At 42.0% G+C, this 461,021-nt stretch overlaps 2 protein-coding genes and 1 long non-coding RNA gene across 5 annotated transcripts; 1 reads left to right on the forward strand and 2 right to left on the reverse strand.

The window, feature by feature from the left end:
* Positions 1–50,929: 50,929 nt before the first annotated feature.
* BACH2 (BTB domain and CNC homolog 2) lies at positions 50,930–436,195 on the forward strand. Of its 3 annotated transcripts, XM_069598267.1 has the most exons (7): positions 50,930–51,366; positions 144,847–144,959; positions 273,465–273,613; positions 346,623–346,877; positions 410,981–412,579; positions 424,666–424,872; positions 432,284–436,195. In XM_069598267.1, the coding sequence occupies exons 4-7, from the start codon at positions 346,635–346,637 to the stop codon at positions 432,767–432,769; spliced, it is 2,535 nt and encodes an 844-aa protein (XP_069454368.1). In that variant the 5' UTR covers positions 50,930–51,366; positions 144,847–144,959; positions 273,465–273,613; positions 346,623–346,634; the 3' UTR covers positions 432,770–436,195. The 3 variants fall into 3 exon arrangements, with proteins under 3 accessions (XP_069454368.1, XP_069454367.1, XP_069454369.1); XM_069598266.1 differs by lacking the exon at positions 273,465–273,613 and having other exon boundaries at positions 50,935–51,366; XM_069598268.1 differs by lacking the exons at positions 50,930–51,366; positions 144,847–144,959; positions 273,465–273,613 and adding an exon at positions 283,332–283,428.
* LOC138444804 (uncharacterized) lies at positions 290,629–297,204 on the reverse strand. The gene is made up of 4 exons (XR_011258604.1): positions 297,040–297,204; positions 295,375–295,507; positions 293,434–293,509; positions 290,629–291,699 (listed from the first exon to the last, which is right to left on the reverse strand). It is a non-coding gene; the product is annotated as an uncharacterized lncRNA (long non-coding RNA).
* A 15,700-nt stretch (positions 436,196–451,895) lies between the features above and the next one.
* On the reverse strand, positions 451,896–453,574 carry GJA10 (gap junction protein alpha 10). The gene is given in 2 exon segments (XM_069598269.1): positions 451,896–451,930; positions 451,933–453,574. Coding segments are annotated over 2 exon segments (1,677 nt in total).
* Between the last annotated feature and the right edge of the window lie 7,447 nt (positions 453,575–461,021).

Here is a 461,021-nt window from a genome sequence, read left to right on the forward strand (position 1 = left end):
AGCTACGTAAATCCCTCAGCCTCAGTACCTGGTACATAGCAGGGTCCCAACAAATGTTAGCTTCCTCCCCCATTCAACTAGCAAGTGATGAGCAGTTAACCTTGCACATCCTCTAACCACTAAAGAGAAACCTAACTCAAATCCATTTACTAAAGATTTAGTGAGCACCTCCCTTATGTAAGGTACTAGGGCAGAGATTTCACTCCCCAGCATCCACTTGCCTTATCTTTGGTATGCCTCCAACTTTTGTGTGTGGGTGCATGCATGCACCCCCAGTCAGTTTGGTTTTGCTGGAGCTTACTGGGTTACACCTGACCCAGACATTGCCAGTCAAAGCATCTGATTATTCTGTCAAGAATGATTGGTTCAGGAGTGGGAATATGACCCCATCAGAGGCAGTGAGCCCCAAGGGGCATTACTTAAGTTTGCTGGACAGCAGACTTTAGTTTCTCCCAAAATCTAGGAGACTGAAGCTAGCACACCCATCCAACCTGCTCAAGAGCCTGAGAATTACATATATAGAAGAGAGCAAAGCTGAGTCTAGAAACCAGAGAGAATCCAGCTCAATCCCTGTGTTTCTCAGGTATATGACCCAGTAAATCCCATTTTTTGTTTAAACCAGCTGAGTTGGAGTTTTATGTTGCCAAATGTGTCCAAACTGATAGAGACTATGTAAAACATACAAAAATAAATAAGGCTGAAAAGCTTATAAGTTATACATAAGATGTTTACAAAAACAATAATAGTACAGGTCAAGTATTTATTATATACTATTTATCTAGGGCTTATTACGTGTCAGACACCACACTAAATTCTTTGCACACGTTGGTTTATTTACTTCTCAGGACAGCTACTTTTATGGAACGAGCAGTGTTTGACTTTGAACTTGAAAAATAGGTAGAAATTGGGTGGGTGTGAGAGGAGAGAAAAGAGGGTAAGTAGAAGAGGGAACAGATGGAGACAGGAAAACACAGGGACAGTTTAGGGGCCAGCCAGCAGTGCTATTCCTTGGGGCCTGGAGAGCAGGAAGGACAGTAATGTGGAATAAGACTGCAAAGGCAGACTACAGAGGCCAACCCATTGGGAACTCAGGAATGTCAAGGCAAGGAGTCTGTTGTTAACACGAGATTTTTCAAGCAAAGAAGGAAGAGACTTCCAATCTGCTCTCACACAGCTTAGATTTACCTGGGGAAAATACTCTTATGCAGGAGATAAAGATTGCTCCCAGGTGGGTAGAGAAGGAGAAATAATGAATATGGAAGTAGTCACAACTTTTGCCCCCATCCCTAACTCTGATAAAGATTGACACTTCCTTTTGAGTCAGCAGTCAAATGCTCTCAACTGTTTAGAGTCTAGGTGATGAGAAAAACACAGCAAAGACAATCTGAGACGGTCAGTTGGGCAAGGGAGATGGACAACAGGCTTGAGTTGGAACTTATGGGGCTGGAATTTAAGGAAGAAAAACAGAGAGATTCTTAAGGAGCTGTTGTCATCCATATGAAGGAAACTGGGAGGGAGGGTTTTTTGAATGTGGTGCTGTGAGGTTTCTTGAGAGAAAAAGCCAGGGTTTGAGGCACATCCTCATAATTATTTTTTCACTTCCAGATCGCAGATGCTGAGATATGTTATCATTAGGACGAAGAGTTTGTTTTAATATTTACTGAAGAGTATGGCTGACTGACTGAAGATGGGGAAGAAGAAAAAACATTTTGAGTTCAGCTTGAGGGAAGACCAGGGATGAGTATACCCAGGGAATGCTCGGAGAAGCAGTCTTTCTGAGAAGAGGCACCCCCAAAAAGTGAGAACAGAAGGTGTGGGTATGTCAAAACCATATGAGATGTTCCTCTGAGAGTTAAACCAAGAATTGCCATATGATCTAGCAATTCCACTTCCAGGTACAGACCCAAGAGAACTGAAAGCAGAGGCTCTAATGCACACTTGTATACCAGTGTTCACAGAGCACTGTTCACCGAAGGCAACGTGGAAACAGTCCAAGAGTCTGACAGCAGGTAAACGGGTAAACAAAATGAGGTATATACAGTGGAATAGTACTCAGTCTTCAGCAAGGAAGCAAGTTCTGATATATGCTACAATGTGAATAAATCTCAAAAACATTATGCTTAGTGAAATAAGCCAGACACAAAAGGACAACTAGTGTATGTTTCCGCTTATATGAAGTATCTAATACACGCAAGGACTTCTCAGGAGGCTCAGTGGTAAAGAATCTGCCTGCCAATGGAGCTGCAGGAGACTCAGGTTCAATTCCTGAGTCAGGGAGATCCCCTAAGATAACATGGCAACACACTCCAGTACTCTTGCCTGGAGAACCCCATGGACGGAAAAGCTTGGCAGGCTTCAGTCTATAGGACTGCAAAAAGTCAGACACAACTGAAGCGACTTAGCATGCATGCTTGCATATATGCAAATTCCTAGAAAATAAAGAGACTTCCCTGGTGGTACGGTGGATAAGAATCCACCTGCCAATGGAGGGATCGAACACTGGTTCCCACACGCTGCGGGGCAACCAAAGCCGTGTGCTGCAACTGCTGAGCCCACACTCTGGAGCTCACAAGTCACAACAACTGAGGCCTTGTGCTGCAGCTACTGAAGTCCGCGTGTCCTTGAGCCTGTGCTCCGTAACAAGAGGAGTCATGACAACGAGAAATTTAATCTAATTCTCTACAATTAGAGAAATCCTACAAAGATCCAGTGCAGCCAAAAATAAATAAACAATTTTCTTTTAATTCCATTTTTAAAAAAATGAAGTAAAGGTGACCAGGTCTTGGAGGAGGGGAAGAGGAGATGAGGAGTTATTGTTTAATGGGTACCAAGTTTCTGTTTGGGATGATGAAAAAGTTCTGGAAATGGAATAGGGTGATGGTTGCACAATACTGTGATTATTAAGGCCACTTAAAATTGTTAAAATGGTAACTTGTGTGTTGTGTATATTTTACCACAATTTTTATAAAACCACAAGGGATATAAAGCTATTGATGCTAAGAAGTGGGGGTTGTCTACTGTCCCCAGACAGAAGTCTGGATCATAAAGGAGAGCTATCAAGGGTTGTTCTAAGGAGATTAATCAATAGCCATGAAAGAGAGAAGTTTGGACCAATGCCAACCACTGGCCGAAGTTGTGAACTTTTAAACTAGTGTGTGTATGTGTGCTTAATTGCTCATTCGCACCCAACTCTTTGGGACCCCTTAGACTGTAGCCCACCAGGATCCTCTATCCATGGGATTCTCCAGACAAGAATAGTGGAGTGGGTTGCCATTCCCTTCTCCAAGGGATCTTCCTGACCCAGAGATCTAACCTAGGTCTCCTACCTTGCAGGTGGATTCTTTAGCATCTGAGCCACCAGGGAAGTCTTCAAACCAGTAAGAATGGGATAACTCTAAGAGCTAGACAAGAGGAGAATTGAAGGCATTTTTGATAACTGGATAGGGACAGAGACACTGGGGAAGCCAGGCATTTCTCATGACTTAAGCATTTTTTTCCTTACAAAACATTTGCTGCAGTGGTTAATTTCCATTTTTTACCAAACTAAGTATTTCCTTCCTAGTATTACCTAACTTTACCTTTCTCCACTGCTGCCATAAATAGAACTCATCAACCACAAAGTCGCTAGAAAACTGTCAACCTCAACCGATAAAGAGCACTCAACCATATGGAAAAAAGTGGGCAGTCATGACTCAGGCAAAGTGACTCTGCTTTTCTGAATGGAAAAAAACATTCCACATTTTGATCTTGACCAAGAATGTCACTGAATGCAACTCTGAGGTCTGTAAATAAACCTTTTTTCCCCCTTTGGTACTGCAATGTTTCCTATTGCATAACCATATGCTTTGACAAGAGACAAATGTCAAACTTTCATCTGATCAATATAAAAGCCATCTTACAACCTGTTTTTCATGATCTCCTTTTTCACTCCTTATGTTTTGTAACCCTACTATTCCAGTAATATTTTAATTTCAATTTCTTTTATATCTTTACACAAAGTCCAAACCAAAGTACATGCTTATGTAAAAACCTGAATTCTTCTTACAGGTTCAAAAACAATTTTGCTGCTCCCTCAGACACAGCTTAGTTGTGTTTTATTATTGAAGGGACCCTGGTGTCTCTTAACCGCAAATGAAGTTAAAGCAGTTAACCTGTTTACCCCACTTATCACCCAGTGTCACAAAGTGGCATAGCAGAGTCTTCAAAGACTGGGAAAGAGGGAGGTATGTTTTGGTAATGAGGAGAAAGGTCTGACACCAAACCAGTTTAGTGCCGCAGTGAGAAGCTCTGAGCAGATCACAGAAGCAAAAAGACAGAACAGAGGACGAGGGTGCTGGCAATTGATATGATACCTCTGCCTTCATCACCCCATATGTTATTAATACATGCAAAAGGAAAAGATTAGCTGGACTGTACCAAACTAGATCCCTCCAACAGCTGGAGGTGTAGGCGATGTTCTTCTCCATGGCATCTATTCACATACACTGATCTTTGTGGAACTTTGGGGGCCTTATAGGGAAAATACTTGAGCTTTGCCATTTCAAGAAGATGCATATATATTCACTGCACAAATACTTACTGAGTACTTCCTACATGATGGTGTGATCACTAATCTAGAGCCAGACATCTTGGAATGTGAAGTCAAGTGGGCCTTAGAAAGCATCACTATGAACAAAGCTAGTGGAGGTGATGGAATTCCAGTTGAGCTGTTTCAAATCCTGAAAGATGATGCTGTGAAAGTGCTGCACTCAACATGCCAGCAAATTTGGAAAACTCAGCAGTGGCCACAGGACTGGAAAAGGTCAGTTTTCATTCCAATTCCAAAGAAAGGCAATGCCAAAGAATGCTCAAACTACTGCACAATTGCACTCATCTCACATGCTAGTAAAGTAATGCTCAAAATTCTCCAAGCCAGGCTTCAACAATATGTGAACCGTGAACTTCCTGATGTTCAAGCTGGTTTTAGAAAAGGCAGAGAAACCAGACATCAAACTGCCAACATCCGCTGGATCTTTGAAAAAGCAAGAGAGTTCCAGAAAAGCATCTATTTCTGCTTTGTTGACTATGCCAAAGCCTTCGACTGTGTGGATCACAATAAACTGTGGAAAATTCTGAGAGAGATGGGAATACCAGACCACCTAACCTGCCTCTTGAGAAATCTATATGCAGGTCAGGAAGCAACAGTTAGAACTGGACATGGAACAACAGGCTGGTTCCAAATAGGAAAAGGAGTACATCAAGGCTGTATATTGTCACCCTGTTTATTTAACTTCTATGCAGAGTACATCATGAGAAATGCTGGACTGGAAGAAACACAAGCTGGAATCAAGTTTGCCAGGAGAAATATCAATAACCTCAGATATGCAGATGACACCACCCTTATGGCAGAAAGTGAAGAGGAGCTAAAAAACCGCTTGATGAAAGTGAAAGTGGAGAGCGAAAAAGTTGGCTTAAAGCTCAACATTCAGAAAACGAAGATCATTGCATCCAGTCCCATCACTTCATGGGAAATAGATGGGGAAACAGTAGAAACAGTGTCAGACTTTATTTTTCTGGGCTCCAAAATCACTGCAGATGGTGATTGCAGCCATGAAATTAAAAGATGCTTACTCCCTGGAAGAAAAGTTATGACCAACCTAGATAGTACATTCAAAAGCAGAGACATTACTTTGCCGACTAAGGTCCGCCTAGTCAAGGCTATGGTTTTTCCTGTGGTCATGTATGGATGTGAGAGTTGGACTGTGAAGAAGGCTGAGTGCTGAAGAATTGATGCTTTTAAACTGTGGTGTTGGAGAAGACTCTTGAGAGTCCCTTGGACTGCAAGGAGATCCAACCAGTCCATTCTGAAGGAGATCAGCCCTGGGTGTTCTTTGGAAGGAATGATCCTAAAGCTGAAGCTCCAATACTTTGGCCACCTCATGCAGAGTTGACTCATTGGAAAAGATTCTGATGCTGGGAGGGACCAGGGACAGGAGGAGAAGGGGATAACAGAGGATGAGATGGCTGGATGGCATTATGGACTTGATGGACGTGAGTCTGAGTGAACTCAGGGAGATGGTTGGTGATGGACAGGGAGGCCTGGCGTGCTGCGATTCATGGGGTCGCAAAGAGTCGGACACGACTGAGCGACTGAACTGAACTGAAATGAGTACTTCCTACTCTGCCAGACACTGTGCAAAGTCCTGGGGATAAAACTGTGAAGATAAGAACCCTGTCCTTCAGGAGCCTACAATCTTAGTGGAGGAGACCACAATAAATAGAATAATAAACAAGTAATGTTCATGAGAATTACAATGAATGGAAAGAACAAGAGTGAGGAAGTAAATAGAAACAGCAGCAGGCCACCTCAGATGGGTGTTCAAGGATGTGCTTAGAAGGGGGTAACATCTGAGCTTGATCATCAAGGATGAGAGAGAGTCAGCCAGTCTCCCCTTGGGGGAGCTTCCCAGAGCAACACAAGTGCCAGGCCTGGGAGCACGTGCTCAAGAGGGACAACAGACACTGCCGTGGCTGTGACTGTGCTACAAGATGATTTGCAGCGCTGGCTAAAGCCAGATCTTGAGGATCTTGTAGACCACACAGGGGTGGTCCGAAGCCACAGAAGAGTTTTAAGCAGGAGGCCAGGGCTTCCCTGGTGGCTCAGTGGTAAAGAATCTACCTGCAATACAGGAGACCCAAGTTTGAGCTCTGGGTCGGGAAGATCCCCTGGAGAAGGGAATGGCAACCCACTCCAGTATTCTTGTCTGGAGGAGCCCATGGACAGAGGAGCCTGGTGGGCTATGGTCTGTGGAGCTGCAAAGAGTTGGACACGACTTAGCAACTGATCGATAACATGCTTTTATTTACATTTTTAGATGATCACTCTGACTGCTGTGAGGAAATGGAGGTGAAAGTGGAAGCAGATCACTCAGGAAGCCACCATGAGGACCCAGAGAAGTGCTGATGGCAGTTCAGACTAGGGAATGGTGCTCAAAGAAGGGTCCCCAGCACCTGGCAACTTGCTAGCAATGCAAATTTCAGGCCCTACTCAGCCCCAGTGAATCGGCGTCTCTGGGGTGGGGTTAAGCCATATGCATAGTAACAACTCTTCCAGGTGATTCTTTTATTTATTTATTTTATTTTTGGCTGCACTAGGTCTTCGCTGCTGCTCTCAGGCTTTCTCTAGTTGCAACAAGTGGCTATTCTCTAGTTGTGGTGTGTGGGCTTTTCACTGCAGCAGCTTCTTTGGTTGCAGAGTGCAAGCTCTAAGCTACTCATCTCACTGGCAACTTTGTAAGGGTCTCTCAATTATTCCTGGCCTCTGTCCTCCTCCACTGCAGTGGGTCACTCCAGACCACTGCTTTACCCACCATGCCCTGCAACATCATTAATAAATTCTTAATTTATAAATTCTTAATTAGTTAGTAAATTCTTCAGAATAAAATTCAGATGATTAGATTGATATTCAAGGTCCTACACATTTTGTCTCTCCCTATTTTTCCTAACTTGGGCTTCCCAGGGGTAGAAATCTGCCTACCAGAACAGGAGCTGCAAGAGTTGAGAGTTCGATCCTTGGGTCAGGAAGATTCCCCTGGAGAAGGAAATGGCAACCCACTCCAGGCATTTTGCCTGGGGAATCCCACGGACAGAGGAGCCTGGCGGGCTATATTCCATGGGGTCTCAAAGGATCCGACATGACTGAGCAACTGAGTAACTGAGCATGCACATTTTTCCTAACGTACCTTCTTATACTTTCCAATATGTACCTTATACTCATAAAAGGCTGGCCTATTTGTAGTCCCCGAGCATGCATCATGTAGACCCCCCACACCGCCTCTGCCCTAACCTAGAACGCCTCTCCTCTCCACTTTCTCCCCAAATCATTCCCTTCCCTTCAGATCCACTTCTACCCCACCTCTCTTGGGAAGTCCTCGTTGGCTTTCCTTACCCACAATGGTCTCTCCCTTCTCTAAATCTTTAAAACCCCTCCTGTCTGTGCCAGTCATCTTATGCTCCTCATGGGCTGCCTAGCATGACTCGTTTCCTGTTCATGGGCTTGGGCCTTATCGCATCAACCCGATCATAACCCCACTTAGAGCAGATGCCACATTCTACACAGTGATTCACCACGATGATTATGTGACCTCTTATGTCTCCTAGACCATATCATGGAGCATGATGGACAGCACAATGAAAACTCAGATAAGCAAGGATATAGCAAACGGGTCTCACTGTCTGCCCCATTCGTGGCCCCTTCTGAGAATCTTTTGCATCCCTTCAATCCAAAACAGCAAGTCCAGTGTGAGAAAAGCAGGATGTGGCCTGATGAGGCACTTCCGTATGAGGTTCTGCCTGAAGAGACAGAGGTTGTTGTCAGTTGGTGGTGGCTCCTGGAGCTTGGAGATCATGACAGAGGGCTGGACTGGCAGCTGTGCTGATGAAGGAAGCAAGATGACTGTGCAGAGGAGACTGGCTTAGTTGGGAGGTCAACAGAGAAGATGTGAAGAGACAGCGACCGTGCAGCTCCTAGAGACAGAGAGAGAGAGACTCAGCTCCTGGTGGCCAGCTGGTTCTCAGGTCCCGTCTGTCACTCAGCAGGGTTGGGTTGTATCTCCTGTCCATGAGGTTCCCCTTTACCATTTCAGGACATTGGAGCTCACTGGGATGGCTCTCTGGTTTTTGCCTGCAAAGGTACTTTGGCTGGAAAAGAGGCGGCACAGGCTGATAATAACTCTACCTTCCATTTCTGCTACTCCTCCCAGGATGGGCTCCTCAGGTCCTGCCCCTTCCCTTCTTCTAGGATTGTCACAACAAAGCATGATTACTAGATTCCTAGCATTGAAAACCAAGAAGCAATTGCTCAAATGCTGTCAAAAGTGACATCCAAGTTTGAGTGACAATGATGGCTTTGGTCCTGTCCCCATCCACTTCTCTATTTTTAGTTCCGCTCCTGCTCTCTGCAATTACAGTGCCTAGCGCTGAAGCAGTTGCCAGGAGTTATTTAACAAGTACCTTGCCCTTCTTTGAAGACGGTGCTTTGATCCTGAGCTTACATCCTCCTCTCAGTAACAGAGATTTCAGAACGTGCCATTTCACAAAACACTGAGCCTCTTCTGGTGTTTTCTTTGAATGATGGGCTTGAGCTCATGGACTGATCATGGACATTGGGGTTTATCAAAAAGAAATTACCCCAAACGCAGTGTCTTCAGCTATTTCCTCTCCATCTCTAAAATGGGACTAACATGCCCAAGTTTTCTAAAAAAGGCCAGGAAATGAATCAATATAATGGGTAGAAGTGAAAGTATGAGAGTGTTAGTCACTAAGTCATGTCCGACACTTTGTGACTCCATGGACTGTCCACCAGGCTCCTCTGTCCATGGAATTCTCCAGGCAAGAATACAGGAGCGGGTTGCCACTTCCTTCTCCAGGGGATCTTTCCCACCCAGGGATTGAACTTGAGTCTCCTGCATTGCAGGCAGACTCTTTACTTTATTCCACATAGTATTATTTTTCTAATTACCAATGTCCATTTATCTTCAGGAAGATCATTCAGGGTGTAAATGTTATGTTCAAAGAACTATGAAACACTTAGAGCTGTGTTATGATGCAGGGGCTACTTGAGTCCCCTACTAAATGATGCTGATGGACGTGCTGCAGTGGCCACTCCAGCACGCGCATGTATTTATCCAATATTTGAATTTTTACATCGAGCCCAAATTATTTATCCCATCAGAAAATCCTATGTATAAATTAGGGATCAATCAAGGGTAGGAAAATTGGGGAACCACACCTGCAGGAGAGTGAAGAAAGCCAGATAGAGAAAGAGAATTTGGACTTTATTTCATCACAACAAATGCCTCAATGGATCCTGAGGACACTGGGCTGACCCTGAAGACTTGTCCCAAACGAAGCCAAGAGGCAGAACTCTGTACCCCTACCTGTCAGTCACTGGGTACAAGCTGCCCCCAGGAAGGGGTATCACCTTCATCTGAGAGCAATTCCTGGGAGGGGTTACTCAGGCCAGCCGTAGGCTGGGGAATGAGCTTAAAGCAGATGCGGAAGCAGGGGTTGCCAGGATCTGAGCACAGTGCAACATCTATTACAGCAAGTCAGAGTCACCTTTGTGTCTTTTCATGTGTCAATGAAATAAGAACTAATAAGGAATTCCCTGAAGAAAAGGTGGTCTTCACAACGGGTTTCTTACTCCAAGGACACACTGTAGTGGATGGAACATACCTCTGACTACCTGGTATCTGATGCACAGGGCTAACAGGAGAATCTGTGGCAAGACACAGGAAAACTCCAGACATGACCCTGCGCCTACACCCCAGCCTACAGCACACACCGCTGGCACCTTAACCCACAGACTCACATCTCTCATCACAGGTATTTCATTCCAGGAATGAGGTCCTGACCTTAGCTCAGCTCAAAGGGATATTTTGCTTTTCATGTTCGCCATCTCCCCTAGTACACACACCTAAGAGCCGACAGTGTTATTACTTCAAAAAGGCTTATGGCTATTACCCTGAAATTAAACGGAATTATCAGAAACAACTGGGAGAATTAAAAGATCAAAAATAACATTTGAAACCTTTGCAATTCCCCCATTAAATGACAGAATGTGGTAAAACTCATCTATGCTCCATTTTGCAGGAGGAAATCCTCCCAGGCTTTCTTGAACTTTTACGCATATTTATTCCTTGCAACATTTTTATTAAACTTACTGAAATATGTTGTAGAGAAATACACCCTTGATCTTTATCAAAATTGTATATTTCTTTTAAGTCCTGAGGAAGGGTATTCTCTCTCACCTAATGAAACTGTAAAGTGGCAGCTCTAATGGCCTCTTTGTCCCGTCTTGCTGTCCCGTCCAGCTCAGAAATTAATCAGTTCAAAAAGATATATTAACTTCCTGGATAATTCAAAGATCGGATTCTATGATTTTTGTTCACCTATAATGGACAATGCGTCCAGGTTATTATCCCCTAAGAGGATCACCATTTAAGCTTTTCCTAGATGCTCAATTCTTCTTTGTCCCTTTGCTAGCATTTTTATCTTCAACCAGGAAAAAAATGTACATTGTCCTACGTTCGTGGTTTGGCAGATTATAAGCGATCATTGTTCCTTTCTCTTTTTGATGTTCTTCAGATTTTTAAAAGTGAGTTTAACAAGTACTTTGAGTTTCCTCGGTCCTTTCCAATTTATCACCATCCTAATTGCTGATGTACCTCATTGACAGACAAATAAACATTTATCTTTTTTGCCTGAGTATGAAACCAGTCCCTACCTGCACTTGTTGGTATGGGTAAATTCTCACCAACGTGTGAGGCTATAGAAGTTATTGGCTAATAGCAAGGATTCTTTTTTTTTTAATTGAAGTTGATTTACAGTGTTGTGTTAGCTTTAGGACATGTGTAGTAATCATACCTGAAGTATCAGCATCCAGCCCAATGCCCTCTTCAAAGAGGGTGCTCAGATGTTTATGGTAAATGAATGGATATTTTAATTAGCTTGAGTATCATCTTTGGGGTGCCTGTGGTGTGAAATAGAACATGATCCTGTCTGAAACAGAAGAGAATGATTACACCAAGTGATCCAGATACATAGATATAGTCTTTTTCAGATTCTTTTCCCATATAGGTTATCATAAGATATTGAATATAGTTCCCTGTGTTACACAGTAGGTCCTTGTTGTTTATCCATTTTATTTCATTTTAAAAGAGGGAAGGAGACACAAGTTTGGGGGTGTTTTTTCTGATATGTTGTTGTTTAGTCGCTGAGTCAGTCATGTCCCACTCATTGCAACCCCGTGGACTACAGCCCACCAGGCTCTGCTGTCCATGGGATTTCCCAGGCAAGATACCGAAGTGGGTTGCCATTTCCTTCTCCAGGGGATCTTCCTGACCCAGGGATCGAACCTGTGTCTCCTGAGTTGTAGGTGGGTTCTTTAACACTGAGCCACCTGGGAAGCCCTGTTTATCCATTTTATACATAGTATTGTGTATAAGTTAATCCCTAACCCCTAATTTATCCCTGCCCTACCTTCCCTTTTGGTAATCATATGTTTGTTTTCTATGTCTGTGAGTCTATTTCACTTTTGTAAATAAGTTCATTTGTATTATTTTTTTAAGTTCCGCATGTTAAGCGATATGGTATATCTGTCTTTTTCCATCTGACTTACTTCACTTAGTATGATTAATCTCTAGGTCCATCCAATATAGCATGGATTCTTGAGCTGGATTGTCTGGTTTCAAATTCCACCTCTGCCATTTAGCTCTGGAAAAAATCACAACTTCTTTGTGCTTTAGCTTCCCTGCGTATACAGAATATCTATTCACAGGGTTACTTAAAATTTTTAAGTTTTAAAAGTTTTAATTAAAATTAAAACTGTTAGAATTAACTGGGTTAAAAGCAGTATCTAACATGTGATCTACATATTTTTATATGTGTGCAGGCATATGTATACTACTTATTATTACTAGTATTACAACACAAATTTAAAATTATTATCAATCATACAGCTAAATTATGATATTTGTCAATAATAGCACAAAATTTATTATGATATAATAATTTTCTTCTATTTCAGATGGGATCATGTTCTATATCACACTCACAGGCACCCCAAAGATGATACTGAAGCTAATTTAAATATCCATTCATTTACCATAAACATCTGAGCGCCCTCTTTGAAGAGGGCATTGGGCTGGATGCTGATACTTCAGGTATGATTACTACACATGTCCTGCCCTCAGAGCACCATTCCTCCCAGAGGTCCACAAACACTAGCCCTTCCTGAAGTCAAATAGTGGACCTTCAAGCACATTTTCTAATCTCAGATTTATTCTTAAGCAGTCATTATTAGTGAATGTCTTTATATTCTGTCAAGAAACTTCCTCTCAGGTCATTGAAAGCTTAAAGGAGATAGATATTCCACATTAGAGAGTAGGAGAAGATTCCAAAGAAAGGCTTTAGCAGGTGCAGTGGTATTTTTCTATAAAATCACTGTGATATCTCCACTGACATCTTTTTCTAGGCAGGTGCTATATTAATAGACCACTTTTTATACATCTGCAGCCGAAGAGGACTAACAGAACTAGTCTTTCCCACTCCAGGCTTCCCAGGTGGTGCTCGTGGTAAAGAACCTGCCTGCCAGTGAAGGAGATGGAAGAGACAGGGGTTCATTCCCCAGGTCAGGAGGATCCCCTGGAGGAGGGCTTGGCAAACCACTCCAGTATTCCTGCCAGGAGAATCCCCTGGACAATGCAGCCTGGAGGGCTACAGCGCCACTCCATATCATTCCTTGGATAATGGTTTGCTGTCACAAAACCACTTGTTCACTGTAATGACTCTCTAGTGTTTATTGGGAATATAACTAATTAAGTCAGCTGCACAAATTCCATACTTATTGTGTGATAAAAATTATACTATATAAAGTGCAGGAGATAAAAATATCAAAAGCGGTGTTAACCAAAATTTATAATTAAAAAAAGAATACAAAAGTCATTACAGTACATTGGAACTAATCAGGGACAGATTTTAAAAGGAGAATTTTAAGCCAGAAAGGTTACATGCATGGACTGGTGATATTAAAAGCAGACAAGGGGGTTCTGGTATCCAACAAGGTACAGAGGAAGGCATTTGAAAATCTGTGCTTGCACGCACACTCACACACACTCACACACACTCATCTGTCCTTCCCAAACTCGTGTGCGTATGTCGGCAAAGACAGTCTGGTCAATGAGCTTGACAGATGGCTGTGAAGTGTGTGCCACGTGGCTGAACTGGAACCCATGATAGTGTGGACCCAGATGAGAATGAACTTGTCAAGCTTCCTAGGTGCCGGACATCCCTGTGCACATGGATCCCTGTGCACATCAATAGAGCTCTCACCCATCAGGTGCTGGAAGCATCTGTCCTCGACCATCGAGTAGTCGAGGTAACTCTCGACTCTGGTAACTCTCTAAGGTCCTGTTGCCTGGGGAGTGCTCCCTAACACAATACAGAAAGAATTTCAGGGCTGCCCATCCAGAAATCTGATGCAGGGAGCTCCTAAGGGGTGTTAAAACTGCCCTCCTGTGGCCACAGTACGAGAAAGAATCCAGACCTGGAGAAACCACACACTAAGAGGGCTCAGATTAAGAGCTCAGAGAGCCAAATATCTTGCTCGAGTGCTCGCTGTAGGCCAGCGAAGCCTGAGAACTCTCTGGAAGCTATGATGAAGGCCAAGAAGTAAATGTCTACAGCAGCAGGCAGACAAGCTGGCGACAAGATCAACGCAGCACATCTGAGTATAGGACCAGAAAGGCTTCCAGCAATTCCTGTGTGAGCAGACACTGCGGCCAGACATCAAAAGCCATGCTTTTGTGCAATCTCTGGACAGAGAGCAAGTTCAAGCTCTTTCAACCAATTCTTTGGTCTTCATAGAACTTCTACTTAAAACATCCCGTCATTATCTATATATATATACCTGGACCCAGTGGTCACTTACCTTGAGAGTTAAGTTCCCAGGGCCTGGATCAAAGCAAACAAAATGGGCATCTCCTACCCCCTCTACCCACTAAGGAACTGTCCTAAAAGAATGATCTGTATGTCAGTGTGCCACACCGAAGAGTGGCTTATACCTGGAGATGAATCCTGTTCCTCCATTGGGCTGGTCTGATGGGCCAGCCTTTCAGGGGCAAATCTGTACACCTTAACCTCCTCTAACCTTGAACTTCCACTCCAAGGCTGCCCCAGTCAACCCGGTATAGGAAGAAGGAGAGACCCAGTTACTTGGGCATTCTCCCAGCTTTCCTAATTAAACTTGATTCTGTATTATCTATCCACTTGTTCATTCACGCATCCCTTCATTCGCTTTTTAAAACTGGAATATAAGCTTTACAGCATTGTGTTAGTTTCTGCTGTACAGCATGAATCAGCTATATGTGTACATGTACCCCCTTCCTCTGAAGCCTCCCTCCCATCCCTTTAGGCCATCACAGAGCACTGAGCTGGGCTCCCTGTGTTATACAGCAGCTTCCCACTAGCTATCTATTTTACACATGGCGGTGTATAGATGTCAACGCCACTCTCTGGATTCATCCCATCCTCTCCTTCCCCCCACCCTGTGTCCACAAGCCCATTCTCCATGTCTCCACTGCTACCCTGAAAATAGGTTCATCAGTACCATTTTTCTAGATTCCATGTATGTGTGTTAATACACGATATTTGATTTTCTCTTTCTGACTTCACTCTGTATGAAAGACTCTAGGCTCATCCATATCACTACACATGAGCCAATTTTGTTTCTTAAAAAGAAACATTTCATTTATTTAAAAGGCTCATACACAGCACTCACTAAGGGAAGGACATTCCTCTAAATACTTTAGGAATTAATCCATTTACTTCTTACAGTTCCCTATCTCACACACACACACATACACATGCATGTGCACACACATACACACATGCGCACACACATACACACATGCACACGCACACACGCACACATCCTTTGCCCCTCAAGTGTTTCTACTTCTTTGTCTGTGCCTTGTATGTGATCATGTATCATGCCCTTATTTATGTGTTTGCATTATCTCAAACTGGATTAACAGCTCCTAACAGGCAAGAATGCTCTGCGGACACTTACCAAATGCAGTGACTAGCGGGGACATCAACAGTTAAGTTCCCTTCCTGGAAATTGCTGAAGAGGGTGCCACTGGCTGATGCTGTAGCTTCCTGAGGATAAAATAGCTGGTTCCCCTTTCTCTTTTGGGGGGTGTCTGTCTAAACCATCATCATTGTTGTAGGTACTGCTGTTTCCACACACTCCAGCCCACACATAGGTAACAGCTTTGCTGGGATCCCTGGAAAGATGTCATTTGTCCTGTCAAATTACAGGACACTGTGGATGAGGGGCCACAGAGTTTGCTCCTGCATCCAGGCCTGGCTCCATCACACACAGCTTTACCGTGGCAGGGAAATTCTCTTTATGGAGTTCTGAGTGCAACAGTCTGGCAACTGGGGGCTTGACAAATGTTTTTTCATGATACTGAAGCTGACGTTCAGAGGAGCAAAATATTTCCTGGAACAAAGGGGTACATTGTGAGTGAATTCACCTTTTATTAAGGGCTGTCTGGCCAGATCCCTCTGTGCCCAGCATGCAAGGAAAACAGACTACAAACACGAATGCAGGACTGGACATGCAGAGACTGCGACCGAGCACCGAACTCTTCAGCATCAAAACGTGTCTACAGTGCAAAACAAACCCTACATTCAATAACCAAGTTGGAGAACTATGAACAGACATGAAGGATTAGGAACTCACAGACTGGCCTGAGCAAAAACTCCCAGCTGATTCCAATCTCAATAGCAAGTGTTTATTCAAAAACACTAATTAGCAGGCAAAATGTGGGTTCATGAAACAGCACTCTCCAGAAAGTGAGGAAGGATGGAGAATGTGGAGTGGGGGCAGTGGGGGGAAGTAAGACCATTTCCCTAGTGAGAATGATGAGAGAATTGCTTGCTCAAGGGCGAATTTTATGGAAAATCATGATCCAGTGCTAACAGAGGAGAAACCTTTCCAAAGAGTTAATGGAGCAGTTAGAGAAATTCAGGTTCAGTAAATCATGAGGACTGGGAGTATTGATCGGAACATCCTGGTGGATGAAAATATGGATCTGAGCTGCTGACCAAACTATATAATAGAACAGCTCTTTCACAGAGGATAGGGATTTTTAGTTGCTGAGCTGATGTTGCAGTCTTGCCCACCCGGCTCTCCCTCTCAAGCTGGTTCTCTTAAAAAAAAAATGCTTTCCACTCTGTCCTGGAAGTTGGTCGACTAACCTCCCATTCACATAACTGCCCTTCTCATTTCTGATGAGTTCCAAATCCACAACCTCCAGCCCAAGCTCTCATCTAACCTCCAAGGGGACAGTTCCAGGTCTCCCAGGGAATTGGGTAACTCACTGTCACAACTAACTAAACGCTCATCCTGCCCAGAGCCCTCACCACCATCATCAATGAAAAAACAAAGCAATCAAAGAAACCATAAATCATTTCAATCGTGCTTCCTGTCTGCCAACTTTGAAAATATGGGTTTACCTGTAATCCCGCCCTTTTTCAGCTCCTCTACCCAAACTGTCAATAATATCAGCATTTCACCTTGGCCAGTTATTCCAGTGACTTCTCTAATTCTGTTATGTCTTCTAGAAAATGAGAATAAGAGACTGGCATGAAGACTGACCAAAAACCATGTGTGTGGAACACTCAGAATGATACTAGGCATTTCGTTATCACACACAAGCCATCATTTTGACCAGCACTGGCACTGCAGGAAAACATTTCTCCAGTTCTTTCTTCTAGACACTCCACCAGCATCACGCCAACACCTTCATTGCCTCAGCCATTGGCGTTTGGGATGTTAAGTTTCCAAGCCTTTAAAGCCAGGAGACTTCTAAGAGAAATAAAGACCAGTCCTTGCTGCTTGCCACAATCTACTGGGAGTTAAAAAACAAAATAGATACCAAGCCCCAACCCCAGACTTACAGAATCTAAAACTTGGGGGAAGGTGTGCCTAGAAGCAGTTTGCTTTTTTCAGCAGCCTCTCTGGGTCTTCTACTGCAAAGTCAGATATGGGAACCACTATATAAGACAAGGCTATTGGAAATTCTCATTCTATAGATGAGGATACTGAGGCAGAGAGAAATGAAGAGACCGAATTAAGGACACAGAGCTGGGAGGTAGCAGAGCCAAGAGGAACCCAAATCCCGGGGTTCTCAATCCAAGGACCTTCATGTCACCACCCTGGCTACTCTTAGCCTTCTGGATGCCATAGGTCCCTCCCTGATCTTCTCCACCACCACTGTCACACACTCTAAATACTTAGTCTACATTGACCTCTGTTCAAGAACCTAAAGTAGTTCTCCAGGGCAGGACTACTCTCCATACAGAGAAGGGTATATATAAATACTTTTGTTAGAAAATTAATCCATGTAAGGTATAGTGATTTTACTGGTGAAGATTGAGAACAGTGGGTACTTATCTGTAGCCCAACATGAAAATTCTCATCTTCATCACCTGTGAATGACAGCTACTCCAAATCAATATCAGCACCGTTCTACAGGTCAAATGTTATGTAATCTTACAAAAGAAATAACTTGCTGGACAGTGTTACATGATCATGCTGATCTCCTGCATCAGGCACGATCTGGGCACTGGGCTACCAGAAATAAGAGTTCTAGAGCTCCTTTGGATATCTGGTCAACCTTATAGACTGGATGGACTAGAATAGCATCCTGAAGAGAAGAAATGAGTTCAGGCTCGGACTTCATCCAAATTGTGTTGCAGGCTGGTGATTTCCTTCATGGAAAGCCATACAAATCATGGGGATAAGTGTGGGGACCCAAGGCCAGGGGTCCTCCCCATGGATAAGAGGAGTACCATCTCATCAGTTGGTTAATAGACGGGGATCTATGGAAGAGTACTTCAGAGCCACTTTTCAAAGCTTTATATAGATGTCTGGCCAACTGCATTATATGTTAAATAAGTAGGAACTTGGAGGCATTAAAAATTAATAGAAAACTGTATGAATAATGAATCTGTGACAGTGTATAAAATGATCATACACTACCTCCAGGTTAGGCAATGCATCTTGGAAATGGTACGAGCTATGTGAACTTACAGAGTTTTCACTGGTGGCCTGAGAAGAGGAACAAAGGAGAAGGTAACTGAAATCTGGGCTGAACGAAGGCACAAGTTACTGATGCTTTGAAGCAATGTGTCTAAGGATCTCCACATACTCTGTCCCAATTGGAGACATGTACCACAGCCCTGAGCCCAAATTGCAGAGGCTGATTCTGATCTCGTATGACAGAGAGAGACCCCTTAGGATACAAGTAAAACAGGCTATAAGTAAAGGTTACAAGTACCCCCTTGGGTTACAAGTAAAGCTAAAGGCAAAGGAGAAGAGGAAAGATACACCCATCTGAATGCAGAGTTCCAAAGAATAGCAAGGAGAGATAAGAAAGCCTTCCTCAGTGATCAATGCAAAGAAATAGAGGAAAGCAATAGAATGGGAAATACTAGAGATCTTTTCAAGAAAATTAGAGATACCAAGACAGAACATTTCATGCAAAGATGGGCTCAATAAAGGACAGAAATGGTATGGACTTAACAGAAGCAGAAGATATTAAGAAGAGGTGACAAGAACACACAGAAAAGCTATACAAAAAAGATCTTCATGACCCAGATAACCACCATGGTGTGATCACTCACCTAAAGCCAGTATCCTGGAATGTGAAGTCAAGTGGGTCATAGGAAGCATCACTACAAACAAAGCTAGTGGAGGTAATGAAATTCCAGTTGAGCTATTTCAAATCCTAAAAGATGATGCTGCAAAAGTGTTGTGCTCAATATGCCAGCAAATTTGGAAAACTCAGCAGTGGCCACGGGATTGGAAAAGGTCAGTTTTCATTCCAATCTCAAAGAAAGGCAATGCCAAAGAATGTTCAAACTACCGCATGACTGCACTCATCTCACATGCTAGCAAAGTAATGCTCAAAATTCTCCAAGCCAGGCTTCAACAGTACATGAACAGTAAACCTCCAGATGTTCAAGCTGGATTTCGAAAAGGCAGAGGAACCAGAGATCAAATTGCCAACATCTGTTGGATCATTGAAAAAGCAAGAGAATTCCAGAAAAATATCTACTTTTGCTTTATTGACTACACCAAAGCCTTTGACTGTGTATATCACAACAAACTCTGGAAAATTCTTAAAGAGGTGGGAATACCAGACCACTTTACCTGTCTCCTGAGGAATGTGTATGCCAGTCAAGAAATTAGAGGAATTCTAACTGTATGTAGTTAGAAATGGATATAGAACAACAGGCTGGTTCCCAATTAGGAACTGTATATTGTCACCCTGCATATTTAACTTCTATGCAGAGTACATCTTGCGAAATGCCAGACTGGATGAAGCACAAGCTGGAATCGAGATTGCCAGGAGAAATATCAACAACCTGAGATACACAGATGACACCACCCTTAAGGCAAAAAGCAAAGAAGAACTAAAGAGCTTCCTTATGAAAATGAAAAAGGAGAGTGAAAAAGTTGGCTTAAAACTCAACATTCAAAAAACTAAGATCATGGCATCTGGTCCCATCACTTCATGGAAAATAGATCAGGAAACAGTGGAAACAGTGAGAGGCTTTATTTTGGGGGGCTCCAAAATCACTGCAGATGGTGACTGCAGGCATGAAATTAAAAGATACTTTCTCGTTAGAAGAAAAGCTATGACAAACCTAGACAGCATATTAAAAAGCAGAAACATTCCTTTGCCAACAAAGGTCTGTCTAGTCAAAGCTATGGCTTTTCTAGTAGTCATGTATGGATGTGAGAGTTGGACCATGAAGAAAGCTGAGCACCTAAGAATTGATGTTTTTGAATTGTGATGTTGGAGAAGACTCTTGAGAGTCCCTTGGACTGCAAGGAGATCCAACCAGTCCATCCTAAAGGAGATCAGTCCTGAATATTCATTGGAAGGACTGATGCTGAAGCTGAAACTCCAATACTTTGGCCACCTGATGTGAAGAACTGACTCATTGGAAAAGACCCTGATGCTGATAAAGATTGAAGGCAGGAGGAGAAGGGGAAGAGAAAGGATGAGATGGTTGGATGGCATTACCTACTTGATGGACATGAGTTTGAGCAAGCTCTGGATGGTGGTAATGGGCAGGGAAGCCTGATGTGCTGCAGTCCATGGTGTCTCAAAGAGTCAGACAGGACTGAGCAACTGAACTGAACTGAACTGAACTGAGGGCTTCCCAGGCAGCACAGTTGTAGAGAACTTGCCTGCCAATGCAGGTGACGCAAGAGAGGTGGATTCAATCCATGAGTTAGGAAGATCCCCTGAAGGAGGAAATGGCAACCCACTCCAGTATTCTTGCCTGGGGAATCCCATGGACAGAAGAGCCTGGAGGGCTACTGTCTGTGGGGTTGCAAAGAGTCAGAAATTACTGAGCAACGCACACCCATGCTGGTAGTTTTCCATGCTTCCTTTTCATCCTGCTAGTATCCAGTTACTTGGTCATCTCCCCTCTCTCTCTCTCTCTCTCTCTCTCTCTCTCTCTCACACACACACACACACACACACACACACACACACAAGCAATGCTGGGATATGCTGGCTTTCAGAGTTTTAGATACTATGTTGGCTCAACATGAAACAAGCAGTCCAAAAAAAAGAGCATTTCCTGCAAATTAAAGACAGGCAGAGCCTGGTAACACAGGTGATGGGGTGAACATTTACAAAGTCTGCCTCTCAACACTGCTTCTTTAATGCACTTTATTTTGCCCTAAAGGGATTTCATGGTAATGAAATCTGTACTCAAAAATCAAGCCTTCCTAACTAGAGATACCTTGGGACTGTTTGTTCGCTGCTGTGTAGCTGTGTGTGGTATGACCCTGTTACTGAGTGTGTGTTGGGGGTGGGCGGGAATGTTGCTATCGATGTATGATATAAGTCTGCTTTGAAAGCTGATTCCATGGGGTAAAGTAAGATACAGATCTAATTTGATGAGACGGTAAATTTTGACCTGTCTTACCTAACAGAATTCTGATGCTTGTTTTTTCATTATAAAGATTTGGGGTAATAACTTTATTTAGTGCTTGCTCTTCTCCTCCCCTGGATTTCTAGCAGAAAGTCAAAGATCCTGATTTACAAACAGAGGTTTCTTAAGTACTATTTTTAGAACAATGCTGTACCAGATTTATAAGGGGGGGTTAGGGGGAGAAACTCCAGTCACTTTCGAGCAAAGTAGCATTTCACTGCATAATAATGAAGTACTAATTGCTCTTTGTCATCACTTTTTATGCAAATTGCCCTGGAGCATTTGCCCAATATGCATTTTACATTTTAACAAAGACAGTGGAGTCTTGACAAACAAGAATAGTATACCCAAGCAAAAATAAAAATATCAGCTATAAAATAAAACTGCTTAAGGTGCATTCTCTATGGGTATAAATTTTTCTATTATATCATTCCCATTATTAGATCTATTTGACCAATAAGATTTCTTTGAATCTAAAATAGCAGTTTATGTGTCAGGCAAAAAATAAGTTGGTGGGCAAAACCTGCATATTTTGCTCATCATACAATTTACAAAGGAAGTTTGATGTGAAAATTATGTTCCCAGCAGAATTTAAATAGACCAGGTCAAAATCTAGACTGTCAAAGGAATCCAGTTGTGTCAAAGCATTTATAACAGGCACAAATTTTTAGAGGTTTCAGTTATTCTAATGGTTCCCATTTTCATAGAGACAGTCATCAGCGTTATATAAAAAAAAAGAAACATGATTTGCATATCACAAATGGGTAGAGAGGTTAAAACATATTTCAGGATGTGTGCGTTCAGATTCCAGTCTGGAGACAGTTACTAGTCACTATCTTGGTGACCATCAGGCAGTAGAGAAAAAAAAAGAGAAATGTGATTTATGAGATTTCTGAGACCTTCGGAGTAATCTAAAATTCAAACCTGGTCTTCTAGGTCATTATGAAGATATATTTGTCAAGGTAAGAGGATAAAACATATTTTATTTAACAGTCTGTTAGTTTGATCTATACCATTTAAATATTTAAACATATGGTATGTGGGCCTCCATTTGCACTGTTGCCCTAGGCTCCACAAATGTTAGAGGGAGGCCTACTTCCTAGAACCACTCCTCCACTTCCAATTCACAAGCTTCCATCAAATCTGGACCTGCTTATTCTAAAAACAGAATACAGTTGGCTCAAGGCAACTGATGTCCAGAACTATCACTATGCTATTCAGTAAATCCATAGTTTGCAAATCAAAAAATACATTATGTGACAAGGTTTCACTGTTTATAAAGAAATAGAGGATTTCTTTCCAGATGTACAGAAACGAGCTGTTGCCTTATTAAATGACCATTGTAGAGTAGGATAATTCCTGGAATAATAATGAATAATGGGAAGCCTTGAAATGTTTAATTCCAGACTTCTAAGCCATTTACAGTTCTAAAGTCATTAGTCCACAATCCCTTCTTCTGAGCTGGATCCAGAAGGTGTGAGCCACTCACTTTTACAAACACCCAGGCCCAGAAAAGTATTGCCTAAAGTTACAGCATGAGTCAGGGGGCAAGTGAAGTGCGGAATCACTCATGGTCCCAGACACCCTCCATTAGACAACCCGATTATGAGATGAAATACTGGTAAACACAAGCTTCTGTACCCAGGAAATGCACTGTGAAGGGCATAATGAATTACTTATGCTGCGTAGTGTATGTATAAATCATATTAAAGCATGCTGAATGGTACATTATCATGCTTCTATTTTGCATTACAAAAGTAACTAATGTAAGCTGCAAAGTGTACTTTTAATCCATTATTCATTTCTAAAAGTAGTCAGACCACTATTCAAGTACCATAAAAGGCTACCAGGGTAAGCAAACCTGCTTTTCAATGGATGAAGATGAAACAGCAAGATTTTTAAATCAATTTTAAATTAGTCAGGCTGTATTTATCAAAACGTATCAAATCTATGTATTCCCAGTTCAGATGGAGGAATTATGACAAACCATAACTTTTTCTCCCCCCCAGCCCCCACCCCGGCCACACACACACAAAAATTCTATTTCTCCAGTCTAGCATCAATATAATTACTTTCATTATGTGTGATTCTCTGATACTGTTTATTTTACCTCATTTTTAATGTTCATACTGGCTCAAAACATATTTTTAGTTTTCCTTCTCATTTCAGTTCAGCTCTGTACACTCTAGTTTTTCCACAGGGGCTGCCTCAAGGAGTTAGCACTTTTTCTACAAATGTTTCCCTAACACAAAAGCAAGAACTTGGGGTGTCTCTATCACTCCATAGAGTGCTAGGGATAAAGCATCCCGCAAAAGTTTTTTCAGTCAGGGTTCAAAATACAGGAGCCAAAGAAGAAAAGGCTGATAGAAATAGATATAAAAGCAACATAAGCAGGAAACCCAAATGTCAAACTAAGAGAATGTTTGCACCCTAAATCACAAACAGTCCAACTGCTTAACGTTTCATGAGTCTCAGAAATTGAGAAGGATTTCCCTGGTGGCACACTGGATAAGAATCTGCCTGAGAAGCCAAGCACCACAAAAACTGAAGGACCTAAGGTACTCCATTTTGTAAGGTTCTGGGAAAAGAGCCTTTGGAAATCCAAGAGCCTTTGGAAATCCCCTGACCTCACCCCACCACCTGCGAACCAATCAGAACCCTTGGCCAGCCCAGGAAATTCGAATCAAGCCCAGGAAATGGGAACCAATCAGCACCCGCGGCCAGCCGGGAAACAAGAACCAATCAGAACTCAACACCTAACCCTTCACCAGAAGGTGACCAATCAGACCCGGAGACTCCCATTTTTCAAGTTTTTTGTGCGAGAATACCCTATATAAGCAATGTAACCCAGAGCTTAGGGCTCCTCCCTATAGCTGCTGCGTCGGTATCGGTATCAGTGGGGGCCCCAGCTCGAGCTTGGTAATAAAAACTCTCTTGCTTTTGCATTGGATATTGGCTCCCTGGTGGTCATTGGGAGATTTCGCGACTTGGGCATAACAAAACGAATAGCTCTCACTCATTGCAACTAGAGAAAGAACTTGCAGAGCAATGAAAACCCACTGTGGCCAAAAAGAAAGAAATAATTGCTTTAAAAACTATTAAAAAGAAAAAAAGACAGTGAGAAAAGTCCAACAGCCTAACTGAACAAAAGTCATGAACAAAACATTTACAGAGGGGGAAATACAAATGAAATACATATGAGAAAACTTGCAACTTCACTTGTGAAGTTCAGTTCAGATTAAAGCTTCACAATGAAACCATTTCAAATTGGCAAACATTTCCCCAAGTTTGATAATATAACTGTTGACAGGGCTGTAGGGGAAATAAACACATATGCTGGTGGGACTGCCAGTTAGACTAAATCTAGTGGAGGGCAATAGGGCAACTCCTTATAAGGGTAACTCCTTATCAGAGTTACTTGCTTTGACCCAGTAATCCCACTTCTGGGAATTTATCCTACATAGAGATTCATCTGCACCCTTATGAAATGATATATATGCAAGGTTATTCACTACAACATGATTTGTAGCAGCAACACTTGGTCCATTAATAGATGTGATGGCTAATTTTATACGTCAGTTTGACTGGGCCACAGGCTGCAAATTATTTGATCAAATGTTATTCTGAGTATTCCCATGAGGCTGTTTTTGGATGAGATCTGAAGCAGTAGATTGAACAAAGCAGACTGCCCTCCCTAATGGGGTGGGCTAGTTGAAAGTCTGAACAGTACATATTAGAAACAGTACTCACTACAGAAAAACAAATGGGGATGACCTTGGTGAGACCTAGGACACAACTAAATAACTGTTATGTATAGAACAAAATGTACTAAATGCTCACCTTTACATGAAAAGGGAGATAAAGATACATATAGGTAATTGCTTATATTCACATTAAGAAATATTCAAAGAAACACAAAAGCAGTGAATAAAATCATTTCACTAGGGTCAGAGTGAACCAGGATATATATGCATAAAGAGATACTTTTTCAATCCTTTTGCTTTTTGAATCATGTGAATATATTACTTATTCAAAAAGGCTAAAATAAATTTTAAAATAACTAATAGTGTTTCTTGATCACATCACCCTAATTGATTTCTTATATGGCACTATCACCATCAGAGATATTCTTGTTTAGTTACTAGTTTCCCTGTTTTCTGTGCTTTAGGACAGGGGTCAGCAAAGTATAGCCCATGAGCCAAATCCAACCCTCCTCTTATTTTGTAAATAACATTTCAGCAATAAACAGACATGCCCATTTATTTTCATATTTCTTGGGCTGCTTTTATGCTACAGGGGCAGAGATGAATGGCTATGACTGAGACCAAATGGCCCAAAAGCCTAAAATATTTACCATCTGGCCTTTTCCAGAAAGCGTTTGCTGACACTTGGTCTAGAACTCGAATTCCTTCTTAACAGAATGTGAAGGTAGGGGCTTCCCAGCTGGCTGGTGGCAAAAACCCTGCCTGCCAGCGCAGATGTGGGTTTGCATCCTGGGTCAGGAAGATCCCCTGGAGGAGGGCATGGAAATCCATTCCAGTATTCTTGCCTGGGAAATCCTATGGACAAAGGAGCCTGGCGGGCTACAGTCCACAGGGTCACAAAGAGTCAGATGTGACAGAGCACGCACACACGCACAAGGGTAGGAAGCTTATTTGGTCTCCAACATATTCCTTCAGTTCAGCTCACTTCAGTCACTCAGCCATGTCCAACTCTTTGAGACCCCATGGACTGCAGCATGCCAGGCTTCCTTGTCCATCACCACCTCCCAGAGCTTGCTCAGACTCACAAAGTCCATTAAGTCAGTAATGCCATCCAACCATCTCATCCTCTGTCTTCCGCTTCTCCTCCTGCCTTCAATCTTTCCCAGCATCAGGGTCTTTTCCAATGAGTCAGTTCTTCACATCAGGTGGCCAAAGTATTGGAGTTTCAGCTTCAGCATCAGTCCTTCCAATGAATATTCAGGACTGATCTCCTTTAGGATGGACTGGTTGGATCTCCTTGCAGTCCAAGGGACTCTCAAGAGTCTTCTCCAACACCACAGTTCAAAAGTATCAGTTCTTTGGTGCTCAGCCTTCTTTATAGTCCAACTCTCACATCCATACAGGACTACCGGAAAAACCATGGCTTTGCCTAGACGGACCTTTGTTGGCAAAGGAATGTCTTTGCTTTTTAATATGCTATCTAGATTTGTCATAGCTTTTCTTCCGAGGAGCAAGTGTCTTTTAATTTCATGGCTGCAGTCACCATCTGCAGTGATTTTAGAGCCCCACAAAAATAAAGTCTTTCACTGTTTCCATTGTTTCCCCATCTATTTGCTGTGAACTGTATTCCTTACAATCTTGAATAGGGTCTAGGTTGATTTTCCCGAAAAACAAACTCTGAGCTGGAGATCAGTGAACAGCAGGCTTCTTAGGGCTGCTCCTAGGATCACCTGAGGGAAGGAAAGGAGCCGAGAAGCAGGGAGGAGTCAAGCACCCCCCCCCCACTCTGCCCCCTCCCCCCAGTCTCAAAGGACTGTCTCACCTGACCACAGCGGTGCTTCCTGAAGGTGGAATGACCTTTCAGAGCTCCAGATGAGTTGAGAGGGCTAGGGCTTTCTGGCCCCACTTGGATCTGTCATTGCGTGGGGGTGTCCTGGAAAGGAGGTATGATTTTCTTTCTTCAGTCGAAACAAATCCTGAAGCAGTGTCACCAGTGACAGCTGTCTGCCAACAGGACTCCCCAAAGCTGGGATGTGAAAGTCAAAGTGTTAATCACCTAGTTGTGTCCAACTCTTTGCAACCCCATGGACTGTGTAACTCGTCAGGCTCCTCTGTCCGTGGAATTCTCCAGGCAAGAATACTGGAGTGGGTTGCCATTCCCTTCTCCACAGGATCTTCCCAATCAAAGCAATCAAATCTCCCACAGTGCAGCAGATTCTTTACTGTCTGAACCACCAAAGTGGGATAATAAGGATTTAATTTGGGATGGAGGAGCATACGACATAACATCCATCACAACATAGCATTCATCCCTAACAATATGTGAGCAACTGTGTGAGTGTGTGAGCATGTATCTTCCAGTGATGACTCCATCTCTTTGGAAAGTCTCCTTGAGTAGATTTTATTCTCATCATCTTTCTTTGGGTTTTTTAGTACGTGTCTTAGTTTGTGTATGCTCAGATGCAGACTCTGAGACAATGACTGGAGTTCAACTACTATATATATATATTTAAAATTTTTTTAATTTATATACATATATATATATATATTTTTCCCCCCTGAAATGCAGGGAACACCAGTAGAGGAAAGAAGTCAGACAGAGAAGATAAGGCAGTTAACCCACTGCCTGTGGCAACAGAGTCATCCCCTAGTACCTGAGGGCCATTGGTTTCAGGACCTACACTAGACACCAAGTTGCACGGAGGCTCACATGCCTTGTATAAAATAGCATAGTACTTGCATACATCCTACACACATCCTCCGTATACTTTATATCATCTCTAGATTACTTGTAGTATCCAATACAATGTAAATAGTATGTGAACAGTTTCCGGTAAGTGTCAGATTCAAGTTTTGCGTTTTGGAACTTCCTGGAATTTGGGGGGATTTTTTGGAATATTTTTTATCCTTAAACCCACAGAGGCAGAACTTGAGCCACTTGTATGGATTACTGCTGCTCAAAGTGACGTGCAGGGAATAGTGCCCATCCAGGAATGGTTTGTCAACAGCTACAGTTGTCAATTCCACCCCATTCTGATCCTCAGATTCTGAGCAGAATTTTTCCCCCATTCACTCAACATCATTAATTACCTTTAACTTAAAGTTAAGAGCCAATGTCCAGTGGAAAACACTGCACCAATTACAGATTGGTATTTTTCACAGTTTTCTAGCAGGTGAAATAGCTCCAATCCCGAATAAGTTTTTATCCTTTGAATCTAGACAGTCTATATTTCTCATTGTAAAACAATGGTTCCCATGGGAACAAAGTATCAGATTCTCTTAGCAACCACTGCAGCTCCTATAACATTGATAAACTTGGTATCAATATCAAATGACTAAGTGCTTATTGTTACTGTAAAACCAAGCTTACCATAATTTTACTTTTAAAAATCTAAGCAGGATATAAAACTTCATATAAACTGTGGTATGTACAAAATAAAGTATGTGTAAAATAAAAAAAGACCTCAGAGAAATAAACTAAAATATTAATTCTTTCTCTCTTGATGAACGTGTGTTCTAAATTTTTGCTTTGTGCACTAAATAACTATAACACCAAAAAGAGAGAGAACTCTAAACACAATATAATATAAACACATCTTTTAACTCACAGATGAAGAGTGGACGTATCATTAAGCTCTAAGCTGTTGGTCACAGCATTTTCTTCTCTTGACTTCATGACTATATCACTAGATGAGAGGGTACCAATCACTTAACCACTGGCCTTTAGATTCTTTCCATGAAGAGTGATGTCTAAGTTTCTCTTGAACTCTAAAAGTCAAAAACTTTATAATTTTACTTCTCCACAATAATTATATGTGGAGGCTTGCCCCAATAGTATTGAAGCAGTTTGCAGGTTTTTGAGAGCATAATGCTAACGAGGGGAATAAGAAATAACAAGTGTTGATGATATGGAGAGAAGAGAACCCTTGAACACTGTTAGTGGAAATGTAAATTGGTGCAGTCATGATGGAAAACAGTATAGAAGTTCCTCAAAAAATTAAAAATAAACCTACCGTGCAATTCAGCAATTTCACTTCTGGGTATATATGTAAAGAAAATGAAATCGCTGTCTGGAAGAGATACCTGCACTCCATTGTTCACTGCAATATAAATTACAATAGCCAAGAGGCAGGAACAGCCTAGCCAACCAGGCTCACATGGGTGGACCTTCAAGGCATTATGTTAAGTGAACTGAAGTCAGACAGAGAAAGACAAATACTATATATTCTCACTTATATATGGAATCTAGGAAAAATTGAACTCATAAGTATTGAAAGCAGATTGGTGGTTGAAAGAGGTAGGGGGTAAAGGGTGGGCAAAATGGGTAAAGGTGATTCAAAGGTATACTTTCAGTTACAAAATAAATAAGTTCTGGGGATCAATATACAACAATACTATGGTGTATATTTGAAAGTTTCTAAGAGAGTAAATCTTGAAAATTCTCATCACAAGAAAAATAATTATAGCTATGTGAGGTGATAGATTATAACTAAACTTATAATGGCAAACATTTTTCTATACAAACCTGTCTAGATCATTATGAAGGTTGTACACCTTCAACTAACACAACATGTCAATTATATCTTGACAAAACTGGAAAAACATAAAATAAATAAAAAGGAGAATCTCCAGGAGAGTTTCTTATAAGCTGATGACTGGGCTGCACCCTCAGATTCTCCGTCAGTAGTTTAGACTAGGGCATTTTTTTTTTTTTAGACTAGGGCATTTTTATCATGTCTTCCCAGAGGTTCTAACATAGGTCACATTTGGGCACTAATCCACAATCTATGTGCAAATCTTGAGACTTAAAAATCATCAAGAGAAGAAACCATTTGACATAAGAGAATGAGTCTTCCTTGAGATCATCCCAAACTAAGTGGTACAACTGGAACTCAGGGCAGTTTGGGTCCTAAGGTATTTAACTGAGACTCATCTATTCATTCCAGACCCTTTGTTACATTCATCCTAGACCTCAGCTCCATCAGTATTTTCTTTACTTTTTGCAGCGTCACTCTGCACCAACTGTAATATCCTCTGTGACTCATCACAGAAACATAACAAGACTCTTCACGTGTGGGGCCGGACACCTGGAAATAGACACGCTTTTCCCTCAGAGACGAGACCTGCCTCACGCTCTCTAACAGAAACAACGCCTGCTTTGTCCAATGCAATATCAGCCGCCGACCTGCCACAGGCGATATGAAAGCTAACAATAAAAGATGGAGACAAATGTAAAACAGTTTGTGTAATATATTTAATCCTCCATACTCAGAGTGAGTGAAGTCGCTCAGTTGTGTCTGACTCTGCGATCCCATGGATCGGTAGCCCACCAGGCTCCTCCATCCATGGGATTCTCCAGGCAAGAGTACTGGAATGAGTTGCCATTTCCTTCTCCAGGGGATCTTCCCACTCAGGGATTGAACCCAGGTTTCCTGCATTGTAGGCAGATGCTTTACTGTCTGAGCCACCAGGGAAGTACACCATACTCAGAAGCAGTTGACAAACTAAACTACAAAACCAGCAGGCTTTTACTGGAAACTTTCTTCTACCGTGAGTACGAAACAAGGATCCACCTGTGAGCAAAGAGGAAAAATCTTCCCTAAAGGGGTCATTTCTTGAAGATAAGCAAGTTTTTTAAATTCACAAAAAATGTCTTTCCTAGGTATTTACTGCAAAAAGATAGTTTTTAATTTAGTAACCAGGAGAAAGCACTCTATGAACTGTATGATGCTGAGTTTTGATGTGAGGTTGGAATGGGAAAGGTGTTCATGTCTGTTGCTTATTATTGTTCAACATAAATTCTATTTACTTAAAAAGAAATTTGTTCTGCCTATTCTCAAGTGTTTTTACCGAATTACATAACCATCAGGGATAGATGAACGACCCCCATGGCTGCACATCACTGCCCATGCCTGATGATATCAAAGTTTTAAAGTATCTGCCAAACGTTGGATGGGGGAAAGTGTTTTATTATTGCTTCTATTTGTCTTTATATCATTACTATAAAGTTGATCAGCTTTTTTAAAGTCCACAAGCCATCTCTTGCTTCTTTTGTGAAATCATATATGTTTGCTTTGCTTATATCTCTATTGGATGTGTTCTATTTTTATTTGCATGAAGATGTGCTTTGTAGATTCTGATGTTGGTGCTTGGCCATAGCTTCTCTTTAAATGCATCATGGGTTTAAGAAAACATAAGATCTGAAAATCAGTGCATAAAACACAGTGAAGGATAATGAAACACATTTCAAGTGCATCCTTACCTTTACAAAAAGGTTATTTACATACACTTTGAAATAAGCATAATCCCTTCAGCATTTAAAATATCATTAGTTTGGTTATAATTTATTTCTTGATCTGGGTGCTGGATATATGTATGTGTGGTTAACTTTGTGAAATTTCATGGAGCTGTAAATGCATAGGTTGATACCCTTTCCCGTAAGTAAGCTGTATTTTTAGTTAAAAGTTTACCTAAAAGTTCATTAGATTTATATCCCAATGTGCATACAACTTTCCATAGATGTGAATTAGCTATAACTTTTGTTGAAGATGGTACATTAGAAAACTCAGCGACGGAGGGAAAAGACAACAGAACAGAATGAGTTTCTGTGAGTTCAAATGAGGCCACAGGAGGTAAGAAAGAAGACTAAGGTCAAGGTAACCCAGTGCCAACAGGATGGCATGCTGTCTAATACAGCCATTTTTAGGATAAAGTCAAAAGTCAGAACTGATCATTTTTATTAGTATCTCCCATTTAAACAAGACTAATAAATCAAGATACAGATTGGGGCCATGAAAGTAAAAATGTCTTGCCTCTGGAATATCATTCCTAAGAGAAGTAGAGTGAAATTACAAAAGACAGGATTTGAAAACTGAACTGGCCACTCCCTACTCACCTGAGCCCTTGTTTATTCATTTGTAAAAGGGAGATAATGAAAACAACCATGTGGGGTTGTTATGAAGACTAAGAAAAGCACACACATGAAGTATTCGTCCAGTGTCTGCCTCAAAGTATAGTAATTATGATTGTTTCTGTCCCAAGATGTGAAAATTTTGAGGGAAAAAAAATGCTTCTATTTGGAATTACTTAAATTTGTTGAAAGGCAAAATCGAATTTTCTTTTTTCCATGGAGCACTAAAAAACACTTTCAGGACTGATATATGATTCCTATGTGATGAAAGAGCGTGACTTGGTGTTTTTCCCTGTTAGTTTTTGAGTATGATGTGGAGCTTGCAGGCTTCTAAGTAGGTACTGATGATTAGTGCTTAAGCTCTTAGCAGTTAATATAAACCTTGGATTTACACGGCTTTCAATTTCCTTTGTAACAGTTGCCTGAGTCGGGTTTATCACCCTTGTCCTGGTGCACTCAGGAGGACAGAGAAGGTGAAAAGAACAGTCAACCTGGTGAGGCTGTCTTAACGTAAAAATGTTTTGAGCAAGCAGTAGCCATAATTTTTCTGCTCAAATCAAAATCTCATGAAGTTGTGTTTAGACAGGGCTTAGTTCTACACCTCAAATTTACTTGTGTACACTTATCTAAATACCTAAGGATTCAAGTGGGGTTCCCGCCCCCCCCCCCCCCGCCTATAAATTACCTTATGGCAATGATATGCTGCTTGGTTAACATCAAATAGATCTCTATCTACAAAAATCTTTCTCAATATAAGTAGGAATCTGAACATAAAAGCCCTTTAAAATAATACTGGAGCCCAGATTAAACTCACAAACACTAGGAGGGTTAACAGGGGTCGAGGGACACCCTCTCCTCCTTCGCTCTGCTGTTGTGATTGTTGAGACTTGATGAACTGGAACGAAATTGACAAGGGGCAAGCTTGTCGTTTCAAGTCTCCCAGATTAAATTGACACCTTGTTTTTAATTTCATTTCCTTTTTTATTTAAAAAAAGAACTTGTTATTCACATCTTGAAATTACGCTAAATAAGTTAACTGTCCCAGCAGTCTCTCTGCCTGGTTGCTCACTGGACAAAACACAAATGTGTTATCAAAAATAGCCTCTCAGCCATAAAAAACGAATGAAATAATGCCATTTGCAGCGACATGGGTGGACCTAGAGATAGTCATGCTAAGTGAAGTAAGTCAGACAGACAAAGACAAGTATCTTGTGATATCACTTATATGTGGAATCTTAAAAAAAATACAAATGAACTTAATATAAAACAGAAGCAGACTTACAAACACAGAAAACAAACTTCCAGTAACCAAAGGGAAAAGGAGAGGGCAAGGAATAAATTAGGAGTTCGGGATTAACAGATGCTACAGATAAAATACACAAGATCCTACTGTATAGCACTGAGAACTCCACTCAATATCTTGTAATAATCTACAATGAAAAAGAATCAGAATATAAATAACTGAATCACTTTGTGGTACACTTGAAACTAACACAACATTTAAAATCCACTATAATTTTTTAAAAGTTTAAAAACAATAGTCTCAACACATCAACACAGGCAGCTCAAGACAAACATTAATGTTGGCTGAGGAGGGGTCTAAGGAACGAAGTAACCTGCACCTGGAAATCCCCTACCTAGTGTGCTTTGCAAAACATCACCAAGATCTTTATACTCAAGTTCACTGCAGGTACTGGAAAGCAGAGGCAAGAATTCAGTCTATATTTTAAAAGGAAATTATCCGGAAATGGAATTAATCATTGATTTGGGCAAAGATTTGAAGCTAACAGACCTCTGGCTGCTAAACCTTGACTCTTATTCTTCGTCATTCTCAGCAAGATTTCGTGACTCCATTTTACTATCTATGACATGAGAAAAACACAAGCATGCTTTATCTTCTACAACTGTTGTGCCCTTGAAAACTTGTGTGAACTGAATTGTGGAAAATAAAATTATAAGCTCTGAATTTATCAAGAGAAAAAAATTAAAAAGCAGGAGCATCGTGTGACATGGATACACATACAAACATCATTCACAAAACTTTGAATGAGTAAGGTTTGGATTATCTGAGATTTTTATAATGGAATAAACAGTACGTGTCTATTTCAGCTAAAGAATAGCAACTGCTTTGAGTTACTCGTGGTTTTAAATAAACTAATAATAGATTGGAGCAATTTTTATTGCATTTGATTATGTATTGGGGTCAGATTTTTCTCTGAACCCTCCTCTTTAGGTGAACAAAGGATGCTGTTACATCAGGTCTGACTTTTTCATAAGCGATGACAGTTACTGTTGTGGAATACTAAATGTGACCCTAGTGGCCCAGTGGCATTAGCGAATCTTCCAAAAGTGCCCACTGTTCTCCTTGAAAATAATTTCATCAGTGACAGGCTGCAACTGAGGAATTTCTGATAAGCAACGAGCACACATCAAATCCAGGTGTATTATGCAAGGGTTTACACTGTTAGCCGAGACATAGCGGGGGTTGCCTGTTGAAAAGCATCTGTGAAAAACTTCTGCTATTATTATGGAAGCAGTAGGCAATATTCAAATAGAGGTGACTCAGTCGTTTAAATAAATGTGTTTTTAATCATAAAATGTTACTGCTCTACCGACTCGTTTTTTCTATTAACATGTTGGAGATACTGTTGATGAGATTTAGTGTTTTAAGGGCAAAGTCTTATGAAAGGCAGCATAAAAGGACACAGCAGTATTCTTCTGAAGCTGTGAATCATTATTTATCTGTGTGAAACCTAATGGCACTTAAATCTGTATTCAAATCATCTAAGCAACGAAAACACAGACTTAGATGACCACAGAAGGTGTGCCCAGCAAAACGCTTCTCCTCTTTGTTACTTTTCACACCCCTGCCATTGCCGCTGCTGCTGGTTAGTTGCTAAGTTGCATCTGACTCTTTTGTGACCCCACCAAGCTCCTCTGTCCATGGGATTTCCCAAGCAAGAATACTGGAGTGGGTTGCCATTTTCCCTTCCAGGGGATCTTCCTGACCCAGAGATGGAACGAGTCTCCTTCTTGGCAGCCAAATTCTTTGCCACTGAGCCACCTGGGAAGCCCCTTCATACCCACAAGAAAAAACAAAAACAAACAAAAAACAAGATTGGAAGTTGGAATATTGGGGTTGGGGAGGTCACAAGTTAGTACTTCAGAAGACAGTTCATTTTTGACGTATGAATGTGTTTGAGATATTGATTACAGCTTATATCCCAACAGTCCCCCTCAAGAGAGAATGACCTACACACATGGCTGCTGGGGGGGAAGACTTGGATGACCTTGTTCCTTGTGATGCCCTTTCCCTCCCCCCAGCCCCCTCTCCCACTTGGTAATTGTTGATTGGATCAGAGGTGGGCTTCTAACCCACCCAAGGCAGCCATTCTGGCCATCTGATGTCTGGCCATCAACTACACCAATCAGATTTCTTCTCTCACAATGTCGAAATAAGGAAGACTTAAAAACAAAAAAAAATCTGGAAGGGGATTGCCCTGGAGGTTCAGTGGTTAAGAATCCCTGCTTCCACTACAGGGAGTGAGGCTCCCATCATTGGTCAGGGAACTAAGAACCCACAGGTTACATGGCACAGGCAAATTAATGAATTGGTCAGCTTTCAGATATATTAAAAAAAGAAGAAGAGTCAGAGCCTTAAAAAGGCAACATTTGCTCCTGAAACTTTCAAGGAACAAAAATGATGGGTATAAAGGAGTGTCTTGGAGGGGTCACATGCTGAGACTCAGCTAGGCATGGATGTGACTGCAGGTTTCACCTCCCGAACAGTCTCTGCATTCAGTTGCATTGCCCAATTTTCCTGAGGTCACACATACCCATTTGATGAGCCAGAGGAGGAGAGAGGAGAGTAACAGAGGCTGCATCACAAGGAGCAACCTCAGAACCCCAGAGAGGAAAGGAAAACAAAAACCCCTAAACAATGAAGAAACCCACTGGGCAGGAAGGGTAGGCTGGATGCTGCTATGAGAGCTTGGGTATCAGGAGAGAATTTTGGTTTGGGGTACAGTCTGAGAACTCTACCTGAAAGCTTGAAGCTGTCTTTCCCAGTCTCCCTTCCTTCATCCAACCCTTCCCAGGCAGGGGGAGGATGTATAATACAACCCAAGATCACTATCATTTGCCATGGCAACCACCCAACCCCAGATCTCCTGGCCCAGAGGAGACTGGAAGGAGAAGACATTTCTCCAGGACAGAGAAGCATAGGAGCGTGTAAGCAGAAGCCCTGGGGTGTATCGGAGGGCAAGGCTGGTCTGTGCTGCCATGCGGCAGCGTGGGCTATGCTGGTGGGAAACCTCAGTGAGGGTTAAACTGGCAGCCAGCACAGCAGAGGGCAGAGCCTCAGAAGCTGTGATGGCTAATCTTATGTGTCAACCTTACTGGGCTCGGGGATGCCCAGGTAGCTGGTAAAACATGATTTCTGGGTGTGTCTGTAAGAGGTGAACAATTGAATCAGTAAACTGAGTAAAGAAGCTCATCCTCTCCAATGTGGGTGGGTACCATCTAATCCACTTAGGGTCTGAATAGAACAGAAGGCAGAGAAGGGGCAAAATTTCTCTTTCTCCAGGAGCTGGGACATCCATCTTCTCCTGCCCTCGGACGTCAGATCTCTTGATTCTTGGGTCTTTAGCGCATGTGCATATGAAGTCACTTCAGTCATATCCGACTCTTTGTGACTTCATAGACCATACATAGCTCGCCAGGTTCCTCTGTCCATAGGATTTCCCAGGCAAGAATACTGGAGTGGGTTGCCATGCCCTTCTCCAGGGGATCTTCCTGACCCAGAGCTAGACCTGCATCTCTTGCATCTCCTGCATTGGTAAGCAAGTTCTTTACCACTAGCACCACCAGGGAAATTTGGGCCTTTAGAATCTAAGTCAATAATTCCACCAGCTTTCCTGGTTTTCCAGCGTGAAGATGGCAGACTGTGGGACTTCTCTGCTTCGACAATCATGTGAGTCAACTTCTATAATAAATTCTATAATAAATCTATCATCTATCTATCCTGTTAGTTCTGTTTCTCTGGAGAATCTTGACTAATACATAAGGTAAATGAGTCTCCTCCCTACACACACCTTAAGGAGGAGTAGAGCTGAGATTTTGCCATTTGGCAATAGAAGACTAGGAATAAGGTGACAACTAAGTGGGTGATGTTCCACAAAGATGATGGAGGAAGTGGAGGAGATGAAAGCCAGTCACAGGGAACCAAAATCTCACCTTGCTCCCTCCCCTCACCTTAAAGTGACTTCCCCCTTCCCACAGCACGAACAGACCTGGTCCCCATGCTCACTCTCACCAAAATAAAAGGCACAACCGAAAGCAGAATAAACCCAATCTGAGAGCCAGGGAGTCTAGAAAGCAATCTTTGGCGTTTTGTCAGCAATAAAATGCGAGTTTCCGTTTTTAATTTTGGGAAATTTCATATTGCACAATTTACTATGTCTCCTTGAGCTGCCAGTACTATTTGCCATCTATTTGGTATCTGGACCAAACCCAAGCATTTACTGGCAGAGGCTGCTTTTACTGGTTTGGGCTGTGTTGCAGATTAGTTAGAAAAACAGGCTCTGGAGCCAGACTTCATGAGTTCAAATCCCGCCTCAGTTACTTGATGGGGGTGCCTCTTAAGGAAAGCACTCCACTCCTCTGTGCCCAGATTCCTACTACCCAAGGCGGCTGTGAGGTTAAAACCAAGCGACCAACTTTCCTGGTTTGCTCAGGACTGAAGGGCTTCCCTAGGATGCTGGACTTCCAGTGCAAACACCGGGAAGTTCCTGGGAAAACTAGGATGTGCCGATCACCTAAGGGAGAAATAAGCTATTGTAGGTAAAGAACTAAAAACAATGGGTGCTCAATAAATATTAGCCATTGATACTAGTGAACTCGCTATGACTGTGATTATTGCAATGGTCATTGCTTCCCCTGAACCTGGAGGTCTTGGACTAGTGTCCTGGTCTTTTCTGAAGGATAAGGTCACTTCCATTTCTCCAGAGCTCTGGAATCACCGGAAACAGAGGCAAAGATGAGGCTGGTGTGCTTGTCTGCACGCACAGGGAGGATTCTTCTTCTGGCCTGGGATAACGCCGGAGGTGCCCCTGACCCTCCCCTAGTGCCCTCCCCACTCTGCCATAGGCCCATCTGAGCCATCCTGGCTGGCTGGCTGGTCTGCACTGGAGATCTACGAACAGAGCATGATCTGCCGAGTGAAGACTTCTAGTCTTTGGAATCAGATTTCTCCTCGGGACACCCTGAGTCTCCCCAGAATTTCCAAGTGAATTTCAAAAAAATGAAAGGACCATATGCTTGCACACTCTGATCTGGCATCCTGGGAGTTTCTATTTCTCACAAGCTCTTCAAACATTTTATCAGTGAGGGGTTTGTGAGTTTCCTCACTGCCTGGTCTCGAATATAAGGGAGAATGATGTACATGAGAGGCACTTTGGTGCAGAGCTTGTGTTTAGGGATTCTAGATTGCTTCAGGGTGGTCACGGGCAGCTTTTCCCCTTTGAATCTTGGTTCCCACAATTGCCAAGTTGAGATAATAATTGCTAAGATTTACAAAGCATTTACTATGTGCTGAACAACTAATATATCTTAATTAATCCTTTAAGACAAATCAAAGGTTATACATTTTAAGAATTCCTTTTATAGAAATCTGAGGCACAGAGAGAAGTAACTTGTCCAAGGTCACACAGCTTGCAAGGAGAAGAACCAGATTCAACTTTGAGAAGCCTGGCTCCAGAATTCAAACTTTCAACAAAGTGTATTCTGACTCTATGCCCACCTCACTGGCTTGTTGCAAGAAATAAAGTAACACAAAGATTCTTAGCATACAGTAAGCATTAAGTAAATCTTTGTTTTATTTATTTTTTTTCAGGGTAGGGGGTTGAAAAGATAGTTAAGATAAATGGTTCAGCATAATCTTCATCCACATATAAGAACAGACAATGAGTCTACTAAGCTAGCCTGACATTATTAGAAAAGTTTAACTAGTATTTATTGAGCATACACCCAGTGACTATTGCTATACAAAGAACTTGGGGTGGAGTTGTGAGTGAAACCAGACACTGTTTCTACACTCCTGAAGATTATTGCCCCGAGAAAGAGATTAAAATTGAGCAAATCGTTCCACTCAGAAAAGAGGAAAATGAACAATCCAAAAAGGAAATTAAGAAAACTGGCAATCATTTTTTGGACATGACACCAGAAGCACAGGCAACACACATAAAAGTAGATAAACTGGACTACATGGATAATTAAAAACTTCTGTGCATCGAGAGACACAATCAAAGGAGTGAAAAAGCAGCCTATAGAACAGGAGGGAATATTTGCAATTTATATATCTGATAAGGAGTAAACACCCAGACTATACAAAGAATTCCTACAACTCAACAAGAAACCAAATAACGTGATGAAAAAACTGGCAAAGAACTTGAACAGACATTTCCCCGAAGAAGATACAAATGACCAGCAAGCACATGAAGAAGTGCTCAGGGTCGCTAATCTAAGGGAAATGCAAATCAAACCACAGTGAGATACCACCTCATACTCCTCAGGATGGCGACTGTCAGAATCACAAAAACAAAAACAACAAGCATTGGCAAGGATGTGGGAAAACTGGTACCTAATGTAGTCAGATTCACAGAGAAAACAAGAAGAGTGACTGCCAAGGGCTGAGGAAGGGAAGAAATGGGAGTTGATGGGTAAAGAGTTTTCATTTTTTAAAAGATTGTTTTGATGTGGACTGGTTTTAAAGACTTCACTGAATTTATTACAGTATTGCTTCTGTTTCATGGTTTGGTCTCTTGGCCGGGAGGCATGTGGGATCTCAGCTCCCCAACCAGGGATGGAACCTGTACCCCCTGCATTGGAAGCTGAACTCTTAACCACTGTATCACCAAGGAAGTCTCCAGAGTTTTCCTCTAGCAAGATGAAAGGAGTTCTGGAGAAGGATGGTGGTGATGGCTGCACAGAAATGGGAATGTACTTAAAGTTACTGAACAGTACACTTCAAAACAGTTAAGATGGTAAGTTTTATGTTACATGCATTTTACCACAATTTTAAAAGATACGTTTAAAAAGAGCAGCGGAACGTATGTGTAATGAATGCTGCAAAGGATTTGGGTTCAAGGTACACATAAGGCAGCCCTGACCTGCGTGGGAGGGTGGGTGAGAGAAGTTTCACTACCTGCAGAGCTGGGTGAGTACAGAGCTGGGTGAGTAGGAGTTTGCTGGGGCAGGAAAGAAGCAACGAGAAAAGCACTACAAAGTCCTTGTGAGGTGAGGGTGCTTCATTCATTTGGGATGGTTTATTAATTATCATTTAAGCATCATTTGTTTCCACCTGGTTATTTCTACCTTTTTCTTTTTAAACTGAGACATAGCATACAAACAAAGATTGCAAAACCTTAAATGAACTGCTCAGTATATGTAGTACCAACACTTTGAATCAAATAATAGACAAAAGGAGTATTGCCATGCTTCCGTCCCCCTTCCTGGCCCTTTCTCTGGAGACAGTAGGGGGCAGAGGCGAGGAGACATCAACAGAGAGCTGGTCCAGAGGGAAAGAGACCAAAGAGATGTGACAGCTAAAGGAAACCGTGATCCTGAACTGGATCTTGGACCAGAAAGGAAAAAGATGTTGTTGGGACAGTCGGTGAAATCTGAATAGAGTCTCTGGATTGGCTGCCAGGGTTACAGCAGTGCTGACTTCCTGATTTGGATGCTGCGTTGTGCTTATGGAGGAGTCATTGTCTTTCGAAAATATTCTCTCACGCATTTAGGGGTTGATGGGCATGATGCTGAAGTGAAGTGAAAGTCACTCAGTCGTGTCCGACTCTTTGTGACTCTGTAGACTGTACAGTCCATGGAATTCTCCAGGCCAGAATACTGGAATGGGTAGCTGTTCGCTCCTGCAGGGGATCTTCCCAACCCAGGGACTGAACACAGGTCTCCCACATTGCAGGCGGATTCTTTACCAGCTGAGCCACAAGGGAAGCCCATGATGCTGAAACTTGCTTTCAAATATTCAGAAAAAGAATAACAATAATTAAGTGTGTATGCAGATACCTATAGATAGAAAGGGGGAGAAAGAGAGAAAACACACAAATGTGTCAAAATATTAACAATCGGGATATCTGAGCTGGAGGTGATAGGGGAGTTCTATGTATTAATCTTGCACCTTTTCCAAAAGTTTGTAATTATTTCTAAGTAAGATATTTTTCAAAGATATTCTTTATGATTGAAAGGAACCCACAGGTGAGGCTGTAGGTAACACAGGTGAGATCAGAAAGGAACAGCAACTTTGTCTACCACTGAATTTGAAAAAGGAAAGTTTGGGAGAAAAGAAATTCGTAGTGTTTCCTGTTCTTTTCAGAGTGAAGTAGGCTATCCTGAAACGAACATCCTGATTCAGCATCTGCTTGGGTTCACATGAACTAGTCATCAGACCTGGGAATCTGGGTCCCTTTTCTGGAGCACCGCCCAGCACGATTCCGAGACATATCCTAGACCAACCTTCACACCGCCCTTTGCAGCCTCAGAAAAATGAAGGATGGAGGGAACCTAACAGGATCTGGCTGACGATGACGACAAATCTGGGCAAAGTTGTAAATCCAGAAGCTGCTGAAGTGAAACTGGAAGAAACACAGGGACTCGGTGTTTTCATCCATCTGCAAGATCACCCAACGCCCCGTTCAAGTCTGGGCACGAGTCACCAGGTTTTCACATACACCTACCCCCTGAAGTGCAGTGAGCACCTGGGTGTGTGGTGCCGAGGGAGACTTCTGTAGGAAACACCTCGCGAAAATGGAGAGAGGGGAGGCCCGGATCTCGGTCATCCACGCAGGCGCTGTGCCTGATGCACGCACGTGGGTGCGGGACAGCTGTGCTGACCAGCGCGTGGCTGTTACCAGCGTTCAGGTTGGATGCCCTTGTGTAATTATATCACGTAAACAAGTTTGTTTTTTAAAAACAGATTGAAAGCTCTAAGTATAGCCTATTAGATTCTTTGGGGGAAACTGCTATAGGATTAGTGAACTCAGCTCTGTGCCCCTCAAAACTTCAGAAGCTGGATTGAGGGTGGGAGGGGGAATGTAGAGTTAGTATTAATGCATTGGTATTAGAATAAAAGCATCTAGGCTTTCTTTTCATAGTCATGAGAAAATTGTCAGATTACTTCTGTCTACAACCAAACTTATTCAAGTTTCTTAAGCAAATATGTAATGATTGGTGAAAATAATCCATTTATTGACCAAAAACATCTTTGCAAGGTGGGCAAAGGAAGAGACAAACATTGAAATTTTACTTATTTAAAAAAAGCTAAGCATCGCAACAAGCTCTGAGGGGAACAAGAGAACATTGCTAGAGTTACTTATTTTAAAAAGGGGAAAGGAAAGCAATATTATTATTATCATTGTCATTATTATTACCAACACTATTATTTTGCTTATTTGAGCTTTGAACTCATCACCCTCTTCCTGTGGGGGAAGAAAAAATCCAGCTCTCAACCCCAGTTTTCTTACTTATCCTTAACTCTCAAAATTTTACCATTGTCCTTTCTTTGATGATGATCCAGTTCATTTTCAGGTTCCACTTTTCCGAGTAGATATCTGACAACCGCCTATCTGTCCCCCAGATTATGTTTAATGCTCAAAATGAGCACAAGTGCCTGCGTTTCTCCAGTCCATCCATGGCTACTCCTGCCCACCCAGAGTTCTGGATTCACGCTGTATTTCTTCCTTCATATCCTGTTTGTCTGCCTTTACCTACTCCATCCTTTCATCTCCAGTCTCTTCTTCCATGTAGGTTCCTACCTCTGTGTCTTTCTCAGTCCTTCCAGGGACCCACATCTCCCATTCATTCTACCCCTCCCCATGAAGTGGGTCTAGAACCTCCCTACTGTCCCTCCGGACTTTTCCTTTTGGTGGGATGCTGTTCCCAGACCCCTCCTGGAAAGGTCCTCCTTGCTTTCGTTGATGTGCGTATCTCTGGACCATCTTCCCCTCCAGTTAGCTCCATTCCTGCCCACACCCATCCTCAACACTGCTGTTAGAGTTCTAGCCCCAGCCCTCATTCCTCTTCATTTCACTTTACCAGAGTGCTTTTTCCCTCCTCCCACATCCCAGGATCAGCTCTTCCCTCTGGTTGTTCCTCACTCTCCTCATTCGCTCATGCAGGTGATCCATACATCTTGAATATCTCTGAATGTCTTTCAGTAGACCCCTTCCTTTTGGTCTTAGTCCCATTCCATGTGTTGGTTTGAGCTCTTATCATCTTGTTCCTGGATCTCTGCTACTGTCTCCATATCCTCTGGCCCCTTCATGCTGCCGATGCTATGTTCTTTTCTAAAACCAAAACTGATTATGCCCCTCTGACAGCTGGCAACTGGTCGTTGAAAGCCACCCAGCCAGGCTTTCCTGTATCTCTGAGCATCTTTGAAGACACAGATAAACTCAGAGCATTTCCTACAGTGCATTGATTTTAATAAAAGATTTTGAGTGTGGGAGAAGAAATTTTAGTCCTAATGGACACCAAATTATTTAAATAAGAGTGTATAGTAAAATCAGCTCCTGTTCATCATAGAGGCAACAGAAGTTTTGTTGAATTAACATATAACAAGAGATTTCACAGACACGCTATGCTTGGAGAAGAGCATTTGGGGCCATTTTCCAGGATTCCTAGCTGTTAGCATCCTATCTCTGCCATTTTACAAGCATGTCCCTGGAAAGTTGAAGAGGCATTGTGCCCTATGGATAAAATTAAATCTTCATGCTTTTGATCCACGTCCACCTCTCTAGTCTTATATTGTGCTACTGGCTGTTACTTTTAACATCCTACAGTTCTTGAACTTTCACTATCCCAATTTCCCTGCCGAGAATAACCTTCCAACCTCTATGTTTGACAAAATCTCCTTGTCCTTCAGAATCAAGGAATCAGGGAATGTATGAAAGAAGTGAAGGCAGGCAGGTAAGTGATTGCTTTCTAACAGATAAAAGGTTTTGGCCAATGAGAGAGGGTAGGAAGGAGAAACATATTTCTCAAAAGCCTTGTCACCATGACAATGGCCCTTCCTGGCTGCAGTACCTGAGGGCTCCTTGTTGGCTGTCACAGCAGGCAGTGTCTTCCATAACTTTCTGATCTAGCTTTCTTGATGTCATAATGTCTTAAGTCCTTCTTAAGACTCCAACACATGGATGGTTTGGTCAGACCAAAGTCCACCCTCTGGGGATACTTTGGTGTTGAGTGTCCAGCCACTTTTCCTCCTCTCTGAATCCTTCCCAGCCTTGATGTTCAACTCAAATTCCATCTTCTCAGTGAAAACCTTCCTGGCTGTTTCAACCCTCATAAAAAAATTTTTTTTCCCTCTTAACACCTACAACACTTAAGTTCTTATTAGAATTTAATTACACACATCTTGAATTTTATAACTTTTATTGGCTTTCTTTATTGCAGAAGTAATACATTTATATTAGAGAAAAAAAAACAGTTAACCAAAAAGAAAAACCACTCATAAGCTCTACTTTAACACTGGCTGTATATCCTTCCACATTTTCTTTCTATGGCCACTTAGACAGTTTTTCCACTTTGGGGATCATACTGTTTTGCAGTTTTTAAAGAAAATGTACTAATAAAGCACTAAAATACCAATATACATACTTTTTCAATGTTATCTTTTATGAATCTGTGATATTCACTTTTATATATAAGCCACCACTAATTCAGCCAGTCCTCTGCTGTAGGCGTTTAGATTTTTCCATTTCTTTTTTGCCATCATACAAAAAATCTTTTTGTATATTCTTAATTTTTTCAATAGTATAAGTTCTAATAAATATCATTTATATGTAAATAATTTTAAACCTTAATATAAGTAATGCATGAAATGATTAATAAAATTAATTAAATATAAAATCACATTTGTCCACTGTTTCATTTATGTTAGCTTTGACTTTCTACCTAAATTTAAGTGTCTTAAGGATAGGATCTAGCATTTTCTAATTTTTCCTCTCTCATCAGCACAACAGATATTCAACTGTGCCTGAAGAAGAATTAGTTTATTTCTCTTAAATTTTTAGATAATAGTGGCATCAATTCTTCATTGTAAAAGAAGATCTTCGGGTATGTTACCATGGATAATGATGTAGGAACATTTTTTCCTCCTAAGGACTATTTCCAGTCCTTCTTAGGAACTGAGGTGAACTTTGGGGGAGATAAAGATGTGATAAATAAGACAAATGAGTAGTTAAAAAGCAAGAAGGCTGCCAGCTAAATTTAACAATAGCTAGCAGTAAAATTTCTGCATGGTCCTAGTTACTCTGAAAAATGACAACACTCTCTAGTTTGGAATACATTGATTATTTTTCAAAACTTGTATGAGAGTTTATATGATGAGGAATAAGTCTTCTTGACAATGTTATGTCCATAAAGACTCTAGTAGTGACCCTCAAACTCCACCTGAGCTGCCCAGTAGTCCTGCTACATTGTGCTGGACTATGGGGCAGTCCATGGGGTCGCTAAGAGTCGGACACGACTGAGTGACTTCGCTTTCACCTTTCACTGTCATGCATTGGGGAAGGAAATGGCAACCCACTCCAGTGTTCTTGCCTGGAGAATCCCAGGGACGGGGGAGCCTGGTGGGCTGCCGCCTATGGGGTCGCACAGAGTCGGACACGACTGAAGCGACAGCAGCAGCAGCAGCAGTCCACTTTTCCTCTCTCCTCCAACTCCTACACCCTTCCCTTCTCCACCATCAGCTGATGACCTCATTTCTCAATCTCCTAAGAAAATAGAATCAGCCAGACAAGGACTCCTGGCATCTCCCACCACCCCAGACCAGCCTCCCTGAGCATCTCTGCCTGAGCCACCTGCCTTCCTCTCGTGGGGGATGAACTGACCCTACCTGACTCAAGAACTTCACTCTAGAAGTTGTCCACTCTCTCTTGACTTCAACAGTTTCCCCTCTTGACTGGATTATTCTTACCAACAAGGTCTAATTTCTCCCATCACCCTCTACCCATGTCTCCATTTTGTCTTTCACAGCAAAGCTCCTTTAGAGAGTGCCTCACACCCACTGCCTCTACTTCCTCTCCTCCCAGTATCTCCCAGACTCACTTCAGCCAGGGTGAGTCCATATCACTCCCTGCTGTCAAAGACACCAGCGCTCTTCAGATCATTAAAAGTCAGTGGGGGGACTTCCTGGGTGGGGTCCAGTGGTTAAAACACTGAGCTTCTGATGAAGGGAGCAACAGTTCCATTCCTGGTTGGGGAACTAAGATCACATATACCCTGTGGCACAGCTGAAATAAACAAAAAATAAACAAAATATTCAACTTAGAAAAAAGTCAATGGTATGTTCTCATCAATAAGACCTCTCAAAGCGCTGGCACAACTGATTAGCCCCTACTTCTCAAAACATCCACTTTCACTTGGTTCTAGGATGCTACGCTGCCCACTCCCCTACTCTCACCGTTGCTATTTCTCAGTCACCCTGGCCAGATCCTCATTTTATTCCTCTTCTGACTTCTAAATGCTGCCCTGCTCCAGGGCTTATCCTCAGACCTCTTCTCTTCTCCACCCACATTCCCAGATTTTCTGTGTTGATGACACACAGATTTCCAACTCTAGTCTAGATCTCTCTTCTGAAGTCTCAGTCTCCCATGTTTAATTGTTTACTCAGTGTTTTCACTTAGACGTCAACAGGTGTCTGAAGTTTGGTGGTTGGTTGGTTGGTTGATGATTTAGTCGCTAAGTCATGTCAGACTCTTGCAACCCCATGGACTGTAGCCTGCCAGGCTCCTCTGTCCATGGGATTTCCCAGGTAAGAATTCTGGAGCGGGTTGCCATTTCTTTTCCAGCAGATCTTCCAGATCCAGGGATCAAACCTGGGTCTCCTGCATTGCAGGCGGATTCTTTACCAACTGAGCCACCAGAGAAGCCTGAAGTTTACTTACTTTCTCCAAATGCAAACACTTGAACTTCTCCCTCCCCATTACCTGTTTCTTCTGTAGCCCTCCCCATCTCACAAAATGGAATTTCTGTTAATCAGCTATTTAGGCCAAAGTCTAGAATTTCCTTTGACTCCTTATTTCTCTCACATCCCACAGCTGAATCAGTCAGTCGCATCTGGTTTACTTTGAACATATATCTAGATTCCATTTAGACTGCTATTATTGCAGTCGGAATTACCATCACCTCCCTCTTAGCCTATCTCAATAGCCTCCTAAGTGCTCTCCGTGTTCACACTCTTGTTGTCTCCTCCATTTGCCAAACAAAATGCTTTTTTAGGAGTCAAGGCCAGACAGGGTCCTTTCTCTGCAGAACCCCCTGTAAATTTCACCTAAACTAAAAGCCTGGCTAGCTTTCTGGCATCGTCTCCTGCTACTCTGTTTCCTGCTCTTCTGCATCAGGCACTGTGGCCTCTTTGCTGTCCCTGACCACCCTACCTTAGACCTTTGCACCTGCTTTTCCCCATGTGTGAAAAGCTCTCCCCCAAGATAGCTCTGTTCTCTGCTCATTTATGTCTCAGATTTATATATATATATATGGTCAAGTAGTATGTTTTTTATATATAAATATATATTTGGTTCATTGTCTGTCTCTCTCCCCCACCCCAATCTCATCACTAGAATGAATTCTGCATGCCAGCTCATAGAACAGTGCCTGCCACAAAGAGGTGGCTTAACAATTATTGAACAAAACACCACTCAAAACTATTCAAATCTCACCAGTTCTTCCAGGTGTTACTTGTGCAGTACTGAGCTGAGATTTTATGGCTTATATATACTTCAAAACATCTGGTTTTGAAATAATAAATCTCAGGCATAATTTTGAGGAATTCGCCCCGTGAGTAGAACTCAGAACTTTCTTAACAGAAATTTCCTCCAGTGTTTTGCCTCCTTTTGTCTTTGATATTCTCCCTCTAAACATCTTACTCCATTCTCTCTCATCTGATTTTAACTTTGCCCTGCTACGTCTTGTTCAAGGTACAGCATTTCAAATTCTGCCTAAGCAAAATGATTATATCTTTTCAACATCCTTAGATCCTTTAAGAGGGATGCTGGAGAATGAGAAAATCAAAGACTTGAGAACCGCTCACTTCTTTCTTCTGTCTTCCTTTGTTCTTTTTGTTTCCTGCATATTTTAATCTTTCCTGTTTTATTTTATAAAATCAAGATTTATGGGGACAAAAATTACTGACTTCAATACTATGGTACAAATTATTGTCTCTGGAAATCATATCCTGCCTTTAAGAAACGTATCACAGATGAAGCCCCTATTCTGGATCAGCACACACATCTAATTAGGTAAGAAGAAAAGTATATCAAGAAAGGTTGAAAGTTGTAGGCATGGGGAATAAATTGACTTCTACTCAAGTTACCACCATGAATATACAGAGGAAAGGACCTGCATCTGTTTCACATTGTAAAAGCCTTAGTGCCCAGAGCAGCATTTCAAGCCCAGGGGATGGCCGACAAATGTTCATGACAAGGATGCTAAGGCCATCCACAGCCTGACCTCTGCAACAGTTCTGATAGAGTGTCCGGTTCTTGATTTACCATCTTAATTTTATGTGATTCTGAATATGCTTTACAGGCTTTAATTCAAATTACCCACTTCTGACTTTGAAAATGAAATAACTAACTGCCTACCAGACTTACAGCTCCTCCAGGGCAGAGATTTTGTCTGACAGAAGCCCATGATTGCAGTCCCAGACATGACTTAGAGGTCAATTCCTTCTAATTCCACCTCCCTGAATAACTAAATGAAACAACCTATAATAGTTGCACCTCTAATTGCTGTCCCGTCCCATACTTGAGAATTTCAAACTAAGAAAGCTCCCCTTCTGAGTCTTTGGCAAATAGGCTAATTGGAATGACCTAATAGCCTTTCTTGTATCCATATCCAACCTGGACCAGAAACAAGGTGGCAAGATCCGTTTCCACCAGCCACTCTGCCCCAACCCCACCCTCTCACCACAACCTATGCCAACCCCCACCCTCAACAATCTACTCTGATGCACCCAACTCCATTCACAGCTGGGTGGCCACAGTTTGTTTTCAAAACAAATTAATCTACTCCACCCTCCTAGCGATCTTCTCAAGCCTGGCACTTAGGAGAAAACATTGCTTGGTTCTACTAAAAAGCAAAGTTATCACATTGACACTCACATCCTTACAAGAAGGAGGAATGCAGAAACATCACTGTTCAGAAGACTATAAGAAATGGCCCCGCCAAGGCAGATCATCAGAATTCTGTCCTGACCCTGAGGCCGGGTAGGAACCTCTCAGAAGCCAGGATATTTTGTCAAAAGGAGCACAAGATTCATCGAATCAGGGGACTGAGGGCTGCTCCTACCCCTGGGACTGCTGTTCATCCGAAAAGTAGAGATGCTAGCAGAGGAAGATACCCAGTGTGGGTCTCGACCTATTCCAGGAGGCTCTGCAATGCTGTTAGAAAAATTACCTTGGCCCCTTCCGCTTCCTTGCAGCCATTGCTTAGCTTTCCACGCAGACGTTCAAAATGGGGCCTTTGAAAACTCTGCCCTCAAACGAAGGTGGTTCAGAGCAACACTTTGGCTGATATCACAAGACTCCCAGGGCAGCGCTTCGCTGCTTCCTCAGCATATGCCAGTGCCCATTTTACAGGGGCGATTTATGGTCCTTCTCTCAGTAGAGCGAGCCAAAGTTTTATAATCTTCATTAAAAATCAGCACCACATGTAATAATACAGAATACTGCCTGTACACAAGGGGGCCAAGTTATAGGTGTTCAGGGAAACGTGGCAGAATTTCTTGGCCTTCGCAGGCGTAAAGTTGCAGGCACCAGCACTATACTAACACAACCTCCTTTTATTGCAAATGTTCCTTCAGTCGAAGTCCTAATTACTTTCTGTAAAACCCTAACCACCATCAAGCTTTCTTCCGACAGGGCAGCCGCGCGATGGCCTTCAAGTGCAGCAGCAACACCCTGGCGGCCTCTCGAGTGGGCGGCGGGGGAGGGGGCTGGAACCCAGCAGGACTGGGGCAGCAGCTGCGAGGTAGGCTCTTGGGTGAGCTTCGCAATCGCACGCGCCCCTTTTCAAACCCTGGCATGTGGACTTAGAGGCCACCTCGGTGGGACAGGCGGAGGCCCTCCTGGAAAGGATTCAAAAGTCAGTATCAACGTTAGGTCAGAGGCTACTCTTTCTCACCCCGTCTGCTCCCAACAGGGGGACCGGTCAGCTTTGAGGGGCCCGCAGAGCATCTTTTCCTGCCCCTTCTTGGGAAACCGCTAGGCAAGCCCGGAAACCCAGGTCTCGAGGTCCCACTCCCCTTCCAGGGTCTAGTGCCCCGGCTCTGCCCGCTCCCCACGTGACACACCAGCCATCACCTCTCCAACCACCCCTCTCGCCCCCAGTCCTGGCCTTTCAAGGCCCCTGGGCGAGTCGCCGGCCAGGCCGGACCGACCAGGCGGCTGGCTAGGAGGGCCAGGAGCAAGGGGCTCTCCAGGCCGCGCGGCCGCACAAAGCGGGGAGAGCAGCAGCGGCGGCGGCGTGAGGCGCGCCCCCTCCCGCGAGTAGGCCGAGCGCGCGCCCGCCCCCTGTCCCTCCGCCCTAGCCCCCGGAGCGCCATTCGCGGAGCGGCTTACGCTAGTCGCCGGGCGTACGGCGCCCCAGCGGCCGGGGAGGTGCGCTGCCCGGCTCCCGTAAAGTTATTGTGAATGGGGAACGGGTGACGTCAGCGCCGAATGTCAACAATGTAGCGATTGAGAGTGTGGGCGTTCCGGGGAGAGCGCGAGCCGCGCGGCGAGGAGCAAACAGCGCCGAGCAGCCGCCGCCTCGCCAGCAGCAGCAGCAGCGGCAGCGGCAGCGGCAGCAGCGGCGACCGTGCACGCCCGGGCTGCGGTCGCAGCAGCGCTAAAGCCAGCGCCCGCCGCCGCCCTCGCCACCCCGCCTGCCCACTCCCGCGGCCGCCGGGCTCTCGCTTTCTCCCCGGCCTCCCCTCGACCCTTCCCCTCCCCCTTCCCGCCACTCTCGGGGGGCTGGGGACGAGCTGCCATGTGATGCGCCTCCCCTCGGTGAGCCTTCGGTGACCCCCACCCCTCCCCGATCCGCCGACCGCCGGGAGGGGGCTGCGGGCTGGGAGGACGCGGGCAAGAGGAGACGGAAAAGAACGCAAAGTTCTCTGGCGAGGTGAGTCCGTGGCCCGCGGGTCCCGGGCCCCCGCGGCGGGGCAAGTTGGCCGGGGAGGGGGCGCGGGGGGGAGCGGGCTTGCGGGACTGGCGGGGAGGCGTGAGGAAGCGGCGCGGGAAGGGAGCCGCGGCTGCGGGGTGCGCACGCAGCCGCCAGCCGAGCGCCCTGCCCGCTTTGATGGCATTTTCTAGGAACGGGAAGGGGGTGGGAGCTGAGCAGGCGGACGCGCGGCTGCGGCCGTGCGCTCTGTCGCCCGGCTGTTTACGGCGGGCGAGGAGGCATTGTATTTTGCTCGCGTCGACGGGTGTTTTGGAACAGCAGGGGGAGGAGGAGCAGAGGGTAATAAGTCAGGCGTGGGGTGGGCGGGCTGGAGGGAGGCGCGCGTCCGCGCGACCGGAGCAGCTGTCAGACCCACGGCCCTGCACTCGGGCCCCCAGCCCGCGATCGCGGTGCCAGGCCGGGCGGCCTCCTCCCAGCTCGCGGCGTCCGCGACCCGGGCTGCTCCGCGAAGCTTTGCGCTCGGCTGTCAGTCGCCGCCGGGTAGCTGAGACTACAGCGACTGGCGAGGTATCAAAGCCCAAGTTTAGGGTCCCGGGAAGAGGCAGCCCGGGGACTCTCGGCGCAGACCTCGGGCTGCGAGCTGGGTACGATCGCTATTAGCCAAGGACCGGGTCATTGGCATGAGTCCCGGGGAGCTCGAGCCGAAAGGCTCGTGCCTTCGGACAGAAAAATCTTGCACCTACCTCTTCCACGATTCTGCATGAAATCAAAGTGCAACACACACCCCCTCTTCTCCCTGCCTGCACTTCAGTCTGCAAACCCCTTTTGGGCTCCACCTAGGAGAGTTTATCCAGGGGACACCGCTCCACCGCCCCCTCGCCGAGGAGCCCTGTAGGGTCTCGCAGTTTTTCTCCTCTCACCCGGTGAGTGCTCAGGAGCCGAGCACCCATGGAGAGGGAGGCGGGCGGCGCTCCTTGGACTACCCTAGCTGCCCGCGAGAAGGGACTCGAGTGAGCACCTCGGCGACCTCGGTTTGGCCGGGGATTTGCAAGAACTCGGACCGTGGGAGGAAGCGGACAGGGCCGGGTGTGTGCGTGTGAAAGGGACCGCGCACCGCAGGCTTCCAGGGTCATGGGCGCGCGAGGTATCTGCAGCACCGTCTCGCATGTAGGCGAGTTTGATAACTTGGGGGGAAGTTCCCGCACCGCCGTCAGATGGTTTTTGTCTGTGGCCGGGGAAGGAGCGCTTCGCAATTTGCCTGTCTGGTCACCGTCGTCTCGATGACCCGTGACCCCTGGGAAACAGGAGGGACGAGGGCGCCCAACTCCGGGCAGAGCTGCGCACTCTCGGCCGCCTGGCGAAGGGAGCGGCGGGACGCAGCGTTCCTCGGCTTTCACCTTCGCGGTCTAGTGCTGCAGTCTCTCACTCCCGGTGTAAATTTCATCTGTTGAGTGTATTTAACTAAAATGAGTAATTACTTTAGATAAAAATCCTTTCCTGCCTAGTGGGAACCTTGGCGGAGATGATGCCTAATGAGATATTTTGCTTTTGTCTGTTTAGAGTAAAATTAGAGATGTTAACTCTGATAACGGTTTTCTCAGATCATTAAAATGTAACATGTAGGAAAGGCATGTTGAGCTGCGAAGGCTCTGGCTGACATGAAAGAATCTGTGCGGGGAAAGGCTGCCACTCGGTTGGTGGAGGGGCTATTTTGGTAAGGCAGCGGTGTCTCGCTTACAATGTGAGATTGCCCCACCCTGGTGCTCCGGCAGCTCGCAGCTTGTGAGTAAACGGCGGTTTTCATTCTTACAGGTAATAATAAATGTGAGTCAAAATGACATCTTGTTAGAATTAGCCTTCAGTCTGTAAGAGAGATGGCTAAATAACAGTGTTGCATTCAAACTGCTCTCGTAAAAGGTCTGTCAGCATTTCCGTTATAAATGCAGTTTTTCAGGAGTTTATAATTTCACCACAAAACTTTTGAGTGGCTGAAATGTTTAGTGTTCTGCTTTAAAAAAAAAATGCGATAATTGCCCACTTCCATCCTGTTTGCTGTTCCTGAAACTTGAATATCATTCAGATGAGCGTCCCAGAAACAGAAAACACAACCGTGGAATAGAGAAGTTTTGTTAGAATATACTTTATTTGTGCCGAGTAATATTTTCTTTTTGGATTTTGGAAGGCTTTACGTTTGCCATTTGGTAATCATTAATGTGTTAATTCTGGTATCTGTCAGTTCTGCAGGTGGATTGAAATGTCAGTTCGTGTTGTATATGCCAGGATTACATGGAAGAGCATTCTCCTCATATATGTGTCTGTGAGCTCATAGCTAAATTATATGCACATCTGTTAGTTACTTATCAGTTCTTTGTATGTTGCAGGCGAAGATCTGCAATAAAGGAGAAGTAAGGCAGAAAGAAAGGGAGGGAGTCAGGGACCCCCTCTTCCCCACCCCCATAACTTTTCAGCATTTCTAGTGCCTGAGAGAAAGCCATTCATTTTCTTTCTTTTGAATTATGCCTTTGACTCAGTGTCTTCAGGCCAGTCCCTTTCAGTCACTCACCTCTGGCTGCAGTGTGATGAGGGGCTTAATTATTTGTAAACTGCTCTGACATCCCTGGATGAAAGGCACTGCAAAAGTGCAAAGTATTGTTATCCCGATATGGAATTTAATAATCTATTACAGTTCATCAGGAAAATGCACTTTGCAGCGATGGTGGGAAATGTTCCCACCTGATAGAGGGTAATAATAACTGCCTAAAAGTAGGGTCAGATTACAGATGAGACAATTAACTCTAGCCATGTGCTCTTCAATTTGTTGCAATTCATTTAGTGATCAAAGTAAGTCGCAGAGAGCCAGATGGTCAGGTTCACATCTCTCCTAGGCCAGCCCTTCACTTCTGAGCCCACTGTCTGCACAAGCAACAGGACTTACTCATTAGTGCTTGTGAACTGTTCCTCGGAATTTGTGATCGAGGCTCCTGGGACGCTGACAAAAGGGCTCAGGCCAGTCTGTATTGTTGAGAGCAGTTTAATTTTACTTGGATTAACTCATGCTTAGTGTCTCTGGGATGGATCCAGCCTTAACAAGGGAAGAGAGAGATCCTAGTGGCTCTCTAGCTCAGCGGGGCTGGGCTTCACTGCCCTACTTTTTTGTCTACCTCAGATTTCAGGGGGTGCAGTGTCTGGCTTCTCGAAAATGTTGGCTTATACTCAGATACATAAATACCCTCCTGTCTGGCTGAGGGGTGGGGAGCAGGACCAGCTTGGTGGGCACGTGACCTGCACCATTGCCCAGGCCCCCTCCCCTCTCAGAAGGACCTCGCACATGGTTTAATCTTCTGCTCTTGTTCTTCTTGAGATCCTTAATAATTCTGGAACATGGGGCCCTTCATCTTTATTTCACACTGTCTTGAAGATAGGGGGCATGGCATGGAGTGGCAGGCAACCACTGCACCATCTCAGCTACTTGTCATCAGGCAGGAAGGGGTGGGAATAGTGGCTTTGTGTCTCCACACTGTCTGATTTTTCTGAGGGAAGCTGGATATCAGGGTTTTGGTGTGGAATCCCCTACTTTCTAAATATTTGCTCACACTTTTTTTAATAACACCAGGCAGAAACATTGTAAGTGCCGGAGCTGGCCTGTAGACTGTCTGGCTGCCCATTACTGAGTGAGCTAGAACATCTTACTGTTTAATATTTCTGTTTTTGTCTATTTTCTAAAGGCCTGACACATCGTAGATGATTTTTGAGTCTACCCCAAGTGAATGGTTAACTGTGGTCAGGAAAATTGAAAAAAGGAAAAAACCCCAAACTGAATCAAATGAAATCAACACTGAGTCCCACTCAGGGATTGATAGCTTTCTTTTTAACAGAGAATACAATGTGAAAGGCCATATAATTAATACCAAGGGCACCGTATAATACTCCGCAGGTAAATAATCTATTTCTTTGGGTCACCTGCCCTCTGTTTAATTGTTATTGACCAGATCAGGTAACATGGCTGTTTAATGCCTGAGGACTCCTCCAGGAGAATTTGACATTTGCCAGCACCCACTAAAACAATAGCTGTGATTTGTTGAATGTTCACCATGTGCCAGAAACAGTGCTGACTCCTTTCCCTGAACATGGACTCCTCGTTTCCTTCCTTGACTCCTCGAGGCAACCCTGAGAAGCAGGCATTGTGCCCATTCTACAGAAGAGAAAGGTTCTCATTGGAAAGGATTTCATCAGAAGGCAGTGTGTATTGCCCTGACTGTCTAAAGGTTATTTCCCTGTCTTGTATACACAGTCTGGCCCAGAGTCAATGACTGGGCATGGCGTTGGGGGTCAAAGCACACAGAGAACCCAGGCTCTACCCTAGAGTACAAGGAATAGGGAACAATGTAAGATGCAACATAATCTGTCAACATCTGTGACTCATACAGCAAGCACTGCATCTGCCTCCCTGTCTCCTTTCCGTGTCAGGAAGGTTCCAGTGACATAGGACCCTCTCAGAGGCACAGGCAGTTCAGAAGTCAGGGCTGGTTGCAAAAACTGGCATTACTCTGGAGAAGAAAAGAAGCTTTCGGCAGAGCTGAAGCCGTGTTAGGGAAAGCAGTACCAAGGCCTTTGGAATGATAGAAAATCGCTCCTGGATTGCCAATGACAGCATATGACCTATTCTTGTCCTGTTTTTAAATTTCATGTAAATATTTACACATTGTTCAAGTCAAAACTGAAACCTGCTGTAAATTAAACATTTTGTAAACTCAGATTGCCCAGAATTATTACTCATCTTTTTTTTTTTTTTGGGTCTGTGGTGATATTTAATAGAAAAGTAATTCTTTCTTTGTCAATTTAAGGTTTTTACTACCCCCAACCTTTTTTTTTCCCCTTGTTAATTTCAAGTGTCAGTTTCTCTAAGACTGAAACTTACTCTCACCATCAGCATGCTACTCAGCTTCCCTAAAGCTGGAAGTCTCAGAAGCACCAGTGTGTCCTTTTCAAGGACCATTTCTTTTCTAAAGAATATGGAAATTGAACCCGGTCCTACCAGTGGCACTACTTCAAAAATCAGGCAGGAATGTTGCTTTTGTTTTTCCTTGAGCTACTTTTTTCCAAAATAATAAATCTTCCCAATCTGAAAGCATTTCACGTACTTCTTCATCCTCGTCATTGGAATTACAGCCAAAATGTCTCTCAGTCTTCCCCAGTGACCTCGTAATCACGGCTTCTCCAGCATATTACCCTGGTTAACTTCCCTTTTGTTCCTCAGCCTGATTATAAATTGGCCTTTGGTTCTGAGATGTGTCATTTGCCTCCCTGACCTCTGTGCTCCGCTCCTGGTGGCAGGAGGACGCGGCACTGATGCCCCTGCCCGTGGCTGCCTGGTTACTGGTCCCCTCTCCTGCTTGTGTCAGCTTTCACCTTCCCTTTTCCCAAGCATTGCCATCCTCCTATTTCCAGTTTTCCCATACTTCTCATGGTGATTATCTTCATTTATTCCCAAGCCTACAGCTGGCATGTGGACAAACTCCAGCTAGTGCAGAGGGAAGCGTTCTGCATTTCCAAGTCCGTTGTCAAAACTCCAGTCTTATTCCATCCTTTTGTCTCTCCCTCGCCACTTTCTGTGGATGCTTCAGGAGTTTCCTCAGGCCGCATGTGTCTACCCCATAGAAGGCTTAGACTTTGGAGTTTAAAGCTGGGAGAGCCCAGTGTGGCTATTCCTGTTCTTATACATAGAAAAACAAAGTCAAGGTGCTGCTCAGTGAGTTTGCCTAGTCTCCCAGGATCTACAGATTATAGGCAGGTTTTATATTATTCCCATCCTGTATTCTCCTAATTACCGGGAGCTCATGGATGGCATAAAATGGGCCAGGTGTCCAGAAATGACATTCTTTAGAGGCAAGTGGCTCATTCATTCACTAAACAGATATTAAGTATCCCTTACATGGCAGATGTAGTGCTAGGTGAACATGATGCTTTGGGAGAGCAAACCCCATCCCGGCCCTGACCTCATGAAGCACCCCATCTAGTAGGAAGGATGACATTTATCAGATAGCCACAGATGACTTATTGCAGACTCTGAGAAGGAAAGGTATTATATGCACTGGAGGATGTATTGGAGGGACGTGACCTGGTTGGGAGGTTGGGGCAGCCCTGCCCAAGGAATTTTGGAGTCAGCTGCCATCTGAACCTGTCTGAAACTAGCTAGTTTTCCCCCAGTCTCCCTAGACTGTAAAGAAGGCTGAGCGCTGAAGAATTGATGCTTTTGAACTGTGGTGTTGGAGAAGACTCTTGAGAGTCCCTTGAACTGCAAGAAGATCCAACCAGTCCATCCTAAAGGAAATCAGTTCTGAATATTCATTAGAAGTACTGATGCTGAAGCTGAAACTCCAGTACTTTGGCCACCTGATGTGAACAAAGAGCTGACTCATTGGAAAAGACCCTGATGCTGCGAAAGATTGAGGGCAGGAGGAGAAGGGGATGACAGAGGATGAGAGGGTTGGATGGCATCACCGACTCCATGGACATGAGTTTGAGTAAGCTCCAGGAGACAATAAAGGACAGGGAAGCCTGGTATGCTGCAGTCCATGGGGTCGCAAAGGGTTGGACATTACTGAGCGACTGAACAACAACAAGTCTCCCAAGCCTACTAATTCACTCCTATCTGTGGCCCTTTGGAATATTGCATAAACCATGGTATAACCTGTTGAGTCATTTTGGCCAATAATAGTTCCTGTATACAGAGTCCAGAATTGATTTATTTACCTGTGTCTTTAGAACCTGATAAAACCAGAATTAATTGCCAAGAATATTGTTTGTTTCGCTGCTGGGAAAAAAAAAAAAATGCAAGTTAGCATTCTTATTTTGGGCATGTTGAGGGTCTTTTTGACAATATTTGAGTGATTAGAAGCTGCAGGCATGCCCTCCCAGTTGTCTAATATGCGTGGGCCTGGGGGCGAGGGGCTTGAGTGAAAATGAGAGTCCAGCTGATCAGAAGCCCCTGCCTGTCCCTGGTAGGGTCTCCAGCCTCTGCAGACCCAGGCTGATTATACAGACTGTTTTTAGCACAATTTAGGAGTGCAGACAGCATCTGTGTAAAACAGACTGACTTATTATGTGCTAAAACTCCTCTATTTTCTTTTTTTCCTATGATAGCTAACCTGTGTTGGGAGCCTTTTATGTGTTTTTCACATTAACTATTTAATTCATATAACCATCCGGAGGCAGGTGTGATCGTTAAAGACTGAGGCACGGATGTCACTTGGCTAATGAGTGGCTGAGTTGGGTTTGGACACGAGGTGTCTGATGCTAGAACCTGTTCTCTTAACCACCTGCTGGTCTGCACCCCCTCTTCCTTTTTGCTCCGTCACATCTCAGAAGTGGAAATATAGGCCATCTCACTCTATTGGATATTTTATTGACATCTATCTGAAAGATAAAATTGAAAAATAATTTCTCAGTGAGCCTGGGTGAATGCATCCTTTGTCTTTCTCCTTTCACCTAACTCACTTTCTGATAATTGCATTCCTCAGTTCTCAGTGTCCGTCTGAAGATTCAGAGGATGGAAGTGATAACATGTCAAGACACAGGAAGAATTAGAACATGAATCCTATGACTCTGTTCCCAGGGTTTTTCTGTAACTCATGCTCCTACCCTCTTGCTATGTGAAGAATTTGTTTATAGCTTTCTTTCTTTTCTTTTTTTTTTTTCCCTACTGAGGAGTAAGTATTTCATTCAGAACCAATTCCATCAGAGTTCCTAATGAGAAATATTAGCTGCTAGTAACAGATAAAAACAGGTAACCTTTGCTCCATTCTAGTCAATTTCAGGAAGAGATTATCTTGCCAGATTAGCATGTTGCAACTGTCAACAGGAGATTTGAATGATTTTAAAGGACTCCGCTAGGCAGTTGGTTTGGTAGTGACCCTGATTGCCCTGGGTTTGCAGGGTGACTGTTTAGAATGCTGACTCAGCTGTGTCCTGGGCTGGACGTCCAAGTTGTCATCTTTAGTCAAGTGGCATTATCCTTGGAGCTGCTGGAACATTAAGCATATGCTTGAAGCTCAATTTGGGAAATGATCAAGCATATGACTGTACTGTGCTTATTTTTCAGTATTTAGTTCAAATTTTGGAGATGGCTAAATGGGGAGATGCTTAGTGTGTCACTGTTGGAGGTTTTACGTGATTAAAAAAATCAAGCAGATGAGTGCATAAAGATTTCTATGCAAACAATGATGAGCTTAAATTAAAGCTGCTGATTTAGTGTGAGAATTACTTGCACTGATTTGTAGAACATCTATAGAGGTTCAGGCTTCCATATTATGCAAATGAATGAGCCCTGAAGAGTCAAACTGTGGAAAAAAATGAAATTAACTATAAAAGATATTATTACCCGTTCAGCAAGTGGAAAATGTAGACTTACTTAGAGTTAACCCTTTTCATGTACCTCCTTGAGAAGATTGGCATTGGGGTGATGATCTCGACCGCACTGTAAGGAGGCCATGCAAGGCTTGCTCTTAGTCCTCCCAGTGTCCACTTTCTATCCTGACTTCACTCTCTGCTCTGCTCCCTTTAGGCCAGCCAGTGCACTTAACCAGTCCCCTCCTTCCCTTTCAAAACCAATCTCAGAAAAGGATTTTATGAAAACTGTCTTTTGTTGTTGTTTAGCTGGGGAGTGTTGTGTCCGACTCTTTGGGACCCCATGGACTGAAGCCTACCAGGCTCCTCTCTCCATGGCATTCTTCAGGCAAGGATACTGGAGTGGGTTGCCTCCTCCAGGCGATTTTCCCAACCCAGGGATCGAGCAGCAACAACCTAGTGTATTACTTCTTTCTGAAACATCAGCTTATGAATAGGAGATAAAGTGAAAGAAGTAAAAACCCTAGCGATGGGGCTAGCAGAATCTCAGACACTGGTAACCTGGTGATGGTAGGAAATTTCCGAGTAAAGAGAGGGCTGTATATAAATCCAACCGTGGAGACAGAATATGGACAAGCAGATTAGAATGTATAAACCACAGTAGTATTAAAAATATGAAGAGCAGATGATTTTTAATGCGATAATACGTTTGTCAGAAAGCATCACCTTTCTCTTGCCAGACACTCGATCTGATTGCATCAACCCGGGTAGCAAGATGGTGTGTTATTTGACATTTAAAGGGAGGTTCAGGGGAAAACCACTTGATCTATAACTAGGAATTTTTGTCAGTTAGTCAGTAGCAGTGAACCTGAAATACTCTATTATCCTTAAATGTTGAATTTTAAAAGAAAAAAAAAGAGAGAGAATGGATTTCACCCATCTGCCTCCCCACCCTACACTTCTATTGATTAAAAATTGAGTTGGTAAGTCTATTTCAAAAGTGACATGCCCCATGCTATGAGCATGACTGGTGGTGACAACTGGACATTTGGAGAGGCTGACTGTTTAATGAAATCATGCTTTTTACATTTTTATTGTTTGGGCATGTGAGATCTTAGTTCCCTGACCAGGGATTGAACCTGTGCCCTCTGCGTTGGGAGCGCTGAGTTTTAACGACCTGACTACCAGGGAAATCCTAACCCGGCTGCTTCTGGATAGACGTGTTGCCTTCTGAACACCCAGTCGTGATGAGTCTGAACTGGCTTCCATTCTACCCCTCCCCCATCATGCAGACTCCTCCAGCAACCATGCTATGTTGAGTTGATGGCGCCATCTAGTGTCAGTCTGTGGAAATGCCCAGCACTCATCTTTCATGCTCTGGGGGTCTGATCTCTTGGGTAGCTGCAGTACACTGTCTATAGGGGGACCTCTCCCTAATTCGTACTCGTCTTCTGTCTTCTGTTTAGTACTGCCTCTGTGCCTTTCTCTGTCCATGACGCCATTTCTTTCTGGTCTCCTCTCTCTAGTACCCTCTCTCTGTAGCTCTTCTTTTTCTTTCTGTTCCAACTCTTGGTGAATTTTTTGGAACAACAGCAACAAAATTGAAACTCACAGCTGATAAAAGATTTTCCTGATGAAATGTTATGGCATAATAGGAGAATTAACCACGAAAGGTCATATTGGAGAACCAGAGTGAAACTGCACGAAGTCCGAAAGCCTCACCTAGAAGACTGCCTCTAATTAGGTGTTTCAGTCACTCAATAATGTTTTCTTTAGTTTTTAATTGGCTTTGGAACTATTGTTATAGCATTATTTTCTCTTTCAAAACTACAAATGTAACCTCTGACTTGAGTTTAAAATTTGAGACAACCTTCATGGGATATCCTAAACATCGTGGTGTTTCTGTGTGGGATGATGTGTTCTGAGTTCCGAATAATCCCTTTTCCTCTGGAGTTTTGGGTCTGGTATTAAGTGAGAGAAAGGAGGTGAAAAGATATATAGGACCTAGCCTGAGATGTGATTACACCAGGACGTTCGTGGGATCCGAATTTGTGTACAGGTTTAAGCTCCCACATCAAACAATAAATTTTAAATTTCCACTTGCGTTAAACATCTCTGCATTGTGGGTTTGAAAGTAAGTCCCCTCTGAAAACAGGAACTGTGCTTGTCTGTTACCAGTTTTTGTGGTCGATCGGGCAACTATTTTGATTTTTGTCAGAAGGGAGGAAAAGCAGTTAAATCCAGTTAAAAACTGGTTAAAATGAACTGGCTCGTGAGATTTGAGTGCAGCTGTTCCCCACATCACAACACAGAGAGTGAATTGTTTATTACCACTCTTCAGTATTATTAGTTGTCACCACTGCTTTTTGAGCAGCGGCATCTCTGCTCTGTGTCTGTTTGGGGTTTAACCTTGGAAAATAGGAGCTGTGAGGGGAGAGAGGTTCCTGTTTGTCGATTTGCATGGACCTTGTTTTTGTTTTTGCCGGGTAGGTGTGTGCGCCTTCTGTCTGCGAGAGCCATTTAGCATGTCAGCAGTTTCCTAGCAGTCGCGCGTGCTGACTCATGCAGCTGTTGAGCCCTCAGCTGGCCCCACTGTGATCGGCCCACAGCACCAGCGCCGCCTTGGAGAGCACCTCGACCATTTCGCTGCGGGGAGACTATTTTCAGATCTGTGGTTGCTGCCGAGCTGGGTTCCCTTCTCCCTCCAGCAACCAGACTGAGCTTTTATTTCCCCAGGGTAGAAAACTGGGCATATTTCTACCTTGGTGACTGTGTGAGCATCACAGTATTTCTGGGAAGCCCCTAAAAAAAACCGATTTTTTACTTCCTTTTAATTCTCTGGGGCTCTTTATAGGGAGAGGGGAGTGGGGATGAGAGCAAGAGAAAGGGACTCTGCTGTTATTTCCTCCTTAGCACCAGAGGGAACTCTTCTGAACAGTTAACTGAGGTTTTCCTGGTGTAACCCAGACCTGAGCCACTTCTCTGCGTGTCAGGGAAGAGTGTGTGCCCGGACCGGGGCAGTGGGCAGGAGGTGTTCAGCAGCCAGCCCCACTTTGTTTTATGTGGTTCAAGTCCTTAAGTAATGACAGATTTTGTTTGTATCTGTTGCATGTTATTAAGGTTAAAAAAAACTCAAATCTGACCTCGGGTCATTTTAAAGCTGGCATGTGTTTTCAGAAATGGTTTCGCTGTTTTTGGAGTTCAGTTCTGCTTATTTTCATCAGAAAGTGAAAATGTTACTTTTTTTGAGGCTTATAAATAAACTTCCTTTTGCAGATACAAGTTGATCAGCATCCTAAACTTATCTTGAGAAAGCTGATTAAAGTGAGATCAGCTAGGGAAAGGAAAGCTTTATACACCCTTGTGGAGTTTACCTCCATTTTTTTTTTTTTTTAGCTTCAGTAAGCATTCTGAAGGAGCTCTGACCAGTAATAAAGAAAAAGCCAAGCCACAGTGACTGTGTGTAACATGATGTTGATGGAAGTTCTTGGTTTCCGCCGATACAAATGACTCATCAGTATCAATAGAATTGTGACTTCTAATAATAACACAGTGCAAGACCTTCAAAACATGTGGTTTTAGCCCTAGCTGTTAGTGAAAGGTTGGAAAATATTAGTTTGAGCTTTTTTTTTTCTGATCTCTTGATTTCACCCAAGTTTAAAGTTGTTTTTTGTAGGTGTGATGATCACACTATTGTTTTTTCATCTTACTGTTTTTAGTTTCGTTATGACCAAGTTGCCAAACTCAGATCATTTCATCGTTCAGAAATCTGTGCAGTAAGCATCTCCCGGCGGGGCTGTGTTTTGAGGGAAATGTGGCTGAAAAGCAAATCCTCCCTGAACAGAGAAAGGAAAAAACTGGTCCGGACTCTGGTCCACCAAGCTGCCAGCCTTGTCCACAGTGTCTGTTGTGGAGGGTTGTGGGACCGATGACTGGCTGATTGCCCTGTGAGTCATCGTCAGAGGAATCCAAGAGGAAGGGTAACAGAAAATGCGAGTCAGGGGAAACAGCCGAGTGAGAAGGAGCAGTTACGCAGGAAGGACGGTGCTGCCCCGTTTCCAGGGCTGAAGGGCTGAGACCCGCAGACCCTGAGAATCACAGGGAGTTTAGGTGTGTTTTTGTAAGTTGCAGCCTTTCTGCTTGCGTCTATTTGTGGGCGCTTTCTTATTTTGCTGTTCAGTTTTGGTTTGTTTTGCCTGCAGTTTGGCCAGACCATCAGAGATCGCTATCTTAGCTCGGTAAGACCACAGAGGTCTTACCCCAGGGCCTTTCCTTTTTGCATTCTGTAGTGAAAGCAACTGAATTTCTAGACTATGAAATCAGCACCTACATTTACCTTTATACAGCTTTTTTTCTTCCTGAACACTTCATCTTTAGAAATGTTGCATCACTAGTTTCCTAGTTACTAGAGCCAGTGGCCTTTGCGTCTTACCTGCTATGTTAGCCTTGATCTGGGAAATACCAAACGCTTTAAAGAGAAGCACAAAATGAGAAGGTTACTAGTTGAAATTTGTGTCAGTCTTGCCTCTCTCACAGTTCATTCTAGATGGCTCTTGTTTTTCCTTGCCATCTTCTCAGCGTTTTTTAGTTTTAATACTTAACGCCTCCCTTTGCTCTCTTTACCCTGGTGTCTTGCTCCCCGGTAGCATTTCTTTTCTTTGCCTCGTGTTCTTCCTCTCTCTTGCCAAGTCTTTACATTTCTTTCTCTATGTGAGCACACACCTCTTCTCGTTTGTTCTTGTAGATTCTTTCTGCTCCTGCCTGCCTGCACACATGCTTTCTCACATCATTCCTAGACAGACCCAGGCATGTGCACACATATGCACACACTCTGTACATACGTGGACACATGTGCACCAACACAACCCCCTCCCTGACCCTGGTCTCTTGCTTATGGAGGCCCCACAGCAGCTCTGGGTGCTCCTGTTGCTATCTCTTCCCAGAGCTGATTTCTGGGAGGGGTCATTCAGACAAGAAGGGAATTGGACAGGGAGCGTGCACTGGCTTCCCGCCTGTGTCTAAGAATACATCTTGGGAAGGAGGCTGGATTCTGAAGATCCAGGAAAAAACCCAAAGGAGGCTGTGACTTCAGAATCCAGGGGAGTAGGTTGTTGTTTAGTCCCTAAGTGATATCCGACACTTTGTGACCCCTATGGACTGCAGCATGCCAGGCTTCCCTCTGCTTCACTATCTCCTGGAGTTTGCTCAGACTTCTGTCCATTGAGTTGGTGATGCCATCCAACCATCTCATCCTCTGTCACTCCCTTCTCCTGCTCTGTCTTTCCCAGCATCAGGGTCTTTTTCAGGGAGTCGACTCTTCACATCAGATGGCCAGAGTATTGGAGCTTCAGCTTCAGCATCAGTCCTTCCAGTGAATATTCAGGGTTGATTTCCTTTAGGATTGACTGGTTTGATCTCCTTGCAGTCCAAGGGACTCTTCAAGAGTCTTCTCCAACACCACAGTTTGAAAGCATCAGTTCTTCAGCTCTCAGCCTTCTTCATGGTCCAACTGTCACATCTGTACATGACTACTGGAAAAACCATAGCTTTGACTGTACGGATCTTTGCTGGCAAAGTGATTAGGAGGAGGTAGTCCTGAGCTTGGGGAAATCAGCCGAAGAGAACAAGGTGTTGGGATGATGTTTCCACCAGCCTTGAGCTGGAGAATCCTGATGGGGCGAGAAAGGCCTCTGGATAGGATGGGTGGTTGGGGAGTACTCAGGGGAGGAGGAGGCTCAGAACTCAGGGTGTGAAAGAGGATGGGGATCATCAGCTTGCCCTCTAGCTGTTGAAATGCCCACGGAGCCTGGTAGGTCCGGGGGAACTGGCAGGAGATCCCGGGGATACCCAGGCTCCCTCTGCGACCTTGGGCTGTCTCTTGCCCCACAGAGAGCCCTTCCCCACCCCTGTGGAGTGGGGGGACCACCCTCCTTTCCAGGTACCCACTCTTCTCCTTCCTTTTCTCTGAGGCTCTTATCACTCTCTGACCTCTTATATATGAGGTTGCTTGTCCATCTGTCTCCCTCTCTATGAAATCAGCTCCAGACTTTGGGGTCTTTGCCTTCTTTGATCACTGTGCAAGTCCAGGGGCCTGGAAAAGTTACACTACAGGGCTACAGGGCTACTCATTATGCATGTATTTGTTGAATGAATGAACTTACTGACTGTCTCTTAATAATCACTTGTGGCTTCTCACTGTCCATAGAAAACACTCAGAATCCTCAGAAGAGCCTTTAAAGCTCTTTACAATCTGTTCCCAGGCTACCATTTCAGATATATATTCCATCAGTGTTTTTTTCTAGCTCAACTTTTGTTAGATATCTCTCTATCTAACTTATGTTTTTATTTTGTACAGTTTCCTAACGTATGTGTTATATCTGTTGGCTCTGAAGTTCTCTTAATTTGTCCTAAATTTACTTACTGTGCAAATAGAGAATTACTTGTCAAGGGGCTTGCTCTTTGCAGGGAACTCTGTTAAGCCCAGGTTATGGTGTGTGGAATACGGACCCAGTAGAAAGCATGGTCCCAGGTGGTAGGGAAGTTAGTATTTCCAGAGATCACATGTATAAGCATGAAGCATTTGAAGTACAGTGCAAACAGCAAGATGTGATCAAGGGCCAGGATGAATAGTCGAGGTAAGTGTGGTTGGAGTTGGAAGAAAAGAGAGCTGGCAAAGATTGGATGTCAGGACGGCCTTAACAGGAGGAGTTGAATCTGTTTATGTCCTTAACATGATTGTGGGATTTGCTGAAATGGTCCTAATTACCTAGCTGATATCCTTCGAGATCTTATAGATGTCAGGTTCATCAGTTTTATTGTTCCATATCAGTCCTTGTCAGCATACTTTTCCTGACCATTCCCAAGTAAGACCTTCTTAAGACGTAATTAATGAAGGGATATGAAGGACTCTTTAAGTGCAGACCTAGAAAATTCTTACAAAAAAGTTAAAATGTATGAAGAGGCCTTCACTTGAATTGTTTGAAAAAATGTGAATAGAACTTCAGTTCATTAAAACATGAGGAGTAAGAAAACAAGCCCAAGGTGGTTGGTGATATTTGTGGGACATCTGTGGTAATGTTCCAGCATATGTAAAGAACGCATGAATTGGTAAGAAGAAGCCAGACAGCCCAGTAGAAAAATGATACTGTACATTCATAAACTTGAACAAGCACTTCATTAAAAAAACCCAAATGGCTAGTTGAATAATGTATGCTAAATAAAATTACAGTAACACACCATACACTCTCTCTGGATTTGCAGACGTTTACATATGTGATATAACCACGTGTTGGTGAGGATGTGCATGCTTGGAAGGTCTTGTACATAGTTAGTAGGAGTATAACTTGATACAATTACGTTAAAGAACAGTTTATTACTGAACCAAGTTCAACCAAGTACAATTTAGCATTCTTACTCCTAGATACACATTTTGGAAAAAGTCTTACTCATGTGCCTCAAGATCGATCAGGAAGTTGTGGTACATAATGTACAATGGGATATTTGTTGCTGCTGTTAAGTCAGTAAGTCACATCTGACTCTTTGCGACCCCATGGACTCTAGCCCACCAGGCTCCTCTGTCCAGGGATTTCCCAGGCAAGAATATTGGAGTGAATTGCCATTTCCTTCTCCAGGGATCTTCACAACCTAGATCAAACCTTCGTCTCCTGCTTAGCAGGTGGGTTCTTTACCATTGAGCCCTGAGAAACCTGCAGTGGAATATTACTCAGCCATAGACAGAAACGAATTTGAGTTAGTTGAACTGAGGTGGATGAACCTAGAGTTTGTTATTCAGAGTAAAGTAAGTCAGAAAGAGAAAAACAAATATCGTATATTAATGCATATACAGGGAATCTAGAAAAATGGTACTGATGAGCCTGATTGCAGGGCAGGAATAGAGACTCAGATGTAGAGATCGGACTTCTGGACACGGTGGAGAGAAGGAGAGGGTGGGACAAATTGAGAAAGTAGCATTGAAATATATATGTTACTATATGTAAAACAGATAGCTAATGGGAAATTGCAGGGTAACTCAGCTCAGCCTGATTCTCTGTGACAGCCTAGAGGGATGGGATGGGGGTGGTGGTAGTGGAAGGGCAGTTTAAGAGGGAGGGGATATATGTATTCTTATAGCCGATACATATTGTTGTATGGCAGAAACCAATACAACATTGTAAAACAATTATCCTCCAATTAAAAATAAATTTTAAAAAAAGGAAACACTGACAAGAATGTTCAAAGAAACATTGACTAATAAGAGCAAAAACGGGAAACAACCCAGATGCTCATCAACATTGTATTCAATTAACTCATTTTGCTGTACTTACCCATTGAGGTACTGGCTGTGGAAAAAAAAAAAAAAGAGTCAGTAACACCACATACAGGAGGGTGTGCGAGATGTGTTTAAGAGCAAGGATTCTGCCTGGGTTCAAAATCTGGGTCTCCCACTTACTTTGTGACCTTGGGCAAGTTTCTTAACCTCATCAGTTTCCTTAAGCTTATCAGTTTCCTTACCTGTACAGGGGGGTAAATGATAGTGTCTTCCTGATAGGGTTGTTAGGAAGATTAAATGAGTTAATATTTGTGGCATGATTAGGAGAGTGACTGGCATGTAATAAATCCTAGGTAAGTGTTTGTTAAACAAAAATGCATACATCAGTATGGGTTAATCTTAGAAATGTAATGTCCAGTGAGAAAAGCAAGACACAGAAGAACGCATATAGAATGATTCCATTTATCTAAAGTTCAAAAGCATGCAAAACTAAGTGGATTGCTTAGGGATGTACATATAGACGTTAAAATTGTAAAGAAAATTAAGGCAATGATTGCCAGCAAAAAAAAAAAAAATCTGTATAATGGTTACCTCTAGAGGTGATGGAGTAGGATATGGTAGGGAAGGAATTCTTTGGGGGCTTCTAGGGTCCTCAAAATGTTTTATTTTCTAGCCTGAATAATGGTCCCAAGAATGTTCTTTTAAAATAATTATTATTTTAACTGTGTGTGGATTTTTTGCAAATGCATATACTTATTACATATTAGATAATACATTTTTAAACAGATTTTGTGAGTTGTTATTTTCTGAAAATATTTCTGATTTGATCTGTTGTTTTAAAATTACCTAAGAAAATGCCAAACCCAAAGTAGCAAGGTGACATTTAGCAGGCATAAATGTAAATTCCTACATTTGAGTTAAAAAAAAAAAATAACCTGTTCAAGCACAGAATTTGCACACCTGCTTGATACTTGTTTCCCTATAAGACTCTGAGCTGCCAGTGCAGTGTGGCCCTTGCTTCTTACTGAAGGTGACATTTCCACAGAGCCACGTTTAGTGAGCTGTCCCATTTAGATAGGACTGTGCAGTGGTTTTGCTCAGCTATTCCCAGGCCTGGTTGTCCCATGTACAGAATACTGTGCCCCATTCCTGGGGACTATTTTAAGGAAGATACTGACCATGAATGGAGCATCCTCTGTGATCAAGATGTTTAAGGATCTGGAAACTGGCCACTTCTAAGAGTAGCCAAGGAAGTGGGGATATTTAGTTTGGCAAAGAGAAGATGTAGGGAGAGAAAGGGTATCTTCTGTCATTAGAGGAGGAAATCAGCTTTCTCTGTTGTTCCACAAGTCAGATGCCTGCTGTGTCTGCTGGTGGAGGCAAGTTTCAGCTCCTAGTGGCTGGAGACTTCCTAACAAAAGCTATGGGCTCTCCTTTAGGCTTGACTGATCTTGGTACCTGACATGTGGTTCCAGGCCCAGCAGCATCAGCGTCATCCAGAGCACGTTAGAATGCAGAATCTCAGGCCCACTCCACAAATGTGGAATCATCATCTGTATTTTTATCAGGATTTCCCTGGGGATTCATTTACACATTAAATTTTGAGAGGCACTGGCCTAAACATTTCTAAGATCCTTCTTTGTAATTCTTAGGATTCCGTGATTTTATTTAAAGTATATGTTCAACTGAAAATTACCAGTTCATATGTGACATTATTGATTTTAAAACCGTGACTATAGTTAATAATAAGGTATTTTATATTTCAAAGTTATTGAGACAGTAGATTTTATAAGAAAAAATAAATTTGTTTAGTATGTGTGGTGATGGATATTAACCAGACTTCCTTGGGTGATCATTTCACAGTATGTGCTGTGCTTAGTCATGTCCGACTCTGTGTGACCTCATGGACTATAGCCCACCAGGCTTCTCTGTCCATGGAGATTCTCCAGGCAAGAACACTGGAGTGGGTTGCCATGCCCTCCTCCAGGGGATCTTCCCAACCCAGGGATCAAACCCAGTTCTCCTGCACTGCAGATGATTCTTTACCAACTGAGCCTCCAGGGAAGCCCATTTCAGTATCTATCTATCTATCTATATATGTACACACACACACACAAATATCAAGTCACTGTTGTCCACCTGAAACAAATACAATGTTGTATGTCAGTTATATCTCAATTTTTAAAAAGCAGAAAATAAATGCCTGAGTATGTTACATGTACATAAAGCCAAACAAGTTTTTGTTGCTGAATTAGTTTAAAATTTTTTTGTCCATTTGCCCCCTAAAGTAAATGTAATGTTACTTATGTCTTGGGGCAGCTTATAACAATCACAATATAATATAATAGTGATTTTTTTTCTTTTTTAATATATAGGATGAGATTCTTGTTTTAAAATTATATTAGTTCATTCAAATTTTTCTTCTGTAGTCTTTAAAGTTTACAGAGTGAATTAAGGTTCTGAATACCTCTTAAGAATGCTCAAAAGAGGCATTTAAATGATAAAAACATATCACATTAATTTTGTACTTTTTTTGCTTGTGCATATTCCATATTTTGACCTTATAGGAACCTTCAAAGTCTTGAGTATTTATAGTGATTCTCCACAGTGCCCTTTATCTTTTAGATACTAAACCTGAGATCAAGTAAAATAGTTGAACCTTTTTCCCCCCTCAAAAGATTATGACTAATTTAAGCTCATTTCTTATTTTCCTTAAAGATTTGCTACTCATCCTTTTAACTGATTAAGTTCAAGTGGAACCCATGATTCATTTCATCCTTTTCCCTTTATGTAATTAGTCATTTATTCTTTTGATGTCCACAGTAAAACTAATACTTAGCATGATAGTCTTAAGATTCCAAAATAAAGAAGTTCTTAAATGACTTACAATCAGATATAAAATATGCTTTACTGTATGGCAAAAATGAATAGGGAAAACTTCTCATGAACAAAAGATGTGTTTTTTAAGGCCATATAACCATGAGTTACTTGGCTTAAGCACATATTTCCAGATCTGTTTTTTTTTAACATGTAGGACAAAGAAACTGTACTTTGATATTTGGCTTAAATATTATCTGGTGATATATGTCATCTAGATAAGATAAGATATGACAAATGGCTTTATAAAATGTAAGGTACTATAGGTACTTTATTAACTTCAGTGCATGATAACCCAGTTTTCATTTTAATTTAGCAGGGTTTCCCCTCCTTTTCTGGAACTGACTTAAACAAAATCTAAATTCCATCTTAGTGTGAGTCTTTGAGTTTCGATTTCTTTATCCACAAATGATTTTGAATAGATGTCACCACAGGTTATCATATTAGTAATTGGGAGGTGGAAGGCTAGACTTTTTTCTGTAAGCTTGCTTTCTTTATTTGTTCATTCATTCATCATGAATATATACTGAGAACTTTCTATGTTCAAAGCTCTGGGCTGAGTGCTCTGGTAAGACATAAAATGAATAAGCCAGTCCAAGGTACAAAATTACTTGTAATTTATAAATTTATTTTTAATAATTATCATACTTTTCTGAACTTTAGAATGTTTGATCACCATTTAAAATATTGAGGAGACGTGAGATTGATGGTGAACTTGATAGCTGGTAAAGATACAAACGTCTGAAGTATATACTTCAGCTTTTAAGAGCAAGGTTGGGCAAGAGTCCTGCATATCCATATAGAGTTTACCTGATCTTAGATTTTTTTCAGAATGCTTTGCAGTCACATACTCCAGTCTAGTCTGTGCTGTTTAATACGGTCGCCACTTAGCTGCATGTGGCTTTTGATCACTTGAAATGTGGCTGATCCAAGTCAAGATGTGCCATGATATATACACTGGATTTCAAAGATTTAGTACAAAAAAGACAAAATACCTCTTTAATAAGAATGTTGTTTACCTGTTGAAATGATAATATGTATAAAAATGTTTTAAATTTTATCTGTTTCTTTTTAGTTTTTAAAATGTGACTACTAGAAAATTTTAAGTTATGTATGTGGCTCACGTTTTATTTCTGTTTGAAAGTGCTGGTCTAGATTCTAAAGTGTAGAGTGATTGAAAGCTCTCAGAGAAAAATATCAGAGCTTAACGCAGAGAGTTTTAGAGATGAGATACCACTGACAGAATCCACTTACTCAAAAGAAGAAATCTCAGTCTGCACCTTTGCCCTGCTTTGAGACATGCCTGCTTTCCTGAGCACACAAAAAGAGCGTTGGTAGAGCGAGCATTTTAATATCTGCAATGTACAGAGTATTGAAGGGGATTAAAATATATATCACACAGGTCCCTTCTTTTAGGAAAAGATCGAGCCTACTGAGGAGACAAGATATGAGCATATGACTTGTTATATCATAGAAAGAGAGAAATAGCTATTCAACACTCTTTTCCAAGAACTTGGAAGCACTCAATGGAAAAGGAAAGAAATGTCACCATGGCAGGGAGGGGTGCATTGATTGGGTGCTCAAGAGTGGGTAAGATTCCAGTGGGCAGAGGGAAAGGGGCATGGCGGGGTAGGAAGGGGATTGAGTGGAAACAAGCGAGAAAAGATAAAAAAGCACAAGAAAATAGAGAGGTCAGCTGAGTCCGAGGATGGAGTATAAGGTATGAGTAGAATAAATGTTGCATATCTTTGTTAGAGTTTCCCAGGTGGCTCAAGTTGTAAAGAATCTGCCTGCAATGCTGGAGATGTGGGTTCAATCCCTGCATCAGGTAGATTTCCTGGAGAAGGGAATAGCAACACACTCCAGTATTCTTCCCTGGAAAATCTCACGGACAGAGGAGTGTGGCAGACTATAGTCCACAGGGGTTGCAAAAGAGTCAGACACTACTTAGCGACTAAACAACAGCAAATTTTTGTTAGAAAGTCCTTTAAATAGCAAAATTAGTAATACTGTATTTCCAGTTACATTTATACTTACATTTGTATACAATCTTATAACTTAAAGAATTCTCAATAATATAGTATCATTTAATATTTTAGACAACAGTGATCAGCATTTTTTTTTTTGCTAAAAGTACACTGTTACGTCATTTTATTTTTGCTGTTGACTCCATTTTATAGAAGCAGAAAGCAGAAAAGCCTGGCTTGCATATTAATGATAAAGTCTTGAATCTGAATTAAACTCTCTAGCTCAGTTTTACTGTGCTGAGCTACTCTGAATTGCACACCTGTAATTCTGTTAGCTTTGCCTGTTTTTGAACTTTATATACATGGAATCATGCAGCACGCACTGTTTCGTGTCTGGCTTCTTTCATTCAGTGTTGTGAAATTCATTCATGTCATTGCGTATAATGGTCGATTTTTAAATTCTCTGTGCTATATAGTATTCCACTGTATGAATATACCACTGTTTGTCTATTTGTATGTTTTTCAGTTTTCTTGCCATTCTGAATGACACTGCTGTTGAACATTCCAGTACATATCTTTGGGTGAACACACAGTATGTTTCTGTTGGGCATATATGTAAGAGTAGAAATATAAAAGCAGATAAATTATTAAATTGTCTTGGAAATGAGTTTAAAATTTGGCTTTATGATAGTCTTTAGAAGAAAAGTAAAAGCTGCAAACTTTTAAAAAACTGAAATAGAGTTGACTTACAATGTTGTGTTAATTTATGGTATACAGCAGAGTGATTCATTTATATATATTCTTTTTCATATTCTTTTCCATTATGGTTTATTTCAGGATATTTAATATAGTTCCCTATGCTGTACAGTAGGACCTTGTTATTTATCTATATTATATGTAGTAAAAAACTACAGACTTCTAATCCTCAAATACTATATCAAAATAGATATCAAGGCAGTCTTTACAAAAGGATCTAAGGTGTAATAATTTTTCTGCTTTTAACACATTTTTGGATGGAAGCATGAAAATAGTAAACTTTTTCATCTGTATAGAATTTGAAAGGGGCAACCAGGTGGCGCAGTGGTAAAGAATCCTCCTGCCACTGCAGGAGGTGCAAGAGATTCGGGTTCGATCCCTGGTTTGAGAAGATCCCTTGAAGTGGGAAATGGCAACCTACTCCAGTATTCTTCCCTGGAAAATTCCATGGACAGAAGAGCCTGGTGGGCTACAGTCCATGGGGTTGCAGAGTTGGATGCGGCTGAGCGACTGAGCACGCACACCACATAGGAAAAGACTGAATTTGTATCACTAAGGTTTCCCTTACAGTTATACTTCTTTCCTCCAAGAGAAGTTTTGGCAGATAAATAGTGGATAATGAAGATGAGATTGTTACCAGGATGACATTATACTAGGGTATAATGAGCAATAAGTATCCGGATTATGTTTATTGGGAGATGAGGAATTTGAGGTGCAGGTAAATGGTAGGAAATTACATCCCAAAATCTATAATGAAAGCTACCGTTCTCAAAACTTTATTGAACTTTCCTCCAACCCTCCCTCTTTTGTTTAGGGGAATCTTCAGGCAATCAAATTTGCATTCTTGCAAAGAAGGCAATTACAAATTCCCCAACCTGTTTTTAGGGGAGAAAAAAAAATGAAGGCAGACATTTATCCAGAGGCATCCTGTGTGAAGAAAGGGTAGTTCTAGGATTTGCCAACAGAAGACTTCAGTCTTTGTAGCTTCTTAACGTTAATGATGATCGTTTAAAGATGGGTGTTTTATGTTTAGACTGACCAGAGTTGTTGAACTTAAATTGACTGGACAGAGGAAGAAATCTTTCTTTTTTCTGTGCTCTGACTCAGGGTGGCCCTAGGCAGGTTAAAGGCAAATGGAAATGTAGCCTCAGTGGACAAAGAGCATTGTTGTGGTTATTGGTGGTAAATGAAAATTATTTTAGAGTGGAGAAAAGGACATTAACTTAGGGCATATCACTTATGAACTGAAAGTTTCGTTCTTCTGTTGCTATGACGGACATCTCTTGCATTTTGTAGAAAAGACCCTCCTGGTTATTGTTCTGTCAGAGAAGTGTGACTACTCCAGTCTCCAACTACTGTGTGTACTTTGAGAGATTATGGGTATATGTGTAAAAGTCACATTTTTTTTTAATATCCACTGATGATTTCCTTAGGGCTACACGGTGTGGGTCAGCATTTGAGCTTATTCAGTTTTTCCGCTCACTTTCCAAAATCAATATCAAATGAGAGCATGATGGGGGAATCAAGTTATTTTCAAGTCATATTTGAAGAACAGGTGTGTTCTTTCCTGATTTACAGTGCAGGTGCATTTGAATGTAACTGCCTAAAATGGTGATTAAAAAATTATTCAAGTGGAACAAAGCAAAGTTTTAAAAATGACTTGTAAACAGTTGCTCTTATTTTTTTTCCTGTTTTCTCTCCACTTAAAATAATGTGGATTTCTGAACACTCCAAGAACCTCTTAACAATACTCCTCCAAACATGTGAATTACATTCATTCAATAAGATCCAGCCTTTTCATTGGTAGGACAATGTCGAGTGGTCACAGGGCCCTGGATCTTTTCTTTGTCCAATCTAATTCTAAGGCGGAGAACAGTCCTCCCTGCTTTTGAATCCAGTGACATCTTTCCATTCATCACTGAACACCAGGGGGAGCAGAACCACAGGACACCCCCCCCAACCCAGAATACCCCTCACCACTGTGGGCTCCCATTCTCTGCCAGGGGGTTTGTAGCTTTAGTCTTTCAAGAGCCTCGAATATTTGATGGTGAGATCCTGCACGCAGGTAGCCAGTTATCAGGCTTGTGTGGGTGTGTTTAGAGGGGTCTCCCCTAAAGCTTAGCTTTAGGTCTTGGTGACCGAATCTAAATAACACAGGTTACTCATCATGAGTTGAAGATTTTCCCCTTTTCACATTGATGCTTCTGATATAATTTTGTACGTTGGCTGATGATGTGTGCGCACTTTGTGGCTGCTGAGATGCAGCTGGAAAGTGTGGGGGGTTGTCTGCTTCCTCTGAGGCTGCTCCAGGTGGTCAGGTGGGGGCGGCGTGATAAAGGTGCGGCACCACTTCCGGCAGTTCGTCTTGTGAGTTCTGTTCACCGGCTGCCTGAACCTGGGTCCCGGTTCTCTCCTGCACACTTTATTTTTCGCCTGACGCTGGTTTATGACTGAGGTGGTGGTTCAAAATTCCCTTTTTATCAGTAGCTATGGAAAATCTTTCCAGTTACTTTGTGTCGCCATTGCCTTTTCTTCTTTTGCTGTGCATTTTCTGTATTTTGTAAAAAAAGAAAGAGAGACCTGAGAAAAGATTTTAGTGCCATAGAACAGATAAAGGTTAGGTGGATCGTTTAAATCCCTCGTTAGAGCAAACGTAGAAATCATTTTATGTTCTTGGCAGACCGAGTGTGCAAAAATGCATTTTATGTTGGAAGCTGTCGGTTATTTAACACGGATATGGAAAAGTCCATTTCAGAATATTGACAGAGGATCACTAGACTTGTAAGGGGTTCATTTATTCCATCTGCCCTTCACATACACGTCTTTTGAATTTCTGTATTGCATCACTGACTCAATGGACATGAGTCTGAGCAAACTCCAGGAAATAGTGAAGGACAGTTCCCGTATGCTGCAGTCCATGGGGCCCAAGGAGTTGGACATGACTTAGCGGCTGAACAACAACAACAGACCATCCTTGGAGCTGGGAGAAATGTGAACTGCCTCTGGGGGGTTTACAGTCTCCCTGGAAGGAAACCAGTGTTTCTTAATATACCTGACAAGGGGGTGATCTTATTCATCCTTTGAGAAAACTTTATCAATGAGATAATAGAATAACATTTTCAAGAAAGAAGCTGAGGCGCAGAGGCGCAGGACCGGTGTAGCGGAGCCCATAGGAAAGGACAGGCCTCTGGCTCCAGATCCAGTGCTCTGTGCAGTGTGTGCGCTGCCTCTCACCCTTGGTCATTCAGAGAATAACTTGATTTAGGGACATCCAGAAAGTATTACGGAATTTCAGAGTCAAGGACGATGAGTGCAGCCGGAGTAATGGAAGAAGACCCACTGGCTGGGTGGGAATTAGCCCTGAGCCCTAACCGCGGGTAGAAGTTGTATCCAGCAGCCATGGAGGAGAAAGGGCCTCCCATCTGGTATAAACTGAGTGAGGGCAGGGATGATCCCAGAGGGAGAAGGACATGTCTGTGTGGGTCATTCAGACGGGAGCCATGAGAAGCTAGCACTGAAGGGGTGCTCTCTGTGCGAGGCACTGTTCCAGGTTCTCTACAGCAGTGAGGTAATCCTACCCTCACAGCAGCCCTCCAGGGCAGATGCTGTCAACTCTTTGAAGGATAATGGTGGTGGCACTGGGACTCAAAAGCTGTCAGGCTCCAGAGCCTGAGCTCTGAACACTCTGCTCTATGCACCCTTTGTTACTAGGAGATGTGGATAGTGGGGAGGTTTTTTTTTTTAACTTTTAATTTTGTACTGGGGTATAGTCAATTAACAGTGTTGTGATAGTTTCATATACACGTATGCATTCTCCCCCAGGGAGAATGTATCCAACACCGTCCTCCCCACCAACATCTAGGCTGCCACATGGTATCGAGCAGAGTTCCCTGTGCTATACAGTAGGTCTTTGTTGGTTGTCCATTTTAAATACAGCAGTGTGTACATGCCCATCCCAAACTCCCTAACTATCTCTTGCCCTCTATCTTCCTGGTGGGGCAGTCTCTTGAATTGCTGGGGACAGTGATGGAAAGATCAAGATGGCATGGGGTGGTGATTGGGAGATCACAGTGACCGTATTGTGATGGTTGATTTGGGAAGAAAAGAAGAAGCATTTCCTCTGAGCCAAACAGGATCTGGTTGGTGCAAGTGTGTAGCAAGAGACAGAGGGGAGCTTTAACAAATCAGCAGGCCTGGAATGACTTGAACTGAAGACGTAAAGAAGGCTGTACAACTTGGAGACTGGGTGGCATTTCTGCTGTTGAAGAAATGAGTGAGATCAAGAGAGAGTCTCTTTTGAATGAGGCAATCACACAAGGCGAAGAAATGAAGGCTTTTGAAAGGGTTAAACATGCAGTAGAGGCACTACGTGCTAGACAGGTGGTTCACTGGAGGGGAGCTGAGAGTCAGGGAGAGGAGTCCAAGGGAGGGGAGACTAATGAATCGGGGTTCTGCACAAGGAGAGAGTTGATATCCCTGGAAACAGATGATTTCTCAGCATGAGAAACCCAGGGCTTTGGGAAGTACCCTCAATCAGGCAGAGGAAGGAGAGGAGCAGCAGTCAAGGAGGACATAGGGGAAGCAGCTACGCTAGGGGAGAGAGGATAATAACAAGAGAAAATTTTAAAAGTTGCTGAGCAATGTTAGCTGTTGCAGAGAGGTCAAGGGGACAAAGAGTGGAAAGGGGCCAAATAGTCTGACAAAGGGGAAGGCCATCTACACTCTGTGCAGTAGGCTTGGTGAAAATCTAGGGGAGGGGAAATCCAGCTGGGCTAAGGACTTTGGAGGTCTTCAGCAGACCTCTAAGAGCTAAATTTACAGGTTAGTTTAGCATCACTGCAGAGTGGGAGCTTTGTAAATAGCTCGGGGCTGCTTGAGACTGCTTTTTGTTACATTGGTCCGTTTGGCCTAATCCGTCTTTCCGAACACCTAATAAATTTGGTGTTCCAATGCATTCCTTCACATAGCATAAGAGGTCTGAGGGTGGAGGTGTTTAATTGATCACTGCCCATTGAAGTCATCATTTGGGTGCCAATTTGATACACCCTTAAAGCAGAGTAATTGAGGCAGAAGACTCTTCCTTGGGAACCATGCTTTAGAGGATCATCCAGCTGCCCACTGCCTGCCCCACTTCCCAGGGCCATAGACTCATCTATTTTTTAGTCTCCTTTGATGATACTGTTAGCTACAAGGAATCCAGATAGTGTCATAACACTGCCATACTCGGGGTTTCTTTTCATTTTAGGGCTCCCTTATCATATAAAGTTCAACTGATATGAAAAGAACCCAATTGTTTTTCCTAACTTCTCAGACATCCTCAAGATCCCAAACTGTGTCATACATCTTCCAGTGGCTGTGTCCCCTTTGGTGACAGTCCAGGATTTCCCAGTTTCAGCACTACAGCTGTGAATTTTAAAGCATTTCATCCACCACCATGGCATTCACAGTTATTTTTATTTACACTGCCAAGTTTGGAAATGCACCTCACTCTAGCATTAGTATAAATTTTTTTAGGGAGGAGAGAATAAATTTGCATTTACAAATGATCGTGGTTTTTTTTATTTTAGCTTTTGGCTGGAAGCCTATTTGGTTCTTTCTTTTTCCAGCCAGTTTTTCTTGGTAACTATAACTTGGTGCATTCTGCTGTTAGAAAATATGTCTCCGTGTGGAAAACTCAGACTTAGGAGCATGTAAACGCTTTCTCTCCCACCCCTCCCCCACCCCTAGCGTAGATTACTGGTAAGTGAAACTTCAAAGAGTCAGCTCTGGAAAGTCAGACCCCACCGCCCACCCCTACCGGCCCCTCGCTTCTCCTTCTTACTGCCTGTCTCTGTCATCATTAGCATCTTGACTAAGAAGCATGAGAGGGGAGAAAAATGAAAGTCAGGTCAACTTTGTTTCTTATCCACAGTTTTGGCAAAAGTTTAATTGTGTTTGATTGAACTCTTGGTAGTTGGTTTTTGGAGTTGTCTGGGGTTTCATTTATTCTCCAGTTCTCTTAGTTTTCAGTAAGGAAAACTGAAATTTTAGTATAAATATAATCTAGAGTTCATTGTTCTTAATGAGAGAAACAGCTTAATCATTTGCTTAGGTTAGAAATCTGTTCTGATTACCCGAAAGTTTTCAGCAAATCAATTTGGTATCTTTTCATAAGTGTTTGATTATATTAGCATAGTCCTAATATGTTTAATACAATTTAATCTTTCATTATTAAAGCTCCTAAATATATTACTGTGCTTTATCATTATGAACATCGAAGAACTGTGCTTCATTAACCATTTTGTCATGGATGCATGATTTTATAAAATATGGTAAAAATGAATTACTAGAAAAATAAAATAAAAACATCTAAAATCATAAGATTTAAAAAAATTATTACATTCAACAGACATAAAATTAACTCTGGAAAACTGCTAAAAAGTCTCTAAACTCTCCTCCCTGTTTCTGGCTTTGGGGCTGGTCTACGTAGATCCCACTTTAAGTCCCACTGGAATGGGATGGAATACAGACAACTTAGGAGCTATGAACTGAATCCCTCAACTTCAGGTCATACCCTCAAAGTAGGTTTTGATGAGACTGTCATATCCATATTTCTTACATTTGCATTTTTCACTCATTAAAGTCAAGTGCAAAGAAAAGAATCCTGTTTATTTAAAGTTTTTCTATGTAAAAATGTAGTTGCAGGACAATTACATGATTGTTAAAATATTTCAAATGATATAAAGATAAATATCGAAAAGTTTATTGCCTTTCTTCCCAGTTCTCAGGTTATTTATTTTCCTCCCTCTGAATGTATGCATACATATATACAAACATGTATATATGTATGCATACATATATAATATTTTCTCTGTAAAGATAAAATCATGATTAATACTCTACAACTCATTTTTTACTTAATATTGTGTCACAACATTTTTCCTTATCAATAATCATAAATCTGATGCCTCTTTTTAATATATGAATGTCCCTCATGGTTATCGGTGAACCGTCAGTTCAGTTCAGTTCAGTCGCTCAGTCATGCCCGGCTCTTTGCAACCCCATGGACTGCAACCCACCAGGCTTCTCTGTCCATGAGATTTTCCAGGCAAGGATACTGGAGTGGGTTGCCATTTCCTTCTCTGGGGATCTTCCCAACCCAGGGATCGAACCCGGGTTTCCTGCACTGCAGGCAGATTCTTTACCGACTGAGCTGCAAGGGAAGCCTGTAAGGTGCGCCATAGTTTCTTTAAATATTCCTCAGTTGATGGCATTCAGGGGCATCCTAGGTTTTTACCATTCCACAAAACACCACAGTTAACATTCTTGTGCGCATATTCTCACTTACCCAGTTTGAAGGATAGATTCCTAAGAGCTGAGTCAAAGATGATGCCAGATGACATTCCAAAAAAGTTGCATCAATGGAGAGTCGCACCAGGAAAATATGAAATACCTGGTTACCTCACTGCAGCTAGAGAGCTGGAATCTTGTCCAGGTTTCCCACTCTGATGGATGAAGAGAGATTCTCTAGTTGTTTTCTTTTGAATATCCTTGATTATCAGCGAGATTGTGCCTCTTTTTGTATGTTTAAGGGCCTGTTGGAGTTTTCTTCTAAGTTTGGGACAGTGGGGGGACAGCCCACCACAGATTTCATTTTACTGGTCTCCTTAAGTACCAGTTTTTCTGTGTGTGGTGTACTTGATGATTGGGGTTTATGTTTGGTTTCGTGGGATAGAGGAGATACAAAGATGAAAAAAATACAGTGTTGAATCTTGTTTTGTTTTGTTGAGTTGGCTTAGTTCTCATTTTCTTTCTCTAACATTTTTTTCTTCAAGATCAGCTTACTTACAGGAAATCCGTCTCTGTCTATTTGTGTGTAATGTAAAAAGAGCCCAGGGTGGGGCATCTTTATGGCTTGGCGTACTGTACATTGTTATTCAAGACTGCCCAAGGAGTGCGAATTCACATATGTGTTTTTTTTTAATTGAAGTGGATTTACATAACATGAAATTAACCCTCTTAAAGTATACAATTTAGTGTGTAGCCATCACCTCAATCTAGTTCCAAAACATTTTCATCACCCCAAAGGAATCCGCATACCCATTAAAAAGTCACTCCCAATACCCTCATGTTTCATCCCCTGGAAGCCACTAACCTGCTTCCTGCTTCTATGGATTTACCTTTTCTGGATGCTTCATATAAATGGGATCATACATATGATATGTGACTTTGGGGGTCTGGCGTCTTTAGTTTAGCATAATGTTTTTGAGGTTCATCCACACTGTAGCATGTATCAGTATTTCAGTCCTTATGACTGGATAATATTCCATTGTATGCCACAAATATACCACAATTTGTTTATCCATTCATCAGCTGATAGACATTTGGGTAGTTTCCACCTTTGGCTGTTGTGAATAATTACACATGTAAATTTAGACCCCGAGTTAGTCATACAGAGGGAAGTATGAGGGACAAGCAGGAAGGCAGCTGAGAAGAGCCTTCCAGTGGGTCTTCAAGAGCTTTCCCTTCTCTCAGTGATCGGTCATTTATAGAATCTCTGGAAGGCTGAGTCAGCCTTGGAGTCAGATTGGCAGTTTGTTTTCCTTAGGCTTTAAGCTCTGGGTTAAACCAGAATATAAAGCCACCCAGTGGACCACATCCTCTGGATTTAAAAAGAAACTTACCTTCAACCCTGGGGTATGGTTGTATATTTCCCCTCCTCCAGGCAATGGGTTTCTGTAGCCTCAGTGGATACAGTGACCAGGAGGTAATATTTGTGGCAGCCCCCTCCATGGCCATGACCTCTGCCTCCGGTTTCTGGCTTGAAGCTTGAAGAATTTGGTGACCGGAGAGAGGGATTGTGCTCATGATGCGTAAGGGGGTTTCGTTCCCAGCTTAGCAAGCTCGGCTGTGTACCTCCCAGTGTTCTCCTCTGTGAAGTGGGATCACTGATACGTCCTAGGGCTGCAGAGAGAGTTAGGTGAGATAATGTAGAATGAGCACTGTTACGATGCCACGTGGTCACGCCTGATGCATGCTCGTTTCCCCTTCTCAGAGCCTCCCTGTTCTCTGTTGTCCCGTGCCTGTAACACTGCGTGCCTCACAGTGTTGTGCTAAGAACAACATGAGCACATATGCATGTTCCGTAGCACCATGGCTGCCTCGTAAGTAAACACTCAGTATAAACAGATCGAAAGATACCTTGCCTTGCAATCTGTATTTCCCATTGAGAAAACACCATCTAGTTGATTGTAAGCTATCTAAACGCTTTAGGTGGTAAAGATTTCACCTGGGTTTATTGAGTTCTTATGAAGCTTAATATTTATTATTACAGACATATCTGGCTAATTAAAAGACAACCATGTTCAGGAGAGATGGACGGTAGCCAAGATTTCAGTGTGTGAGTTAGAAGTTTAGCATCATATTAGCATAAACATTAGAGAAAGTTATGTTTGTATCATGTTGTTGCAACCTACTCCCTGCCCCCAAAATATCATGTGCACAGTGTGAAATCAGCTTAGAAGCTGACACTTCTGTCTGAACTTTGAAAACAGGCGTTTAGTGCCCTGTTTTGAGTACAGTTTCGTTGTGATTATTTAGAAACCCTGACTTAGGACAAATGGAAAGTGATTTAGGAAAAAAAAAAAAAGCTGCAGAGAGAAGAAACTGTCTTCTACCACGTTCCCTCTCGAAAGCATACTCTGTGAGGATGAAGGCAGTCATCCCAACATGCCTGTTGCGAGGAAATGTTTCTTGGGACTTCCCTGCTGGTCCAGAGGTTAGGACCCAGTTTGACTTCCCAGGGCTTGGGTTGGATCCTTGGTCAGGGAACTAAGATCCTATAAGCTTCTCAGTGAGGCCAAAAAAAAAAAGCCTTTTTTCCATCTATGCCAGTATAATTGAACAAGAAAGACTGTTCATGTTTTGTCAGATATGAAGTATGTTTTTAGTTCCAATCTTTTGTTTCTCTGACCAGATCTGTACTGATTAGAATAGTAAATTGCTCACGTAAGATTTATACATAAATTATCTGAAGAAGCATTTTAGACTCAGCTGAAGTTTTGAAAGAGTTTAAGAATATTTATAACACTTATCTCTTAAAATTAGGAGATCTAACACACAGTAGTATATTTGGCAAATTTGTCCCGTGTGTGTGCTTTGGATTGAGCCCCAAACCCTCAGTGAACTCCCAGGCATATCCCAGGAGCCACAGGTAGATCCTGGAGGCAGGATGAGTAACCAGGAGCTCCCTGGGAGGTAGAGACCAGGAGACCATGAGGCCCCAGCTTTCTGGAGACTTCCAGAGGCAAGTGCCTGGATTAGGGGTGCATTCGTCCAGCCCTCCATCTCCGTCCTAGATGTCACAATCAGTCCCCTCCAACACGTGCAAACTGAACCAAAGTTGTGCTCATAGAAGACAGTTAAAGGTGTCTTCCGTTGTTTCTGACATCTCTTTAGCACAAGGTCCCCCAAATTTTAGGTTTTGTGGTGCTAGAAAATAGATTTACAGTATGAAAAACTGGTATTCATTAAGAAAAGTAATTTTTTTAAACTTTTTTCCTCTTTCTTTTGAAAAATTCACACCTAGAGGAAAGATGAAAGAATAATATAAGGAACACTTTCTCTCCTCTAAATTTATGCTCACTGATCATTAACATTTGCTATTGTGTCTTTCTGTATATACTCTTTTTGTATATGTACTGGGGAAAGGGACTTCTTTCATAGCTCAGTCGGTAAAGAATCTACCTGCAATGCAGGAGACCCAGGTTCAATTCCTGAGTCGGGAAGACCCCTTGGAGAAGGAAATGGCAATGCACTCCAGTATTCTTGCCTGGAGAATCCTATGGACAGAGGAGCCTGGCAGGCTACAGTCCGTGGGGTCACAAGTATTGGACACGACTTAGCAACTAAACTGCCACCACTATTGGGGAAAGGGGCTCATATTTTTAAAAGTTTCATTTGAAAGTAAGTGGTAGACCTTGTGACATTTTAACCCTAAACACTGCAGCATCATCTCTGAAGAATAATAACATTTTCCTCCATAACTACAACAGTATTGTAAAGTAACTCAGTTGAAAACTTCAGACAAAGGGCAAAAGGTAAAAAGGTCAGAGATTGAACAGTGCTGAGACTGAATTTGAAAAGTGTAAGGAGGAGAAATAGAGGGAGATCATTCAAATTCCTGTTTGGTTTGCTCAAGGATAAATTTTGTATGTAGCACTGAGTCACCCATAGATGCAGATTTTCCCTGAGTATTTATTTAAAGAGTTTCTCCTAGTACTCTGGAGCGTTTTAGCCTGAATTAAAAGCTTTTCAAGGGGTTCCCTGATGGCTTAGTGGTGAAGAATCCTTCTGCCAGTGCAGGAGACCTGGGTTCGATCCCTGAGACAGGAAGATCCCCTGGAGAAGGAAATGGCAACCCACTCCAGTATTTTTGCCTTGAAAATCCCATGGACAGACGAGCCTGGTGGGCCACAGTCCATGGGGTCTCAACAGTCAAACATGACTTAGCAGTTGAACCACCACCACCATAAGCTTTTCAGCCTACAAATGTATTGCTTTAGTATCATCAATCTAAAACTTGAGAGGTCACATCTACTTGGACTTGGGTGGTTATGAGCAAATTTCCAAGGGGATTTGTTGGTGCCAATAATCTGTTGGATTGATAGCATGGGACCATCAGTTATTATAGTCCATGATGGTTATTAATGGACAAGAGGAGGAAACATGGTAGTCCTTCCCTGATATTTCATTTAGGTTTGTCTAAAAGCTGATATTCTAGCATGCTGTTTTGAGAAATCATTTTACTAGCTTGGCAAAGTGTTAAGTTTGATGTCATCCCAGACTTTTTGCAGAATTTCAGTCTCAGGTTTCAGTTCCAGGTAAAACGCTACTCTTTTAAAGCTGAACAGCAGGAACTTAGTCAAGTGGTTGCTATATATTGTATAAGCATCAGTGATTTGTGTATTTTAGAACAAAGATACACATTTTCTTGATACCATTAGCTCAGAGACCATTAAATAAATTAAAAGCTTTCCTTGGACCGTGTCCCTGAAAACATCCATCTTTGGAAGGGTTTAATATGTTACAAGAACTAGGTTTGGGGATTTATTTTTCAAAGTTTAAAAAAGGTATTCACTAAGCTTTGGGATGGGAACCACGTTCAGTTGTCTCATGGATAAGTACACCATGCATCATCGTGTCAGGTAGGAGAAAAAAATGTGTTTCCTTTAACAGCAGATATGTCACAGAGTTGTTTGACCCATGATTTTTCATAAAAAGTTCCATTTTCCGTAAACCCTAGTGTTTACCCAGTACGCTGAATGTGCTAACTGACCTCCCAGTGATCAGGCAGGAGGGAGCTATATCCCAGAGAGTTTGAAACTGTGTATTTTATCTTTCATTCCCTTTTTCTTTTTACTCTTTTAGTACTCAGTGGCCATGGAGAGTTCTAATTTTAAATTCCTATTTACATATCAAATTTACAAGCTATAACTTTTAGGATAATTTTTGTACTACGTTCTGTGAGCAAATTACAACAGCATTTAATGCAAAATGCACGTGTGGTTCCTTGTGTTTCAAAGCCACGCTTTTCTTTGCTTCATTTAACTGTCTTCTGTTTCCAATTTGTGTGAGAAAGTCCCGTGTGAAATGTGAACCCTGGTTTATACAATTACTGAGAATGAATGCATGTCCCTTGGGATAAAAGCCCTTGAGCTATCTTTACAGTGATCTTATGTAGAATATTTGAGTCTTTCTCTTCCAATGCCAAGTGCTCACTTTTCACATGTAAATTAAAGATGGCACTACTTGAACTTGGCCACCAGTGCGTGCCTATAATGTTGATCAGTGTCATCATGATTTTGGGCCACTCTGAGAATTTTGTTTTAAATTTTATCAGGCCCAGCTTAAGAAGGAGGATTGCATTTGCTCATCATTCATTCTTTCTATCAGTAAGCATTCATTAAGTGCCTACTTTGTGTCAATGCTGTTCAAAAAGGAACAGGACAATATTGCCATCCTGGAATCACATGATGGGTGCCATGAACCAGTACTAACTGTATAAGAGCCACTTGAATGGGCCACTTGAATGGGGGTCTGAGGATGAGAAGGGGGCCCACAGAAGGTTGGGTTAATCAGTAAAGACATCTGTGAACAAATGAATCCCACACTGAATATTGAAAGAACGTGTAGTACATTACCTCAGTTGGACAAGGGTAGTGGAAGGAGCAATCTAGGCAAAAGGTTTGTATAAAGTTTTAGACGCATAGAACCTCATACCATCTTCTGTGAATTTCAGATAGTTCAGTATGACTAGAGCTTGGCAACATGGAGGAAGATCAGGCTCAAACATAAATGGGAGCCTGACTGTGCAGGATCTTATGTACTGTTCTAAGGAGATGGACCTTTGTCCTGTAGGCAGTGAGGAACCACTTCTGAAATTTCAGTGAAGAATTTTCTTGATCACATTTGTGCTTTAGAAATATTGCCTTACAACTATATGAAGATGTGACTATGGGAATGGATTCAGAGGTTCTAGGATCAGTTCCTATGTTCCTGTAGTAGTCCATGCGAAGAGTGAGGGAACAGTGCGGGTGGAGATGGCGATTAGGAGCTGACGGTGCCAAGAGTCAGCTTCCCTGGTAGCTCAGCTGGTAGAGAATCTGCCTGCAATGCAGGAGACCCCGGTTCAATTTCTGGGTTGGGAAGATCCCCTGGAGAAGGGATAGGCTACCCACTCCAGTATTCTTGGGCCTCCCTTGTGGCTCAGACAGTAAAGAATCCCCCTGCAATGCGGGCGACCTGGGTTTGATCCCTGGGTTGGGAAGATCCCCTGGAGGAGGGCATGGCAACCCACTCCAGTATTCTTGCCTGGAGAATCCTATGGACAGAGGAACCCAGCAGGCTATAGTCTGTGGGGTGGCAAAGAGTTGGATATGACTGAGCAATCAAGCACAGCACAGCCTGGAAAGAGAGGAACTAACTGAGGACAATTCCCAGGTTTCAGTGACTGCATGGGCGATGTCATCAGTGTAGGGGTGTTCAGTTAAGTCATGAGACCAGGAGTGGGTTGAGATTAATGTGAGAGACAGAACAGCGAGAACCAACGATAGAAGCCCTGGGAAGTGGATATTTCAGGAGGAGGCCAATAAAAAAGAAGCCTTAGAAAGAATGGTCTGCTGGAGGAGGAAAACTTAAAGATAGCATGTCCTAGAACCCAAGGCAGGAGTGTCTAGAAGGAAGGAGTTATCAATAGTGTTAAGCATTTCAGAGAGGTTGGCAAGGGTTCCAAGATATTTCAACTTGTAGGTTTGTGTGGTCCTAGTGAGAGAAGTTGTGGTGTAGTACAACATAAGAAATAAATAGTCCACTCATACCACTCTTGCAAGAAGATGAGATGGGAAGGGAAGGAAAGAAAGAGGGTCAATGAGCATTTTTAGAGCTTAGTTTTTAATAACCAAGAAGCAGCCTAAGTGTCCATTGACAGATGAGTGGATAAAGAAGATGTGATGTATGTATGTATACAGTAGAATATTATTTAGGCATAAAAAGAATGAAATAATGCTACAACAAGGATGGATTTAAGAGATTATCATAGTAAGTGAGGTAAATCAGAAACAGAGAAACATCATATGATACCACTTATATGTGGAATCTAAAAAATATGATACAAATGGGGACTTCCCTGTGGCCCAGTGGTTGAGAGTCTGCCTGCTGATGCAGGGGATGTGGGTTCGATCCCTGATCTGGAAAGATCCCACGTGCTGCGCATCAGCTAAGCCCATTGCCACAGCTGTTGAAGCCCATGCACCCTGGAGCCTGTGCTCTGCAGCAGCAGAAGCCACCACAATGAGAAGCCCCTCTACTGCAGCAAGGACTCAGCAACAAAAAGTAAGTCAATAGTTAGTTTAAAAAATGGTGCAAGTGAACTTATTTACAAAACAAAAGTAGTCTCACAGACATAGAAAACAAATGCATAGTTGTCAAAAGGGAAAGTAGGAGAGGGATAAATTTGGGATTAACAGATAATCTGAAAAAGGTGGTGCTAATAGTAAAGAATCCGCCTGCCAGTGCAGGAGATGCAAGAGACCCTGGTTCAATCTCTGGGTGAGGAAGATCCCCTAGAGAAGGAAATGACACCCCACTCTGGTATTCTTGCCTGGAAAATCCGATGGACAGGGGAGCCTGGCAGGCTGTAGTCCATGGGGTCGCAAAGTGGTCGGACAGGACTGAACTGCTGAGCACGCTGGAAAAGAATAGGTGTATATAGGTATGACTGAAGCCCTTTGCTGTATACCTGGAACATTATAAATCAACTATACTTCAATAAAATTTTTTTTAACTTAGTTTTTAAGTTTGAAAATCTTAAGCATGTTCACATACTAGAGTAGATAGAATCCAGAAGAGAGAAAGAGGAAGGAGACAATTAATGGAATGATGTCTCTAAGAAGATCTGAGGACATATTAGCTGGAATGAATGGAGAAATTAGCTTTGGACTAGAGAAAGAACAACTCTTCTTGAAAGACAGGAGCAGAGGAGGAAAGGTACGTGTGCGTTTGGGCAAGTGGAAGGAGGAAAGGGAAGGTAGGACTTGAGATTTGAAAGTTTGAGGAATGTGGTGTCCATGGCCAGGAGATGTTTATATCTGCAGCTGGAGCATAAACTGGCTGACTGCCCACTTGGTGCCCCTCTGGGGCCACCTCTGCATTGACTCTAGGACCACCCTGAGCCCCTGGGCTCCTCCCCACCAAAGACATGAAGGTTTCCACTGTAGCCTCATTCCTTTGGGATGCAAGATTTTTTCAGTGGGCCATGTTGGCTTAAGAACTCACATTCGCTTAATCAGACCTTTCTTGGAACTGTACTGCAGTCTGAGACTTCCTGTACATCCCTCCTTCCTTCCCTCTCACTGTCCACATTGTGGTCTGAAGGACCTGTCACCTTCTCTTGCTCCTTCCTCCCAGCAGATCTTCTCTGTTTCTAATGCTGTCTTGGTTCCTGCTTCTCAGTAGACCCAAACTAAGGCAAAAGCGTGCTCAGAATTTGAGTATTGTTACAATAAAGTTAGCTGCTTGTAAAGATAACCCCCCAAATCTCAAAGTTCATAATGGGTGTTAATAAGTGGCATTCCTCCTGGTTGCCCTTCAGAAATCCAGATTACTTTTATTTTGTAGTTTCTCCATTTCCAGTGCCTGGATTCCACAATTGTTGGGGGTTTTACAGCACATCAAGAGAGGAGGAAAGAAGATAAGAGGATCCCACATGGGAGATTTTTATGGATCAGGCCTATAAATTAGCATCATTACTTTTGCTCACATTTCATTGGTAGATCTCAGTCACGTGTCACCAACTAACTGCATGGGAGGCTGAGAAGTGTGACATGACCTAGCTGTGTGCCAGGAAATATTATATTTCATAAAATAGCCCCTCTAGGAAACAGGAGGACCAGCTGAGTAAGGGGACCTGATGCTGTGAAGCTCAGATGTATACCAAATCCCACAATTACATGATTTTTTTTTTTTTTTTGCCTAGCAACTTCAACATTCAGTGACCTGTGGAAAAACAGAGAAAGCAGGTAGATGACTTAATTCAGTGTTTAGAGGTTCTCTTATTTCAAAACTGAGCAACTTTTAAAGGAATCATGAGGCAAGTTTCCATTGGTAAATGTGTTTGCAAAGTCTCAGTACTTTTTGGATTGATGGGAGAAAGTCCTGGTCACGACATACGTCCCTCTGTGGGTTCCTGGTTCTGAGACTTAGACGGCTGGCCAGGATCTTCCTCTTCCTTCTTGCTTCATGCTGGTCCCTTCTGAGGCTGAGCCCTCAGTCAGAGAGTATAACTTACAGGGAGAGGAAGATCATTTTTCAAAGTCTTATTGATTCTTCAGGTGAAACATGTATCCTGAGTCCTCCGGTGTGGATGTGTGAACCTTGCTTCTCGCTGGCATTCTCCCTTACGTGCTTTTCTGGTATACGTAGTACTCCTTTGCTTATTTTGCTTTTGCAGATTTTTTAAATTATGTTTTCCCTTTAGAAGTCTTCTCTCTTCTCCATCTCTTTTCACTTTCCTTTAATCTTTGCTAGTCGGAATCCTAGACATCCTGTCTTCTCGGGGCCAAGTCATGTGACACCTCTTCCACTGCTGCTGCTGCTAAGTCGCTTCAGTCGTGTCCAACTCTGTGTGACCCCACAGATGGCAGCCCACCAGGCTCCCCCATCCCTGGGATTCTCCAGGCAAGAATACTGGAGTAGGTTGACATTTCCTTCTCCAACGCATGAAAGTGAAAAGTGAAAGTGAAGTCGCTCAGTCGTGTCTGACTCTTACTGACCCCATGGACTGCAGCCTACCAGGCTCCTCCATCCATGGGATTTTCCAGGCAAGAGTACTGGAGTGGGGTGCCATCGGCTTCTCTGCCTCGTCCACTGTTTCTCCCCATTTACCACAGCTGAGCCCTGCTTTTCTCCTTGGCCCCTCTTGGGTCTAGGTTTCATCATTCAACTGCCAGTTGGATGCCTTGGCAAGTAGACACTTGTATATGAGCCTTTGGTCCACTAGACTGAAAACTCATGGATGTTGGGTGTGCATTTGTAGTACCCCCTACCCCTAGCACTGTGTCTTGCACAAAGTAAAATTTTAATAAATAATTGTTGAATGGAAATGAATAAATCTGGCTGATACTGGAGAGGCAACAGCAGACAGATAATGAAGTTGAGTTGGGAACATCAGTCTTGTGTGGCCACACATCACTTGAAGAATATAAAGTATTAAAAAAAAAACCCCACACATCTCAAATAGTGTGTTAGAAGAGAGGGAATGGTGTATAGTAATTTCGTGCCTCTTTAACAATGCTAGGGATTCTGTTTCTGTTATATATAGGGGCTATACAAGGGGTCATATTATGGTTCCGAATTTTGTGAAGGCAGTTTCCACCCATCTGTTGTTGAGAAAGTCAGTCAATTGATTGGGAACCAACTATTTTTGAACAATCTTGACTTACTTTGGAATGTTCATGGAGGCAAATAAAGATTTTGGTTGGCTGTAGGGAATCTAAGGTATATGAATGCTCAGTTGGATAGGTTTTTTCTTTTTTTACTTAAGATTTGTGCAATTTATTCTACATAATTTGCATCTCACTTTAAATTTTTTTGCAAAACTTTAATAAGTTATGGTGATTCTAAAAACCTCTTAATTAATAAGGTCATACAATCACACCTAGATTTTAAAATTTTCTTTGAAGGGAAGATTACCTTAGAAAGAGGTCCATGTTAAAATGTTTGGAGAAAAAATGCAAATGGAAGATTATTAATGTTTTTATTTAAAAAACTGTATGCACACCTATGTGTGGGTTTAGAGGCAAATGCAAAATAAATTTCTGGAAGGAGAACAAGTTGTTTACAATGGTTACCTTTGGATAAATGGGGGACTTTTCACTTTATTTTAAAATATATTTATTTACTGGCTGCATTGGGTCTAGGAAGATAGTTTAAGAGTTTGAAACATTAAAGCTCCTCAGGCCTTTTAAAATGTAGTAAAATACTTGAAAGTGGAAGATAATGAGTTGACAGAAGACTTCTTTATATAGCTAGAATATATCAAGCTGCTGGGCCTTTGCTGTAAATCCCCTAGCATGTTGGTTTTTGTTGGTACTAGATTTTATTGCTTTTGCAGTTGCAGTTGGTTTGTTGTAGGATTAAAGTCCAAGAAAAAAAGAAAACAGTTTTAAATATAAGGTACATACTTATATAAGACAGACAGTATAAGTGATGCATCCTTTTTTGGCTATAAGTCTTTTTTTTTTTTTTTCCTTATCATGAAACATATTGCAAATCCAAAGATGGAGAGCAGGCGATTAAAATCTGGCCTGAAATCCCCCTTGCTGACTAAGTTTGCAGGGCGTCACACCACGGGGTGACCCGGGCCTTCCACACAATAGGTTATTTTATCACCACTTATCTTATTAGCATAATTTAATATATTGATTTCTTAATGTTTGGCAAATAGTGTCAAGTAGTTTTGAAAAGATCTAGGAAGACACAGTTATTTTTTCACGAATCAGTTATACTCTACTTAATCGACCCTTTCTGTGGAGAGCATATACCAACTATCTGCCAAGCCCTGTGCTCAATATTGAGATTATAGTCTATTGATTTGCTTCTCTCTCTATTTCTCTACTATATCTTATCTTTTGGGTTTCGTTCCTGGCTCTAGAGTCTCTTACGTTAAGCTCTTTTATCTGGTTGTGATTTGTTGCTAAAGTGTCTGCATTTAAATTTTTATAAATGGATATAGATATTTTGAAAGCAGTTTTTTTCAGGATGCCAAAAAGTAAGAAAAAATTAAATATACATCCCATTACTATGTACAAATGGTCTTTTGGAATAAGAATTATTTGTATGTTGAAAGCAACTTGTGCAGTGATAGCTTTTAAAAAAAATTGTTCAGCAATTATGTTTTCATTTAATTCTGTGTACATATTGTGCTGGACCACAGAAGTCCTTTAGGGTGACTGAGGCTTTCTGTGTGGCCAATTTTAGGTCAAATATGAAATATATGGTGTAGCTACTGCTGTGTTTCCTCTTTCCAGTATACTTGGACTTGTCCATGAGATGTATTAAAAATTGTTATTTCCGCTTGGGTTGCCCTTTCATTCATTAGATTGGCTGGAAAAGAAGAACTCTGCAATCCATGATGAAGAAAATCTGTTAGTGCAGCCCCAGACTAGTTCTTGGTGTTTGATTCATGAAGAATGTAGCATTCTCCCCCATGTAATTACCAGTTGTGCAAGTGGGCAGGAAGTTCAATGTCTTCAGGTTCAGCACCATCAGATGCAGATGCTTCCTTTAAGGGATCCTCATTTCTTTTTTTTTTTTTCCTCTTTTTAAAAATAAATTTTTATCTCATATTGGCATGTATTTGATTTACAGTGTTGTGTTAGTTTTAGGTGTACAGCAGAGTGACTAGTTTTGCACGTATATATATCCTTTTCCATTATGATTTATCCCAGGAGACTGGACATAGATCCCAGTGCTATACATAGGACCTTGTTGTTTACCATTCTAAATGTTATAGTTTTGCATTTACCAGCCTCAAATTACAAATAAGGGATCCTAATTTCTATGTTGCAAATAAAGCTAACAGTTCTCATGGCAGATCTTCAGTTATTTGAATAAAGACAACACCATAACCTCTGTAAGTCTTCTTTTTCCAAGTTTTCATGCTAAATTCTCTTTCAGTCAGTTCAGTTCAGTCACTCAGTCATGTCCAACTCTTTGCGATCCCATGGACTGCAGCACACCAGGCTTCCCTGTCCATCACCAACCCCTGGAGCTTGTTCAAACTCATGTCCATCGAGTCAGTGATGCCATCCAACCATCTCATCCTCTGTCATCCCCTTCTCCTCCTGCCTTCTATCTTTCCTAGCATCAGGGTCTTTTCCACTGAGTCAGTTCTTCACATTGGGGCCAAAGTATTGGAGTTTCAGCTTCAGCATCAGTCCATTCTCTTTAGTATTCCTCAGATGGAGTTCATATGATTCTGATCTTTCCTCTTCTTCAGTCTTCGGTTTATGAGAAGGTGCCTTAAAATGTAGTGGGAAAAATTTAAAGCCATTCTCCATGAGTAGTTTGACTAGAGCCAAGTATGATGAGACTTGGACTCCTCTGGTCTGAGAACAGTGTCTTTATTCATGTAGCCAAAGGGACATTTTGGCAGCCTGGTCACACTGCCTCTGTTGAATCAGAAAGCGGCAACCTCTGTGGATCAACTGAGCAGAACTTCACCTTGGAGCCTCCATCAACTTGACTGTATTCATTTGGGCTCATTTCTGATCTTGTAGGAACTTTAAAAATCTTATTTCTGGCATCCCTGGTGTTCTGTTTTCAAACCAATAGGTCTTTTGGATCTTTGTGATTCATCAGCGATTGGTGAAATGAGCCAAATTGGGAAAAAACAAGTCATCCTCTGTCCAGGGTGATATATCCATTGACTTTTGCTTTAGATAGAGTTTTATTGTCTGTGCCTGGGGAATTTGAATGATAAAGCAAGAAGAAGGCATGCTTTCTAGTCATTCCAAATTTTACTCTTAAGGAAAGAGAGATATTTTTTTAAAAGCTAAGTAGAAAACTTAGATTTTATTAGCATGGTCTCATACATTTTAGGAGACCTAAAAGTGTCAGAGCAAACAAAATGGTTTACACTGAAGCCTGCTTATGACTTTCCCCTTGGTGGGCTCATAGGTGTGGGATGTGGGATACTTGTGGTTTGCCCAGGACTGTCCCAGTTCACACCTGTGTTCTGGATTAATTGACAACATCCCCTTTCACTCTTGAAAATGTCCCCTTTAGACAATACAATTATGTATTCACTCTAAAGCTCTGCCTCCACTTGAAAAAAAAAAAAAAGATGATGTTTTTTAACTACTTCTCTTTGGTTTGGGCCAGAGGCCTCATGTTCCAAGAAATTTTGATTATGGAAGGTGATGTTATAAAATCTTCCCAGTTTGGCTGCAGGGAAAAGGCTGTCTGGCACCAAGCTGTATTAATCTTTATGTTATTAAATAAGCATAACTGGCAATCTGAAAATCAGTGCTTCACATTATGTGGGCTTTAAAATCCTGTGGTGGTGATGTTTGTTTAGGCCAGCTACTCCTGCCCTGTTACAACATAATGCTTCTTACACCATAGTTGGAAATTTGAAATAAATTATTTCAAATAAATTATTGCCTTTTCTTTCTTCCCTCCTTCCCCCTTTCTTCCTTTTTGCTGTCCTGAAATCTATGGATCGTACTGGAAAAACAGGTCAGAGGGCATATCTCCTGTCACATAACGTTACCTTTCTGTAGCAGCTGATTTATTCTCTGTGTCCTCAGGTTAACTGGAACAACACCTATAAACTGTAGAACAAAATAACTCTCCATTAATATCCTAACAATTGTTATGAAGGCTCCTGCCTGGGGAGCTTTTTCTCACTGCTCTGAGGTGTGTTGCAAGAAGGGGAAAGTTGCATCTTCATTAGTTACCCATGACTTGATCCAGGTGTCACCTTCTAAGTTAGGAAGAGAGGGGGCAACCTCACACCAAGTGCCCTGGTGACACATTTGGTTTTTAAGGGAGCAAAATTCTGAAACTGAAAGGATTTTCTTTTTTTATTCGACTAGCAAAATCATGTTGATTAAGTCAAGCAGGTGCTGGGTATGTGCTAAACTAGTTGATGGTTTTCAGAGTACTGAAGGGCTATTTTTAAGTGTTTCTATATTATTCTCAGCCAAGCTGCTGGATGAAAAGTACAAAGGGCTAAAAATATTTACGGTTTCAGTAATGTCTGTTTTAAAAGAAACCATCCTGTGTGATTTTTTTTTCCATTAGTAGGAAAAGCATATTATGGCTTAGAGACAAATGGTCATAAGCAGTTTGTCCAGCACATAGGTTTTCAGGTAAAATAAGTATCAGAAGGGCAGTAAGTTGGGCTAGAAATCATCAAGAGTTGAAAAACCAAGTTGAAGAATGAAAACAGATGTGACTGTAGCTACTTTTACTATCGTAGTATGATTACCACTCTTTTCCTGCTATTAGCTGAAGGTCCTATTGAAAATAGTATTGCTTATTTTCAAAACTTTGTGTATGTAAGGAAACAGTTTAACTTGTTAGGAGACAAGTTGGATTGCATCTGAGCTCCATCTCTTGGATACGTGACCTTGGATAAGTTGCTTTCCCCCTCAGTGTATCCATCTGTAAAATGGGGATAATAACAGTGCCTGCTTCTTAAGGTTATTGTGAGGATTAAGTGAGATGACACTCAGAACCTGATATATAGTAAGTGCTCAGTAAATATTGTTGTCATTGTCGTTCAGTCAGTAAATCACGTCCAACTCTTGGTGACCCCATGGACTGTAGAACGCTGTAGAAGGGCTTCCCTGCCCTTCACTATCTCCCAGCATTTGCCCAGGTTCGTGTCCATCATCCTCTGCCAGCCTCTTCTCCTTTTGCCTTCAATCTTTCCCAGCATCAGGGTCTTTTCCAATGAATCAGCCCTTCGCATCAGGTGCCAAAGTATTGGACCTTCAGCTTCAGCATCAGTCCTCCCAATGAATATTCAGGGTTGATTTCCTTTAGGATTAACTGATTTGATCTCCTTGCTGTCCAAGGGACTTTCAAGAGTCTTCTCCAGCACCACAATTTGAAAGCATCAGTTATTCGGCACTTAGCCCTCTTTATGATCCAACTCTCAGATCCATACATGACTACAGGAAAAACCATACCTTAGACTATATGGACCTTTGTTGACAAAGTGATGTCTCTGCTTTTTAATATGATGTCTAAGTTTGTGATAGCTTTCCATCCAAGGAACAAGCGTCTTTTAATTCCATGGCTGCAGTCACTGTCCGCAGTGATTTTGAAGTCCAAGAAAATAAAATCTCTCACTGCTTCCACTTTTCCCCCATCTATTTGACATGAAGTGATGGGACCAGATACCATGATCTTAGTTTTTTAATACTGACTACATGTATTTTTGACCTTTTGATAATTTGTTTTAGTTTTTCCATTGTGGTAAAAAGCACACAATATCAAGGGTACCCTCTTAATCATTCTTTTGGAGAAGGAAATGGCAACCCACTCCAGTATTCTTGCCTGGAGAATCATTCTTTAAGTGTATAATCATTCTTTAAGTGTGTAATTCAGTAGTGTTAACTATGTTTATGTCGTTGTGTAAAGGATCTCTAGAACTGTTTCATCTTGAAAAACTGAAATGTTTATTATTTTTTTGAAAGTTCATTTTCCTTCACAATCAGTTCCATAGCTCTGTGGATGTAGCATGAGAATTCAGGCTCCATCAGGGTAGGCGTTTAGACTATTCTGTTCACTGTTGTCTTCCAAGTGCTGAATCCCCATGCCTGGCCCAGAGCAGGGGCTCAATTAACATTTGCCTAATTAATGAATGAATGGATGGATAGAGGGAGAGAGGGAAGAAGGGACAGGGAACAGTGAGGCTTCATTCAATATACTAGATGTGTTTTTGAAAAATTATCTCTTAAACAATAAACCCTTTTTTAAAAGTGATCTTTAATACAAATGGAAAACTGACTCCTTTCACAAGAAAATAATTTTTAACAACAAATAACTACTTCTTAATTATTTATAAATTCTTATTTGGGTAGGTCAGCTTTTATTAAACTGGAAAAAAAAAAGTGTACTGAATGGAGACATTCCAAAAGAAAGGAGGATTTAATTAACTGATTTGTTTAAAATTTGACCAAGATTCACTTTAAAGTGCAAACATTTTTCTTTTTTTACTTTCATTCAGAGCTGGCTGCCAGACCTACTTTTTCCTTAGGCATTTGTGAATCATCTTGTTCTTTCTTTTAGAAATCAAAAGTTTAGGTCTCGATCAGTTATTTACCAAAACTGGCGGAACACTCCCTTTCCACTGAGAGTGTGCATCACCTCTTTTTGCATCTTTTGAAAGCATGTCAGCTGAACATTGTCTAGAAATGGCCCAAACTCTGTGGGTGGGAAGAAAGGAAGGAAGAACATGTCTGTCACCTAGAACCTGCCACCTATGGGATAAATTGTAGTCTTCATCTGCAGAGTCTGCATTTAAATTATCTACTCTGCTGAGAAAAAAGATTTTTTGTTGATAGAGTTTATTTCCTTCTGGGTGAAAATAGTGTTGCTTTTTATTGTGCAACCTTATATTTTGTTTTTGTAACATATTAAAAACTTCCAAGGGCTTGCCAGGTGGCTCAGTGGTAAAAGAATCCACCTGCCAGTGCAGGAGACACAGGTTTGATCCCTGGGTTGGGAAGATCCCTGGAGAAGGGAATGGCAACCCACTCCAGGATTCTTGCTTGGGAAATCCCATGGACAGAGGAGCCTGGTGGGCTACAATCTTTTGTAGGGTCGCAAAAGTTGGGCACGACTTAGCAACTAAATAACAACAACAAAATGTTCCAATGAACATTTTATTTTGTATTGAAGGATGGATCTTAGAAAGTGGGCACAAAATGTGCCTTACACAGTGGTTCACTGCATTCTCCCAGAGAGAGGGGCCCCGCACTGCCACAGACTTTGCAGTCCCGGAAGGAAGATGATGGGAAGCCATATCACCTGCCCAGATTTTTTTTGGGTCCCATCCCAACACAGTGCCTGTATGTAACCAGGAGCAAAAGTACATCTCTCCTTTCAGCTGACAGTTGACAAACCCTCACTGTTTCTGTGAGCTTCCCAAGTGGATCAGCTGTAAGAATCCACCTGCCAGTACAGGAGACCAGGGTTCGATTCCTGGGTTGGGAAGTTGCCCTGGAGGAGGAAATGGCTACACACTCCAGTATTCTTATCTGGAAAATCCCATGGACAGAGGAGCCTGGTGGGCTACAGTCCACGGGGTCGCAAAGAGCTGGACATGACTGAGCAACTGAGCATATTTGCAGTCTGTTCCCATGGCAGAGACAGTCACCCATCTTCCAAAAGGTGGCATCTTGAGTCATTTCCATTGTGATTCTGACCTGTTTTCTGAAAAGTGACACAGGAAAATGATCTTACCTCGTCATTCTTTCCCAGGCCACAAGACAGAGCTTACCTCTGAAACAGAGATCATAAAATTCTGAGAGGTCTCCACTGTTTCTCTAAATGGTTCCTATTTTTGTATCTGAATTCTGATAGCTGGAGAGTTTCTAAAATCTTGCCTGTTGTTTCAATTCCCTCTTGATTCCGCACCTAAAGACAGACAGAAGCTGAATCAAAGGTAATTCCCTGGGCTGGACTCTGAGGACAGGATACTACTCGTGAAGCAGTCAGCACATCCTACCCCTGGCCTGCCCTCCCACAGCTCCCCGCTGCCCAGAGAATCCAGCCTCCACATCTATGCAGTTCTGCTGACCTGGCCCCCACAGGACACTCCAGTCACATCAGGGTGTTTTCCCTTCATTGACCTCTTATTTACCTCTCTGACCAGAGGCCATTGTTCTTCCTCATGGCTGCTCCTTCTCCTGAAAATGCCACCCCACCCCCCACCAGCTTTTCATTTTTCTAACTCTGGTTCATCCTTCAGTCTCATCTTAATACTTCCTCCAGTAAGCCTTCCCTGATTCCCACCCTTAAGGAGCACCCCCATCAGTTGTTATACTTTCCCTCCTCCTATCTTTCTTAGCCTTTATTAGAATCTTAATTACTCATTTACATCTGGATTTGTTTATTTGATGGTTTTCCCTCCCATTCGACAAAAAGCCCCATCACAGACCACAGCTGTCTGATCTTTGTAACATCCAGTTAGCCCACTTTGAAGCAGAAGTGGTGGTGGTGATTTAGTTGCTAAGTCGTGTCCCACTCTTGCAACCCCATGGACTGTAGCCCACCAGGCTCCTCTGTCCATGGGATTCTCCAGGCAAGAGTACTGGAGTGTGTTTCCATTTCCTTCTCTAGGGGATCTTCCTGACCCAGGACTGAACCCAGGTCTCCTGCATTGCAGGCAGATTCTTTGTCCATGGAACTACAAGGGAAGCCCTAAGCAGAAGGTAGGCAATGGTGACTAGAAAGACCTCAGAATGGAAAAGTAGATAGAAGCTGTACTTTAGAGGAACGAACAATTCCTCTAAGATCAGAAGAGGATAATTTTGGTTACCTTAATGCACAGATGATATTATTAGCATTGCTGTTTGATGGCCCTTAATAAATTAATTATTGCCCAAATTCATGCCTCATGTGCTGTAACTGTCCCCAATAAATGAGACTTCTTAAAAAGTCTCTTTTAAACTGTATCCATGTTCTTGTTATAGTAGTAGTGTGCAGGTTGACAATTTATATTTGGTCTTCAATCTTTATTGCAAAATAAAAAAAGTAAAAGCATTTTTATAGTATCTGACACTTGATTTGTAATTGATATTTGATTTGAATCTGACATTTCTCATTTGTAATATCAAAAACTTTACTCTTAAATGGGTATCCTAAATTGACAAATACTCTTTTCATGTGTATTAAAAGGAAACTTTCATACAACATTAACATTAGGTTTCTTTTGAAAACTTCAACATGCAGTATCTAACAATTTCAGTGCAAATCTTCATTTTCCTGATCAAATTCAGCATAATGGCCACATTGGTGTTTGAGCAGAGATACCCTGGAATATCTGTGTTCTTAGAAAAGTTGATTATGAAATATGATTTTATGAATCAGATTGGACTGTAATAGACTTGGTCATCTTCAAATGATTCCTTCAGTAAATCTATTTATATCATCTAGTTTATCTTTTCTAAATCTGAATTTTAATAAGTACCTATTTTTCTTGAATTGAGGGTAACTCTGCAAAGAATAAGTAAATGAATTAAGAGAATGTGTTATTTTGCTTTGGGCAAATGTATGTTAGTTAATTCACTGCCCTGCATCCAATAGCCAAGAGGAGGGGGTTGGGGGAGGCCCTCATAACTGATTTTCTCTTTTGCCTGGAAACTTGTTGGAACCTGTCTTAAGGAATTCTGAGCACATGTTGAAGGATGAAACTATGTTTTTCAGTTTAGCTGGAGAAACTTAGTTTTAGTGGATAACAATAATAAAAGTGGGACAATTCTATTTGAAAGATATTTTATTATAACTTTTGGAAATTGATCATCTTCACTGTACACACTGCACTTATAAAGAACAGTAACTTACTTTGCTTTGTATCTGTTTTGTGCCAGTTATTTAAAGAGTCTTTTTAATGTGGGCCATTTTTAAAGTCTTTATTGAGTTTGTTCCAGTATTGCTTCTATTTCATGTTTTGATTTTTTGGCCGTGAGGCATGCGGGATCTTAGCTTCCCGACCAGGCAGGGATGGAACCCCCACTCTCTACACTGGAGGGCAAAGTCTCAACCCTGGATCACCAGGGAAGTCCCTGTTTAAAGGGCAAGAAGGTATAGTCAAGGCGCCCTAGGTTTGTGTACATTCTAGAATAACTGTAAGCTCGTGATTCCTAGCTCTCACTGTTCTAGTTCAAGTTAGGACCCTCTCTGTTCAGTCTGTTCCAGCAGTCATCTCTCAGACTCAACCTACCAATTTGTCACTCGAGTTTAACTTCTGTCACTTCCTTCCCACTCCTCTTCTCTTGATAGCTTCTTGAGCTGTCAGCCATTCTGCTTCTTTGTGCCTTGTTATTCTGTCACTGCCAGCCTCCTGTCATGGAATGAAGATCTAGGCCTGAAGATCTGAGAAACAGATTCCTGGAGAGTAGATCTTCAGAGGTTTTTCTCAACTCTGTTTCCTTCAAATTTTTATTTTCAAATCTAAAATACTAAAAATGTTTTAAATTCAGACTTATTTCAGATTCAAATTATTTCTAGCCCCCTCATAGTTCAGTCTGAAGTTCATCTGTGTAGGAATGGAGCTAACTAAACTAGTGAATGTTAATGAACTTGAAAAGATACACTTGCCTACCTTAGAGAACAAATTACTTTCAGCCACATGGAAATGTCCACTTATTTTTATTAATAAAAATGAATTGCATTGAAAGGAAGAGTTTGCTATCCTTCAACAATTGTTTTTAGTGGTTGATTAAAATCAGTAGTCTGTTTTCAAAGCAAAGGTTATATTAGCGTTGTTTATCCTTCATGGTTGTTGCTTGGTTAATTTCAGCAGATTAACGTGATTAGCTAGAGCTTAAGGAACCTGGGAGAGTAGGTGGGGGCTCAGGAGAGATAGCTTTGGGCTTCCCTTGTGGCTCAGAAACGTGGGAGACCTAGGTTTGATCCCTGGGTTGGGAAGATCCCCTGGAGAAGGGAAAGGCTACCCACTCCAGTCTTCTGGCCTGGAGAATTCCATGGACTAAGTCCATGGGGTCGCAAAGAGTCGGACATGACTGAGTGATTTTCACTTTCAGGGGAGATAGAACAGCTGCTATGAAGGGGTCAAGTCCAGCAGGTGAACATGGGATGTGTCGGATATCGTACCCGACCATGCTTCCTAGGGCATGACAGCATCTGTGAGTCTCAGCCCGGAGCACTCATCTGTATGTGCCTGAGTGTAGGGGGGGAGGAGGGTTCTTATGGGTGGGCAGTAGATACACATGGAGACCCCATAAACCACTGATACTCTTCTGCCCACATAGCAAGCAGTGTCCACAAGAATTCTGGCCTCGGTCGTTAGCCAGGGGCTCTTGGGCAGGACTGCAGTTCCTAAGAGGGAGGTTGGAGAAGTCATAGCAGAGCCCTGCTTGACTTTCCTGACCTTCAGTTTTTGGTTCTGTAAATGGAAATGATAATAAAATTATCTCATGGGGTTATTTTGAAGGCTAATTGAAAGAGTATATGTGAAGACCCTAGAGTAGCACCTAGTACCCCGTAAGTATTTAAATGTTTGCTCTTCTTATTTTTGCATGAAAGTAGTAAAACAGTATTTCTTTTTAAATGTCCTACAACTGAGATTTATTATTCCTCAATTCTGTTATTTTAATCAATGAAATTTTATCTGTTATAGGTAGGTGATTTCCAGAAGTGTTTTTTTGGGAGGGGGAAGGAAACTATTTCAGTAGTAAATCTGTTCGTAAAAAACAAAAGTATTTAAATGCTGAGAAAAGAATTTTTCATTTTGGGGGCAAATCCTTATTTTTGCTAAGTTCATAGAGTTCTTCCCCAGTGGTACCAAACTGTAAAGTTCGTGGGAAAGAGGATGCAACAATTACTCCATAATGTTAGGGCAGGTGTAGAAATAAGGGATACACATTGTATTAAGGCCATAATACTTTTCGGAAAATGTCCTCAATGAAAATATAATGTTTTCTTTTGTTAGCAGGATAAGAATTTCATGACCTAAAGCCAAAATAGCAACAAAAATAGCAGCTCAACAATCCAAGTGATTTTCAGTGTCTTAATCATTTAACATTTTCTCCAAAGTCTAGATTATAGTTTGTTAAGGTTTTATTGAAATGATACCAAAATAAAAGTCAAATGGAATTATTGATATCACAGAAATCATAATTTAAAAGATGGTCTTCATGAGTAGTTACATTTTTCGAGGCTGTAAAAGTCAGATATATTTGCTCAAAGACATCAGCTAGGGTCCTTATAAGTCTTACAAATTTGGTCTAGCTCTGAAAGTTAACTATCCTTCACTTAGATCATAGATAATATACTAGTAGTGTTTTCTAGTCACATTGTGTTGATAAAATAAGATGCACTTTGGTAGATGGATTTTTAAACATTTTAGACAACAGACTGGTACAGCCACTTTGGAAGACAGTGTGGCAGTTTCTTACAGAGCTCATCATAGACTTAGGCAGTTTAGCAGTTGTGATTATAGACATTTACACAAATGAGTGGGAAACTTTTGTCTGTACAAATCATGTACACAAATGTTTATAGAAGCTTTATTCATAATTGCCCCAAACTGGAGGTCACCAAGGTGTGTTTCAGTAGATGAATGGGTAAACTGTGGTATGTCCATGCAGTGGAATACTATTTGGCATTAAAAAGAAATGGGCTAGCAAGACATTCATTGGTGGGGCTGATGCTGGAGCTGAAGCTCCTGTACTTTGGCCACCTGATGCGAAGAGCTGACTCATTGGAAAAGACCCTGATGCTGGAAAAGATAGAAGGCAGGAGGAGAAGGGGATGACGGAGGATGAGATGGTTGGATGGCATCACCGACTCGATGGACATGGGTTTGGGTAGACTCCAGGAGTTGGTGATGGACAGGGAGGCCTGGCGTTCTGCAGTCCGTGGGGTCACAAAGAGTCAGTCATAACTGAGTGACTGAACAACAAAGCAAGACATGGGGAAACCTTAAATGCATATTTTTAATGGAAAAAGTCAATCTGAAAAGGGCGTATATTGAATGATTCCAACTACAAGAAAGGCCAGACTAGAGAAATTAAAGAGCAGTGGTTGCCAGAGCCTAGGGGGAAGCAGAGGCAGGCTAAATAGGTGATGCACAGTGGATTTTCAAGGCAGTGACATTATTTTGTGTGATATTGTAATGGCAGCTAGATAACACTGAGCATTTTTCAAGCCCAGAGAATGATGTAACATAAAGAGTGAAACCTAATGTAAACTGTGGATTTGGGTTGAAAGTCTGACTCTTTGTGACCCCATGGACTGTAGCCCACCGGGCTCCTCTGTCCATGGGATTTTCCAGGCAATAGTACTGGAGTGGATAGCCATTTCCTTCTCCAGGGGATCTTCCCGACCCAGGGATCAAACCCAGACGCTTTACCGCCTGATCCACCAGGGAAGCTGGATTTGGGTTAGTGATAGCGAATTAATATGGATTCATTAACTGTAACACTGGCGCCGTACTAAAGTAGGATGTTAATAACAGGAGACACTGGGAGGGAGAGGACCTTTCTGCTTTATAATTTTTCTATAAACCTAAATCCGCTCTAAAAAGAGTCCACTAATAAAAATATCTTAAAAGTAACTTTTAAAAATTGGGATTGACGTATATACCCAACTATATATAAAATAGATAATAATGAGAATCTACTGTATAGCTCAGGGAACTCAGTGTTATGTGGTGACCTAAATGGGAAGGCAGTTCAAAAAAAAAGAGGGGATGTATGTATACATGTGGCTGGTTCACTTTGCTGTACGGTAAAAACTAACACAATGTCGTAAGGCAACTATGCTGCAAAAAAAGAAAAAGACTGTAGTCAACGATAACAGAATAGTATCCCAACAGGGAAAAGCAGAATAACCTTGGATATAACTTTTGTTATGGAATCTGCCCCTACCTTGTATCTCTGGTTATTTTAAAAAACTTTTCATTTAGCTCACATTTTATCTCATTAGCTAGTAATGAACGGGTAGTTTAAAAAAGTAAAAGGTAGTTTTATTGTTTTTGTATAGTTCCCTGTAGCAAACCTGTCAGGTTGTGGGGAGCAGGTCAGGAGCAGAAGGGCTATCCCCCATGTGGCTGACAGGTTCCCTTCTTCCTGTCCACATCCAAGCCCTCTTTTCTATCTTTAGCTGGGTTCCACCTGTCAGTAGGGGTTTCCCTGGTGGCTCAGACGGTAAAGAATCCACTTGCAATGAGAGAGACCTGGGTTCGATCCCTGGGTTGAAAAAATTCCCCTGGAGGAGGGCATGGTGACCCACTCCAGTATTCTTGCCTGGAGAAATCCCATGGACAGAGGAGCCTGGTGGACCACATACAGTCCGTGGGGTTGCAAACAGCTGGACAGGACTGAGCTACTAGGCACATTGACAGGAGACAGAACTTGTGGGGTGGTAGCTTATTGTGCTTTTAGCATTATGCCATTATATTTATTTTTACACTGTCTCTTTTAAAACTCACATTTTGTAGTTGAGGAAAGGAGACCCCTGGAGGAGGGTCTGTACACATGCGATCTGACTGTCATGACCTCTGGAGGAACATGACCCTGCCCCCCACCTGCCGTGGGAGTGGATGAGAAGCGGGGCCATTAGAAGAAGCTGGCCTCAGCCCAGGTGCCATGGGCGTGATCAGATAGCAGGACCCAGTTGGTTCTAGCTGGGGTAGATACTACTACCCCACAAACCAGCAGCTGCTGTTAAGTGTTATCTAAACCCTTAATATACGTTATTAAGTGACATATGATTATCACTTATGTGTATGTATTATTGTATTTTGTATTATATGAAAATCATATGTGCATTTAGTCAACTGTTAATTTCTGGCCTCAGGGAGAAGAGTGATAGAATTAAAATGCACTATCTATTTGACTGTGGGAATAGCATTAAATTATTTTAGTAGGAATTAGCAGCTTTAACTTTTTAAGTTTGCTTGGCTGGAGCAATATTAACATTTGGGTGTTTTCTGTAGCCTGCAAATGTTTGTGATGTTGGAGACAGAGACTTGGTCCCTGGGAAAAGTGAAAGTTAGTCATTCAGTTGTATCCCACTCTTTGTGACCCTGTGGATTATAGCTTGCGGGCTCCTCTATCCCTGGAATTCTCCAGGCAGGAGTACTGGAGTTGGTTGCCAATCCCTTCTCCAGGGAATCTTCCTGGCCCAGGGACTGAACCCAGGTCTCCTGCATTGCAAGTGGATTCTTTACCGTTTGAGCCTCTAGGGAAGCCCTGGTCCCTGGAAGGGTAGAGCTATTGTGGTAGTCAGTGTTTACTCTAGCTACTCCACAGAGCTAGTCGTCTACATGCTGGAGACTAATAGTTGATTTTGTGGAGACCATGGTTTTAAAAGTTAATTTACTTTCTAATTTTGTGATAAATATTCAAGAATTTTGAACTGTGTCTCCTCTTAAGAATTTTGAACTATATCTCCTCTTATTTAATTTGTGATTCTGATAAGTTTCTGTTATAGTGGGGGATGAGAAATAACACTTTTCTTTATGTTCTTTTTTCTTAAGATAAGAATTTTGTAAAGCAGACAGTAGCAGAGAGTTTTATAAGTCTTGACTCAGTATTATGGATTTCATCCTCGACCAAAGCACAGGATTTCTGAAATGTTTGAGAAATTCATCATCACAGAAATTATGTTTCAAAATCATATAATTTAAATTTTTGAATACAGTTTTCCTCCTTGAAACATAAAACTTCCCTCATTGATCTTAGAATTACATTACAACCTACTTTACCTTTATTATGAGGCAAAATATACTTTCAAAGGGATTAGCCTATGTTAAACTTTTTAATGTTTAATAAATTATTTAAAAAACACAGTATTTTTCATTTACTCCAAAATGTTTTGAACTAATTTTCTTTTGACCTAGTACATAACTAGTACCAACAGAACTCTTTAAGGTTACAACATACCTGTGACCTATAAGATTAATTTTCAGTTCTTTATGGTCCTTAGCATGTCTGCAATAGTAGTAGAGGTTTGTTCTGGGATTGATTCATATATTTGTTATTCTAATCGTCCCACTATTTCACTAATGTTTATATGGTGATGTTTTAGAAATAGTCAGAATATATATGTATGTATGTGCTTATTTATTTATATATTTATGATAGAAAAACAAGCATGACCTTTGATCCCATTGGAGATAACCATCATCTCTCAGTTATGTGGAAGATAAGGTCCATCTCTTAGTCATATAGTAAGATTTACATCTTAGTCGTTGACATAAATGTGTGCTTATTGCCAGAGATTACTGAAATATGTACATCCATATGTACATAGTTTTGGAAGCAAAAAGAGAATCGTAATGTTTTATAGAGTAGCTGTATCTCTTTACTGTCTCGCCGGGACCTTCCTGGAATTCCAGAGCTGACACCTGCCTGGTTCAGGCTCACCCATGACATTTTCAGTTGATCTTTCACTTGTTTTCTTTTCTAGTTGACCTTCAAACAGAAAGTTCACAGCCTCTTCTCAGCTGTTAAAGTGATTTACTTCTGTCTGGAAGTCAGGATTGTTGCTGAATTCATTGTTTGAAGGGGACTGAGGTTCTTGGTTTCATGCCAGAATGTTCCCTCCTAACAGAACTAAATCCACCAACCCCAATTTCAAAGATTCCTGGGTCTGTGCCTCATGAACATGTTAGATTCCAGGTCAAGAGATTGTTAGGCTGTTTCTGGCATATCTCACACATACTGGGTTGTCTGTTGGTTATAAGCCAGGTATCATTATAGCACTAATCAGCAAACACCCTGGTCACCGGCTTTGAGTTGGAAAAATTTAGTGCAGCCACTAACGTGCTGTTCCTTATTAAAGACAGCTGAGTTAGTGATTGTTTAGCTTTTCAATTCTTATCTTTATATTAAAACATATAATTTTTCTTTATTTTCAAAATGAGGAGTGCCAGTGTGTCCTTTTCAGGGTCCTGAGGCTCACAGGAAGTACATTATTAAATACAAGTGAAAAAGAGACATCTGATGAGCCCTGCGTATGGCAAAATTACAACTCTTAGTCCATCAGGGAGGCATTAGGTCATTGTTTCTCACACAGTGAAAAAGAATCATCTTGCCATGGAAAAAGGATATATAAGTATGTTTAATTAAAAGCAATTTAGCAGACTCACAGATGTAGAGAAAAACCTAGTGGTTACCAGGTGGGGAGAGGTAAGTTGGAGTGGGTAAAATAAGGTAGGGGATTATGAGTTACAGACTCCTATATTTAAAATAAATAAACTACAAGGATATTTTTAAAGTTATTTTTTAATTGGAGGAAAATTACAGTGTTGTGTTGGTTTCTGCCATACACCAACATGAATCAATCATAAAGCTCCTCTGTCCATGGGATTCTTCAGGCAAGAATACTGGAGTGGGTGGACATTTCCTTCTCCAGGGGATATTCCCTACCCAGGGATGGAACCCCAGTCTTATTTTATATAAGGCTCCATCTCAGCCTTCCACCTCTCCATCCATCCCACCCCTCTAGGTCATCACAGCACCAGGCTGGGCTCCCTGTGTTATATAGCGACTTCCTACTAGCTATTTATTTTATACATGATAGTGTATTTTAAGAAGCAATTTAGCAGAGTTATTGTCTAGTTGGCTGGCGTGGAGGACAGTAGCAGCAATGGTTTTAAAGCCTTCAAGAGCCTCTCCCAAGCAAGACCACACTGGTTCCCTTAGAGTCCTGTCTTTGTGCCTTTACCACTGTCACTTCAGTATGAAACAAGATGAAACAGTGCAAAGGCAGAAAAAGATGTTTTAGAATCAGCTTATTAAGAATGAATTTTTCTTCATGGGTACTTAGTAGCCCAAAAGGAGAATGAGTATAAATAATTTTTTAAATGTATAATTTCAGGTGGACACCAGCCATTGTGCTGTTGTATGGCTATGCAGATACTCTCAGAAATTTAATATTTTATCAAAAGGCACAACTCCAAAACTGATACCTACCGACTCGTTTCTATGGTAACTACTATTGAAATATGTCTAGCCAGTATGTGTCTTTCCATAATTTTTCTCTGAGAGTTTCGGGGAGCTCATTAATTTTACTTTCCTAACACTGACTGGATAGAGAGAATGAGAGAGAGATATAAATATGCATATATTTTTCAATGAGGATATGAGACTATTGCAAAATTCCCTTAGGTTCTTATAGAATATGACTACATCCTTATGCATAAATATTTTTTACTAAAGCAGAAGTCTATTGTTTTATAAGTTTAGTTAAACTAGTAGAACCAGGTAAGTACTGATTTCTAAGAGAGAGATGATTCTGGCTTCCTCAGTATTTTCTAATACTTACAGGTGGAACTTTCAGATTCAGCACTTGTTGATTTCTGGAATGACCAATGTCCCTTTAAAATTAAGCTTCATTTGACTGTCTTTACAAGACCCATCAGGCCATGAGGCTTCATTTAATGGAGTTCTGACCTGGATTTAATTAACCCTCTTTGTGTCCCTTCTTCCTGGTCAAAGGTGGTTTGTGGAAGTCATAGCTTATTTCTTTGAAAATCTCAGTATTTCCCAACAGGGTCACTCAGCAAAGCTGACTACAAGGCACCCAAGGAATTCCATCACATTTTATATTTAAGGTAAAATGTACTATTGATTTGTTTTGAGAACTTCCCCAACTTTTTCTCAAGGCCTGAGTATCACAAAACAAACAGATGTGGTCAGGTGGTCATCTTGTGATGTAAAATATGTGCTCACTGAGAATGTTATGCTTATGGCTGGGCTCATGACATTTATCTAGTTGAATTCACAGGGAACCATTTTAGAAGGTAAAGTGGCAAGAAATAGTTACTAAGGAAACAAAACTACCCTGGGCCTGACAGAAGGGGAATCTCACTCAGTTTACAAGGATGGTGGAGAAGCCAGGATGTCCCTGAGCTTGTTAGACATGGTTGTTCATGATAATGTTTGATTACTTGCTGAGGAGGAATGAGTATTTAAGGCCCTTTGTTTCTACGTTCAAGTTCTAGGCTTCTCAAATAGAGGTGTTGCCACTCCTGGGTCATGGGGAATGGTTTTGCAGTCTCACAAATCCCATTACTATACTGTAAACACATGTAGTCTTCAACTTATTTTTAATTGAAGTATAATTGATCTACAGTGTTCTGTTAGTTTCTTGTATACAGGAAAATGATTCAGTTTATATATACTTTTTCAGACTCTTTCTCCATTATAAGTTATTATGAGATATTGAATGTAGTTCTCTGTGCTATACAGTAAGCCCTTTTTATCTGTTTTATATATAGTAAGGTGTATCTGGACTTCACTGGTGGCTCAGGTGGTGAAGTATCCGCCTGCCGTGCAGGAAATGCAGGTTCAATCCCTGGGTCAGGAAGATCCCCTGGAGGAGGGCGTGGCAACTCACTCTAGTATTCCTGCCTGGATAGAGGAGGCATTCTTCCATGGACAGAGGGGCCTGATGGGCTATCTGTTAATCCCAAACTCCTGATTTATCCCTCCCTTTCTCTTTTGATAACCCTAAGCTTGTTTTCTATATCTGTGAGTCTGTTTCTGTTTTGTAAATAAGTTCATTTGTGTAATTTTTTAGATTCCACATATAAGTGATATCATATGAGATTTTGTCTTCTCTGTTTGACTTATTTCACTTAGTACATCATCTCTAGTTGCATCCATGTTGCTCCAAATGGCACTGTTTCATTCTTTTACAGCTGAGTAAGGCTCCATTGTATATGTGCACCATGTCTTCTTCATCCATTCCTCTGCTGATGGACATTTAGGTTCTTTCCACGTCCTGGCTGTTAAAATGGTGCTGCAATGAACATTGGGGTACATGTCTAGACTTTTCTCTGGATATATGCCGAAGAGTGGGATTGCTGGACCATTTGATAGCGGTAGTTTTAGTTTTTTGAGGAACTTCTATACTGTTCTCCATAATGGCTGCACCAATTTACATTCCCACCAACAGTGTAAGAGTGTTCGCTTTTCTCCATACCCCCTCCAGCATTTATTATTTTAAGCTATTAATGATGACCATCCTGACTGGTGTGAGGTGATGCCTCATTGTAGTTTTGATTTGCATTTCTCTAATAATTAGAAATGGTGAACATCTTCTCTGGCAAAGGCGATGGCACCCCACTCCAGTACTCTTGCCTGGAAAATCCCATGGACGGAGGAGCCTGGTAGGCTGCAGTCCATGGGGTTGCTAAGAGTCAGACACAACTGAGCAACTTCACTTTGACTTTTCTCTTGCATGCATTGGAGAAGGAAATGGCAACCCACTCCAGTGTTCTTGCCTGGAGAATCCCAGGGTCGGTGGAGCCTGGTGGGCTGTTGTCTATGGGGTCGCACGGAGTCGGACACGACTGAAGTGACTTAGCAGCAGCAGCAGCAGCAGCAGAGCATCTTCTCATGTGCCTTCTTGAAATAACCAAACAGCGACAGGCCCGCAGTGTCTAGTGAGCTGAAGAAGCAAGCATAACTTCACAGAATCCAGGTTCTCCCGTTTTCTGGAATCCCAGAATCTTTCTCTTTTGCTTCATCTTTTATTCTCCCTGTATTCACGCTTTCCCACTTCTTTTCTAGGTAAACACAGTAACCTCTCTATGCCTCCCAGTTTCCACAGTATGGTCCCCTCATTCATCTTCCATACTGCCCAGCAGAGTGATCTTTCTAAAAGCAGAACTGAGTCTTGTCATGACTTTCTTAGAATTTTTCAAAGATTTCTGTTACTTAGAAGAGCACATTTTCTTCCCAAGGGACCTGATATTCCAGAGTGTCTTAAGACCTACATACCTTTCCAGTCAGCATCTTTTTCCTCCTCCACCCCTGCTGTGCCCTGGACAAACCTTTGCCGTCCCAAATGCCTTGTGCTGAGTGCATGGGTTTGCATGGATCTCTTCTGAGTCCCGCTCTGCAGCCTGAGCTCTCCTCATGCCTCAGGTGTACCTCTATCCTAGCACTGTTTTCTAGTGTTCGGTTGATTTACTTACTTTCCTCACTAGGCTCTTAAGTTTCTTGCTGTGTCCAGAACCTAGCCCAGCACAAGTTAGGGCTCAATATAAGTTTATTGTATGAATGAATGAATAAATGAATTAGTGATTGTATCACACAAAAAGCAGAAATGGAGATGCCCCTTTTAATTAGTACGTAAAATAGACTTGAGTTGCCGTTAAAACAGATTTCAACAAGAGTGAGGCTTGCTGGTTAATCAGGGTGATCACCCTAAGGACATAGCCCTGTGGGATAAAGGACCAAAATCAGTTTTTATTGGTTTTAGAGAGATGTGATTTGCAAGAATTGACTCATAATTAAATTGATGGCAGATGAATGCATAACTGAGATGTCTTGACAGTGAGAAAGAGGGCCATCAGGCAGTACAACTGGTGGAGATCATTTGCTCAGGCTGTATCCTCTTGGTCAGTAAGTTCACTCAGGGGACCAAATGTTAGAGCTGGCTAAATTCTAATATGAGGAACTGAACTCTCTCTAATTGTCCTTAAGGGATTTTCCATCAAGCTGGATTATCTGGAAGAATGATTCTTTTCTTATTGAAGATACGTAAGTCTAGATCAGTGACTTTTATACAGTTTTTAATAGCTGTCAGAGTCACTCTTTTTTTCTTTCTTTTAACGGTCCCACCCAGGGGCCTCTGCTCCATGGCCGGCGTGGGCGTAGGCTCAGCGGGTGGAGACCCAGAGTCACTCTTTCTTTTAATCCTGATAGTGATATTTATGGAGGGCTTTCCTGGTGGCTCAGTGCTAAAAGGAACCACCTGCCAATGCAAGAGACTTGGGTTTGATCCCTGGGTTGGGAAGATACCCTGGAAAAGGAAATGGCAACCCACTCTAGTATTCTTGCCCGGGAAATCCCATGGAAAGAGGACCCTGGCGGGCTACAGTCCATGGGGTCACAGAAGAGTTGGACACCACTTAGCCACTAAACAATATTTATGGAATGTTTACTGCTGCGTGTCAGGCACTGTTCTAAAGGCTTTATCTAAGTTGACTCAATCCTTAAAACCTTATGATGAAGTTGCTATTGTTAGCTCCTATTTTTACAGACTGGGACACTGAGACAAAGATGTCAAGTGATTTATCTAAACAGACCTTGTGAAGGGAGCTGGGATTTGAACCCATGTGGTCAAGACTCCAGCCCCTATGCTGACCAACCTTTGTAAGGAGGCAGTCAGTCTTTCTTGTGTCTGCTTTACATACTTCATTTAATTCTCATAGCAACTCTTGCAAATGAGCTGTATAACCAAGGTGTTATTGGTTGTGAGCTGCTGACTATCTTGAGTGAAAAAGCTTTAACTGTGTCTTGTAACTAAGCTGTCTTTGTGTCGTGTGACTGGCTGTGATGTGAGGTCTTCCAGTGGATGTGGAAGGGCAGTTCTTCACAAAGGAAGAGGAGCCAGTGATGGACAAACAAAAAAATCACACGAGGAATTGGAAGCTGAGAGAGGTTAAGTAGCTTGGCCAGGCCCCCTCAGCTGGGGAACGGCAAAGGTGAAATTCGGAAAGTAGGTCCCCTGCCTCCAGGACCAGCCATTCTCTGTTTGCTCTGATTTGTATGAATCTGTGCGTTTGCCCATTCTTCTTCCACCCTCCATCTTCAGCAAGGTCTGGTAGCCTTGGTCAAGATATCTTTAAAACAAACAAACATTTTATTCTGTATTGGGATATAGCTGATTAACAATGTTGTGATAATTTCAGGTGAATGGTGAAGGGACTCAGCCATACATATACATATATATTCTCCCCCAGACTCCCCTTCCATCCTGGCTGCCACATAACATTGAGCAGAATTCCCTGTGCTATACAGTAGGTCCTTGTTGATTATCCATTTTAAATATAGCAGTGTGTACCTGTCCATCCCAACCTCCCTAACTATCCCATCCACCCTGGCAACCATAAGTTTGTTCTCTAAACCTGTGAGTCTCTTTCTGTTTTGTAATTAAATTCATCTATACCATTTAATTTTAGATTCCACATATAAGGGGCGTCCTACGATATTTCTCCTTCTTCGGCTGCGTTATTTCACTCAGTGTGATAGTCTCGAGGTCCCTCTATGTTGCTGCAAATCTTAGCCAAGATACCTTTTTCTCCGCTTCATTTTAGCTTTGAGGACACATGGTGGTCACCTTCTGTGAGCCTGGCTGTTTCCCAAATGCAGTGTGCATTGCTTTATTGAATCCTGAACTGGCTTTTAGGATAGTTATGTGAACAGTTAAGTTCATGTAATCATTTTACTACTTTCCACTTCAGAGAGTGAATTTTTTTCTGACCAGGCCCCAACTTCTAGAGAAATCTTTACTGAAGCCCTGTGACCAGACCAGAGCTTTTTCAGGCGAAGGTTTATGCAAAACATTGGCCTTCATGGAAATTTGGTTCTTGCTCACTTGGGTCTCGGTTCATGAGAATGTTCATCAACTCAAGCAGCAGGTCATAGATATAAAAGTACAGGCGTGGAAGGGTAGCTTGTGACCTTCCTGTCGCCTTGCAGCCCTACTGTAGAGATTCTTAGCAGGGACATCTTTGGAAGATGTACTGTACTTTGCACTTCTCAGTGTGTTTATGAGGAAATGACAGTATTTTTCAGTGTTTGCACCACCTCTGACTGACGCTCTGATCCTTGATGTGTTTAGTGTTTTACGTGTGCTCAGCTCTACATCAAAAACAGAGGAAGCCACAGGAAACTGCTGCCTGTATTTCCAGGAAATGTAACTACCTCGCCTGCTCCCTGATCCGCACAGCCCAGAAGACCCTGCTGTGGGCAGCGGCGTCTCTGATGAAGGCGGTGATAAGGAGCTGGGGGAATGTTCCCACTCTGCTGCTCTGCCAACAAAGCCCCAAGAAGACTGGCTCTTCAGACTCACAAGTTCATGCTCAATCTGGTTCCCTAAACACTCACCCTCTGAACATGTAAATGCAACCCGTGAAGTGAGATATAATTCCAAACCAGACCTCACTCTTTTGACTCAGGTGTGGTGCCTCCTGACTGGTCCGCAGGTCTGGGGGCTGGTTCTCCCTCTCATCACACAGAAATGAAATAATCCTGGGAGAGAGCCTGTTCATGGACTTGGGAGATTTCAAGAACATGAGGTGGTGGGCTCGGAGGGCGTTACGCTAAGTGAAATGAGTCAGAGAAAGACAAAGACTGTATGATATCACCTATACGTGGAATCTACAGAAAAACAGCAAACTACTGCATATAGCCAGAAAAAAGCAGACTCACTGATATAGAGAACAAACTAGTGGTTACCAGTGGGGAGAGGGAAGAGGCGAGGGGCAAGATGTGGGTGAGAGATTAAGAGGTACAGACTACTATGCATAAAATAAACAAGCTACGAAAATGTAATATACGGCACAGGGACTAGGGCAAATATTTTATAATAACTACCAATGGAGTATACCCTTTAAAGATTGTAGATCACTGTATCGTACGCCTGTAACTTATAATATTATGCATAGACTCTCAGTTCAGTTCAGTTGCTCAGTCGTGTCCAACCCTTTGTGGCAGACTGCAGCACGCCAGGCTTCCCTGTCCATCACCAATTCCCGGAGCTTGCTCAAACTCACGTCCATTGAGTCGGTGATGCCATCCAACCATCTCATCGTCTGTTGTCCCCGTCTCCTCCTGCCTTCAGTCTTTCTCAGCATCAGGGTCTTTACCAGTGAGTAAGTTCTTCACATCATGTGGCCAGAGTATTGGAGTTTCAGCTTCAGCATCAGTCCTTCCAATGAATATTCATTTAGGATGGACTGGTTGGATCTCCTTGCAGTGCAAGGGACTCTCAAGAGTTCTCTAACACCACAGTTCAAAAACATCAATTCTTCAGCACTCAGCTTTCTTTATAATCCAACTCTCACATCCATACATGACTACTGGAAAAACCATTGCTTTGACTAGATGGAACTTTGTTGGCAAAATAATGTCTCTGCTTTTTAATATGCTGTCTAAGTTGGTCATAACTTTTCTTCCAAGGAGCAAGCATCTTAAATTTCATGGCTAGAGTCACCGTCTGCAGGGATTTTGGAGCCAAAATAAATAAATAAATAAAGTCTCTCACTTTATTCTCATTTTTTCCCCATCTATTTGCCATGAAGTGATGGGACTGGATGCCATGACCTTAGCTTTCTGAATGTTGAAGCCAACTTTAAGCTAACTTTTTCACTCTTCTCTTTCACTTTCATCAAGAGGCTCTTTAGTTCTTCACTTCTGTCAAATCTGAGGTTATTGATATCTCTCCCAGTAATCTTGATTCCAGCTTGTGCTTCATCCGGCCTGGCATTTCACATGATGTACTCTGCATATAAGTTAAATAAGCAGGGTGACAATATATAGCCTTGACATACTCCTTTCCCAATTTGGAACCAATCTGTTGTACCATGTCCAGTTCTAACTGTTGCTTCTTGACCTGCATACAGGTTTCTCAGGATGCAGGTCAGGTGGTCTGGTATTCCCATCTCTTTAAGAATTTTCCAGAGTTTTTTGTGATCCACACAGTCAAAGGCTTTGGCATAGTCAATAAAGCAGAAGTAGATGTTTTTCTGGAACTCTCTTGCTTTTACAGTGATCTGATGGATGTTGGCAAATTGATCTCTGGTTCCTCTGCCTTTTCTAAATCCAACTTAAACATCTGGAAGTCATGGTTCCTGTACTGTTGAAGCCTGGCTTGGAGAATTTTGAGCATTACTTTGCTAGCGTGTGAGATGAATGCCAGTCAAAAGTTATGGTTTAATTAAAGCTATGGTTATGTCTCGTCAAAGCTATGGTTTTTCCAGTAGTCATGTATGGATGTGAGAGTTGGACTATAAAGAAAGCTGAGCACCGAAGAATTGATGCTTTTGGACTGTGGTTTTGGAGAGGACTCTTGAGAGTCCCTTGGATTGCAAAGAGATCTAACCAGTCCATCCTAAAGGAAATCAGTCCTGAATATTCATTGGAAGGACAGATGCTGAAGCTGAAATTCCAGTACTTTGGCCACCTGATGTGAAGAACTGACTCATTGGAAAAGACCCTGATGCTGAGAAAGACTGAAGGCAGGAGGAGAAGGGGATGACAGATGGTTGGATGGCATCACTGACTCAATGAATTTGAGCAAGCTCTGGGAGTTGGTGATGGACCAGGAAGCCTGGCATGCTGCAGTCCATAGGGTCTCAAAGAGTTGGAGACGACTGAGTGACTGAACTAAACTGAGATGAGTACAGTTGTGCAGTAGGTTGAGCATTCTTTGGCATTGCCTTTCTTTGGGATTGGAATGAGAACTGACCTTTTCCAATCCTGTGGCCACTGCTGAGTTTTCCAAATTTGCTGGCATATTGAGTGCATCACTTTAATAGCATCATCTTTTAGGATTTGAAGTAGCTCAACTGGAATTCCATCACCTCCATTAGCTTTGTTCATAGTGATGCTTCCTAAGGCCCAGTTGACTTTGCATTCCAGGATGTCTGGCTCTAGGTAAGTGATCACACCATTGCGGTTATCTGGGATCATGATCTTTTTTGTTTAGTTCTTATGTCTATTCTTGCCACCTCTTCTTAATATCTTTTGCTTCTGTTAGGTCCATACCATTTCTGTCCTTTATTGTGTCTATCTTTGCATGACATGTTCCCTAGAAATTAGAAATATCAAGGGAACATTTCATGCAAGAACATTTCATGCAAAGATGGACACAATACATAGACTATACATCAGGAAAGTAAAGATTGTGTGTTGTGCTATTCTTAGTTACTCGGTCGTGTCCAGCTCCTTGTGACCCCATGGACCCACCAGGCTCCTCTGTCCATGCGAATTCTCCAAGCAGTAATACTGGAGTGGAAGCCAGGGCCACCAGGGAAGCCCATAAAGATCATGAGGTTCCACTGAATAACAATCATTCTTTAAAAAATGATAATAGATAGACAGTACTATATGTAAAATAGATAACTAATAAGAACCTATGGTATGGTACAGGGAACTTTATTTAATATTCTGTAATGACCTATATGGGGCTTCCCTGGTGGCTCAGAGGGTAAAGCGTCTGCCTGCAATGCAGGAGACCTGGGTTCGATCCTGGGTCAGGAAGATCCCCTGGAGAAGGAAATGGAAACCCACTCCTGGAAAATCCCATGGACAGAGAAGCCTGGTAGACTATAGTCCATGGGATCGCAAAGAGCTGGATACGACTGAGCGACTTCACTTCACTTCACTTTAATGACCTATATGGACTTCCCTATGGCTTAGTGGTAAAGAATCACCTACCAATGAAGGAATCTCGGGTTCAATCCCCAGATTGGAAAGATCCCCTGGAGAAGGAAATGGCAACCCACGCCAGTATTCTTGCCTAGAGAATTCCATGGACAGAGGAACCTGGTGGTCTACAGTCCATGGGTTGGCAAAGAGTCGGACACAGCTTAGTGACTAAAGAACAGCAGCAGCAGCAGCAATGACTCTATAAGGGCAGAGAATCTAAAAAAGAGTGGATATATGTCTACGTATAGCTGATTCACTTTGCTGTGCAGTAATAGACGGAGAAGGCAATGGCACCCCACTCCAGTACTCTTTTTTGGAAAATCCTATGGACAGAGCGGCCTGGTAGGCTGCAGTCCGTGGGGTCGCTGAGGGTTGGACACAACTGAGTGGCTTCACTTTCAGTTTTCACTTTCATGCATTGGAGAAGGAAATGGCAACCCACTCCAGTGTTCTTTCCTGGAGAATCCCAGGGACAGCGGAGCCTGGTGGGCTGCCGTCTATGGGGTCGCACAGAGTTGGACACAACTGAAGTGACTTGGCAGCAGTAAGTAATAGAACATTGTAAATCAATTATACTTTAATAAAAATTAATTTTAAAAGGATGATAATGATAAGTTAATTTTTTCGAGTGTGCCAGACATGTTACTTAGGACCTATGTGTGTTATTTAATTTAATCCTCACATAAACCCCAGTAGGGACTTTCTATACTATCCCAATTTTCAGATGAGGCACCTGGGACTCAGAGAGTGTTTAATATTTTGTCTGGGCTCACACAGCCAGTAAATACAAACCCAGACCTATGTAATGCCAAGCCAACACTGTAAATAGCTGAGTAGGTCTTACTGGAAGTGGAGCTGGCCTGGAGGCCGCTGTGCACTGGCAGACACAAGCACACAAAGTCCATCCGAGCAGGCTGAAGACTTGTTTCCAAGGACCAGCTTCACTGTGGATCTGCCATGGTGCCACTCACATGGAAGAAAGGAGGGGTCCGGTAGTCCAATAAATCCTTTACCTCAAGGAATTTATGTGTCTTCTGGGTGCCGGTCAACATCCTGAGTGCAAGCAACTGAATACGAAAGGCTGGCTTCTCACTTCATCATGGTCCCAGCTTCCTAGCATAGCTCTCTCCTCTGTTTTACCTTATAAATTCATATTGTCATTAAAATAAGTATGAGAAATTGATGTTGTTTAGCTTCTCTGTGAACTGAAGCAGATTTTTGTTTGAGCATGAAATCTCCCATCTCACGGATCCATAAGAGGCTGTACCATAAGAGAAGCACCTGTAAATATTTGAGGCTTAATGAAGGCTGTCTAGTTAATAATACCCCATATTATTATAAAAAAGTAACATCTGGGGCTTCTGAGATATCGCTAGTGGTAAAGAACCTGCCTGCCAATGCAGGAGACATAGGAGATGAGTTTGATCCCTGGATCAAGTAGATCCCCTGGAGGAGGGAATGGCACCCCACTCCAGTATTCTTGCCTGGAAGATTCCATGGACAGAGGAGCCTGATGGGCTACAGTCCATAGGGTCGCAAAGAGTCGGTCATGACTGAAGTGGCTTAGACATTTGACTCCAAAATACGCCCCATTAAAGCCAATGACAAAAAGCGGGAAAATGAGCCTAGGAATTAATAATAATAATAAAATCAGAAGATCATTTATGGATTTGCTAGAGACATGCCAAAAGTGTGGTTTTGAACTTTCTGTCAGCTGTTATGAAAATAGAAAGAGACGTGTAGTAGAAATTGACTTTCAAAACCCCAAAGGAGAAAAGGTCTTACAGAATTTTAGCAGAAAAAGAATTTGCACTTCCACACAGGTAGTGGTTAGTGTTGGTTCAAAGTTGTTGGCAGGCAGACACCTATACACCTCTCTGCATTCTGCTTATTTTTAGGATTAAATGCCCATGCAGTGTGATGTATCTTATGTCTACTTCTGGATTACTTCAAGACTGATAATCTGGTTTGTGTATCATCTATGCCTTTCTGTCACTTTCCCTCTGCGCCTATTGTTCATCTCCTGGACATTTCTTTTCTCATCAGCAGAATGCTCAATGATGAGCAAAGAAAATAAAAACAAGCAAACAGCTCTAGCAATCAGCTTGGCTACTTACAGAGGAGGTTTTAATGTTTTTTTTTTTAGCTAATGGGAATTTCAAGAGAGATCTTTCCCGACTGTCTTAGAACTCAGTCTGCTGGTGTGTGAACTCAGTGAACCCCATCTGGGCTCCAGTTGAAGACAGACCTGCAGGGGAAAGTTTGACCCCATTGTGCCCGAGATAAAGCCACTCTTGGAGAACTGACATAGAGCAGAAAAGGTGGAAATGTGTGTTCATCTGCTGGGGCTGCCATAACAAAGCACCACGGGCTGTGCAGCTAAAACACCAGAAATTTCTCTTTCTATGTCTAGGCTGGAAGTCCTAGAGCAAAATGTCAGCAGAGTGGATTTCTTCTCAGGGCCTCTCTCCTCGGCTTGTAGATGGCCGAAGATCACATGGTCTTCCCTCTGCCTGTGTCTGTGTCCTAATCTCCTCTTCTTATAAGAACACCAGTCAGATTGAATTAGGACCCACCCCAGTGACCTCATTTAACCTTAAGTACCTCTTTAAAGGCTCTGTCTTCAAATACAGTCACATTCTGACTTACTGGGGCTTAGGATTTCAACAGTTCAACCCATAACAAAACTGCTGATTAAAACAAGATGTTACATTATCTAGATTTCAATAATATGAATCTCTCTCCTCCTTAGTTGTAAAGAATTGAAGGTCTTGGAAAGCGCCCTTGTTGTAGCTTTCTGCCCTTGAAAGGCTTGGATCACAGTCAGGGTGTGTGTGTGTGTGTGTGTGTGTGGGTTTTCTCTTTTGGATCAAATATACTGTGTCTATTGAAAGTTTGAAGATCAGTGCATTTCCTTCTGTTCAGAAAATAATAATGCCAAGCTTTCACCAGAGTTCTTTTCATCTCCAAGGCACTCTTAAATATTGACTAATTAAGTAAAAATGGAGGAATTCTGGCTAAATAGCCTCTCTTTGAGGACCAGTCCAATGGACGTAGAATACATAGTGATTTGCAGTGTCTTTGAAAACAGAAGAAACTAGAAATCTTTTATTATTGGCTATAATAGTAAGTGGCATCTCTTATTATGTTTAGCAGCTGACATATCAAATTGCATTGTAGTTGGTTGTTATACATGAAGTAGTAGGATATGAGTAGACTAAAAATGAGAATTTACAGCCCTGGGACATGGGGTATCTGACATCTAGGGGTTGCCATGACAACTCATCAGGATGTTGCTTTGTAATCTTTTAGATTAGGTTCCAGCCCAGGGTCACTGGATTGGAATTGGAGGGGGGACTGGTTACTGGAGGTGAATGTTGTACTTTTAATAAGTGGTATTTGAATTTGCGATTTGGTCACATTGCTAAGATCAAGCAGAAATGACTTTGAGGGAATATTTAAATTCTGCAGAACTGAGACAAGGTCACATTTGTCAGCAAGAATATTCAGATGGAGTGGTCTGAGACTCAGCAGCTGGAAGACAGGATTTCCTGTCCTCGCTCAGTGGATAAAAACTATGCAAGTATTCCTTAATATATGTATACTGCTGAACAGTTCTGTACCAATGGAACATTGGGAAATTAAAACTTTTTTTTAATTGTCTTATGTTATAAAATTGGAACCGAACATCCCCGAGAAAACAATTTGGCCGAGGAGCAAAGCACAGCTGCTTTCTAGTGTTCCATATCCTCCATCTCAGCCGGAAATGGCCTGTAGGGTGTGGAATTTGGATCAGGGAAGGGAATTGGTCAGAGTGAGGAAGGAAGCGGTGGGGAAACAGGGCACCACATTCCTCACCCCTCACGTTGGCCTTGGCCTCGGGTACCATGTCTCCCCTCTGACAGGCGGCCTCCCAGACATGCTTGTCACCAAGGATGCTCCATGGCAGGCATCTGGAAACTGAAGGGCTCTGTGCTGAAGTCAGATCCTGGTTCTGCCACAAAGTTGTGACCTTGGACACAACTCGTTTCCACTCTGGGCTCCCCCTCGGAAATGAGGTGCTGGCGTTTCCTCCGGCTGTCGAGTTCTGCTGCTCATCATCACTTGGGGAGGGGCGATTTGCCACATTTTTCTTCTTTGCCATTAAACAAACCCACATTCCTATCATGTCTTTGCAGCAGAAGTACCCTCCCTGGTTAGTGGGCCTCCAGATAATGAAGAGAGAGCAGAAAGGTTCCTCCCCACCCTCATATATTTTAGGTTTTATTTCTGAAGCAAAGGTTGCCATGCCATGAGGAGAAGGTGAAATCCCAAACAGAAGATAGCCAGTTCCAGTAAGTTTTTCTAACCATCGCTATTGTCAGCATCAGCCTAGCTAATATTTACTGAGCACTTCTAAGTGGAGACAGTGCTAAGCACCTTATATTCATATGCCATTTAATCCTATGACAAATAAACATGTGTATGTATGTGATAATGTAAAATTGAGCATTTGCTGTTTACCAGGTATCATGACAGATCCTTAACAGGAATCCAGTAAGGTCAAGCTTCTCGACAGAAGTGGTGCCATCCATTAGCTTCGTTTTTATAATTAATGAAACCTAACCCAAACCAGTAACAGGTGGGGCAGGGATTTGATCCCATGTGGTACGGCCTCAGAGCTCTTTCTCATAATCACTCTGGTGTGGTTCTCCACATTCATATGACACAACTTTTTAAGTCGCTTCAGTCGTGTCTGACTCTGTGCGACCCCAGAAACCGCAGCCCACCAGCCTCCCCCGTCCCTGGGATTCTCCAGGCAAGAACACTGGAGTGGGTTGCCATTTCCTTCTCCAATGCATGCAAGTGAAAAGTGAAAGTGAAGTCTCTCAGTCGTGTCCGACTCTTAGCGACCCCATGGACTGCAGCCCACCAGGCTCCTCCACCCATGGGATTTTCCAGGCAAGAGTGCTGGAGTGGGGTGCCACTGCCTTCTCCGTAGGACACAGCAGTCACCTGGAAAGCTCTTAAACTCTGTGCACCCCCCGGACTTCCCTGGTGCTCCAGTGGTTAAGACTTCGCCTTCCAATGCAGGAGATGCAGGTTCAACCCTTGGTCGGGAAGTTGAGATCCACATGCCTCATGGCCAAAAAGCCAAAACATAGAACAGAAACAATATTGTAACAAATTCAATAAAGATTTTTAAAGTGTCCACATAAAAAAAAAATCTAGGGATCCCTGGACCCCATCCAGACCTCTCAGGATCTGGGGTTGCAGCCTACATGTGGGTAAGCTGATAAGCACCTCAGGCAAAGAACCCCTGCCCTAGGTGGACCACTTGGGTCCTTTGACTGGGTAATTGTGGGCAGCCCTGCATCTAACTGGTGACTGGGCCGAGGCCTTGCTAACTCTGAAGCCAGGTCACTTGATCATGTGATGAGCAACATTCCAATTATTACTGTTGCTCTCAGGGCCTGTATCTACCATCATGCCTGGTTTCCCGTTCTAATCTAAATCTCAAAGCCTCAGGTTCATTGAGGGACTCTTATATGTGACTGGGACTCTTCCTGGTGGTCCAGTGGTTAGCACTCTGTCCTTTCACTGCAGGCAGCATGGGTTGTTCGCCAATACCTGATCAGGGAGCTAAGATCCCTCAAATTGTGCAGTGTGGCCAAAAAAACAAAAAAATTACAAAAAAACAAAAACAAAAACCTATGTAGTGGACCACAATATGAAAATCAAAGAAGATGAAACAAGGGACTGATTTCCCGCTTAACAGAGGCAGCTACCCTTGGCTGTTTGTAATTTATGCTCATGCTTAGTCAGGTCCAACTCTTGGTGACCCCATGGACTGTAGCCAACCAGGCTCCTCTGTTCATGGATTTTCCAGGCAAGAATACTGGAGTAGGTTGCCATTTCCTCCTCCAGGGGATCTTCCCTATCCAGAGATCAAACTCACATTTCCTGAGTCTCCTGCATTGGCAGATGGATTCTTTACCTCTAGCACCACCTGGGAAGCCCCAACTTTGGACTGTAGCCATTGCCTTCTTTAATGTCAACTGTTGTGCTCTGCCAGGAGAGACTGGGACTGTGAATCCAAAACCTTGATGCACATTGGAATGACCTGAGGATCTTTAAACACCATGGATGCCCAGCTCCTACCCCAGACATTCTGATTTTATTAGCATGGAATGTGACCTGGGCAGTGAGCTTTTAAAAAGCTCTCCAAAGTGATTCTAATGTGCAGCAGTTGGAACCAGTGGGTTAAGAACTTGGTCTGTAAGTTCACAAGGGTGTTTCTGTGGCCTCAGTTGGTGAACTTACTTTTTACCTCTGACAGTGTCTCTTTTAATTTTTAGCCTGCATTAATTTACATTTGATTCTGCTCAATTCACTGCTGCTGCTATTGCTAAGTCACTTCAGTCGTGTCCGACTCTGTGCGACCCCATAGACGGCAGCCCACTGGGCTCCCCCGTCCCTGGGATTCTCCAGGCAAGAGTACTGGAGTGGGTTGCCATTTCCTTCTCCAATGCATGAAAGTGAAAAGTGAAAGTGAAGTCGCTCAGTCGTGTCGGACTCCTTGCAACCCCATGGACTGCAACCCACCAGGCTCCTCCATCCATGGGATTTTCCAGGCAAGAGTACTGGAGTGGGGTGCCATCGCCTTCTCTGGCTCAGTTCACTATCTGACTCCAAATTCTACCTCGCTGTCAAATGATGGTTTTTCTCCAGAGGTGGTTCTTATACGCTTAGGCTCTTGGAGTAATACTGGTAACATGTCTGTGAGGTATCTTTGTAAGGTTCTCAGCCTCACTGGACTCTCTTATTTTCTTTGTTCCTTTCTTTAAAAAAAAAAAAAATTTATTTACTTAGTTGGCTGTGCTGGGTCTTAGTTGTGGCACTCCAGATCTAGTTCCCTGACCAGGGGTTGAACCTGGGCTCCATTGGGAGCATGGAGTTTAGCCATTGGACCACCAGGGAAATCCCTGGACTCCCTTATTTATGGTAGATAATTTCTTTTGAAGTTGTTTTACATTTTAAAACATTTTTATGATTTTCATATACATTGCTTTTTTCTTCCAAGAGTAAAATAAACACCTTTTCCACATAGTGCTTTATAATAATAAACCACTTCTGAGTCTTTCCTCAAAACAGGTTGGCCATCGTGGGAGACAACTGACACGCCTGCAGTGCTTAACAGTTGATAAAATCTTACAGACAGAAACGTGGTGCAAATTTTCTCCTTAGGGAGTTTAGAAAAGTTTGATTTAACTTATCCATTGGAAAATACAGTTGGATTAAATAAAGAAGTATTAAAGCAGAAGGGTGTGTTTGTTCACAGGTTTGCAAATGTACTTGATTAATCTGGAAATCTATTTTGCAGTAGGTGCTGGGTCTCAAACTGAGATTTTTTTTAGGGCAATAGAGATGTTATTTGGTGGGTAAGAGGAGACAGGTAGGGCTTCCCTGGTAACTCTAATGGTAAAGAATCTGCCTGCAATGCAGGAGACCTGGGTTCGATCCCACGGTCGGGAATCCCCTAGAGAAGGGAATGGCTCCCTACTCCAGCATTCTTGCCTGGAGAACACCATGGACAGAGGAGCCTAGCAGGCTACAGTCCATGGGGTCGCAAAAGAGTGGAACTTGACTGAGCGACTAACACACACACAGGAGACAGGTAATTTGCAAGTAGAACAGATTTTGGCAAAGGCTGGGAGACAGGATCCTGCTACGTGGTTGGGAAAGGTGTAAACTGGGTGTGGCAGGTGATGAGAAAGGCTTGCCAAGGTGGAGCTAGTCGTATGAGATTTCATAGGAAGAATACTTTGGAAGAGCTAAAACATATATGGTATAGTGGAAGGAGTTTGTTTTCCTTTGTGTGGTGGTCGAAGTCCAGTTGGTCTGTAATCACGTTGGTGCTATGGATCACTGAACAAGGCTGGTCATTTGGATTGGTTTTCTTGTGGGTAAAGCTTTTGAAATTAACTCTGCTTCTTGAGGTTGAAAAATTCCTCATTCTGATGTCTTGTCTATGTCTTGCTGCTGTAATCCCCGAGAAGAGAAAGGGGACTTTGGATGCCTCTCTTTTGAAAAGGAAGGGTCAGCACAGGCGGGGGCTGTTACGGTTGTTTCTCTTTGTTCAGGGCTTCGGACTTGTGAGCCATGGTTCCACCCCTCACTTTGTGAGATGTTTTCCTCCGATATTTCCTAATTTTTCCCATGACGTTTCAGCCTGTTTCTTCACAAGATTGTAAGGCCTGAAAGACCCCATTGTTTTACAGAGTGTGAGCTGGTGCACATTTGCTGAGCTGGTCGGCTGGGGTCTGTGTGTGGGTGGGACGTGGCTAGGGGATCATGCAGACTGGAGGGTATATAGAGTGTATTCCTGACAATGGCAGACACTTTCTGCTTAGCAGGCGTCTAGGGAGGGCCTTTTGCTTCATAGAAGATGCTGTAGTTTTAAAATATTTTCCACAAACTATGTTTTTTCACCATGCTGATTGAGAGAAATGGGAGGCTAAGGGAAGTTCTTGATGGCAAATCAAATGAATGAAGGGCTTATCCAAACTTCATTTCATGTTCAGATAAAAGCAAACTTTTGTTCTTGTAATGCACACTCATACACTCCCACCCCCAACACACACACAAACATACTGCTGATGTCCTGCCTGTGATTTATGTGAGTTTCTTGATCCATTTTCATCTTCTCATTACCCTGAGCATCTATTTAGAATTGCAGCCTTCCTCTTCCATCCCATTTCCAATTCCTCTGACCCCAGTCAATTTTTTATTGCTCCTACCACCTTATATTCTTGCCTGGAGAATCCTGTGGACGGAGGAGCCTGGCAGGCTACAGTCCACGGGATCACAGAGTCCAACACGTGCACCACCTTATAACAAAAGTCATTTATTACATTTCTTGTTTGTGTTTACCGTTAGATTCTAAATTCCATGAAGGTAGGGGATTTTGTCTGTTTTCCTCATGGATGTATCCCAGGTCTCAGGACGGTGCCTGACATGTGGTAGGTGCTCAGTAAACACTGCTGGGTGAATGAGTGAATGAACAATGTTGATAAGTGAATGATGTGTCTCAGATTTGAGTCATAGCCTTTTAAATTCTAATTTACTGGATAATCTTAATGCATTTTCTGCAGTTTGGTTTTTCAGCTTCCCTACTTTTTTTAGAATAATGAGGAATGGTATCTCCTCCCAGCTGCAGTATGGGAATGATCTGATGATCCTTACAGAGTAGGGGCGGAGTATTGCTCTTAGATTTACTTTTTGATCTTAGAGGCCCCGAACTAACAGTCTTCAAACTCTGGTCTGCAGAAGTTCCCTGGAGATACTTAAGGGGGTGTGCAAGCATTTATTTCATTTCCAATTTATTTTTAATATATTTTGAGCATTTTTTATAACCGTAATTTTTAAAAATGCACACTTAAATGTATTACTTACATGCCAAATTTTAACACATTGAGACCATTGACACATTGAATCAGACTGTCAAATTAACCTTGAAATTGAGTTTTTCTGCTATCTTGGCTTATATTTGAACCTGTTATAAAGGAGTTGTCGCTAAGTCTGTACCATGAATGTACCAATGTTTTTCAGATTCCAGCGAGGTCATAAATTGAACAAGTGAATTCTTCCTGTTAGATAAATACAGCATGGCCAGTTACATGCTAGGCAGGGCTAGAGAGTCTCCTCTGAGTGTAGATTTCTGGGTGGGTAAGTGGCCACTTATATAATTTTTCTGAATTCTGTCTAGAAAAGTGTTTTGACTCGGACCCTTCCATGCCATCCCACTGCCATGCCAGGTTGACTGTCCTAGTTTCCAGTGTCATCCTCCTCTTCCCTGGCCTGGACTCTGGAAGCAGCCTCACCAGCCTCTCCAAGACCCAGTCTTCCCTCTGCTTCTCCACCTTGTCGCTGCACTTGTCTCCTTGTAAGACATATCCCAGCAAGTCCATTGGCCTTCATATCCCAGCAAGTCCACTGGCCTTCATATCCCAGCAAATCCACTGGCCTTCATATCCCAGCAAGTCCACTGGCCTGCATATCCCAGCAAGTCCACTGGCCTGCATATCCCACCAAGTCCACTGGCCTGCATATCCCACCAAGTCCACTGGCCTGCATATCCCACCAAGTCCACTGGCCTTTACTGCCTGCATGGTCAGATGCAAACCCAAGCTGTTCAGGACAGTGTCCACTGGCTACACATGGCTCTTAAGCTCTTAAAATGTGGCCAGTCTAAGTTGAGATGTGTCACAGGTATAAAACCATGCCCTATTCTAAAAAGACTTAGTCTGTGACTAGAAACTAGAGACCATTGTACTGAGTGAAGTCAGTCAGAAAGATAGATACCATACGATATCACATATATGTGGAATCTGAAATGTAACACAAATGAACTTATCTATAAAACAGAAACAGACTCATAGACATAGAGAACACACTTGTGGTTTCCATGGGAGAGGGGGCATGGGGGAGAGACGGATTGGGAGTTTGGGGTTATAGATAAGCAGAAAGGTCCTACTGCATAGCACTGGGAACTATAATCAGTATCCTGTGATAAAACATAATGGAAAAGAATATTTAAAAAAAAGAATATGTATGTAAAACTGAATCACTTCACTGCACAGCAAAATTAACACAACATTGTAGATCAACTCTACTTTAATAGAAAATTTAAAAACTAAAAATAAGAGTATAAAAATGTAATATAGCTCAATAATTTTTATATTAAATATATGTCAAAATGGTAATAGTTTAGATCTATTGGGTTAAATAACATATCATTAAAATTAATTCCTTCTGTTTCTTTTTACTTTTCTAACATGACTGCCAGAAAATTTGAAGTTACATGAGTGGTTCACCTTAGGTTTCTGTCGCTCAGTGTTGGTCTCAACTGTATCATGACATTTGAAGTTTCTAATAACTTAGCCTCAGTTCCCTTTTCAGTCTCAAATCCCAGTCCTTCTTCCCCTCCTCAGAATTTCTCATAACCCCCAGAACTCACCAAACCTATTTATACTTACGGGTGGTGGTTGTCGGTTTTTTGGTGGTGTTTTTTTTTTTCCTCCACATTCTGTTCCTTCATTCTGAGCTGTCCTTCTCTTTCTTTGTTAGCTGTAAAATTCCTGCTCAGATTCTTAGGACTTAATTGCCCCACGCTGCTGAGGTTATGCCCCGTCTCCCTAGACGGAATTGGCCACGTTTCCCCATAGCAAGCTCTGGTACCTCCATTTCTGTGATGGTCTTGCTGTGGTGCCATTAGGTGTCTTCTTCAGGGAGAAGGCTGCAATTTATTCCTCCAGTGACCCCCTGAGGGCAGTACCTGGTGTGTACTAGACATTTAATTGACATTTATTAAATTAATTTATGAATTAATTTCACCCTGCTGCACACACTGCTTTTCTCACATGCATCCAGCCTTGATCATCTGAACCATTAGCCATGCAAACACTTGGTTGCAGAGGTGGAGAGCTCTGGACGTCTCAGTTTCAGACTTTGATGTTTAATGAAATGGCCTCTTTGTTCTCACTGGTTGACTTAGAGCGATTTAAAAAATTATACATTTGAATTTATGAAATCCATGGATATTGTATAGACATACAAATGACCACTTACTATTTCATTTAGAGAGATTTCATATAAGATTTGACTTGACTGAAGATTTCACTTCTAAGCAAGTTTGAAAGCCACTGCTCTAATCCCAAATTTCATTTGTATTGCCATTCCAAAGGTTTCATTTTAATTTTAATGAGGTGCAAGTTCACACAGAGCAAGACTTTTCAACTCTGGCTGCGCAATACCTACAGCTGGGAAGCTTTCAGAAATTCTGTTGCCTAGGTCCCCCTCCTCCCCCAGCCCCAACAAGGATCCTGGTAGAATTGGGCTGGGAGCATCAGTTATGAAAATCCTAAGTATTTACTTGGCCGAAAAGTTCATTTGGGTTTTTCCTATAACTTCCCAAACAAATTATTTGGCCAGTCCAATACTTTGTAATAAATTGATTTTGTGGTGCAGAGGTAAACTATGAAAATGTTGAAGTTGTGAACTGATCATTTTTCTTCCTTTTTATTAGTGATGTTGTGATGATAGTAATTCATCTTAAGTTTGTATTATGGTTTGGGGGTTAAAAAACAGCATTTAATTAAACCCATCTTCTATGGACAATTTCTTAAGGCTTCTGAAATTGAAAGTTCCTTTTCTATCATTTTCTAAAACCTATGGGCAGCAGAATTTTGATGTCACTTATTGGTAGAAGTAGCAAACAAAAGGCCTATTCAAATCACGAAACGAGGATTGACAAGGACAGTGGGCGTAAGATGTCCGCTCAGGTAGTGGCCTCCTGACACCCTTGTTAGCCTGAATAAACAGCGTTCCCCTGACTGAACCTCCGTATTGCTGCCACGTTGATAAAATCTGACATTCTGCTTAATCACTTTTTAATGATACTCTTCCTTTTCTTCTTGGTATGTGAGAAACCAGCCTTTTAATTTTTTTAAGGTGTGGGAAAGAATTAACTTTCAGTTCCTAATTCAGTAAAATGGGCTGGTATTACACATATAATTCTAGTGGGGATGGGGGCGAAATTATCTAATTTCTGCTTACCACTGTCTCTCCTTAAATTAAAAAAAAAAAATTTATAAACTACCTGAAATCATGTAAAGAAAAAATCTGAGTTAAATACTTGGGAGATGTTGCAAGAAAAGTGCCTGAATTCCGATAGTCTGTCCCCTGTTATGATTGTGTTCGATGAAAATGCCAATGTCAATAAGCATAAGTTTTGCAAATTATCAGTTTGTTGAAAAAGGCTGAGTGCTCTTATTCTTCTGAGGTGGGATCTCTTTCAGTTTAGGCTCCGTAGGGAAAGAAGAAAGAAAGAAAAATACACACGTGGGATTGAATCCTTGAGGGCAGAGAAAGAAACAGAGTCCTTTCCTTGGCTTGGTTATTTGTAGCCGGTGTGTCATCTGGGTGAGACTGATGTCATGCGAATTGAATGCAGAGGCAAATTTAGGGGTGTGTGTATGTGTGTGTGGCGTTTAAAAGCTCAGAATATGGAGTGAGTGTGAAGGGCACCACAACCACCCCTGGATCTGTCAAGAATGTACCTATTTTTAACATCCTGGATCAAGTGTCAGCACTCAATAGGGGTGAGGAAGGGTAGGGACCGCGTGGGGCGGACGAGGACGGGAACCGGTCCTCTGGCGTGTTTTCAATACAGCTGTGCATTCTTAATAGCTCGGCCGCTGCCGCCAGGTAAAGTTTTCTTTGCACGTGATGAATGGCAGAGAATTCTTTAGCCGAGGGAACCAAAGGAGCTGGGAGGCGGAAAGGGGAAGGGCAGAACGGAAAAGAGAGAAAAAGAAACACAGCTCCAGAGGGAGATGGTCTGTGCTTTGCAGTTGCTTGTGTGGATAGAAACCAGATGGTGAGCTGGAACCGTGCTCTGCTCCGCTAGCTGGGGAGCCAAACATATGGTTAATGGTCGGGAGAAACAGCTCCTCGAGCCAGGGCTTTGCTGACTGCTTCATATTACAGATTGTTACAGTGTGTCATTACATTGCCAACCTAAGTGCTTAATACCCACTGCGGGCGGGCGCTGGGCATCCACTCACAAGAAAGACTTTGAGCTCTGTGCTGGCTCAGGATATAGAAGTGACATCATAGGGAGGCTTAAAATGTCTGGTGTTGGGAGGTGGAAAGAAGGGTAATTTTGTAGTGGAAACAATATTTTTTTCTTTTCTTCTCTCTCTTTTTTTTTTAATGAGCCAATCCTTCTCACCACCGAACTCTACTGTTTTTCTGAGGACCTTTTTGTATATATCTCTCTCTGTCTCTTTCTCACACACACACACACACACACACACACACAAGTCCTTGGGCAAAAATCTAACCCCAGTCCCTGTCCCCCCACTTTCACCTGGACACCCCATCCCTGGCCTTCGCAAGCCCCACATTTGAAGTTTCTGTTTGGGGCGCTTTGGGCCACAGCAGGCCCGTGTTATCTAAGGAACTGCTGAGCCCATTCATCTGCTTTTCACGGCCCGCTTCCTTTTATTTTTAGCCAAATCCGTCAGGCCTGACAGGCGGGTAATTCGAGCCAGAGAAAGGGCAGCGCTCCAGGTCCTTTCCACAAAGCAATTCTTCTCCTCCCTCCTGGGAGGGCTCCAGACTTGGCCTGCTTCAGGCAGATGGATTTGTTGAGTCATGTGAGATCATTTACACAAAAACACAGTGAGGCAATGGAAATTGAAAAAAAAAAAAAAAAGCAGGGTGGGGGTAGAGGAAAGAGGAGGGGAAGGCCGGGGTGTGAGCAGGGAGCAGAGGAATGTGCGGGGAGGCAGCTAGATGAGGAATGCGTAGATTCATTTGTGTATAAGGTAATGTCTCGTTTACACTGCGGGTGGAGCCAGGCTGCAGAGGCGCCTCCAACCACTGGCCTGTATTTACACGAGGAAAGAGGTGTAGGGGAAACTTCATTTTTTTTTTTTTTTTGGCTTAATTTTTCAAGCAACACCCACCAAACAAAGACCACACTGTTGACAGCCTTGGGTTCCAGTAGCGGTAAACTACCAAGGAGATGGTTTACAGAAAAAGGAGTTTGCTCTGTGATGTAATACAAGTTGGCTTTGTCCTGGTTCCAGCATGACTGAGGCAGCAGGGGAGGGAGGAGAGGAAAATTGGAATGGGAGTCTCGGTTAATGGTTTCCAGAGATGATTTAGCAGGGCTGGAGTGGAGCAAGGAAAGTGGGTTATGGTGGAGAACTACTCCGAGGTGCCCCATAATTGCGGTAGGTAAAATAAAGTCATTACGGTGGCTTCCCTTGCTCAAGAGGCATTGAGCAATGGTTTTGAAATGCCAAGGAAGGTATCACTTTTTCCCCACCAAGGTATTCATTTCCCTCTTGCCTCTGGAACATGAAAAAAAAGAAAGCCCAATTCTTACATCATGGTCAACAGTATTAACATTTAGTGAATCAGTTTTGTTTACTGTTTATACCACAGGCCCTTAAAACATTCCATTAAGAAACTGTCTCCTGCTCATTCATGAATTTTTTTTGCTCTTTCTGATTTGCTTACATGCATGTGCTGTGTTTAAAAAGGGCTTTTTCCTTCTTTTGTGGGAATGAAAGAGTTCGTGAGAGAATGATGACTGGGTTATGGAAACATACATTCTTATATCAGATACAATGAAAGTATGCTATGTAGAAGAAAGGGGGTGTTTTGAAACAGGTACAGAAAATTAGAAATGGGAGAATTTCAAAATAAGCACCACGATTATTTTCATTATGATACCTTTCTGCAGTTCTGCATTTATTTAGTGTCCTACCATGCAGCTGTTTTTCTAACCTTCCTAGAATGTAGGTCAACATCACCACGGTTCCTCATATTTTTGCTGGTATTGTGAAAGTTGAAGTATTTTGCCATTTTTTCCCCCAGCCCTACATCTACTCAGGTTACATGTATGGTTTTAGTAATCATGGAGGCGAGCTCAGCAATTCCTTCTGTTCGGGCTCACCACTGAATCATGATGGTAAGCACAGAGATCACACCTTCACCTGAAATAAACACAGCACTCACATTGATGCTGATCATGTCGTCTCAAATTCAAGCTGCTCCACTCTTTTCCAGTCAGCTCTTAATGATCTGACTCTGCGTAGTTACAAGGCAGTTTTCATTTATTTTTCTTGAAGAAAGAACTGGTGAATTTTTGTGGTGGTTCAGTTCAGTTCAGTTCAGTCACTCAGTTGTGTCTGACTCTTTGCGACCCCGTGAATTGCAGCACGCCAGGCCTCCCTGTCCATCACCAACTCCCGAGTTCACCCAAACCCATGTCCATCGAGTCAATGATGCCATCCAGCCATCTCATCCTCTGTCGTCCCCTTCTCCTGCCCCCAATCCCTCCCAGCATCAGAGTCTTTTCCAATGAGTCAACTCTTCGCATGAGGTGGCCAAAGTATTGGAGTTTCAGCTTTAGCATCAGTCCTTCCAATAAGCACCCAGGACTGATCTCCCTTAGAATGGACTGGTTGGATCTCCTTGCAGTCCAAGGGACTCTCAAGAGTCTTCTCCAACACCACAGTTCAAAAGCATCAATTCTTCGGTGCTCAGCTTTCTTCACAGTTACTTGTGCACATTTTGACTGCATGCTCTCAACATTATTGGAATGTAATTAAGAATTGTCACTCTTTTAAACCTACCCACATCCTTGAGTGTTCCCTCTACGTCAGAATTTCTCAATTCCATCCCTGTTGACATGTTTTTTTCCCTTTTGAACTTTTAATTTTGTATTGGGGTAGCTACAATGTTGTGATAGTTTCATGTGAACAGAGAAGGGACTCAACCATCTATATACATCTATCCGTTTTCCCACCAAACCCCCCTCCCATCCTGGCTGCCAGCTAACATTGAGCGGAATTCCCTGTGCTATACAGTAGATCCTTGTTGGTTATCCCACTCGTGACATTTTAGAGCCGACAGTTCTTAATATGGGGGGTGTTTTGTGCCTGGTAGGATATTTACCAGCATCCTTAGTCTCTACCTGCTAGACGACAGTAGCACCCTCCCCCAGTCGTGACAACCAAAAATGTCTCCATGCACTTGCAGTTCAGAACCACCGCTCTGTTCTTAATATTGGTTTGTAAGTTTACCCTCTTCCTCCTGAACCAAGCGTTCAGTTACGTCTGAGATGAAGTTAAAGGATGTAAAATAATTTTTTCCTCTTTCCATTTATTCTAAAAGTGGGAACCCCAGATTGGGTAAAGTTTTCCAAGGCTCAGGCAAGGGTATTTTAGGGAAAAAATTTTCCCACCAAACGATGTCGAGTTTTGTTCCACGAGACAGCCTCTCTTTTGGGCTTCTGGCCTTAGCAGGTGGAACCCTTCAAGGCTGCACTTTCCCAGGGCAGTCAGTGGCTCCACTGACTGCGCCTGGCGGGGTGGAGCTGACAGAAGAAGAAAGGGAACTTCACCAGTTCAGGGGCTCTCTCCAGGCTCACCTCCTTCCTGTCCAGCCCCAGAGAGAGGGGAAGAGGCAGGACCTCAGTTCTTTCTTTGGAGCAAAGCAGACATCCTCCCCAGCCCCGTGGCTGTGGTCTCTGAAGCTGGAACTCTCGTTAAGCGAGGAATGCGGAGCTCTCCCCAGGCGAAGGCAGGCATAAATTTCCTCTGTTTGTTTTGTGAGGACTAGTGTCGACTGCTGTAATGAGATCAGAGGATCCCCCGGGACGAGGCCTCCAGGTCGGCGGCTGGAGCCGTTTTCTGTGGCTGTTCTCTTGGCTGCTGTGGGAGAACTCGGCCCCTCTCCAGACCAAAGTTGTGATGTGGGGAGCTGGTTGCGTCCTGGTCTCCTCCTTTGTCCTCTTTGCTTCTCTCATGCTACCAAAACGTCAGCGTGCGGTCACCCAGTTCTGGATCATTGGAAAGTTAACACCAGGCACATTCCTTTCCTCAGACCCAGGACAGACTTAGCCGGGTGTGAAGAGCACAGGGAGGTGACTGCTTCCTTGGGGTAGTTTCCTGCGCTGCTGATGCTGACTGGGAGCACAGTTCTCAGTGTTTGACCTGATCCTTAAGCTCTTCCTCGCCCAGTATTGCTCTGCTATGAGGAAAACTCAGGCGGTGAGTCATAACAATACAGCATCAGCTACAAAGAACATATTTCTGGCTCTGGCCTGAAGTACAGCCAAATAGCCACTGGATATGACAGAATTGAGGTTAGGGAAGCCCAAATGGGCATTTCTGGCAGAACAGTATCCTGAGGTCATACAGCCTGGCCCCCTTCTAACACCCAGCCCCACTCTACCTACCCCGAAATCCTTAGGTATGTGGGAAATTGGAAATAATAAGTACCTCATGAGCTCAAATCCACCTGCAATGCAGAAGATCCAGGTTTGATCCCTGAGTCAGGAAGATCCCCTGGAGAAGGAAATGGCAACCCACTGGAGTATTCCTGCCTGGAGAATTCAATGGACAGAGGAGCCTGGCGGGCTACAGTCCACAGGGTCGCAAAGAATTGGACGCAACTGGGTGATTAGGCATGAGCACAAGTTCGAAGGCAGGAAAGGGAAGTTCCCAGATGGGAAAACGTTAATACCACAGACTGGGCCATAGATTCTAGGGGCTGTGGTGGGTGTTTATACTCACACAGGAATTGCTGACCCAAAGCAGCAAGATGCATTCCCCCCAGAGTCTGTGTGGGGCTCTCCAGGTGAGTGTTGGGGGCACAGGGGTGGCGAGATGGGCACCCAGTATTCTGATGTTCGAATGACTCTGGGGGTCCCCAGGTGCACTACCTGCGAGGTATGAGAACTTCATTCATTCTGATGACACTGAACTCATTCAAGAGCATTGAAAGCCCCAGCACCCTGGGAGAAGCAAACATTAGGACACAGGGTGCCCTCATGAAGAAAAAGCCACACTGTGGAGAAGCTGGTGTTCAGAGGACAGAATTTGAGCCTCAGGAAAGCAGGAATCAACAGTGAATCCTTGAGACTGCTTTCAACAGGTGCCGGTCATGCCAAATTGAGCTTTCTTCTGAGGATTAATGAAAGGTTCTTCCAAGATGAACAAGGCATCACACTCAGTTTGGCTGGCTAAACAGATGAGTTTCAGTTGTAAGCATTTGCCCCCAATAAGACGATCGTTTCTCACTACACCTTCTCCTCAAGGTATTGTTGAAAATATTTCAATTCCTCTGTTGAAAACCTTTTGTTGGAGAGATAGCTGATCCCCTTGAGCTTCTGGAAAGAGATACTTTCAGAGTGATTTCCTTTGTCTTTGCTTCCTTTTCAGTGGGTCATTCTAAAGTCACCCACCGACTAGGCTTTCTGTTGAGTTATTTTCACTTCTCACCAAATCACAGGAAATGTGTTTGTATGAACTGTTCAGCAAACGCCCCAAAGGAGAGGGAAGCTGAGATTGTTGGAAGGTCGCTAGGATTCTTTCAGAACAAAATCAAAGAAACTTGAATCAGTCAGTCACGGTTAATAAACTTTTGTCCTAGATGAATACAGGTCAGCCTTCTCAATCCGAACTGGACAAGTGAACTGGGGATTGCCTCAAACTCTGGCCAGCCACCAAGTACACAGCAGGCAGTGACATGCACTGTTGGCGAACATGAGTTGAGGATGCTAAAATTAAGGCATGACTCTAGTTATTAGTAGGGTGATGAAATCTCTTACATTTAATTTTTTTCTTCTGAGGCATACAAAGAGTACCTAGAGAGTACCCTATTGACCTAAAAGTGATACCATACTTCTCAAGAGAAAACTCTTCAGGATTTCATTCTTAAATTTGAAGGTGCTTTTTCATTTAGCCTCACTATATTCTGACCAAGTCAGGAGTAGATATAGATTTTGACATTAAAGGATCAAAAGAACATAAATTGATAGGAAAAAGGCTCTGTTGGAGCTAGATTTAAGGAAGATCTTCCTAAATGTTTGCCAACAACAGTTTAGCCTGCTGTAACAGAATACCATAGCCTGAGAGGCTAAGCAGCAGTTCATGTCTCACAGTTTTGGAGGCTGGTGAGTCCCAAGATCAAGGTGCCAGCCTATTTGATTCCTAGCAAGGGCTCTCTTATAGACAGTTGACTTCCTGCTGTGTCCTCAGGTGGTGAGGAGACGGGGAGAAAGAATGTATGCACACAGTTGAGCTCTCTGGCATCTCTTCCTATAATGGCACTAATCCCACAATGGGAACTCCGCCCAAATATCATCACATCGGGGCTTAGGCAACCTGTGCATTTGAGGGGGGGGGGACACATAAACATTCAGTCTATAATGTCATTATAATTAAAATTTGCAAATATTGAGTGCCTGCTGCATGTAGGGCAGTGGGATAGATGCTGGTTATTTGGGCATAAAACAGACAAAATCTCTTCCCTTGAAATACTTGTAATTCAGTAGGGTAGTTGAGAAGTAAACACCCCCATACAATTGCAAGCATGATGAGATGATGCTGAATGGTGATGGGAAACAGGAAGAGGTGAAGAGCCTCATCTTATTTAACATCATGCATCCAGTGCTTTCTTCATGTTACTCCGTTTAATTGTCAGAACAGTCTTAGGAGGTATAAAGAATTTCCTCAAATTTTACGGGTGAAGGAATAGAGACGCAGAGAAGATTGGTGCCAAGAGGCAGAGTTGAAAGGCAGACTGATGTGGCTTCTGAGCCCCGCCTTGCCCACTCTTCCCACTGGGCTCCCTGTGCCCAGGGAAGCCACAGCGGTGCAACCCGAGGAGATCAGGAGACAGGCTGGGGCCATCAGCCTTGGAGATTTAAAGGAACAAAGAATCCCCCAACCGACATGAAAGGTCTATGATAATAGACACAACCTGACCCACCAAATCCAACCTGTTTGGTATTTCCAAAGTATTAATATAAACTGCCAACACTGAAACGGCATATGATTTCATGTAATCTCTCACTGTTTTTGTCTTCCTTGAATATCAGAAGCTCTGGGGCCATGTGCCTAATGTCCCTTGTTCCTGCCTTCCTAGAGTGACACTTGGCAGATTCTCCAGGCCACCTGCTCCTCATTGTCTTTTCCTCTGGCCTGACTGTTCCCTCATCTCATTCTTTCTTGACCCCTTTCTGGTTGTTCAGTCGCTCCATTGTGTCCAACTCTTTGTGACCCCATGGACTGCAGCATGCCAGGCTTCCCTGTCCTTCACCATCTCCCAGAGTTGGCTCAGACTCATGTCCATTGAATCAATGATGCCATCCAACCATCTCATCCTCTGTAACCCCTTTCTCCTCCTGCCCTCAGTCTTGCCGAGCATCAGGGTCTTTTCCAGTGAGTGGGTTCTTCTCAAGTGGCCAAAGTATTGGAGTTTCAGCATCAGTCCTTCCAACGAGTATTTATGGTTGATTTCCATTGGTATTGACTGGTTTGATCTCCTTGCTGTCCCAGGGACTCTCAAGAGTCTATCCCTTAGGCATCTGAATTTGTGTCCTCTGGATTAAATAGCCCCACCCAGGCTAGAAGTAGACTAATCCAGACACCCTCTTGGGAGTTTTCTGTATTGTGCCTCTAATTAAGATATTTCTAAATTACTTAAATTGATATTTTGTAGAGTGTTAGCCCTGAACTTGGATATCCTGACTTAGGATTAGACTACAGGGAACCCCCAGCATACGTGCCAGAAGTATTCATCTGAAAGCAGCAGTCACTCTACCCCTTGGCACTGTTCGCTGGCATGCTGCTTGCTACTCCTCATCTGGTTCTCAGGGCAGTTTTTTTGTGTTACCAGGAGTGTCTCTTTCCTTTATATTCCTTTCATTTCTTCTTCCTTATCAATTTCCTGTTGAACTATATAGCTCATATGCTAGTTAGTATTTCAGAATATTAATTTTCAAATTGCCTAGCCTACCCTTGGATAAGAAGGCTCCTGATGATGCTTGGTGGCCAGATGACTTGGGCGGTGTGTTTCCTGTGGCATGCCATGAGGGCAGGGCACAGGGGAAGCAAGGCAGGGTGGCCAACACAGTCCTGTCTCTTGGGGCAGAATCAGGTTACGGCATGTTTGCTGCCTAAAGCTGGGGATGGCAAAAGCACAGAAGTCTTGCAGAGTCAGAGCCACATGTCTGATGTAACCATGAGGCTGGAGAAGGACCTTTAAGACATTTCTCAGGAAACGTTGCTCTGTCTTTTCAGGAAGAACGGACGGAGACAACCACTTGGAGAGTGTATGTACATTTAGAGTAGAGGACGGGTCTGTTTGCTGCTTCATCTTTGGATCTTTTAATCCCAGCACCAACATCCCTTATTGTGGAAGGGAGTGATTGGACTGTCTGTAATATAATGGTTTTACATTTTCCAGTCTTGCACAAGGATTCCACTTGAAGGTTGTCAGAGGTGTGTTAATTACCCCAACTCATGAAATTTACTCCCCTATGGTGGAGGATATTAGGGATATTTCTCTCATCTGTTCACGTCATTTCTGACGCCCCTAAGTCCTAGATTTAGAGAATTTCTTCTAGACTCTTACCACCTTGCCTGCTCTCCCTTTCTCTCCAAGCACCCATTCATCTTTGTGTTCCCTCGTTCCTTTTCCACAAGCTCTTGGGTCCTCATGCTTTGGCCCTTTGCTCCCAGGCTACTGGATTCAGTGATGTGAGGGGAGGGACTGGGGGCCTTGATTCACAGGCTGACCTCAGGCTGTGTTGTATGTAAAAGCCAGTGGGAACTTGGACAACGTGAGGCATGAACCACTGGCTCCTCTTGACATGTTTCCTGTAGGGAGTGCCAAAACTCCTCAGCTTTGAGTTATATCAGAAATGCCTTCTAAAATGAGCATCTTGGTAAAGATTGAGGAGTTGGAGTGGGGAGAAAAACCCAGCTCATCATATTCCATTGATTTCTTATTGGTATTTAATGCCACTGAAGGTGTTAAGTCACTCAGTTGTGTCCAACTCTGCGACCCCATGGACTGTAGCCTTCCGGGCTCTGTGGAATTTTCCAGGCAAGAATACCGGAGTGGGTAACCTTTCCCTTCTCCAGGGGATCTTCCTGACCCAGGGACCAAACCTGGATCTCCTGCCTTGCAGGCAAATTCTTTACTGTCTGAGCCACCAGAATCATTGATTATTGGTAATAAGTATTTGTTGCCTTTTCAAGGGCTAAGAAATGGCGCAACACACACACACACACACACACACACACACACACAGCCATTTGACATGTTTAAGCTTCTCTTTAGAGTAAGGAGAAGAGAATAAAGTTGGCTTCTATTCTCACTATGCCTCTCTACACCATTATCAGTGATCCAGTTTAACATACTCTTCTCTGTGGTAGGTGGAGATTGATGGTAAATAAATAGTGGTGAAACAGGTAGGCCCGGTCTTAACTCTGCTCCGACTCCCACTTGCTGACACCCGAGCCCTGAGAGTGTATCATCCCGGAGAAGCCCTAGCATGTGGCGCTGTCACCAGGAGCCTCAGGACTGGCTGGTGAGGGGGTCGGCCATATCACTGAACCTGTCCCCAAGGCTCTTTGGCTCACCTGCCCTTTGCTTTTCTCCTTTTTCGTAACCTTCACCTTTTCTTTTCATTCTCTTTGCTCTCGTCTTCTTACATGTGCCCTGTCTCTACCTTCCTGCTCACCCACACTTCATAATCCGCCTGGAAAGATGAATTGCAATTCAGCTAAGCTTTTAAATGCCTAAGGTTGACCATGGGCTTTGTTTTGCTGGTTGAACCAATCCTGTTAGGAGTGACTGAGTGGAAGTCACATTGGGATGGCGTTTCTTCAGCTGCCCTTGAAAGTCATCAGCTTCTTGAACAATTAAAAAGAAACATTGAAAAAATAGAATAAAAAAAAGAAACACTCCCTTAATTCTACTGTGGTAACTCTGATATCTTTTCCCTGAATGCTTTATACTTGAGTCAGTCTTGTTTTTTAAGCTGTGGATTTTTCTAGGCTTCTTCATAAATTGAATTGGCTATAAAACAACCAGGTTCTCTGTATTTCAAAGAAGATTGAAATAACTTGATAGAATAAGGCTAGTCTTTTCCGATGCTGTCCAGAAGCAAACTGATCCAGTTTCTAATTCTGTCTTTTGTTTGCTGAGGTTATTTGTGTTAATTGTGATCTTTCAGTGTGTGTGTCTGTTTTATTGGGGGAGGTTCTTTTATTTGTGGTCTTTGAACTTATTTTCATTCTATAGTGTCTTGAAATGAAGTCACTTCCAGCACAGGGTCTCCTGCCTACTACAGCATGACTAAGAAGAATTCTTTTTCCTCTCTGCATCCAGTTTCCTAATTAGGAAAACTGCCACTCAAATTGATCCCAGTACTAAAGAATATAAAAATGCATTGTACAGTTTTGAGCATTGTGTAAGGTATTCTTAACAGTACTTCCTTCTTAAAAAAAATTTGTGATCCTGGACCTGGAAAGATTTTCTTCTTCTAAAAAAAATCCGGAAGGCCATTTGCAGCGATTATCAACATTGTTTTTAAGGCCTTCCATTAAGAGTCATGACATCACTCTCGGCCCTATGAGTGAGAGCAAAGAAAAAAAAAATCTGTTCATGATATTTATTAAGAATTTTCTAGGTGATTAATGTTTCCCTTGGAGAGTTTTTATTCTGACTTTGTTGTAGAACCGACATACATGAAAATGATATAAGAACACTTGGCTGGGGTGGTGGACAGGAGAGGATCCAAAATTAGTTTACTGCAAGCTATGTAAGCAAGTTCTCAGGGCATGGGGATAGTGGGATGATTGGAACTGGGTGGGGTTTCCTTGGGGAAATTATGCTCAAGAATCCTTGTCTGTTTGTTATTATCTTCTTGTGCCCACCTTTCCTGTGTTGATAGCAATGTGTCCCTTTGAATGGAATTGTGACATCAGGCATCTCTGCCAGGTTTTTGAACAAACTTCCCAGTTCATTGTTGGGCCATAGTTTTTAAACGGATCAAGTATATATGTCAAAAAGGAAATAACATGTCTAGATTTCTCCTTTAAAACCCTGAAATTCATTAACATCTGCTTCTAGAAATTCAGAGAGTATAAGTTACATGCAGAAATTTCTTTCAGTCACTTTTAAGCTCGCTTAGAATTAGATATTGAATTTTCTTGGCTTTGAAGCAGTGATTACCCAGGTCTCGTGTACAGATGAGGGTGTTTTTGGATGTATTTAGGCTAGAGAGGCAGAATTCCAGGGTCTCTCCATGTTGTACATCATTGTTAAAATATGTTATTTCTATGACTGAATGTAATATTTTCTTTGGAATTTATGTGTCTCAAATAGCCGAGGAGTGATCGGCAGTCTCTTCTCCCTGTCTTCTGATTTATAATAACATTGTGTTTGCAGAATGATAATGTGCGTGGAGTAAGGGTTTATCTTTTGAAAACGTGTATTGCGAAATCACTTCCTTCTTAGTGAAAGACGTTAAAATGGAGAATACAGCCTTGGACTTAAGTGCCTTCGACTCAGTCAGCAGACATGCCTCATGTTGTTCTCCAATAGACGAAAGCTGGCTGCTAAAAACTAAAGGTGATGCTGGGCCAGTGGGATTCTGCATACTTCTCCCTTTTCCTCTTGAATATTTTCTACACTGTCATTATAATTAAAATAATATATTTTAAAGACACTGCAGTTGTGCTTGAACCTCGAATTCCAGGCTTTATGGAAAGATTCAGATATATAAATCCTTCCTAGCTGCAACCTGAAAACACATAGAAATAAGGGGAATATAAGGCACCTTACGATGTTTTGTTCTCCTGTCAAATCCTCTCAGAAACATCTTTCAAAGGAAAAGGCTACCAATCCAATTAAGTGGTTGAATATATTTTCTTTATTTTTCCTTAATATTTGACAAATTAAGAATCCTGGAACTGAACAAGGACCATTGTGTTCTAAAATGTAATTCAAATGAATCGAAAAACCTACCTGAAGAACCAACAATGTGGATAAAAACATGGACCCTATTTCCCATTTGAGGGGATGTTGGGTCGTCTGCTTCATTTGGCCCATGGAAAACAGAACTCCTTCTGGTACACTGCCTCTCAAAAAGCTCCATGGAAGGCTCTAGCTGTTAAGTCCTGACAGTGGTACAGTCAGGCTCCAGCAAATGCTGGTCTGTTTCTTGGTTGGTTGGTTGGTTTTTTCTTTTTTACCACATCATGCAGCATGTGAGATCTTAGTTCCCTGACCAGGGATCGAACCCATGGCCCCTTCAGTGAAAGTGCAGAGTGTTAACCACTGGGCCACCAGGGAAGTCTCAACTAGTCTGTTCCTTTACTCCTGTGGGCTGCATGGTATTGAGATTTGGCACACTTGCTGCTCATATGTTAGAGCCTTTTCCTTCCCAAGGAGACTAGAGGCTGCACTAGAAGCCCTTATATAACTGACCTCTCTGGCTTACTGGTCACTGTATCCTCAGTACTCAGTGCATAGTACGTACTCAAAAAATAGTTACTGAATGAATGAGTGTTCTCCCTGTGCCTCCACAGTCACTCAGAGCATATGATATCCAACTTTTCCTTGGACGCTGGTGTGCCTGGTGTCTGCAGCCTCAAGACTCTTGATTAGACTCTCTAGACCTGCACCATCCATTATGGTAACCACTGACCACACATGGCTATTTACACTGAGCTTTAATTAAAATTACACGGAATTTAAAATTCAGCCCTCAGTTGCACTGGCCACAATTCACATACTCAGTAGCAACGTATGGCTAGTGGCTACCATATTGACTAGCACAGGCATGGAGCCTTGCCATCATGGCAGAAAGTTCCTCTGGACACAGGACTGCTCTGAAAGATCTTTTCTTTGTTTGTGATTACAGTGCAGCTGTCTGCTTCAGGAAGTGAGGTCAACAGGAGCAAGGAGAATCTTTAAGAGCTGCCTCGCATTGTGACATGTCTGATTCCTTGCTGCAGTCCCTACAGCATGAACAAGGTAAGAGGCACTTTGGGGACTGATCCTTTGTGTCTTCTCTATGGTACCATGAATTTCCTTGGCTACGTGATGTCTTTCTGTGATGTGAGGAGGTTGTGTCTCCTGCCGGAAGCGTTATGGAGGTTGGCAAGCAGTGTCGACAGGCAGGGTCACAGGCTGCTGGTGGTGTAGTGTTCTAGAGGTGTCAACTGTGTTCGTCGGAGGCCTCTGAGCAGCTGGACTGTCGGTTGTTAGTATAATTGTCTTGCCATGGATATTGGAAGACTGAGGCTCTAGGGCCAAGCTGCTACTGCTGCTGCTAAGTCGCTTCAGTCGTGTCCGACTCTGTGCGACCCCACTACCTGGGTTTAAATATCAGCTAGCTTTGAGGACCTTGGGAAAGTGGCTTAATGGCTCTATGCCTCCGTTTCCCCATCTGTAAAATGCTGGTGATAATGGTATGTAACTTGCAGGGTTGTTTTAAGGATGAAATGAGTTTATATGTGTCCTAGTGTTTAATACAGCCCCTGTCTATGTTATAAGCATTTGATTAGTTTTTTGCTGTTGTTGTTTCTGGTGTTGGGGACACTGTTATCCCTCAGATATTGTTGCCAGAAAGCCTTAGGTGCAGGTGGCGCCAGTGGTAAAGAACCCACCTGCCAGTGCAGGAGACTTAAGAGACATGAGTTCAATCCCTGGGTTCGGAAGACCCCCGGGAGGAGGGCATGGTATCCCACTCCAGTATTCTTGCCTGGAGAATCCTATGGACAGAGGAGCCTGGCAGGCTACAGTCCATGGGGTCGCACAGAGTCAGACATGACTGAAGTGACTTAGCACGGCCTGGCAACACTTGCATTTATTCCTTGATTGATCACTCAGCATGCAGTGATTGATTTCCAGATGGGCACTCGGGGGAAAAATGATGAATGGGGCTGAGGTCTTGCCTTTAGCAGGTGATAGACAATTTAGGGGCCCTGGGACCGGTGTGAGGTGAGTACCAGAAGCTGGAGAAGCACAGAAGAAACATCTCTCTTTGAGGAATCTGGAAAGGAGCATATAGAAGCAGTGACGTCTCGAGTTGAATTCTGTATGCTACACGGTCATTTCTTGGGCACAGAAGTATGGCAGGGCATTCCAGGTAAAGGAAACTGCCTGTGTGTAGAAGTGCAGAAGCTTCTGAGAAAGTCTGCCATGCTTAGAGAACAATAGAGTTTGTATGGCTGGGGCAGGATATCTCAACCTTGGCACTATTGATGTTTGGATCAGGAAGTCCTTTGTCATGTGAGGCTGTCTTCTGTGTTGGAGGTGTTTAGTAGCGTTCAACTTCCTCCACTTCAGTGTGACAATGAAAAATGTCCCAACACGTTGGCCAGTGTCCCTTTAGGGAACAAAAAAGGCCTGCTTGAGAGCACCTGCCCTGGCGGAAGATGGCAGCTAGGAGCCCAGAGAAGGAGGGACGGATTGCATTCCGAGAGCCCCTGAAGGATTTAAAACAGGGGAGAGACAGTTCCAGAGACTGCAACAAGAAGTAACCATGGATTGTAATGGAGTTGGACAGCGCTTTTAGGTAATTTGGTCTTAAAAACCTACTACGGGACTCCTAAACTTTAGAAAGCCCATGTAACTTGTTGAGGTTCTTTTGCTAAGATCCCTTTTCCAGGGGCAGTTTTTCTCATGGCCATTGTTCGGCCTTTTTATGGGCATGGTTGCTTTACCCCATCAGAAGGGATCAGAAAAAAGTAAGCCATTGTTTTGGGGGTTTTTTGGCCATGTTGTGAAGCATGTGGAATCTTAATTCCCTGACCAGGCATCAAACGCCGCCGCCTTCCCTGGAAGCGCAGTCTTAACCACTGGACTATCAGCGAAGTCCCAACACTTTTTTTTTTTTTTTTTTTTGAGAGATTTTCATTTGACTGAGCCAAGCCAAAGAGAAAGAAAGCTTTGCTGACCTTTCCCTCCCTTGGGTTCAATACTTAAACCTTTTTTTTATTCCCTATTTTTTTTAATTGAAGTATAATTGCTGGGATAGTTGGATGGCATCACTGACTCAATGGACATTGAGTGAGAAAACTCAGATAGTGAAGGACAGGAAAGCCTGGAGTGCTGCAGTTCATGGGGTCACAGAGTTGGACACGATTGAGCAACTGAGCAACAGCAACAGTAGTTGCTGGACAATATTATACAAGTGACAGGTGCACAGTATAGTGATTCACAACTTTTAAAGGTTATGCTCCATTTATAGTTATTATAAAATACTGGCTATATTCCCCACGTTGTGTAGTCTATCCTTGTAGCTTGTTTTATGCCTAGCAGTTCATATCTCCTACGCCCCTACCCTGGTATGGCCCCTCCCCCTTCCTTCTCCCCACTGGCAGCCGCTAACTTATTAGTTCTCTATATTTATGAGTCTTTCTGTTTTATTTGTTTTTGTTGTATTTTTTTTTTAGATTCCACATACAAGTGAAATCATACAGTATTTGTCTTTCTTTGGCTTATTTCACATAATGCCCCTAACAGTCTTTGAGGAGTGAGCTTTGGAATCCTGGAAGATGGGCAGGTATTCTTCCCCAAGGTCAAGGTTGGAAGTGGGGGAGGGAAGGAGATTCATCATGGCGGTCACTGCAGACCTTGGCTTCTATCATTGACAGTTTGATGTAGTGAAAAGCTAAGACAACTCTTGGGAAATCTCAGATTGGCAAGCACAGTCTGCTGTGGCAGCCCTGCCCTGAGTTTCTCTGGGGCAGTGCAAGACCTGACGTCATGGTTTGGCTCTTGGCACACGGCTGGGAACCAGACTCAGAAATTTCAGAAGTCTCGGTAGGTGTGTCGGTTGCTTGGGAGGTTATGTTCTTGCCTGAATGACCCAGTGAATGTTTTATTTTATGTTATTGTAAGTCAAAGTGGTGATTAAGCATGATGTGTAACCTTCATCAGTCAGCATTTTTCTTATAGTTTTCTTGGCATAAGACAAAAAAATAGGTCACCCCCTGGGGAGAAAACAGACCTTAGCACAAATAAAACTAGACAGTCACCTCATCAGTTAGGATATATAAATTAGAACATTGGAAATATTTTTGAGGGTATGACTGATTTTCTAAGTAGAAGTGTTCCTAGAAACTTGGAGACATCTGACCTGTATGTTTCCCACTTCCTTGGACATACACAGTAATCACTCTCCTTCCTTCCCAAACCCCAGCTCGCTTTGTGACACTTTGCCTAGGGACATGTCTGGCCGGGTGGGGGTGGGGGGCTGGGACATCCTAGGGTCCAGGGCTGCTCCTCTGAAATACCACAGCAAGTCTGATCACAGTTGGGCACTGACAGCTTCCTTTTGGGTCAGTTGGAGACAGAACCCTCTAGAAAACATAGGAATGCGCGCACGGCATCAAGAATTGGCAGCTTGTCTAACTAACCTAACAGGGATAATCTGTTAGTGAGCCATTGGCAGCCAGGTAGGGCCTTCATTCCTCACATTCTGGAACTTCTCTGTGTGCCCGGGTCTGGAATGCACCTACCTGGAAGGGGTACACTTCTGGCCCTCAGATAGCCAGCGCAGATACCTTAGTGCTGGCAGAAAACAGAGGGCATTCCCAGCCACCACAATGTTCACTGTGAACTTAGGGCCGTTTCCAAAGGCTGGCGTACGTGGGATGTGTCAGGTTGATACAGGGTGGATACCCTCACGTCGCTTCATCTTTTCAGTCTTGTAAACAGACTAATGCTTGTACATTTCTGGGCTTTGCGCTCTAGCCTCACACTTAAGGAAACTGTGTATGTAAAAATTTCCCCAGGGTTCTCATGCTCCCTGGGCTTAGGCAGACTTGCAGACTATGTTTCCAACTTTCATATTCTCCTTGGAGCTTTTTGCAAGAGCTGACTTTCCAATCTTTTGTGTTGATCAAAAACTTTATAATTAGGATTTCACTTTAAATTTGTCCAGTGTCTTTACCCTTTCTACTTTCTTGGTTATCCTCTTGTTAATATGTATAAATATATATTTTACTATTATAAATTTTGCTAACCAGAAGGATTATTGTTTTGTGTTTATATTTTTTATCTATAATTTATATTTCTATGTGTTGTTTGTATGTGTTGTCATGCTGTCAAGAGAGGATTTTAGCATGTTGTACCTTAGAAAATCGTAGCCAAATGAGAGGTTGGACAGAATGGGATTTTGTGGACATAAACTGGGCAGGGTGGTGTGCATTTAGGACGTGCCACTATGTAACACAGAACCACACTTACAGGAACAAAGTTCTGCTTTTGAAAGAGCTCTCTCCCTAGAAGAAAGCTTGGAATTATGATCCTAAACTCTTTCTCTGTGGTCATCATTCTCTTGAAGGTGCATCACATGATGTTCTCTGCCTTGAATTTATGAGGACACTCCATCTGATTGAAAAATAATTGACTTTCCCGTTATTGCCCAGAATGCTCCTCACTCTACCCCCACAGTGAAAATGAATCTTCTTAGAACTGTTTCTTCCTTGTCATGTTAAGATAAGGCTAAATCTGATTGTTACTGCCTTAGACATACGCCATGGCATCAAATGGAGGAAGGTGGTGTCTCTTATCTCCCTTGCTGGGTGGATGCCACTATTTTGCTTACTCAGCCCAACATAATTTTTTCTCTGAATATTTCCCAATCTTCAGCACCATATTCTACTGTGCTAAGTTTGAGGCAGTTTCACCTTTACACGCAAATCAGTATCTCTACAATTGATAGAAAAGTAACACTGAAAATTTCATTTCTGCCTTCTTTTAGAGTTTTTCTTACTTTGCCACTCCTCAGTAGGAAGTCCAGGACTCACACCCTTGGATCTTCCCAGAAACACCTGACAGACACATTACAGCATCAGGTCCTTCGCCCTTCAGCACATTTATCATGTACACAATGCGTACCATGACCATGCTTGCTGTTCACCAGGGAGCAAAACCTTCGTTCTGGCCAACATGAGGAGTTGTCTCACTCCAGAGTTTAATAAGCATGCATCTGATGTTCAAACTTTCTCCATTTGAAACTTCTTCCACCTGAAGAGCAAGTGGATGCAGGATAAGGGATTGGTGAACAGTAAACGTGTAAGAGCTCTCTCCTCCCCTTTCTAGGACACGCTGGGTGGTTTTACCCAGTGACCAGTCTTTATTTTATGAGTCTCCACTGTTGTTTTTCTGAAGGCAAATGGCCGAATTCCCCTCCTGGCAGGCTTTGGAGAAACATCGCACCCTTCAAAAACCAATGACACAGAAAAAAATACAAATACAGCTTAAATCATCCTGGAATAAGGAGGGCCTTATTAATATCTAGTGACAGAAGTGATAGAGGAAGAAAATGTATTTGTATAAAACCTAAAGGTGTTTTTACGTCAGAAGACATTCTGAACTATCCTACCACACAGGAGACTAGCCGGGCAACATATACAACATGTATACGACACGTGTCAGACAGTTAGCTAACTTATGAAAAACTCTTGAGCGTTAGGAAGATGAGTGATTCCTCTAATAGAAAATGGGCAAAGAACAGAAAGGTAAAGCCAATAAAGGAAGAAATGTGATCAGCAAATAATTTACAAGAAAATACCCAATCCCAGAAGTTATCAAAGTAAGACAAATTAAAATGATGAGATGGTATTTTCTACCTATACAGTTGATGAGATTCTATTTCTACCTATACAATCGAGGAGGATTTAAAACAGTTACTCATCAAAGGTATAGATAGGACTGATAGCCCTCTCTCATTCAAGTTAATGAAAGAGCATGTTTCTCAAGGGGGCTTCGTGTGTATCAAAGCCTCCAAAATACGTGTACGTTTTAACTCAGAAATTCCGTTTCTGAAACTCAATGAAAATTGTCATAGATGTGTGTAAAAATTTAGCTAAGATTTTCATTATATATTATCATAGTAACTTTTAAAAAATAATAACCATAACACATCCAGACAGTAAAAATGACGAGGGATGGTAGAATATTTAGTGATATAAAAAGATGTTTCCAATAAATTGTGAAGAAGGCAAGTTATTAATACATAACAATATATACAGTTTGATCATTATTTTTTTTTAAAGATTCCCTTCTGCCCACAGCAAAAAGATTGCAGATACACAGCAAAGTACTAAGAGCATTGTCTTCTTTTTGCTTATATGTTCTAAATTTTCTTAAGCAATATGAATTCTTTCCTACTAAAAATAGTGTTTTGAAATAAGGCATGCAATTATCTTTAAGACAGAGACTTCACTAAATATTAAAAATATATATGATGAAGAAGACTTTGTGGTGGGCTTCCCTGGTGGTCCAATGGTTAAGGCTTCACCCTCCAGTGCAGGGGGTGTGAGTTCAAGATAAGATCCCACATGCCTCGATGCCAAAACACCAAAACATAAAACAGAAGCAATATTCAGTAAAGACTTACAAAAAAATGGTCCACATTAAAAAAAAAAAAAAGGAAAACAGACTATGAGGATTCTGCCCAGAATTCTGGCAGTGTTTTTCCCGAGGACAGGTATAAGGTATGCATGTTTCTTATTTAAGAAAATATTTTTCTGTGAGAAGAGACACCTGAGAGCTCTCTCCACTAATCCCTGCCCCGAACACGGTGAAGAAAGGCCAGATGAGGATGACATAGTGAGAAGTGACCATCTACAAGCCAGGAGGAAAGTTCTCACTGGGAACCAATCCTACTGGATTTTGATCAAAGACTTCAGTCTCCATAACTGTGCAAAAATCAATGTCTGTTGTTTAAAAATTTTTTTCAACTTTCTTTTTTTTTTAATTCCTCTTTCTTCTTTATTTTTTAATTTTTTTGGAGGTTAATTACTTTACAATGTTGTATTGGTTTTGCCATACATCAACATGAATCTACCACAGGTATACACGTGTTCCCCATCATGAACTTTCTTGCAATTAATATTTATATGTATGATTCACAATCAGAAAAAGCAGGCATTTTACAATAAATACATTTTTAGCTGTTTTGCATTTGAGGTACAAGTGGGTGGAAATATTTAATGGCAGATAAAAAGAGAAAGAAGCATTGGTCAAATAGATCTGAATGTGGAAGTCATTCTATTTGACATATTACCAGGAAGGAGTATTGTAATGCACCAACGTTTTAGAGGCAGTAGTATATTGAGAAATGCTTTAGAAAAGATACTGTCTTGAATTCAGTGGCTATTACATCCTCTTACTCATTACATCCTCTTATTCAAGATACTGCTAAAGCGCCAAGTTTAGACCAATGGTTTTCAAGCTGTGGTTTGGGGACCCCTGGGGTGCCCACTTATGGGCCACCTGCAAGGTCAAAACTATTTTCGTAATAATACTGAGACATTTTTTGCCCTTTCCACTGTCTCTCAAGTATACAGTACAATTTGAGAGGCTCCGTGACATGCTGTGATGTCATCCCCCTGATGGCTGTTTGTATGTTTCCTTGTGTTTTCCTGTTCCAAGAATGTCTCCATTTTAATTTTTAATATGGTAAAGTGTGTGAGTCGCTCAGTCATGTCCAACTCTGCAACACCATGGACTTTAGCCCGCTAGGTTCCTCTGTCCATGGAATCCTCCAGGCAAGAATACTGGAGTGGGTTGCCATTTCCTACTCTAGGGAATCTTCCCAACCTAGGGATCGAACCTGAGTCTCTTGCTTCGCAGGCAGATTCTTTACCATCTGAGCTACCAGGAAGCCCCACATTGACAGAAATAACTGACCTGGACAAGGGCTCTTTAGGGTCTGCAATCATTTTTAAGCATATCCTCAGTTAGGAGTCTAGTCTTTGCCTGTGTCCTGTATTTGGCAGTAGTTGCTCTAAGAAGAAGGTGGTCCCTGGCCCCTGGTTCAGGAGGACCCTGGACATTGTAGTGCATCTGTTCTCACCTTCTGCAACTTTAAAGAAACATTGCCCTTTTTCTTTATTTTTAAAACTTTACTTTGTAGAATTTGTGAAGCTGCGTGAAACTTTGTTAGCACAAGGGTGACATGTAAATTGAATTCTGCTGAATGTGAGGTATATGGAAATCATGAAATTAGACCTCCAGTCTCTTGCCTTTGTACTGCACTGGGCAAGTCTGAATTTTTAGGATGGAAACAGGAATATAATTTCCTTCTGAGAGGTATAGGAGTGCATATTTAAAATAAACATGACCTGTACAGATGAGCCTATTTGCAAAGCAGAAATAGAGACACAGACATAGAGAACAAATGTATGGACATCAAGAAATGGAGGGGTGAGATGAATGGGAGATTGAGATTAACATATGTTGGGATTGACATATACGTACTATCAATACTATGTATAAAATATATAACTAATAAGAACCTCCTGTATAGCACAGGGAACTCTATAATCAGTGTTCTGGAGTGACCTAAATGGGAAGAAAATCCAAAAAAGAGCGGTTGTATGTGTACATAAGGTGGATTCACTTTGTTGTACAGTAGAAACTAACAACGTTGTAAAGCAGCTATGTGTGAAAGGGTTAGTCGCTCAGTTGTGTCCAACTCTTTGCAGCCGCATGGACTGTAGCCCGCCAGACTCCTCTGTCCACAGAATTCTCCAGGCAAGAATACTGAGTAGGTTGCCATTCCCTTCTCCAGAGGATCTTCCCAACCCAGGGATCAAACCCAGGTATCCCACATTGCAGACAGATTCTTTACCATCTGAGCCACCAGGAAAGCCCTAATACTCCAATAAAAATTAGTAAAATAAAAAACATAACCTAGTGGATGATCAGCTTGGCATGAAGTAGGGAGCAGACAAACTTGAAATTAACTGAGTATGTTTATGCTTATCTGTCTTTAAAATGTGTGCATGTCTAGAACTTGTGTTTGTAAACGTATGTAAAACAGACCTGCTGTTTGAGAGTTGCTTCCTGAATGATGTGGAATTCTCCCCTAGACAGTCCTCACTACTGGGGAAACAACATCAGTGCTTCCGTTTTGGTGCCAAGGCTCCTGCTCCTCTCTGCTTCACCAGGAACACATTTCAGCCTCAGGCGTGGGGCTCCCCTCTGCCTCTCAGAGCAGCACATGTTGGGGCAGTGGTCTGCGCCTGCTCCTCTGAGCACGTATCTTTATGGTCTGGGGTGTAAGTTAAAAATTTGAACCTTTCTGTACAGAGAATGTGGCTTCAAAGGAAGGATGCTATGGGAGAAAAGATGAGGGAGAATCCAGACGGGGAGGAGGGAAATTAAGGCTTCAGCCTGGACTCTTGGTTTAAGACCATCCCAGACCCAGAGCAGGAAAAGGACTATGTTTTGACATGGCTGCAATCTAATTTCAAGTCTAAGGAACTGAGCTGTGAGTCACGATACAGGCTCTTTGAAATGTGGCCACAGCTGCTGTTGTTAGTCACTAAGTCACGTCTGACTCTTTTGCGACCCCATGAACTCTGTCCCTCCAGGCTCCTCTCTCCATGAAATTTCCCAGAGAAGAATATAGGAGTGGGTTGCCGTTTCCTTCTCCAGGGGATCTTCCTGACCCAGGGATCGAATCCATGTCTCCTGTGTTGCAAGCAGATTCCTTACTGTCTGAGCCACCAGGAAAGCCCTTGGCTGCGGCTACTGATCATAGAACTGTTCTCACTTGGAGGGAAGAGGATGCTTGGTCGCACTTGGTTGATTTTAGTGGCAGCTCACACACATTGTGAGCGTCAGTTTGGCAATCTTACCATCCTTATTTCTTGAGGGTTTAGAGAGATGTGCCTAGGATTTTCTTGATTACAACAAGTTTTGCTTCGCTGCTTTTTTTTTTTTTTAACTGCCCTACCAGCCTTCATGTCGAGCTGTAATTGAATGTTGACTGAACCGTGGGAGTCTTGTTCAGCAGCACCGTGTGGAACTAAGCCCACACCAGCCTGTCGCATCATTAGCCGGGTCCTTTGGACACGTGATGTGTGTGGTGAGCTCTTTCTTTGATCCTGGTGGTGACTGGGTCCCTGGTAACAAAGAGGTCAGTGGATCCTGGTCCGGGCATCATGCGGAGGAATGCCCTGACATCCTTCCAAGCCCTCGGCTCTGCCCCTTTACTCCTGGCTTTAATGGAGACAATTAAGTTACATCCTATTTAGTTAATTGGTGATTGGAAACATGACTACTCAGTTGATCTGTGTCTTGTCTGTTAGAATATTAATAATCCACTTGCTTTGCCTGATTTTGTGAACACATCTCCACCAGTGCAGTCACTGTGTAGGAGGGGAAATACGTAACAGAGAGTTTGCTTTCAACCCCAGCTTATTAATTTGAGTACCTAATACTTTGAATTGCTTTTTATCCCTCCCTTTTTGTGCTATGGAGGCCTTATAATGTGGAGTTGTTTGATGTTTTTCCCGCTTCTTGTTATCTTTTATCTCCATAAAAATAAGCCTAGCATTATTGTCTTCTGTAAGATGTTTTCAGAGAGCACTGTGCTTTTGAATGTATGTATGTCCTCAGCTTTATGTTTTAAAAACCTCCTACTGTGTGATAAAATCGATGCATGTACTAGCTAGAGGAGAGATGCCTATTCTGAGTAGGTAAAACTACATAATTTGTAGAAACTCCTCAGTTAATGCTCAGAAGACATGTATTTCTCATTGCTCATAAATGACAATATTTAGGTTTAAATGCAAACATTTAGATTTGATTAATCACAGTTTATATATTCTTCTGGTTGATTTGCTTTTTTAATGAAATAGTTTTCTAATTTTTTACACCTTTAGACGTTAATAAAGTAGCATTATCTTGAGAGGCTAGTCTCAATTATATATAAACGTGAGCAATTAATTAAGTTAGCCAGCACAAGCCACAGAAGTAAGGTGTCATCACGTGTCAGTGATCGAGGAGCACCTGTTAATTAGAACAGTAGGAAAACGGCAATGAGTTATGGGAAAAAAAAAAAGATGGGTGACATTAGCAATATCTCTTGTTTTTTCTTAAATTCTACCCATAAACAATATGTTGTGACAGCTCTAGGATGGGATTATGGCATTTCGGGTGAGGTCTGATGATGGCTAAAAATAGACGTGTATTGAAGATCAGAAGAGGAATATTAAACAATTGAAATTTTGTGAAAGACTGATGCCGTTTCATTGTAATAATTTCCCCAAAGACACATTAGTAATGCTGCTAAATACAGACTTTAATAGACTTTAATAATGTGTACTTTAGAGGCCTGATACACAAAGGAATAATGTATAAAACATTCATTATGGAAAATTGCTACCTTTTTTATTTAATAGGAAATCTGTTGAAACAAAACCATTGCACTGCCTATGGCATTGTGTTCCTGGGTGCGAGCAGGCTGAAGAATAATTGCCACCTTCTCTTACATTTTTCCCATCTATTCTAATCAAGTTGCAATCATATTTACTTCTTTGTTCCACGAATGAGATTAGATGGGGATTAGTAAAAGAGGATGTGTATTGGATGTACCCTTGTTCACATGTGGTCCAGCCTCTCACTACCTGTGTAATTGTGGGCAAGGACCTTAACATCAGACTCCACTTCATTTACATAGTGGGGGTTGTTCTACCTACCTCACAAGGTCAAAGTAGGAGATGTGAAATGTTGGCAGGGTGGAGGCTCCACGGAACAGGCACTCAATAAAATACTTCCTATTATGATTACTTTCTGCATCTGTTTCTCTTTGTATTTCTTGTTTCTATGGGTGACCACTGGATGGAGAGAGCAGCTTGGGGGTCGAGAGTAGAAAAAAGCAATTAAAAAGAAGCCTCTGTAAGCAGCTCTGTCGCCAAGCCCTGCATTGGATTTCAATTTGATTTTAATGTGCTGCTGAGAGAGCCATGCTGTTGAAAAAGAGAGGAGAGTAAGAAGCAGATGCTTTTGGAAGAACAGTAGGGCATTTATCTCTTTTAATGAGATGACATCATTAGAGTGACAAAGTGCAGCGAATCGATACTCGAAATGGACTAGTGCTATCCTTCCAGAGTGTGGTGATGGTTACCCTTCAGAGCCGAGAATCTGCTGAATCAGGAATTCTGTCTTATCTGTTATTAGAGCCCCTGACTTTGATCTCACAGAATAGATCCACACCTTTGGAATCTGCCCAGGAGTAGAAAAACAGGCTAATTGGATAAATGAGAAGAATCCAGGGTGATCTATAAGCTGCTCTGTAATCAGAGAGCCTCAGAGGAGGTTGGGCTTTTTTCCCTTTGACTTCTATACATGGCTGCGCATCCTCGCCCGCTCTCCTTGCTCCCCGTCTGCTTCTTGGTGTCGTGTCAGAAACACTAATCATGTCAGGCTGTGACACTGACAGCCCTGACATTCACAACAAAGAGACAAGAAGGGGAGAGAGGAAGAGAGGCCTTGGAGCGGGAAGGTGAGGAGAAGCAGTAGGGGAAGGATTTTTTATTTTTCTTGCACATAAACTCCATCGCTGCAGCATCACCAACATTTCTGGGTAGATTACACTCAGGGAAAATGAAGGAAGAAGCAAGGTGAATTCTGATGGAGATAAAATTGGGCAAGGAAGATTTTTTGCTACTGTTTTTTCCCTCTTCTCTTAGACTTCAGTATGTAGTTTATATGAGAGTGACTGAGGCTGTGATTTCTTCTCGTCAAGAATAAAAAGATCATGGAAAAAATTTCCCTCCTGTGAATTAGGAGTTTGGGATGAACATATACACCCTACTATAAAATAGGTAAACAGCAGGACCTACTGTATAGCACAGGGAACTGTGCTTAATATCTTTTAATGACTATAATGAAAAAGAATCTGAAAAAGTACATAAATGTGTGTGTGTGTGTATATATATAACTGAATCACTTTGCTGTGCACTTGAAACTAATACATCATTGTAAATTAACTATACTTCAATAAAATAAAAAAAAATTCACCTCTTCCATTATCCTAGTTTTTCTCTTCAAAACAAAGTAAAATTGAATCTTAGTAGGAACTGTGTGCTGTCTATGATTTTTCCTTTTACTGCCAGATTCCCATAGTTAAATCTGAACAATGACTACTTCAGGAAAGGGGTCATTGGTGAAGGATGTTTTCTGACCGTGACAAAGCTGACGAGGGGTCTGGACTGTTTAGTGTCATCCTCTGGCTGTCTTACCCTTGGCCCCCCCAGCACCTACCCACTGCAGGAAATGCTGATGCATGGGACTTCCTTGGTTGTCCAGTGGGTTATAATGCTATACGCCACTGCAGAGGGCACAGGTTCAATTCCTGTTCAGGGAACTAAGATTCCCACATGCTGCACAGCCAATAAATAAATACAATTTTTTTTTTTTTTTAAGAAATACCAATGTGCTTGGCAGTTTGGAGCAGGCTGCCTGTGGCCAGATCTTTCAAACACCTTTGAGTCTCCTCTCTCCCTCGGGCAACTTTCTCCATTTGGCATCCTTCTGGTGAATGGTCTCCAGTCTCCATCTTGGATCAGTTCAGGACCTGGAAACCTGTGGCCACATCTCACATGCGTTTGAAATCCAGATGCTATGATCTAAACTGAGCTCTGAGCTCAGGCTGAATCATCCTAGCTTTTCTATAAACAGGAGAACCCAGCTGCCAGCTCAGCTTTTGAGGTATTTTGAATTACAATTCTATGTCTTAGCAAGGATATCTGTCCTTTCACTTTTTCATGCAAGGGGAAAAGAAAATACTAAAAAGAAAACAGTATATTGATTCCATGTTAGTTACCCTACCACAAAGGAAGTACATTTTTTGGTCTAGTTGAGGGAAAAAGGTGTTACATGGTGACATCTCTTCAGATTAATTGAAAATAATATTAATAAAGAACTTTGGGAAAAACAGAGACTTTATTTTGCAATATTCTTGTTCTTAGTACCCAAGTAGGATTTAACACACTTGGGCCACTTGGGAGAAATGTTTCTCTGAATTTGCAAAATAATTGTTTTAAGCAAATTATAGCATAATTTAAACATTTACACTGTGGCTTATTTAAAATTCTTGAGGAACTTCTGTTTCTACTGGCAGAGGAGAGTACATTTGTACCCTGGGGAGGGTTTGGGGGAATTACCCCCAAGTATCTTCCTGTAAACTCATATTTTCTTTGAAGTTCTCTTTTATCCTAAAAGTTTACATGGATGTTACATTGTTCTCTGTGTTCTTTGTTTTTTTTTTTTTTTATGTAAAAGAACTTTAAAAATTACTTGCTAGTTAAATTATTAATACTTAATTAAATCTTAATGTTATTAATACATAATCTAGCTATTATTACAAGTGAACCCTCAATATTCAACGGTTTGGCACAATAAAAGTTTCCTTTCTTGCTAAATTTTGACCCACTGTAGGTATTTCTGATAAGTAGAGTGCTTTTTACTCAGCAGTTATTCAGGAATCCTGAATCCAGCCTCCTGCCTTGTTCTGGCCTTGCTATCTGTACTGGGCTTCTAGGCTGCTGTTAGACGGTCCCACAGCCCGGAGGCCTTAAATAAAAGTAATGTACTGCCTCACAGTTCTGGAGGCTAGGAATCCAAGATCAAAGTGTTGGCAGGGTTGGTTTCTTCTGAGGCTGTGGGAGAAGGATCTGTGCCAGGCATCTCTCCTTGGCTTGTAGGTGGCTGTCTTCTCCCTGTGACCCTTCATGTCATCTTCCTGCTGTTCCTGTCTGTCCAAATTTCCCCTTTTTATAAGGACACCAGTCATACTAGGTTCGGGCCCACCGTCTTTCAATGTGACTTTATCTTAACTAATCACATCTGTAATTATCCTATTTCTAAATAAGGTTATTTTCTGAGAGACTGGGGGTTAGGACTTCATGAGTTTGGTGGGGAAGAGAAGATTCAACCCGTAATCCCATCTTTGAGGCTTATGATTGTCTGCCTGTAGCTGGTAGAAGGGAGAGAGAGCGTGAAGAGGGAACACTCCTTAATCCCCACAGCCCTGAAGGGAGTCCACATTTTCCCTTCATATTCCATTGGTAAGAACTAGTCACATTTTTCCTTCTGAGTGCAAAGGACCTGGGAAATGTAGTCCCTGGCTGGATAGTGACTGTGCTAAGTGGTTCCAGGCAAAGGCATGCGCACAAGAGCCACCCATCTTTCTAGGAAAAAGTGTCATGTATATCCTGGATCTTCCTCTGTTGCTGAGAGCCAGCCCATCCGTGGGCACAGAAGGAGATCTTATCCAAGTTTGAGAAGCCCATTCTAGCACAGCTTAGAACGCTTTTCAGTGAACACTCCAAGTACTATGTGTGAATGGGTGCCTCAGCTTGCTTACTATTTTGTTTTCTTAAGAATCTAATATATTCTCAAGGGGATTTTATTTACACTATTAATGGATACGTTTTCCTCTTATGAGACTAGTAAACTCCAAAATAATGAGGTTTTACTCTTCGCCAGAAGTATGACTTGTGGTTAGAATGATTTCTTATGGTACAGTGACATTTTTTTGTTACATATGCTGTTATTACTGAAAAATGTTATGCATCCAAGAGGGAGAAAAGGATATTGTGAGTGCAGAGGACAATTATATAACCTGCTGTGCTTATCTCAAATGGCTAGAATTTAGTATTTAATTATAAAAGTCTTGTCTTTCCTATCAGATTAGTCATTATTTCGAAAGTTGAACGTGGGTTTTGTCAGTGACTAAGTAATTGCTTTGTATGTTCCTTTGCAGTTACAGTAAGAAGTCATGAATCCTCTACATTTAGAACTGCTAAAAATTATTTAGATTTGCCAGTTGAGTAGGTTTATCTAAAGAAGGACTTGGGAAGAAATTTCCATTGTGAATTTTTGGCTTCTCAAATTAATTTGTAAGAAATTTCACCTGAAAAAGATAGTGATAGTATCTTGAAAAGGATAAGTAGGTACAGTTTGAAAACTTGGTAGGTAGTGTGAAAACACATGAATATTAAACCATAATATTTAAGATTTTCATCATGAAATCCCATGTCAAGAAAACTGTCTCTTGTTGCTTTATGGTTTTGTTACTTTAAAACACTGATGTGATCTAATGATTTAAAATCCATCAGTGGTACTATAGATTTCCTTTTGGTCAAAAAACTGACAGTGATACTTTAGAAAGATAGTCATTTGAACAATAGCCTTTTAATTTTCAGTGGTTATAGTTTTTAATACGGCAAAATAAACTAACACAAATATTTGGGTCGTTTTCAGCATGAACTGATATATCATTTGCTGATCTGCATGTCTGTACCTCAGCACAGTACTGTCTCTGCCTTTAAGCTTCCTCTACCCAATATATTCAGTTTTGTACACTGAGGGCAACTCTTTAATGCCCAGCTCAAAAGCCACCAATATCACAAAGTCCAGTAGAAAGAGAGTCCAGAAGAGAGAATGAACTAAGTCCTCATTCACTTAGATGTCATGAATTCAGATTTTGGATTAGAATCTAGGATGACGTTTATCCTTGGTAGATATTTGATTAATAATTTAACTGTTAAATCAGTACCACCTGTCTAGATATAGCAGATCCAGTATTCGAATTTGGATTTTATTGATTCCAAAACCCAGGCACATTTTCATTCTGTCACATTGCCTCATAGGAGAGTATTTGAACTGTATTCTGTGGATTTGCTAAGATGAGAGTAAGTGCAGCATCCCAGGATGAATGTTTTAGTTCCTGAAAGAACAAGTCTTTTGCAAATGAACAAATTAATATAGTGGCTGGAAATTAGTTTCATCTCATCATTAAAGCAACTGTAGAAATTTTACTTGCTAACACTTCAGTAGACTACCACTTTCTAAATAAAGGAACAGCCTCAGATTCAGAAAACCTCTTAAACATCCAGTGTGTAACTAACTTGGGCTTCCCTGGTGGCTCAGTGGTAAAGAAACCCCCTGCCAATGCAGGAGACAAGAATTTGATCCCTGAGTGGAGAAGATCCCCTGGAGAAGGAAATGGCAACCCAGTCCAGTATTCTTGCCTGGGAATCCCATGGACAGAGGAGCCTAACGGGCTACAGTCCATGGGGTCACGAAAGAGTCGGACATGACTTAGTCACTAAACAACAACATGAGACTAACTTAGAGTTATTTAGAACTCATGTTAATTTCCTTAAAACTGGTTTCTAATTCATACTCTCACACTTGCTCACCTTTATAAATGCACCCAGGTTATAGAAAAAGCAAGAGAGTTCCAGAAAAACATCTATTTCTGCTTTATTGACTATGCCAAAGCCTTTGACATGTGGATCACAATAAACTGTGGAAAATTCTGAAAGAGATGGGAATACCAGACCACCTGACCTGCCTCTTGAAAAACCTATATGCAGGTCAGGAAGCAACAGTTAGAACAGGACATGGGACAACAGACTGGTTCCAAATAGGAAAAGGAGTACATCAAGGCTGTATATTGTCACCCTGCTTATTTAACTTATATGCAGAGTATATCATGAGAAACGCTGGGCTGGAAGAAGCACAAGCTGGAATCAAGATTGCCGGGAGAAATATCAATAACCTCAGATATGCAGATGACACCACCCTTATGGCAGAAAGTGAAGAGGAACTCAAAAGCCTCTTGATGAGAGTGAAAGAGGAGAGTGAAAAAGTTGGCTTAAAGCTCAACATTCAGAAAATGAAGATCATGGCATCTGGTCCCATCACTTCATGGGAAATAGATGGGGAAACAGTGTCAGACTTTATTTTTTTGGGCTCCAAAATCACTGAAGATGGTGACTGCAGCCATCAAATTAAAAGACGCTTACTCCTTGGAAAGAAAGTTATGACCAACCTAGATAGCATATTCAAAAGCAGAGATATTACTTTGTCAACAAAGGTCTGTCTAGTCAAGGCTATGGTTTTTCCAGTGGTCATGTATGGATGTGAGAGTTGGACTGTGAAGAAACCTGAGTGCTGAAGAACTGATGCTTTTGAACTGTGGTGCTGGAGAAGACTCTTGAGAGTCCCTTGGACTGCCAGGAGATCCAACCAGTCCATTCTAAAGGAGATCAGTCCTGGGTATTCATTGGAAAGGCTGATGCTGAAGCTGAAACTCCAATAATTTTGCCACCTCATGCAAAGAGTTGACTCATTGGAAAAGACTCTGATGCTGGGAGGGATTGTGGGCAGGAGGAGAAGGGGACGACAGAGGATGAGATGGCTGGATGGCATCACCAACTCGATGGACATGAGTTTGAGTGAATTCCGAGAGTTGGTGATGGACAGGGAGGCCTGGCGTGCTGCGATTCATGGGGTTGCAAAGAGTTGGACACGACTGAGCGACTGAACTGAACTGAACTATGAAGATCTTATTGATTGGCTGAGACAAACACAGAAAAGGCAACCTTGAACCATAGGTAGGCCTGCCCTGAGGGCAAGATAAAGAAAACCTCACTATTTCCAGTGAGAAGGTCAGCTGGAACCCTGAGATAAAAGAAAGATATATTCCTCTGAAAACATTTCACCTTTTCTAGCAACATGATAAGCCCGACTTTTGATGAACAGGATGATTTAGAGTTTGGAAGGATACCTGCATCATTTTCCATTTTATTCCATTTGCTCCCTTCATGATCTCTGCTGTGTGACTCTGGCCAAGTCACATCCTTTGTTTGAAACTTGGGATCTGCATGTATGAGATAGAGCCATGGGAATATATTAGGAGTTGTTCGCCTGATGTTTCAGTGTAGCTTGACTTCAGGAGTTGTCTGTAAAAGATAGGAATTGAGTCCAATATTTGATGTGCATATGCATTCTTCTGAAGAGAGTGGTTCGTAGGTTATTATGTCAGATTCTCCCGGGCTTTAGCACAGGAAGAAATCAAGAAGCCAGATGATTTTGGAACTCTGTAGGGCCTCTAGCATTCTAGTTTTCTACAAATTATCTGAAGCACAGGCTGTCCTGGGCAGAATAGAGGAGAAAATGAATTCATTCCATCTCCTTTCTGCAGTGTGACCTGGAAAGGAAAACCTGCAGTGCTTTTATTATAGGCAAGTGCCTCTCTCTTCTCTAGGATGAGTGTTCTGTGTACAGTAAACGTCCAGTAAATGTTTGTGGAGGGTGACAAAATTCTGTTATTAGCAGAAGAGCAGAAATAGCCTATTAGTCTGAAGTGAGGCACTTTTTGATGATCAATGAGCATTTTTTTTTTCAAACCTGAGCATTTCTTGTAGTTATCTGCAATGGGTGTTTAAAGAATCATTTGTATTAGCACGTAACTTACTTGGAATCTCAGACACTTGAAGAGTTAGTAAGGATGTTCAGAGATTGGTTCCCAGCAGTGAGGAGGCAGAGGCCCAGTGGTGTGAGGGTGTCCAGCCATGCTCCTGGCTCACTTCTCTGACTGTGGTCCCTATAGTGTGGTATGCATGCCATCTTGCCAGAGGGCCTTCTCATATGGCTCATGGCTCAGCAGATCAGCCAGCCTGAAGCAAGAGCCTTATTGCTCAGCAGATAAACAGATGAGAGAATCCTAAGAGCACTCTGGCACCTCCCACTTTGGGTAGGGAGGAAAAAAAATTAAGCAGCATTCCCTGGCCAGCTGTGCAAGTTTGAAGCTAATGGAAGTCTGCTCTTTAATGTGACTCATGCAATTCACTGTATTGAAACAGCACACTATTCTCCAGAAAGTCCCAATATGATTAAAACAGACAAACAAAAACATTATTTCTTGACTACTTGGATCTGCCTTTCCAAAAAATCATGGATGTTGATCTACGTTATTACTTCTCAACAAAAATTGTATTCCTTTTTTTTTTTTCTGTTGGTGGATTTTAAAAAATTGGCTTTTGAGTCCTTAATATAAACGTCTATGCGTGTGTTTTACAACCATTGACTGTCAACTTTGGTTTAAAGTTTAAGCATCTTGGCTGTTTTCTTTGGAAACTTTATACAAAGAGAATAATCATATAGGCCACAATATTATTATTTGTCTTCAAAGTTGCTATGAACAGTCATTCCTAAGATTTATTGTCTAGGCCAAGTCCACAATTCAAAGTCCAGAGCAGGCCAAATGTTCAGAGCTAGGCTTTGGAAACTGATTTAATTTCTTTTCTAAGGCTGAAAACATACTCAGAGGGCCTCCTTCTGCATTATTTTTTCATTGTTAGGACCACCAGTCCTTATTATAGGTATTTAACATGAAACTTTCATGATGATAATCACTTCAGAGTTGTTTGAGCTGGATTGGTAGTATGAAGCAATCATATCAAAATTTTCAGCAGGAATAGAAAATATAATATAAAATATTATCACCTGTATTCTTTGACATAGTTTCTTAGGATAGGTTTTTTACAAGTTATCTATGTCTCTGTTAGTCATGAGTGAGCACACAGTATGGCATGGTTTTATACCATGTATATTTATGTATTTTTGATAGATATAAATAAATTAGTGCCCAGGTACCAAATAATGAACACCCTCAAAATTTGAATTTCAAGGAACAGTGGCAGAAAATATCACTTGAAACTGAAACTTTCAGACATCAACAGAAAAATGACTGAGATTAGCTATGTGTGAAATTCCCAGAAGGTAATCCACACTCAGATCAACCCATGGTTTATCTACCCACTTTTTGATATCCTTTCAATAAAAATAAATGTAGATATTTAGACAAGTTAACAAACAGCACTACATGGGGTGAATAACCTGACACCAAATGTTTCCTGAGATGATAAGAGTATGAAGGTATCACCTGGGAGATATTCTCACCAAATGTGTCATCAAGCCTCTGGACTTCATTCCACTTTAAAGGAAATACAGGGGTTTGAGAAGGAAGTTAAATAACCACTGCAGGAAAACAAGGAAATCAGTTTTTTGGGAAAGTATAAAGATAAATGTTTTTGACTGCTTCAAAAGCCTATGTCATTAAAAAAAATAATAACGCAGAACTGGGACTTCCCTGGTGGTCCAGTGGTTAAGACTTTGCTCTTCCACTGCAAGGGGAACAGGTCTGATCCCTGGTCAGGGAACTGAGATCCTGCATTCTGTGTGGCATGGCCAAAAAATTAATTATTTTTTTTAAAAAGGGGGAAGTATTCTAGATTAGAAGAAACTAAAAAGCCACAAAGCCAAAAACAAAAAAATGTAGATAATATTAATTAAACAACGTTTAAGGAATTATAGCACGTTCACATCAGAAGCAAACAGCTAGCTGCTGTTCTTTGTGTCAGCCACCAACAAGAGCTGGGGAGCCTGAAAACTGGTTATTACCGACCAACTGGCAGCTATATGTGGCCAGTACATTTTAAGTCTAGTTTAAGTCTAGTTTAAAAATCGTCAGCGCAGGATGACCTGACTCTTATCGCCACCCCCTTCTGAACGTCACACTTTCCCGACAATGAGACCCCTGGCTCCAGTATTGGAGACTGACTCTGCTGCTGCTCTTTGTGACATCAGCTGAGGCCCTGAGCCTCTCCAGGCCACAACCTTCTTGGCTCCAACATACACAAAAGATATTTCAAAGGTTTGTTGTGAGAGTGAAATGAGACCACTCATGTGAAAGGGCCTAGGACAGATCTTGGCCCATGATAGGCTTTCAGTAAATGTTTTAATTTAAAAAATAATAATCCTCTGGCCCCAGTATTATGTTCTTCTGGGAAATTCTATTTCTCTTTGTAAATTGATAAGTAAGCATTCCAAGTTATCGGTCAGCTTGGCTTTTATAACTTTGGGAGGAACGAGTCATCTCAGTGCGAACAGATGCAAACGATTTCTCCTTCATGCAAAGCTGAGTCCTCGGTGGCCCTGGCCTCCTGGTGACCCAGGAGTTGATGGGAGTTAACCCCCCAACCAGAAGAGGCCTCCCCTGCTTCACTCCTGCAAAATGGGTGTTAGTCAGAACTTTGGAGATTGGGTTGAAAACTTATGTGTTTTGTTTCTTTTTGACAGGACCAAAAAACTAAGAATATGCATGGACTATAGCAAATGAGAGAAATATGAATCCCACTCACAGTATATTTTTCAGATGCTGTTAACTGGGTTTATTTTTACTTTGACAGATACTTCCGTTTAGGGGGGTGCTTTCCACAGACAGAGTCTATTGTGCAATAGAAAATTCGGTAAATTTTGCCTCTAGATATCCTCCAGATCTTTCAGGTGACCACACCCAAGCCTCAGCATGGCGGTGTTTTCAATAAGAGACTTGAGTTATTACTTTAGAAAGTGACCTTAGTTTCTTCCCTCTGGAGGTTTTTGTTGGCAGAGTTTGTCATCTTTTTATTTTGTTAGACATCATGCTTACTATAGGGAATGACCAACCATGTATGAGACAGACTGAAAAGTGATGTAATTCTATCTACCTGTTAATTGATTTCACACTTCATTGGCTCCCTAAAGTCAATGTCCTTCATGGTTAAGAGTTTTCACCCTGGGAGTCATCAGACCTGCGTTCAGATCCCAGCTCTGCCACAGAGGAGCCTGGAGACCTTGGGCAATCTCCCTGACCTCTTCTAAACCTATCATTTCTAAAATACTGATGAAAACACCTAACTCCCTGGCCTCCTAGGAGGATTATGTTAGATTGTACCTATAAACACTTAATGCTCAGCATCTGCTGAGCTCTCAGTCATGTTAGCCCTTGTGATGGGTGTGAGGGAAGGGGAATGGCAGTGTTTTCAAAAGCAACTTCTCTGTTTCAATTCAATAAGTGCCTGGAATTTCACATTTGTGAAAAAATGATAACCTTGAAATGATAACCTTGAAAAGAACTGACTTATTTGCGCCAAATTTGATATATTGTGTTTTAAATTTCTAGTAAGAATATCAGCTCCACAGACTGACAGTCATCTGTCTTCTTGTGGGCTGTTGCACTAAAAAAATAAATAAAAAGCTACTGTTTGTAGACAGCGATATACATCCTGAGAGTGACTTCAGATGTTACAGTAACCATCCTCATATTGGGGTGGAGTGGGGTGGGGTTGGGGAGAATCACTGGCCAGCACTCTGAGGGGGCCTAGCAAACCCTGTGAATGGAAGCTGTTCTATTGATTTTGGCTCCAACGTTACATGAGTGGTTTGACTTAAGGCTGTTTGGGTTTGGTTTTGTTTCTTAAGTGGAAAAACTCTTTTGTGTCTCTCTTTTCTGTTAATTCCAGAGGCTGAGTCAGTGGTGAGTCCAGTAGTTGAATTAATATGGAAATCATACTCTAAGCTAATGCTTAGGATTACTCCATTCTATAACACTGAAGTGGGCTAGAACAGAGAAAATTCCAGTACCATTTCTTTTTTCACTTTAAGGATGGTAGAGCAACCAGTCTTCTCTATGAAAGTACATGCTGCATATAAGCGGTTTTTAACAAGGATTTTAAGGCAGGAGAAAGGATGTATTCCTATTTTGTGTCCCTGTCTGGGCATCTGTATAACACTGAGGAATTTTCCAGGCTGCTCGCAGAGTGAATGAAAACCAGGTGCATTTGCATACTCATCATAAAAATTATGTTCTGCTACGTTTTTCACTGAGCAAAACTTTGCACAGAATTAGGCACAGCCTTTGCTCCCTGGGAGTTTAAATGTAAAACAGAAGATACTAATGTGTGTAGATATTTAGACAAATTTGTGTTAACATTTTATAGACTTTTCTATTTTGTGCTTTGATAGCCTCCCTCAACTCAGGTAACTCATGCATGGGTATCAATTCATCCATAGGATAATGAGTTTTTTTGTTTTGGTTTTTTTTTTTTTACATTAGAGAAGTTGTATTTTTCTTAATTACAAAGCTAAAACAGGTTCCTTTTAGAAAACTTGGAAAATAAAATATAAAGAAAAAACACAGTGACATGTAATTCCATCACCCAGAGAAAACTACCCAGTGGTATCTCATGGGGACATTTTTAATATCTCTTTAAAAATATATCTATGTATTTTATAAAACTGATATCTATATATGCAGTTTTGCTTTGGGCTATTTTCACTTGACGTATCTTTGTGTGTTTTCATATTATATATTTTTAAAAATTCACTTTAAGTGGTGTTATACTATTAGAATAATTTTCAAAAAGCTGAGAATCCAGCTTCTGGACATCTGAAACAGTCATTTAGTGGATTAAAAAGTCAAAGGATCATTCTGACTGTTGAACCAGCCCATCCAGACCTGTTTCCGAAACAGGCATTGTTCACCTTAAGCGGAATCTCAGCCGACTCTGCATGTTTCCTCGGGCTGGGTTACTGTTCCACGTCTGTCTTTCCTTGTTGACTTATCAGCCTCCATGCACACATGCACATTTGTTTATACCAGCCTTCCTGATATGCAGTCACAGTGTGGGGTTTGGAAAACTGCCCGGCTGCATACCATTCATACCGGCTGATGTTCAGCTTCTGGTAAGGAACTGGGTACTCTGAACTCCTTCCATCTCTAAAGAGCTCACCCTGAAGTGCCGCTGACCACAGAGCAAACGCACTCACAAACTCTGAGTGCTTATATTCATGCACACCAAAGGAAAGAGGGGTCTTGGCCTAAGCATTTTACCAGGCTTGGAGTTTACTTGTAAAAGTCATCAACACTCTGCTTACCACCTCCTCAGCCGTACCATGAACCAGTGGCCCCCACCCTTTTTGGCACCAGGGACTGGTTTTATGGAAGACAGGTGTTCCACGGACTGGCGGGATGGTCGGGATGGTCGGGACGGCATGTGGTGGTTTGGGGAGATTCAGGTGCATTGCATGCATTGTGCACTTTGCTTCTATCATTCTTACATTAGATCCTGAAGGTTGGGGACCCCTGCCATAAACAACTGCTTGAATTCATATACCTTCAAGCTTAAGATGATGTTTCTTGAAGTACCTTGGAAGCAAGGGGAGTCTGAGGGGATTTAAGAAGAGTGAAGGAGATGGTCCCCACCTTGTGGAGGACAGATGCGCCCCCTGTGCTGGGCTCACCTCTTATGTTAGGAAGTATTGCGTCGTGCCCCTGAGCCATCCCTTTCGGAACACTCTCTGTGGTTCTCCCGCCTCCCCCCAGGAGCCGTGCTCTTCTCCATGCCTTATCGGTTTCTCTTGGAGAATAAGCATCAGAAAAGAAAACTTTGTGGGGCTCAGTGATGGAAAGGGAATGCGAAGGGCAGATGAAAGGACATTATGCAAAGTAGAAAGATTGCCTTGTACTGGATGAGGTTCAGAATCTTTCCATGAACTCTGCACTTTTTTCCTCCAAAGAAAGATTTGGTACTTCTTTCCATCAAATAACCTTCTGTATATGCAGGGATCTGAAGAGAAAATATTCACAATAATGACATACCAGGAAACGGGGAGCCTAGGTAGAGAGAAGAAGTTAAAGTGACGTTCATTCTGTTTACAAATACCTCCGCTGAGCATGTTTCAGCAGTTAATCAGAGCTTTCTTGCTTGGCACTTTCTAAAATGATATCATTATCTAGCTTGCTATTTCAGCAGTTCCAGGAATACCTTGCCTGTGGGTCAGGGTACTTGGTTTCATATAAACAACTCATAAGAGCCTTTTATAATTTCAGAGAGACAGGCAAAAAGAGAAAAAATAGCTCCACAAGTTATGCAGACAAAAAATAAATTGGCGCGATTTCTCTCCTAATACAGACACTGGGAGAAGGCATCCTCTGCTCCCTCTCAGGGGTTACATGTGACTTATTTGTTTCCCCCCCCCCAAACCGTGTGCTGAGTTTAGTCTCTCAGTAGACTGAGTTTGGAACTCCTAGGGGGAGGCCAGGAGATACGTCCTTAATTGCTTCATGGATGATGTGAAGTCTTGGAATGGAATCTAGCCGTCACTCATTAACTAGCTTGGCTTATTAAACCTTGACAGCTAACAGAACGGAGCCAAACATCCTTGATCAGAGGTGGCTCAAGAGCAGCCGGAGTTGGTCCAGTTGAGTTGCACTGTAGAAGGAGTTACTGTATATTTGAACTTGTTCTCGTGAAATCTCAGGACGGATGATGGTTCGCCAAATGCTTTTCCTGCTTTCACTGAGGGCAGCAGGAGTACATAGGTGACCACTTTCTTAATTGGGATACTGATCACTGTTACTGAAGGAATCACTGTTATACAAGAATGGCAAGTTTCTGTTCAAACTGTTCGGCTTGCTTGAATCTGTTTATGGTAGACAATAAGGGATATACATGTTATCAAGTACATTCTGATTTCGCAGACCTTGCTTCTCACAGCAGGGATCTACAGTCAGTCAGCATTTTCAGGCGTGGACATGTAATCAAGGCATAAACTCAACAAAGGATGTTCTGCTGCACAGTCAGCATCAGGATAAACGCACATCACGTCGATTGATTTGCTCTTTGCGCCATATCGCAGAACAGATGATGTCTCTGAAAGTAAATACATTCCAAGTGTTGATACAAACATCAGCCATTATTATTTCTCTACATGATCTCACCCCGCGGAAGTAAAGGAAGGTCTGAATTAGTGACAAGCATTCCATATGTGAATACATACATGTGCATACACACACCATGCTCCGAATGTGATTTCACACCTAAAACCAACATTTGAAAGGGTGGTAGCTTGCCCTGTGGTTGCTGAGATAGGAAGAGGCAGGAAGGAAGCAACACCTGTCTGAGTTATAGCATGTTTCCTGGTAGAGATGTAGTTAGAGATTATCTAAAGGCAAGGAATTCTTAGCTATGTTCACAGAAGACCGCAGGTTGATTTGCCTGTGTGATGGAGCCTCTTACTAATTCATCTTGTGAATTCATAAGATCTCAGCTTCACAGTTCCATGAAACTGATATTTTATTGAAGGTCTGTGATACACTAAGCACCATGTTAGCCACTGGGGCAAGGTAAGGATGAGAAATGGCACAGAGATAAATAAGACATCATGCTCTTGGTCATCTCCTGGAAAAATCAGCACCTAAACCCATCATCAAAGGCTAGGTGAGAACTCCTGGGGTACACCTGTCCTCAGTGGTGTGGGCATGTGGAGGGTGAAGCACTTCTGCTTGGAAGAGGCAGGAAAACCTTGATGGAGAAGATGACATTTGAGCTACATACGAAAGAATGTAGAGGAGTTTCCCAGGCAGAGAGAAAGAGGAAGGGGATTCCAGATAAAGGAGCACGGGCCTGGAAGAAGGAAGCCTTGTTGCTTATTTAGAGATTGTGAAGATGATTCCACTTTTAGTTTATTTGGGTAGGAGGGAAGGTGTCTTTGATTCAGAGATGAACCAGTCAATAAGGATTTTGTAGCAGTGGTGATTAAAATGATGTCTATAGGATAGAGGGTTGCCCTCGTAATCAGCTACAAAAGGCTGAGCTCTGGCTACACTGTCAACTGGGTTTAGTGTTCCAACCTGGAAAGGAGAGCTTCAGAGGACAGTTGGTGGTTCTGAAAAGAGCTCTGGAGTGAGAACAGATCGCAGCAATGGGCTGGATCCCTCTCTTGAAGCAGTCCATCGCAGGGCTGGTGAATTTGCCAGTGTGATCCCCAGCCCTGGTGGACCAGAGTGTAGTCACCTTGATAGTTGTGTGGGCCACAGAGTGGTTCAGAGCCCAGGCCTCGTAGCCTGAGAGACTTAGGTACAATTCTTGGCTCTTCTGCTGTTTACTTAGTATGGGATTTGGGACAAGTTTCTCTCCTTCCTTTAAAAAAAAAACAAAAACCAAAAAACCCCTCGTGTGTCCATATACTGTAAGTGATTTTCTGTTGGTGTGTGAGTGTGATAATAGCACATACACTTTTTAGCTTCCCATTTTTGAAGTTTTCCTTTTTGAACTAGGTCACTCACTTCCTTATTCCCCCTTCACCCACTTTAACTGTCCAGGTAGCCATCTGTATTTTCTCATATTAATATAATCAGTTATATAAATACACAATCATACAAACACCACACCACTACACTTGTGGGAGCAAGGGTGAGAGTTGTCACAGAAGCGAAAATATATCATATGGAGTGTTCTCAAAGCATTAGTGCAGTTTTAAGTTAATAACTTTAGGATTCTAATTGCTATGGGTTTCCCTGGTGGCTCAGATGGTAAAGAATCTGCCTGCACTGTGGGAGACCTGAGTTTGATCCATGGGTCAGAAAGAACCCCTGGAGAAGAGAATGACTGTCCACTCCAGTATTCTTGCCTAAAGAATTCCATGAATAGAGGAGCCTGGCTGGCTACAGTCCTGTGGGGTTACAAGAGTCAGACACGACTGACCAACTAACACTATAATTGCTATACACTTGCAAAAGAAACATTGAAACATTTAATTATTTGCATTTATTTTACTTTGTCAATTTTGAATTTAAAAATTTGCTCTTCATTTTTTGTGTGCAGCAGTTTCTGTTAAATGGAATTTTAATAAGAATTTTAAAATGTATTTTAAAATGTTCAGCATTCAACCTTTCATGTCATTTTTGTAAGTATGTAGCGTTTATACTTTTGAAATTATTAAAGTTTAAAAGCACTACACTAAGACTTTGGGAACTCCACCTGACATTTTCTTACATCCCGCTTTTTCTGAAAGAGCCACATCGAAATCTCTTCATTCAACGGGTAAAATTCTAGTCACTCTTTTAGTGGTTGGATAACACTTTATAGTGTAGTTACTATCATTTATTCCACTGTTACTCTACTGATGGATATTTACGTTGGTCCTGCCCCGCCCTTTGCTTTGTCAACATTGTAATCATAAACATCTCTGTACATAACCTTGCAAAGAAGTTTCCTTATTACCATGGCATTGTTTCCCAGGAATTGGACTGCAGCACTGAGGAATGGATGGACAGTCAGCCCTTGAATGGCATGGTTCGAACCATGTGGGTCCACTAATGCTCAGATTTTTTTTCAGCTGTAAGTACTACAGTATTATACAATCCATGTTTGGTTGAATCCACAGATACAGATATGAGGGAACTCTGAATACAGAGAACCAACTATAAGTTAACTTTGGATTTTCCAGCTGTCTGAAGTGTTGCCACCCCTAACACCCAATGTATTCAAGGGTCCACTGTAATTATTTTTTAGGATTGTTTTGATGTGGATCATTTTTAACGTCTCTTATTGAATTTGATACAATATTGCTTCTATTTTATGCTTTGGCTTTTATGCTTATGGCCACAAAGCATTGAGATCTTAGCTCCCTGACCAGGAGTTAGACCCACACCCCCTGCATTGGAAGGAGAGGTTTTGGCAACTGGACTGCCAGGGGAGTCCCAGTCCATTGAAATGTTCATTTTAATGGTATTTCTGTGAATGGCTTTAGTTGATTAATAAAAATGTCCTTGATTTTAGATTATTTGAAAAGAACATTCAAATGCATTATCTTTGATGTTCACAGTGACCTTTGAGGTAGGCAGAGGAGATATTATTATCCCCATTTTACTGATGGAAAAATAGAGGCACTGAGAAGCTAAATGGTTTCTCATAATTAACTCAAGTGGCGAGTACTTGATTTCCGTCTTGAGCCAAGTCTCATCCTAAGGAAGCCCTGTACAGTCTTTTCTTTACCTGTGTGTTTGGTTTTGATAGATCAATTAGATGAAAAGTTTCTAAATTGATTGAATTAAGAAAAGGTCATACACCTTTGTTTATGCTACCAGGAGAGGGCAGTAGTTGAAATACAGTTATTTTCCTAAATATTTGCATCCCCAGCCTCTTTTAAGAGCCATATTTTCTTTTACATTTGTAATGTTTAATTACAGTTAATAAACTTAATAAAGTTTGAGTTTGTTGATCATTGGAATCTTAATTAAGGTTCCGTGGTTTACATTTCATCAGTGATCCGTTTCCTCTCTTTTTTTTTTTTTTTGAGAATTACTTTTATTTTTTATTTTATTTTTCTAAAGGCTCTAAAAAACATTGTTTTACTTTATTTTTTTTTCTTTTTTAGTTTTTTATTTTTTTAATTTTAAAATCTTTAATTCTTTGAAGTTGAAACAGAGTGCATGCCAAGCGTTGTGAAAGAATGAATATTGTTTCCTTGGTTCCAAAAGAACTTCTGGGTTACATATTTAGGTCTTATTAACTGTTCAAATTCCAGTTTGGCAAATTTCCTGAGTGTATGGTCTGGGGCAGTTCATGTAGCATTTAGTTTCCTCACCTGTAAAATGAGGGAGAGTACACCTTCCGCCTAAGGCTGTTTTTTTCATGGCATGAAGCTCACAGCAAGGGCTCAGCACACACGTGTGCATGGGTAGTCCTCATTGAACTAGACTGACCCTACTGCTCTGGAATTTGTTGGACACTGGCCACATCTCCCGAACATACAAGGGGTAGGATGTACTTTTTTTCAACAATTTTCATCTACACCATTGCCAAAATGCCATTCGGCTGCTCAGCATTTTGTGCCCAGAGCAAGTACTGATACAGCTCCCTAAGTAGAAGTGAAATTATAGGAAGGCTCATGGCGTTTCTAGGTACCACTTTTTTTGAGTGACAAGTGTGTAAACCACAGTGAAAAGTTTTGTTCCTTCAAGGGTTTGATTGAGAGGAACAGCAAAAAGAATTTTAGTTTCTCTTCCTCCAAGCGAACATTGTTTTTTCAGTTGTCGTTTTTTGGGAGACGGGAAGGAGTGGTTACTTAAAACCAATAGTGTGTGTATATAGTAGTGGCAAGTATAGTTAGCATTTGCTCGCTAAAACTAGTGGACAAGCCCCTGTAGATGTGGCTGGGGAGACATCTGTGAACAGACTTTTTTCCCTTTGAAAATGTTAAGAATCTTTGTTTCCAGCAAAACAGCTGTAGAATTCAGCTGTTTGTAACGTGATGTCCGAGCGAGGGCTGATGTTTAGACGTAGTGTGTTAATATCCAAAATGTCATTGTAGATAATAGTAAGGTGGTGAGGTAAGTGGGATGAAGCCAGAAAATTCAGTCACAGCTGACATTTCATCCTCTCTGAGGTCTGTGAAAAGGCCACAGCTAGCTTTGCATTTCCCCAGGAAGGAGGGCGGAGGTTTGGTTGCTGTCACACCCTGCCCATTGCCTAAACGCAAAGTTGTTCGTTTTCTCCTCTGTGGAGAGTGGTTACAGAAAGTGTGTCTGAGACTGACTCGTTGACATGCTGCTGCCCTGCTCCTCTCTGGTCTGCAGCCCTTGGGGAAAAGTGAGGGTCCAGGGGCCTGCTCTGAGCTGGGAACCTAAGTGGACACTTCTCTGACCCTGCCCCAAAGTGGCTTCTGACATCCTTTCTTCAGCAACAGTTTTTCAGTAAAGGAAGCAATGTTTCAAGGCCATTTATAACTCGGAGTACCCAGATTTTTGATCCATAAGCCTTTCTTACCAGCTTTAAAGGGTCAAAAGAGTGAAGCTGTGATGTGGAATCTGTTATGTGTGGGATCCTCCTTAAGGAGGAGAGGGCGGCCCAGAGACAGCTGGGGACAGCCCTGAGTCACAGTTGACAAGTGGCAGAACCAGAAGCCCTGACACCTCCTCCAGTGTGCTCCATCAGCTTCACAGGGTGAATGTGGGTGAGAGTTCACAGGACCTGTCTCTTGTGCGTGCATGACATCTCACCACAGGTGCGAGATGCTGACCTAAGCAGTGGAGTCCCAGAGCCCCAAGTTCTCATCAGAAGGCCACCACCTACTAACTGGAGGGTCTCCAGGGGACGTTAACCCCTAAATCTCAGTTTCCTTGTTTGTAAAAAGGGGGCTATTAACAGAATTCATTGAGTCATCATGGGAGTTCAGTGTGATAATGTGTAAAAAGCTGAGTAAAGACCTGTTTTACAAATAAACGATAACTTCTGTGGGGGTGGTGCTGTGCTACACACTGGAGATGTGAAAAAAAAAAGATATTCATGCATTCAAGTAGTTTGCAGTGTAGCTGGGAAGATAGATTTAAAAAGCAGCAAGTGTTCAGTGGAGTGATAGCAACAAGGTTCATGAGGAGTGCAGACTGGAGTGGTTTGGGAAACCTTCAGAATGGAGCTGTTTCACAGATTTTCTGAAGGTGGATAATAATTTTTTAAATTTTATTGAAGTATAGTTGATATAAAATGTTGTGTTTAGTTTCTGCCATACAGCAGCGTAACTCAGTTATACATATATATATATATTCTTTTTCATATTCTTTTCATGTGGTTTATCACAAGATACTGAAGGTAGTGCTATCTATACAGTTGGACCCTGTTGTTTATCCATCCTATATATAATAGTTTTAAGATAAATAATAATTTTGAGGCAGGCAAATATTTTTCAAGAAGGAGTGAAGAACATACGGTAGGCTAATGTATGGACTCATAAAATAATATTTTAATATCATCATGTTAAATTAACACCACTCTTACCATATTGGAGTGCTGTGATCTAAAATGTATGCACAGAACAGCCAGAAAGGACAATAGAAAGGGGACCATATTCTGAATGATTTGGAGGCTGTTCTGTGTAGGGATGGGTCAGCACTGAAAGACTTTAAAGCTAGGAAATACATGGTGATGCTTATGTTCTGTAAAGATTACTCAGAGGGCAAATGGAGGATGAATTGCAGGAGGGGAAATTACACAGGTTGTTTGGAGATACTGAGGCATTGGGTCTGGCTTGGGTGACTGGACCCTGTAACCCAAGACTGATTTGGAAGGGTTGGTAATGAGTACCATTTGGAATATTTTGTGTGCATTATCCAGATGGCTGGATCATCAGTATCATTTTAATTATATTGGCAATTTAAAAACATTGTATGAGAAGTGAAAATATTTTCAGCTCTTTCTGACATGGATCTCCTATTATTTTGGTCTGAACAAAACTTCTCTTTCAAAGAATTCTTTAAAAGAAAGAATCAGATCTTTTCCAGTGAAAGTTGTTTTAATATAAGAATTCAAGTCTTTTGGCGTTTCTTAATAGTGAATGTTCTTTCCTTAGCATGTGGTCATTTATTGTTTTTCTTCTGTCTTATGCAGGCAGTTATGAAAACACAGAGATTTTGCTATGTACCTTTAAAATCTATCAAGACAGTGGTGATCATGTTGTAATATATATATAAATATCAAATCATTACATTGTATACCTGAAACTGATATAATGTTACATGTCAATTGTACCTCAAAAATAAATAAATTTTTATTTATTTATAAATAAAATAGCCAAGAAAATAAATAGCCAGTCTAGAAAAAAGAAAAAAAAAACAACCAAAAGAGTTTCTTATGACTTTGGTGCATTTAGAAAACCATCGTGTGAGTGAGGACTATCAACTGCCCCATAAATGAATTTAAAAATAATAAATATTAATTATAAAACTTAGATATAGAAAAATAGCTTCCTTAATGACTATGTTTTCCCACTTGCAATAATATTACAGTACATTTTGGGGAGTCCACCCGATTCTGCATGTGAGATCTTAGTTCCCCAACCAGGGATTGAATTTACACCTCCTGCAGTGGAAGCACAGTCTTACCTCTGGACCAGCAGGCAAGTCCCTAGAGTAAAACGCACTTTCTGAGCAAATTCACTGGGGTTCATTTATTTCTTTGAATTAAGAAGTATACAACACATAGAGAAAAGCATAGCATATTTGCACATTTTAAAGAATAAAATGGAGACGTCCACATTTATACTACTTACCTAAGAATATTATCACTACTATCGAAATTCATATGTACCTTTCTCCTGTTGCATTCTGCTCTCCCCAGTTACTTTCCTGGATTTGGAATTAATCACCCTCCTGCTTTTCTTTAGTTTTACCACATAAGTATGTGTCTCTAAACAATGTACTGTATTATTTTAATCTTTATGTAAATAGAATCACGCTGGTTATTTTGTGACTTACTCCTGCCAAAACAGTATGTTCTGAGATTTATCTATATAGTTGTGTGTAACTTCTTTAGTTCATTTACTTTCATTGTTGTATCATATTTTATTGCACTTATTATAATACAATCTACTTAGCCATTTCAGTGTTGAAGGGCTCTGCATTTTATCATGTGTATGGCAACATTATTGGCCTCCTTATTAATAAAAATAATTTGTAGATTCTTTAGGCTTTTCTATTTAGATTATTATACCATCTATAAGAAATAATAGCTTTGATTTTTTTTTCCCTTTCTGATTTGTATAGTGTTAATTCCCTTTTCTTGTTTTATTGAGCTGGCTAGAATCTCCAGCGTTGAACAGAAGTGATAATAAATAGCAGATTTTATCTTTTTGTTGACTTTACAGGCAATGATTTAAAGTTTTACCCTTGAATTGAACTGAACTTAAATGACGCAGGATTATTTTGTGATACCCTTTATTCAGCTGAGGAAGTTTCCTTGAATTCCTTGTTTACTCAGAGTTTTAATCATGAATCGCTTTTGTATTTTATTGAATGTTTTTTCTGCATCTTTTGAGATGAGCATATACTTTTTCTTCTTTAATCTGCTAATGTGATGAATAACACTGATTGATATTGAAGTAACCCTGTATTATGGGGCTAACTCAGACTTAGGTATGTTAATTTCTTTATAAATTAATGTATTTGAATTGTTAATGTTTTTGCGTTTATGTTTATGAATAAGATTGTCCCATGGTCAGTTTCCCCTTGGGGTTATGTGAATTTTGTTGTTACACATTTTGAAGATATTGTTAGGCATGTGTTTCTCTGGTGGATTCAATATTTTTGTTACAATGTCATGACCCTTTTCATCTCTTTGCCTAATATTAATTTTGTATGGGTTCAGTTTAGTTAAACCAGATTTGGGGGCAATTGTGTGCAAATATCTTTCTCCAACTTCCTTTTTTCAAGGATACAAAACGTTTTAGATTCGTCTTTTGTAAATCACATAGCTAGACTTTGTTTTTCTCAATTAACTATGCCTGCTAGTCTCTCAGTCGTGTCCGACTCTTTGTGACCCCAAGGGCTGCAACCCACCAGGCTCCCCTGTCCATGGAATTTCCCAGGCAAGAATACTGGAGTAAGATATAATTTATATACAGTAAGACCCAAACATTTAAAATGTACAATTTGGTGAATTTTGACAAGCGTGTAAGGCATGTAACCAACACCACAATGAAGATACAGATCATTTCCATCACACCAGAAAGTTCCTCATGCCCTTTTTGCAGTCACTTTCTTTCCCTCTCATCTAGCCCCAAGAAACCACTGATCTGCTTTTTTAATCACTCTACTATGGTCTTCTCTAGAATGTCGCATAAATAGGATCATACAGTATGTAGGTTTTATGGTGTTTGACTTCTTCCATTTAGCATAAAGCTTTTGAGATTCATCCATGTTGCAAAGTGTATCAGTATTTCATTCATTTTCATCTTTGAGTATCATTCTGTTGTATGGGTATACCACCATTTGTTTAACTGTTTACCAGTTGATGGACATTTGGGTTGGTTTCAGCTTGGAGCAATTATGACTAAAGCTGCTATGGACATTTATCAGGTGTTTGGGTGGACATGGTTTCTGTTCTTTAATTCAATCAGACAGTCTTTGTCTTTAACAAAAAAAAAATTCTATCAATTTTTTTGTTTACAACATTGCATTGATTACATTTGTATTTTCAGTCAAACAAAACGTAATAATGAAGTAAATTTAAATTCATTTCAGTCATCTCATTTTTGCTTTCTATTTGTCCTGCTTTTTCTGTGCTTTATTTTTTGTTATTACCTTTGTCTGAATTGAATGAGTTTTGTATTGTGTTTATACTTCCACGTTTTTTCTCCTACTAGTTTGACAGTCGTACATGCTATTCTCTTGCAGTGCTTTCCCTAGAGATGTCAGTATTCTATTTAACTTAATGAAGTCTTACTCTATATAGTGTCTTCCCTCTTCTCCCAAGCAGTTTAGGAATCTTAAAACTCTTTAATTCTGATCATTCTTTTCCAACCTAATATGCCATTGTTGCTCAGTTTTCAGTTTCATCTTATTTTTTTGTATTAGGCATTATTACAGTTTGTATTTAGTCAGCATTTGTTTTATATTGCCTGTGTTTCTATAAATTTAGACATACATCTACTGTTTTCTTTGCTTACCATTCCCTTTCATCTCAGATCACTTTGCTTTTTTCTGAACTATGTCTGTTAGAAGTTCCTATAATTTTTCTTTTTTTAATAAACTGTCTTATTTTTGACTGAAAATGCCTTTATTTGCTTTTATTTGTGAAAGGTAGTTTTGCTGAGTATACAGTTCCATGTTTAATATTATTTTCTCTCAATGTTTTAAATATATTTTCTCCAGATTCCTCCTCTTCTCTTGAGAAATCAAATATCAATCTAGTTAGCACTTACTTGTAGATAATCTGCTTTGTCCTTGGGCTGTCCTGAAGGTTTACTTTGATAATGGTGTTCTGCAGGTTTTCAAGGCTTTATCTGGGTTAAGATTTCTATTTAGCATCCTTGGAATTCATTTGGCTTCCTGAATTTGATGATCGATAGTTCTGGAAAATCTCAAGTATAATCACTTCTAAGTCTGTCTTTTCCCTCATTTTTCCTCCATACTCCCTCCACCATAACATCTTTGCATCTTCTTTTCATCTCGCTACGAGATTATGTGTAATTTCTTTATGTCTATCTACCAAATCGCCATTTCCCTCTTCAGCTATATCTAATTTGGTATTGAACTCACCCACTGAATCTCTATTTGTAATTATTTTCATTTCTAGAAGTTACTTTTGGCTCTTGCTCAATTCTGCTTAGCAATTTTTGATATCTTACTCTTTTTCATATTTTAAGATACTGTTTTCTTTCTCTAAACGCATTAAACATATCTTTTTTACAGTCTGTATCTGATATATACAGAACCTCCATCCTCTGAGAGTCTGATTGTGCAGTTTATTTTTTCTTCTTGTCCATGGTGTACATGTGCTTAGTACAACTCTTGTGACCCCGTAGACTGTAGCCTGGCAGCCTCCTCTGTCCGTTGGATTCTCCAGGCAAGAATACTGGAGTGGGTTGCCATTTCCTTCTCCAGGGAAGCTTCCCAACCCCCAAAACGAACCCGGATCTCCTGCATTGCAGGCAGACTCTTTACTTGCTTCTTTTTGCGTTTTGAGATTTTTAATTCTGAATTCAGTTACTTGGAACTCTCTGTATGAATACTCTTTGAAATGTGGATTTAGTTCATTATTCTACAGGCCTTGAATTTGCTTCTGGTGTATGTTTGGGGGCACTGACATTTTAGGGCTTTTTTTTATCTTTAATGTTTGTATTTCAGAGAGGATATGTAATTTCTGATCCCAAACAGTGCAAGAGTGGGCTTGGAATTTTCTGAAGAAATTTTTCTTTTTTTCCCTGACTCTGCCGTCAGATAAGAATGCTTATCTTTTCTTTCTTCTGCTCCTGGGGAGATGTTTTTTAAACTTACCCAGAAAGGATCTCACATTTCAGGGGTATGGGCTTCAACCCCCACACCCTTTGTCTCCTTGCTTGTCTCCTATCCCATAGACACCCAGGGATTAATTTATGACTCCAGGGTACATGCCACCTCATGGATTACTTACCTTCCTGGCTTCTAGTCTCCTTGTTATTGCCAACCTTTAATACTTTCTTGCAATTTAGCCACAAATTTTTTAAGTGTTTTTAATGCTTATACCAGTATTTTTAGGTGTTTTACATAAATTTGCCAAAGTTGACAATCAGAAGTCCTCTTAATTTGAAAGTTGAAATGTTTCCCAGAAGGGGAGAAATATTAAATTAATTAGATCCTATAATCTGTGAATTTTACTGAAATCAAAGACTGACTTTAATTTTTACTTTCAAAAAAGTAGTAGTTGGTTTGCATAAACATTAATGTTCATTTTTTAAAATTCCTGCTGAAATAGAATTATAAAAGATTTAAGAATCAGTCATTTGTTTACTTCCCTTTCAGCAAATACTTGTTGAGCTTCTGTGTTTTGGTGGGCGGTTTTAGGTGCTGGGAGTACATCAGTGACTAAAACAGACAAAAAGCCGGCCTCTATTGAGCTCACATTCCAGTTGGAGGAGACAGACATTTAACAAGATAAATAGGTAAAGTATATGTAGTTGAACCCTGAACAACTTAGGTGTTAGGGGCACCAACCCTCCCTCCCCTACAGTTGAAAATCTGTGTACTGCCATCTCTGCCTCAAAAGCAAAGGAACTGATAAATGACTAACTCAAAGGCAGGAAACAGTTTTGATAGAATCAGAACTCAAACCCTAGTTTTTTTGATTCCTCATACTGTGATTGATTGCTTATTGCACACAAACTTTTCCCCACACTTAGTTAATTCAAAGATTTGTAAAGTGGAAATGCATACTATATTTATTGGGAAAAATCTGTATGTAAGTGGTCCCACACAGTTCAAACCTTTGTTGTTCAAAGATCAACTGTAGTATGGTAAAAGGCGATAAATGCTGTAGGGAATGATTAAGCCAGGAAAGGAGGTCTGGGAGATGTTACTATTCTTCTTCATTTTTAAAAGAATAATTTTAAGATCAGCAGGGGCCATTGCAATGAAAGAAAAACAAATATTGTATATTAATGCATGTATGCGGAATCTAGAAAAATGATATAGATGCTCTTATTTGCAAAGCAGAAATAGAGATACAGACGTAGAGACCAAATGTACAGACATTAAGGAGCAGGGGGGGATGGGGTGAATTGGGAGGTTGGGATTGACACATATACACTACTGATACTGTGCATGAAATAGATAACTAGTGACAACATACTGTATAGAGCAGCTCTACTCAGTGCTCTGTGATGACCTCAATGGGAAGGAAATCCAAGAGAGGGGATATGTGTAAACATATAGCTGATTCATTTTGCTGTACAGCAGAAACACACACACCATTGTAAAGCAACTACGCCCCAATTTAAAAAAATTATGCAACAAGCTAAACACTCTACTACTGCAGCATGATTAATTCTAACTTAACTTTGTAAATATTAAGTTGAAAATGATGTATACATTTGTAGATGTTCCTAGATTGGAAAATAAGTTGTTTTTTTAATAGTTCCTTGGCCACCTCTGAAGTAAGAAAGGAAATGATTAGAAAATACTAACCACAAGAAAACTTCAACACCAAAACTTTTAAAATTCTCAGGTTTTAAAAATAGCTTTAAACTGGAAAATGATCCTTTCTACCCATCAATCCCCACAAGGGATAAAACAAAAGACTCACCAACAGCTAAATACCAAAGGAGGCTAAATATCTATTGCACTTAACTCACTCTGGTTGGTTTTGAAAGCCCCAATTGGTGAAAGGCCATTCATTTCTTTAGTGTGAAAACTGACAAACAGGGCAGAAGTAACCAAAAGGGAACAAAGAGAGCAGTGGAGACCTTTGAAGACAGCGGCGGTGGACACCAGGGTGAAAAACAGCAGGCACTGTTTTAAAAGGAGCACCGTTAATCCGGAGACTAAAGCACCGCAGACCAAGAGCAGAGGACCATTTGCAGTTCAGTTCCCACGAGAGCATGACCATGCTCTGTTACACGCACATCAGCGGAAGGACAGAGAGTCTATTGTCACACAGTTGTAGCGGCTACCTGCAGGAAGTAGGGTGAATGTCGGGGGTTACTGTCCTGACACCGGTGACTTCATCCACCCTATCCGTGCAAGTTATCGAGTAAGGGTTCAGAATAGTAAGAGTTACTGCAGAAGGTTATTCAGGAGTGAGCTTTCTATCATTAAGGCAGCATCTGAGACTTGCAATTTTTTACTTACTGAAGTAGTTGATTTGCAATATTGCATTACTTTCTGGTGTACAGCAAAGTGATTCAGCTATGTGTGTGTGTATACACTCACTCTTTCATGTTCGTTTCCATTATGACATATTACAGGATATTGAATATAGTTCTCTGTGATACAGTAGGACTTGGTTGTTTATTTTATGTATAGTAGTGTGTATCTGCTAATCCTAAACTCCTAAGTTACCCCTCTCCCACCTTTCCCCTTTGGTAACCATAATTTTTTTTTCTGTGCCTGTGAGTCTGATTCTGGTTCATATATAAGTTCATTTGTGTCATATTTTAGATTCCATGTATAAGTGATATCATATGGCATTTGTCTTTTTCTGACTTACTTCACTTAGTATGATAATCTCTGAGCCTGTCCATGTTTGCTGCAAATGGCATTATTTCATCCTTTTTTATGGTCGAGTAATATTCCAATGTGTATATGTACCAATATACCATTCACCCGTCAATGGACACTTAATAAGACTTTCTATTTTTAATGTTGTTTATGCTGAGACTTTTCTAAGAGTAAAAAATCCAGGCGAACAGAACATCTATCTTTTAAGAACCAAAAAAATACCTTTCATGGAGGAAAAGAGAAATCTATGAACCAGAAAGAAGTCCTCACAGACGCCTAATTGGCTGGGGCCTTGATCTTCTCAGCCTTGAGAACAGTAAGAAATCAATGTTTGTTGTAAAAGCTAAAGGGTAAAAAAAACTTCCGAAAATATGTAAATCAGTTTAATGGTTTTTCTCATTGTAAAAAGTCACAAGTGTTTATTGGGAAGGAATCAGAAAATCTTTTTTTTTTTTTTTATCATCCATACCCAAGAGAGGGCTTCCCTGGTGGCTCAGCTGGTAAAGAATCTGCCTGCAATGTGGGAGACCTGGGTTCGATTGCTGGGTTGGGAAGATACCCTGGAGAAGGGAAACGCTACCCACTCCAATATTCTGGCCTGAAGAATTCCATGGACAATATAGTCCATGGAGTCGCAAAGAGTCGGACATGACCGAGTGACTCTCACTTTCATACCCAAGAGAAATCAGCTGCTGATACTGTGAGGGATGTGCAGTTACCAAGCTGTGTGCCCTGGTGCACTGGGACAGCACAGTAAATTCATGAGGGTGGCCCAGGTTACTTTCCATCCTCACGGGACACCCTTCTGTTCAACACTGTTTGGAGGTTGTTCATGGTTTCAACATAAGATTGTACCAGATTCTTCTGATGACATCATAGCTTTGCAAAGAGCGTTTTCAGAGACTGCTGAGTTTTTTAATGACAAAGTGAGCACCATGTGAAAACCAGCGTGAAACAGGAAATGCAGACAGTGGCATCCACATTGAATCTGAAGTTTTGCTTGTCCACAAAGAATCTGAAGTTTTGCTTGTCCAACAGGTATTCCCATCCTGTTGATAAATCACTAGGAGGCTATTTAAGAAAGAACAGTACTTTTAATTTATGTGGGTTATTTTTTCCAAATAACTATAAAGTTATTAGGCCATGAATACTTACTAAGTTGTTTAGACTAGCTACTGAACAAACAGCATTGTTGAATATCTGTTGGAGCCTGGAGGCACTGTTAAAAAATTATCAAGACTCTGAGAGCTTCCATAATCATTTGGGAGCCTCTAGTATATTTCTTTCCAGATATTTCCCTATGTACACTGTACATATTCTTTAAACTTTTTTTCATTTAACAGTATCTAGTGAAAATCTTTGCATTTCAATAAATATGAGTCTGTATCATTATTTTCAAAATTTAATGGCGTAATGGCGCTCTGTCATTTGACTCCATTATTTTATTTATCAAACTTGTACTTTAGAAGTTAAGCAGAACTTTACTTTTATGATATGGTATGGTCATCCTCTTTGTACATTTTCTTTGTTTACATATCCATTGATTTCCTTAGGCTGGATTCCTAGGAAGCAATTTACTAGATCAAACAATATGTACTTTCTTATGCTTTTGATATCCAGAAAGAGAGAGGGAAAACCAGATTGCCCTTTCAGAGAGATAGTGCCTATTTCTTTCTACCAACGGTTTATAAGAATACCTCAATTGAGAGGGTAGCTTTGATATATTTATGCTATCATGTGTAAAATAGATAGTGGGAAGCTGCTGTCTAGCACAAGGAGCTCAGCTTGATGCTCTGTGATGACCTAGAGGGGTAGAATGGGAGGGTGGGAGAGAGGCTTAAGAGGGAGGGGGTGTATGAATGCATATGGCTGATGTAGTACATGATGTTGTACAGTAGAAACTAACAACATTGTAAAGCAATTTTATTCCAATTAAAAAATAGCAAAAAAAAACCCCAAAAACCTCAGTTAAAGAGGTTCTATGGCTGATTCTTGTTGATGTTTGACAGAAAACAACAAAATTCTGTAAAGCAATTATCCTTCAATTATAAAAATAAATGAAGTGGGAAAAGGAAAAAAGAAGTGAAGCGTTGGAGAACTCCTAACCGTAAGATCTGTAACTCGGTCAAGGGTGTTCCTCCTCCCCAACGGTTAAATAAACTTAGTGCCAGTGAAAAGCTGAGTAAGTGCATTCTGGCCGAGAGCTTTTGGGATCCTCAGCATACTGAAGTTCCAGCTAAAGTCAGAGGTAGCTGAGAGCAACGTCCAGGCAGATACCCACTTAGAGAACAGAAAAACCACTCGTCAGGAAACCTCTTTAGGTTTAGATTCACTCTCTAGTTTTTCAAAACTAGATAAGTCATACCATACTGCACAACTTACATCCTAACTCTGTGGAGCAGAGGTGAATGACCAAAACAGACATTGACATCAGGAATTTTTTTTTTTTTTGAGGGGATGGATTTCAAAGTATTTTGACAGTCAAATGAAGTCCTTCGTGTTCCATGGACCATAGCACATATAGTCTCATCTACAGCCACGTGTGTATCACGTTTTGAACTACATTCAGTTTAGACAAATGAGCTAGTATTTTCAATTGTAAGTTACCAAGGAAAAACGTATATTATGTATGCAGGCTCTATCATGGAGACACACACAAAAAAATGTGATAATTTTGGAAATATTTCTGTTTTAAGTAAACTGGAGCCCTTCAGTTTTCTGGGAAACTAAGCTGTATAAGAAGACTCATTACTGAACCTCATGAACGGCTAAGATTTTTGTAATTTTCATGATGGTCATATATATTACCTTTTTAAAAATTAAAAATTATCTACCTTTGATCTTGATATAGAAAATGTTTAAGCAATTAAATTTGATAATTTTATAAATACTCTTATTAATACAACATTCTATATTAAAGCGGTTTGAAAAATTTGTGCTTAGATAGCTGACTCTAAAAAGATGAGTGGATTCTTTTAGGCATTCCCAATTTACTCTTATCAAATTGAAGTAAAAATTAGTGTGATAAGATGGTAGCTAAGTAGGATGATCTTACTTAAAGCAGAAATTTTGATACAGAAAAATTTAAATCTATATTATAAATCCTCATCCCTTCATTGCCTTTACCTGGCGCCTTCAATACATACCTATTTTCACTTGTATCAGAAGAAATAAGAAGCCTGCTATGGTATGTTCATCAAACAGTTGCAACCTGGAGGCCCTTTCCCTCTTTGCATAGATGGAGAATATCTGAACTGTTGGAAGCCTCTGTGGGACTCCACAGCCACAGAGTATTTCCTTTTAAATCCTCACTGGCTGTCTTTCCCAAAGTCTGGTGTGTGTGTCTGTGTCAGCTTTAGTAGGGAGCCGATTGGTTTGAGAGGTGACTTTCTGCCTTTGTGACTGGTACAGTTAGGAGAAATAAGATTTTCAGGAGTTCAGGAGAATTTGAAGGCTATATCAGTTATTTTTATTTGACCAACATGGTTGTCTTTTGTTAATTAAAAAAAAAAAAAAAACCCGAAATGCCAGTCTGCTTCCAGAGCACTGGACATGCGTACAGACTTAAGAGACGCATGTCCAAGAGTATACTGCTGCTGCTGCTAAGTCGCTTCAGTCGTGTGTGACTCTGTGCGACCCCATAGACGGCAGCCCACCAGGCTCCCCCGTCCCTGGGATTCTCCAGGCAAGAACACTGGAGTGGGTTGCCATTGCCTTCTCCAATGCATCAAAGTGAAAAGTGAAAGTGAAGTTGCTCAGTCGTCTCCGACTCTTCGAAACCCTGTGGATTGCAGCCTACCAGGCTCTTCCGTCCATGGGATTTTCCAGGCAGGAGTACTGGAGTGGGGTGCCATTGCCTTCTAGTGTACTATAATCACGTAACCCTCATCTCTCACGCCCAGATCAGAGTTTCTTTCAGGTAGTTTCTTAACCCTCCAGGTTTTAAGTATAGAATATCATGATCATTCTTTGCTTTACTGTCCATAGGAAATGAAAATCTGATCTCTCATTTCTGAGTTTTTGAATATAACCGGGAACATTATTTCATTAAACCCCACATCATTTTTATCAGATATTTACCAAATTCATAAATTATCTGATAGATAAGAGCATTAATAACTGCTGTAAATCCAGCCCTTCACACTCATTCATTCATCAGCCAAGATTTCTGGAGCTCCACCAATTCTGGGCCCCAGAGATGAACCATACAAATATGGTTCCTGCTCCTAAGAAGTTTGTGATTGAATTGGGAAGCTTTCAAGAAAGCTGGTGGCTGAATATAAATAAAGAAGTGCTATAGAGATTCGGGAAATCTTTTAGAGCAGAGTGCCTGACCTCCGATAAGCTTCCTGAAAGGAGCTTCTGGTTTGTCTGAGTATTAACAGTCAGAGTACTCCTACTGTGAAATCCAAGTAGAGTACATTCTTCTTGCCAGATGCTCTACATTTTCAGAGCTGCAACTGACAGCCAGATGCTCGCAGGTGCCATTGCCTTGTGGTCCACTAACCACGATAGGATATTTGTCTGTTACACTTAGTAATAGAAAGGTGAGATTTTAAACATTCTGCTTTTTCTTTTCTTTTTCTCTGAATAATGTCAGCTGATGATACTAGGGCCATATTACCTACATGTAACTTGATTGGTTTTTGAGTCAGCCCTTGAATGACTTTTTAATCAGTTGTGTAACTATGCCTAATCATGATACTTTGTTTATTCACACATGTAAATAACCACATGTGTACTTTAATGTTTATATTTATTTAGATGAATTCAGAAGTTAGTCATCTGTGATTTGGGGCAAATATGAGTGGTGGTATCAATTCTCCCATTTGTCAGATTTGGTTAACAGTACCTGTATTTACCTAACAGATTAAATATTTAATGTTTATGGAATGTTTGTGTTTCATTAGAGGTATCACTATTATGGTTGTTCATATGATTTGCGAATCATTAGTACCAACCATAGATGAACACAGCTGCAGAAAAGATCACATTTTCAGACAAATCACGACTCACTCAGATGGCTTTAACTTTTTTGTTTTTTTAATATAAATTTATTTATTTTAATTGGAGGTTAACTACTTTACAATATTGTATTGGTTTTGCCATACATCAACTTGAATCTGCCACAGGTATACACGTGTTCCCCATCCTGAACCCGCCTCCCTCCTTCCTCCGCATACCATCCCTCTGGGTCGTCTCAATGCACCAGCCCCAAGCATCCAGTATCATGCATCAACCTGGACTGGCTATTCGTTTCATATATGATATTATACATGTTTCAATGCCATTCTCCCAAATCATCCCACCCTTGCTCTCTCCCACAGAGTCCAAAAGACTGGCTTTAACTTTTTTGAATCCCAGACTTTCATTACAAAAGTTTTGGGGTCACAGACTCTCAAAATATCTCTTTTGCTTCCTCCCAGTCAAGATCATCCACTTGTCAAAAAGCTGTGTGATAATTTGGCCTCTTTTGGAGAAAGCCTGAGATGAGAAATCCTTTCCTAAGGCCCAGTAACTGGTTTGATTCAGGACTCCATCTTATTTGTTTCCTCCTTGGGGTTCCTTTGTCTCAGGAAAATCCAAGTCTGAAGAACTGTACTCTGGCTAAAAAATAGGTGACTTTTTTGGAATACTGCACAGCAGTTTCTAGTGAAGAGGTGGTGTTTGTCTTAGTATCCTGACACTATGCTTTTGAAAAGCTTGCAGTACCAAATTCCCATGTGGTTTATTTTTAGCTTGAGTCTACTCTGCTAGTAAAAATAAAGCTATTTTTGTAAGTGCTACTTCTAGTACTTACAGCTACATTTGAAAAGAAGTCACAGAAAACAGTCCAGAACTATGTGCAGTGCCCAGATTGTTGCAGAATTGTGTTTTGAATAAATCTTTTTATGATGGCTGCATTTCAGCTATACCAGAGGGTTCAGCTCACATGATTGCACCCCCAGTACACACACACACACACACAAAGGGGCTCATGGCCCCTTCCTTAGAGTACTTATTTCATCTGTGTGTTTGTCCAGCGTGTGTATGCTGGCTGTCCTTTATGCATTGTCTGCAGCCTAACTCGCGCACACAGACACTGAATAAATCTCTATGATGACGGGCCCCCTTAAGAGACAACGGATTGCTCTTTTAGAGAGTTGTGTGTTTCTATGGCAACTCCTTTCTAAAACTTTGAATTTTATCCATATATATTTTGCAGATACCAGAAACAAGCGTATGTTTAATTTAGAGACACTTTGAGTTTTGAAGAAGAGGAAATTGTAGCTCCTCAGCAGATGTCAAGAGCATGCACCCTTTGTTTGAAAGCTTGTTGAAAAAAAAATGATTCTTTTTGTGCTTGACGCTTAACCAGAAGCCAGTGTTCCATTCAGACAAGGTTTTATTGTCAATTTTTCATGCTTCTTAGAGTAAGAGTCACACAGAGATATGCAACTTGACAAAACTAAAAAGGAGCCGAGTAGGCACAATATTTGGGGGGTCTATCCCCACTTCTCTCCCCATTCCCAGTTTTGTACATTATGACGTACATTGAATTAAATTTACTTTCATCATCCACTTCCTTTTCTCTGTGTTGCCACAGTATCTATGGGTTCTCAGTTACCAGCTACATCTGAAGGTTATGTTCCTTTTCTGAGAAGGGGACCATCTCCATGGCTCAATGCTTTGTGTTTGTTAACAGTTGGGATTCTGGAAGAGATGTGGCTGTTTTCCTGAGTGATAAAATACCTGTATAACAACCATTTCCTAATTTTATAGGACAATTCAGACAAAGTAATTTGTTAAGTCTTTGAGGTCTGTATGTACGGATTTTAGTTTGCTTTTAGTTGTCTTACTTTGCTTTTAGGGTGTTTTGTTTCCTTTTATAACCCTTCTGTGTATTTTCACTCTTTCTCCTTTCTTGCTAAAACACAGATTTCATTTTCTTCAAATCAGATCAGCTGTGTGGCTGGTGCTGTTTTGCCTTTTCCACATGTGCTAATTGTTCCTTGGCTTGTTTTGTTTACTGTTTTTGCAGACCTGATTTGCCATAGTCCTTGCCTTTCATTCTACCAAACCACATCATTGATTTCCCAGTGGGGAGAAGACTGCCTTTTCACTGGGTAATTAGTTATCTCATTTCAAAAGGACCAAGTTTCTCTGAGATGCCTTTGTCACACTTTAAATGTCTGCTTGGGAGGATGATAGCCCATTTAGCTACATGCTCATCAATGTGGTGGAAGAAACGCATGGTTAGTCACCATGGAAATTCTGAAATATCTGAAGGGCAGAAGATGGTTAATTAGACCATTCATACTCAGTTATTGAAAGATTATGAGTTAGTTTATAGTGATAAGAAACCAAAGTAAGAGATAATATTTTTCAGCCCCGTGAGGAAGTGGTAGTGTTGTTTATTTCTTTGGTGTATTTTCATTTGCTGAAGGAGGACTCTCCGCCACTTTATCTCAAATAATTTTTGTGTGATCTCTTGCTAAGTAAGCCAGCATGCTCCCAAAAGGCACATGCATCTCACTGCTGTTACCTCTCCAGGATATGGAAAGAGAGTCAAAGCTAGACTCTTCACTGAAAGTGCAGGATGGAGGTAAGATTGCCCCTTAGCAGGCTCCCTCCATTCACAATGCTTTTGGGTCTTCCCGCATCCTCAGATCACCATCAATCTCTTGTTACTACACACCATGAACCCCTACCCAGGCCCCTGGCCCCATGCAGCCTGGTCTAAAGGCCACAGTCTTCCTCTACGTCCTTTTCCTGTCTTGGCCTCTTTATTTCCTTCTGTTCTCAATCAGTTACAACCAGGACTTCCCTGGTGGCTCAGTGGTAAAGAATCTGCCTGCAGTGCAGGAGAAACAGGATTCTTGAGTCAGGAAGATCCCCCAGAGCAGGAAATGGCAACTCACACCAGTATTCCTGCCTGGGAAATCCCATGGACAAAGGAGCCTGGCAGGCTACAGTCCACAGGGTTACAAAAGTGGGACATGATTTAGGGACGAAACCACACCACCAGGGGGTAGAATCTACACTTCCACTGCAGAAGCCATGGGTTTGATCCCTGGTCAGGGAACTAAGATCCCACATACCTTGCGATGTAGCCAAAAATAAATCAACAAAATGGAAAAAAAAAAATTAGTTACCACTGTGTGGCTTCACCTTTCAACCCAGGCTTCAGGTCAGCCCAGGCCTTGTCTGTCCCCTCACCTGCTCCATCTGGCTTTCTCCTTTGGGGCTACACTAAGCAACTAGAAATATTCACTGTGAAAAGACAAGGAATGGCCATTTAATATTCTCAAAGCAGCCATGCACCAAGACATTTTAGAGCCCTGTTTTGTTTCAAACTTGATGTGAACAAAAAAGGTCTAAGATTTTTACAGTTTTTAAAAATGTATGTGTTCATAATTTCTTATGCTGTGTACGACTCAGATGGTCTGGCTCCTCCCTTACCTCCTCAGCTTCATCTTGCTCCAGATTTGCCCTCTCAGTCTGTTCTCCATCTGGCGGATGGTTTCTGAATGTGTCATAGTCCATCCTTCCACTTGGCCACTCCATATGGTTCCTCTGTCTGAAAGGTTTCTCCATCCCCTATCCCCAGACCTCAGTGTCCCTTCTTCAGGGAGGCCTCCCCTCGCCCTCATCTAATCTCGGTGCCCTGTTAGAATACCATGGACCTTTTCAGCAGAGCATTTATTATAGTTGTAGCTTTGTCTTTATCTGCATGGTTATTTCATTCATTTCTGTCTCTGTCATTATCTCTAAGCTCCTGCAGAGAAGCCATTCCTTGTCACCATGATTCCAGGACCAGCACAGGAGTGGACACACAGTAGGCACTTAGCGACTGCTGTTGAGTGACCATCTGCTTCCATCTCTGGGGACCCACCCAATGGCCATTGACCTCTTTCTTGCTAGCGCAGACCTGGTTGAAGTCTTTACTCTCTTCCAGCTGCTCTTGGGAAGCAGGCCCTAGACCCAGTCCATCCCCAGGGGAATTTGGGGTTAATCTAAGCAAATCAAAATATAGTGAGTCTCCTACATATGAACCTTCAAGTTATGAACTTTCAAAGATATAAACATGCATTCACATGTCCAGTCGCTTAAGTTAGATCACGTGTCTAGTGTCCATTGCCACATGCATGCATTCTCTACAAGTGGCTGTGCTTTTGTGTACTGTACTGTACATTACTATACAGAGTACACTAGTACAGTGTCTTTATTTCAAGTCAAGGATGTCTGGAAGCAAGCATAAAAGCAGCGGTGGTATAGCTGGTACTACTGTACTTTTCAAGGTACTGTATTATAAGACTAAAGATATTTTCTTTAATTTTTTGTGTTTGTTTTTTATGTATTATTTGTGTGAAAAGTATTATAAACCTATCACAGTACAGTATTATGTAGCCAGTTTTGTTAGTGGTTACATAGGCTAACTTGGTTGGACTTGTGAACAAACTGGACTTTGGACACACTCTTGGAATGAAACTTGTGTGTATGTAGGGGACTTAATGTACACAGAAAGATGGAAAGAACCTAGGTCCTCAATGATGTTGGTGAGCTGCTAAATAAACCATCTCCACTGTATCCAGGCAACTCTGCTGTATGAGATAGAAGGTCCTCTTATTTACTTAGGTCAATTCAGATATTTTCTGTATCTGAAAATATCCTGATATAGAATGTCATGAGTGAATGAACCCACCAATAATGATCAGCTTAATCTCACATCTTCCCGAGTCTCTTTGTAGTTCAGTTTTCTCTTCATTTCCCAGCACATGAAGTGTTGGGCTGCTGTAGTGAAGATGTCAGCTGACATTGACAACCAGTGATGTTGCTGTGCCCAGTCGCTCAGTCTTGTCTGACTCTGCAATCCCTTGGACTGTAGCCCACCAGGTTCTTCTGTCCGTGGGATTTTCTGTCCAGGCAAGAATACTGGAGTGGGTTGCCATTCCCTTCTTCAGGGGATCTTCCCCAACCAGGGATCAAACCCACATCTCTTGCATCTCCTGCACTGGCAGGTGGATTCTTTACCACTAGTGCCACCTGGAAAGGCTTGAACCCCAAGTAACTCCTCTGTGTTTAGAAAAGGGTTTCCTTCCACTGAATGCTCCATACCCTGAACTTGAACTCACGGTCTTCTTCACCTCTCACCCTTCGACTCCACACTTTGTTCATTGCTCTTTGGGGCAAGCTCTTCTCTAGGGAGGTGGAGACTCAGGTTAAGTCATACCTAGCAGTTTCCTGTTTGTGACCCTGGAAGCTCTTGAAGGGTGCGGGCAGGTTTGATAGAACCTGTAGGTGTTTTCAGACGCTGAGCTGGTTCATTCCCTGTGGCCGTTGCTCTCCTCAGTTCCTGTGCCAGCTCTTCACGCTGGATACTGCACAGTATCTCTTTGTGTGGGGATGAAACTTTCAAGTCCTACCCATTCTGTACATACTGTGTCTTCTCTGGAGTTTGGCAAGTTGTATTTTAGCTCCCCTCCCCCGGCACACACACACAGACACACACACTTCTCCATTGTTACAGAATGTTTCTACACAAGAGAGGAGTTCTGTCTGTTTCTTGGCATTTTTGTTGGTGGCGGTAAGGCAGAGCTTTAAATGATCCTTGAAAATTCCATGCCTGGTGGGCAGAGGAGCCTGGCAGACTACAGTTCATGGGGCCACAAAGAGTCAGGCATAACTGAGCAGACACACACACACACACACACACACACACACACACACACAGAGCTTTCTTTTTTAAAGTATTGCATGAATTTATTACTGATTCTTTTTAATGTTATTTATTGTAGTAAAAGTCACATGATATAAAACATACTGTTTTAACCATATTTAACTGTGCAGTTCAGTGGCACTAAGTACATTCAGTTGTTATACAGCTCTCACCACCATTCATCTCCCGTATTTTTCACCTTCCTAAACTGAAACTCTGTCCCCATTAAACACACATTCCCCATTCCCCTTCCCCACCCCCTTCACCCCCCAGCCCCTGGCATCTACCAATTGTGCTTGCTTTCTTAAACCAAATAGGAATGATCTGCTTTGGCCCACCACCAGGGGCAAGTAACATTCTCCAAGATTAAGAAAATAATCCTAACCATTTCAAAAGGCAGTTAGGAGAAGAGTGAGGTATACGGTGAAAGTGGTTTTTATGCCTGGGGAGGTGCTGTACATAGTATTCAAGTTATAAGGATATAAAGACAAGCCCTTGTGAAGTATCTTTTCACCCTGCCTGGTACCTACCTGTTTCCCTCTTGACCCCCAGAGATGTGCGGAGCTGGTCATCAATGTGGCTTCACGTACAGCAGGGCTTAGTTATCCTGGAACCTTTAGCATGAGTCAGCTGCTTCTTCTGATAGCAGAATGCACCTGCTGGCTTCTGAATTTGATTTCTTTTTTAACCTTGGTGATTTATATTGAAAAATATATATATATTCCTCGTAGGTAGTGATGAGGCAACTTCCTCATCTTGTTATCTGAAAAGGGGGCTTTTTGCAGTATTGATAGTTGATCTGTGTCTTGTTCTGATTCAGTCAGCTGGCATTTTTGCACACCTACTGTGTGCAAAAGCCACACATGCTTCCACATCCAGATGTGAATAAAATAGATGAGCATTTCTGCCCTCTTGGAGCATATATTCTACTGGATGGAAACAGAAAATAAGCAGGAAACAAATAAGCAAATTCTAATATGTTTGGAGATTATGTGTGTCCGTGCATGCTCAGTGGCTCAGCCATGTCCAACTCTTTGTGACCTCACAGACTGTAGCCCCCCAGGCTCCCCTCTTCATGGGATTTCCCAGGCAAGAATACTGGAATGGGTTGCCATTTCCTCCTCCAAGGGATATTCCCGACCCAGGGATTGAACCCGTGTCTCTTGCACATCCTGTACTGGCAGGCAGATTCTTTACCGCTGAGCCACGGGGGAAGCCTGTTTGGAGATAATAATTGCTATTAAAGAAGAGGAAAAAGTAGAGCAGGGTAAGAAAAGTGTCAGTTTGGGGATACGACGAGGTTGAAGTTTTAAGTTAGGTCGTCAAAGCAGGCCTCCTGTGTCTTTGGTCTTTGTTGTTGTCGTTTTTACAGAATGTTGTAATAATTTAATATTGCAAGTGAATTATCTGCATAAATTAAATGTCTGAAATGAAAGTCATTCAACTGAAGACTAAAAATCTGGTTGCTAAATGCTTGAGAAAGCATGGGATACTGAACTGGCCCTTGTCTGGAATTCTCAGGTTCCCTTAGTTTAGTGTCCTTTTCCAAAAACAGTTTTTATTTTGTATAGTCTTCTAGTAGAGGGTATCGCTGACACCTGCTTCCCTGTGTTTACAGTTAAACATAACAAGCCATCTTTCCTCCAAGACCAAGAGGCTTGTCCACAGCGTTTCCCTTCAGTGTTCTAAGAAGGCTTCCCTGGTTGGCTTTGCAGCCCATAACAATGATTGGATTTGCAACCCGCTCCTGGTTCAGCCACGCAGGGAAAAAACACTCAAGTTGTGGATATTCTCCCCTTTAAACACGTGTTTTGTGTTTTGGTGGTGGTGGTTTGGGGTTGTTGTGTCTTAGGCATGGAGCTTATTATATCCATACAAGTTACAGATCACAGACAACCCTGCCTGGAATATGTATGTATGATACTGTATGTTTACTGTGTGTATGGTCTCCTTGGGCAGGGATCCTTCTGCCCATTTGCTGTGTGACCTGAAGCAAAGATGAGCCTTCTTCAAGGTCTGGAGTGTGTGTGTGCACCCTCTCCCGTGTTTGGCCTCTCCTTGCTGCACACAGCCTTTGTTTTCTCCCAGAAGCAGCTGAGTCTTGGGAGAGGCTGGCACATGGCTCCTCCCATCATTGCTCTGGGGCAGGACCACATCAGGATTGCACTTGGTTTTGCCTCCGGTCCAGTACTGAGTAGGACAGTGCTCTTCACAAGGTCAGCTGGAGCTCAGACCATCAGAGTGAGTGTGCTCTGAGGGTTGGCAGATGTCTTTCCACCCCTTGCCTGGAAGGGAAGTTGCTCCCTGTCACTCACCAGATTCAGAGGGTGTGATGATCCGTGGAAGCGAGGCTAGAGCCTTTAGAGCATGGGTCCTCCAGAGGCGCTGGGTGGCCACCCTGGCTCATGGCCAGATCTGAATCTGCCACTCATATTCTGAGTTGCGCAGTGCCCTTCTGTCACCTCCTAAAAAACAGTGACCTCGAGAACGTCGCATACTTTCTCTAAGCCTCAGTTTCCTCATTTATAAAACGGGACAAGGACTTCCCCGGGGGCTCAGTGGTAAAGAGTCTGCCTGCCGATGTAGGAGACATGGATTCGATTCCTGATCTGGGAAGATCCCACACACCACAGAGCAACTAAGCCCGTGCACCACAAACTGTTGAGCCTGTGCTCTGGAGCCCGGGAACCACAACTCCTGAAACCTGAGCAGTCTGGATAGACTCTGTGCTCAACAAGAGAAGCCTCCACAATGAGAAGCCTGTGCACTGCATCTAGAGAGTACCCCCCACTCTCTAAACAAGAGAAAACCCCGAGCAGCAACAAAGACGCAGCACAGCCATAAACAAAAGTATATAAAAATAAAAGGAAGTGGCTAATTTCCAAATTACTTCAAGATTATTTCCACTTATGTTTTCAAGGACACTATTAACTGTCCTTCTCCTAAAAATTGGCCTTTTTTATATGATGAGGCTCTTCTGCTTCTTCACTCTTTATCCTTCTCAACTCTCCATGAATGGGTCTTATTCATGATTGACCTGAAATACTGAGTTTGCACTGGTATCTCTGAGTAAGGAGTTGGGCTGTTGACAAAAACATGTTGTGGCCCAAAGTCTGTATTGCAGAAGAGACAGGGGAGTGGAATTGCATGTTCTTGTTCTTTTAGTATTCCTATTTAATTAGAAAAGAATCTTTAGCTTAGAGGTAAAATGGCCCGAAGCCATATAACATATGAGTCTCTAGAACTGGAAGTCATTTCTTTGGAATATGATTCTTATCCTTGGTTATGAATTGATACCAATATCTTATGTGAAATGCCTATACTCTGGAAAATTATACTATTCTAGATATACACCTAATAAATATACCTGTCTCTCAAAAAAAGATTGGAGCCAGTTCTTTTGTCTCTAAATAGGGACATAGCAATGTGTACATTGATGGGATTCCATCTTATTTTTAAGATTTTCAAGAAAGAAGATTTCATAACTTCTCTCATTAATCTACTCCACTGTTTAATTGGGTCAGATGCCAGAACACTCTTTTTTATCTAACTTAAATCTCTCATGCTGTAGCTTAAGTATACTTTCTCTCACTCTGCCTAGGATATTAAAAGCAACTAATGGCCATTATTCATAATAATGTTCATAAAAATCCTCTGTGTATTTGAAATGTTAATACTGTAACTGACAGCAAGCATAACTCCCAAATATCAGTTAAGTTTAAAATAGAGAAGAGAGACCAGCTCATAATAAATGTAGAAGACATAGTAGTGTTTAATTTTGATGAATGAGTAATACTGTTAACTAATGTGACTTAGACTAAATGAAACACATTTATCTATTAATTCATTCACTTAAATATTTATTAGGCACCTACTTTGTGATATTGTGTTATATTCAAAAGTACCGGAAGAGGATAAATCATAGAACTGAGATGATTTCAAGGCAAGGGATTTTTGTTTTAAGTAGAACTTAGGCATATTCCTCAGATTGTGAAGCTAGAATAACCCAACCTTAAGAGGATAACTCTTGTTCTATCTAATGAACCTGTGATATGTACAACCATATCTTGAGGCATGCCTGAAAAGACAGTCTGCTGATTAGAACAGGCTTCACTGGTGGCTCAGTAGTAAAGAATCCACCTGTCAATGCAGGAGACATGAGCTTGATCCCTGAGCTGGGAAGATCCCCTGGAGAAGAAAATGGCAGTATTTCACTGCAGTATTCTTGGCTGGGAAATCCCCTATGGACAGAGGAACCTGGTGGCCTACAGTTCATGGGGTTCACAAAAAGTCGGACACAACTTAGTGGTTAAACAAGAACAGTCTTACAGCATTTCTATTATATTTACAGCTGCCCCATTACTAAGATCTATAATAGGAATCAAAATTCTACTCTTCATTGTCCTTGAGCCCTCCAGTTGGTAACCCCTTCATTTCAGTGTTAATGTTGAAGAGATCCCTGTGTCTTTCCATGTATATTTGGGCATGTGTAAGCATCAGTCAGTGTAGGACTACAAGAGGTTTATCACTAGAAATAAATTACAGAGTCATGGAGCATGAAAATGATGTGCCCGGGAATGCAGAATACCAGCTTACCTTCTGCCTCCTTCCTTTATCATAGACAGCAGAGGCACAAAGGAGCAAGAGATTTATTCTGAAGCCATTTGATGCTGACCAAGCAATTTATAACAGATGAAATGCTGATTTATTGCTGCGAAGAAAAGAATGGGTGTTCTTGCCCAAATGCCATTAATAGCTTTATTGTTTCAAGTGCAAATTATATTCAGCAATTTGTTAGTCTCCTTTGGAGGCGAAGTTGAAGTAATTCAGTGTAGGCTTTCAGCAGAAAAAGGACAAAGTAATTAGCAAATGGTAAAAGAATTCATTCACCAAGCTTGGCTGATGGTTGAATTCTCTGTCTGAACTGTAAAGACGTAGAAAACATAGCATTTAAAAAATACAAGGTGATACAAGCATTTGTTTAAGACAGAAAAGCCATAGGCGGGCTCTGTAGAGTGAAGAATACAGTCTTCTGTAGGTGCTGCTGGTGGTGTCTACTATATGGTGACGTTGTGCTAGTCATCAGGCAGAAGGCAGAACTGAAAAAAGAGACATTGCCCCTGCCCTTAGGGACCTTACTCTCTGATGGCAAGAATAAGATAATTCAAAATTCATTCAAATATATAACAGGAGAGTATCAGTATTTCAAGAAAGGTACACTTGAAGTGTTTCCAAGGAGGAAAAGATGGCATTCAGAAGGTGATATTGGAAGTCAGTTTTAACAGATGCCTAAGATTTCTGTAAGTGTTAGTCACTCAGTGATGTCCAACTCTTTGTGACCCAATGGACTGTAGCCCACCAGGCTCCTCTGTGCCTGGAATTTTTCAGGCAAGAATACTGGAATGGGTTGCCATTCTCTTCTTCAGGGGGGTCTTTCTGACCCAGGGATTAAACCCAGGTTTCCCGCATTGCAGGCAGATTCTTTTATGTCTGAGCCACCAGAGAAGCCTGGTGTAGTCACAGTTTGGGCTATAAAGCAATTCTAGACTGAGGGAATGCCCAGAAGTGGAAAGTCTGGGCTGATTGGTAGACTCTGATACCTAAGTTGTGATGGGATGACCATAAATTCCAGTTTGCCCTGGATGGTCCTTGGGCCACATGTTGTCCCAGTGTAATTATTGATAGCACTCTCTTTCACTCTTACGAGAGGGGTGAAATGAAAGGGCGGGAGAAAGGCTCAAGAAGGAGAGAAGATATATATATATATATATATATATATATATATATATATATACTTACGGCTGATTTGTATTGTTGTGTGGCAGAAACCAACACATTGTGAAGCAATGATCCTTCTGTTAAAAAAAAAGTTATTTTATAATTTACCAGTAATATGGTAAATTATACAGTAAATTTGGTGGCCATGAAAATGTTCACTCTGCCCTCCTGCTTGGTTTAAGGAGCACTGCCAACTGACATCCCCAGCTGTGGGCCCCTCTGGACACGCCATGCCTTGGCCCCTTGACCATGCTTCCTTGGGCTACTAGGCAGGACACAGGCTTCCTCCACGGAGCTGCTTTGGCTCGAGCACTCTCCACTGGCATGGCTAAACCTTCTTGGAACCGTGCTGCTCTCTTGAGATGCTTTCCACCTAATCCCCCTCCCTCCTCCTCTCCTTTACACGTACCACACATCTCGATCTGCAGGTTTTCTGCGCTTTTCCTGCTCCCCTGCCCGAGAAGCTTCTTGCACATATAATCTCATGTTAGTGTCTGTATCTCAGGAGAACTGAACTCATGCAGTGGCCCTAGTTACTGGTAAGTATTAAATACTGCATGAGGATAAGACTAGAAAGAAAAACTGGGACCATGTTGTAGGCAACTTTGAAAAGTGCTTGGAAGCATTTGACCTTAATTCATTAGACTCTGGGGCTTCCCAAGTGGCGCTGGGCAGTGGCAAAGAACCCACCTGCCAATGCAGGAGATGAAGATTCAATCCCTGGGTTGGGAAGATCCCCTGGAAGAGGATATGGCAGTCCACTCCAGTATTCTTGCCTGGAGAATCCCCGTGGACAAAGGAGCCTGGCAGGCTACAGTCCATAGAGTCGCAGAGTCAGACACGACTGCAGTGACTTAGCACGCACGCGTGCATTAGACTGTGAGGCTCCATGGAGGGTTTATCTGTTACAAAATAATGATTAATTACTTCGTCCTCCTGATGAAGAGAAAGATCACTGAAAACAAGGAGGTCAGTTAGGAAGGTTCAGCAATTGTCCAACAAGAGCCTAAATAAGAATAGTGTTTGTGATGACAAACCCTGGCGTGGCTTTGAGAGACATTGTGGAGGCAAGAGCTGTGGGTTTGGAGATAGTGACAGAGAAAGGAATCAGATTATTTAATCACTCTGTGCCTTAGTTTCCTCATCTGTGAAACAGGAACTACTCCAAGCCCTACATCACTCATAAAGTCATACTGAGAATGAAATGAGTATTTATTTCCAAAATTTCAAATATAATTTAGGACAGTACCAACTCTTAGGAGGTTAGCAGGTGGTTCTGCATTTGTTTGCCCATTGCCATATGGCAGCATCATCCAGTAGAACTTTCTGCTGTTGTGAAAATGTTTTCTATTTGTGCTGTCTGGTACAAGAACCACTAACCATGTATGGCTGTTTTGAGCACATGAACTGTGATGAGAGTGACTGAGGAATGGAATTTTTGTTATTGTTGTTCAGCCGCTAAGTTGTGACCCCGTGGACTATAGCACACCAGGCCTCCCTGTCCCTCACTATCTTCTAGAGTTTGCCCAAGTTCATGTCCATTGAATCAGTGATGCTATCCAACCATTTTCATCCTCTGCTGCTCTCTTCTCCTTTTGCCTTTAATCTTTCCCAGCATCAGGGTCTTTTCCAATGAGTAAGCTCTTCACATCAGGTGGCCAAAATATAGGAGCTTCAGCTTCAGCATCAGTGCTTCCAATGAATATTCAGGGTTGATTTCTTTTAGGATTGACTAGTTTGATCTCCTTGCAGTCCAAGGGACTCTCAAGCTTCTTTTATCCAACCCCACAGTTCAAAAGCGTCAATTCTTTAGCCCTGAGCATTCTATGGTCCAACTCTCACATCCATACATAACAGTTGGAAAGATCATACCTTTGACCCTACGGACTTTTGTCAGCAAAGTGATGTCTCTGCTTTTTAGTACGCTGTCTAGGTTTGTCATAGCCTTACTTCCAAGAAGTAGGTGTCATTTTAAACTGAATTTTTAACTTCATTCAGCTGAAACTTGAATAGTCATATGTGGTGAGTGGCTGCATTTAGAAGTATCACCTAAATCTCAGAGTACTAAACAAACTAATAGTAATCGCAAAGTGAGAGTTGCTTCTTATATTCTCAAATGCCTGTTAAACTGCTGTGACTTACTTGTGAGTAAGCCGGTAGGCTCGGTTGCTGATCACTGTAGTCAGAGATAACCACAGAGAGGGCTGTGATCCTAATCAGACTCTGGTGAGGTGATCAGAGCAGTTAAGAGAGGAAGGGAGGAGGAGAATATTTCCAGTAACCCTGCAACGAGAAAACTACTTGAGACTTGATGGAGAGCAATCGTGCCGTGGTTTCTGCAAGAAGCTAATAGGTGGTTAAGACCTCCCGTTAGATGGAATCTGGACTGTCAACTGTCCCTTTCCCAGGCCAAAAGAGAGGAGGTGTCGCACTGCCTGCTATTATGTTTGTCTACCAGTAATAGCCAGGATAGCACTGTTATTATGTAAGGTCACAGCTGAGGACTCCCGGTAGTTCAAGGACAGCACTAATTGGAACTCCAAGGGATGTATTAGAAGGAAAGGTGCACAGATTTCTTGGTATTTGTAAGGGTAGGATAAAAAGACATTTGTGTGCCTATAGATCCAAAAATAAGACCTTTTAAATAGGACTCCTTCCCTTCTCTGCATCCCCTTGCCCTGCTTGGGCAGTGCTGGCCTTTCCAGCTCCAGGAATATCTCTCTGGATGGGGAGTTTGTGTGGGGCTTGCAGCCAGCTGCCCCCACATCGTTGACTCACCATTGAGATTTATGATGCCTTTGAAACTCCAGGTGCCTCTGCTGTTAAGTAACCTGTATGAATCAGGGTCTTTCTCTCAGGAGATGAAGGAGGCAGATGTGTAGCACAATAGCGAGAGGGAGAATTTTTAGTCTATCCGGAGAGAAGATCATAGCTGTTGATTGCTAGACCCATGCCCAGTGCTAGTTATTTTAACTTCAGTGTTCTTATCTGTAAAATGGGAATGCTGGAATTCTCAGAGTTACTTAGAAGATTACATGAGTTGACAGGAGCCTTTTATGTGGAAGTGCTGGAAGAAATGTTCATTCCATGTGCTTTACTGTACCTCTAGTCTCCTAATTTTCTTAAGTTCCCATCCATTATTGTTCCAAAACCCAGTGTTACATGGGACTCTCAATTCTGTTAAACCCCAGCTCCCAAATCACACACGCACATCCCTCCCGTGCACTTGGCCTTGCGGAGCAACTTTGAGCAGCCTTCCCTCCCTCTCTTGTGGTCACTTCTAGTGTTCCCAAGGTCAGAGCCTACCTGTCCTGTACACCTTGGTTCCCCATCTACCAAACGAAGAGAGCGACGAGGGGAGCTGAAAGCCCTACAGCTCTAGCATTTGATAGGTTTCTGTACACAAGACCACCACCTGATTTTGTTCCTTTTTTAAAAACATTTGTTGATTTTTTCTCTTTATCAAACCCACAACATTTTTTAAAAATATATTTTTAAGAAGAAGCAAGCAAGGAAGGAATTAAAGCATTCTTGATTTTACCATCTCTGGAAACTCCTGTATGCATTCTGGTTGTATCTTATAATCTTGTGTGTGTAAGACAAAAATCTAATCATTTCCACTTTTTGGTAACATCCTTCCTAAATGTCATCATTTCTTGAATATTTTTTCTGCATCACTAAACATTCCTCTACCCCATCACTTCACATGCCTGTCTAGAATGCCATGTTTGAATGTATTCTGATTTATTACTGGACATTGAGGTCGTTTCTCCACTTGTGTGAACAAGGCAGAACATTATAGAAAAAGCAGCAAATAGCATCCTCACACATACAACTTTTCACGTATCCTTGAAATGGAATTACCAGATCAAAAAGCATGCACATTTTTAAGGGTTATAGTACCACATTGTCAAGTTAGCCTGCTGAAAGGATGGATCTGTTTTCTCCTCCCATCAGGGCTCATAAGGCTTGGACCACTAGATTCCTGATGGAACCAGTAGTCCTACGGGGTGGGGGGGGGGGGGGGGGAATGCGAGGAAGAGAGAAAGAAAAATAACGCTTTTTCCTATTCAGGTCTCATATGTTTTTAAGCTCTCCTTGAATAGGACGTCTCCTTGGCTTGAGTGGGATTCTTATTTATCACCCACTAGCTTCCTCTGCCTCCTCTAAATTGCCACCTTTAAATCAACACACTGTTCCTTTGAAGTGTTGACCCTCTGGGAAAAGCCTTTCTGCACCTCTGTCTCATCAAACTGGAGAATCTCATCAGAGTCTTTCTTTCATCTCATCTCATTCTGCAACAATATTTTTTCTTTTCTCTCATATTGCCTTTTTGATTTACTGCTTTAATTTGGCATGTGGGTTCTTTGTATCGCCATTCTGGATAATTCATGCCAGTCTAGGTTGAATATTCTATAAAAATTGTGTGAAATATTCTGTGAAAGATGTCTTACAGATTTAAAGGATGGCCAAAGAGAAAAGGCTGAGCGCTTGTGGTAACTACACAACTTGTGATTCCAAGGGCTCAGGAGACCACCTTTTCTCTAGCTGGATAAGGATAAGCAGTTTTGTTTTGTTTTGTTTTGTTTTTTCCTGATCAATTTCTCTGGGACATAGATTGTGGCTTTAGCAGGTTGATCAGACCACATTCCATCATTTTCAAGGGTGTGAATACGCAGGTTCCTTAGAGGAAGAGTCTGGGGATCAGGCTTAGAGAAAGGCCCCATCCACCTCCTGCCTGGGATCCAGGACAGCGGGGAGCAGCTGGGGAGAGACGTAGCGCTTTTCTTAGTGTCCTGTTTCAGCGGCTTGTAGGAAGGCTTATGCTGGAGTGATGTGACAAGCTGTGAACAGCAGATCAGAGAAAAAAACGTGAGATAATTTAATTGAGGAGCTTGGGGAGAGGACAGCTGAAGAGCAGAGAGCAGGGACGTGGAGAAAAAGGGCTTCTGAGGAAGGGATAAATTATGAAAGAGCCTTCTGAGCACAGTATGAAAAAAGTGCTTCCTCATTTCTCTGGCAGTTTGGGTCAATTTCCTACCCTCACATACTTTGCAAAAAAGGAAATAATTTATTTTTATTACTGCCCCATTCTCATTATGGCAATTTTTAATATCACATATAGCAAGCCACCCATTTCTGTTAACTTCCTCTTTTTTCTGGGTTTGGTATTTACTATTTCTGCTATATTCTACCATTTCGGGAAAAAATCTTTTTTTGTCATTTTCTTTTCCTTTTTTAAAGTAGCAGTAGAAATGTGAGACTGACAAGCTACAGTGTGTTCTCTTTGAAATATGTTTTGGTGGCTCCTGGAGGTCTTTGTATTTCTTCGACTGTCATTTGCTCTGAATTCTGAAATTTTATATCTTCATTCCCAAACAACTTTTTTGAGCTTGTTTCATACTTCAATCCTTATTGTTCACTCTGATTCACATTATTTAAACACTACCTAGTCTTTTAGTAAATCTCAACTAATATCCTTCCTGGGTGCTTGAAAAAAACAACGATTCAAAAATGGCTTTCCTGGAGATTTTAAGGTAGTTGTTTATTCAAGCTGAAATAATTCATTTACTGAAATTTTCGGCTGTCCATTTCTTTCTGTGTTGAGGCCAGTTTATTTAAGAATAGCTGGCCATCTCATTTAGAACAAGGTTTTGAAAGTGTTGCCCATCAGCTTTGGACCATGGCATGATTAAAGCCATTTTAGACACTTCATCTTTACATTTTATCTAGAAGACTTTACACACTGTAAGTGACAGAATCAGTGCCTCAGCGTAAAATCATCAGCTTCAGTCCTTGAAGGAAGATTCCACTGGAATATAAGGATTACCACCACCACCCCCCAACACACACACATACACACACACACACACACACACACACACACACACACACACAGAGCGATGACTACGTCAGTACACCATGACTTAGAGTTGAACAGTGTTTGTTGGAGCATCACTTCTGTGTTTCTGTGAAATCGTCTTTGGCCACACATAGTAACAGGAGAATATTGCTTCTAGCATATAACCCCAAATTCAGTACCCCTAAATGGATCTTTTTAAAAAATCCTTCATCTTTTCAGCTTTTGGGGATTCTCCTTCTGTGCCCATAAATCTATACATATAAATTTTTCAGGTTTAAAAAAAATTCTTATTGGAGTATAGATAATTTAAAAATTCTGTGTTAATTTCTGCTGTACAGAAAAGTGAATCATATATATATATATATATATATATATGAAATGTCTCTACTCTCTTTTAGATTTTTTTCCCATAGATCATTACAGAGTATTAAGAAGTGTTCCCTGTGCTATACAGTGGATCCTTATTAGTTACCTATTTTGTATATAATAGTGTGTATATGTCAATTCCAATCTCCCAATTAAAGTCCTCCCAACTACCCTGTAACCATGTTTGTTTACTACATTTGTGATTTCATTTCTGTTTTGTAAATAAGTTCGTTTGTACCATTAAAATTTTTTTACTTCTTTAATTTTTTATATTTATTTCTTTTCAATTTTTAGCACTTTAATTTATTTTTAATTGAAGGATAATTGCTTTACAATATTGTGTTGGTTTCTGCCATACATAAACATGAATCAGCCATAAGTATACATATGTCCTCTCCCTCTTGAACCTCTCTACCACCTCCCAACCCATCTCACCTCTCTAGGTTGTCACAGAGCCCTGGTTTGAGCTCCTTGAGTCACACGGCAAATTCCCACTGGCTCTCTGTTTTACATATAGTAGTGGATATGTTTCCATATGTACTCTCTGCATTTGTCCCACCCTCTCCTTCCTGCCTCTCATGCCAGTAAATCTGTTCTTTATATCTGTGTCTCCATTGCTGCCCTCCAGATAGGTTCATCAGTACCATCTTTCGAGATTCCATGTATGTGTGTTAATATACAATATTTGTTTTTCTCTTTCTGGTGTTCTTCACTCCAAATAATAAGCTCCAGATTCATCCACCTCGTTAGAACTGACTCAAATGTATTCCTTTTCATGGCTGAGCAATATTCCATATATATATATATGTATATATATATATATATACATATATATGTGTGTGTATATATATATATACACACATATATATACACATATATATATATATATATACACCACAGCTCCTTTATCCGTTCATCTGTCAGTGGATGTCTGGGTTGCTTCCATGTCCTAGCTGTTGTAAATAGTGCTGCAATGAACAATGGGGTACATGTGTCTTTTTCAGTTATGATTTTCTCAGTGTATATTACCCAGTAGTGGGATTGCTGGGTCATATGTTAATTTTATTCCTAGTATTTTTAAGGAATCAGATTCCACATGTAAGCAATATGATATACATAGAATCTGATGTAAAATTTTTAAAGTGAAGTTTGAATGTCAGACTCTTACTTAAGTTTCCTTTGTTCCTAATTCCATGATTGAAATTCCATAGTTGAAAATTTGTTGGAGGTCAAAGAGAAAAGGTCACGAAATGGCCCAGCCAGTCACTTAAGGACTGTGTCAGTTTCCCCCAGTTTCTCTCAAGCTGCCTTCTACACACACCCCATCTTCTTGCTTAAACCTAGGTGTTTTCCCTCTATATGCAAATCCATTCATGTCCTTTTGGAAGATGACACTCTTTTTTCTTGGGGTTATCATTCCTTGCTATTGAGTGGGTCAAATGGTTCAAATTAGTCAGAGGGAGACTTAAATGATGAACTCATATATTTCAATATGAATTTGATTTTAAGTCCTGGCACATCAGTCATATTTAGGAGAATGTCACTCTCTGCACTTTTGAAAGGATATACTTGCAGTAAGAGACCCTCTAGGGACCTTCAGGAAACCTTATCAAGCATTTTTCCATCTTCCTGAGGGAGCTTGGATTGTATTTTAAGTGTTTTGCACTTAAAAAGTTTTCCGTGTGAACCAATTTTGTAAAAAGCTGACTGCATACTGATTTTGTAAACCCCATTCCTCCTTACCCTGCATATCTTCGCAAGTTTATCTCCAAGTGCTTCCTATCACCCAAGCACTTAAACAAGATTGCAGACATTTTCATCTAAGCTGGTAGCAGTTAATTGCCTGTCTTTGTCTGCATTTCAGCACTTAATACTATTTTGACAGGGGTTGCATACTCTCTGTCTTTCTGGAATTTTTTTAAAGTGCTCTTATGAGTAATTTGAGAAATTCCAAGTGTAGATGAGTTGAGCTGTTCTTTCCTTTGTTGGGGTTTTTTTTTTTTTTTTAGGGACATTTAAAGAGGACCCACTGTGTGTCAGGTAACATGGTCTCCTCACTCCCACAAACATTGTCTAACTTTATTTCTTCTTCCCTTGGCTTTGCACCTTGAATATCCACTGTAATCTCATGGTGGGAGTAGAGTGAGGCCAGGGGGTTGCAGGAGGAGAGAAGAAAGGTCATGCTCTCTGGGCGGTACATCCATTTTGATCGGTGATTCAGTCTGCAGTCTCAGCTGCATTGCTTCTTCCATCCTCAGGTGTCTGGTTGGTGAAAATCCTGGTTGCTTATCAGCAGAGGTGATTTGTCAAAAGGATGGCAGTGGCACTCTGGGAAGTTTCAACATGAGTTTGTATCTGTTTCCTTTACAAAATCTGTGTTTGCTCACCTGCATGGTAGGTGAATGGGAGACTCAGCTCACCCAGTGGAGTGTGTCAGGAGGGATTACCGATTTCTTTATGGTTGCTTCTCGAGTATTTGTAAGAAATTGGCTTTATTGCTGTTCTCAGTAGGGCTTACTCACCCAGTCAGTGTTTCAATACCTCAGGCCTGTCATCCCAGAACAGCGGGGTTCCTGGAGGTGCTTTCCCTAACCTGAGGCATAAACCTCCCTCAGGTGCAGCAGGCCTGGCTGCAGTGTCCCTTTCCTGGCCAGGCCCCACTGTCCTCTTTTGGGCCCTGTCTGCTGACAGCTGCCCGGGCCTCCTTTACCTCAGGGATAAGCGTTGTACCTGCACTTTGCTCTTGACACCAGACTTTGATTTTTCTCTCCTTTCTTCCTTCGTTTCTCCCTCCCTCCCGCCCTTCTTTTCTCCCTCCCCTTCTTCTTCCTTCCATTCCTCCAGCAAACATTTATTGAGCACCTACTGAATACCTCACACTGCGCAAAGTCCGAAGAATCCAGAGTTAAATAAATAAGCCTTTTCTTTGTGTTGTTCACAAGTAACTAATGAGGTTTGCCCCAAAAGCAAACCATAGGTAACTGTTTTCTTAAATGAAGGGGAAAATAGTATCTTTAGCTGAATCAGCTCCATGTTTCTAGATGGGATTGCCCACAACTTTGTTATCAGGGAGTAGGGTCTAGCATGGAGATATTTCAGGACACTATTCATCCATCAAATATTAATTAAGTGCTAAATGCGTGAGTTCTGTACCAGACGCAAGAAATATAAAGCTAGGTGAGACATGGTCCGTTTCTCCAGGCTCATATTGTAACCAAGGAAAGAGCTCTATAAAGTGTATGTTAATGGCATAATAAGAGCCCAAAAGGCTTCCCAGGTGGCGCTAGAGGTAAAGGATCCACCGTCCAGTGTGGGAGACCTAAGAGACAAGGGTTTGATCCCTGGGTCGGGAAGATCCCTTGGAGAAGGCCACTCCAGTATTCTTGCCTGGAGAATCACATGGACGGGGAGCCCACAGGGTCACACAGAGTTGGACGTGGCTCACGTGACTGAGCATGCACATAGGGTGCCGGCAGAGACTTGGACATGAGTAGGGATGAGATCAGGAGCACTGAGCTGGGTGGAGATAGAGGTTTCATTCACGAGCTATTCAGAGTGCCTAACAACCTAACACCTTTTAGGCTCTTCATAAGTGCTGTTGACCAGCCAGTGGAGTGAGCCCTCAGTCAGGGCCTTTAGGGGGTGACATTTGAGCTATTCCGAAAAAGCTGTGGAAAACATTGTCCAGCAGGAGAAGCACATTCTGGACAGAATGTGAACAAAAATGAAAGGAGCCTGGGACAGAAAGTGTGGGGCAGGGGGACCTCATAGGAGCCGCAGAGTGTCCCAGATGGCAGAGTTGGAGAGATGATTCTAAAAATGGGAGTCAGTTTGAAGGCTTTGGCCATTTTCCTGTTGGTCAGCAGGGCAAAGAAACTTGGGTGGTTTTTGAGCAGTGAAGTTATATCAGTTTGAGGTTTAGAACCCCTGCCCTGGCCCCTTTGCCCTGCACAGGATATTCTCTTAAGTAGGAAGAAACCGGAGAGGAAGGCTGAGGGAAGGTTGAGGCGGGGTCCAACCAGGCAGCTTGTGTGAAAAGAGAGAAACAAATTTGGGAGGAACTGCAGGCCCATTCTGTATCATAGAGGAGACGAGGGGGATTGCAGCTTTTAAGGGACTCCCATCCGCCCATTGACTAGCTGAACAAACTCCCGCAAGTCACTTTATCCCCCAGAGCCTTAGTGATTGCAGCTGTACGGTGGGCGCAGTTGTATGTACCTGGTAGGATTGCTGTGAGAATTAACTGAGAGGCTGGTGGTCTCAGCACTTAATGTGGCTCAGCATAAAAAATAACCAACATTTATTGAACTCAGACCAAGGCTTTTCCTGTGCTTACTTAGGCCTCACAGTAACTTTGTGAAGTAGCAAGGGTTACCATTCTTATCTCACAGATGAGGAAACCAAGGCGCAGAGAGGGTAAGTAACTTTCCCAAGGTAGCTCACCTCGTAATGGGCAGGGGTAGGGTTTGAACCTGCAGGCAGACTGCAGTTCTGGATACCTCGCTACAGGCTACACTGTCTTTATGTATGATCCATTATTGTTAGTCTGGAGAAGGCAATGGCACCCCACTCCAGTACTCTTGCCTGGAAAATCCCATGGACGGAGGAGCCTGGTGGGCTGCAGTCCATGGGGTCGCTGAGGGTCGGACACAACTGAGCGACTTCACTTTCACCCTTCACTTTCATGCATTGGAGAAGGAAATGGCAACCCACTCCAGTGTTCTTGCCTGGAGAATTCCAGGGACGGGGGATCCTGGTGGGCTGCCGTCTATGGGGTCACACAGAGTCAGACACGACTGAAGTGACTTAGCAGCAGTAGCAGCAGCATTATTGTTAGTCTTCATCAAACCATCTCAGTCCTCAGTCCTGGTTTCCTGGCTTTGGAGATTTTGAGGGGCTTGCTCCTTGGAAGAAAAGCTATGACCAACCTAGACAGCATATTAAAAAGCAGAGACATTCAATTACTTTGCCAGCAAAGGTCTATCTAGTCAAAGTTATGATTTTTCCAGTAGTCATGTGTGGATGTGAGAGTTGGACCATGAAGAAAGCTGGACACCAAAGAATTAATGCTTTTGAACTGTTTTGTTGGAGAAAACTCTTGAGAGTCCCTTGGACTGCAAGGAGATCCAACCAGTCCAATCGTAAAGGAAATCAGTCCTGAATATTCATTGGAACGACTGATGCTGAAGCTGAAACTCCAATGCTTTGGCCACCTGATGCAAAGAACTGACTCATTGGAAAATACCCTAATTCTGGGAAAGATTGAAGGCAGGAGGAAAAGGGGATGACGGAGGATGAGATAGTTGGATGGCATCATCAACTCGATGGACATGAGTTTGAGCAAGCTCAGGGAGTTGGTGATGGACAGGGAAGCCTGGCGTGCTGCAGTCCATGGGGTTGCAAAGAGTCAGACACGACTGAGTGACTGAAGTAGACTAAACTGAGGAGAGCTGGGATGTCTAGTACCTGATCTTTTGATTGTCTCTCTCCACACTCCAGTGACCTGTCCCTGACTTGGTTCTTTTAGGACTCTGTCCAGGCACAGAAACGAACCTGATCAATGAAAGTCTGCTGTGAACGGAGGCAGAGAGGGGGCAGTAGATGAATGAGTGACTTTTCTAGAAAATACATCTACATTTTAACTAACTTGCAACTAGATGAGTGACCAATTTCAAGCCAACAGGGAATTACCTTTGAGCTGAAATCACACCCTTTGGTTGATTCAGCCTGCCTTTGTTCATGCCCCAAGTGTTACTTACAAAATGTCTCTACTTTGCTCCCTTTTCTTTCTTTTTTTTATTAATTAATTTGTTTTTAATTGGAGGATGATTGCGGTACAATATTGTGTCAGATTCTGCCATACTTCAACATGAATTAGCCATAGGTATACATATGTCTCCTCCCTCTTGAACCTCCCTCCCACCTCCCACCCCATCTAGATTGTCACAGAGCAAAGTCTGAGCCCTCTGTGTCATATAAGAGCTTTCCACTGGCTATCTGTTTTACATATGGTAATGTATATGTTTCAGGGCTACTCTCTCCACTTGTTCCTTTTTATTCTTTTGTTTTTCTTTTAAAAAAAACTAATAACTTTAATTGGAGGTTAATTACTTTATAATATCGTGATAGTTTTTGCCATACCTCGACGTGAATCAGCCATGGGTGGACATGTGTCCCCCCATTCTGAACCCCACCTCCCACCCCTCCCCATCCCACTGGGTTGTCCCAGAGCAACGACTTTGAGAGCCCTGCTTTGTGCATTGAACTTGCACGTGTCAACTGTTTTACATATGGTAATATATATATTTCAATGCTATTCTCTCAAATCATCCCACCCTCACCTTCTTCCACAGAGTCCAAACATCTGTTCTGTATATCTGTCTCTTTTGCTGCCTTGCGTATAGATTCATTGTTGCCATCTTTCTAAATCCCATATATCTGTGTTAGTATACAGTATTGGTGTTTCTCCTCCTGACTTACTTCACTCTGTATAATAGGCTCCAGTTTCACCTACCTCATTAGAACTGACTCAAATGGCATTCCTTTTTATAGCTGAGTAATATTCCATTGTATAAATGTACCACAACATCCTTATCCATTTGTCTGCCAATGGACATCTAAGTTGCTTCCATGTCCTAGCTGTTGTAAACAGTGCTGCAATGAACACTGGGGTACATGTGTCTCTTTCAACTCTGGTTTCCTTGGTGTGTATGCCCAGCAGTGGAATTGCTAGGTTGTATGATGCTTTTGACCTGTGGTGTTGGAGAAGACTCTTGAGAGTCCCTTGGACTGCAAGGAGATCCAGCCAGTCCATCCTAAAGGAGATCAGTCCTGGGTGTTCATTGGAAGGACTGATGCTGAAGCTGAAACTCCAATACTTTGGCCACCTTATGTGAAGATTTGACTCATTGGAAAAGACCCTGATGCTGAGAGGGATTGGGGAGGAGGAGGAGAAGGGGACGACAGAGGATGAGATGGCTGAATGGCATCACTGACTCAATGGACATGAGTTTGGGTAAACTCTGGGAGTTGGTGATGGACAGGGAGGCCTGGCGTGCTGCGATTCATGGGGTCACAAAGAGTCAGACACGACTGAGCGACTGAACTGAGCTGATGGTAGTTCTATTCCCAGTTTTTTAAGGAATCACCACACTGTTCTCCATAGTGGCTGTACCAGTTTGCATTCCCACCAACAGTGTAAGAGGGCTCCCTTTTTTCCACACCCTCTCCAGCATTTATTGTTTGTAGACTTTTTGATGATGGCCATTCTGACCAGTGTGAGATGATACCTCATAGTGGTTTTGATTTGCATTTCTCTAATGATTAGTGATGTTGAGCATCTTTTCATGTGTTTATTAGTCACCTGTATATCTTCTTTGGAGAAATGTCTGTTTAGTTCCTTTGCCCACTTTTTGATTAGGTTGTTCATTTTTCTGGTATTGAGCTGTATGAGCTGCTTACATACTTTGGAGATTAATTCTTTGTCAGTTGTTCCCTTTTGTTCTTAACACTATTTCTCTGATGATGATATTCATTCTAGTTCATTGAAGAAACTTTAAAAAGAAGCAAACAGAAGGAAGTATAACTCTCTCAGAATAATCTTCCTACATGACAGTAGCCACTAAAGACTTTATAGAAATTGTCATTCTTTTTTTTTCTCTATATGTACATGAAATAATCTGAATATAAGGCAAAAAGGGGGTTTTGTTTAGCCAGATATTATCCATCTTAAAAGTGGGTATTGTCTTATCTTCAGGTTCTTACAAAGTCTCTCATAAAATGGGCATTCTCTTTATAATTGTATTTTGAGCAACAGGGTACTGTTTGGACAAAGACTTGTTTTCCTGAAATCACCCCTATCAGTGCAAGTTTTAGGTCTTTTAGAATTCACATGGTTGAATTGCTCTAAAAGTAAGTGATGAAAGCGTGACCATCCTACCTGAAAATGTGACTTCACAGGCTGGGTTGGATGCCATCAAGAACAAGTCTTTAAATGAACACTTTTAAGAGCAATGGAGATCACATACAGATCCAATAATAATACCAATTTTCTTAATCAGATGCAAATGTGTATTTCTCACTCAGGATCAAATTTTCAGAGACAGCATCACCTACTAAGTCAAAGAGTTTGTCACTGACAGTGAGAAGTATTAGATGATTAGAAAGGAATTCTACCAATAATGAAGACATTGAAGATGAGTGTATAACGCTTGAACAACACTTTTACATAAAATATGATTTCAAAAAATTTTACAAACTAATCAATTATTCTATATGGATGCAACTTGTAATATGAATATGAAGTAAATATGTTTTCATCACATTCCTGAAAGTTTATAAACTCGAGTTAACAAAACTTTTCTTTACTGTTTTTGTATTCTCATTGATAAAATGGAAGATCTTTTATTTGAGGCTACCTTATATTCAGGTATATGTGGTAATATATATTCTTTGATTTTTAAACAAAAAATAGGATCACGATACACATTTTGTTTTGTAATTCCTTTTTATGCTTTATATGATAGGACTTTCCTGGTGCCTCAAGACAGTAAAAAATCTGCCTGCAATGCAGTAGACCCAGGTTCAATCCCTAGGTCGAGAAGATTCCTTCAATTATGACTGTTTTCCATGACTTAATCTTATTAACCACCTCCTTTCTAATGGTTACATTAGAATGGCTGGATCAGCATTTCTCAACCAATCCCCTCTTGGTAGATGGGGAAGGGTTTTTCCCTACTTATTTACTGGTATAAATAATCTTGATGAATATCTACATATATAGGTCTCTTAAATATATCCATGGCTATTTTTCTGAAGCTAAATTTCTAGAAATGAAATTGCTGGGTTGGAGCCTTACAAAATTTTAAGGTATTTAATATCAATTGCTAGGTTGTACCAACCAATAATACTTTGAGTATATTTTAGGAGACCATTTAATTATTGTCCCCTTGTGACAATGTCTTAATTAATTCTTAGTAGCTCTTTTATGAAATCATTTTTTTGCTGTCCAAAATGTTTGTTCTGTCTCCCTCCTTCCTTCTTCACACCTCAGGCCACTGGATTAGTATTAAATACAGGTCAGAGGATTTCATGTCTGTTTTGTTGTCCAAAGGTATTGATTGAAAATATTTGCTACCACTGGGCTCAGTGAGATGTCTCTGCAGCACCATGTAATATATTACCCCTTTCCTGTGAATGACATTAAATCATTAGAAAACATCACTGAGTCCTATGAGATCGAGGACCTATATGACTTTTCTTAAACTCAGAAGAATGCTATTATTGCACTTTACCGTAGTAGGGCTCTTTTTGTTTCCATTTGCATATGCTGCTGATCTTTATACTATACAGCCTCAGAAAATAAGGAAGCTTGCAAAGCCTTCATTATATCAGAGAGAGATTGCTAGTTGGCCACCAAAGAGCTTCCTTTTCATTCTTCACCAGTTACCTGAAAGCCACATTGCTACACGCCAAAAGCCATGTTCCCCAGCTTCCTTGACCGTGTGGCTTGGTTATGTCCAATGATATGTAAGAAGTTCTAGGAAGTCTTAAAAAGGATAGGTCACACCCTTCTCCACCCCGTTCTCCATCTCCTTCCTTGGAGCATAAGTGTAATGGCTGGAATACCAGCACTATTTTGGACTTAGAGGAGGAGGAAGACCATATCATAGGACTGATGGAAAGGAAAAAACATGGTTCCTGATGAAAGAGAAACCTCCATATGGTCCTTCCTGACCCTGATTTCGTTTCTATGAAAGCAAAATAAACTTCTCTGCTATTTAAACCCCTATTTTGGAGGGTCTCTTTTACCGAGAGTCTGGCATAATTCTATTTAAACAAGGATCTTAACAATTTTATGACCATCTGTCTTCCTATTCTCTTTCCTATATTAATTTTCTTTTTCTTATCTTATTACCTGAAAGGGATTCCTTAACAGAAATAGGGCCCCCCCCAATCATGTAGAAGTACAATGGGTATTGTTCATATGGCAAATAAGGACAGCCTCAGGACACTGCTTTACATAATCATATTTCCTGTGTTTATTTACATGTGCTGTTTGAGGCTGGTTGGTTTGCTGAATGACCCCTCCCTTCCTCCTCTTTTCCCCAAGAAAAGAAGCGAGAGTGGTCCATATGCAGAACTTACCAGAGCACAGCTCTATCAGAAAATAGGAGGGATGTCAGCCCCCTGGAGTATGAGGAAGCAGTTTGCTGAAACTGACAGCCCCAAGTAGTGAGCCTGCAACTTCATGGGACCTGCCACCCTGACTGTGAACCAGTTGTAGGCTGCATTTGTCTACCTCCACGCTCACTTTTCTTACTAACATTATCTGTGAGTATTTTTTAGATTTACCCAGCTCTTTCACCCAACATTTCAAGACACACAACATTTTACACAAAACATTACTATTACAAAGTTGAATCAGGACTTCCCTGGTGGTCCAATACTTAGGACTTTGCCTTCCAATGCAGGGGATTAGGGTTCCATGCCTGATCATGAAGCTGAGATCCCACATGACTTATGGCCAAAAAACAAACAAAAATAAAACAGAAGCAATATTGTAATAAGTTCAGTAAAGACTTTAAAAGTGGTCCACATTAAAAAAAAAAACATTTAAAAAAAAGCTGAATCATGAGAATCATGGCAAAGAATAAAAGAAGATAGAAAAATATGAAAGCATGGAGAAAGGAACGAAGATCAGAAAATTCCAGATTTCAGTCACGGATGTACAGTAGCACTGTAAACAAGACTTTAAAATCTGGTGACGTAGCAAGAACATCCTTTGATGCCTCTTTTTCAGTGAAGTCACCTTAAAAGCAAACAAGGAAGCCGAGTAGGCATATCCTGTTTATGCATCTTGTTAAGTGTGTGTGCAGGGGACTGATGAAACCTACTGAGTATTCTTTCAAAAATGCAAACCTGCTTCTATCCTGGCACCTCCTACTCAAAGTCAGCAGGATAAACTTCACCCCACCAGTCTTCCCACCCTTGCTTTCTTAATACTAGATCATGTGGTACATGAATTAATACAGTCATTGAAGTGGGTTACAGGCACTGTGTTTACTATGTCCTACTTCAGTGTGTGTTTCACTTCCTGATAGCTTTCCTGATAGCTCTGTTGAGTGTTATTACTTAGTGGCAAGGGGTTGGTGGAGCTGAAGGGGTAAGCTTAGAAATCATGCTTTCTTAGATTAATTAGTATGTTCTAGCTCCTAGGAAGTGTCTTTTGGTGCTCTTAAAGAATTCACCTCAATTATTCGTATTGGCATGTAGTCTCCAAGCGATGGTGTGATTTTTCAAGGGTTTTTCAAAGAAAGGCTTAAGCAGATCCTTTTTCTCTACCCATTATTATCTTTGTCTGTGTGTCCCTGATCATTTAAACTGACTTTGACTGTTCAGTTCCGGTCTGTGTTTCTCCTTCTTGTCTCTAATTAAATCTTTTGGTTCTGAGAATGTGTGTCCTGGGCTTCATGACATCTGTATATGGAAAGTTAGAGCAGAAGTTGTAACGTCCTAGATTATCAGACTCAGAGAATCTCAGAAGACATCATCACCTCTTACACTTCTTTTAAAGATTTTTTTTTATTTTGATATGGACCATTTTAAAAAATCTTTATTGACTTTGTTACAGTATTGCTTCTATGTTTTGGTTTTTTGGCCATAAGGCATGTAGGATCTTAGCGCCCCAACTAGGGATCAAACCCACATCCTCTGCTTTGGAAGGCAAAGTCTCAACCACTGGACCACCAGGGAAGTCCCCACCTCTTATATTTTATAATCTCCTCCCAGCAAGGTGGGATCCTTTGTCCCCCCTACATAAAAGTAGATTTAAGCCTCGACCACCTGGTCCTTCCCACTGTCCCACCCCACCTGGCTCTGTGAGACAATAACCAAAGCTCATCAGAAGTCTGGGCATCAGGTCCTTCCTGGTTGAGAATTGTCTTGGAATATATCATCCTGATGGAAAAGAGCACTGGAGAATTATAGAATCCCAGAGGCTTCTCCAAGATAATTCACTTTCAGCTGTTCTCAGTAAAAGCCACATAAAACTGTCCAACAAATCATAGAAAAAATGACCTCATGGAGTAGTGTTTAACCATAAACTGGACTGAAAAAATCTGTTCATCCAGAGAGAGATCTTTTCAAAAGTTCGACAAGTAAGAAAAATAGGATAAAGTGACAAGGTGTCCAGTTTGGTTCCCATTGTCTTTCTGGGAAAGAGTCAAGAAATGGTGTGGATTCTGTTCTCCTGGCCCCAGCCTCATTCTCAATTTTCTCGGAATATGTTCCTTTGAAGTTTAAGCTGATAGATTGATGGCATGTTTAGACGGTTGAAAGCCATCCTGTTTCACTGAAACACAGGTGCTTTTCTTCACTCCAGCAGGAGCATCTGAACTCTCTCCTTGGGTATTTGCAGAGAGAGAGAGCTGATCTACCTTGTGAGGCATGCACAACCCTTGTGTGGTTCACTTTACTCGCCTGGCAGCCGAGGAGGAGTTTAATAAAATGTTAGTGTGCAGATTCCTTAGAGGATATTGTGTCTAGGGTTTGAATCAGCACATGGAGGTCAGACTAGCCTGGTCATCTGTCTGTCTGTGGCATGTTGCTCTCCTTGTGGCTTCACTCAAGCAGGCATTGTTGTGTCATGGTGCTGGGGTCACAGGATGACTTGGTACAAAAGAACTGCCTCACTTTCAGAAGGGGTCCGGTTAGTCTGCAAGTTCCTGTTTAAAATGGGAATCTGGTCTAGGTTTTTGCATATGTGTCAGTTCTGTGCATAAGGCCAAGTCTTTCTCACACACTTGTTTCCTTATATCCTGTTTCTTTGTGGGACACTTAAATAACATGACTTAGTACTCATTTTGTTGCTCATGTTGCAACATGATTATTTTTACTCACTTTGTCCTGGCAACCTCTTCTGCTTTTTGCTGCTTCTGTAGAAGTAATTTAGTTATTTTTTAAAAAACCTTCTTAATCTTTAGATTTTTATAAGAGAACAGTCCTGGTAGTATGAAGTGCCGTTTGCAGTTATTCTGTTCACTGCTGTCAGCTTTACTTAATTTTGCCAGCCATGTCCCCTCTCCTTCCCATTTACCATAGCCATCATCTGTATCACCTGTATAGGCGGGGTGCAAAGGGGTGTGTCAGTGAAGGAACATTGACTTTCAGGATGCCTTCTATGTGTAAGGCTTTTTATATATTGAACCCTGATCAAATCAAACATTTGAGGTAAGAATTGCCAAACCCACTTTGCAGATACGGCAGTGGAGGCCAAAGAGAGTGAAATGACTCGCCGAAGGCTTTTCATCTCCTTCTGCAGTTGATTGGGCTTCTTCGGTGGCTCAGCAGTAAACAATCCGCCTGCAGCGCAGGAGACACAGGAGACGTGAGTTCAGTTCCTGGGTCAGCAAGATCCCCTGGAGGAGGGCATGGCAACCCATTCCAATATTCTTGCCTGGAGAATCCCATGGTCAGAGGAGTCTGGGGGGCTGCAGTCCATGGGGTCTGCTCTTTGGGGTTACAAAGAGTCGGACACAACTGAAGCGACTGATCATGCTTGCACTGCAGTTTATCAGGATTTGAAACTGGATCTCTCCGACTTCAAAGTGAGGTGCTTCCCCCAGGGCCACGTTCATGTAACAGTGCCTCTTTTACCAGTCCTATTTGTCTGTAGTAGAACTGATCCTGAAAGTGTTTTTTAAAAAAGGCATAAGAAAGTAAGATAGGTACCTCTGGAAGTGAAGAAATACGGCCTAAGCAATAGCAACAGCAGAATGATGTGAGGGTTACAGCTTGGGACTGTGTTTGCAAGACTGGCTGATCACAGACAGGAAAGGGGGCCCTCTTTCTGGGTGATATCTTTGGATGAGTAACTAGTCTTAGAGAAATTCAGGAAGCTTAGGGGAAGTGATGAGAGAGAAAAGAGAAGGGACAGAGCACTGAAAAGCAATCAGCAGCGAAGATGAAAAATAAGGGTGATCAGCTGGCTGTAGCCAGACAAGAAACCCCAGTGGAGGGAGCCACAGGCCCAGGGCAGTTGATGGGAGCCAGTCATGGAGACTCTGTATCATCAGTGCCCCATTGACCATGAGACCCAAGTCAGTACATAAATGTTTGGTAAGTGAGGGAATCAATAGGAGGAGGGTTGTAAGAGAAGGTAGCGAGAGAAGATGAGGTGTGTCAGTAATCTTGATTGTAACATTTCAAGGTTGTTTGTGAGCAGAATTCTGATCAACATTAAACATTCAGTAAAACTTGGAGAAAAATGGTAGCCTGGGGTCATGGGTGCAGAAGCAGCATCATTTTCTGAACTCGTAGTGCAGATTTTCAAGATCTGATGTGAGAGAGAGATGGGTGAGTGAGTACAGGGAATGAGAAGAGAACAAAGCTTCACTGTGTTGATGATGAACAAGGCAGAAATACTGTTTTGGTTGGCTTTGTTGGATTGGAGGACAATGACAGCAACAATACAGAAATGTTTGTACAATAAGAAAACTATATTGAAGAAAAGCAGGGCTGCTTCCATAGCCTTCAGTCCTTACTTTCAGTCTCATTTTTGCAAAAATGTGGTCACAGCATGCTGCCTGAGAGATGATGGTGTTCCAAGGGCATCACCCCTTTGTGGGAGGAGACAAATGATTCAGAAGTAAGGGTGCTGCTGAAGTGATTGTACACATGTCAGTCTCAGGACCTATTTATTCCACATTTCATACCATCTACTTCTTGTCTGTATCCATCGTATATCCCAATAATTCATTTCTAGAAACCCAAGGCCCCAGATCTCCAGCTTTCCCTCCTAACTAAGCTGATAGGGAGAAATTGACCCAGCTCTTTCTTACTGCCTCAAAGGCCTTGACCGAAGCAAATACCTGTTCTTTGCACAAGACTTCTATTCAGCCAGAGCACACAGCTTTCAGTTTAGACATAAACTCAGCTAACAAGCTCCTCCACCCCCAGCCCCAACCCTTCCCTTCAATTAAGATCTGGGTTCTGTAACATAGAAAGTTTCACTTTGGAGGCCAGCATTCTGGAGATGGTTTTCACTCAGATTATTCTCTGTGCACTGCCTGTCCTGCTTCATAATTATTGCTCTCCCAACAAAATGTTACCTCAGAGCCCTGACCTGAACTGTGAGCCCAGCTCCACCATCCATTCTGGGCTAACACGTGCCTCGTTGAAACCCATCCACCAGAAAGGACTCCACCCTGTCCATCTTTTTGTAACAAAAGACCTGCCCTCATTTCTCTCCATGCCCAGGTTGATACTATCCCCAAACAGGTCAGTGCGGGGCATCATCAGAAAAAATATCGTAGAATATGAAATGTGCTCTGCTCTGCTTAGTTGCTCAGTCATGTCCAACTCTTTGTGACCCCATGGACTGTGTAGCCCACCAGGCTCCTCTGTCCATGGGGATTCTCCAGGCAAGAATACTACAGTGGGTTGCATGTCTTCCTCCAAGGGATCTTCCCAATCCAGGGAACGAACCCAGGTCTCCCACATTGCAGGCAGATTCTTGACCATCTGAGCCACTAACAAAGCCCAAGAATATGGGAATGGGTAGCCTAAGCCTCCTCCAGGGGATCTTCCTGACTCAGGAATTGAACCAGGGTCTCCTATATTGCAGGTGGATTCTTTACCAACTGAGCTACCAGGGAAACCCCAATATGCAATATATCTAAATAAAAGCTGATTAAAGGTGAAGTCATGTGTTTACACATTTAGGGAAAAATACATTTCTGTAGGGGAATTCTTTTATTTCCTCCTCTCCCTCCCTTACATTACTGAATTATAACTCAACTCCACAGTTATTACTAGACTTAACATCGGTGAGGGTGTTTGGCAGTGTTGAAGATTTGCTGACCGCAGAAGTACTGAATTCTGAGTTCACTGAATTCCATTGTGTCATCTACCCTGAGGGAGCCAGTGATGTCTCTGCTGATTTTACTTTTGCATTTCATTTAGATTCCCTTCCAGAGTTCTCCTAAGGACATAAATAAAAAGAAGTATTTATTTATTGAAGTGGCTCCATGGGTTGTGAAGGAGGAGGAAGACAAGGGATAAGGGTAGGCAGAGATGATACAAAGAAAGAGAAAATATAGTCTTCTGGGAGCCATGAGAAATTCAGCTGAGGAGAGAAGAAATTAATGGATTTGCATTGGAATAGCATTAAAGCAGTAAACATTATAAAAGAGGTCACCAGGAGGAATACCACTTATCACCAAGTGACTGATCAGGGTTGCACGTCCTCCTGGAGAGGCCAGAGCTGCCTTCCTGGAGGAAATATGCCTTACCTGAACCTTGGTGGGTAGGCAGATTAAAATGGGTTTGGATGTGAGCAGGGGATGAGGTTAGGGCAGAGCAAAAGTGAAAAATAGGATTGGAGGGGCAGCTTGGTTGCCACATTGTTGAGGGCCACGAATACAAGCTGAGTTTTGAGTTGCCCCTGGAAAAGGCCACTGTAATAACCTGGAAGTGGTGGCCCAGACAACTGGTGGGGGCAGAAGCCAGAGGCTCAAGACCCGTCAGGAGGTTTTTGTGAAGGTGTAGCCATGCCTGGACAGACCAGAGGAGTGGGAAGGACCCTGCACAAAAATGGTAACGGTAGGAGGAGAAGGTAGAAGTAGAAGTGAAAGGCACACATCAGGGGAGTAGTCAGTGGGAATTTGGTGAATACTGATGGAGTCAGGATGGAACAAGAGAGAGAAATCAGAGAAGACCCAGGGTTCTGAGTCTGGGTTCCTGAAAGCATGGGAGGTAGAAGCATGGATGAAAGCATAGGAAAGTGAGATGTGTGGCTGTTATTTATAGGGCGGTCTTGTTCTGGTGCTTCCATTAGATCTGCTAAAAACGCTGTAGGGGCTGTGACTCCACTAGAAGAATAATACTCTGCCTTAGGGAAAAATAGATGGAGACCAAGTCAGGTTGACCCATGTTACAGTATACATACCTGTTCACCCATTGTTTGTAGCTGGAACTCATAGCCACTTGGAGAGGAGTATAGTTTATCTTCTTCAACCAGGTGAGATGTCTAGGGTCGAGATAACTTCCTCTCTTAACCACTTACCACTCTATCATAACCATTCTTTCTGCTAAGTCATAGTAGCATGTTTTCATTTACTTTTCAGTAGCCAGCAATGTGCCTAGAGGCCATTAAGCCTGGATGTGGCCGTGTCCATCATCAACAAGGGTAACATTCCTTTTGATATCCTGGCATGAAAGTAATGCCAAGGAGAAGCAGTCTCTGAAGCTCTGTTTCCGTGTAGCTTAGGAAAGGTGTCCCTTTCATTGGCTGGCATTACAATAATGAGCATCATTTCTCAGTTGTGAGTGAAGGCAACTTGCTCTGTGTTTGTGGACTTGGCACTGTCTTGTGTGTGGCAGCTAGCCCACTGACCTCATCATTTGGATTCCCCGTTCTTGTAGTGGAACCAGCACCACAAAAGTGAAATGCTGTATTTTCCAGAGTCACCCTACATGTGATTGTTTGTTTACAATGACATAATGCTTTAAACGTTAGTTCATCCCTCCCCAAATGGCCGCAAATGTGGTGGTTTGAAGGGTGAGCTCATGCGGAGGAAAAGGATGCAGACTGTCTGTAATAAAGGGTTCGATGAATCACTGCGGACTGTGCTTCTGGAGCTCACCTATCCATTCAGAAGCGTTGGCTGAAATTTAGGCCATTAGAAGCAGAAAGTTTAGAATCCTGATGGCTGCCCCTGGGTCTCAGCAGGTCAGTGTCTTTTTCAGCTACTTTGGGAGAAGCTACTGCATTTTGGAATTGTTACAAAATGAGGAGTTGACTGCCCAAAGGTGACCGTCTTTTTTGAATCCGGTCTGCAGTGTACCAGGCATAAGTGTTATCACCAATAAGAAAATGATGCCTCATAAACTCGTCTAGTTCAACAGCTGACATGCAGGTCTCCAGGCAGCCTGTGAGTGTGGAAAGGATCACCTACTCGGAATTCACTGAACGTTCATGTCCGTCATCCACGTATCACAGAATCCATCTTCACATGTTGGCTTTTGGGTTGAAACTTCCTTATTACTGGTAAAGAAAGAAAGTGAAGTCGCTCAGTTGTGTCTGACTCTTTGTGACCCCATGGACGGTAGCCTTCTACGTTCCTCCGTCCATGTGATTTTCCAGGTAAGAGTACTGGAGTGGGTTGCCATTTCCTTCTCTAGAGGATCTTCCTGACCCAGGGATTGAACCTGGGTCTCCCACACCGTAGGCAGATGCTTTACTGTCTGAGCCACCAGGGAAGTCACTACTGGTAAATGCCAGTATAATCAGCTAGTTGCTGCTCTCTTCTTCCCAGTGGTCATTCTGAGACTCTTCTCTTGGATTTTCCCAGGTTGGGCTAGTTGGTACCTGTGTGAAGGTTAGTTTTCTGCATGCGTGCGTGCTCAGCTGCTTCAGTCACGTCTGACTCTTTGTGACTCTATAGACTGTAGCCCACCAGACTCCCCTGTCCATGGGATTCTGTAGGCAAGAATACTGGATTGGGTTGTCATGCTCTCCTCCAGGGGATCTTCCTGACTCAGGGATTGAACTCGAATCTTCTGCATCTCCTGTACTGCAGGCGGATTCTTTACCACTGAGTCCCGGGGAAGCCCAGAAGGAGTGATGAAAGTGAAAGTGAAGTCGCTCAGTCGTGTCCAGCTCTTTGTGACCTCCTGGACTGTAGCCTACCAGGCTTCTCCATCCATGGGATTCTCCAGGCAAGAATACTGGATTGGGTTACCATTTCCTTTCCCACCAAAAGACTGCAGTAATAATAACATCTAAGCAACCTGTGTGTCTGAAAAAATTTTTCATGTTCCTTATTGAATACTCACAAATAACTCTGTGAACCGGGAAGTATCAGATGAACTCTACAGATGAGAAAATGGAAGTTCAGAGATTAACTTCAGGTCAAAAACTAGCCAGGTAGAGGGTCAGGATCCTAACCAGACCTGTCTGCATTCAAATTCTATGTCCTTACTCCTCCTCATTCACATGAGAAGAGGCTTTGGATCCAGGATATGGCTTCTGGGTGTTCCATCATGGTAAATCAGGGTGCTGACAGGAGCTGGTTGTTCACAATTTACACTGGTTTACACTGGAGTGACGGAGAAGGCAATGGCAACCCACTCCAGTACTCTTGCCTGGAAAATCCCATGGACGGAGGAGCCTGGTAGGCTGAAGCCCATGGGGTCACAAAAAGTCGGACTCGACTGAGTGACTTCACTTTCACTTTTCACTTTCATGCATTGGGGAAGGAAATGGCAACCCACTCCAGTGTTGTTGCCTGGAGGAGCCTGGAGGAGCCTGGTGGGCTGCCATCTCTGGGGTCGCACAGAGTCGGACACGACTGAAGCAACTTAGCAGCAGCAGCAGCATACTGGGGTTGAAACCACTGAAGATGATGGAAGGATACTGGTTCCAGAGTCAGTTGCTCTCAGTTCCAATCCTGTCACTTTTTGTTAGCTGTTGTAGCCTTAAGCAAGTTACCTAATCTCTTGGAGCCTCAGTATCCACCTTGGGAAATGAGAATAACAGAACCCCAGGCTCTCTAGGTTTTGGAGGTGGACCTCAGAGATATTATGGCTTTGCTTCCAGACCACTGCAACAAAGGGAACAGTGCAATAAAGGAAGGCACACAGTTGGGTTTTTTTCATTTCCCAGTACATATAAGTTATGTTCACACTACACTGTAGCCTGTTAAATGTGCAATAGCATTATGTCTAATAAAACTTTGAACATAACCATAATTAAAAACTACTTTGCTTCTGAAAAATGCCAGCCATCATCTGACAACACAGGGTTGCCACCAACATCCTCTTTGTAAAAAAAGACAATATCTGCCAAGTATAATAAAGCAAAGTATAATAAAACAAGATGTGCCCGCTTTGGATGAGTCTACATACATAAAAGCACACAGCACGATGCCCAGCAGAGATGAAATGCTTTGGCAGTGTTAGCGCTGGGTCAGCATCATCATCATTGGTGGGACCAGTTCTTCTAACGCGTGACTTTCACCATCAAGCCAGCCTCTTGCTGGCTACAGATTTAAACACTTGAATACGGGGCTGGACTATTCAGGTTAAACAGACCACTTTATCCTAGATTTCCAGGCACTCTGAGAACCCTTCTCTCCTCTGTGTTTTAAGACTTCTCTGTGCATCTCATCCTCCAACAGGAATACCACCAACTCAAGGTATAGTCTAAGAAACCCCCAAGACTTAGGGGGATGACTACTTTATCCCACCAGTCATTTCTTTACTAAAATGACTCTTTCCTCTGCCTTCTTGTTGATACCAAACCAGAGGGGAGTTTCATGATGATGAAGAATGAGAGAGAGGGAAAAGGATGGGCCAAGGAGGGGGTGAGTAACAAAATTGGAAGAGCTCTCTGGGGACCTCTGGACTGTGGCTGGGCCAGTAAAGATGGGGGTGAGGGGCTTGTGTGAAAAACATCCCTGGGGAATCAGAGAATATTCCCCATTCACAGTTTTCCTTTGGGTCAGCTCCATACAAACTTTATTTTCAACAGATATTAATACATAAATGTAGCCTACCTAAAGACAGCTCTTGCATTGCTTAGTTTTGACATAAAGAGCAATTTGTGATCCCAGGAAGCACAGTTACCATTGTCCCCCAGTATCCATGGGGGGTTCGTTCCAGGATTTCCTCAGTTACCAAAATTCACAGATGCTCGAGTCCCTTATAGAAAATGGCATATTATCTGCATCTAACCTATGCACATTCTTCTGTATATTTTAAATAATCTCTAGACTACTTATAGTACCCAATACAGTGTCAATGCTATGCAAATAGTTGCCAGCATATAGCAAATTTAAGTTTTGTGCTTTGTGGAACTTTCTGGAATTTTTTTCCCCAAATATGTTCAACCTGTGTTTGGTTGATTCTGGGTGGCGAACCTGAAGATCCAGAGGACCAGTTGTAGTAGTCTTCATTTTCTAAGGCACGTGACTCCTCACACAGAAGACACTCTGCCCAACCAAAAAAAAAACCTTCAAACACAACACCTTGACCACACAGCGCAGTACTGAGCCAGCCAGAGACTGTAAAATGTCAAGGAGAGAAGGCCAAATATTTGCTGTCCCACCTGGCTTCTTTTTTCACTCTAATTATCTCAAGTGGCTGAAGATCACTGAACCACACTGCATTCTTTCTGACTTTAATGTAAATCATCTGTGAGCTAGCGAATGGTATCTCCCCAGCCTCCCTGAAGTCCTAATAAGTAACAGAGTGTTGTTTTAATCTTATGGTTAAAAGAAGGAAGGAAAGGGGAAGGAAACCTGGGTCTCCTGCATTGCAGGCATGTTCTTTACCACTATGCCACCGGAAGTCCCTAAAGGGGAAGGAGGAATATGGAGAAACTAGGACTTTGTGAGTAACATATACACGCTGCTGCTGCTGCTGCTGCTGCTGCTGCTGCTGCTGCTGCTGCTGCTGCTGCTGCTGCTGCTGCTGCTGCTGCTAAGTCGCTTCAGTTGTGTCTGACTCTGTGCAACCCTATAGACGGCAGCCCACCAGGCTCTGCCGTCCCAGGGATTCTCCAGGCAAGAATACTGGAGTGGGTTGCCATTTCCTTCTCCAAACATATACACACTACTATATAAAAATTGGATAACCAACAAGGACCTACTGTATAGCCCAGGGAACTGCATTTAGTATTTTGCCATAACCTATAATGGAAAGAATCTGAATAAGAAAAGGCATATATGCATGTGTGTGTGTGTGTGTGTGTGTGTGTGTGTGTAACTGAATCACTTTGTGGTACGCCTGAATGTAACACAACATGGTGAATCAATTATTTGTGCGTTGTGAAACCTGAGGAGGTACCCTGGCACCACGGCCAGCGCTGCAGGGAGGGGCTCTGGAAGGGAGAACTACCACCGTGACCAGTTGTCACTGACGCTGCGTGAGAGGCTCAGCACCCCCGCATCCCCTCAAAACCAGGGCCCACCTTCCTCTCGCACCCCAAGCCATCACCCCCAGAACGGGCCGTCCTCACCTGCAGGGTGGCATTCAGCCTCTCAGACACAGCTCCTGTGTTCTCTTGAAAGCAACTTTGGATGTTGTATGGGCTGGAAAAGAGGGAAAGTGTTGCTTTTTTTAATCTAACAACTTATAACTGTGTCAACACATAAGACAGTCTGTCAAAGCTTTCTTCTCAGTGTTGCCGCTGTGAATTAATTTTGAGCGGCACTTGTGAGCAGTAAACACTTTTGCGGTGTGAATAACTCTTTGTGCGGGAGGAGTTGTCAGCAACTCGCTGTCCCCGTCCCCTACCCCACCCCGTAAGCGGGGAAGGGAACAGAGGATGCCTCTTTCCCGGCCAGTCAGGTTGACTGAGGTTGGAGGAGCAAAAATTGGCCTCCGCGCTCATGTTGTGATTCTGTCTTTTTTGACCACTGGGCTGTCAGATCCTCAGACTGGAGGACAGCCTTGGTGTATTGAGTTGAGAATCCGCAGGACGAAGCCTGATCGGTATGTTCTGATCATGTCCAGCCAGTGCGTGACATCTGACCCCCATCTTTTTTAGTTGTTTCTGAGCCGGGAACCTGTTCTATACCCAGTGAAATGCATACAACACTTATCTTTCCTCAAGAGTGAACATTGGGAAAGAGGTGTTCCTTTTCGCCTAAACCAGGCATCTGGCCGCCTCTTACTATTTTAGAATTGGTTCTAGACTGAATGGTCCACATCACTTTTGCCCTTAAATTATTCAAGAAGGTATCACCGTTTAAGAGCAGGACAAAAAAACTCAACAGTTACATGTGCCAAACACTGATTGAGAGAGATCTTTCACAGTTTTTATACTGATTTTCTGTGAAGTTAAATATTCTTTTTGAACCTTATTCACAGAGATAGAATAGCCATTCACTTCACTTAGGTCATTATACACACACACACACACACACACACACACACACACACGTGCATGCTCAATTGCTCAGTCATGTCAGACTCTGTGACCCTTTAGACTGTAGCCCACTAGGCTTCTCTGTCCATGGGATTCTCCAGGCAAGAATACTGGAACAGGTTGCCATCTCCTCCTCCAGGGGATCTTCCTGATGGAAGGATACAACAAACATCTGCATTTCCTGAATTGCAGGCAGATTCTTTACCTCTGAGCTATCAGGGAAGCCTACACACACACACACACACACACACACACACACACACACACGTATATATACTTATATGTATGAAATATTCGCTATTACTCTTTTTCTCTTTGTTTAAAGGCCATTTTTTTTCTGCTCTTTGCATCCGTTGTCCAAATATTCCAGTTTGCAGCGGGCAGCCCCCGGGCTCCCTCCCTGCTGCACTCTGACAGGAGTGTGGGGAGTATCTTTCAGTTATAACAGTGAGCTTCCTTGCTCTGACCCACATTTTGGAGCTGTGTTCCAGAGTTCCCTGTCCCTTTAAAACCCGGAAGAATCTATTGTGCACAGCACTCCCATTCTAGCGGCTATTGAAATCTATTTTAGGCTGCATAGTTCTGAAGGCTTGTATGCTTCATATGTTTACACAGGACCTGCTGTAGAAGGTCAGGCTTAGCTTTTTATCCGAAAATTCCTTTCTTCAGGCTCTACAGTGGGACCTGCTCGCTTTCACTTCCTGAAATGTGGTGACTAAGACCTCCGTCAGGCTGTTCACATCCTGCAGAGTGGGGTCTGAACACTTTCTCTCCTCGCCACCCTCTCCCCAGTGCCTGGCACACTGCTGTTACTGTTCATGAAAAATGCTAAGTAAATGAAGATGGCTGGTTTGTTACCGTTCGGTCTATAAGCAGAGCTGTGGCCAGCAGAGGATGGCAGTGGTGGGGGAGTTTGGTTTTCATCATCATGACCACCAGGCTGTCAGACATTCAGGTTGGAGTGCGGCCTTGGTGTACTGAGTTGAGAATCTGCAGGACAAGGCCTGGTCTGCATGTTCAGCTCGCTTCCAGCCAGTGCATGATGTCTGACCCCTATTTGGCATCATCTTCAGATTGAAGGAGATTTCCGGGGGCCCTGTGAGAAGACCCCTGCCATTTGTCAGGGCTAGAGGGTCTGTGTACAAGGTGTGAGTCTGTGGGGGATGCCTCTGTGACCGAGCAGGCAGGGAACATGAGGGCAGCACACGTCCTGGGGAGTGAAGCCCGCTCTGTATGCCCTGCTTATGTCCAGCCCATCCACCAACTCTGACCCCCATTTTTTTCAGCTGGTGCCAAGCTGGGAATAGTTTTACTCCCAGTGATGTGGGTACAGCTGTTCTCTTTCCTAAAAAGTGACCATTTGGAGAGGAGTGTTCTTTTTCAGAGGCAAACACTGTTTCTCCTGCCTGCCCAGGGGGAGGTTTGCTCATTGTTCCTGACTCTAAGAGAGATACTAGTAGGGAAACCATATCATGCCAGACTCCAAAGGGTTAACTAGTGATGCCTTTTAAATGGGAATCATCATGAAATGTATGTAACATAAAAGGCAAATGCAAAATGCTTAAGTGACAGGTGGCGTCGTTTGAAAAGGATGTGGGGGCTGATCCCAGAACTGCGATTGTACACAGCTGCATTAATTTGCCTAATCACTGGATTGCTGTAACCAGTGTCTATAAATAAACACACAAACTAATCTTTTGATTATCCTTTTTATGGCACGTTCTCTGCTCCCTTCCTTCTTTTTCTTCTTCTTGTCTTTTCATTGTGATTAGAGAGTATTTCAAAACTCTGTAATTCTGCAGATTCTTCATCCTGGACAGTTCACAAAGAGAGTGATACAGATGGCCAATAAATGTATGAAAAGATTTTCCATTTTTTATCATTTTTAGAAAAATGCAGGAAGATATCAATGAACTGCCATGTTTAAGTATCAGATAGGCAGAGATTAAAATTATTGTGATAACCCCTGTGTGGCTAGTGTATACAGTCTATGCACTGGTGCAGTATTTGGCGAAGGTATCCGGCATTATATATCCAAACAGTAAGTGTGCCCATCACTTGATTTATCAAACATACTTCTCAGGATTTGCCCAAAAATAATATTGGCAAGACAGAAAGATGTATTCTCGAGGATTCCTGTATCAAGAGTGTTTGCAGCTGTATGAAAAATGTGTGAAAATAGAAATCATAAAAAGGGGGCAGATTAAATAAATTCTGGTACATAAAGGAATATCACATACCCATTAACAAAGATCATATAGCTATGTGTTTATTATTGAGGACAGATGCTTATAACACCTTGATGTGTGAAAAAAAGCTAGTTAAAGAACAAGTGTATTCTTTGACGTAGTATGTTGTCAGTTATGTGAAATCAATGCTTCTCAAATACATGCAAATGCAGGTTCCAATTCAGAAAGATTGGGTTGGGATCTGAGGTTCTGAGCCACTGTCAAAACTGACAATTCCCCAACTCTTTGCCAGTGCTGCTCGCCTGTGGACCGCACTTGGAGTTGTGAGGTTAAACTGTACACATACATCTGGGTGCCAGTAAATGGTGGGGATAAATGTGTGGAAGATGGTGAATCTGGGTGATTTTTACTTTCATCTTTGTGCTTTCCTGTATTGTTTATAATGCATCTCTATCGTCTTTCCATACACAATAGAATGGATTTTTAAAATAAAAACTAGCCTATTAAAAAAATTAAAAGACGCTTGCCCCTTGGAAGAAAAGCTATGGCAAGCCTAGACAGTGTATTAAAAACAGAAGTATCACTTTGCCAGCAAAGATCTGTATAGTCAAAGCTATGGTTGGAAGGCATCACCAACTCGATGGACATGAATTTGAGCAAACCCCTGGGAATTGATGATGAACAGGGAAGCCCAGCATGCTGCAGTTCATGGTGTCACAGACTCTGACATAACTGAGCAACTGAACTGATGGTCTTTCCAGTAGTCATGTACGGATGGATGTGAGAGTTGGACCATAAAGAAGGCTGAGTACCGAAGAGTTGATGCTTTCAAACTATGGTGCTGGAGAAGACTCTTGAGAGTCTCTTGGACAGCGAGAAGATCAAACCAGTCAATCCTAAAGGAAATTAACCCTGAATATTTATTAAAAGGACTAATGCTGAAGCTGAGGCTCCAATACTTTGGCTACCTGATGTGAAGAGCCAACTCATTGGAAAAGACCTGACACTGGGAAAGACTGAGGGCAGGAGGAAAAGAGGGCAACAGAGGACGAGATGGTTGGATGGCATCACTGACTCAATGGACATGAGTTTGAGCAAACTCCAGGAGATGGTGAAGGACAGGGACGCCTGGTGTGTTGCAGTTCATGGGGTCACAAAGAGTCAGACATGACTTAGCGACTGAACAACAGCAACATTAAAAACATGTCTGTTTTTAAAAAGTTGGCTTCAGATTTACCTCTCACACATTTAAGGGAGGGGCAGAGCATCTAGGCCAGTTATTCTTACAAAGGCTAGGTTATCAGAATCACATGGAATACTTTTCAAAAACACAGTATCTCAAATCTGACCCCAGAAATTCAGATTCAACCATCTTCAAGTGGAGAAATCAGCATTTTTAAAAGTTTGCCAGGTGATTCTGACACAGACCAGATTTGGCCACTGATCTAGGCTTCAGATTCTTAAACATCAGATTTTGGGGCTCAGGCATGCATTTAGAAGAGGTTTCCACCCTCTGTCCTGCTCACTTCAGTCTTCAGAATCATGCGTTTGATATTGACACGTAGATTTCTCTATTTTCCAGGAGCTGTTGCTTGACATTTTCCCACCAGTCTCCTGATAGGCTTTCTTACCAGCCTTCTGTTAATATATTACTCTCTTCCATCAGCAGGAGGATTCTTTACCACTGGCGCCACCTGGGAAGCCCAATATATTACTTTTCCTGTAACAAACTATCACAAACTGGGTTGCTTCACTCAACAGAACTGTGTTCTCTCACAGTTATGAAGGTTGGAAGTCTGAAATCAAGGTTCCCCACCTTTTTTCCAAGGCCTCAGAGGAGATTGCTTCCTTTCCTTGTCCAGCTGCTGGGGAGGCTCTGGAGGTTGCAAGGCGAGTGGCTGCATGCCTCCAACCTTGGCCTCCATCTTCACGTGGGATTCTCCTCTGTCTTCTCTTGTCTCTTGTAAGGACATCTGTCTTGGATTTTGGGCTCACCTGATTAATCTGGGAGGATTTTGTCTTGAGATCCTCAACCTAATTGTATCTGCAAAGTCCCTTTTTCCAAAGAAGGTCACATTCGTATGAACAGTTCCAGGAGTTAGGACATCAGCCTCTCTTCTTGCAGTGGCCACAGTTCCACCCACTACATCTTTTAAGTGGTTCAACAACAGTTTTGAAATTAAGCAGAAGATTCAGGATTTACCATTTTGTCTTTCTCTGAGGTTGAGTCTTTGGTTTTATTTCCCTTTTACAGGTAGAGCTGTAGGAAGTTCTTCCATGAAAAAAACTGAACGGTTACCACTGGCAGTGTCTACTCTAGCGATTCAGCTGCCTAGAGAGCTCAGGGCCATATCCTGGTGGGTCCTTTCCTTGTCCAGGAATCTCCCAGCCATCGAAGGGCCTGGGAAAGCCAGGTCCACCCAACAGTCTGAGCATATCCACACTGCTTGCCTGCTCTGTGGTGGAAATGCCATCCAGCATTAATCTGGGGATGTGGAAGTCAAAGATATGTTTACTGAGGAATAACCATAAGTCTATTGGCTGTTGACCTGGACTTTGAACTGGGTCAGAGCCAGTTTTCCCCACCCCCACTCACAGAGAGAAAGGTAAAAGTAAAGGCTAAAATGAGACTAACCATACATCCCATCTTACTGCTTTCAAGTGGTCCTTTCCTGTAAAACCTCTTTTTGATTGTTGTTGTTATTCTGGTAAAGAAGGGTGACCTGTGTTTGATACTGAGACTGACACAGACTGGTCTTTCTGATGTTTCACTAACTTAATTTCTTTGTTCGATACAAGCTACAGGTTTCTCACAGTGGATTTCTCAGTTGAGGAGGAGGTTTCTCAAAACTGCTTTGACAGTGTCCGGTCATGCACAGCCCCTGGGCATCCCCAGTGAAGTGCTTTGAGTCACAGTCCCTTTAAGACCCAGACAGAGAGGTGGACTTGTGTCATTTCCCAAAATATACAGGAGGAGAAGCAGATTAGTAAAAGGAAACCTTGTGCACACATGGGAGGGTTCTGCTGCCCTAGAATCAGCCTTTACATACCAAAGATCCAGCCCTGTTACTGGGAGGTTCATGTTCATTGAACCCCAATGAAACCAATTGTACAAATAAGTAGGTGTCCTCACGCCAGAAGGAGAGATGCAAAAGGCAGAATTAAAATTGCTAGCTAAATAAACAACACATGAGTGAATTTATTTGACCTTCTTTTCTCTTTGCTTCAGGATACCTGAAATTTATATATACATGTTTTATGTGAAAAAGAGTGTTTTTAATTAAATAAGCAAAAAATTACCATTGATAAAATGTTAGACAATAAAAAAGAGATCAGAAAGAGCAAAAAGAAGAAACTCCATATTCCTAGAGATTCCTGGGACTGTTTGTACAGTTATTGTCCTCACCTGATTGGGACCATGTGTTTTCTTATTAGTTGAAAATCTGGGTGAATCACTAAAAAAAAAAAAAGAAAGAAAAAGATACTGCATGACTTAAATAATGTATTTAACTTAAAGATGCACGTGAACAGTTATTTGCCAATCTGATGTAAGCCCAAGGCCTTTTCTTGGAGTTTGTGTACACTGATTAGAATTCTGTGTCACCTTCTACATATGTAAGCACAAGATTTTCATGTTTAGTCTCTTTAAAGTGGAAGAACTTTTTTCAAAATTGTTTTTGGCTTCGCTGGGTCTTCATTGCCGTGTGCAGACTTCTCATTGTCGTGATTTCTCTTTTTGGAGAGCACAGGCCCTAGGCACGTGGGCTCAGCAGTTGCAGCTTGCAGGCTCTAGAACTCAGGCTCAGTAGTTGTGCTGTGCGGGCTTAGCTGCTCCGTGGCATGTGGAATCTTCCCAGACCAGGAATCAAACCCGTGTCCTCTGCATTGGCAGGCAGACTCTTATCCACTGTGCCTCCAGGGAAGTACAAAAGTGGAAGAATTTTTAGACACTTGCCATGCAGTCTGAGTGCAAAATCATTGTAAATTTTTATTTTTCCAGTCTTCCAGTTATATTATACATAGGTAATTCAATAGCAGATTTCTTTCAGCAACTTGCTTCTTTCATTTGATTTCACTAAACTTTCAGAAAAATGGCTTTGAATTTTCATACTCATCTTTCATTAGCCAACATGATATTAAAACGTATATATTGTTGCTGTTTCAGTCACTAAGTTGCGTCCAACTGTTTTGTGACCCCTGTGGACTATATATAGCCCACCAGGCTCTTCTGTCCATGAGATTTCCCAGGCAAGAATACTGGAGTGGGTTGCCATTTCTTCCTTCAGGAGCTCGTCTAGACCCAGGGATCGAACACTAGTCTCCTGCATTGGCTGGCAGATTTTTTATCACTGAGCCACCAGGGAAGCCCCCAAATTACATATATGTAATAGTCATATATATATATATATATATATATATATATAGTATAATTATTATACAGTAACAAGAACAGTGGCTTTAGCAGTTTAAGCATAAAGTTCCCAGGAAGGAGCTGAATGCTCCAGGATGCCAGAGGGCAACCTGCAGCCTTCATTTGACCACCGTGTCAGTCAGTGTATTTTACAGAGAAGATGGAGAAGGCCAATTTATTCATCCAGTCAATTAAGGACCATCTGTCAAGAGATTTTCTACTGGATCTCTTCTGACTTACTCCAAGAAACTCCTAGGTTAAAACCTATTCAAAAAGCAAGCAGTCTTAAAATGGTTTGAAGAGTTCTCTGCCAAACACAGGGACCCACTTAGGAATATTAAGATCCATACCAAGACTCAAGATATTTGAAGAAGGTTTATAGTTACACAAATATTTGGCTTCTTCTGAAGGACCAGTAAATATATCAGTGAAGATATTGTGAAATAGGCAAGCTTTGTTCTGAGAACCTTGAACTTAAAGAGAATTGATTGCCAAATGGTTTATTCTGATAAGGTAGTGTTTTTCTTTTAATTTCAAATGTGTACAACATAATAAGTGCTCAGAGAGCTTTATGCTTCCTGAGGTAGAGAAAGCAATATTTCTATTCCTGTTTTGTGGACCAAAAAACAAACAAACAAAAAAACAGACCTAAAGGCTGTCTGTTCCATGAAGATGGTAATCATCATGAATTTTCCATTGTGATGCCTGATTTAAATTCTTTGCTGTTGTCGTGGCCCTCCCCATTTTTAGGGTGTTTAGTAAGCCTTATTGAGTGAGCGCTCTCCTAGGGGCATATCTGTTTTGCCCATTGATATCGGCAGTATCTGGAGTAGGGGGGTGAATGAATGAATGAATGACAGAGGTCACACAGTTAGCAAAAGGTCACTAGTGCTTAGAGCAAGTCTTCTGACTCTGCACCCTGTGTCTTTTTATTACATTGGGATCTAGTCTGTGCTGGCTTTTCTGGGTTCTTAATGTTCCTGAGACCTGAGCAGGACCCATTTATCAAGTCACAGACAGATTGTGACAAACGATATAAAGCAAGGTGAGCCACTCCCAATGTTAACCAACATGTTGTCTCAATAACAGGCAAGTCATATGTGTTTTCACACATGTCTGGGAGTTTTTAACTGAGGCTTCATGATTATCTAGAAATGTCCAAGTTAGTATTTTCTTTTCAAGGTGAATGAACATCATACTTTAAAAGATTGTTTTTGACAGTAGCTAAAAACTACTGAAAGTGTCAGTCACTCAGTCGTGTCAGACTCTTTGCAACCCTGTGGACTGTAGCCCACCGGGCTCCCCTGTCCATGGGATTCTCCAGGCAAGAATACTGAAATGGGTTGCCATTCTCTTCCAAATACTTGTTATTTAAAACATTTTAACCCATTACTAAATGCTAATTATATCTTTCTATCAACTTTTGCAGTTATTGAATAATGTCCAATTTTGAATATTTTCCATAAATAATTGGTTTTCCAGCTGGTAGATAATATTATATATTTTCAGAAAGTTGTTTCTACAGCTGCTCATCTCTTCTGTATGTTGAAATTTCAGGCTTTTAGTTTAAATTGATAGCTCAGGGAACCTACATCACAAATCCAGTGATTTGTTGAGCATTTGTCTATGATGTGTGCCATATTTTAAGTAATAAATTTGGGACATTGTAAATGTATGTAAGTTTATTTTTGGTATGTGTGAATTGATCTTTTGTAGGCTCTTCATCAATTCTTCATATTTTAGTTATTGAATGAAACTAATGTAATGAAGTAAAGCAAGTGAGCACTGGGCCCACAGGAGACCCTGGAATGACCATGATTTAATCACCATCACTTGTGCATAGCAGTTCCAAACAGTTTCTACAGCATGTAGATAACAGTTCCCCAAAGTCATGTTCACATAGAGATTTACAGGTATCACATACAGCCTTACATGTAACTAACATTTTACATTTTAAAGGATGTCATGTCACATGTTTGTACAAAGCATAATTGGTGGTGGTGTAGTCTTTAAATCATGTCCAATGCTTGTGACTGCATAGCCTGAAACCAGCCAGACTCCTCTGTCCATGGGGTTTTCCAGGCAAGAATATTGGATTGGGTTGCCATTTAAAGATAAAAGAAAATAGTTTATTTAGATAAAATGTTCTGAACATTTGCTATATACCTGGGACTAGGCTCAAATTTTAAATTCTATGTATTATTTCCTTTAATCTTCATAAAAATCCTATTTGTTAAGTACCACTATTGCCATTTTATAGTATTAGATTTAGAGAAATTAAGTAACTTTCTCTGGATACCTGATAGGCAGTAAATTGTAAAGCTTGGAACCAAACCCAGGTCTGGTTAGATCCTGGAGCCCGTACTCACAATGACTCCTATGCTGCCAACTGTTTGGCTACCTGCAAAGAAGAACAAATGATCCTTTGTTTGGTCCACTTTTCCTTTAGATACTTACTGTGACCTTCTTGACTTATATCACCTTTTCTTAAGAGTGAATGTTGGTCTTTCCCTGACAAATTAATGCATATCTTTTTGAATTAATGAGAATATATTAACATTAGCAGTTCAGTGACAGCTCTTGTGTACTGATCACTGATATTAATAAAAGGCAAATCAGATTCAATGAAATTATCAAAACACATCAGCTGTGTGGCTGGATCTTCCAGAGGAATAAGAATTTGGATACAATAACACAGGCTCCTAGAAGGCTGTTTCAATCATTGGAAAACAATTTTTCCTAACTTATAATTCAGGTACTTACATGAGTTATTAACTCATGGAATGTCATGACCCTTTCATCTTGTCTGTATTCTCCACAGAACAGAAAAGAATGATCAGTAGCAAAGAAAAGTCAGCTGTGTGAAAACACTGCCCCTCTTCTCTTTAAATAATAGATGCTTCTTCTTCAGACTTCTTGGTTAGCATTACACTCCTGGAAAATGTCCACAGAATGTCTTCAAAAATACTTGAAGGCTTATTAGCTTGAATTTTAAATGCTCGAAGGAACTTTACATTGTCGGTTAGACTTAACTATCCTTAATTATAGCTGTATAATAAATGAAACTATAATGAATCATAAAAGAAACCTATTATAGTCAGTAACAAACACTACAGAGTACTTTAATGTACAACCGTAGATGCTGGTAAACACAAAATTGAACTAGGAGCAAGTGGAGGTGAAAAAGACTGAAGAAGAGGGCCTAAACTTAGAGAAAGAACCATTGTGTATTGCTGCTTGGTATGAAGCACACAGAATAATAGAGAGGTATACGTCTGTTTGTTTTGTATTTTATTTTTTATTTATGGCTGTGCTGGCTCTTCATTGCGGTGTGGGCTTTTCTCTAGTTGTGGAGAGCAGGGGCTGTTCTCTGGCTGTGGTGCAAGGGTCTCTCATCTCACCGGTTTCTCTTGCGGAACACAGGCCATAGGGTGCAGAGGCTTCAGTAGCTGCAGCACGTGGGCGCAGTAGTGGAGGCGCACAGGCTTAGCTGCTTCACAGCATGTGGGATCTTCCCAGATGAGGGATCGTGACCCATGTCTCCTGCACTGAGCCACCAGGGAAGCCCCTAGAGAGATGTATGTTGGTTAAAAATACATGTAAAGACTAGAAAGCTAAAAGCAAGAATGTTGAAAATGGGGCATCAGCCTGGCGGCCAGCAGGCCAAGTAGGATTGCCAGGGGAAATTGCTATGGAGGCTGAGGCAGTGGCAGTGCCCCGGAAACGCTATATCGTCTTCCTAAACTGGCTAATAGTGGCATGGAAGATCCATTTGAGATCAAGCCCTGAGCCTTTGGAGTGGGAGCACTGACTCCAAGACCCTAGACTAGAAGAGAACTAAGCCTGGGGAGTATCAGATAGTGAGACTCACACAAAGGAAACCACTTGAATACAAGACCCAGCATCACCCAACCACCAGTACCACCCTGTGCAGGACGCCTCATCTAAACAACAAACAAAACAAGAATACAAACCCAATCATCAGCAGACAGGAGTACCACCCCACTCAGCCTTGCCCATCAGAGGAAAAACAAACAAACAAACAAAAATACAATAGAGCATTGTACCCTATAGGAAGCTTACACAAACCGCTGGACTAACCTTAGGAGGGCAGAAACCAAAAGGAAGAAAGAATTCAACCTTGAAACCTGGGAAAAGGAGACCTCAAACACAGTAAGTTAAAAAAATAAATAATGAAAAGGAAGAGAAATACTACACAGATGAAGGAACAAATTAGAAACAGAGAAGTCCAAATAAATGAAGAGGAAATAGGCAAACTACCTGAAAAAGAATTCAAGATATTGAAAGTAAAGATGATCAAAAGCCTTGAAAACAAAATGGAGAAAATGCAAGAATCAATTAATAAAGACCTAGAAGAATTAAAGAAGAACCATACAGAGACAAACAACACAATTACTGAAATTAAAAATACTCTAGAAGGAATCAATAGCAGAATATCTGAAGCAGATGAATGAATCAGTGAGCTGGAAGATAAAATGGTGGAAATAATTTACGAAAAGCAGAATAAAGTAAAAAAGAATGAAAAGAACTGAGGATAGTCTTAGAGACCTCTGGGATAATATCAGATGCACTAATATTAGAATTATAGGGGTTGCAGAAGAAAAAGAGAAAAAATAAAGGGTATAAGAAAATTTTTAAATACATTATAGTTGAAAATTTCCCCAACACGGAAAAGGAAATAGTCAAGTCCAAGAGGCACAAAGAGCCCCATACAGGATAAACCCAAAGAGAAACACACCAAGACACATACTAATCAAATTAACAAAGATTAAACACAAAGAAAGAATATTAAAAGCAGCAAGGGAGAAGAAACAAGTAATATACAAGGGAAACCCCATATGCTTAACAGCTGATCTTTCAGCAGAAACTCTGCAGGCCAGAAGGGAATGGCAGGATATATTTAAAGTACTGAAAGGGGAAAAAAATCTAAAATCAAGATTACTGTACCTGGCAAGGATCTCATTCAAAATTGATGGAGAAATAAAAAACTTTTCAGATAAGCAAAAGTTAGGAGATTTCAGTACCACCAAACAGCTTTACAATAAATGTTAAAGGGACTTATATAGTCAAGAAATACAAGAGAAGTAAAAAGATCTACAAAATCAACCCCAAACAATTAAGAAAATGGCAACAGGAACATATATCAGTAATTACTTTAAATGTAAATGGATTAAATGCTCCAACCAAAAGACACAGACTGGCTGAATGGATACAAAAATAAGACCCATATATACGCTGTCTACAAGAAACCCACTTCAGACCTCAAGACACATACAGACCGAAAGTGAGAGGATGGAAAGATACATTCCATGCAAATGAGAAGCAAAAGAAAGCTGGAGTAGCAATCCTCATATCATACAAAATAGACCTTAAAATAAACAAGATTACAAGAGATAAGGAAGGACACTATGTAATGATCAAGGGATCAATCTAAGAGGAAGACATAACAAATGTAAATATCTATGCACCTGGCATAGGAGCACCTCAATACATAAGACAAACACTAACAGACATAAAAGGGGAAATTGGCAGTAACACAATAATAGTAGGAGACTTTAACACCCCACTCACACCAATGGACAGATCATCAAAACAGAAAATTAATAAGGAAACACAAGTTTAAATGATACATTAGATGAGATGGATCTCACTGATATCTTCAGGACATTCCATCCAAATGCAGAAGAATACACCTTCTCAAGTGCATGTGGAACATTCTCCAGGATAGATCACATCTTGAGTCACAAATCAAACCTCAGTAAATTTAAGAAAATTGAAACCATATCAAGCATCTTTTCCAACCACAATGCTATGAGACTAGATATCAAATACAGGAAATAAACTGTAAGAAACACAAACACATGGAGATTAAATAACATGTTTCTAAATAATCAACAGGTTACTGAAGAAATCAAAAGGGAAATCAAAAACTTTCTAGAAACAAATGACAATGAAAACATGACAACTCAAAACCTATGGGATGCAGCAAAAGCAGTTCTAAGAGGGAAGTTTACAGCAATATAATCCTACCTCAAGAAACAAGAAAAACATCAAACAAATAGACAACCTAACTTTACACCGGAAACAACTGGAAAAAAAGAACAAAAAAAAACCAAAAAGAAATTATAAAGAGCCAAGCAGAAATAAATGAAAAAGAAATGAAAGAAACAGTAGTAAAAATTAATAAAACTAAAAGCTGGTTCTTTGAGAAGATAAACAAAATTGACAAGCCGTTAGCCAGACTCATCAAGACAAAAGATAGAAAAATCAAATCAACAAAATTAGAAATGAAAAAGGAGAGGTTACAACAGACAATGCAGAAATACAAAGGATTATAAGAGACTATTATGAACAACTATATGGCAATAAAATGGATAACCTGGAAGAAATGGACAGATTCTAGAAAAGTTCAATCTTCCAAGACTGAAACAGGAAGAAATAGAAATTATGAACAACCCAATTACAAGCACTGAAATTGAAGCTGTGATAAAAAATCTCCCAAAAAACAAAAGCCCAGGACCAGATGGCCTCACAGGAGAATTCTATCAAACATTTAGAGAAGAGCCTGTCCTTCTAAACTCTTTCGAAAAACTGCAGAGGAAGGAACATTTCTAAACTCATTGTACGAGGCCACCATCACCCTGATACTAAAACCAGACAAAAACAACACAAGAAAAGAAAACTACAGGCCAGTATCACTGATGAACATATATGCAAAAATCCTCGACAAATTTTAGCAAACAGAATTCAGCAGCACATCAAAAATCTCACAGACCATGATCAAGTTGGGTTTATTCCAGGAATGCAAGGATTCCTCAATATACACAAATCAATCAATGTGATACACCATATTAACAAATTGAAAGATAAAAATTATATGATAACCTCAATAGATATAGAGAAAGCCTTTGACAAAATTCAGCACCCACTTATGATTAAAACTCTTCAAAAAATGGGCATAGAAGGAACCTACCTCAACATAAAGCAGAGTCCCTCAGTCATGTCCGACTCTCTGCAACCCCATGGACTGTAGCCTACCAGGCTCCTCTGTCCATGGGATTTTCCAGGCAATAGTACTGGAATGGGCTGCCATTTCCTTCTCCAGGGGATCTTCCCGACCGAGGGATCGAACCTGGGTTTCCTGCATTGTAGATAGACACTTTATCGTCTGAGCCACCAGGGAAATCAATTACTCTAAGACATGTCTATATTAGATAGGTCAACAAAAAAACTGAACATAGCAAAGGCCATATATGATAAGCCTGCAGCAAGCATTATTCTCAATGGCGAAAAACTGAAAGCATTCCCCCTAAGATCAGGAATAAGACAAGAGTGTCCACTTTCACCACTATTATTCAACACAGTTTTGAAAGTCCTAGCTACAGCAATTAGAGAAGAGAAAGAAATAAAGGAAATCCAGATTGGAAAAGAAGAAGTAAAGCTCTCACTGTTTGCAGATGACATGATACTGTACATAGAAAACCCTAAAGATAGTATCCGAAAATTGCTAGAGCTAATCAGTGAATTTAGCAAAGTTTCAGGATACAAAATCAATATACAGAAATCACTTGCATTTCTGTATACTAACAATGAAAAATCAGAAAGAGAAATTAAGGAATCAATCTCATTCATCATTGCAACAAAAAGAATTAAATATCTAGGCATAAACTTACCTAAGGAGACAAAAGAACTGTACACAGAAAGTTATAAGACACTAACGAAAGAAATCAAAGATGACATAAACAGATGGGTAGGAAGAATGTTCAAGGGTAGGAAGAATCAGCATTGTGAAAATGACTGTACTACCAAATGCAATCCACAGATTCAATGCAAAACCTATCAAATTACCAATGGCATTTTTTCACAGAAAAATTTCACAATTCATATGGAAACAAAAAAGACCCCGAAAAGCCAAAGCAGTCTTGAGAAAGAATGGAGCTGGAGGAATCAACTTTCCTGACTTAAGATTATACTACAAAGCTACAGTCATCAAGATAGTATGATACTGGCACAAAAACAGAAATATAGACCAGTGGAACAAGATAGAAAGTCCAGAAATAAACCCAAGCACCAACAGGTATCTTACTTTAGACAAAGGAGGCAAGAATATACAATGGGGCAAAGACAGCCTCTTCAATAAATGGTGCTGGGAAAACTGGACAGCTGCATGTAAAAAATGAAATTAGAGCTCTTCCTAACACCATACACAAAGATAAATTCAAAATGGATTAAAGACCTAAGTGTAAGACCAGAAACTGTAAAACTCTTAGAGGAAAACATAAGCAGAACACTCAATGACATAAATCAAAGCAAGATCCTCTATGACCCACCTTCTAGAGTAACAGAAATAAAAACAAAAGGAAACAAGTGGGACCTGATTAAACTTAAAAGTTTTTCTCAGCAAAGGAAACTATAAGCAAGGTGAAAAGACAGCCCTCAGAATGGGAGAAAATAATAACAAGTGAAACAACTGACAAAGGATTCATTTCCAAAATATGCAAGCAGCTCATACAACTCAATGCCAGAGAAACAAACAACCCAATCAAAGAGTGGGAAAAAGACCTAAACAGACGTTTCTCCAAAGAAGACATACAGATGGCTAACACACACATGAAAAGATGCTCAGCATCGCTCATTATTAGAGAACTGCAAATCAAAACTAAATGAGATATCACCTCACACCAGTCATAATGGCCATCATCCAAATGTCTACAAACAATAAATGCTGGAGAGGGTGTGGAGAAAAGGGAATACTCTTGCACTGTTGGTGGGAATGCAAATTGATACAGCTACTATGGAAGATGGTATGGCAGTTCCTTAAAAAACTAGGAATAAAACCGCCATATGACCCAGCAATCCCACTCCTAGGCATATGCCCTGAGGAAAGCAAAATTGAAAAAGACACATGTATCCCATTATTCATTGCAGCACTATTTACAATAGCTAGAACATGGAAGCAGCCTAGATGTCCATTGACCAATGAATGGATAAAGATGTTGTGGTACATGTACACAATGGAATATTACTCAGCCATAAAAAGGAACACATTTGAGTCTGTTCTGATGAGGTGGATGAACCTAGAACCTATTATGCAGAGTGAAGTGAGTCAGAAAGATAAATATCGTATTCTAACACATATATACAGAATGTAGAAGAATGCTACTGGAGAACTTATTTACAGGGCAGTAATGGAGAAACAGACATAGAGAATAGACTTGTAGACATGGGGAGAGGGGAGGAGAGGGTGAGATGTATGGAAAGAGTAACGTAGAAACTAACATCACCATGTGTAAAATAGATAGCCAATGGGAATTTGCTGTATGACTCAGGAAACTCAAACAAGGGTTCTTGTATCAACCTAGAGGGGTGGGCTGGGGAGGGAGACAGGAGGGAGGTTCAAAAGGTAGGGGATATATGTATACCTATGGATATAGGGGCTTCCCTTATAGCTGAATTGGTAAAGAATCCACCTGCAATGCAGGAAACCCCGATTTGATTCCTGGATCAGGAAGATCTCCTGGAGAAGGGATAGACTACCCACTCCAGTATACTTGGTCTTCCCTTGTGGCTCAGCTGATAAAGAATCCACTTGCTATGCGGGAGACCTGGGTTAGACCCCTTGGTTTGGAAGATCCCCTGGAGAAGGGAAAGGCTACCCACTCCATTATTCTGGCCTGGAGAATTCCGGCCATGGACTGAACTATACAGTCCATGGGGCACAAAGAGTTGGACATGACTTTCACTTTCACTTTCATGGCTGATTCCTGTTGAGGTTTGACAGAAAATAACAAAATTCTGTAAAGCAATTATCCTTGAATAAAAAAAGAAAAAGAAAAAAGAATGTTGAAAATGAAGTGCAAGAATTAGGAACAATCAAAGAAATTACAGAAAGGAGAAAAACCAAAGCTAACCACATACATACCCTCTAGAATTATCTCTTTTGTCTTTGGTAGGATTCACACATTAGTCCATTTGTTCATTAATACCATAGTCATTCTTGAGTACCTCTAGCTCGGGCTCAGAGATAAACAGGAGAGCATAGTCCTTGCCATCACAAGGAGCTTAAAAAGGAATGGAGACATTTAAGTGAGTGATCGTCTGGGGAATAACAAAGGCCGTGACTGCAGAAGTGTGAGATGCTGTCAGTTACAAAAGGAGCAAACCTAACCCAGATCAGGGAGGGGGTCTGAAAAGGTTCCCAGAGGAGCTCTCCAATCTGATACCTGAAGGATGAGTTAGCCAGGTCATGGGGAAGGGGAATGAATGACTGTCAATCCTGAGGTGACAGTGCCTGGTGCAGTCAAGGAACTGAATTTCAGGACAGCTGAGGAGTAGAGCAGGGGAGGAGCAGTAGCGAAAGAAGAGACTTTGGAGGGAGCAGCATCCTGAGCTACCTTAGAAGCTGTAATTGAGCTTCATCCTAAAATCAGTGGGAAGCAGGGAAGTGATACGGTGAGGTTTCCATGTTGAAAGATGACTCCCTACATTGTAGAAATGACCTGGAGAAGAAAGAGGTTGGCAGCAAGGAGACCAGGTTGGGGAATGGTGAGAGACAGTGAAAGCTTGGACTCTTGTTTCATCTGCTGAAATGGAGTCAAGATGTCAGCCGTTCATAGAGCAATGATGTCTTGAGAAGACAGAGTCTGGACGAGCTGTAGCACATTACTTCTCTCTGGAGAAGGGAATGGCTACTCACTTCAGTATTCTTGCCCAGGAAATTACATGGACAGAGGAGCCCGGCAGGCTACAGTCCATGCAATCATAAGAGTTGGACACAACTGAGCAACTAAACCAGCACCACTCTTACTTGCACATGATTATTTTGCAGTATGCAGAGGTCTTTCCTGCAGGGTATCATACCACCCATTGTTACATACATGCTTGCGTCCCGTCAGCAAATATTAATCACCTGCTGTATTCTAGATACTGTCCAAGATGGTAGGAATACAGCATAACACAGGAAACAAGATTCCTGCTCTAGTGGAGATTCCCATTCTGTTTCAGGAATACAGACTATAAACCAGTAATCCTGTTCATCCCCAAGCTAATTTCAGAGAGTTATGAGAGCCATACAGGTAATAAAATGTAGCAATTTGTTCAGGAGGAAGACAGTTATAGGGAAGTGTGTATAGGAAGGTCAGGCAATGCCTGATGTAGGGAAGAAGGACCTCACCAGGCTAAGGGAAGGGCCTTCCAGGTCATGGCCAAAGAAGATACGAGCACTGAAGCAGACAGAAAGTGGATGGTGGACTGGCCTGCAGACTGAAGTGACTGGAAAAGGGGGAAGAAAAGGAGGATGAGTAAGAATGAAGAGAGAAGACTAGGCAGGGCTTTGTAATTCTGAGTAAGAACCTTGGATTCTATTCTGAGAGCAATGTGAAGTCCAAAGGAAAGGTGTCAAGCAGGAGAGTGATGGTAGGGAAAGTGGTACCAGGAATTCTGTTTCAACCATGTAATGTTAGACATGCAAGTTGGATAAAAAGGTTCAGGTGCTGAGTGGGTAATTGGAAATGGAAATCAGAGAGGAAGTCAGGGCAAGAAAAAGAGATGTGGAAGCCTTCAGCATATGGGCAACAGAAGCCATGGGCCTGGGAGCGAGGGCAGCTGGAGCAGAGAAGCCCATGGTTGGGGCCTTGGACCGCACTAACAGTTTGAAGGGGAGTCAGCCAAGGCTCTGGGGCAGGGGCTGGTCACAGGTGAGGTGAGAAAGCCAGGTGAGTAATCAGGACACTGTGATGCTACTGAAGCCACAGGAAGAAGTTGTTTCATGGAGGAGCTGGGCCACTGAGTCAGGTGGTACTGAGACATCACAGAAGAGGAAAAGAGACGATGAAGCGTAAAACTGAGAAGATTGAATTCTTGGGGACTTTGATAAAAGCAGTTTATTTGAAGTGACACAAAACCTACTTAACACAGGCTAAGGATGGAATGAGAAGTGAGACAACAACACTAGCAAGTCTAAACAACTCTTTTGAGGATTTTCTTTCCTTTGAAATGAGGGCAGAGAAAGGGAATGGTACCTGGTGAAGTTATGGAACCAACAAAGGATTTGAAGATGGGAGATAGCAAATGTGCTGGGATGCCAGTCTCTCTCTCTCCTGGAGAGAGAGACATTGATGTCACAGGAAGAGTAAGGGTAAATTCAGGGACAAATTCCTTAAGTGAGAGCATGGGTGTAGGATCCAGAGCTCAAGAATAGGCATTGATTCCTGGGAGGAGGAGAAACCGATGGGATGCCCAAGAATGGGGCTCATCACCTCTGTGTCCGCAAGAAAGAGGTTGACAGTAGAAAACAGCCAAGACTGAAGATATTTCTTGGGAGACTCTAAAAAAAGAAGGGTCTAGATTCTACATTTGTTTGGGGTTTTTCCCACGTGACTGGAGAGATGGCAGACATTCTCCATCTTTGGCCCCAGTCTTTGGATCTCTTCCTACAGGCTGTGGGAAGGGAAGAGCCCAGCTGATAACCAGGTTGTATGTTACACTGGCTTCCTCTTTGCTGATGTTCAGTAATCAGACTGCCTCCCAAAAGCCAGTGGCAAGGGGGAATTGGACAAAGAGTGTTGGTGATTTCTTGGTAGTTCATGGTCAGTAAATAAGCCACGAATGTGTAACCCTGAGTCCACTTCTTAACGTTTCCTTCTTAGGCCAGTTATAAGAGAAAGCAGCTCTGGAGTTGAAATGTCTCCTTTCTCCTTTTGGTATTGTAGGGATCAGCAGCTGAAGCAGGTCAGCTTAGTCAGGGCTATATTCTATCCCAGGCAAATGCTGTCCATCTTCTCAGAAGGATATTTTAAATATTATTATTGTCAGTGGTTGGGGAAGGGAATGGTAACTCATTCTAGTATTCTTGCCTGGAAATTTCCAGGGACAGAGGAGCCTTGTGGGCTACCATCCATGAGGTCGCAAAGAGTCAGACACGACTGAGCACACACACACACACGCACTCTCACCCTGTCAATGGTAATGAGCACCAATCATTCCCTTCATTATCTCAGGTTAGTGACACATGACTAACTCTGTGTCATCTCAAAACATCCCCCAGGTGAGGGGGTGGTTTCAAAAAAAAGGGAAGTGAACTGTGTCTGGTTTCATTATGAAGCTGGGACCTGTATCTATCCTCATGCCACATGGGCAGGACACAGTGCAAAGCAGAAATCTTGAAATCTCTTCTATCACTAAACATCCTCTTGTCTTAGATAGTTCTCAGTAGGAGAAATAAGTAAACATGGTAAATATTTATTCTGAGTTTCCTCTCTGAATTGACCAAGCAGATTTCAGTGCAGCATACCCAGGGAGCCAGTTGCTAAAGGTCATTTTGTATTGAGTTAGTTTTCATCTTGACTGCCCTCTGCTTTGTAAGCCTACTACAATTTAAGAATTACCAAAAGATCTCTTGAGCACAGTTCTCTTTCATGTGTTCTTTTGTTACTGAGGGGATAAACAGAAGGAAAGAATTAAAAAAACAACAACATCAAGGAATTCAAGCTGAGAGAGTTGACATTTAATAATAGAAATCAGTGTCAAGACCTATGGTTGTATCCAAATAAAGAAATCAGCTTCACAAATAGAAAATGCAGGAAATAGAAGGCAATAGCAGTATATGAAAGATCCTCATAAGACTTACTTTCCACAAGCTCAGTGTATCAGTGATGGGAAGGAACTGCCCCAAATGTTAATGAAATCGTGGTTTGCACTGTAGGACTAAGAAGAAGGTAGATAGTTCTGTCTGCTCATCACAGTTAAAATGATGCTGAATTTGAGATCACATTTTGATGGATATATTGGCAAATGTATCGTTGGCTATTGCGTGGTATTAGCTTTAAATGATTGTTTTTTAATGGAGAGCTTTTTTTTTTTAATTTCGAAAGACAATGGCTTGAGACAATGACAGAAAATTTGAAACCATGTCCAAAGTAACATTGGAAGAAACTAAAAACAATTACCTGGAGAAAAGACTTGGGGTAAAAAAGAAAGATGGAGCCATGACTGTTCCCTAACATGTGTATGGGTGTTATCCTTGCTCCGGTGACCCTGGAGGGCAGACCAGTATTTTTAGGTTATAGGGAGGCAGATTTGCCTGAGGGAGAACTCTAATGATAGATGCAGTGATGTTGTGCATATAATTCCCCAAAATAGAATTGACTGTTTCGGAGATAGTACCTTTCTTCTCACTGGAGGAATTTAATCAGAATCAACCACTTGGTGGTCAAGGCTTTGATGGTGGATTGTACCATCTAGCCCTTAAAATGCCTCTCACCTTGCGATAGTGTTGGTGGGTGTTTATTTTGTGGAGCATGTAGGTTTGCTTTTCATCAACCATCTAATGCTCAAAATTCTCCAAGCCAGCCTTCAGTAATACGTGAACCACGAACTTCCAGATGTTCAAGCTGGTTTTAGGAAAGGCAGAGGAACCAGAGATCAAATTGCCAACATCCGCTGGATCATGGAAAAAGCAAGAGAACTCCAGAAAAACATCTATTTCTGCTTTATTGACTATGCTTTATTGACACAGCCTTTGACTGTGTGGATCACAATAAACTGTGGACAATTCTGAAAGAGATGGGAATACCAGACCACCTCACCTGCCTCTTGAGAAACCTATATGCAGGTCAGGAAGAAACAGTTAGAACTGGACATGGAACATCAGACTGGTTCCAAATAGGGAAATGAGTATGTCAAGGCTGTATATTGTCACCCTTCTTATTTAACTTATATGAAAAGTACATCATGAGAAACGCTGGACTGGAAGAAGCACAAGCTGGAATCAAGATTGCTGGGAGAAATATCAATAACCTCAGATATGCAGAGGACAGCACCCTTATGGCAGAAAGTGAAGAGGAACTCAAAAGCCTCTTGATGAAAGTGAAAGAGGAGAGTGAAAAAGTTGGCTTAAAGCTCAACATTCAGAAAACTAAGATCATGGCATCTGGTCCCATCACTTCATGGGAAATAGATGGGGAAACAGTGTCAGACTTTATTTTTTGGGCTCCAAAATCACTGCAGATGGTGACTGCAGCCATGAAATTAAAAGACACTTACTCCTTGGAAGAAAAGTTATGACCAACCTAGAAAGCATATTGAAAAGCAGAGACATTACTTTGCCAACAAAGGTCTGTCTACTCAAGGCTATGGTTTTTCCAGTAGTCATGTATGGATGTGAGAGTTGGACTGTGAAGAAAGCTGAGCACCGAAGAATTGATGCTTTTGAACTGTGGTGTTGGAGAAGACTCTTGAGAGTCCCTTGGACTGCAAGGAGATCCAACCAGTCCATTCTAAAGGAGATCAGTCCTGGGTGTTCATTAGAAGAACTGATGCTAAAGCTGAAACTCCAGTCCTTTGGCCACCTCATGCGAAGAGTTGACTCACTGGAAAAGACTGATGCTGAGAGGGATTGTGGGCAGGAGGAGAAGGGGATGACAGAGGATGAGATGGCTGCATGGCATCACTGACTCGATGGACATGAGTTCGGGTGAACTCCGGGAGTTGGTGATGGACCGGGAGGCCTGGCGTGCTGCGATTCACGGAGTCGCAAAGAGTCAGACACGACTGAGCGACTGAACTGAACTGAACCATCTACTGGATTAAAACAATGAGCTATGCAGGCCAAGTAAAAAGAGGTGGCCACTTCTCCCATGCTGCTGGCAGTACATGGGGATAATTTGATGAAATAAATATCTGTGAAATATTTTAGTGTTTTTGAAACTTTGGCTGCAAAATATGAAAAGGTCTTTTTCTGATCAGTCCTTATCTCAGGGAAGCAAAGAGAAATCATTAATTGCAGATTGAACACAATGAGCTGCCCCAGTTTTCTTCTCCCTCTTCTGAAGATGGGGTGCTTCAGCAGGGAGCTCTGGAGAGCACAGAAAGCCCAAAGTTGGTGAAGTTCATTAACTCCAAGCAAAAATATTGGTGTGATCCTTTGTTACCGTTATAGAGGATAAACCTTCAGGATTTTGAAATTTGAGCCCCAAATTTGGGAATTTAAAATCTAAAAATGAGAACTTTTAAAAACAGATGTTGATGATTAAAACTAGAATCGTGCCCCATCCTTCACTTTTCTTCTCGTTCAGTTGGTAACAGTAGAATTACCACCCCCGTCAACAGATAAAAGGACTGAAAAACAGGAAACAACATCAAATAGTTTTAAATTACTTTGGGAAACTCCTGAAAGTGGGTGTAACATGCATGGGCCTTTAAAAATGAATCATATTTATGATGTGCAGCTACTTAATTGCTTCTCACCGTTCACCCTAACGTTCATTGGTATTTGTCTCTTCCCAACTACGCTTGGTCCTTCCTTGATGTGTCTTAACTGCTGTTGGGTTGGTTCCCGCTGGTACCATCAAGTTGTTAAACTAGCTGCTGGTAAATATGTTACAAAGTATGTATGAAGAAAGAAACCACAAGAGATGAAAGAATTGGATGATTTTTTTTTTTTAATGAAGATTTTTCTCAGTTAGCCCATATCAAGATCCTGATGTATTTGGCAGCAGAGAAGGTAGATGGGAAAACATTTAGCTACCCACTTTCTGCATATCTCTCCAAAACAACAGTGAAAGAAACCTTTGTTGCATAAGCACCTTGATATTCTGAAAGCCCCTTGCAGCCACCTCAGCTTCCTCACCCAGGGGGTCAGTGTCTGCAACATCAGGATGTGTGATCCCCTGGTGCCATCTGACCTGGCCCTAGCCTGTGTGCAGCTTGGGGCAAGGGCACAATTGAAACTCAAGTGCCATACATTTAAATATTAGAATGTTCTAAATCAAGCTAATAGACTGGGTGTATGAAATGTGTACTAACCTTTACCATGACACAGTGACCTTTCAGAGGCCAGCTTTGAGGTCAGAATTCACAGTCTCCTTGGAGTTCCCATCTGGAGCGTGGTGGTTCAGGGAGAGCTGGTGCACAGCCTGCTCCTTCCTTGTTGCCTCTTGTCCTCCCATCCCCCAACTGCATCCTACTCTACAGGGGCCTGGATGCATGCATAGGGAACCCCCAACCCACTCAGCCAAGGTATATCTGCATTTCCTTCAACAGTTGCCACTTGGCTGTTTTAGTCGCCATACAGGTGGACTGGCCCACTCTAAAGAGGATGGAGAGACTTTCCTGACAGTCCACTTGTTAAGACTTCACCTTCTAATACAAGAGGTGCAGGTTCAATCCCTGGTCCAGGAGCAAAGATCCCACATGCCTCATGGCCACAAAAACATAAAGCAGAAATAATATTGTGACAAATTTAATAAAGACTTAGAACAGTCCACATTAAAAAAATACATCTTTTTAAAAATAAAATAAAAATAAAGAGCATGGACTGGGGGAAACTCCTGCATTGATGCTGGAAGCTCACTTGGGTGGGAAACTCTGAGGCACTGAATAGCAGGGAGGGTCATGAGTTTGAGGTAGGGTCAAGGGCAAGGGTTTCTTGGCCTGACTTTTGGGGTTGTGCTGCCCATGGGACAGCTCTGTGGACCCTGCTGTGTCTCTGTTCCCTCCTGGTGACGATTACTTCCCTCCATAAGGAGGTGGCTGCTGCCTAGACTCCCAGGGCCAGAGTGAGTGGGTGCGTCTCCAGGAGGTGCCCTGTGCTTCTCAGCATGGCAGGCGCAGGGACGGGCTCAGTTCTGAGGTTTCAGGAAAGCATTTTGCCTCAAGTGTGTGGGTCCAGCTTCTCCTTCAAGCTTTGTTCTTGTTCGCTTCTGCATCCTCTCCTTGCTGCTCACACCTGCATCTCTAACTCGGGACCCAGATTTGAAAACCACTCTTGTTAGCATACTCACAGACATAGAAAACAGACTCGTGGTTGCAGAGGGGGAATGGGGTGGGGGACGCATGAGGCGGAAGTTGGGGATTAGCAGATGCAAACTACTGTATATAGAGAATGGATAAGCAACAAGATCCTGCTCTACAGCACAGGGAGCTATATTCAATATCCTATGATAAATCATAATGGAAAAGAATATACATATGCATATATATGTGTATATATATACATATATATATATATATGGGCTTCCCTGATAACTCAGTTGGTAAAGAACCCTCCTGCAATGCAGGAGACCATGGTTCAATTCCTGGGTCAGGAAGATCCACTGGAGAAGGGATAGGCTACCCACTCCAGTATTCTGGCCTGGAGAATTCCATGTGGGCTTCCCTGGCGGCTCAGATGGTAAGGAATCTGCCTGCAGTGTGGGAGACCTGGGTTTAATCCCTGCATTGGGAATATCCCCTGGAGAAGGGAAAGGCTACCCACTCCAGTATTCTGGCCTGGAGAATTTCATGTGGGCTTCCCTGGTGGCTCAGATGGTAAGGAATCTGCCTGCAAAGCAGAAGATTTGGGTTCCATCCCTGGGTCAGGAAAATCCCCTGGAGAAAGGCAAGGCAACCCACTTCAGTATTCTTGCTGGGAAATCCTAGGGACAGAGGAGCCTGGCGGGCTATAGTCCATGGGGTCGCAAAGAGTCAGGCACAACTGAATGACTAACACTTCACTTCACTTCATTGATAACTGAATCAGTTTGCTGTACAGCAGAAATTAACACAACATTGTAAATTAACTACACTTCAATTTTAAAAAGACTTTTTAAAAAATTGCCCTTGTTTACAGTTGATCACCCAGCCCCTCCTCTTGCCCTCTATAGAATAAGAGACTTTCTTAATAAAATTGCAAGAAATTCGAACGCTTTTTGTGGAAATAAAATCGCAAGACCCTTGATACCTGAAGACTGTAAATTAGAAGTCCTGTGGGTTGTGTGCATCCCAGTTTGGCCACATTCTCAGTCACTGACCAAGCCACTTACCCTCTCCATACCTCAGTCTGCATCTACAAAACTGAAATAACAATTCATGCCTGTTTCTGGTACTTCAAATGGATATTTTCAGGACAAATTTCTAAGTATATATACAAAGAGTATGAAGAGCAATCAAAATAACTCATCACACCCCCTTCCCATATAACTTCATCTAACTTTCCAAGAGCTTTTTTATATTACCAAGAAATAAGATTCAAATTTCCCTAAGTTGACAGAAAAGCGTGAAATCTGTTTCTAACAGATGTTCCCCGTGATCCCCCAAATGTAAACATGTTTGCGAGATGATCGTAAGACAACCTGTTTACACAGGGAAGTACTTAAAAAAGCAAACACAAAAGCATCACCCAGAGCAGTCATTGTGATCAAAGTGCCTCAATTATTAGGGTGTAAAGGGAACTGATGACTCAACTTAGCACCACCGCGGTCTCCAGATTTCAGTTTCATAACAAGAGTTTCTTTTCAGGAATATTCTTCATTGACACACAAATCCGATTTTCTTTCTAAAATGTTTCTCGATTTTTGTCAAACCGAAATGACAGGATCCCTTCAAAAGATGACTTCGATACCTGTATCATGCTCACATGAAAGTCATGTGGATATACTTTGCCATGGAGAGCTGGGGTTTTCACTCCCCGGGATCTTGGTGCCCAGAAAAGGGACTAGGTCTTCTGCCCAGTGACTCCTGGCTCGCAGCTCCTACACCTCCCCAGTTAGTCAGACACAGCACAGAAAGTCCAGACTGCATAGTGGTAGGAAGTGACTTTCTGAATCAATCAAAGTGTGATATTTTGATCCTTTCACATGCATGGGTATTCTGGGCAAGTGCATGCTTCAAGTCAGTGACTCATGGATCAATATGCAAAGTAGGTCTCTGACTGCTGGCTGGCTGGAAATAAGTTTTTAAACCTGAAACAAAATACAGTCTAGTAAAGAATAAAATTAGAACTTGTGTCAGGTTTAGCAGTTTTTTGGGAAAATAATCACCACTTGTCCCTCAAAATAATGTACATTGGGAGGCTATCCTAAAGTGGAAAGCTGTAGGTAGAACGTATCTCTGTGAAAACCTGTAAGAAATCTCGCCTAACAGGAAGGTTCTTTTGTAAAGGTTCATTCAAAACTCCTTTAGGATGTGGTTTCCTATACAAGCGAAACTTTAAATTCTTTTACTCTGGGGATGGTGATGTCAGACTCTGGGGCGTTTGTACCTAATGATGCCCACTTGAATAGACAGACCTAAGGGGACAGGCTGAGGACCTGTCTCTCTAGCATCGCTTCTGTGGCATAGGTTCCTGTTTCACCATGATCCTGCAGTCCCTGCGGTGCAAATCATTGCATGATTGTCAGCAAGAGTAGGAATGCCGCTAAGACTATGGCCCCCAAACAGGAGTATCACCCAGGGAGGAGGGACTGCTAGTGTGGGCTCTTGGTATTTGCAGCGCAATTTCAGTGCTGGGTTTGTGTGCTAACATCTACCTATGCTCTTTTAGAATACTTAAGACTCCAATCCACATACACACCAACACACACACACACACACACACACAATGATTGTAATTAACAAGTTTAGGATTGTGGGATAAAAGGTTATAGCATAAAAAGGTCAATGGACTAAAATCAATGTTATTTCTATAAACTGTCAATGGAACGCTCTGAAAATAAAATAGCTCTCTTTACAACAACATCAAAAAGGATGAAATGCTCAGGAATAAATTTAACAAAAGAAATGCAAGATTTATACACTGAAAGCTATAGAACACTATAGAAAGCAATTAAGAAGACCTAAATAAGTGGAAGACATCCACAATTGATGGAGCAGAAGACTTACTATTGTTAAGATGGTAATACCACCAAACTGATAAACATATATATTCAACACAATCCCTCTCAAAAGTTCAGCTAGCTTTTTGCAGAAATTGACAGGCTAATTTTTAAAAATTGAAGTATTGTTGAGATGCAGTGTTGTATTAGTTTCTGGTGTACAGCAAAATGATTTTACATATATATATAAGAATATGAAGCCAATGCTCTGTGACAACCTAGAGGGGTGGGATGGGGAGGGAGGTGGAAAAGAGGTTTAAGAGGGAGGTATGTATGTATACTTATGGCTGATTCATGTTGTTATACAGCAGAAACCAATACAACATTGTAAAATAATTATCCTCCAATTAAATATCAACTAAAATTTTTTAATGGTCCACATGAAAAGAAGAACAAAATTGGAGAACTCAGTTTCTGATTTCAAAACATACTACATAGCTACAGTAATCAAAACAGCATAGTCATAGGATGGACAGTGGCATAGAATCAATAGTCTAGAAATAAATTCTTAGGTTTGTGGTCAAAGTTTTTCAACAAAGATGCCAGCACTATTAGATAAGAAGGAATAGTATTTTCAACAAATGGTTCTAGAATAACTGATATTCACATGCAAAAGAATAAAGTTGAACCCCTACGTTATACTACATGCAAAAACTCAAATTGGATCATAAATGTAAGAGTTAAAACTATAAAACTCTTAGAAGAAAACATAGGAATAAATCTTTGTGACCTTGGATTAGGCAACAATTTCTTAGACATGACCAAGTACAAGATAGCAACAACAAAAAAATGGATAAATGTAATTTCATAAAATTCTTCTATGCTTGAAAGGAAACCATTAAGAAAATGAAAAGAAACCCCATACATCTGATCAAGAATTTGTATGCAAAATATAAAAAGAATTCTTACTAGTTAACAGTCAAAGACAAATAATCCATTTAAGTAAGGAGCAAGAAATTAAAATAGACATCTCTCCAAAAGACATACAAATGGCCAATAAATGCATGAAAAGATGCTCAGCATCATGTGTCATTGAGACACGCTCAGCTGCTCAGACATGTCCGATTCTTAGAGACCCCATGGACTGTAGCCCATCAGGTGCCTCTGTCCATGGAATTTTTCAGGCAAGAATACCTGAGTGAGTTGCCATTTCCTCCCCCAGGGGGTCTTTCCTACCCAGGGATCAAACCATGTCTCTTGTGTCTCCTGCATTGGCGGGTGGATTCTTTACCACTAGTGCCACCTGGGAAGCCCTGTTGGTCATTAGGGAAATACAACTCAAAACCACAATGAAATAATCACTTTAGCCCACTAGGATGGCTGAAGATAAGAAAATAGTAATAATAAGTGTTGGTAAGAATGTGAAATAATCTAAACTCTTATGCGTTGCTGATGGGATTGTACAGCTGTTTTGGAAGACAGCTTGACAGTTCCTCAAAATAAGCATGAGTCTGAGTAAATTTCTGGAGATAGTGAAGGACAGAGAAGCCTGGCCTGCTGGATGGAGTTCATGAGGTTGCAAACAGTTGGACACGACTTAGTGACTGAGCAACAGCAAAGTGTTAAATACAGAGTTACCAAATGAAATCCTTAAGATGTGTTTGTATATGCAGAAAGAGTGAGATTCATTTTAAGGCATTGTCTACCATAGTCATGAAAACTGTTAAGTCCAAAATCTGCAGGCTAGGCCACCTAGGTTAAAGACTCAGGGTGGAGCTGATTTGCGCTTCATGTCTGAAGCTGTCAGAATTTCCTCTTCCTTGGGAGAGGTCAGTCTTTTTCTTAAGGCCTTCAACTGATTTCACCCATTTTATCTAGTGTAATCTGCTTTACTCAAATCTACTGATGTAAATGTTCATCTCACTTTCACAGCAATATTTTGACATTCTTGGCCAAATGTATGGGTACCATGACATAGCCAAGTTAAAAATAAAATTAGTCATCACACCCAGTATTTACACTTCCAGGTATATTTCCTAAAGAATTGAAAAACATGTGTCTACGTATATCCAGCTCTACTTAAGTGCTCATAGCAGCATCATTCATGATAGCCAAAAAGTGGAAATAAACCAAAGGTCCATCATCTAATAAATGAATCAAGAGAATGTGATACATACACACAATGGATTATTATTTAGCCATTAAAAGGAATGGAAACATATTACAACATGGATGAAGCCTGAAAACAGAATGCTAAGTAAATCCAGACAGAAAAGGCCACATAGTGTATGGTTCCATTTATATTAAATGTTTCGTTTATATGAATAGACAAATCCATAGAGACAAGAGTTAGATTAGTGATTGCCAAGGGCTGGGAGTGGGAAGGGGGTGCAGGAAGGAAGAAATGTGGAATGATTGCTAGTGGGTGTGGGATCTCTTTTTAAGGTGATGAAGATGTTCTGAAATTAGATAATAGTGGCAGTGGCGTACACATCTCCATGAATAAACTAAAAGCCATTGAACTATACACTTCAAAAGTGTGAATTTTATGGTATGTGAATTAGATCTCAATTAAGTTTAAAAAGATACTTAAGACTGCAAATATAAGTGGTCCTGACTGTACAATAACCAGCATCAAGCATTGCCTCTAAAGTGTAGAATGTATGCTGAGTCCCATTAATGAAGAGTTAGAGGGGGAACATGGGAACCACTATATTCTAGGCACCTTCTGTGTCTCCCAGGTGGCACAGTGGCAAAGAATCCACCTGCCAATGCAGGAGACACAAGAGGCACGGGTTCGATCCCTGGGTCAGGAAGATCCCCTGAAGAAGGAAATGGCAACCCACTCCAGTATTCTTGCCTGGAAAAATTCCACGGACAGTGGAGCCTGGTGTGCTACAGTCCATGAGTTCGAGAAGAGCGGGATACAACTGAGCACAGCACAGCATTCTGTGTCTCAGGAACTATGCTTACCAGCTCAATCACCCTTAAAAAAAAAAAAGGAAAAAAACGTATAGGTTGGTATTATCATCCCTGTTTTTTGTAAAGTAGACAGCTAGTGGGAATTTGCTGTATGACACAGGGAACCCAGAGCTGGTGCTCTGTGATGACCTAGAGGGGTAGGAGGGGGAGGGAGGTGGGAAAGAAGTTGAAGAGGGAGAGGATGTATGTATACTTATGGCTGATTCATGTTGTTATATGGCAGAAACCAACACAACATTGTAAATCAATTATCCTCCAATTAAATATAAACTAAAATTTTTTAATGGCCCACATGAAAAAATATGTTAAAAATAATAAAAATTAAAATAGTTGGCCTAAGTCTGTCAACTTAGTAAACTGGGATTAGACCCCCATCTGTCTGTCTTCAGGCTTACCATCTTCCCATTGTACCTACTGCTTCCGTAGGAGAAACCCTGTCCCAACTGGGCAGATACTGCAGACCCTGTTGCTTTGATCCATGGACAGGTTAATCCCAGGGGGCAAAGGGATAAAAGGGAGAAGGATGCTTTTAGAGGAAAAACTAATAAGTTAAATACAAAAATCAAGATTGTTACTTTTATGGTAAAGAAAGAAAATGAATTTTTTTTTTAATTATAAGAGTTCACAAAGACCAAGAAGGAAAGAGACAGGATGGAGAAGGGAGAGCAGCATCTATGACAGCAAATCCAAGAGCAGACCCCAGGACCGTCCAGGGGAAGGCAAGTCCAGGAGAAACGGGGAGAAGTCGCGTATTCCCAGAGCAGCTTGGGAGAGGCGCGGCTGTGTTTGCAGTAACTGACCAGAAGCCTGGTAGGGGTGTTCCTGAAGCCAAAACAAGAAAGGTCATTTTTCATGGAGACTAGAGTGACACCAGAGGATGTCAGGTGGGATGCTCCAGCCACCAGGATCCAATACAGAGACCCACGCACAAAGGGAACTGTTGTTGAAGCTCATTTACAGCGGGGGTTTTTAACCTGAGGTCTGTGGATTCTTAGGCTTCCAAGGGCCCTTGAACCCCTCCTGTTACATGGAAAGGTTTTGCGTTTATTTGTGCATCTTTTTATGAGGAGAGAGTTATTAGGTTTTTAAAGGGCCAGTGATGGACGAAAGGTTTTAAAAAAATCAGCTTAAGTGTTTCTCTTAAAGTGCCAGGCTCATTTTCTGGCTGTGTGATAGAGTGTGTGAAATGGTCTGGCACTCCTAATTTTTGGAATAAAAATGAATTCTTAGCAAATGATCTCACTGCCTGCAGTGCTGTCTGATTCTGTCCTGGCATTTGATAGAACTTGTTAGGGGATTAGGTAAGACAGGATGTTGGTACATTTGAGGTCATTAAACCAAGGAAGGCGGGAAAAAAAGCAATCTTGCTAAGTATATTGTGGAGTTGAACTAAATGCTGAGTAGCTAAGAGATGTTCTTTGTGCTTTGTGTCGAAACTTTTGAACCCTTAAGAGTAGACTGAGGTGGTGGAGAAAGCTCCACTGCATTAACAAATGCAGTGTATTAGTTAATGCCTGTCTTTCCAAGAAATACTGTTTTACTTGTCCTTTCACAGAGGATGTGTGGAAGGCTGTGGTGCTCTAGGTTGTGTAACATTTTTGTAAGTGGATACAACTAGTATGAGTTTCCCAGGTGGCTCAGTCCTAAAGAATCTATCTGCTGAGAAGGAAACAGTAGCTAGATCCCTGGGTTGGGAAGATACCCTGGAGAAGGAAATAGAATTCCATGGACAGAGAAGCCTGGCAGGCTATAGTCCTTGGGGGTCGCAAAAGAGTTAGACATGACTTAGTGACTAAACAGCAATAGTGTAGATCTGAGAAAAACAACAAAAGTTGCCTTTTTACCTGGTAACCAGCATTCTCACAGTTATGGTTTCAAGACTAGGAGAATAATGAAAAATATATTACAGGAGACCTCATATGTATGAAAAGTTTTGTTGAATGAAGTGCTGCCCTCCCCTCCTCGCTACCCAAAAGGTTATTTTCCACCTGCCTTTTCCTTCAACCTTTTTCTGGTGTGCCCTTTACTAAGTTGACTGGCAACCCCAGTAAACACACATGCCCATCTCTACTCCTGCAGAGAGCTTAGTCACTGACTGTCTGATTTCCTGGATGTCTTTGACCTAAGGATGGAAAATATGGTACATGAGCCCTAAATGCCACTTCTCTGCTTTGGGTGTTTTTCTACGTGGGCATTGTCAAGGTCGTGATATTCTTCAAAGATCAGGACCCAAAGGAAGATTCTGCACGTACATATCTTCACTGCTGTGTCTCATGATAGAGGATCAGTTCAGTTCAGTTCAGTCGCTCAGTCGTGTCTGACTCTTTGCGACCCCATGAATCACAGCACGCCAGGCCTCCCTGTCCATCACCAACTCCCGGAGTTCACTCAGACTCACGTCCATCGAGTCAGTGATGCCATCCAGCCATCTCATCCTCTGTCATCCCCTCTCCTCCTGCCCCCAATCCCTCCCAGCATCAGAGTCTTTTCCAATGAGTCAACTCTTCGCATGAGGTGTCCAAAGTACTGGAGCTTCAGCTTTAGCATCATTCCTTCCAAAGAAATCCCAGGGCTGATCTCCTTCAGAATGGACTGGTTGGATCTCCTTGCAGTCCAAGGGATTCTCAAGAGTCTTCTCCAACACCACAGTTCAAAAGCATGAATTCTTCGGCGCTCAGCCTTCTTCAAAATTCTCCTTTGATGTCTCTGCTTTTGAATATGCTATTTAGGTTGGTCATAACTTTTCTTCCAAGGAGCAAGCGTCTTTTAATTTCATGGCTGCAGTCACCATCTGCAGTGATTTTGGAGCCCCCCAAAAAATAAAGTCTGACACTGTTTCCACTGTTTCCCCATCTATTTCCCATGAAGTGATGGGACCGGATGCCATGATCTTCGTTTTCTGAATGTCGAGCTTTAAGCCAACTTTTTCACTCTCCACTTTCACTTTCATCAACAGGCTTTTTAGCTCCTCTTCACTTTCTGCCATAAGGGTGGTGTCATCTGCATATTTGAGGTTATTGATATTTCTCCTGGCCATCTTGATTCCCGCTTGTGCTTCTTCCAGCCCAGCATTTCTCATGATGTACTCTGCATAGAAGTTAAATAAGCAGGGTGACAATATACACCCTTGACATGCTCCTTTTCCTATTTAGAACCAGTCTGTTGTTCCATGTCCAGTTCTAACTGTTGCTTCCTGACCTGCATACAGATTTCTCAAGAGGCAGGTCAGGTGGTCTGGTATTCCCGTCTCTTTAAGAATTTTCCACAGTTTATTGTGATCCACACAGTCAAAGGCTTTGGCATAGTCAATGACGCAGTAATAGATGTTTTTCTGAAACTCTCTTGCTTTTTCCATGATCCAGCGGATGTTGGCAATTTGATTTCTGGTTCCTCTGCCTTTTCTAAAACCAGCTTGAACATCAGGAAGTTCACGGTTCACGTATTGCTGAAGCCTGGCTTGGAGAATTTTGAGCATTACTTGACTAGCATGTGAGATGAGTGCAATTGTGTGGTAGTTTGAGCATTCTTTGGCATTGCCTTTCTTTGGGATTGGAATGAAAACTAACCTTTTGCAGTCCTGTGGCCACTGCTAGTTTTCCAAATGTGCTAGCATATTGAGTGCAGCACTTTCACAGCATCATCTTTCACGATTGAGGATAGGTGTCCATTTAGAAAGATGGTAACGATAACCCTGTATGCAAGACAGCAAAAGAGATACAGATGTATAGAACAGTCTTTTGGACTCTGTGGTAGCGGGAGAGGGTGGGATGAATTGGGAGAATGGCATTGAGACATGTATAATATCATATATGAAGCGAATCGCCAGTCCAGGTTCGATGCAGGATATAGGATGCTTGGGGCTGGTGCACTGGGATGACCCAGAGGGATGGTATAGGGAGGGAGGTGGGAGGGGGGCTTCAGGATGGGGAACATGTGTACACCCATGGCAGAGTCATGTTGATGTATGGCAAAACCAATACAATATTGTAAAGTAATTAGCCTCCAATTAAAATAAATTTAAATTTTAAAAAATTCACCTGGAGAGAATAATCTGGGTCATTTAGAAGCCTGATAGTATTTTAAGAAACTGCAATATGAAAAGAATTTTTAATTCTAGTATACTTCATGAAATATAACCATTTTAGTGCTAAAAAGCTAATCGGCTTTTTGCAAAAATATCTATATGGCTGAAGGACCTGTAATTTTGTCACTTTAATTTGACACTTTACTGGTAGCATGTGGAAAAGTGGACCTGTTTGTTTTGTGGAGAGGAATATAGTTTCCCCAGAGTGTAGTGGATAGCACTGTTGCAGAGGAAAGGGGTGAGCTTTGGAGTCAAATTGGCATGGATACAGATTACATGTGATCCCCTCTTATCTCCTCCAGTGTGACCTTGCGCAAGGCACGTTGCCTCTCTGAGCCATGGTTCTCTCATTCACTCAGTAGGCTAATCATACTCATAATATTCCTAACACAGTTCCTAGAATGTGGAAGTTTTGAGTCATTAAAAAGTATGATTATTACTATGCATAAGTAGAGGCCAATATTTATATTCCAAAGCTACAGAAACCCCCGGTATATTTTGGATTGGGTATTTTTTTTTATATTGAAGTAGAGTTGTTTTTTTTTTTCAAGTATACAAGCAAGTGATTCAGATCTATTCTTCTCAGATTCTTTTCTCTTATAGGTTATTATAAGATACTGAATACAGTTCCTTGTGCTATACAGTAAATCCTTGTTCGTTATCTATTTTATATACAGTGGTGTGTACATGTTAAGACTCTTAATTTATCCCTTCGCCCCCTCCCCTTTGTTATCAGACTGTATGTTTTTAACACTTGTTTCTTTTTAGCTCCTTGTGTATCAGATTGTGTGTTTTCAACACTTGTTTCTTTCTAGCTGCTGCTTTTCAGAATTGTCAATGGCGACTTGTTCTGACTGCACTATCCTCTTAGGGGTGCAAATCTGAACAAGCTCTCCACTATATTTTGGGAAGGTAAAACCTTGAGTATCAAAGAAGTGAATTTTCTAGCTGGGGTTCTCCAACTAGAGTAACTTGGCATCTGAAATGTGTAAGTGGAAACTTTCAGAAATGTTTTATCTTAATTAATTTTCTCCATCCTGTCTGAAGTGGCTGCTCCCCAGTTCTTTCTCTGTTGCAGAAAAAAAAAAAAAGCACATTTCCTCATATCACCTTCCCATGCCAGTAGAACAAAACACAAAAGCCACAAGACCTATGATTCAAAGGTCTTCTGCCTCATACAAGTGACTGTTGAAATTCTGTTTGAAATGTATATTCAAAAAAAAAAAACTCATCTCTGTAGTTTCTTAAAAAATTAACGTCGATGGACCCCTTTCTTTTCAAAGCCCTTCTGGTCATAAAATAGTATGTGACTACTCTCTTTAGTATTTCTGAATATGAATAAGGACTCCAGGGCCACTCACAAGTTGGCATGTTTATTGCTAAAGCTGTCACCAAATTTCTGGTAATATTTTTATACAGCATGGGACCAGCAGAACATTTGAGATTTAACCTTTTCCAGCAGATGGTAGTCTCAAAATGGAATTTGTAATTTTAGAATTAAGTTTTGAACTCTCATCTTGTTTTCTGACCACTGTAATTTCTCTTTCTATTCAATTCAGAGGGAAAGAGTGATAGAGTGTGTGTGTGTCTGTATAGATGGACATTTTTTATTAACTTAAAAACCAATACTGCGACTTTGCGCAGAAGGACCAGAGTGGCATTTTGAAGCTCCTGAAAGTCAGATTGGCTCAGTGGTATCATCCAGGTACAATCCCATTGTGATGCTGAGCAAAATCAGGTTATTTAGCTTAGTGACTCTTCTCAAGTGAAATAATATAAATACGATGGAGATAATCAGCTTAAAAACACTGTATCCCAGAGCGTAATATCTCTGTTCTCTTAAATTTTGGCAGACCTGGATTCTGGTTCAAATAAGAGCAGAAAACAGTTCTTGAATATTCTGTCATGTTTTCTTATTATCAATCTGAATCCCAGTAAGGTAGGAAGAGGTGATCAGGATAGGAGAAAATTGACCACGGGACACAGGAAGCAATATTGGAAATTGGAAAATCATTAAACCAAACCACTTTTATGTTTCTGAGAAATAATGTAGCTGGTATTAGATTTGGGATGTAGATAAAAATATTTCCACCTGGAGTTGCCTGGGGAAAGCAGAGAAAGCTTTGCTCATCAAATCTCATTCAAGCCACTGTGAAAATTTTAGCTAAGAGTGGAGTTGTAGTGTAAAAGAATGCAATCAGCCTTACTTATACAAGAAGTACCTTCTAGAAAACCTGATCATTTTACAGCTAATTGGAATAAACATTCCCTTGCCCACTGCTTGCAGCTGGAGACCTGCTTGTACTTTTTTATGACTATTGCTGTAATTAAATAACCATTTACTTTTTCTTAGCTGAAGAATGCAGGTCCCACTGACTTTTTCTTCTAAGTAAATTTAAGTTTGTGCAAGAGGGAATTTCTTACAGATAATTTCCCTTCTCTGGGATATGTGACTTTATTTGTAAGTGAGTGAACAGTAACCATTTAGATATCCCTTTTTTAAACTTTCCCCCAGCTTCTCTAACAGTAAATATGAAGAAACGAAAAAGCAGTGCTTTCATGCTTAGTGTAGCATTACCATATCTCCTCACCCACCTTTTCCTAAGAGCAGTCTGGTGAACCACGTCAAGATTTTGTGAGGTCTTTGGACATCAATCTAGCTGAGAAACACCACGAGAGCAGGAAGTGTCCGTGGTGATCTCATTCACCATTGTTTCGAGACACCTAAATGGTACCCAGGAGGAGGTCAGTAAATGCTTGTTGAAGAGATGATTGTCCTGTGATTGTCCTGTGAGCTTCTGGGGTCCAAAATACTGCCTAGAAAGCTAGTACATGAGGCAGCCTAGAGCCGCACCGTTTAATAAAGTACCCACTAACCAGGTATGCCTATTTAAATGTAAATCAATTTGAATTGATTACAATTTAAAATTCAGTTCCTCTGTCTCACTAGGAACTTTTAAGCTCCCATATGGCTGATGGCCACCATTTTGGACACCGCAGATACTGAATATTTTCCTCATCACAGAAAGCTGTGTTAGATAGCCCTGGTAGAGTATCAGTAGTAGAAACGAAAGTTAGTGGCCCCAGCCCTTCTGAAGTGAGATTCCCTTGTAACCATGATGTTCGCTCACACTACAAAGAGTAACCCTTTTAGATCTCTCCTCCAGTACTGTAGGAATTCGGTCAGGAAAGGTGGTGGCCTGCAGAGGTGCCATCTCTTTGAAACTAATAGTCCAGCAACAGTAGGGCTGGTCACCAGACTGACATTCCCAGGGGTCTACACGTATTTGGCTATACTAGTTGTTAGAATAGTGAAATATTTTACCAGTTCAGTTCAGTTCAGTTCAGTCGCTCAGTCGTGTCCGACTCTATGCGACCCCATGAATCACAGCACGCCAGGCCTCCCTGTCCATCACCGGCTCCCGGAGTTCACTCAGACTCGAGTCCATCGAGTCAGTGATGCCATCCAGCCATCTCATCCTCTGTCGTCCCCTTCTTCTGCCCCCAATCCCTCCCAGCAGCAGAGTCTTTTCCAATGAGTCAACTCTTCGCATGAGGTGGCCAAAGGACTGGAGTTTCAGCTTTAGCATCATTCCTTCCAAAGAAATCCCAGGGCTGATCTCCTTCAGAATGGACTGGTTGGATCTCCTTGCAGTCCAAGGGATTCTCAAGAGTCTTCTCCAACACCACAGTGCCAAAGCATCAATTCTTTGTCGCTCAGCCTTCTTCACAGTCCAACTCTTACATCCATACATGACTACTGGAAAAACCATAGCCTTGACTAGACGGACTAGTCGGCAAAGTAATGTCTCTGCTTTTGAATATGCTGTCTAGGTTGCTCATAACTTTTCTTCCAAGGAGTAAGCATCTTTTAATTTAATGGCTGCAGTCACCATCTGCAGTGATTTTGGAGCCCCCCAAAATAAAGTCTGACACTGTTTCCACTGTTTCCCCATCTATTTCCCATGAAGAGATTTTACCAGTTACTAAAGAGCTATTGTTTTAAGCTCTTCCAGGACCTCCTTCCTATGCCCCAGAGGCCCTGGCTGTTCACCTAGGATGTCCTCAGCCTCCCCTTAATCCAGCAAAATGAATTAATGCCCGTTCCATCCCCAGGGGTGAGAGGCTGCTCACCACCTCAGCCCAGTACTGCAGACTGTTACCTGTTGACCTTCACCTCCAGGGGAGACTGCTTCCTAAGAGTCATTGTTAAGAGTGCCCCATCCCTACAATGGCCAAGTCCCTGATCACAGAACCATTAATCTCAAGAAGAGTTTTAAAAGCATCTTATTCAGCTCCCTCATTTTGCTGAGGAAATCACGTCCAGAGAGTTACTCAGCGGATTTGTAGCCATTTCAAAGATAAAACTCTCCTCAGTTTTGTTTTGTTTTGGGGTTTTGTTGTTGTTGTTGTTCATTTGTTTTGTTTTTGCTGTTGTCAATTTCCTTAACTGTGAAATGGGGATTAGTATCTTTATGCCTTGCAAAGTTGTTTGTAAAAAGAACAGTGATACCCAACATTTTATGTATGTGTTAGGAGTTTGCAAAAACTCTGTTGTCTGACATCTCATTCGATCTTCACAGGAACCTGTGAAAGGCTTGTGCTCAGAGGCGATGAATGACCTGCCCTTGATAGCAAAGCTGCTCTGAGTTGCAACCCTCTAAGTCTCTTAGGGCTTAGGAAACTATAAACTCTCTCATAAATGTAAGATAACAGAACCACATGGCATTACTAGTTTTAAGCTTGTGGTATTTTGCCATTCAAGATTCACTGACATTGAAAGTGTAATTGTATTCAAGCAATGGGTTTTTTTGTTTGTTTTTTTTAACAGACTTTGGTTCAGCATTAAAACAGAACTGGGTTGCTTCGAAGTATATTCACTAAATGAGATAATCCAAATTTGTAATTAGCTTTAAAAATGCAGTTGTGCAGTTTGAGTAGCTAAAGAGCTTGTGGCTCAGGTGGTAAAGCGTCTGCCTACAATGCAGGAGACCCAGGTTCGATCCTTGGGTTGGGAAGATCTCCTAGAGAAGGGAATGGCAACCCACTCCAGTACTCTTGCCTGGAAAATTCCATGGACGGAGGAGCCTGGTAGGCTCCAGTCCATGGGGTCGCAAAGAGTCGGACACCCCGACTGATTGACTTCACTGTCAATGTCAATGTCTAGTGGTGGCTAATTTTTTAAAATTCTCTCCTCCTCCCAAGTAATTAGGCCCTTTGGAAAAAACAAAGTATGTTCTTTGAGGGTGAGTGGTCATCTCCTCTCAGTTCAGTTCAATCATGTCCAACTCTTTGTGACCCCATGGACTGCAGCACACCAGGCTTCCCTGTCCATCACCAACTCCTGGAGCTTGCTGAAACTCATGTCCATCGAGTTGGTAATGCCATCCAACCATCTCATCTTCTGTCATCCCCTTCTCCTCTTGCCTCCAATCTTTTATCATCACCTATTTTTCTCATCCTATAAGCCTGGTATACTTAGAAAATTAATCATATACCCTATTGTGGCAAAGAAAAATCACTTAGAAGTCCTTTTACCCACTTGACACCTAATTATCAGAAGAATGCTATTTTAAGTATAAAGAAAAGCTGCAGTGGAGGAAATGGTCCGCTTCTTGATACATCTTGGGTCTTTTGATAGATTTGATGGAAGCACCCCTTAGTTTTTGAGAAGATTGTTGAGGAGATAAATTTAACTCACTCCTAAAATAAAATTAAATTTATACCCCCCTCTTTTTCTATGAACTACAGCCATTATACAGTGTATACTAAACTGTGCAGAAACTGAGTTTCTAGATGAGGGCAAGAGTGGGGTTATTTCATTCCATATAACAACAAAAAAATCTCTTCCATTTTCTTTTATCAGTGTATGAAAACTGTGTCCTTCTCTACATCAATTGTAGTAGTAAATGGCAACTCACTCCAATATTCTTGTCTGGAAAATTCCATGGACAGAGGAGCCTGGAAGACTTTAGTCCTTGGGGTCGCAGAGTCAGACATGACTGAGCAACTAGCACACACACACACTACATCAATTATCCCGCAAGGTTAAATACATAAAGGGTAGAGAGAAAGAAAATTTATTAGAAAAGGCTGTAAATGGAAAGGAACTTGGGGTTGTGAACCCTGATTTAGCATTACTAAACTTGTAGTCTCATTTGGGAAGAATGTATTTGTAGGTTTGGTGGTTTTTTAAAAGTATATGTGTGTCTTCATTTTTCTCTGTGTGAACAGACTCTCAACTTTCAACTGTACTGAGATCCAGCCTCCCTCTTGTCTATATAAGACCTTCGACATGTTTACAATTATTTGGACTCTTCTTAGATTTTATACTATTTTCACTGCTTCCTACAGATAGTACTGGCAATACCGACAGAAAAACATCTAAGGGTAACATTTGGTTTTACGGCTTGACTAGGAGTCATTGAGTCTTTGGATTATCTTGGAGTCATTCAAGACATTAGACTTGCAGAGATCTTTGAAACTGCAAACCTTTAATTCCTCCAGACTGACTAGGGGAGAAGGGGGATTGATGAGCAAACACGTGCTTTTGAACTTCACCACCGCCAGTTTCTGTACCAGTGCACTCAGCATTACATGAGATAAAGCATGTAAGGCACTCGGCACTAGGGTTGACACATCGTGGGCACTTGGGAGGGTTAGCCGTGATTATTGGCTTGTCTGATTTAATTTTGTCTTCACATCTCTTTCTGCTCCCTGATGGCCATTCTGAAGAGCAGTTGAATGTCCAAGAAATAGGAAAATACCAAATGCAAGGGAAATGCAAGGCTCTGGTCTTCCAGAAACAGAATTAATCAGTGCACAAAGAAAAATGATTGTGTTTTTTTTTTTCACAATGATATGTCAGTGACTTCCATACACCCTTCACGAAAGAGGGGCAATTCCTCCTTTGTCCAGATCCAACTCAGTCCCATCTAATGAGGGCCACCTGATAGTAAGCTTACCTTATTCCCATTTCCCTCTTTATTATGTGAAAAACAATGAGCTGCTCGTTATCATCTGTGTAAGAAAAAATATACAATCTAAATGTGGTTGTCCCTGATTAGAACTTTGTTAAGGTATGTGACCGGCAAGTGCGTTTCTCCTGTGCCTTCAACAAAGTGGGTTCAGTTCAGTTCAGTTCAGTTGCTTAGTCATGTCCGACTCTTTGCGACCCCATGAATCACAGCACACCAGGCCTCCCTGTCCATCACCAACTCCCGGAGTTCACTCAGACTCACATCCATCGAGTCAGTGATGCCATCCAGCCATCTCATCCTCTGTCGTCCCTTTCTCCTCCTATCCACAATCCCTCCCAGCATCAGAGTCTTTTCCAATGAGTCAACTCTTCACATCAGGTGGCCAAAGGACTGGAGTTTCAGCTTTAGCATCATTCCCTCCAAAGAAATCCCAGGGCTGACCTCCTTCAGAATGGACTGGTTGGATCTCCTTGCAGTCCAAGGGACTCTCAAGAGTCTTCTTCAACACCACAGTTCAAAAGCATCAATTCTTCGGCGCTAAGCCTTCTTCACAGTCCAACTCTCACATCCATACATGACCACTGGAAAAACCATAGCCTTGACTAGACGGACCTTAGTCGGCAAACTACACAAATCAACCAAAACTCATGCTGTGGCAAGAGTGTAAATTGGTACAGCTTTTCTGAACAGTCACCAGGACCCTCAAAGCTCACTCTACTTGACCCCACAATTCTTTTTCTAGGAATCTACCTAGGAAAATACACAGACATTCAGGTGATTTGATATTCAGACACATCTGTCAAAGTGTCATTTGCAATAACAAAAGAAAAGAAAATAGTGTGTCATTCCCCAAATGAGAGAAATAATGAAATAAAACACTTTGCTACACAGACATCGAAAAGCATGTTTCTGAAGAATTTTTAATAACGTGAGGAAATGTTTACATTCATATAATATTGAATTAAGGAGAAACTAAGCTCTATTTTTGTGTCTCTGAAAAGAATACCAGTCCAAATCCCTTGTCTCCAGCACTGAATGCATTTGGTTCAAACATCACAAAGGTCTCTTGGTGACTTGTTGGGAAGAAAAATCTGACCTGAATTAATGTGAAGCTCTATTTTATCTGACCAAATAAGAATATGCATCTACTTTGCTGCAGAGATATCTAATGTGTGTGATTACAGGGTGCTGCTTCAGATTCTGTTGGGGCATCATAATACTCTTTAACAGCAAGCAGTTATGAACTCTGAAGTGTATCTGGCCCAGGAGTTTCATTTAAGGGGTCATGAGCCTATAGAACAAAATATCATGAATGATTTATCAGTGTCAAGGTTGCAATTGATGTTTATTTTTTCTTGATTCTTTTCCATAAGTGTTTCAGATGTTCTATAATCAGCATGTATTAATGTATCCTCAGGAAAAAATAAAGACTATTATTTTCTAAGAAAACATATTTGAAGTATCAGAGGATCATCTCATTTCAGTTGGAATCCTCAAATTTATCACTTGCTTCAAATTTATTGCAACTCTTTTTGTTGTTGTTTAGTCGCTAAGTCGTGTCCATCTCTTTGTGACCCCATGGACTGTAGCCCACCAGGCTCCTCTGTTCACAGGATTTCCCAGGCAAGAATACTGGAGTGGCCTGCCATTTCCTTCTACATTGTTTTCCATATCTTCCTGTTAATATAGCCAGTTCAGAAGAGCACCCAGTGAGGGATGTGTTTCACCTGTTGGTGAGCCCCGACATTGATACCTGGATTATTTTATCCTGTTCTATTTAGCTGGACTGGTCCTGAGGCACAGGATGTTAGAGGTCATGAAATCAGAGGATGGGGTGTAGCAGGATTGCAGGAGAGAGGGGGCAGCGTTAACATGAAAGGTTTCCTGTGCTAATGGACAGTCTTCCTCCCCAATCAGGTGGATGCTCGCTGACCTGTCACAAGGTGGCCCCACAAGGTTTTGGGGTCCATGTCTGAATGGATTGCTGTAGCCTTCTCTTCTCTCCCTTCGCCCAGTTTCCTGCATCCTAAGACTCGAAGCCAGCACAGGACCTGGAAAAATTACATGTAAGTTTTGACTAAGGTTTCTTTCCTCCAACCAAACAAGGCTAAGAATTTTCTGAGATGATAATAACAAAGTGTCTTGAGAATTATCATTGAGGAAGGGCACAGGGGTTAGACTCTGCCTATAGGTGGTTCCCTAACTCAGTGGATCTTACCCATTATCATGCTTCAGAATCGCCTGGAAGGCTTGTGAAAGTCCAGCTTGCTGAAGCTCATGCCCAGATTACTGGGTTCAGGAGCTCTAGGGGCCCCTGAGAATTTACTTTACTGACAAATTTCCAGGTGATGCTGATGAGGCTGGTCCAGGGACCTCACTTTGAGAATCACTGCTTTAACTCAAGTGTGACTGAATGGAGGAATGATAAAGGTAGAAACGTGTATGAAACGAAAATGAAGATATTAATGCTGTACTTAATACATGAACTCAACTCTCAGAAAAGAGACTTTTAGGGTCTTCTCAGCACCCTCACCTTTGAAAGTCCATCCAAGTAGATGCCATTATTCTGTGCCAGCTCAACTCCAGGGCACAAGGACCAGCCACTCTCTGCCCTTGCCTTTCAACAAGGGTGACTGACAGTGCTGTTAACAGGCTGTAGTGACAGCTACCATCTTTTCCCATGTGTCCTCATCATGCTTTGAGGCATACTCCAAAGGGAAAATCTTTTTTCTCCTGGGCTAGAAAATATATTGTTCCCTTTCAAAGTGAATCATCCCAGCATGATCCTTCCCCTCATACTCTTAAATGACTTGATTTGCAAAAGGCATATGTGAAGGAAGGTGAACTTCTAATCAAAAGTCTAAGCCAGCAAACCAGTGTTTTGTGGGCTTTTATGTTCTCAGGACTGACATATTTTTAAGATAAGCATGTTACTGTGTTAGCTTTGGGACAAGCCAGTCACCTCTCTGCTGAAGACAAGAACAATTTAGTCCATGTTCGTAGAATAAAGTAGAAGAGTTTGACTCAACAACTGTGCACTTGGGTATATGGGAGCATACATGCTAATGTACACGTGTGCCTATGAACCTGTATGAATTTTGTATGTTTCTAAGCTTTCAATGTAGAAGTTCTAACAGCATGTTGTTTTTTGTTTCATTGAGTCAATGTAAGTGTGAAAATAGTCTGAGTGATGCTGTCTAGGAAATGTGTGAGAAATTTATGGGCATTTTGAATCTGTGGATAAGCCTGGTGATTTATAACATTTTACTTGATATGGTTAATGTTATCATTCAAAGCAGCAATTAGGGCTTACAGTTCTTTTATTATAACTCTCTGAAATGGAGAACAGTCACTTTAAAAAAAACAAAACAGAACTTTTTAAAATTGAGAGTAGTCACTTTTTAAAATTAAAGCGATTGAACAGTCCCAGAATGGTTGGCATGATTTGGCATTGATTTCATTTTACAGACAAAGAAACTGATTATCAGAAAGGGTTAAAATAATGGAAGGAAGGAAAGAAGAAAGAAAGGAAGGGCTGCCAAAAATCACATAGAAAGAAGTAGCCAAGGCTACCTGTAAAGTTTGAGGGTCCATGTGCAAGATGAATATGTGGAGTTGCTTGGGAATAGTCACTTTTAATAAAGCAATTCCCAAGCAGATATGTAATGAAGGAGCATAACCTGCTACCTAGATGTTAACAGAACCCCGAATCCTGGAGATAGATTTAAGTGCATGCGTTTAAAATAAAAATCACAAAGTCAGAAAAATAAGACCAAAAGAGCAAGAGGTGATGAAAGAGTTCTAGAAGGAATTAATTCAGAATTGTCTTCTGGGAGCTGCCCAGAGGGTAACAGGGCTGGTAATCGGGCTGACAGAGTTGTGAGTGAGGTAATTACCTATTATCACTCTACCCTTACAAATGATAACATCTCTGTCAAGCACTAATTGGTTATTCTGCACAGCATTCTGGGAAGTTTCAGTTTATGAAGTGTCTTCACCATGAAGTAAAAGAAATGGGTTGGATCAAATGTTCCTTCATCTCCCTCCTGCTTTCCTGTGCTGGCATCTGTGAGTGTCCACGTGTACACTTCAGGTTTCCCTGGCGGATGACCTTTGATGTCAGTCAGTTTAATAACTACAAGACAAGCCAGGGCAGGTAGAAGGCTGCTGTGACACCTTGGGTGACTTGAAACAGAAAACGCCTGCTGGCCCTGGTGCCCCCTTCCTGGCTCCCTCTCTGCAGCCTTGGGCGCAGCATTCAACACACCAGATGCCTAGAGCGTCTCTGTAAAAGTCGTGGGGACTTTCCTGGTGGTCCAGTGATGAAGGCTCCACACTTTCAAGGCAAAGGACATGGGTTCAATCCCAGGTCAGGGAGATAAAATCCCACATGCCATGTGGTATGGCCAATAAGTAAATTTTAAAAATAATAATAAGGTCTTGGCAATTCCCTGGTGGTCCAGTGTTTAGGACTTGGCACTTTCACTGCCATGGACCTGGGTTAAAAAAAAAATAAAGTTTGAAAAATAAATATTGTGCATTTGGGGACAAGGAGTATATGGGAGCCCATGGTGCTTTCCTTTCAGTTTTGCAATCAACCTAAAACTGCACTAAAACATTTATTAATATAAAAAAACTGAACACTAACCAGTATGATGATTCTTCAAAAAATTAAATGTGGAATGACCATGTGTGTGTGCTGTCGCTTCAGCCGTGCCCAACTCTTTGCAACCCTGTGACTGTAGCCCACCAGGCTCCTCCGCCCATGGAGTTCTCCAGGCAAGAATACTGGAGTGGGTTGCCATTTCCTCCTCCAGGGGATCTTCCCAACCCAGGGACTGAACCCATGTCTCCTGCATCTCCTACCTTGGCAGGTGGATTCTTACCACTATGCCACCTGGGAAGCCTAGAATGACTGTATGATTCTCAATTCCACTTCCGGGTATATACTTAAAAGTAGTGGAAACAGAGCCTTGAACAGATGCTTGTGCATCCATGTTCATACATCACTATTCCTAATAGCCCAAAGGTGGAAGCAACTCATTCAACCATGAATAAAGAAGACGTGAAATATACATACAAGAGAATATTATTTAGTCTTAAAAATATGAAATTCTGACACATGCTCCAGCATGGATGAAACATGAAGATACCAAGTAGAATAAGCAAGACACAAAATGACAGATACTATATGATCCCACTTAGGGGGGATACCTAGACTAGTCAAAGCCATTGAAAGCGTAGAAGGCTGATTTTCCAGGGCCTGGGAATAAAGGGGAGAGAGAAGTTGGTGTTAATGGGTACAGAGTTTCACTCTGGCAAGATGAAAAAGTTCTGGAAATGGATGGTGGTCCTGGCTGCGCAGTAATGTGAATGGCTTCCCAGGTGGCTCAGTAGTGAAGAACCTGCTTGCCAATGCAGGAGACACAGAAGCTGTGACTTTGATCCCTGGGTTGGGAAGATCCCTTGCAGAAGGAAATGCCAACCTGCTCCAGTATTCCTGCCTGGACAATCCCATGGACAGAGGAGCCTGGCAGGCTACAGTCCATGGGGTCGCAAAGAGCCAGATGTGACTTAGCAACTAGAACAACAACTTAATGCCACTGAACTGTACTCTTAAAAAATGATTTAAGTGGTAAATGTTATGTTGTGTATATTTTACCACACACACAAAAAAAATACCCTGAATACCAGAATTTACTTTCCTTCTGAGAATACCAGGCAGAACACTAATGCTTGACAGGAATGCCGTAGTTTGAGTAGGAGAAAGCATAGATGTCCACGTCCCTCACAACTCCCTCAGCCCCAGAACTTCCCGGGCACCCTTTGGACAAAGGGAAGGGCCCTGCAGAATATTAGACTTCAGTCTCAAGAATGGGTTTTCTACTGGGACAAGGACAAATTTGTCCGAAACCACTAGGGAAATTTGTCATCGATAACCGTCATCTCTACTAAAATCTCATGTATGCATGCAGGAAAGCTGCTTTTCTGGGATGGAGAGGACATGCACACCCCTGTGCTCCAGTCATGGGACTGCTGCAGTTCTTGTGAATTATGACTTCATTAATGAGTCCGGGTACCACGCCCCAGAATGCGTGAATAGTGGAGGGAGTTGACAGGTCTTAGCACTGGAGGCAGACCTGAAGACAGGACCAGGACTTGCCCCAGAGTGAAGCCTAGTAGAACGTGGAAACTTGGAAAGAAAATGAGTAGCAAATAGATCTCCTGCAACAGAGCTTCTCACTCTAATGCCTGTTTGACATTCTCCCAGTGAAGTGTAGCTTATCCCCCATCAGCAAATCTCTGTAATATTGGATATTACTGCACCCATAGCTCACAGAACAGCTGTAGAAGTAACATGGAGGCCTGTGAGGAATAAGAAGGATTGAACCCACTGAGTTAGTCCATTTGGGCCCTAATTTGGGGAAGGGAGGTGGATTTTGCTTTTTATTCTGTGTTTCTAGAAAACCAGCCTTGGAGAACCATCAATGAGTTCTCTTGGGGCCTAGGTAGCTGTGTTTTCCTCAGACCTCCTTTCCTTTACTGTTTTACTTTACTCTTTTCAGGCCCCACCCTTAGGTTTGACTAGGGGTTGTAATTCCTAAAGAGCAGTACATAAGGATCCATAGTTTCGAAGAGCTCAAAAACTTCTGTCCTGAGTTATCCCACATCCTCCTTAAGATACCAGAATCATTTATACATATGAGCATGCATGTGTGTGGGCTTCCATGATGGCTCACATGGTTAAGAATCTGCCTGCAATGCGGGAGACCTGGGTTTGATCCCTGGGTTGGGAATGTCCCCTGGAGAAAGGAATGGTTACCCATTCCAGTATTCTGGCCTGGAGAATTCCACGGACAGAGGAGCCTGGTGGGCTACTGTCCATGGGGTCGCAACGAGTCAGATACGACTGAACGACTTTCAAAAAGATAATAATAATAAATGCATGTGTGTGAATTATATACATATATACATACATAAACATGTATGTATGTGTTTGGCTCAAGGAAAAAGTATAACTAAAAAAGAATTGAAGTAAAATCATCAAAGTTGAAGTACAGTGGATATAAATCAGTCCCTCATTTCCAACCCAAACCTGCTTAGAAATACTCTCCATGCTTTTTGCTTAGGTGCTAGAGAACAGGGCATAGCAACAAAGGTTTTGGAATCAGTTGCTTAGGGAGCTGCTAAGATATCAAACAGTTGAAATGTTTTTATGGAAAAGGGAATTCAGGACAGCAAGTCTTAAGAGAGGAGAAGTAAATGCTTCTTCATCTTTGACATCACACGTAGATACCGGCACCCTAAGCTTGAGTTGAAACAACATGGATATAGATTCTAATCAAAACAAGTTCAGCCCCAGGAGTTCAGAGACCATGATTTTTAAATGGACACCCTGACACAGATTGCCTACCACAGTCCCCAGAGGGAAAGACATGAGCTAGAGAAAAACCAACAAAGACCAGCCTTTGGGGGCTCTACTGATCGACTTTTATGGCTCTGAGAATCAGATGTACCTGGATACAGGCACTGAATTCATATTTAGTGATGGCTCAGCTACCTGGAACGCAACTAACCAGAACCCTGAATTAGCTAGCTTGGTACTTCCCACCACCGCTGCACCCCAACCCCCCTCACACCCCACACCCCACCCTACCGCACAAATCCCACTTCCCTTTTTCTGAGATAGAGAATCAGAAAACAAGGTAGCTTTGGTTTAATAAAGTTAGCAAATACACTCTGGAGGATATTTGTAGCTGGTAACACTGACCTGCTGATTCACTGAGAATGGTTAGATCCTTTATAAGTAGAAAAAGAAACTGCTTTGGAAAGATTTTGAACAGAAAGCATTTTCTAGCTGTCAGTTCCCCAGAAAACTGAAACAAATCAAAAAAAGATCTTGTCTCCAAATAGTGTAGTTAACTTAGATTTTATTGTACCTATTTTCATGTCTTATTTGGACTTAGGATAGAAAAATATACCATTCATTTTGTTCTTCAGAAAACATGCAAGTTTTGGCTTTTACCACCTTTCCAGTACCAGAGTTTAAATCTCAGATAATTATTTTTATGCTTATTCTGTTATTCTAGTTGGAGGCACTCTAAAAGTTGTGATGTTAATGATAAGAATGTTATATAAAATAACTTCATGAACATGTATATTTAGCTCTTATTGTCATTGGGAAACCATTGGCATAGTTTCGAAGCCAATTCTGTTTTTTTTTTTTTTAAAGAATGTATGTGATTCTTTGTAACATACTGTCTCACAGTCATGTTCTGCTCAAGGCACCACCAAGATTAATTTTCATTCTCTGCATATATGCTAATGGTACAGGTAGTGGTGATGTAACCAGCGTAGTAATAGACATGTCCATATTTCAAAAGGTATTTACTGTGAGTTCCCAACTCAGCCATGGAGATGACAGGGCTGCTCACCAAATGACATCAGTTGTAGTACAAATAGTTTGTCAATTTCTTTTAATCATTTCCAATCTGTTGCTTTTTAGAAATAGTTTGTGTGCTCTTTTTTGGATGTGCCTGTACTAACAAAGTGACTTTGCTCTCTGAGCCATGATTTAACCCAAGGGATAGCTGCTTCTGCTGCTGCTGCTAAGTTGCTTCAGTTGTGTCCGACTCTGTGTGACCCCGTAGATGGCAGTCCACCAGGCTCCGCCGTCCCTGGGATTCTCCAGGCAAGAACACTGGAGTGGGTTGCCATTTCCTTCTCCAGTACATGAAAGTGAAAAATGAAAGTGAAGTTGCTCAGTCGTGTCCAACTCTTAGAGACCCCATGGACTGCAGCCTACCAGGCTCCTCCGTCCATGGCATTTTCCAGGTGAGAGTACTGGAGTGGGGTGCCATTGCCTTCTCTGAAGGGATAGCTACCCTCTTCCAAAGACACACACATTAAACTGACCACTATGAGGTCCCTGGCCCATGGAGCTCTGGGGCAGTTGGAGCATGCCCAGACCATGGTCAGAGTGAGGAAGGACACTGTTTGCAAAGCTCTGTAAAGTAGCAGTATTCTCAGAGTCCTTGTCATGTTTAACTAGAAGATATAATCTATTGTTTCTAGCAGATTTTCCCTTATTTTATGTCTGCTTTGTCACCAGCCCAGGTTACTATAAAGATCCCATGTATTAAGTGTTCTTAGTGACTAGAAAGAACAGATCAGAAACTAATGAATTGTTTCCTTTTATCAAAGTAGAATTAGCTTTACTTTCCCAATTATGACAGTAATACATGCTTATGATACAAAATGCATAAAATAGCAGAATAGAATAAAGAAAATAAGTCACTTTTAATCCAGCTACCCAAATGCAACCTACCTGTTAACTTCTACTTTTCTGTGTTTTTCCAGACTTTTTTCCTTTCGTCAACTAATTCCAAATTGACAAGCAGTACTCTGGACTGCTGACATCCCACAAGTTGGTGGAATTCAGAGGTGATAACTTTGTTATCACTTTATAGGGCAGTGAGAAGGAAATGGCAACCCACTCCAGTACTCTTGCCTGGAAAATCCCATAGACAGAGAAGCCTGCTAGTCTACAGTCCATGGGATCGCAAAGAGTCAGACACAACTGAGCGACTTCACTTTCACTTTATAGGACAGTGATCTCCTAGTTGCTTATTTTTCTCCCTTCAAATTCCATTCATCAACTCTTATAAGAACAGATACCTCTGCAGACTCACCTCATGTCTTTATCAAGTGGAAATTGTTATTGACTTCTTTTTTTCCATTTCTGGATTCTGTCAATAAATAAGATTTTTGAGTGACCCTACAAGATCCTAGTGGGCCTTGGGAATGATAAAAGAAAGATTTAATGTGGTCCCAGATGGTTTTAGTGTTAGATCAATTGGTTGTGTTCTAGATACATAAAAATTTGTAATTGATACACTATAAGACAATTTGGTGGAAGGGGGAAAGGTTGATGAGCCGGATTCCCCACCTCTATTCCCCAATCATACCCCAAACAATATGGACTCCAATAAAGTTCTGATTTTATATTCAAATATAGCCCTTTCTGTGCTATGAACCAGAGTTTTCCTTTGCACCATTTGTCATTGTTGTTGTTCAGTCACTAAGTCATGTTCAACTCTTTGTGACCGCATGGAGTGCAGCACACCAGGCTTCCCTGTCCTTCACTATCTCCTGGAGTTTGCTAGACCCATGTCCATTGAGTCACTGATGCCATCCCACCATCTCATCCTCTGTCACCCCCTTGTCCTCCTGCCCTCAATCTTTCCCAGCGTCAGAGTCTTTTTCAGTGAGTCGGCTCTTCGCATCAGGTGACCAAAGGATTGGAGCTTCAGCTTCAGCATCAGTGCTTCCAATGAGTGCTCAGGGTGGATTTCCTTTAGGATTGAGTGGTTTGATCTCCTTGCTGTCCAAAGGACACTCAAGAGTCTTCTCGAGTACCACAGTTGGAAAGCATCAGTCCTTTGGTGCTCAGTCTTCTTTATGGTATCCCTCTTTAGAGAAGCATCTCTTCAGATTCCTCTGGTGTGGTGTTCGGTCTGTGGTGTGGGTTGTGCTGAGTATCTGTGTGCTTCCCTTTTGGAGGTACGTCAACTTTGGATCACGATGAATCCTGACTCTTAGCCAAATTTAAGAAGGGCTTTGAACACTGAAACAAAACCCAGATTAAAACGAAGAAGATTGTTAAAGGAGTCGCCTGAGGAAAGTTGTAGGAATGTCATTCACAGACATTAATGCCAGTGGAATATTAAATGTATAGTAAACAGCTGCTGGAAGAGATTTTTATGTTTCAAAAGTGATCTGGGGACTTCCCTGGCAGCCGATCCAATGGTTTAAGACTGTGTTTCCAATGCGGTGGAGTAGGGGTGAGGGGAGGTCAGATTCAATCCCTGGTCGAGGAATAAAGATCCCACATGCCACGTGGCATAGCTGAAGAATAAAAAATAAAATTTTTAAATGATCCATATTAGACATTGTGTGTAATGAGGTCTCATCATCCTCTGTACAAGCCTTAGGTTCTTTAAAAGCAGTTTTTTCTAGGTTCTTCCCTCTGCATCCCTTCACATCCTTTGTGTCCTAGTGTATAGCAGGGATACAGTGTGCTCTGACTTGAATTAAAATTTCTGTGCTATGGCTCTTGCGTGACAGATGAACAAACATGCCGAGCCCAGTGTATATTCTGCTTCCTTCCGACAGTAGTCGAAAGATGCCTTCTTCTGACGACAGTCGGAAGATGCTCTGGTAAATTGTGTGGAACGCCCGAGTCGGGTACCAGTGTGGGAAGTAGTCTGCAGTGCCTTGATCCTCCCTTGGAGATGCTTGTGTGGATACTGAGAACTCAGTTCCCTACCTTCGGTTTCGATTTGACCTCCTCACTTCCCTGAGTCACGGCGTTCGCTCATCAGCGACAGGCATGTCACAGAAACCTGAGACTGTCCCTCGGACTGTTTGTGACACTGTCTCTGAAATTTCCCGTGACACGAACAGCCAGCATTTGTCGTCAAACTTCAAAAACTTTTAGTTGGTTTGCAGTTGACATTGAGATTAACTTTCTCTAACCTAAACCAGTGAAAACTAAAACACTGCTCACCACATGAAAGTTTTGCTTTCGCTGCGTTCAGACCCCTCCCACCCTGTCACAGCACAGTCATTTGGAGTCTAGTGTGGGGAGGTGTGGTTGGACCTCAGTCGTGGGTGACCCACTTTTTCGTAACACTTAATTACCCGTGTTTTTACAACAGCAGTCAGAGATCTGATGATAGTGGACTCTAACCCCTCAAAGATTTTCTGATCCATCTCATCAGCAGTGCTCTGGGAAGAAGGTGTGAGCTCTGCAGGGCGCGAGTAGCTACCGGGGATGACAGCATTTCTTCTAGTTTCTGGATAATGAGCAAGCGCACAGGTAAAGATGCCTTTCTCAGTGTTGACTCTTTTCGTGTCTTCATTATTTGGTGGAACTGACTTTTAAATATTAATCCCTGTCTGCGTGTGTTTGCTACTGTGCTTTGCGGAGGGTTCAGGGGAACAGGCATTCAGATTGGTACCCTGGGACTTGAATAACTTAACTTTTCATGAAAAGTCTAAAGAGATGGTGATCAAAAATAGACTCTCATCTCTATCCTCTCTATGCCCCCAGAAACATCCTCTTCCTCAATTTTTTTTTTTCTTATTGCCCTCAAGGTGGGTTTTTTCAACATCAGTAGCTCCGCTCGACAGTAAGAGTTCATGTTTGGTGAGCTGAGGACTTGGGGGTGAGTGGATGGAGCAGACAGAGACAAAATGCACAGAAGGGAAGGGAGATGGCAAGGAGATGCTGTGTCCTGGAGAGTGCTGGCCCTCAGCACCCCAAGAGCAGATTTAGCATAAGCACTATTGCTGTAACTTTGGCAAGATCATTCCTGACAGCCTTCTCTGTTCTAGAAACGTTTACGTTTCTGATGTCCCTTTGTTCATTTGAGGAACTTTTAAAACGCCGTCCTTGTTGCAAAACAAGATGTTGTACGTATCATCTGCCTGAATTTACAGAACCGTTTTGGGGGTATGTTTCTTTGCTGGAAGCCGGTTGCCAGGCGGCAGGTGACAGGGTGGTGGCGGTGCCTGGCGGATCACGCTTGCCAAAGCACCGTCTGCCCTGCCACTGTGGAGTCTTTGAAAATGCCCAGAGATAAGTCAACGTTGTTTTCCCTGAAAGTCCTGATACAGAAAAAGAATGAAAGTACAAACACTAACTGGAAAAAATGTCACATATTTTAGCCACTTTGCATCCCTTGTTAGGACGAACCCTGGGTTGGGTTTTTTGTTCTTTTTTCTTTTTTCACATTTGTGGACTTGTGCGGTAGGTGGAGCAGTGTGGGTGGCCCAGAAAAAGTAGCGGTTAGAATAAGATTTTCCATTTATTGCCCTTTTGTGCATGGCTAAAAATAAGATTCATACAAATCAGAATATGTAATGCAAGCACAATCACTCGGTTAATTCTGATGACTGGCTTGCCCGCATCTTTGCATCTGTCTGGTAAGTGGTGCGTTGGGGGGAATAAATGCATCTCTCTGTTTAAGCAGCAAAAAGTCGGCCACATTTGGGCACTGTGTGTCTACCTGTGATAGTTGATCAGCATTTTCCCCTCCTGAAGAAAGAAAGACACAACTCATACATAAGCAAATTGTGTCAGCAGAAGGTTGCAAGAAATAGTGATAGGATCCTTGAATCATTTTTTGAGAAGTAATTGCCTTGTTTGAAATGCCGTTTAACAACATCCATCTCTTTGGCTCAGTGTTAGAAAGTTGTGTCTTGTAGACCCAGAGAACAGCAATGGGAGGATTCCTTAGTGGTGGTGCAGAGAGATTGGAGGTTTTTTGATTGTGTAGGGACAGGGTGTTGGGGAGAGGGGACCAGGGATGGGCACAGACCTGCTGTATGCACAGATGTCGGAGGGGCAGTTAACCAAGTGAAAACTCCCCTTCATCTGCCAGCCAAGTCTCCTGCAACCACAGTAAGGGGTATTGTGTCTGTCTGTGGCTACAGGAAATACCAGACAGAAGTAGTGTCAACCTTCACAGGGAAATTTGCAACTCCGTGATCCCAGCCATGGTGCTGTCCCCATGCTACTGGCTGAGTGCTGTGGCATTTCCAAAGAATGAGGGTGTCTGCAAGCTAAGAGAGTGTCTGCTGAAGCCTTTCAGTTTGATGTCACTTGGGAAATAGGATGAGTCAAGAGGGCAGTCATTCCAGAAGCCTCTGGAAACTGAAGACTACAAATCATATTCCCCACTGGTTGTCTCCAGGCACAGCAGATGGTGAGGAGGGATGGTTAATGTGAGACCAGAGCTTTGAGAAAAAGAGGACTAATCAGCATCAGATCTTCACTTAGCTACTGTTGACCTTGATCTCTTTATTGAACCTCTCCTAGGCCTGGATGTCTAATTAAAAACTGACACAGGGGGAGTGCCTACCTCAGAGGGTGGTGGTGGGGAATAAATGGGATAACGTACCTCAAGCACAGAGCCAGCACTCAGTAAAAGGATGGTGGTGATGCTTATTCATGCTGTTGCGTCATACGAATGTGGTGGAGAATTTCAGGGCATTTGGCGGTTCCCTGTTCTGCTTGGAGTACACATTTTGGAATTAAATGGACACAAGATCGTCCTCTTTGCTCACTGTTTCTCAATCAGAAGGCTACAGGTCATTTACACATAATTTGGTTCTTCATAGGCTACTACTGTTGCTTTTGGGGTCTCAGTTTTTTTATTTTGCCATTAAATTAGCACCATGAAAGCCTCTCTTTCATCTTAAGGTGAGCACTGTGTTGAGCATAATCAGTTATTTTTGCCTTCCCACTCAATTTATTTCAGCGTGAATATTTCAGTTCTGACATCTGTGCACACTCACTGTAATACCTGCTGATGTACATCATGAAAGAGAGAGTGCTAATGTTGTAATCAAGGAAGGTTTTAAGTATTTCAGTTGGGAATGGGCAAAACTTGAGGAGCAATTAGCTTCCATGGTGGTGGAATTCCCTGTAGAAAATATCACATCTGTTGTCATTCTGGTTACTGATCAATCCTGTAGATAACCAGATGCTGACAAGCAGAAAACAATTACTGTTGCTTCTTTTTAGTATTCTTGCAAATTATTTTCTCTTGACTGTAATGTATATTTAGCCTTCTAGGAGTCTTTTTCTTCCCACCAAAGTTTTTCATTAAGTAAATATATTGTGTATTTCATAATCAGGTCATCATTGTAGGTACCACTTAACCTTTTTAGTGAAGTGAAGTCGCTCAGTTGTGTCTGACTCTGCGACTCTGCGATGGACTGTAGCCTACCAGGCTCCTCTGTCCATGGGATTTTCCAGGCAATAGTACTGGAGTAGATTGCCATTTCTTTCTCCAGGGGATCTTCCCGACCCAGGGATCTAACCTGGGTCTCCCACATTGTAGACAGACGCTTTACTGTCTGAGCCACCAGCGAAGTCCACTTAACCTTTTTGGTTAACCTTTAATATTAAATGTGAAGAGTTACTTACATTAGATTACATACATCAGATTTGTCAGCTTCCTCCATGACATTCCTGGGATTCAGTTTTTTCATTTATCAAATTAAAAAGATACATTATGACTGCACCCTGACTTGGCCTCACCAGGGACCTGACAAGAAGTGATAAATGAGACTAAGAAGCTAAGGAATTAAAACACAGTACAGGTATAAAGCAGTGATGGCTTGGTTTTATCAATTGATGTATTTTGCTAGTTTAAAAAATTGTTCTCTCCAAATTTTCCTTTTCATGATCTGTCCTACCACTTTAGTCACGGGTACAACCTTTGATTTGTAGTATATATGTTAGCATCATCCCTGGATTCTCTGGATTTTTCGTGTTAGGGACTCTTATCGGTCCAGTGAGCTGGAGACATTTCTCAGATTGACTAAACGGGCAAAACCTCTCTTTCATTAGAATGGTACCCAGGGAACAGACTTATGAATCTGGTGGGGCGGGGGGTGGGGGGAGGTTGCCAGTGGAAGGATAGCGTGGAATGTATGGAGAGAGTAACATGGAAACATACATTACTATATGTAAAATAGATAACCAATGGGAATTTGCTGTATGACTCAGAACTCAACCCAGGGCTCTGTAACAGCCTAGAGGGGTGGGATGGGGAAGGGAGGCCGGAAACAGGTTCAAGAGGGAGAGGACGTATGAATACCTATGGCTGATTCATGTTGACACTTGACAGAAATCAACACAATACTGTAAAGCAATTAATTATCCTTCACTTAAAAATAAATAAACTTTTTTTAAAAAGAAGGATGGTACCCATATTTTTTCAGTGCATCCAGACAGTGCTGCTTTTTCCACTTTTTTTTTTCTGTTGAGTGAAATGGAAGAATGCTTTGCAGGCAGAGCAAATCATTCTTGAAGACTAACAAGTTCCTAGCATCACAGATCCAGCTTCCCTCCCCTCCATGAACACACACACTCCCCATTATCTTTGCCTGTCTTATTGTGCTTTGCCACAGACTGAAGTTTCTGCAAAAATGGTGGGCAAAAGGAGGTGATAAATTAGGCTCTGGGTCTGATTTCCTCCCACACCTTCATAAGGGATGAGAGAGATTCTGAAATTCATCTCGTTGATATACCGCCTGCTTCTTCCTTCATAACAGCCGGTTTTAACCTATCCTTCATGTGCAATTTGAGGGTACTGGCCAGGCTGGGCTCATTATTCCTTTGGTTGAATAATGTAAAGCATTTGCAATGGAGATTTGCTCTAATGATGTATTTTAAGTGCATGTCCATGTTGTTGGTTTAATGCACTCAGTCATGGAATGCTTTAGAGTTTATTGCTAATGGATGAATCCTCAGGAAAATCGGCATTTTCAATCGGATTGACATTTGGAGTGAGAAATAGAAATCTAATGAGAGCATTTCAACCAAGGTTTGTAATTAGGGCTGAATGGAGTAAATTTGTCCATGCGCACCCCCAGAAGGGCACCGTGGAAGGTGAAATTGCTCACTCTGCGGCGAATGAGGCACAAGGGCCGATGGATCAGTGTCAGGCCACGACACTGTGGAGTATAAATGATACTGTCACCAAGTGCTGCACGGGGTATCAAGGGAATTCCACTCCAGTAAATTACATTACTCAGACAGACCTGAAGGCATTGTGCTGGAATGAGAGGCGGGAAGAGAAGGCTGTCAGCACCTTGCGGAAGATATTACAGAGCTGGCTGCAGGGGTGGACGTCACCGGTTTCCATTATACCTGGAGATTCTGTGTCCTCCTTTGTTAATTAGTTTTCAGAGGTTACAAATGGGTACATGTGAAAGCAGTCATGTCTCCTGGGGTATAGGTTTCAATTGACCACAAGGGAGTAAATGCAAGTTGATTTGTATAAACTGGTTAGTGCTAGATTCTCTTTCTTGTCATTTGTAGTTGGTGATACTACACGTTCATCTATGATCTAGCCCTTGTCTTATTTTGGGGCTGATCCAAAAATATTCTGTTGGCCAAAATGTTCGTCCAGGCTATTTGATAACAGCTTATGGAGACCGAATGGAGTTTTTGGCCAACCCAATACATTAGGGGGATGTAACCATTCTTCTGTCTGTAATATTGCTTTATTTTCCCCCACCCCTGGCTTCATAGAGACATGCATTTCTTTCATCCTCATCTGACACATCTTTCCTTTCATCACCTTCCATCCCTAAGGGCAACAAATTGTACCTGCGCCTAACATTTTATTTTGTGAAAGAGTTCCAAGTGAAGAAGAGTTGATTCCTCAAGTGCAGTTTATGGCAAAAAAAAAAACAAAACTTTTTTCACTTCTTCTGTTTTCTTTTATTCCCCTGCAGTGAAGTGAGGCTTCACTTTTGGGGGAAAATATTAGGAGGAGAACATAAGAGCATCAATTATATGACTGCCTTCTTGGTCATGTTGGAGGTGTTCTGGGGACTTTGTCCACTTTGACCTCCAGTGCCAGTTCTTAAAAAAGCCAGACCAAGCGCTCTGGAGTTACACGGTTGCCTCTTAATCAGAAAGCAGATGTCCTCTCTGAATGGATAGAGATGTAAAACTACATCTATTCTGACTTTCTTAAATCCATGTTACACTTTGTCTTTAGTGAAGTAAACCTGATAAGTGTCTCTGATAATCTGTTAACAAGGAGAATGCATGGTATACTACAAAATGTCTCTAAAAGCCTTCCAAACAGCAAATTTTAAGCAAGTTTTGTCAAACAGAAAATGCAGATAGCAGTGAAAATAATTTCTTGAGTTTGACTTTTATTCTTTCCAAAATAATACTCCCGTCAATATCAGGGCATCGCAATTTAGTCTTTATTTTGTAGCCATCATTGCAATCTTATTTTGTTCATCCAAGCATAAAACTTAGTAAAACCAAGATACTTGGAAAACTAGTTTTGAGGGTGGATAGGAGAAACCTTGGTTCATGATAAGATGGTTGATATTTCTGTTTTATGTAAGGTTCAGTTCAGTTTAGTCGCTCAATTGTGTGCGACTCTTTGCGACCCCATGAATCGCAGCACGCCAGGCCTCCCTGTCCATAACCATCTCCCAGAGTTTGCCCAAACTCACATCCATCAAGTCGGTGATGCCATCCAGCCGTCTCATCCTCTGTCATCCCCTTTTCCTCCTGCCCCCAATCCCTCCCAGCATCAAAGTCTTTTTCCAATGAGTCAACTCTTTGCACGAGGTGGCCAAAGTACTGGAGTTTCAGCTTTAGCATCCTTCCTTCCAAAGAACACCCAGGACTGATCTCCTTTAGAATGGACTGGTTGAATCTCTTTGCAGTCCAAGGGACTCTCAAGAGTCTTCTCCAACACCACAGTTGAAAAGCATCAATTCTTCGGTGCTCAGCTTTCTTCACAGTCCAACTCTCGCATCCTTACATGACCACAGGAAAAACCATAGCCTTGACTAGACGGACCTTTGTTGACAAAGTAATGTCTCTGCTTTTTAATATGTTGTGTAGGTTGGTCATAAGTTTTCTTCCAAGGAGTAAGTGTCTTTTAATTTCATGGCTACAGTCACCATCTGCAGTGATTTTGTACCACCACTTTAATGACTTTTTTTTTAATGTTGTTAGTTGATGATTCTAAAGTAATCATTGAGTATAAAAGGCATGATATAAAATGTCTTAGCATCATCTGTTATCCTCAGCACACAAGGACTGTGCTTATAGACATTGCTTTGTTTACTTAAGTGACACAAAAAGGCTGGGACTATATGAGAAATGAGTCTCTCCCTGAATAAATTCCCTAGAATTTTTCCACCTTTGTATTATGTCCATTTTGACGATAATGTGTACCTTATGTCTTCTATTTTCTTTTCATCCGTGCCATCGTTTGGGAGATGCCATGTGTTTCGTTGTTGGCCCCAATAATACACGTATGACGTGTTTCTTTGTCCCAGCCTTTGATGCAGAATGCTATCAAAGTACACTTTTTGAGTTTTTCTGAATTGAATCCTGATGGAAGGTGTTTAACAGTACCTAAAACATGGCTGGTTTAGATGCTCCTCCAATCTGTAGAGGTTCCTTTGTTCCTGCCTACTTATCCATGTCTGATTATAGTCTCTCTCTCTCTCTCTCTCTCTCTTTTTTTTTTTTTTTTTACATTAAAATTGGAAAGGGGCAGGGGGAGCTCCTTAGGAGAAATAGGTCTGTGGAGAATTGTGAATCCTCATTCAGAAGCTATTCTTAGTTCTGAGAAATATAATGAACTTGAGCTTTGGGTCCTGCTGCATCTCCCATGAATGATCTTGCCATCGTCACCACCTCTCCCCTTGATTATGTTTTCCCCAAAGACTACTGGTATCTTTTCTCTAATATTCTGAATGGAGCATCTCCCAAGGAAAACACATCTTGGAAGGAACTGGGTCCGTTATCAAAAAGGCCCACCTCTAAGTTTACTGGATGATTTTTTTTTTTAATTAATTAACTTGGTTTTTTTTTTGTGCTAGGGCTTCACTGCCGCGAGGGCTTTACTCTAGTTGCAGCCAGGGGGCTATTCTCCAGTTGCTGCATGTAGGCTTCTCATTGCAATGGCTTCTCTTCTTGCAAAGCACAGGCTCTAGGGCGTGCGGGCTTCTGTCCTTGCAGCCCCTGGACTCTGGAGCACAGATTTGATAGCTGTGGCGCACAGGCTCAGTTGCTCCGAGGTATGTGGAGTCTCCCTGGATCAGGGATAGAACCTGTCTGCTGCATTGGCAGGGGGATTCTTCACCACTGAACCACCAGGGGAGCTTGAATGAGTCTTTTCTATTATTTATCTATCTCTGGCTGTATTGGGTCTTCGTTGCGGCACACAGGGTTCTCTCTAGGTGTGGCACTTGGGCTCCGTAGGACGCCCAGGCTTGGCTGACCCACAGCATGTGAGATCCTAGTTCCCGAACCAGGAACTGAACCCACATCCCCTACACGGGAAAGTGGATTCTTAACCACTGGACCACCGGGGAAGTCCCCTACTGGATAAGTCTTAACTGTTCTATGAAGTGCATCTATCTTGCATTACCTTGAAGTCTGCTGTGTCGAAGAAACTTTTCCAGAGATCTTGATTTCCTTGTCAGAAGTCAGCCCATTAATGTTAGCACTTCACTTAACAGGATCGTTTTGGTGTTTCCAACTGACAACAGCTGCCACACACTCCACGTTCCCTAGTTCCCAGTGCTGCAGAAAAAGAGACTTTTGTTCTGACTTGATGAGGAAAAAAATGCAAACAACAACACCAGCCCTACCACCAGAGATCCTATGAAGACATGTTCAAATGAACAATAAGGCCGTTTGTTCACAGATGACATAAGGATATAAGAATTTAAACAATAAGACCTCTTGTGAAATGTGGCAGAATATGCCCCACAAACGTTGTGAAGTTCTCTGTCTCAGGGAAGCCAGTTTTTACACAGGCTTCAAAAAACCCATTAACGTATAAAGCACCTTTTAAAAGAGAAAAGAAAATCACTTGTCTCACTATAACATTAAAGCAATTTCTGTTCCGAGGAAAGCTAAAATGCATTCATTTATAGAAAGTACATGCACTGTAATTTATAAAAAGTATAGTACTCTACTAGGGAGTATAGTGCCTCTTCCCTCCTTGGCCTGAAATGGGAAATCCATCATGCGGTCAAGACCTTTCTTCCTTTGAAGGATATTTATTTCTTCAAATGAAAAAAAAAAAATCCTTAAATCACTTAAGAGTCAAGATGAAGTTTGCTTGACAATAATTCTCTTAAATTCTCTAATACCGATATACTTTTTGTTTTTCTCTTCTTTTTCTGGGACCCCTCTATGGGCAAGACTAGAGACACAGATGTGGAGAACGGACTTACGGACACAGCGGGTGAAGGCGGGTTTGGGACGAATTGAGAGAGGAGCATTGAAATATATACACTACCATGTGTAACATAGAGAGCTAGTGGGAAGCTGCTGTATAACGCAAGGACCCCAGCCTGGTGCTCTGTGACAGTCTAGAGGGGTGGGTGGGAGGGAGGTTCAAGAAAGAGCCACATATATATACTTATGGCTGGTTTGGATCATACAGCAGAAACCAACACAACGTTGTAAGGCAATTATCCTCCAATTAAAAATCTTTTAAAAAATGAATTTTGAATAAAAGCCCTCTGACATTGGTAGAACATGGGGAGGGAATAATTCTGCTTTAAAGAAAAAATTTTAATTACTTTTATCTGAACCTTATCCCTTTTTTTTTTTGCCTTGCACTTTTAAGGAAGGTTTGGTGTACTTGTAAACCCTAACAGGATGATGACAGAGAAATGCAGAGATTTCCTTGTCAGCTTAGATCAGGATCTCTAATGATGCCCCGAATTATTCCTATCTTGATGATTCTGATGCTTAAAATGTGGCCTTCCTACTTCAATTTAAAAAAAAAAAAAAAAGTTACCTTCCAGGAAAACTCAGAGGGGAGGAAAAAAACACAATTTAACTGGCCAGAGGTGCTCATTGAGCTGACTTAGTATTAAACTCTAAAGATTTTCAAGTATTTGCAGATGGATATATATACAGCATCCTTGCAGAATCCTCTTAATTGAAGAAATGTTTCATCTCTATCTCTGTTGACAGAGAAGATTGCCTACTGATAATTGCTTTGCTTAAGTGTCTGATAATATGCCAGGAATGAGAGCATTCTGTGTTAGGTCATCTTTAATTATGCATGTACCACCTGTCAGCTCTAAATCTACCAGATTACATCCTCGTGAAGTCAGTTTGGAGATGGTTGGAGGGAAGCCGGGGTGATCTCTTTTAGAAACAACAGAAATAGAGAGGAGTAAACATGGCTTATAACCCACAGCTTTTTTTTAAGGCGCCTCACTCATCTTCATTGTTCCTGGGCAGGAGTAAGCTCTTAGTGCAACTGAAAGACGTTTGAAATCTCTCCCAACCTACCTCGAGTGGCGATAAATTGCTGGGTGAGAGGGCGGTAGTCCCATCTGTTGCATTTCCTTTTTGCTCCCTCTCGTCACTGTAAATGAGCCAGGGAAAAGCTCAGAAACATTTTTTATAAGCTATGTGAGGACAGGAAATATGTTAACGATGTTAGATTTCCTACATTTCAGGGTTTTTTTTTTTTTCTGTAGTTGGTTGGCTTTTTTTAGAAGGACAAATGTGGGTTGGAAATAATGCTGTTCCCCTCTGTCAGCTTTTGGTAGTTTTATTCTCACTTTTCAGGGTTGTTTGGGACTTTCTGGTAGGATGTTTAGGGTTCTTTTCCTGAAGGTTCTGTTCCCTCTTCTATGCTCTGATAGCATCATGGATTTGTGAAGAGCATCCCTCTTTGTTCACCTGTCAGGGGTGACAGGGAAGCCTTGAGATACTACTGTGCACTCCCTACAGAGGAGGAGGTTGGGCTCAGCGAGGAGCTGAAGGCAGAGAAGGGATAGTGGACAGAAACAGCAGGTGTGTGTGATGACACGCCGAGCCTGACTGCCCTCCAGCCTAAGAAAGTAAGAGTTTGTAAGTAATAACCTTAGAAACCAGAAATTGGCATCCTGAAATGCATTGTTCCAAACTCTGCTGCCTCGAGGCACTGAAGAGAAACCAGATCTGCTCATAAACAGGTGAAGACCAGCACCCCTGTGCTGTTCTGTCAGACACCATGGTCCGGCTCATGGCCCTGAAGGACCCCCTGGCTGTCTTCTTATACTTGAGGCACCACTTTTCTGACAATACATTTGACGAAGGACAGAGACTCCATGAACTGGGATCAGGATTGGAAAAGCCATCATAGAGTGTGTCGTGTAACCAGTGGGTGAAGGAGCTAAACAGAGTTAGCTTGGAGAAGGGTAAAAGAAGGAGACACACAATAGCCATATTTAGATGCAAGAAAGACTTGATTATTCCAGAAAAAGCAGAGCCAAAAGGTACAAGCTACAGAGAACGTGATTTAGACTCAGAACAAAAATTTTCTTGGAACTAGCACTACCCCACAGTGAAATCAGTGGCTCCATTTGGAACAATGAACCCCTTTTCCACCTCCTGTTACTAGAATAAAAATTGTTATCTTTTAGGACCATGTTATGGGGTCGCAAAGAGTCGGACACTACTGAGCAACTTCACTTCACTTTTTGGACCTGTTACAGACAAGATGCAATGAACATGAGCTTGGGCAAACTCTGGGAGATGGTGAGGGACAGAGAGGCCTGGTGTGCTGCAGTCCATGGGGTCGAAAAGAGTCAGACACAACTGGGCGACCGAACAACAACAGCAACAATAGACAAGATTAGGGCTTCCATTGTGGCTCAGTGGTAAAGAACCTGCCTGCAGTGCAGGAGATGTGGGAGATATATGGGTTTGGTCCCTGCATGGGAAGATCCCCTGGAGGAGCAAATGGCAACCCACTCCAATATTCTTGCCTGGGAAATCCAATGGACAGAAAAGCCTGGCAGGCTACAGTCCATGAGGTTGCAAAGAGTTGGACAGGACTGAGCGACTAAACAACACAATAGGCAAGATTGCAGCACTGCGTGGCAGCACAAACCAGATAACCGTGATTTTATTTTGCAAGCTCAGAATTCCCATTCCACGCATAGTCACAGTCAGGGACGTCAGCCCCAACCTCCACGCGGTGCCTGGCTGGTCTGGCACTCAGTTCTTCATCTACCCACAAGTTACAGGCTGAAAGCAGGGATGGTGTCGGGGGAAGGGAGCTGGCTCCTTCCTCTGGGAGTCTGTCCAGTGAAACAGAAGGAACCCTGGATTGCATCTCAGTTCCCACACATCCTGGCCTCTTGCTAGCTGCAACTGTGTCAGTGACTCCATCAAAGCTTGGAAGCTGCCTTTTCTTGCCAAGCAAAATGGAAATAATAAGTATTTGCTTCATGGAGTTACCTGAGGCTTCAACAAGGTAAAGGAGTCTCCAGTGGACATAGGTGAGTGCTTGCTCCACCACTGATGACATCCGAGCTCAGGGTTGTCACAGGTACAAGGGACAGAATGGCCTTCCTTGCAGGGTTGCTGAGAGCTGGACAACCAAATAAAATGTCACATATTAAAAAAATGGCCCATATAAAAGTCCCCAGCACAGTGCAGGTGTTCAGTATTGTCAGCCTCACTCTACTCTCTGGACCTGGAGAGGCTGGGAGAGGGCGTCCTTTCTCACACACATCCGCTGCTCACATCCCCAACAGGTGCTGTTTGACCTTCTGCAGAGACCTGGCCTGAGGCTTGCCCACCTCCTGTTGCCTTGTCATCTCACCACCGAGCCACCTTCTCTCCTTCTTTCTTCTTCCTCCTCTATTTCCTTCTCTTCCTAATCCTCTTCTTTTCTCTGGCTAACTTCCCTCTGTGCATTCTGGGTAGGATCGTTTTGATGAACACAAATTTGAAAATACTATTTTCAGTCATATTTTTGTTCAAAACAAGAGGTTTTAGGTAGCTTGGGGTGGGGGGAGGGACCTTTTTCATTTTCCTCTGAATTTGCTTGAACTTTTTTTTCTTCAGTGTTAACATTTTCCCCTTATCCCATCCCTTGGGCTTGTAGTCACTCAATTGCCAGACACAGGGTAGCTGAGTATCTCTGGACTTGGGAAAGTGTCCTTCACAGTGAACCTAACCCATATATTAACCCAGACAGAGCAAATTGCTAAATAAGTAGCCCCAGAATGTCACCTGCATCCTCTTGGTCCCACCCTATCCTGTGGAAAGGGGATTGATGGAACAGAAGAGTCAAAGGGCAGCCATGGTAAAGCTTCAACCATTTTACTGAGTCAGGAATTGGGGCCCTGCCAGATTCAGGCATCTTATCCATCTGTCCATCCGTCTGTCCGTCCATCTGTCCATTTATCCATTCATCCACTAAATATTGAAGAAACAGGTCCCTGTGTAAGACCCAGCGTAAGATCCTGGGCAGACATGAGGCGGGTGATTGGATTCCTGCCCTCTGCCTTCCTCTGCTGTTTGAGCAGGTGGGATAGTGGCTCTTTTCATCTGTATTTCAGTATTCCTGCAGCCCTCTTGATAGATCTAGTTCAGTAAATGCAGGAGTGACTGTGAAAGTTGTATAAGGGAGGGAAAGAAAGAAGGAAAACCCTCAAAGGAAGAAAGGAAATTGTATTATATGTAGTGCCAGGCATGTAAATCGGTACACATGCTAAGTGCAGTTTAATGATTGCAATGAGAACCCAGGGAAACATCGCTGCATATGGAAATTTGAATAAAGTTTCCAGGGAAGTGATGCTAATTATCCTCATTTTTGTAGAAGTCAAAATGGAAACTGCATTCTCCGAGTACATCCCCCAGAATATGCATTCCTCCTGATTTTTCTCCCACTAAGTGATGTTTTTACTTAACAGGAGACTGCAGCTTAAAAAAAAAAAAAAGGAAGACTGCAACTTTAGCCCTCCAGTCATTTCTGGTTTTTAAATCAGAAAACTGAATTCTTTCCTTTTAAGGAAAGCAAAGAACAGTTCGCTTCTCCCCCACCACACCCAAGCACCTTTTACCTGCAGAGTTTCTCTGGGCCCATTGACCTGGTGGGAGGAGGGTTGCTCTTACCTCTTGGCTCAGCCTGTGACTCAGCAGCTGCCAAATGAGGCGCCCCTTTCTCCCCCACAGCACCTCCGCATCTCGACGGGAGGGGTGAGAGGAGGCCCACTGCCTTTGCGCACCCCTGGGTTGTCCCGACAGTCATGCGAGAAGAGATTTATACAAAAGCGCTTTGAAAACGCAGGTGCTAAATATGTAAAGAATTTTATTGCGAAATGCAAAATGTCGGCTTGATTTTTCACAGTACATTTGTGTCTTTCTAAAATCGTAGACACAGCACCTGAGGTCATTTGCTGTCTGCGAGTTTGTCAACTGCCAAATTCCTTTCCAGAGATGAAGCTTGCGGGGCCCTAAAATAGAAGTCATTTTTCTCCTTTTTTTTTCCCAGAAAGTTCTCAGGACCTTTGTGTTCCTCACAAGTATGCAGGTGATGTTTTTTCATGAACCAATGCAAAGATGTTTGAGCTTTAACTTGCCGCTGCCCTGGGTTTCCACACCACTGTGTTTCTGTTTTCAGTGCCCACCCTCAGAGTTCACGGTCAGGCAGAGGATGTACAACATATACAAACGACTGTAGCATAGGCGGCAGGCTGTTGTGTTATTCAGCCCCTCGGTTGCATCCGACTCTGCAGCCTTGTGGACTGGAGCACACGAGGCTTCCCTGTCCTTCACCCACTTCAGCTTTGCTCAGACTCATGTCCATTGAGCCAGTGATGCCATCCAGCCATCTCATCCTCTGTCATCAGGTGCCAATCTGTTTGATAGGTCAAGCTGGGAGCAGGGGCATATCTGGGAGAGGTAAACTAGCCTTCTAAGCAGAATAAGGAGAAAAAGAAAGACACATTCAAGCATCCTTAGTGCTGTCCTACCATATAATATCGTGTTTGTCTTATCCCTCTTATATCACAGGATCCTGAGGACAGGGACTTTCTGATTCATCACCACTATATTTAGTCATGTGAGCTTACAATTAATAGGTCCTAGGGAATGGCTGCCTGAGCAAATATATTCCGTATGATCTCATATAAAATTTTAATCTCAAAATCAATGCCCCCATTTGAAACGAAACTCAGTAAAGTCATTCTATAAGTATATATGGCATTTTGGGCTTTTCCAGTATTTTTTTTTTTAACTCTGGGGAAAAGAAAACAAACGCTGACTTCAGGAGGAGTTGTAGAACAGAGTCAAAATAAGGAAAGTGATTTTGTTTACGCTTGAAGTATGAACCGAATGCAGAGAGATTTCCAGAAACTCTTTGCAACAGGAAAAGTGGCTGCTGGGGGCCTGTTTCCATGTATAATCAGGTTTCCCTTTTGTCAGGTTTAATTAGATAACAGAAACTCCTTTTACCCAGTAATCTATACTGTACAGTGATTCAAACATTATACTCATTTTATTACTAGATTTTCCCATCCTTTACTAAAATTCATAAGCTCTGCTACTGCTGCTAAGTCACTTCAGTCGTGTCCGACTCTGTGCGACCCCATAGATGGCAGCCCACTAGGCTTCCCCGTTCCTGGGATTCTCCAGGCAAGAACACTGGAGTGGGTTAGTGCAGAAATATTTGTCAAATTCTTTTGTCATGTAGCAGGTGCTTAACAAATGCAGGAGACCTGTGTTTGATTCTTGGGTCAGGAAGATCCCCTGGTGAAGGGAATGGCAACCCAATCCAGTATTCTTACCTGGAGAATCCCGTAGACAGAGGAGCCTGGTGGGCTATAGTCCATATGGTCGCAAAGAGTTGGACATGACTGAGCAACTAACACTTTCAATAAATATTGCCCAAGTGAATGAATAGTCGACTGTGTCAAGTCCTGTGGTAGATTCTGGGGGCTCAAATGATGAATAAGGTATAGTCTTTGCCCCCAAGAACCTCATCATCTAACTAGGAAGACAAACATTGGAGAGTATGGAAAAGTAATGACAAGCTTTGCAAAAACTTGTTTATTTGTTATTATTGCTGTTATTACCTTGAAACAAGAAGTCTCAAAGAATTATTGGTTTTTATTTCTTGTTCTGTCCATTTGTTTTACTAACCTTTGTCTTAACTTACTAGGTTTCCTGGGTGGTAGAGGCTCATGATAATTGCCAAATGCAATCTGTGCTAAAATTTGCACATAGAATGAAAGTTCAAATCAGACTTCCAGGGTCAAAGTCAATGACCATGTAAGCACAGACATTGCTGGTTTGTAATTGTTTTTTCTAGCATCCTTCCCAGTCCAGTTTCCCTTGCCATCCCTCTCGCTCTCTCTTCCCTCTTAAAGGTCAGTGTTCCACAGCTACCTGAATTTCACCGACCACCTCAGTGCTGAGGACTTGACTGGATTCTGTCTGCAGGCCCACTTCCCTCCAGTGCTTCATAGAGAACAGCCTACTGGATGTCACGTGTGCTCTGTCCAGACTGGAATGCATTATTTCACCTCCCATTCCCTCTTGCAAGAGCAATCCCTTCATTTCCACCTAGTTGACAAGCCCATGAGTCATGCTTCCCTTCCATGCTCTCTATCCAAGGAGTCAACTCTGCTTTCAGTCGCTCAGATCCAGGCCTCAGTCTGGATCAGGCTCTGCAGTCCAGCGCCTCAGTCCTCACCCAGTGACCATCTTGTCTGCAGCCACCTCCCCTCTCCTGACCTCTGTTGTCCACAAAGAAGTGGTCTTTCTAAATATGAATGTGAACCCATACATTCAAAACTCTTTAATGCCTCCCATAACCTCTCATAACCTCTTGCATGTCTGGCCACTGGAAATTTCTTTTATCTCCTGGCACTCCATCTTCACGTCTGAGTTCCTAGGCTTTTTCCACGTTGCCTGGGTTCAGTGCGTGTTTACTAAATGAACCAATAAACCCAGAGCTGAGAGGAGGAAGACCACTTGCATGGAACCCTGACAAGTGAAGGTGGCTGGAGGAATCTGTGTGACGTGTCCAGGAGAGGCGGCCAGGGGCTCAGAGCTGTGGAGGTGGAGATGCAGCTGGGACACGCACGCACGCACATTCACTCCCCTCCCTTGCCCTTTGGCCACACCAGACCATTTAATGTGTCCCTGTCAGCCTGTGGTTTCACAGCTCCACACCCTTGCCACTCTTCTGGACCCTCTCTTGGTCGCCCACTTGGCACACCCGGCAGACCACCTCCTCTGTTGGTCTAACACCTAACCTCCTTGCAGATAGTGTTTCCAGCCCAAAAGTGCCGTGGTTTGGCTACCACCCTTGTACTTCTTCTAGCTTTGGTAGATCCCTTCATTCCTGAGGCTCACTCCTCTCGCTGCCTCCTGGACTAGTCTGCTTTCTCACTCCTGAGTTTTCTAAGTTGTCCTAACTCAACATGCCTGAAATCCACCCTACCCTCCGCCACCAAACTCATCTTCATAAATATCAACTTAGCCCTTTGCTCCGGTAACATTTGGTTGAAACTCTCAGGTCTGACTTTCTGGGTCCTTCATGTTGCCTTCTCACCTGCCCTCCCCACCCCAGCAGTCCAGAATCAAGTGTCTAGCTGTGTTATTACTTCCCCTGCCTAAACGACCTGGGGTAGAGGAGGCAGACTACAGCCCACAGGCCAGCCACCTGTTTTTTTAAAGTAAGTTTTTATTGGAACACACCCCCACTCAACACAGTCCTTAAACTCCTCCTGTCTGGATTCCTTGCCATTCTCAGAATGCACACTGTGCATCTTTGTGCCCACTCCCAAATGTGTCTTTTGAGGTGCTTCTCACGTGCCACCTCCTCCATGCTCTCTCCCTGATTGCTCCTGTTGGAAGTTCCTCTTTTGCACTCACAGGTGCCAAGTTTGGAGTGTAACTCAGACGGCATATGTCACATACTATTTGGCATTTGATCCTGCCTCATCCACCTCATGCTTTGCATCCTCCTGGAGATCAGGCATTGAGTCTTTTGGATTTGCATTTCTTTCTGAATGCCTTTCACAAGGGAGATTTTCAGTGAAAGCTTATTTTATGAATAAATGAATAACTGACATTTTACCATTTCCAGCACTTTATTTGCCACATTTCTAAGAGGCCATTGATTTAAATACAATATTTTGTGTACCACTAAGACAGAAAAAAATACTAGGGAAGTGCAAGTCAAAACTACAATGAGATGCCACTTTACACCTGTCAGAATGGCTATCATCAAAAAGACAAATAGCAAGTGTTGGCAAAATGTGGAGAAAAGGGAATACTGCACACTGCTGGTGGGAATATGAATTGATGCAATCACTATGGAACACAGGATGGAGATTCCTCAAAAAAATAAAAATAAAACTACCATACAATCCAGCAATTTTACTTTTTGGTATTTACTTGAAGAAGGCAAAATACTAGTTCAGAAAGATATATGCACCCCAACCTTCATTGCATTGATGCTTTTGAACTGTGGTGTTGGAGAAGACTCTTGAGAGTCGCTTGGACTGCAAGGAGATCCAACCAGTCAATCCTAAAGGAAATCAGTCCTGAAATTCACTGGAAGGACTGATGCTAAAGCTGAAACTCCAATACTTAGGCCACGTGATGTGAAGAACTGACTCATTGGAAAAGACCCTGATGCTGGGAAAGATTGAAGGCAGGAGGAAGAGAAGATGACAGAGGATGAGATGGTTGGATGGCATTAATGACTCGATGGACTTGAGTTTGAGTAAGCTCTTGGAGTTGGTGATGGACAAAGAAGCCTGGCATGCTGCTGTCCATGGGGTTGCAAACAGTAGGACATGACTGAGTGACTGAACTGAACTGAACCTTCATTGCAGCGTTATTCACAGTAATCAAGGTGTAGAAGCAGTCTGAACGCCCATCAATAGGTGAATGGAAAAGATACACACACACATACACACACACGCACATGCTTGAGATTACGCAACCATTGAAAAAAAGAATGAAATAGTGCCATTTGTGACAACACGGATGAACCTAGGGAGTATGATGCTGAATGAAATAAGTCAGAGGAAGATCAGCACCATATGACTTCACTTATACGTGGTATGTAAAACACCAGAGAACCAAAACAAAGCAGAGACAGACTTGATACAGAGAGCACACAGGTGGTTGGGGAGGCTGGGCAAAAATTGGTGGGTGGAATTAAAAGATAGGAGCTTCCAGTTATAAAATAAATAAGTCACAAGGGTATTTTGTATCACATAAGGAATATAGTCAGTGATACTGTAGTAGTGTTGTATGGTGACAGACTTGTGGTAATCATTTCATAATGTATTTGACTGTTGGATCACTATGTTGTACACGTGAAACTGACGTAATATTGTATGTCAACTTCACTTCAATTTAAAAAGAGAGAAAAAGACTATAACAAGCTATCAATCTTAAGATATATCCTGATTTTTAAAATATTATTATATAGGAAAATCTTAGAATCAGTAAAATACAAAATAGTAAATCCAATTCAGATAGATATAAGTAGCAAACCAGATATTTATAAAACACCTAAATGAACTGGGCATGAGAATCTCACAAAAGCTGTATAAGAGAGGTAAGGTGGGTAGAAGTATTCTTATTTTACAGAAGAAAAAGTTGAAGTTCAAAGAGGCTGCAATGCATATACAGAGTAAAACAAATACTGTAAATGAGGAAGCGAAGTCTTATGGCTGAGTCATAGCTCCCTTCCTAAAATCACCTGTGGATATCAAAACCCTTAAGTCAGCTCTAGGTCTCATTATCACCAGGTACCATTTTCTTTCTTTTCAAATTACATGCACATCAGTTGGCCTTTCAGTTTGTTTTTCCCAACTGTATTGTTTTGTCATGTTACCCCAGGAACATCCTGTTACTTGACATAACATAATTGTAATGGGATGTGATATTTCATGCTGCTTAGCAAAAATTAGAATGATTGTTGGATGCTTAGATTTTCTTGGGTAGTAATTAGCAGACAGAATCTCTCTCACACATACCCCGATAGGAGTTTCTCAACCATCCATTAACCTCAAACTAGTAGAAGGCTTTTCAAACCCAACACTTCTCTTAATTAATTACTTCATCTGACTACCTCCTTTTGGATTTTCACAAGCACTTGCCGGAATATACATTGAGAGACAAAGCAGTTTTTGTTAGTAAGTTTAGGTATTTGTGACACTTTGGAAGGAATTGGTATGTGCAGATTTTGACTTACAGAGATATCAAACTAATTTTCCAGAACAGGGACATAAAATCTCTTTCCTATATATGTCTGGTTGCATTTTCATGTTATTTGGACAACTAGGTGAAATAAGTAAAACGCAAATCGAAGTGTCTCCCCAGATTAGCAGCAACTGGAGAGTATTCACATCTTGGCAGAGTCAATTCAGCCTTTCATCCGTCCAAGGGAGATGTGTTGAAATCCCCCCACTGTTCTCGGGATTACTCAGACTTTGAATAGCTTGTTGATTTCTTGTCACTGCACTTAAAAAAAAAAGCAGTTGGAGAGAGGGAAAGAAGTCAGGAAGACTTAGCCAAATGATACAAAATAAGCTCTGAGTAGGAAAATTAAGAGAAAGGGATTGTTTGGCTTGGAGAAGAAATAGTGAATTTAATTTCTATCTCCAAATACTTAAGAAGTTTGTTTTTTGGTGGGTTTTTTTTTTTTTTTTGGTGAAGAATGTAACAGTTCAACTATATACCCTTATGACTACTAAGCACAAAATAAGAGGAAATGGACTTCAGTTTGTGTTGGACACATTACATGGTGACAAAGTTCTACATGTGGTTTCCAGGGGATACCACAGTGAAGGAGATGTACATCCTAAGACCTTAGGATTTACTTGCCTAAAGTGCCTAGGGATCAAATTAAATTTGATTTGAGCTAATAATTGAGTTAATCTCCTATTTTCATAACTACCCCAAATAGCTTTGGGGTAAGGCTATGGTTTTTCCAGTGGTCATGTATGGATGTGAGAGCTGGACTGTGAAGAAAGCTGAGCACCGAAGAATTGATGCTTTTGAACTGTGGTGTTGGAGAAGACTCTTGAGAGTCCCTTGGACTGAAAGGAGATCCAACCAGTCCATTCTGAAGGAGGTCAGCCCTGGGATTTCTTTGGAGGGAATGATGCTGAAGCTAAAACTCCAGTACTTTGGCCACCTCATGCAAAGAGTTGACTCATTGGAAAAGACTCTGATGCTGGGAGGGATTGGAGGCAGGAGGAGAAGGGAATGACAGAGGATGAGATGGCTGGATGGCATCACTGACTCGATGGACGTGAGTTTGAGTGAACTCCGGGAGATGGTGATGGACAGGGATCCTGGCGTGCTGCAATTCATGGGGTTGCAAAGAGTCGGACACGATTGAGTGACTGAACTGAACTGAACTGACTGATTATCAGATATTGCCCTATAGCTTCTACTACTAAACATAGGTAAACTTTAAGCTAGGATGTAGCATCCCCTCATGGTTAAGATTACAGTCCCCAAGTCCTTGTACAATATATATAAGGACTAAACTTTCTGTCCTGCAGGTCATGTGTATAACTCATGTTTCATGTCACAGACATGTTCCATGTCACATATTGAAAGACTTTTGGGCATTTGGGCTTTTCAAGAATGTTGCTCCTGAAAAATATCCCCTTTCTTTTCTGGATGATTAGTTTGTCCCTTATACTGTCTTTCCTATGGACATGTTAAATCTTTAATGTCACCCAATGGGGGGGGGGGAAAACTCTCTTCTGCCAAACCCTTCTCTAGCTTCTACTTTATTTTTATGCTCCCTTTCACATAAAATGTCTTGAACTTCTTGCCTATATGTGTTATTTCTACTACCTCATCTAATTCTACTACTCTACCACAACTATTCATATCAAAGCACCAATGATCTCTTTGTTGCCTCCTTTTTCTCAGCCTCTCAACAGTATCTAATACAGTCAACCACTTGCTTCTTCCTAAAATTCACTATTCTTTGGGCCTTCATGACAGTACCTTCTGGATTTTTTCCTTCTCAATTGCTACTGCTGTCTTCTCCTCTATTCAGTGTCTGCATTGGTCTCCTAGGGCATAGCTCTGAGCCTCATCTTTTCTTTCTCTGCAGTCTCACTTGATATTTTATCTGCTTCCAGAACTTCATGGTACAAACTCCCCAGTTTATATCTCCAGTTCTGATTCTTCCCTTGAATATCGGATTCATATGTTCAATGGTATACCTGACATAGCCACTTGGATGTTTGATAATCATTGTAAACTTAACATATCCAAAACAGAATTTAGACTTCTAGTTTTTTCACACATTAAGATCTTGTGTGTGTTCAGATGTTTAGATGTGTCTGACTTTTTGTGACCCCACAGACTATAGCCAGCCAGTCTCCTTTGTCCATGGGATTCTCTCAGCAAGTATTCTGGAGTGGGGTAACATTTCCTCCTCCAGGGCAACCCAGAGATGGAACCCCCATGTCTTACATCTCCTGCATTGCAGGCAGATTCTTGACCGTCTGAACCACCAGGGAACCGCAAGGCATAGCCTAAACAACTAAATAAAAATAAAAGAATAAAAGTGGTATGTAGTTTCAAAGGCAGTTTTTTTTTTTAAGTCAAGCAAGGATAAAAACTGAATGAAACACAGAAAAAGTAGGGCAAATAGAAATCAAAAGTATATCAGCTGTCACAATATATATAAATTTTCTGGCTAAAAGACAGAGTTAAATTAAGATTTTATAAAATAATAATTCAGCTGTACAGTGTTGCAAAACACACCCCTGACATGGAAGGACAAACTAAAAGGATGGAAAAATATATTTCAGCAAATGGTACTCAAAAGAAAGCTAGAGTAGCTTTGTTGATACCAGTCAAAATAGACTTTAAGACAACATTATTTGCATAGGGAACTTTATTCAATATCTTGTAGTAACTGTTAATGAAAAAGACTATGTATATACATGTATAACTGAATTGCTTTGCCGTATGCCAGAAATCAGCACAGTATTGTAAATCAGCTATACTTCAATTTTTAAAAAGTGAAATAAAAAAAGGACAACATTGTTAAGGTAAAGAGAGTACTATGTATTGATAAAAGTTTTAATTTATTGCAAAATGTATAACATTTCTAAAATAGCCTCAAAGTATAAAAAACAAAAGTTAATAAAATTGTAAAGAAATTTCTTATGTTTCTCTAAGTTACTGGTCAGTGAAGCAGATGATAAATAATGAGTAAAGATGGAAAATTTAGACAGCACAATTAAACAGTTTGACTCATGGACATAAGGACCTGCACCAAACATTTACAATACATGTATTCTTCACAAAGAAGAGTTATAAAAATTGACCTCATACTAAGCCACAAAACAAGTCTCATCAAATTTCCAAGAATCACTATAATAATGATCACATTCTCTGATCATAATACAATTAAATTAGAAGTTAGTAACTAAAAGATAACCCCCCACAAAATCCCCCCTATATTTGGAAATTTTAAAGCATTTCTAAATAACTCATTGATCAAAGATATCATAATGGAAATTTTTAAATACTTAGAATTGAATGATAATGAAAATATTACATCTCAAAACTTGTGGGATGCAGTGATACTTGAACTTAGAGGAAAATTTATAGCCTCAAGTGCTTTAACCAGAAAAGAAAAAAAAGTGAAAAGTAGAAAGTGAATTTTGAGAAGTTATAAAAAAAGATGAAGAAAACAAGGGAGGAGGAATAAAGATGGGAACAGAAATTAAATGGAAAATAAAAATACCATTTAAGGAATCAAGAGAGCCAGAATTGCTTCTTTGAATGGAGTTCACAGCATAGAGTTTTGTAAAAGGGCCGATAGTAAATATTTTTGACTCTTGGCAGTACAATCTCTGTCACTCAACTCTGCATTGTAGTGTGAAAACAATTACAAATATGTAAATGAGGATGTGTGGTTCTATTTCAGTTAAATTTTATTTATAGAAACTGGTGGCACAGTTTTGGCTTCTGGCTCATTATTTACTAACCACTGGACTAATGTAATGGGAAGACTGACATGCAAAAAATAATGGCAAAGCTTGGCAAAGTGGCTGGATATAAGATCAATATACAAAAATTGGTTGCATTTTAATATACTAAGAATACAGAAAAATAACTTTTAAAAGTTACGGTTTACAATAACAACAAAATATCTAAGTACCCAAGAGTAAATCTAACCAAATTTGTGCAAGATCTAAATAAATTTACTTAAAAATAAATAAACTTATTTTCTCATTCCAAGACCAGTGGTTTTCAATTTTTTGGTCTTAAGACCCCTTTATACTCTTTTCAAAAAAAATTTTTTTATTGAAATATAGCTGATTTATAGTATCATGTTATTTTCTGCTGTACGGCAAAGTAAATTAGTTGTTTGTATACATATACAACTCTTCTTTAGATTCTTTTCCCATATAGGTCATTATAGATGTTGAGTGAAGTTCCCTGTGCTACACAGTCACCTTTATACTCTTAAAAATTACTGAGAATCCCAAAGAGCTTTTGTTTATTTGAGTTTTTCCATCTATACTTACCTTATTAAGATTGCTTAAAGTTATTTATTAGATAATTTTAAAACGACAATAATAAGCCCACTATGTGTTAACATAAATAGCATGTGTTTATGAAAAAAACTAAATCTTTTAAGACAAAAAGAATAGAGAAGAATGGCATTGTTTTATACTTTTTCAAGTCTCTTCAATGTCTGGTATATTAGAAGACATAGTTGGATTCTAATATCTGTTTCAGTGTTCAGTCTGTTGTTATATGATGGTTTGGTTAAATTAGATGAAGAAAATTCCACCTCACACAGATGTATAGTTGGAAAAGGATAAAGTATATTTTAAGAGTCTTTTCAGACAGTTGTGGATACTCTTTTTTGATACGACTTCAAAAGTTGACAAATGGTAACTTCCTAAAGGTTGGTTGCCATGCTGAATCTAAAACCATGTCAATGAACTTTTCATATTCTGTTATGTTAAATGCATTGGTCTGCTTTGCATATTGAATGATCTATTACCAAAGCATGATTTCTTAAGTCCATGATTGGCTGTTTGGAAAATAGTGGTTTACTGAATCATACAGATATTCAGAATGGTGACACATTCCATTTTACAATGTCCCCAAAATTCACAGGTTCAAATTACCACCATATCAAAAGTATTAAAGTTTGAGAAGCTAGCAAGCTCACAGTAGCAGATACACATTTTCAAAAATTCTGTCTTACAGAAGCTTGAATTTTCTCCTTGGCAGCAAATTCTGCCAGTTGTTTTCCTTGAAGTAACAGCTTACCTTTTTCATTCTCAAGAAAGTACCTGCTAGATATCGAAATCTGAATAACCATAGTTCATAAGGCATTGTTTCAAGTAAAAATATTGTTCCATGAAAGTTGCCGTTCAGCTTGCAACTCAGACAGTCCCGCAAATATTTTTCCTTGACATAGCAGTCACATCTCAGTGTACAACAGTTGTTTTGTTATACAGAATGTTAAAACAATACTACTCAGATGTTGAAATTTAATGTAAATTTAATACAAATAATGGTTCTTACTACTTGATCAAGTGCGTTCTTCAGTGAAACTAGCATTGTTTTACTGTGCATGTCTGGTGGGGAGGAACTAACACAGTGGAGGCCACTGCCTGTGTCACGCAACGGCACCAGCAGTTTTACCCACTGTTAAATTTGCACCATCAATGCAGATGTCAACCCGTGAAAAAAAACAAATAGCGTCTTAGTATTATAATGAGAAGAGTAGTGACTTCATTGATTTTCTGAAAGGGTCTCAGGATCCCCAGGGGGTCCACAGACCATCTGGGATCAGCTGCCATAGACCTTCATGTGGCTGTCTCCTTCATATCATTCAGACCTCAGTTTAAATGTCATGACCTCAGAGAACCCTAGTCTATTTAGCCCCTAGTGACTCCCTAACATAGCACTGTAGTTTGCTTTCATCAGAGCACTTATCACTACTTGATAGTGATGTTTATTTATCGCTATTGAACTATTGAACTGTTTATTTGTTTGTTTAGTATCTGTCTCCCCCGACTGGAATATAAGGCCTGAGAATGTAGTGACCGTGTCTGTCATGTTCAATATAATAACTGTGTCTCCAAAACCTAAAATGGTATTTGACACCTGTGCAGTCAGTAGATGTTTGAGGAATGATTGAGTCCCATTGAGATGGGGCACAGGGAGTTGGGGGCATTCTCACCATTTCTCACTCAGATGGCCTCATAGCTGTAAATAGCTATTTTGCTTTTACTCTTGGTTCTGTGGATAATAGCAGAGGAATTTCTGAGTTCTGCATTTTACATGTATTAATTCAGTCCTCACAAGAACCCTGAAAGCTGTTTTATTTACCACTTTTTATAGAAGCATTGGAAGGTCAACAAGAACTATTTTAAATTAAAAGATGTGATAAGAATTAGAGCCAAAAATTGAAGTTGTATCCATCAACTTCCTCCCAGGTGAAAAACAGCAGCTCAATGGATGCACGTTAAGACATACTCATAAGAATCACTCAGAGGACCAGGGTTTCAAGAACTGCCTGCCAGTGATGAGGCAGTAGTCATTCAGAAAGTGTGTTTGTTAGAGGGAATTTTTTTAATAATTAAAATTGAAACTCTGAAGTTATAACAAATGAGCAGCAAATTTTCAAAATTAACTTCCTTGTACATTTTAGAAATGTTTACCTCAAATTTTAATTCCCAAGAAACCGTTGTTTCTTCTATTCTTGGCCCCCAAGTTCATGAGCTTTCATAGAAACTGTAGCAGATGAGCATGGAGTTCCCATGTCACATGCATACCAAGGATCTCTCCTTTGCTCTGCTTTCTGTCTGGAACAAGGCTACAATAACATGTGATGACATACATGTCAGCATGAAGACTTAAGCCTAACGTGATCTCAACTATTTTATCTTTACTTCATAGATTATGCCACAGAAAAACTATGACTGAATTTTTAGGCGTCACAGAGAAGTCAGCGGTGAACATGGAATATGAGCCCTGTCTTCTATTGTGTAGACAGATGCTGTGTTCGCTACAGGTTTTATGTGTAATCTTTAATACCAATGAGAGACTCTCCAAGAGTCTTTCAAGGGAGCTTCTGGACCAGCCCATTAGACACCGAGAGATATGGAACCTTTGACAGTCAATTCCCTAAGATTGTGTTTGCTAGCACTGAGAGTTATAACTTTTAAAAAATAAAGTAGAGCGCCAATGTTCTACCTGAGTTCTTTTTATTTTAAAGGCTGCTTGTGAGAATTCAGGACCATTTCGCCTGCCGGGGCTAGTGGAGTGGCTACAGTAGGGACTGGCAGGGCCTTTTTCTTCCACTCATCTGAAAATCCATAATTATCTATGAAATCAATTCACCGTCAGAATATGACTAAACTCCTAGGACCATCAGAAGAGATTATAAGTTAGTCCCAATTTTCTGAAAACCAATTGAAGTTCCGAGCACACAAAGGTGCTCAGCTTTACCAAGGAAACTGGAGGATGAGAAGAATAGAAGGGAAGGAAGAAGTGATTTGTGAAAACGGAGTGCTAAGGAAGGGATTCTGACCACAGAAGAGCACTGATATCCAGGAGACAGAGGGAGGGAAGGGGGTCCTGTCCGGAAGAGCCTCTGCTAGCCTCAGTCTTTCCTTGGGTGGACTGTGAATGTGCCAATATAGTTCAGGCTGACTCTGGATTCTCACCAGCCGTGGGAGAGGCACCTGTCTGACTACACCGCAGGCCCTTCCCACTACCCCAGCCCTAGTAACTTCCTCAAAGCACCCAAAGGATAATGATTCGTACAAGACCAGTTTGTCAAGGCCTAGGCTTGGCCTCTGCTAATGACTTGCTCGATCTTGAGGTCACCCTCCCCTTCGTTCTTATAATTATGGTGTAAAAACCAGTCTCTGCTAATCATCCCTGAAACACAACAGGTGAAATATTTGCAAAGTGTTCAAAGGGATCTTCTGATACGTTGTCTTCTTGAGTTTTTTAACCCAAATTCCCTTGAGGGATGACTCACTCATCTTGTGTACATCCCCACCAGCAACTCAGTGTCTGTAGTTTGTGACAGAAGATTAACATAGCTCAGGAAGCCTCTTTCAGACATGTGTCTCCCACTCCCAGGGTATGCTTGCTGTGGAGAGTCCCTACTCTAATGTGTTTCATATAAATTTCTGATTTTCATAGTATCTACTTATCTTGGGACTTTATTTGATTCATTATAGAGTTTTTACTAACATTTTTTGTTTTTATTTTTGGTCTTCAGTATCTGTTAAGATTCTGCCAGGATTTGAAGTCTCTGTCTTCTGAAGTAGAAGCACCAAGCCATAAAAATGTAGGGCTGCTGGAAGGACCTAGAGAATATTATACTAAATGAAGTAAGTCGAACAGAGAAAGACAAATATTACATCGTATCACTTATATGTGGAATCTAGAAAGAAAAAAAATAATAATACAGTTGAATTTACTTACAAAACAGAAACAAACTCACAGACATAGAAAACAAACCTGTGGTTTCCACAGTGGAAAGAGAGGAGAGGAGGGATAAACTACGAGCATGGGATTAACAGATACACGCTACATATAAAACAGATAAACAACAAGGACCTGCTGTATAGCACAGGAAGGTGTATATATATACAAGCTCAATCGTGTCCAACTCTCTGTGAACCCGTGGACTGTAGCCTGCCAGGCTCCTCTGTTGATGGAGATTCTCCAGGCAACAATACTGGAGCGAGTTGCCATGCCCTTCTCCAGGGGATCTTCCTAACCCAGGGATTGAACCCGGGTCTTCTGTGTTTCCTTCATTGCAGGCGACTTCTTTACCTGCTGAGCCGCTGGGGAAACCACATACACACACACACACACACACACACACACGCACAACTTAATCTCTGTGTGTGTGCTTAGTCACTCAGTCATGTCTGACTCTTTGTGACCCCATGGACTGCAGCCTGCCAGGTTCCTCTGTACATGGGATTTTTCAGGCAAGAACACTGGAGTGGGTTGCCAGGGATCACTGTGCTGTGCACCTGAAACTGACACAGTGTTGTAACTCAACTATACTTCAATTTCTAAAATGTAAAAAAAAAAAAAAAAATTTAGTGTCTTTAATGTAGGGCTGTCCCCAGGCAGGCAGTATATAGGTGATAGCACAGACCATCTTTGCTTGGAGATGCTAATTATCAGGGTCATATTTTCAAGTTAATATTAAAAGGCATTGTCACCTGATACCCAAATTCCCTTGACTGTCATTATTAATCATGCCTAAACTCACCTGTAGTCCTAATTGGAAAGATTCTAATATTTTTAATCACTCCACTTCTGAATATGTACAAAGTTGATCTTGTTCACAGGGATATCTTTCTAGGTCAGTGGAGAAAGTATTCAAAAAAACCTGTTGACTACTCTGCAGCAGCCTCCTCCACTGTACCTTCTCTGTTAATATCACTCACAGGGCCAACCAGAAAAGTCTGGTGCTTTTTCTACTTTGCTCCTTAGAAATGTTCACAGTGAATAGCTCTTGTAATGCCATCTGTTTTCATATTTTTAAATGTGATTATATTCCTATGAGCTGAGAAGCTATTGGTTTAGGGTAATATATTTGAAGTAACCAAAAGAATTCGGTGGACCCACTGACCTGCTTTTGATGTCTGAGAAATACAGCTTTACTATCTCAAATTCTGCAAAACTTGTCCTGGGTTTATGGCAAATATTATTTTATCTTCATTGCGAAAAATTGTTTCTGCCTGTTTTTTCAGTAGAGACGTGTTGCACATGAAAGATGTCTATGAAGTGAAGTCACTCAGTCGTGTCCGACTCTTTGTGACCCCGTGGACTATAGCCTACCAGACTGCTCTGTCCATGGGATTCTCCAGGCAAGAATCCTGGAGTGGGCTGCCATTTCTTCTCCAGGAAAGATGTCTATAGATGTTGGATTTGTTATCTTTTCTCCCCTTTCTAATTGGAAATACATTGTGTATACCTGTTAATATCTTTTCTTTCTGGAACTACTCACTTCTATTGATTCCAGCCTGTACTTCATGCTATGACAGGGTGCTGAGTTCCCAAGCAGCTTGAAGAGGGTTGACACACATTATCCACCTACTGAGCAATGGAAACTTATTCCAGAGAGCTCTGTGATACACTTTGTTCCGAAATAACTTGGGCTACAGGCTGTATTTCCTTGAGAGTGCAATGAAAAAATCTGAATTGGTCACCTAGACAGGGAGAAAATTTCACCTGTGTACTCTCATCTCTCCGTGTATTATTTCTTTGTCCAGCTTCTGTAGGGTCGGGTTATATGACCCTGTTAACCTGTTCCTGCACACAAACTTGCTTATTCATTCATTCAGCCCACACGAGTTTACTCCCTGGATGATCTCATCCAGTACTATAGCTTTTAAATACTATCTCCACCCTAATGCCTCTCAAATTCATATCTCTAGAATAACTTTGCCCTGAATCTCAAGCTATGTGTTCAGCTGCTTATATAATATCTCTGTAGGGCTGTCAAACAGTGCTATCCTCATGCTTAGCATTTCCAAAACCAACCCTTTGTTCCCCCCTCAACCCCCACCCCGCCACTGATCCTCCCCTGAGGTTTCCCATTTCAGTACATGACACCTCCATTCATTTGGTCATGTAAGCCGAAATCCTTGAAAGCAGCCTTAACTCCTCTCACATCCCACATCAATCCACTAGCAAGTCCCATCAGCTCTACCTTCCAAATATATGCCAGGTCCAACCACTTGTCACTGCTTCTCCCGTTCCCTCCCTAGTCTAATCCATCATTCTTGCTCACCTTGGCTGCTGCAAGTCCCCCTGACATGCTTCCAGGCTGACCCCACAACAATCCACTTTCCACAGAGAAGCCAAACTCATCTTTTAAAAATAGAAATCAAGACTTCCCTGGCGGTGCAGGAGTTGGGACTCTGAGCTTCCACTGTTGGGGGCATGGGTTCGATCCCTGGTTGGGAACTAAGGTCCTGCATGCCTAATGGTGTGGCCAAAAAGAAAAAAAGGAAAAAGAAATCAGATGCTGTAACTTGCCTGCTTTGGCTTCCCATAGCACTTAGAATAAAATCCAGACTTCTACCCCAAAAGCATGCCTTTCACTGCTGTGACTGCCTTGGCAGCCTTCTGGGCACACCTTCCAGGCTCTGGGTAGCTGTTAACTCTGCCAGGCAGGCTCTTCTCTCAGATACCTGGATCGTTTACCCTCTCACTTCATTTGGAATCTGCTTCAATGAGACACTCTGTGACCACACTGTCTAAAGCAGAACCTCCGTTCTCAGCCTTCAGTTCTCTTGCCCTGCCTTATTTTTTTTCTCTGTAATGCATTTGATCAGGAATTTATTCATGTGTTTTTATTGATATATTGCCATCTACCCTAGTAGAATGTCAGTTCCTTGATAGCACAGCTTTGCCGGCTTCACGGCTGTGTCCTCAGGCACTTAGGACAACACATGACATCATGTACTATACACATGGGGGGTGTACATTCAGTATTGATTGAGTGAGTGAAAACACGTATTGAGTAGCCAACTCTGCTTCAGATGTTATGCTGCAGGAAAGGAAAAAGAAACAAAGCATGGTTTCTGCCCTTGAGGGACTTGCCCTGGGTGGCAGACAGACACAGAAGTAATTCTGTGATAGTGATATGACTAGGGAGCTGCGGAAGCTGGTGCAAGAATCCCTCAGCTGTGCCCGCAGGAGTTGGGAAGTAACCGGAGGAACTGACATCTGAGATTATTCTTGAAGGATGAGCAGGTGTTTAGCAGAGAAGAGTGGGAAGGGCAGGTGATGTATGGAAACTTAACATACAACAGCATGGAGCTGTGATAGGACCAAGATCTTGAATATGACCAACTGATTCAACTGATGGGAGAGTTGTATGAGGGGAGTTTGTACCATGAGTTTTCAGCAGGCAATAATTTATTTCAGTCCCAGTCTCCAATTAATCATATGAATAGATCTTTATGAAAGCTCATTGGATCATCTTCATAGATGCTGCAAAGATATTGATGAAATTCAAAATCCATTTTTCATTTAAAAGGCACTTTATAAAATAAGAAATGATGGTATCTCCTTAACATGATCAAGTATAGGTATTCCACCTAAAATTGAGCATCATGCTTGAGAGGGAAGTACTAGAATCCATGTTATGTCAGAAAGAATTAACACAAAGGTGCTTAACATTATACATTATTTTAAATGTACTATATAGCCCATGCAGTACTCAGTTCAGTTCAGCTGCTCAGTTGTGTCCGACTCTGCAATCCCATGGACTGCAGCACGCCAGGCTTTCCAGTCCATCACCAACTCCCACAGCTTGCTCAAACTCATGCAGTACTAGAGAAAGAAATTAAAAGCATAAAAACTCAGAAGGGAGAAGTCAAACTGTGTTTGTAATTTGCAGGTGATATGATTGTATACTTGGATTGGGTGCTTATTTCTATGAATCAGCTGAGAAATTGTTGTAAACAATAACAGAACTCAGTAAAGGTTGCTGAGTATCAATTTATTATGTGAAAAATGAACATTCTTCATGTACAAGATCAACAGCTACATAGATGATATAATGGTGAAAAAAGATCTTTCTTACAACAGCAAAAAAAGAAAAATCCAAAAGTAATGTAAATATACACAGAAATACATTAGCATATAAACACAGGTATTGAGTTTCACAAAAAAATCTGTAAGATATAAATCTTTATTCTTATAAATAAATGAAATTTTTTCATTCCCCTGAGATGCAGAGGGGAAAAAGATGTAAATAAGTGAAAAGGCAATTCATGTTCTTATAAGGAAAATCTCAACATCAGAGATTTAATACAATCCTAATAAAAATAACAATAGAATTGTTTGTAACCACACAAGCTGATGCTGAAGTTCATATGGAAAAAAATGTTTTTAATTAGGAATAGTCTAGAATTTTTAAAAAATGAGAAAATACTTTTTAGATATCAAAATATATTACAAATATATTTATACATTTCAGTTAGGTCGTTAATTAGATAGGTCCATGGTGGAGCATGGAGTCCAGGAATAATCTCAAATACATTTGAAAATTTAGGTTACATTAAAAAAGGTGTCTCAGATCAGTGCAGTTAAACTGGACTGTTCAATAAATGGTGCTACAATGACAATAATAGCTGTCTGGAAAAAATGAAGTTTGTTGAAAACAGAAACAGACTCACAGATTTCGAGAACAAGCTTATGGTTGCCAGGGGTGGAGTGGGGGAGGATGGGGGGAAGGGATAGTTGGGGAGTATGTGATGGACAGGTACACACTGCTATGTTTAAAATTGATAACCAACAAAGACCTACTGGATAGCACATGGAACTCTGCTCAATGTTACCTGGCAGCCTGAATGGGGGGTGGGGGGGGCGGAGCTTGGAGAATGGATACATGTATACCTGTGGCTGAGTCTCTTCACCATTCACTGGAAACAGTTGTAACATTGTGGATCATCTATTGCTTTGCTTCCTTGTGCTCTCTCAGTGGTATCCTACTCTTTGAAGCCCCATGGACTATAGCCTGCCAGGCTCCTCTATCCATGGAATTTTCCAGGCAAGAATACTGGTGTGAGTTGCCATTTCCTCCTCCAGGGGATCTTCCTGAGCCAGGGATCGAACCCAATGCATCTCCTGCATTGCAGGCGGATTCTTTACCACTGCGCCATCTGGCAAGCCCTAATCAACTATACCCCAATAGAAAATAATAAGTTTAAAAAAATGAAGTTTGTTGATATCTAGTGTTTTATGAAAGTGACAGTCGCTCAGTCGTGTCCAATTCTTTGCAACCCTATAGGTATAGTCCAAGAATTCTCTAGGCCAGAATACTAGAGTGGGTAGCCTTTCCTTTCTCCAGGGGATCTCCCCAACCCAGGAATCGAACCCAGGTCTCCAACATTGCAGGCGGATTCCTTGCCAGCTGAGCCACAGGGAAAGCCCAAGAAAAATACTGGAGTGGGTAGCCTATCCCTTCTTCAGGGGATCTTTTCAACCCAGGAATCAAACCAGGGTCTCCTGCATTGCAGGCAGATTCTTTACCAACTGAGCTATCACAGAAGCCCCAGTATTTTATACCAAGGTTAATTCTAATAGAATTGAAGACATACATTAAAAAAAAAAAAAAAAACCAGCAACTGGGCTTTGCTGGTGGCTCCGTGGTAAAGAACCCCCCTGCCAATGCAAGAGACACAGGTTTGAGCCCTGGTCCGGAGGATCCCACTTGCTACAGAGCAACTAAGCCTGTGAGCCACAACTATTGAGCCTATGCTCTCGAGCCTGGGAATCTCAACTACTGACGCCCAGGTGCCCTAGAGCCCATGCTCCAAAACAAGAGAAGCCACCACAGTGAGAAGCCTGCCCACTGCAGCTAGAGAGTAGCGCCCCTCACCACAGCTAGAAAAAGCCCTGCGCAGCAGTGAACACCCAGCAGAGCCAAAAATAAAATTAGATTTAATTTTAAAACCCTACAAATACTATGAGAATTTAGGGGGTAATTGTTTATATCCACAACTGGGAAAAGCTTTTTAATTTATCATATATGTGCTAAAAGCCTTAAAAAGAAAGCCATAAAGTTAATCCAATTATATTACAATGAAAATTTTTTTGAAGGGCAAGCACCACTGCATACAAAAGCAAGCGACAAACTAGGAAGAATATTTTGCAAGTCATTGTAAGAGAAAAGGCAGATTTCTCTACTATATAAAGAGCCTCTACAAGACACTAAGAAAAAAGACCATCAATGCAATTGAAAAAAATGTTTGACAGAGAATTTACTTCTGAGGACATATAAGTAGCTGTTCCTAAATGTATTAAATATACTAAAATGAACATATTTTTAAACTTTAAAATATTTTTAAGCTTTAAAATGAATAAATTAAAAAATTTTTAAGCTACCATGAGATGTTATTTACCTACCAAAGAGACAGAATTTTTTCCTCACAATTTGATAACACTATCTATTAGCAAGACTGGATAAAGAGGTACTCTTGCAGATTGCTGGTAGGAATTTAAATTGGTACAATATAAATGGAGAACAATTTGGCAATATCACAACTGCAAAAGGTTATATAATTTTAATGCTTATCTTCCCATCAGCCTTAGGGAAAAATACATGGATGTGCAAAATTACAAGGTTATACATTGCAACCTTGTTTATAATAACAAGTCAAATGGCTATGAATAGAGAATTGGTTATATACATTATACTCTATTCTCATAGTTGAATTTTGGTTGTAACCAAAAAGCAAGGATGAGGAAATTTTCATATGTTGGTATAGGGTGAAGCTCAAAATATATTTTTGAGCAAAAGAGCAAGGTACCGAATAGTGGTATGTTAGGTTTTGTGTAAAAAAGGAGAAGGAGTTATCTATAAATGTATATATATATTTGCTTAAATAAGCATAAGATTCTTCTAGAAGGATATACAATTAGCATGAGTTGCCTCTAAGAAATGGAACTGTGTGGTTGGGATGGATCGATTGAGGAAATTTGCACTATGTACCGTTTGTACCTTTTGAAATTTGAACCAGCCAAAACAAACCAAAAAATGTTAATACTATTTTTGAAATCCTTATCAGAAGAAACCAGTGTTACAAACAGCATGGATGAATCCTTCAAATATAAGATGCAAAGGAAGCCAGACATACACATCCCCCACCCCCACCTCCCTGCCACCAGAAAAAAAAAGTAGTATATTTTCCCATATATTTAAAGCTAAAAAGGAGACAAAATAAATCTATGGTGCAAGAAGTTAGAATGGCTGTCACCCCTGGGTGGAGAAGATCCCAAAAGGTCATGACAACCCACTCCAGTATTCCTGCCTGGGAAATCCCATGGACAGAGAAGCCTGGCAGGCTGCAGTTCATTGGGTTGCTAAAGAGTCGAACACAATTTAGTGATTAAACAACAACAAATGTCTTGGTGTGGAGATAATGAATGGGACAGGGCAGGAAGGAGACTTCTGGGTGCTGCTGGCATTCTTGATCGAGGTGGTGTTTACATGAGTAACTTGAAAAAATTCACTGTAGTGTACTCTTATGGTTGATACATTTTTCTGCATGTGGACTATGCTTCATTTTTTTTTTAATTACCAAAAAGGAAAAAAAAAATCTGTAGGATTAGTTTCAGAAGCCTGCAGTAACAAAATAGCACAAACTGATATTCTTAAAACTACAGAAGTAGTTGCTAGAAGTTCAAAATCAAGGTGTCTGCAGGGACACATTCCCTCTGAAACTTGTAGAGGAATATCTGTCTTTGCCTCCTCCTAGCTTCTTGTTGGTGCCCAGCAATCCTTGACATTCCTTGGCTAGTAGAAGCATCACTGTAATCTCTGTCTCCATCCCACATGCTGTTCTCTTCTGCCTTTCCACAGAGTTCCTTTTATAAAAACACCACCATACCCCAGTGTGGTGGTAGTGGTGGTGTTTAGTCTCTCAGTCATGTCTGACTCTTTTGTGACCCCATGGACTGTAGCCCACCAGGCTCCTCTGTCCATGGGATTTTCCAGGCAAGATTACTGGAGTGGGTTGCCATTTCCTCCTCCAGGGAATCTTCCTGATCCAGGGACCAAAATCGTGTCTCTGCATCTCCTATGTTACAGGTGGACTGTTACCACTGAAGCACTGGGGAAACCCCACTGCAGTGTGACTTCATCTTAAACATTTACATCTGCAGTGATCCTATTTCCAAATAAAGTCCCATTCTGAGGTATTGGAGGTTAGGGTATCAACTTTTTGTTGTTGAACACAATTCATAACAAGGGTTAATGGAGAATTGTTAAAGAATATTGGAGTTTCTTTAGAAGTCCGTTACAATACCATTTCAGTGACTGATTTGTGAAGTGTACCATTGTTGAGCCCTTTGGTAAAGAAGTAACCCAGTTCTTTGCCTGCTAAGGGTATCTCTCCTTGGAAATCATTCAGCTGCTGGAGGGAAAAAAAAAAAAAAGGCCTAGTCCACTCACTACCCACTGACAGGTGAAAAGAAAATAAACAAGGAGTTTTGGGGGGTCCTTTGGTAACCCCTTCTTGGTTGTACATTCTGTAGAACTAAGGGCTGAACCCTAATAGATGACAGCTTGGCACACAGTGACCATCCATCTTTATCACTGAGCAATAATGCCGATTTGGAGTTGGGCATTTTTTAAAGGCCTCCTCATTTTTCATATTTACTCCAAGGATCCTACAGAGCCCTCATTTTTCTATGGGTACACGTTTTATTTTTCTATCGAAGAGTCAACCAGTTTCCAAATGAGTAACAAACCCAGAGTGTGGTGTGTGGCTTCCCTTTTGGTTGTACATCCAGATCACCCTTGAGATATAATTAATCCTGCAATTCTCACCACCATTGAAGTTATTTTCCTAGTTTAATGAAATGATTATTTGGTTGTCACTGGTTTCTAGTGTGTGTTCAAAGAGTGTTGGTTAGCCAAAGGGAGGAAAACAGAACAACATTAAGCCGCTTAACTGTTGAAGGAGGCTTATAATCATTCAAAATTCAACCATTCGAGGACAGATAAAATTTGTCTATGCTAGAAAAACATTAGAATAGTGGTTGCCTTAGGCAGGTGTGGGGGGATTAACGGGGATGGGGAATCTTTCTGGTGTGATGATTATATTCTGTAGCTTGATAAGGTTCAGATTACACAGTTATTTACATTTATCAAAACTCAGTGAGTATGAAATGATTTGTACATTTCATTGAATGTAAATTATACCTCAGAAGAGAAAAACTATAAACAAATTTTGAACTCTAGCAAGTGATATGTTTGTTAAAGTATTTAGGGGAAAGTGCACCAATGTTGGCAATTTATACTTTGATATGCACTCATATGGATTGACAGGTGGATAGAGGAATGGATATAGATGCTTATTATAATGTAATAAGCATAGTAAAATGCTTATTGCAGCATCTAGATATGGGTATATGGGTGTTCAATGTAAAATTCTTTACACTTTTACACTCTTCTTCTACCCACCCCTAATTTTATACTTATCAGCCCTGTGGAAATTAAATATCAAGAAAAGGGCCTAATTTGGGAACAAAACATTCTCTCCATATTCTTCCCCATGACCCCCTTTCTCCTTAATTTTTTCCAATACAATTTATTAATAGTAGAAACCTAGGAGTCAGAAATACGTAGGTTCTCCTGTGTCTGTTGCTGAATAGTTCTGTGATCTGGAGTAGATTACTTTGAGCCTAGATTTCCACTATTGTAAAAGGAGAGAATTCAATCAGGTGATCTACAAATCCCTTCTAGTACTGGAATGAAACTTTGCTTAGTTTTTTTTTAACTGTGTCTTCCTGTACTATCTTTTGGGCAATCAGCTGTAATGAAATCTTGAATCCAGACCCTGGCTTACTCTAGAAGGAATAACTCCCTTTCCCAACAAGACACACACTCTGCTAGGAGCTCATTTTAAATAATGCTAAAGATTTTAGTCCCAGTGAATATTCCATCTGCTCCTCCATATTAGCCAGATTTGAAGTTAGTCGAATATTTAAGACATTCAAGAGAGGAAAGCCATGATGCCTTACATCTCTTCCAAAAATATCAGTGAAAGCAGAGAAGAAAGTGATTTTTCTGTGTGTAGATCTGTATGTTTTGCTTCACTTGGGCTTCTCCCTAGGTGAAAATTTCATTTAAATACTGATTATGTAAAGAGACTATCAATTACTAGCCAGGTATTTTCCCCAAGGACTGAAAGCAAAACAGAGTAAATATGCCTATTGGGATGTGTCTATTTCCATTCTCAGGATATGACAGAACGCTAAGGAAAAACCGATTTGGTGTGTCACAATACAGAAACAACCCAGAGAGGATAATTTGATGAACTTTGAATCTCTTCCTGTGCTACTTACTCAACTATATTACCAAAGACAGAAACTCAGCTTTCATCATGTGGGTTCTTTGGCAGGTCTAACTACCTGAGGAGTAATTACACAGACATAGTCATGCCAGATGTAAATTACATACCGATTGTAGTTGTCTCCGCGTTGCGTCTTTCCCAAAGCTTCTGTTTCTGTGTTTGCGTATTCTGGCCCATATATCTACCTATTTTCTCCCTTCCCTTCACTGTAAACCAAATGAGTAGTGGGACTACTTAATAATGAAAGAGGCTAATTATCAAGGACTTGACTTTACTAATATACTCAGGTTGGAGATGTTTTTGGTGACGAGACCATGGGCAAGCCATCTGATTTGGCCCATTATTATATTTTCAATTATCTTTGGTGCGCAGAGACATTAATATAGCTGAGGATGACATAGCAAATTACCACAGCTCTCTAGCCTTTTAAATTGCCACTGTTGTAATCTGTAATTATAGAAATCAGTGTGAGGATTGTGGCACTGCATAAGTATCTTTCTTGATACTTTATTGCTGAATGAATTATTAATCAGAATCAGTCTTGTATAGTATTTGCAGCAACTCTGAAGAATAATGTATAATTAAATTTCATTATTCCTATTTTTGTGCTAATGTTTTATGATGTTGTAATTGATAATTAATTGGCCAAAAATTCACACAGTACTTGGGAGTTTCAGGTGGCTGGAAAACGTTCAGCATGCTGAGTTCATTAACTAGGTAATGATCATTCTGTAAAGATCATATAGTCCAGTCCAATCTGATGGAAAAACTTTTGAAATTGTTATATTAAATCATTAAGCTTTTCGGTGTTTCTTTAAAATAAGGTAATAACCGTGAGCACATATTAATAATTAAGAAATCTTAATAGATTTCCAATCTGGTCAATTTTAAGTAATCAGATGTTGATTATGACTATCAGGCTTACTACTCTAGATTCAGTTGGTAGGCTTTTCTGTGTATCAGTTTCCATTCCAATTAAGCAACCAGCAGTCTCCATATAACCACAGTTTTAAAAACAGAATAACAGCACTACAATCTGAAAAGCCATTTCCCTCTGCCTTTAAAGAGTATAACCCACATCTTTATAGACAAAGTCTGGTGTAATCTTCTTTTCCAATTGTCCAGACTGCTAAATGGTTTTCCTCTGCACAGACACAGAGAATTTAAAATCTGAAAGGATTATGAACTTTTCGTTGACTGGCATTCTAACGAAGAAATCCTGGTGTGAGTCTCTTTTGGTATCCTTTGCAACCTAGGTAACCAGCCAACGTTCAGAATCCAAGAATGTCTTTCACTCAGCCTGAGTTCTGTTGAAAAGAAACATTGTCAGGCATTTTATGTGAACTTCTGCTGTGCCATTTTATTTGACTTTTTTTTTTTAAAGAAGGTAATACTTTTTTCTGGTTTTCAAGGGTCTTCTTTAGAAACATACAAGTTAAAAAAAAAAAATAGGTGAACATCTTTTTCCTTTCCAAAGAATTTTGAAGGCACTGTGATAGGAAACGTTACAATGCATGTGCTATTTTTCAATCAGTTCTTTTCTAAGCTGGTCAGAAAACTATCTTGGGAATTTCTGGGCAAGTACACCTCTACTTTCCCAGAAAGATTATGAGTGGTTGATTTTTACATTGGTTGCCTTGACTCTAGTGTCTTACAACTCCAAATAATAAATTATTAAAGAGGAGTTTGTCATCAGACCCCTGTGAGTGGCACTAAGGCGCATTCCTGTAGCATCTGGGAGCAAGTTGCTCAGTAGCCTTTGTCTGATGCTGGAGTGAGCATCAGAAACCTTCCTCTTACTGTCTTCTCTCAATTCCAGGCCCTCCAGAGCTATGCATGATCCCAGAGCAGCCAGTACCCAAGAGGTGAGCCTGCTAAGTTCAGTCATACTCTCAAAACGTGATCTTGGGGATGCAGTTGAGAGTCCTGTGTGCCCTTCATCCCTTGAGGATTTGGCAGCCTACATGCTGCTGAAAGGGAGGGCATCACTGGTCGTCTGTTTGGCAGTTTGAGATTAGAGGCTGTGAACTTAGGGAGAGAAATCAGCCATTGTGCTTTTCCCAGGCCAGGAGAGCTAAATTATGCTCTGCGGGGATCCACCTTGTACAGATCCAGTGGACAAAGACTATGTTTCAGGGAAGAACCTGCCTGCCAATAAAGGAAACATTAGAGATGTGGGTTTGATCCCTTGGTTGGGAAGATCCCCTGTAGCAGGGCACGGCAACCCACTCCAATATCCTTGCCTGGGGAACCACATGGACAGAGGAGCCTGGCAGACTACAGTCCATGGGGTCGCATAGAGTCAGACATGGTTGAAGCGACCCAGCAACACAACACACACACACAGGAAGCTCAGTGCCATACTCTGTAACAACCTAGAGGGGTGGGATAGGGTGAGGAGTGGGAAAGAGAGGTTCATGAGGGAGGGGATATATGTATGCTTGTGATGGATTCATGTTGTTGTATGACAGAGGCCAACACAAATTGTAAAGCAATAGTCCTCCGATTAAAGAATTTAAAAGAATAAAGAATATGTTGCACTGTTAGTGCATAGTTGGATCTAGAAAGCTTGGAAATAAAACATAGTTAAGTCCCTTCCACTGAGAAAGTCTGCAAATGTTAGCTTTTCCTTTACTGTGTCAACCTAGGCTTTTCCTATAGCTTTTTAAAAAAATGTATTTTTAATTGAAGGATAATTGATTTACAGCATTGTGTTGGTTTATGCCATACATCAACATGAATCAGCCATTGGTATGCATATGTCCCCTCCCCCCTACCCCTCTAGGTTGTCACAGAACTTCAGTTTAAGTTCCTGAGGCATACAGCAAATTCCCACTGGCGATCTATTTTACATATGGTAGTGTGTGTCTATGTTTCCATGCTACTCTCTCCATTTGTCCCCTATAGTTTTTTTTTTTACCTTCCCGTTCTCTCGGTGTGTACGTTGGCGGTTATGGCATTAGTTTCCGCTAACATTCACATTATTCAGAAGGGACAGAGTTTTCTGTGGATAAATCGACAGGCAAGGCAGCCTGGTGGCCCAGAGAAGACAGACAGCTCCAGAGAGCATAGGAAGATGTGAGAAGAAGCAGCTTTGAAGGGAACCTAGCCAAAAACAAAAGCAGCACCAAGTGGGGCAGGAGGATGGAGAGGCAGGCAGCAGACCGGGGGTGGGCTCATGTTCCTGAGAACATGACATCTGGACAGAGACTTGAAGGACATCAGGAAGTGAGCCAACGCATTCACATCTCCAAACAGCCTCATGGGAGGCCGGTTTATCCTCTTTTCATATGTAAGGAGAGGAGAACTTACATGAGCTGTCCCCGTCCTCCAACTCCAGGAAGTGGCAGGGGACCCTTCCTGGTTTGTAGGGCTGCCTTGAATGAACTGCCCTGGGGGTTCAAATGCAAGTTCCCACCCAACTCCAGTTACCCTAAACCACACAATGAACGAACTCTTGTAGTTCCAAGAGACAGGATGGCAGCTAGGCAAGTCTAAGTTATGCAGGCAGGACTGGAAGTAGGAGATGCTGATGTGCCAAAAGGACCAGGGAGATACACCCTACTGTATACAAGAGAGAGAGACAAGGGTCTACTGTACAGTACAGGGAACTGTATTTAGCATCTTTCTGTTTTTGTGGCTGTTCTGGGTCTTCGTGGCTGCATGGCCTCTCCTCTAGTAGCAGTGAATGGGGGCTGTTCTCTGGTTGTAGTGCTTCAGCTTCTCATCGTGGCGGCTTCTCTTGTTGCGGCGCACTGTCTCTAAGTCACGTGAGCTTCAATAGTTGCAGCGTGTGGGCTCAGTAGTTGTGGCTGTAGAACACAAGCTCAATAATTGTGGCTCACAGGCTTACCTGCTCAGTGGCATGTGGAATCCTCCTAACAGAGAGATCGAACCTGTGTCTCCTGCATTGGCAGGTGGATTCTTTACCACTGAGCCACCAGGGAAGTACTGTACTCACTTCAGTTCAGTTCAGTCCCTCAGTAGTGTCCAACTCTTTGTGACCCCATGGACTGCAACACGGCAGGCTTCCCTGTCCATTACCACTCAAGTTGGTGATGCCATCCAACCATCTCATCCTCTGCCGTCCCCTTCTCCTCCCACCTTCAATCTTTCCCAGCATCAGGGTCTTTTCCAATGAGTTAGTTCTTTGCATCAGGTGGCCAAAGTGTTGGAGTTTCAGCTTTAGCATCAGTCCTTCCAGTGAATATTCAGGACTGATTTCCTTTAGGATGGTTGGATCTCCTTGCAGTCCAAGGGACTCTCAAGAGTCTTCTCCAACACCATAGTTCAAAAGCATCAATTCTTCAGCGCTCAGCTTTCTTTATGGTCCAGCTCTTACAGCCATACATGACTACTGGAAAAACCACAACTTTGACTGGACAGACCTTTGTCAGCAAAGTATTGCCCCTGCTTTTTAATATGCTGTCTAGGTTTGTCATAACTTTTCTTCCAAGGAGCAAGCATCTTTTAATTTCATGGCTGCAGTCACCATCTATAGTGATTTTGGAGCCCCCAAAATAAAATCTATCAGTTTCCACTGTTTCCCCATCTATTTGCCATGAAGTGACGGGACCAGATGCCATAATCTTAGTTTTCTGAAGTTGAGTTTTAAGCCAACTTTTTTTACTCCCTTCTTTCACTTCCATCAAGAGGCTTTTTAGTTCCTCTTCACTTTCTCCCATAAGGGTGGTGTCATCTGCATATCTGAAGTTATTGGTATTCCTCATGGAAATCTTGATTCCAGCTTGTGTTTCATCCAGTCCAACATTTCACATGATGTACTCTTCTTATAAGTTAAATAAGCAGGATGACAGTATACAACCTTGACATATTCCTTTCCCAGTTGTTCCATGTCCAGTTCTAACTGTTGCTTGTTGACCTGCATACAGATTTCTCAGGAGACAGGTCAGGTGGTCTGGTATTCCCATCACTTGAAGAATTTTCCACAGTTTGTTGTGATCCACTTAGTCAAAGGCTTTGGCATAGTCAATAAAGCAGAAGTAGATTTTTTTCCAGAACTCTCTCACTTTTTTGATGATCCAATGGATGTTGGCAATTTGATCTCTGGCTCCTCTGCCTCTTCTAAATCACTTTGAACATCTGGAAGTTCACAGTTCACATACTGCTGAAGCCTGGCTTGGAGAATTTTGAGTATTACTTTACTAGCATGTGAGATGAATGCAATTGTGGGGTAGTTTGAGCATTCTTTGGGATTGGAATGAAAACTGACCTTTGCCAGTCCTGTGGCCACTGCTGAGTTTTCCAAATTTGCTGGCATATTGAGTGCAACACTTTCACAGCATCATCTTTCAGGATTTGAAATAGCTCAACTGGAATTCCATCACGTCCACTAGCTTTGTTTGTAGTGATACTTCCTAAGGCCCACTTGACTTCACTTTCCAAGATGACTGACTCTTGGTGAGTGATCACACCATCATGGTTATCTGGGTCATGAAGATCTTTTTGTATAGTTCTTATGTGTATTCTTGTCACCTCTTCTTAATATCTTCTGCTTCTGTTAAGTCCATACCATTTCTGTCCTTTATTTTGCCCATCTTTGCATGAAATGTTCCCTTGGTATCTCTAATTTTCTTGAAGAGATCTCTAGTCTTTCCCATTCTATTGCTTTCCTCTGTTTCTTTTCATTGATCACTGAGGAAGGCTTTCTTATCCCTCCTTGCTATTCTTTCTTTGGAACTCTGCATCAGGCATATCTTTCCTCTTCTCCTTTGCCTTTCACTTTTGCCTTCACTTTGCCTTCTCCTTTCGCTTTTCTTCTTTTCTCAGCTATTTCTAAGGCCTCCCCAGACAACCACTTGACCTTTTTACATTTCTTTTTCTTGGGGATGGTCTTGATCACTGCCTCCTTGTACAATGTCACAAATGAATCACCGATAGTGGAAAAGAATCAGAAAAAGAATAGGTTTACATATATGGGGTGATGGAATTTCAGTTGAGCTATTTCAAATCCTGAAAGATGATGCTGTGAAAGTGCTGCACTCAATATGCCAGCAAATTTGGAAAACTTAGCCATGGCCACAGGACTGGAAAAGGTCAGTTTTCATTCCAATCCCAAAGAAAGCCACTGCCAAAGAATGCTCAAACTACCCCACAATTGCATTCATCTCACACGCTAAAGTAATGCTCAAAATTCTCCAAGCCAGGCTTCAGCAGTTCATGAACCGTGAACTTCCAGATGTTCAAGCTGGTTTTAGAAAAGGCAGAGGAACCAGAGATCAAGTTGCCAACATCCGCTGGATCATGGAAAAATCAAAAGAGTTCCAGAAAAACATCTATTTCTGCTTTACTGATTATGCCAAAGCCTTTGACTATGTGGATCACAACAAACTGTGGAAAATTCTGAAAGAGATGGGAATACCAGACCACCTCACCTCCCTCTTGAGAAACCTATATGCAGGTCAGGAAGCAACGGTTAGAACTGGACATGGAACAACAAACTGGTTCCAAATAGGAAAAGGAGTACGTCAAGGCTGTATATTGGCACCTACTTATTTAACTTCTATGCAGAGTACATCATGAGAAATGCTGGGCTGGGAGAAGCACAAGCTGGAATCAAGATTTCCATGAGGAATACCAATAACTTCAGATATGCAGATGACACCACCCTTATGGCAGAAAGTGAAGAGGAAAAAAGCCTCTTGATGAAAGTGAAAGAGGAAAGTGAAAAAGTTGGCTTAAAACCCAACTTCAGAAAACTAAGATTATGGCATCTGGTCCCATCACTTCATGGCAAATAGATGGGGAAACAATGGAAACTGAGAGACTTTATTTTGGGGGCTCCAAAATCACTATAGATGGTGACTGCAGCCATGAAATTAAAAGATGCTTGCTCCTTGGAAGAAAAGTTATGACAAACCTAGACAGCATATTAAAAAGCAGGGGCAATACTTTGCTGACAAAGGTCTGTCCAGTCAAAGTTGTGGTTTTTCCAGTAGTCATGTATGGCTGTAAGAGCTGGACCATAAAGAAAGCCGAGCGCTGAAGAATTGATGCTTTTGAACTATGGTGTTGGAGAAGACTCTTGAGAGTCCCTTGGACTGCAAGGAGATCCAACCATCCTAAAGGAAATCAGTCCTGAATATTCACTGGAAGGACTGATGCTAAAGCTGAAACTCCAACACTTTGGCCACCTGATGCAAAGAACTAACTCATTGGAAAAGACCCTGATGCTGGGAAAGATTGAAGGTGGGAGGAGAAGGGGACGGCAGAGGATGAGATGGTTGGATGGCATCACCAACTTGATGGATATGAGTTTGAGTAAGCTCTGGGAGTTGGTGATGGACAGGAAAGCTTGGCGTGCTGCAGTCCATGGGGTTGCAAAAAGTCAGATATGATGGAGTGACTGAACTGACTGATACATATATGTATGTCTGAATCACTTTGCTGTACATCTGAACCTTGTAAATCAATTATTCTTCAATTTTAAAAACTGTTCATTTTTCTCCACTTCCTTTTTTTTACATTTTAAAATTTTTAATTAGAGGATAATTACTTAACAATATTGTGGTGGTTTTTGCCATACATCAACATGAGTTGGCCATAGCTATACATATGTCCTCTCCCTCTTGAACTCCTTTCTCACCTCCCTTCCCATCCCAGCCCTCTAGGTTGTCACAGAGCGCTGGCTTTGGGTTCCCTGAGTCTTACATCGAACCTCCACTGATTGTCTGTTTTACAAATAGTAACATATATGTTTCAGTGCTGTCCTCTCCAATCATCGCACCCTCGCATTCCCCCACTATGTCCCAAAGTCTGTTCTTTATGTCCGTGTCTCCTGTCTGCCCTGCAGATAGGAATGTCAGTGCTATCTTTCTAGATTCCTTACATGTGTGTTAATATACAATGTTTTTCTTTCTCTTTCTGATTTACTTCACTCTGTGTAATAGGCTCTGGGTTCATCCACCTGATTAGAACTGACTCAAATGCATTTCTCTGTATCAGTTCAGTTCAGTTCAGTTGCTCAGTGCTCAGTCGTGTCTGACTCTTTGTGACCCATGAATCGCAGCACGCCAGGCCTCCCTGTCCATCACCAACTCTCGGAGTTCACTCAGACTCACGTCCATCAAGTCAGTGATGCCATCCAGCCATCTCATCCTCTGTCGTCCCCTTCTCCTCCTGCCCCCAATCCCTCCCAGCATCAGAGTCTTTTCCAGTGAGTCAGCTCTTCGCATGAGGTGGCCAAAGTACCGGAGTTTATAGTTGAGTAATATTCCATTGTATATATGTAATGTAACTTCCTTCCTTATCCACTCATCTGTCAATGGACGTCTAGGTTGCCTCCATGTACTAGCTATTGGAAATAGTGCTGCAGTGAACATTAGGGTACAGTGTGTCTTTTTCAATTATGGTTTCCTCCAGGTATATGCCCAGTAGTGGGATTTCTGGGTCATATGGCAGTTTATTCCTAGTTTTTTTTTTTTAAGGAATCTCCATACTGTTTTCCATAGTGGCTGAATCAATTTGCATCCCCACCAACCATGTAAGAAGGTTCTCTTTTCTCCATACCCTCTCCAGCATTTATTGTTCGTAGACTTTTTGATGATGGCCATTCTAACCAGTGTGAAATGACACCTTATTATAGTTTTGATTTGCATTATAGCTCAGTTGGTAAAGAATCTGCCTGCAATGCAGGAGACCTGGGTTCGATTCCTGGGTTAGGAAGATCCCTTGCAGAAGGAAATGGCAACCCAGTCCGGTATTCTTGCCTGGAGAATCCCATGGACAGAGGATCCTGACAGGCTACAGTCCATGGGGTTCCAAGACTTAGGGGATTGCACATGACTTAGTGACTCAACCACCAATGAGTGACGTTGAACATCTTTTCATATGTTTATTAGCCATCTGTATGTCTTCTTTGGAGAAATGTCTGTTTAGATCTTCTGCCCACTTTTTGACTGGGTTGTTTATTTTTCTGGTATTGAGCTGCATGAGTGTCTTGTATATTTTTTCTAGCACCATACATGAAAACAAACTCAAAATGGATTAAAGACCTAAATATAAGACCAGAAACTTAAAACTCTTAGATGAAAATATAGGCAGAACACTCTCTGACATAAATCAGAGCAAGATCCTCCCTGACCCATGTCCTAGAGTAATGGAAATAAAAGCAAAAATAACCAAATGGGACCTAATTAAACTTAAAAGCTTTCACACAATGAAGGAAACCATAAGAAAGGTGAAAAGACAACCCTCAGCATGAGAGAAAATAATAGCAAACAAACCAACTGACAAAGAATTAATCTGCAAAATATATAAGCAGCCCATGTAGCTCAATACCAGAGAAAAAAATTAAAAAAAAAAAAAAGATAAGCTGTCATCAGTCTGGGAATGAAAAGTGGATGGAAACAGTTGGCATGTTGAGAAAGAAGAGCTAATTTTATTGGCCACATACTGCATACTGAATGAGTGAATTAATGAACAGACACACACGTGGAATGTTTTCACCCTCATGAGCCTACAGGGTAGGTGTTCTTTATCATACTCTTTTCATATAAATCAGAAGAATGAGACCCAAAAAAGTTATGTGCTGATGGAGGTTGGGCCAGATATGAGTGGCAGAATCAGGATTCCAAGCAGGCAGGCTGGCTGTCCTCGACCATTGCACGGTCCTGCTTCTGTTAACCCTGCTGATACAGTGCTTAGTGCATGCTGACTCTATACTCCAGGAATTGCTCCAGGCACTTTGTGCTTTAGCTTGCTTGCTCCTCATGACAACTGGATTACAGATGAGGGATCCTCACAGAAAGCTTCTGGTTGGTATGCAGACGCCGGCAGACTGGCTCCAGAGCCTGGCTGGCCACTGCTACACACACTGTCTCTGAAGATTCAGGAAGGTTCTGATTTGTATGAAACATGCAAAAGGTTTCAAAGGGAGAAAACTGGGAAAGCCTGTCATAGAAGGTGGACTGTTCAAAGCTCATCCTTCTAACAAGCATCGATGGGATGGAATCTTTTGGAAACTTTGTTAGATGAGAATCAGTACAAGCCTCCCCCCATCTGCCAGATGCCTTCTCCTGGCATGAGGGAGAAATATATCAGGCTTAAGTGCCCAGCAGAGCAGACACTCTTGATATTAATAATATAATCATATGTACCACCATAATCATGTGTAGAATTAATCAAATGGTGGTGAGGATTGTTCCTGATGCAAACAGAGTACTTTCTGCTTCTCAGAAAGCTCTCAAATCTGCTGCCCAATTCACGGTCATTATGGATGTTAGAGAGGGAAGGCTGCAGTGACGTCATGGTCAAAGTTGCCAGAAAACACCAGATCCCTCACATTATTGCATCATTTTCTCCCAGACTATGGATAGAAATCAGGCAAATTGGGCTTTCCTCAGGTTTAGTTAAGCAGGAGAATCTAGCAAACAAAGACATACCTCACTCTTCATACACTTTGGGTTTGCCTCAATATAAGAAACTCTCATTCTGTGCAGAATTACAAATTTTTTATAATGTACAAAGAAATTCATTTTCCTTTCATAATTATAGTTTCTATTTGTGGAGTGTTTACTGTAGAACAAAGACCATCTTAAATACCTTATTGAACTAGTTGAATAGCTCCGTATAGTCAGTTGCTGAGTCATGTCCGACTCTGTGACTCCGTGGACTGTAGCCTAAGAGGCTTCTCTGTCCATGGAATTGTCCAGGCAAGAATCCTGGAGTGGGTTGCCATTTCCTTCTGCAGGGGATCTTCCCAAACCAGGAATCAAACCTGGGTCTCCTGCATTGCAGGTGGATTCTTTACTGTCTCAGCCACCAGGGAACCTCAAATATCTTCTTGCTTCATCTCATTTAATCTTCACATAGTCATTTTGCAGATGGAAAAACCAAGGATTACAGAGTCTAATTGGGTACATTAATTAATGTACCCAATGTCCTACAGCCAAGAGGTGGGAGAGCAGAAACTCAAATGGAGGGCCCTCTGTCTTGGGTTGGAAGGAGAAATAGGAATCAGGTACACTGTAGAATCAAGAAAGCACTGAGACAGAAAGAAAAATACCGTCTGCTATCATTTTATACATAGAATCTAAAAAATACAACAACCTAGTGACTATAACAAAAAGAAGCAGATTCACAGGTAGAGAGCAAGCTCTCGTGGGTACCAGTGGGGAAGGAAGGGGCAATAGAAATAGGGAAGTAAGTGATACAAGCTACTAGGTATAAAATAAGCTACCAAGATATATTGTACAACACAGGGAATATCCCCAGTATTTTATAATAACTATCAATGAAGTATAACCTTTAAAAATCATGAATCACTGTATTGTGCATCCATAATTTATATAATATCATATATCAACTATACTTTTATTTTAAAAAGAGAGAGGACCTTCCCAGAACCCAAAACAAAAAGGAAAGGAAAGAAAGTATTGAGTAGTCTCTTCCTGCCTGGCACTTCTGAATGCTTCTGGATGCTTCTCTGGTACAGTCTGGTCATACCTCTTCCTGTCCATTTGGAGAGAGGGTATTTTCTCCGCCATGGCAGTGCAAATCTGACCTTTTACAATGAGTGAGTTAGAACAAAATCTCTTCCTAACAGACTCTGCTGTATCTGAGGCATATCTTTCTCATCACACTGAGAAGCTGCCAAGGACAGGACAGGGACTTAGAAGGCTCCGAGCACATCCTTCCCCCCGTCTCTCTTCACTGACCTCCTGCCATTCCCGCATCCTCCCAGGAGCGCACTTCACCTGTGTGTTCATATTCCAGCTCCGTTTGATCTCCTTCTTGGTGACAGATGGTCCAAGTGCTTTTATTACCTGATGTGGGATTTAACAGACTGCCAAGCAATGGTCTTAGCTTCATGGTTTTAATCATTTTGAAATGGAAAAATAGGAGTGAGGGTGCCCAGGCTTTAGTGGAAAATCCACTGACAATTTCCAAAGCGTCTCCGAAAGGACCCTCAAACCAGATGACTCCTCTGCCTTGATGCCTTGATTGGGTGCTGCTGCCATGGGTGCCGAGTTTTGTTTTTAGTTAGCAGCTGAATCATCTTGCAATCTGAAATTCATCCATGCCAGCCTGCATCTCTGCAAAGACAACAGTATTTCAGAACAGAATCACATTGTCCGAAAGACCCCAGTGCATGAAAGAACCAAGTTTCCTTTTATTCTGTACCTTTTCTGTGAAAGCTATCTTTCTCCCAAGCCACAGAAACTCAGTTCTGTTTTCTTTCCCACCTGTAAACAGCATACCCTCTCAGGAAGCAGAACAGCCATTGCTAGAGATCACAGGGATGAACAGCCACATAACTGTAGATGTCCTTTATGTACAGGCAGACCTTTCTGTCAAAAGTGCATCTGGAGGTGAGCCTACCCCCACCCCTTTCCCCGAGAAAGAGTTAGGTTTGATGATTCCTTCTCTAGGTAGCACTATACTTCCTGATCAGATGATTTTACCTTTGGCAACTTACACGTTTTAGCACTTACAAGCAGTAACTAGCCCAGAAAACTAGCCCAGGAAACAATGGCTTTGTTAACATGGTTTCTTCACATCAATAACCAAGCCCAGCATTGTCACTGACCTGGTGAGTAAACTTCTGAAATGAATGACACAGTTATCTATTGAAATGAATTCAAGGAGCAAAATTTTTAAATGATGACACTTAAATATTGTTTTTTCCTTTTCTGCCCCTCCTCCTTCCTCTTCCCTTCTTTCCTTCCCTCCCTCTCTCTCCCTTTTCTTTCTGCCACCCCCTTAATCAGATTTGAAGTCCACTAATTACTGAGTTCAGTTTTCGACAGTCTGAGATCTGACAGTAATGCTAAAGTTAGGATTAGACTCGCAGGCTCCCTTTGTTTCTGCATTTGACTATCAGCTGTCTTTTCTTAGTCTTTGATTCTCTGTTGTGAGTTTTGACTTGGTGCTTCTCTAAGACAGAATAATTTCTGTCAAGTTCTGGGAACTCCCCTCCCACCCGATGGCGAAGTTTTAGAGCGGGGGGAGTGCGCGCCCCGTGTCGAACTGTGCACTGGATACAAGTCTGCAGCACCTTCTATTAAAACGTAAAATGATCCGTTGAGTCATCCTCTCTCTGGTTTGACTCAGATGCTTTATGGTGCACTTTGCATGTCATTTCTCTGTAATGATTTCCCCATGGAGAAGGGCGTCTGATAGAATCCAGGCAGACTGAAGATTGCTCTGAGTCAAATGGATCTTTTATTCTTTGAGTATTAACCCTTATCTCTCAGTTTCCCATTCTTGCATTTTCCCTGAAGGAACCTTAATGAAGTAAATAGGTTCCACCACCCTCATTTAGCCTCCTAATCACTGTTCATAATTTCTTCTCACATTAGCAGCGTGAGGCTCTAGGGTCATATTTCTCTGGCTGGAAGGGAACACCAGGAGAGAACAATTCACACAGATGCCCTGATAGAGAAAAATGGAGAAGGGAAATGACTTCTTTCTGTCCTCTAACTCCTAATGTGCAAGAAGCAAATGCTAATAGGAAGCAGAGATTGCTGTATGAGAAATGAATATAAATGGAGAACATGGATACAAAGAAGTAGGAACGGAGACAAACTGGAAGTGACAAGACAGCCAAGGGTAGGAGTGGACCTACCCCGGCGGAATAAATGGGGGCTTCGGCTATACCCTTAGCTGGGAGCTGGCCACAAAAGAACCAAAAGCAGGCATCGAGATATAGAAAAGACGAGCATAGGAGATGATTTCAGAGGCGCATGTTTCCAGTCTCTCCATTCCTAATGCCACACTCCCTCCCTGCCCACACTCCTCCCTCACCCCCACCCCGCCATCACCCAAACTCCACTGACGATAATTGTTTACCATTTTTTAAATTGGAATATAATTGCTTTACAGTGTTGTATTAGTTCCTGCTGTTCAACAGTGTGAATCAGCCGTATATATACACATATCCGTTCCCTCTTTAAGCCTCCCTGCAAGCCCCCACATCCCACCCCTCTAGGTCATCACAGAGCACCAAACTCAGCTTCCGCTGCTATACAGCGGCTTTCCACTAGCTATATATTTTACACATAATAGTGTATATAGTGGGTTTCCCTGGTGGCTCAGAAGGTAAATAATCTGCCTGCAATGCAGGAGACCTGGGTCGGGAAGATCCCCTGGAGAAGGGAATGGCAACCCACTCCAGTATCCTTGCCTGGAGAATGTGTCAGGGCTACTTTCTCAATGTGTCCCACTCTCTGCTTGTCTTACCCCTTTGGGTCCATGTGTCCATTCTCCATGTCTGTGTCTCCATTCCTGCTCTGAAAATAGGCTCATCAGTACCACTTTTCTAGATTCCATATTTGTGTGTTATTGTATGATATTTGTTTTTCTCCTTCTGACTTACTTGACTCTGTATGACAGAATAATTGTGTATCTTGAACAGTCTGGCATGGAATCCCTTTCCCCCATTGATTTCAGAGCATGTAATTCTTTCATCTGCTTTTTGAAATGACAGTATATGTCCTATGTGATTGCTAAATCCGAATCATAACCTCCTGCTGGCTCCCGAACAGCCTGACATCACTGTTGTGTCACCTGACATCACTGGGTGGGGATTCCGATAGGAGGAGCTGATGGACATCCCACTTGATTCAAGAGCTACAGTTTCTGAGAACCCATCCTGCACACCACAACCCTCTTTGAGGGGAGCAGGGTGAGAAGAGAGCAAAGTGTTGAACCATTGTTCAGTCCCAGTGGGCACTGCATCCCATTGGTATGAACAAATTGGCCCTTGATCCATCCTTCCTTTGGGTTGACTTGTTTTTAAGGAGAAAAAGTTCGGATTGTTTTGGGGAAAGTCTTCCTTTCTTGTTCATCTTTCCCAAAAGTTTTGTGGTGGTATTTCTCCATTCCAACCAGCTATGTTATTTTGAGCATCTCTAACTTCCAAAAAAAAAAAAAAGATTAAAAAAAAAAAAAGATTTTTCAAGACTGTACTTAGAAAGGCTCACATTTCAAGTTTTTCTTAAACTTTCTATACTTTCACAGAACCATTGAAATTAAAACTAGAAATACCTTGCAGGTCACCTAGTCCATTTCCTCATTTTATAGATAAGGAAGTGGAAGTGCATTGAAGTGATTGGGTTTTCAGAGAGAGAAGATGAAACATGAGATCTCTGAAAAGAGGCTTGTTTGGAAATAAGCCTGTTCTCAGATGTCTCACTACCTCCTGAAGGGTCTTGTCCCTGTATTCTGCCCATTTTTGAAGATTCTTATTTAAAATGTCCAGCTAGACTTGATTGCCTTTAAGGTCCCTTCAGACCTTAAATTGTAGGTTATAATATGTGGGTATGTATTTTTCTTTAAAACCCAAAGTCCATCCCAGGACCTTTGTAGTTAAGTCACTGAACCTGAGGCAGGGAACTTGAGCTGTAAACTCGTTCCTAAAATCTTCCATTTAGAGCGAGAGGGCTCAGTGGTGAAGAGTCTGCCTGCAATGCAAGAGATGCTGGTTCAATCCTGGGGTCAGGAAGATCCCCTGGAGTAGAAAATGGCAACCCATTCCAAAATCCCATGGACAGAGGAGCCTGGTGGGCTGCATTCCATGGAGTTTCAAAGAGTTGGATACAACTGAGTGTCTGAGGACACAATCATAGGGTTTTTTTTTTTAATAAAATACAATGTAGAAAAAGAAAAGTGCATAAGCACATGTGTAATTCAATAAAAAGCAGACAAATACCTGCCTATCACTGATGTCAAGAAATAGAACCTTTAGTGACAGCACCCCTGAGACCTTCCCAGTACCACTTTCTAATAAGTCTCTCCCTTCTGTGTCTTTTTCTTTTTTCTGTTTTTATTTTTTGGCCCTGTTGCATTGCATGTGGGATCTTAGTTCCCAGACCAGGGATTGAACCAGTGCCCCCTGAATTGGGAGCATGGAGTTTTAACCACTGGCCCACCAGGCAAGTCCTGAGTCCTCTTTTTAGTTTTACCACCTATGTGTGTATCCATAGATACTGAAGTTTTATCTGTTTTTGAACTTGATGTCCATGGAATCCAACCATGTTGTTATTTTGTGCCTTGCTTCTCTAGCGCAGTACTCAATGTTAGGTTTGTGAGATTTGTCCATGTTGCATATGACTCTAATTTGCTCTGTATTCTTCCATTAAAACAATATATGCATATACCTCAGTGTGTTTATTCATTCTTCTACCAGCTGACATTGCGTTGTTTCCAGTGAGAAGCTGAACAACACTGCTGTGACCACTCTTGTCCAGAGTTCTGCTACAGACATGCAGAAGCATCACTTGTGTGTAGTCTCAGAACGGAATTACTGAGTGACAATCTTCAGCTTCATTAGATAATGCCAAAGTGTTTCCCAAGGAATCTGAACCAGTGGTCAGTGTTTGAGTCCCTGTGACTTTATATCTTCACAAACACTTTATTTATTTAATTTTCCAATTCTTTCCAGTATTGTGGATATGCAGTAAATCTTTAATTCTTTATTGGCTTTAGATTATTACATACCATCTGCTGCCAACATTCTAGTATTTCTTTTAGCTCAGTCTCTGTGTCATACTGTTCCTCTACAAATAGTTTACTTTTTTTTTTTTTAATGAAGCCATAGCATGAATGTACTTTTGTTTTTGTTTGTGTTTGGCCACACCACTCAGCATGCAACATCTTAGTTCCCGGGCCAGCGATGGGACCCACACTCCTTGCAGTGAAAGGCAGTCTTAACCACTGGACTGCTAAGGAAGACTTCCAGTTTACTTTTGAAAATGGAAATGCTAGTCATTGTCACTAATATTATGTTACCCAATAGTTTGAAAGTTTCTATTCTTTTTTATTTGGCTCTGTTTATAAGAAGTAAAACAACAACATCAACAGCTAAATTACCCCTGAAATTGGGGCCTATTATGATGGTTCCTAATTTTTCTCAACTGCACAGTAAAAACCATTGTCACAAACTGTATCAGTAAATTGAACTTCCTCCTGAAAGGTCAAGGAAAATGGAAGTTTATGTTGAAGTAGGAGAACCATTCAGAGCTATTAAGGATTTGATGATATAATTCTAAGTGCTTCCTCCTAATAACGGCCTTAAATTTCAGTTCCCTAGCCACTAACTAGTACACACGCAGATGGAGTGTTTGAGTAAATAAAGAACAGGGAACGTTTTAGTGCTCCATGTCAGGCCCTCAATTTAGCTATCTAAAGGCATTAGAGACATTAAGTGACAGGCACTGCAGTTTTCCATTAGAAAATGCCAAAATTGGATTGCTTTCCACTTTAAGTAAGAAGTTTGAGTCCTGATGCGATTGAAAAGTGTTTCCAATCCCAAAGTAATAACTTCGTAATTTTAATGGCACAGTGCACTCTAAAACTTCTATAGACTTGATAACTTTCTTTTATATAAACTAACCCTTACAGTTCTGTAGTAAGTGACTTTTAAAGAGTGCTTCATAAGAGCAGAAATTTACTCAGCAAATACTAAATAATTTAGTGTTTGATTCACAGAAGTGTTTACTTAATGCGCTGTTTCTAGGAGAAGTGTGGTTGGAATTTCAAGTGAAATGGTTTGTAATTTGGTCTTTTTCATTACTTGCAAGGCATATTCATGTCTTCTCTTATGAAACATTGTAAACATGACACATTATCTGAAAAACTTAACGTTCTACTTTTTTGTGAATTGAAACTTTTCAGGTTTCCCATTGTAGTTCTTTTTCTTTTCTTGGCTTTTCAATGTAGACTTTTACCTTCAGAATTAAGTGTTAGACATTTTAATTTCTGAATATGACCCAATAGTGAATGAAGAGTGAAAGAGGGAGTTAACAAGTGAGTCTGTATTCATTAACACTTCATCTTTGAATGATAAGAGTTGTGGTCTGTGTAGCTTTTTGAGAGGATGAGCATACTCTGATAAAATTATACTAATTATCTTTTACTGCCAAACCATATGATAAGATGATTGGGGTATATGTGTGTGTACTTGTGCAGCTGGGGGGTTTTTTGGCCTACAAGAGGAAGAATGAGATCCAGCCAAAACCCAAATCAGAACCTTTGGAAAGCTTCCTTACAATCTGATTTCAGCTAATGTCTGCACACTTTAACACATTGTCTAATGCTTAGCGTAAAGACTGGCTGTCAGATTCCTATATGCTATTCTGGGCTGTTACTCACTACAAAGTACTTCATTCTTAGATCCCATGGGTCCTGCTACAGATTTCAGGATTTGCTGCATTAGGGGGAAAAAATGTGTTTTTATATTAGTACGGTAGGTAAAAAAATAATAATAATAACATAATGCATTGATAGGAGAAACAGATTTCTGGTTGGCATTGGTCAGTCCAAAACAGACAAATTAGACAGAATTCCTAGAAGAACACCAATGATAACTGGAGCATGGGAAGGGCTGACTGATTTCTAAAAGAAGAGAAACATCATGTTCCATTATGCTTGAAGAGGGGCCAACGGGGAGGGGTATGATAAGCTCTGGTAGGAGTGTAAAAACCAAGAGGCACAGAGTGGGCTTGGCATGGTATTGTAAGGATTATCCAGGAATAATGTAATAAAGTCAAGAAAATCCTCAGACATACTAGAGTCTAGCAACAGCGTCTTGGGAATGATAGATATTTTTTCCTTTTTGTTATATTCACTAGTATGTTGTATTTTTTTTTTTTAGATTCCACATACAAGTGATATCAACACAGTCTTTGTCTTTCTCTGACTTATCTCACTTAGCACAATATCCTCCAACCCCATCTATGTTGCTGCAAATGGACAATTTTCATTCTTGTTATGTCTGAGTAGTATTTCATTGTGTGTCTGCATGTGTATACACATATATGTATGTATTCTGGCCTGGAGAATTCCATGGACTGAATGGTTCATGGGGTCACAAAGAGTCAGAAACGACTGAGTGACGTTCGCTTCACTTCACTTCACTTCACACACAGATATATACTTTCTTTATCGTCCCTATTCATCTGTTGATTGACTCTTAGGTTGCTTCCGTGTCTTGACTATTGTTAAGTAGTGCTGCTGTGAACATTGGAGTGCATGTATCTTTCCAAATGAGAGTCTTCTCCAGGCATATGCCCAGGAGTAGGATTGCTGGATCATATGCTAGTTCTCTTTGTAGTTTTTCTGGGAACTTCTATACCGTTTTCCATAGTAGCTACACCAATTTACATTCTCACCGGTAGTGTAGAAGGGTTGCCCTTTCTCCACACCCTGTCCAGCATTTATTATTTGTAGACTTTTGTGTGTGTGTGAATGTATTTGTTTTTTTAATTTATTTTTAATTGGAGAATAATTGCTTTACAATGTTGTGTTGGTTTCTGATACACCAACACGAATCAACCATAGGTACACAGATTATTTGCAGATTTTTTGTTGATGGGCTTTCTGACTGTTGTGAGGTGATACCTCATTGTTTTGATTTGCATTTCTCTAATAATTAGTGATGTTGAACATCTTTTCATGTGATTGTCGGCGATTAGTATGTCTTCTTTGGAGAAATGTGTATTTAGCTCTGCTGATTTTTTGCTTGGGTTGTTTGCTTGTTGTTGTTGTTTGATATTGAGTTGTGTGAGATTTTTATATATTTTGGATATTAACCCCTTGTCAGTCACATCATTTGCAAATATTTTCTCCTATTCTGTAGGTTGTCTTTTCATTTGTTTTTTTTTCTTATGGTTTCCTTTGCTGTGCAAAAACATTTAAGTCTAATTAGATCCCATTTGTTTATTTTTGTTTTTATTTTCTTTGCTTTACGAGACAGATCCAAAAACTATTGCTATAATTTATATCAAAGAGTGTTCCACTTGTGTATTCTTCTAGGATTTTTATGTTCTTAAATTTATATCCTTAATCCATTTTGAGTTTATTTTTATATATGATGTGACATTAATTTTATAAAGAGTGACATTTTAATATCATTCTTTCTGGTTTCCCCAGCACCACTTACTGAATGAAGAGACTGTCTTTTCTCCATTGTATATTCTTGCTTCCTTTATCATAGATTAATTGGCCATAAATGTGTGAGTTTATTTCTGAGCACTCTGTTCTGTTCCATTGATCTATGTGTCTGTTTTTGTGCCAATATCATACTGTTTTGATTACTTTAGCTTTTACTGTAGTCTGAAGCCAGGGAGCATGATGCCTCCAGTTGTGTCCTTTCTCAAGATTGTTGCGGTAATTCATAGTCTTTAGTGTTTCCATAAAATGTTTTAAATTATACTTTAGATCTGTGAAAAAACCCCTTGGTATTTTATAGGAATTGCATTGAATCTGTAGATTGCCTTGGGTAGTATGGTCGTTTTAACAGTGTTAATTATTCAGTCCTAGAACACAGTATCTCTTTCCAGCTGTTTGTGTCATCTTCAGTTTCTTCCATCAGTATCTTTTTAAAAATACTTAGTTTATTTATCTATTTGGCTGAACTGAATCTTTAGTTGAGGCATGTGAACTCTTAGCTGCAACATGTGAGATGTAGTTCCCTGATCAGGGATCTAACCCAGGCCCCCTGCATTGGGGGCGTGGAGTTAGCCACTGGGCCACCAGAGAAATCCTCCATCAGTATTTTACAGTTTTCCCATTACAGGTCTTTTACCTCCTTGGGTAGGTTTATTCCTAGATATTTTATTATTTTTGATGCAATAGTAAATGAGATTGTTTCCTTAATTTCTTGTTCTGATTTTTCATTGTTAGTGTATAGAAATGCAACAGGTTTCTGTATATTAATTTTGTATCCTGTAACTTTACTGTATTAATTGATGAGTTCTGGTAGTTTTCTGGTGGCATGTTGAGGGTTTTCTATGTATAGTATGTCATCTGCAGAAAGAGACCATCATACTCGTGAACTAGAATCTGAGAATCCACCTGCTGCCTTGACTTTATCACTATTGATGACTGTTCCTACCTGGTAGGTGAACCCTTGTCCAATCCTGCCATATAGCAGTCAGCCCCACTCAGACCTCAGTGGAGCTCCACATTGGGTTCCCAGGCGGCATATTTGTATCCCTTGCTCAGCCATGGTTCCTAGAACAAACCTCTGGACTAAGATACATAGGACTAGAGGAGCTGGTGGCATCAGCTCCACATATTATTCCAAAATGTCCCTCTAGGTTTGAATTCTCCATTTCCTAATGGTAACTTCTCTTCAAGGGTCTTATTCCCTCCATTTCGTCCAGGATACCATAGTCTAGCCTATCAGATCTTCCTCACTTGAAACCTGTGTGAGCAGAGGCTGGGTTTCTGGTTCCTTCTCTCCCAGCAGGCTTTTTTGTTTGTTTGTGTTTTACGTGTTATTTGTGTGAAAAGTATTATAAATCTATTGCAGTGCAGTACCCTGTAACCAACTGTGTTAGTTGTGTACCTTGGCTAACTTTGCTGAACTTAAGAACGAATTGGACTTACAAACATGCTCTTGAAATGGAACTCATTTGTATCTAGGGAACTCACTGTTAATTTATTTCCAAATAATATATGCATCAAGGAAGAAATCAAAATGAAAATTAGAACGTATTTTGAACTGAATTAAAATAAAAGTTCAACATTTCTTGCTGCTAAAGTAACTAGAGTGAAATGTACAGCATTAAAGTTTTCATTAGAAAAGATGGAAGATCTCAGGTCAATGAATTCAACTTCCACCTTAGGAGACTGGTAAAGAAGAGCAAGTTAAACCCAAAGTAAGGACAAGAAAGGATATAATAATGAGAGCAGAATTCAGTATAATAGAAAACAGAAAGTAATCAATTTAAGCAAAAGCTTGTTCTTTGAGAATATTAATAAAATTGATAAACCTTGAGCCAAAGTGATCAGGAAAAAAAAAAAGACATGACACAAATTTCTAGTATCTAGAGGCTGAGAGGTGCCATTGGTACAGATTTTACTGATATTAAAGGAACATAAGGAAATATTATGTGTAACTTTATGCCAATAAATTTGACAATAGTTCTTAAATTGAATTTATAATTAAAACTCCAGACCCTGAAAAGTCTATGGAAACTGATAAGCAAGTTATACAAAGCTGCAGGATACAATATGAATATGCAAACGTAATTTATATATCTATATACTAACAATGAAAAATCAGAAATGTAAGTTAAAAACAAAACCATTTCTAATTGCATTAAAAATATTAATATCTAGTTGTAAATCTGACAAAAGATGTGACCTTGGTTTGTGCAAAGGGTTTTTAGATATGACAGCAAAAGCATGATTCATTAAAGAAAAAATTGCTCACTGGACTTCGTCAAATGAAGATTTTCTGCTTTTTGAAAGACACTGCTAAGAGAATAAAACGACAAGCCATAGACCTGGAGAAAACATCTGTAAATCACATATCTGATAGACTTTTATTAAAAACTTTTATAAAGAACGTTCAAAACTCAGTAATAAGGAAACAACCCAGTATAAAATGGCAAAGAATCTCTCCAGAGAAAAGGTATGAAAGTGAAAGTGTTAGTCGCTTGGTCACACCTGACTCTTTGCGACCCCATGAACTATAAGCCTACCAGGCTCCTCTGTCTATGGGATTCTCCAGGCATGAGTACTGGAGTGGGTTGCCATTGCCTTCTCCAGAGGATCTTACTGACTCAGGGATCAAACTCAGGTCTCCTGCACTGCAAGCAGTACCATCTGAGCCTCCAGGGAAGCCCCAACACATCACTCAACGTGGGGCATGAACCCACGACTCTGAGATTAAATGCTCTACCGAGAAAATGGATAGATGACAAATAAGCACATGAAAGATTCTCAATATCTTCAGTCACTGGAGAAAAGCAAACTGAAATCACTGACAGATGCCACAGTGCACCTATTATAACTACCAAACTTAGAAAGGCTGACCATGCCACATGGTGGCAAGGATGGGAAAGAAGTGAACTCTCATCCATTGCCATTGAAAATGTAAAATGGCACAGACGCTTTAGAAAACAGGGGCTGTTTCTTTATAAGTTAGACTTACACATACAAAATGATCCATCAATTCTATCTCTAGGTGTTTACATGAGAGAAATAAAAGCTTACATTCATACAGAGATTTATGCACTAATCCAGAGGAGCTTCATCTGTAACAACCCAAAGCTGGAAATACCCAAGTATCCATCAGTAGGTGAATGGAGGAGTGCAAGGGAGAGATTGTTAAGGGATGTAAAGAGACTCAGTGGTGAAGAATATGTTCAGTGTATTGATTGTGATTATGGTTTCAAAATCCATGGATTTTGGTATTTGTGGGCAGTCTTGGAGTCAATTCCAGTGGATACCAAGGGACTACAGTATTTGGAGAATACATTTTTGGACTTCCCAGGTGACACTAGTGGTAAGGAACCCACCTACCAGTGCAGGAGACACAAGAGACACAGGTTCCATCCCTGGGTCAGGAAGATCCCCTGGAGAATGAAAAGGCAATCCGCTCCAGTATTTTTGCCTGGAGAATCCCATGGACAGAGGAGCCTGGCGGGCTACAGTCCATAGGGTCGCAAAGAGTTGGACACAACTGAAGTGACTTAGTATTGTTTCACAGTTGTGAATATCTGCCAAAATATGTCAAGATTGCATGCTGTAGGCTATGCAATTTTATGGTGTGTTAAAGCTCTTTAAAAAATAAATAAGAAGGCCTTCTCTGGCAGTCTTGTAGTTAAGACTCCACGCTTCCACTGCGGGGGACATGGGTTCAATCCCTGGTCAAGGAACTAAGATCCTGAATGCCGGGCAACACCACCAAATATTTTTTTAAGTTTTCTTAAACGAAATAAATAAGAATAAAGCAAAAAAGAAAGTAAGACTCACTATTGAAATTCATACTAGTGTAAACATTAGTGGAAAACTGTTGCATGCTAAGTCATTTCAGTCATGTCTGACTCTTGTGACCCCATGGACTGTAGCCTGCCAGACTCCTCTGTCCATGGGATTTTCCAGGCAGGAATACTGGAGTGAGTTGCCATTTCCTACTCTAGGGGATCTTCCTGATCCAGGGATCAAACCTACATCTTTTATGTCTCCTGCATTGGCTGGTAGGTTCTTTACCACTAGCGCAACTGATAGGTAAATTAATTAGATTTTTTAAATTCGTCAGTGGACACTTTTTAAAGCAAAGAACCTCTTTGTAAAAGTAATCTTCACTGTTGAATATATCTTTTTTTTTACTGCTAATGTGATATACTGTATTTCCTTGAAGAGAGTGTACACCCAGTCTGCTGGAGTAATGATAGCACACTTCCACTTCTTTTCAAGAGCCTTTCATGACAGTAGTAGCATTATGGTAGCTTTGCTTGAAGTGATGGAGGGCAATTGCAATAGATAAGTGGCTACATCCACTCCATCATACACAGTCCGTTTAGTTCCCATGTTAAATTACGCATTGTGATTAGATGTTTAACCACTTGGCGTCTTGGCCAAATTTCAGCCCAGAAACTTAAACACGTGCTTCATCAAGGCAGCGTTGCCAATACTTCTGAATGATTCATTTCCTCTTAACACAAAGCTCAGTTAATACTTGCACTGGGACTGAGTATGTGTGAAAGTTCCCTTTCAGTCCACTAACAAAATCAAAACTACCAAGTTTTAAAGTGGGTATGTGTTTTGAGTGTTTGGGGTGTTCCATTAAAAGACCTGGCTTTGTTTCCATTGGGGTTTAAAAAGACGCAGTAAGGGGAAAGGAGAAAAGTCAGCCATAGAATACGACTTTCCAGATGTTTTATGAGTTCACGGTGCTAACTGAGCATAAGATGCTAACAGACAGTTCTGCGCCTTTCAGCCTGACTCCATCAGGGTGGTGGTTCACAGGAGGTCAGCATCCTTTCTCACCGTCTCTCTGACGCAGGGAGCCACGATGACCCAGGCTGGCTTGCTCTTTTTCAGGGTGTGAACGGCATGTCTGTGGATGAGAAGCCTGACTCCCCCATGTATGTGTATGAGTCCACAGTCCACTGCACCAACATCCTCCTGGGCCTCAATGACCAGCGCAAAAAGGATATTCTCTGTGACGTGACCCTGATCGTGGAAAGGAAGGAGTTCCGGGCCCACCGAGCTGTGCTGGCCGCATGCAGTGAATACTTCTGGCAGGCGCTGGTCGGACAGACGAAAAATGATTTGGTGGTCAGCTTGCCCGAGGAGGTACGGTACTATGGTTTGTTCGTGTGGTTGCTAATAGAGGCCTGTTGACTGGGAGGTGGACCTGGAAGGTGGGCGCAATGCCACATCCCCACTTGCGGGTTGATGATCAAGTTACCCACATGTTAGGTTTGTGGCTGAGCCGGTTTCTATTTGATGCATTTCAAGTCTCGGAAGCGTGAATCTGAACCTCACCTGTGGCTCGCAGCCTCTCATAGTTTCTAGTTCACTTACTCTTCGGTTTTGAGTTGTTTGACCGAAGTTTAGTACAATCCTAGATGTGGGATCTGAATCACTGGGGCTGTTGCTATGATTTTTCTCTTTCAAATGGTTGAAAGAACACTTGACTTACCTTGAGAGTAAAAGAATGAAAGTATTCACAGCACCTTCCTTGCCCAGAGGCAAAGTAAAAGCAAGCGGTCATTTTCACAGTTAATATAGTTAGATTCTAAGAAGCGTAAACTGTGCTTTTCTCACCATTGTTGAAAATACCCTACTCAGGTTTCTTAATTACTTTGGGGAGTCCAGTCACTTCTGTACCTTGGGGACACTAGTAGATGTACTTGCTCTGTCCAGAGATGATACTCAATTGACTAGTTTGAGCTGCCGACACTCAAAAGATAGGCTTCATGCTGACAGACCATTAGATTGGTCACCCCTTTGAACTGCATATGCTGTTTCTCTTCTTCCGTCATCCTGACTCCTCTTCATTTTTGTGGGACTAAGAGTGACACTGAGCAGCCTTAGGCTTTGTGTTCAGGCCAGAATCGTTTCCTATACACCACTAGCACTAGGGCCGCTGACAGCTGCACAGGCTGTGCACTGCACAACTCACACCCATAGTCTGTACAAAGAGAGCCCCAGAGTTGTGCCATGATCCACAGAGCAGCTCTTCACAGCACTCCTAGGAGAAACCAAGGACCCAGTCACCCTGAGGGAATGATGGGTGCGACTAGCTTTAAGTCCCAGAGGTCATAAATCCAGTGCCTCCAGAGGCCTAGAAATCACAAAAATGAATAAAGCAGGTTATATATAAAAAGTGGGCTTCCCTGGTGGCTCAGACGATAAAGAATCTGCCTGCAATGTGGGAGACCTGGGTTTGATCCCTGGGTTGGGAAGATCCCCTGTTGAAGGGAACAACTACCCACTCCAGTATTCTGGCCTGGAGAATTCCATGGACTGTATAGTCCATGGGGCTAAAAAGAGTCAGACATGACTGAACAACTTTCACTTTCACTATATAAGAAGTAGGCAATGGTGAGGCAAACACCTGCCCTGCAGAAAGACATTCAAGTTCAACCTAAGAAACAAATATACACACTACTATATATAAAATATAAAATAGATAAACAGCAAGGAAGCTAAGGGAGCTTTATTGATACTAGTCAAAATAGACTTTAAGACAACATTATTTGCACAGGGAGCTAGATTCAGTATCTTATAATAATCTATAATGGAAAAGAATCGAGCCCCCAGGGAAGCCCAAAGAATATAGATGCATATATATTCCTATCTATAAATCTGAAACACTTTGCTGTACACCTGAAACAATTTAAATCAACTGTCCTTCAATTTTTAAAAGTCGCTGTATACCCGCCCCCCTTCAAAAAAAAAAATAGACAGGGAGTCAGAAGGATCACCAGATCCAGTCCCCTGTTAAGCAATGTCTGCAAAGCAGGAGAGTGGCCAGCTGGCAAAGTGAAGGTGGCATAGAGTTTCACATGAATATTCTTTGCTGTGTACCCATGTGAAAGGTTCCATCACTGCTCCTCACACCCCTGGCAAGAGCATAACTAAAAAGATCCCAATACAAGATGCCAAAGAGCCAATCAGCTGAAGGCCATGTAATCGGGGCTGGGGTAGGGAGGGACGTTTATATGCCAAGTGATGTGGGAAGGCCAAGGAGAGGCAGCTGCCTGGTGACTAGTGATCCTGAGCTGGACTGTCCTCGTCTGTGTTAGTGGGCAGCTACTTAATCCATCATGAGGTGATAGGATAAATATAAAAGTCTCCATTTAAACTAGTAGGACTTCATCAAATGTGAGACTCTTTCTTCGTCTCTAGAGGGGCGGGTGTCAAGAATGCCTTTTGAATTTACTTTCACTCTAGAATTCTCTGAAAATATCTGACAAGAATCCCACTTATCCAGAATGGTTTTGGGGACGGGGTGGAGTTTCCAGTTAATTTACTATCTGTATCTGTTTGAGAACCACCTAATTTATGTTTTTTACTGCTTTTAAAAAGTTAGATTATTTTAAAATATATTTACAAATGAAAACCATAATTTACATAATTTAGTCTCTCTTCCATGACTGCTGACCACATCTTAAAACTCCCTGGACCCTGTACCTTATAAGCCCTGGCCTCCCCCAATCCCAGTAAGCTCTGTAATGCTCGTCTAGTCCCTTAACCTCTCTGAGCCCCAGTTCTTACCTGTAAAAACCCCTAAAATTCTGAAGTCCTTAAATTTTGTGTCATAATACAATGCCAAGGCAATAAAACCTAACCTAAAAGTTTCTTTTTAGATCAAATCCTTGATGATCTCTTATTTCTTTGGCACTGGGCGCTGTAGTCAGAGGCACACTGGGGAGATGTCACACAAAAATCTGCTGTTGGAACTTTTCGGTTGTTTGTCTTCCAGTTAAGTGAGAATCTGCTAAATGCTGGTTTTCTTCTTTCTAGTCGTGTGAAATGATTTCTGCCCCTGTGTCATCTGCATTTCCAAATCATTAAAACATTCTGGTTATTTATGTGCCTGAACCCTTCAGATATAACTAAACGTTTTTTTTTTTTCCTTCCTATGATATGTGAATTCATATTGTCAGTAACCCAGCTCTAAGCTTCTCGCTAATGGGCATACAAACAAACCTCCATGGTATTTTCCTTTGTGGGTCTGTAATTTTTTTCTGAGACCCACTTTCAAGCCTGTCGCCTCTGCTCAGAGCCCCGTCCAAGCACCGGGCATTGTTTCTCTCCTTGCTGTGTGCGCACTGCAAGGTCCTTGCAGGCTCAAAGATCATTGTCCTACTTAGCTCAGTGAATGACTTCACAGAATTTGAATTAAGTGGTGAATAAACATCACAAACACTACCTTGAAAAGTAGCTGCCTGGAACTCACTGGCATTTGGTTCCTATGATGTAAGAAAAAGCATTTCATTAGCTCCTTGGAAATCTTCATCATAATCCATCGTGGTCAGATCACCTTCTGGCCCTCGTCCCAGCCTTGTTCTCGCTCGGCTCACTTCTGTGCTCTCGGCCGGCCAGCCACCGAGCTTCTCATGGGCCAGCACGGCCAAATCCAAAAGCTCCATCTTTGGCTAGGAAATCTCCAGATACAAACTGCTACCCCTCCTACTGCCCTGCTTAGTCGGCTTAGGCCCGACCCGGCTCCGGCCTGCAGCTGCTGTCCACTTGCACAATTCTAGCCCCAAACCCTGACCCCCGATGGGCAGCACCATTGCCTGCAGAGCTGAGCCCGCCGCAGTGCCAGTGTAGTCTCTCAACTGAAAGGGGCCTCTTAGAAGTCAAAGAGTCAAGAAATTGTCTTCCTTTTTTTTTCCTCCCATAAAATGGAATGACAGATAGTCCCTAGGATTTGTGTGACTTGAGTGTTGGCTCCTCATTGAAAAGCACATCCAGGAATGTGTGTTACCAAAGACTAGGGGATAAGGCGTTGCCCTTAGTGCTTTCATTCAACAATGAAACAGATCATCTGATGTATAATAGTAAGTGTATTTCGAGTTAAGAGATAAAGAGAAAGTGGTTGATGTGCCAAGCATGGCAAGGCCGTTCTTGCTATGTTGGCAAGGATGTGGAGAAAGGGAAACCTTTATGCACTGTCGTGGGAATGTAAATTAGTAAGCCATTGTGGAAAATAGTATGGAGGTGCCTCAAAAAGTTAAAAATAGTAGAACTACCATCCAATCCAGCAATCCCACTCTGAGTCTATATCCAAAGGAAATAAAATTACTATCTCAAAGAGCTATGTGCAGTCCCATGTTCATTGCAGCATAATTCACAATAGCCAAAATCTGGAAGCAACCTAAGTGTCTGTCAACAGATGAATGGATAAAGAAGATGAGGTCTGTATGTAAATACACACATACATACACACAAGAGAATATTATTTAGCTTTAAAAAAAAAAAGGAAATCCTGATGTTTGTGGCAACATGAATAAACATAGAGGACATTATACTAAGTTAAATAAGCCAGACCAAGAAAGACAAATATTGCATATTCTCACTTACTTGTGGCATTTAAGGAAAAAAGTCAAACTCATAGTAACAGAAGAGAACAGTGGTTGCCAGAAGCTGAGGGGTAGGGCCAAAGGGGAGACATTGATCAAAGGGTACAAACTTTCGGTTATAAGATGAATAAGTTCTAGAGACCTAATGTAAAGCATGGTCGCTGTAGCTAATAATAGCATATAGTATACTTGAAATTCACCAAGAGAGTAGATCTCAAGAGTTCTCACCACACACCCAAAAATAAAAGATAGCTATGGGTGGTGACAGATTCGTTCATTTGTTTTTAGTGGTAATCATTTCACAGTGTATGCATATATCAAAACATCACATTGTATACCTTAAATATACCCAGTTCTCATTTGCCATCAATAAACAAACAAACAAGATGGAGAGAGGTTATTGCCAAGGCTCTGGTCCCTTTCTCTGGGCTTGTCTGCTGGGTTCTTTCACTCTCCAGAGAAGGAGAAGGTTCACCCAGGGAATGGCTGTAGGGTAGACTTACATACTTATGGCTTTAGGGTAGACTTACGTACATATGGCCCCTTCAGGCAGACCTTAGGTTTTCATAACTGTCAATATATTTCAGACTTCCGCTCACTCACTATCTCTGTCTTTTGCTTTTCCTGTGTCTTTCACTTTCTCTCTCCCTCCCAATGTTTTGTGACAGATCTTGTTTTGATAGTGCTAAACAACAGGGAAAACTGACCCAAAAGGGTTCTGAAAAAAATGGCATTTGTTATGAAGTCTCCACCACAGGGTGCAGGAAAGAATGTCCCTGTGCAGTGCTGCTGGGCCCAGAGGCCAGCAGGGAAATGATGGAATCTTCTTGTCTGAAAGTTTTTAGAGACAATGAAAGCCATTAATGTTCCTGGAATGGCTTCGGCCCAGTTTTTTAAAGAAACAATAAGACAGGTATAATTATCTTTGGACAGTGCTTTCAGGATGTCATACTACAGAAAGTGTTCCGTGCTGGATGAGCAGAGGATGGCCACAGCGTTCTGAGCCCGAGAGTGATTCTTGTGGGGGTGGGGAAGGTCTCTGGAACATGGCCTGACCAAGAAACGCAAAGCACTCCCCAACCCCGAAGCACAGAGCCAGCCCTTTGGCGTCCCCTCATTTATCGCCTAGACAAACCTCTCAAGTAGAGTAGGCCAATTTTAGGAACTGAGGCGCATCAACCATGAGGGGCTGGGAAAACCACAATCCGGACGTTGGCACTAACTGTACGTGGGGTCTTGAGCAGGCCAGTCAACCTCCTTGAGTTTCTGTTTCCTCATTCATTCATTCATTTATTCATTCATCCTATAAATGTTTATCAAAGGCTGTACCAGGAGACAGCGTTCTAGGTGCTGGATGAACCTAGTGAGCACACAGAGCTGACATTCCAGTAGGGGAGAAGAAGAGATAGAAAATAAACAAATGCAACGTGGACTTTGTTAGATGCCACTGAGGAAGACAAAACAGGGGAGGGGTTTAAGGACCATCAGGGTTCAGATATTGCCATTCTGAATAGGGTGGTCAGGAAAGGCCTGATTGGAGGATGACTTTGTTTTAATGTATTTATTTATTTTATATTTGGCTGCATTGGGTCTTAGTTGCCGTACGTGGGAGCACATGGGATCTTACCTGCAATGCTAACACTTCTCTCTCAGTTGTGGCGCACTGGGCTTAGTCACTCTGAGGCATGTGGGACCTTAGTTCTCTGACCAGAAATCGAACCTGTGTCTACTGCCTTGGAAGGTGGATTCTTAACCGCTGGACCACCAGGGAAGTCCCTGAGGGATGATTTTTGTATAAACACCTGAAAAAGGTGAGGGAGACAGCCGTGCTGACCTGTGGAGGAAGAGTGACCCAGGTGGAAGGAATGGCAAGGAAGAGGCCCTGAGGCTAGAATGGCCTGGCCTGTTTGATACACAGTAGTAACACGAACAAAGGGTGAGTGGAAGGTGGCACAGCAGAGAAGAATCAGGGACAAGCAGGGAGCATTACCTTTCCTTGGAATGAGCTGGGAGGCCAGTGGAGGGTTTCACAGGAAAAGCTAACTTTGACTGCTGGGTGAGGATAAATTGAAAGAGGACAAGGGCATAGCAAGGAAAGCATTGAAAATGCTGAGGCAGCAAACCAGGCCTGACATGAGAGCCCAGACCAGGGCGATAGCAGGGGAGTGGTGATCAGTGTTAGATTCCGGTAATTTTTTTTTTAAAGTTTGCAAACATCTGTTTGTTTGGCTGCTCAGCTTGAGGGCTTTTCATTCTCTGACCAGGGATCAAACCTCGGTCCCATGCAGTAGAAGCATGGGGTCCTAATCACTGGACCACCAGGGAAGTCCCTCTGGTAATATTTTGAAAGTAGAGCTTATGGGATTATTCTGTAGATTAAATACAGGGTGAAAGAGAAAGAGTTAAGGATAACTCCAAGGTTTGGGCAGACTCTTGGGAGGATGAAGTTGCTGTTACCTGGGATTGGTGAAAGCCTGAAGGAAATAGGTTTCAGATGGTGCGGGTGGGGCAGGATTAGGAGTTCTGTTTCGTACACATTAAGTCTGAGATGCCTATTAACATCTAGGTAGAGTTGTCTGCTACATAGTAAGGACATACACATGTCCTACTCTTTGAGACCTCATGGACTGTAGCCTGCCAGGCTCCTCTGTCCATGGGATTCTCCAGGCAAGAACACTGGAGTGGGTTGCCATTTCCTTATTCAGAGGATCTTCCCTACCCAAAGGTTTAACCCGGATCTCTTGCATTGCAGGCAAATTCTTTACCGTCTGAGCCACCAGGGAAGCCCTTTCAGAGTTGTCTGCTACACAGTAAGGATATACATGACTGAGATTCATGGGAGAAATCTAGCCCAGAGATAGAATTTTAATACCAGAGTATTGGCGGTATTGAAAGTCCCAAGACCACATACAAATGCGAAATGAATAAGTATAGATAGAAAAAAGAGAGAGAGAGAGAGAGAGAGAAGTCTTAGGATTGATTCTTGAGTCTTTCCGGAACTAAGAGGTTATAGAGAAAAAGAAGAGGTGATAGGGTAAACCAAGAAAGAGCAGCTATTGAAATAGAAAGAAAAGCAAAAACAACAAAAAGTGTAGTGTGTCAGAAGCCAGGTAATGAAAGTATTTCAAGGTGGAGAGAGTGATCAACTATGTCAGATGAAGCTGGTAGTGAGCTAAGGTGAAGGTTGAAAATTGACCATCCAGTAATTTGGAAGCCATTCATGATTTCGTTGAGCACTTGGGAAAGCAATAGGAGCAAAAACCAGTTGGGTTCTGTTCTAGCAAGAAGTGAAGTATTTGAAGAAGTTCACATAGGCTACATTTTTTTTTTTAAGCCTTTGATTTAAAACGAGTAGAGAGGTGAGCCAGAGACTGGAGGGAAATAGAGTCACAAGAGGTTTTCTTTGGGCTTTTGTTTTCAGTAGGGAGAAATTCCAGCACACTTGCCCCTGAAGATAAAGATTATCAATATTCACTCATATCCAATTTTCCTCTCTTTCCTGAACACACAAGAAGACCACATTCACAATTAGGTGTGCTGGGTAACTAGATTCAGCCAGTAAAAGGTGAGAGGAAGTCACATGTCACTTCTAGCCTGAGGCAGTTAAGAGTAAGCCTGAGTTCTTCATGTTCTTTTTTATCCGTTGAACTGCTGTCAGAGAACTCCTAGGTAGTGGAACCACAACCTAGATTCTTGAGTCACTGTTGGAGGAGAGCCATCTGACTCAAATCAGACTGTGACATGAATGAGGAATTAACTTTTATGTTAAGGCATTAAGACTTAGTGTGTGTTTGTTTGTACAGCAGAGCTCATCCTGACTCATACTTGGGTGGATGGGAAAGTTCCAAAAGAGAGAGAAAACTTGCTGATATGGGAGACAACAAGACTAGTCCCTAAAAGAATTGCTCTTGAGGACTTGAAAGAGGGTAGGATCTCCTGAGCAAGTGGGAATACTCAACTTAGAAAGGTTCATCCTTCAAAATTGATGGAGTTGAACTGGATGATCCCTGGCTACCTAGCCTAGGCGACAAGTTGATGGTCTTTGAATTTTTCTAGCTTCCTACTGGAGGGAGAGGAAAAAAATCCTGCAGGTCAGAAAGAGAGGCAAGATGTCTGGATTGAGAGGTAGGGAAAGACCAGGGAGATGAGAAGCAGATTGGTCTGGAAAGGAGGGAATCATTAGGCTTCAGAAGAGATGTGAGCTTACTTCTATTTGTAAATCCTCCCTGACCTTTTGGAGATGGTCTTACGAGAGTTCACAGATGACAGCTCAAGAGCTGTAGAACCCCTGGGCTATTTGATAACCTAGAACACAGACAGCTTGTAGAAAATGTAGATCACTACTCTATAACCATTTCAGAAGTATCTTGAAAAAACTTATTTTCATTTAATGATGTCAATGTCCATGTGTATATGCAGGGAGTAACAATACTGGATAACAGTTTGCCTTTCAAGTCTGCTCTTCAGATTAATGAAATGTGATAAGTTAAACTTCTTGGAAGGATGGTGCTATATAGACAGTAGGTGTTATTATTCCCCTAGAAGGAAAGCACAACATTCTCTGATGAAATGACTCTTACCTCAGGGTCCTCATTAAAAGCTGTGGTGCAATTTTCCAAGTTGCATTAGTGAGACTTGGCAGCAGATGAAAAAAAAAAAAGGCAAATAAATAATAAGTCAAAATATCCCAGGTAACTACTTGCTGGCAAGTAAGAAGTTTTCAAGTCCTAGACTCATGCTGATAATTTTGAACTGCCTGAAGGCAGAACATATTTATAGTTACACAGAGGTGACTTCCAGCCCTGAAATCTGGGCCTCCGTCTCAGATGGGGGTGCAATAAAAGCAAAGCCACAAAATGGGGTGTTAATGCTATTGTGATTCCATCTCTGAAGGCTGCTTAGTGGCACTGCTACAGAGGGAAGGAAATCTGGGGTGAAAATAGCCACAGCAATAGCTAATTTTAAAACCGAAATAGATAAGCTATTTCCAAACCTCTTACATTTTCTAAATCCTGAGGCCAGTAAGTCCTATTTAAAGAACTTTAAGCAGAGATGTGTTCCTCTTTTGGCATAGTAGAAGGAGTTAAGTAGACAAAAAACTAAGACCTGTCTAAGAATTATTTTTAAGTGACCTGATTTCAAAGCCAGTTTTAAGACTTTCTTTAACTATACCTATTTTCCCCTGTATAATGTAGGATGAAAACGGTCATCAACATTTTAAAATAGGTCCATTTATAAGAACCTTTGACAGTAAAGTTGTTTGAATTAAATTTTGTAGTAGTTTTCAGTGTATCTGTTCATTTTAAAACTCTTCTCTCTATATGAATTAAACATCCAGTACATTTCTTTCTTTGCTCTGTTATGGAATCTCAGCTATTTCAATTAAAATTAGTAATAGCTTTAAAGACAAGAGTTCAGAGCTATAAAGTTCTTCACTTGATCAGGAATCAGAAGTATTATTTTTGTCACATTTAATCATAGAACCCAGGCCTTTAACAGGATACTTAATTAAACTTTTAATTCATGATAAGAAGTTAAATAGTACTTGGGATGGTTTTTTCAAAATTATTTCCACTTCCCATCCAGCTTACCCCACCCCCCAAAAAAAGGTGTGATAGACATAATAGCTGTCAGCCAGGGGTGTTATAGGTCATGCCAACATGAGCTGGCAGCAAGCCATTGTCCAATTAGCATGGCTTTATCGATGCAGAGCAATCATTCTTGAGTACACGGTTGAGTCACTCATGGTGTAGTGGTACTTCACTTGAGCCAGTGCTGCTTAGAATAGGTTTCTTGTTCACTGTTATTACCTGCCCTCCTTTGCCAATAAAAACGCAGGAGCATTTAGACTGAAAGCCGAACAGGAGAGAAACATCGATTATAGATCTCATTTCTCATTGCTTCCTGAAAACTGAGATTGCAATTAAACAGTGAAAGCATGGTGTGTTTTTTAAATGAGTTACAAGAAAATACAGTTTCCACACCAAATTACTCAGAGCTGGAATCCAAGAATCGGTTTTGATTCTGTCTTTTCTTTGGCAGCTCTACCACTTGGCGCAAATGGGAGGATATCAGTAAAATTACCTAATCATTTTAATGGATTCACATTCCATTCAGAAACTTGGAATGTCCCCAAACATCTTCAGGTTTCAGCTCTATTGTCAGAGTGTCCGTGACATTTCTGGAGGTGTTCTGTACAAGCAGACAACTTTGGAAAGGGACCCTTATGGTGAGAACACCTGGAATCTTGGTTGGACAAGTTGTAAAGCAGGAAATTGATTCAGAAAATTCCTGAATAAAAGGGAGCATATCCAGGCGTTGTAGTGGTGTGTGGTTTTCAGTAGAAAAGGCTATTCTTAGAAACACAAAGAAAGTAAAATAGTTGTTGGCATTCATCAGTTAATACCTTTCTGTTTCTTTTCTTGTTTGTTTGGGTTCTTAACCAAATCATAGACCAGACAAAGGGGTAGATTGGTTTTGCTTTCAGGGAGCAAGTAAACAATGGCACTTTTGGTTTCCTGATATTTCAGAAGTGTTCTTTTTTTCATTTACTTGGTACGCATAGCAAAATCTTTCATTGTGCCATCGACTCCTCAAATATGTTGACAGTCTCTCTCACTGACATTGGCACCTCTTCCGAGCTCACTGGTGATACAGTGAGCTTTCCTGTCTGAGCTGGACTTCTGTGTGCAGCCTGGCAAAGGCTGTGTGTGAAAAAGTGAGAGCGTTCAGCACCCTGGGTGGGATGGAGCCAGGCCCTCAATGTGAGCACGTTTCTTGACTGATTGGCAGCATAGAGAACTGGCAGCTGTTCCCAAGCAAGCCAAAAAGTTGGCCCGGGGATGGGAAAAAAAAAAAGGCTGGTATTTAGCCAACAAAAGATTCCTGAGTTTAGAAGGAAATCAAAGGAAGGATTTGGAAGGTCACAATTACAGGCCTCCAGCTTGTTGAAGTAACAACGATTTCGTTTTGTCTTCTGTTGTATAGAGAAGAGTATTAAATAAATGTCATCACTACTCATTTTTTCCCGATTCTTTATTTCTGAGTCTCCATTTTTGTTCTCTTGGTTTGTTTATTTTTTATTTCTCCAGATGCAAAACCGAATGACAGGTTATTCTTCCTAAAAGTAGTATAGGGATGATGCTATTTGCAGAGGTGGCATCAGCGACCAGAAACAGGTAAAATAGAGCAGGTCTCAGAGAGCACGGCTACATGCATGGGTGCCAAGCCGTGCGGAATGGCACAGGTTGGGATGGAGTTACATACCCTCTGACTTCTCACAACTTATCTACTACTCTTAGTTTATTACTCACTAAAAGAGAAGGGTGGGAAAAACAGGAAAGTTCCTAAAAGACCAGGAAAATGTCTACTGAGAGATAGGATCCTCAAGGGTCTCGCTCTGTAATGATAAGCAGTCTTGTACCACGAGAGACACTATCACATTAGCTGTCATTCTTCCTTCCAAGGAATACCCTAGACTATATGAGAATATTCTTTCTGCCAAGCAGAGCTGTTGTATCCCAGGAATTAAGTGGTATCCTACAACTAGGAAGGTGGGAAGATTAAAAATATGGACCACCAAGATTCAGGGGTAAGAAATATGCAGGATTCTAGGAGAAGATGTTTGAAGCACACCTTTTGTAACTCTGGGGATTTGAGTGGCAGGTGACTTAAATCCTTCAGATTTGTAGGATATTCGTGGGGCAAAATGAGATGACCTTTCCTTTTCTGTCCAACAATCTCTCCTCACCTCCTGTTTGAGGCTATTACGGTAGATGTCGACCAGATGTTCTTTCTCACTAGCAGAAGAAATAGTATCCTGGTTACATGTGGGGGATCTCAGCTCTTTTCAAGGATATTTTTATAATAGTGCAAGATGCTGGACACTGGGATAGGGTAGAAACAAACACAGAATTACCTCCAGAGATGTGTGTGTGTGCTTAAAGGACAAATGGGTCCTTTAAGCCTTTAAGATGGCTTAAGGACAGTACTTCATAGAAAAAGAGGAATGGACTTGGAGGGCCTTAACTTAGAAATATCAAATAAGACCATCTCCTCCAAAGAGCTTACAATATATTAATAGTTGAATAATCAAGGCAAACCATAGAAATCAAAAGGTGTGAACAATTCAAAAGCATTCATTGTAGATGCCACGCCACGTGTTAGCCATTGTTTTTGCTGCTGAGGTTCCAGTGGGGTGGTAGGATGGGTTTTCCTTCCATCTCCTAAAACCAACTCTCACCGGATTGATCAGACTTTCTCAGGGAATGAGAAGAAAGAAATCCTTCAGGAAAGGATGCTGATGCTATAAAGGTTCCGAAAGAAGCAGTAACAGGGCCTTGAGAAGTCATCTCTGATTAGCACAAAGGGTAGGTTTGGAGAAATAATTCAAAATAGGGTCAGATTCCATGGGGCCTTCTATGAAAGAATAAAGTTTAGACAAAGAATTTAATCTTGATTGAGTAGCCAATAGTTGTGAGCCAAAAAGTGAGCCCAAATGGAACATGATAAAAAGAAATTTGAGAAATAGCTGTCTAGCAGTGAAATGTTGGATGGATGGGTTCATAGACTACTTCAGATAGAGGGCACAGTCAGAAGGCTCACCTGGTCCCAACATGAACTGACAATGGTTTGTGCCTGGTGATGAGCTGAGAGGTCCCAAAAACCAAGCGTGGGACTCATCAGTGGAGAGAGAGGCTGTCCAGCCTTCGTGTCTATCCGTGGTGCTTTATATGTTCACAAGGCACCAAGAGTGCACAGCTGATGATACGGATATGAGGAACACAGGCCCATAGGGCATGGCTGAGACAACTGGGAATTGCTGACCCCTCTGAGAAAAGAGATGGCTTCCCTGGTGGCTTAGCCGTAAAGAATCTGCCTGCCAAGCAGGAGACTCAAGTTCAGTCCCTGGTTCAGGAAGATCCCCTGGAGAAGGAAATGGCAACCCACTCCAGTATTCAGCCCGCTCCAGTATTCTTACCTGGAGAATCCCATGGACAGAGGAGACTGAAGGGCTGTAGTTCCCACGGTCGAAAAGAGGTGGACACAACTGAGTAACTAAACAGCAGCAGCAGCTGAGAAAAGAGAAGAGAAAAAAGGGCCAGGGCTAACCCTGAACTCCTGCACTGAAACTCTCATCTCTGGTTCCTCCACTAAGAACAGTCTTCTCTGGATGACTGGTTTTAAGTTTATCTTTGCTTATTTGCGAAAGTTAAACCTCAACAGTTTACTGGACTGAAGGTACCTATAGAGGAGCTCCCTAAATGACCTTTTAGGGAGTATGCCTCCCAGGAGATATTGTGATCATCACACCTTACATAGCACAGATGGATGCAAGGACCTACAAGAAGGTACATACGAATGCGTTCTGTTTGAAAGTGTGTTCATAAATCCAACTTGTTTGTAAAGTCCAACAAAGTTAGCCTATGCACCCAAATAACACAATCAGCTATATAGTACTGTTCTGTAATTGGTTTATAATGCTTTTTACACAAATATTATGTACATAAAAAACCCCAAAAGTAAAATGTTTCTAATTTTACAGTACAGGACCTTGAGAAGTACAGGAGTACAGTATATCAGCTGGCACACAGGGACTGGCATCATGTGAACAGGCAAGAAGAGTTACTGATGGGAGGAGAGAGAGAAGTTGGGAGATGGTAGAGCTGAAGGATTGTCAGCAATAGGAGATGGAAGGCAAGCTGCGGTGTCACTCACGTCTGATGTTGATGGCACAGATTCTGGTTCCTTGCTGGAACCAGACATACGTTCGCATCTTTGAAAGTTCACAACTTGAAGTTTTGTATGTAAGGGACTTACTGTACTGAATTTCTGGAGGATGGGGCTTCTAGAAATACCTCCAGGGCGTTTGTAATCCAGTGCCATGTATTTTAAAGTGTTAGGCACAAATTCAGAAAAGGTATTCACTTATGGTTAAAGCCATTATGATGAATGTTTGGCGGACATTAGTACAGTAGTTAAGCAACACAACAAGATACAAAGTAACAACACACATGCTCTACACACAAACCCAGGCAGGAATCAGTCTGAGCATCACTCCTGGTGAGTCACCTTGGTGTTAGATGTCTTCTGATGATATCCATGAAATACACACCCTTCTCAATGATGTGTTTTGTGTGCAACTTGACCTCATAATACCTTTACATATAATTTCCAGTTAGAGGAAAACCAGTGATTAGAAAAACAAGCATAACAACAGCCTGAGGGAGTAATGGGGCAAATCCAGAAGGTGGGACGTTCTGCAGGACAAATGACCTGATTTCTTCAATGAGTCAGTGTCATAAAAGTGGGACTATGCTAAATTAAACAAGAGTTAAGGGATTTAAAAACCAGATGCAGAATATGGTCCTGGAGTGGTTACTCATTTGGATAAACCAGTTATAGAGAACCTTTGGGGGGAAATTGTAGAAATTCAAATGTGGTCTGGATATTAGAGGAAATTTCCCTGAAATGGAAAGTTGGTAATAATTGGAAAAGGCAGACTTGAGAAACAATAGGCCCAGTATGATCTTAGTTTGGTTAAAAACTACAAACTCTAAGAGTGTGTGTGTGTGTGTGTGTGTGTGTGTGTGTGTGTGTGTGTGTAAAGGAGACAAAGTACATGTGCTAAAGTGTTAAGAGTGGTGACCTGTGAATGGTGGGAATGTGATGGGTTTTGTTTTGCTTCTCTGAATTTCCAATTTCCTACAGCATACATTATTACATTTCTGCGATAATGAAGAGGTTATTTGAACAGTTCAGTGGATAGAAAGGAAGGAAGGAATGAAGATCAAGTGGAGTGTGGAGCATGATGCTGGAAAATGTACAACTCTGCAGTATAGTATTAATGTGTGGTTTCACAAGTTCTGTGACCCCATCAGGTTTCTTTCTAGAAGCACCAGTGCTCCTGGTCCCTTCCTTCCAGCTCAGGGCCCTCCATGCTCCTGACTAGGAGACTGGAGTCCTTAACTTGGACCAAACCGCACTTGCACTCACAGTCTCATTGGTGAAATGAAAATTAACCCCCGAAGTGGTAAAGGGGATAGATTTCTAGTTCCTTCTTATTAAAAGTTTAAGCCCTTTTTTCATATTTCAATTTACCATGATCATTGAAACTTACAGATGCTCTTCCTTCCTGTATATTCTCTAGAGTTACTCCTCTGGAAATTACTAGTATTATTTTCAGTGAAAATAGCGCAGATGTTTTCCAGGACTCTGACCTTCTGCATCTCCAGATAGAGAAGGAAATTCTCACTGTCTAGTCAAATCTTGTGCAACTTTGAAGGGTAAGAATCTGCCTGCCAAGGCTGGGACATGGGTTCGATCCCTGGTCTGTGAAGATTCCACATGCTGAGGAGCAACTAAGCCCGAGTGCCATAACTACTGAACCTGTGCTCCAGAGCCTGCAAGCCGTAACTACTGAGCCCATGTGCTGCAAGTACTGAAGCCCACAGCTAAAGTCTGTGCTCCGCAACAAGAGAAGCCACCGCAGTGAGAAGCCCGCGTACTACTAGAAAAAGTCCACGTGCAACAACAGAGACCTAGAGCAACCACATAAATAAACAAACCAAAAGTAAAAGAAGCTACTCCCATCCTCAGCCTGGCTTTGTTCAAAGAAGACACCATAAGGCCATCCCCGGATCCTTGAAAGCCTGGACCGCTGAGGGCCCTGCAATAATGAGATGGTTTCCCTCCTTCACGCCCAAAGTCTGCAAGAAGACAACTGACACGTGTGTGACTGAGATTTCAGGAGCGAGCCAAAATAGAAAGTGATGTTCCAGTGGGCCTGCACCTGTAAGGCTCACACTGGTGTTTACAGCAACTTAATGCAAACTGCTTCCTACTCTGTGGTCGGTGGAATGCTGATTCTTCCTTACTTCCTCCCCAGGAGCCTCCAAAAATGTCTTTTAAGTTTTTTAAAAAGTGATTTTTCTCTGAAATCAATCTTTAGCTTGTTTTCCTGGGAAATCTATAGCTCTTTAACTCTTCTAGGATCCGAGTATTAGTCTGCTCAGACTGCCGTAACAACAATACCGCAGAACGGGTGGCGTAAGCAACAAATTTATCTTCTTACAGCTCTGGAGGCTAGAAGTCCAAGACTGAGGTGTCTGCAGGCTTGGTTTATCCTAAAGCCTCTCTCCTTGGTCTGCAGATGGCCACCTTCTCTCTGTGTTCTCACATGGACTTTGCTCTGAGCACAAAGAAAGAGAACACCGGGGTCCCTTCCTCTTCATGTAAGGATGCCAGTTCTGTTAGCTCAAGGCCTCACCCTTACAGCCTCATTTAACCTTAATTACCTCCTGAAAAGACTTGTCTCTAAATATGGTTATCTAGTGATGAGGATTTAAGCATATGAATTTGAGGAGACAGAATTCAGTCCATCAGTTCAGTTCAGTCACTCAGTCGTGTCCAACTCTTTGTGACCCCATGAATCGCAGCACGCCAGGCCTCCCTGTCCATCACCAACTCCCAGAGTTCACTCAGACTCGCGTCCATCGAGTCAGTGATGCTATCCAGCCATCTCATCCTCTGTCGTCCCCTTCTTCTCCTGCCCCCAATCCCTCCCAGCATCAAAGTCTTTTCTAATGAGTCAACTATTCGCGTGAGGTGGCCAAAGGACTGGAGTTTCAGCTTTAGCATCATTCCTTCCAAAGAAATCCCAGGGCTGATCTCCTTCAGAATGGACTGGTTGGATCTCCTTGCAGTCCAAGGGACTCTCAAGAGTCTTCTCCAACACCACAGTTCAAAACCATCAATTCTTTGGCGCTCAGCTTTCTTCACAGTCCAACTCTCACATTCGTACATGACTACTGGAAAAACCATAGCCTTGACTAGATGGACCTTAGTCGGCAAAGTAATGTCTCTGCTTTTGAATATGCTATCTAGGTTGGTCATAACTTTTCTTCCAAGGAGTAAGCGTCTTTTAATTTCATGGCTGCAATCACCATCTGCAGTGATTCTGGAGCCCAAGAAAATAAAGTCTGACACTGTTTCCACTGTTTCCCCATCCATTTCTCATGAAGAGTGGGTTTATCATGATGATGTGTGGTAGAAACCAACACAATACTGTAAAGCAGTTATCCTTCAGCTGTTCAAAAATGGGTTTTTCTGAGTAACAAAACAACATGTATGCAGGATTATCCATGCACATACAGCCATGCAACTGCATATAGAAGAAAAAGAAGATCTCCGTGTGCTGATACGAAATAATTTCCAGGACATATTTTGGAAAGCAAAAGCAAGATGCCGAAGCATGCATACACTAGGTATGGTATGCTTCCTTTTGATTAAGGAACGAGGGGAAATATGGATATGTATTTATAATGCATACATATATAAAATATAAAAGAAATGGAAAAGTTAAACAAAAGCTATGAAAAGGTGACCTCTGGAAAGTGGGCTAAAACAAAGTGAAAGAATTTAAGGTGCAAGTGGCTTTTCTAAATGTAGCTTTTTATTTGGTATTGACTTTTGAACCATTTAAATGTTTTATGTAATCAAGAAATTGAAACTTAATCAAAAAGATGAAAAGTAGGGAATTCCTTAGTGGTTCAGTGGTTAAGACTTCACGCTTTCACTGCCAAGGGCCTGGGTTCAATCCCTGGTCAGGGAACTAAGATCCCATAAGCCTCACAGTGCGGCCAAAAAAAAAAAAGATGAAAAACAGCAAACTCTAAAATTTAAAATAAATAGAAAAAATGAACTCTGTATATTAAATTGGTTAACTAACCACACAATAAAAGGATAAATTGGGTTAACTTTTGAACATAGTTTTATGGCTGGACATCCTCTGTGAGACATTCTTCAAGACAGCTGGCCTGAACTTTTCAAAAGTGTCACTGCCATTAAAGACAAAATGATGGGGTCAAAGAAAATTAAGTGGGACCAAATTCAGTAAGTGGTCTTAATAGGCTCCCAAACTGGAAAAAAAATCTGTGAAGGACATTCTTGGAGCAATTTAGAGACTCTGAATGCAGATAGTATAGTGTGATCTATAACACTGTGCCAACATGACTTTTCTTGGGAGGGAAATTGGTATTTTGGTTTTGTAGAATATTCTTGTTCTCAGGAGATACATGCTAAAGTTTCTAAGAATGAAATGTCAAGATATACTTTCGAATGGTTTTGGAAAGATTTGAATGGTTATGTGGTGGAGTGTGGGTGTATGTATGTGTATAGATAGATAATAAAGATATAGAGAAGAGATCACACTTTTTCTTTTGCTTAAAACACCAGAGGTATTAAGCAGCTTCAGGCACCGTTCAATCAAGGAGAGCAAGCAAATTTAGCAAAATTTAAAACTGTTGGTGAGCTGAAATAAAAGGTATGTGGATGTGCATTTAATTTTCTGGATTTAAAAAATGGGGGGAAAATAATGGATTTGGATCGATTTTGTCATAAAGGTGCTCCATTCAGTAGAAGCATTTACTGAGCATCTACTCTCTGCCAAGCTCTGTTCTAAGTGCTGGAAATGTAGCCATGAACAGGACAAAATAAGTTGGTGCTCTCATGGGCCTACGTTTTAATGCAAGAGACAAATAAGAAAACAGGTAACTTTAGACTGTGATGAGTGCTAAAAACAAAATAAAATGAGATGATGTGCTAGACAGAAGGAGAAGTGACATTAGATAGGGTGCACATGGAAGGATTCTCCAAGGAGGAGACTTCAGCACTAAGACCTGAGTGACCAGAGGGAGCCATTCATTCATTGGCCAGATTTGCCCTGAGCACCAGCCGTGTCTGCCCTTCTATGCACCTGATGTAGCAGGGAATGGAACACCCTCTGCCTTCCCAGAGCTTACGTTCCCATTAGGGGCAACATATAAGAAGCAAGAGTACGTAAGTTGGTGATCAACATTACAGGGGAAAATAAAGCAAGGAGCCTAGTAGTTAGTGAGGACAGGAGTTAAAATTTTGTTTTGTTTCATTTTGGCATTGCAGCTTTTAAAAAGATTTTTTGAAGTGTAGTTGATTGATAGTGCTTCAGGTATATACCAAAATGATTCACTTATGCATATAAGCCCCATGTATACATATTATTTATGCATATATATATGTACATGTACATTCTTTCTCAGATTCTTTTTTCATTATAGGTTTTCATAAGATACTGAATAGAGTTCACTGTGATGTATAGTAAGACCTTATCTATTTTATATATAATAGTATGTATTTGTTAACTCTCAGTTCCCTATTTATCTCTCCCCACCCCTTTCCCATTTTGTAACCATAGGTTTGTCTCTATGTTTGTGAATTTATTTCTGTTTTCTAAATAAATTCATTTGTATTGGGATTTTTAGATTCCACATATAAGCGATATTATATAATATTTATCTTTATCTGACCTCACTTAGTATGATAATTGCAATAATGCTACTAATGGCATCATTTCATTCTTTTTAATGGCTGAGTAACATTCCTTTATATATATGTATCACATCTTCTTTACCTGTTCATCTGTCCATGAACATTTAGATGGCTAGCTGAAATTCTAGATATGACAGTTCAGAAAGGGCTCACCAAACAGGGGACTTAACAGAGACGAAGTCTGAGCTGGCCTGTTGGGAGGAGACAGCACGTAGAGGGCATGATGGTCCATATTAGTGACTTTGGCTTTTACTCAGTGAAATGGGATCCTTTGGAAGGTTCTGTTAGGTAGGTAGAATAGGGAAAAGGAGTCCAAAATGGCGGTGGCTAAAAGACAAGGAAGGTCAAAGGAAGGTCTGAGGACCAGAGTGAAGACTTCAGGCAGAACAAACGGCACTCCTGGCTAAGCCCAGTTTGCACAGGGCAGGCCCAGGGGGAGGAGAAAACATATAAAAGGAGGAGCCAAAGCGCTCTCTCTCTCCTTCCCTCCCGCGTGCGTGCACTCTTTCTCTCTCTCTCCCTCTCTCACTCTCCCTCCCCAGAGCACTCCTCCACTCTCTTCTCGTCGAGTCTTTGGGTTGGCATGCCCTCACGCTTTGCTTCGAGGATGGATTCTCCTGCTATCTTCTAAATAAAATAGAGCTGTAACACTGATTTGCCTAAGAGCTATAACACGGTTTGTCCAAGACCCGAGCTGTGACGTGCCGAGGGCTTTCATGTCCATCGCTCCAAATCTTTGTTGTGACGAGACAGAGAACCGAGGAACATACACTCGCGTGACAGTTCTAGACAGGACAGTGGAGAAGGAACTGGCAACCCACTCCAGTGCTCTTGCCTAGAGAATCCTGTGGACAGGGGAGCCTGGTGGGCTGCCGTCCACGGGGTCATACAGAATCAGACACGACTGACGCGACTTAGCAGCAGCAGCAGCAGACAAGAAAGTAATATCGTCCAGCCTGTCTTTCTAAAGGATGGCTCTGGACGCTGGGTTGAGGATAGGCTAGAGAGGGGCAAAAGCAGAAGTAGGGATACCAACTAAACAACTAATTATTGCTGCAGTAAGTCAAGCGAGGGACTTCCCTGGTGGTCCACTGGTTAAGACTCCATGCTCCCAAAGCAGGGGGCATGGGTTTGATCCCTGCTTGGGGAACTGAGATCCCACGTGCCACACAGTGTGACCAAATAAAAAAATAAATAAAATGAATAATTCAAGCGAGAGGTAGTTTGTAGGTGGGTGGTAGCAGGGGAGGAATGCAAAGGCTTGGAATCTGACTCTGTTTTGAAGGTGAAACTGCCAGGACTTCCCACTAGCTGATTGGAAGTGGGATATGAGAGAAAGAAAAGTATTCAAGATGACTGAGGTTTTGGCCCTAAGAACCAGAAGGATGGCAGTTGCCCTGAACTGAGGTGGGAAAGAAAAACTGCCTGAGGAGGAGGTTTGAGAGAGGACGTGAGGGGTGGGGTGGGTGAAAGGCAGGACCTGGGGGCCATCAGCAGTGAGGCAGAGGGAAAGGCAAAAGATTAAAGATCTGCTGAGAATTTCACCACGGGCTTGTGCAAGGATAATTAAGGTTACCTTGGATAAATCTTCTCATAGAATTGTTTTTTCATTTACAAATTAACCTATTGGTCATTTGCATTCCATCCACTCAAATGAAAGGTGAACTCCCAGTTTGCACTATTACTTGCCTCTCGGAGTCCAGCTCCCATGTGGAGATGCTCCTGCATTCTGGACGCTGGGAGGAAGTTTTGTTGGGAAAGGGGGATTTTGTGCTGAAGACGTGGCTCTGGTCACAGTGACATGTGAGGCAGCGTTGGTGGGAGTGGCCCTGCAAGGTTCAGCCAGGGTGTCACAGTGGTTCCCAGACATTTTTTGCCAGTGACCCCTTTGACATGTGACTGAATTTCACAGACTGCCTTTCAGTTTTGAACCCAAACTTTCCTTCCTTCTGTGCCCTCCGCCTGCATCCACAAGGGACACACATTCTAAGCATATTTCGTTCCTCAAGAGCAGGCTCTGGCAGCTCAGAGTCTGTTCATTCACATTCCATGGCCTCTTCTGCGCTCCTTCCAAGATTCCGACAGAGGCTACACTTAAAATAATGAGACTTTATTGATTCAGATTCTTCCTCCCCCAGAAAGATGCTGAGAACTTTTCATGGGAATTCTTGAAGAATCGTTGAGATCTTGTGGACTTCAGAGAGTGTTCCTGAAAGCAGGACTCTGACAGGACCTTCAAAAGAGGTTTATTGATGGATATGATGGGCCTTGAACCCACTCTGTTGGGAGGACCCTCTCTAAGTAGCTGTAACATGTCCAGCCCAAGACGACACTCCAGGGACCTCCCTTTCTAGCCAATGCCAGAAATAGAATCCAGGGTGAGTTTGCCCTCTTCCTCTCTTTCATTGCTTCCCTTCCCACCTCCCTCGTTTATTTAAAAGCCATATCAATCAAAAAAGGCCAGCCACAAAAAGATAAATAGTGCACAGTTCCACTTAAATGAGGTATCTAAAGTACTCAGATTCATTAAAATGGAAATAGCCTGGTGGGTACCAGAGGCTGGGTCCTAGGAGGTCAAAGGGAGTGGTTTAATGGTTGCAGAATTTCAGATTTTTAAGGTGAAAACATTCTGGAGCTTTGTTTTATAGCAATGTGAATATACTTAATATGGCTGAACTATGCCCCTGAAATTGATTCAGATGGTAGATTTTATGTTAGGCTTTTTTTTTAACCACAACTTTTTAAAAGCCACATTAACAGCATTACTTCCCCAAAAGGAAAAACATACAGGTTCTAAAAAGTGGAATGCCTTCAGACAGACCAAACAAGCAGAGTCCAAGGGATAAGGCTTTTATGTTATAACTGTAGGTGTTTCATCATCTTTCTGGATGCATGTATATTGTGTGTGTGTGTATGTATGTGTAAGTGTAAGCACTACAGCATTTTGTACACATATGTGGGTCTTCCAGACATTATTATCATTACATCGTAAGAAAAAAGACATCAAAATCACCCCTGAGTTACCCAGCACATCCACTGGTCAGTCCTCTGCTAGGTTTAACATTAGTTAGTACTCTAGTTACACTGCACTTGGGGGCAAATTTCTATCTAGTTCATACTGTTCTTACTTAAAATGCAGTTGTCTTTTGGTTCAGAAGTTCCTGAAATTCACCTTCCTTCGTGCTTCCTACACACTTGGGCCCCTTTTTCCAATTGGTTGTTGAATTGGATGATTCCCTGAGTCCTAAGCAGTCTGACCTCCATTGGCTGCTCCATCTGTAGTAGATTATTTTTGGATTTTAGAATTCACTTAAATTCTTTTTGGAAACAAAATATTAATATGTGATATTGTTTGTAACTTGCTTTGAGTTAAAGGAGATTTCTGAAAGGGCATGATCATCTTCCCATCCAAGGCTTTCTTCCTTGTTACTTCTTACAAAACTGAAATGGCAGCTTCTGAACCAACAACGCCGTCTGCCATCAGAGGCCAGTGTCAAAACAAGGTCCTTCCAGTGCCAACTTCACAACCTGAGGCCCAGTTCAATTGTTCACCTCAACTTTGTGTCCAGAATTCACGTTAGAATTGCTAATTAGATAAAAAAAAAGATCATGGACCTGAGAAACCCATGCAAGAATTTGCACTAGTGAGGTCCTAATCATCAGAACAGGAAATGAATGTCTAAACAGGAGCTGGAACAGTGACCCCCAGGACCTCCAGGTGCTCCCTTCGTTGCAGGAGCATCTCTTTTCCCTTGGCCTTAGGTTGCTGGCACAGAAGTATGTTCTCTCCCATGCTGTGATGATTCTTGATAGATTGCAGATGTTTCTTGAATATCAACCATGAGTAATTCACAGTACATGTTGCCATGTTTTAGAGTATATCCCACACCTCTTCTCACTTATTTCATTGCCTTATGTCTTCCATCTCTTCTGTCAATACTTGTAGTCACTTATTCTGGTTTCTTTTCCACTCATCAGAAAAGATGTTGAGATTGTCTGGTTCAGTCCTAAAACCTATCCAAGAGATTACTGAAGAGGAAAAGCTTTGGGCTATTTTCTCTTGACATTTTAACATGTACAGAATGGCATAGTGTGTACAGCTTTTATGATGTTTTCTAATGGCTGTTATTATGTCAAGCCCTGAAAAAATACAAGATGGGGCGTGCCGCTATCCATTCAAACAAAACTGTAGTTCCGTGTGACAGACTCCATTTGCTTCCCTGACAGGCCTAAATAGAAAGGTCTTACTTGTTCAACAAGGGAAGTCATGCCTGGAAATAATGCCCGTGTAAATGTCTTGAAACTCATACCGCTGAGTCTGCATTTATTTAATTTCCAGGTTCTGCAACTGTACAGTTGAATTTTTGTTGAGTAGATACGAAGGTCTTTGAAAATTTACATACTTAGGAAATCACTGACTCCTTTATTTTTTTTAATACTTCCTTTCATTGCATTCTATCAAAGCTCCCTGTGTTCTCTGCAAATTGTTCACAATCTCAGCAGACTGGTTGGACTAGGTCAGAATTCCAAACTAAAGTAGCTTGAAGGATGTGTCATTCACAGGCTTATAGAAGACTTGGGGAAGTTTAAGAAAGCTCTATTTGTTTTGCTAACTCACAAGTCCGTATGTTTTGCCAGTGGTATCCAGAGTAAATGCAAATACTACCCAGCTTGTCTTTGTTGGTGGTCAGTTTTTGCAAGAACTTTGCTGCTTGTCGGTGTTTAAGGAGCACTAAGAACCTTATCTCCTTTCCATTATTGTGGTAGAAAGTGAGGAGTATCAAGGACTGAAAGTTAAAAGATGAGGCATGTCAGAAGGCACTTAGTCCAATCTCTTATCCAATTTGGAATCCTTTTATGACAGCGACATAGGTACCTCTCCAGCCTCTGCTGGAACACTTTTAGCAACAGGGATCACACCACTGCTTGAGAGCCCCTCCCATTTTGTACAACTGTGATTACTAGAAATTTTTATTCATTTTTAGCAGAAATCTACTTCCCTTTAATTTTCATCTGTGGCTCTATTTATGCCCTTGGGAATGAAAGAGAACAAATCTCACTTCATCTTTCCACGATCGCTCATTAGCTCTCTGAAGACCACTCTTGTTGTCTCCCTTTCTCTAGGTTGAACATCCCTGGTTCCATGGCCACCAGGGACGTGGATTCAGTGTTCATCATGATGCTTTTTAGTCTGGCCTGTTCTTTTTTAAAAAAAAAAAAAAACTTTTTAAAAATTATGAAAGTATGACATTTACAGGAGACTTGGGAAATACAAAACAAGGTAACATATAGTTCCACTATATATTAGTTTTTTAAGTAGATAAATTAAGATTTTTAGTTGCAGTTTCGATATCAAACTTTCAAAAATTAATAGAATGAATATACAGAGAAGTAGAAGAATATAGTGGTCTGGTCTTTTCTTAACGTACAGCACAAGGACTAAATATGAAAGTCTCAATGTGATCTGAACAGTAAAGAATTGAGGGAAACTATAACCCCATCTCTGCAATACATCTCTTGATGTAGCTCTGGCTGTATTAAGTTTCCTGGCAACTGTGTCACAGTCTTGACACATCTCATTAAGCCAGAACTCACCCATCCTTTTTTTTTTTCACAGAGTGAACACTTTTAAACAAATAGTCAAAAAAAAATAGTCGGTTTATATTATTGTGCGAAATTGACTTTTTAAAGTCCAGTATAGGAATTGACATCTATTTTTGTTAAATTGTATCCTTATACATTTACTCCATAATATAAGCCCATGGTCATCTTTTAGGGTCTTGATCTGATTCCTAGAATATCTTACCAGCTTATCACCCAAATCTTTCCAAGTCAGAGGTAGAAGTTAAGCATGATAGAGTGGGCAGAAGGCTAGGTCTTACCACCAGATGGTTTCCCTCAGGTTGAAGTTGACATTCCATCTGTCACCTAACCAATGATCGCTTAATTTTACTATCTTCCAGACCCCATTTTTTAATATTATTGAAAGAGTGACCTAAGATATATGTCAGCCGCCATACTGAAATCCTGAGGTGCTATTTCTGCTGCATTCTCTGAGCATGATCCCAGCAAAACCAGAGACGAAGTTATGTTGGCATGACTTGGCCCTAATGAAGCTCGACTCATCTGCCACTTTCCTGTCTCCATCTTGAGTGGGTGATGGCTTGTTTGCCAGACCCAGAAAGATCAAGGATACTATTCAGATAAAATTCCAAGACTTAGTCTTACTCACTATGAGCACCAGAATTTTCAGCAAGCAAGTGGGAAGATTTAAAAGTGCCTTGTGAACGTCTGGATTGAGTGATAGGGAAAAATGTCAGGAAAAAAAATCCTCCCTTGTGTTGTTAGTCGCTCAGTCGTACCCGACTCTTTGCAACCCCATGGACTGCAATCCACCAGGTTCCTCTGTCCATGAGATTTTCCAGGCAAGGATACTGGAGTGGGTTGCCATTTCCTTCTTAGGGGATCTTCCCAACCCAGGGATCGAACCCGGGTCTCCTGCACTGCAGGCAGATTCTTTACCAACTGAGCTACAAGGGACATTATAAAAATGAAAAGAAAACAAAAACAGAAGTCACTGTAATTATTGGGGAAATGGCTGATGAAAATTAGGATATGATTTTAAAACAGAAACAGAGGCTGGTTATTAGGAAAAACAAGAAAACAAAAACGTTGAGTTCCTGAAGCCCATGGTGTTACACATCTCTGTTAGAGAGAAAACAGGTTGAACAGAAAGAGTAGAAGGCAATCCAATCAGGCAAGTCTAGGAATTAGTGGGAAGGGCTCCTTAGGATAAGATGCCTAAACCAGTTCCTCGACCATGTAATGGGCTTGTAAATCCCACAGAATAAAATGCAGATTAAAAACACACACCAAAGTGGAGAAAAGGGAACTCTCCTGCATTGTTGGTGGGAATATAAATTGGTGTAGCCACCATGGAAAACAACACAGAAGTTCCTTAAAAAACTAAAAATAGAGTTTCCATGTGATGCACCAATATATCCTGACAAAACTGTAATTCAGAAAGATACATGCACTTATCTGTTCACAGCAGCACTATCTGCAATAGTCAAAACATGGAAGCAACCTAAATGTCCATCGACAGGTGAATGGATAAAGAAGATATGGCACGAGTGTACAATGGAACACTACTCAGCCATAAAAAGGTGAGATAATGCCATTTGCAGCAACACTGATGGACCTGGAGATTATTATACTAAGTGGAGTAAGTCAGAGAAAAGACAAATACCATATGATATCACTTACACGTAGATTCTAGAATATGACACAGATGAGCTTGTCATTTTAAAACAGACTCATGGACATAGAGAAGAGACTTGTGGTTGCCCAGACGGATGAATTGGGAGTTAATTCATGTCTTCATTAATGTAATTAATGGATAAACAACAATATCCTACTGTATAGCACAGGGAATTCTATCCAGTACCTTGTCATGAACCATAATGGAAAAGAATAAGAACAAAATGTGTATACATAGATAACCGAACCACTTTGCTGTACCACAGAAGTTAATACATTGTAAATCAGCTATACTTCAATAAAATAAAATTTTTAAAAAAATTAAAAAAAAAACACACATACCAAAAGCGCCATTGTGACAAAGCTCCCCTAGTGCACAGCCCAAGCACGTGGAGCCCACCCCCTACATGCGGGGGGCTGAGTTCAGTCCACCTCCAGCGACAGTCCCCCTTCCTGCCTTTCCACTTTCTGTATGAGTCTTTCTCAGATACCAGGTTTTTGAGAAAGGTTTTAGAAGTCCTGCGGTAACCAGCAGCCCGGGGCCCTCATCCTTCCAGCCCCTGCACTGTGTTCCTAGAGCTGTTGCTTCAGTTCCTCGTGCCCCTCCTTTCCAGCATCAGAAATGACTGAATCCTGAAAAACACTGCTGTGGAGTTATTTTTGGCTCTCTTCCCGCCAGCCCTGGTGTCTGCCGCTCATTGACAACCATTAACAGCTGTTAGAAGGGGCTTTCAAATCCCTGGCTTCTCGCTGAAGTGCTTTAACACCAGTTTTCTATGAGCTCAGCCCCACTGGAGAGGTGAGAGAAACATGGCAGAAGAGTTACATGAAATCCCTGTCCTTTGGGGAGGCAGGTTTCTCTTCCTTTTGTGCAGGAAAACTGAGCCTCTGACAGAAGCTGTGGAGGCATCGCCCAGCTGGGTGTCTGTGCAAACCACTGAGTCCAGATGGTCTCAGGTGGTGGCCCCAGAGGCTGCCCTGGGTCACTCTCGGGGACACGATCAGCTCTGAGCATCCTTGGTATGAGAAAGTCAGCGTCCCGCCCTTACTGAGCTGCAGTCTCTCCACCACAGTACCAGGAGTTCTGGACTCGACACAGAGGAGATGGCCTTTCACCACAGAGGCTGGAAGCTGCCACCAGGGTCCCCCGAGGCCACCCACAAACCCAAACCCAGGAGTCCCTGGAGGGCAGTGAGGCTCCCACATGACTCTTCCACTACAAAGTATTGAGAAAACTACAGTCAACATTTGGAAAGTTCTCTGCTCCCTGTCAGTGTTAACTCATTGGTTCTCACCAGTCCCAGAAAGGACACTGATATTTCTGATCAGTGATTTATTTTTATGTATTTATTATTTTTGGCTTCACTGAGTCTTCTTTGCTCCAGGAGGGCTTTCTCTAGTTGCAGCAAGCAGGAACTCCTCTATTGCAGTGTGTGGGCTCCTCATCACAGTGGCATCTCTTGTTGCAGAGCACGGGCTTTAGAGTAGTGGTGGCTCACGGGCATGTGGAATCTTCCCAGACCAGGGATCGAACCCGTTCCCCACATTGGCACACGGATTTCTAACCACTAGACCACCAGGGAGGTCCACTGATCTGATCAATGCTTCATGTCTTTGCCACTTTTTACCACTTCACTCTTTAGAGCGATCAGGAGCACCCCCAACCACAGGGGAGTGGCACACCCTTGCCTGGTGTCCCAGACTGGAAAACACAAGAGGCTGTGTCCAGTGTCTCCCACCTTAGCACTTAGAATAATTATTCAGCCTTCTGATCTCAGGATTTCCCATCCGATGAATATTTGTAGCACAGCTTGAAAGTGAAATGATTTCAAGTGATAAGTGAAGAATTTGTTTTCAAAATCACTGTTTATTTTAATGACATATTCGATAAGTGCAGCTCACATGTTAGACCTGCGATTTCACAGATAGTATTGCTTAGAATGAAACTCATTCTAAGCAAATTTAATTTTTAAGCAAAATGAATTGTTAGAGAAGATATTAAAAATTATGACAGTGGGTTATACATAGTTTGGGAGGCAGTCCATAATTCAGTACATTTTGTCTACTAGTCCTGTTTATTTTCTGCAGTCCTGCCCCCAAATAAAGCCACAATGGCATCTTATTGGGAACACAGGTCATGCATATTTTTATAAGTTTTATATAAAATATAAGGAAATATGTGCTTCCCCGATGGCTCAACAGGTAAAAAATCCGCTCGCAGTGCCGAAGATGCGGGTTTAATCCCTGGCTCTGGAAGATCCCCTGGAAAAGGAAATGGTAGCCCACTCCAGAATTCTTGCTTGAAAAAGTTCCATGGACAGAGGAGACTGCCGGGTTACAATCCAAAGGGTTGCAAAGAGTTGGACACGCCAGAGCACGCACACACGCGCACACACACACCCACACACATATGCACATAAGAAAATGTAAGGTTTTTGCATAACGAACATTTAGATGAAAATACTTTTTGTGTGTGTGTTTTGGTCATGTGATTTGTATATTTCTTGCAAAACATCCTAGCACTCCTGCATGGATCCCTAAGTGTCTATACTACTTCCTCTCCTGTTTCTTTACCTTCCTCTTGGTGAAGGTAGAAAACGACCCTCTCCCTGATGACTGCTCTGAGCTGAGAATTTCTTCAGAACTCACATAGGTAACTTACACTTATCCTTTCTGAGTTCTGAGGAACTACACCTCTGCCTCCCTCTCTCCTTTTCTTCTCATGTTTCAACTCAGTGAAATTATAAAGAACGTCTGGCTGTTGTGGACATCCTCATAACTTAAATAAAGCTTCCAAGAATGAATATGGAGAGTGATGCATTTGATGTCAATAACCCCATTTTATGTTGTTAACATGTAGAATAGGGAGACGACACGGCAAGAAACGAGGCAAGACAGATCATTTAAGCCCAAATATAAAGCACCTTGAATGCCATGCTTGAAGGGCTTGGGTTTTATTCTGCAGGAAGTAGGTTGACAAACTATCATTAAGAAGATGAATCAGGCAGTGATACAAAGGAAGGATTGAGAGAGAAAGGTACAATGGCCAGGTTGTTCCAGTGGCCTAAGCAAGAAGTCATGAGGCCGTGAAATTAGGTGTGGTTTGTTGGAAAAGAAAGAGATAAGATGACTTTTAAAGACCAAAAGAAAACAGGAAAAGACCTCAAATTGTGTCATAGTTCTTGGTGATACATTCGTCAACTTACTTGTTTATTCTGTTACTTGTTCTAGATCTGTGTTGTCCAATAGCATTTTCTGTGGTGGTGGTGGAAATGTTCTGCACATTGTCTACATTTGGCACATATGGTAGCTACTAGTCACATGGGGCTATCAAGCATTGAAATGTGGCTAGAGGGACTGAGGAACTGAATTTTTAATTTTATTTCATTTTAATTAATTTTAATGTAAACAGTCACACATGACTCAGTTCAGTTCAGTTCAGTCACTCAGTCGTGTCCGATTCTTTGCGACCCCCTAAATCGCAGCACGCCAGGCCTCCCTGTCCATCACCGTCTCCCGGAGTTCACTCAGACTCATATCCATCGAGTCGGTGATGCCATCCAGCCATCTCACCCTCTGTCATCCCCTTTTCTTCCTGCCCCCAATCCCTCCCAGCATCAGAGTCTTTTCCAGTGAGTCAACTCTTCGCATGAGGTGGCCAAAGGACTGGAGTTTCAGCTTCAGCATCATTCCTTCCAAAGAATACCCAGGACTAATCTCCTTTAGAATGGACTGGTTGGATCTCCTTGCAGTCCAAGGGACTCTCAAGAGTCTTCTCCAACACCACAGTTCAAAAGCATCAATTCTTCAGCGCTTAGCTTTCTTCACAGTCCAACTCTCACATCCATACATGACCACTGGAAAAACCATAGCCTTGACTAGATGGAACTTTGTTGGCAAAGTAATGTCTCTGCTTTTGAATATGCTATCTAGGTTGGTCATAACTTTCCTTTCAAGGAATAAGCGTCTTTTAATTTCATGGCTGCAGTCACCATCTGCAGTGATTTTGGAGCCCCCCAAAATAAAATCTGACACTGTTTCCCGATCTATTTGTCATGAAGTGATGGGACCAGATGCCATGATCTTAGTTTTCTGAATGTTGAGCTTTAAGCCAACTTTTTCACTCTCCTCTTTCACTTTCATCAAGAGGCTTTTGAGTTCCTCTTCACTTTCTGCCGTAAAGGTGGTGTCATCTGCATATCTGAGGTTATTGATATTTCTCCCGGCAATCTTGATTCTAGCTTGTGCTTCTTCCAGCCCAGTGTTTCTCATGATGTACTCTGCATAGAAGTTAAATAAGCAGGGTGACAGTATACAGCCTTGACGTGCTCCTTTTCCTATTTGGAACATGACTAGTGGCCACCAAATTGCACAGTGTAGGACAGGTTTCAAGTATCATGCCTGCCTTATCTGCCATTCTGTTCCTTGAGCCCAGCACAGTGTCTGGCACAAAGTAGATGCTCAATAAATATTTGATGAATGAACCAGTAAACAGAAACCCTATAAGGAGGGATTATGTGCTATTCAAACGAATAGACTTCATGGAAAATTTTGGCCCCCACTTAAAGCAGGAGGAGGAAGATGGCAAGTTCCCATAGACATTGAAGATATTTCCCAAAGGTTTAAACTGAAGCTCCCAGCGTGTGCAGATGGAACCTTATCATGAATGAACAGCCATGTGGTGGGAACATTGAAAGCTAGGGTCTGTACTGTGGTCTCTGCCTTCTTGGTCTTCATTTCTGGCTCTTACATTGCGCAACACCCACACTCTTTCTTGAAATATGTAAGGGGTGGTAATCAAAATGGAAAAATAGATTTTAGGAGGAATGAGAAAAAGAAAATGTGTTAGAGCTGGTTTGTTAGAATGGCTGTAGAGGTGTGGGAGGTCACATGTGATCTGAGCAAACCTGGGCAAGTTGCTCAAACTCTCTGTACCATTTTGTACATCTAAAATGAGAATAGAAACCATCACATTTCACTTCCCAAGTTGTTGGGAGGAAGAAGTGACATAAAAATATATAATGACAATATAATCCATAAATTTACATTCAGATGTTTAATATTATTTATTTATTCATTTCTTTCTTTACTTATTCGGGTGTGCCAGCTCTTAGTTGCTGTACTCAGGATCTTTGATCTTCGTTGCAGCTTGCGGAATCTAATTCCCTGACCAGGGATCAAACATGAGACCCCTGCATTGGAGGCAGAGCCTTAGCCACTGCACTGCCAGGGATGTCCCTCAGATATTTATTATAATTCACATGCACTGGACCCGTAGCTGAATAGGTCTGAAAGGCACAATTATATTAAAATACAATCCTGCAATGTGCCTTTCAGAAAAACAAAAATAAGAAGGCACCAAATTCAAGATATCTATAAAGGACCTAAACCATCCAAAAAGAAAAAAAGAATTGTATATCTCTTATATTAAAAAAAAAAAAACCCTCTGGAAAGTTGATACCACAGCCTCCTTCCAGTAGCTTATAATTCAATAGTGCTTATTGCCTGAAAGAGCCTGATCCAGTGGCCACCTCCCCTCCCAACTTGGCCAGGACCACCTCCCACTTCCCAGTGCAGCCCTTCATACCCTTCCCTCATCTTCCCTACCCTATACCTTCATCCTCTGTCTTTGGCCTCAGTCCTAGCAAAGAATTTAGACTCTTCTCCGCATGAACTGATCCTCCCAAACTTATAACTTCAGCAGTATCTGTAACCGTCTGTTAAGAAACATCTCAAAAACAAAATAAACAAAAAGGAAAGGACTTCTCTGGTGGTCCAGTGGCTCCCAGTGTGGGGGACCTGAGTAGATCCTGAGTGCTACAGCTAAGATCCAGCAGAACCAAGAAGAAAAAAACATCTCCAGCCACCTGAGTCCCACAGAACTACCACTTTCCCTCCTGGCCCTGCCCTGTCTGCCTTTCTTTACTTTTCATGATTGTAGCAAGAGTTATTATCATTCCATTGTACTTGCCACCCATGGACACAGAGCTCTGTCTAACCCTGTCAAATCATTTCCCATTGACCAAGGTGGATCAAATCACATGCTTTCTGTAGGTAACAACTACTTACAGGAAAGGCTTAAGATTTGGTCCATGTGTCAGGTTCTCAATGCTATGCCCCAGTTGCAATATTATGAAAAGAATTCCTATTGAAAATAATTATGACATTGTCACTAGAATCATTTTCTTGTAGTGCATCATCCCATTTCTTCAAAGACTTTCTTGAATATGACCTCCTTTCTCATCTTTTTGTCATTTTATTTCTAAGTTTAATATACTTATGTGAAATAATAAGAGGCTGTAATAATAAACAATTTAAATAAAATGCTCATCAATTCATGGAATCTAAACATCAGTTTTCAGATTTCACAATCATATTCCCCAATATTCTTCCTCATTGAGAACATGTTCTCTTTCTAATCATATTTAAAGACAGGAATCATTATAAACCTTATTGGCTTTCATCATGTATTTATAGTAATTCCTGTCTTTAAATATGATTAGAAAGAGAACATGTTCTCAATGAAGAAGAATATTTAAAACAGGAATCACTATAAATCTTACTGGCTTTCATCATATACGTGGACTCACGTGGTGGCTCAGATGGTAAAGAATCCGCCTGCAATGCAGGATACATGGGTTCAATCCCTACGTCAGGAAGATCCCCTAAAGAAGGGAATGCCTGCCCCTCCAGTATTCTTGCTGGAGAATTTCATGGATAGAGGAGCCTGGAGGTCTACAGTCTACAGGGTTGCAGAGTCAGACGCAACTGAGCAGCTAACACTTCATCATACATAAGCTTGAATCATTATTTTTCTAGTTTGTATTTAGGGTGTATCTTTTTTTTCTTTCCCAAATAGTACCATCTACTGAGCCTAATCAGAATTTGTCATCTTTAAGCTTTCGTTCTAATTCAAACATCTCCTTACGCTTAACGCCATAAAGGACAAGGCCATTCTACCCCCTGTCTTTGGTAAAAATACTGAAAATTGATAGGTCTGTAAAGCCAGTCCACAGTATACCTGATTGTATTAACAAAAGGGTAAAATGGTAAATATGCTAAAATTATACAAAATATAACACAGAATGAAAAATAATATATTTTAAAATCTTGTGATGTTAAGAAATAAAAGTTATACAGACTTCATAAAAAAGAGAAAGCAGCAGAAGACTCTGCTCCTTTGGGTGGAGACCAGCAGGGTTCCTCAGTTGCACTGTTAAGTGATCTTCCTACTGCAGATCTGGGTCCTCCACAGGTATCCTCAGGGCTGAAAGGCATTCAGGAAAACCCACACCTGAGCCTTTTGCTCCCTCTGGAGGGTGGCCGCTCAGGCATGGTCCCTGATAATAAAGGTTAGCCCCAGTGGTGTCGCTATGCTCCCAGATCTGTCACTGTGAACAAACTTACCTGATGATTCTCATTATAATCATAGACCAACCTAGGACAAGGGTGCTTATAAAGTATTTTTCTGTACAGTACTGCATATAGCCAAACTTACTGCCATCTTTATAAGTAAAGCCAGGTTGTATTTTTCACTTTTCATTTTGCCAAGCCAGGAGTCCTCCCTGAAACAGATTTTTTTTTTTTCCTAGTATGCAAGTGACATGACTATAAGAAGAATCTTCACATTGACACTACTTGAAACATTTCCATCATTTCATGCATTGGTCAACGCAAATGCAGTTTCCATTTTTTGGTGGCCCAGTAGCTAAGGAACACAGGCTTAGGATAGGCAGCTTAGATAAATTGTGTTCTAGAAGTTTGTTGAAAAATTAGTTGTTTGGTGGAACTTCCCTGATGGTCCTGTGGTTAAGATACCACCTTCCAATGTAGGGGGCATGGGTTTGATCACTGTTCAGTTAAGGTCCCACATGCCATGAAACGTGGCCAAAAAAATTTTTTTTAATCTCATGTTAAAGAAATTAATTGTTTGAACCACTGAGAGTGTCTTTTATCCTGGAAACAGGATACCCTTCTATCTTGGTTGCCTTTCATTTTTTAAAATTTATTCCGTGGACAGATGTTTATCATCATGCAAAGAGAGAGAGAATTTATTTCTATCATCTAGAAATAAGTGAAGGGCTGTAACACTGCAAAGAAAGAGTAGATAGTTCAAATGAGAGATGATCTCATGGAGGAGAGGAGGTGTGAGTGGCATTTCCATAGGTGGGAAAAGGCCCTTGGGGTCCAGTGTCCCTCCACTATATGTGTGTCACACCTTTCTATATTTCTGTCACTGCAGGTTGTATGTTGCTTTGTAATTGAATTATTGCTGGTCTGTCTCCTCATTTGGACAGTAAGATCTTTGTGCATGATTCCTGAGTGGTGATGGTAGTGGCAATGCTATTTTTAATCTGCAAATCTACCATCTCGGACAATACTCACGTGGTAGCCATTTGGTTAATATCATGACGGGTCTCCTTTAGGAAAGTTCCAGAGGCAAGAAAATATGTAGTGTATATTAGGTGAGAATGAGAGGAAGGACTGGAATAGATTGTTGCGAACCAGAGTCTTGAATGCCAGCAAAGACGATCTCATTGGATTCTAGTTCTGATGCGTTATTTTAGCCGTGCCTAACTTCTGTTGGTATTTGTTGTTAATTTTTTTATGGGAAAATTATTTGGAGTGGCAGCTAAAGGACCCAGTGCTAAGGATACAGGAGCTTCCTCTGGGAAGATATAGAGATCTTCGATCATGGCAGTCATTTACTGTCTCTGTGGATCTGTGTGAATGAGCCAGTAGACCTACCTCACCAGCCACCCTAGGAGTGTACAATTGGAAGACAAAGGGCAGTGTCTCTGCTGAGCCTTCCTGAGGGCTTGCCTACCATTCACTTTCAAGTCCAGCTTATTCATAAAGTAAGGGCTGTTTATAAGTCAGGGACAGTGTGTATTTTATGAAAAATGTTTTCAATATCAGATTCCCTTTCTTCCTATCACTCGCACAAATATACGTGAAAATGTTGGCTTATCTTTTCTTTGCATTAGCAATTTATGACTTTCCCTCCTCCCTTTATGTTTATTTTGTTGTTTTGGTTTTTTTAAAAGACTAACCCAACCTGGCCAGTAAATTTACGTTGGCGCTACAGTCACTCCAGCTGATGGCAAACAGCCTCTTCTGGGTAGCGGCAGAGTTCACTCTTCAGGCTTCGGTTTCATCACTATAATTATGAGCGAGAAGCCTAGAGTTAATTACAATGCATGAATGGGAGATATTCCTGGACATATTTGCATTCATGACTTGCTGGTAGTTCCTCTGTGGAGGTCGCCATCCTTGTTTTTACTGAGCTTTTTGGCAGTGTTTCTGCAGTTGGTGTGTGAATTTTTATGATCTGTTGCATGTTATTCATACAATTTCCTGCCCTGTAATGGTATCAGTTTTCCAGACGCAGAGAAACACAGACTAAAACCCAGGAGCCTGCATTAGCATAAAATGTCCCAGTTCTGTCAGTTTGATTAATTTGTCTCTTTGTCTCCACTCTATATGATAAGTGCTATTAATGGTTGCAACACTTCATATGTCAAAGTCTTTCTTCCTAATGACTTGAAAATGTGGTTTATTTCCCCCCTTTTTGTATTATTTTTCTCATTTAGCATTCTACTCGAGTATAGATTTATGCCATGCTCTTTCATTATCTTACTGGTTGCAGCGCTGGAGTGATTACATATGGTGTAGAGTATGCGTAAAGATGTGATCCCAGGGGCAGCAGCTGCTGATGCAAGCTGAAAATAGATCCAGCGTGCGCTCAGCACTTTTCCCAGAGGCCTTTTATTTATTAGAAGCAGTCTCGGTACAGGACAGCTTGGATCCTCATTTAGCAAGATGACTTTTTGCCTTTCCCAACACTGCAATGACTTTGCTCTATTTACTGACACTGCTGTGTAATTTTTTTTTTAACTGCCTTGGATCTCAGCAATGACTGAACCGTTTAAATTGTCATATAATCTCAGTATATAATGAACTCAAGAAACGACAGGCTCCATTTGAAGTAATGAAGCTTGACAGATCTAAGGTTTAAATTAAATAATCCTATTTGTAAGACAGCATTTGTACATGGTACACTGCTTTAAAATGAATTTCTATTCTTCTCTAGCACTTCTTACACCGTTTTTAGTATTCTCCCCTTCAAAAGGACTTTTTTTTTCCAGAAAGAAATGCATTGCCAGGCCAACAGCTCTTTCATAAGGAAAGAATAAGATGAAAAATTTTTTTTACCCATTGCAATCACTGAACTGGAACCAGCATCATTAATGATTTGAGATGGGTAGTTATTAATCCAAGCTGTCAAATCCAAATAGCTCTGACTTTTCTATCAGCGCAGAACATCTGTGATGGAAATATAATAGCAGAATTTAGGATTAAGATAATAGCTAACCTTCTGCACATGTTTTGAGTTCAAATGGGTATTTTTCAATAAAATCAAAGAGTCCTAATAATGAATATATGTAGCTATTTTCTGAATACAGCCAAGAAGAACTATTTTGTAATGTCATTCTTCTCACTGAAAAATGTACTTTCGACAGGACAAAGGAAGTTCCCTGTACATACTAGCAGGTAACATCAAGCGAGTCATTCCTCACTGCATGATACTTTCTCCCACTTTGCAAAAATAAAAAATAACATTTTAAAAAGTTTATCAGCAGATGACAATTTAAGAGTATTACTGGCAGAACCTAGTCCATCTGATGAGGAAGCCTTAGAAAAAAGAATTTATAGAGAGCAGAGCTCCTCCTGGTGAAGTAGTAAACATAGGAGGCAAATTAGTAAATTTGCTTTTTGCTATTTTATGTGTGATTTTACTACCCCAGAACCAAGCAGCTGTCAGAGAAAGGGGTGGGCGAGGGGGGCAGTTCCCTCCTTAAATTTGTCATTGCTCTCAAATAGTCCCATGGTATTCTGTTAGGTAACAGAGATTTTATTAATTCCATGATCAAATGAAAGTTGCATGGGGTAAACACATAATTTCCTGCTGAGTTGGGTTAAAAATTAAAGCAGTGATTCATGATAAAGAAGTGCAGCGTGATTGTTTCATTTTAGTGGGTTTGTGACCCATAATGTTGTTGAAAGAGCGATAATTCAAACCATTCCTAAAATAAGCAAACAAAGGGGCACTTCAGCTGAGTAAGAGAAGCCCCCTTTCTCCTGCCCACATGCACAGTTACAGGAGAAAGGATAAGAAGGGCGCATTTCATCAGTTCTGATCACTGTGATTCGTCTACTCTTTCAAGTTCGTTTGGGAGTTTAGGCTGCTAATAGCCTGTGTTGCTATAACGAGAATAGGTGTCTGCGCCCAGCCTTAAAGATGCCCTTGGTTGAAATAGATGGAAGGCAAGCAGGAGCTTGCCTGGAGCTACAGTGCCAGCTTTTTTATTTTTTACTCGTTTTATTTTGTCTTCCTTTCTTTCCCTCCTGTCCTGCTTCCCGCTCTCACATACAAAGAGCACAGAAGCTTGTTCTCCAGGCTCATCCCTAATTCCCTCCATTGTGGCACAATGATGTTATAGCTGATTTCATTCTCTGTCTAGTGGCCTCCGAACAGTGGGTGTTCTTGCTTGCTATGGGAAGAGTGATACTCAGGCATGACAAAATGAATTAAGGGTGGGGTTTAAGTATTAACTCTTAATGTCCTAGATCTTATGGCTCTAAATTAGATTCAGTATTGTTAAAACTGGGAGAGTGTGAGCATTTATATGTGTGTATGTCTGTCACCAAAACCATGTTTGATCAATTGAATTGACCTTTTTATTTTCCTCATGAAACACACCAACTGTATTATGATAAGCCACCCAAATGGAAAAAAAAAAAACATTTCACATATCTTGACAGATATTTCATGGGGACCTCTGAAGGCTGATATTTCCCTTCTGCTGCCAGAGCTGAAATGAGAAAAAAAGCACTTAATTTTTGATAAGTGGGACGTTGTGTTTTTTCTGAACCTTTTTGCCTCCAAGATGTCTTATGAGAGTTATCTCAGTTTGGGTTAAACTTCCCAATAAATGATGGAGAGTCTGAAGGGGAGGCTTTTGCAGCCAGTGATATAGCAAGTGGTTTGTAAACCAAATTAAAGGAAGAGGAAATTCCCTGGTGGTTAAGACTCTGTGCTTCCACTGCAAGGGGCATGGGTTCAATCTGTGTTTGGGGAACTAATATCCCCCATGCCATGTGGCCAAAAAAAAAAAAAAGACTAAAGGAAGACATATGTTAACAGATAGGGGCCAAGGAACTTTATTGAGTACCTATTGTGTACCCAATGAATGTGAAAATAATTTGAGCAATATAAAGATTTTAGTATCAGAGGAACAAAAGAAGAAGTTCAGTGGACTTACAGGGCTGGCTTTCTTTTAATGGAACACTATGTTTTGTATTAGGATATAAAGATTATATATAGACATGTTTGAATAGAAAAAAGAAAAGGGGTAAAGACAAAAAGAAAAAACTAAGTTCAAGTCTCTCTAAAGAGTTAATAACAAGATGGAAAAATTTCAGCCACTATGATAGAATTAAATCAGCCTATTTTAATACCAAAGTGTGCTTAGTCATGTCTGACTTTTCGTGACCCCATGAACTGATGCCCTCCAGACTCCTCTGTTCATGGGATTTTCCAGGCAAGAATGCTGGAGTGAGTTGTCATTTCCTTCTCCAGAGGATCTTCCCAACCAGGGCCCGAACCTGCATCTCTGGCATCTCCTGCATTGGCAGGTAGATTCTTTCCCACAGTGCTACCTGAGAAGCACAATACCAAGAAATGTTTTGTTCATTTTCATTCCTGTATTCTATTAGCAACATCTCTGCCTCTCCAAATCCTTTTGAAAACAGAGAAGTCTGCATCTGAAGCTTTGCCTGGTCGAGGGTCTGCCTCACCCAGAAAACATCTTCAGGAAACCCAAAATCAATGGGATTTTTTTTTCCACTGGATAACACAAGCCAATTTTGAGTGTGATTTAAAACTCACTATATAAATTCCTCCTGGCTTGCTTCAGCTATGAGTGTCCTCTATTTTTTATTGCAAACTCTTTCCGTAAAACATACATCCACTCCACTTTCCACACTTCAGATTTCAAGTGGAAGAGAGCTATTTGAAGAACTACTCTCAAAACTGAATCATTGGACCTTGTAGACTGCTTTAAAAGCTACCGTGAGTATAGATGTATGTGTACTTTTTTTTTAGCTTTGAACTCTTTTTTTATGATGTATACTTGATTTACAATATTGTGTTAGTTTCAGATATCCAGCACAGTGATTCAGATATATATAGAGAGAATATATATTCTTTTTTAGATTCTTGTCCCTTATAGTTTATCATAAAATATTGAGTGTAGTTTCCTATGCTATACTGTAGGTCCTTGTTAGTTATCTGCTTTATATGTAGTAGCGTGTATCTATTAATCCCAACTTTCTAATTTATCCTTCCCCCACCCCTTTCCCCTCTGGTACCATAAGTTTGTTTTCTATGTTTGTGAGTCTCTTTCTGTTTTAGAAATAAGTTCATTTGTATTTCTTTTAGATTCCACTCTATGTTCTTGCTTTTTGAAAATGATCTTTGACTCAAAAAAATTATAGCGTTTGCATTTATGGGCATACAGTTATGCAGTGAGCTTTTTAAAGGCACTTTAAGCTGGAGCCCATATCCCTCTAGTTTTGGTTGTGCCCTGTTCTTCTGAAAAGATACATATGCTTCATTAAGCTAAGATTTATTAGCAAGGCCACCAGGTGATCATGGGACAGTAATTTTTTACATATCAATTTTGACTTGGTGCACTTAATTGGCAGCAAGGAGAAATATTAAAGAATCTTGCTAGCACAGCGTGATCCACGGGAAGTGAGAAAGTCAAAGGAGTCTTTTTCTTCTGTGATATATTGGAAATCATAAAAACTTGGTCTTAAAAATCATCTGACCCAGCACTAAGGAAAAGGGCTATATTTTCTCTTTGGTACATCCCTTGTGTCTAGTATACTGTTGATGATGATGATTAAAAATAACCCTTAGTGAGCATTCACTATGTGCCAGGCACTGCTTCATACACAATACATGATTAACTCATTGATGCTATGAGATTGCTACTGTTATTATCCCCAGAAGCCAAATGAGGAAACTGAGGCAAGAGAGACTAATTAACTTGCCTAAAGATCAACTCCTAAATTAAGGAGCCAGAATATAAGCCCCAGCAACCTGACTCCAGAACCCTAGTTCTAAACCCCTCGTCTCAGTGATGACAATAGTAATCTTCATTAAAGATGCACATGCTGGGCTTTTAACTGGTGGGAAAATAAGCTCTGGGGTCACAGTCCAGTCAGCTGTAGACATGGAGACAGCAAGTCCCTCGAGCCCCTGTTCAAGGTTTCCCTGTGCCATATAGAAATTTCCACGAATGCAGCACTGCAAGTTTGTCTTTACACAAAAAATAATGAAGAGGATGCTGAAAAATATTTAAACATACAGTGACAGCAAAGAGAAAATGCCCGAACTCTGAAATTTTCATGCTTTTTCTTCACTTTACCCATTGATGGCTCCGTTCACACCACTTGATCACAAAAAGATCTGAATATGTAGGTCACCTTGACTTACATAAGGACCTGCCTTTGCAGCCTTAGTTTTGAAGCACTGGAGCCATAAGACACAGCTAAGACAACAGCTGCATAGATTTTTATAATAACCCAGTGTGGTCTTCAGAGTAATGCCCCCCGCAAAGATGGCTACATCTTAATCCCCCAAACCTGTGAATACACTATCTTACATGGCAAAAAGGACTTTGCAGATGGGATTAAGGATCTTGAGATGCAGAGATTTTCCTGGATTATCCAGCTGGGTTCAGGGTGATCACAAGAGTGCTTATAAGAGGGAGGCAGAAGGGTCAGAGTCAGAAAGTTCACTTTGCAATCTGAAGTCCATTCAGGTGATGATGGAAGAAGTTATAGGGACCATCACCACAGAACTGGTCAGCTGCTCCCCAGTTACCACCAGACTCAATGGCCAAGAGGAAGGTTGCCTTTTCCCCATCTGTGACCATTGCTATTTTCAGCACACCACCTCATGTTATACTAGTCTGTCTCTCTGCCATTCATCTTTATTTAAATTTTTTAATTTAAGTTCTGTAAGAACTTTCAGCTCCTTCTCCTTGCCATACCAGGATGATTGACTGGGCAAGTTGGCTGTTTTTAAAAAATCCTACATCATGCAGTAGCTAAAATATCAATGGCTGTCTTCCCTTAAAGAAAGCTCTAGGCTACAGAATTCTGAGCCACATCCTCCCTAATAATTTATGACTCGGAATCCTAAACTACGTTGGTGACTCCTGCGAACCTTAATTCCTGCTGGAATCGTCACACGGGAAAAGTGTGATGTGTGTCCCAGGCAGCTTCCAACTGGAACCTTACTGTCACTGATGCGGTCCAGATTATGGCTTTAGTGAGTGAGTTAGAAGCACTGTGACCCTCTTTTAATTATTCTCAGTCTTGATTTGGGTCCTCACACATTGCCAGCTCTCCCTCCTAATGGTCCCCCTCATTTGTCCACACCCCCACACCCCAGCATCCCACCATAGCTGTATTCCTGCCACCCCTCACGGTGTGCTGGGTTCTCTCCTGTATCTTTGCAGGATCCACCAGTTCCCTTCCAGTACCCAGCTGATCCTCATCCAGGCTTCAGCCTATGTGTCACTTCCTCAGAACCAGACGCCCTTCTACCAGCCCCTGGGTATGCTGGTAGAGCATAAAGGCTCTCCTCTCCATTCCAGCTCTTATTTAATATCAGGCTGCTGACCTGTCTCTGCCCCATCCACCTAGAATCTCTCAGACCAGGACCCTTCCTTCCTTATTCACTGTTTTATCCCCCCAACACCTGAGACTCTGTAGAACCATGGAAGGTGGGCAGTATGCCTTAGGTAAAGGAACAAAGGGGTCTGTGCCCTACGTTGCCAAGGTATCCACCAGCCAGCATCCCACAGCGTGAAGCCCCAGAGGGAGAACAGCTGATCTCATTGCCTTGTCCCAGGTGTCACACTCCTCAGCTCAAACATCTCCTCAGACTAAGGACTGTGGTGGAACTAGGACCCACTGGTCTCCAGGTGAGGCGGAACCCTTGCCAGACTGACGCAGGTGCTCCCCTGTCGCTAAGTGGCGAAGGTGAACTAACATGACCCGGGGAAGGTACTGGCTCTAAGGTGTTATTGAAAAGCGAAAGGGAAGTGTTAATCATTCAGTCGTGTCCAACTCTTTTGCAACTCCATGGACTGTATAGCCCACTGTCCATGGCTTCTCTGTCCATGGATTTCTCCAGGCAAGAATACTGGAGTGGGTTGCCATTTCCTTCTCCAGGGGATCTTCCCAACCCAGGGATTGAACCCAAGTCTCCCTCAGTGCAGGCAGACTCTTTAGCACTGAGCCACCAGGGAGGCCCAAAGTGTTATTAACACTATACAGGTAAAGTGCATTAAGTCTCTTATTTGTTTCACTCTCCCTCTCAAGAGTTGAAGGAAATTCAGCACGCAGGAGAGAAGCCTGATCAGAATGAATCCTCCCTGTGCACGTACAGACTTAGTGGTGGACCCCACAACAACAGATAATAGCAACTGATAAAGTAATGTTATCATCCAGGATGAACGAAGAACAAATGAAATGGCCTTTTAGGTTTTCTTTCATTAAGATCAGCTGAAAATGTTTTCGGTGTGGTGAACAAATAACAAATCCCAAATTCCTGTTCTTTCCTCCCTGAGAAGTACACCATTCATATTCCACATCTATTTGTTGAGGCAACTGGCTTCTCCTTGCCTCATTCTCTTTCTCTGACTTGCCCTGAGACCCAGACCTCTTGTGTCCTTGTGCTCCCTCTCCTGGTCTTTTTAATTTTTCAGCAAGACAGCGTTCCTGAAATGTGTCCCCCAACCAGGGTTGGGTGGGGGAGGGGGGTGCCTGGAGGGGAGAAAGGAGCCAGCCAGCACCGCAGGATTTGTTGTAAGATCCGTGGGGGATCAGAAACAGCTTCTTCGTTGTTTGTAGCCCAGCTTGATGAAGTGAAAAAGGGCCATACTGGCATGGACAGGAAACGTGCCCAGCATCCTTTTTGAGAAATGAAATGCTTCTCCAGGGGAAAAAAAAAAAAAGTGTAATAAAAAGCACTTGATGGGACATTTTTTAAAAACATGCCGCCCTAAAGATACACATATACACGTTGTCTGTGCCCTGCCCGTTAAAGGTGCTAATTACCTAATTATCTGGTCAGGTGGAATAAAAACCCCTTTGACATTCTGTCCCTTCCATATGCCAGAGGAAGTGTTTGGTATCTACTCTGTGACCGTGGTGAGGAGTGAACTGGATTTTCTCCCCACTAAGAGCAAGGATGTCAAACGGTCTGTGCAGCTGGCCGGGGCAGTGCTTGGCTTCAGGGGCACAGCTGGGAACAGGGCAGTTCAAGTCCCCACCCCAGAGCTGGCAGAACAACACACCTTCAAGAGGGACGGACTTCACAGGGCATCTGTGCACTCAGTGTCCCCTGGAGCTGCCTGTGAACTCTGACCCTGCCCAGCTTCTTTGGCTTATGGCAGTTGCCTCTTAGACATTTCGTCATTTTAGCTTGTTACCTTATATTCTCTTTTTTTGTTCCTGTTTGACTTTCTGAAATATCCTCCCCACTATGTCATTTTTCCTACTTTAGTATGTAAAAGAGGATTTTGACTTTGCTTTTTCTCCAGTTGATCTAGAAGCTCCCTCCCATCCCCCAGATGTAAAATCCTGATTCTCACTTAGCATCCAAAGAAAGAAACAGTTTTGCTCGTCCAGGTAGCTCTCCCAGCCTCCACGTTCAAACGAGCTTCCAGCTCCTGCAGCGATGGTATACAGGTGCCCCCGAGGCCACATTTGTTGTGCTCTGTGGTTTTCTGTGCACCATCAGCCTTTCTTGACAGATCGTCTCTGTTTCTACCTTGGCATCCCTTTTATGAGGGCCAGTTGAAGTTTCATGCAGATGGGGTGGAGGGCCCTGGTTTCTCTTGTCAGACAAAGGTGTTAAATACGAGATGCTTACGAAGATCTAGACGGCCATCAGGCTGTTTCTGACGTCGGCCGTGGTCACGATCTCAGTATTCGGAGGGCATGGGTTGTGTGCTCTTCTGTTCTCCAGCCTGCTCTCATTCGAGCCTAGTGCTATCACACAGCCCGTCAGACCCATCCTTCTTCTCGCACTTTCTGTCATTCCAGGAGTCTCGACAATACATAGTTTAACATTTAATTAGGGATTATACATCATGAGTTCCTCCAGGGTAAGACTGTCTGTTCTGCTTCTGTTTACCTCAGCACCCAACACAGCAAATGCTCAATATTTTTGGATGGATTATTGTTGATACGAGATACCTAGGATGTACACAAAAATCCTCATGACCCCAGTAGTACTCTGTGACCTACTAATTTCCTATCATTCAACCTTCTGTGAATACTGTATCATCTAACTGAGGTGAAAATGTGGCCTTTTGTGAATTCCTTTAAAATGTGTGATATTATTGGCTTCTGAAAAGAAACAACAAACTCTTCTTTACAATGCAGATAGTTTCGAGGTTTTATTAGAATACATGTAGATGACCCATAAAAACAGACCTTCAGGAATTTCTCATCGAGACAGGCATGACACTTTTGCAGCAATTGAAAGAGGAGAGTGAAAAAGTTGGCTTAAAGCTCAACATTCAGAAAACGAAGATCGTGGCATCTGGTCCCATCACTTCATGGCAAATAGATGGGGAAACAGTGGAAACAGCGTCAGACTTTATTTTGGGGGGCTCCAAAATCACTGCAGATAGTGATTGCAGCCATGAAATTAAAAGATGCTTACTCCTTGGAAGGAAAGTTATGACCAACCTAGACAGCATATTCGAAAGCAGAGATATTACTTTGCCAACAAAGGTCTGTCTAGTCAAGGCTATGGTTTTTCCAGTGGTCATGTATGGATGCGAGAGTTGAACTGTGAAGAAAGCTGAGCGCCGAAGAATTGATGGTTTTGAACTGTGGTGTTGGAGAAGACTCTTGAGAGTCCCTTGGACTGCAAGGAGATCCAACCAGTCCATTCTGAAGGAGATCAGTCCTGGGTGTTCTTTGGAAGGAATCATGCTGAAGCTGAAACTCCAGTACTTTGGCCACCTGATGCAAAGAGTTGACTCATTGGAAAAGACCCTGATGCTGGGAGGGATTGGGGGCAGGAGGAGAAGGGGATGACAGAGGATGAGATGGCTGGATTGCATCACCGACTCAATGGACATGAGTTTGAGTGAACTGCTGGAGTTGGTGATGGACAGGGAGGCCTGGTGTGCTGCAATTCATGGGATCGCAGAGTCGGACATGACTGAGCAACTGAACTGAACTGAACTGAAAGATTATCATACTAAGTGAAGCAACTCAGAAAGAGGAAGACAAATACCATATGATATCGCTTATATGTGGAATCTAAGATATGACACGAATGAACTTATCTATGAAACAGAAACAGACTCACAGACACAGAGAACAGATTGGAGTTGCCAAGGGAGAGGGAGGTCGGAGAAAGAAGGACTGGGAGTTTGGGATTAGCAGATGCAGGTTATTATATATAGAATGGATAAACGACAAGGTCCTACTGTATAGCACAGGGAACTATATTCAGTATCCTGTGATAAACCAGAATGAAACATAATATGAAAAATAATATGTATATATACACGTATAATTGAATCACTTTTATATACAGCAAAAATAAGCACATTATTAATAAAATTTAAAAGTTTTTTAAAAGGCACAACATTCAGATAGCAATGTAAAACAGCACTCATGTACTCATGTGATTGAATGCCAGAGCTGGGGGTCTGCGGGCAGCAGCTCTTGTCCAGAGCGTGTGTAAGGGGGTGGGCATCCAATTTAATTGCCACCTCCTTCACAGCGGTTTCTCTTAGCCTTGCATTCCATACTGAAGGACACCCTGCCTCCTGTCCTCCAGAGATTTCACGGGTACAATTGGCATCAGTAAAGCAAAGCGAAGAATGGACCCAGGCAGTGAGCACAGCTCGAGCAAATGCTAGAAGGCCAGAGAAAGGCTGGTGGTCAGGCTCAAGAGGATAACTGAAGATGAGATTGAAAGGGGAGTTGTTTGGGGGGGAATCCGAAAGGTCAGATGGAAGAGCATACAGTTTGCTCTCTAAAGCAGGTCATCGCTACTGGAAACATGGTCCATGTCAGGAACATTTACCCAAAGACTCTTCAGCCTCCCTGGAATAGAGGATCCAGAAAGATCATCAAGCTGAGGAAAGAGAAGAGGTGGTATCAGCAGAGAGGACAGGAGAAGTGGTATTAGTTTTCCCTTTTGCTTTGAGTCTCAGAATTTTTACCACAAAGATGACCCTTTTACCCAGAGGTTCTTAAGCCCTGGCCTCCTACACTTGTTAAAGAAATGATGGTGCCATCCAGATACCTACTAGCATGGCTGAGGTTTTCAAAACTCCACTGAACTGGAAGGCTGCTGATCATCCACTGTGGATGAGCTCTAGGGTCCTCACTCACAGGAGCCAAATATTTCCTGCTCTGACAGAGCAAGGAAACTGGAGGGCTTGTTTTCCATTGTAGTCTGATTTCCAGCTTTGATGACTAAAATTCCATCAAAATACTGGAACACCCCCAACCAAGTATTGTAGGCGCCTGAACTCACATCCTTAAAGGTATATTCTGAAATACATTGATTCACCCAAAACAGCTGTTATTCTTGAGATTTGGTGTCTCTCAGAAATCAAAAGTTTGTTTTCAGGATTCAAGAGATATCTTCCTTTAGAGTAGAAAAAGTTGTCTCCCTGGTTAGGAGCTCTAAATAAAGAGGTCTTTCATCACAGTTCCAAGCCACATTCAAAATAGGTGGCCCAGAACAGCCTCCAAGGGGCATTCTGGATGCACCTGTGGGTTATTTCCTTTTCTCACCATCCCCTGAGTTAGCATGAAAAGTGTGTTTCAGCCCCACAGAAACTGGACACAGCCTGCCAGTCATTGGTGGAAATTTCTGCCTCACCTGCTTCAGCAGCAGTGCTACCAGAGATGACTCCACTGTCCAAAATAACCCCCTAGGGGACTCCCCCTGGTGGTGCAGTGGTTAAGACTCTACATAGTAAATGCAGGGGCACAGGTTCAGTCCCTGTTTGGGGAATTAAGATCCCTCATGCCAAGTGCAGTGGCCAAAAAAAAAGTCAGAAGAGGCCCCTGCCTTCATGCTCCATAGTCTCTATCCTGGACATAGTGCCCTTCTCATAGGAGGCTTACATCCAATACCATTGATGTCATTTGCAAGCCTGGTGCCCGAGTTCCCACGGAAGGCTGTTGAAGGTGGCAGGGCAAGAGCCCAGTAGATCCAGGCAAAAACGGCAGCCTTGGCCACACTGATGGTTGGACTCCCTCTTCATTCCTTCCTTTGATGATGGGAATCACATAGAGATAAGGTGAGAACTAGGCAGGAGAATAGCTGAGTGACATCAGTTTGACTTCACACGCCGATCTAGGAGTATACTGATTTCTGCAACCTTGATTACTGCAGAGCTGTGTGTTCTGTCCGCTAGTCCTTTAACTCCGGGGCAGCCATGGTCCGGCTCACATACGGAAGGTTGGTGGTCGCTGTTTAAGTCCTCGCAGAGCACAGATGGCACCTGCATCGCATCAGCATTGACTCTTGCCCATTGGCAGAGCCCGTTGTGGAAACAGGAGGAGGGAAGAGAAATCAGGAATACATGGTCTCTTTGGCAAAACGTCTGGTTCCCATATATGCGTTTACCCTGGCTTACTGTACAGCCTTGGATAACCCAGTCAGCATGTCTTGGCTTCTGTTTTAGGGTGGATAGTAAAGGACTTGGATGGAGGAAACTAAAGACAGTAGAAATACTGTCCCTGCTGTCATCTAAACCATGCTTGTAAGGCAAAGTCTGTGGCTTTGTTCTTCTGTAAGCCACAGTAACACCCACTTCCATTGCAAATGGAAAAGCTCTGTTTGAAAAGACGATACACATCTTTTTAGAATTTTTAGTGTTTGTCTCAAAAGCCTTTTAGATGTATTATCTGAATTTATTCAGCATGTCCCTATTTATTTATTCCTATTTTGCAAATGAAAGATTGGCAGTACTTGCCCAGGTTGTCAGCGTTATTTTCCCCACCAAAGACCAGTGATTCTCCCTTGGTGGCACCTAGTCCTCATGGCGATTGGGGTGTTAGTGGAATGTAAACCCACTTGCTTCCAGAGGTCAAGAAGAAAATGACGTTTTCCATAAGAGACGTGTGGTCTGTCGGTTCTTCAGATTTTATTTCAGATGGAGAATATGACTTCAGTTCTTGAAAGGAAAGAAAAAAATAAAAATTCCCTAACCAGGCATGACAGATGTCTTCAACTATGTGATGGATTGTCATGTGAAAGGAGGACTCAGGTTACCTGTCTGCTTGCCCCAGCAGGCATTACTAGGGTTAGTTCAATTCAGTTCAGCGAATAGTTATTGAGGACCTCCCGTGCATAAGGATCATGCTTTAAACTGAAAGTGGGGGGGGGGCAGGGGGAGGGACAAATATCCTGCTAATCTCGTGACACTGATTATTGCAGAAGCAAGCAGGTTTGGTGAATCACTTGATAAACCAAGGAGAAGTAGAAGACAGAAGCAATGCTTATTTGGATGAAGCAGGAGTAATTAAGAAACTGAGCTGGAGATTATTGCCAGAGTGATAAATAGAATTTCTCAGATAGCTCAAGTAACTGCGCGAGCAAAAGGGCATGACATGGAGATATGGCCATGAGAAGGAATTCTTTATTCAAATGAAAAATGTAACCAGCTGGGCAGAAAAGCAGAGCGGCAGCATGTATCCAGAAACTGTAAGCAAGTCGAGAAACCCGAGGGCAGGAGCCTTCTAAAGAGAACTAGGAGGAAATAGGAGAGAAACAAAATTGACAGTGTAGGAGGAACTCCTTATGGATTATATAGTCGGAGCAATTACGGACTCCAGGTTTCAATTCCCATTTAAAAAATTAGGGCAAAGGAGACGCATGGTACAGAACTCCAACTATATAAGTAGCTTTCAGAATTCTCCTCAACTAACAGAATACCTGAGCGGTTATTGATTTGCCCTATTGGTGGTTTCACCTTTAGAGGATAGACAGTTCAAGACTAGAATTGCTACTTTGGTCCTAACACTGACTAACTAAAATGAACTGACAAGAGTATACACAAGACAATCCTTAGAAGAAACCGTATCATTTTAGAGAACATGATCGTCAAAGAGGAGAATTTGCACTGTCCATAATTATTTCAAGACCTGTTTTTATTTTGATTTTAAAAAGCACAACATGAATTTACCATTTTAACTTTTGATAGTAGCTGTCCTGATGTGTCAGAGGTGATCTCTTATTGTGGTTTTGACTTGCATTTCTTTCAGATTCTTGAGAATCTTTTCTTTCAGTTTCTTGAGAATCTTTTCATATGCTTGTTGGCAATTTGTCTGTCTCCTTTGGAAAAATACCTATTCAAGTCCTTTGCCTTTTGAAAAAACCCAAATTATTTGATTTTTGTTGTTGAGTTAATAGGAGTTCCTTATATTATTGATATTAACCCCTTACTAAATATACGATTCACAAATCTCTTCTCTCATTCCATAAGTTGCCTTTCACTCTGTTGTGTCTTTTTAAGATTATGTATTATTTCCGCATCGGGTCTTAGTTGGAGCCTGTAGGATTTTCACTGAATCATGTGAGCTCTTTCATTGCATTGCACAGACTCTCTAGTTATGACATAGGGGCTTAGTTGCTCTGTAGCATGTGGGATCTTAGTTCCCCAACCAGGGATCAAACCCACGTCCCATGCTTTGCAAGGCATTTTCTTAACCACTGGACCACCAGAGATGTCCTTCTGTTGTGTCTTTTCACGCACGAACGTTCTTAAATTTTATGTAGTCCCATTTGCCTCTGTTTGCTTCTGTTGCCTGTGGTGGTGTCATATCCAGGAAATTATCGCCAAATCTGGTGTCATGAAGTTTCTGCCTTGTGTTTTCCTTTAGACGTTTTCTGGTTTGGGGTTCACGACCTTTTGAAATTCTTTTTTAAAATCAGAAAAATGTAGAAATTACGCCTGTGTAGGGAAAGATGACTCAGGACGGCTATGAATGTCCAAAACAAAGTTCAGATGAGGACCTTTTTTATTTTTTTTCTACAAAGGATGGTAATTGTGCCAGCAGTTCTCTGTTTTGCTCAGATTTTTTTGAACGGTAGGAAAATATGAACAACTATGAATAGGTATGCGTGCCCAGTCCCTTCAGTTGTGTCTGACTCTTTGTGACCCTATGGACCGTAGCCTGCTGGGCTCCTCTGTCCATGGGATTCTCCAGGCAGGAATACTGGAGGTGGTTGCCGTTGCCTCTTCCAGGGGATCTTTCCAATCCAGGGATCAAACACATATCTCTTACTTCTGCTTTGGCGTGTGGGTTCTTTACCACTAGCGCCACCTGGGAAGCCCATGAAAAGGTATACAGGACCTGCAAAAACAGTATCAAGAAAACCCAAGCTCAAAATGAGTGGAAACCTTTCAAAGAGGAGGAGAGAAAAGAAATGTATTGTGCTATGTGGAGCGAAAAGATAAGGAGACCAACAGCTACTCTTTGGGGCTGACCATTTAGTATTGAGGATGACAGAGAGCCCTGAATTACCTCTGTATTGTATGTCATAGAGAATGTTCAGTAGGTGGAAAACTGAGGAAAAACTTGGAGAAAGAAATGGAAACCCCAGGTAGAAGGAAACACCTAAGCCCCCCATCTGGATGAAGTCTCCCAAAGGACAAGCAAGTCATAATGATGGCCCAACTTGTTAAGGTCAAAATCTTTGAGAAACTGTGACATCCAGGAAAACATCGGAAATCTGGAGGTGAAGATATGGCATTACAGGTTTTTTAAAAAGGAAGAAAGTGAATCTTAAAAAGTTTTCCTGGAGAACAATTTACATAATAAGAACAGTTTCTGAATATTGACACGGGTGTACACTCGGGTTAAGAAATCAGTTTGGTATGATTAAGATGGACATGTGGCTTATCGGTAGCAAATGCTTGGGGGAAAAAAAAAAGCAGCAGCTCAGAGATGGTAATTGGTACCAACATAAGTAATAAGTGGCAGTGAAATAAACCTTCATAGAAAATAGACTCTAGACAAAGAGAGGTGATAGTTCTGTCCTCTGTTCTAGTGACTGGAGCATCGACTCAGTCCAGGTATCTTGCTGGAGATGTAGTCAAGCTCAAGATGTTTCAGAGGGCAGTGAGGTGGGGAGAGGGGCTGGTAACTGGTTAGGTTTCAGGGATGGTTGCTGCTGCTAAGTCGCTCCAGTCGTGTCTGACTCTGTGCGACCCCATGGGCAGTGGCCCACCAGGCTCCACCATCCCTGGGATTCTCCAGGCAAGAACACTGGAGTGGGTTGCCATTTCCTTCTCCAATGCATGAAAGTGAAAAGTGAAAGTGAAGTTGCTCAGGGATGGGAATTTTGGCTTAATAGGAAGCACCCAGGTGGCGCTAGTGGTAAGGAATGTGCCTGCCAACGCAGGAGACTCAAGAGATGTGGATTCAGTCCCTAGATCTGGAAGATCCCCCGGTGTAGGAAATGGCAACCTGCCCCAGCATTCATGCCTGGAAAATCTCATGGACAGAGGAGCCTGGCAGACTACAGTCATGGGGTCGCAGAGTTGGACGTGACTGAGCGCAGGAAGAACTGTTAGAAGGCTCTGATGAGAAACTAAACTTCTCAAGACTAGAAGCTTTAAAAACTGTTTTGTGTTATCCGGTTGAACATCAAATGGTTGATGGTTGGTTTGAAATGACTAGAGGGGTCTAGGAGGTAAAACCAAACCTTGACTCAAGAAAATTCTAGTCTGTGAAGATCATTAGTTTCCTAAAAGAGGGGAGGGGTCATTCAAATGGAAATTAGGTAATTTTTTAAACCTTCTAAAAAATAATTTTCTGTTGGAGGTGGTTTTTCAAATGAAACTGTAAACCTCGATGCAGGTTTTACTACTTGTTTACCAGTGAGTAGGATGCTTTTCACTTTCATTTTACACTGAAAAGTGTAAAAAGTTACTGCTATTTTATACCTATTTTAAGATCTACAGTTATACTGAAATTGAATTTTTAAAAATTACTCCATGAGCTTCATTACATAATCTTTCAGAAGAGAGACTTTCTGTTTTTATTGTATGCTTTTAGAGTAAATATGAATACAGTACCTTCTATTTGAATCACCTGTGACTCTTGCCCATCATTTAGCTGGGAAACATAACTGTTGGGTAACTGAAGGCAAAAATAATTAAGGCCACACATGAAGCAGTGAGATGAGGAGGTAAAACCACCCAGGTGAAGTGAAGGTTCCGTAGGGCTGAAGCGTTGCCAGTTTCCAGGAAAGACGATGATGAATGTTTGCGTTTCCTTCCCTGTTCTCTTCACCCAGATACCTCAGGGGCAGTTTCAACTGTTAGGTAACCCCAAGATCATTTGGAGTCAATGGACACAGGCAGGGGTCACGTGACACGCCCCCTAGACATGAGCCTTACCAGGCTGCCTTTCCCATCTGAAACAAAGCTTTGGGGTAACATAGCCCCCCACCAGAAAGGCATTTCTGCTTTGATGTCTTCCAGATGCCAAGAACTAAAGCTGAGCTAAGCTTGCTGGTTTATCAAATTCCTATGTGATAGAAGAGCTCCCTTGACTTATCAGGTTTCATCAGGCAAAGAAGGGACTTAGCAGTTTTCATCCTTCTTCAGGAGAAATCTAGGCACTGAATCTGAATCATATAAATGACTATAGAACCAGATGTGAGATTCACCCTTCTTCCTACTGGAGAAATACCACATCCAGTTGGCCAGACTCCTTTGGATAGAGCTGTAGAAAAGTGACTGTTTTAGAGAATGTGATAAAACATACAATCCTGGGTGTCCGTGTGAAATATCATTTCTTTTCTGGTTCACTTCAGAGAAACAACAGCCAGTAAGAAAGGAGCAGGAAGATATTTAAAATGGATAACAAACAAGGACCAACTGTATCGCACAGGGAACTCTACTCAGTATGATGTGCAGCCTGACTGGGAGGAGACTCTGGGGGAGAATGGATGCATATATACGTATAGCTGAGTCCCTTTGCTGTCTACCTGCGACTCTCACAGTATTGTTAACTATACTCCAGTATAATATTTAAAAACATTTTTTTTTAATGAAAGGAGCAGGAGAGTTGAACTCTGCATTCAGAAGCCTTTATTGAAGCCCTGGCTGATGAGCCATGTGACTTTGGGGAAAATCCCTTCACCTTTCTGGGCTTCACCTCATTTGGCTTCCTTGTCTGTAAAATGGATGAGGATTGAGTCAGGGAAACAGAAACCATGCCAGGTGTTTCAAACAGAGGGGGTTAAGACAGGGAATTGGTTAAACAGGTGTTGGAAAACTGAAAGAACAGGAAGTGGAAGGAGACTCAAGCCAGTGATTAATGACGGCAGGTTGCGGCTCCCACTCCCAGGGCTGGAGGGATAAAAGTGGCCTCTGAGCATGGAGGAGGGGCTGCATCAGGGAGGAGACCACCACTTCCAGACACCCCACCAGGGAAGGAAAGAAAACGGGAAGAATCAGGAACTATAACTGCTTTCTTCCTACCTCTCATCTCCCACCAGTGCCCCTATGGGCAGAATAAGTCACCTGACAAAGGAGCCTGGTTTAAAAACAAAGCTTAAGGAGAAAGTGTGAAAACTAATCTAACTTCAGCATTAGAGAAGGAAACAGAAAGAGAATGGGCATGATTGTGATACACAGGAGAGATGCTAAGAGAGTAAATCCTAGAAATTCTCATCATAAGGAGAATCTTTTTTTCTTTTTATTGTGTCTTATATGAGAAGATGATGTGTTAGTTGCTCGGTCATGTCCGATTCTTTGTGACCCACGGACAGCAGCCTACCGGACTCCTCTGTCCACAGAATTCTCCAGGCAAGAATACTGGAGTGGGTAGCCATCCCTTTCTCCAGGGGCTCTTCCTCACCCAGGGATCAAATCTGCAATGGAGGCAGATTTGTTACCATCTTAGCCACCAGGGAAGCACAAGAAGATGATGTTAGCTGAAACTACTGTGGCCATAATTTCACAGTATATGTCCATCCAGCCATCACACTGTACACCTCAAACTTATACAGGAATGTATGTCAATTGTTTCTCAATACAAGTAAGGGAAAAGCAAAAGGAGAGTGGGTGTGAGTCTGAAAGACAATAGGAAATAATCAGCACATGAGTTTATAATATCAGACTAAAATCAAGTGATAGAAATCAAAGTTAGTAGTTTGGTTAGAACTATTGAGATGGTCCTGTCACGTTTGTATTGAAGTAATACTACTAGGACTTCCCCACAGTCCTGTGGTTAAGACTTTACCTTCCAGTGCAAGCGGTGCAGGTTTGATCCCTGATCAGGAAGCCAAGATCCCACATGCCTCATGGCCAAAAAAAACCAAAAACATAAAACAGAAGCAATATTATAATAAATTCAATAAAGACTTTAAAAATGGTCCACATCAAAAAAAAATCTTTAAATAAGTAGAGTAGTACAACTACTTCAGTTCATAGATAGGCAGGGATGGATACATAGATAGATTTGTTTCTGATATAGACAGTTTCTGAATAATCTTTTGTTGAAGTTTTAGAAATTAAAAAAGCTTGTCTTAGTTCATTATTTAGGAAAACTGCAAGATATATTCAATACGTTTCTGCAGACCCTTGCAGAAGAAAGCCATAGCATGGATTACTGTAGGATTCTTCCTCGAGAGTTCCTGGGGATTAATTTTAGAGTCTGGATCTGTGAACTGACTCAAATGTGGGATCATGACCCTATCATGGAGACTCAAGCAGGGCTCTGTCCACTTAACCTACATGATCTTCTTTTCTTTTTTTCACCAATCAAAAAGTTTCTTCGTGCTGACTGTATTTCAGTCCAAGATACCCATAACCCCGAGAGTCACTTGACCTACACTGCTGATCCCCAGTAGCTGTGTCCCTAAACCCTTGGAGTTTCACTCAGATGGATTTCACCGGCTCAACCCTCGGATGACATCACCCCCCTGAGATCACCATTTCAACAGCCGGGCATAGACAGCAAGTGCGTGTTTATAGGGCCAGATCATGGGCTTTTGACCTATGTCATTGCCTAGGGTCCCATGCTCCAAAGGACCTTGTCATCCTCTTTTCAGATTTTTTTAAATTTGGATCTTAGCTGTATGATGCAGGCTCTTCACTGCCATGTGTGGAATCTTCGTCGCCACATGTGGGATCTTTAGTTGTGGCATGAAAGTTGTGACATGCTGAATCGAGGTCCCCGATCAGGGATTGAACCCGGGCCCCCTGCATTGGGAGTGTGGAGTCTTAACCACTGAACCTCCAAGGAAGTCCCACCATGTCATCCATCATCTTGAAGTTCTCAACCTCCAAACAGTAAGACCATGCTTCTAGTTTGCACTTGGCCCTGCAAGTCTGATAGGCAGTCCTGGGCTGGAAGGACAGGTGTGATTAGAGGCCCAGGAAAGGCCTGACTGAGAAAATAGCATTTGAAGAATGAGCCAGGCCTTTCTTATTGTGATGAACTTCAGCTCAGTGTTCTAAAGGTCATCTCTTCTAGGAAGGCTATGCGGACACCCTTAGCGATTACTACCCCTAGCTTGGTCCTGCCTTAGCAAGCTGCAAATACCTGTTACATACTTACATTACATTCTAGACATTTGTACTGAACATCTGTCTCTGTTCAGTGAAATGTTAGCTTTTTGGAGAAGGAGACTATATGTTATTCATTTTTGTAATAACAGCAATAATAATTGCTGTTACTCAATGCTAGAAGCTGTTCCATAGGTTTTACTACAAGGCAGGCACTGTTGGTCTTACAGTTGGAGAGAAACTGAAGCATATAACAATTAAGTAAGCCGTTCAAGTTACCTGGCACATTGTAGAACTGGGATTTGGATGAAAGACAGCTGGTACCCTCAGATGTCATACAGTGCATAGTCAGTGCCTACTATGTGGTCAGTGAATGAATGAATGAGTAAACAAAAAACAGTCAATGATTAAATGATCAGATAAGTCTCAGGGACAGATTTACAAACAGGAGAGGAACTTTATATTGTGTCTGGAAACCCCAATTCAAGTCTGCACAGGAGAGAAAAAACGCTTAATTTCATGCTTGTAAGCTACATTCGCTAATAGATTTTTAAAAACCCACCATATGAAATTATATACTTGTAGATATAAATCAACTTGCTTTAGTTTTTGTATTGTTACTTTAGGAATGGAAAGATTGATTTCTCTGGCTCTATCGCTAACTAAAATTAATATTAAAATAACCAGAAGTTCTATTGAAATAGTGAGGTTAATTTAACAAACACATCCTGAATGTAGTATGCTTGTATAGCATGCTGCTTTGGGGAGACACATGTGATAATATGGATATTAATTTTAGAAAATTAAGATTAGAAGCAATGCTTCATCTCTAAATCAGTCTTCAGCCTGCAGAATAGGATGCAGCGTGGTGCGGGGGTGGAAAGGAGGAGTGAGTTGTCATCAGTGTTGTTCTCTTTATTTGACAAGTGCCTTGCTGTGCAAATACAACCCAAGTCAGTGTTTTCAAAAACCGACTGGCAAAGCTTTGCTACCTTCTCTTCCCCGTTCCAGGAGAGGAGGCGAGATCTAGCTTCACTGGGATGTAATGTTGCTGAAGATAAAAGAGTCCATGTTTTGTGAGGCTGGGATTATGGAACCTTGGGCACGTGCCACCCCTCTCCTGGGGTGCAGTCCCCAGATCTCCTGACCCATCTGATCAGCCTTGGGCAGATCAGTGCTACAACCGTGAATGTATACTGCCAACAGCAGCTGAGAAGGGACATCCTTGGTGGTCCAGTGGTTAGGCCTCAATCTTCCAATTCAGGGGGTGAGGAACTAAGATTGGGGAGCTAAGATCACACATGCTATAGAGTGTGGCCAAAAGTTTTTAAAACTTGAAAAATTGAAAAGAAAACTAAAAGAACCATCAGAGGAGACCTTCATCACATGGCTCGAGTATGGAATGCTGTTCATGTCTCATAAAAATTCCCAAACCCTATTTTCAGTTTATGCTTGCAGCCCAACTGCCTGATCCCTATAATAGTCCAGAGCAATGAAATTGTTGAGAAGTTTCCTTTCACCAGCTCTGTCCAGCAGCACACGGGGCACATTCTCAGAGGATAAACCCCCCAGTCCTACTAACAGCCCCTAAGCATCCCCTCTGTTCCCTACGTTTTCATCACTTCATCCCCCTTTCTTCTCCAGCAGAGAGATTGTACATCAGAACCCTGGGGGAACAAAGGGTGGAGGCTCATAGCTTCAGTGGGTTATATTTTCAACCTATGAATGGCACATGGATGCGCACCACAGGGTGCAACTCTGGTGGTCCGACCTTGTTTCTTTCAGACCCAAAACCCAAAGGTCAGTGCCACTTGCCTCGTGTGTGCTGTTGACTGAGGTCACAGCCTCCTTGGGAGCAACCAGAGAGCAAGGCAAGGTTATTTGCTGACCTCTCGTGGACCTTGGTCCCACAGGGCACACTCCCTTGTGCCCAGTGTGTGAGCCAGTCTCATCTTTAGCACAATGCATATTGCACACTATGTGATGAAATAAATACTCTTCAAAAAAAACGATCCAGCAGCCAAGGCGGACTTCCCTGGCAGTCCAACGGTAAACACTCTGCACTTCCACTGCAAGCGACGTGGGTTCCAGCCCTGGGTGGGGAACTAGGATCCCACATGCCTTGAGGCACGGCAAAAAAAAAAAAAATTCTAAAAAATGATCCAACCTAAATATTACTTTCATAATGTGAGACTGTTATCCCAGGTGCCCCTAATACTGTATTTTCCGTCTGTTCATCATTCCTTTAGACCATTCCTGACAGTAATTCTGAGCCTAGATATGTCTGCTTCCCTTAGAGCAGTGGAGCGCAGTTCCATTAACACCAGTGAGCTGGGACTGGCTTGCTATTTCTCATTACTTCATTCCATTGTAACTTGGTGATCATTACCTTTTTAAATAACATTTTTATGGGTCATTAGTTTTGTGTGTGATTCTCCACCTCCTACCCCCATCTTATTTTCCCCATTATCAGAGCCTTATTTGTTACAAACAGAATGTAAATGACAGTGCAGGCTTGTGGCCCAGTTTCATAAACATCCTAGCTTCACATTGGTACCTGGGTATTTGTCGTTGGTACCTAGATATTTGTTTTCTGAGGACAAAGTGAGGTGAAATAATTCCTGAAAGTGGAAAGACAGTGCAAGCTACTCAAGATGGGGGATAAACCAATACTGAGAAAGCCTCTGCCTGTTTTAACACTGGCCTACATGCACCAGAGATGGGCTGCTGGGAGGGATGGGTGTTGCAGTTCAGAAGGTACCCATTGTATCAAAGCAACCCTTGACCCAGATCAGACCTGTATGTGCATGTATGCATGCGAAGTTGCTTCTGTCATGTCCAACTCTGTGTGACCCTATGGACTGTAGCCCACTAGGCTCCTCTGTCCATGGGATTCTCCAGGCAAGAATCCTGGAGTGGGTTGCTATACCCTGCTCCAGGGGATCTTCCTGACCCAGGTATGGAATCCAGGTCTCTTATGCCTCCCACATTGGCAAGAGGGTTCTTTACCTCTAGCACCACCTGGGAAGCCCAGATCCGACTCCGTTGGAGGCAATTCAGTGCATTCCAGGTGTCCTGACTACACGTGTTCAAGAGACCGTATGGACCTCAGCCATCTCCTCTTCTGAACTGGTCAGGATTTCTCAGCTGACAACTCATCATGTCAACTGTTAAAACAGGCAGAGGCTTTCTCAGTATTGGTTTATCCCCCATCTTGAGTAGCTTGCACTGTCTTTCCACTTTCAGGAATCATTTCACGTCACATTGTCCTCAGAAAACAAATATCCATGTCAACTCTTGTGACAGCCTTTCCATTCTTTTTTTTTTCTTTTGGTTTTTTGTTTTTGTTTTTGGCTACACTGGGTCAATTGTGGCATGCTGGATCTTTAGTTGCAGCATGCGAACTCTTAAGTCGTAGCATGTGGAAACTAGTTCCCTGACCAGGGATTGAATCCAGGCCCCCTGCATTGGGGAGCTCAGAATCTTAGCCACTGGACGCTCAGCCCTCTCAGTGTTAACAAGGTTACTTAAAATTAACTTGTTCATATATCTCTTCTCCAGAGCTAAATCATGAGTTTATTAAGGACAGTGCTGAGTCTTAGACTTAACCATTCCTCATAGCACTAGTTGGAATCCCAGCTCTCCACTTATGAGCTCTATGCCTTGGATGCATTCCTTCATCTCCTTGGTTCTCAGTTTCCTTGGCTACAAAAAGCATGGCAATCCTGCCTGCCTTGCAGTACGTTAGGAGAACCAGCTAGAATGGTGCTAGGCAGTAACAGGAGCTTGGTGAATAATAATTGATTCACTAGGCAAAACCCTGCACACAGAAGCTGAACAAAATGTAACAGATTTGAATATAACAAAACATGATTTGACCTCATGGGAGGGAAGAGCTGATTATGGTTGCTTAAGATTTCGTGATGAGGACACCATTTCCTCTGACCTGGGCTTGAATGACAGTTTACAACCCTGTTTTTATTCTTGACTTGTTCGTGAGCATGTGACCATCATTTCAAGCTCGTCATGTCTCCTGAACCCAAAAGGATTGGTGAACGGATTTGGGATGTGGAGATTGTGCTTATTGGCATCCTTGGCCCCACTCCTACATTTAAGGAACAGCCTGGCCCTAAGTGGAGAGCTTCCTGCAGCTCCTTGCTACCCTGAGGCAGGTGGTGGCTCCCAGGACTGATCTAGTGACACCCATGGATGTCTCTTAGCCTCTTTAGGAATTTTCTTCAACGCAGTCATAATGGGGGCAGTGGTGCAGCTTACTGAGACCATATCAACATTAAAAAAAACAATGGGGATAAGAGTATAAGGAGCGCTGTATGAAAAAATAAATAAATAGCTTTGAGATGAGTTTCCCAGATTTCCCATATAATGAGCGCATCTGCCAGAACTCAAGATGTGTATTATGCACTCTGCAACTGGCAGATTGCCTTGGGGGGGGGAGCAGAGGATGCTTCCTGATGAAGGAATCAAATCTGTCTTGATTCTGCCACTTTCTCTTTGTGGTGGAGCCACGTTACAATGAAGAAATGGGTCCTGTGACATTCTCTGCAACCTTCTTTAGTTACTTATCAATATGCACTTCCTTATCTTACACCCGCTTTTAAAGGTTCCTAGGAGAAAAGTACATAAAACAGACATCTGCTGAATCTGTTGCCATGTCAACTTAGTAGAACAAACATGGTCAGATGTGCTCCCTTTCGATATGGGTACTAGGGGTGAGTGAGTGAGTGAAAATCACTCAGTTGTGTCCGACTCTTTGTGATACTGTGGACTATACAGTCCACGGGATTCTCCAGGCCAGAATACTAGAGTGGGTAGCCTTTCCCTTCTCCAGGGGATCTTCCCAACCCAAGAATCAAACCCAGGTCTCCCACTTTGCAGGCGGGTTCTTTACCAACTGAGCTACAGGGAAGCCCGCAGGTACTAGGGAACACAGCAAATAAGCACCCTCACCCACTGTTGATTAGTTAATTGGTGTAGTTTGTTGGGTGACACAATGCCTTTCTCCAAAAGTAATCTGAGACCAAACTTACCAAACAAACTGTGTTGTCACTTTCTCGACACTGTAGTTTTATGTTAGAGGCTCAGTTGAACTTCTGACATATTCAGTACTATACCAGCTTTTATCAGATATTTAGAGACCCTAGTTAGATTCAGAGTCACAAAGAGAAATGAAAAAGCCCCTGATCTGAAGAAACTTTGCTGTCCACTGGTTCAGTTCAGTTCAGTTCAGTTCAGTCACTCGGTCGTGTCCGACTCTTTTCGACCCCATGAATCGCAGCACGCCAGGCCTCCCTGTCCATCACCAACTCCTGGAGTTCACTCAGACTCACATCCACTGAGTCCGTGATGCCATCCAGCCATCTCATCTTCTGTCATCCCCTTCTCCTCCTGCCCCCAATCCCTCCCAGCATCAGAGTCTTTTCCAGTGAGTCAACTCTTTGCATGAAGTGGCCAAAGTACTGGAGTTTCAGCTTTAGCATCATTCCTTCCAAAGAACACCCAGGACTGATCTCCTTTAGAATGGACTGGTTGGATCTCCTTGCAGTCCAAGGGACTCTCAAGAGTCTTCTCCAACACCACAGTTCAAAAGCATCAATTCTTCGGTGCTCAGCTTTCTTCACAGTCCAACTCTCATATCCATACATGACTACTGGAAAAATCCATAGCCTTGACTGGTAGAAAGACACAATTAAGTACAATAAAAGGGAGATGGCAGTGATTGCCTTTGTAGAACTATAATGTGAGTCTTGCAGTCATGTGTTTTTGTGGTAGGTTTTTATTGAAAGTATTCAAAAAATATTAACAATTAAAATTCCAGTCATCTCTGTATCTAAGAAATTTACCTTACTAGGCATTCCCTTAGAATGCAGTGATACAGGGACTTCCCTGGTGGTCCAGTGACTGAGACTCCAAGCTCCCAGTGCAGGGGGCCTGGGCTCAATTCCTGCTCTGGGAACCGGATCCCACATGCTGAAACTAAAGAGCCCATATGCCACAACTAAGACCTGATGTAGCCAAATAAATTTTAAAAAGACAAGGTGCAATGCTGTAAAATCAGTGCTGCCTTGGGGAAGACTGAGTATTTCCTTACTCCGGCCATGGGGACTGAGAAGATGCTGTCATTCAATATCTAGGAGGTCTGCAGAGGGCTCCCAGAGGAGCGATGTCTGAGCTGAATTTTGAACAACAGTTTCAGGTCCTCACAAGAGCCTGGGCTGTGCTGAATTCTGTTCCTGTAGCAGTCATTTACCAAGCCTGCTGGTTTATCTTGCTCCACATTTATTCCCCTAGCAGAGATTTTTTAATCACTGTTACTATAGCTTCCAGCAAGGACCCCATGACCACTGCTTTCATTTGTTTTGTACATGTGATTCATGAATGTGCCTCCCTTCCCTTCCTTATGGGGTCAGCGGTGCTTGCAAGAACTTAGAGGATGCATGGGTTTGTGTATAGTGTAAGGGCAAAGAGTCGGACACGACTGAGCGACTAAACACAGACACACACAAGGAAGCCTGCCCTGACCACCAGGAGGTTTCATCCATTTCCATCTGAAAAAACAACTGGCCTTAGGCAACGTATTTCTAACTAAGTCATTCTGCATGTTTGTGTGCATGCACGCCTGCCCATGTACACATGCTGTGCATAAATAGCACATTCCCAATCTGTGTAAAATGAAATGGATGAGCAGCACATGACAGTAGGCTCAGCCCCTGAAGATTTACCAGGAAAGAAGACAGCTGTGTGGCAGAGCTGCTGCTTATAATTAGGGAAAGAATTGCCCATGTCCCGTGCAATTCAGCAGCTTCAACCATTTAAATGACAGCCAGTTTGTTTAGTTTTTCAACACCCTCTGTGCCCACTCCCCCCCCCCAACCTCGTTTTATGGGCCAAGAGTTAATTTCTTGTTGAGAACACTGCTAAGGACTGTCATCTCTGGTATCATTGTTAAGATGGGATATGACATGATGGCTGGCAAATCTCAACTAGAAACCATGATGAGTGAGCAAAAAAATAGGAGTTGCTTTTAATGTCTCTTTTTAACTTTGTAAGTGAGCAAAAAAACTATTTTCAAAGCCCCATGGACTTTCCGGTTTTTAACAGGGCCATATTGCCGGTTTTGCAGTTGACAAGAAAATTATAACGCTTTCTTTGGCTCGAGCGAGCTGTAAGAAGCGTCGCAGCACTCCTGATGTACAGTGGCTCTCAACAGGATGGATGGGGAGAGAAATTAATAGGCGTCCCATTGTTGCCGTGCATTTTTGCCAGGATATTTCATTAGTGTAAACACTGAACCCGTTGTCATCTTGTTTAGCCACTTGACCCTGGTGATTTTCAGTTCTGTGTATCGTGATGAGTTGAGCACTGGCGTGCACGAGACAGGCCCTAATTATTGGGAACCGAGTCATTGCTGACCCAGGATGAGATTAACTGCTCCTTTGCAGTCTTTATCCTGGGACATTAGCGCTGTCTGGTTATCTTGCTTCAGTTGAGAGATTCGGGACAATAGCAGTGCTGACGGTAATGGTTGGCGATTTCCCTGTTTGTTTTGCAGGTCACGGCCAGGGGGTTTGGGCCGCTGTTGCAATTCGCCTACACCGCCAAGCTGTTACTCAGCAGAGAAAACATCCGCGAGGTCATCCGCTGTGCCGAGTTCCTGCGCATGCACAACCTGGAGGACTCCTGCTTCAGCTTCCTGCAGACCCAGCTCCTGAACAGCGAGGATGGCCTCTTCGTGTGCCGGAAGGATGCTGCGTGCCAGCGCCCGCACGAGGACCCCGAGGATAGCGCGGGAGAGGAGGAGGACGAAGAGGAGGAGACGATGGATTCGGATACGGCCAAGATGGCTTGCCCTAGGGACCAGATGCTTCCAGACCCCATCAGCTTTGAGGCCACCACCATCCCAGTGGCAGAGAAGGAAGAAGTTTTGTTGCCCGAGTCCGACGTGCCCGCGGACACCAAGGAGAGCTCGGCCAAGGACGCGTTAACGCAGTACCCCAGATACAAGAAATACCAGCTTGCATGTACCAAGAATGTCTATAACGCATCATCACACAGTACCTCAGGTTTTGCAAGCACATTCAGTGAAGATCACTCTGGCACCAGCCTCAAACCAGGGCTTGCCGTGGGGCAGATTAAAAGCGAGCCGCCCAGCGAGGAGAACGAAGAAGAGAGCATCACGCTCTGCCTGTCCGGAGATGAGCCTGACGTCAAAGACCGAGCGGGCGACGTGGAAATGGACCGGAAACAGCCCAGCCCCGCCCCCGCTCCTGTCCCCGCGCCCCCTACCGGGGCCGCCTGCCTGGAGAGGTCCAGGGGCGCGCCCTCCCCATCCTGCTTAAGGTCTCTGTTCAGCATAACAAAAAGTGTGGAGTCGTCCGGCTTGCCCGGTACCTCGCAGCAGCACTTTGCCAGGAGTTCAGCGTGCCCTTTTGACAAGGGGATCACTCAGGGTGACCTTAAAACTGACTACGCCCCTTTCCCGGGGAATTACGGACAGCCCCACATGGGCCAGAAGGAGGCGTCCAGCTTCACCATGGGGTCGCCCCTCAAGGGGCCTGGCTTGGAGGCTCTCTGTAAACAGGAAGGAGAGCTGGACCGGAGAAGCGTCATCTTCTCCTCCGGCGCCTGTGACCAAGTGAGCACCGCGGTGCACTCGTATTCTGGGGTAAGCGCTCTGGACAAAGACCTCTCCGAGCCGGTGCCAAAGGGCCTGTGGGTGGGGGCCGGTCAGTCCCTCCCCAGCTCACAGGCCTACCCTCACGGTGGGCTGATGGCAGACCACTTGCCAGGAAGGATGCGGCCCAACACTAGCTGCCCGGTGCCAATCAAAGTGTGCCCTCGCTCGCCCCCGTTGGAGACCAGGACAAGGACTTCCAGCTCGTGCTCCTCCTACTCCTACGCGGAGGATGGGAGTGGGGGCTCGCCCTGCAGCCTCCCTCTCTGCGAGTTCTCCTCCTCGCCCTGTTCCCAGGGAGCCAGATTCCTTGCCACAGAACATCAGGAACCAGGCCTGATGGGAGACGGAATGTACAACCAAGTCCGACCCCAGATTAAATGTGAGCAGTCTTACGGAACCAACTCCAGCGACGAATCCGGATCGTTCTCGGAAGCAGACAGTGAGTCGTGTCCTGTGCAGGACAGGGGCCAGGAGGTAGGGAACCCGCATAAATTCAAGCATGCGATCCACCCTCAGTCCTTTATCTGGACTCCCCCTGCCCCCCACCACTGCCAGATTGTTCTTGTTTGCCAAGATTAAAGCATTACAGTTAAGGGACCGCCTCCCTCATCCTCCCCTGGTAGCTCAGGCGGTAAAGAATCTGCCTGCAATGCAGGAGACTGCCTGCAGTTGAAGAGACCTGGGTTCAAACCCTGTGTGGTGAAGATCCCCCCTGGAGAAGGAAATGGCAACCCACTCCAGTATTCTTGCCATGGGAAATCCCATGGGCAGAGGAGCTTGGCAGGCCATAGTCCATGGTGTCACAGTCAGACACAACTGAGCGACTACCCGCCCCCCCCCCCCCCATCCACAGAGGCAGAATGCTTCAAGGTGATTCAGAATTAACCATTTTGCTCCAGACAGCACTTGAAATTTGATCGAGATTTCAGTCCTCAAAAAGCAGAGGCAAAGAGCTTAGTGGGAAAAAAGTCTGATGCCTGAAAGCGTGTGCAGGTACTTCAGATCCGCCCCCCCACCCCCGTCTGCTTTGAAAGAATGCCGTACCTGTCACCTTCATCCTTGCCCCTCGCTTCTTCAGTGAGAAGAAAAATATAAAATTGCTTTCAAAATTGACTGATTGAAACTGGAGAGATTCACAGTAAGCCCATGCTTTCCCAGCACCTTTAAGTTTCCTTGTCAACAGGGACTCTGGAGTCATCCCTTGTCCATTGTGAATGCAGGTGATGGACAGCTCACCATCCATCCTGGCCCCAGTATCACTGAGGAAGCACCTTTGTCGGTCACATCTAACTGTATCATGGGTCATTGCCCAAGGGCCCCACAAACAGTGAGAGTCATTTTAAGGAGCAGTGGGGTTGAGTAGCAGTTCTTGTCCACGCTAAAAGTGAAGTGCTTTCTAGGTAAAAATTCCAAAGGCTCCATCCATATCTTCCCACTGCTGGGAGAGGAAGCAGGTACAACTCCAGCCACATCGTGAGCGAGACTCACGTGGCCAAGGAAAGAAAAGAATGGACACCGCAGGTGATCCCCCTTCCCTTGTAACACGAGATGCTCCCAGAAAGAGCTGAGGGTGTCTGTGTCACGATCTGGTAGTGACTGCCAGGGACCTCACGTGAGACTGCCACCTGTGTCTCAGAGCAAGCCCAGTGCCCCTCCTGAGAACTGCATCTCTGAAAAACACAGGCAGAAATGAAGCGTGATTCTCATTAGGCCAGTGCACTTCATCCACGTCTGTGCTCCCTGGATATTAGCCTCTAGTAAATCAGGGACGTTAACCCAACCAGACAGCAGAAATGCCACACGGGGTGAGCTGGCTTTTCACAGAGCCACGTGCAGTTTATTCAGCCCTCTGTGAGGTTGGCAAGAAGCACATGAAGGGTTTCGATTGGGCATGTTTTGCAAACAGCTTCCAAAGCTCCCTGTACCAACTACAGACATGCCCTGTGGTCACTTCCTCGCTTTCTACCTAGCCTGGTCTCCACTCCTCCGTTACTGCCTAGCAGAAATGGAAAGAGAAATATACTGAAAGGATTTCGTTTAGCTAAGACACAACAAAAAGGAAATTTGAATAGGAAACTGTTTGAGTACACTGTATCCCCTAGGGTTTGGAATGGAGGGTTGGGCTCAGTGTTCCAAGCCAGAGTCACATCTGGGTCCATCACCTGAGAAGGTGGAGGTTTGGTCAGAACAGTTAAAGTTTGTGTTCTCTCTCTCTCTTCACTCATTTCTTTCTCTCTGATCACAACTTGTAGGAGGTTTCCTTTTCTTTCCCCTGAAATTATTCATAAGCATTCCTGATTCAGAAGCCCACTGAGTCCATTGGCATAATGATTTCTCTAAGGATACATATCTCGTGAAAAAGACAAATGTCTCTCAGTCTTTCTTTCTTTCTTTTTGTCTCTCTCTTAAGAGGAGCCCCACCATTAACTAAAAAGGGTGTGTGTTCATGACAGCTGCATATGTCCAAGGACCTGTCAGTTTCAGAAAAATCTCCTTTTATCTCTCTTACATCCCCAAAGAGAACTTGAAGTGAATTCTTGAAACTGAATGCTACCAACAAGGGCACAGGTATCTTTCCTGTGTTGAGGCTGTATCGCTTGTCTGCCTTAGAATTTGCAGGGTTTGTGTTGTTTTGGCTTCACTGAGTCTTAGATGTGGCATGTGGGATCTTCATCATTGCAGTAGATGAACTTCTCTCTTGTTGGGGTGCACAGGCTCAGTGGCCCCGAGGCATGTGGGATTTGATTCGCCAACCAGGAATCGAACCCAATTTCCCTGCATCAGAAGGTGGATTCCTAACCACTGGATCATCAGAGAAGTCCCTAGAACTTTTCAGTTTTAAATGAATCAGTGAAATGGAGGAATTATTCAGCCTACACAGTAGTCATGAACAGGACTAGTCTCCCCTCAAAAAATATACAGTATTTTCAAAAATATTTTTATTTTCACTTTAAAAAAAAATGAATCTATTCTTACATTCCTAAACAGTCTCAAAAGGAATTTTCCAAATTTCATTGCCATTTTAGGAGTCACATTTAGCCCCTCTCAGTAGTACATTTTGGGTAGAATTGTTATAGTAAAGTTAAGGTTTTCCCAATTTGACCGTTTGATTTTCCTAAAGTAGAAGAGGTTAGGTTTTCCAAGAACTGTCCCAGGGACTGAGCATGACTGCTTCTCTTTGAGCTAATCACTTGCTAATCACTTGGGAGTTTCTTTGACCCCAGTGGAAGTGTGGTCTCCAGTAATAACACTGAAAGCAAACCCTTCACAAAGTGAATCATAAATGATTCAGAAGCCAGTATCTCTTGGGCTGATTCTGCCCTGATCTGCTCTCATGTAAGGTTCCAGGTGACTTCTTTTCCAAGTGAACAGAATATGCTGATTTCTAGTTATACTCTCTTTACCCTCCCATCTCATCAATGTTGACTTCTCATCCTAAGTATTCTCCGGCTTGAGGAAAGTTTAAATAAGCACACTATTGTCCTTTATCAACAACCATCTTTTTTAAGTTCTTTTTTAAAAATAATCAAGCAGAACATACCAAGCCCGTACTATACCAAATTTATCAGGCTTTTTCTGTGCTTACAATAATATATAAACATATTCACATGTCTATGGGTTTGGGTTTTATTTTAATAGCATTTAGAGTAACCTGGTGGGCTACAGTCCATGAGGTTGCAAAGAGTTGGACACGACTGAGTGACTAAGCACAGCACAACACACATTTAATTACTAAGCAGCTTGCTTGTTGCACATAGCTGTCTGCTGTGTACATGCCTCTAGGTCAACTGTGTAGGGTTAACACAAGCTTCTTTAATATCCTTGGTTCCTGTCATCACAGCTGACTCAGTGATCACCTATCAGCAGACATTTCCATTTCCTGTATTTCCCTCTTACGAACATTGCTGCAATAAACATTCTTGTGAACATATTTATTTAGTGGCGGTGCTTTTATTTTTGTGAGTTAAAGTTCCATAAGTGGGTTAAAGGTTATACGCATTTGTTAAATACTACCTATTTACTTTCTCAAAAGGTGGTAGCAATTCACACATCCTCCAGCAAAACTTACGAGCGTGTCCATTGCCCCCTGTTCTTGCCAGTAGTAGTGGTCACCAGTCCTTTTACATTTGCCAATCTGATGGACAAAACATGATGACTTCTAATGCAGTTGATATTTTTCTTATATGTATTCATCATTTGTATTTTCTTTATTGGACTTGCCATTTGTCCGTTTATGTGTGTGTGTGTGTGTGTGTGGTGTTTGACTTTAATGAGTTTACAGAATCCTTAATTTAAGAATATTAATCCTTTCTTGCACATGTTGCCTGTATCTTCTCCTAGTCTGTTTTTTCAAACTAAATTTTTGGTCTTTGTTTATCATGAAATAAAAATTGTTCATATATATGGAGATTTGCAGGAGACTCAGGTTCGATCCCAGGAACAGAGGAGCCTGGGAGACTGCTGTCTCTGGGATCCCAGAGTCGGACACGACTGAAGTGACTTAGCAGCAGCAGCAGGTTCGATTCCTGGGTAGGAAGATGCCCTGGAGAAGGAAATGGCAACCTACTCCAGTGTTCTTGCCTTGAAAATCCCATGGGCAGAGGAGCCTGGTGGGCTACAGTCCATAGGGTCGCAAAGAGTTGGGCACAACTGAGCAATTGAGCACAAGCACAAATCTTGAAAAATAATTACGTTTGATAATTGTCAAGTCATTTCAGAACCATGACCTTTATCATTAAGTTTCTTGAATTCTTTGTTATTTTTTTAAATTTTTATTTCTCCTAGTCTATTTCTATAGTATCTTTTTCCATTTAAAAAAGTTTAAGTTTTATGTAATCAAGTGGTCAGTATGTTTCTTCATGCCTTCATACCTAAAAAGTCAACGTGGGAATTTTTTTTCTTACTTCCAATTATGAAAAAATGAATAGGTCATATTAAGTGAAAAAAGTAACAAACAGTATACATAACATGGTTCTAGTTTACTTTATAAATATATTATAAACAATAAGAGCAGTATAGATAATAAGATGAAATGGGAGGCAAACTTGGAGAGAGGGAATACAGGGAAAGATTTATTTCTGTGTATTCCTATAATGTTTGATTTCTGTGTGTGTATATCACACAGGTTTTTTTTTAATTGAAATACAATTGATATACCATAAAATTCGCTCTGTTAATGTGAACAATTCAGTCGTTTTTAATGATTCATAAAGTTGTGTGACCATTACAGTGTCTAATCCCAAAATATTTTCATCATCTCAAAAAAAGAAATACAATATCCAGTAGCAATCACTTCTCATTCCCCTCTTCCCTTACCCCAAGCTGCTGCTGCTGCTGCTGCTAAGTCACTTCAGTCGTGGCCAACTCTGTGCGACCCCATAGACGGCAGCCCACCAGGCTCCACCCTCCCTGGGATTCTCCAGGCAAGAACACTGGAGTGGGTTGCCATTTCCTTCCCTAATGCATGAAAGTGAAAAGAGAAAGTGAAGTCGCTCAGTCGTGTCCGACTCTTGACGACCCCATGGACTACCGCCTTCCAGGCTCCTCCATCCATGAGATTTTCCAGGCAAGAGTGCTGGAGTGGGTTGCCATTGGCTTCTCTGCCTTACCCCAAGAAATTACTAACATACCTTTGTCTCCAGTAGATTTGCCTATTCCAGATGTTTCATTTCAGTAGAATCTAGCCGTGTGGCCTTTTGTATCTCGCTCCATCGCTGAGCCTGTTTTCAATACAGCATTGCTGTACAGCATGATACAGCATGCTGTCACTGTATCCACCTGGCACTTCATCATGTATGTGTTCTCTCCTTTTTATTGCTGAATAATATTCCACTGTGTAGATACACTAACTTTCTTGATCCATTCATTGGTTGAGGGATGCTGGGCTATTTCCATTTGAGGGCTATTATGGATTATGCCATGAAGAGTATTTGTGTTCAGGTTTTTTATAGACATAAATTTTCAGTTCTCCTCGTTATATACCAGGGAGTGGAATTGCTAAATCATATGATCACTCTAAGTTTAGCCTTCTGAGGAACGACTGGGCTGTTTTCCAAGGTAACTGAGCCATTTTATATTCCCACCAGCCTTGTATGAGGAATCCAGTTCCTCTGCACCCTCATCAACACTTGTTATTGTCCTTTTTTTATATAGTCCTTCTAGTGGTATAGTACCTCATTGTGGTTTACAGGTTTGCTTTTAGAATTTGAAAATTATTGAAAAGTCACAAGCATGTGCCAAGTAGTAAGAGTCTTAGTGAATAGTTTTGTACCACAAGCATTAACTGTAGATTTTAATAAAGAAGCAGCAGGAAGACAGTTTATTTATATAGTCAAAGGCACTGATTAGTTGGATTTGCTTTATTAACACATTTCATATCAAGAGTGGTAAAAGCATATGAGGATGCTGTGTGTACGTGTATGCTTGTGGATGTGTGAGGGCAGGGAAAAGTAAGGTCCAGAACAAACACTGAAATGTTATCGAAGAGCCATGTCTGACTCTTAACTCTTCCACCCAGATGTTGACTTCCAGACATATGTTGGATATAAAGATTTTACAGTCGTTTTTGTGGCTTGTTGAATCAGAAATCTTTTTAAAAGTAACTATCGTTGGTCTGCTTAATAAAAGGAAAACCATTCTGGGCAGCATGGAACTCAGCCATATTTCTAATGAAAACAATGTTTTCGTGTTGGCTAGAAAGACTGTTAGCATCTGGAACTCCAAAGCATACCGTATGACCGAAAGAAGAAACTTTGTGACAAAGAAAGATGGTGGACAAGCTGAAACCCTAATGCTACTGCTACAGCTACTACTAATATTAGCAACACTTCATAATTATAAGGCAATTCCAACTTTTCAAAGCACTTTCTCCAGTTGTTATCCAACTTTTTTCTTCATGGCAACCCTGTAAGCTAAGTAGGACAGATGTTGGATCCCTCTGACTCCCAGATCCTCAAAGAACTTCAGGACAGAGAAGGAAAAGACTTGCCTGGGATCACACGACTCAGTAATTGTAGCATCACAACTAAATTCTAGATGTCCTGTGTTTGTTCCAGAAACTGGACCGCAAGATTAGAGCTTAGAAGGACAGTTGTGTGAGAAGCTTGTCTTTGGCAGAGGAGGTTTTGTCTTTGGCATCTGCCCAGCTCAAAGCCGGCTGTCCTCATTCAAAGAGGACTGGAATCATGAGCCCACAGGGCATCAGATCCCTGGACAGCTCACAGGAATCTGAGGGGCTTTTGAGAGCATTAGTGTTAGGGACTTCCCTGGAGGTTCAGTGGTTAAGACTCTGGGCTTCCAATGCAGGGGTGTGGGTTTGACCCCTGGTCAGAGAACTGTATTTCACATGCCCCGTGGCACAGCTAGAAACTTTTTTTAAAGAAGAACATAAATGTTACAGGTTTTGGAGAAATGACTGCGCTGTTAAGATCCTCAGGGTACTGCTGCTGCTGCTGCTATGTCGCTTCATTTGTGTCCGACTGTGTCTGATCCCATAGACGGCAGCCCACCAGGCTCCCCCGTCCCTGGGATTCTCCAGGCAAGAACACTGGAGTGGATTGCCATTTCCTTCTCCAATGCCTGAAAGTGAAAAGTGAAAGTGAGGTCCCTCAGTCGTGTCCGATTCTGACTCTTAGCGACCCCATGGACTGCAGCCCACCAGGCTCCTCCATCCATGGGAGTTTCCAGACAAGAGTACTGGAGTCGGGTGCCATTGCCTTCTCCCAGGATCCAATTCCTGCAGCTTCTGCTCAGCATCTAATAGTGAAACCAAGAAAGGAGATAGGATTGAAGCTTGACCCCAGGGGCTGGTGCTTCTAGTTGGGATCTCTAGACGAAAGAGGCGCTTCTTTTCGCCTTTTTCTGCAACATTTGCATCTCTGTCCTGCCTCTCCAGTAGCTCCCATCCAGCACACCAAAGACATCAGGCAAGTGAGATGTGTATTGAGAGGCATGGCGAGGTGAGGTAGCCAGAGTACCGGCTGATCACCAGCCTGTAACAAGCGCGCCGGGTGGCAAAGGTCACAGGGAAGCCCAGGAGAGCTGGTGTTTGGGAGTGGGAATTCTTTTCTCTTCTTTGGTCTCATAATTGAATTTGCTGCTAGAAGTTATATTTCTCATACAATTCTTAAATGATATTTTTGTTTCACTGGAAGAGAGGGGATGTTGTTTGGGCGGTAGAACCAGGGTAGGTGTTGGCAGGAGAGAGAAAGGGAACAGCTGATTTCTGTCTGGTGAGAAAGAAGTGCCAGCCCCTGGGGTCTAGCTGGCAGCATCCCATGGTGGGGCCCCTGAGGAGGAATATTTAAGCTTCATTCACTGTCCAAATGTCACAGCCTTTTCCCACTTTTTGTCAGCCCTTGGGGCCAGAGGTTACCTGCACTGCAGAGGCCACTCATTTCACCATCGGCTCCAGAGCTGGAGCCCCCAGGAGTGAAATCCCCTCCTCTGATTAATATTGACCCAGCCCAGAGTCCCGGGTGAAAACATCCTCCACCATGGTCCTTAGAGAATGAGACAAGCCAAGATGCCCCTGACACTCAGAGTGAGTCTCCACTGAGAAGCCAAGCTGGGGCACCACCTGTCTAAAGAGACCATGGGCTCCCTGGACCCCTTGGGCCCTCACCCTTCTAAACAACCTGGTCAGCTTTCTGTGCCTCTATGCTGAGCCTCATGCATGACGGATCACTGAATGTAGCTGCAGGCTGGCCGCTTAACAGGTGATGCTGCTGGTTCGCTGGACTTTGCGTCCCGTCACCTCACTATTTGTGAGGGTCTGGGGAATGAAAACTGTCACCTCCGAGAACTGAAATTCTGGAGGAATCAGTGGGTGGAGGGACAGTAAATAAGATGTGAAGCCCTATTGGGTCTATTTGGGTTAGAAAAGTTTGCTGGAAGAAAGGCAGGAGGGCCTCAGGCTTCTCAGTGTCCAAGGCCAAGTCACTTTAGCTGACTTTTGAGCCCATTTGAGGAATAGGTGGGTGCCTGCCAGCCTGGGAAAGGAACGTTTTCCCAGCCCCTCAGTGGGTCTGTGGCTGACATTTATCTCCAGGGAAGATGCCTGTCAGTTTGGAACTTCCTACCCTAAAATTAGCAAATAGCTGTGGTAAGGTTTCTGCCACACCTTTCCAAGAACAACGTCAGGGGCTTCCCTTTGGTAGTTAGGGGAAGCCCTCCCTTGCTCGAGGGGTCGCAGCACACTTTAGAAAGAGACCAGAGTAGTTGGGGCTGGGAGGATTTTTTTCACATGGAAGAAAGTCTATAGTGGACAATTTTCCTCCAACCTCTGCAGAGCAGCTTGAGTTGCAACAGCTCTGCTGAAAAATTACATGGCCTTCTGCTTCAAGGACTTTGATTTTGTTGATTTTTCCTCTTTCCTGTCAACCTCGGCGCTGTTACCATAGTGGGTATATATATATATATATATAGGCTGTCTAGAGAATGTTAAATACAGTAGCCCTTGGTATAGAAGGCCTTGTGACTTTCCCTGTGGCCTGAGCCATAGGTATATATTCTGTCTGAAAATAAGCAAACACTGTGTAGAGCATCAGCAGAATTGCTTTGTTGTCAGCAGAGGGGGAGATGCCATGAGGCCCAAAGCATCGTCACCCCTGTTGTGAAAACATGCCTGCTGCCTGGTGTGGGGACATCCATGTGCCCAACAGACAGACCTCTGTGTTGTGTAAGTACTGTCCAGGATCTGAGTCTGTTTGTTATCCAAGGCATATAAAAGGGAAATCAAACATTCTTTCGTATCATTATAAGCCCTGTGCAAACACAGCCCATGGACAAAGCCCTTTGCCGGGCCCATAACAAGGAGCTGTTTGTGCTGACCACCCGTCATTAGCGGTTGGAGCAGGGCTGAGCCGACTGTGCTGTTATGTGGACTGTGGGGATTTCTGCCCTCCTGAGCCAGCACTGGACAGGTGTCATGGGACAGAGGTCGCCCTTTGGAGGTTCAATCAGAGCACCCATCGGGAGCCTTCAGCAAATGCCACGTCTCACAGGCTCAGAGCTATGAAGTAACCTGACTGAGCTGTCACACCCAGCCGCAGGAAGGCAAATGATCATTTAGTAGGATTGCCTTTGTGCCAAGGGATTAAGTAACCACAAATGCCAGAGTCCAGACTCACTCAGGGTCTGCCTGCCTCTGATGCAACCAAAGCAAAAGCCTGAGCTCAGGATTAAAGATCTTCCTCTCACTCCCCTGAACGGCCCAGACATAACCCTGTAGGTTCTGTAGGGCCATTTCTTCACCAAAAGGATTTTGATCAATTAAACCCAGAGTGGCCTGTCTGTTCCTCTGGTTATCCAAGTTCACTCTAGTCGACTTGTTCCGTCTGCTAAAGCTATGCTGTCCAGTACAGGAGGCACACGCCGGATATGGCTACTGAGCCCTGGGAATGAGGCTAGTCTGAATGGTGAGGCACACCCGAGTATAAAATGCACCTTGGGTTTTTAAAATGCGGTATCCCCCCCAAAAGTGAAATATCTCATTACTTTTATGCTGATTACTGTTGATAATATTTTAGCTACATTGGGTCCTATTCAATATATTATTAAAATTAGTGTCACCTGTTTCTTTTCACTTCCTACTAGAAGGCGTAAGAATCCCACTGGCAGCTCGCGTTGTTTGCATTGGACAGCGCTGGGCTAGTGCCTGAACGAAGTTTAGGTTTATAGCGCCATCTGCTGGTGTATCCAAAGCAGATGCTCAGGTTAAGCAGGAGCTCAGCCCCTGAGCTGGGAAACACTGTCTTGGCCAAGCAACACTCAACCTTCTACTTCCAGAAGCTTCTGGACAGGCCCAGAGCTGACTCCTGAAGTCTCTGCCTCATAGAGAGTCCTGAAGGGGGTAGTGGCAGACTGCTGGAAGGTGCCGGTCTGTGTTCTCTATCTTGTGGATGCTGAGGAAGCTTGAGAGAACATGGGTTCTCTGCTAAATGCTAAAGAAGCATTAGGACTCTAAAGCATCTCTAAAATGACTAGTGTTCTTTCTTTGGAGGATGTTCACCTTTTCCTTGATTTGCAAGAATTTGAAAGTGAGACTCTTGCTGAAAACAGTGTCTGCATTAATTATTTGTTGCTGTGTAACAAATCCTCCCAGGGCTTCCCAGGTGACACTAGTGGTAAAGAACCTGCCTGCGAATGCAGGAGATGTAAGAGATGTAGGTTCGAGCCCTGGGTGGGGAAGAACCCCTGGAGGAGGGCATGGCGACCCTCTCCAGTGTCCTTGCCAGGAGAATCCCACGGACAGAGAAGCCTGGTGGTCTGTGGTCCATAGGGTCGAAGAGTCGGACACAGCTGAAGAGACTTGGCACACACCCATGCAACGAATCACCCCAAAACTTTGTAGCTTCAAACAATCGTTTAACATCTCTCATTGTTTCTGTGGGTCTGGAATTCAGAAGTGGCTGAACTGAGCATGCTTGGCTCAGAGTATCTCATGGGGTTTAAGTCGGATGTTGGCAGGAGGCAACCCCTGGAGGTTTGCCTGGGCTGGAGGATCCTCATCCAAGGTGGCTCATTCATGGGACTGATGAGGTGATTCTGGCTGTTGGCTGGAGACCTCAGTTCCTCTCTACCTGGGCTTCTCCACAAGGTGTCCTAAAGAGAGCCTTTTATTTCTAATCAAATGCTGTCGCTGAATTGTCAGGAGGTACTGGTCCACAGCCTGGAGGTTGGCCCTGGTCTGAGAGGCCTAAGAAGATACTGTACAGCTTTTATGATGTCACGTCAGAAGTTACATGGATTACTCCCGCTTCATTGTATTGGTCAAAAGGCAAGAACATGCATTCCACCTTTTGACAGGGGAAGGTCAGCATCACATTGTAAAAGAAAATGTGAGAGCGTGGGCCATTTTATTTTCCAAAAATCCATAGTGCCTCATGGGTATATAATAGCACTGTGCAGCTAAAAAACATGCCCCACTTTGCAGATGAGGAAACTGAGACTCAGAAAAGTATGGTGACCAGCCTGAGGTCTCCTGTCTGGCAGGAAGGACTAAAAGCCAGTTCTAACTCCTAGGTCACAATGATGTAGCCTCGCCAGTTTCTCTCCCTATGTCTGTCTCCCTTACGTTGCTGTAACTGCAAATCACACTGACTGTTTCATCTTTCCAGCATCTCCAAGGTGTACAGGGCTCTCTTAATTCAAGGGTTTTAGATGATTCCTCAGATGATGTCTGTCTATAAATTGTTACTTCACTGAGTTGAGGCTCAGTGGGAGTGGGTTTCAACTAATTGTAGAGCCCTGCTTACAAAAGTGCTGTGGTCGTGACAGTGTATACATTTTCCATTGTTTCCATGCTGTTTGCTTCTAAGATCTCAGGAATGATAACCACATCATAATATGTGTGTGTTCACATTCTGTTTGACTGTCTGAATATTTCATCTTATTTGTATTTGAAACAGGAAAGAATCATCACTGCTTGCTTCAGTCGTTTTCATAGTACTTGGTCATCATTAAAAAGGAGATTTTACCATTTTTTGATGTTCCACTCGCCAGAATGAAAACTATAAAATCCAGCTGCCGTAATCATGTTCTGTTATTCTTGGTTGCAGGTCAAACTTCCATTTCCTGTCGATCAAATCACAGACCTTCCAAGGAATGACTTCCAGATGATGATCAAGATGCACAAGCTGACATCAGAGCAGTTAGAGTTCATTCACGACGTCCGCCGGCGCAGCAAAAACCGCATCGCTGCCCAGCGCTGCCGCAAGAGGAAGCTGGACTGTATTCAGAACTTAGAATGTGAAATCCGCAAACTGGTGAGTCAGCCCGCCCTGTGTTGTCAGCAACCTGGAATGACCAAGACTGATACCGACTTTGAGTAGCAAAGGCCAGACAGGCAAAGAGAAAGGCCACCATTCAGGGACATTTGCATTGATTTTTAAAGGAATTCTTAACAAAAAATAATAGCTTTACACGTGTAATATATGTGTGTCTGTGCGGCTGTGTGATTGTGTGTCAGTATTTTATATCTTAGCCATTTGTGTAGATCACAGGGGCAGTCGTCCCTGGGTATGCTCAAACCACCAACCTTCCCTGGTGGCTCAGCTGGTAAAGAATCTTCCTGCAATGCATTCGATCCCTGTGTTGGGAACATCACCTGCAGAAGGGAAAGGCTACCCACTCCAGTATTCTGGCCTGGAGAATGCCACGGACTGTATAGTCCATGGGGTCGCAAAGAGTCGGACAACATTGAGTGGCTTTCACTTTGACATTCGTATAGAGCTGATTTTTTTTTTTTGAAGTCTAATTGATTTACAGTGTTGTGTTAGCTTCTTTTGTACAGCAAGGTGACTCAGTTATATGCATATGCTTTTTCGTATTCTTTTCCATTATGGTTTGTCATAGGATATTGAATGTAGTTCCCTGTGCCATATACTAGGACCTTGTTGTTCATCCATCCTATGTATAATAGCTTGCCTCTGCTAACCTGAAACTACCATTCCTTCCCTCCCATAGAGATAATTCTTCTTCTTTTCCATTCAGCATGAGTCGAGAGCTAACATTTATTGCTGCATATGTGGACCAGGTATTATTCTGGTCTCTTTCAGTAGATGTCCCATGTAATCCTCACATCAGCCCTGTGATTTAAGTACTACTTTATCTCCATTCACAGAGGAGGAAACCAGAGTGCAGAGAGGGTTGGTAACTCCCCACCATGTGATGGAGCTTGAATGCAAGTCTGGTTGTCTGATCCCAGATCTTGTTATTGCACTGCTTTCTCCTGCCTCCCACGGAGGTGTAGGTTAGGGGCAGGACGCCGGCCTGCCACCAGGGGCCCCTCAGCCACCTGATCTCCTGAAGCCCTTCAGCAGCGCGGGGGTCCTGAATTCTGCACTTCTGCCTCAGAGTGGTTGTCACCTTTTCCTGTGCCTGGGAGTCTTTTGTCTCTGGAACTGTTCTCTGATCTTTCAAGCCTCCCCCTCACTCAGTAGTCTACATTCCCTTCTGGATCAGCAACCTTAAGCTACAGGAAGTAAATCCAAGTGGCCTCTGGTTCCTGACTGTACCCTTGAAGGCAGTCAGTACAGCCTCATTCAGCTCATCCTTCCTGCTGGCCCAATCCTAGAAATTCATCCCAGGTGCCATGTCTGTGGCATCCTGAAGAAGAGGGAGGCCACGTACTGTGGTCAAGACCTGAGTTTGAGTCCTCAGGCTATACATGACACTCCTTAGCCTCATGGTAAGCCAGTGTCCTGATGAGAACCTAAGGGCAAGATAAGACATTTGAGAGTTCAGGTTGAGTTCAGCTCAGTCACTCAGTCGTGTCCGACTCTTCACGACCCCATGGACTGCAGTACCCAGGCTTCCTTGTCCATCACCAGCTCCTGGAGCTTACTCAAACTCATGTCCATTGAGTTGGTGATGCCATCCAGCCATCTTATCCTCTGTCATTCCCTTCTCCTCCCACCTTCAATCTTTCCCAGCATCAGAGTCTTTTCCAGTGAGTCAGTTCTTTGCATCAGGTGGCCAAAGTGTTGGAGTTTCAGCTTCAGCCTCAGTCCTTCCAAGGAATATTCAGGACTGATTTCCTTTACGATGGACTGGTTGGATCTGCTTGAAGTCCAAGGGACTCTCAAGAGTCTTCTCCAACACCACAGTTCAAAAGCATCAGTTCTTCAGCACTCGGCTTTCTTTATGGTCCAGCTTTCACATCCATACATGACTGCTGGAAAAAAAAAATAGCTTTGACTAGACAGACCTTTGTCAGCAAAGTAACATCTCTGCTTTTTAATATGCTGTCTAGGTTTGTCATAACTTTTCTTCCAAGGAGCAAACATCTTTTAATTTCATGGCTGCTGTCACCATCTGCAGTGATTTTGGAGCCCCCCAAATAAAAAGTCTCTCCATTTCCATTGTTTTCTCATCTATTCCCCATGAAGTGATGGGACCAGATGCCATGATCTTAGCTTTCTGAATGTTGAGTTTTAAGCCAACTTTTTCACTGTCCTCTTCCACTTTCATCAAGAGGCTCTTTAGTTTTTCTTCGCTTTCTGCCATAAGTGTGGTATCATCTGCATATCTGAGGTTATTGATATTTCTCCCAGCAATCTTGATTCCAGCTTGTGCTTCATCTAGTCCAGCATTTCTCGTGATGTACTCTGCATATAAGTTAAATAAGCAGGGTGACAATATACAGCCTTGACATACTCCTTTTCCTATTTGGAACCAGTCTGTTGTTCCATGTCCAGTTCTAACTGTTGCTTCCTGACCTGCATATAGGTTTCTCAAGAGGCAGGTCAGGTGCTCCGGAATTCCCATCTCTTTCAGAATTTTCCACACTTTACTGTGATCCACACAGTCAAAGGCTTTAGCATAGTCTGTAAAGCAGAAATAGATGTTTTTCTGGAACTCTCTTGCTTTTTCCATGATCCAGTGGATGTTGGCAATTTGATCTCTGGTTCCTCTGCCTTTTCTAAAACCAGCTTGAACATCTGGAAGTTCACGGTTCACATATTGTTGAAGCCTGCCTTCGAGAATTTTGAGCATTACTTTACTAGCGTGTGAGATGAGTGCAATTGTGCAATAGTTTGAGCATTCTTTGGCATTGCCTTTCTTTGGGATTGGAATGAAAACTGACCTTTTCCAGTCCTGTGGCCGTGGCTGAGTTTTCCAAATTTGCTGGCGTATCGAGTGAAACACTTTCACAGCATCATCTTTGAGGATTTGAAATAGCTCAATTGGAATTCCATCATCTCCACTAGCTTTGTTCGTAGTGATGCTTCCTAAGGCCCACTTGAGAAACTTTGAATAAATGTTACTTGTTGTCTGGACTTGTGGAGACAGTGGGGGAAAGAGAGGGTGGGATGAGCCAAGAGAGTAGCACTTCCATATCTCCACTACCATGTGTGAAATAGACAGCTAGTGGGAGGCCGCTGTACAGCACAGGGGGCTCAGCTCAGTGCTCTGTGACACCTACAGGGGTAAGAAGGGAGTGGGGGGCAGGAATGAGGCTAAAAGGAGGGGATATATGTATAGGTATAGCTGATTCACGTTGCTATGCAGCAGAAACTAATACAGGATTGTAAAGCAATTAAAAAATTAAAGAAAATTTATTTTAATGTTACCCGTTCTCAAGATAGTCCTGGATGTCATGTTTTGTTTTCTTTTTAATCTAATTAATACCCACCAAGCAGGGAAGATGTACCCATGTTCAGCAGCTCCCATCACCTACACCATAAAGGCCAGGTTCCTCAACAAGATGCACTGTGCTGTCTGTGACTCAATCTGCGCCTCTAGTGTCACCTTCCACTCCCTTCCTGGAACTGGACCCCCAATAAAATCTAACTGGGTGCACTTCCCCCAGCCCCATCTCCTGCCGTTTGCACCTCTGTGTTCCTGCCTCGGCTGTGTCTCCTATACCTGGGACAGTCCTCGACTGTTTTCTTATCTGTGTCTTTTGTTCCTTAAGAGTCAGGTTACTGTCTCCTCCTAGAAGCCCCTTTCCTGAGTCTTTGGTGAGGCTGAGTCTCTGTCCTCGGAGCCCTTTCTGACTTCATACTTCTCACGTTAGTCTTGCATTATCTGTGTAGCTGTCTGTCTCCTCAATCCCGGCCCTAGACTGTAGATTCCTCATGACAAGGGCAGTCTTGACAATCTCTGAGTCTCCAGTGCAAGCCCACTGAAGCCTCTCAAGAAATGTCTGTTGCTCTAAAATGTATCGGAAATTGTGACTGAGTCCTGGGATTGAAAACTCCTTCTTTTTTCAAATTTTTCTTTAATGTTGTTCTACCAACAACAACGACGAGGCTTCCCAGGTGGCACTAGTGGTAAAGAACCCTCCTGCCAATGCAGGAAATGTCAGAAATCCAGATTCCATTCCTGGGCTGGAAAGATCCCCTGGAGGAGGGCATGGCAACCCACTTCAGTATTCTTGCCTGGAGAATCCCATGGGCAGAGGGGCCTGGAGGGCTACAATCCATGGGGTCCCAAAGAGTTGGACACAGCTGAGCTACTGAGCACATACATGTAACAACAGCAACAAAAATGTTTAATTTAAGCTGACATCAGGAAGCCAGATACTGCTGCTGGTGAGTGTGGGTCTTCTGGAAGCCTTCTTGGCTTAGCTGGGTACTCAGGCGAGGCTGGGCCTGCTGGGGATAAGCCGTCGAGCCTTAAGCATATGCCTATGGTAATTCTGGCCCTGTGCTCTTTTCCAGGTACAGGAATAAATCTAATCACCCATATTTGAGAAATGCCTGATTTTTTGTAGTTGGCTCTCTTCTCTGTGTACTTGTGTCGTATTGAACAAATTGAAAAAGACTAAGCCACACACCCAGCAGAAACTTAGAGCTCTGTGCTGATATTGCTCAGCTGAAACCGAAGGGCATCTCCTAGTTCTCCCCTTGCCTTTTTGGAAACCCCTTGAATAATGTGCTACCTTCCCCGTGGAATGCGAGTATCACGTGTTCATCCACAGTACACCTGTGACTTAAAGCATCTTGCTGTTAACTGAGGCCTGGATTTGTACGGCCTTTCCTGCAGAGAGCCAAAACACTGCCACAGGGAGCATTTCATTTTCTTCCTTCTAGAAAGTGGCCCAGGACGTGTTGCAGGTCGGTGGGTGTGGAGGGGTAGGTGACTTGGCCAAGAAGATGCAGCAGAATTGAGACCGAGATCCTTTCCCGGGATGGTGTTGCCTCTCAGTTTGCTGAGTTGCAGGTCCGGGGAAGGAGGTCCAAGTTGCACAGCTACTGGTGTAAGATGTCCTTTCCTCGGGAGCCCTCCGGATGTGTTTTATTCCGTACCTCCACTTCCACCAGCCCCCTGGGGGGCGGTGTCCACAGGCTGGTCCCGCCCACTCACTCCCACTGGTCTCCCTCATGGTTCTCACTCTGCTTTTGCAAACTCACAAAATGTATTTCTCTCTCGAGTTGCACGTGTACATCTGTTTATTTTTCATCTTTAAAACATGTTTTCTTGATAAATTTATAAATATTTTAGCAGGTGCCCTTTCCCCGTGTAAATCTCTATCTCCGACACACACGCCCACACTGCCTGCCAGATTGCATTCATGTTTCAGCACGTGCAGCTCCCATGTAGGAGACCCCGTGGTCACATGTTCGCCTCACTGTCCTCTCGCTGTCTCTTGCTCGATCTCTGGCTCTCTCTCTTCCCTCTTCCCTCTCTCTTTCTCATCCTCTCTCATCCACTCCTCAGCCCTCAGCATACCCTTGCAAAGGGTCAGGACTCACTTCACACCCATTCAGATGTCCTGTTTCTCCATCCATTTCACAGCAGTGCGTCTCAGGGAGATTCCTTATGTTCTGTCCTTACACAGATAATTATGACCACATTCATCTCTCTGATAGGGTGATGAATTTTAGTAACACTAGAGTCTATATGGCATTTTCTCTGAGGAGAACATCTCAGAACCCTGGGCTAGTACACTAAGCTTGTCTTAGCACCTCTGTGGGCACTTTCCATGTCCAGAGAGACTGGGTACTTGAGACTAACTACACAGTCCTCAGCCATCGTAAGAGGACCGGTTGTGTTTAGTCTGTCTGCTGCAAAGGCTAAGAGTGTGCTGATATAGGGTGAACCATAAGGAACTGCAGTGGTTGAATTTTTTTTTGCAATTTTTATGTGTTTTTTTTTTTTAAATAGACTTGTTTTTTAGAGAAGTTTTAGGTTCACAGAAAAATTGAAGGGAAAATAAGAGTTCCCACCTGCTCCTTCCCTCTGCTCACTCATAGTCTTCTCAGAGTGGTGTGTTTGTTCCAGTGGGTGAGTCTGTATTGATAAATTGCAATCACTCAAAGTTCATAATTTACCTTAGGGCTCACTCGATGTTGGATGTTCTGTGGGTTTGGACAAATGTATAATGATACACATTTGCTGTGACGGTGACGTGTTGCATGCCCTAAAAATCCTGTGTTTCAGTTACTCTTACCTCCCTCCCCAACCCCTACCCCTGGCAGACAGTGATCTTTTTGTGTCTCTATGCTGCTACTGCTGCTAAGTTGCTTCAGTCGTGTCTGACTCTGTGCGACCCCATAGACAGCAGCCCACCAGGCTCCCCAGTCCCTGGGACTCTCCAGGCAAGAACACTGGGTTGCCATTTCCTTCTCCAATGCATGAAAGTGAAAAGTGAAAGTGAATTCGCTCAGTCGTGTCCGACTCTTAGCAACCCCATGGACTGCAGCCCACCAGGCTCCTCCATCCATGGGATTTTCCAGGCAAGAGTACTGGAGTGGGGTGCCATTGCCTTCTCGGTGTGTCTCTATAGTTTTGCCTTTTTACAAAATGTCTTATAGTTGGAATTGGTCAGCTAAATTATTTTTGACCTTCAGAAATCAAACCCTAATGTATCTAGGGGAGATTTTCAACTATAAAGTTGGGAACTGAAGAGATTTCCAGTCGATTCTCTTCAAACCCCAAATACCAGGAAACTGGAACCTTGACTGTCTACAGTTTTCTGGTGGGTGGAGACTTTGCTGGTTGCTTGGCCAGGACTTCCCTGGTGGCTCATCTGATGAAGAATCTACCTGCAATTGGGGAGACCTGGGTTCAATCCCTGGGTTGGGAGGATCCCCTGGAGAAGGGAACAGCTACCTACTCCAGTATTCTGGCCTGGAGAATTCCATGGACTGTATAGCCCATGGGGCTGCAAAGAGTCAGACAAGACTGAGCAACTTTCACTTTTACCTTTTTGGCTAAGTCTCAGAGAAGGATGAAGAGCTGCCACAGGGAAGGTGTCATGGATGCTGGCACATCTCAGTGGGCTGCTCAGATGGGAGACATGGCGAAAATATGGGTCCTGGCTCCCTGGATAGGGAGCTTTTAGGTTTCTAGATTCTGACCTAGTCATTCATGAATGCATGTGTGCCAAGTTGCTTCAGTTATGTCCAACTCTTTGCAACCCCATGGATTGTAACCCACCAGGCTCCTCTGTCCATGGGAATTGTCCAGGCAGGAATACTAGAGTGAGTTGCAATGCCCTCCTCCAGGGGATCTTTCTGACATAGGGTTCGAACCTATGTCTCCTGTGGCTCCTGCATTGCAGGCAGATTCTTTACCACTGAGGCACTGGGGAAGCCCCAGTCACTCTTGAGTTACACTCTAATGTAGGATGCAAAAAACTGAAGTAGGAACCCCCCACAGAACACAGGGTCTCAGCTCCTCCCATTCAGGCTGGATCAGGTCTCCTCTTTTTCCTGTCTTATCCAGGTGTGTGAGAAAGAGAAGCTGTTGTCAGAGAGGAATCAGCTGAAAGCATGCATGGGAGAACTGCTGGACAACTTCTCTTGCCTCTCCCAGGAAGTCTGCCGAGACATCCAGAGCCCCGAGCAGATCCAGGCCCTGCATCGGTACTGCCCTGTCCTCAGACCCGTGGGTCTTCCCACAGCCCCCAGTATTAACCCCGCGCCCCTGAGCGTGGAGCAGAACCTTGCCGCCCCTCAGTGCGCGGTGGGGGAAAGTGCACCCTGCTGCTTGGAGCAGGGGGCAGCGGCCCCTGGCCCACCCTGGGCCCCCAGCAACGCCTCAGAGAACTGTACTTCTGCTCGGAGGCTGGAAGGCACTGACCCAGGGACCTTCTCTGAGAGAGGGCCTCCCCTGGAACCCAGGAGCCAAACGGTGACCGTGGACTTCTGCCAGGAAATGACTGATAAGTGTACAACGGATGAGCAACCCAGGAAAGATTACGCCCAGTGACGGCCTGCCCCCGAATTCTCAGCCCTCTCCCACACAGGTGTCCTTGGGTCAGCTTGCAGTGCTGTTCGCCTGTCGTCTGGAAGAACCGAGAAGGAATCTGGTGCACACTACAGCGGTCTTAGCAGCAATACTGTTTCTTAGTATTCTCTCCTCCCTTCAAGCAGGAGCGACATATAGTTACCTTCACAATGGTGCTACCCCTTGTTCAGGCAAGGAAAGACGACAGTGGCAATGCTGTCTGTCTGTGGGTTCATTTCAGTCTTTACAGGGATAGACTATAACACCTCTAGGACCCAACCACGGATTTCTTTTCTCAGTGGCCCATGTCACAAACCCTATCTCAGGAATTTCTTCTGAATGTTCAACTTTTTTCATGGAAGACAGCTTCTATACACATCAAAGTTTTATAGCTAGACTGTACATATTATATATATAATATATATGAAATATATTATCTCTCTCCATATGCAAAAGTCCTGCATGCCTCAATTTTCTCATCCTAAAACTGGAAACTTGGTTTCTTGTTTATAAACAGGTTCCAACATTCCTCTTCTTTTGTCTCTGATGCTAGAACCGGTTTGTAACTGTTAACCTGGTCATTTTTCTTGCTTCACAGTTCAAGTTGTGCTTATTTATGGACAGAATTCAGTGTTGGAAGCTTTCTTTGACATTTTATTTCAGATCTTTTATTTTTTGTTGGTTTGGTTTGATTTGGGCACTGTCAGATGGCACCAGTTGAGTATCGTGGGTTGTTTTTTTTTTTTTTTTTTGCGGATACTGTACAGTCAAGGTCAACTTTGCCACTTGCACTGAGTTTTGGGTCAAACCTATTTTCTTAAATGAAGTTGTCACTTCAGTATAACTCAAGTAAACTGTATATTCTTTGCTCTTACTTCAAAAAGTAAAACAGCTAATTAAAAAAAAAAAGCACTCAGGTGATAATTATGTAGGAAAAACAATCTTGCCAAATAATGAATTCATCCTAGGATGTAGACAATAATCTGCTTGAATATTTTTATATCTCACCTCCTCCCCACCTTTTCCTAAGCAAAGTTAAAATGCAGAGAGTTCAGAGTTGATGTTCAGATTTCTAAGTGGGGAAAGAGTTTGGACATCTCACTGGAAAGTGCATTGAAACAGCAGGAATCGTGATGTTATACCGGAACTCCTAGATACCAAGTTAGAACTGGTTTCTCAGCCAGGGAGTAGGTCCCATTCATTTCAACACTGCCCCAGGCCTCTGCCTGCTCTGGATGTATAGGACAAGTAGGAACTTCTCCTTCAAAGGACTTGGCTGCTTGGCCACCCAGCCCCAGACCTGCCTCCCCCGGGACTCACCTGAGGGGGTTTGAGTCATCGCCCTGGGGGTCCCACCTTTAAATGACTGTCCTGGGGTTAATGCCGCTGGCCCCGCCCAAGTAGGAGAGAGCAGGACAGTTGTAGCCTGAAGTCTGTTCCTGGCGCAGACAAAAGCATTTCTTTCTTCCTTCTTTTTCCAAATGCTTTAAGTTGCATTCTGAGGTTTTCCCACCAATTCTCTTGGTCTGAAGGCAGATTTCATTCTGAGGCTTTGGACACGATGCGTCCAGGAGCCCTACCTGCCCCTTACCCCCACCACGCACCTCCCTACTCTCTCCTAATGATGATTTTCTTCTTTTGCTGCAAAACTAGTTGGCTTGCAACCCACAGAGAGCGGCTTCCCTTGGCTCAGGGGGTGTGTGGGCCCCTGGCTGCGTTTACAGGAAGGGGTGCAGACCCCTTGAAGCCTGTGCTGGGGGAGAGGTCAGCACCCCCTCTCCTGTGGGTCCTTCAGCTCGGCTGCGGGGAGGAGTCCCGAACAGTTTAATGTGGGGATGGGGTGGTGGGCCGTGGGGACTAGATGGTTGATTTTGTTTCTTCATTTGTGCCATTGTTTGGACGATATTAAAGCTGCATGTGAAAGGGGAAATTAGTATATGATGTAGGCGAAAAGTGAAATCATAGTAACATGTTTTAGTATTATTAACTTTTTTCTGTACAAATATTAGTGCTAAATGTTTAAGTATGTATGAATGCCAGAAATTTGTTGGTTCATGCGGTAGGGTTTAAAAAAAAAAAAAAGGCTTTTCTTTGAAAATAGTTCCACTTTTAGAACCTGCCTCTGGGTTTTTGTTTTTTTCTCGTGTGTGTGTGTGTGTGTGTGTGTGTGTGTGTGTGTGTTTGCACTTGTCTAAGATACATTTTTCTCCTGCTCTGAGTCGAAGCTACGGTTTCTGTTGTGGCTGTTGGAATTTCTTGGCCTAGTTCTGTGCTTCTCTGTGAGGTTTGCCTTTGGGGAAACTGGGGACAGCTCTCATTTAAACTCAATGTGAATGCCGTGATCCATCATAGGTGTGTGTTCTGGTGGAAGAGTTGGCTAAAAGGTGTTTTTTGGTTTTTTGTTTTTTTTTTTTTGGTTTTTTAACTCTCTTGCTGCCTTTTTTAAGTGACCTCCTCTTCTTTTAAAATAGGAATGTTTTCTGCTCATATCATAACCAGGTCCAAACTGGCTCATTGCTGTGAATGACCCTGGTACCCACTCATGTGCATCTGGTCGTCTTGACCCCGTTCTGGACACCCCCCTTTCCTTTGTCCTGTGCTGGGGTGGGGGTTTCCTGTATTTCTCTCCCCCCAACTCAGCCCATGGCCTCCTCTGGCCAGCCCCTGCCTCAAATGTCTTCCTCTTCCCTAACCACACCCTCACCACGCCTACCATGGGAACCAGTTAAAAACACTGCTGGAGAAACTGTCTTTCAATTTCTTGGAGATTTGAACAAGTTGTTGGAATTTGGTTCACTGTCCACCAGAAACAGCAACTGGCTTTTTTCAGTTGTTGATGTGACCTGTCTGTGTCTCTTACTGGTCTGAACCATGTGCTTGTCAAGATTATTTCCAGGTTGATTCAAAGGGAAGACTAGCTGAGAACCACGGTCCAAGTTGCCTCAAGTGGAGTTTTAAAACCAGCCTGTCTCCTTTTCCTGGGATCCATTAATGCAACCCGAGTCTTTTATGAAAGAGAAAAACAAGTTAATAGCAAGGAATAGTGTTTGTGTGGAATGGTGACATCTAGTTATACCATTAAGGTTCTGTCCTTACAGATATAAAGAACTCTGGCATTTATATTCCAGCCATGAAATGTTCAGGAGGGTCCTTGTGACAGGAAATTGTGTCTCCAAGTGGCCGGGGTAGGCATGGGCTGCTGCAGCAGGGACAGTGGAGGTGGTCCTGTGGCTACTTAACATCTGCCTAAAACTAGTCGTCCCCTTGGATCTGCCTTTTTTCTACTTGCGTCTCCAGATAACCTCACTTCGTTCAGATTGGTCCGGCTTGGGCAGGTGCATGCTTTGCTGTATATGTCTGTTTCTCTGCGTTATCTGGGGGTGCCTTGAATAAAATAACTTCATGACATACTGATTCTGGAACAAAACCATGGCAAAAACAAACAAAAAAAAAGCTGGAAAAGTGACTAGGCCACCTGCTCCTCCTCTTCTGGGTTCCCTTATTAATGACTCAGGCATCAGAGGTGATGCTGCCGTAGGGAAGGGTATTTTGTATAGTGTACAAGTAATTTATTAACTGTATTTCTAAAGGTATGCTGCTTTTAAGATGCACTATGATTTTGGATTTAATCCTTGTGTTGCTTTCCCAAGGAAGTAAAAAAAAAAAAAAAAGAAGGCTGATGATTAGTATGTCAGCTGCCACTTCTCCTTGAAAAGGAAGGCAGGGACCAGCGACAGAATTCACATGAGGGGACTTCTAAAAACCAGGTGGGCACACTGAAGTCCAGTGCTATTGTCAGGAGGTCTAAACCTACACTTTCTCTCTAAATGCTTTATGATTGCCATTGAAGAAGAAGAAATGAACAAAGGCGTGAAAATACACAGCTTTGAAGAACCCACTTGCCCCTTCAAGCTCATCCATGTGCTAGATTATGTAGCATAATCCTCTCAAAATGAGTAAAAGCCTGCAAAGCTCTTTAGACTCCCTATTGGTTCCCTAGCTCTGTACATTATACCCCATTTCAACTAGGAGCCACTTAATAAATGACTTCAAACTGCACCACTAGTACTTAACATTTGTTGGAGGAGTTGCTGATCAAGAGGGCAAAAAGAATGAAGTTTTGTTCTCAAATCAGTATAAATAGGCAAAGAAACACAATTTTTTTTTTTAAAGAATAAAGCTATTCACTGAATCATGAGTTAGTCTTTCTTCCCCAAATTGAGGATTTTGCTGTGGGTTCCATTACTGGCAAGTCAGTGCTCAGTGGGAATTTGTGCAGGCATTCTGTGTGCCTAGAGGCATTCTGTGTGTAAGCTGTGTGTGCCGAATACTGCCCAAGCTATCTCCTGACCCAAGCATCAAAGACGGATGCTGCAGAATAAAATGTATTTGTACACAAATAGTGTGTGCAAGCAGTCTTTGTACATAGAAAAAACCTATTGCGGCAGATGGAGGATAAATTATTCTACTGACGGTGCAAAAACATTTCTTGCAAAGAAAAGTAAGTGTATAGTATTTTCCTAAACTCCACCTTGGGAGATAGTATTTATAGCAAATGAGTATCAATGCATTTTCATTGTCATATGACAAGGATGCTGCCATGTTGCGAAGAAAACCCACTCGGTTGCAGAGGCCCACCTTCATAGCTCTGGTTTCCTGTTGCGACACGGTGTGTGCGTTTCAGTCTCCAGCAATGGACAACCAACCTTGGCTTTCCTTTCCATTCCCGTGGACTGACCTCAGATAACACAGTGGCCTCCTTAGACACAGAAGTGCACCCAGAGTATGCATTTGAGGTAGACTCAACTGCAGCACCAGACGCTCCTGTGGGGACAGGAAAGAGTGAAGGGATTTGGACAAAGAGGGTTTTTCTTCCTACAGTTTGATGCTAAGTCTTCTACCAAAACATGCCTGGAGGCAGAGGGGTGACCTCCACCTGAGTCCTAACAATGCATTGTGCACGTGTGAATGCTGAGAGGCCCATTCACGCCCCGATGTAAAGACCTGCCGCTTCTAGTGAGTGATCCGGACGCTTCCACGGGTGGGCGTTCAGGAGCCTCGGGTGCTGGTTGGACACGGTGAGCCATTCAAGACAAGTGCCACCTTTGCTTGTGAGGTCCTATGGGCCTGTGAGAATTTGTTCCAGAACCAGTCTAATGCAAGTGCACCTCCAATCTATGCCTTACAAACTCCAGAGGCCATTTTCAAAACAGGGTTTTCTCAGTGTATGCAAGGGGCTACTGCCCCTCTCCTCTTCCTCCCCAGGTCGAACAATACGGACAGTTTTCACACATATCTACCTGTATAACCCTCTGTACCTCTCATAACTGGTCAACGACTGTAACAGGTTACATCAGGTGTTTTTCTACATACTTTTTACACAAATTCTATGCGATTAATGTAACTTAATTCAATGCATCATTTTGTTGTACTAGTTCTTAGGCTTGTCTTTTTATTTCCTAAGTGATTGTGGTTTTTTCTTGTGGTTTTTATTGTAAAAATGAAATGGCTGTTGATGCTTATTCTCTGTAACTAAGAATTTTTACCTTTTTTTGGGAAAAAAAAAAGCATTGCTATGAACTAATGAATTGAAACTTCATTTACTCATTGTAAATACACTATTGTGCAAAAAAAAAATTCACTCGATTGAATTGCTAGTGTTAACTGAATTTTGTCTAGACACCATTTCTGTTGATGAAATAAAGACATATCATCACGCATTGTAAACTGATTTTCTCTGATCCCTGTGTTGGAGATTATAGAGCCAGAGGCCTTCAGAACTGTTTCGTTCGAGAGAGGCCATGCCTCTTCCTTGTTCGGGCCCTTACCTAAGAAAGTAAAAGTGAAGTCGCCCAGTCATATCCGACTCTTTGCAACCCCATGGACTGTAGCCTATCAGGCTCGTCTGTCCATGGGATTTTCCAGGCAAGAGTGCTGGAGTGGATTGCCATTTCCTTCTCCAGGGGATCTTCCCGACCCAGGAAATGAACCCAGGTCTCCTGCATTGCAGGCAGATGCTTTACCATCTGAGCCACCAGGGAAGCCTCGGGCCCTTACCTGCTACCTGATTAATCTGATAAGAAATCTTAAAAATGTGATAATGCTAATGGGATTCTTCAATTCTCCATTTAAAGAATCCCTAATACCTTTGAGAGTAGACAAAAGGCACTAAACCCAGTTTCCTGGTTTTGATGTTGTGCTATTATTATGCAGAGTCACCTTTGGGGGAAGCTGGGTGAAGAATATTGTTTCTTACTAAAGCATGTGAATCTATATCTCATAGTAATAGGTTTAAGTGAAAATAAAAAGCTGAATGAATGCAAATGGGAAAAGGAAAAACCAATGCTGGATACAGTGAATTGCAGGGCAGAGAGTTTAGAATTGTGGTTAGGGCAGAAATACAGCTAAGCCAGAAAAGAATATTTGATCACTTGAGTCTGAATTTTGCTGTAAAGGGAAGGCGAGATACTGAATGGTGGGCATCCCAGATGACCTTAGTACGCTGGACTCATGAGTGGTCTGGCAGTGAGGATGGAGTCACATGATAGCAGGAGATAGCAGAGCTGCTGGGATCTGAGCTTCTGAAAGTGCCCAACTCCATTAGCCAGATGGGAAAACAGAAATTACCAGCTGCCAAACTCCACTCCCTCCATGGGCTCCCCGCTGAGTCAGAGCTTCAGGGAGTATCTAACAGGATTAGCAAATGTTCTCGGTTGTGAAATCACCATGGTCCAAACATCTCAGGTGCCAGTTCAGTTCAGCTGCTGTCGTGTCTGACTCTTTGCGACCCCATGGACTGCAGCACGCCAGGCCTCCCTGTCCATCCCCAACTCCTGGAGTTTACTCAAACTCATGTCCATTGAGTTGGCGATGCCATCCAACCATCTCATCCTCTGTCGTCCCCTTCTCCTCCTGCCTTCAATCTTTCCCAGCATCAGGGTCTTTTCAAATGAGTCTGTTCTTTGCATCAGGTGTTAGAGGTTAAGAAAAGAGTCCTTTGCCTGAAGGCATGAAGTTATTCAGTCCATTCTGGGGAAAGGGTTGGTCATGATTCCAAAATTCTCTGTAGGAAAACCTGTTCATTTAGAACCAACGATTATTTGCACTTTCCACCTGACTTTAGGGCTTGTGGCAGGGAATGACCACTGTGGTTTGATACAGAATAAGGCTCTTAAATCCTGCAGAAGGGAAGCATTCAAACACCACCCAGCCCCAGATGGACAGCAGTCATTCTCTTTCCTACTTTGTTTTCTTAAATTAATTAATCTGGCTGCATCTGGTCTTGTAGCACGAAGGATCTTTCTAGTTGTGACATACAGGGTCATATTTTTTTTTAATTGTGGTATGTGGGATCTACTTTTCTGACGGGTCAAACCCAGGCCTCCTGCATTGGGGACATGGAGTAAGGGAAGTCCCTCTCTCCCCTGCTTTGAATCCGCACCTTAGGTGTGAATCGAATCTACTTCTAGAGCACAGTGGGGAATCTGTCTGCCTTCTCCCTGCCAGCAGGTCTAGTGCATGTTGTTTGGAAAACACTGAGCAGTTCTTGGAAATAGTTCTAGAACTTTTCGCTCTTCTGCAGCTCATCACCCCAGCCCCTCAGTTAGGATACATTACCATGACTGTGCTGCATGTCCGCCACAAGCTTGTGATGGTGTCCAGAGTGGAATGGGCTTCCAATTCTCTGCACTGAGCACCTCTGTCTTCCTGGCATAAATAAATATACTTCCTGGTATCGGGGAATCAAGGTCCAGAGAGACGGAGAAAGCTGCACTTCCCACATCCCATTATGAAAGTGTCTTTCCTTTCATTTGAATCAAGAGCATCATCCCTTCTGTTCCCTCCCCTACCCCTGCTCCTACATATCTGGATATTTACTTGCTGCTGAAGATCTATCTGTTCAACCAGAAAGAGGCAGGGCTGTTTCTTCGTGGCTAGTTTTCCTTCTCTCCCCTTGAAGACAAGTGTACCCCTGAGGCACTGACTTTCATCCTAAAGCAATGGCTGGAAACCTTCAGAGATACAGCAGCATTTGCTGGAAGCATTGCATTTTACACTGTGTCATTTTATTTTTTTTAAATCTCTATTTGTGCAGTACAGTTCATGACCTGATAAAGGATTTGGAGAGTGAAGAAAATTTAAATTACAAAAAAAGCGGGGGGGCGGGGGTGCAGGAGAAGTGGAGAACAGTGCCGTGTAGGCTTCTGAGTCTCTCATAATTAATGTGTTGACAAGAAAGGACAGGACACCAGGGAATAAGGAATAGACTGGAGAGTTGGAAGTGATGGGTAGTGTCTGGTCTTTGGCATCTATACATAAACATATGTTCGCTCAACCACCATGGGGCTACATACTGGGCATCCAAGATTTAAAATGCACAGACTTACCCTTCAAGTTTTCATAGGCTAGTTGAGGAGACAGATGTGTCAATAAAGCATTGTGCAGGGGCTGCTGATGGTTATGGGTGAGAGAGAGCACGGGGAGTATGGGCCTTAAAGTAACAAGATTTGGGTTTGAATTCCAGCTGTAAAGCAAGGACTTCAGCCAGAATTTAGCTATGGGGCAAGTTACTTGAGCTCTCTCAGCCTTCTCTGATCTATAAAAGGGGGACAAACAACAACTTTACACAGTTGTATAGGTCATAGATAATGTGACTTAAGCACCTGGAATATGGAATGCCCCTGAAAATGGCACCTAATTGGGCTTGGCCCTGGTGTCATTTTCATCCTCCTGGTCTTCACAGACTCTTCTACCAACTCCCTGCAGAAAAGACTGAACACTTATTCACATTTCCACACCTCATTTCCTCCTCTGCAAACTCAGAACAGAGAAGACTCAGGAGCCAGTTGGGCTAGAAGCATAGACCAGCCCGTCAGTGCTGAGCTCCCTTCTGCAACACCCCAGGCAGTTATCCAGGATAGCATTCTCCAGAGAGACAGAACCAATGGGAGATTTTATTAGAGAGACAGATACAGGTTGATTGATTGATTGACTGGATGATTTGTTGGTTGGTATTGGTGCATACAATTATGGAGGCTAAGAAATTTCACAATCTAGACCTTTTGTTAGCTGGAGGCCCAGGGAAGCCAGTGGTATAGTTTTGAGAGCTGTAGAGTCAATGATGTAAGTCCCAGTCCAAGGGAGAAGACTGACATTCCAGCTCAAGTAGAGAAAGCAAATTTATCCTTCCTCAACCTTTTTATTCTGTGCAGGCTCTCAACAGACTGGCTGCTGGTCCGTCACACTGGGAGGGCAATCTGCTTTATTCAGAGAGTACAGGAGATACCAGGAGGGAGGGAATGAACGTGAGGCAGGAGCCAGCCCTTGAAGGCTCCACGTGCAGGCTAAGGAGTGCGGATTTTGTGCCTTTGGAACAAACTGATTCTCCTGATAACCTGAAACCTTTGTTAGAAGGTATGTGGCCAGAGATAGGAGACTCTGGCCATGAGACGGAGGATGGAGGAGCTAAGTGTCTCCTGCCTTGGGAATTCACCCTACCTTTATGATTCTCAGAACTCAGCCAACCAGCCTTACAGATTGGAGAGTTAGTAGAATCACAGCCATCTGGGCCTCAGTGCTCTATAAATGTTCAGTGCCTTCTGCTGGATGGCTCGGGACCCCTGGGAGGGTGGGGTGCAGGAGGAAGTGGTGCCAACTCCAGTCTCTCCTCTGGAGGTCAGTAATGAGATCCCACCAGCACCTGTTGGCCCACAGTCATGGTATCACCACTGATGATGTGTGAGTCCAACAGAAGGATAAAGTCGTGCGATGCCACTGTTCACCAGTGTTGTCATCAATATTTTATGTCATAGCATGTAGGTACGAAGATGCAGCTGCTTCATCCCCAAGAAAGGAGCTGATGAGAGGAAGAAAACAAAAAGCTCCCCTCCTATCTCCCGTGTACAGACAGGAAGCATGCTGAGCCCAGGCTGCAGGCAGAGCTCCCAGGCTGCTCTGGACCCATGTTCAAGGGTCCAAACTGCTGCTGCTGCAGAGTTGGCTGCTGGCCGGGAGGGTAGTACATCCCACTTCTCCTCCCTTCAGGCAGCAGCTCTGGCCCCTAGATTTTCTCTGATGGAATATAGTGCCTCCCTGGTGAGGCATCAGATCAACTTCAGGAAGTGTAGCCAAGTAGGGCAGTGAGAGGCTGACCTCAGAGGTCAGGGGGCCCAGCTGGGAGCTTCTGATGCAGAGCCACTGCCTGACCAGGGGTTCCAGAGGGGATGGTTCTGAGTTTCTCCTGCAGTTTGAGCTCACAGACATACAACTTTTATTTCACAGATGCCAGCTCTCTCCTGGGTTCATTTTTTCTGATCCCAGGCATGGATTATTTTTTCATAATAGATGAAAGTTCTAGAAGCATGTTCTGAAACAAAACGAACAAAATAGACTCAGAAGGGCTAGTAAAAGCTAGTCCCGCCCACCCACCCAAGACTCTGTGTGTGTCACAAATATCCCAAATCCAAACAAAATGCTCTGCAGAAGATAGTCCCCTCCCCGCATCACCCCAGAGAAGAATGTCCAGGTAAGAGGTTCTGTTGCCAGACAGCATTGCAGCATAAGATCTGAATCCCACTTGCCATCTCCTGTTCCTCTTCCAGTTGTGCTTGTTGTGTCCAAAATCCAGGTCTAAAACTAAAAGGCCAACCTTTTCCTAATCTCCATCTTTGTCCCCTCCACAACTAACCAGAGTTCCTGACTTTGCAATAATGTGGAATGGGAACATGGATCCAAACGTAGATGATTCATTTTGTTATAATCTATCCTAAAAATATGCTACAGTTAGGCTGACTGTAATGCAGGAGACCTGGGTTTGATCCCTGGGTCGGGAAGATCCCCTAGAGAAGGGAATGGCTACCCACTCCAGTATTCTTGCCTGGAGAATTCCATGGACAGAGGATCCTGGAGGGCTACAGTCCATGGCTCACAAAGAGTTGGATATGACTGAATGACTATCACTTTCACAGGGAGAGCAGGAAGCAGCAATGGGAAAAGGAACTTGGGTTGGGTCAGACAAGTTTCGGGTAAAATTCCAGCTCATTCAGTAAATATTCGTTTATGTTCCTGCTGTGTCCCAAAGACTGTGGTTTACCACATCCTAATTGCATGACGTGGACAAGTCATCTACTTCCTTATTCTTAAATGGGAATAATCACAGGGTCACAATGAGGAAACCCATGGCAGTGTCTAGACCAGAATCAGGGACTCCATAAAATGGGAGACTTTCTCCCTCTTCTTTAGATTCTTTGGCAACTAATATATTATAGAAAACTTCTCTAGTAAGAGGTTCAATAAATTATAACAGTCAACCCTCCAAACATCCATCTAATTACCCGTGTTGATAATGCTGTGTCAAAAAAGACCTTCTCAAATGAGGCAAAGAACCTAGAAGTCACAGAGATTTTAGATTTAGTACAATATCAAAAGTTTAAAGACACCGTACACAACGATAAGAAATAAGCAGACTGGGAGAAAATCTTACAATACGTATATTGACAAGGCATTAATATAATACCATAAAAGAGCTCCTAGAAATCAGAGGAAAAACAAATATCTCAACAGAAAAATAGACAAGGATAATTCATGATAGAAATACAGATGGCTAATAAACATAGGAACAACTTTACTAGTGATCATGGAAATTCGAAGTAAAACAAAGGAAAACATTTCTAGTTTATCAGACTGAGGATGGGGGGGGATAGATAATGTCTGAGTGTGGAGAAAAAGTGCTAGTGTGCTGGAAAGAGGATAAATTGGCATAGTCCTTCCTGAGCAAAAATTGGCAGCATCTATCAAAATGTAAAATATGCATGCCTCTTAAACCAATAATTCCACTTCTAGGTACCTATCAAAGTATGTATGAAACATTCATTGCAACATTGTTTGCAGTAGAAAAAAGTTAGAATGGCCAAGTTGTCATTAAGTATCTTATGGTTCACCTAGCTCATGGAAAAGCATGAAGCATATCCAACTGAGGCATCTCCATGGGTACTGAAATGAAGAGTTTCTGAGACATCTCATTAATTAAGCAAAAGCAAATGGCAGAGACATCGCTATAGCAGGATCACATTTACATTTTTGAAAACATATAACAAATATATGTGGACATATATTTGTACTCCAAGACAGATTATGAATGCAGTGAGGGAGGTAGGGGAACACAGCCCGTGCTGTTCACAGTGATGGCCTTTGGTGGAGGGAAATGGGAATTGAGTCCAGGTGAGAGTGAGAGATGAACCCTCACATAGGTTCACATTTTACTTGGTGTTCTTTTATACTGATTGAATGTTTTTCAATGAACATGTATACTTTAATTTGAAAACTAAGAAAAAAGAAAAAGATTCTTCTTTCAAACCATTAATAGTAGTATCCCTGGAGTGAGTCACTCCCCTCTTACTTGAGCACTATGCAAGCCTCCGAGATGGTCTCTCTGACTGCACTCTTATCCCGTCTTGGGCCATTTGGGCTGCTATAGAAAAAAAATACCCTAAACTGGGGAAAAATGTAGGGACTTCTCTGGCAGTCCAGTGATTAACAATCCACCTTCCAGTGCAGGGAACGTGAATTTGATCTCTGGTTGGGCAACTAAGATCCCACATGCCTCGGAGCAACTAAGCTCACACGCAGAAACTACTGAGCCAGCATGCCACAACTGGAGAGAAGCCCAAGTGCACAGTGAAAGATCCTGAGTGCCTAATGCAGCCAAAAATAAACAAATATGTAAAAACAAAAAGAGAATAGAAATGTATTGCTCCTATTTCTGGAGACTGGGGATTCTAAGACAAAGGCACTGGCAGATTCAGCGTCTGGTGTGAGCCTTCTTCCTGGCTCATAGATGGTCATCTTTTCATTGTACTCTCACATGGTGGATGGGCTAGGGAACTATCTGATGCTCTCTTTAAAAGGGCACTAATCCCATTCGAAAGGGCTCCATCCTTATGATCTAATTACCTCCCAAATATCCCACTTTCAAACACCATTGCACTGGGGGATAAGATTTCAATATACGAATCTAGGGGAGACAGACATTCAGACCACAGCATCTCTACAATAGACTTATTAGAAACAGTGATTTTAAAAATATATGTATCATGGGCTTCCATGGTAGTCCAGTGGTTAAGAATTCACCTGCCAATGCAGGGGACATGGGTTCAATCCCTGGTCTGGGAACAAAGATCCCATGAGCCCTGCAGCAACAAAGGCCATGTGCTGCAACTACTGAAGCCCACGTACCCAAGAGCCCATGTTCTGCAACAAGAGAAACCATTGCAATGAGAAGCCTGCACGCCACAACTTGAGAGCAGTCCCCACTCTCTATAACTAGAGGAAGCTCACACACAGCAACAAAGACCTAGTGCAGCCAAAAATAAATTAATTAATTAAATATATATATACATGTATGTACATATCAGACCACCACCATTCCTGTGCCATCCAACTCAAATTCCTTCCCATGGCTTATAAAGCCTGACATATCAGCTCTTGCCCATTCCAACCTCATCATCTCTAACTCTCCCCTCCATGATCACAGGCCAAGAGTGCTCCCTGGGACCTTAGCACACAGCTCACACCATCAGTCACACTGAGGTCCTTGGGTAGGTGGGGCAACACAGGCAGAGGGACTAGTAAGTACAAAGGTCCTCAGCACCTGGAGCTACAGGAGAGTGCTCTTTATCATCACTCTCAGTTGACTATTATATCTACTACTGCAGGCAGGAAACCCTCAGAAGAAATGGCGTAGCCATCATGGTCAACAAAAGAGTCCGAAATGCAGTACTTGGATGCAATCTCAAAAACGACAGAATGATCTCTGTTCGTTTCCAAGGCAAACCATTCAATATCACAGTAATCCAAGTCTATGCCCCAACCAGTAATGCTGAAGAAGCTGAAGTTGAACAGTTTTATGAAGACCTACAAGACCTTTTAGAACTAACACCCAAAAAAGATGTCCTTTTCATTATTGGGGACTGGAATGCAAAAGTAGGAAGTCAAGAAACACCTGGAGTAACAGGCAAATTTGGCCTTGGAATGCAGAATGAAGCAGGGCAAAGACTAATAGACTTTTGCCAAGAAAATGCACTGGTCATAGCAAACACCCTCTTCCAACAACACAAGAGAAGACTCTACACATGGACATCACCAGATGGTCAACACCGAAATCAGACTGATTATATTCTTTGCAGCCAAAGATGGAGAAGCTCTATGCAGTCAACAAAAACAAGATCAGGAGCTGACTGTGGCTCAGATCATGAACTCCTTATTACCAAATTCAGACTGAAATTGAAGAAAGTAGGGAAAACCGCTAGACCATTCAGGTATGACCTGATTGATTTGATTTATCAAATCCCTTAGGATTATACAGTGGAAGTGAGAAATAGATTTAAGGGCCTAGATCTGATAGATAGAGTGCCTGATGAACTATGGAATGAGATTCGTGACATTGTACAGGAGACAGGGATCAAGACCATCCCCATGGAAAAAAATGCAAAAAAGCAAAATGGCTGTCTGGGGAGGCCTTACAAATAGCTGTGAAAAGAAGAGAGGCGAAAAGCAAAGGAGAAAAGGAAAGATATACGCATCTGAATGCAGAGTTCCAAAGAATAGCAAGAAGAGATAAGAAAGCCTTCTTCAGCAATCAATGCAAGGAAATAGAGGAAAACAACAGAATGGGAAAGACTAGAGATCTCTTCAAGAAAATTAGAGATACCAAGGGAATATTTCATGCAAAGATAAAGGACAGAAATGGTACAGACCTAACAGAAGCAGAAGATATTAAGAAGAGGTGGCAAGAATACATGGAAGAACTGTACAAAAAAGATCTTCACGACCCAGATAATCAGAATGGTGTCATCACTCATCTAGAACCAGACATCCTGGAATGTGAAGTCAAGTGGACCTTAGAAAGCATCACTATGAACAAAGCTAGTGGAGGTGATGGAATTCCAGTTGAGCTATTTCAAATCCTGAAAGATGATGCTGTGAAAGTGCTGCACTTTATATGCCAGCACATTTGGAAAACTCAGCAGTGGCCACAGGACTGGAAAAGGTCAGTTTTCATTCCAATTCCAAAGGAAGGCAATGCAAAAGAATGCTCAAACTACCGCACAATTGCACTCATCTCACATGCTAGTAAAGTAATGCTCAAAATTCTCCAAGCCAGGCTTCAGCAATACATGAACCGTGAACTTCCAGATGTTCAAGCTGGTTTTAGAAAAGGCAGAGGAACCAGAGATCAAATGGCCAACATCTGCTGGATCATGGAAAAAGCAAGAGAGTTCCAGAAAAACATCTACTTCTGCTTTATTGACTATGCCAAAGCCTTTGACTGTGTGGATCACAATAAACTGTGGAAAATTCTGAAAGAGATGGGAATACCAGACCACCTGACCTGCCTCTTGAGAAATCTGTATGCAGGTCAGGAAGCAACAGTTAGAACTGGACATGGAACAACAGACTGGTTCTAAATAAGAAAAGGAGTACGTCAAGGCTGTATATTGTCACCCTGCTTATTTAACTTATATGCAGAGTACATCATGAGAAACGCTGGGCTGGAAGAAGCACAAGCTGGAATCAAGATTGCGGGGAAAAATATCAATAACCTCAGATATGCAGATGACACCACCCTTATGGCAGAAAGTGAAAAGGAACTAAAAAGCCTGTTGATGAAAGTGAAAGAGGAGAGTGAAAAAGTTGGCTTAAAGCTCAACATTCAGAAAACGAAGATCATGGCATCCGGTCCCATCACTTCATGGCAAATAGATGGGGAAACAGTGGAAACAGTGTCAGACTTTATTTTGGGGGGCTCCAAAATCACTGCAGATGGTGACTGCAGCCATGAAATTAAAAGATGCTTACTCCTTGGAAAAAACTTATGACCAACCTAGATAGCATATTCAAAAGCAGAGACATTACTTTGTCAACAAAGGTTCGTCTAGTCAAGGCTATGGTTTTTCCTGTGGTCATGTATGGATGTGAGAATTGGACTGTGAAGAAAGCTGAGCACTGAAGAATTGATGGTTTTGAACTGTGGTGTTGGAGAAGACTCTTGAGAGTCCCTTGGACTGCAAGGAGATCCAACCAGTCCATTCTGAAGGAGATCAGCCCTGGGTGTTCTTTGGAAAGAATGATGCTGAAGCTGAAACTCCAGTACTTTGGCCACCTCATGTGAAGAGTTGACTCACTGGAAAAGACTCTGATGTTGGGAGGGATTGGGGGCAGGAGGAGAAGGGGGTGACAGAGGATAAGATGGCTGGATGGCATCAGGGACTCGATGGACGTGAGTCTGAGTGAACTCCAGGAGTTGGTGATGGACAGGGAGGCCTGGCGTGCTGCGATTCATGGGGTCGCAAAGAGTCGGACACGACTGAGCGACTGAACTGAACTGAACATCACAAAAGATCAGAGGTGTTCACAGGGCAATCTTCCTAATGCCAAAATCTTCCTACTCTACAGTGGTAGTTCATATTGGAATCACTGGGGAGCTTTAAAAATATTGGTACTCAGGCTCTTTCTGCAGAGGTTCTTATTACACCATTTTTCAAATCTTCTCTGCAGATTTAAAGTGGAATTGGGCAATAGAATGAGTACTTCACAGCACCTCTGACAAGTGAAGGCATTCATTGATGAATGCCATTCCATACCCTCTCCATTACAGAGGGGAGCATGGGTTCCTAAAACTCAACCACTCTTCCTCCCCATGCTCACTGGGCCAGACTAAAAGGACTAAAAGTCTGCTCTCCATGCCCTATGAACTCCATCCTTAAAGAATCAAACTTGATAGAAACTTATTCAATAACCAACAGGCTTAGACTTGCAGAAACTACGGGATTTGAGTGGTGATGGCAAGCAAAATGTCTTGGAGTATAAATCATGGCTCTTACAGGTGGTTTTCCTGACCTTTTAAAATACAGTGGATTTCTTTTTCAGAACAATTCTCTGCAAGGGGAATGTGTGGCAAAGAAACTGTGGTCTCTACTTGATATCATTTTATTTGAAACACCAACTGCTACAATCAGAATGCATCTGATTGACCCTGAAAAATTCAGTTCTCTGGGACCTAATACAGTGTAAAAAACTGTTTATAGTCCATATATTGAAAGTGGATGCTCACAATCCTTTGCTTGATGCACTAATGTCTTTCCTTTTTTTGGCCACACCACGAGGCATGTGGGACCGAATTTCCCCGCCCCCTCTCCACCCCCACCCCCCCGAGATCAAACCCCTGCCCTGCACTGGAAGGTGCAGTCTTAACCACTGGCCACTGCGGAAGTCCCAACTGCTCTAATTTCTCATGAAAGCTCCCTCTGTTTGCAGTAAGTATGATGTGTCAGCCGCAGTGCTCTGGAGTTGACAGCTGTGACCTCAATCTCCAAGTCTCCCTACCATCTTGGGAGTGCAGTGGCCTGTCAACTCTGAAAGAGGCTTGGGGGAAAGTGACCATTAGTAGGAAAGCCCTGTGACTGGAGGCATTATTTATAATTCCTAGAAACATAACAAAGAAGAAAGGGGAAGATGAAAATAGAAAGAGGGCCTGTCACCCTCATCGTCTTTTCTCCAAGCTCTGCAGCACGGCCTGTCTCTCCCAAAAGATAATCTGAGATGAAGAAAATCTGTCTCAACTAAATGCTGCCATTCTTCCCTCAGTTCTCTGCCAATACAAAGGCTTCTCTCACATGGAAGGGGGTACGAGAAAGAAAATGATGAAAATTGTCATACTGGCTTCACAAATGCAGATAAGAAGCAGGGGCCACTGGCAAGATTACTCTAAGATGGTGAATCTCAACCCTGGTGGCATATTGCAATCACCAAGGGAGTTTTAAAAACATTGATCCTGCATCCCATCTCCAGAGCTTCCGGTTTAATTGGAATTGGATGGGTCCTGGGCTGGAGATTTTTTTTTTAAGCTCCAGATGACTAACTCAAGCCAGAGTTGAAAACCCCCCATAATTTGGCATAGAGTTCCAAGAACCCATACAATGATCCTAAATATAATCAACCTCCTGAGAAGATGGCTGGTCACTGACAAGAAATGAGTATAAGTTTGAAAAAAAAAAAGCATTTTGGGAAAAAGTCTTGGTAGGATGATTCCTTCTCAAGTTAAGGCATTAGTGTAGTAACAAAATATCTCTAAATTCATAGAAGATATGAAACTGGTGTAGAGGGATTCAATTATTATTAACACAAAGAATGAAACAAAGGAAAAAGCAAATGTATGGGCTCAACAAACCAAATCAGCTGAGAAGTTCCCCTATTAACATGGGGGATTTTTCTTTTTAATGGGAAAAAAAAAGTTCTTAGAAGCAAGCAGTGGGTAAAACATGAGTCACTCTTTTTTCCAGAATCAAGAAGAATCCACAGTAAATATCCATTGTGCCCTATGATAGCCAAGGAATGTTTATTCCATTGTGGCTTTTCAGAGAACAGAACTAAAATCAATACAATATTGATTTTAGTCTTTGTGGAATATGTCACAAATGTTTGCATATGACTTTTAAATGCCAGAATTATTAAAACAATGGAGCATACCCTCCTTCCTTAGTGAGACAAGGGCAACTCAAGGTTACAAATGATCCCTTCTCTGATTTTTATTTTCCATATTATGTTATAAAGTGCAACTCCATTCCAAGCACTCCTCTGTTACACACTGTCTAGCACTATGGGTTCTCCATTGCCTCCCTGCAAAGCTTCCATTCCCCCTTCTCCAGTCTTCTTTATCTCTGAAGTTTTCCTTACTACACTGTGCTCCAGACACACATGGCCCCCAGACAGCTCTGCTTTATCACACCTCTCAGCTTTTGTCCATGTTCTCCTTGTACTGAGATAGCCTTCTTCCATGTACCCCAGTCCTCACAGGTCTAGAGAAACTCATATCTCAAGACTCAGTTCAAAAGTAATTTCAACTATAAAGCTTTTCCTGACCTGTCTGTAAAGAACTGACCTCTCCTTCTTTTGCTCACTAGCCCCTCTAACGTGCACATTTCACTTGATCATTTATATGTTTACCCAATTTCCCATACAGGCTCAGAGAGCTTTGATGGCAGAGATGGTGATTCATTTATATACCAGGACTTATAAGACTAATCGATAGAAAGTTTTCAATAAGCTTATTTTATGAATTGAGCTTAACTGAATGTACTGAATGAATTTAACTCTCCATAAATTAACCTCCCTCTCCTCCTCTCCCTCTCTCTCAACACACACATATACACACAAAGGAGGAGGGAAGAGAAGGCTAAGAAGGGATGAGAAGGCTAAGAAGGGAAGATAAGGCTAAGAAGGGAACAGAGGGGGACACCTCTTATGAAAGTTCCATGATCAGCCAGGTTGTCTGATCTTACTTACCATGGATGTCCTTCGCCCAGGGGCTGAAGGCAGAAGTGAGGGGCTGTTTTCCCGGTGTGGAAACCCTTGGCAAGAGCTATTTCGAGAACTGGAGCTTCCTGAGTCACTGTACAGCTGTCCCTTTTCAGAAAACAGTCTGGACAGGAAGCTGGCCTTGCGACTGCCAGGGTAAGATCTGTCTCTTGCCTCTTGGACCCTGCTGTCTGTCATGCTGCCATCGCTGTGTCTGCAGTGACTGTGCAAGTCTGCAAGAGGTTCCCCTGAGGGTTGTAGGTCCTGGGACTGCTCCCAGGGTCCTGTTGTATGTGATGGACAATGCCTAGGAGCCATCTTTATACCTAGCCAGGAGTGAGGTCTTATATTCTGCAAGCCAAATAGAGAATGGTCTGGCTGCTGTCCTGGGTGCTGAATTCTAGCACCGTTGTCCCAGGGACATGGGCTGTGGACATGGAGCTGTCCGTTGTGCTGATTCTTCTCAGCCCAGTCTTTTTTACTATAGCAAGGGTCTACATCAAGCTGCCTGGGCTGTGGGATATGCCACGTGGTTTTAGAATTCGGCACATTGACTCGGATCACTTGCTGTTGATTGTTGGCTTGAAGTAGGGAGATTTTTTCAGGGAAGGGAGAGCAAGTCATACACTGCTGGGTCACTGAATATTTTTTCAAATGGAATGGAGGTCTCCTTTCATCCTCAATGCCCTCATTGCTGGATTTGTCATAAAGTGCCCTCATGATTTTCCTGATGCCCAGATGAAATATTTCCAGTATGTTAAGAAACAAAGAGATGGCTGCAATGCTATGCATAAAGAGCATGAAAATGGTCTTCTCTGTGGGCCTAGACACAAAGCAATCCACTGCATTGGGGCAAGGGGGTTGAGTACATTTGTAAAGAGGGTGCATTTGAAACCCATAGAGAATATATTGGCCTACCATGAACCCTACTTCCAGCACAGATCTGGTCAAGATGTGTAAGATGTAAGTACGCAGCAGACATCCTTTCAGTGGGACTTTTTGGATCCTCTTCTGCTCCTCTAATTTCCTCAGTTCTCTATCCATCCTTTGCTGATCCTCCAGTTCAAGCTCTGGATTCTCCATCTGGGCTCTAAGCTGTGACTTCTTCCTCTGCCTTTCCTTTTCAAAGGCCCTGAGTCTATACAGTGCATGGCCCATATATACTAGAGAGGGAGAAGACACAAAAATGATCTGTAAAACCCAGAACCTGATCAAGGAGATAGGGAAAGCATTATCATAACAGACAGTGTTGCAACCTGGCTGCTGGGTGTTGCAGGCAAATGCTGACTGTTCATCATCCCAGACATCTTCAGCAGCCACACCAAGTATCAGCATTCGGAAAATGAAGAGGATGGTCAGCCAGATTTTCCCCACCACAGTTGAGTAGGAGTGAACTTCCTCTAAGATGCCACCCAATAAATTCCAATCCCCCATGGTAAGAGACTAATGTCTGAAACATACAGAAAACACTAAGATTAATAGAATCCATGGGTATAACATATAAAAACATGATCAATACAGCAGGTCCTCTCTTCATGTCAATAAAACTATGAAGGATTTTCCAGCCCTAATACTTATGGTTCATGCTTGCGGAAATATTTCTAAGGAATAGGTTTTGGAAAAAATACTAAAGACCCTCCCCAGTCCAACCCAATTCCTTCCTATAGTCTTCTCTCCTATACAAAGTTAACTGTCATTCTAGTATACTCATTGGCCATCATATTTGTACAATACATTCTATTCCATAATTTTGCTCATTTTTTCTAACATATGAGATGCCATATTTACCATACATCTTGCTGCTGCTGCTAAGTCGCTTCAGTTGTGTCCAACTCTGTGCGACCCCACAGACGGCAGCCTTACATGATTTTAAATAAGCCTCAACTTCTTTAGGAAGTCTTCCTCAGCCATCTCAAGTCAGAGTGATTTTCCCATCTCTGAATTCATACAACACTAGTGCTTGTATTACTCATTTGGTACCGTGCCTAAAATGAGCTTTGTGATAGTTGTCTTATGTTCTCTTTTCTGAAAAGGTACTCTTTATAGACAGAGATGCTATTTCATTTTGATCTTGACATATGAAGGCATCAATAAATAAGTGAACTGAATTGTCTTTTCAACGACTCAGCTCCTTGACTCTATCACTGGAAAAACCATCAACAGAAAAACCAAGTAGATACTCATTATATATTATCAATGGCTCCTACTGCAAGACTGAAAGTACAAGTAGAGAGAATAGAACTCAGCCAAATAAACCCTCAGGAACTGGCACAGGGTAGCAGTAAAGATTAAGCAGGCTCAGAAGCAGTACCAGCAATGACATATGATTAGATCTACAAAGCCATATCTGGAACAGAAGATTTTCATGCAAGCTCTGCTTACTTAGAAGAAAAGTGAATATAACTGCTTTGCTAGCAAGCTTGGGAGCTGCGAAAGAATCAAAGCATAGCTGACATGAATGGGTCATTGGGTTCACCTTGAAAAAAAACAAGATGTTTTTCAAGGTTCAATGAGGTTAAAATACTTGAGAGTCTACAGGCTTCTAATGTGGACGACTTCCAGATATGAAAAAAACAGAGGAAAAACAGGTAAGTGTTGTTAAGTTAAACAGATAATGAAACAATTCTCTCCTTCCACAATTCATTTATTCAATAATGTGTAATATAATATATCATATAGGCATTGTGCTTGATACCAAGGAATTCAACAATGAACAATACATACTTCATTCAGACTTCACAGTAGTCACCAGGAATTCCCAGTAACATATAAAATGGACAGTGAAGAAGTTATGAATATCAAATAAAAAATATGAGGAAAAAAAAACCCCCACAGAATTGTTATATTTTCCCTACTTATCTCCAAACACAAAAGTAAATTCCAGATGGAATAAAGTATTAAATGTAAAAAAACGAAACCATAGAAGTATTGAAGTAAAATGTAAGAGAATGTCCTATAATGTTGAAGTAGAAGGAGGCTTTTTAAGTACATCAATACCAGAAATTATAATTAGGAAAAAAATTAGATTTTACCCAACAAAACCGAATAGCAAAAGTGGAGATGTCCAGAAGGTATTTGGGTCTAGAGAATAACAACAAAAGATGCAAACTACAGATAAATAAGCATTTGTAAATAATCATTGAATAGGTTGAGATCACCTACGGACAAAAAGAAAAAGTAAGCCAATGGCAGAACCCTGAGAAACAGCATGGGAAAAAAAGTCTACAAATAAAAATGAGAAATGGCCAATGAGAAAGAGGGGGAAAACTCTAAGGGTGAAGTCACTGAAACCAAAACAGAACAGAGTTTCAAGGAGAGAAGAGTTGACAATGTCAAATACCACTATTTAAATAAATCAATTTAATGGTGGGATAGATCATGCTCAGGGATTAGAAAACTAAACGTTTATAAAGATGTCAATTCTTTCCAAATTCATTCATCTGTAGCTCACTGAATAAAGTAAAATCCTATAAACACACATATATATACGCATATGTATAGGAGATATATATATATATATATATATATATGTGATTATATAAGTGTGGAGAGAAGACCCAGAAGGCACACATGAGGAAGTTCATATAGGTTACTGGAGGTCTGTAGGAGAACATGAGGGTGGAAGGAAGAGCTTGAAGGCAGAGGCAAAAAGATAAAGGAGAGAGACGCTTCTAAGGAACATGACTGACTCTCATCTAGTACACACATTTATATAAATGCATACTTGTATGTACATATATATGCATAAACATCTTTTAAAATAAAATTTTAGAAGCACTAGGTACCTGTCAGAATCTAGAAGAGGTATTAATGAGTCTTTTCTATTTTACTCCATGCTGCTGCTGCTGAGTCGCTTCAGTCGTGTCTGACTCTGTGCGACCCCATAGACGGCAGCCCACTAGGCTCCCCCATCCTGGGATTCTCCAGGAAAGAATACTGGAGTAGGTTGCCATTTCCTTCTCTAGTATTTTACTCCATACACTTGTTCAAAGTTCAAAAAGTAGTCATATCTACCACTTGCAAATAAAAATTAATTATAAAATTTCGGACTATTGCCTCATTAACTGAAACAATAATTTACTAAGCTCTATCCTCTCTTAAAGAGTTTCAGTCCTTTCACATAATTATTCCTTTAATATTGTCTGGCCATTGTTCTTTATTAAAAACTAACTCCTTTAGCACTTAAAAAAAAATCTAGAGCTTCTATTTTATATAAAAACCTGAAAGTGAAAAAGCTAACTCATTTCATTACCTATTCTTGATTTAGAAATCCTAAACTATTTAATGTTCTTTTTGCCACTATCTCTTTAAAACATAGAAATTAGTATTTTTAAATAGCAAGAAGAAAACTGGAAACAGGAAATACATGAAACAGAAAAACAATCATGCATATTAGCATGAAACAGTGAGATCCTTTAGACAAATGTGTTTCCTCAGGTCCAAGTAATACTCTTGAACTTTCTTTCATTATCAAATAAAATATAAAGAAGCTGGTGCTCCTTTCATGAATTTTACTTCAAATATTACCTTTGTATCCCCACAGAAATTTCCTGTATTTCTCACAAACAAAAGAGATACTATATATTTACCACTTACCTTAGGAGTAGATAAAAAAATGACTGGGCTCCAAGAACCTTTAAGTTGGACCATGTGTGGCTAATTAGTGGAACTGCTGCTGGTTGCAGATATAAAGGCTCTGACCTGCTAGCTGTGGGGCCCAGTTCAGAATAAGCTCAGTAATTTTGATCAATGGAGTCTAACCTAGTCCTCCCCTGAGGTCAAGGTGTCCTTTGGTGCTTTTAAATTTTCTTATTTTTTCCTAATCGGCACAGGGCTGGAGCCCCTCCTGGTATACCATATTTGGAAATGAAAAGTGAAATAAATGAGAATTTTCCTTTTAAATTTGTGGGTGATTACAGTGATTTGAATTTCGGTGCATTTCTTTCAGTCAGTTGATTGCTCTGTGAATCGATGTCACAGATCAATGGGTCATGTCCAATTTCATCAAGAGCCGCCTGGGGCAAGTCTGGCCTCACCAAATGGGAACAAGTAATAATAGAGTGACAATCAAACCCCAAGTGTTCTTGCAAATCATGTCAGGCTGAAAGGAGAAATAGCTCAAAAGGAAATTAAACATTTCAGACCACCAAGAGGAGGCTGTGCCTGTCTGTAGATTATGTGTTCTAGCAATATTCTATTAGGCTGAAACAGGCAGCTCAGGAAAAAATTTATTTTTTCCAGTAGAGAATCTGAAAACCTTAGAAACCCATGTCAAAGTTTTGTAAAGTGTTTTGAGAGAGGTCAAATGATTTACCCAAGGCAAACAGAGACCAGATCTTCTAACTCCCAGCCCTGCAGAATCTTCCATTCGTCACATCTCAAGTACATAATCTTACTGTCACCTTAGAGTTGATAGCAATGGTGTCACTAGAAAACAAGAATGGCTTCAAGGCACAGCTCTGAGGCACACTTCTAAGCTTGGCCTTTTCCATATAATACATAGACAGTACATAAAATCATTCCTAAGTATCATCTGCCTATATATTTAGTTTTAAAGAAAGGATGATTATGAAAGGTAGACAGGTTGAGGTGGGGAGGTTAAATTCCACTACCCTGGCACACTAGAATCAAGTACAAACTGACAGAATTAACTAGAGGTGAAATCACACAATGTATTAATGTGTGTATTTGCCTAGTATTGGGTATACTGTCCAAGAAAGCCCTTGACATTTACTCCTAAAGTTCACCTGCACAGTAATGGGTTTAAAAGCTTAAATGCATTTTACCAGAATCAAAATACTAAATTCATACATTTATAAGGGTATATAAAATAAGTCCTAACATTAGATGCCTGAAGGGAAGGGAACACGATGAGGAAGAGGTGAGATGAATACTTTTACATAGAATTCTCTAAATGTGTTACCTACTCAAGAAAATAAATATTCAAGCTAGAAAGAAAAAAAAATAAATGCAACCACACATCTGAATTTTTAAGAAGTCTTCAGCATATGAATCAATCTAATCTTTACTCTTGAAGACTTTGAGCAATGAGGTGAGTTATCTTTAAGACAGGCAGAGTGAATAACTCTACAAACCTCACAGAAGTAACTGAAATGTCCTGATGAGGTCAGTAACACAGCTGTGGGAATCATAGGAGCACCACTGGGTTGAGCTTCATCAAAACTCGCCCAAGGGTTCAGCAAAAATTAGCATACCAGAGGCTGAGAATTCACTGCCATAGAAGACGTTTGGTTTTGTTTTTTATTTATTTTTTTAAAGGTCCTACTTTTACACCAAAAGTTTAGCTGAATCTATGGTGTCACTAGTAGGCCTAAAACACACTCAGATATGAAACAGAAGGGAACAGAAAGGTTAGCGAGAATAAACATCTCAGGGTAGAGAAAGAGGCACAGGTCCATAGCCTCCACCTTTGTGCTCTCAATGGTCTCCAGTATTCACAATGCCACCTTGTTCACACCTGGTGATAAAACTCCTGTGGGCAGAAGCAAGACCCCCCTGAGGCTCATGACTTGCTTTATTGCAGTGGTTTGGAACCACACCTGCAATATCCCTGAGGTCTGCCTATACACACATCACCAAGGTATCAGGTAATTCACTCAACCCCTAGCTCTTGAAACATTTTCTGCACTTTTTTTTTTTTTGGTGGAGTACTCTCTCCAAAAATGTTTACAATGTGGATCTTTGAGTGATAAATCTTACTAAACTTTCACATGTGAATAACAATATAAATGAACATAAAATTTTAGCTCTAACACTTTAAAAATAGTTTTCTTACAGCAAGCATTGCCCTTCAGAAGAGTAAGGTCAATATGATTCCTGTTCTTCGCACAATGATCTACTGTCTAAAAGTCTTTAGATTTTTCTTATTATCTTTAATATTCCTAATTTCAGTATGTGTCTAGATGTGGGGTACTTTTTGCCATTGGGCATCCTATGGCGTCTCAATCTTTAAAATTTTTTCTTCTTCTGACCTTGTGTGTTGCTTGAATGTTAGGACATCTACTTTTGTCCTTCATCCCACTTCTACATTCATATTTTCTATTTACCTTTTTTTGCTTCCTCTGGACAGCAATCCGACAATCCTAGTTTTCAACTCACTAATTCACGCATCTGTTCAGTTCAGTCACGTCTGACTCTGCAACCCCATGGACTGCGGCACGCCAGGCTTCCCAGTCTATCACCAACTCCCAGAGTCTGCTCAAACTCATGTCCATCAAGTCGGTGATGCCATTCAACCAACTCATCCTCGGTCATCCCCTTCTCCTGCCACCTTCAATCTTTCCTGGCATCAGGGTCTCTTCAAATGAGTCAGTTCTTCACATCAGGTGGCCAGAGTATTGGAGTTTCAGCTTCAGCATCAGTCCTTTCAATAAGTATTCAGGACTGATTTCCTTTAGGATCTAGTGATTTGATCTCCTTGCTGTCCAAGGGACTCTCAAGAGTCTTCTCCAACACCACAGTTCAAAAGCATCAATTCTTCGGCACCCTGCTTTCTTTATAGACCAACTCTCACGTCCATACATGACTACTGGAAAAACCATAGCTTTGACTAGACAGACCTTTGTTAGCAAAGCAATGTTTCTGCTTTTTAATATGCTGTCTAGGTTTGTCATAGTTTTTCTTCCAAGGAGCAAGCAGCCATTAATTTCATGGCTGCAGTTACCATCTGCAATGATTTTGGCACCCAAGAAAATAAAGTCTCTCACTGTTTTCATTGTTTCCCATCATGGGACCAGATGCCATGATCTTAGTTTTCTGAATGTTGAGTTTTAAGCCAACTTTTTCACTCTCCTCTTTCATCAAAAGGCCCTTTAGTTCTTTGCTTTCTGCCATAAAGGTGGTGTCATCTGAGTGTCTGAGGTTACTGATATTTCTCCCAGCAATCTTGATTCCAGCTTGTGCTTCATCCAGCCCGGCATTTCAAATGATGTACTCTGCATACAAGTTAAATAAGCAGGATGACAATATACAGCCTTGATGTACTCCTTTCCTGATTTGGAATCAGTCTGTTGTTTCATGTCTGGTTCTGCTGTCTCTTGACCCGCATACACATTTCTCAGGAGGCAGGTCAGGTGGTCTTATATTCCCATCTCTTGAAGAATTTTCCAGTTTGTTGTGATCCACACAGCCAAACGCTTTGGCATAGTCAATAAAGCAGAAATGGACGTTTTTCTGGAACTCTCTTGCTTTTCTGATGATCAATCATTGGATATTGGCAATTTGATCTCTGGTTCCTCTGCATTTCCTAAATCCAGCTTGAACATCTGGAAGTTCACGGTTCACGTACTGTTGCAACTTGGCTTGGAGAATTTTGAGGATTACTTTGCTAGCATGTGAGATGAGTGCAATTGTGCAGTAGTTTGGACATTCTTTGGCATTGCCTTTCTTTGGGATTGGAATGAAAACTGACCTTTTCCAGTCGTGGCCACTGCTGAGTTTTCCAAATTTGCTGGCATGTTAAGTGCAGCTCTTTCAGAGGATCATCTATGAGGATCTGAAATAGCTCAACTGGAATTCCATCACCTCCACTAGCTTTGTTTGTAGTGATGCATCTGTATCCACTCTGTTTTCATTCCATTTGATCCTTTATTTCAAATATTATGTTTTTGATATTTCTACTTGGTTATTTCTTATACCACACTGCCAAAAATCCTTTTTTCCTTTTAGTGTGTACTGGCTTTATCTTAGATCTTTATGGTCTTATGTAATGCAGTTTGTTTTCTTGTGATTCAGTGGTATCTCTTAGTTGCTTCTTTACTTTGGCTTGTGAACCCATTTAGCCGGTAGTCAGGGTTCTGAGTGACAGTATGCACTGAAGAAGGGCTAAAGGCCAGCTGAGGGCTTGGCTATGCTGGGGATT

The sequence above is a fragment of the Ovis canadensis genome, chromosome 8 (assembly GCF_042477335.2).
Source record: "Ovis canadensis isolate MfBH-ARS-UI-01 breed Bighorn chromosome 8, ARS-UI_OviCan_v2, whole genome shotgun sequence".
In the NCBI taxonomy this organism is placed as follows: domain Eukaryota; kingdom Metazoa; phylum Chordata; class Mammalia; order Artiodactyla; family Bovidae; genus Ovis; species Ovis canadensis.

What these genes read in the sequence shown, in the direction of transcription:
- BACH2 (XM_069598266.1), top strand. An exon ending in TGGTCAGCTTGCCCGAGGAG is followed by an intron (nt 346,878 to 410,980) that starts GTACGGTACTAT and finishes TTTGTTTTGCAG; the next exon opens with GTCACGGCCAGGGGGTTTGG. An exon ending in AATGTGAAATCCGCAAACTG is followed by an intron (nt 424,873 to 432,283) that starts GTGAGTCAGCCC and finishes TGTCTTATCCAG; the next exon opens with GTGTGTGAGAAAGAGAAGCT.